Source organism: Chelonia mydas, chromosome 6 (genome assembly GCF_015237465.2).
Source record: "Chelonia mydas isolate rCheMyd1 chromosome 6, rCheMyd1.pri.v2, whole genome shotgun sequence".
In the NCBI taxonomy this organism is placed as follows: domain Eukaryota; kingdom Metazoa; phylum Chordata; order Testudines; family Cheloniidae; genus Chelonia; species Chelonia mydas.
The window spans coordinates 22,600,795-23,058,145 of NC_051246.2; the positions used below are offsets into that span (position 1 = coordinate 22,600,795).

Consider the following 457,351-nt stretch of genomic DNA (forward strand, 5'->3'; position numbering starts at 1 on the left):
ATAGACTATCCCTATTAACTAGTGTATAGCACAAGTCTAAAATAAAAAAAATCCCTGTTCATTCTTGGCAGGAAAACCATGGTAATGTGTATATATCTCTCAGCACAATTATAGCTATATCACAGTTTTAATTCAGGTGTGGACAGGGCTGTGCTTTTCATGGGTATCCCCTACCCTAGCTTAATATGTTATTGTGAATCCTGAATTTCATACAACATAAAATGAATACCCTTTACTCAACTGCTGGGTCATCCAAAGCTGTAAAAATCCAATCAGTTGTCCCATTGGGATTCACTGTTGTCAGCAGATCATGGAGCTGCCAAACAAATCCTTTTAAAAAATATTTTATTACAAAACAAAATCCACAAAATCTATCATACAAATGCAGAGTTTGTTAACTTTACAGTTATTTATACACAAAACTTCAAACAAAGGTATTGGTATCCTGAAGAAACATCACAACTTGCAATGTCACGAACTGAAAATGATTAATATTTAAATGGATTTGTTTATTGGCTTTGAAAGCCTTCCACATAAAGTAGTTTTTTGAAAGGCTAATTTGAGCTCTTTTTCATTATGTTAATGCTAGAAAACCATACTCTGCAGAATAATTTTTAATAATTAATTGGTTTCTGATTCAAGGACTTAATTTGTATGGTATTAATGACAAAAAACATTTTAGTGACAACTTGAAAATGTTAATTTAATCAAAAATACCTAAAACAAACTATTGGGGTTTGTTTAAATTAACATCATGTATTTTGATAGCATAACTCCATATTTATATAAAATTATGGAAATCTGACCTTACAAAAGGGGCAGATAAGTAGCCGAAACTCACTTTAAAAAATGCAACTGAAAAAAAATCACAGAATATTACAGATTAATTACATTGATATTTTTGGAGCAAATATTTCTTATCAGAGTCCACATTACAAAATACAAAATAAATTTAATTTTATTCCATAATATGGGCATGTCTGGAATGAATGGGGCACAAAAGTACACTGTTACTCTATTTTGTAAAAACTAGCCTCTGGGGCACAATCAAGAAATGATACTGGGGCACTTAATTTAAGGCGTCGTTTTCTCCCCGTCAATATGCTGAGCTGTTTAAAATACCCAAGGCACTAAAATGTTGGTTTGGTTTTCTTTTGTGACGATGAATTCTACAAAATGATACAAATATAAAGCTACACTATGTAGATTGTTTGCAGAATACATATTTTAATATAAATATAAAAGGTTGACGTGTGAGGGATTCTTTTTATCGTAACAATTCTTGGTAATCTTTGTATATTCAGGTACATTTACATTAGCAGCAATTGCGGTATATTTAGATAAGATAAAAAAGAGCTGTCTGGGTTACATTTCTCTTTACAATGCCCTCCAAATTTCACGTACAACAGCAAAGCGCTGCTCCTGCTTTAAGCAATTTTACTTTATCTGCATGAGACTGATATATTTCATTTGATATCACAAGTATTTTGTTTCTAATTGCAACCAAGTACTTCAGTACATATTTACAGTGTTCTTCTGCAAATACATTTTACAAATTAAGTTGGAGTACCTCTCCCTCTGACACCCACACCCCCACACACTGAAGAAGTATGGATGATCACTGCACTAGGAGAACATAGTATGTTTCTGATCTAGAGACAGGTGCTTCAGTTTGAGTATTTGATTTTCAGAAACATACGGTGCTGGTGAATTAGTCAGTCACCTACCCTAAATTTCAGATTTGCTTTCTGTCTCTGAAAACACAATTCAGACATGTCTCCATACCTGATGGTCAATCGAAAAGTTCTGCTTGGGATTGATCAGTGAGGCCTTCAGTGCATTAGCAGTCTGTTTCTTTGCCCACTGAAGTCAATGGTGCAGAATCAGGGCCTTAACTCCCCACTGAAATCAGTCAGGATCAGGTCCTCGGTCATTATAGCTCAGTAATATCCACGGACCACCTAAGAGTTGGCAGGGTATTGCTGTGGGAGCTTGGAAGTAAATCTGGGATCTTTGGACCTGGGACTGCTGGATTTTAATTTGGGGGGCAGAGGACTATTGTATCAGACTCATTTCCACCAGCCCTACCCTTAGGTCCAACACAGACAAGGGGCGATGGGCTATTTCAGAACCTTCTCAAGTGGGGTCATAATGCCACAGAGCTGTTGGCCAGTCCCAAAAAAGAAAAGAATACCAGTTACAAGGTATTTACAGAAAGCAGAGCAAGGAAACAAATTACAGGAGCTACAAAATGTTTATGTATATTAGTATTCATTTCAGATACCTCTTACATTTTAAAATATAAAACTGATACCTTATTGTTAAGTAAAATCAGAATAATGGCCCAAGGGTTTTTAATGTAACAACATAACAAAAAGAAACCAAAATGCAGTATTTGCTACGTCTAAGAGACGAGCTGCATTAGAATTCTTGGACATTTCACAGTGAGTTTTCTGTAGCCAGGATTATTGGTTATTCGGTGGCCAGTTAAACTTGCCTTCTCTGTAGACAAATTTTCTTTCAATCTTTTGTGTTCGAGACAAATTTTTACTGAGGAACATATTCAAAATTATTTAAACCTATAAACTGTTGAATAATTGACCCTGTAAACCACCGTCCCCCTTTGGCTGTGGCTTGCATACAATGCTCTGTCCAAATAAGGATATTATTTATACTATGTCCCTCAGTCCTGCCTAACATCAAAAATGATATTTCAAATTCAGGGCTCCATGCCAAGCACTTGTGTGTGTTTTTAATTATTGGGAACATGCCTGCCTTCTGTTTTCATTTCCTGACGTTAATGGAGATCAGTTGTAGCTCAATTACAAGCACAGCTACTCACTTGGATTGGCTCAGTGTAATGCCCATCAGAGTAACTGGGATCAGAGGAGACTTTTCAAAATGCTCAGGGTAAACAAGAAGGGCAAATTATATCAGTGGTAATTGGTAAGTGCACTGGGACTCATACAACAGACTCTGTCGACTAAAGGCCTTATCTTTACTGGGAATTTCAACCATGGGTGGTTGGCCACCCATCTAGCTCAACCAATGTAAGCCACAATTTGCCCTGATGCACCATAGTCTTGCTTGAAACGGGAGTAACTTCACTCGTGTAAGCTATGATTTATAGCAGCTTTGCCTGTCTACACTATGGCATTACCCTGCTTCATCTATATCAACAGTTGTAACCAGGGCAAATCTCAGTGTAGCAACCACATCAGATAGTTCCTTTTACAAGTGTAAATAGAGTCTCTCTCTCTTTCATTCTCTCTCCACTTTCCTAGTACACCTGTCTGTTAAATATGGCACAGGATTAACTACATCCTTTGCCCATTATTAGTTACACACCAGACACAGGGGTCTGTCTTAACTTAAACTGGCTGAAGTGCTAACATACTGCAACACTGAATAATAATGATCACAAGGAAAATGAAAAACACCAGGCTAAATTGATTTAAGACCACAACTGCTCAAACTAAGGCAATCCAAACACATGCATCTTCCTGCAGATTTTAAGAGTTCTTTCTCTGCAAACACTGTCATCTTTCCCAAGGCACACTTGGTTAATAAAACTGGACATACAAATGACGAAAAAACACTCCGCACATTTTATTTTCTCCTTGGTCAATATCCAATGGCCATAACCGATTATTTACATTCAACAGTTTCTCTCTAGTTCTCTGTCAGTCTGATCCAGAGGAAAATAGCACCTGTTTTGCTCAGTTGAGGTGCCTGAAATTCAAAAGGCTGGAAGTACATTCACAGGAACAAGCTGCATCGTATTTCCAGGAAGCAGGGGCCCCTCTTACTGAAATATGACATCTTTTCTAGGGTACTGGCAGTGTGGGAACCCTGTGTAAGATGTACACAGTCTCCAGCACTTAGAAGTAATACTTTACATTCCATTTAAACAAAATGTTTAATTCTTAAACAAGTTCTTTTTAGGATCGATAACTAAGCCCATAATAATAATAAAGCAGGGCAGGACTTCCAAAAACTCAGTCTCAGATATTGACCATCATCCAGTGTCTCAAATAAGATCATTCCTCAGTAAACTGGTCATCACAGCAAAAGGCTCTGCTCTTCCAACTGAAATTTGAAAGCTGTTTTCAAGCATTGTATATGCTTTGTTTATTCATACATACCCAGAAGTGTTTCCCAGAGTCAGTTCTGAATTTGACCGTCAAGATAACTCAAAGTCTGAGCAAAATTCCTACAGTTTCCCTAAACTCAACCCCAAACCTTATGATCTGAAAACTTATTTCCTATTAAGTGGGGTTAAGATTAAAAAAAAATGTGGTTCTTTTTTAAAGGAACAGTGGTTTATCAAAAAAATAATCCATGTAATCTCACATCCAGCATCATCGCAAGGATACAGGAAATGTAACATTGCATATTTCTAAGCAAGAGCTATAAAGTGTCATTACTAAAATTATGAATTCATTAACAAATGAGGAACAATGAGCACACACACAAATACAGTGATGTGAGAAAAATACATAACTGGACTGTAGTCTCCAACTGGTGTAAGCTCTTCTTTAGATGAGGGATATTATATGTAAAATATCCCATGGATTTCTATTTACAATTTAGTTGATTTAAACATGGTGACATGAAATTTGATCCTCATTCAGCCAAACAGCGCACACCATTTTCCAGAGATCTGCCAAGAGTCACTCTAGGTTAACAGACACCATGACCTCCTCTCTCCTGACATACTGCAGAACAGCTAACGTTCATGGAAAAATCCATTTTGCAGTGTTTTTAGTATAGGGTTGATCTGCAAAATTAAACTCTTAATACTTTGCTCTGTTTTTCTCCATGCAAACAAAGGGCCTCTTCTCTGAGCTGAATCCAAATCAGAGAGGCTAGGGATTTTACAAAGCTAACAAACCCAAGCTCCTTCTCAGACTTTTAATAAAATGACAATCACAGTGAGCAAAATTCTGTTCTCGGATCCATGTGGATAGGAAGAGCAGACAGTGAGATCTGAGAATGTAGCAGGATCAGAATGTTTGGAGTTTAAATCCACACTGAGGATGCAAGTGAAGAATTTTGGCCCTTAGCTGGAGGATTCCCCTCCCTCTTGCTCACTCGATCTCTCTATTGCTCTCGGGTTGGGGGGTGGAGGGGAAGCTTGCTAAAATAAAAATCCAACTTGAGAGTTCAAAAACGAAAAGGTTTCATTTCTGTCAATGCTGTTAAGTCTGTCAGAGGCTGACTGCACCTGTTCTTCAGCAGCTGTAAAAAACAGGTGCAGATCTGTATTATCCAGTTTTTTTCTCAAGTGTCTTGACTACATGTCCACATTATGGCTGCTGTCGTAAGGACAGTTTCTAAAAGCACTGTGCAACAGTAGAGCCCTTGGATTATAGCAAGGAGAAATATAGTTCATGTCTGTAAATTTGGTAAAAGGAACTGATAGCCGCCCAGCTAGCAGCTTGTTAAGTCAGTGGTTCTCAAACTTTTGTACTGGTGCCCCCTTTCACATAGCAAGCCTCTGAGTATGACCCCCCCTTATAAATTAAAAACACTTTTTTATATTTAAACACAATTATAAATGCTGGAGGTGAAGCGGGGTTTAGGGTGGAGGCTGACAGCTCACGACCCACCACGTAATAACCTTGTGACCCCCTGAGGGGTCCCGACCCCCAGTCTGAGAACCCCTGTGATAAGTGCTACATGTTAAATGCCTGAAACAGGTCTCTTTTGTGGTGTTGTCTTGGCATTACAGCAGTTTCTACAATGTGAAGAGTTAATTTTAAAAAAGAAAAAAAAAATTAAAAAGTCCTTATTTTTGCTGCCTTTTGGTAAAATTAAACTCATTTTCTAGCAAATTTTCATAGGACCGTAACTAAATCACATGCATTTTAATGTGTGTGGGTTGTTTGCTTGAGTTTGTTTGTGGGTTTTTTTGTTCTACCTCTATACATATTTAGTTTCCCACATATTTAATCTTAAAACTTTCCTATTGAAGTAAATATGAGCTGGCATGTTACTGGAACACCACACTCTGGGATCCGGACATCTGGAACTAGAGCAATTTGCTGAGCTAAATACAGGGGCAGGAGCTATATATACAGAACTGACTATAAATTCCAGACTTCAGAGACAGGTGATGGAACTGCTACCATTTTTCAGGAAAGAGGAGACTAACTTAGCTATAACAGACCTTTCCTGGCTGACCCCCACAATCTCTCTAGGAATGGCTCTGTGGTCCCATGCCCACCTAGAGTGAAGTGGCTGCTAGGGAATGATGGAGGAGCTTGTTTCATCACGTCGAACTGGAAAGAGTGACTAGTGCTGAGTGAATAGAGTGCACGGTTCAAAATCTTGGCCTCTTTTAGTGCCTGGGTTCCTCTGGGAAGCAACTGGCTTGTTTGCAAACTGGAACATTCAGGAGGGAGGTTTTTGTTTGTTTTCATTCAACTTTCTAAACAAAAATATATAATTTGGTTATTAATTTTTTGGCAGTGAACAAATTATTTTTTGAAACAAAATAGTTTGTTTTCTTTTTTTTCGAATAACCGTAAGACAAGTTTTGTCATTCAGCCTCTCAGCTTCTTTTTAGCATGCCCCTCCCAGGAGCCTCTTTTTTTTTTGTTTTTGTTTTCCCTTTGGTGTCACATTGACATACATTTTACAGCATTAAAAAGGGGACTTTAAAAAACCCACAAAGGCTCAACATCCTCATCCTTTCCTCCCCCCTCCCCCAGTCCCTTGGAGGTCAAATCAGTTTCCTGACTTCAATTTAAAAAAGGCAATTATGGCACAAAAGAATGGAAATTAAATTAAAAAAAAATCAAATTTATAAATATTCTTCCACTGTACACATTTTCACAGCCCCACCCCATTCATTTTTATTCACATTTTCTTTTTTTAAATTCCCACCCCTATTTATTTTTAAAATCATAAAATATATTTTAATCTTTGTTCATATTTAAAAATATTTACAGTAAAAGACAAGTTCCTTCTATTAAGGTCATGAGGAGTCTGTACAAGGAGACGGCGGAGGGGGGTAGAGGTGAAAGTAGCTTCGCTCTGTGGCGGGAGATGGAGGGCAGCTTTCTTCTGCCGACATGTACTGGCTGCGAGGCGTGGGGGGAGGGGGATAAGGGTCTGAGTCTGAATTTAGATCTATGTAGTATTTGTTGGCCTTCCACCGGCTTGTGGTGTAGTCGCTGTCGCACACATCTGTGCTGCATGGTGTCGTGGGCGGAGCTATCCCTCGTATAAGGTAGGGTCTGAAAAGTTAACAGCTCAGTGTTAGTAGTGTTCAAATGTCTTAAAAAAAATACTTTGCATGAATTTTAAATGCAGGTGAAAGGTGCTGGAGTGAAGACCTCCAAAGCACAGATGTTACAGATGGGATTTTCAAAGGAGCATCAGGGAATTAGGTGCCACAGACTAGAACCACTTCTCTTGTTTTACACAGGGTGCTGAACTGTCGTCAGGTGATACAGTCTATTTCGGCTGCATTATAACCAGCAACCTGGCAGTGAAAAGCTCTAGACCCCATTTCTACTGCCTCAACTAATCACTCACAGAATGTTTTCATTTTTCAGAAATGAACAAATAAAGTGGGTGTTTGATATAGTAACAAGAGTAACCACGGTCTGACATGCCATTTGATCAAAGAGGGAAAAAACAACCCCTTTTTCTCCTTTAAAAGATAAAGCTTTGAACAAGATTGGTTTTTTTCCTAGGCACAAAACCAAAGAGACCTCAACCTAAGAAAATGCCAAACTTTCCATTTGATCAGTACCTGTAAGATCTTGTTGTTGAAGGAATGTTTGAGGAATAGAACATCTCTGTGTTATATAAAGAGCGATCAGTGGCTGGGGAAGGAGGTGGGTTCAAAATCTGTGGATGTTAAGAACAAATAAGGCAGAGGTTCAGTTTAACTCATTATGGAACAATACTTAGAAAGACAGTGAAAAACAGTATAAAAATATCTCCCATAGGTTGCTATTATCTCACCCATAGTCTAGCCTTCTCTCCTTGTTTTTACATGTACCTTCATAAGGATTCATAGATTTTTTTTTTTTTAAGGCCAGATGGGTTCACTGTGATCTTCTAGCCTAGACATAGCACAGACCACAGAATTTCAGCCACTGATTCCTGCAGCGGAGGGAGTTACAGTTCCCTACTAGGTAAATGAGAGGTTAAGTGCCTTGTCCAGTGTTACACAGGAAAGCTATGATGGAGCCGGGAACTGAATCCAGTTTTCCAGAGTCTCCACCTAGTGCCTTCAAGAGCTTCCTTTATTTATGAACATAAAGACAGATCTCTTCCTTGTCAGACTTGGAGCCTCCTCCACCCCAACTCTTACTCTGTCCCAATCAATGCCACATCCAGAAGCTTGAGTTCCTTTACTACGACTAGTTCTCTCCATGTTTTCCCGGTAACTTTTTTTACTACTATTTTTAAATCACATCAGTTTGACAAGGTCAGCAATGCAAAGAAGCTATTAGCCATGAATGCTTAAAATCTCCCCCATCCTGCACCCAAAAAAATGACTAATTAATTGTTGGCAGCCCTTAAGAAAATAGCATTGATTATGCTTCAAGTTTAAGTGGAAACATGCAGTGGAAATCCCCACCCCACCCTCCCTCCCCGTTTTTGTTTTTTAAATATTCCAGTCTTTTCATTTTTAGAGGGGAACAAAGTGAGCAGTAACACTTCATGTATTTCATGTTCTTTCTAGCACAGTTCATTTGAACAACAATAGTAATGGGTACATCCTTGCCTCCCAGTGGAGTGACATGCATAAATCACTGATCAGCAAGATGGGAATGTGCCGCTAGGTATTCATTACCATCTTCGATATACACCCAATACCTCCTCCCCCGCTGTCAGGGGAAAGAGAAATATGATCTTCAGCACTAATAAAACACAGATAAAACGATAACGCTTTGTGCCTTTCATCCAAGGATCTGAAGAGGATTTATAAATACAGTGTTAAGCCTCCACACCCTTATAAAGTCACCACTAAAATACAGCTACTTCTGGGGTAAAAGGAAGCAGTTCTTTAGCACTGCACCACAGGGAGATGAGAAATGATGTATCCACTGAAACGGCACGTTTTATTCGAGCAGGAGTTTGATTAACATCTGTATTCTTATTAAAAATGCCAAAGGAACTTTAATTATCACAAGTGACCAGGACCTCAGTTTTATGCTGCATCTGAAAAACTGCACTTCCACCAGCACAGTGGTCTCAACATTGAGCTGGGGTATTTCATCAGTATTAACTCAGGGGGAAAGCACCACCACAACACTTCCACACTAACCCTACCAACAGCCTTGGTAGCAGGAAGGGAGAAAAGACACAGCCCTATGGAGCTCCACACAGTTACATCTTAAGGCATGATGAACGATTGCCCAAGAGTACCCTCTGGGAATGCTTAGCAAGAAAGGAACAGACACATCCAAGAGCAGCTCCATCTACTCCTACTAGAGTTATCAGCTGAGTCAACAACACTTCACAATTCATATTAAAGACAGCCGATCTCACTGATGTTAGCTTTGATGCCTGTGGTCAGATCCTCAACTGCTGTAAATTGGCCTCGCCCCATTGACTTCAATGGAACTATGCTGATTTGCACCAGATGAAGATCTGGCCCCGATCTTTATCGATTGCCAGGAGACCATCCATCAACACCTCTCATGTGTCTGTGCCGTAGCCAGAATAACTAGGAAGACGACCAGAGACAGCTAGAAGCTCAGAGTTGTCGTGCCACAGCCTCTCTCTATAATTTTGAACTAAAACTGGGGGATTAGCTACCAGATCATAACCGGCCAGAGAGTCAGGGTCAAGTGATGGTTTACTGAGTAAAGGCTTCACAACAGCTTCCTTAAGAGAATCTGGCATGCCGCCTTCCCCAAGGGAGACACTCAGTCTCCCCCAGCCATGAACCCTGTTGTTCCCCACAGGCCTTCACAGACATGGGTCTGAAGGAGGTGGTGTGTAACAAAGGACCCCCACCACCTCAATACTTCAGTGAGGAGCACTGGCCTAACTCAACCAGATATTACCTTACATTTATCCCCTCTGTGCTCATAAAACCAGGCATCCTGGCCCAAATCCACTTGATTTTTTCCTCCCTGCAACTGGAAATTTCTTTGTGTCTGGAGGTACTTGAATCAGGTACCAAGTGAAGGCAGCTTGGATTGACTAAAATGGCCACAGCTCAAAACAAATCCGGACAATATGGTGGAGGCAAAGTACCTCTTGCTGGCCTCTCTTTGTGCTGCAGCATAATGGGTTTTTGGAGCAGTTAATCTGTCTGTGACTTCAGTGAACAGGCTCACTAGCTATCTTCCTGCTTCATAGAATTAATGAAACCCAAACTAACACAGTGCGACTCTTTGGTCCCATTTAGTGGCTAGGCTGAACATAGAAGTTTATGAGTCTGCCACAGCCTCCAAGCTAATGTAGCTGGTCCATTAGCTCAAGCAGTAAAGGTTCAGATTTTATATCCCGAGAACCTGTGTTCTATCCCTGCAGATGACTCAAGCGAGGACTATGTTACAAGTGGTGGCTTGCATGGGGAGCTCAGTTGTTGTGGACCTCTGTGTTAGCGGGAGGTACACAAAGAGCTGCACGATCTGCTCTGATTGATGTCTTGTTTAGGCAGCGCTTGCATTGTGACTGGAGCAGAGCGCAGTAGTGTAGGAGAATACAACCACTTATTTTTTTGTCCAGTCTGCCCCTGCTAGCTAATGGCAATTTAAATGTTAGCACTGTTCAGTATATCGCTGCTGATCATTTTAGCAGAAGTGCCCACCAACTCTGAAATGACATGGAGAGACTGGGATCAGCAGCAAAGCTTAAAGGACACCACACTTCTTCCCCTCTCCACTCATCAGATCTCTGGCCATAACTCTTCGTCCCCAGTGCTTCAAATATCAGACCTGTGTTTGCAGATTATCTGTTTAGTGCTTTTTAAGTGGCCTCAATTAACTCAGCGAAGGATAACAACAAAGTAGGAACAATTAAAGCCTGACTACACACAGGTTTTGTATTGCTCTAACTATATCTGTTTTGAAACAAATATATTTAAAGTGGTACAATCCCTGAAGTTAGAAGAATGAGCTATGCCAATTTAAGCACCTTTATGCCTATATAACTTTATCCACACTAGAGGCCTGTACCACTTCAACTGTATCAATTTCTAAACTGGTTTCAGAGTAGCAATGATGTTAGTCTGTATCCGTAAAAAGAAAAGGAGGACTTGTGGCACCTTAGAGACTAACAAATTTATTAGAGCATAAGCTTTCGTGAGCTACAGCTCACTTCATCAGATGCATACCATATAGTTACAGCAATATAAAACCTGTTCACAGACCAGTTCTTAGGCTTCCTTGCTCATTTAGATTTACATATGTAAACGATTTACATTTTTAATCAGTAGGTGACACCCATGTGTGCACCATTTATCTACCATAAAGTTGACCAGCAAATCCTGCTGGTTTTCCTTCCTCCACTAATATTGAATTAAAAGGGCTGCTATGTTGGAGTTCCAAATATCTTTACAGACTCTTGACTCACTCCTTTGTTGGCCTAGTGAGTGACGAATGAGGAAAAGAAATCAAACCAAGGTTTTCTGTATTGCAGGAACCAATAGACAGTTCAGTTGTATTCACAATTTTCCCTCACCCACCTACCCCCTTAAAAATTAAGAAATAAGATTATAGTTACTGCTAGACACAAGAACAATATATATCGGCTTCCAAATTCTTTTTGATTTATTATAATGTATTACCTGTTTATATGTAAACATGTGTACACCCCCCTCCCTTTACATACTAATTTGGCTCTCGACTGCAGTATTGGACCATCTTAATCATATTTGTCAAAGTCCTTCTAATGCTTATAGAGGCTGGCTCTGAAAGCTCATGTAAACAGAAGAGTAAATGTATATATTGCTTGCTCAGTGATGCTGAGAAGCAGCAAAACAACTGTACAACAAGATGTTGGTGCAAATAACCTCCTCTGCATCCCTCTCCCATAAGTCACCAATGCCCCTTCCTCATTGGGTTTTATCATGCATCTCTCCCTTTTCATTTCCTAACCTCTACAGGCTTATTTCCTCACTTATGGAAATTTGGTTTAGGGACTAAGAATCTCATTTTCCAGCAGGGAAATCATGTAAAATCCAGAACCAGACACCTGAAAAACCACAAAACATTTTAAGCTTCAGCGACATACAGTGGTGCCACTTTGTTTTTCTGGTGCTTGCATTTGGTTTTCTGAATTGAAGTTGAACACTTTGGATAAATAGTGAGCCAAGCTTAGTTTTTGAGTGTTTTCTTCCACCCGGCTGTGTTTTGTTTGTTTTCTCACTCCTGTGCATGCTTGTGGGATTATGCAGTGCCAAACATCATCAAGTCAGTGACAGAGTTCACCAGAGACAGAGGACCAGATATTTACAAGTACTCGGGTGGTAAGAACACCCATACAAAAAAAAAAAAATGCAAGGAATGTCCTGGAAGCGCATCTTTTTAATAATAAAGATAAAGGTAAAGCCCACGAGCACGATGCAATGCTCACTGGAATAAATGGAAGCCATTCTATTGAATTCAGTGAGTACTGGATTTCCCCACTGCTCAATGACATGATCCAAGACAGTCTTTATTAGCATTTCTCTAATAGCACGTTTAATCTGTCCATTTTTTGGACAGAAATGGGAGGCCCTTTATCTCCTATTGGACACATTTTCAAGACTTACCTGTGGGTAGAAAGTGGCTTTAGTGCTGGACGAACTACTAGAAGAGGCTCCAGTAACATGGTTTCTGTCATACAGAGGGGCACCACTACTTCCTCCCATGAGGCTCATGGAGCTAATCATAGACTTTCCACAAGAGATGCCTGCATGGAACCAGAACAAGACAGGGATACATGATTAGGTAACTACAATCTTATCTGCCATTGTATTGGAGCCAGATCCTCAGCTCATGTGAATCAATGTAGCTCCATTAGCCCTCATTGTCTGAGAAAGTAGTCTTGTTAATTTAAAGCTCATTTACTTTCCTTATTAAGAACAAAATCTTTCTTCTGCTACCAGCCGAGAATACAACTCCATTTTACAGCTTCCTCCTCAAGTCTTCTTGCCAATGCATGGATTATTTGGTTCATGATCCTCTACTTTGAAAGTTACAATGTCACAATCCAAAGTCACAACTTTAAAATAAATTAATTTAATGTATCTCTCACTGTTGCATTGAGCTAGTGACTGACAGCAGCTGGACAATAAAGGAGTCTTCCCATGAGGGCTGGTCAAAAGTTTTCTGTTTAAATTGTTTTTTGACCAAAAATTGGGTTTTTGAAGACTTTTTTTTTGCAAGAAGCATCTGCTTTCTACAGAAGATTTCAGTATTTCATAGAGAAAATAAAAGCTTGACAACCAAAAGATTTCCATTTTGGATATTTTGCCCCCAAAGCCACATTTTCCATGAAAAATATTTACAAAAGCAATTCCCCCCTGCCCCCCCCCAGTTTTGTCAACATTTTCCATGGGGGAAAAAAAAATTCTGATCAGGTTTTGTCTCCATAAAAACTCAGAGGACAGTTTTCATAATGGGTATATGGTACAACGATGATCAGGGAATCATAATGGGTATATGGTACAACCTCTTCGATGATCAGGGAATCATTTGGTTAGAAGTTATTTGGGAAGGTTTTGCCATCCATGAAGTATCCATGGAAAACATGGTGTTTCATTCATAGAGATGCAGCCCACACAACTTACATTATTTTTACAATCAATCATATCTGGTGGCATGTATCCCTTTTGGAGCTGTCGTGCTCTCACAGCCCATGCTTCCTTCTTCCTGCATAGTTCCAACATCTAGGGGCAGATTCTCCATTGGTATAAATGGTCATAGCACCACTGGCTTCAATGGAGCCAGCAATTAAACCTAGGGGTATGTCTTCACTAAAGAGTTAGCCCAGGTGATTAGCACCTGGGTCTGAACATTGGGTTTGCCTATTCCAGGTATAAGCAGTCACACTGCAAAGCCATATCTAATTTACTGTGTCCTCATTGGGGCAGCATTCGCCTGTCTCTCTAGAGGCCTTCTGGGGGCATATCCTGCAGTTCTACGTGCTGTTGTGAGCTCAGCAGCTCTGCTATTCTTTCACAGTGAATTGTGGAAAAACTTGTCTGTCCTTCTGGGGACGCAGGGCAATCGTGGGAAGGCATTAGAGGGTTATCAGCACTCAAGTGATTTAGGCTGAGTCCTCACTGCAAAGCGGGTGTGTTACCAGTCTGAGTGGCAGCGGCACCTGGGCTCTAACCTACACCCCCAGCTGGTCCAGCTAGTCCTCGTTTAAATACCATCAAACTTGGGTAAGAGCGTTGTAGAGGCAACACCCAAGAACATACCCATGACATCCATAGTAACTATTAAGGGGAAGATTTAAAAAAATAAAAAATTAGGCACCTCATGGAATTTTCAAAAGCACCAAAGTGTCTAACTTCCACTGAAAGAAACCTATCTGCATCTTTTGGCACCTGAAAACATTTGCAAATGTGGCCCAATGGGCAGATAAGCACCCAAGTCCCACTGAAAGTCAATGGACGTTCAACATCTAACTTGCTTTGGTGCCTACAAAAAACAGCCCCATAGTTAGTATCCTGTGAAAATAAAATCCAGGTAACATAATAGTGCTGATGAAATGCAGGGTCCTTACCGTCCTTACCAGTAAAAGTGCCATGCTGAGAACTCCCTGGAGCTATAAAATTAAGAGGGACATGAGGGGTTCCGCTGACATATTCATGCGGAAAAGGTCCATTGGGTCCAGCATAGCGCTGACATACCACTCGCTGGCAAACAAAATACATTCCTCCCATGACCAAAAGGGACAGTATGATACCAATGACAGGTCCAATAGCACTAACGTGGGGTTGAGGTTCATCTGAGGATGTGTTTTTTTCTGAAAAAAAGAAAAAAAACTCATTACATTGATGTATATGATGCTCCTCCGGAAAAACCTCCATACTTGCTCCTAAAACCCCGGGCCAGGGGGAACAAGATAGATTGATCATAGAATCATTCACACAATGCACTATGCAAATATTTACATTACACTCTCTCACACGGAGTCCCTCAGGCCTTCTACATTCTGAATTATCGAGCAAGATTTTACGTCTCCTCTCCTCCACATATAGTGATTAGGGACCTTCTGACCTCACCTACACTCTGCCCTCTAAAAATGTACCAGAAACCACTTCTAACTAATTTTTAAAACGGACTAAATTTCAAGCTGAACGAGTTCCTTTAAAACATGAGACTTTTTCGATGCTGGAACAGCTTTGCCCACCATCCCAAAATATGTGACTTTCTGACTGAAATAGCCAACACACTAAAATGTATTAATTGGTATCATTAACTTTCAGAGTTAACAATGTGTTCTCGAGGCAATGGTGGGGCACTTCACATCTCTCCTTAAATGAATCCTGCACTGGGTCACATCATTTAGTCAAAGACCTATGGCCAGATCTGCAGCGGTGATGTAATCAGGAGTTGAATCTGCTCAGAAAACTCTGAAGTCTTTTTTAATTAAATGAAATCTTAAATTCTGCAGAATCTCTTTATGTGGCCACAAGGCAAATGCTAGCATGGCGTGCCAACAAGTACAGGCTGAATCAAACCCATTCAGCAATCTGATAAAAATTCTTGCGCTGCTTTATCATTTGTCCTATTCCATTTGGCAAATCAATTTTTTTAAAATCCTTCCTGCATTTTGAATGCAGCGGAGCGTAACACAGCTATTCTGATTTCACAACTACTTCAGATTATATTATCATCTCATCATGTCATGATAAGAGGATTTTCACGCTCCACCGTCAATGACTGATGTCAGCACAGCTCAGGGAATAGCATGTTAGCGTAACCATTGCTGCAGAGGCGGTAGGTGAGGGAAGTGTACTCTCCCCGCCCCCTCCACCCATGGTGTTTGGCTGCATCAAAGAAATTAAAAATACACAAAGTTAGGGTCAGACCCTAAGCTTGTGCAAATCAAGGTAGTACCACTGAAGACATTGGCGTTATGCCCAATGTGCACCAGCAGAGGATCGATCCAGCCTTCAGTATTAGAGTTTGAACCATTCTACCTATCCGATGATCATTTTAAAGGGGCACTCAACTGGATTTGTTTTAAAATGGCCAATTAAAAAAAAATCCAGTTTCGATAAAAGCATCCTTTGAACACTAAGTCCTGAATTTTTTAGAAGATTTTTTTTTTTTGGTTCCCCCGATGGACATTTTTCATCAAGCAAGAAACTAACTGAGGATCTGATTGCAGGATCAGGGCCTTGTGTATGCATCCTTGCACTTGCATGGAGACCAACTGTGGCTGTGCAGATTTAATTGCTGGACCAGGGCCTGAGTGCAGAAAAAAAAGAAAACTGGCTATACATAAGATGCTGTCAAATGCACAAAAAATCTTTTTACTATTATTAAGAAGGAGGAATTGGGTGAGGGCTGCAAGAGGGTTAAGTAGGCTAGAGAAGACGGGACAATTGGGGAACAGGAGAATATTCATCCTGAAGTTTCCAGGGTATGAGTTTGCAAATGAATTTATCTTCTATTGCTCTTCTCCTCTCCTATGCCAACCACCTTTCCTGCTCCCACTTTCTTTTCTCCGCTAATGAGGCTTCTCCTACATTCCCAACCTTCGCTTGCCCCATCCTCTATTGTGCTTTTGAAGAGCACCCTCCCATATGGGTCGAAAGCCTCATAAGCCCAGCTTATGCTGCCCCCTACTCTCACCTGTTCAACATGCTACTAGCCCTCACCTCTTAGTCCTGGTTGCTAATGAAACATGCCTCCCACTGCTCGTTCCCAGCATGAGGAAGGGTGGGTCAGGAACCAACCAGAAAGGGATGGGATGTGTAGGATAATGCAGGCTAGGGGAGGAAGGAGTGAGGTACCCCTACCTGGCTCCTTCTCCCAATCACTCCTCCCCCACCCACCACAACACCCCTTATCAGCTCCCTCTCACACTTGAGAAACTTGCCGATCCCCAACATATTAAATACCTGGCAATTAGCCAGCCCCGTAAGATTGACATTCTTAGATGCTCTGTAGCATTCTCTATATAAACTCGGTGACTGATTTTGTTCGTTCATATGAGATTCCCAGAAGAGCGGCGTTCCTGCTTCTATCCCACAGCAGCACTTCAGAACGAGAGGCTGCAACCGTTCAATTAAAACAGCCCCCTTTGTAGCTGAAAGTCGCTGTCCTTACTCCTCCCGGCTATTCAAAAGCTTCATGAGCTGTATGCCCAGGCATGGAAGGTGAGGGTGGGATGGGAAAGGGGGGGGCAGTTTTGGGCAGAACAGAATGGAATTGGCATTATGCCTTCCATGCTCCTCAAAGCATTTGACAAAATAATGGGCCAACTACAACTAAGGGCAAAATGGAGTAGTCATCATAGGCTCAGCCATAACTCACAAACAGCTCTGGTCATAAGGACTTCCGATTACATTTCAGCCAGGAAATCAAGGTCTCTCCTATGCTCTCTTGTCCTATCTTCACTGTACCTTGCTGGGTCACAACATAGTCATCTCTTGAGATAATTAAAGCTTGGATCTTGTAATGTAGATGGGGCGAAGCCTTGTTTTAACAGTGTTCCTGAACTATGCAGCAGCCCTATGAATTCCAAGGCTACCAGTGAGTTGTAATCAGGCCACCAACAGGGCTGTTGTTACAGTGTAGACAGGAACTGAGAAAGAGGAGGACTGAGTTTAGCAGCAAGCTAGAGCTGGGTCTATCCCCCTAGACTCAGGGCCAGCCATAGAAGTAACAGTCAATATACACACACTTCAGTGTAATGCCTGCATGCATGCAGACAGCTTTAATCTCAAAGAGACGTCTCACCACACATGAGTTCATCGGAACCATCGATGCAATCTGGAAAGGAGTCACACTGCTGTTTTATGAGGATGCACTGGCCACTGGCACATCGAAACTGATTTGGGAGACAGATTGCTGAATGGGGAAAAAATAACCGTTTAGATAGCACACAAAATCTTAATTTAAATCAAATTATAACCTGCTCTGTGAAGTAACTGAACATTTTACGAAACCCAGACGTAACACATACAGCACTTGCTGTGTACACTACACTTTATCCACCTGGAAACTGAATCTCTGCATCACTGTCTAGTACTCAGGAGAAAAATGGTCAGCAAGACACACACAGTTTAGACAGTGTGTAATTCTGGCACATACGAGCGATTACACAGTTGAAGTACACAAGTGTTGATTAACTTGAAAAAAATTCCCCCCACAAAACAGAATATGCCATTAAGGCAACAGAATGGAGAGGAAATCTATTTCAGCTCCTGACAATCCAAGGTCTTTAGTCAAATTAGCCCTGTGCATTTGTTTCCTATGTTTGCTTTGGATTTTAAACATAGACTGTATTTATTTTCCCTAAGGCTTACAAGTATCTGATCAGGTAACTATGCAGTTATGGAAATGTATACGTTGAGGCATAGAAGAGGGGGTGGGGAGAGATGAAGAGGGAGAGAAGGGCAGAATCAACGTATTTTTGTGTTTTTTGTTTCAGAGTAAAAAGGAAGGTCTTTAAATCATGGTCTTTAAAGCCAGGCACTCAGGACATTAATCTTACTATTGCAGTCTGCTTCGTCGGATTTATCTTGGCAGTCAATTTCTCCATTACAGCGCAAGCGGGCATCAATACATTGTCCTTTCTCACACTGAAACTGGGCTGCTGAGCATATAGGACAGCTATCTTCATCACTCTGATCATCACATTCTGGAAATCCATCACATCGCCATGCCATTGGGATACAGTCTATCTCCCCAGTCGCACAGGTAAACTGGTCTGGGGAACAAGTTGGAGGTTCTGGAGACAAGAAAAACCACGCATACTCACTCATTTAGTCCTGATAAAAAGATTATATATAAAAAAGTGAAAGAGACTTTTCACAGATGGAAAACTTGTTATGTCCATGCTGAAATTCCTCTGTGAAAATGGCAAGTTTTCATCAAGAGATAATTTACAGTTTTGCCCAGGGAATAAATGTTTCCCAATTTGTGACAAAAAACTGTGTATGCTGCCAGAAGAGGCATGGTCTAGTTGTCTGAGAACTGGACTGGTGGCAGGGAACTCTGAATAAGTAACTTCGTGTTAGCAACTTCTTTTTCAAAGAGATTTTCACATGGATTTCATATAAACGAATACTCACAAAATATCAGTTTCCACTTGCAAAGCACAAACTGCTAGTTCACTCACCTCTAATCCCTAAATTACATTATCCTAGGGTATTTCTGATCATGGTTTAGTATAATCTTTATAACAAAACTGGCATTCTGGATGAACCAGTCACTAGTTTACCTAAACCAAATGTAACCCATGCTTACTCAATATGTCTCTCTGTCCTTGTCTAGTGGTTAGTCCACGTATAGATGTTTGAGTCTGCTACAACGGTTTAAGCTGTGGAATCTGGTGTTTCTTTGGCTTGGGCACTAGAGGCTCATGCTCTCTCATCCAGAGGACCTGGGAGCAATCTCCACCACTGCTGCCCCATCCAGCAGCATTGCATTAATCATCAGTGACTGGGTTAAGAAACAGCTGCCAAAGGCACTTAAACATATATTACAACAGAACAGCAAAGCCACTCCCTTTTGAATAATAATAATTAGCTCTCATAGAGTACTTTTCAACTTTAGATCTCAAATGCTTTACAAAGGAGGCCAATATCATTATCCCCATTTTACAGAAGGGGAAACTGAGGAACAGAGAGATGGCATGACTTGCTCAAGGTCACCCAGCAGGTCAGTGGCAGAGCTGGAGATTGAAAAGACAGTTACCTTTCGTAACTGTTATTCTTCGAGATGTGTTGCTCATCTCCATTCCACTGTAGGTGTGTGTGCTCGCCACATGCACCGGTGCCGAAAGCTTTTCCTTCAGTGGTATCCATTTAGGACCAGCTCTGGCGCACTCTGGAGTGACGCACGTATGCCGCGGAATAAGGGGTGCCGTCGGCTCCCCCTTCCCTCAGTTCCTTCTTGCTAGAACTCAGACAGAGGGGAAGGAGGGTGGATCATGGGATGGACATGAGCAACACATCTCGAAAAACAACAGTTACAAAAGGTAACTGTATTTTCTTCTTTTAGTGCTTGCTCACGTCCATTCCATGGTAGAGGACTCCCAAGCAGTACCACCAGAGGAGGGTAAGGAGTTCATGGATGTGTCGATTTCAGCACAGCTCTGCTAAAGCCACGGTCATCTCTGGCCTGCTGAGTGATGGCCTAGTGCGTTGTGAACGTGTGTACTGAAGACCACGTCGCGGCCCTGCAGATGTCCTGGATAGGGACATGCACCAGGAAGGCAGCTGAAGACACCTGTGCCCTTGTCAAATGAGCCTTCACTACTGATGGAGGCAAAGCCTGCGCCAACTCATAACAAGTACAGATGCAGGTGGTGATCCAATTCGAAATCCTTTGAGAGGACACCAGAAGGCCCTTCATCCTGTCAGCGATCGCGATAAAGAGCTGGGTGGCTCTGCAGAAGGGCTTGGTGCACTCCAGGTAGAAAGCCAGGGCATGCCTGACAGAGTGTGCACGCCTCTTCTCATTGGTCACGGGAAGTTTGGACAGAACACCAGGAGGAAGATATCCTGGTTGACATGGAAGTGTGACACCACCTTTGGCAGGAAGAATGGATGGGGCTGCAGCTGGACCTTGTCCTTGTAGAATACCATGTATGGGAGCTCCAAAGTGAGGGCTTTAATCCTGGAGACCCGTCTCGCTGAGGTAATAGCTACAAGGAATGCAACCTTCCACGACTAGTGGGAAAGGGAACAAGAAGCCGTAGGCTCAAAGGGTGGACCCATGAGCCTGGGGAGGACCAGGTTGAGGTCCTGTTGGGGAACTGGGTCCTGGATTGGCAGAAAGAGTCTTTCAACATCTTTCAGGAACCTGATCGACATCTCATGCGAGAATACCAATCTACCCTGGATGAGATGATGGAAGGCCAATATGGCTGCCAGGTGCACCTTAATCTAAGAGAGGGTGAGGCCCTGGTGCTTTAAGTGAAGCAGGTAATCCAGGCTGGACTGCAGAGATGACTGGGTCAGGGAGCTATTCTGCTCTGATGCCCAGCAGGAGAAACACTTCCACTTTGCCAAGTAAGTTGCGGTGGTTGGGGCTTTCTGCTCTCCAAGAGAACCTGCTGTACCTGACTAGAGCAAGCTTGTTCCTCTGGATTCAGTGACGCAGCATCCAAGCTGTGAGGTGGAGAGAGGTGAGTTTCGGGTGCAGGAACCAACAGTGCTCCTGAGAGAGAAGGTCCGGGCGGCTGGGAAGTCGCCACAGGGCTGCTGTGGCCAGGTCCATGCGCATGCCAAACCAATGCTGGTGAGGCCATGCTGGGGCAATCATAATGACTCATGCCTTGTCCCCCTTGATTTCTGAGAGGACTTTGCTGATGAGAGGAATTGGCGGGAAGGCATACATCAGGTCTCCTGACCACGACAGGAGAAAGGCATCGGAAAGTGAGCCTCTGCCGAGGCTCTGGAGAGAGCAGAACTGATGACACTTTCTGTCCTCTCTGGTGGCGAACAGGTCCACTCGGGGAGTTCTCCACTTCTGGAATAGCATTCTGACGACCTCCAAGTAAAGGGACCACTCATGGTGAGAGACAAAGGACCTGCTGAGGCAATTCGCCAGCATGTTCTGGATGCCGGGGAGGTGCGAGGCTTCCAGGTGGATCACATGCTGAATGCAGAAGTCCCACAGAAAGAGGGCCTCCTGGCACAGAGCCAGTGAATGAGCTGCCCCAGGCCTGTTGACATAGAACATGGAGGCTGTACTATCCATCAACATCTGCACCACCTGACCAGACAGTTGGGGAAGGAAGCCAGAAGGATGGCTCTGAGCTCCCTGATGTTTATATGTAATGCGAGCTCCTCCCATGACCATAACCCGAATCCGCAGTGTACTGAGATGCACTCCGCAGCCAAGGTCGTATGCATCTGAAATCAGGGAGACCATGGGTCACAGGCTCGCGAACAGCACACCTTCCAACACCAGAATCGGGTTGGACCACCACTGCAGGGAGGTAAGTACCTGCGGGGGGATCATGATGACCATGTCTAGGTGATGTCTGGCTGGGGAGTAGACCGATGCCAGCCACATCTGAAGGGGACGCCCAAGGCAAGGAGACATTGCAGCACCATCACTGGCGGGAAGAAGGAACTGAGGGAGGCGGGAACCAGCGGCGCCCCTTACACTGGTGCATACACGCGCCGCACTAGAGGCGGTCCCCTACGGATACCACTGTGGGAAAAACTTCCAGCACTGGTGCATGTCGTGAGCACACGCCTCTACAATGGAATGGACATGACCAAGCACTCAAAGAACTACCTAGATTTCCTGAGTCCCAGTCCAGGGCCTACCCACTAGGTACCACTACCTCCCTAGAACATGTAAATCAGCTGTATTAAAGAACTACAACAGATTACTACATTACACATTTGTTATAGTAAATATATAAGGCACAGTCTTATGTTAAGTGGTAGTGTCTGAAAATCAATGAAATGTTGTTAGAACTCTCATACTGATCTTCCAGGAGGAAGATGTAGTCAACAGCAACAATGTATTCATACAATGGCTCCGTGGTGACAATGTTACTGAACTTATTGTGTTCACATAATACAGAAGGGCCCAGCATGGCCACCTTGCAATACAGAATTCTCTTTCAACAGCCAGCATAAGCAAAATCTCCCTCTTGGTGACAATGGGAGAAATCATCATCAATAGGTGCTTTTGCATTTTTCTTAAAGCCCCATCTCCCAGAGTTATGCGACTACATGAGAAATCTGATCTTCCACTGAAAATAAAGTTTCTAGCCCTCTTGGCTGTGGAGAAAAGCTTGAAAAAGTGACCCAAGTGTATTTCAGCAGTTAAAAACCCAAAAGGCAAACAACAAGAACCCAATGTTTATTATTTTTAATCTCATGATTTTTAAGCCAGTTGTGATTTTTGAGGTCTGAGTCACGATTTTTGATTGATTGGAGTTGGCAATACTGAGTAACTCAACAGTAACCAATCAATTAACAGCTCTGAATAAACTAATATGTCACCTACACAAATAACTGGGAAAACTCAGGAATGAAAACTAATCTGGATTTCCTATTCAGACACAACATTTCCAGGCAATGCAGAAAATGAGAATGACCGGCTCTTCCCTGGAAGATGAATTCAGCCACTGAGCTGCATTTAATATCGCACCCTGTTGCATCGAGCAAATACAAATTTGGGCCTAAAACTGGTCAAAGCATCTGGGGGCAGACACTCTGCAACACATTTTCAGGCTACTGAAAGACACTGGCTCAGGGCTGCTAATGCTGCAGACAGGATGCGTCAGAAAGTCTTAGCAGGCTCTGGATAAGCTTAGGATAAAAATGAACGAAGACCAAAAGGGAGGCCCTAAATTTGTTAGATTTATAGCAGAAGATAATGAAACAGTGGGAGGTAAGAAATCTCTCACTGGCAATGTCTTGCAGGAGCAGCAGATTGAGAAATACGAGTAGACTGATTTATTTATTTTTTGGCCTCCAGAAGTAACCACTACGACTCTGAAACCACATAGTGTGTTGTGGTCATGGGAAAGAAAACAGTTTACAATGGAAATGACTTCCCCTGGGGAGGTGAGAGTTCAGCCAGCACATGAAATCTAGAGAGAAATGAATATATTTTTTCAAAAAGCTTGAGTGCAGCGATAAAGCTAAAATATTGAAGATATGAGACCTCCCAGAAGAAATGAGTTTGTTTGTTTTTTTAATTCCCCCAGCAAGTGCAGTGCTACAAATAGTGAAAACTCCTGGGATTGCGAAAGAAGCAGGAAAGCATAAAGTGGGGGATTAAGAGAGCGACTATAATGAACAGGGCCACTACCCATCTTGGGATCGCCAGAATTGTCTTGATTTTATTAGCAACAGAGTACATCAAAGTCATGCTCTGACACTAATTTCCGGGTTTGCGAAATGTCGCATATGGCCTTATGACGTGTCAGCACTGTCCTGTGCCACATTATGTTATAACAGCCTAATGCAACATGGTCACACTCTACCAAGCACGTTTACAGCACAACAATCAAATCAGTCACATCAGACAAACTTCAGTAAGTATCAATACATGTGCTAAATCTTCCGAGGCCCAGAGGGGCATTTTGCGGGCAATGAAGACAGAGACATAGATTCAAAGATCTAAACACCAAACCTTATGGAGTAAGGGCCAAGTTTTGACCATGGATGCACCAGTTACTTCCAGGGGAACTGTGTGTTTGCATCCCAGCACTGTATCTGGGCTCATGTTTCCTACAGAAACATGTAGATATCTTTAGTCAGACCCTACATACATTAAAGAAAATGCAGGTGACATGACTGGGTTAAAGTTTATCACAGTGGAATTTGTGACCACACATTGGGAGGAGAGGGGGCAAACATGCATGTGAGTGGAGGGGATGAAAGGAAGCACCAGTAATGTAAATTAGCAGGAAGGCGAGTAAGTGAGCCTTTGTGTTCTCCGTTTCCCCATTTTCCCCCTCTCTTCTATTGGCTCTCAATATTAGGAAAATAAAGCAAAGCAGATCTGAGTTCTCATACTCTGCTCTTCCTTATGAGTGCACTTCCTGTTGACACAGATGGAAGTTCTGGACATGGATGGAGACTGAAACATGGAAGAAGAGATCCACCATGCAGAGCTAAGACCGGTTTTAACAGAATACCTGTGTAAAAGTTACAAATACATACAGTTTGAGTGGGAGTTTCAGAAGCACTCAGCATTGGCCAAACTGCTCCTCCATTGAAGTCAATGGGAGTTTTACCATTCACTTTAATGAGAGCAGAGTTGACTTTTGAAAATCCCATCCTTTAAAAACAAAGACAGTTGAAAATAAATTCTCATTTGACTATTTGTCAACACGTAATAGCATCTTAAACATATGATGCCAACAAGCCCAAATCTGACTATGCAGCTTCTTGACCCCAGAAGCTCTGAGAGTCTTTATGGATACGTGTGCCCTATATAAAAAGCCCTGTGAAATTAATTCACTTACCTCCACATGTTAAGAGGTTCTGTAAAAGTACAAGGTGATCTGGGCATGAGCATCTTGGGGTTCCATCTCCTTTAGCAATGCAGATGTGTGAACAGCCACCATTGTCACGGGAACATGGATGTGCAGCTGTATAAACAACACATGGAATGGAATACTGTACACTGTCAATAAATCAGGATGTTCAGCTAGTGCAAAGCTGGTTTCTGTAAGAACTACCAACTTTCACTAGACATGAACACACGAAATGCATGGACTTCCCAGGTCACGACTCAAAACCTGATTTATAGTCTCTCTAGGGATATTGCTCCTGAACACCAAGATATATGGACTTCTCAGAAATCCTTTAAATATTTAGAAACTCAGATGCAAAGAAACTAGTAGAAGCTTCTTGTAAAGACTACACTTAAAGAACGAGTATACTTCATCTGCATTTCATCTGCGAACTGACAAAGGGTGGGAGGAGAAAGAGAGGTAAAGTTACTTGTCCAAGGTCCCACAGCAGACAGATGGCAGAGCTGGGAATAGAATGCAGGTCTCTTGAGTCCTAGTCTAACGCCCAATCCACTGGATTACATCACTTCCTGTATGTGCCTACATTTAAGCACATGCTGAGATGTCTTGTTGGAGTGGAGCCCATATTTGTTGTCACAGAATGATGCATTCTTGGATACAGTACTAGTAAGTTCTAAGATTTTTACGGGGGGGGGGGGGGAATCCATATAAAAATAGCTAATTATTTCTGTGCCAAATGTGCTCTCCATCTGCTCAGACTCATTAATCAGGCATTTAGCACAGAAATCTGCCTTCACTTTTAACAAACATATTATTTTTATATATAGTCTTAAGATGCCACTGCACGCAGCGTGGACTGTTGGAAGAGCAAAAGAAAAACATTTTTTTTAAAATTGTTCTGTTGCAACAGAGATTTACCTTTAAAGGACAAGTTTCAGATTTCAGCCCTGAAGGACGATTCTTTTCAAGTGTGACTCAAAGTAGAAAGCAGGATCCTTGCCATAAAGAAAATAAAGCACTTTGCCCACCCCCCCCTTTTTTTTTTTTACCATTCATGATTTAGCATGTAAAAATCATTTCCCAATTCTCTGAATTGTGCTTAAATTAAAAAATAAAATCCCTTTGCAGCAGTAAAGTAATGGTACCTTTGAGAGACACTGGGAGTGGAGCAAGGAGATGCTAGAGAAAAGGCTAAGAATGGTGAATATTACATATTGTGAAAGAAAAGGGTTAATCTTTTGCAAAATTCTAGAAAAAATGCACTATAATGGCTTCAATCCCCCCCCCCTTTTTTTTTTTTTTTTTTTTTTTTGCTGTGAATGATTCCTACACTCTTATTTTCGAAATTTGAGAGTTTCAGTGCTTATAAATCAAAGATTAACAAGAGTGCAAGCAAACATCACACAGGTTTCCCCCTACCAATGGAAATTGGTCTGCCAATGCAGCTGCCTCCTGCTATTCTAATTAATGGCTTTTTCAAACAGTAGGGGTAATGGGTGGATGGAAAGAGAGATTTGAAAATATCAGGACATTTTCTTTCCATGTGTCTTTCAACCTCCAGAGAAGTTATCAATCACAGTTTATTAGATGAGTAGATAAAAGAAACAGACATGATATCCTAAAATTAAACACACACACACACAAAATCACCCTCTACCTTCAGGTCTCCTTCCCTAGCCCCTTTTGTATTGGGCATATTTTTCCTTTCCCCACCACTCCTTTACACTTCCTTATTCTGCCGTTCTGTCTCTTTCATTCTCTGCATCTTTCCACAATCTTTTCTCTCTCTCTCTCTTTTTTAATTCTCTTCCTCTTTGTGGGAGGTTTTCTCGGATCCTTCCCCTCCTCGATCCCCCAGTTAACATCTTCCTCTCTCCTCAAAGGCCCTGCACCATCCTTCTTCCAGATGTGGAGAGTTTGACAGAAGGCCTCCTGTATCTCATCAGCACTTCTCTGTCAGTCAGCCAGAAGGGACCCATTATCACCATCCCCAGGGGCTCAGTGTCTCTACAGTTCTAACATCTGCTGGTTCCCAGAGAAAGAAACCAAATGTGGAACCAGATTATGGTATGTTTCCACTAACCCACTGGTGCAGCTCCTTGCTCTGCTTGGTCAAGTCTTGGCTTCATTACTATTACTTACATAATAACCTCAACATGCACAGTGCGTTACAATAACAAAGACAGAATCCCTGCGCTGAAGATCTTGCAATCTACATGAAGACAACAAAAAACAAACAGGCACAGAAACCAACACCCCCCCACCCCCCGAGGGAGATGAAAAGGGAAGGACAAGCCTACGATTAGGTGATCACTTGGAAGGCTAATGCGCACATCCTAAAATTAACGAAGGGTGCGTCTCCCCCATATTTTTTCTCTTTCCTCTTCTTTCTGGATCTCTCCCTTCTCCCAGATTATGTCTGACCTCTAGCACGGCTCTCTAGGAGAAGCAAAGTGAAACAGACAGTCCTAGCCAGTTTTCACTGTTCCTTTTGTTGCAACAGTGTTTCAAACTGGCATGCCTGCTACTTCACTATGTTTGTCCACTGTTGTTTCTAAGGTAGGGGAGGCAGGGCAAGCAATACATAGCTTCTCCTCCCTTACTTCTCCCCCCCAGGATCAGTGGAGATGTATTTCAGCAAACTATTTTAAAAGGAGCCCCCTTCCACGCTTTGCAGTTCAACAAAAGCCCCCCTCGCTCCTTGATGCCTCACTGGTTTAGAAACACAGACGTCAGGCACAACTCTTTTTCTTATAGCCGATTCCCCTAATACTATGTGGAATAACTCCCTTATGGCACACAGTAAACCACGTTTGATCACAGGTTTGCAGTGGTGAAAGGCTAGTGTAATTAACAGCTCTGCATCAAACAGCTGACATCTAGTTTTTCTTTGTTTTTATTTTCTAAGCCGCTTCGGGAGCAAATTTTGTATTATGCATGTACATGCTGAATAGATTGCTAACTACTACGACATCAAATAGCCATCTTTCTGTGCAGAGATTATTCAGGACAGGAATGGGAAAAGAGGTTTGCATTACCTTCTCTTCTGGGAGGTCCATCCTGCAAGGTGCTGAGCACACTGGACTGGCTGCAATCCAGCTAAGAACTTGGGGCTGGTCACATGCTTAAGTGCTTAGCTGGGTTGAGGCGAGAGTGTTCAGCACCCCTCACAATCAAGCCCTATGCCTGTATTTTGTGTACAAATTGTCATTTCTTTAGAGCAGGATTCTGTCTTATAAGTCTGTAGGACGCCTGGTGTATTTTTGGGTGTTACATAAATACCCAAAATTATATGTACCATTTTTCATTGGCAAAAAAAACCTCCCTGGTTTCAAACAGTGCTTACTAAAAAACCCTGCTACATTCTGTTTAAAATGAACACAAAAACTCACAACAAGTCAGAAACTGAGGAATCAGAAATTCACATGCTAGGATACACACTGGGTGTCTGATTCAGAAGCTTAAGAGAAACCAGCACCAGAGCAATCAAGAATACATGGCACTGAAATAAACTTACAAAATTCATCCATATCAACTTCTTCCACTGCATGAATGCCTGTCAAGTGAGCAATTCGGCCTTGGATTCTAGTCCTCTTGTATCCACTGGTTTTCTCAACTCTCTCAATCATCTGCTGCTGACGGTCAATCCAGTACAAGTGATTCCCCAACACAGTCAGTCCCATTGGCTGCAGGATATTGGAGTCCTCCAGTGTCACACGGTTAGCTCCTGTAACAATCAAAGCTAAAGCAAATATAGGTTTTGCAAAGAGAAACTTTTGTCTCACCTTTTCTTTTCTCTTTTATAATAAAGTGTACTTGTTTCCAAAACACGCTTTATCCTTCAAACAATCTTATTATCATGAATGAATTTTGAACAAATTTTTTTTATCCAGTGCAATGGGAAATGTTTCCATGGGCTCAATTTAAAATTTTTTTTTCACTTTCAAGCATTGACAGGCAAGCTCTACTCTCAGACATGCATATACTGAGCTACCAATGGGAACCATCTCTGGGCAGTAGAGGTTAGAATTTTTCCCTACAAGCGAAGGTCTCATGGAAGATATTTCTTGAAAGAGGCATTCAAATTTTTTAAAATAGTACTTATTGAGTTTTCCAATAAAAATCTGCATAGAACATTACGTGCTGATGCTATTCTTTAAAAACAGAAAGTCTGATAATTCATTGGTGTCACAGTGACTGGTGCTATATAAAAATCCTAGATACATTTAATGTTATGTACATACATAAACATGCATACATAACACACATAGGTACATACATGCACACAACATTAAAACAACTCTGTTAAGCACATTAAGGTTGCAAAATTAAGCATTCAGAAGTTAGAAAATGCCAAATTTTAGCATTTGCACAAAATGCCCGTGTAATCTTTATTCACCCTCCTGGTGCATATACACTATGATACAGTCTTTAATTACATAATCACGCTCTTTTTTTTCTACAGGATCCCTGCCTTATTCTGGGCACAGAGAATGAATCAGGGCTGTAGAGAGAATGAAGCTATTTGTAAGATCCCTGCTTCATTTACTCTAGAAGCTGGAAGCTCTGTAGGGCACAGCATAGGGGCCTGCAGATGGAGAAAGGTGGGTTTGTTGTTTTTTTCCCCAGTAGTGATTTCCCACAACATTCAGCAGCTCTTCCTATTTCCTGCTTTCTGCCCTGCACTCCAGTTTTCAGCAGCAGATCCCCCACTCCACCCATCAACTGCCCAACAGCAAAGGGCAAAAGCCAGCTCAGTTGCTGAGATGCAGGGCATCAAAGCTCCTGCTGCAGAGGGCAGGCTCAGCAGCAGAGGGAGGGAGGTACTGAGGGGGAAATGAGGCAGATGGTTTATTCAGGCTGCAGTCAGACCCTTGAAAATGGAGATGAAGTGAAAGTGCTTTGGGAGGAAGGCGGCAAAGCGACAGGCAGCGATGAGATAGTCTGATCAATGATGGGGCATGATAGTATAGATGAGCTTGGAAGTGGGGAGAGGCTGAATGGAGAGAGTAGCAGGCTCTAAGACAGGAAGGAGAAAGAGGAGGGGACAGTGTGGAAAGAATGGACGAGACAAAGATGGTGAGGGGGAACACACTCATAATACAAAACCAGTGTCGATATTTCAACAACGATCTCAGACATCTTATTTCCACAGGACAGAGATTCTAGGCTCACTTTCCAAGTGCCTGACCCTTATAAAGTAGCATCTAAGGCAGAGCTGTTGTCACCTCTAGAGCATTTTACGGTGTTTGAAAATGGTTACTAAGAAGAACTGAGTTAACTGATGGAACAGACCAGGCCATACCACGATAAGCATCACGTCAGCTCACCGTGACTGACCCTCAACCCAGCAGGATTTAATAGTGGTTCATCATGACTCGTGCTGGTCTGCACTGACTAGTCTGCTGTGGTCAGTGTCATGTCAGCTAAATCAATCATTTACAATTGCGTGTGAACGCTGTGGCAATTTGTATTGTAGCCCAGTCTACATTTAGACTGTATGCTCCATGGGGCAGGGAGAGTCTCTCCCTCTACATTTGCAGGAAACTGTCCCAGGCTTGGTTTGGGCCTCTACCTACTGCTAGAATACCAGTTATTATTACTACCAGTACTCCTTCTACTAAATGAATGCAGTACACACCGGCAAAGGGAGAGGTAAGGGCACAAATCCTGTAGTATGCTAAACAATGTCCATGCGGGTGCATCTGAAAACTGACCACATTCTACTTCCTACCTCCACATATCATTTCCTTCATACTTCCTTTCACGTGCCCAATCATTCAGTAAGGCTAACTTTAGGGTTTGGAAGAAATGGGATAAAAATCAAAGTGGTGTTTCACCTCTAAACAATAACAACAAAATCAAATCATCAGTCCTATTATTCAAAACACTCTCAGCTAACATTTTAAAAAAGTTAAAATTTGTGGCTGCTTTTAACCTTTACTGTTGGCAGTCTGATAGTGTTTGTTGTACCATTTTTGTGAAAGGTGCTTAAAAAGTTGTAACTTTTTTTTGTAGTTCTTTTCCATAATGACAGCCCTTGAATCATTCTCTTACATCAGAGAAACCACTTGATTTAATTGGGGATTGGTCCTGCTTTGAGCAGGGGGTTGGACTAGATGACCTCCTGAGGTCCCTTCCAACCCTGATATTCTATGATTCTATGCAGGCAGTTTCTGCCTATGTGTACCAGATGTATTCCAAAAGAAATGAAAAATGTACCGGACGATGTGAGTTAGTGGTATCTCTGCTCTAAGATTTAATTATGGAATAATGATAATAGTGACTAACTCTCTCTTTTCCTCTCTGGCATTTAAACTTTTTTTTTTTTAATGCCCATAAAATAAGATTTCAGAATTTGGATATACAGTAAAAACATTAATCAGCACTAGAGTCAACTAATTTGCTGAAAAATTACTTAAGAGCTCAGCCATGCATGCAAATAAAACATTTCTTTCAATTACAGCTGCTATTAAATTTGTTCAAAAGATCACAGCGTACAAAGACTCTTACTATACTGCTAAAAGGAGCACTGCCAGTACACGCAGATTATTTTAAATTAAAGGAAAAAATATATGGAGGCCGAGAATTTCCTGATTAATTCTAAAATTAATTCTCTCACACATTTAGGCAATACTAGCCCTCTCCAGTGGGAAATAACTAGTGCTAGTAAGGTTTATGGAAGAAATGCATTCAAGTCCTTGTCTGATGTTGACTGCTTCCCTTCGTCCTGGACCACTGAAAATGGGGTGTGGGGGAAGGGGACCTCCTGTAATGCTGTAGTACCAGGAGTACAGATCACAGTGGTGAGCAGAGAATTGAGAGCATACAGTAAAACAGGTTCCGAAACCATGGTGCATGGACCAACAGCTGGTGGTCCACAGAGAGCTGCGGGCCTCAATGCATACAGTAGCCTCTCCATTGATTACACTGGGGATTGGCTCAGGCTCCGAAGGCTGATCATTACTTCTGAGGCTTCCACCCCCCCATAAACCATGCAGATTTGAGTGATTTAGAAATGCAAAAGAATAAAATAAAAAAAAAAACTGATGGGAAGAAGGTGCTGGACCTGCAGCCTGGGGGACTAAGTGCTGGGACTCTGATCCTGCAAGATGTGGAACACCCTTAACTCATATTGGAGTCAGTGGGACTGGAGTTCTCAGTGCCTCTTGGCACCTTGCAGAACTGGGCCCTGGGTGCTGAGCCAGCAGACTGAGGTTCAATTGTGCTGAGACACCATGCTATTGGGCTACATTATAAAAACCCAGATGGATCCATTTCTTAACAGAAGCAGGAATAAATTGAAGGAGCCTTTTTATTCCATCAACAATTTTATATTTAAAAACATTAAAAACTGGCCAAATTCATTTAAAATTAAAAATAAAGTTGATGCTTCCTGTCCTGAAATGGTGCAGGTTTCACATAATCAACTGCGTTTCCCCCTTTCACAAACCAGTAAGAGGCTGCCTCTCTCCCAGCGACTTACTGCAGAGGCACCTGAGCAGAAGTCCCAGTGAGGCTGCTGGCAGGGTGTTCTCAGCTAGGGGCTGCGTAGCCTTTTAAAATGGTTTCCTGGACCCAGGTCTGAGACAGCCTGAGTTTGGTAGCTTGCAGGAGCACTGGAAGACCAATGTTTTCACTTCCTTGGTGGGACAGAACTGTGTTGGGGATTGTGTGTGGAAGATGACTAATGAGTCTATATATGGTACTCCTTTGACCCTCCCATCCTTGTGGTATCTGAGGACCTCACAGTCTTAACGTGTTGATTCTCACAAATACGTCTGTGAGATAGGGAAGTACTATTGTCCTCATTTTATAGATGGAGAACTGAGGCATAGAGAGAATAAGGGGCATGCCCAAGGTTACACAGGAAGTCCATGGCCAAGCAGGGAACTGACTCTGGGTCTCCCAAGTCCCAGGCTACTGCCCTCACCATGGGACAATTCTTACTCCATGTGTGTTACAGTTATATTGTCACTGGGTTATTTGATCATGGTTATTTGATTACAGCTCCAGAGAGTCATCAGTGATTTTTTAAAAGAGCGCCTAAGGGTGCTGAGAGCACTGGATCGTGGGCACCTCTGTATTGTAGTTGAGGAAAAAAAATAATGAATAAACAAAGAATAGTTTCTCAGTAGCGTTCTCCTTCTGGTTAAGTAATAAAAATGATAATGAAAAACATGTTACAAGTAAAAGTAGTATCTAATTTCCTTCGTGATTAAACACTTTGATTTCCAGCATGAAATAAATGTGTAATCTTTTGAAGGTGGAAATTAGAATTCAAATGAAAAAAACAACATTATGAAAAGCTTGAAGGACAAATAATTCCCCTATTTACAGTTCCATCAAACACAAAGTATTTGTTCTGACCTCAAATAAAAATTTTCAAACTCTTTCAGCTATTTAAAAATAAAATAAACAAGTTATATTACTCAACTGGTGGCAAACTGAAGTTGTTTGCAAAGCCTTATGGGATTCCAAAAAGCAGCAATAACTCAAAGTTGGTGGTGGTGGTGGGGGGGGTGGTCGGAGGCAGAGCACAGGGCTAAACCCTTGGTTATGAAAATGAAAGTCCTACAGAAAAGACCATGTAACACCTTCCCTGAAAGTTAAACATTGGACAGCTTAGTTGCTGTTCTGCCACTTTCAACATGGTGCTGTAAAATATCTGGATTTGGTGCAAGTTTCAAAAAAAATGTGTCATCTCCCTAATTCTGCAAGAGGGAAAGGATGCCTAGCACTGCCTAATCAGAATAAAAATATACAACACAACCTTTTGATCTGATTTTTCATGACCACCTCAGTTTACATTAAAATCCTTCTGTGTATGTGTTCTTGTTTTAATGTGTTCTGCCCAATGCACAATTTATTTCTTATGGTCTCATTCAAGCCAAGGTCCTTTTGGCTGTCTATTCTTTTCAAGGCTTGCAATATGAAAATACAAAGCATTTTTAAACGCAAAGATGTGCCGTTAACTTTTCAAAAATCAACAGCTCAATGGATCAAATTACAGTGAGCTCAGCTGGATCAAACATACCCATATCTCTCTGGCTATGAGAGGCATACCCTCTGATTAATCAACATTACAGATTTTCTTTTATCCCTACAGTTTTCCCCTTTCATCTTCTCTATAGCATCTTATTTTCTAGCTACTTCCCCTTTATGTTCATCAAATAAATATATATGTTATAAGCACCGATTCAAGACTAAGCAGAGGAAGTTTAGTTTTTCTTGTAACATGATCCACCTAATTTAAGGTGCTACATCTGTAGTGTTCGGATGAAGTCCTTTAGGGGAACACAGACCAGCTACAATGGAAGCCACAATGTGCTATCCCCTGCCAAAACTATGACTATTGCATACTGGTCATCATTCACATAGTACTACCTGAGTCCTAAGTCACTTCTTATATACATATCACTTAGCAAACAAAAAAAGAAAAGAAAAAAAAATTAACAGATTGCTTCCCTGAGAAACTGACAGTGCATTATAATTAGGGCTTCTGTTTTTCAGGGTTTATTAATTTCATTTTTCAGGTTTTATTTGTTTAGCAATTTTTGAGTTCCATGTAGATGTCAAAAAAATGGGGGCTTTGAGGGCTCTCTCTTTGCATATGCACCTAGTACTGGTTCAAACAGCATTACATTAAAGCACACAAGGGATACTTGTGTGCGCACCAGCTGGGTTTATATGGACCAATTAATTCTCAACACATTGGTGCACTTTTGAAACCTCCTTCCCATAATCTAGATGGAGCGATAATGCACACAAGCCCGTAGATACAAGCCAGGGAGGAGAGACATCACTTACATAAACAAACTGCACTGGGAAAGAGGGGAAGTCAACACAAACCGATTAACCATTTACAAAGTTTTTCCAGTGTTTATTGGATAAACACTTTTTTAAAAAAAATTGGGAGTGTTTTATTGGTGTTTACCAGTTAAAACCTGAAATCGGAAGCCCAAATTATAATTTATGATTTGTATTACAGTAGCACCTCCCAGCCCCAATGTGCTAGGTGCTGAATGTACACAGTCCCTACCTTAAAGAGCTTACAAGCCAAAAAGACAACCCATCTGTCAACTAGCTTCAACTCAACACTGCAAACATTCTAAGTCTGGGTATTTTCGTGAATATTTTACATATATAAAAACAACAAGGCCCAATTCTTTTGCACAGAGAGGATTTTACGGGTGTTAGCCTTGAAGTAGAAACCGAAGTCATGGCTAGGTTTCTTGAACGCTACAAATATAAGCAAGTGCTAATTGACTGGGTCTCCTTTCCCTCTTTATTGGGTGTAGCTGGCATTGCTTTTTAGCTTTCTCAATACCAACACAGATTTGTTCACTGCCCTCCTCCCAGGTGCATTCCCCTACAGCTCTATCTTCAACTGATTTTTCTCATGCTTCTTTGGTGCATCTCTGACACTCCCTCTCTCTCTTCCCCGCCCCACTTTATTAAGGTAGGGCCAAAGACCAGCCAAGAGTGGGACCCAATTGTGCTACGCCCTGTACAAACAAGAGTAACAGTCAGTCCCTACTTTGATCCCTATGCTTGTGTGTTCTGCTACACGACCCTCTCTCCTTTCACTACTGGCGTACCCCACCCTCTCTATGCATTCTCATCCCCGAGCAGCACTACTCTTTCCACAGGTTAACTAAATGCTCTCCTGACTTTTGGTTTCTCTTCCAGTTCTGAAGTGTCCTACTTTCTGTGTCTCACCTTCCCAACCCTTCTCTTCCAATCCTGGTGTGTTCTATTGCCCAACCATTCCCACATTTTATTACTGTCCTCCTGCTGTGCCCGGTGCACTCTACTCTCTGAACCTTGACTTGGATCCTGCCTCCTATTGGTGACTTTGCCTCTAGCTCCTTAGTCTCAAACTCGTTGCTCTCCTGACTCCTCCATATGCTGCTTCCTCTAATCCACAGAGGATCAGAAGTGACTGACACTGAACTGGAAAGTAATAAACATGAATACTAGTACTGGTTCTGCTACTGACCCGCCGAGTGACGTTGGCCAAGTAGCCTAACTTCTCTATTCCTCAATGTCCTCAGCTGTACAATGGGGGCCCATAACGCTTATACACCTTTGTAAAGCACTGAGCTCTACAGATAAAGCCACGTATAAAAGCCAAGTAGTAGCATTATAATGACAGATGTGAAGTAGCATTGCTATAGTGGGAAATGTGATGACTTCACATGATGCTACGCTAAATCAGTATTCCAGACACGCTAAATTGTCACTCGCTTCAGAAGGATTACAGTTTTTGGTGTGTGGAAAGGGTGCACGTGTGCATGGATTAAATGACTCTTTCGGTCTTGGCAATGCCCTTTTAAGTTACTCCTACTACAGTTTCCTGCCATTGTCTGCACTGCCATTGACCAGCCTTTGGCATTTAAAAGCCAGGTGTAACCACAGTGATTGAAAAAACCAGAACACTGAGGTATAGTGCTATTGTCCTTTAAGAGGTTTACAAGCTCTGTCCATGTATGTGCTGCAAAGGAGAGAGCCCGTGATTAATCATTTCTGCACTGCCTGCACAAAATAGGCATTGTTAAGGGTTAGAAGAAGCCCTTGGGGTCTGTGTCAGAGAAGGACTATACACACTATAAATGCCCAATGTTCAGCGTGCTTAGCTACCGCGTACCTGACAAATCACAGCTTTCAATGCGTTTGAGATCTGCGTCCACCCAGAAGAGTTTCCCAAGCTTGTTGTCAATTACCAGCGCAACAGGCCGGATCAGACCGGTACTAAAGAGCACTTCTCGCTCCGTGCCGTCCAGGGCTGCGCGCTCTATCTTCGGGGCTCGCTCTTGCATGTTGGTGAAGTACATGTACCTGATAACAAATATAGATACCAGCCTCTTAAACCAAGACTTTTGGGGGTAGGGGTTTAATTATAGTTGTATCATAGTTTCTTTTAAACCTAACGAGTGCTATCGAGCACCTCCTCCCCAGGCTTAGTTCTTAGCAATGCTCACGAAAAATCCTGTCTTCTCTACAAGGCTCCTCCCCTTTCACTGCGTGAAAAAAATCCCAATAAGATTAACAAGATTGATGCTCCCAGAGGAAGAGAAACACTGCTAAGAATGGCACTATTCTAAGCAGTTCAGTGCACAGGTCAGGAGTCACTACTCAGTTCAGGTCTCCTGGTGGCCGCCATATTCACTGTTCCTTAATCCTTAAGACTTTTTTAAAAATTCAAATTTGGATTTTTTTTTTAAAATGGTTTGAAAGCATAGCTGGAAAGGTGGAGGCTAGCGAGTCAGCGTGTTTCAGGAATCATCCTGGAAAAGCAAATTCCCATTTTAATTCCAAAAGCACAGACTAAAGATTTCCTTTTCTAACTATGAAATATGTCCTTGTGAATTGGTTCCAATAAAACTGAAGCCTTCCCTATCTCTCATCCCCTCCCCCACACTAACCTCTAAAATGGTTTATAGATTTTAGGGACTGTATATAATCATACCCTAGCTGAACAGTAAGTTAACAACCCTGAAAATGTTCCACAGATTTTCTCAGAACCACTGTACCTACATGGATATGGAATATTGTCACTCAACATCTGTCAGACATATGATTCTTAAGCACTTTTAATAGTAGTCAGGAAGTTGGGTATTTAACTTATTAAAGAGAATGGTAAAAGGGCTCATTCTTCACCGATGTCAAGCCCAAAGTGAATGATACCCTGAATATAACCAAAACTGCTATGCAACAAAACAATTCCTTTTATTTCAGATGCTTGTGGAAAATCTATCCAACACATCCTCCTGTTTTAAATTTATATCGAGAATTTTAAAAATATAATTGTAAAACATTCTTCAGGCAGAACTGGCCTTAAAATATACAGATTCAAAATGTAAAGGAATACATCTGCTTTGATCTCATTGCACAAGTTGTTATTGTGATGTTTTCACATGACAGAGGACTGAATTATTTCTCAAAAAGAACAGGAGGACTTGTGGCACCTTAGAGACTAACAAATTTATTTGAGCATAAGCTTTCATGAGCTACGTCAGATGAAGTAAGCTGTAGCTCAGGAAAGCTTATGCTCAAATAAATTGGTTAGTCTCTAAGGTGCCACAAGTACTCCTTTTCTTCTTGCGAATACAGACTAACACGGCTGCTACTCTGAAACCTGAATTATTTCTGAACACACTATTTCCTGAAAACCTAAACATTATAGTCCAGATGTTCAGCTGGTGTAAAATCAACAGGGCTCTGCTGATTCAAAGCAACTGAGGATCTGGCCTTAAATGAATACACACACTATATGTGTGCATACACACACACACACACACACACACAATATTATGGATACACATATGCACTATTCACTCAATCTCAAAGCATGGAAAAAGACTCACCCTCGCTCTGCATTGACTGCTATGGCTCTTGGCTTGTCATGATCTCCTTTTAACACCGTTCCAATTGGTTCTCCATTAAGTCTGTGAACACTGATTGAATTTGTGGCCTCGCAGGTCCAGTACAAGGTATGGCTGTAAGTATCAATACTCAAGTCATGCGGCTGCTTCTCTGGATTTTGGTTTGGAGTGCTCATTACAGTGAAAGGCTACGGGACAACAACAAAAAAAGAAGACCCTTTAAGACAAGAACTGTGAAAACATATCATTTTTGTTACGGGGTGATTTGATCATCTACAAATATCTTAAACAATCAGGAAGGAAATTATTTAAGGAGGAAAAACTAGAAGAAATAGCATGAAACGGAGTGAAAAAAAAAAGTGCTCTGGATTAGGGACAATATCTGGACAAAAACTCATTAAGATTATGTAAAGTCACCAAAAAGAAATCATGGAGCCCCCATCACTGGAATTAATCAAAATTAGCCTGAATAGAACAATGGTGAATGTTGCATAGGGAACAATCTTGTATTAGCAGGGGATGGACTAGATGACTTAAAGACAAGATGATCCAGATCCAAAGACTGTTATATATTTAAACAGGCAGAGCTTTATTCACAGCCCAAACTGAGTTAATAGAAAAAAGAAACAGCAGGATTTGCAAAAAAAATACACTGCATTTTTACAATTTGGTTTTAATAATCTGAGATGTGTTTAAAGAGAAGCTAACGAATTATTTTTATGTATATACATTTTCATCTTGACAGCATGTAATGAAATATAAATTTTTTTAAAAATCAAAGCTATTCTTTTCCTTAGCCAAGAAAAGTGTTACCCAGAAATGGAAAAATAATATCCAATATCTGTACAAAATACTAATTAGCAAAATTCATGGAACATGAAATAGCAAAATTCAGCAAAACAAAATTAAAGAAAGTTGTAAACTAGGAAGCCAAATTTCCAGAGGAGCTGCTGCTGCTTCAAAGACCTTAACACCCTTTAATCAGTGCAATACAAGAGAAAAAACACAACAAATTAATCTCCAATGCAATTTGCACCTGGCAAGTCCCACCAAAGGGAAGCTACACTCCAACAATTAACACCAAGTATCACCCAAAGAGCGTGTTCAGCACTTCCTCAAAACTCCTCCGCCCCCAGCTAGTAATTCAGTTTGACACACACCCACGCCCAAATCAAGGGCATCAATCAGAATAGCTTAGAACGTAAATTTTCTTTCTTGTTTGGAGGACATGAGTAATTTACAATGGGTTCTCTGAAAGCAAGAGAGATATAAGAATATAAGAATGGCCATACTTGGTCACACCACAGGTCCATCTAGCACAGTATCCTGTCTTCTGACAGTGGCCAATGCCAGGTGCCCCAGAGGGAATGAACAGAACAAGTAATCATCAAGTGATGCATCCCCTGTCGCCAATTCCCAGGTTCTGGCAAACAGAGGCTAGGGACACCATCCCTGCCCATGCTGGCTAGTAGCTATTGATGGACCTATCCTCCATGAGTTTATCTAGTTCTTTTTTGAACCCTCTTATAGTCTTGGCCTTCACAACATCCTCTGGCAAGGAGTTCCACAGGTTGACAGTGCGTTGTTTGTTTTTAAACCTGCTGCCTATTAATTTCATTTGGTGGCCTGTAGTTCTTGTGTTATGAGAAGGAGTAAATAACACTTCCTTATTTACTTTCTCCACGCCAGTCATGATTTTATAGACCTCTATCATATCCCCCATTAGTAGTCTCTTTTCCAAGCTGAAAAGTCCCCGTCTTATTAATCTCTCCTCATACGGCAGCCGTTCCATACCCCTAATCATTTTTGTTGCCTTTTTCTGAACCTTTTCCAAGTCCAGTATATCTTTTTTGAGATGGGGTGACCACATCTGCATGCAGTATTCAAGATGTGGGCGTACCATGGATTTATATAGAGGCAATATGATATTTTCTGTTTTATTATCTATCCCTTTCTTAAGGATTCCCAACATTCTGTTTGCTTTTTTGACTGCCGCTGCACATTGAGTGGATATTTTCAGAGAACTATCCACAATGACTCCAAGATCTCTTTCTTGAGTGGTAATTGCTAGTTTAGACACCATCATTTTATATGTATAGTTGGGATTATGTTTTCCAATGTGCATTACTTTGCATTTATCAACACTGAATTTCATCTGCCATTTTGTTGCCCAGTCACTCAGTTCTGAGAGATCCTTCTGTAGCTCTTCGCAGTCTGCCTGGGACTTAACTATCTTGAGTAGTTTTGTATCTGCAAATTTTGCCACCTCACTGTTTATCCCCTTTTCCAGATCATTTATGAACATGTTACACTGGACTGGTCCCAGTACAGACCCCTGGGGCACACCACTATTACCTCTCTCCATTCCAAAAACTGACCATTTATTCCTACCCTTTGTTTCCTATCTTTTAACCAGTTACCAATCTATGAGAGAACCTTCCCTCTTATCCCATGACTGTTTACTTTGCTTAAGAGCCTTTGGTGAGGGACCTCGTCAAAGGCTTTCTGAAAATCTAAATACACTATATCCATTGGATCTCCTTTGTCCACATGCTTATTGACCCCCTCAAAGAATTCTAGTATATTGGTGAGGCATGATTTCCCTTTACTAAAACCATGTTGACTCTTCCTCAAAAATTATGTTCATCTATATATCTGACATATTGTTCTGTAGTATAGTTTCAACCAGTTTGCCCAGGACTGAAGTCAGGCTTACAGGCCTATAATTGCCGGGATCACCTCTGGAGCCCTTTTAAAAAACTGGAGTCACATTAGCTATCCTCCAGTCATTTGGTGCAGAAGCTGATTTAAATGATAGGTTACAGACTACAGTTAGTAGTCCTGCTATTTCACATTTAAGTGCCTTCAGAACTCTTGGGTGAATACCATCTGGTCCTGGTGGCTTATTACTGTTTAGTTTATCAATTTGCTCCCAAACCTCCTCTAATGACACCTCAATCTGGGACAGTTCCTGAGATCTGTAACCTAAAAAGAATGGCTCAAGTTTGGGAATCTCCCTCACATCCTCAACCGCGAAGACTGATGCAAAAGATTCATTTAGTTTCTCTGCAATGGCCTTATCGTCCTTGAGTGCTCCTTTAGCATCTCGATTGTCCAGTGGCCCCTCTGGTTATTTAGCAGGCTTCCTGCTTCTGATGTACTTAACAATTTTTTTTTTGCTATTACTTTTTGAGTCTTTGGCTAGCTGTATTTCAAATTCTTCTTTTTTGGCCTTCCTAATTATATTTTTACACTTCATTTGCCAGAGTTTATGCTGGAGTTCAGTTTTCCTCGCTATGATTTAACTTCTACTTTTTAAAGGATGCCTTTTTGCCTCTCACTGCTTCTTTTACTTTGTTGTTTAGCCACGGTAGCTCTTTTTTGGTTCTCTTGCTATGCTTTGTAATTTGGGGTATACATTTAAGCTGAACCTCTATTATGGTGTCTTTAAAAAGTTTCCATGGAGTTTGTAGGGGTTTTACTTTTGGTGCTGTACCTTTTAATTTCTGTTTAACTAACCTCCTCATTTTTGTGTTGTTCCCCTTTCTGAAATTAAATGCTACAGTGTTGGGCCGCTGTGGTGTTTTCCCCGCCACAGGGTTGTTAAATTTAATAATACTATGGTCACTATTACCAAGCAGTCCAGCTATATTCACCTCTTGGACCTGATTCTGTGCTCCACTTAGGACTAAATCAAGAATTGCCTCTCCTCTTGTAGGTTCCTGGACTAGCTGCTCCAAGAAGCAGTCATTTAAGGTATCAAAACTTCCTCTCTGCATCCCGTCCTGAGGTGATATGTATCCAGTCAATATGGGGATAGTTGAAATCCCGCATATAGACAGGCAGTGTCAGCTCCATTTTAAATCATGCCGTGGAGGTTACAGGAGGCAAAGAGCAATGGAAGCTATAACTAGTCTACCTCAAAATTAATTTCATTGTGAATTATTTTAATTATATGTTTTAGGAATCTGTTAAATACTCAAAACTTGACAGCTGTGTAACTGCTGACATTGTCTCTGAGTAGCAACACTTTATCCTCATTATGCAAGCAACTGGAGTAAGAATTAAAGCCCTGAATGAGCAAAGCACTTAAGCATGTGCTCAAGCCCATCCTTATTCAGCAAAGCACTTGAGTATTTGGTGGGTTGCTCAGTGGTTTGAGCACTGGCCTGCTAAACCCAGGGTTGTGAGTTCAATCCTTGAGGGGGCCATTTCGGGATCTGGGGCAAAAATTGGGGATTGGTCCTGCTTTGAGCAGGGGGTTGGACTAGATGACTTCCTGAGGTCCCTTCCAACCCTGATATTCTATGATTCTATTTTTCCAATTTGACTGTTGTATATAAAAAGGGAAATAAAGATGTAGCAGGGTGCTGCAGGGCCCTTTTTGCTCCTGCCCCTGCTGTGCTGACAAAGTCACTCGGAGACCCTGGGGTTCAGTAACCACTGGTGCCATTTATTTACACCTTTTTACCTTTTATCTTTTTATCCCACCACCTTTTTACCATCTACAGCTTGAGTTCTAGTGTCTGCACCCAGCACGGAAGAGCCATCTTTCTGCTTTCACTGCCTTCCCCAGCTTCCATTCTCCCAGCCTTTTATACAGCACCAGGCTAATTGGGCAGGCAGCTGTCTCCCTTTCACCAATTAGGTGCAGGTTTTCTCTAGCCAGCTCCAATTTACTTCCTTTAATGGGAGCTGGCATGACAGAGGGCTGAGTCAGCAGTTCTCACCCAGCACCCTGTCACAAAAGACAATCTGGGGAATTACAGACCAGTGAGCTTAACTTTGAGCAAATAATTAAGCAATCAATTTGCAAACACCTAGAGGATAATAAGGTGATAAGTAACAGTCACCATGGATTTGTCAAGAACAAATCATGTCAAACCAACCTAATGGCTTTCTTTGACAGCGTACCAAGCCTTGTGGATAGAGGAGAAGCAATAGACGTGGTATATCTTGACTTTAGTAAGGCTTCTGATCGTGTCTCGCATGACCTTCTCATAAACAAACTAGGGAAATACAATCTAGATGGAGCTACTATAAGGTGGGTCCATAACTGGTTGGGTAATCATTTTCAGAGAGTAATAATTAGTGGTTTACAGTCAAGCTGGAAGGGCATAATGAGTGGGAACCCACAGGGATCAGTTCTGGGTCCAATTCTGTTCAGTATCTTCATCAATGATTTAGATAATGGCATAGAGAGTACACTTATACCATTTGTGGACAATACTAAGCTGGGAGGGGTTGCATGTGCTTTGGAGGATGGGATTAAAATTCAAAATGATCCGGACAAACTGGAGAAACGTTCTGAAGTAAACAGGATGAAATTCAATGAGGACAAATACAAAGTACTCCATTTAGGAAGGAACAATCAGTTGTACACAAACAAAATGCGAAATGACTGCCTAGGAAAGAGTACTGCGGAAAGGGATCTGGGGGTCAGAGTGGATCACAAGCTAAATATGAATCAATAGTGTAACGCTGTTGCAAAATATATATCAATCGTCATTCTGGGATGTATTAGCAGGAGTATTGAAAGCAAGACACGAGAAGTAATTCTTCTACTCTACTCCGTGCTGATTAGGCCTCAACTGGAGTATTGTGTCTAGTTCAGGGTGCCACATTTCAGGAAAGATGTGGACAAATTGGAGGAGGTCCACAGAAGAGCAACAAAAATGATTAAAGGGCTAGAAAACATGACCTATAAGGGAAAATTGAAAAAACTGAGTTTGTTTAGTCTGGAGAAGAGAAGACTGAGAGGGGACTTGATAACAGTTTTCAAGTACATAAAAGGTTGTTACAAGGAGGAGGGAGAAAAAATGTTCTTCTTAACCTATGAGGATTGGACAAGAAGCAAAGGGCTTAAATTGCAGCAAGGGAGGATTAGGTTGGACATTAGGAAAATCTTCCTGTCAGGGTAGTTAAGCACTGGAATAAATTGCTCAGGGAAGTTGTGGAATCTCCACCACTGGAGATCTTTAAGAGCAGGTTAAACACACACCTGTCAAGGATGGTCTAGAGATAATACTTAGTCCTGCCGTGAGTGCAGGGAACTGTAGTAGATGACCTCTTGAGGTCCCTTCCAGTCCTCTACTTCTATGATTGTATGTGATGAACTTTAAGCTTAATTAGGGCCCAAATGTGGTTTTTATGGCTGAGACTGAGTTTTTAATCCCAGGGACTTTTATAACGATATTATGTTCACCAAAATGTCATGTACAACATTGATTTTAAAAAGTGTAATTACTGTGAAATAAATAGAGTAAACTAGCGGTAGCAGGCTTAAGAGTTTCTCTGACTGTCTTTGTACAACTATCACAGTTTTGTGGTTTGTAGTTTGTAATATATAAGCCAAATGGTGACATGCCAAATTTGACAGTATAATCTTATTGTTCTTTGTATACAAATTAAGATCCTGATTCTGCAAATCCATAAGTACTACTCCCAGTGAGTAAATTTAAACAAGCACATGCGTTTTTGTAGGATCAGGACTTACGGTGATGGCTGCCTGGAAAACCTCTAGTATAAAATACATACTAAAAAAGATAATACACTAAATACACACACACACTATATATATATATATACACACACATAAACTTGCCTGGGAACCATCATCTTTGGCTCTTTTAATAACGTTCTGACGTCCATCCACCCAATAAATCAGTTTATCTAAGGGATCATAATCAATGGCCTTGACATTTCTTAGACCATGCACAGGAAGGATGATATCTGGACTTTGCTGGTCATCTGGTATCATCCGACTGATTGCAGACTTCTGGCTAAACAGCAAGAAGCTGGTGGGTGCTGAAACAAGTCCAACAAAATGCATAAGAAAAGAAAATGCAACATAACCCCCAAGTACACTGGTCGCAATCATTAGCCATATAAAAAAATATTTAAAGGAAAAATTCTACAGGACTGAAGAGAAAAATCTAGAAGTGTGAAAAACAATTACAAAGAAAGGAAAACTACTCACAAGTTGAAAAGGAGGACTTGTGGCACCTTAGAGGTTAACAAATTTATTTAAGCATAAGCTTTCATGAGCTACAGCTCACTTCATCGGATGAATATCACAAGTTGATATTCTTGCTATTAAATCTTAAGTCCCATTTTTGCTCAAAATTTCATCATTTTGGAGGATAAGCCCAACACTATCTTATTGAGATATTATTTCCCTTCACTATCATGGAATACTCAAAATTACACAGCAGGCAACATGTGAATGGCATGATAATGCAGTCAGGCTAATAACAGTGAAGTTAGGAATCACACTAGAGCAGGGGTCTCCAAACTTTATGAGACGAGGGCCATATTAGATTTTTGAAGGGGCTTCACGGGCTGAAGCGACTGTGAAAGAAATTAAATATATACAAACAAACGCAAAATATATGCAAAATCGTTAAAAAAACAACACTACTCTACCGTGTCAGCGTTGCATTAAATTCTAAATCAGGTATAAAAGTTAATCGATGCAGGTACTGTAAGTTGGCTCCCCTTTTTGGGTCTGCTCTGCCCCGTGCCTGCTCCCTTCTTCCTGTGCCTGCTAGGCGTGCCTGCTCCGCTGAAGAAAATGACAAAGGATTGAAAGTTTGGCTGTACTTTGGTAAGAGAAGCTCCAGGTTCCCATTGTTGGTTGGGACTGTTTGGTTCTATTAGGGCTGTAGTTAAAATTTAACCATTATGAAATTGTTAATTTCCATCTTCTTTACTCCATTTATTGGAGATGTAATGAAGCATCTGGCTTGTATTTTTACTCTAAGGCAGGGGTCTGTGCCTGCTTGGCTGCAGCAATGACTCTCCCCTCAATTGGCTCCCCTTTTGGGGGGACACTGGCTCCCAGAGGCACTCACCCCTCCCCACAGCTCAGCTGTGCCGCGGCCCGTGTGAGCTGCTGCCGGCTGCCCCTCCCCCTGCCTGCTTGGCATGCCTACTCAGCTGTTCGCTTCTCCCCTGTTGGAGGGCTGGACAAATGGAAGCCCTGGGCCGGATCCCGCTCACAGGCCCTAGTTTGGAGACCCCTGCCCTAGACTCTTAAATGCAGGTACTTCACCACATCATCCCTGGCTTGTTAAAGGTGACAAGACACTCCCTTATTGCTTCTTTATGATTCTGTACTTTTGGTGGGGCGGGGGGAGTTGACAGCTCATTTGTTTTTTACCCAAGCATATTTTCTTTTCCTGCTTGGTTTTTCATTAGAAACCTCGGACTTGGCTGAAAGAGCTACATGGACCACTGGATACCTAGCAGGGTCATGACATCACACACACAGAGGAAGTGAAACCTGATTAATTGGGACGGGATGGGATTATTACCCAGAGGATTTAAAACCCTAATGTTTTTGCTAACACTTGTTTAACTAAAACACTTGGGAGAAAAGATGCGTTTATTTAGACTGTCACTCACACCCACCCGTCCATTCCATTAAAGGCTGGGAAAGCTTCTAGTACACATCAGAGTCACGCCAGAAACACATCCAGCAAAACAAGAAAGACTTGACAGTGCTGCTATTTCTAAGGCTTTAAAAAACCAATCAACCTTTCAGCTCTTCATTATGCACCATAGAAAGGGCACAGACCGTTTTTTCCCTGTTTGCAGGTCATCTTTAAAATCAATACCCTTGATATGTATGTATATGAATCCTTCCCTTTCTATAGTAAAAGGCACCACAAGCAGCAATGAGCTGTAAATGCTTAAGAATATCGTAAGAAATAAAAGGACATACAGCTGCAGTTCCTGCTGTTGGGATCCAAGGTATAGTGAGAGGCACAGCCACATCTATACCCATTTGGTATGGCAAGGCACAATTGTCCACACTGCCCATTGTTTTGCATGCAGTCATTCAAGCCATCCTGGCGCGAAGAGTGAAAGACCAGTATGTCCATCACAAAATCCAGATGTCCTTGAATTAGTGTCCGGTTCTTCCCATTGGTCTTGTCTGCTCTTTCTATACTGTGTAGGTTCCAGTCTGTCCAGTAGATGTAATCACTGTATTGTGTTAGTCCAAATGGATGAGGCAGATCATCTGCTATTATTTCCCTTTCTTGACCTGAAAAAGTAACTTCATTCTGTTAGCACTAATCATAAGCAGTAACCGAAACTCAGTTGCAAAAAATGTGACAAAAGTGTTATTTAATTCTGTGTGAATAAAATGTAATTTTTTAACTCCTTTTATTTTTAAAATTTGCTAAGGGTCAGTATCATGGAACTTGGGGTTCATAATTGCACAATATCTTCCTCTGAAAAGGTAGCCACTAAGATCCAAATTCTGATACCCTTACTCCTATTAAGTAATATTTTACTTCAGAGGTAGTACCATTGGAACTATTGTCATTTTAAGAAATATTACTTCGTGTCGGAGGTTTAACACCCCAAACTGGATCCTGAGAATGGGCTTTTAGAACACCCTAATCCCAGATAAATACTTGATCTGGATAAAAAATAAACTTAAAACACATATGAAACAAGTACCGTGAGCAACGTGCTCCAAAGTGCCGTACAAATAATCTGTGGGATTCAGGGATAAAGCTGATCCAGAGGAATTCTGAAGTTGGATTTAAATTGTAAAAAACCCACAATTGCGATTTAAGAAGATGCAGATATTCAAAATGATTTCCTGCATTAATCTGGAAGGAATCCTAACACTCCCACAAATGACACTGCTTAATTACTAAAGTTCATAATCTAAGGTTTTATCACTTTCTGGAGCGCCAGGTACTGGCCAAGGTAGACTAGATTAACCATTATGGAAAACCCCATAGTACTGTAGTCAATGAAGCGAAGACAGTTTACACCAGCTGAGGATGTACTACTAAATGTCTTCATGGTTTAAAATCATCTTTTTGATTAGTGTGTGGGGAGTTTAAACCACCTCACCCACACATACACTCCTAAGATCTTTTGAATGCCCTGCTTTTTTTCATGAGTTGGCCTAGGCTCGCGGAGGAAAGAAAAGCTTAAAAATGGGAGTAAAAAGCCATCTTACTATAAAAAAAAAAGTTTTTTAAAATTTATTTCCCCATGGCAGAGAGTTACTGATGAACAAACTTCATTTGATCGAGTTGAGTTGAAATTTATGTTGTTTTTCACTAGTTCCAGGTTAAGTAAACAAAAGCCCAAGAAGGGGGTGTTTTTACATGCTGTGTAGTGTCTGAGAGCAGGCTGAGGACACCCCCTGCTCACAAATTTAAGACTGCTTTAGCCACTGCTGCTGTGCACTGGGGAGACATACTTCATCCCACACTGTCCACCCAGATTCTTTTCTGGAATCCTCAGTGTGCATCACTGGATACTGCACGCAATGTTTTATCACTTTATTTTCATCCAGTTACACTTCCCCTACCCAATGAGTTTGCTAAAATTCCACCTAGAGTTCTTGCTAACCTCCTTACATGTCATTAACTATGTGTCATTGTCAGCTTCAGCAGTTCACTCTCTACTTCCTCCTCCAAAGTGATCAATGTATTAACTGGCCCTAGTCCCAGTGTTAGCACCAGTTTAATTTACTAGAGCTGATTTAATCTCATTCCAGTGTGAGAAGCAGCCATTGAGTATTGAATTTCCCCTCAGTACCACAAAAAGTTTTTAATCCATTCCAGAAATCTGCCTCTTGCCCTCTGGCAATTTAGTTTCCTTATCAATCTGATGAGGGATCCTATCGAAAGCTTTTGATAAAAAAATTTACTTTGGCTGAAGAAATAACCCTAATAAAAATTTCAAGTAGTGACATACATTTAGTAAGGCATTTCTCATATACTTTTCACAGTGATGAACGTAAGACTTGCAATCACTGAAAGCCAGTGAAAAATATGTGGATTCTGAAAGCCTTTCAGAATCATACAGCTATTTTATGATGCTCCAGAGGTTTTCTTCTCTCCCTCCTTCTCCCCGAGCCCCCAGTAGCTCATTTACTTACATCCTCTATAACAGCAGCTCAAGCACTCACTGCCAGCTGACAATGACAATGCTATATCACGGCCAGGGTACAGCTCATCATGTACGTAAACCAGGGTTGATACTGATCCTAATGATCTAGAAGTGGTTTCTAGTTTTTCTTTTCCATGTGTTTTCACCTGTGTCCATACAGGATTATTGAAGTAAATGCAGCTATGTTAAATTCAACATGTTTAGCTCAAGCAGGGGTGCTGGAACAATTTTTATAGTGGGGGTGCTGTGAGCCATTGAACCACACTGTAAGCCTTGTACATGACGGAAACCCCTTCAAGTCAGGGGGTGTTGCAGCATTCCCCACAGCTCTATCTTCAGCACCCATGAGCTCAGGAGTGGATATTTGGGGTTCTGCAGCTCAGTACATTGTGAAAAAAAAGAGGCAGTAGAAAGTCACAAAGTACTGCTGCTAGTTACATGGTTTCCTAAAACACATTTCTTCAAGATGTGCCAGGCGCTCTTGTGTCCTTGTTGTCCAAGCCCATGACATGTCTTACAACTTTTATTACTTAAATAAGCAGCGGCTTGAGCGAGATCTAAGCACAGAAAAAGCATCTAAAACTTTCTTGAAGAAAAATAGATTTCTCATGTCCCCAAAACGCCAAACTACCAAAATAAAGCTTTACAAGTTTCATTCCAAAGTGTAGCTTTTCATGGAAAATTAAACAAGACCTGAAAATAAGAGCTTAATATGGAATTTCCTGGTTCATCAACAATAATGTCACAGCAGTGACTCTAAAGTCGTTAACATAAATGCCGTGATAGATTTACCTTTTGCCACATACTTTTAATACAGAAATTCTAGAGGTATTAATTTATATTTAACCAAGACAGCATGGTCTATGTAAACGAACATGGGACAGGGAACTCAGAAACTCCTGGATTTTAATTCGAACTGCCGTCAAAGTGTTGTGTAGCATTGGGCAGTTCATTTAACCTCTCCAGGTCTCAGTCTCCTTATCTAAAACATGGAGATAATTCTGTCTACCTCATCTGGCTTTCTGAGTAATTGTTAACCTTTATAAGGCACTTTAGATGTAAAGATCTATACAAAGTGCTAAATACAGTATTAGCAGTTCCCTCCTTTTGTCAGTTAGCCAGCTTGTCAATGTTAATGTAAAGATTTAATAAGCCTTAACTGCAGAAAAGCTTTTGAAGTTCTAATAAATTCTCATAGGAAAATACATGTAAATGTTGGGAGGTTAATTCTATAGAATGTTTAGCTAACTGTACAGCATCATTACAACAACCAAGAATGCAGGTCGTAAAGGTGTATTTTAGTTTGAATTCTGAACTAGCAGTGCCAGTCTGTGGCTGGAATCTGCCTTGGATGGGGACAAGGTTGTGGAATTATGCAACAGAATTAGGTGTGCAGACTCTCAGATTAGGGGCCAATTAAACTGGACCAAAGGCAAAAAGATTCAGTTGCCCTAATCTGGAGAAATAAAGAGATTGAGACTCTGTCTCTTTGCTCTGGTAGAAGACATGGGTAATTTAATACCCGCAACAGAAGAAAGAGATTAAAATCATCTCTCTGGTATAGGATTTTAGTCAGAAAAATAGAAAGTTTGTTGTTTTACTTTCCCTGCATTTATAATTTTTAAAGTGCAGTTTCTTTGTTACCCTATGGGAAATGTTTTAGAAAGACTGGTTCATTTTTTATCAATTTATTATTACTTTAAAGGTTTACCTCACAATTTTGTTAATCTTGCAAATAAAGTGTATGCATGTTTAATTTCATCATCATGTGTATTTTACTTTACTACTCTCCAAAATATTAATTAGCACACGCTAGAATGGTGGTAAGAAATTTAAGTCTAATTCAACCACTTCTAAAATGCATTAAATAGCTTGGAGAAAAAAAATCCATGCGTTAACCCTTAGCTGTAAGCCTGTCATGCAAGAAGAATAAAGGTTAGTTTGGAGGCAACAAACTCCAGTTTTTAATTAAACCTTCTAAAAGAACAAACTACCAAACTCCCTTACAGGGTGCTCACAGTTCTGTACAAAACACCATGATGTGTGTTTCTTTGAATAGAACAGCAGATTACCTAGCATGTTTGATGACTCAATCATACTTGTGTCTAGGTCAGTCCAATATAATCTTTGGTCTGCATAGTCAATAGTTAAATCATTGGCACGTCCCACTTTATCAACCAAAGTGATGCTGTTTGTCCCATCCATATATGCCCGAACGATCCTTGGTTTACCTCCCCACTCTGTCCAGTACATATACCTGCAATCAAAAACAGAAGAAAAATAGGCACCAGTTTATGATATGGATTCAAATCCAGCTTTGGTACCAAGGGCCCTGAGACTTTAGCTGCTATGCTAACTGGTATGCTATCAATCAATAAAATTAAATACATAAATATTTATTTTATTGAGTTCAAGTTAAGCATGTGTGCTTTGATGGATAGGGCCACAGTGCTTAGCACAGGACTGTGCAAGATCAAGCCCAGTACTTCTTAAGTCTGCTACTATCCCTACCATTGCATGCCTCCTTATGACTAATTGCTTAATTCTTTCAGGTGAGAGAGAAAATGAGGGCCCTGACCACCTGTGGTGCTGAAAGGCACTGTGGAATTTTCAGATCAGTAAGGGTATTAAGCTTGGTGTCCTAATCAGATTCAGGTGTTGCAACCTAACTAGATTCCTCAGCAGTTACAACTGAATAGAAGTAAATGCCACTTTACTTCTGGCCTTTGGTATGAATGTCTTTGACATTTGAATTCCACCCCATAAGTACTCAGATTTCAGTGGTCGATGAAGTGAACTCAACATGTTTTAAAACAGGGATGTGTCACACAATACATCCCCTGATTTTTCTAATTTACAGTTGACTCACACTTATTGCAAATTAGAATATCCCATGTAACTGTATGCAGCCAATTAGTTAAATTTTGCTTTTTGAAACAATAAAGACAGAAAAAGTTAATTGACAGGGATTTTAAATTTTGCTTTATAGCCCCTATCCATTTCCCAGAGGTACTATGGTGATTATAGCCATTAATGGCTATAAAGTTCTTTGAGATTCCCTGATGAAATGGTGCTAGAGAAATACAAAGTATGCTGTAAAAGTATGTGTTATTAATTATTGTTACGCTCAAACAATAAATAATGCTCCTTACCCTTTAGTAGGATCAAGGGCCAAAGACCTGGGGTTATCCAAATCCTTCCACACAAGAACCTGTCTGTACTGTCCATCCAGGCGCGCTACTTCAATTCGATTGGTTCCAGTATCTGCCCAGTAAAGGTTCTTTCCCATCCAGTCTACTGCCATTCCCTCAGGATAGTCTAACCCAAACTCAATGACATGCTCAACAGAGCTCCCATTCATGAATGCCCGGCTTATGGTCTGGAAAACAATCGTGTGAAAAATATTACTGTACCTTATGGACACACATCAAATTAGGGAATCAAAATTCTCTGAGGGTTACTGTTCAACAAAAATTCAAATGTAAATCCCCAAGCATTAAATGTTGAAAGTATTTGCAATTCATATTTATATAATCTATACTGATAATGGAAACATATTAATTCACAAGATAAAGAAGGCCTGAATTTTCAGAAATGATGAGTGATTTTGGGTGCCCCCTTTGAGATGCATAAAGGGAGGTGATTTTCAGAAAGTGCTGAGCATGCACCCTCTCTGTATCAGGTCCCTTCAAAAGGTCTCAAGGTAAGCACCTGGATATTGATCCTCCCACCACGCATACCTGTTCACTTTTAAAATTTTGGCCCTAATTTTTTTCTCTGTTTATTCTTTGCAATGTTTTCAACCTATATAGGAAAGTATCTTCATTTGGAGAAAGGGGAATTAGCTGATTGGTTTTCTTGTATTAGTCAAAGCTTGTCTCAGCATTAATGAGGAGTGTGAGTTTGCTGGTTCTACCTAAATTTCAGTTACATACACTTAACAGAGCTGGCCATGCAGCAAGGAATATGTACATAGCACACAAGAAACCAGTGAGAACAATGTGCATGTAAAACAGCCACCACACAGTATCTAGTGATATCGTCTGGAGCCAGAATACAATTTTTGCTCTCCATCTTGGGACTAAATCCATTCTGAGTAGCCACTTTACACAGCTGACATCTACTTCACTATCCAATTTCATGACAACTTGAAAAAACTAATGAATTAACAAACTGGGAGATAGGAGAACTCAAGGGAATGATTTTCATTTCAAGGTGAGAGAGTAGGTGCACACGCTAGTGAGAGGATGAAGGAAAGATGTTGCCTTCTAGTGGTTGACCTACAAATAGGATAGCAGTAGAATGTTCTACTAACAGCTAAGGGAGCTCAAGTTCCATTTCCCAAGGTTCATTGTGATTTATTTAGTAATTGTGTGTGTGGTCTGGAGCACATGAATTTATTACACTGGCACAGTTCCTCGTGGAAAGGTGTCCACATCACAAAACCCACTAGCATTGAACAGACACCTGAGTTAGTCTCAATAGGGAGGCTGTGGAAACTGAACTAGCCCCACGATCCCTGCCCTGTTACGGCTGAAGCACTCTGGCAGAAGAGCTTCCATAGTTTGTGGTGTACCTGTTAAGAAGCTAAACAGAGGAGTTCATTTTCCAGTGATATCAATCTGACATTTTCCACCACTGCTAAATTCATGTAAAAGAAAATTAAACAACAGTGATGGATGATACAACACTTTCCTTTGCCTACACCGGGATATAAATGAGAAATGTCACATATCAAATTTCAAACTGCTGCCAAAACACACTGATGATATATATTTTAGAATGAAAACTTTGCAAGCTCCCTCACTGAAACGCAGCAAGTGGGAGCCACAGCTAAGGATAAGAGACCCAAGGTTTACTTGCCAAATTTTAATACTTTTACTAGATTGGATTCCAAATCAAAATGGGAGGGGGGGGAAGGGGGAATAGGAGGTTAGCAAGTTTAGTAGCGTGCCAACCTAGGCATTCAAATTACCATGATATGTGGCGTGCAGAAAGCATGTCTGAAACAGATTAATTTATGGATTCAATGCATGTGGCACCCAAGATTTAGACATCCAATATAATATGTGCTATATTATATAACAAACAGATCTTTGTTAGATTAAAGGCACTATACTGTGGCTTCATATTCAGGGAATTCAAATGTTAATAATACCTTTAAGCTAATATCAGTCCAATAGATTCTATTATCAGACACATCAAAATCCAGAGCAGATGCCTCTTTGACACCAGTAAGAGGAATAGCTACATCATTATTGTTGGTTTCAAGGGAAATCCTATGAATTGCTGCTCTGCTGGTGAAAACAAGGAAGGCTTCAGGAATGATGCAGGTCTTCATGTCGCTCAGCAACTCCAGTCCTATGGGACAAGCACATCTGGTCTCCAGAGGTGTGAAGAAACACAGATGGCTGCAGCCTCCATTATTCTCAGCACAAGGATTGGTTCCTGAAAAGGAGAGATTGGTCCATTAAAGATAAAACTGTCTGGGATGGAATGACAGGCAATGCATTTACAGACTTATGAGATAACGTATTGCTGTGAATGTCAACAGGGGGTCCAAAAATCAACTCAAATCTTTTCCTCTCAACCCAAGGATTTAAAGGCTAGTATTAGTCTTCTTATAATACTGATAACTTCTCCAAATATTTTCTTCTGTTTTTCTCCACAGATTTCATTCCTGTACTAAAAAACAGACAGTTGTGTTTGTTTTATCTGTTTATTTTTGGCCAGGCAACGGATCTTCATCTCAGTTGAATTTTTAAATGTGCTTGAGTTCAATGACATGCACTGGTGAGAACAGAGCTCAGTTAACTGCAGCTCCTTTTCTCAGCTGTTAAATCCAATCAACTGCTGAGATTCATCATTAAGCATAATTCCAATAAGATCATGAAGTAAGTGATGGTCAAGGTCAGGTAAGTTGGTCAAGTAAACCAGAGTGCCTAGGAACAAATGCTGAGGGGTCGGCAGGAGGTGGGGTGGGGATGGAGATGGGAGTGGAGAACAAAATGAATGCCACTCTTCACCAGTTGCAAACAGAGATATAGCCATTTTAAAAACGTTGCTACTATGGTTAAGTCTCAAAAGTCAGTCCAGTCCAAGTTTAGTTTTCTTTTATAGGAGACAAAGATTCCAGACCTGACCCTCAGCTGGTGTACGTCAGCCTAGCTCCACGGAATTCAGTGAAGCTATGTTGATTCACACCAGCAGATGATCTGGCTCTCCATCATGTATAAATATTTTCTGTTACGGTTACTTGGTGTGGCTTCATTGCAGAACTTTGCACCCTTCCAGGTGCAATTTAAAAGTGAGTGACCTTGATAAATAAGCTAGTACGATGATTTTTTTTTAAAGATGTATGTAACCAAAGTAAATATTCAGGGGCAAACTAGAGTGATACTGTAAAATGACCACAAAAATATTTCTATAAATCTATTATCTTTATGCATACACTCATGGGCTTGGGTAGTTTAGCATGAAATTTAATTTGCAGTATCTGTCTGATACTGCAGCGTTATGGTATTTGCTGCATTAGGGAATTACCCATTTCACAGCATATCATGTTACAAAATGAGAGCGACATTATGGTACCCACCTGATTCACAGAAAGTCTGGAGATCCGTACACGAGAAGGCATGATACTGCTATATGCTGAGCATCCCCTGAAAGGTGCTCAGTACCCTTGACCACTACAGTAGTATCTGAAGGCCTCCTCACTCAGGTTAGAGCTCCACTGTGCCAGACAGCGTATACACGTGTGGAGTGAATGAGTTGCTGCCACTAAGAGCTAATGAAGTCAGTAAGAGTTCAGGCTGCTTGGCAACTCACAGGACATGCTCAGCACCTTGCAGGTTTCAAAGCCACCGCTCTAGGGCCTGAAACCAGTTCCAGTGCTCCTATTCCTACACGGAAGCTCTTCTAAGATGAACTGAGAGTGGGATCAGGGTAGAGATCCCAGCTGCTGTTAAATGTGGCATTGTTCCATTTCTTTTTTAGTGCCATGCCTGGGTCTAGATTTAAGTGCCTCTCTGACTTCAGGTGGCCTTGTTCTGACTGCAAGCCACAGAACAAGTTCCTTAGTTATTCTCCAGCTGAACCCAGTACAGAATATTGTCCTACCTTGGGGGACTCAGTCCGAAATTCATCAGATGTTTGTGCTGGAAAAACAGGGTGACATTGGGAAAAAAAGTATGTCCCCCAAAGGAAACAGGGTTTTAAATTCAGTGTGCTCCCAAAAGATCTCACAGTGAGCTTCAGCCCACAACTTTTTCTCTGCCTCCCTAAGCAAGAGAATCCCACAGGACCACTGGAGTCCTGGCTGGGCCTTTCCTCTGCCCTTTCTCAGCAATTGGCAGGTGGCTCACCCTCTCTTCTGGGGCTCAGAGGTCACAAGGACTAGTGTGTACATCCTGCTTTCCCAGTTCTCAGGGCGTATGAGATAAACTGCCTACTTGCAAGATTCCCACCTCTTGTTCTGCCTCACAGGTCTGCTGCACAGAGCAGCTTTGTGCCTTTCTAGTAGTATGTACAGATTACAGTGGATAAAGGCAGTTAACAGTGTGACAGACACTTGTACACAGTCTGTCACAGCCACGGATGGGAAGCAAGAGGGGACCCAGTGAAGAGATCCTACTGTGACCAGAGGGGACAGTAAGGGACATGTACAGGGGATGCCAAGCTGTATAGGGGTGCAGGTGTAAGAATTGGGGAAGACAGGAGCTTAGTGAGGGAAAACTGGTAGGGGCTTAGTGGTAGTACTTGATTTGGCTCTCCTCACCAGCTCTCCGCCCCCACCAGCAAGAGTATATGAGCGAGCAGACAATTCCTCCTCCGACAGGTATGGAAATTAAATCCCTGCTACAGATCACAACACGCGACAGAAGCTCTGCAAAGGATTTATGTTTACTGTCACTACGAGGTTAGGAAGACACAGCAGCAGGAACTACAGCATTTTGTGGAATTCTGCATACAAGCCACGGAAATCACGCACATCTTGTCATGTCACTCCTAGCTTCTGGCAGGATATGCCCTAGGTTGACCATTACAGAGAAAAAAGCATGGAAAAGATGTTTAACAGATGTCCGTCACTTCACTGAACTGCTGTAATAGGCTACAAAACTTTGCCTCCTCACTGACACAGGGGATTAATAGTTGCCTATTGTTTAAGAATAGTAGAGCAAGAAAACTGCTTCCATTTTGCTTATTGCATTAATCTGCAATTTCAGAAGGAATTACTGGGTGTATTTTCATACATGGTAGTTTTTTGATGGCAATCGTCACGAAAGCAGACTGTTCTCGTGATACTTTCACTGCGCTAGCTTAGCAAAAAAAGGTAGTTTCCCTTTAAACAGCATTAGAACATGATTATTCCTGTCAAAAGGGGTGAAGGTTATTGTTTAACAAAAGCAAAACCCTCTGGAAAGAATCTCAATTCCATTTCACGTTGCTCATACTTACCAAACACTTTGGTCACACTTGCTGCTTTGAGGCCCATTAGGTCTGGCAACTGATCTATGATGATATCCCTGCTTGCTCTTATTTTGTGAACTCTTTCAATGCTTCGTCTCTGCCAGTCTGTCCAGTAGATGTAGTCCCCCAGCAAAGTAAACCCAAATATATGAGGAAGTTTATCTTCTAGTAGAGTTTTTCTCATTGTTCCATCAACATTTATTACCTGTGGGGCAGATAAGAGGAGAGGAAAAACCACTACTTCTAATACAGCAGTTGTAGTTGAAACAAATCTGATCATACTTTGACTTGAAGTTGTTTTTGCCACTCCAGCAAGCCTGTCTAGAGACCACCTCCCTCTGGAAACAAAAAACTCATGCTCTGTATGAATGTATTTAGGAAATGGTGTAACACAAATGAAGTGCTAGCATCTCTAGACAAAGAAGGAACAACTCTTCTACCGCATAACATTTAAGGTGAGGAGGCAGCCATGCAGTCTACGTCTGCTATGTTACCTATACACAGAGCTTGTCAGAAAATGGATTTCCATTTTGCAAACACTTTTGTGATTTCAAAAAAATGAACAAAAATTCATCCCAAATTGGGAAGAAAAGCCAAAATTCCATTATTTTTCTTAACTCAAATTCTGAAAAAAATTCATTTTGGGTCAATTGGAACATTTTATTTAGATAAATTTGAACTGTTTCATTTTTATATATATATAAAGTTATATATATGTTATATAAAGTAAATTTAAAAAACAAAAGTAATTTCAAACTGAAAATTGAAACTTTCCATTCTGAAAGTATCCAAATGGGATGTTTCAACATTTTTGAATTTTTCCCCCATTTTTTTCTAAACAAAATCTCACAGAAATGTAAACAACTTGGTGAAAAATTCCAGTCTCACTGAAACGGCATTATTGGTCAGAAAATCATTGTGACAAATATTTTTTTGACAAATCCCAATTTAAAAATAAAAAGTAAATGGATTTAGTTCAAAGAGCAAATTTCAGATTGACAAGCCTGGAAGTAGTCATTTTCCATTTACCCTCCGAACTGACACAGTATAAGCAATGTAAATCCCATGAATGTCACTCCTGGTCTTAAGTAGCCACCCCCAGTGTAATTCATTCTTTATATCCATTCAGTGTGTATTCCATTATTTCATAGCTATGGAATCTTGCTTCAAAATGTAAGCTTTCACCGTGAAAATAATTGTTTCTAGCTCTTATGGCTGTGAAGATAATCTTTGAGATGTGAAATGAGTGTGAACCGATGAAGAACTGTCTTCCTAAAATGAGAGGTTGAAATCACAGAGGTGTGAGATGCCCCAGGCATCCAACAATGAACATTTAAGTGTCAACACTTAACTATTTCACTGCTGAGTGTTTTAGCGCAAACCTCCAGTTATGATTAACGTGTTTGTCCATATTTGCCAGATGCAATGGAAGACACTGGAGCCAGATGGGTGTTGTAAAGGGTTGTTGGGGAAATCAGGAGTTCTTGCGCGCACACACATACACACACACTCCCCACAGCCCAAACCTAAAGCCACATCCACCTGCTCCACAAAATGGAAAAACAGAGGAAAATTTCAACCATCTCCTGTGTGATCAAACTGCCTCCTATACCTTCCCAGGAATCAAAAGCGCTAGCTATCCCTTTGTATGCAGTTGTCAAAGCCTCCAGTTTCCACCTCCTCCCCAATGATTATTATAATGTAGCTATACATTTTGTAAAATAATTCTGTCTTACCTTGAAAATTTAGTGTGTGGGTGGCATAAAATAAGCTTGGTGGTTGTAATATGAAACTAACACAGAGAACACTGTCCTGGCTTCTATATATTTTCCAGTATCATTCAATAAAAAGCCTTCATCATTAAATTTAAGTTGTTGCAAAATATCTAGTCTGCCAGAGAAACCACAGAAAACCTTTCCACAGAACTTAGGCCCAGCTTGCTGCAGAGTACAGAAGACCCTATATATGTGGCCATTCTACTGCCAATAGATGGTGGTAATGAGTACCTGTGAAACTGTGATCAAGAAGGGACAGACTCATTATCCATACCCTGGGCCATTCAGTTTCTTTTATTTTCAGTATTTCTGAGCTCTATCTATGTAACTACATGGTCCGTATCACGGTAGCATTTGAACACCACACAATCATTAGATTTTATCCTCAAGAACTCCCCTGTGTGGGAGGAAACTATCCCCATTTTACAGGTGGGGACGTGAGACATGGCACAGATTAAGTGATTTGCCCTAGGTTACACAGGAAGGCTGTGGTTGAGCTAGAAGTTTAACTCAGGTCTGCTGAGTCCCAGTCCGGTGCCTTATCCACTTGACTATCCTTTCTATACCAGATGGTCCTTTATCTTCTTAAAGTTATTCTATACAGAAGCTCCTTTTTACTATTATTTGGAGATTCTTTCAGCACTAGGATATTAAAATTGTAAAGCATGTGGAGGTAACCATTCTTTGTTTAATGATGCTTCGATTTTCTTATGACTCAAAGAAAGATTGCTAAGGTAGATTCAAAACGATTCACTATAATCATTTGGCATCCATAACATGCTAACACCCATTGTTGTTCCATTAAATGCCTGATTATATATTGGAGAGCCACAAGGCACCCATAAATTCTATAAGAAGTTTCAATGTAGACAGCCTGAAAACAATTAGATGACTAGCTTGAATGCTGTGTGCACACAGTGTAGACACACGCAGACAAGCTTGTGACAGGTTGACTCACAACTGTCAGGCTCCCATTAAGTTAGAACCTTGAAATTTAGTGTACTCATTCTTGATGGGATTCTGAATATAGGGGGGAAAACTCTCAGATTTAAAACTTGACATTTCTGTCACAGTTCTGCAAAAGACATCCACAAATTTACAAATGTTATATGCATTTCTTTCATGGCGAAGATATGTTGGACATGAGGCTTCCAGTTTGGAGATATGAAGGTGTCCTCTGGTCATCAGTTCCAGTTAATGGATTGTAACCAAGAAAATTCTTAAAGGCTAGGAAATGCATGGTCTCATCCAGCCAAAGGGTAGAGAGCTGACAACTACTGTCCATATATCTGTACCATATATAGAAATCCTGCTATAATGCATTGACTCCACCTTGCAGATTATGGTAGGATTTAAGCATTTTTTAAGACTGTATGTGAATTTTAAGGCTACCTAGCAGCTAACATTAACTTAAATATAGTGCAGTGTGTATTTACTGCTTACTGTATTAAATAGTAAGGCAAAGCAATAGACTCCTAAAATCTGTCACACAACCCTAAATGTGTAGCACCAACAGGAAATCACAGTGTTCTGCTGAAGAATTAATAGCATAAGCTCTACATAAGGGACCCAATTATTGCCCATCTTGTCTTTCTGTTTTCTTGAAACAGGTAAGAATTTAAACACTTTTTGAAATTACATTTTTAAAAGCAGAAAGGGAAAAGTGTAGAAAAAACAGGAAGCGCAGACAAGTGGTGCACAGGTATCGTTTTGAAGCATGGAGCTAATCCACTTGTGAGACACCCTGGAGCTATGCAAGAGAGGTAAATCAATGGACTCCTTTCAGATGAAAGTCTCCTGCTTGAGACAGCTAAAAATAACTACAATTTCTTAAACCGGGAAGTTTTGTATTAACCATAACTTCCAAGCTACATGAGGTAGCAGAGATTTAAGATTAACGTCTTTATTTAGTTAAGCTAAATACTGAACATTTCTTTAAAAAAAAACAAAAAAACCAAACAACACACACCAACGTTGATGTCTGCAGTTAAAAGCCAAATGGTTCTGCAATTATCTCCATTACATCATGTTCAGGCAAACCTCAAATACTCATTTATTTAAATGAGCATCCATCCCACAGGCAATACTCTGGGCCAAATGCCTTGGGTTCAAAAGTTCACTGTGCATAGTCAGGTGCTGAAGCCAAGCTGGATGCCATATTAAGTAAACGAGATACAAATTCTCTTTACAAACAGGACAGTACAGTAGAAGGACTTTCAAACTAGCATATCTCAAAACACTTTACAAAGATGAATGGCAAAATATCATTTAAGTACTGAAGTCGGCTAGAACGCACTAGGTTAGGACTGGACACAGCAGGGAGGGAAAATATATGTATTTTTATATTCACATACACGTCTACATAGTCGTAACTTACAAAGCCACCACTAAAATTAGAGAAAGAAAACCTGGTAGGCAATCAAGTTCCTTCCTGCTACAATATGCAATACATGACACATAATGGAGTGGAGGTTAGAATTGTGATGTTGGTCGGACTGCAACAAGTCTTATACCAGGGCTAGAATGGAAATGGAGAAAGTTCTTTCTTCTCTGCATCATAACTTCTGCAAAATCATCAACAGAAGAAACAATCCAGGCAGACTGCCAAGTGAATCCAAGCAGCCTTCATTTGGAAGCAGGAGATTATTTTGGCTTTGAGGTGTTGTCTACTTGGTGGGCAATATGACTGGTTTCAAACCTGTACAGCCCTAATGGTGACAGCTGATCTATGTCAATAGGGGGGGATGAACAAGCAGTTTGGCCTCCTCTGCTTGATTTTTGAGCCAGTTGTACTCACTGAGGTTCTAAATTTATTTGGCAGAACTTACTGGTAGTTGGATTCTAGCCCTTCATAGCTGGTAAAGTCCAGCATGGAGATATCAGGTCCTTTGCCTATTAGACCCACGCTCAAGAAATCACATCTCGATCCTGACAGTCTCACCAACTATTTCCCAGTCTCCAATCTTTTTTTCTTGCATGGGATTATTGAGAAGATTGTGAACAGGGCTGAACTGCTGGGGCTAGCTGGCTGAGGCTAAACCCAGGGAAGACTAAGGTTTGCAATGTAGGGGTTTTTCTGGGGCTGCTTCCAGATGCTCAGGTAGTAGCTGTGGTAAATTCCATCCGCTCCTGACAATGAGTGTACAGACTTCTATCTTGATGTATTTCTTGCTACAGTGACCCAGGCCTTTATCACATCAAGAACAGACTACTGCAATGTGCTCTATATGGGGTTACATCCTAAATCTATGTGGAATACGAGGCGCTGATTTCAAGTGCATCAGGATGACATGGGAAGGGAGGTCATCTCAGGAAACCAGCTCCCAAATTATTTCAGCTCTTTATAAGATAAAATCAACACCCTAACTTCCCCCAAAATTTATCTATAATACTCATACGGCCCCCATTCCTTTTATATCTGAGCATCTTACAATCTTTGATGTGGTTATCCTCACAATACCCCACCAAGGGAGAGCTGTACTATCACCTCTGAGGCATAGAAAGACTAAGTGACACAAGAAGATTTTGGTGCAGCAGAGAATTGAACCCAGGTCTCTTATATGCCAGAGTAGTGCCCTAACCACTAGACCATTCTTCCGTTATTGGTAGCTAGTGCAGATCTCAGATTATTGATGGTGTCATGTTCTCTGTGTGTATTCCTCTGTTTCATATAGCTACATACATAGTATTTGTGCTGAGGAAGGCCACAGAAACAAGACTAATTAAATGTTGCAGCTAGTCTCCTAAAATAGGGTTACCATATTTGAACATTCAAAAAAGAGGACACTCCACTGGTGAGGGTGAGGGTGGGGATTTGGTTGTGCCCCCCTGCCCCTGGCCCCGCCCCAACTCCACCCCTTCCCCAAAGTCCCTGCCCCAACTCCGCCCCTCCCTGCCCCATTGGACCCCTTCCCAAATCCCCGCCCTGGCCCCGCCTCCTCCCGAGTGCGCCGCGTTCCCCCTCCTCCTCCCTCCCGAAACAGTTGTTTCGCGGCGCAAGCGCTGGGAGCTAGGGGGGAAAAGCAGGCACTCTCTTTCTTGAATGATCAACATTCACTCTCTTTCTTGAATGATCAACTCTTCTTTGGGGAAAAATAACAATGGCAAAATCCCAGACATTTTTAGATATTTAAAAATTCCTCCTGGATGGCGATTTAAGAACCAAAAAGCCGGACATGTCCGGGAAAATATGGACATATGGTAACCCTACCTAAAATAATATGACTCCCCCTTTGAGTATGTTGATGCCATGTATTATCTCATGAAATCTGCCATCCTCCACCTCTACTAGCCTCTTCTCAGACATACCATCTCCTCTGTGGCAGCTAACTGAAACAGTGGGGATGTCAAATTAGTTAATCCACAGAGAGGCCAGATGTCAAGTGGCCAGGAATACATTCATACTAACAGTTGCATAGCTTGTAAAAGCACTCCATAAAAGGTTTAGAATTACACACTAGTTCGCAGATTGTGAGTGAAGGGGAACTCCTGAGATTTATTCATATTTTAATGGGAAAATCTCCTTAGCCACAAGAAGGTAATAGTTCAGTAACCAGTTCTCTGACAGGTTTAAGTATCTATCACTGATCAAAGAGATATTCACCACTACGGAAGCATAATCTTAGTCTAGTCCAGATGGTGCAGGAAGACTGCTTGTAACAGCACTTTCCCATCTTCGTATTACCAAAAACCTCTCAACTGAAATATTCCAAGATGAGAGAGGTGAGCACTGTACATGGTCAGCAGGGGACAGGGGGAGAATTAAGATCATCCCAGTGACCATGACAACATTTCTGTGCTTTTGATATTCGTCTGAAACTTTGACCCTGAATCTTCAACCTAGTATTTGTGTCCTTTGAGAACGTTACCATGTTCTATTAAGGATTTCCCCTTTTAAGTAAGTCGTAGATATTTATGGCCATAATTCCAGTGTAATTTTTGTGCATGCATGGGCTTGGAATCAAGATTACTGATAGGGCAAATTCACAAAAGGCTGACCATTGACTTGCTAATGAAAAAGGAAAATGTGGTATGAATAAACTAAATCCAAATCAGTCTATGGACAGTAACGATCTCTGAACTGTCAGTTCATTTTGTAGAGTTAATCTGCCATTTCACCAGAAAGCAGAACAAACCGTTCCTCATGAAATGGGACGATGGCTGCTGGACAGATCTCATGACAGTCATATAATGACCACGTAATTGGGAGAGTTGAATACAAGTAGTACCCAAAAAGATCACTTGGGAATTAAAAGGAATCTGAGATCACAAAGGTTCCCCCTCCTCCCCCGCCACAAAATGCTCTGATGTTGGTTAGATTGTTAGCAACTTTCAGTCCTTACAAACCTGAGCCAAATTCAACCAGTGGTCAATAAAAAGTTCTAGGATTCCTACAGCATATATTTTACCATGAAAATTCAAAGATCTAGTCTCTTCCTGCTAAATGTGCACAGAAGTGACATATTGTCATTAGGAAAAGAACTGCAGGAGCACTGTGCAAAACGTGTAGGAAAATGGTACAGAAAGTTATTTATGCACTGGCAACTTTACAGTGGGTTGTCGCTGTAACTGCTTCCTGTTTTGGCTCTCCTGGTAGCAAAGCTAATAATCAGATATAAGAAACAAGCATCAAATCACAGGTCTGTATCAGCAAGTGCATAAGTTCAGATCTAGCATTTCTATTTCCCAATGAGTTTTTGCTCTGCACCAACTGCATGGCAAGACTGGGTGTGGCCCAAAAAAGTCAAAGAAATTTGGCCACAGTCAAAGAATAAACCCATGATCCCAAGATCCTGCTGTACTTTTTGTTGCCATGTCAGGCCACATGACCACCTCCACCATACATACATATTAAAAGCCTGATTATTTTGGAGACTTGAATGGCAAAGCTTTTAATAATGAAGGGTCATCAAGCACAGATAAAATCCATCCTGGGTGGCATAAAACTATCAGACATCAAAACGTTTTAATAAACCAAGTTATACAGAAAGCACAATAAGCTGTGATTTTGTTTAGATGCTGCTGTTTCAATGTATGCTAAACGATTAAACAAATATTCCCAAATATAACATTCAAAAGCTCTAGGCTCTTTGAACAAGATTAAAGTAAAACAATACAATTAAATTCTATGTATCAGTGTGATTCATGCAGTCCGATTACATTTCAGGTGCATCTGTGAAGAACCAAATATTCTGCATATAACGTGTCTTTTGACATAACAACAAAGAAAAAGACAGAGCACTTGCCCCTATATTTAATTCATTAAGCTGAAACCAATTCATTGATTTGCCACAGACAAAGCTTAGACAACTAGAAACAAATACTTCGCAAGGCAAAATCACTAGCATTACAAAAAGGGCAATGGGCTGGCCTAGGTAGCCTAAAGGCCTGGCACGCAGGGGATCCTAGTTCAGGCTCTGAGTTCTCTGAGGTTAGGACTGGCTCCTGGAGGGTAAGAGCTCAGCCCTTTGTAGGAGACAGTAATCTGGATCACTCTGAGAAATTCTCTACAGCGGCCCTGGGGAGACATTCTAATGGAACTGTGCCCAGACAAAACATGGGGAGGAGAGGCAAATTCCAGAGGGTCAACACCCTGCCCCCAAAAGAGAAGAGAGGCAGCTGCGAGCAGGCTGTCCTACATTCTATATTCAGCCCAGTTCAGGCCTTTCCAGCAGCTGAAATAGGGCCACCTTTCATCAGTGCTTCAGGATAAAAGCAGATTCCTTTTTTCTTTCTGGAAGGGCTTACTGCCAGGTATGTATTGACAGAAGCTGTTATGGAGAAAACAGAATAAATTAAAACAAAACAAAAACAGTACCAGAACCATCTACCAACACTGAAAAAATACATCTCTGACCACTACGCACCTAAACAGTCTACTTGAGTCTCTTTGGCAGTCGGTATCAAGTGGAGTACCCCAGGGGTCAGTCCGGTTTTGTTCAATATCTTCATTAATGATCTGGAGGATGGCGTGGATTGCACCCTCAGCAAGTTTGCAGATGACACTAAACCGGGAGGAGAGGTAGATGCACTGGAGGGTAGGGACAGGATACAGAAGGACCTAGACAAGTTAGAGGATTGGGCCAAAAGAAATCTGATGAGCTTCAACAAAGACAAGTGCAGAATCCTGCACTCAGGAAGGAAGAATCCCATGCACCGCTACAGACTAGGGACCGAATGGCTAGGCAGCAGTTCTGCAGAAAAGGACCTAGGGGTTACAGTGGACGAGAAGCTGGATATAAGTCAACAGTGTGCCCTTGTTCCCAAGAAGGCTAAAGACATTTTGGGTGTATAAGTAGGGGCATTGCCAGCAGATCGAGGGATGTGATAGTTCCCCTCTATTCGACACTGATGAGGCCTCATCTGGAGTACTGTGTCCAGTTTTGGGCCCCACACTACAAGAAGGATGTGGAAAAATTGGAAAACGTCCAGCCAAGGGCAACAAAAATGATTAGGGGACTGGAACACATGACTTATGAGGAGAGGCTGAGGGAACTGGGGATGTTTAGTCTACGGAAGAGAAGAATAAGGGGGGATTTGATAGCTGTTTTCAACTACCTGAAAGGGGGTTCCAAAGAGGATGAATCTAGACTGTTCTCAGTGATAGCAGATGACAGAACAAGGAGTAATTGTCTCAAGTTGCAGTGGGGGAGGTTTAGGCTGGATATTAGGAAAAACTTTTTCACTAGGAGGGTGGTGAAGCACTGGAATGGGTTACCTAGGGAGGTGATGGAATCTCCTTCCTTTGAGGTTTTTAAGGTCAGGCTTGACAAAGCCCTGGCTGGGATGATTTAGTTGGGGATAGGTCCTGCTTTGAGCAGGGGGTTGGACTGGATGACCTCCTGAGGTCCCTTCCAACCCTGATATTCTATGATTCTTAGCAATCTGCTGGCTCAAATGGTTGGAGAGAATTGGGAATTTAGAGAGCAGCTCTTCATTGTTGAGTTAACTTCTTGAGCATACAAATGCTTGTAAAAAAGGCCATCTTGTGACGATTTCAGTGCACCTTGACAACAGCCAGTCCATCTGGTAAAAATAAACTAACTTTTTTCTTTCTTTCACATAACTTATGCATTAGCGCTGTCTGCAAGCCAGCATACACAACTGTGATCATTCATATTTATTATTCTAACTTTCACAGATGATTCTAATTCTCCAAACTTTTATTAACAAACAAACCTAGCCATCAGCACCTATTTTATTTGAGAAAGATCTGCAAAGAAAAGCACACACAGAACACTTAGGATTAATCTATGAAACACAACTGGAGTGAAAGTCTCTTGTACAGGAGGTAACACATCTGCAGAACACAGTGTTGATTGATAGTCCCTCAGTACTGGAAATAAGTTGAGAATGTTTAGTGATGCACCAGATTCTCTTCTGTAGAAGGCCTTCCCCACTTCTAACTTCACAACAGATCATCCTATCATGCTGATTCACTCCAACAAGACAACATACTCGTCTACAGCTGCATATCTGACCTGTCTAAGCTGTCATCCTGTGCAAAAAGCTACTTCTTGTGGCGGTGCTGGACACAAAAATTCTGAAACAGAGAGGATTCTTGGTATGTTTACCTGCATGTCATCACCCAATTTTCGCTTCTGAATTGAGAGCTGTTTCATGGCAGGACTCCGGGAATACACTGTAATGGGTTGGATCACAGAAACCCCCTAGGGGCTGCCACCTGATGTGCCAAGTCTACTTCTGCCCCTGCTTTCCCTGCCAGCTTGGGACTCCAGCACCCTGTCTTGCTGAGCCAGACACGCCAGTCTGCTCCAACACAGACCCAGGGTCTGAACCATGTGCCCCAAAGCTGCAGACCTAACTGAAAGCAGCTTAAGAAATGTTCCTGTCTTTAACACTAAGATACCCAACTCCCAATGTGGTCCAAACCCCAAATAAATCTGTTTTTACCCTGTATAAGCTCTGTACAGGGTAAACTCAAATTGTTCGTACTCTATAACACTGATAGAGAAGTATGCACAGCTGTTTGTTCCCCCCCCCCCCCCGGTATTAATGCATACTCTGGGTTAATTAATAAGTAAAAAGTGATTTTATTAAATACAGAAAGTAGGATTTAAGTGGTTCCGAGTAGTAACAGACAGAACAAAGTGAATTACCAAGTGAAATAAAAGAAAACAAGCAATCTATGCCTAATACGGTAAGAAAGTGATTACAGATGAAATTCACCCTCATAGATGTTCCAGTAAGCTTCTTTTACAGACTAGTCTCCTTCTAGTCTGGGTCCAGCAATCACTCACACCCCCTGTAGTTACTGTCCTTTGTCCCAGTTTCTTTCAGGTAACCTTTGGGGTGGAGAGGCTTTCTCTTGAGCCAGCTGAAGATAAAATGGAGGGGTCTCCCTGGGGTTTAAATAGACTTTTTCTTGCGGGTGGACACCTCTCCCTCCCCCTGTGTAGAATGCTAGCTACAAGATGGAGTTCTGGAGACACATGGGCAAGTCACATGTCCAAGCATGACTCAGGTAGCAGCCATGGTTCACGTGCTACCTTGAACATCCTCAAGTAGACTTATGTGGATTGGAGCCTTCCAAGATCCATTGTTCATTACGTGTTTCTTGATTGGGCACTTAACTTGCACATTCCTTTCTCAAGAAGCTGATCAAATGCTTTACTAAGGCTACTTAGAAATCAAGCAAGTACACAGCTGATATTCATAACTTCGAACCCAGAAATGATACATGCATACAAATAGGAGGAATAGATTCAGTAGATCATAACCTTTACAGAGATATGTTACAAGTGCTCAGCACTTTCTGAAAACTAGGCCACATCAAAGGGGTCACAAGCTGGGCACCTGAAAATTAAGATAACAAAAGCTACATTCTTTGCTATAAAAATCTGTTTGTTTGCAATCCCACAAAAGTTAGTTTAAGTTCTAAGATTTGTTCAAATTAACTCAGCCACCACTATCTGATAAATATACAATCTAACTTTAATATCAAGCAAAATACCATAGGATCTTTCTGATGATTAACTCTCAGTACAGCATCAGCTGCTGGGAGAGGCTCACAACATGCACCTGTGAGATTCACGGGGAAAACCGCATATTAAATCAACAGCGAAGACAGAGGGGAGCACAGTGGAGCTTCCAACAAGGAAAATATGTGGGACTCCCTATTGACACTTTTAAAACGTGCTAAAGCAGCAATGTGCCAAAATAGTTTGGATGATCAGTTTTCCTTGAATTTCAGTATCAGATTCCACTATTAAAGAAAGGGACCAAAATGATGCAGCTTGAAAAAAAACATATCACTGCAACCCTCTGAGTGTAATGTAAAAGCTCTGCATTAAAGCAAGGATAACCTGAACTGCACAGATTAAATGCTGTCATTTAAATACAAGAACTATCCCTCTCTGGGACACTGCTCTATTGGCATAGATAAACCAACAGATTAGCAAGATTACAAAACATGCTTTTTTTTTTTTTTTTTAAATTAAAGTAGTACTGTATCATTTAATGGGACAAGATGGTCATGGGAAAGTGAGGGAAGAAAGAATGTGATGGAGAGAATTTTCTTAACAGCATTTTTTTCAAATATAAGGATAAGTTTAAAAGAACTGAACAAACATAAGCTCCAGCTGACTTTGGAATCTACCACCACTGGAGTCCTAGTCAATTAAACATAATTACAAACTGGACACTTCAAAGCCGTGTGTTCAGAACTCACTGACTCCAAAACAATTTATTCCTCAATCTGCTTCTTTTCATATTATTTAAAATCTTAAATTATAAACGGAAACAGGCCATTTTGCTAGTTTATAGCACTGGGTTTTTTTGTTTTTTTTTTTGTTTTTTTTTAAAAGAATTCCAAATGTACTCGGACTGCATATTACATTTTGAAAAATCTAGTCATATGAAGTATAAAGTGATTTCCTGTTTTTCTGGTTGCTTTTGCAATTGAAATAACATTACGTAGAATGTATTTTGATCAGTCGTTATTTTCCCTCAGAATATAAATTACATTAAGATACATACCTAAATATCTTTTGTACACATTTTAGCACCATCTGAAATAGATGCTTGTATACAATGTAACTCCTTATCCAGAATTTTCATAACATCATGTCATCAAAATGATCACACCTGACTTTTTCCTTGGACCTTACAAACTCTTGGTAGTCCTAGAGAGAATACCGGGTTTCCAAATTAGCTTTTAAAAACAAAACCAACCACAAAACAAACAACAAGCACTAACAAAGGCGGAACAATGGGTAATTTCTCTTTTGTTGGAAAGGCTGCACTGACATGATTGAACCTATCTTACGTTCTATAAATCTAACCTAGGAATAGCTAATGTTCTCCATATGAAGCACTGTTACATCAGCCTGACATTTCCAGAACTTTGTTCTGCTTACAGGATATCGAAGTATTAAGGGTGCAACCGGTCAATTCTGAAACTTCTTTCCTGTCTAGTATAACCGCAACAGGACTGAATGCTTCATTCTTTAAAGGGAAAAGAAGTTCTACACAAACTGATTTAAAAACAAAACAAAACATATTGCAACTCATCTCTGGACAATATAAGCCATATATGGAGGATGAACTCAATCCTCCCTTTTGTTTTGTTTTAAATTAAATGTTGTATAAATAAGTAGTAAGTGGAAAATGTGCTGCTATTTAAATATAATTTATTCTTAATTTCAATTATTCCCAAGCCACCAATGGAACATGTAAGGATATACAACCAAATAACTTAGTTTCCATTCTTTACAAAAACAATAATGCATGAAAGGCTGCCAATGCTCTTCCCGTATATATATTTCCAACTTTCTGAAGCTCTTAAAACTTAACTAACACCTTGGTAAAGAGGTAGAATTTCAATTTGTTACAACAATGTTAAAAAAACTGAAACACAAAGTCCCTACATTTCTTCACTCTCCTCTTCCTCGCCTCCTAAAAACTGTTTCAAAGTATTAGGGGAAAAATATTGTCCTTACTTTTTTTGAACTTTAAAAGCATCTGCCAGTCCCATGGAAATACCATATCCTTTAAACATTCATAGAATCATAGAATCATAGAATATCAGGGTTGGAAGGGACCTCAGGAGGTCATCTAGTCCAACCCCCTGCTCAAAGCAGGGCCAATCCCCAATCAAATCATCCCAGCCAGGGCTTTGTCAAGCCTGACCTTAAAAACTTCCAAGGAAGGAGATTCTACCACCTTCCTAGGTAACGCATTCCAGTGTTTCACCACCCTTCATATATGTAATCCAAATGTTACCAGCAGGAGTAGCAAATTTATAAAAATATATCAATAATATTTTTTAAAGGTTGAAAACAACAAAATAAAATAAAATGATCAGAATTACAAAAAAGGTTTTTAAGTCCAAGGATAAAACCAGAGATAGAAAGAACCCATTAAGTCTCATCTACTCTATCTTCCTGCCCATATTGGATTACTCTCTATAGTACCTTCTTAAGTGCTTTGTCCAATCCGGTTTGAAATCTCTTCCAGGATGGGGTTCCCACTGCCTCCCCGGGGGTTTGGGAATTTCATAGGAAAATGTATCATTCATTTTCATTTTTGTAATCTCATCCTGGTACATCTAGCTGTAGCCCCTTAAGTTGCTATGTTCTATTTATACAGCAAGAATTATGACACACACACAAAGTCATGAATCCCTGCCTCGAGACCTTATACTTCAAGGACCTGATTTTATAAATGTATGGGATTCCCACTGGAAGTCAAAAGGAGTTAGGAGCACAGAATATTTATAGGGACAGGCCCAACCCTAAATTAGCTTAGTCTAAGTACCACTCTAAATAAATTGTCTCCATTCTTGGTGTTTACACCTCTAAATTTTGCAGATGCTTTTATGTCCTCAGTTAGTAATTGCTTAGACAAGCTATATTTACCTTCCTCATAAGTGAATCCAAACAGCCCTCCTTAAGCAAATAAATATCCATATTAGAAGGGGAGAGGAAATATCTTACAGGCAGATTTGTTTCTGAGAAGTTAGAACCATGTGTCTTCCCTCTTTCACTAAAATTTGCTTTTCCCCCTCCTCAATTTCTAAGCAGGGAAGATGAGTAAGTAACTTTCCCTGGAAAAGCCAAAATTACTGGGTGCAGAGAGATCATTGCAGTAACAGACACGAAAGATTAAATGTGCATGTGTGCTCAAAAAAGAAAAGCCTCAAACATCCATGCACCTCTGTGCTCTCTGGCCCCAATTTAGTATATTGCCCAGTTCAGAAAAGCACTTAAGCTTAACTTTTCATGTGCTTAAGCACTGTGCTGAATTGAGGCCACGTAAGGGCAGCACAAATTACACCACACATTGCTTTGGCAGATCCACTGTGACAGGCATTTCCACATCATCATCTCCACCACATATGGTCAGTGTTGAACCTAAAACTTTGACCATACAAGTTTTTGACACTTTATGCTCTGATTTACAAGGTACCTTACTCTGGATGATCAGTAAAAGGGGGCTTCCTAGCCGCTTCTGTACCAGACATAACATGTACTATCACAGTAAAAGTGAGATTCATCATCAAGTGATACTGCAATATACAAATAGCTTCTCTAAGACATAATATATTCTCTTTTAAAACATAGTATTTATTTTAACACCCTGGGCCACATTCCCTGCTGTGCCCAGTCTCTGTTGGATGCTTTGGGGGCGGTATGTGCACGGTTGTGCGTATGTGCATGCACACACCATCAAGCAGGATGGATAAAAAAAATCAATGATTTTTAAAAATAAAACTAAAAAAAATCCAATTTTTTAAAATTTAAATAGGATTTTTTTGATAAAATGATTTTTGAGGAAAACACATCTCTAAAGATAGTTTTAATTAAGACACATTATATCTCATCATGGAACAGGGATTATAAATTCTAATTCTATAGTATGAGCCAATATATTCATGTAATCTTTAAGAAAAGTTTTGTAAATGAGTTCCAATAGTTCATGGATTAGGGACCCAATCTTATGGGGTTCCAGGGACTTCTGTATAGATTATTTAGGTTACTCTTTATATCTACCCAGTGGGACTCAGGAAGCAGGAAAGCTTGTTTTTCTTTTCCAGATTATGAACAAACAGGAAAATGAAGGTGAAGAAGCCAATATTTTAAGTTTCTCATGTTGACCTGGATGACACAGTAGATTTAATTTTTGTTTTTTAAATATTTCATTTAACTATTTCACTTAAAAACAATTTTAACAGAAAAAAACTTTAAAAACTTGAATGTTTAACTAAATTCAAAATTCATATGCTTGTTTTCTTAAAATATTATATGTTTGCTGTTGAAGAAAAATATCCAGAATACATAATGTTGTTGTTTTAGTTAAATAAAATAATTTAAAATGTCTGTCTAGTGATATTCTCCTCCTACTACAGCACGGCAAGAAAATCTTCCAAATATTAATGATTAACCTGTTGAACTGGAGATAGTTCACCTCCCAATGACTTAATAAATATATGCTTCAATTACCTTTGTTAAATGAAATAACCAAACAATCATTCATTTTCTGATATAGCTGTAAAACTAATCAGAAAAGTTTTCAAACTAAATCACTGTTTAAAACTGTATACTGTGTACCTTCTAAAAATGAAACCTACATCTATCTCAGAGTTGTAAAGAATATGTATTAAGGTTATAACAACCAACAAGAATGCACGTTTATGTAGAAATCCATGATTAAATTGAGTCTTCCTGACTAGTGATTTAAATCATGATTTAAACCAAATCTACCCTGCCATCAAGGAACTAATTGTGACCCCTTGAGCCCCAAGCTGGCTCTGTGCTGGCCCTCATAGTTTAGAGCAGCTTTGGGGCTCCCCTAAGACTTCAGCAGCTGGGAACAGCCATCAAGGGCCTACCCTCCAGCTGAGAAAAGCTGGAGACAGCACTCTGGCCACACAATCCCAGTCAGGTCCCTGTGTCAGGCAGATAATGTAGGAGTGGCTATGCCAGCTCAGGACTCCCTCACACTGGTGGTGGTTTCAACTAGGGAGATCTGGCCAGTTTCTGGCCCCTTTGCATGCTCAGAACAGTGAAAAAGGTCAGGGTCACTAGAACATTCTGACTCTATATTTTCCCCAGAAGCCATGTATCTAACTAATATTTATAGCAAATCTGAGGTTAATTAAGCTACCCCCTCAATGCAAGACAAGGCATAAGTCCCTTTGTTTACGTGCAACATGCCACAACGTAAGTGAAATGTACCAGGCTTTTTTTTTTTTTAAGTGTGAAATGTGTCTCATTGCAGTGAGAAGGATGCCAGATGTTGTAAAATAGTATCCACCCCATGTCGTTTTGGACGACTAATCCCATCAATTGCGTTTGCTCACTCCTCACACTCTGAAACAGTCACGGTACAGAACATTCAAGACGTTTTAAAACTTACATTAGTAACTTGCACTGAATTATGTTTGGATAGTGTGACCGACATGGCTACCTCCTGCAATATCCTGGACAAACCTTAGTCAATTAAGTTAAACCTTACTGAATTAAATTTAAGTATCTCAGGAGCTCACTGTAATTAAAAATGCAAATGTTACATGTTGTTGTGGGACTGTATGTAACTTCTTGAGGAGACATGACCAATGTAAACCTTCGGAAGGGTAATGAGCTTCAAATGACTCTTTGAAACAATGAGTTAGACAAAGGTTAAGTGGTGTTCCTAGGAAATACTTGGGAGGATGGAAAGTCAACTTCTCACCCACTGGAACCATCCTTTTGAAGCTGCACCCTGAGGAGAATCCCACTGTCTGCTGATCAACGGTTACAGGAAGATCAGACCAGAGGCCCATACTGGATTAAGGAGTGATTTACAGATTCCTGAGTGTACTTGTTCTGAGGCAAGGCCATTATGAACTTGTAACCCCACGAAAACCCCTTTAGACTGTTTACCAACCGAGCCCTCACAGTTGGGGAGTGATCTCTCATTAGCTTTGAACATGCATGTAGATTCTTTTATTGTTAATATGTTTTCTCTGTAATGCTTTTACCCTAAGCATAAATGTGCTTGCTTAGAAAGAGCTGTGTGCTAATTTAACTGTGGGTAATTATTCTGTTTGTTGCCTCTGAGGAGAAGGCAAAGCAGACCTACTGAGGCAGTCCATATTGCTGGGGGATTCACAGTGCAGTCAGGGAGCTGTGGAGCCTAGAAATACCCTGGTCAGGAAAGAGAGAGATACATGTCTTCGCCCAAGAGAGGTGATAGCTGCGGAACCAGAAGCCTAAGAGTGGGTACCTTTCCTGTACTCTAGAGGGAAAACACAGGTGCAGTTGCCCTGAACTGTGACACAGTTTATATTTAATTTACTATTAATCGCTGTTGCCCATATGTACTTAACAAGCTATGGTTCTATGATGCTCTGAAATATACTTACACTATTAAAAGCCAATACACAATTTTCTGACCAATGCAACCCACAGACTCCTTTTATCTCCAAATAAAGCTAACATCTATGCCCATCCACGTGCAGCAGAAAAAAGTTTGATAAAACAGATGAGCCTTTCAGGATTCTCTGAAAGGCAACTGACTAGGTTCTCTTTGGACCCACTTCTGTTGGTGAGAGAGAAAAGCTTTCAAGCTTATAATGTGTGGTGTACCTCATCCAGTGCACTAAATGCCCCACTAACAACTAAGTCGGTGAAACCAATCACTACACTCTTGAATGAACTCACAATGAAAAACGATAAACCACACTTTTCACAAAACAATCACTCTGTATCTGAGGTCTCCATCCTCATCCAAAACCTGCACAACACCTTCAGAAGATGAGCCTGGGAGCTTCATTTCATAACTTTACTAGACACAAAAAATCCTGGACTGAATAGACACACTGGATTTATGTCTTATTACAACAATCTATAATCCATTAACAAGCCCCCCACCCAGTCCCTCCCCGCCATGACAGAAGACGTGCTAAAGGGTCACTTCACCATGAATGGTCCGTTGAAATGTGTGTTAACTACTTATGCTAAACAATCTGTTATGACTTGTATTTAGCTGTGGCATTCTCAATACATTTCTCAGACCTGAAGAAGGGCTCTGTGTAAGGTCAAAAGCTTGTCTCTCTCACCAACAGAAGTTGGTCCAATAAAAGATATTGCCTCGTCCACCTAGTCTCTCTGGGGCTACATCTACACTACAACCTGGATTGATGCTCTGAGATCGATCCACCGGTGGTCAATTTAGCAGGTCTTGTGAAGAGCCCACCAAATCGACAGCAGATCACTCTCCAGTCAATCCCTGTACTCTACCCCAACGAGAAGAGTAAGGTAAGTCAACGGGAGTTTCTCCTGTTGACCCCTTGCAGTGTAGACCCCCGTGGTAACTCAACCGACGGTATGTCGACTCTGGCTACCTTATTCAAATAGCTGGAGTTGCGTAGCGTAAGTCGACTTACCGTGGTAGTGGAGACATAGCTAATACCTTGGGACCAACACTGAAACAACAATACTGCATAAGTTCTCTTTTGGAAACAAATTCCTGAGCCAAAGGTTCTCCACTGAGAACCTGTATTTCCATACATTTAAAACTAGGGACTTTGCGAGGTACACAGGGAGAAGGGCAGTTTCTCAGGTGGGCAGAATTCAAACCATATCTGTCACAGTTAAAAGTAACAATGAACGGTATATGCAAGCATATCCAACCCATAAACCAATGATTAGAGGAGTTCACATCTATTTGATGGACATCCCTGAATACTGCATTCTCCATCTGGATCTCAGAATTAGCTGGACCATGTAAAATTCAATAAGTAGCAAGCATCCTACTTTGGAATGACCATGTATTGACCATGGAATGACAGACTAATATGGCTACCACTCTGAAACATGTATTTGATGAAGTTTATGTGTAATATTTGGCCGAGCATTATATGGAAAATATTTGCATACGGCCCACAAACAGGGGAGTTGTTGTCAGAAGCACGTAATTGCTAGAACCTCACACTTTTAATCAAAACATGCACCTTTTGGGTGACTTTTCCTCTCAGCACACGTAAGATTAACAAGCATATCCAGCATCCAAATTCCATAGCGATGAGCACAATACAGATAGATGAGACCTTCAGCAAATTAGCCATAGTTCAGTTCAGCCACAGTTTTGAGGCAAGGCTGCTATTAGCCTCTCAACTACATTGTGCCACACATCTGCTGATCTGAGATCATAATGGAGGCCTCGGACCTTCAGAGAGCAATCAAGTATCCATCCGCTGGAAACTTAAATTAACTCTTAAATACTTTGAGCAAGGTTGGTCTTGTGGTTAAAACATTAGACCAGGACTCAGGCAATCGTTCTGCCATACACTCCCTGTGGGACCTTTGGCAAGTCATGAATTTCTTCAAGCCTCAGTTCCCCATCTGCAAAATAAGGATAGTAAGTCCTTTCTCCCACCCTTTATTGGTCTTGTCTATTCAGATTGCAAGCTTCATATCACAGGAAGCGGGTGGGTAATGAGCCAGGACTCTCCTAGAAACAGTGGAGGACATAAGGGAAGGAGTCTGTCCACAGCATGTAACGCTGGATGTCACAGAGGCTCTTTCCTTCGGGGACAGTAGGAGTGATTTTAAACTAAAAAAACCAAACAAACCAACCAACTATTAAGGGTATATTTTTAATAATAAAATACATTAAATAATTTAATAACTCTAGGCAATAGTTGACGGCTGCCCCTGAGGGTCAATAGTTAATTAGAAATAAAAAATTATGAAGCTTATGCTTTCTTAGTCCTGTGTAAGAGCCCAGAGTTGTTCCATATTTACATGAAATCCAGAAGAGCTTAAAAAGAGGAAAATGCTGACTAGAAACAGACATAAAGGAGATAAAATACAATAAAGTGAATCTGCCTTAGTGACAGAAGTTAGCCACATGGGGTAACTGCAAAGCTATGCAATAAATAAGTATGAGGTGCATGGTCAAAGTATCTCACCTGCACTCTGCCCACTAATCTCTCACGCCTGAGATTACTGACACACCAACACTCCAGAAGTAGCTTCAAACCACTATACAAAAAATCTGCCAGAGTGACTTTTCCCTCTTTCACCCATAAAGGTGGAAGTCTCTCTTCCTGCAAAAGCTCCCCTGGCCTGGGACCCAGAATAGGTAATACTGAGGCCTGCCCCATTGACAAGTTTAAGATCTGATCTCTTGTGACACAGTAGGAGCAGAAATCGGGGTTTTATACACTGAAGAAGGTGAGAATCACATCTTTTCAAATGGATATACAGCACTTACTTCTAGCCCTGGAAGGTCCAGCCTAAAACTGGGACATGACTTTATTTGAACTATTTCATTTCATTTATAAAATGCTCTTTGTGAGTTACCCTCTGTCAGAACAGCCACCCAGCCCTTCTAGTGGAGTGCAACACCACTCTTCCCAGCAGCAACTCCCACAGCGTCTCTGCTGGGAGACCATCCTCACCAGGGGAGCATCCCTCACTCCTCCCAGCCCCTCTCACTAGTCCTCTGAATCCAGCTCTCCTGTTTGGAGACATCCTGGAGTAAGCCCCTTCACTGCTCCTCTGCCTCCGACTCTTGGTGATGGCTCTCCAGCTTAGAGCCAAGCAGGCACCCCCTCCTGCTGCTGCTCTCCTGCTTTCAGCCCTCCGGTCCTGGATCTCTAGCTTAGGGAGGTCACCCAGCAAACTCCTTTTGCTGCTCCCCTGCCTTCAGCCTTCCCCCAGGAAACACCTTCTGGCTCTGGAAGCTCTCTTCTGCCAATCTCCGCTTCCAGAGTCTCTCTTCCCTCTAGGACCCAAGTGCCCTCTTTTAAGCCTAACGGGAGTGAGCCGACAGGTCACTGGCCCTGCCTCTTAAAAGGCCAGTATCACCCTGCAAAAATGTCACACCCACACCCACCCATACCCAGACTTTATTGGCACTTATTTGGGGTAACTGGCACAACTCACACCAACACTCAAAAGTAACTCTGGCCATCCCAAACTCATGCCCATAGAGCCCATACCACATCATGTGTATTTTTTCTACAGATAAAAAAATGGAGTACTCAATATTGGCAAGAAGTTTTTTACGACTTCCTTGAATAATGCAGATTAACATAGATACGAAGTTAACCTTTTCCAGAAAAAAATGGAGATGAAGGAGCTGTTTGCTAATCAGTGGTGACACCACATCACAGAATCATAGAAATGTAGGACTGGAAGAGACCTTGAGAGGTCATCTAGTCCAGTCCCCTGCACTCATGGAAGGACTAAGTATTATCTAGACCATCCCTGACAGGTGTTTGTCTAACCTGCTCTTAAAAACCTCCAGTGATGGAGATTCCACAACCTCCCTAGACAATTTATTCCAGTGCTTAACTACCCTGACAGGAAGATTTTCCTAATGTCCAATCTAAACTGCCTTTGCTGCAATTTAAGCCCAATGCTTCTTGTCCTTTGCTCTTAGGTTAACAAGAACAATTTTTTCCCCTCCTTCTTGTAACAACCTTTTGTGTATTTGAAAACTGTTATCATGTTCCCCCCATTCCTGTCTTCTCTTCTCTAGACTAAACAAACCCAGTTTTTTTTCAATCTTCCCTCATAGTTCACATTTTCTACCCCTTTAATCATTTTTGTTGATCTTCTCTGGACTTTCTCCAATTTGTCCACATCTTTCCTGAAATGTGGCACCCAGAACTGGACACTCCGATTGAAGCCTAATCAGCATGGAGTAGAGTGGAAGAATTACTTCTCATGTCTTGGTTACAAACACTCCTGCTAATACATCCCAGAAAGATGTTTGCCCTTTTTTGTTTTGGCGCAACAGTATTACACTGTTGACTCATATTTAGCTTGTGATCCCCTATGACCCCCAGATCCCTTTCCACAGTACTCCTTCCTAGACAGTCATTTCCCATTTTGTATGTGTGCAACTGATTGATCCTTCCTTCCTTATTCTATTTATTTGTATCAGCTGAAACTACACCTGTATAATGTAATAGGAAGCATTAGTGAGAATGGAAACTTAAGCAGAAATAAAGGTTTTAAAGTTACAAACAGCACTGGAAATGATCATGCTTGCAATGTGCCTTCCATCTCGTGACCTACCCTATTTCAGGAGAGGGATAATCTCCATATTAGATTCTTCTCTGCCTTTGGCTTGAACTCAAGTATGGTGTCAGCTTAGCATCAGCTGCACCCACTTTCAAAAGACTGTTTTCTATCTTGGCAAAAGGTCAGATCTAGTGATTTAGTAGGTCTTTCCCATTTCTCTTTACTGTGATCCTATTAATACCCCCATCAGAGAATTTACATTCTTATGAACATGGCTCTCACTGAAAAATGGAGAATTCTAATAATCAACTAAAACTAAAACAGGATTGAATATCACATTTCTAGTTCATAAGACATATTAAAAAGGTGCCTAATGAAGAGTGTTGAGGATGAGGAGTGGGAGAACTAGAAGACGGCACTAATATTGCAGCATGTTTAAGACTGTAGGGTTACTGTGTTCAAGAAACATATTTTTAGAGTGTAAGCTCTTTGCTGGCAGGGACAGCTCTTCATAATATGTTTGTACAACACTGAGCATGACATAACTAGGTTGTGACTTTTAGGCATTCCTGCAATACAAATGTTTAAGATCAACAACAGCAGTATTGTCATCTAACTTTGTGTGAAACAAGCCATCTGCTTAACTTTTCTAGAGGATGCATAAAAGTATGCACCCTTAATGCAACAAAATAATTAATAAATAACAACAACAACAACAACAACTCCTCACATTACAAGCCCACCACTCCATGTCCTGACAGAAAATTTACAAATTAAACAGAAACACATGTTTAAGTTTTATTTAAATCGGCTACATTTTAGGACTACAGAGAAAACACATGCACGCACACACCCCAATAAGTTTTCTTTGTAATTTTGTAAAACACTATAGGAAATACCTGGACTAAGCATTTTTTTTTTTTTTAAAAAGTATAGGATCATTGAAGAGGTGGGTTACTTTTGAACAAAGATATGCAACTCTGAGTAGGCATCTATAGTTCAAACAAAATGTGCTCTGCAAAATGTATTCTAAAAAAAGACAAATTTGTCCAGTATATATTACAGATGTTTTAACCTTGTGAAAATAGTCAAATTTCACACTTTCAAATTTATAGGCTATAACAAGGAAATAAATCATAAGGCCATTTTTAACTCATACTCTTTCACTGGCCTAATGCATTATATTAGGCATTTACATTTAATTAAAAATGACAGCTTTTAGCAACATTTCATAAAAATCCCTAGTGATTTTTAATGGCAAGTCTATTTTGTAAAGTTATTAAACTCTTCCATCTTTTCCTGTAAGATGGACATTATAATTTAAGGTTTCAGAGTAACAGCCGTGTTAGTCTGTATTCGCAAAAAGAAAAGGAGTACTTGTGGCACCTTAGAGACTAACCAATTTATTTGAGCATGAGCTTTCGTGAGCATCCAATGAAGTGAGCTGTAGCTCACGAAAGCTCATGCTCAAATAAATTGGTTAGTCTCTAACGTGCCACAAGTACTCCTTTTCTTTTTATTATAATTTAAGTCATTTATACTATATTAAAAACTATTAAAAAAAACATGCAGGAGAGCTAGATGGCTCAGGGGATTGGTTGTGGGATATTAGGTGTTTCACCTATACCTTATTTTGTTCAGATCCAGCCAAGGGCGGGGCAGGTGCCCATGTTAAGGCATGTCCTGTGAGAAATGAGTTGATGGTCTCAGTACAATAAATGGAACACTTGATTTAGAAGGGAGTGAGCAGCTGATAGGCTGCTCTCAGAGAATGATCCTCTACATTGGAATTTGTCCCCATCTTGGTCCAAAAGATTTAACAGTCTTCTGGTACACTGAAGTGCTCACCTACGCATTTCGGAAGGCTCTGGGATAATGAATGGGTTTTATTTTGGGATTACTTTTATTTGTCTCATTGCAGTTTATGTACATGGCCAGTTCTGTAATATCTGAAAGATTTTAAATTTGGCCTGAAAATCAAGCAAATGCTGTTTCTGTAAAGCACCTAAGTATTAAAATAAATAACTGAAGAGAATTATAGAAAAAATACTTTTATTCCAGTATCCCCTCCAACCAAGACAACAAAAGGAATGGGAATACAATGGTGCTAATTCTTATTTTTGTTGCTTCCTCTAGATATTAAAAATATTAGAATTCAGATGTAGTTTTGGTACAATCTATGACTTTTCTATTGAGGGGACAGAAGCCACACACTGCAACATTCAGCTATTAACATGTTTCCTGGTATATATTAAGGGCAACACCACTGAAGCCAGTGGAGATAGACAAGTGTCAGGGAGAGGAACACCAAGCCCATTTTCGAGTGAACTTGTAGAATTTGGCCTCCACATATTTTAAGAAATCTAAACCAGAGGTAATTGTTTAGGCTGATAAGTTACCTGCGATAACTGGAGCGGTTGGATGCGTGGCTAATGGTGCAACTATATTAACAGTTTGGTAGCACTTTCAGTTATTTTATAGATATGGAAAGCAAGGAAATGAGAGATACGAAGTGATTTGCCATTATCGTATAGTGAGTCAATATGAAAGTCCATATCTCCTGGATCCCAGGCCCCTTAGCTCTAACAACTGGACAATGCTGCCCACTTTACCATTCACATAAAAAATGGTAAAATACTACTTCGGTAGAATGATATTTAAGCACAGTATACAATAACAATAGTAGTTTGATTATTTTTGTGAACATGTATATTACCGTCTGAATACAATCCTGTACTGTTGGATAGTGCAATCACATAGAATCTGAGGCTGATGTTACACTTCTGTTTTGTTTTTTTTCCTTGATAATGAAAGTGGTGTTCTCATTTCTACATTGTATCACATACACTTCTATAAAATCTGATAAATGCCAACAGTTCAGTCAACCTCTCCTGTCAATACTGTGATCCTTCAGCCAAAATTAAATTGTATTTGAATGTTCATTTAATATTCACACACAAAATACATCCCCCTGCTGTTCTATCAAGTCTTTTATAAATGGATTTCAGGAGGAGGGGAATAAAAAAAAAGCAGAGTAGTGTTTCAACCCCCATTATTTACACTCCATCTTGTGCCCTGTAAATTCCTACACAATGTGGTCTCCAGCACATATGGAATGCATTGTGAACAGACAATTTACCAGCTGTGGTGGCCACTGTGAACCGCAACATAGTTATAAAACAAGAAACTTCAATCCTAGTTTCAGTGCAATTATGTTAATAAACCGCAAACATAACCATAACAAAAAATCTACTGTGCATTTGCGTTCTCTTTAACTTGATATAATTAGTTGAAGGAAAACCCAAACATAGGGGGGAGCTTTCCTAGAATTTGAACAACAAAGCACACTGAACTCTGGAGCAATTTTACTTTAACTGCACTTTGCCAAATCAAGTTACAGCATTTTAAATTTAATTTCCTCGTAGAGATTCCAATGAATCTCTCAATGAATTCCAATTCAACACCAATTTTATTTATAATATAAAAAACAATCATCATTTAAATTTCTAAAACACAGCTTTATTATTAGGACTACTTTAAAATATTAGGTTTCAGAGTAGCAGCCGTGTTAGTCTGTTTTCGCAAATAATTTTCCACTGAATGCATCCGATGAAGTGAGCTGTAGCTCACGAAAGCTTATGCTCAAATAAATTTGTTAGTCTCTAAGGTGCCACAAGTCCTCCTTTTCTTTTTTAAAATATAAACAACTGTAATGTGTTAACAAAATGTGGTTTTTGGCTTTTCTTAGCACTACCCAAAGATCATGCTCAGACTGTTCTGTAGTTAAAGATTCTCCTACAGGCCACCCATAAAGATGCACTGTTTTTATCCGGACAGAAAAAGTTTTCATATTTAAGAACATGCTCAGCAATAGCTCATAACAGATCACAGACTGTGGAAATCTATTGCCTCTTAGTGTTCAGTGGCTATTACTAAATGATGCATCATTCAGATACCAAATGAGAGGTACTGTATGGTATAATCACAAACTTTGTCATGTTTTCCTTGTTTAGTCAGATGTATAGAATTAATTCACCTTTTTGTTTACCTGCAAATATCACATTACTTAGTGTTCACATGTAATCATGGGGCCAACCTGCATTCTGAAAGCCAAGACTTTAGGATACTTAAAAATCCCAGAATTTCTCTTGCATGACGATGACTTATGTCAGCGTCATCATGCCAAACTGTCATCTCCTGATGGTGTCTTGTTGTGAAGAATTTTGTCTGGTGATGCCAAGGAAGAAAGGTGAAGGTGACAAACCCTTAAACCCCTTATATGGAGGAAAGCAGGGAGGAAAGGTAGTTTCGTGGTCATCGTTCAGGACTGACAGCAATGAGACCTGGCTTCTGAAGAATTTCAGTTTTAAGACAGGTGTCTATGTAACAAACACACTTTGGGGCTCTCTCTTAGCCTTTTTAAAATATTTTCAAGCTGTAAAGATGTCCATTCCAATACTAGTGGTTAGAGAATTTCACTAAAGGTTACTGTCACTGACTTGGTGGAACACTTTGGACAAGACAACATCCACGTGTCTCAGTTTACTCATTGATAAAGTACATCCTTAAAAGACTGCTGCAAGTCTTAATCTCTGCAAAGCATTCTAAGATACTTGCATGGAAAGCTTTCTATAATTGTCAAATATCGACCTCTTTTAGGAGAGGTACAAGACCACAGAAAGCAAGGGAAACAAAAGCAACAGACTTCTGTCTTGCTAGTAACATTTCACATATGGACTCAGCTACACAGACTCATTTCTGAGACAATCAATATATGCCCCTCTTTTTGCAGAGTCACAAGTAAAAATGACTGAGAAAGACAAGCTGAACAGGGTACTCTGGCTGCAACTTAAACTAAAACTCAGTTCTCTCTTTTCCTTGCTCCTCAATGTCAATCCTTTGGGATATTTTCCTTATGCCCTCTTTTTGAAAGACCTTATATAAAGAGGATGCTTGACTAGTTATTTTTCATATTTTAGATTAAAAATACTGCAACAAACAGAGGCTGAATGCCTAGACCTTCTGTGTTCTATTCCCAGCTTTGCCACTGACCCACTGTGTGACCTTAAGGCTTATCCTCTCTGGGCATCAGTTTAACCCATTTTACAGGTGGGTAAATACTTACCTACTTTACAATGGTGTTGTAAGACTTAATGAATATTTTAAAGGGCTCTGAGTTCCTTAAATAAAAGGTGGTATGCAGTATAACTATTAAGGCACAGTTTGGGAAAACCCTGACAAAAGTAATATACTTTGTTCTTATATAGTGCCTTTCATTAATAGACCTGAGAGGGGAATATATAGCAGCAGCAGCCCCATTTTACAGATGGAGAAAGTGAGGCATAGAGCTTTTGTGTCTTGCACAAGGCCTCAGAGTCAGTGGCAGAGCTGGAATAGAACCTAGGTTGTCTGCCCCCTTCCCCTGCACCCCAATTTGATGTACTAGTCCAGGGGTAGGCAACCTATGGCACACGTGCCAAAGGCAGCACACGAGCTGATTTTCAGTGGTACTCACACTGCCCAGGTCCTGGCCACTGGTCCGGGGGGCTCTGCATTTTAATTTTAAATGAAGCTTCTTAAAAATTTTAAAAACCTTATTTACTTTACATACAACAATAGTTTAATTAGATATTATAGACTTATAGAAAGAGACTTTCTAAAAACGTTAAAATGTATTACTGGCACATGAAACCTTAAATTAGAGTGAATAAATGAAGACTTGGCACACTACTTCTGAAAGGATGCTGACCCCTGTCCTAGTCACTGGACCCTTCAGCATATATCACACAGACACACCCTTCCATATCCATCCATTTACAGACAATGTTATATTCATATTCACCCCACCCTACAGAAAGTTTAAGAGGGGAAGAAAAGGGAAGGAGGTACAGTTTTAGAGGGAACCAAAAAAACATGCATTAATTGTAACCAGCTGTTTTTTTGGGGTCAGGCTTGCCATGTGCTTTGTGAAGTTTGCCATGTTAGTGTCAAATTCCATTTTTCAATATTTAGTCAAAGCCGAATGCAGTCTACCTTGACATACCACTGCTAATATTTCACTCTCTTGCTTCTATTGCCAGCTTTAAAACACTAAAACAAAGCAGCTCATAAAAAAGGCTAGACAGTCTATTTTAGCGACCTTCCGACTGTTCATTTAAGACGACTCTGCTTTAAAATACCGTGCCAGCTGCTCAGAATGAAACATGGTGCTGTATTCAGACGTCACACGTACAAATCATTCCCTCCCACATTCCTACTTCACTGAAGGGTAAAGTGCAACCCAAGAGAAAGTTGGCAAGGCTTCCTTCCCTCTTGGTATAGGGCTACCAATGCCAGCTGAAAATACATTCATAGGTCTTAGAGCCCAATCTTTGCTGAAGAATCTTGCCAGAAACACATGGTAGTAATCACACAATTACCGTACTCTGTAATCAACCATATCTTTCATTACAATGTCCACCAACTTCACAGACTTGCAAAAAAGACCTGGTTTCAGTTTTCACAACCACAAACATTCAGCCTTTTTTCTACAGTTAGACTTAAATTTTGGCTAAAAGTGCTGGGTCTCGACACTTGTGAAGTATTCTATTCTTGTTCCAAGAAGGGCTTCAATATTTCTTTATGAGCTATAGCCATTCTCTAGAGCTAGTGTCCCACATGGCACTTTTAGCTTCCAAACTGCTCCACTGTTCTAACAGAACGCATGGACTGAAAAAGGATAAAAGCTCTTTCACCAGTCTGATCACTTCATCAAAAGGCAAGGTGCTTGGATCTTTCCCTGCACACAATCGATCAGCTTCCTTTTAATTTACAATTGCCCTACAGGGATTAATTTCAGAGACTACTCTGACAGCCCAACTCTATTAAAAGGTATTTTCAAACAGCTATTGTAACGTATGACCAAGTATTACTGTAAGACCTTTCAACATACAATAAAGGAAATGTCCTCAAGGCAATTTTCTCCCATGCAAGCCATTCAAAGGGCTTTTTAGCGCCCAGAAAGATGAATTACTTTTGTACGCAATCAATGTAATGCAAGCCTATTAAACAAAACATCATGCCCACCATCACTGTGAAAAGCTCCCTTGTAAATGAAAGAGAGAAGATAAAGCAAATACTAAAGAATATATTTTTATAGCACTAATTTTTCTGTGGGAGTCAATACAACACACAAAGCCAGTTAGATCTTGTTGCAATGCAACCTAATCTTATTGACACTAGGAAAATTAGGACCTGTAATTCACTAGTAGTGCAACCCCAATGGTGAAGTAAGTTTAGCTGACACAGTGGTGAACACACCTGAGCCCTCACTGAACTATGGCCTCTACTGCTAACACTATTGGTGAAGCTTCATAAGTGGAGAATTACAGTCACAGTTGTCCTACGACAAACATATACTCTGAGATGAGCTTCATTGTCAGAATAGCTGTTATGGACAATTCCATTGTGATTTGATTCTATGTGCCAAGATTCTGAAAGGTAGGCTCCCACAGGCATGCACAAAGAATATGCAGTAATTATGCAGCCAAATTTGTGTTTTCAAGTGAACATATATAGTGACATGTTATAAGCATGTGCAATTGCAGTAACTACACAAACAAATACAGATCCCTCCCCCCACTCCTTTCCCCATTTCACATGTAGACTTTTGACTTCATTTTATTAAAATATGGTCCATAAATACATTGAGGCATTGGACAGGGGAAGAGAGAAGTGGACCTATGCTGAAGTAAGCCGATGGATGCCCTGTAACACGGGTTACTCATTTTCTGGTGTGCCTTTCTTCACAGTGTACATGGAGTCCTGCATTTCTTTCTAACTAGCTGTGAATCATAATTCCTACCGGGGTGGTTTGGTGCCACAGTGAGTTAGTGGCTTTCACTTTCACTTCTGGAGACATGGGCTCAAATCCTAGTGTCAGTGATGGCCAGTTTTGTTGCTTTCATGATCCTCACTCTATCAACATGACAAACTGTGGTCTCTGCTCAAGAGAGGCTGGGACAGGAACTGATTAGCTTCCAGGATTTTCTAGGGATAAATGAGTATGAGTATGCGGTTCCAAGGATGAATGGAAGCTTTCTGCCAGCTGGGAGACAGGGCCTGGTCGCACCTCTTACATCTGAGCAGCTCCCAAAACAGCCAGAAATGCGTTTTCCTCTCCATCAAGCCACACCCCCAAATGACCAACTCCAATCCCTGCACCAGGAGCTAGGACCTAACCACATCAGCCACACCATCAGGGCTCGTTCACCTGCACATCTACCAATGTGATATATACCATCATGTGCCAGCAATGCCCCTCTGCCATGTACATTGGCCAAACCGGACAGTCTCTATGCAAAAGAATAAATGGACACAAATCAGACATCAAGAATTGTAACATTAAAAAACCAGTAGGAGAGCACTTCAATCTCCCTGGACACTCAACAACAGACCTAAAAGTGGCAACTTTTCAACAAAAAAACTTCAAAAACAGACTTCAAAGAGAAACGGCAGAACTGGAATTAATTTGCAAACTGGACACCATCAAATTAGGCCTGAATAAAGACTGGGAGTGGATGGGTCACTACAAAAAGTAATTTTCCCTCTCCTGATACTCACACCTTCTTGTCAACTGTTGGAAATGGGCGACGTCCACTTTGATTGCATTGGCCTCGTTAGCACTACAAAAGTAATCAACTGTTGAGAATAGGCCACTTCCACCTTAATTGAATTGGCCTCGTTAGCACTGACCCCCCATTTGGTAAGACAACTCCTATCTTTTAATGTGCTGTGTTATATATACCGCTTACTGTATTTTTCACTCCATGCATCCGATGAAGTGGGTTTTAGCCCACGAAAACTTATGCCCAAATAAATTTGTTAGTCTCTAATGTGCCACAAGGACTCCTCGTTGTTTTTGCTGATATAGATTAACATGGCTACCACTCTGGAAAATACCATCCTCAGTTCAGGAACCAGCAAGGAGGAAGGTAGGGGCCTAGAAGAACCACGTCAGAGCCAACAACATGGAGCAGCAGTGGATTGGCGCTCACAGTGCTAAGATGGACAGGAAGAATAAGCACTCTGGTGGAAGCAAGACGGGGGACTACAACGTGCAGTGGTGGAGCTGACAAGTTGAGAGCAGGGCTGCATTAACCAACAGGGCCATGAGGTCTGGACCAGGGGCATAACAATTTGGAGTGCGCCACTTTGGAAAGGTTAACAAGGCATGGAGGAGCAGGAAGGAGAGATGGGCAAGTCGAGGCGGGTGGCTGCCATACATTCAACACCTGCAGCTCTACTGGCCAGTTTAGGGGAGAAGCTTCATGTTAGCCATGCACATCAGAGCTCCTACATTCTAGTGAGCAGGGCTGCACAACTAGACAGGGAGAGCTGCCTCTGTGAAAAGGGCTGCAGCACAGTGGGAGTACTGCAACCTTTGACCACTGAGCTGACGTGATGCATGGAAACAGTGACACTCATGAACATGGGGTGAGAAACAAAACGTTAGCGCGCCTATCCTCACTCACTGGGTTAACAGAGGCCTGTATGGGAGAAGTCTTGTTCACTCTGGAGAAAGATGGGGCACCAGGAGCAGCTAGCAAAACAGCTCTCATGGTGCAATGGAAGGGAGGCGAATACTGAGAATATTTGTTCTCAGTTCGTTTTTCCATGAGCACACAAAAACTCGTTCTAAAAAGTTGCAGCTCCCTCATGTGCTTCCCAGAATGTCAACACACACAGCTGCTAAAGCCATTCATAACCCTTGAGACCTTTCTAAAAGTTACACTAATAATTATATTTGTATCTAATAGTAGGTAACTAGATAGAGTTTCTGGCCTTGTTGTTTACTTACCAAAGAAAAAAATTCTGATTAATTTTCCAGTACTACCATACCTAAGTTGTTCCTACTTAGGAAAACAGAAAGGAGCATAAACTCTGGCAAACCAAGTGTAATAGTATAAATTAGGCAAGCCAAAAAAGAACTGGAAGAGCAACTAGCAAAGGACATAAAAACTAAAAGCAAATTTTTTTTCTTTTGAAGTACTTCAGAAGCAGGAAGCCTACCAAACAATCAGCAGGGCCACTGGACAATCGAGGTGCTAAAAGAGCACTCAAAGAAGACAAGGCCGTCGCAGAGAAGCTAAATAAATTTGTTGCATTGGTCGTCACTGCAGAGGATGTGGTGGACATCCCCACAACTCAGCCATTGTTTTTAGGTGACATCTCAGGAACTGTCCCAGACTGAGGTGTCAACAGAGGTAGTTTTGGAACAAACTGATAAAATAAACAGTAACAAGTCACAAGGTCCAGATGGCATTCACACAAGAGTTCTGAAGGAATGCAACTATGAAATTGCAGAATTAACAACTGTGGTATGTAACCTCTGGCTTAAATCAGTCTCTGCACCAGATGACTCGAGGGGAGCTAATATAAAGCTGATTTTTTTAAAAAGGCTCCAGAGGTGATCCCTGCAATTAGAGGCTGGTAAGCCTGACTTCTGTACCAGGCAAATTGACTGAAACTATAGTAAAGAACAGAATCATCAGACACACAGATGAACACGATAAAGTGGGGAAGAGTAAACACACGTCTTGTAATGATGATTCTTCACCAATCTAGTAGAATTCTTTGAGGGGTTCAGCAAACATGTGGACAAGAGTGATCCAGTGGATATAGTGTATTTAGACTTTTGGAAAGCCTTTGACAAGGTTCCGCACCAAAGGCTCTTAAGCAAAGTAAGCAATCATGGGATAAGAGGGAAGGTCCTCTTATGGATCAATAACTGGTTAAAAGATAGGAAACAAAAGGTAGGAAAAAATGGTCAGTTTTCACCGTGGAGAGAGGTAAATAACAGGATGTGTACTGGGACCAGTGCTGTTCAACATATTCATAAATGTTGAGGCGTGAACAGTGAGGTGGCAAAATTTGCAGATGATACAAAATCACTCAAGATAATTTAGTCCAAAGACGACTGTGGAAAACAGAGTCCCAACATACAAAATGATGGGGTCTAAATGATGTGTTACCACTCAAGAAAGATCTTGAAGTCACTGTGGGTGGGTCTCCGAAAACATCTGATCAATGTGCAGTAGCAGTCGAAAAACTAACAGAATGTTTGGAACCATTACGAAAGGGATAGATAGAAAATATCATAATGTCTCTGTACAAATCCCTGGTACTCGCACACCTTAAACATTGCATGTAGTTCTGGTCACCCCATCTCAAAGACGATATATTGGAATTGGAAAAAAAGTACAGAGAAGGGCATAGAGAAGCATAGGGGCATGGAACAGGTTCCACGAGGAGAGATTTAAAAAAGTTTATTCCCTGTTTATTCCCGCCCCCTCATACGTTCTTGCCAACTGCTGGAAATGGCCCACCTTGATTATCACTACAAAAGGGTTTTTCTCTCTCCTGCTGGTAATAGCTCACCTTACCTGATCACACTTGTTACTGTGTGTATGGTAACACCCATTGTTTCATGTTCTCTATGTATATAAATCTCCCCACTGTATTTTCCACTGAATGCATCCGATGAAGTGAGCTGTAGCTCACGAAAGCTTATGCTCACATAAATGTGTGAGTCTCTAAGGTGGCACAAGTCCTCCTTTTCTTTTTGCGGATACAGACTAACACGGCTGCTACTCCGAGACCTAAGAAAAGACTGGGGGGGGTGGGGGGTGGGGGGTGAGAGATGTCCATAAAATTGTGACTGGTGGGGAGAAAGCAAATAAGGAAGTGTTATTTACCCCTTCATGTAACACAAGAACCAGGGGTCACCCAATGAAATTAACAGGAAGCAGCTTTAAAATAAACAAAAGGAAGTATTTCTTCACACAATGCACAATCAACCTGTGGAACTCGTTGCCAGGGGATGTTGTGAAGGCCAAAAGTATAAAGGGGTTCAAAAAAAGAACTAAATCAGTTCCTGGAGGATAGGTCCATCGATGGCTATTAGCCATCTGTTTAAAAGAAATACAGTGTGAAATTTAACAAACAAACATGAGAGGAAAGTGATACCTGTCTGGTTTTGATCAGGCAGAACAGCGCCAGAGCAGCTGTTATTTGAGCATTTGAATTAAAGATCAGGAATAATTGTTTCATAAACAACCCCCCCCCCCCCCAAGATTAAAAAAATCTTGCTGTCAGAGTGGTTGTTTTATCACATCAATTTTTGTTCTTTGGTGGGGTGTTTTTTTTTTTTTGGGGGGGGGGGGGAGAATTAATGGCTGATCCACAGCAAATATTTGGTACCTATCCTACAAACAACAACTAATCACCAATTTCATCTACATTAGTGACATTTTTTCTGGGTTCCCCCTTTCGTCCTCCCCAGCAACCTTAGTCTTCCTCCCCTCCAATTCTTGACAATGCTTCTGGAATGGGGAACAAGGTGTATAAACTTTCCAGCAGACTCACCGACACTTATTTCTTTGTGGGGTTCTGCAGGTAGAAAACACATCAGCAGCAGAATCAGATGGTCTGTTAAACCTATGACTTCTGATTTTAAAAGCCTCTGAATCACAGCTATGCCAAAACTATAACCCTCTTCACTGAGAGGTAAGGTCTAGCAAATAGAGTGCTGGACTGAGACTGGGGAGACATGGATTCTGTTCCCATCTCTACCACTGACCTGCTGTGTGACCTTGGGTGAGTCACTTCACTTCTCTCCCACCCTTTGTCTTGGCTATTTAGATTGTAAGATCTCAGAGGTAGAAACCACACTGCTGCCAACTCTCATAATATCTGGTGTTTTACTTAAATCTCCCACCCAATCTAATGCCCGGAGGAGCTGGAATCTCTGTATCCATTTTAAAAATACAGTAAGTTTCTAGCCCTCTTGATCTTGGAGAAAAGTTTGAAAATGCATCCTGAGTCTACTGTAAAGGCTCAAAAATCAGGAAGCCAATGAGCAGAACCCAATTTTCTTGTTAAATATCAGTTTTTAAGCAAATATCATGACTTTGGGGGGGCCTGTCTCATTTCTGAGTGCTTGGGTTTGGCAAGACTTCAACTGCCTCACTGCGTTTTCATACAGTGCCTGGCACAATAGCCACCCCCCCGCATCGCAGTTGCAGCTACTAGATGCTACTGAAATACAAAATTAGCAGTACTAGTAGTAGGCTGAATCCAGAAGGTCTCACTCAGTCTTTATTTGGGCACATTCCCAGGGGAGTTTCCTTGGAGTAAGGACCTCAGGATTTGGCCCTGTATTTATAGATAATTTTTTTCAGAAATGAGATTTCCTGACGGAAGATTCAGTGACATGATTGGCTGATCCATGGAATCAGCCACATCTGCATTACCTCTCAGGCCAAACCCAATTTTCCCCTTGATCGCTAATAAGATTTACATACTGTGTGTCTTACTGGCTAATTAGATCAATGAAGGCTACTCCCCCTTCACTGCTTGTAGTAGGGACTTTCATTGCCTATAGCTATCCAAGTGGAGTTGCCTTTGCCAAATATTTGGAGATATTGCTAATGGCTTCATTTGAATTTAACACCGCAGCTCATACATGTTTCAGAGTAACAGCCGTGTTAGTCTGTATTCGCAAAAAGAAAAGGAGGACTTGTGGCACCTTAGAGACTAACCAATTTATCTGAGCATAAGCTTTCGTGAGCTACAGCTCACTTCATCGGATGCATACTGTGGAAAATACAGAAGATGTTTTTATACACACAGACCATGAAAAAATGGGTGTTTTATCACTACAAAAGGTTTTCTCTCCTCCCACCCCACTAAAACATCTTCTGTATTTTTGTGTGAATTGGCTGCAGATTGTTTTGAAACACTGAATGAAAAATATTCCAAACATGGCAAAATTCAGCCCTCAGATCTGCAGGGCAGAGACAGACTGATTATCAGCTTTCTCTACATGCATCTCATTTAGGCAAGGAGAACAGAATACTAGAGCCCAGATCTGTCCTGCTAGACAAAGGTCATAATTTTACCTTCAAATTCTCATTTTGAAGGTGCTGCTCTAGATGCAGTAACTCTCCCAATCTCAACACACCTCTCTATAACCCACCAACTCAGGGTCCCCAACACTGGAATAGCATAGCTGAACAAGTCAGATTTCTAAGTGGCTAACCTGGCACTCAAACCACCAGGATTCTGCTTCCTAGAAAAATGAAGGAAAATTTTGGGGGTGAGCACAAAGAGTGGGTTTTAGCTGTGATCCAATCAGGGGCAAATATTCAACACACTAGTTAGCCACTGAGAAAATTGCATCAATTACTTATTTATCTGAGGTACCTAATTCTGGCTCATCCCAAACAACACCTGATTTTAAACCTCTCCTTATGATCCTGCTGGCCAGGAATAAGTTGTATATTATCTGTAGTACAGTACTGCCTAGAGGGTCTACCCAAGATTGAGGCCCCACTGGGCCAAGTGCTCTACATACACAGTCCTTGCCCCCAAGAGCTTACAACTTACACAACGCAGACAAAAGCTGGATGGGAAACAGACGCAGAGAAGAGAAGTAAAGCGATTTGTCCAAAGTCAGACTGCAGGATTATGGGAGAGTCAGGCACAGAACCCAGGACTCCTGAGTCCCAGTCCAGTCTCTTATTCACCGGAGCACAGCCTCTCATTGCTTTAGTAAGGATGGGTGAACGTGGGCTGTGCTTGCATGATGTATGTCTGGATCATGCCTGGCTCTTACTCGTGCTAGGATGCACTCGCAGATTAAACAAACCCTGAAAAACAAAAAATCCCATCATTCTGTATTTTCAATTCTTCTTAGTATCTCCCACAGCTTTTGCTGAACAGATATGGTGACAACTACAGAGTATCTGTAAACAGAACAAAATACAATTATTGCTACTTTGAAGCTTATAGAGCTGGTATGAAAACAACTGCACAATTGAAAACAACTGCACAATCTTTCTCTTGGAGCTAGATTTTTTAAATTGGTGTTTCATCTCATTTGAGCCCGGGGTCACGGCAGCTATGCAGAGAAATTAAGGAGAAGAGACAGCTACAATGACCAGGGAAATGTCAGTTTCCTGTTTAAATTCGGGGAGGGTATTTAGACTTCACAGTTTGATAGATTTTTTTTTTCAAAGATAGGCAGCTTCCTGCTTTGGATCAAACTGTTTATATTTTAGTCTGTTTCGTGTTGATTGTGAATGAAATAGAATAATTTTAAACAAACCCTGCCCCTAATGCATTGTTCAAGTCCAATTCCTTTAAAAAACAACAACAACATTACTTTCATGTAGAATGTCTGATATTTCTTAGGTGGAAGATACAGATTATTATGCTGAAAAATTATTATTAGATGTTGGAAAGGGATTATGTTTAAAAGGTGAAACAGATACATTGACCAGAATTAGGAACCTTTCCTTGACCTTCCAGCGGAGTGGCCCTAATAATGCTATGTGCTCAGCTACATATCCCCTGGACTCCAAATGGACACATTCCCTTATCTGATCCTTTGGTGAACTTCCACGAGCTGCTATGGGCAACTGTAAGGAAAAAATATTGGAAAAAATTCATGTGCAAATTTTCACCAGTTTGGTAGGATTTAACACCTTCTGAAAATCCCCCCTCCACCCACACCCCTACCCCTTCTCTCACAATTGGTTTTCACAGCAAAAAATGAGAATATATGACAAGCTTTCTTTGTGAAGGTTTGCAGAGGAAGAGGAAAATGGGAGGTGGGGTAGAGGGGTGCATCTCTTTAAAGTCCATATGATCTACAGGAATGTGCTGAATTCTACCTAGATAATTCATTCTACTGTCCATATCATTGTCGTATCAGAGCACCTAACACTAATTCTCATGATACCTCTGTGAGGTGGAAGATGGTAGTATATCCATTTTACAGGGGGTGAGACTGAGGGATAGTGAGAGACACCAAGCATTTTGCTCAAGGTCACAAAGATAGTTTGTGGAAGAGCTAAGAAATCAACTCAAAACTCCTGAGTCCTAGTCCAATGCCTTAACCACAAGACCATCCAGGATTACTTCTGAGGGAGCTTGTAGGAGCATATTAGGTGCTTTTTCTAGTTATATTTCCACATTGGTGATGATGATGGCTGGCAATGAAACAGTTATAGTGACCTGCAGGTGAGATGCTATGTTTGGAGTCCTCCCTGAAGACAGAAGAGATTTCTTGTGCGTTAACTGCAAGTTAATGGCTCTACTGGAAGATTAGATTCGCAGCTTTAAAGAACAGCTATTAGCCTGGCACAGTGTCACAGAAGATCAGATTTGGGCAGAATCACTGCAAACTCAACAAGAGAAGGAACGGGCAACAAAACAACAGAGTAGAAATCAGAGAAAAGTATTGACAGTTCATGCCCAACAAAAGGGTAAAAAAACCCAACAAGACGCATTCAACATGGTTAGAAGCAGAAGAAAATGAACTATTTGTGATCAGAGGGAAAACAACCAGGAGGAACTCAACAGGCCTGGAAGCATCAAATTTCTATCAGATATCCTGTAGGGCAGCTGCAGAGAATGTCTCTGAAGATTCAGTTGGAGGAAAGAAATGGAACTGCAGGGGACTTATCTGAAGAAAGCTGTCTAACACAATCTACATCAAGCATGCCGAAGGGAGGAAGATTAGGTTCCCAGTGCAGGCGATGTTAAGAAGAGTGGACAGAACATTCTACAAGGGATGAAAGTACAGCAGGATGGTGTGCTGCTTTCCTGGAGCTAAAATAAGAGGTGTGGCCGCAAGGTTAGATGGGATTCTGAAGGCTGTAGGCAAGACTGTACTGGTGATGATACATATTAGCACAAATGACATCTTCAGGTGACGGATTATTGAAGATTTCAGGGAGCCGAAGGACAGGACAGTCCAGATGATTTTTGCAGAGAGGCTTCCAATCCCACAAGCACGAGAAGACATGTGGCAGAAGATATGGGAGGTGAACCACTGGCTAGTGGTGTAAAGTAGAGGGTTTGGTTCTGTGGGACAAATGGGCCACCCCTTCCCTGGAGAGAGGGCACTGTACTACTTTCATCTCAACAATAGCGGAACCAATCTTCCGGGTGACAGACTAACCAGATTTGTCATAAGGGTATTAAATTATACTAAAAGGGGAGGGTGTTAATGGTAAATATTGTACAAATGCTCAAACATACAACTCAAACTCAAGGGTGTCAAACACAAGGTGTCAAGAGCCACAAAGAGAAGAATTATTTTATTTACCGTTTGCCACAGCTAGAAGCCTAGTGATGAATTAGAAATGCTCATACATGAGAAAAAAATGTTGACACAATAGGTACATTACTGAAACTCAGGCTATGTCTACACTTAAAATGCTATAGTGGTGTAGCTGCAGTGCCGCAACTATGCCACTATAGCGTGTAGACACTGAAGCACAAGGGTTTCTCCTGTCACTGCAGTTAACTCACCTCCCCGAGAGGTGGTAGCTAGGTCAGTGGGAGAATCCCCAACGCTGCCTACACTGGGCTTAGGTCGGTTTAACTACATCACTCAGAGGTGTGGATTTTTTCACAGCTGGATCAATCTTATTTTCTAGTGCAGACCACGCCCTAGTTGAAGGATTCACGTGAATGGAATGTTAAAGCCCCACAATACACTGTATCCAGGAAAGAGAGTGTGCAAAAGGAGAGCGGGGTGGTGCTTCTATATCAAAGATGTTGTGACACTCATCTCTTGCACCCATCTCTCCAATTAACTGGCTTTAATAATACTGTGCACTTACATAGTACTTTACAAGCGTTAGTTAGTGAGGCCTCACAATACCTCTTTCATGCTGGCAAATGCCACCACCACTTTCCAGATTTGGAAACACAGGCATAGAAAGGTTATGTGACATGCCCAAGGTCTCACAGTGAGTCAGCATAAGAATCTAGCTCTCCGGACATTTAGTCCCAGAGCACAAAGGGCAAATCACTTAATTGTTCTGTGTCTCAGTTTAATGATCCATAAAGTGAGTGGGAATGACACTCACCTGTGTACAAAGGCCTGTGGCGTTCTTACATCCTGTATATTTTTGGATTCAGCTATAGTTAACATTGTTTCCTATCTCTAAAAAAAGGTTAATGATCTCTACCTTCCTCACAGTGGTATGAGCCATAACTGAATAGTGACTATAAAATGCTGTATGTGACCAGTTGTATTTAGTTCTCAGAACGTGGGCAGGTGTGGGAACAGAAGTCAGGACTAGGGATGTAAAAGGTTAACCGTTAACCCCAGTGGCCCCGCGTCAGGCTGGCAGGAGTGACCCCAGCTGAGACTGCAGAACCCCAGTCCCGGAAGGAGTGGGCCCCCAACCCTGGCTGCAACAAGCCAGACCCCAGCCCTGGCCATGCCAGCCCCCGCCCTCCCCAGGTACCTTGGTTAATGGTTAACCGATTAAACGAAATAATTTTAATCATTTAACCGGTTAACTTTTTTAACTGATATTTACATCCCTAGTCAGGACACATGCTTCCTCATCTGAGCTATTCCTGTAGACCAGCAGTTCTCAGTCAGGGGTCTGGGGCCCCCTAGGATCCGTGAGCAGGTTCAGGGGGTTTGCCAAGCAGGGCTGGTGTTAGACTTTATGGGGCCCAGAGCAGAAAACCCAAGCCTGAGCTGGAGCCCTGCCATACAGGGATGAAGCCAAAGCCTGAGCAACTTAGCTTTAAAGGGCCCCCTGTGGCATGGGGCTTTGGACAACTGCCCCGCTTGATACCTGCTAATGCTAGCCCAAACTTTTATATGCCGAAAAACAGGTGTTGTGGCACAGGCAGGCCATGGAGTTTTTTATAGCATGGGGGGGGGGAGGTCACAGAAAGAAAAATGTCGAGAACCTCTGCGGTCGATCACCACCACCTTTTAGGAAAAAGGATGGTTTTGTGATCATAGCACTAGACTGGGCCTAGGAAGACCAGGGTTCAGTTCCCACCTCTGTCTCAGACTCCCTGTGTAACCCTGGGTAAATCACTTAATATCTGTGCCTCTGTTCTCCGTCTGAAAAATGAGGGTAATACTTCCTTTCTCCCCTCCTGTGTCTTTCCTTTTCAGAATGGAAGGCAGGGCCCATCACTTGTGTACATGCAACACCTAGCACAGTGGGGCCATGATCCTGGTTGGCGCCTCTAAGTGCCACTATTATATAAATATTATACCCTTACAGCTATGAATTTCCCAGTGAACATGGTTTTTATGAGTTTTCACAGATGGTGAAAAACATTTTTGCATTAAATTTGGTAAACTATTATTTTTGTGGAAATTGTACAAACTCAAAAACCAGACACATATAAAACTCACCTCACAAATATTTCACTCAGGCATAGCACTGAGGCACGCTCTTCTATGCCAGATCCTAGCCCAGCGCCTGTTCCATGTTGGTTTATATACTTACTCTTGCATTTATGTTGAAGCTAATTGTAGCTTTTCTTTTAAGTCTGAATCTTTGACTAGTTTCATTTAATCTCATACCAGCCTATAACAACCATACTCATCTGGAAGGGGAAGGAGTTCATTCTGCATTAAACAAAATTAAACATCTGACAACAGACCCTGATGTTTGCTCTGTATTCAGTTAATGTCTTCAATATGGCCACGATCCAATCAGGTGATCTGTGTTAGAAGACCCTGGATCTGTTAAGATCCCCACTAAAGTCAAAGGAGCTTCACACAGCTTCTGAATGGAGGAACATCTTGCAGGACTTATGACATCACTCGTAATTGCAGGAGAGTCTAGCATTCTCCTTATATAAAGGGGACAAAACTGTCCTCTATTGGTAGGCTTGGAAGGATTAGATTTTTAACAGTGAAGGTTGGTAAACATAGATTTCACTGTACACACACAAATCGATGGAAAAATATGTCCATCAATAACAGAAATTTACAGATAGGCCAAAAAAGAAAAATGCCACTGGAGAACTTACTAGAGTTTGATTTAAGAATATTTACTTTGTATATTCTGATACATGATGTCTGACCATTTATGTTTTAACGGTTATAAAAGCTTTAAACTTTTTGAATCTCTACCTCTACTGGCATTAAAAAATTACTGTCTGACACATCCCCTAAATTCCTGCAACCATGAAATGTAAATAGACAAAAAAATAAGAAAAAATGTTTAAACCCCATAATTTTGTGCAATTGTGCAAATTTAAATCAATAAAAATAAAAAATGCATAAAAATAAACATAAATATTATCTGTTGAAATGATAAAAAAACACCAAACATTTAATTCTGCCAAGGTTATTTTCCAATGAAATAAAACTGGATTTAAAAAAAAAAACCAACAACCCCAAACCAAAACCCCACTTTAGCATCAGAATTCAGCTTGTACAGTTAGATTGGAGACAACGAAAACAAAGGAAAACTATATAACGCGTATAAAGTAGTTACTAAAGACACTGGATGACTGTAAACTAACCCAACTACTATTGTTTAGAACACAGCGTTGTTTTCTTAACCACTCCATTATACTGCAATTCCATTGTCACCCAACAGTGTTAGCTATAGGTTCTATTTAGGAAAAAAATATCCATAGCCTTCGAGACTAGGAACATCTGGGCTTTAGAGCTAGATAGGGATTAAGCAGAACATGGGGTAAATTACTTTGGCCATCTCTGTTTCCTACACATTGTCTGTAAATATCACCACTGCCATGAGAGTCCGTTTTTTTTTTTCCTGTTAGCTTTTTGTTTTCTCTTTCTTCAACAAAAACAGCTCTTTTCACTGTGGGGGAGGGGGGACAGCAGGGGAGGGGCCGGGGGCTAGCCTCCCCGGCTGGGAGCTCAAGGCCTGGGCAGGGCGGTCCTGCGGGCCGGATGTGGCCTGCGGGCTGTAGTTTGCCCACCTCTGCTCTAGTGCAATCCTGGGGCAGTAGTTTGGGGTTTCAGAGTAACAGCCGTGTTAGTCTGTATTCGCAAAAAGAAAAGGAGTACTTGTGGCACCTTAGAGACTAACCAATTTATTTGAGCATAAGCTTTCGTGAGCTACAGCTCACTTCATCGGATGGTTTGGGGTTGACTCAGAGGAAAGTTTACCAACTAATGAAGTCACCAACACCACTTCTTATTCCTTGGAAGTCTATGTAAGTACCACCTATCTTAAATTTTCATATAGTGCCAATCAGTGTAGTAGCTACATGTGTCAACAATACTGCTACAGTCAAGTTTAATCTTTTCAGGAGTTCAAAGGTTCACCAGAACTTTCAATATAATCTTAATAAAAGATAGGAAAACGCTATGACTGGAGAGAGGGTGCAGAAGCGTTACCATTTTAATCCCAAATTCTGTCTTGCAGCCATCTTAAAATTGTATCCATTAATTTACAGATTTTCCACCTTTTTTTTTTAAATGAAAATACTTCCATCAAAACTGAGAATATAGTATTCTGTAAGCAGCAGCATTATTAAAAATAATTTAAGAGACATTCAATCAGGCATTTTATTTATTTTTTTAAATTACAAAGAATGTTATAAGTAACATCAACTCAAGTAAAGAAAGCAAAGGAAATTCAGACAAACAATTGGCAAAACATGAGGGATTTTTTAAATTATTTTTTAAACCATCCAGAAGAGGTTCAGAAAGGTAAAATATCCTATGAAAGAAGGTCAGCTTGGATCAAGAGGCAAAAAAATCAGAGTTTTAAAAAAACGTAATAGACGGAGTGGAGATGTGAATAATCACAGGCAAATTTTACAACTATGAATGGATGGGGGGTGACATTTACAAAATGAGCCTAAATAATGGACAAAGTCACCAGAGACAAGGCAATGGAAATGACAGAAAAGAATCCAATGTCTTCATACAATGGTTCACAACAGGCTCCCAAGGGAAAATCAGAAAGGGAAAAGGCAGCAAAAATACATACAGTAGCTGCCAATGCAAATGGACAGCAGGGGGCCGCCTTACATGAAGGAAGTCACGCAATAAAAGGTGACAAGCAAAACATATGGAGCATCACACTGAAATCAGCATGCATACAAAATGTAAAAGATTTTCATCATCAAAATATCCAACAGGCTAGGATCAAGTGAGGGAAACTATCAATTTAAATGCAACTTCCTAGAAAGCATGCGCCAGAGAGAGAGCGAGAAACCGACCAGAAAATGAAAAATCCAATTAGTGAAATGGTGATCATGATTACTGGCCTAATGAAAAATTAAAAATTACAGCCGCCTCTCTCCTTAGCTTACTTGGAAATCCTTTAGTCTGCTTTTCTTGGGCTGATGGAGAGAGCATTTCTCAAAAGTACAGGGTCTTTCGAACTTTGATATTTTTGCTCTTCAGTTAAAAGGATAACCAACAAATTCATATTATTTTCATGTTTTAATTCCTGTCTGATAGACCACTCCTCTCTCACTTTTATGTTAGCCCTAATTAAAAGACAAAAATATATTTCCAACAGGGACTGTAAAGTTTTTGACCAGACAATGTTGAATTGTAAACTTTCATAATCACAAAAAAAATTAAGGGTAGAAGAACTCAGAAATAATGAACATGCACGAGGGGAATATATAGAACTTTTCTGTCAATATGCTGACTACAGAGAAAGAAGATACACAGAAAAGCTCTCCCTGGAACTCAGTGGAGGGCACACAAACTGGGAAACAAATGGTCTGAGCATAAAATAAAAAGGCAACTTTCAAAATAATATTTCACAAAACACCAGTGTTAGATACCAAAAACAGAGTAACTTTGGAACAAGGGTCTTGAACATTGCCAGCTCTCAAACCAATCAGTTAGTTCCCCTCCCCCGCTCTATACTTGGTGTCAAGACTAACAGCACTTCCAAAAGGAGAGAGAGAGAGAGAAAAAAAATCTATGACATTGAATCTGCATAACTACACAACACAGGGGATTTCTGAGCATTTATAACAGCCAAATCAGCCAAACAATCGTCTGAAGAACTGCAACAGTAAGCTATTGGGGTTCTTATGTCGGCAACATCAGAAGTCTGTTGGGAGAACCAAATCCTTTATAATAAAAATCAATCACAATTCCCATTCTGTTTCACAAACCTTAAAAACCTGAATGCCACTAATTTAGCCTTCTTATTGAAGAATGAATACAAGATAAAAAGGAGCCGACAGCTGGAATAGAGCCAAAAGAAAGCTTTCAGGAACAAAATGCAGGGAACAATGTTTGTTCTGCATTCAGAATTTTACATGAAACTCTGCAGACGAGACAGGCATATCTGGCTACATGGCCAAGAATATACATTTATTATGGAGAATACTGCCTTTAAAAGGAGAAATAAATTAGAGATTAACGCCTTTTATTCAAGCTGCAAGGAGAAGAATTCCTGAAGCAATTCAATTCACCACAAGGAACAAGGTTTCTTTCAAAAGTCACCCTTAACTGGGAAGGGCCCTTCTTTACAGGGAGCCTGAGCGGAGAAATACACAGCTCATAGCTTTCTATTTATAGTCATTCAGGCAGTGAATAGTCTCATTCCAAATGCCACAAGGCATACTCACAACCTTTTATCCTGGGGACCTGATTTGTGTTTCATTTCAAAAAGTCCAGGACCATGGGAGGGGTGGGGAGCCGGGGAGGGAGGCAGCAATGCAACAGGCAACAGAAACATTCCCCCCAAAAAACTTTTTCTGTTTATTTATTAAGCTAGAGGGCTTTACAAACTTTCGTATGGGAAAAAAAAAAAGGTACAGCTTTACAACGGTGTGCATTTTTGCACAGTAACTCTGAATACCAGTGCCCTACAATTTAAGCGAATCCGTGAGAAGGAGGGAGGGGTGTGTGAGCATTTCAATTAGTTGGCTTTGAAGGACCCTTCTGAAAGCGAAAGAAAGACAGAAAACACTTGTCAAATGCAAGTTCAAGTGAAAGCCACTTCTGCCAATAAAGTGTGCAGATGGCCATGGGGGTTCCACTAAACCCTAACTAGGCCCCTATTATGTCTTTACTGCTAGCAAAAAAAGGCAAGGGTCACCTTCAGTTTAGAATAAGTTAGCTTCCTTTCCCACAGGATGACTCTGGTCAATCAAACCAGTAAAGGAAGTCCTCCCTTTGAGTGACAGCTATTCCATCAGTGCACTGAAGAACCTTCAGAAGGGCTAGAGACACACAAAAAACTTTAAAAAGAAAAGGAGCACTTGTGGCACCTTAGAGACTAACAAATTTATTTGAGCATAAGCTTTCATGAGCTACAGCGCTGTAGCTCATGAAAGCTTATACTCAAATAAATTGGTTAGTCTCTAAGGTGCCACAAGTACTCCTTTTCTTTTTCAGGGTAGCAGCTGTGTTAGTCTGTATTCACAAAAAGAAAAGGAGTACTAGTGGCACCTTAGAGACTAACCAATTTATCTGAGCATAAGCTTTCGTGAGCTACAGCTCACTTCATCGGATGCATTCAGTGAAAAATACAAAATACAAAAATACTGCTGGAAATGGCCCACCTTGATTATCACTACAAAAGGTTTTCTCCCCCCCCGCGCTCTCCTGCTGGTAATAGCTCATCTTACATGATCACTCTCCTTACAGTGTGTATGATAACACCCATTTTTTCATCTTCTGTGTGTATATAAATCTCCTCACTGTATTTTCCACTGAATGCATCCGATGAAGTGAGCTATAGCTCACGAAAGCTTATGCTCAAATAAATTGGTTAGTCTCTAAGGTGCCACTAGTACTCCTTTCCTTTTCTTTTTGCGGATAAAGACTAACCACGGCTGCTACTCTGAAACAAAAAACTTTGGCTTCGTCTAGACTAGAGAATTTTTTTTAAAAAATTTCCCACTGTTGCTAACACTGGTTCTGCCACACTGGTGTGAGTAATCTTAGGAGCCCTAATATAGGCAGACACTGGCTCCCAGCAGTATTTTTAGCACTGTGTTGATTAGATTTGCTCCCAATGGGGTCAGAGGACATGACACTGAAAGCTGCGTTGACCTGCTTCAGCTTCAAGGATTTCCTGAATGTCGACAAGGCTTTTGGCAGTAAGGTTCTTAAGTAACTCTGAACTAAAATGCATATTACAGGACACCTCAGTCCACTTATAATGTGCGTTGTACAGGAACATAGGAATTGCCACACTTGATCAGACCAGTGCCTCTAACAATCAGCCTCTCCCATGGGAAGTTGCAAGAAACCCCAAAGCAGGCATATGTGGGATAATCTGCCCCTAAAAAATTGTCTTATCCTACACCCTAATCATTACAGATTGGCTTAAACCCTGATGCATGAAGTTCTCTCCCCTCCACAGATTTTGTAAGTATTTTCTGTAACTCTGAATGTCCTTATCCATATAAATCTCTAATCCCTCTTGGACTCTTGCTATGGGTTACATATATACTATCTATATTGTGCATCTCTCTATTCCCAATAAAAAAGCCCTTCAGTAGCATTAAAGCTAACTTCAGTAACTTGAAGGTAAAATTTGGCCCCTGTAGTTATGCCTTGGGGGGGAGAGAGGGGCATCCTGTGACAATCTGTAACAAAGTGTCAGCTCTGTGATCACAAACACTAGAATGCCTTACACTTATAAAAACAATGGTTTTGTTATTGTTACAAAAACAATGGCCTTTGTTCAGGAGCACGCTGTAAGATTTTTTAAAATCCTGATTAAACAGCATACTTAGGGCCCTACCAAATTCACGGTCCATTTTGGTCAATTCCATGGTCATAGGATTTTAAAAATCATAAATTTCATGATTTCAGCTATTTAAATCTGAAATGTCATGGTGTTGCAATTGTAGGGGTCCTGACCCAAACAGGAGTTGTGGGGGGGTCACAAGGTTATTATAGGAGGGCTTGCGATACTAGTACCCTTACTTCTGCGCTGCTGCTGGTGGCAGTGCTGTCTTCAGAGCTGGGCAGTTGTAGAGCGGCAGCTGCTGGCCAGGGGTGGGGAAGTGGAAGACAGCAGATTTCACTCTTCATGATGCATTTTTCATGGCTGTGAATTTGGTAGGGCCCTAAACATACTGAAAGTCATCATACCACATTCTCCATTGAACCTATGTGCCACTTGCTACCGAGCTAGGGTATCTACATACACAAACCTCCTACATCTTCTAGATCATGAAATTACTGCACTTGTATGACAAATGCAAAGTAAGAGTGGTGAAAAAGCCTCACACTTACAATGTCATACATACAAGTACAGCGTCTGCTCCTTATTTAAGAAATCTGCTTCCTAGCTTCTTAAATCCCTTATGAAAAAAATGCAAATCAAATGGTGGGAGGATGTCAGTGATATATATGGCCAGTGAACCAGTACAATAGCTTTTTCAAACTTAGGATACCCACAGCCAGTCTATGTATTACATAAAGCCGCTAGAATACAGTCCCTGATCCAAAAACTTCTTTCAATGTAGTGGCCTAACCCTGCAAACTCTTAAATATACTTCCAAGTATCAGGGCTTCTTTTAAAGTTCAGTCCTAAAACTGAATTTCCCGGGTTTCTATTATTTGTGAAATTGTGTTGTGTTGCTCTTTTCAGTAAGTACTACGTTATTGTATTTGGGTTTTGTTTTGTTTTTTACACACTCAAATTACTGACAGCTACACTTACCTTAACCAAAGTTACTGTGATGGGATTTTTCCTACTGCTGGTACAGGAATGCCAGAAGTTTGCATTTGCTATTAACTAAATCCTACATTTGTGTAATATCTACACTTTTCACCCCAAACTATCCCAAGCACTACACAAACAGAAATTGTTTTATACTGCCCTGAACGCGGTTGGGTGGGAAACTGTTTTCTTGGGCCACAAACATTTTTTGAGATTTCATGTTCTTCCTGTTGCCCACTGTGACAAAACTGTGACTTTTTAAAAATTTTCACAAAAAACAAAGAGAAAGAGACACTCCCCTCAAAACAGCAATTCAGAGCAGGGCCTTGAACCTGGGTTGTCGTCCTCCCATGTGAGTGCCCTAACCACTGGGTTTTCTGGGGCGAGTCTGTCTGTCTGTCTCTCTATTCTAGGCTGGGAAACCTTGCTAACAAAGTTTAATACAAAATTATATGTTTCTGCGAGTTTCAGTTCTGACGAAAAACTGCGTGGTGTATTGTTTTGGTGCAAGCGTGGGAGAGGGGATTAGCAACAAATAATGGGAAAAGATTAAGGAAAAGAAAATTTAGGAAAATATCTAATTGCGAGGCCTCTACAAAAATGTGGAGTAATGTCCCAAGGGAAATGGCTGAAGCCCCATCTCTTGAGTCATTAAAAATGGAGACTGGACACAGCATTCATGCATACAATTCAGTCCTACTCGGGCAAACCAGTGGGTAGAGACAACCCAAGTGGCCTTTTCTAGCTTTTATTTCTACCATGCTGCAGAATGCCAGTGTGAAATCCCATTTCTGCAAAGATACAGCTGAAACTGCACAAACTCCAAAATCTCTGCTCTGAGCCAACATGTGAAGCTCATGGCACTGGGTTCTGTATAGCAGTGATTCTCAGCCAGGGGTACGCAGAGGTCTTCCAGGAGGTATATCAACTCATCTGGATAGTTGCCTAATTTTACAAGAAGTTACATAAAAAGCACTAGTCAAATCAGAACAAACTAAAATGTAATACGACTTGTTTATACATCTCTATATACACTATACACTGAAATGCAATATTCCAATCAAAAATATTCCAATCATTTTATTTTATAATTATATAGTAAAAATGAGAAAGTAAACATTTTTTCAGTAATAGTGTGTTGTGACACTTTTGTATTTTTATGTCTTATTTTGTAAGCAAGTAGTTTTTAAGTGAAGTGAATCTTGGGGTATGCCAGACAAATCAAATTCCTGGAAGGGGCACAGTAGTCTGAAAAGACTGAGAGCCACTGATGTATAATTCTCTCTCTTAGGTATAATGCTAATGTAGCATTTTCCAAAGTGTGGGACTAGCCAGGAAGGGTGCAGAACAATGGCAGAGCAAGTTTCCTGCATCCTGCCCTACTAAAATGGTGGGAATTAAAGGAGTAACATGGGGATGGGTTTTTGTTTTACTGCAGGGAGGTTCAGCTTCAAAAAATGTGGGACACACTACAGATGGAAGGTACGTGCACATAGAAAGAACTTGCCCCAACCTCTTATAAGAGAAATAAATTCCTTGCAGCTCCCTTCCCTCCTGTTGTAAACGTGATTCATGGAGCAACACTAGCAGCAACTCCTTATCTTTCCTGTGGGTCAGAAGTTAACCGTATGGCAGCATTCTGTATTATTCTTGGAAGGGAGAGGGGAAGGTAAGGAAAGAGAAGCCAAAAGGGCAAGAGACTTAAAAAAACAAATTAAAAAAGTCCTGACAGCTACTTTGCAAACGATATGGTAAAGAAACACATTAATTAGATTAAGATATTATGAAGTTTAAGCACTAGAAAGTTATTAAATTCAAGTTAAGTTAACTATATTATCTTCTAATCTCATGCAAACCTAAAAAGCTCAAGATTACAAGTCATCTAGAGAATGCTTTTTCCTAACCACTGCAAATACTACAAACCCATACCCGACATTCTTGTCAGGTAAGAATATACACGGGCTTCCCATATACGGCAAGGAAATGGGGAACACACACTGAAGATGAAGGAATTCCAACATAATTTCTACACTTAGCAGGCAAAGAAGTGTGTGTATAACCAAAGTAAATATAAAATTACACTTTTTTAATACAAAAAGCAGCTCTCAATAAGGTAGCAAAGTAGAAGTCTCCCTAAAGGAGTGGAAAAAGGTGACCTGATGTCAGATGAAAACTGGGGGGGAAATGATTATAAAAACTGATTTTTTATTTTATATTGGATTTCTTTTTTAGAAAATGTAAATTAAATATAAGCTATTTTTTAAAATAAACCTATTTAAAATTAAATTTGAAATTGATAACACATGTTAAGGCCTAAATTAATTATAATCTATTAAAATAATTTAAATTAAATATAAAAATTATATTAAGCAGTAAATGTTAGCTGCTGAAGTTTTGAAGAAAGTTAAATCACTGAACCGGTGGAAGTCACTGACTAAGAAGCTGGAACCAGAGTTTGTTGAAGTACTATATCAGTTTTTGACAGTGGTAGCCTCTTTTGCAGGTCCACAAAATATTTTCTTCATTGCAATTAATTCAACTAGTTCAGTTCAATTACTAGATCATTCAAAGGTAAGAAATTCATGGGGCGTTGAAAAAGCAGAAAAGCTTGCTTTCCTCTTTCAGTCTATGAATAAAAACTTGGTGTGAGGATGAGATCTACTAGTTCTAAAATCTTGAATGACAGGGTGACCAGAAATAATCACTTCAATTCACTTATTACAGATAATACACAAGTAAAATCTTTATCTAGTAAATACAAAATGCATCATTAACTGACTTTTAACGCCATAAAAATGTAAAAATTCAGAATCTGAATAAATATGAATTAAGCTATATAATTGCTTTAATAAATGTGTATAGATATAGTGTAGCTTCTTGGTTAGTCTAAAGAAGCATCAAGTTTAGTGTAAAGGCTATTTTTAGTTGCAAATCAACATATTTTAATGGTTACCAACCATTGAGAACCAACCTTTCTGGAGGAAAATAATTAAAAAGTACAAATGCCAAACAAGGTTAAAATAATTTATTTAAATCCAAGTTTCCTGCTTGCTGATTTAAACCATTATTAAAATCAGTTATTTAAACCACTCATTTAAGTCAAGCTACCCTGTGACAGAAAGCCTAAAATAAATTCTTGATTAAGGAGGGAGAGGCTCAAGAGTGCAACACACATAATTCAACTTTGAAGTTTAATACATCCTCAGGATTTCCTCCTGATAAATATAGTAAAGCTACATATGCAGGAATAATTCCAGAGGATTCCACAAAGGTCAAATTTAGAAGCCGTCAGTGTCAGATGCTCAGGTTTTTATTCAGATTTTTTTTATTAAAAAAATCCCACTAAATATTACAGATCATGGGAAACTGACAAGAGTTAAAGGTTTTTATGATTTAGACTGTAACACTAACAAAGTGTAGGTTGTCTTACAGGAAGACAACAACAGACTAGTGTAGATTCTATCGTAGTAAAGTCCAAATATATAGACCTGCAGTTCCCGAACTTTATTGGTTAACGTACCACCTTCTTAAAAAATTGTTGTAGAGTGAATGGATGGAATATCAAGCTCACATACTATCAGTGGTACACTTATTACAGTTAAAAGAAAAGGAGTACTTGTGGCACCTTAGAGACTAACCAATTTATTTGAGCATAAGCTTTCGTGAGCTACAGCTCACTTCATCGGATGCATACTGTGGAAAGTGTAGAAGATCTTTTTATACACACAAAGCATGAAAAAATGGGTGTTTATCACTACAAAAGGTTTTCTCTCCCCCTACCCCACTCTCCTGCTGGTAATAGCTTATGTAAAGTGATCACTCTCCTTACAATGTGTATGATAATCAAGGTGGGCCATTTCCAGCACAAATCCAGGGTTTAACAAGAACGTCTGAGGAATTGCAACCCCTGTATCTTTGGACCAGATGAAGCCCATTATCTCACCTCTCACTGAGCCTCCTGCGAGGTCAGAATTCATGTTCTTTCTATTTAAGGCATGGTTCCCCAACAGCCTCCACATCCAGTTACAGTTTTCTTAAAATGGAATAAAGTTAATTTGGCACAGGGTTAAAATAAATAAATCAATAAATCTCTCTCTCTCTATATATATATACATATAAATAAAAAGAGTGGAAATCCCCAATTAAGAGAAAATAGAATATAAACATAGCTAATCAAATAATTAGAAAAAGCAGAGCTAGGCTCTATGCTCGATTACTTAATGCTCTAAAACAAGATGAAAACCTTAGGTATTAAAATGTTTTGTCTCTGTAAGTTGCAGCAACAGCCTATCCATCTTTCAGCGTTCCAGAAATGTGCTAGTCTCTCTCAAACAAGGAGGTCCCTGTTACCAGGTTTGGTCTTTTTGTTTTACAAGAAAACCAGATTTTTTCATATACCCAAACATGCCCTCCCTATTCCCTTTGCATCAAAGATATCCCAAGTTACCCCTATGTCATTTTTCAAAACTAGCAAGGGTCTGATTTATCCATCCTAACCTTCAACAGGTATTATTCATTATTTAAGTCCCCAAGGCCAAGATGTAGCTCCTCCCTACCCAAAAACACTTACATTCCAGCAATTTACACTTTGACTGACCCTTCCAGTCCTAATTTGTCATTAATCTTAATGAAGCCAAGAATAGTTCTAATGATCCTCCAATAACATTTTAAGATAGTGATTTGTTTCCTCCAAATGACTCCTAATATTCCTTCTGCAATGCACATCTGGGCATGTTCACTAAGCAAACCTTTGGCAGCATGGCCCCAAAACCATCAGTACAGATTACTCCTACGTATGTTTAACACAGAGCTCCTTGAACATAGCTGACTGTCATGGTAATATCTTGCATGGCCTTATTTCAAATAAAAAAAAAATCTCACTTCTACAAGTAGTTCAACAGTGTGTGGATTCTTTAAGCAAATTATCAAAAGGAACAGCAATAACTGACACAGAAACAAACTAAATCCAAATATTAACCTAGTACACCGTACTACTCCCAACCACATAGGCAAATTCCAGTGACAGCAATGAGAGGTGTGTGCATGGACTGAGGACAGTACAGATACATGTACCCACAAACTATATATCCTATCCCAGACAACGGTGTCAGAAAACACCAACCAGCACGAGAGCTGTAACTGCACACATTGTGCACCATTAAAAATATCATCCCAGTTCGTAATACCACATATCCAAAAAGCCTAATATGGGGGCAGGAGGGAAGGAAAAACAACTACTAGAATAAAATACACAGTCCTAATTTTTGTTCAGTAGCCAATTCTGGAATATACTATACAAGATTAATCAGTTGTATGTTTTAAACATTAAGCATCTACATTTAAAAAATAAAATTTCAAAACCTCTTAACACAGTACTTGGAAATTGTGTTTCATTTTAGGAGAGGTAGTATTAAAACATTGTTCTTCAGTTTATTTATAATTTTAATAATTAGCTGTTATTTTCACAGAACTGATCATTTTTTTCCCTAGGGCTAATTTACTTAAAGGTGCACTGGCAAGTTAAAAGTCATTTTAAAAAAACCTTATACAATTCCCTCTACATTACTAACCTCTCCTTAAATTAATAAAAGTAAATAATTTACTTATCACCATTTATGCTGTTTGCTTTTTACTTAGCATGGGCAATGAAAATAGACCAGTAGGTTTCACATTTCATCATCAGTTTCTAGTCAATTTAACTTTCATGTTCTCTTGCACATGTATGAAATTGCAGAGTTTGGAGTATAAAGACCAGTGGAAATCTTTAATCCCATAACACCACTTCTGTCTTAGGTTTTGTAAAAAATTAGTTTTACATGACAAATATTTTGGCCTGAGTTTTCTCTCTCGTTTTAATTAGTATGTTGTTTTAACTGTTTTCAATAGATTTGCCCTCTTTAACATTAAGAGATCCTTGTCATTCAACATTTTATTTTTATAAATGCATACAGAATAATTCCAATGCCATTTGGACTACCTTACATATTCTTAGTGATCCATTGTTTAAAAAAAACAAAACCAAACAAAACCCTGAAAACTTGATATAAGAAACAATTTCATGTATAAATTAAATAAATGTTAATTTTTTCAGCCCATCATCATGTAAATAGAAAAATAAGTTCCAATTAGGGATATCTAAAGAATGGTCAGGTTTTTGGTTTGGTTTTTTTTTTTTTGGTTGTTTTTTTTAAAACAGCTTTAAAACACATTAGCAATTAAAATGTTTGCAGATGCTGCCCTCATTTGTAAGCCCATTTCCCATATTCCACAGAATTTACATAAATATTTTAAATGTCATACAAAGTAATTCACTAGTTTGAATATAAACTGGAAAAAAAAAATCAAATTCTAGTTCTACTTTCCGCTGTTAACAAGTATATCTTGGAAAGTTTTCAGGTGGAGGGCAGGATTGTCGCCTGACTGTAGTAACTTAGCGTCATGCTTCACAGACTTTTTCATCATCATACAAAAGCACAGAAAATTCCTACATATGAAGTGTGATTCTTCCGTGAAGATAAATGCAGGACATTTGTCAATAAAAAAAGCCAAACAAATATAAAAGCAGAGGGGGTGGGGGGGTGGGGGGCGGAGAAAAGCATAGGATTTCATCTAAAAATATGGCCTCACTAGAAACTTTAATTAGATGCATACATAACAACAGGCACCTGAGAGTTCAGTAACTGTTAATTATACAGTTATACCTTAGGCACTTTAAGTGAATGCTGAAGAAATAGTACACAGGAATCCTGGCTAACCACAAAATTGATTTTAAGGAGAACTAGGAAACTCTACACGTGGATGCCACTGGCTCTTTGCTTCTCTCTCGGCTGGAACCCTGTAATCCTTATTAATCTACCATTTGTTCCTGGAAAGTACGTTTTTCTCTGTAAATAAAATCCAAAGTTTTCTTTGGATTCATTTACACCCTTTACTTGTGGGAGCTGAATCTGTAGGAATGATTTCAATAGACAGGATTCACAATTTACTATCTAGCTGCCCGTTGTTGTTGTTTTCTTTTTGCTTGAGACGCTGCCAAACTAACTAAGCAAAAAATTTTAAAAGCTGGAAACAATGTTACCACAGGGTGCCAAATTTGCAGTGAAAGCCCCATAGGCTGCTGTCACGCAAAGTTTGACAAGTCTTGCCAAATGGTTTATTCAGGATATAAACTGCTTGTGAAGTGACTGGGCCCTTTGTATTACAGCTGAATACTGCAGATGGGAAGATTTCTGCCAGGAAAGAGTAACTGCTGTTTTCACCACATGGAGTTTTATACACACAAATAAGAACATATTCTTTTGGTTTACAACACTGTTTGGTATCCTCTGTATAGCTTGGCTTTTTTCTTTTTTTCTTTTTTTTTTTTAAGTTGTTTTGTTAACCACAACACCCAAAAGCACTAAGCAAACCTGTTGGTAAAATTTTTAAAAAGGAAAAAAAAAACCCCAGTACATTACAAATCTAAAGCCTAACAAAACAGGACAGATGTTTCTACTTGTCAAATTTCCAAGCTGCACGAAGATTAGTCACTGTTTAAGAACTTTGTGTATCATAAGGCCTTCCTAGGGAGTATACGATAAGCCCTTGCAAAACTGAGATACTGTACATCAGCAAAGTATACTGAAGACAGAAATACTCATGTTCACTTTTCTTCTTAAAACTAAAAAGTATCTGAATATGTAACAATTTAAAGCTGTACTCATCTCTTATCTATGGTAGTTTTATAAATGACTATAGACAGAGCTGTGCATGTTTTCAACACAGGACATGATACTGCAAACAACTCTTACTCCCTGGCATAGTACTTACAACTGAGCTCTTCTATGAACTTCAACAGGTTTATTCTCAGTAGTGATCACTACACTGCATAATAAGTGTTTGCAGGATCATGCCCACAGTTGGAACAGCTGATAGTTTAATTTTAGTCAGGTTTTGTTTCTACACAGCAAGACTAGTGTATCTTGGTGCATGTGCATGTGGATGTATGGAAGAAGAGAAATATTTGAGACATTCACTGTTCCTCAAGCTTAAAAAAGCAGCTGAAAAGAGGAAAGGTATTCTGAAAAATACACCACTGCTTTAGATGTCTGCGACACTGGTGTCCAAATAGGTGACTACTGGGTGATGGACTGCAAACATCTAACAAAATCAAATTAGCCTCAAAGGAGGAGTTGCAAAGGGAAGTCATGGCTCAGCAGCCTACTACTCAGATTTAAAGTACCAAGTGTGACGTTCTTTACCTCGGGGGAACACCCAGCACCCCCATGTTCATCCTTATAATATGATTGTGTGGTATCCAATGCAAAGTTTGTCATGTCGGGTGTCTTCGGAAGGCTCATGATGCACTGAGCATTGTTGTTATGGTAATGTTATAGTAATTGTTGTTATAGTAATGTTATAGGTTGTAATTTCATGTATATAGTTATGAGGCTGAAAATGTGTCCTCATGGCTTAAAGCAAGCCCAAGCAAAAACTAAGAGCAGAGGGGCAGTTCACACATCATCAGGGCATGTATGGGACAAACCTAGCCCAGCCTCACAGGAACAAAGGATACTGGCCTAGGCAACAACAAAAGATTTGCTGGACTCTCCAGTGAGTCACCCACCCTTCCTTTGGTCAGTTTGGGACTGAGGATGAGGTAATGCTCACCTGACTCTGGAAGGGGCGCGGGGAGGGCAAAGCCAAGAGAGAAGAAAGGACATGATAAAAGGAAGAGACGTTTGCCATGCTCTTCCTCTCTCTTCCACCTCCATCTACAGACATCACCACCAAGCGACTGAAGTGCTGATCAAAGGGGAGAGCCTGCCTGAAGGGCAACCAGACAGCCTGCGGTGAGACGCATCTAAGTTTGTAAGGGCACTGAAAGTATTAAGATCAGCTTAAAATGCGTTTTGCTTTTATTTCATTTGACCAAATCAGACTTGTTATGCTTTGACTTATAATCGCTTAAAATCTATCTTTGTAATTAATAAATCTCTTTGTTTATTCTATCTGAAGCAGTGCGTTTGTTCTGAAGCATGTCAGAGACTCCCCTTGGGATAACAAGCCTGGTACATATCAGTTTGTTTATTAAATTGACGAACTCATGTAAGCTTGCAGTGTCCAGTGGCCATAAGTGGACACAGCAAGACAGAGGTTCCTGGGATTGTGTCTGGGACCGGAGATATTGGCTAGTGTCATTCGGCTGCGCAATCCAAGGAGCAGCTTACGTGCCAGAGGCTGTGCATGAACAGCCCAGGAGTGAAAACAACGAGGAGTCCTTGTGGCACCTTAGAGACTAACAAATTTATCTGGGCATAAGCTTTCGTGGGTTAAAACCCACTTCATCAGATGCATGGAGTGGAAAATACAGTAGCAGGTACATATACACAGTACGTGAAAAGATGGGAGTTGCCTTACCAAGTAGGGGGTCAGTGTTAATGAGACAATTCAATTAACAGTAGAATACCAAGGAAGGAAAAATCACTTTTGTAGTGGTAATGTGGGTGGCCTATTTCAAACAGTTGACAAGAAGGTATGAACAACAGTAGGGGAAAATTAGTTTTTGTAATGATCCATCCACTCCCAGTCTTTATTCAGGACTAATTTCATGGTGTCCAGTTTGCAAATTAATTTCAGTTCTGAAGTTTCTCGTTGGAGTCTGTTTTTTTGTTGAAGAATTGCCACTTTTAAGTCTGTTATTGAGTGACCAGAGAGATTGAAGTGTTCTCCTACTGGTTTTTGAATGTTATAATTCTTGAAATCAGATATGTGTCCATTAATTCTTTGTGTCCATCTATTCGCTACGCAAAAGTCACCTGAAAGTGAGAACAGGCATTCACATGGAACTTTTGCAGCCGGCATTGCAAGGTATCTACGTGCCAGATATGCTAAACATTCGTATACCCCTTCACACTTCGGCCACCATTCTAGAGGACATGCTTCCATGCTGATGACGCTCTTTAAAAGAATGTTAATTAAATTTGTGACTGAACTTCTTGAGGCAGAACTGTATGTCTCCTGCTCTGTGTTTTACCCACATTCTGCCATATATTTCATGTTATAGCAGTCTGGGATGATGACCAAGCATGCTGTTCATTTTAAGAACACTTTCAATGGAGATTTCACAAAATGCAAAGAAGGTACTGTGACAAAGTTCCTGCTCTACCTTGGTGGGTCTTGTGCTTATTGCCTGATTTGCTCATCTTGGAGCTTCACAGCAGCCCTCAGCTTGGCCGTTTTTCTGAATTCATAGTCCAGGTCAACTCCTCCTGTGTCTGACCAGGAGTTGGGAGGATTTGGGGGGAACCCGGTCCCGCCCTCTACTCCGGGGTTCCAGCCCAGGGCCCTGTGGAATGCAGCTGTCTAGAGTGCCTCCTGGAACAGCTGTGCGACAGCTACAACTCCCGAGGCTACTTCCCCATGGCCTCCTCCCAACACCTTCTTTATCCTCACTATAGGACCTTCCTATGCTTGTACACCTCAGTCCTCCAACAGTCCGCGTTCTCACTCTCAGCTCCTAGTGCCTCTTGCTCCCAACTCCTCACACGCACACCACAAACTGAAGTGAGCTCCTTTTTAAAACCCTGGTGCCCTGATTAGCCTGCCTTAATTGATTCTAGCAGCTTCTTGATTGGCTGCAGGTGTTCTAATCAGCCTGTCTTAATTGTCTCCAGAAGGTTCCTGATTGTTCTGTCACCTTCCCAGTTACCTTACCCAGGGAAAAGGGACTTACTTAGCCTGGGGCTAATATATCTGCCTTCTATTACTCTCCTATAGCCATCTGGCCTGACCCTGTCACAGTACCAATGTGAGATTTCTAAAGATAGCTACAGCACTCAACCCAAGATTTAAGAATCTGAAGTGCCTTCCAAAATCTGAAATGGATGCGGAGTGGAACATGCTTTCAGAAGTCTTAAAAAAGCAACACTCCAATGTGGAAACTACAAAACCCAAACCACCAAAAAAGAAAATCAACCTTCTGCTGGTGATATCCGACTCAGATGATGAAAATGAACATGCATTGGTCCGCACTGCTTTGAATCATTATCAAGCAGAACCCATCATCAGCATGTATGCACGTCCTCTGGAATGGTGGTTGAAGCATGAAGGAACATATGAATCTTTACTGCATCTGGCACACAAATATCTTGCAACACCGGCTACAGTGGTGCCATGAGAACACCTGTTCTCACTTTCTTGTGACATTGTGAACAAGAAGCGGGCAGCATTATCTCCTGCAAATGTAAACAAACTTGTTTGACTGAGCAATTGTCTGAACAAGATGTAGGACTGAGTGGACTTGTAGGCTCTTGTAGGACTGAGTGGACAATGTAGGTTTTACATTGTTTTATTTTTGAATGCAGTTTCTTTTTGTACATAACACTACATGTAAGTTCAACTTTCACGATAAAGAGATTGCACTACAGTACTTGCATTAAGTGAATTGAAAAATATGATTTCTTTTATTTTACAGTGCAAATATTTATAATAGAAATAAATATAAAGTGAGCACTGTACACTTTGTATTCTGTGTTGTAACTGAAATCAATATATTTGAAAATGTGGAAAACACCCAAAAATATTTACATAAATGGTGTTCTATTATTGTTTAACAGCACGATTAATTGCACAATTAATTACTTTAATCGCTTGACAGCCCTCGTAATTATGGATTGAATAGGCTTTCCGTGACAGGTTGATATCTGAGCTGTTTGGTTAAATGTGATGGCTTAACAAGTCACATTGCATTGTTTCTGTTCCACGCGGATTTGAAGCAGCAAGCATTTCTGGTGCAAATGTTCCAAAATGCAAATTTTAAATTAGTTTCCTGCCAGCACTCATGGCCATGACTTTGAAAGTCACCTTCCACAAATATGCATGCACACCACTCTTTATGTCACATGTTCATAGAACGTAGAATGCCAAATGAGAAAGGGCTGTGAGCGTGGCCAGTACAAAAATAATTTTAAAATCTGAGTGAACATTCATGGAACTTTTTCTCTCCCAGCTGTACAGTCACTTGAGCTAGTTCCATAAAGACCTGGGGAGGAATCTGTTCATGGTATGTACTAAAGGTGAACTCTAGGTGCAAAGACAGAGAATGGAGGAAGAGGAGTTTAAATTAGAGATCAGAAAGGGTGCTTCCCCCCACCCATGCAGAGCTGTCATTAACATGTGGAATATGATACACAGCAACGCTGAGATGGAGTGCACTCTGTTCACACATTTAACTCTGGGTTGGATAGAGATCTAATTATACATATATCTGCATATATCATTGCCTTGCTAAAAGCAGCTATCCTTGCATAGGATGGATTAGGTGAACCATGTGCGCCCTACATTCAAATTTTACTTTGTTTCCTTCTATAATATTAGTAGAAAGAAAAACCAAGGGAAAAAACCCTTATATTTTATACTGGCTTCTCTGTTTTTCTAAAGTATTAACAGCGGGCCAACCAATACATCCAATGCACTGCAAGAGTTGATTTAAAATCCAGCATTTTCATTTTAAGTAGGTTCCACAACTATGTTCCATCCATAAAGGTGGAAACTGGAATGTTAATTGCTTCAGGAGCTGAAAGTTAAGGAGGGGAAAGGATTGTTCCACTATAAGAATCTCATTATTTAGCCACTGCTGAGTATTAAAATTGAATTTTTGGAGCTAGGGGACAACTTTGGTTCCAATTTTTCTGAGCACAATAACCTTAGACATTACACCTACCACAGAGTGCCTCAGACTGTGTACATCCAAGAATGCTGCAGGTATTACTTCATTGCATGACCTGAAGGCCTAACGGACATCACAGACCCTGGCAACGATCCAGTTTTTATATTGCTTTTCCTGGGCTTCTGTACAGAAATTTGAGACTGCTACAACAAGCACCCAGTCAATGACTTCTTTCAGAGAGAACTAAACCAAATTTTAAGAAAGAAAACATTTAAACTGATTTTTGGAAAATGTAGACAATTTTCTCTTCAACCGTGTGGGCTGAGTTCTGACCGACTTTCTGTTTTGTAATTCTGTTTATCAGTTAATTAAAATTCATTAAGTTTTTCCTCTCCCCCACCTAAAGATCTTACTTTGAAACCATTTTGAATCCCCTGGAGAATTCCTGTTTGAGTCAAAGATAATATTAATTAATAATAATTATTTAATGCCTTTAATTTTCAAACTATTTTCCTAACATTCTTTTGGAAGTAGGCAAGTACTTTGTACTGAAGACCCCGAATGATTAGCTGGTGGAACTCATTGGCACAAGATGCCACTGAGGCCAAGAGCATAGCAAGACTCAAAAAGAATATTGATATGGCTAACAAGAATAGCCAGACTTATAAGGATTTTTTAAAACAAGAATTTTGGAAGGAATATAAAATTATTTCAGAGCAGAAGCCAATCTTTAATTATTGGGGGATTTAGAAGAAATTTTTCCTGAGGCAAGTTATTCCATAGTCGTTACTATAGGGTTTCTTGTATTTTCTTCTAAAGCAGCTGGCACCGGTCACTGTTGGAGTCAGCATACTGGAAAAGATGGATCATGGGAAGCTGGGAATGGGCAACAGGGGATGGGTCACTTGATGATTACCTGTTCTGTTCATTCCCTATGGGGCATCTGGCATTGGCCACTGTCGGAAGACAGGATACTGGGCTAGATGGACCTTTGGTCTGACCCAGTGTGGCCATTCTTATGGGTCTGACCCAGTCTGGAAATGGCTATATTGCTAAATATTACTTTAGCCAGTTCAGGCAGGAACACATACACAACAAGATTATCAACAAGTGACTTGCTTTAGACCACACAAGTCATATCAGAGCCAGGATTGGAATTCCTGCATTCTAAACTCTGTATACTATGTGTCAGTTACCAAGGTAACTGCTTCTGACCTCACTCAGTCTCTCTGACTGCACCCCCCTCTTTGGTCTCAGGCATCTAGCCATCACCTCTGTCAGGGTGGAATCACACTATTCTCCCACTCTCGGACTGGGCCTCGGGTTGCAGTCTCAGACTCAAACTCATAGACATTAAGGCCAGAAGAGACCATCATGATCATCTAGTTTGACTTCCTGCATATCACAGGCCACAGGACCTCACCCACCCACTCCTGTAATAGGCCCATAACCTCTGCCTGAGTTAAAGACTTCAAGTTACAGAGAATCCACCATTTATTCTAGTTCAAACCAGCAAGTGACTCATGCCCCATGCTGCAGAGAAAGATGAAAAACCCAGAGGGTCTCTACCAATCTGATCTGAGGAAAATTTCCTTCCCTACCCCAAATAAGGTGATCAGTTAGACCTTGAGCACGTGGGCAAGACCCACCAGCCGGACCCTTGGGAAAGAATTCCCTGTAGTAACCCGCCTCATCTAGTGTCCCATCTCCAACCACTGTAGATATTTGCTAATAGCAGTCATGGATGGGCCACGTGCCATTTTAGGTAATTTCATACCATCCTCTCTGTGCACTTATCAAGCTCATTCTTGAAGCCAGTTAGGTATTTTGCCCCCATTGCTCCCCTTGGAAGGCTGTTCCAGAACATCACTCCTCTAATAGTTAGAAACCATCTAATTCTAATTTCAAGCTTAAACGTATTGATGGCCAGTTTATATCCATGTGTTCTTGTGCCAACTTTGGCCCCTAGCATAAATAACTCCTCTCCCTCCCTGGTGTTTATCCTTCTGATGTATTTATAGAGAGCAATCATATCTCCCCTCAGCCTTAATTTGTTAGGCTAAACAAGTCAAGCTCCTTAAGTATCCTCTCATAAGGCAGGTTTTCCATTTCTCTAATCATTCTAGTAGCCCTTCTCTGCACCTGTTCCATGTTTAATAAAGATGAATTCAGAGTGGGAGACCAGAACTGTACACAGTATTCCAGATGAGGTCTCATCAGTGTAATGTATAATGATAATACCACTTTTTTATCTCTACTGGAAATACTTGGCCTGATGCATCCTAGAATTACATTAGCCTTTTTCACGGCCACATCACATTGGTGGCTCATAGTTATGTTGTGATCAACCTGTACACACAGGTCTTTCTCCTCCGTCACTTCCAATTGACACATCCCCATCTTATAGCAAAAACTGTCATTGTTAGTCCCTAAGAGCATGACCCTGCACTTAGCACTATTAAATTTCATCCCATTTCTATTACTCCAGTTTTCAAGGTTGCCCAAATTTTCTTGTAGGATATTCCAGTCCTCTTCTGTACCTCCCAACTTTGTGACATCCACAGATTTTATTTGCACACTTCCACTTTTTGTACCAAGGTCATTAATGAAAATGTTAAATAAGATCGGTCCCAAAACTGATCCTTGAGGAACTCCACTAATAACCTCCCTCCAGCTTCACAGTTCATCTTTCAGCATGATCTGTTGTAGGCTCCCTTTTAACCAGTTCCTTACTCACCTTTCAATTCTCATATTAATCCCCATCTTCTCCAATTTAACTAATAATTTCCCAAATGCCTTACTGAAATCTAGGTAAATTAAATCTACTGTATTTCCTTTGTCTAGAAAATCGATTATTTTCTCAAAGAGATCAGGATGGTCTGGCACGATCTACCTTTGGTAAATCTATGTTGTATTTTATCCCAATTACACTTTACCAATATGTCCTTAACTACACACACACACACACACAAAATTTGTTCTAAAACCTTGCATACACTTGTGGTCAAACTAATGGGCCTGTAGTTTTCAGGATCACTTCCCTCCCCCCTTTCTTAAATAGAAGTAATATATTTGTAGTTTTTCAGTCATAGGGTACAATTCCCAAGTTTACAGATTCATTAACAATCCTTGCTACTGGGCTTTCAATTTCATGTGCCAGTTCTTTTAACATTCTTGGATGCAGATTATCTGGGACCCCAATTTGGTCCCATTAAACTGTTTTGAGTTTTACTTCCACCTTAGATGTGATAATTTCTACTTCTATATTCTGATTCCCATCAGCCACTCTGCCACTACCTCCAAGCTCCTCATTACCCTCATGAAAAACTGAGGCAAAGTATATGTTCAGGTGTTAGGCCAGACCTCGATTATCTTTAATCTCCACCCCCATTGTCAGTTCTTAGCAGTCCCACTTCTTTCCTTGTTTTCTTTTTATTTATATGACTAAGGAACCTTTTACTATTGGTTTTAATTTCCTTTGCAAGGTCCAGCTTTGCTTGACTTTTGGCAGTTTTCTCTTGTTCCCTACATTTTCTGACTTCCAAGAGGTAGCTTTCCCTGCTGCTTCATTCCTTGTAAGCTTTCTGCTTTTTCTTAATACCCGTTTGACATGCTTGTTCATCCAGTTTGATCTGCAACCCTTCCCTACAAATTTTTTCCCCTTGCTTGGGATGCTGGCTTCAGGCAATTTTTGCAACTTTGACAAAGTAATTCCAGGTCTCCTCCACATTGAGATCCTTGAGTTTTTCAACTGCAGAAAATGTGTCTTGCTAGTTAAAACTCAATCCTGTCAATCTGCAAGCCAAAGCCCATCAACCATGCCTCCTTAGAATCCTGCTTTTACCAATTCTCAAATGTTAAGCAATGATTCTCTGTCTGAAAGGATCACTTGTATAAGTGCTCAGCGGCCTCCTTCCTGGGTGCTTTTCCTTACAACTGGATATATACATTACTACACTTTGTACAGAGGTCTCCATGCTGTCCAAACATAAGCCTTTTCCACTGTATGTAACAGACTGGGTTGAATGTATTGCATTAGTTTTTAATAATGTTGCTTCTTGGAAAAATAATCACAGAATAGTCTATCAGTTTCACATGTTTTCACCTATTAAGGAGTCTGTCAAAAATAAACTGCATAATTATTTATATTTCAACATGGAAGATTTTCCCTCCCCACTTGCTGAACTGCTATGCTCTCTGCATGCACTTCTATGTAGCCAGTCAGAAGAATGGATTTTCAAACATCATGGTACATTAGAAACAATCCCTTTTCTGTCTAACACTTTCAGGTTGGATCAAAAAAATACACCTGGATACTACCGTCATAGATGCTGTGAAATATAGCCCTTCAAGGCCTTCCATCCACCTTGCGCCACACAAGTGTTCAATTAGGCACTCTGCATCTAGCACTTCAAACACAACTATTCCAACAACCAAGGCCAACTCAAAAATGGTTTTCATACTCAAGCATACTTCTCTGTTTGCAAGACTCTCAGGCACACCCTCTGACATTAAAAGCAATGAATTACGCTTGTTAACTGTGCACTAGTGGTAAATTCCAGTTTCTTTTCCCTTGCTTGCATGATGACACAGCACTGTGATGGTGTTTGGTACCAGAGTACTTTGCCAGTTCAGAACACAGTTCTCAAAAACAAATATGCAATTCCTTTTTTAAGGAAAAAATAAAGTGTCAAGCTCTGTCACAGATATGTTTTTATATCAATGGGACAGTGGACCCCTCCGAAGTCCAAGTCTTAAACTTGCACAGAAAAGATAGTTCTTACCTTAGTTGTCTGGAAATACACAATTTATGTTTATTACTTACTTCAATTTTGTCTGTCTTTGCATCTCCCCAGTAGAGTTTGTCTTCTTCGAGATCCAGTGCCAAGCCATTAGGCCAACCTAGAGAACTGTTCACAAGGACCCTCCTCTCAGAGCCATCCAGATAAGCACACTCGATCTTTGGATTTTCACCCCAGTCTGTCCAATACATGTAGCTGTAGGAAAAAAGCTTTAAATGCATATTGCATATGATTACAGTATGCCTCTGCTATTAAGACTAGGGATTTGTTCCAGCTGGTGAGAAAACTCTTTCCTATTAGTCTCAGGAGTAGTAATCAGACTAATTAACTCCCCTGGAAGTCAGGTAGTGATATTGACCTAAGGTCTGAGCATTAAAAAACCAGGTTCCTCACAATGGGCAGTGGTGCCCTTCTTTAGTACCGTCTATAAAACAAGGAGATAAAGGAAAGACTGACACAGTTCAACCAAACAGGCTATGCAAAGTTCTGTGATACAGAAGCTTGTGATGTCTGGTGGTTACGTAAGTGCACATCAATGGTGCTGGAGAGGGTGGGACAGGGAGAAAAGCAATGATTTTGACAGGAGACAAGGAGCACTAGCACATATGTTCTCTGGCTAATATGTCCAACATCTGATAATCTGCTATTTCTTACAGTCTCAGAGAACTGAAGATGGGGTTACAAGCTCTTAGAAAAATCCACCACAGGAGGGGAGGGACAAAAAACAAAAAACTCACCCCATCACAGGATTTAGCACTATCGCTCTGGGTTCATCTAGATTTTCCGATATAAGGATCTTTCTGGATGTCCCATTCAATCGGGTTACTTCAATGCGATCTGTTCCTGTGTCAGTCCAGTACAGGTTCCTTGCCACCCAGTCCACTGCTATGCCATCAGGATGATTAATTTCTGTGGTCACTAGGGTCTGTGCTCCAGAACCATCAAGGTAAGCCCGACGAATAGCCCGGACATCATCGTCAGTCCAGTATATGTAGCCCTCAACAGGATCATAGTCTATTGCAATCGCATGCCTGATATTGTCTATCTGCAGAATAATATCAGTGAAGTCTGGCATGTCCAAAGAGATTCTTCGCAAATCTGTCCTTCTAGCGAGCAGCAAGACTTCCTCAGCACCTGCAAAAGAGCATTAACACTGTAATTTTGCAACTACAGAGTTCTCCTTCACCTGTCACAAACATATTTAAACCATAATGTCGCAGCTTGATGACAGAGAAGAATTGCCACACAGAAAACAAAGGAGTACTGGCATCAAAACGCTGAGAGGTGTACCTCACATTAGGGGTGCCCAAATATTGCCCAGGTAACGGGACACACATTAGTAACTTGCCAATACCCCTTAGAACCACACCTAATTTGCCTCAGGCTTAAGGCAGAGATACAACCCCACGTGCCACAGGCTAGAGTTCCACACCTGACACCTGCCAAATGGGAACTTGCTGCACTGGAGAATTCGGTGGGCCATGGTGTAGGGACCCATGCTGCATGGGTGCAACAGAGCTGGGAGTCGTGTTGCATTGAGGCTGCTACTACCATCCCCTCCAAACCAAGCTGCGCTTCTGAACGGATGCTCCATGGAGCCAGCCTTGGAAGTCTGCCTCTTACATCAACTCCTATTTTCCTAAGTGTGACAGACTAACAATTTCCTGAATTAACTTTATTGAATTAGGTTAATATCTTTGGGGTCCATTGTATTAAAAATACAATTGTGTATGTGGAATATGTGAAACTGTTTGTATTTCCATAGGAAGGATAAATAGGAGATGAGCAGGGGGTGATTAGACCAATTCACACAGGTTGTAACATCTTCAGAGAAGCCACCCCCTTGGAAAGGTATGCATGTACTAGTTTTTGGATAAATAAAGGGTTTTTGGATAAATAGTCTGGTTTTAAACTGGTTCAGGGCCTTCTTCCTGGTCCAGCAAACGGACAGGACCCTGGTTCACAGAGGGTGTTAATCCTTAGGGTAGGGTTGAAAGAACTGGGCCTGCCAGAATCCATTTTAGGGTCCAAGCCTAAGTCAAGGTGGGTACGCAGGGTTTGTGCCCTATTTTTTTTGCAGCGTAGACCCAGCTCCACTGGAATCATACTCTGGGAGTCTGCCAAAAGTATCCCACAGTTCCACAGGCCAACTTTCTTTATCCTCTGGACGGTCAAGTTTTCCCACACTGCATCATGAACAAAGGGCTAGAACAGTCACATTTTGGGAAAACGCTAGGAAGTCTGGGATATGCGTGGTTGGACTCAGGCCCGCATAATGGAGTGTAGACACTGGAGCCCCAGGGTTCAACAATTCCTAATGGGATTCCAAAGGAATGTAGACGCTCAAGCCCCAGGTTAACAAACCCGGGATGTGTTACTAACCCTGGGCTTACATTGCAGTGTAGACATACCGTAAGGGGAAACATAGGTGCATTTGCCCTGAACTGTGAGACTAAGTACCAAAATAAATATGAATTTGAGTTTTTCAGACCAGCAAAATGAAATGGGTTTCATCTGGAAATCACTTTATTCCTTGTCAGGAAAGGAAAAAGCACAAGGGGTGGAAATTTTATATTAAACCAGGTTAATAATGAAAGAGTATTATTTCCTTTGCTAAAACACAAAGAAAAAAATCAGGAATATGTCTAGACATTTTATCATATTCCACAAAACTCTCAACTGACCCAGCCTTGTCCTATAGCTGAATGAGTGCATTACACACAGTTTTCACACACCACTACGTACTACACAGGAAATGAATGATAGAAGGAACATAAGTCTTGGGATTTCCTAATAAAAGTACAGTACATTAATGCTTTTCTTTGCTTCAGACAGCCAAATGGGAGAGCAAGTCACAACTACTGCAAGTACATCCGACTTGCCTGAAGATGATCTGAATCTGACTTTTTAGGCAGCAGGACTGTGTGCATGCAGGGGCATGCACAAAGCTTTATTGCTGGTGAAGAAGGTGCCAAAACAGCCATCCTGGAGACTGAACTTCTCCATTTGTCCACAGACCAGGTCGGGCATGTATAGGAGCAGGGCAAACCTCCCCATGTGGCCCCAACAATTCATCTTGATCCACAGGGACAACTTTGAGGTGAGAGAATGTCTAGTTCCTTCTAAATAACCAGTTCACTGCTTAGTTTTCTGCTGCAGTTGCCAATTGTTGAGATGGTTTTCATGTCTTGACACCTGCCAAATGGGAACTGGCCTGCAACTATCAATTCCATTTCATACAGGCCACTGAAAGACCAACAGATAGTAACCTTCAATCCCTACCAGCCAGGGCTGTACTTAAAGTGGCAATCCTCGAAGCCAAATGCATCCGATGAAGTGAGCTATAGCTCACGAAAGCTTATGCTCAAATAAATTTGTTAGTCTCTAAGGTGCCACAAGTCCTCCTTTTCTTTTTGCAAATCCAGATTAACACAGCTGCTACTCTGAATCCTAGAAGTGAATCCCCTGAGCCATCCCAGTCCCTCTTGGAAAACGGTACTTCAAATACTATTTTATACAGGTTCTTATAACATGCTCATCACCATGGTACCTGAGTGCTAATCCTCACAGCTATTCTCTAAGACACAGTTTTACCCTGACATGTGAGGCCAACACATAAGAAACATGCAGTCATTCAAAGGGTATCTGTCACACGTCAAACCAAATTCACAGGCAACTCAGAGGTCTAGCTGCACTGTCACTTGCTTTTGAGTTTGGTAATCACAATTTGGTACCTGAATGCCCTAGCGAGGAAGGTATAAAAGCACTGAGGAGAAAATGCACTCAAGGCTGGGGGTGGAGAAAGTGATTTTGGGGGCAGGAGAAGGAAGGAGATAGGGAATATCTCCTGTGACCTCTAAACAACCCTCAGAGTTCTGCTGAGGCTCTGAAGGAAGGCCTGGGTTGAAGGAAGGCTTTAATGATTGCGAGCACAATGAAGTGGGGGGAAATCGTAAGCTCAGTTGTGGAGAGCCTCTCCTTCCCACCTCAAGACAGACATTTGCCATCAGATTTCCTGAAGACTGATTTTGTTGGCTCCAAAGGCTACCAAAGCAGAATACAAATATTTCATTGTAACACATGGTAGAATTCTAGCTTCTCAAGTTTTAAGCTTGTGGTAGCTTATTAGGATACATTAAAAGGGGATCACTTTTTGGCCAGACCAGGGGAACAGCAGTTCTAGGTGATGTGTCACCTTAAGAAGCTACTTTTTTTCCCCTGAACCTAGCAAGGAGAAACAGGGTATTTAAGCTTTCCTTCTTGAAAGAAACAACACGTTCTTGTGATGATTAAAAGGGACTGCTGGCGCTGGACACAGTATTCGTTCTTAAATATTTTACCAGTCTCCTGGAAAGAGAGACCCTTTGCTAAAATAAACACTGAAATATCCTAAAGGTTATTTGATATTCTAAATCATGCTTAAAATGGTGGACCACTTGAAACATCAGCAGAGAAAATAAATCAGCAAACTTGTACAAATACAGACCAGCAGCAGATGGAAGTTAAATTAATTGTCTATACATCCTGTACAACTGTTCCTCTTAGCCAGCGCTTATATATAAATATTAACCCCGTATGAGGGCAATGAACATTCATAAAAGGTGCAGTTGTCAAGTATTTCTTGGCAATCTTTATATTCAGATATGCAAAGGCATCCAGATTTTAAGTGTCGTTTTAAAAATAAAATCTTCTATTTTGATAATGGCACCACAAAAAAGTCCAAAGTTTGTGATTTTGTTCCCCAGTGTCTCAAGGATTACCCAATAAACACCAGTCTCGGAGCTATGCTGACATCTCTGATGTTGGATTAGAAAATAGATCAATAAACAGTCATGTTAATTTTAGAAATATGAAAGACTGCAATGTTGAACAGAAATGGATAAACATCAAAATTGTAAATGAGCCTTATTTACAACTGCAATGGAGAGTAATACCCAAGTACTTCATGGTTTCTTTTCAAGCCTATATTTTTACATTTCCTGTAATATTTTTGGTTTTATTTTTGTTTATTATTTGTATGTATTACAATAGCCCCTACAGGTCCCAACTGGGATCAGGCCCCCACTGTGCTAGGTTCTGTACAAACACATGATAAAAGACAGTCCTCGGCCTCAAAGAGCTTACAATCTAAATGGACGAGACAAAGGTGGGAGGGGAAAGAGAAACACACAAAGATTCAACAATTTGCCAAAGATGTCTCAGTCTGACAATGGCAGAGTAGGCTACAGAACCCAGGTCTCCCAAGTCCCATACAATAATTAAAAAAAAAATTCCCTCTCCTGTTTCCCTTACTATCCATATTCCCCACAGGTGCTATTTTTGAAATGGAGCCCCCAATCTGTGAGAAATTAAAAACAAGACAGAGAACGGCCCTAAGGCCCACTATAAAGAAAGTCTGCACCCTGATAGCCAACAAATTAAAAGGTATTAGCACAAAAGACAACACCCTGTGACACAGGGCAGCAAGCTGTAATAGTGGAGAGCAGAGTGCATGCTTCAATAGCAGAGGCATATAGCTTTGTTTATGTCAGGGTCTAAATCAAGGCCCATTTAATTACTTGCTACAAAGTACTGATTTGAAATTTTAACTTGTGGGGAATCAAAGTTGAATAGTACATTAAATGTAAATTAAGTAAAAATCCTGTTTAAAAACTCAACAGTTAGCCTTACAAAATACTAAAATAAATCTGTTTGATTATAATACTGAAATATTACATTTTTATTAAAGAAATTCTCAACTCCACTGCTTCAAAAACCACTAGAGGTTTTTGCGGCAAACATCAGCTGCTCTGTCACACAAAGCCCTTACAAATTCACATCAGAGTCACTCCATTCCACTTTTAATTACATTAATGTGTCCATAATCACCCTGATCTGCTTAAATAATATTTGCAAAAAGAAAAGGAGGACTTGTGGCACCTTAGAGACTAACCAATTTATTTGAGCACAAGCTTTCGTGAGCTACAGCTCGCTTCATCGGATCCGATGAAACGAGCTGTAGCTCACGAAAGCTTATGCTCAAATAAATTGGTTAGTCTCTAAGGTGCCACAAGAACTCCTTTTCTTTTTGCGAATACAGACTAACACGGCTGCTACTCTGAAACCTTAAATAATATTGAAGCACATTTAATGGAAAGCAGAAGGGCACTGAATATGCATTTGATAACTGATCATGTAGTAGAGAGGGATATTATATGCATTTCTAAGAGACTGCAATATTGGACATCATTGTACACAGATATAAACAGACTAATCTAATCTGGCAGTGTAGCCTCATCACATAATTGATTGCATTTTCACCTTAGTTCTCTTCTGTTTTTCTCTCTCCACAGTGAACTGGATCAAGGTTGAATGGCCTTGATTCAGGAATTTCTGGGAGAAGTTCTCTGGCCAGCATTATGCAGGAGGTCAGGCTAGGTCCAGGTCTACCCAACAGACCTAAAATCCACCCCCTGGAGTGACACAGTTACACCGACCTAAACCCCCAAGTAGACAGCATTATGTTGAAGGGAGAGTTTCTCTTGTAGACATAGCTACTGCCTCTTGGGGAGGTGCATTAACTATGCTAATAGGAGAAACTCTCCTGTCAGCGTAGTAGAATCTTCACTAAAGGGCTACTGGTGCAGCTGTGTCACTGTAGAGCTGTACATGAAAACAAACACTAGGTGAGCACAATGGTCTCCTTCTGGCCTTAAAATCTATAAACACCACCAAAGCGGTCTTCAGCTCCCCAAGGCAGTGAGGACTGTCATCCTCCCAGTCCCACTTACAGGTTCTTGCCCAATCTATCCTCTCTCTTTCACACACAGATAGATGCAGTAATGGCTGCATTAACTCTGATTGGATGGGACAGTATTCGGACAGCCACTGCACCTTCGTCCCCACCAGCTGCATGGCAACTCCAAGATGATCCCATGCTTCTGAGAAGGAATAGGGTCCCTTTCACACTCAACTGCCTGGGCTGTACTATTTATTAAACTCTCAACATGCTCCACACCGGTTCTGCCACAGGTGGTATTCAGAGAAGGCACATGAGAAAATAAAAAATTTGGACATTAGAACTGTACAGTCATGAACATAAGAATGGCCATACTGGGTCAGACCAAAGGTCCATCTAGCCCAGTATCCTGTCTTCCGACAGTGGCCAATGCCAGGTGCCCCAGAGGGAATGAACAAAACAGGTAATCATCAAGTGATCCATCCCCTGTCACTCATTCCCAGCTTCTGGCGAACAGACGCTAGGGACACCATTCTTGTCCATCCTCGCTAACACCCATTGATGGACCTATCCTCCATGAATTTATCTAGTTCTTTTTTGAACCCTGTTATGGTCTTGGCCTTCACAACATCCTCTGGCAAGGAGTTCCACAGGTTCTCTGTACGTTGTGTGAAGAAATACTTCCTTTTATTTCTTTTAAACCTGCTGCCTATTAATTTCATTTCGTGACCCCTAGTTCTTGTGTTATGAGAAGTAGTAAACAACATTTCCTTATCTACTTTCTCTATGCCAGCCATGATTTTATAGACCTCAATCATATCTCCCCTTAGCAGTCTCTTTTCTAAGCTGAAAAGTCCCAGTCTTATTAATCTCTCCTCATACGGAAGCCGTTCCATACCCCTAATCATTTTTGTTGCCCTTTTCTCAACCTTTTCCAATTCCAATATATCTTTTTTGAGATTGGGCGACCACATCTGCACACAGTATTCAAGATGTGTGTGTCCATGGATTTATAGAGAGGCAACATGATATTTTCTGTCCTATTATCTATCCCTTTCTTAATGATTCCCAGCATTCTGTTCACTTTTTTGATTGCTGCTGCACACTGAGTGGATATTTTCAGAGAACTATCCACAATGACTCCAAGATATCTTTCTTGAGTGGTAACAGCTAATTTAGACCCCATCAGTTTATATGTATAGTTGGGATTATGCTTTCCAATGTGCATTACTTTGCATTTATCGACATTAAATTTCATCTGCAATTTTTTTGCCCAGTCACCCAGTTTTGAGATCCTTTTGTAGCCCTTCGCACTCTGCCTGGGTCTTAACTATCTTTAGTAATTTTGCATCATCTGCAAATTTTGCACCTCACTGTTTACTCCTTTTTCCAGATCATTTATGAATATGTTGAATAGGACTGGTCCCAGTACAGACCCCTGGGAGACACCACTTTTTACCTCTCTCCATTCTGAAAACTGGACCATTTATAGCGACCCTTTGTTTCCTATCTTTTAACCAGTTACAAATCCCTCTTATCCCGTGGCAGCTTACTTTGCGTAAGAGCCTTTGGTGAGGGACCTTGTCGAAGGCTTTCTGAAAATCTAAGTACACTGTACCCACTGGATCCCCCTTGTCCACATGCTTGTTGACCCCCTCAAAGAATTCTAGTCGATTGGTGAGGCATGATTTCCCTTTACTAAAACCATGTTGACTCTTCCTCAACAAATTATGTTCCTCTATATGTCTGACAATATTGTTCTTTATTATAGTTTCAACCAGTTTGCCCAGTACTGAAGTCAGCCTTACAGGCCTGTAATTGCCGGGATCACCTCTGGAGCCCTTTTAAAAAACTGGTGTCACATTAGCTATCCTCCAGTCATTTGGTACAGAAGCTGATTTAAACTACAGTTAGTAGTTCTACAATTTCACGTTTGAGTTCCTTCAGAGCTCTTGGATGAATACCATCTTGTCCTGGTGACTTACTGCTGTTTAATTTATCAAGTTGTTCCCAACCCACCTCTAATGACACCTCAATCGGGGACAGTTCCTCAGATCTGTCACCTAAAAAGAATGGCTCAGGTTTGGGAATCTCCCTCTCATCCTCAGCCGTGAAGACTGATGCAAATAATTCATTTAGTTTCTCTGCAATGGTCTTATCGTCCTTGAGTGCTCCTTTAGCATCTCGATCAGCCAGTGGCTGTTTAGCAGGCTTTTTGCTATTACTGTTTGAGTCTTTGGCTAGCTGTTCTTCAAATTCTTTTTTGGCCTTCGTAATTATATTTTTACACTTCATTTGCCAGAGTTTATGCTCCTTTCTATTTTTCTCATTAGGATTTAATTTCCCCTTTTTAAAGGATGCCTTTTGGCCTCTCACTGCTTCTTTTACTTTGTTGTTTAGCCACGGTGGCTCTTTTTTGGTTCTCTTATTATGTTTTTTAATTTGGGGTATACATTTAAGTTGAGCCTCTATTATGGTGTCTTTAAAAAGTTTCCACACAACTTGCAGAGATTTCACTTTTGGCACTGCACCCTTTAATTTGTGTAGTTCCTCTTTTTGTGTAGTTTCCCTTTAATTTCTGTTTAACTAACCTCCTCATTTTTGTGTAATTCCCATTTCCTTTAGCACTGGACTGTTTTCTCTGTTGACCTGGCAGACCACAAAGAAACCTCCATTATCTGATGCAGTACAGTCAAAGCACAACAGTGGCTGATGCTAATACATGCTAGAATTCTGATGCACTTTAATTTTCTCTGCCTTAGGGTAATGAGAACTAGGTGGCATTATTGAAGTGAACTGCTAGGCCCGTATATGTTGGCTGTTTGACAATCCATGCTGCTGTGCTACATCTGCTCTTAATGAAGACACATTGCTCTGTCACCATCCTCCTGACAGCCATGTATCTAGGTCCTTAGACAACAGAGACATGTAGATGAAGGCAGTGCAGCATGTGCCACTAAAGTTTCTCAACAAGTTATCTACACCTACTGAAAGCTGGTAAAGAATAATCGTTCTTGGCCAGGCATTCAGTACTAAGATAGTTACAAAATCTGTGCATACACTGAACATCCTCTGTGAAAAGCTTAGTAATTGCTATTATGCATATATTTTCTTTTAATAATAATTTCTGCTAGCAAAAACAGGCGGGAGAGAGGCGTAGCCTATGGCTTGAAACACAGGATTAGGAGTAGCAGACTAATTTTACCTCTGTGACCTGGGGCAAATTACACCACCTCTTTTCCCTCAGTAATCTTATTTGTAAAATGGGTGCCTATCCCTTTTACAGAGGCACTTTCAGCATTAACGTCTGAAGAGTGCTTTGAAAATACAAACCACTACATACATTTTATAGTCTAACATCTCTACTGCAGAATGTGTATTACTAGACATTCTAGAATCTGTCTACACTATTAGAAACAGTCTAAATACTTTCAAATGTTACAGCATTTAATCAAATGAATCTTTAAAACAACCATCAAATTAATCACTTTCATAACCATACAACTAAGAAACCCTTAACAGGATTACCAGCCACTGTAACATGAACGTGTTCAGCATCACACAAACAAAAGCTTTCACATACAAAATGCAAACTACTCAAACATAAGGCTGCAATACAGGCTTAAAGTCAAACACAGCAAGTGAAACCATGGTGTAATGCTAAATAAAAAGATCTCCATCAACCAGAGACCACAGGGAAAAAAGGAAGGAATGTATGCATACCTCCACACACATTTGGTATAAACATTTTACAATGCAAAATCATGTAGGATAACTTTTTTACATTAGAAAAACTGGGATCCCTTTGAAATTTCTACCTTGAAGGAATTTGTAATGCCCTAAGTTCAAATTTCTGTTTTATTTTTCCAACTGGTATAACTTTAAGCTGTTTATTATTCTTGAGTCTTTCTTTTGCTTCCTGCTCCCTGAAGCTTTCTGCAGAAACTTCTGTGCAACTTTTGAGTAAATCTAACATCCATACAAGCCCATGAATTTTAATGGTTTGCATATAGAAACAAATGCTAACTATACTGGAATTAAAAAAATCAACACACAGCTCTGGTCATTTATTCTCGTTCCCCAAACACTATATTCTCTCTTTGTAGTTAACAAGAAGCCATGTAGAAACAGACCAGAGGGATCTTTTTTGTTCTGGGGATGGAGTTCCACTTCCCCCACTCCTTTAATCCATTAATTTTAAAATTTAACACCCATGCTAGGTAGAGTGTTTGTTCGGATTTTTTTTGTTTTGTGCTTCTGTTGTTATTAAAAATTCATGCTTCAATGCTGAAAATGGCAGCTGCATTCTATCTACAAAATTAATTCCAATCAGAGCCGACAGCAGCGAAGCAGCCCATCTCACCAGCTCGACAAGAGCCTTTTTTATTCTTCCCTTGGCCCACTTCACATTTGACAAGTGACAAGACATCTATAATACAGTAACAAATGCTCCAATTTATTCACCCAACCTAAACAAATGTAGACTGCAGTGGTTGCCTTTGCTAATCCATGCTAGAAAACACCATGCTATTCCTTTCCCATTTGTCTGTCTGCTAATCAGGATAGAACAATGCTCCATTGTGGGTCTCTTTTCCCCTAAAATTTTCTTCTCCCCCCTCTAATCTAGTTACTAGGAACTTCTTTCACAATCACTCCTTTGCTAGGCAAAACAGAGAACCGGTAAACAGGAAAAAGCTTAGTTCTACACTGACACACAAGAAAGTGACATTTTTAAAATATTTCATTACAAATACTTAGGTTGTCAGCAAATCTTTTACTAGCCATCCAAGTACAGACACCCCGTCACCCCAGATAAACGAACCAGACTTCAAGAAACCACACGCAGATGAGCAAAGGATCTTGTTAGTTCCAGTAACACAATGAATTACCTGGCAAAGTTTCAAAGCATGATGCAGGAGAGAACAAACTTTGTTATTCTATGTAGATCAGGTGAAATGTAAAAAAAAAATAATAATAAAAAAAAAAAGCCATGCTATTTAATAATCTTGCTGATATTCAAAACAAAGACAACATTCAGCACAGTGAAGTTCATCGTTAGCTGCTCTTAACAGTCCAGCTGCAGGAAGAGAGAAGTAAAACAGAGATTATGATAGGAGGTTTTACTTTGGTGTTGAGATCTATGTGTAGGGCCCCAGTATTATTGTTCTTAGACTTTTCCACCTAATTGAAAAATGTTTGAGAAACTGAAACAAGCTGTGCTAATAGCTGGGGTCCACATAAAAGAAAGTCTGCCATGGTGTTTATTAGCAGCTCTACATATCCCTGTACAGAAGATTTGATTTATCCTCAATCTCTGGGTGAATGGAACACTGATTCACTACATGAAGGTGGCTGATTTGGGTTGAGGACACTCACTGCAGGAGAACTTCCTGTTAGCCAACTGGTGGAGCAATAAGAGTACAGAAGACAGGAGATACACTTGCCTGGTTTATCTGACTGAGGATGAGAGCTTCAGGGGGAAAGTAGTGCATAAAAATTAACAAAAAGTGAGTCCTAAGTACCCTCATTTGGACTAGACGTGGCTAAATCACATGTAGATAGGCACAGGGAAAATTAACACTTATGACAAGGGAAGGCCATACAGAGCACGAACATGGCTCATTAACTACTCCGTTTGCATGTTATACATGAATAACCTTGTCCACTGTTACTTTTACTACTTCATTAACACATATCTAGGGTAGCTGTTTTCCTTGAACCTGCAAATTCCGTTTCAGAAACAGTTATGCCACATACTCATTAGAAAAACAAACAAGGTATCAAACAAATATTACATCTGATGAAGTCACCAACATGGAATGATTTACTCAGATGACAGATAGCTGCTTCACTCATAGCAAGGGAAAGCTATTACAATCCAGGAGGCTGGATTACCCTGTCACTATGATCTTTAAATCATTTAATAAGAGGTATCCCATTTATTTTGTCTTCTTCCATTTTTAGTGATAGACAGAGGCAAAAACCAGAAGACTGCCCCATCATTAATTGGAGGTCTAGAGAATACATGCATTAAAACTCATTCAAAACTAGCATTGATGTACCAATGAATGTAGTGTCATTGGTAGAAACCAGACATAGTGCTTAGCACAATTTTCATGGCCACAACCATTAACACATAATTAATCATAACCAAGGGTAATAATACTTTGCACTTCTACAGCACCTTTTATCCAAAGATCTCAGGGCACTTAACAAGTACATTTCAACTCCCTCTGAGTTTGGCTGGTCAATATTACCTCTGCTTTAAAGATGGGGAAACTGACTCCGAGAGATTAAGCGATATACTTGAGGCGACACATCTGGGTATATAATTCAAGAGTCCCATCTACAACTAACATTTGTTACATTTCACTAACCAGGAAATAACATCCCTTCTTAAAGAATTTTAATGCCAGTCCTGAACAAATCACAGCAAGAAATCTCCAAAGAAACTTGGGCATCAGAAATGGTGTATGCTCCTTGTCAAGGATACAGCAAAATCTAAAGATCACCTTCAAGTTCTGCACAGACATGAAAATTCCCCATCCTTTCCATGTTGGAATATAGGGCCCTACTGACTCAGAATAAGTAAGCACTGTATTAAAATTGGCCCGACCATCCCCCATCACTAACCAACTCATGATCAACAGAAGTTCGGTAGTCAAACCAATTAGCATGTAAATCAATAAAAGTACTCTATTAAAGGAAAAAGTCTTTGGGGGAAAGGACAAAATTAGCCACAGAGAAGATATGTAGATATATTGTTGATTCCCTCAGAACACCCAGCCACCAGGGGCAGATTTACTGTCTTACTGGAATGGATTTACTGGAACCAAGTACTCCTGAGTGCTAATCCCAGCTGTCACTGACTCACTGTGTGGCCTTGGACAAGTCACAATTTCTCTGCACCTTAGTTTCCTTCTCTATAAAATGGGAAGAATACTTCCGTATCTCATACGAGCCCTTTGAGGTTAATGTTTATACAATCCTTTGAAGATAACTTTTAAATTGTTATCATTATTACATTCCAAGTATTACGCGTCCACAGAAAATTCACTTTGGAGCAAACACCAACCATTAAAAATGTCAATCCAAGAGGGAAACATTATAGAGAAAGTTATAAACAATTTTAAATTGGGGTTAAAAATAAAAGCAGTGTCTCAACCATTCTGTAGCTACTTTGACACGGTTAAATAAATTTGCCACAAAGAAAAAAAACAGGCTTAGGTCTTGTACACAAAGGCCATACTGGAAAACTACAGGATCATTTCATATACTACTTCCATAAAGTCATCAAAACTGGAGGAAAAAAAGACCTGTTAGGTCATCTAGATCATCCCTCTGTGGGTGTGTTCCCTACAGTACATTTTCTACTGACTTTGTTCTCTCAAATTTTAAATTTACTTTTAAAAGCGGCTGTTTCTGAAAGTGACTTTTTCAATGTAGTACACGCTCCAGCTCTGAAGATTAGGTCTGATAAGACTAAAAATTCTCTGCGGTTTGCAGTCCTTTAAGTACTTATTAACACAAAGTAGACTTTAAAAAACAAAAACACCATTTCCTAATCTGCAAAAAAAAGGGGTGGTATGATAAATGGGGGGGGGGGGGGGAGCTCCCTTTTATGGACACCCAGCCAGCCAGTTAGCTGTAAAATCCCTCTTGGTGTCTGTTCTCTGCTTGCTTTACCTGTAAATGGTTAACAAGCCCACAGGTAAAAGAAAAGGGGTGGGCATCTGACCGAAAGAGCCAATGGGAAGGCTAGAACTTTTTAAAATTGGGGAAAAAGCTTTCCCTTTGTGTCTGTTGTGTCTCTCCGGAAAAGAGGGAAACAGAGGGCAGCAGGAAAGCTGTGTAAAGCTTTAAGTCAGGTATGAGAAATCATTGGAACATACCTAGAATTACTTATTTGAAACCCCCCCAGATATGTAAGTAAATAAGGAATATTTAGACAGATGCGATCAGGTTTATTTCTTTATTTTAGCTTGTGGATCTTCTCTGTGCTAACCTTAGATGCTTTGGTTTTCTTGTAACCTTAGATGCTTTTGTTTACTTGTAACCTTTAAGCTGAACCCCCAAGAAAGCTATTTTGGGTGCTTAATTTTTGGAATTGCTCCTTTAAAATCTAGCAAAAGCCTAAGTTCCAGATGTATTTTCTTCCTTTTTGTTTTTAATAAAATTTACCTTTTTTAAGAACAGAATTGGATTTTTGGTGTCCTAAGAGGTTTGTGCATATGTTGTTTAATTAGCTGGTGGCAACAGGTAATCTCCTTTGTTTTCTTTCTCAGCTCTTCCCCAGAGGGGGGTGAAAGGGCCTGAGGGTACCCAACAGGGAGGAATTCCCAAGTGCTCCTTCCTAGGTTCAAGGGGTTTTTTTGCATTTGGGTGATAGCAGCATTTACCAAGCCAAGGTCAGAGAAAAGCTGTAACCTTGGGAGTGTAATACAAGCCTAGAGTGGCAAGTATTAATTTTCAAAATCCTTGTGGGCCCCCTCCTTCTGCACTCGAAGTGCCAGAGTCAGGATTCAGCCTTGACAGGTGGCAAGACTAAACATGAAAGGCAATTTACAAGTGAATGAAGAGAAAAAAGAAAAACCTCATTCATTAAATGCTGATGAAACGAGGTAAAGACAGAAGAGAATCAAACATATATTACATTACACCACTCTCAGAATGCCTCAAGATGGAGGATCTATGATGTTCCCATTGTTCTGACCTTAATACATACACTGAAGTGTTAGCATCATAAAATTAAAGAGAACATTCTCATTCCTGGTATAAGTAAGAGACAATGTCAAGGTGCTATGGGACATGTGATTTATCATGTTTCATGAAAGGCTGGTTATTCTACAGGTCTCTAGAAATAAGATTAGCATGCAGTTTTCCTTGGGCAAGCTCCTATCATTTGCTCCATTGGGTTTTATCTTTAAAATTGCTTCTGCCTGGTCAGAAAAGCAATTCTATTGACTACATTACAGCAGTTTGGGCTGCATTAACTAGTTCTGAACATGCAAGTAGCGTTCTGAACATGCAAGTAGCATTCTAAACCCACAGATATCATACTAAACTGTTAACAATCAGAAGATAATGGAGTTAAACCCTGGTAGGAACATCTCCCCATCAGCAAGGTGCCCCAGAATACCCAGATGAGAGGGTAAACCTCAGTCTCAGTCCCAGGCTGATGAAAATCACGCATGTCAGATTATGAGAATAGTATGTGAGAATTGTGAGAGTGGGCATAAACAGGCACTCACTACACAAATTCCTCCTTTGGAGAGTATATGAAACTGCATCATCACTCTTGGAAGAAGTCCCCTGCTCAGAATAACTAAGGAATTGAATGTCAGCAATTCATTGGGTAAGCAAAGGATGGATCTTGCAACAGAGGGAGGGAAGAGGTCCCTAGAGGAAGTGAGAGTCCTTCTGTTCTCATCAAGAGAAGGCATAGGAAAGGAAAAAACTATGACCAGTTACCCAAAGGGCTAATAGAAATAAACACAGATTGCTGTTTCCCAAATCAGATTTTATTTTAACTTGAACCCAGATAGTTTTATTCAAGTTAATTATAGCTATGAAGAGTATTTTGAAATCACAGAATACACAAAAGGGAGTGCACAAATAATGCTGCTTCACAAACACAGCGGGGTAGATTCCATCTTCATTCTATGGGCGTAATCCCCATTCATTAATGAGCCATACGTGCAGATCCAGGGAAAAGTACAGCCCTTAAAATGAATGGAACTTCCTGTGCTACACCTGATCAGTAGGGAGAGGCAGGTGTCTGGGCATGGGTGTAGTGGTCAGGAAAAGAGTGGGTATCTGGGAAGGGTATGGGGAGGGAGGGTTCAGTCTGGGTAACAGGGGAATTACTACTATATCAGCATTACTAGCACCTTCAAGAAAATACACAAATAGCTACAAGCAAATACAGGCCAAAACCAACTACGGAATAAAATTACAGCTTGTACAGGACTTTCTCCCAGCATGTAAAGATGCTGCTGGAAGGCTCCCGGCAGTTGTTTATGGTCCATAAATACCAGAAACAATGCCAGCACTGGACTGTCGGATACTTAAGAGCTGATTTACAGCCATTATCCCAAATTACCCCCAAAATCCTTCCCTTTCACAAAGGGTACTTACTGTTCATTTGTAAATTAGCAGCCCACGTACTTAAAAGCTGTTGACTGGTCCATACGTGGAATTAAGCTTTATGCACTTCTGCTTACTATTCAGAGGGAGATATGTATTAGCAAGCTGTAGTTTTTCAATAATGGTGACAGAAGTTTAATTGTATGGGGAAATGTCTTTAAAAGGGTTTTGTTTGTTTGTTTGTCTTCCAAGGAATATTCCAGGTTAGTTGTCCCGTTATTTAACTACATGGCTTACTAATGCTAAGCCCCAAAAGCCTGTGTGCACATATTATATAAAATATACATGGACATACATACAAGGGAGACAGGGAGACACTTTGAGATTTTAAATAACAAAACTACACTAACTTCCCAAGTAAAAAGATTTAAGTGAAGAGGCATGAGCCACCAGGCTCAGCAGAGATATTTGTAGGGGACGACTGAGTAATGGTGACCAGCCCTCCCCAGCTGCTCATATGGCAGGGTCAGGATAGGAAAAAGGGAAGCAAACTCATTTACCCAAAAAGCAGCTGTCCTTCTCCCTAATCTGACAGATACCTGCTACAAAGAGCAATTCTCTTAATTTGAGACGCCATGGCCCTCCCCATCCATCCCTGCAAAGAAACTCGTATCTCATTTGTGACTCCCTCTCAAAGACCAACTCCCTCCAACCCCACACTAATAAAGCTGCCCTTGATTTGAGAAAATGAGGACCCCTTCCCACACTCAGACACAAAGAGCTGCTCCTTGCATCAGCACAAGACTGCATGCCCCTGGCAACTCAAAGGAAGACTGCCTTCAATTTGAGACACGGGGCGTGTGTGTGCGCGTGTGTATTCTCTAATGTGATTAGTGATTTTGGGCGTCCAGTTTGAAACACCTTATAGGAACTTCATTATCAGAAAGTGCTGAGCACCCAACTCTGAAAATTGGACAAATTTAAGGTGCCTCAGGTTGGGCACCCAAAATCTCTACTCACGTTTGAAAATCTTGACCAAAGATTATAATGTGCAATAATGCCAACCTCTCTCTCTACGGTACTTAAATGACCCCTATACTTGAGCATCTCCTGACTTTTAAAATATTAATCCTCACAACACCCCTGTGAGGTAGGAAATTATCCCCATTTCACAGATGGGGAACTGAAGTACAGAGAGAGAGAAAATGTGTCTACCTCACAAAAAAACCCAACCAACCCTGGGGCACTGAATCTCAGAGCTCGAGTCAGTTGACTTGAGCTCAGGGGTCCTGTTTGCAGGGCTAAAAATAGCAGTGTAGACATTCTCACTTGGGCTCAGAGACCCTTCCCCTTCATCAAGTTTCAGTGCCTGGGCTCTAGCCCAAGCAGGAGCATCTACACTGCTTTTTTTAGCCCTCCAGCCTGAGCCCCACCAGCTCTATTGACCCAGGCTCTGAGAGTCAGAGCCAGAGGTTTTTTCTTTGCAGTGTAGACATACCCTCAGTGACTTGCCCACGGTCACACAGGCAGTTTGTGGTGGAGCAGGGAATTGAACCCAGTTTCCCCAACTCCCAGACTAGCCCCCTAACCACTGAACCATCTTATCAAAACCATAAATACACTCAGACAAGCATGAATTAACATAAAGCTGGATACGGGCAGTGCAGGATACAGCAAGCTAGCTGCATTAGTAAACATCCAATGAAAGTTTATCCTTATTTTTAAATAATGTATTCCAGTATCATCTACACAAAAATACATTTGGGAGATCTACACTCAATAGCAGGACATTCATCCACTGCATTACTGGGGAACCAGCTCTCTTGTCAGCAGTACGTAAAACTCTACTTTGGTTCATAAAAGACACTCCTACAGCACATACTCCACTTTTCATTGAGGCTGATAGGAGAAACAGCAGCTCCCATCTATGCATTGAACAGGCTACCTCCTACTTAATTCACAAACCTAAATCAGATTAGGGTATATTCAAACCAGATGTGTATAGGATTCCTTTATCAAGGAGCTAGGCACTGACCCTCAAGTTACAACCTCCATAATGTATAAGCATCTTGGTATATTTTACACCTTCTTTATCATCGGAGTTTATTATGTCATCAGCTTAGTCTTATAGACTGATGTGCATGGGATGGATTGGACAAGACCAGCAGTTGTTGCAGGGAAAACATTCTGAACAACGCTCACCTCCTTGATTATACAGGTTCACTTCAGAGATGGTATGAAAAAGGTCTCAAAAATTCTCATTTATACTGGTCTAGACCTAAAACTTAGGTTAGCCAAGCTAAATCACTCAGGGCTGTGAAATAGTCATGCCCTGAGCACCATAGTTTGGTTGACCTAACCCCTAGTGTAGACATGGCTAGGTCAACAAAAGGATTCTTCAGTCAACCTAACCACCATCTCTCAGAAAGGTGAATTACCTACATTGACAGAAAAACCCCTTCCACTGTAGCTGTGCCACTGTAGTGCAGACACACCCTTAAGCATTTTTACACTCTTCTGGCAGTGTAAAATGTCCGTAAAGTGGGTGTACATTAAAGTGAGTGTAAACATAGTTTGCACCCACTTTACAATGCAAAGGCGGTCTTAGGCTTGTTGACATGGCATATTTTTCCAGTTATACTAGCATAATTTTATTAGGATAGTTAAACCACTTTAGTTATAACAATGTAACGACCTGCATGGACACTCACTGTGGAATAAGTGTGCCTTTTTTCAGCCTAGCTTAAACCACTTCAAAAGAATAAACTAAACTGGAAAAAAGGCCCTCTCATTCCGGAATAAGAGTGTCCACATCAGGGAGTTATACAAGTATAATAATAATGCTTAAATTCATGCCTACCTTATACTGGTACAACTTCCTCATGTTGACAGAGCTCAGTGTAACTGAGAATTCAAGCCTCAGTCTCTCACCTCAGCCTTATTCTTGATTGTGAAGTTAGCTAGAATGACTGGCAGCCATGAGGCCTTCACACAAATATCTGCACTATACAAACATTCATAACACTACTCTTAAGCACTTACTGTGCTCTCAGCACATGATTTTCAAACATTCATAACTAATTTATAAACCATTTATTTTTCCCAAGCACAGTAAAGCAGCCTCTCCCTCATTCGAGGTTACATACAGGGCCAAGCAAGGAATTTTACACACAAGCCACCGGTGAATAATCCAAGGGCAATGGAAAGTATCCAAAAAGCTCCTGGGCAAAAATCCTGGCTTCTCTGGCCCTGAGAGTCTTGCCATTGACTTCAATGGGGTTAGGACATCACCCTCAAGTTAAAAGTGATCATCTTCATGTGCAGGTAGACTCCCACCCCCCCAAAAAAGTTGGAAATATTTTATTCAAATTTACCCAGAAAAACTAACCTCTAAGCTAAGACTAAATATGAAAAGTTTCAACTTGAAAGGGTTTTTTGGTTGTTTGTTTTTTAGGTTATAAGCTCCCAAAATTAGAGACTCTCTCAACAATAACCATAGCTTCATTATTTATCTATCTTTGGGTTTATACCGCTATAGCCAAGTCCCTGGGGGACTACATGGAGCCTCTGGCACTTCCCCCATACATGAGCGAAGATTCACATAGACTCTTTTGGCGCACAAACTCTGAACCAGGAAGAGTCTTTATTCCTGTCGAGCACATTGTCTGTGTTCAATTATAAAGTAAAGCTGTCCATAGTAGGCTTTTGCTGTTCACCTTTCTCAGTTCAGTAGCTCTTCCTTACTGTTATTTCAAGGGGCACTTATTTTCTTCTTGTTTGTGCTGTTGTAATTCCTTGTCTTTGGTTACTACAGAAGAGCTTTTGCAGCCTTACTGCCATCTCTGAAGATAGTCTGGCTCAGTCTTATTTAAATTTATATTGTAGCAGCGGCCAGAGACTTCAACCATGTTGGACCCCAATGTGCTAGGCACCGTACACAGTCATATGACAGGTTTCAGAGCAGCAGCCATGTTACTCTGTATTCACAAAAAGAAAAGGAGGACTTGTGGCACCTTAGAGACTAACCAATTTATTTGAGCATAAGCTTTTGTGAGCTACAGCTCACTGAATGCATCCGATGAAGTGAGCTGTAGCTCACGAAAACTTATGCTCAAATAAATTGGTTAGTCTCTAAGGTGCCACAAGTCCTCCTCTTTTTTTTTTTTAGTCAAATGACAGACTCTACAGCCCAAAGAGCTTATGAAATAAAAGGCAGAACAAAGAAGTGGGTGCGTAGTGGAAGATAAAAGGGTGTTTTAGTACACATGAGATGTGTGAATGATTTTTAGCCAATCAGTCGCAGTAACCAAATGTATCTCCTCTGGGAGATCATTATGTAATGAAGCCCCCTTCTCCCTGGGCAATGTCAGGCATGTTGTCCCAAAGAAGCACAGCTGTCTTGGAAAGTCATGAATGAAGACATAGTTTCTGATTAAATCGGGTCCCAAGCTGCTGAGGGCCTTAAAGATAAAGATCAGGGCCTGGAAGTAGCACTAAAAGCCAGTGGCTGGTGAAGTGTGCTGATGTGATGTGTTAGCTTTTCCTCCCACCAAAGACTCGCTTTAGTTCTGTTTTATATAACACACTGCTACATTTGCTAAGGCTCTGCTTGAGAGAACAGGCATGTGGGCTATTTTAAATTAGACCTAATATAACACGGTAGAAAATAGTTACAAAGTTGAAGCTGCCTACAGCTAGGACAAAACCAAACCTATAGGGTCTTCAGCAATATGGCCACTCTCACCTGCCTTGAGCAACAGATCTGCTTCTGCCTTCAGTCACTATAAACAGGGTAAGAATTCTGAAGGCTTTCCATGCAAAGAAGGAGAATAAATAGTACAGACTGGACATCCTAGAGTTTGTTTAGGTCAGATCTTAGAATGCCCAGATAAATACACAGAATTCTTCCTTTGGGGAAAGTTTGCACAATACTAAATGAAATACTATATGATCCCACATTTAACTGAGTACTGATGTTTACCAGGCAATGAGACTGGATTAGTTGGTGTAACAAAAACTCAGAAAGAGCTCATTATAAAACAGTATTCATGACAAAACAGGCTCTAGAAATGTAAAAAAATCTCCTTGTCATAGATGGATAGATAAAAAGGAGTAGCAACAAAGTTGCCTTATATGAGAGAGCCAAATATATACATCTTGTAGGATAACAAAACAAAACAAAAAAATCTTTGAAGAAACCTGAAACTCCCCCTCCTGAAATATCTAGACACAAGAAGAAAGGATTGAATCTTATGTTTACATTAATTTAATAAAACAGATCAAAAACTAATTATATATGTTACAGTTAAGCTGAGCAACGATTGTAATAAAGTTATATGGTTAATACAAATTGTGACAGAAATACTTTAACAAAATAATTTGTTACATTGTATTTTGTTTAACAATACTGTATCAACTTACTGAAAGTGAAAATAATATTTTAAACTTGTGTTGTAACGTCAAGAAGCTATTTTGACTCTGAGCTAGTTGCTCCACTGAAGTCAACACCGCCATGTTAAGTTACGCCAGCTGAGGATCTGGGCTCTTTTCTAGTTACTACACCTTTAATTTACAAGTTAGTTACAGCCAGAGTACAGACTGAGCCAAACAAGCAAACTGGATAGCCTTTCATTAAAAGGCTGTTCACACTGTGCTTAATCTATTTTGTTGTTATAGCCCCTGGATTTTTTATTCAATAAAAGTAATTTTAGTTAACTGAAGCTACAAGATTGGCTTATATGGTATCAAAAGATATTAGAAATTATCTTGCAATGAGAATGGGGCCCTTTGAAATAGTCAAGCAAGCTTGTGAAAGAAGAGGGCCACTTTGGGGAAGAACAGAGACGAAGACGTTAAAAAGACCATTTATGGGAAAATAGGGCTATTCCCACTTTTATGGAAAAGATGGAAAATTCTAAAGTTTACGTAAAAAGCCAGCAGCAATATTTTTATGCCAACAACACTGAAAACTGCAAAAAGAAAAGATGCATTTTCCAGAACTGAGAGAGATATAGGCAGCTGAACATTGTTGATAAAAAGGAACCCAATCTTGGGAGGAGATGGGGAGACAGCTGTGGCGTTTGAGTGTGGGACCCTACCGGGACCAGGGTTTAATCACAATTAGCCGACAATGCCGAACACGCTATGCCACGATCTACTCTCTTCACAATCACATTTGAATGTCATTGAACTGAGTCATGTGGACAAGCCACAAAAGAAACGTTCAACATTCTGAGAGTGCAGCTCTGCCTACGTCACACGGAGGAAGGAAGGGCCACACTACAAGGAAGGATGGCAACAGGAGTCATTATGATAAGACAACAGCAAACCGGAGTGCCAGAGTGGTAGTAAAAGCGGACATGCAACTCTGGCTTGTCATGCACCACAGCAGGGGAAGCCATTCAGGAGAAGGAAGCCTGAAAGGATGAGGAGAAAGAACCAATTCTAAAAAATGCCTCACTGAATTGAGACGCCTTGTGATTTATACCACTTCTCGGAACTGTTTGCAATACAGAGGAAGAGGGACAAATGGCTCCCCCTATCGGAGACGCAACATAAGCCATGAACGTATCAGCTTGGCTTTCTCCTGACATTTTAAACTACTTTTAAGTCAACAAAACAACCCAGTAAGAGTTTCACCCAGGGACCCTCCGAGGAGGGAGAAGAGAGGAGAGCTTCTTGAAAGGAACCCTCAGTGATGAGTTCGTGACTTGGAGATTAGAACACTTTTGTTTCCAAAGGGGGAGATCATAAGTTTGACGTTTTAAATACAAGCATTAAATTCAGCACTGTTGTGATTCAGCATAGCAATGAAAGGGTCAGGCTGCAAACAGAAAATTACCCAACATTCCTAACTTCAAAACTGAGACAACTCTGGTCATGTTTGCTGCCTTTCCAACAGCCTGTTTGCCACTCTTGGATTGTAGTGGTAACTGATCCAAACTATGCTTTGCTCTGAAGAGAGGTGTAGAATATGTATGTTTATAAAATGTCTCTTAAGAAAAGAGAAAGGAGAATTTGCTTTTCAGGACTTTAATCATTCATGTCAGAAAGTAACTTAAATAAGGACTTGAAGACTTAACAAGGTAGACCTAAGATAGGCATGCAGTTTGGGTAACTGCATGAGTGAAAGGCTAATTAGATGCAATTACACATGCATTTTAAATCTTTACATCAAGACTGGAATTTTTTCTAAAAGGTACGGTATAGCTCAAGCAGACATTATAGGCTTGATGCAGAAATTACTGGGCGTAATTCTATGGCCTGTGTTATGCAGAAGGTCAGCTTAGATGACAATCATGGCCCCCTCTGTTCAGAAAAGTCATATATCTTTAAGGTGAGAATTCCATATATAACTTGTCTGAAAATTTAACCCAATTGTTCAGTCTTGTGATGTAAAGATATTTACCAAAAAAACCTACCCTACCCATCCCCCACCAAATCTAAAAAAGCTGATTTTAATACAATAAAAGCATTGTGTTGGCTACCGAGGATAAAATATTACTCTATAATAAGTTACTGTGCTTAAATAATTAGTACATCTTTTTAGTCAAGTCAGCCTCTTTGAACTTTTTTTATTACAGCATTTGCTTCTAATAGAATCCACATTCCATAAACTGTTCAAATCCCAGATATAGTTACGGGTGGCATTCCACTCCAAATCCTTTTTTCAGTTGTTCATAACTTTGCTAAAATCGTTCCTTTTGGGCATCAAACTTATCATACCTGGAAACCAGATTTCAAATACTTTTCAAGCATTGCACATTGTGCTTTTACAATTCCGTTTTGGTGGCTTGGTGTGATGCGGAGGGGGGAGAAAGGAGGGGAGGGGGGCTAGGGGGAAATCATACCCTCGCAAAAGTTTCAGGTGACTGGGGCTTTGTTTTAGCTTTTAAACGTGGTTTTTCCTTTTAAAAACATAAAAAGAAAACGCGTTCTTGTATTGGTTTCAGAGTAGCAGCCGTGTTAGTCTGTATTCAGAAAAAGAAAGGAGTACTTGTGGCACCTTAGAGACTAACCAATTTATTTCAGCATAAGCTGTCGTGAGCTACAGCTCACTTCATCGGATGCATTCAGTGGAAAATACAGTGAGGAGATTTATATACATAGAGAACATGAAAAAATGGGTGTTTATCATGCACACTGTAAGGAGAGTGATCACTTAAGATGAGCTATTACCAGCAGGAAAGTGTGGGGGGGAAAAAACAAAACCTTTTGTAGTGATAATCAAGGTGGGCCATTTCCAGCAGTTAACAAGAACGTCTGAGGAACAGTTCGGGGGGGGGGGGGGGGATAAACAAGGCTGAACTTTGTGACTTTGTCCTCACCCATAACTATTTCACATTTGGGGACAATGTATACCTTCAAATCAGCAGCACTGCTATGGGTACCCGCATGGCCCCACAGTATGCCAACATTTTTATGGCTGACTTAGAACAACGCCTCCTCAGCTCTCGTCCCCTAATGACACTACTCTACTTGCGCTATATTGATGACATCTTCATCATTTGGACCCATGGAAAAGAAGCCCTTGAGGAATTCCACCATGATTTCAACAATTTCCATCCCACCAACCACCTCAGCCTGGACCAGTCCACACAAGAGATCCACTTCCTGGACACTACGGTGCTAATAAGCGATGGTCACATAAACACCACCCTATACCGGAAACCTACTGATGTCTATTCCTACCTACATGCCTCCAGCTTTCACCCAGACCACACCACACGATCCACTGTCTACAGCCAAGCTCTACGATACAACCGCATTTGCTCCAACCCCTCAGACAGAGACAAACACCTACAAAGTAAAAACTATTTCCCCTTGTTTACTCCCCTCCCCCCCCCCCTCCTCAGACGTTCTTGTTAACTGCTGGAAATGGCCCACTTGATTATCACGACAGAAGGTTTTCTTTCCCCCTCTCCCCACTCTCCTGCTGGTAATAGCTCATCTTAAGTGATCACTCTCCTTACAGTGTGCATGATAAACACCCATTTTTTCATGTTCTGTGTGTATATAAATCTCCTCACTGTATTTTCCACTGAATGCATCCGATGAAGTGAGCTGTAGCTCACGACAGCTTATGCTGAAATAAATTGGTTAGTCTCTAATGTGCCACAAGTACTCCTTTTCTTTTTGTTCTTGTATTGCAGACTCTTCTACACTGCGGTTCTCTGGCGCTATGAAGCACTTGTCATGCTGTCAATGAATAAACAGAACACCATACACAAACAAAGAAAAACAGGCTTTCATTCTTTTATGCCTGGAGTGAGGCAACACCAGAGCAGCAAACACCACTTTAAGCAGCTATACTTTCCTGGAGAGCTTCTTATGCTCAGTGTCAGAGTTCCAAACTCTCCCCACACTTTATATTTATTATGATTAATAAAAGGCATCCACCACAGAGTTGGAATCTTTTTATGATTTTTTGATTTACCAAATAATGTAACCGTATAGACCTGGAAGGATAAGAGAACAACCAGGCTACAAGTACAACACAATACTGAAAGGAAAAACAAGAGAATAATAAACATTTCACCTCCTGACTCAGCAGAATAGCAACAGTTATCGATGCACCACAGTATTAATCCAAAAGTTATCAGAGTCTCACTGCATATATGCCATATCTTGTGGTTCTCTATTTTACTCCCATTTCTGTAACATCCATTATTGTCTTGTACTTTACCCCACTGGCTTTGACTGTGATATTTGGGACAGGGGCATCCACATTTTTTTAATCTGTTTAGTAACATCAGCATGAGCAGCATACACAGCATTTTCTCAATAGAAAGTAGTGACAAAGAACCTAACATAAGTTAATCACAACTTATCCTACCCTTTTGTTGTGACATTACAACCTCACCCACAATTCCAGAATGGCAACGTAAGAAAATGGACATTCTAAAGCCAAAAATTGCAAGCACTCATATAGCACTTTACATGGACAAAGTATTGAACAGCCATTAACTAGTTAATCCTCATTGGACCTCTGTAAGGTAGGTAGGTAAAGCTGCATTATCCCCATTTTACAGAAAGGTAAAAACAAATTTGAAGTAGTTTGCTCAGGCAATTCAGTGGCAGAGCTCCCACTTGAACTCAGGATCTACCAATTCCCAACCCTGGGCTCATTCGTCCCAGACAATACTGTCTCAGCAAAGAACTGCAGAACCCATAGTTCTCACATATATGTATATTCTCCTAATCCCAAAGGGTAAAATCTTTAAGGGTGCTTAAGTGACTTAGGAGCCTGTGGGTTTGTCTACATGGGAAAACTTACCAGCGTAGCTATAGAGTACAACTACATGTCCATAGCTATGTCATATATCTCCCCATGCAAACACGGTCTTTCAGGATTTAGAGTACCCTTTTTATCCAAAAAGTACCATTTAAAGTGATTGGGACTTCCAGTCTTAAGTGACTTTGGCACTTCTGAAATTTTTACCAAAACTAACAAGGGACAAAACGGAGACATGGGTAATTCTTTCACATCCGCTGTTCCTGGTACTACCCTTATCTACTCCAAGAATCCATGCAAGGAACAAAAAGTCAGCTTCTTGCCACCAACGAGTTAATTAGTAAGAGTGGAAAGAGTAGCACGTGGATGTTGGCATATAGCAGACAGGATCACAAAAGATGCAGAGTTTGGAAAAGAAATAATCCATAAAACTGAACCAAAAGGCCACATTCTTATGCAAAATCAAATTTCCTGTTCCCATCCAAATTTTTTGCCCCCTTTTGAGAGAAAATCCTTGACAGAGTGTCTGGCCCAACAATGGAAAGGTACAAGCATAGTCTAAAAAGTCAGTTATATTTTGCCATTAGCCAAAGTGCCAAACGCACACGGGCTTGGTTTACCGCTGCCAAAAACAAATCTATAGGAGTGTTTAAAAAAAAAAAATCTGTCCTGAACATTCAAAGCAATGGTTTTAAATCTTTCTGACACTGCAAGGGGAAAAATAAAAAGTCTTTCAGCAGCTCCAAGAATTACCTTGGAAGCATTTCAAATACAGCAGGAAGAGTTAATGAAAATGGCCTTTCAACCCTTGACACTTGGGTTCAAATCCTGCCTTACTTCACAAGCAAAAGGAGTTTGTTGAGCTTACCGTAATGCCAGTGGATAGTAGTAACCAGCATCAGAAAATGATTGCACTACCGCGCACAGTTCTATGATAGAAGCGAGTCTTTCAGTCCAGGACTGAGGTTCATTGGCTGAACTGTGCATGCAAGAAGCTAGCACTAAGCGCTATTTCTTGGCTCTAGCTAGTAATGTTAATCTCTCATTTTTATAAATATCAAATTCACTTTTTATCAGTCAAACTTCCTGAATAATACAATCAAGATTTTCCAACAAACTGTGTGACTTACAGTTTACTGAAACACAGCTACCGTTGTACTATTAGTCCCCACCTATTGCCTCTGAAGTAAACCTCATGTGTGGCCTCTCACAGCTAACTTTGGAATTTCACCCTGCGATCTCTCTCTAGTTTCTTACTTAGATAATTTTCTCTAGTCCACATTGTCTAAGAGAGCAAATTTCACAAGACTTCTGGCACAAAGCCTTGCCTTACTTTTTTAAATTAAACATAATGCATGAAAACACGAATGAGGCAGAGTGATGAAAATTTCCTAGCATAATTACCTCATACATCTCGCCACAAAGAGCTGTCCCAGAGGGAAGAAAGGAACTATTCATCTTCAGCAGTAGAGAAATGGCATTACTGGTTTAAATCTTAATTTGGCATTTTTCTGTATGGATCATTCCATTATAACTAATTAAATCTGAGGTTGGCACAGTGGCTTAACTGCAGAGTAACACAAAGACCTAGATTCAAGCAACTATCCTGCCACATGAGATCCCAAAACATGTCAAAAGCATTGTTCTTTAGGATATAGCCAAAAGGTAACAGCTGAGTTGCCCCTCCATCACAGCAGCAACTACTGGCCAATGAATACAAGGGAACAAACCTCCACCTTTAAGTCCATTGCCCAGCTGAGAAAAACTTGGTCCTGCAATGGCTTCCCTCTAACGGGCCTCAGTTCAGAAAAGCACACATAAGCACTCTGCAGTGCCACTGAAGATGGAATACTGACACAAAGTGTGATAGAAGCCTCTGCATAGACCACGCAGAAGGGTTCTGTGAATCGTTAGTAGTCAGCGGGCCACAAATTGAGAACCACAGCCTAAACCGCTCCTCAGAATTACGCAGATATTTCTACACCTCCCACACTGGCAATAAACTAAAGGGAATCATTGGCCTCTACTTCTGCTATGGCAGAAGCATGCCATTTTTTTATTTTTTTTTTTTTTGGCAAAGATAGATGCAACACAGCCTAACTGTGTGGGTACTTATATGTGTAGCATCCCATAGTACCTGGTGGCGCAATTTATTCCCAGCGCCCCTGCGAATCATTACCATTCCCATTTTACAAGAGGAAAGCTTTGGTCCAAACGGGTGACTCTGAGAGGTGCTGAGCATTTGCAGCTCTCATGAACATTGGTTAGAGACACAGGTGCTCAGGGCTTCTGAAAATCAGGCACAAACATGGTCTTCTAAATTTGTGAACACTGAGCCCCTTCACTCCCCAGTTCCAGAAAATTACACCAATCAAGCCCCTCTTCAACCCTGGTGTGTTATTAAGGGCCCTACTCAAACTAGTTATTTAGCATGATTTCAAACAGTAAGGCCCTCAGTCAGAGTCCATATGTAGACTTTCCACATATGATCCTTCCTCTCCTCCTGTTCATGTTTTCAAGAGCAACAAACTAGTTATCAGTGGCATCTGAATTAGCACCCATTGACTTGAATAGGGTCATTCACACTTCAGCACTTACATGTCAGACTCTCTGCAAACTCAGGCAGATATTACTGCATGTGTTATACTTTCAAGCGTTTCAGTGCAACCATAATAGCTAGAGACTTTTGTTTTTAACAAAAACTGAGACTTCCGGAGAACATTTGGAAGGTCCGTCTGTGCCCTGTTGACTAAGCCTTTACATACTCTGTTCCTATGCTGGGAAGCATGCCCCACATTTTAGGAAACCCTAGATCAAGGCCCTGTCTACACATTAAACTTAACTTGGAATAAGGTAGGGTGTGAATTTAAAGAGGATTAACTATTCCTGATTAATTTGGAAGGAGAACATCCACACATGGAGTTAATCAGGAATAGTTATTTCAGAATAACTTTCTGTGTAGACAAACTGTAAGTGATATGACCAAGATTACACAGGAAATATGTAGCAGAGGCAGGAACTGAATCCAGATCTCTTAAATCCCAGTCCAATGCCTTACCTACAAGATACCTAGTTTCCCTTCATACATACTAGACAGAAGGCCCTGCACTTGAAATGCAGACTTGTGTTTTATAAGTGAACAAACAGAATGGTATGGGAGTTATTTCCAAGAATTGGTGCAGCTGTTTTCCAACTATATATATTACTCCATCCATACCCAAAGAGCTGAGCATGTTGTTTATGGACTCATAGCATCCTTATCTTAAGCATTTTTACCTAGATCTGAGCACCCCAAACAGACCCTCTTTATTCAACGCTTAATACTGAACTATTAAACAGCCAACGCTGCTACTGTAGAAAGAGACAAGACGAGCCTTACCTGCTTTACAGGTCTTGCCATCATCTTCCAGCTGCACTCCAGTAGGACAGGCACAGCTGTAGAAGGGGTCTCTGGGAGACAGCAGGCAGAGGTGAGAACAGCCACCATTGTTTTCTTCGCAGGGAGTATGAACTTCAAGAAATCACAAGAACTGGGATTTATTTTACTTCTCTATAGAGTGACAAAGTCCAACTAGACCACTATGTACTGCAATCCATACCTGCCATACAGACATCACCACTCCCATCCAGTTGTGCCCAGCCTTAGCACTAAGGGACAAATGAGCTATAAAGCTACAGTTTTTCAAAAGAGACTGGCGATTGTGGGTGCCTCTATTCCTAGGTGCCCAACTTGAGATAATTAAAGGGGCCTGATTTTCAAAGGGCAGGTGCTCAGCATTTTCTGAATACCAGGTTCCTTAAATGTGTTTTCCATTGGGCACAAAATAATCAAGGCACCTAGCAAAGCCATTTTGGCAAATTAAAAGAAAGTTTTTCTATAACCAAACAGCATTATATGGGGAGAAGGACTCTTGAGGGGGGAATGGAGGTTGCTACATTGTGGTAGTAGTGAAAAATCTTTTCAGACCCAAAATCTTTCACAAAGGTGTAGCATTCTAGCATCTCCAAACTTCTGACGCAGTGGGGGAAAACAGAGCAATGTCTTGCATTTTCATTCATTTTAGGAAAAGAGGCTACAAATGTCTGAACCTTTCCCTCTCCCTCTCTTGCCCTGCCACCACTTTTTAAAACAGTTTTGAAAATGCAAATGCAATAAATTGAAAAAAATCTCTGAATTTTAACTGGAATACGTAAGACCATAAGAGATACAAACCCTCTATTTAAATAATTCCAGAGAACGTTGCCATGTTTGAATGATTGCAAGCTGCCCATGACTGCCCAGGAATCACCCACATCACACACAAAATAGTGTATGTGCGTGTGCGCGCATGCGAGCACAGATATATAATTTGCAGCTATGCACAGCTCAATCCATCAAGTTCTCTGAGGTTTTTTTAAGCTGTTAATAAAAGAGCTGGGGTGATTTGGTTTGTTTCTTGCTTCCACTGAGAGCCATGCAAAAGAAGAGGGGGAGGAATCTGAACCTGATCCCAGTGAAGTCAATGGCATCTGAGCTATTTACAGCAGATGCTATTTCCCTATGCACCACGTTTTCCTTGCTACTGATCCAGAAATACTGTGACCCAAGGGTGGGACATTCCCTCAGTTCAGAGAAATGACAAGAATTCAGCACACACACACACTCCCATCTGGAGCTCTGGGATTTGCGATGGTACTACACATACCTCACAACCTCCACTGAAATCTTACACCTGTTTCTCAACTAAGCAGATCCCAAATTCCTTTTATTTACTTCAAGCCTGTTTACAGCCTTCCTAAAACTACCTTAAAAAACACAGCATTACATTCAGGGAACAAACCTTTCAGTTTGGTTAAATTTAAGAGTAAACCCAGAAGGCAGAGCTTCTGGTGAAGATACATAATACTTATCCCCAGGGCTAAATTACACACATATTTCCCTTCTGGTCCGATTCAATCTGTGCCCTATGTACTTTGCTCCACCTCCCGCAACTGGCTCCCGGAACTACCATTCCCAGGACAACACTGGAAGAACATAGGCTAACAGCTCTGCGAAACACAACACATACAGTGGGGCATATTCTCCTCTCCATCCTTTGCACAGAACTCCCAGTGATGATATTGATGGGAATTCCATGCATACAGTATAAAGGTAAGAATATGAGCCCCAATGTTTGTTTCATACAGCAGCCCAGATCTTTCCCTTATGCCCATTCTAGAGCCCTAAAGTGGTGATGTTAACTCATGAAATTGTGGTCACAAATTGGCAATAACCTAGAATCAAATCCGCCCTGTAAAAAAAACCAACAACCACCCTCTAATTCCTTATACCATAAGGAATACAATGTGTTACATTCCTTCTATTGTTTTTTGTTTGTTTTTTTAAATTAAATGACTTTTTAAAATAAGATGGACGGAGCTAACATTTCCTGCCATTAATCTCCAGATACCAGACCTTAAAATCCTAACAAAGGGCACAGGATAAAATGAGCTTACTGGTCTTACCCCAGGGCCTTACCTTTGTTTGGATAAAAGTTTCTAACAAGCCTCATCTACACTAGAGATTTTTCCAGTGTAACATTTAAGCAATGTGTCATATAGACTTGCTACAGGCAGGATGAGTGGACATGGTGTTTAAATATATTGTTGGTTGCCTGGAGCCTTGTCTACACTAGCATTCAGCAGTGACTGTGGGAAATGTTGGGCAAAAAACCTGAGTATAGACATACAGTACTCTTTGGTGAACCAGTGTGAATGAAGGAAAAAAATGTTTTAAGAACACATTCTGTCCAGATTAAATCCTGCTTTGGCCCTACTCTCACTTGCCAGCCAAATTCTCTTTGAAACCACTGCAGCAGGCATCACATTTGAAGGAAATTTAAAGCAAGCAAATAAGCTTATGAGGCTGAATTTAAACATCATGAAGGAGCAAAGTGCAAAAACAAAAAGGTTTTGCTTTGCAGCTCCTATTTAATCAAGTTATCCTCCCAACACCCCTCTATGGTAGGTTAAAATAAGTTTCACCTTCATTTTCTAGATGGGGATAAGAGGGAAATGTTTATCCAGAGCCACCTAGCAAGACAGTGGCAGAGGATTAGAACTCAGTGAGCGCCTAGCCTCCAATCCCACATTCAGTCCACAAGTTACACGTGACTTCCAAATAGTGAAGTTGGTCCACCATGGCTACTCTTAGGCATCAGAAACTGGTGTGGCCTCACACAAAGGGATTCTCCTCAGATTTTTAATTTATACCAAGAATGATGAACCTGATGGTGCACACAGCCAACTGACCTGAAGTCAATGGGATTTTTACCTACATAGCACTGAAGGACTGGCTCCAGAATGTTTACGAGCTGCTTTGCTGCCAGTCTGACACCCACACTACATATTCCCACAGGTGAGATGCCTGTGAAGTCCTTAAATTTATATGACTAGGTCTATATGTCCCAGATCTAGAAGAGCAACTAACATATGTAACTAAGCTCATGAGTATCCCCCACTGACCTGAATGGGGCAACTCACATATTTAAAATTACGCCATTGCTTAATTGTTCTGCTGGACCTTGGTCTATGTTACCAAAATGTAACATAATTCAACCTGGGATTTTTGAAGAAGGCTAAAGGAACAAAGTACCCAATCCCTATTAAATTTCCAGAAAAGTTTAGCGTCTAATTTATTTATGACCCTTTGAAGCTATCAGGATCTAATTCACACAACATTTTTATTAGTATCATTTTTCTCCACCAAATAATAATAATATTTATACAGTGTGTTAGAGAGATTACAGAAAAACCTGAAACATACAGTATGGCTGCCGCTCCGGGCTCAAGACCTGGATATCCATTGGTGAGTAAAGTGCATTCAGTATTTCTCTCTTTTTCTCTCCGGTCCTTTTGTCACAGGCATGAATGGAGCGAGTCTGCCAATCTGTCCAATACAACGTCTCTCCAGACAACGTCAGCGCAAATGGGTGAGTGAGACTCCCTTCCACAACCTTTTGCCTAAGGTGTGAAATAGGAGAGAGAACACGAAACATTAATAACATTGATTCTGTAAATCACCAGACAGACAGGTATCTGGGCTTTTTAAAAGTCACATTTTTATTTTTTATATATAGCGGGAATTTTTAAAAGTCACACTTTTTATATATAAACCCTTATGTTTTACAATAGCCTCTGCTGTTAATCTGCCTTCCGTTCATTGCTTCCAACTCAAATCCAAAAAACGTTATCCACCTCATTTTAAACATGGTCATTATGGTAGACTCCAGAAAAATGTTTCCAAAGTTTTCCAAAACTGTGATACCAGAATGTAAATTAAGCAGATATTTGACAGAATACCAGCTTGACTCTCTTTAAGCATACATATTTAATGACCCCAGTTTATGCCATGTAAAATATTCCAGGACATCATAACGGAGGGCACCTTACAAATGTATGCAATAAAAATTTATGCCAGATTTGTAAATGGAAAGTTAGACTATGACTGCTTCATAGCAGTCAAGCTGGGAATATGCTAGGAAATCAAGAAACAAAAATATATTGTGTTTCATAGCAACAAGAGCTCTGATTCAGTAACAAACTGACCCCTGCAAGGCAACGTCAAGGTTCTCTAACGTAGCTGAACAAATGTCCGAAAGTTGAATCCTAGAAGAAATGGAGACTGCAGAACACTCCTTGTTATTAAAATGCTAATTATTATTTTTGTCCTCATGCCACATCTGGCATCACTGCCCAGGTCTATGCCATCAACTTCCAGTTCTTCTTTTGTCTCTTTATCAAGGCCCCACTCTCTTCATTACATCAAAGAAATAACTGAGGCAAGTGCCGAGACGTTCTCTTTTTAAATTATCCCACACCATCACTTCCCATCAAGAACAGTTTCTTCAGATCATCAACAGATTACACTCCTCAGAGAAATTTTTGGATATCAGAGCAAGAACATCTGTGCTGAATCTCACAAAATCATGGGTCATCATTGATGGCATCTGGTATGACATTTTCGGGTGCTAATAAGAGCAAGTGTCTTCACAATGTGAAGACCCACCTCATCTCAGGATTAGGAGAAAGAATCATTACTACTATTTCTCAAAACCTCTTACCCACTGGAGCTTCACTAATTTCCTAATCTCCTCTCAAACTGAATTATATCCTTGGGAACGAATCTTTTAATGCTGGAAGTGCTGGTTACTATTGAGAATGGCTTTCTAAGAGTTCTGTACACTTTTTTTCCTCTATTAACTGTGGTTTAAACGGAAATAAGAGTGATTTATTCCTTGAGGATTTTTCTTGATCAATAGCTTTGTGGATTTTTCTTATATTTCTAAGTAAATATTTTACACACACACACGCACGCACACACTAGTGAGAGGCCTCCTTTATACTGGACTTTTGATATTCGCCATTTACTTTGCATTAAAGTTCTTAGGCCTACAATAAGAAGAGGTTATTCACCTGGTGTAGTAACTGTGGTTCTTCGAGATGTGTCCTTCTGTGGGTGCTCCATTTCAGGTGCACATGTGCCTCTTGAGCCCTTGATCAGAGATTTTCTGTTAGCAGTGTCCATTTGGCCTGTACATGCACTCTATATAACTTTGTGCCATATACCCAGGGTATATAGAGCTGCATGGGTGAACTGTCCTCAGCTCCTTCTCTACCTGAACATCCAACAAAGAACCGTCCAAAGCAGAGAGAGGGTAGTGGATCACCCACAGCAACACACATCTAAAAGAACCAGAGTTACTGCACAACAGGGGTAACCTTCCTCTTCTAGTAGCATCCCTATGGGTGCTCCACTTCAAGAGACTCCCGAGCAGCATCCTCACAGGGAGGAGAGAGCTTTGGAAGCAAGTCCAAGACTGAAGACAATACAGCAGAACCAAGCACCACATCAGATCTGATGGCGTGGACCAAGGCACACTGTTTAGAAAAAGCATGCACTGAGACCCATGTAACAGCTCTGCATACCTCAGACTCAGGAATGTTTTTGAGTAAAGCTCTGGAAGTTGCCTGTGATCTGGTAGAGTGTGCTACTATCCTTTGGGGGAGGTAGAACACTGACTGCATCATAACAAGGAATGATCTACCCAGAGATCCACCTCCAAAGTCTCTGTGTAGAGATTGCAGACTCATTGGATCTTTCTGAGATCGAGACAAGCAGCCTAGGTGATTTCCGAAATTGCTTGGTCCTATCTACATAAAAGGCCAATGCCCATCTCACATAAGTATGAAAAGAGGTCTCCCATTGCGACTAATGTGGTTTAAGGAAAAAATCTGGTACAAGAATGGCCTAGTTAAGATGAAAATCCAACAGCCCTTTGGGTAAGAATTTAGGGTGTGGCCATAAAGAGCACCTTGTCCTTGAAAATACCATAAATGAGGGGGGGTTCCCATCTAGGCCCCCGTCTCCCCCAACCCTGGTGGCCGATGTGGTAGCTACTAGAAAGGCCGGCTTCATAGATAAGTGAAGCAAGAAGCAAATTGACATAGATACCTCAAGAGACCTCCATTTGAACCTAAGTATCAGGTTGAGATCCCAAGAAGGAGTAGGACCCTTAACCTGCGGGTAAAGGGTCCCTAAACCCTTAATAAGTCTTGAGGACTTGAGGAGCAAATATGGAAAACCTTTCTAGTGGGGGCTGAAATGCTGATATTACAGCCAGATGAACCTTAATAGAGCTAATTTTTTCACGTCCAGTAGGTAATACAAGATGGTTGCGAGTGAAGAGGATACAGGCACAGGACAGTGACACCAGTAGTTGAACCTTTTCCATTTCTGAAGGTAAGTAATTCGAGTTGATTCCCTCCTACTATTTAGTAATACCTGTTGTACTCCTGTGGACCAGGTGGATTCTAATCCTGTGAACCATCTAGGAGCCATGCTTGGAGGTGGGGGACCCCTAAGGATGAGGTGAGCCAAGAACTTGAGACTTTATGAATTTGTTCAGTCTTCTCAGATCTAAGATCGGTCTCCATTCTCCATCCCTCTTTAGCATGAGAAAATACTTTGAGTAAAACCCTTTCCCCCTGTGACGAGAGAGAGTACACTTTTTAACTCAGTATAGCCTCATGAGAGGGGGCCCCTGAAATAAAGTGGGTGGTACAGCCCAATGTTACAAGCTCCAGGACCCAATTGTCCATTGTAATATGCCACCAAGACTGTTTGAAATGGGAAAGGTGGTCTCCAAAAGACAGAATATGGGTGGGTGAATGGTTGCAGCTTGCAAATTAGAGGTGAGGGAAGAACTGAACCTTTGACAAACCCGCCAAAATTATTGTTTCAATTATGACTGGGTACTCACAGAAGGAGGGTGAGGAGCTCTCCTCCTCTGGAACCTGTCTCTCTTTCTAGTGGGTTCGGTGGTTTCGTGAAATCCAGAGAACTGGGCAGGGTGCAATCTATGGGCAGTATGAGATCTGCTAAATCTCCTCTTGTTCATAGAGGTGTATATAGTGTGACAGGGTCGGGCCGGATGGCTACAGGAGAGTAATAGAAGGCAGATATATTAGCCCCAGGTTACGTAGGTCCCTTTTCCTGAGTAAGGTAACTGGGAAGGTGACAGAACAATCAGGAACCTTCTGGAGACAATTAATACAGGCAGGCTGATTAGAACACCTGCAGCCAATCAAGAAGCTGCTAGAATCAATTAAGGCAGGCTAATCAGGGCACCTGGGTTTAAAAAGGAGCTCACTTCAGTTTGTGGTGTGCGTGTAAGGAACTGAGAGCAAGAGGCAATAGGAGCTGAGAGTGAGAACGCATACTGTTGGAGGACTGAGGAGTACAAGCATTATCAGACAGCAGGAGGAAGGTCCTATGGTGAGGATAAAGAAGGTGTTGGGAGGAGGCCATGGGGAAGTAGCCTCGGGAGTTGTAGCTGTCGCACAGCTGTTCCAGGAGGCACTCTAGACAGCTGCATTCCACAGGGCCCTGGGCTGGAACCCGGGGTAGAGGTGGGCCCGGGTTCCCCCCAAACCTTCCAACTCCTGGTCAGACACAGGAGGAGTTGACCTGGACTGTGGGTTCAGGAAAATGGCCAAACTGAGGGCTTCTGTGAAGCTCCAAGGTGAGCAAATCCGCCAATAAGCGCAAGACCCACCAAGGTAGATGAGGAACTTTGTCACAATAGCCAGAGATCTCCGGATGGCCTGGAACTCCTTCAGTATTGGAAAAACTCATCTGCAGTCCCAGAGAAGAGCTTCCAACCACCACATAACAGAAGGTCCTCAACAATATTCTGAACCTCTCTTGGGAACCATGACACCCTGCACATAACAACGGCACTGGAGATAAGTCTCGTGGTGGTGTCCACAGCATTCTGGCTAATAACTGACCCTCCACGATGATGGCCTGAAAGTGTTTTCTATGCTCCTGTGGAAGGGCTGCAAACTTACTGTAATTCGTGAAGTCACACTTGGCCATGATCACCTGATGGTTTGAGATCTGAAACTGGAGAGTTATCGATGAGTAAGCTTTTTGTCCAAAAAGATATAGCCTCTTCTGATCCTTATCATAAGGGGAAGACCTAGAGTAATGCTGTTGACCCCTCTCATTTACAGCATCACTACCAGGGTATGAGATTGGTTGGGGGGGACAAAAATCCTGAGTCCCTGAGAGAAACATAATATTTTTTATCTGCCTGCTTGCAAGTTGGCAGGACAGTGACAGGAGTTTGCCGCATAGTCTTTGCAGCATCTAGGAGAGCTTCATTAATGGGTAGCTCAAGCCAGGTGGGTAGTGCCGACTGCAGAATGTCTAGAAGCTTGTGTTGTGAGTCTTTAGCCTCCCCAAGGGGTATCCAAGAGTGTCAGCCATGCTCTTCACAAGGTCCTGGAATTGGCGAAAATCATCGGCCATTGATGGTGGTGGAGGCATGACTGCCTCATCCAGAGACAAGGATGAAATAGAAGTTTTGAGGGGTGGCTTCCTTATCTGCCTTCAGCCCCAGCTATACAAAGGTCTTCTCATGTTGGGGGTTTGGTAGAAGAGACGGTGTAACTATAGCCCCTTGGCGCAATGGAGCTGCAGGTTTGGCAAATGGCTGCCAATACGCTGCCCAAGGATCCCAGTATGGCCACTGGGGGGGCCATATGGGATAGGGAGTGGCAGCCAGGATCCCACCACTCCTCTCACAGACAAGGATCCTTGTCAAAATATGGGTTCTTATGCTAATGCGTAGGGTAACCCAATACTTATAAAGAGGAGACTGACTGAATGTCTCCTTCATCCTCCTCAATGTCCTCCAAAGGGGAGGCCCCAGGAGGAAAAGGTGGAGAATCTTGCGGTACCAGGGAGCAATGGCAATCCAGCGGCTGGATCTTGGCACCAAGAGTCATTCAGTACCCAGAAGCAGTGGGGACTCCAATTCGTCCAAAACTGACTGGTCCCTGGAATAGCAAAATTCCTGTGGTACCAGGTGGGTCAGTACTGATGCAACAATTGAGGTGGACAGTACCATGGATCTGGAGCGCGTAGGCACCGGGGCCAAAGGTGTCTTGGTGCTTCGATTGTGCCTGTACCGACAATGCTGAGTGAGAAGGCACCGATGGAAAGTCTAATGTAGATGATGCCAATCTAGAGGATATCTGGGCCTCCCTATCTTTCATAGGTGGTAGCAGGGGCCTGCTGGAGGCTTGCTTTCCCAAAGCGCTCCGGGATCTCCCAGCCCTGCCACTACTGGAAGAAGGGTCCTTTGCCTTCATGGTACTGAACTGAGAGATGCCTCTGGCACCAGAGATGTGGCAGGAGATAGGGACCTTTTGGGAGCTAGCTCCTTGTGGTGGGAGACCGAGCTCCTCCTCTTTGGAGCTTTCCCTGAGTCCTCCGAAGTCTTCTCCCTCTTAGGGGAGACCAAGCCAAAGGGGCACTGGATCTGTCTGGAGGCTGATGTACACTAGGGAGATCTCCTGACCTGACTCGGACATAGGTTGAAGAGAGCACTCCCTCAACAGAAGACTCAAATTTAGTTTCCCAATTCTTCCATGCTCCAGATTTGAGAGCTACACAAAAGTTACCCTTTTGGGCAATATGGGACTCTCCCAAGCAATGGATATACCCTTAAAGAGTGGCTGTTGCTGACTGGGATAGCCTCCCAACAGCATTTGAAATCTGGTGAGCCCAGCCTGCCCAGACAAATTCCCGTGAAAAAAAGGAGAGGGGAAAAAAACCAAACCTCTCACTATTATCTAACTAATTCTGCACTAACAAAAACTAACGCTAACTAGAAACACCAAACTAACTAAAAACAACTGTAGAACATGCCATGACATGCACTACAGCTCCTTCTCAGGCCAAGGCGGTAGAGAAGGGACGGAGGGTGATTTGTCCGAGTAGCTCTGTATACTCTTGGTGTTCGGCACAAGGTTTTATAGAGCAGGCTGAACAGAGGCTGCTAATGGAAAATCTCCAATCAGGAGCTTGAGAGGCGCATGGGTACCTGATGTGGAGAAGGATGGACTGGAACCCACACAACTGAGAAGTTTGGAGCTGCTTCCAAACTTGGTGTTTCCGGCCAGTTCTAACTCAGAAACTTAAGTTCTGATCCTGTAACACACACTCTTCAGGGAAACCCCCTGCTCATGTGTGGAGCCCCATTCACTTTCATAGGGCTATTGCTCTGAATCAAGCAATCAACTGCATATAGTTCATTGCAGGATCTGAGCCCTATTCATCATTCTGCAGTGCTTTCCCTCATTTTACATGTCTCTCGTTGAATTGATCTCACATTGCTTCCAGTTTTCCTTAACCTCTAGATAAATATTATAGCCCCAATCATGGCGACAGATGAATCCTATTTTAATTAAACATTTTTTTTTTTGGAGGTATGCCACTGATTTGGAATGAGCAGAACTGCAAACCACAAAATGTAATTTTACAACACATCTTTTGTAATCAAGAGATCCCAAAAGTTTATGCACACAGTAACAACTTGGTGAATTTCAAAGCTCAGCAGTTTTTGGTGCAGGGACATTTTCTTAGTAAGTGGAAAGCAAGTATGACAAATTTCCAGCTTGTTAAAAAAAACCCAAGTCTTAATTGCTTACTTCTTGTGTTGTGAAAAAATGACTCTCTTCAAACTACAAAAACAATCCAGATCAAAGTAACATTGGTTAATATATACATTCAGAATCTTCCAGATAGAACTTTGAAAGTTCACAGAAGTGAGACGTTCCCCAAGGAAGGGAAAAACAGAAGAAAATATTTCTTGTAATGAAAGGCTTGTCTTCACTTAAAGCGCTGCAGCTGCTCTGCTGTAGTGTTTAGTGAAGACGCTACCTACGCCAATAGGAGAGCTTCTCCCATGGCTGTAGGCACTCCACCCCGCTGAGCAGTGGTAGCTATGTCGATGGGAGAAGCCCTCCCATTGACCTAGCACTGTCTACACCTGGAGTTAGGTCAGTATAACTACATCGCTCAGGGGTGTGGATTTTCCATACCCCTGAACGACATAGTTATACCAATGTAAGTTTGTGATGTAGACGACCGCTAAGAGTCAGACCTTCATTTGTACCATTTGTGTGCAGGAAGTAGGGGAGAGAAGAGAGGTTAACACTGATGGAAGACCATCCTGTTTTAGTGTCATAAACATAAGCTAAATTTTCATAACTGTTTTGAAAAATCACATACAAATTTTTACATACACCTATTTGTATATGCAAAGCTCATTTTATGCACTTACATTAGGTAAGTATTTGCACATGCATATGCAATGGTCACTGTATGCAAAACTTTTATGTGCAGTTTTGGAGGTAGAGTTAAGGCTGCTTTGAAAATCTGACTCTGTAAACAATCAGCAAGTGATTTCTCATAGTAATAAATCACTAAAGGAATAAAGAAAAACCTAACCTTTGGTATTCTTACCTTCACTTTCCACCCTTTGCTGTAATGCCTTTCCTAGTAAGGATGATGTCTGAACTTGTGTAACTTTCTAGTTCTGGAGCATTTGTATTGAACTATGCACTGTCCGTAGTTTTTATTATTTCCATCCCTTATACAACAGGTCCCCCCCCCGGATTATGTGCCTCGAACAACTGAGTTCTGTATGACTTACTTTCAAACTGAAGCCTGCTAACACACAGACAGATCACTCCAGTAATTTTAAATCCACTACACAGAATGCAAATGACTGGTTTATTTGAATTGTGAAGTGATAGGGCCTTGGGGGGAGGGAAGGGATTTGTAGTACTGAAGGATTTATTTCTTGACAAATTTCAGGTGAAATTTATTTTGTTTTGTTAAAAATAAACAATATTCAGGAATAAACCAGACCAATGCTATTTCAATGTCTCTTCTACAATTATGTTCAATTTTGAACTGCAGTATAAATCTAACTGGTCACCAGATGCCAAAGAGTTTACTTCATCAGTTTTTGATTTTCTAAATAAATTTATCAGTGGGGAAAAATTAAACAAAAATCCCATAAATATGCACTATAAAGATCAAGATCAACACTCATGGAATTTGATAAAAAATAATATACCACAGGCCTAACATTCTAGGAAGGAGAATTTATCATACAAATGGCAGTAATATAAATTATTTATAGCAGACTGAAATTCTGACACTAACTTTACTATACAGTGGACTAGTGCCTTTATTCAGCTGCATGGACTCAAGGATTTTCCAGAAATGTGCATTACATTGGGCTACCCTGACACCTGGTGCATATTCATGCTCTCCAAGACCAGCTACTAAAGTGTGCAATGCAGGCGTATTGTTGAGCTAAACGGATTTCACATCCAGAGCGGGGCACAAATTAATTCAATATCTGTATTAAAATGCCATTTCATTTATGGTACAATATAACTGGAAAAAGAAACCATGTGCTAAGCTGTCACAAGACAATTTGGACAGAGTTCCTTTGAAATGGAAGGCCCTATTTGGATATGAGCATTCAGGATACTCGCTGCCTTTCTCCTCCATAATATAAGCGAATTAAACACTACTTACTAATTATTGTCTGAACATCCTTACACATGAATAATTTGGAGTGAAGTCAATGGGAGTTGTGTGCACAAGGGAACCACAGGATCATATTTAAAATTGAGAAATAACCAAAATAACCTCTTTTAAAAAACAAACCATTTCAGATACATTAAATTGTGCAGAATGTCAGTTCATAGTGAGATAGCACATGCCCTAAAAACTCTGAATCAGCTACAAGTCTTTGAAATATTATCCCATATCTGAAAAGTTTCCCTCCCTCATCACTACCTCTGCAGCTCCCTCTGTGTTACTAACTTTGTGATTATTATTACTATTAATAGCAGCACACAGCTCTTTTAAAGCCTTTTGCATCAGTAAATCTCAAAGCGTTTTAACAAAGATGGTCAGTATCACTGCCCCTATTTCACAGATGGGAAACCTGAGATGCGGTATACCTTTCTCTAAAGCACTCTGGAATACAGTTCACATGAAAGATGTACTACATTTTATTTTATATTATAGTGGTATAAAAAGAGGTGCATAATACAAAATCTATCTGTATTTTTAACAGGTTGGATAACTGGCTTCATAAGAGGGAATTTTTGGTTATCTGAAATACACGAATCATGTATATTATACAGATGTACCTATAATTTCTATTTTGCCCTCGCGTTTTTTCTCCCATTGGGATAGCAGTTGTTACCAACTTGAGCCTCCGTTCTGCTATGTTTTAACATTAGACCCGTGGCCCAATCAACACACAGCCGCAGCCCAAGTGACATCCTCAGGGTCATACAGGGGGTGTGTGGGTGTGTGGAACCACTGCATTAGACAGTTTACATCTCCAGGATGCTTTCCTTTAGAGCAGGGGTCTCAAACACGCAGCGGGCGTGGGGCTGTTTTCTGCAGCCCACCAGCTCCCTGCGGCCCCCCCGGTCCCCCAGCACTTACCTAGAGCGGCTCTGGCCCGGTGAGCACCGGGGGCAGAGCCCCGCTCTGAGAAGCGGCCAGGACCTGGTGGAGGAGGGGCACAGGGGTCTGTGTGTTGCCCTGGCTGCACCTCCAGGTACCTCCCCCGGAGCTCCCGTTGGCCGCGGTTCCCCATTCCTGGCCAATGGGAGCTTCTAGGGAGGTACGTGGAGGAGCAGCCAGGGCAACACACAGACCCCTGTGGGCCCCCCCCCAGGTCCCGGCCGCTTCCCAGAGCGGCGTGGGGGCAGGGTAGGCAGGCAGGGAGCCTGCTTGGTGCACGCCGGGCCAGACCTGCCCCCTGAACCCCTCCTGCGGCCGAACCCCCTGCTACACCCCACACCCCTCCTGCACGCCCTGGGAGCAGGGAAGGGGCAGAGTTGGGGTGGGGATTTCAGGAAAGGGGTTCGAATGGGGCCAGGGGCGGGGCCTCACGGAAGGGGTGGAGTGGGGGCAGGGCCAGAGCAGCGGGGGGAGGTGTGGTCAGTGGTGCGGCCCTCGGGCCAATGTACTTGCCCTCATGTAGCCCTCGTGGTCATTTGAGTTTGAGCCCCCTGCTTTAGAGCAATGGCCACAATGTCAACATCGCAAGTGGGGTTTCAGGACAGAGAGAAGATTCAAGCCGGACGATGGAATTCTGAATGCTTATGGTCCCTTCATTTTGAACAAACGCTGTGCATGTGTTTAACATTCAGTATGAGGAGCACACACACAGCTTCCCATACATGCAGACAGTGCATTAGGTGGTGTTGGCATTTAGGATCTGTGGGAAAGATTTTCAAAGGTACAAAGGGGAGTCGGGTGCCCTATTGCCCCTTTTGCCTTTAAAAATAATTCTCCCTTTATTGTAGTAATATTAAATAATTTAAAAATTAAAAAGGCCAAACAAATTAAGTTCACAGGAAGATTTACTTCTGTCATGCTCTCCTCACCAGAAGGATATCTGACTGTTTAATAAAGCACTTCTTGGATACCAAAGTTTGAGGTCTAAATAACAGGATAAGGTCCTTTTAAATTAATTCGGATTATTTCAATCACACCAGATGGCGTTTTGTTAATCTGGCAGATGTACATGTGGCTACATCTTAAAGCCACTGGGAGACTGAAACTGGTGCAGAATGCAGTGGGTTGCTTATTGAGTGGGGCATCTTGCTGGAAGCCTATGACACCAGTGGACCAGGATCTGCATTTGGTCTCTGGGTGGATTTTAAAGTGTTGGTTACAATCTATAAAGCCCTAACAAGCCCGGGACCAGCCTCCCTGAGGGATTACCTCACTCCCCATGGCAGACAACCACAGTTGTGGTCAGCAGGGAAGCTCTAGTAGGATCCCCTTTGTAATACAACAGATGGGGTGACTGGCAGGGCATTCTTTATGATGGCTCAGAGCTTCTGGAACCTGCTCCCAACACTTAGTCCAAAACAGCACAAACTTGATTACTGGGCATGCTGCAGAAGACACTTGTTCAACAGAGTGTTTGGAGAAGGCTGAGGGATGTTCCCAATAATGCTGAAGGGGTGGAATGGATTTCTGTAGGTGGCTAGCTGGCTGAGTTCCTGTTAAAATAATTATTTTAACACTGCTGGAACTTTACTATATCTTTAATGATGTGGTAAGGCACCTGGAGCCTTGGATAGGCATCTGTAATCATTTTAAAATATATAGATGTGCCTAGAGCAGAAAAATTATACTGTGGGGGAAGGCTGTAACTGGCCTACAGTAGAATGCTGATGCAAATATTCTAATTATTCTTTAACAAAAATAGAACCAGTCATATGAATGCCAGGAATTAATACATATTCACATGCAGGCTAATGATAAAGGTTAGCAAGATTAATAAGGTAGATATACACAGTTATAAATGACTAGTGAAAAAAGCACTAGCATAAATGCTAGTTATGAAAATGCAAACATGCACGCATACACGCAAGTGCACACACCCTTCTCACAAACTGATACAGACCAACAGGAAACGTACCTAAAGGAACCATCCAGATTCGCTCTATGAATGAAACTCAGCTTTGCATCAGCCCAGTACAGCTTCTGCTCATCAAGATCTATTGTGAGTCCATTAGGCCAATAAATGTCTGAATCAACAATTATTTTTCGAGTGCTGCTATCCATTCCTGCCCGTTCTATTCTGGGTGTTTCTCCCCAGTCCGTCCAATACATGTACCTAAAAAAAAAAAAAAAAAGAGAGTGTGTTAAGAAGTTAAAATGCTCACTCATTGAAAGTAGCAATCACGTCTGAAGTTTAAAGTGTTATTTTTAATATTACTGTACAGTGGCATAATTACACAAATACCCCAAAGCTTTTACTAAACAAACACACACACAAACTTAAACCGAAATTCCAGTGGTTCCAACAAGTTCCTGCAATAGGACAATGTATTTCATAAACTTTCCACATTGTATGAGAGATTACCATTCATCTCTCAATCTTAGAGTAGAGTCGGAACGTCAAAAGCATGTACAACTGTGTGCCTCATTCGCAGGCTCAACTACTGCAACTGCATGTACTAATCACATTTACACATGCAAGCGACCAACTGTGCATCCGGCTGGCCAATTAGCTCATATAATTATAGTAACTGCGCTCAAATTTTTGCAAGTCTGTGGACCACAAGGAAAGAATGAAGGTAAATGGTGGTGTTCTTTTAAATAAATAAACTGAATGTTTCTGTATACTAGCTACATCTCATTTTAAAATTTTGGTTTATAACAGTCAGTTCTTTCTTTCTTTCTTTTTTTTTTTTTTCATACCCAGGCTTGAGTTCAGGATTCTGGTTTTCCTCAGTTAGCAGCTTATGATTTTGCTATCACCTAAAGCACTATGAAGCAAAGAAAGCAAACCCTTGCTCTGTGTTATCAGCATCAGCCAGGTCACCCCAACAGCACAGAATCTGGAATACAGACATCACCAGGTGAAAGCTCTCTTAGTTCACCTCATATTTATATTTAACTTTTAATTCTATGTGCATAAATCTGAAAGAATATACAAGAAGCAAGAAACATTTCCCTTCCCTCACAGCTAAGATGGGACCTTAAATCATCAGAGTTATACTCAAAACAATGAGGAGTCTGGTGGCACCTTAAAGACTAACAGATTTATTTGGGCATAAGCTTTTGTGGGTAAAAAACCCCCACTTTTTCAGATGCCTGGAGAAGTGGGTTTTTTACCCACGAAAGCTTATGCCCAAATAAATCTGTTAGTTTTTAAGGTGCCATCAGACTCCTTGTTGTTTTTATGGATACAGACTGACTAACAAGGCTACCCCTTTGATACAAAGTTATATTGATAGTACCAGCCGTGCCTTCCCTCACCCACAAGTGTGGCCACATTCATTCTGGTGTAAGAGTGCTTTTTAAAAAAAACCCAAACAACAACAACAAAAAAAACCAATCTTATATCACTTTAGTAAGGGATTCAAGCTAACCCAAAAATGCCATTCTATATACTGGAATAAAGGTGTCCACAATGGGGAAGAGAGGGTTATACCAACATAACTGGTAAAACTCTCAGGTAGACAGGGCCTTCGTCTGAGTTCACCATCTGCAAAACGGGACTAATCATACTCCCTTCTCTCCTACCCCTTGTCTTTCTTGTTTATTCAGTCTGCAAGCTCCTCAGGGGAAGGATTGTCTCACAGTAGGTGTATTTAAAACACCTAGCATAATTGGCCCCTATATTTTGGGAAGGGCCTCTAAATACCGAACAGCAGCAAATGTTTCAGTTTACAACTAGTTAAATAAACATCTAATCTAGTGTAGTATCCAGGGAGTTGAACCGTTTTCCAACTATAGGTATAGAAAATTATAACAATGTTTGATTCAACGTAATAAATTCAATGTAATAAAACAAAAACAAAAAACCATTGAAGCTAGCTGCTGTATCACAGGGGACACAACAAACCACTGGAGAAAGAAACATGGGGTATAAATTTGATTTATAAGGCACCTTTGGTGAAGTGTGCCCAAGGCATTTAAATAGCAATCATAAAGTGTGCCAAATTAGAAATAAATTCAAGCATGAATTTAATATGCTGGGTATAATCTGAAGTTGCAACAGGATAGATACACTTTGAAACACAATGCTGGTTTCAAAAGCAGCACAGTCATTGGAGCAACCATCCATTTATGATTTGTAGCAAATGCCATTTGTTCAAATAAGTAATAAAAAATTGCCTATTAAATGTCACATTTTCAAAGATTCAAGATAATAAAGTGAAGTCTTAGAAACCTAAGTCTTAGGAGGCAACACAGAAAACCACGTTTTCAAGCAGGTGCCATTTTCTTACCATTTCATTGACATTTAAACAAGTTTTCTATTCACAATCCTGTCTAGAGGACTTAAAAGTAATTCAGTAACTGTTGAGCAGCATTTATCTTAGAACAAAGAGAAAAGAGATCACGGGAGGGTAAGTGGGGGAGGCAGACTGGCCTTCCCTTGGTTTTGTTTTCCCAAGTGCATACATTCAGACAACTCATGTCTTTCTGTGTTAGTCTCCCGGTCAGAAATAATCAATTATATTTGCAGCTGAAACATGTCACGAAGAAAGGCTTGAATGCAGGGGGGAAATAGGAAGTTTCAAAATTCCCAAAAGTTAAAGAGTAAAAATTAGGGCTGTCAATTAATCTCAGTTAACTCAGGCAATTAACTCAAAAAAATTAAATCATTAATCGCAGTTTTAATTGCGCTGTTAAACAACAGAATACCAATTGAAATGTATCAAATATTTTTGGATGTTTTTCTACATTTTCAAATGTATTGATTTCAATTACGACACAAAATACAAAGTGTACAGTGCTCACTTTAGATTATTTTTATTACAAATATTTGCACTGTAAAAATGAAACAAAAGAAACAGTATTTTTCAGTTCACCTCATACAAGTACTGTAGTGCAATCTCTTTTATCATGAAAATGCAACTTACAAATGTAGATTATTTTGTCACATAACTGCACTCAAAAACAAAATAATGTAAAATTTTAGATCCTACAAGTCCACTCAGTCCTACTTCTTGTTCAGCCAATCACAAAGACAAACAAGTTTGTTTACATTTATGGGAGACAGCACTGCCCACTTCTTATTTACAATGTCACTTGAAAGTGAGAACAGGTGTTCACATGGCACTTTTGTAGCCAGCACTGCAAGGTATTTACATGCTAGATATGCTAAACATTTGTAGGCCCCTTCATGCTTCAGCCGCCATTCCAGAGGACATGCTTCCATACTGATGACACTCGTTGAAAAAATAATGCGTTAGTTAAATTTCTGACTGAACGCCTTGGGGCAGAAATGTATGTCTCCTGCTTGGTTTTACCCACATTCTGCCATATATTTCATGTTATAGCAGTCTCGGATGATGACTCAGCACACGTTCATTTTAACAACACTTTCACTGCAGATTTGACAAAATGCAAAGAAGGTACCAATGTGAGATTTATAAAGACAGCTACAGCACTCGACCCAAGCTGTAAGAATCTGAAGTGTCTTCCAAAATCTGAGAGGGATGAGGTGTGGAGCATGCTTTCAGAAGTCTTAAAAAAGCAACATTCCTATGCAGAAACTACAGAACCCGAACCACTAAAAAAGAAAATCAACCTTCTGCTGGTGATATCTGACTCAGATGATGAAAACGAACATGCATCGGTTCGCACTGGTTTGGACCGTTATCAAGCGGAACCTGTCATCAGCCTGGACGCATGTCCTCTGGAAGGGTGGATGAAGCATGAAGAGACATATGAATCTGCAGACCATCTGGCATGTAAATATCTTGCGATGCTGGCTGCAACAGTGCCATGTGAACGCCCGATCTCACTTACAGGTGACATTCTGAACAAGAAGCAGCATTATCTCCTTCATTATCTCCTTCAAACGTAAACAAACTTGTTTGTCTGAGTGATTGCATGAACAAGAAATAGGACTGAGTGGACTTGTAGGCTCTAAAGTTTTACATTGTTTTGTTTTTGAATGCAGTTTTTTTTGTACATAATTCTACCTTTGTAAGTTCAACTTTCATGATAAAGAGATTGGACTACGGTACTTGTATTAGGTGAATTGAAAAATACTATTTCTTTTGTTTTTTACAGCGCAAATATTTGTAATAAAAAGTAATTATAAAGTGAGCACTGTACACTGTTTTCTGTGTTGTAGTTAAAATCAATACATTTCAAAATGTAGTAAACATCCAAAAATATTTAAATAAATGGTATTCTATTATTGTTTAACAGTGCGATTAATCGCGATTAATTTTTTTGATAATTTGCTAGCCCTAATAAAAATTATTTCTTCTACAGCATGCCACACCAGATTGGATCAATCATCCATCTAGTCTAGTATCTTGTCACCAGCACTGGTCCTTAACAGATGCTTCAGAAGAAGGTGCAAGCAATCCCACGCTGGCAATCATGGAACAACATGGCTGTGTAGGGACATTTTCTTTCTAACAAGGGTCAGTTCGTGGTTGGCTTATGCCATAAAACATGCACGTTTATATCCCTGACATTTTTACCTAATGTGACCTGTGGAAACTATTATTCCCTTGTCCAAAAAAGATCCACTTGTTTCCTTTGGCCTTGAAGAGAGATACTGGAACTGAGGCAGAAGCCAATGTATTGGAATGTTCGTATTTGATTACATTGCTTGACAGAAGAAGTGAACAGACTGCATTCCACCGTTGTACGTGTCAGTTTAAACAATTCTAGGTTCTGGTGCTGTAGCTTTATTAGTCCCAGGATATTAGAGAGACCAAGGGGGTGAGATAATATCTTTCATTGGACCAACTTCTGTTGGTGAGAGAGAAAATCTCAAATTCTGTGTAAGCTGAAGAGCTTGTCTCTCTCACCAATAGAAGTTGGTCCCATAAAAGGATATTACCCTCACCCACCTCATTTTAAACAATTTGCACAGTGGTGAGATCCCATAAATGGATACTTTTATTTATTCTAACGAAACAAAAATGAACTATCAATATCAAATCCTTTTCTGAATCCCACTAGGCCACTGGCATCAAAAACTTTTGACAGTGAGTTCCACAAGTTAATTATGGAGTGGGGGAGAGAGAGAAAGTTTTTCCTTGGATTGGTTTTCATTTGGTTCCTTTTAATTTCATTGGATGCTTCTGCAATCCAGAATTTTGAGAAAGAATAAACTCTGATGTTCCATAAATTACTTCCCAAATACATCTCCTATTTTGTCCCTTATTATGTGTTATCTCTGAATTACATAGTCTTAATCTTTCCCTCTCTCCTCATTTGGAATTTTTTCTCTTGCTTGTAATTCAAGTTCATATAAAATATGTAAACAGAAAGAATATGTCTGAAGCTTAGAAAATGCTTTTGGATCTTCAGAAGAAGACATTGAAGTGCAAAGTATTCTTTATACGGCCTGATTCAAACTCCCCTGAAAACAATGGTAAACTTTACATGAAATTTTTTTTTACACCCCTGAGCAAGACTGCTAGGTCAACCTAAGATTTAGGTGTAGATCAGGCCTACATTAGACTTAACATGTATCAGCTGACATCTTCCAAATCCTAGCCTAGATCAGGATACTGTGACTAGGCACTGCTGCTCTGAACTCAGATATTTTGGGCGAGGCAATAGCCTTGATGCCAAAATGTCCTGGCTTCTGTGGATTTATACTAGTTTAATTGTATGGTAATTTTTTTTTTTTTAAAGGAACCACCAATCCAGTGAAAACTGTTACAGAAGAGTCAAGAATCTCTTACCATGTCCAGTTGGAAACCTGCAAATTAAAAATGACTATGCACTATATTAAATAGTTATAGTAACCCCTCACTCATCATGAATATATTTAGATTTATAAACACAAACCAAAAAGGAGCTCTAAGTGTCCATGACAATTATTTAAAAGTAAACTCAAAAATAAAACCAGCAGCAACCTCCTGCATGCACAGCAGGAACTAATTAAACCTTACAGAAGAAGGAAACAAAGAAGGAAAAATATGCCATCTTCCCTAAAAATACCCCTTCAGCAGCATCTTCCGATGAAGCTGGGAAGCAAGTTCCAAAGCCCAGGGAGCCCTGAAGAAGCACATCCTGCCAGCAGCTGCCTTTTTCTTTTATATCAAAAGGGTTCCAGCTTGGGAGATGCTGATGACCCCAGCTGTGGCCATATAGCATGAGCTGATGCACGGTTCCACAAGAGGACAAGTCTCAGGCCATGCAGAGCTTTACAGGACTAAACCAATAAGTTACACAATACAACTGGAAACCCACACACTGCATGAAGTTTGCTTGATTTGCCTGCACACTAACTATACTCCCAATATTTAGCAGATTACCAGGGACCTTATTCATCCTCAGCCATGTGCACATGACTCCTGTAGAATTCAAGAGGAGTTGCACAAACGCAGACTTCAATGGGAGCTACACGCAGACATACCCAACAATATAATATGGTCCAAGGGTAACAGAAACCTGCAAGGAATGTCTAGCAATTTTCCCAGGGGCATTTGCCAAAAGAAATATCACTAGATCAACAGGCAGTGAAATGGTAACGTTATCAACATTTCTGCAATCGGTCATTTTTCTCTTATACTTGATCCCTTGTGTTTTTTAACCTGTAGTACAAAAGGTGCCATGTAATACCAACTTCTATTTTACAATCCAGTCACTATTATTCTGCATATCTGCATTAGGCATGAGTACTATCATTTTAATGAGTATTTCGACTGGAAAGACACAGTAGTTTTTAAAAATGTTTCCTATTTTATATAGAATTATACAGCCCCATTACCACAGTATCTGTGACCACCTGAGCATTTGATGCATTTATTCTCATCACCCCGTTAGGTAGAGAAGGGCCATTATTCCTACTATACAGATGAGGAACTAAGGCACAGTCATGCTAAGTAACTGCCCAAGATCACATATGAAGTCTGTGTGGAGCTGGGAATTGAACCTATGTCTCCTTAGTCCCTGTTACTAATCATTGGCTCATCTTTCCTCCCAGTGTAACATCTTGGCTGTTCTGATTTTGTACTGGTCAAATAATCAGAAGTACTACACAGAGATCTATATCATGCACTAACTAATAAAAGGTCACATTTAAAGTCTTTGTCTACGTGAGAATACTAAGATCACAAAGTACGGACTTTTTTTACCCTCCTTCTGTCTTACAGAAAGTCGTAAAATCAGTTCAAATCAAATTAAGTACAAATCTGATCCTGGCTGAGATATTGTATGCCAAGGTGCAACCCAAAACAGAAATTATCTGGGAGAGTTATAAACCCCAGGAAAAAAACAAGTTTATTATGGAAACACTGACATAAGCTTAGCTAAAGCAGCCCTAGCAAACTCTGCTGGAACAATACCATTAGAACAAGAGTTTACCAGAAGAGTCTGGACATTAAAATAGGTCAGTGTAGGTCTGTGAAACAAGCTCAGAAATCCTCAGGCATTCTAGCAGACTGACATGCTCACAAATCTAGTTAAGCGGTGTGGAAAAGAAGCCAGCTGAGAGGGTCTTTTACTGCTTTTACCGTAACTAACCAAAGAACTGTGCCAAGGGAAGGGAGAGGGGGAAAGGCAAGGAGTTGGAAGTTCATCTAGAAGCCTGAAATTCACAAGCAGGAGAATGGAAGAAAAAACGTTAAGCAGCAGGACTGCTTAGCATGAACGCCTGGTAATTAACAAATCAGCATAGTCATAAAGCATGCCTTTGTAGCGTGAGGGGCCATGAATGTGTTACTGGAACATGAACCTGTTGCATGTAATGAAAATATTAAAAAAAAAACTTTTCCCGATGTGATCACAGTTGGCAAGACTGAGGCTTCAGGCCCACCCTCAAACTAACCCATGGACCTGCTAAATAAAAGAACATCGGAGGCTTCTATTGAACCTGTTTGCGCCAGGGAAACAGCTGGGGCATGGTACCTGAGAAATCTCAAGAGCAGAATTCAGTGAAGAAAAATCCACATTGATACAGCGATACTAAATTTTCCTAATTCATGCAATGTTCAAATACAGCTTTTACATTAAGCACTTTGCTTTTTCAAAGCACTGTTTGCAACATTTATCAATCCTTATAGGAACATAAGTAAACAATACCTTCATTTTTAGGGACGGGTAAACTGTGGCAGAAAGCAGCAGTGAGGTGCCTCATATGACAGCAGCGTTGCCTAGTGGATCAGGCACTGAATGGGACACAGGAGACCTCGGTCCTATCCATAGCTTTGCCACTGGTCTGCAGGGTGAACTTGGCCAAGTCACTTCTACCCTATATGCCTCAGTTTCCCCATCTGTTAAATGGGGATAATACCACCTCTGAAAAGCACTTTGAAAGTCTACTGATGAAGAGAGGCAGGTATTATCATCATCAAAAACTGGAAGAGCTAGGATTAGAACTCAGCTGTTTGAATCTCATTCTCTACCATAGGTATAAATCTTATAAGTGACTGGCCAACATCCTTCCTGACTATGAGCCATTAAAACAATTAATCACAACAGGATGTGCCACTGCCCAGTAAGTAATGGACTTAAACTCGCCTGATAACAGATATTTAAACCAATTTAAGAACATCCACTTACGAAGGCTGCAATGATTATTGGTGCAACATGTGCGTACACAAGACCTAAGGCACCTAAATGAAGTAGCCAGATTTTGTCAACTGCTCAGCACCCAGCATCTCCCACTACTCACAATGGAAGCTTACCACATGACAAAATCTGGCCATTTTATTTAGGTGCTTATATGGAAGCTGTGTTCTTTTGAAAATGTGGCCCTACTTCTGGGTGCTAAGCACTTAAAGATCTGAACCAAGGTGTCATTTACGATTTTTTACAAAAAATTCACGGGATATAATAGGCTTCCAGGAACATTATTCGCTAGAACATCTTATGGGTGTTAATTTTACAGAGTATCCAACCCTGAAGGATAAACACAACCTGCGTGACTTTATTTAAACAAACAAAGCACCAGAGTGCTTCCATAAAAGTTACAAGTTACAGCCATGGGTAAAGATGCTTCAGACAATCATCCAAAGCTGACAATGTTTTAAAACAAACAGTCCCATAATTGTGCCTTAACAAATCACAGTGACACATTTGATTTTATGCACCCAGCTCTGCTTCCATGTGGATAGCAGCTGGAAGATAAGAACATGGTAACATTTGCCAGGCTCTGCAGAAATGATTAACATTCAGGTTACAAATAACTTTTATTTCTTTATGAACCATTCAGACAGTTGCAGAGGTAATAAAAATGAGGCACTTTTAGGCAGGAGCACACATTGATCCACAGCCAGCACAGCGATCCTCCAGCGATCAATACTCACCATAAATGTTTCACCAAATGAGCAGGGAATAAACAAGCTAAGGTGACTGATCCTAAACTTATTTTACTTCTCCTTTAAGGATACAAGTGCTTCTCATCACCTCCTCCTCTTTGGGTTTAGCCCTCCCTAGTTCGAGGTGTTTCTTCATTAAGCTTTTCAAATTACATTAAAACAAAAATAGAACACAGACAGCACTGACTAATGCTGGCCCTAAATTGAATCATATTTTGTTAGACTAAACATATGCTAGGGAACAAACAAATTAAACCCCACAGGAGCTGTATCAGTGAGAAAAGGTAGGTCTCTTTCTGAGCGCAAAAACACTTCTGAACTATCCAGTCAAACTTTTGTAACCAAAAGCTTACTAGACTCAACGGAGCTAATAAAACCTACCCTTAACTGGCTGGTCCAGCAGTCAAATAAGCACAGTAGCTCAAAATTTTATTACCAAAGCCCCTATTCAGGAGGAAAATTAATCATATGTGTAGTCCCGTTGAAGACAATGAGTAATTAGGCTGTGGGACATGCTGAAGTATCATGCTGAATCTGGGCCTCAATGGAGTTTAATGTGTCTGAAGAACATGATTGATAGATGCCTGGAAAAATGGCCAAATTGCACTCCCAGGGCCTCTATTTTGCCTGCTTAGCTCATTTAAAAATTCCAGGTGCAGGAGCAAAACAGGATGGAAACCATACTTCCTTTAGCATAAACCTGCAGGTCAATTCTTATTTCCTGATAATTCATCCCTCCTGTCATCAGGAAGCTGGAAGAGTTGTGCCATCTCCCCATATGAAGCACTGTGTCACTAATCTTAGAGTCCTGTCCTGTCCCATCCATCCGTCCCACTCCCCCCCAACACACACACGGGGCCAGACTCTCAGCTGTTGTAAATCAGCATATCTCCATTGACTTCAATGAAGCAATTCTGATTTACACAAGCTGAGGATCTGTCCTGGGATCTGTCAGTTACGTTCCAGGGATGCTGAGTTTAATACATATTTAAAACTTCTGTTTTTTGCCCACTACCAGTCCATGTGAGTAAAAAAAAAACCCTCAAAAAATAAACAAACAATCATCACCACAATAAGAAGAAATCTTAACATCTTGAGCACTGAAAGATCCAGGGTCCTGCATAAAAAGTAGGATATGATCATCTAGTACACTGGTTTTAAAACTTTTTTTTCTGGGGACCCAGTTGAAGAAAATTCTTGATGCCCATGACACAATGGAGCTGGGGATGAGGGGTCTGGGGTGTGCAAGGGGCTCAGGGCTGGGGCTGCAGGGGGTTGGGGTGCGGGAGGGGGGCAAGGCTCTGGGCTGGGGTTGCAGGCTCTGGGGTGGGGCCAGGGATGAGGGGTTTGGGGGGCTCAGGGCTGGGGCAGGGGATTGGGGCACGGGGTTGGGGAGCGGACTTACCTCCGGTGGCTCCCAGTCAGAGGTGCAGTGACAGGCTTCCCGCCTGTCCTGGAACCACGGACCACGCTGCGCCCCAGAAGCAGCCAGCCGCAGATCTGGCTCCTAGGCAGAGGCTCGCAAGCAGCTCTGTGCAGCTCTCGCCCGCAGGCCCAGTTTCCCCCCACACCCAGCTCCCATTGGCCGGTTCCTGGCCAGTGGAAGTGTGGAGCTGGTGCTCGGGGTGGGGGCAGCATGCAGAGGCCTATGGCCTCCCTGCCTAGAAGACGGACCCGTTGCTGGCTGCTTCCGGGGTGCAATGTGGTGTCGGAACAGGTTGGCACTAGCCTGCCTTAGCTGGGCAGCACCGCTGACAGGACTTTTAATGTGCTGACCAGAGCCGCCAGGGTCCCTGGGTGCTAAGCAAGGCAACCCGGTGCCTTACATGCTGCTCTGAACTCTGAAAAACACTGCTCTAGTAGAATAGCGTGTACGTACCCCCAGGAAGGTGGAAACAATGTTGCTCAGGCTACCTCATTTTTACCATTTCCTCACTTTCAAGCACTTCACTTTGCAACCTTGATGTTCACTGAACGTAGTCCTTTTTGTATGGAATTTCCTGTTCTAGACCGAGAACATGGAGCTCTCCGTCAGAAGAAATAAGAGCCACCATTAATCTTGCCACATTCAATGCCAATCGTAAAACGGACCTCTCTGTGCTCAGAATAGTACCTTCATTCTCAGGTTCATTCCTTTAAAACACACACAAACACAAGCAGCCTAAGCCTGCTTGTTAGTGACTGAGATGGAAGAGAATACACTCATTTATTAAATAATGGGAGGCGCACAAACACTACAGTGACAGGGATCATTATAAGTAGGGCCCTACCAAATTCACAGCTGGGAAAAACTTGTCACGGACCGTGAAATCTGCTCTTGACCATGAAGTCTGCTTTCGACAGCGAAATCTGGCTATTGCAGGGGGGATCGCAGTATTGTCACCTTCACTTCTGCACTGTCTTCAGAGCTGGGCGGCTGAAGAGTGTAGAGTGGCAGCTGCTGGCCGGGTGCCCAGCTCTGAAGGCAGCACCACCACCACCAGCAGCATAGAAGTGAAGATGGCATGGTAAGAGGGGGTCATCACTTTTTGCAGGGGGAAGGGCCGGCCTTGCGGGTGCGTAACGTGGACAACTGACCAGGGTGCTGTGATCGGGGGGGGGCGGGGTGGGGAGTGGGTGTAGGCACAGCCAGCCCAAAGTCCCTTTAGCCCCCAAATTCTGGGCCCAAAGTAGGGAGGGGCAGGGCTGGGAGTGCCTCAGGCAGGTGCTCCTACCTTGCACTGGGCTCCAGCTGCTAGTCCAGGATGGACTGGGGAAGGATTGGACTTCCTCTTCCCCTGCGTGGGCAGCTCCCAGGGCCAGGTCAGACCCTCTTCCAGAAACCTCCCCTGGTGGAAGGAAGCACCATGGCTGCTATCTGGGAGTCCAGCTCTGAAGGCGGTGCTGCTGCCAGCAAAGGTGCAGAAGTAAGGGTGGCCATACCTCATCCCCCTACCATGCCCCCTACCTCATTCAATACAATACCTCATTCCCCCCTTGCGACCACCCCCCACAACCCCCTGTTGGGCTAGGACCCCCATGGTTACACCACCGTGAAATGTCAGATTTAAATATCTGAAACCATGAAATTTAAGATTTTTTAAATCCTATGATTGTGAAATTTACCAAAATGGACCGTGAATTTGGTAGTGCCCTAATTATAAGTACCTGGATAGACGGGTCACATCCTTGCATATGCACTTTAATCTATTGCATGGACAAGGGCAGGACTCCCTATGAATTTTCCGAAGACTGCACAGGAATGCACACAATCAATACACTTGGACAGCCTCTTACCAAAGCTCACGGTGTGAATGCAAAACTTAAAAAAAAACCTTTATGAAACTTTCAAAAAATCAGTCTTTTTTAGCCAGATCACAAAAAAGTCACAGATGTGGCCTCTTTCTGCCAAGTTCTAAGTGTCTGCTTCAAGCCTTTATGGCACTGGGAGAAATTTTCAAAGTCACCTTAAGGGTTTAGGCACACAACTCCCAGTGACTTTAGCTTTTAAATCCTTTTGGTTTGTTAGAAAATCCAACCCTTACAACTGTTAATATTTCAAACGAAAAAAGATTGTCCACGCTGTTTATTATGGTTAAGGCAAAGATTATGTCATGGATGTCGCGGAAGACATGGAATCTGTGACTTCCAACGACCTCCATGACATTGGGGGTCCCCGCAGCTAATCAACTGCTGCCGGCAGCGGGGGAGCCAGCAGCAGCCAAGCCTCCGCGGGTGGTGGGGGACCCTATCGCAGCTGCCCTGCAGCTGTGGGTGGCAGGACCCCCACAACTGACCTGCCACCGCCACTAGCAGTGACCCCTGAGCTGCGCCCCCCGAACCCTCCCGCAGCTCCCAGCCAGCAGCCGCAGAGGCACCCCGGAACTCCTCAGCGGCCGCGGGTACCTCCCCACAGTTCCCCACCCCCAGCTGCCAGTGGCAGAGGGAGCCCAAAGCTGCTAGGCAGCAGGGCCCCCACCCCCCCCACAGCTCCTCAGCCTCCGCCGGCAGGGCCCCACACACAGTTCCCCTGCCGTTGCAAGGGGGGGGAGGGGGCGGCACAGTTTCCAGCTCCACAGGGCATCAGGGGGACCCTTCCCAGCCACTGGGCAATGGGGTCCCTGCAGCTCCCAGCCACTGCTGCGGGGAGTGGGGGGGCAGGGTGCTGAACCCTCCTCCCTTCCCATTTTATCAGGGATGTTTTTAGTAGAAGTCAGGGACAGGTCACTGCTTCCGTGATTTTTTGTTTGTTGCCTGTGACCTGTTCATGACTTTTACTAAAATATCCATGACAAAATCGTAGCCTTAATTATAGTAAAGTGTGACACCCACCACAAAACACACACCCCCCCTTTCTCAAAAATGGCTGACCTGTTTCTCCTCAAACTTTAACGGAAAACCAAAACAATCACTCCTGGGCTAAGAAGAAATCCGCCAAAAAAGTTATAAAAACAGGAAAGTTATAAATAGTTGACAAGACCACTGAGAATGGGCTTCATAGTTTGAGTGATCCTGTAAAATGAGCTTCACGGTCAATGCTCAGCAGAGAAGATACCATGAACGACGTGCTACTGAGTATTTTCCCTTGAGATTTCTGAGATGTGATAAAGAATAATTATATTTAGAGAGCGTTGTTTCCCCCCCCCCCAATTTGCAGACATTAACCAAGTCTCTCAACAACCTTGTGAGGTACAGAAATATCACTCCCATTTCATACATGTGAAAATTGGGGAAGAAAAGACTGGAAATTTATCTAAGGCCACCCAGTGAGTCAGTGTTAGAAATGGAATCATAATTCAGGAGGCTCCTAGCTCCCAGTCCAGCACCCAAACCACTAGACCACACCCTTTTTATTTATAAAGGACAACAAAAGAGAATAAAGATTTAGGGGAAAAAGACACAGCTCTTGGCTGAGCAAATCACTCTGGGCAGTAGGCCTTGGATTCAGCATCTACCATGAATACCATATGTGCATATGACTGTGAGAAAGAACTGAACAGAACTGTTGCTATGAAATAAAATCTGATCTATTTTTGATTTATTTTCCATCCACACATGGTATTCTTATTAAACTACTGTCAGCACTTTCCCCCCTTGTGTACAATCTGATTTTTATTTTTTTTAAATTCTTTCTGAGAAGCCTTTTGCAGAAAGCAGGTATCTTGTCAGTCACTAAACAAACCAATTCTAAAACTCGCAGGTTGGAGCAGGGCTTTGGAGATGTGCTCCGGCTCCGCTCCAGCTCCAGGCAAAAACCTGCAGCTCCACTGCCCCAGAGCTGCTCTGCGCTCCAGCTCCGGGCTCTGCTCCAAAGCCCTGGATTGGAGACAAGTCATCTTGTGCAGAAGGAATTCATGTATTACCTTTAGAGATGAAGCACCAAAGTCCCCATACCTTCAACATGAACCCTACTGCACAGCTTTACTCATCTTTATATTGTAGACAATTTGTACTATTGAGAAGGTATGTGGGTGAGATATGTCTGCAATTTGTGGGATTCTTCCACTTCCCTCCCATGCAATATACACACACAGGGCACAATAATTACCAGGGCCCTGATCCTGCAAATACTTATGCACACAATAGTGAGTGCAAAAACATTTGGCCTATAGACTAGGTCACTAGGAAGTAATGGAATCATAAGGAAGAAAGTGTCTCAGCAATGAGCAGAAGATCATACATTGCCTGGGAACCAGTGACAAATCCGATAACTGCACAACACCTTTATTATTGTTTATAGTATATTAGCACCACAAGGCCCCATCACGATTGGGACCCCCATTGTGCTAGAGGTTGTATATACACACATAAAAAGAGTCACTGTTCCAAAGAGTTTACAATCTGAATAGATAAGAAAGGACAGGAAAGAGTATCATCATCCGCTTCCTATAGATCATTATCTGAGGCCAGAGACATTAATTGACTTGCCCAAGGTCACACACAAAAGTTTGTGAGAGCTGGAAACTGGACCCAGATCTCCTGAGTTCCAGTCCAGTATCAAAACTGTAAGTCCACCTTTCTACTCAGTCAAATATTGCATCCATCCTAAAGTCTTTTCCCTTAAGCAGGAGTGTGACGGGGTGTACCCGGCCCTCCATGGCCTCCGCTGGAGGGCCTGCAGTCCTACTACACCCTGCCCCAGAAAGGAGCAGCTAAGGTGGGTCTTCCACGCCTGCCTAGAGAGAGGCTGCATAGAAGAAGCGAACCAGAGCCCAGCAGGCTCAGATAAAAAGGAGCTGCAGGGCCTGAGCAGGTCAGTTCTTGTCTGGGACCAGAGCAGCAAGGAGAGGGTACTGCTTGCTGCTCACAGGAGATTGAGGGAGACTCAGAAGACAGGTTCGGGTGGCATTTGGCATTCAGCGAGGATGAAGAGGATCTGAGAACTTCAGCCCTGAAATAAGGGGTGAAGAGAAAGGGGATACATGGGAAAAGGCCCAGGGAATAGCAGCAGTGAACTGCAGGAAGCGGTACACATGGCTGCTGTTTATAGTGTCCCTGGGTTGTGACCCCGGGTTGTGACCCCAAGTAGTGGGAAAGTGACCTATGCCCCGAGAAGGGGTCAAGGATCCTTTAGAAGCCCAAGTGAAGAAAAAAGGATTTACAGGACCCAGAGATGGGGCTGAAGACCCTGGTGAGGGAAGGTAGCTTGCTGGACTTTTGCTACCCCTGAAAGGGGCTCACTTTTGACTATGTGACATGGCTAGAGGGCTGAGCCACTGAAGACCTGCCTAGTTAGGCTGGCAACCTCCACAGGGTGCCAGGAGCAGGAGGGAAAAAGGATTGCAGCACCACACCCAGCCAACAGGAGGCACTCATGAGGGGAGTATCATCTGTCCCAAAAGAACTAATCTGCAATTCAAAATAGAATTCATTTTTTGCATCATATTCCTGTAAGAGAGACCCTGCTACCATCCTTAATTTATTTCTGCTTCAGTGTTTCCTAAAACAAAAGCTTTACGGGAAGTAGTCACAAACCACCGTTAGGCACTACTCTGCGTTTTTCTAGAGGTAACAGTTCTCTTTAGCTCAAACTGATCATTAATGGAACTTAAAATCAAATCCGTATGAGGTGGCAGCACATCAAAAGACATTAATCTATTAAGATATGCCTTAGAGGAGTGAAATGAGGCACTAAAGTAAAGAACATTAGATTAATGTATTGTAGGAGGTGCTGAGTGGCTCAGGGCTTCTCTACAGACAGAGCAGCACCAGTTTAACTTGCAGTGCAATTTTATACTGAATTAGCTACATTAGTTCAAAAGGCTGTGTGGAGACTCATTTCAGGATAAATCAGTTTTATTTCACTTTAGCTAAACCAAAATACAGTAATTCCTCACTTAAAGTCGTCCTGGTTAACGTTCTGTTACGTTGCTGATCAATTAGAGAACATGCTCATTTAAAGTTCCGCAATGCTCCCTTATAACGTTGTTTGGCAGCCGTCTGCTTTGTCCACTGCTGGCAGGAAGAGCAGCCTGTTGGAGCTAGCCGGTGGGGGCTTGGAAGCAGGGTGGACCAGCAGCCCCCCTGTCAGCTCCCCGCTCCCCTAAATTCCCTGTGTGGCAGCCGCCCAGCAGGCTACCAATTGCCGGCAGTTCAGCTGTCCCTCCCCCCACTGCCATGTGCTGCTCCTGCCCTCTGCCTTGGAGCTGCTCCCGGGAGCCTCCTGCTTGCTGTGCAAAGTTGAGGGGGGAAAAACGAGGGGTGCTAATGTCAGGGTATCCCCCTCTCCCCCGCTCCTTTACCCCATTTCCACAGAGCGGGGGAGAGGGGAGACACAGACATGACAAGGGTCAGGACTGAGGGAGCTTGCTGGCAGCAGCGGTTGTCTCAACTTGCTGATCTACTTAAAAAGGCAGTTGTACTTAGAGTGGGGTCAGCCTACTTAAAGGGGCAATGCTCGTCTCTCTCTCTCACACACACACACACACACAGTGTGTGTCTCTGTTTCTCTCTGCCATGCTGGCTCCCCTCCCTCCATTCCTGCTGCCTCCTAAAGTGTGAGGCCACATTAACGTTAACCCTTGAGAGCTCAAGGGAGTGCTAGTTCATCATTTAGCAGTAAGGCATTCCCTGGGAAATATCCCACCCTCTTCCACACTCTGATTTCACCACCTCAACCAAGCTTCACAATCATCATTGCTGTGTACAGTATTAAATTGTTTGTTTAAAACTTATACTGTGTATAGATAGATAAAATATAGTCATTTGTCTGGCGAAAAAAATTTCCCTGAAACCTAACCCCCCTATTTACACTACTTCTTATGGGGAAACTGGATTCGCTTAACATCGTTTCGCTTCAAGTAGCAATTTTCAGGAACATAACTACAATGATAAGCGAGGAGTTACTGTAAGTCACTCAAACTGAACTAAGTGTTCACACAGGAATTTGCACGTTTAACTAAATCAATATAAGTTTGTGGCCAGTCAACCCCTCCCTATTCTAATTGTTCCAGTTATGCACAATACGTAATGGGAACTCAGAACTGCGTCTTTAAGAATATTGGCTTCTACTGCTTCTGTCTCTTTGGCATCTTCTGCAGCAGGAGCTGATGGCAGAACCCAGTGCAGGACCCCAGCTACCTCCTTACCATTGTATCATAAGCAGAGAATGGGCAGCAGGTACCCAAAGCCACTTTTCATGCATCAGAACAACCTCTTTGCCACTCCTATTTAAAAAAGGATGCAGTGCAGAGTCAAAACAAATAGTGGTGTATGTTGCGGTTTAAAAACCATGAGAGGTTTAATTTTTAAAGGCAACTAAAGCTCTCAATAATTAGGACAGTGTCCAGTTATTAGGGTAATGAACCAGTGACAGCTTGTAACATTGGTATCCCCTAGCAGAGCATTGGGGAGGATAGCGTTTCTATGGGGAGGAGACTACTATCCTGCATTTTCTCCCCTCTCCATGCAATTTCCATTCAACCTCGCTGTAATGCAATTTTTTTATCCTGCGTCTGAACCATGAGTTATGCTTAGTGGTGGCTGTTTTTGAAATTGTCACCTGTTCACACCTGGGAAAAGAGAGTGGGGAAAAGAAATTAAAGAGAAAAACGAAATTGATATTTACAGAGATTGACTGTCACCATATCAAGGGCATCTAACTGAAGTCAAGAGTGAATAAGTACCTTCCCCACCAAAACAAATGAAAAACCGCAAGTTCTTCAAGTATACTGCTGTCTGCAGCTATACGGCCATACTTTATATCAAAAGCTTTTTAGCATCAAGAGATTACAGCCGTATCAGAAGGCTGGATATAGGACTTGTAACCAATGTTATGGCTGACTACTTTTCTTACATTATTCACAAACAACTCTGCTTTTCATACTTTCATCCCAATTACCCTGTATCAATCAATTAGCCAACAGTTTCAAAACAGTTTTATACTCAAAGTTTATTAATGACATCTATTTACTGAATAAGCTAATCTTTGCCTTTCCAGGAAGCACTGTAATCAAAATAGTTTCATTCAAAAGGCACATCTCCTTCATTTTAACTATAATTTAAACTTGCCATCAGTAATGGCACACATTGCTTAAAGGAACCCTTTTCTGCTACAGTTTTTAAATGTTTTTTTCTATCCCGCATTTGTAATATTTACAGGTCTGGAATTTCTACTGATTTTCTTTTTTTGCTACTCCTGTTCCCCCAGTGGTTTGAATGGAACTAAAGTTAGCTTTACAGTAGGTTGTCAAAACATTGTCTGTAGCTACACTGTCTGTAGTTTGCTACATTGTTTGTAGCACTTTACTTTGATTATTGGTGGGGTGAGGATCCTGTCACAGACCAGGACCCTACTGCGCTAGTTGCCATACAAACACAGAACAAAAAGAAAAAGGAGGACTTGTGGCACCTTAGAGACTAAAATTTATTTGAGCATAAGCTTTCGTGAGCTACAGCTCACTTCACTGGATGCATTCGATAAAGTGAGCTGTAGCTCACGAAAGCTTATGCTCAAATAAATTTGTTAGTCTCTAAGGTGCCACAAGTACTCCTTTTCTTTTTGCGAATACAGACTAACATGGCTGCTACTCTGAAACAGAACAGAAAGACATTCCCTGCCCCAAGCAGCTCACTATCTAAAGAGAAGAGATGGATACAGACACATAGGGGAGTACAAGGAAACAATATTGGTCAGCCTGATAAGCAGTGGTTTTAATGCACCAGCAGCCTAACTATTGTCAAGTCTTTTTGTAGGCTTTGCAGCAAAGGAGAGTTTTAAGGAGCGTTTTGAGGAAGATGAGTTAGTTTACCTTACCATGCTGATATATGTTAGGCCTCAACCTGTCACAGCATCTCAACATGTGCTTAACTTTAAATATGTGAGTAGTACCACTGACTTCTACCCAAATGCTTAAAGTTAAGCACATACATAAATTCTTTGCTGGATTAGGACCTTAGTATATCAGCATCAATCACCAATACAGCTCTAGACAATGTGTTTAAATGCTGTGGCAAATGCAGTGGTGAGCCACACCAAAACAGCTACAGGCTGGGTTTGTTGGCTTTTAGCTGCACTACACTAGAGAGATGGGGTAAGTTTGTGTTTTAAAATGAGATATACTTGGTCCTTTCCATTTAGATTACAAGCATTTTTGCAGGTCAAGCTCAGATCCTATGAACCTTTCCCTTTGAGAAGGAAATACCTTGGTCAGCCCACACTAACACAAGTGGAACTTTGTCCTCCTCCAATGGCCATTCCACATATCAAGATTTATGAGTCTACTACAGCCTTCAAACTGGTGGATTAGTGCAGGTAGCAAAGGTTCATGTTTTAGATCCAGAGGTCATAGGTTCAGTCCCCCTTGCCAACAACCCACTCCATCCAGGGTCATCGCATTACTTTAGGATGTGAATGTGCATTTTTTTTTTAAAAAACATGTTTTGATCTGAGAGCTTCCTTTTGTTACAATAGAGGGAAAACTTTAAATCCTCGCCCATTAATTTGAAGTCATATTATTACATTGTAATTCTACAGAAATAAAAATATATGAAAACCAGGAAATCAGAGTTAGAGTCCTTTGTGAAGCTTCTGATCCTGAATCCCCACCCGCTGTACACCTAATAAGAATATAACTGCATATGATGGTTGAGATTTTTTTCAAAGCAGTGCAGAAAATTTAGCCATACATCTTCCATTGAAGACAACTCAGCTTCACTTATAGCCTAAATTGGGATTTGAATTTGGATGTTCAGAAACAAAATACCAGTGCACTCACTAATCCATTGCACTCCACCTGCCCTTTTACAACTCGTGCCCAATTTTAAAGTAAATAAAACAATCTGTTTACCACCTCGTCATTCTCCTTAGATACCATGTATGCACAAACGGGATCCAACGAGCAGGCTTTGAAGTGCATGGGAAAGAATGCTATATTACGTATTAAACAGCTGTATATTATTAATATACTGTCTCAGTGCATCAGAAAATCCTGTACTGATTACAAGAGTTTAATGACTTTCACCAGTTCTTTGAAGGATTTATTTTAATCTTTACATGCAGGCACACATATGGTCCGACACAGTCTCTAGGTGTTGGCCTTAAAACACAATTTCCAGAGAGAAAGGAATTTGGAAACACTCCCTGATCATCACTTCCAGAATTAGGGAAAAGGTAGAAGGATCAAGAGAATAAGACACATCTAGGTTATCTCACAGGCTAGAATTCAAATTGATGTTCGTATCTCTCACTATTTTTTTTGTCAGCTTCAGCCCAACATTCTCTGTGTTTCTTGCTTAAAGCAGTGACCATTTTTTGGAGAATTACTCCCTGTTTACAACAGCATGGGGGTATAGCCCAGGGGTTCTCAACCTTTTCCCTTCTGAGAGCCCCAACATGCTATAAAAACTCCACGGCCCACCTGTGCCACAATAGCTGGTTTTCTGCATATAAGATCCAGGGCTGGTGTTAGGGGGTAGCAAGCAGGGCAATTGCCTGGGGCCCCATGCCACAGGGGCCCCTGCAAAGCTACATTGCTCAGACTCCAGCATCAGCCCCAGGTGGTGGGGCTCAGGGCCCTGGACTTCAGCCTCATGCGGTGGGGCTTCAGCTTTCTGCCCTGGGCCCCAGTGACTGTAATGCTGGCCCTGCTTAGAGGCCCCCCTGAAACCTGTTCGCAGCCCCCAGACCCCTAGTTGAGAACCACTGGTATAGTCTATGAACAACAGGCAATCAGGGAACATGAGAACAACATTGGCTGCCCAAGAGAAATATGTTTTCTAGCACCTGGGAGGCTAGGTTGCCAGACCTTTGGTAAACTTTATTTATGGACGTGCTAGAACCTTCCAGAGCATTCAGTTATTCAAAATTCCATACCATGGTGCTGAGCCTGCAAGCACATATGCTCCTGTGTAACTAGCACAGACTAGTTACGTATGTTAGATCTCATCCAGGGCTCTTTAATATACCCAGAATGATGGTACTCCCACGTTTACTGAAAATAGACCAATGAACATTGTTAAATAGCAACTTGCACACTTATCACCAAGCTACTTGGTTTCCCTTCAGTCATTTGCCACACCAGGTCCCGCTTCCCATTTGGAAACACAGAAGGAACATAGTGGCTGTGACACCAACGTCTGTTAGGAGGTCACAATGCCCCAAGTTTGAATCCACCTTAGCAGCACTATTCCAGGCTGTCTGCAGATTTGGGCCCCATTGCACTGCTTTACTCTCAAAGTTCTCTTCACGTTCAGATGATCTAGAAGCTATTTTTTTAAATGAAAGAGTAAGAAAGGAAGGATGGTCACACCTCCCCTGAAACCTGTTTGCATCCCAAGGCTGAGAGAACTCCTGCTTTAAAAACTGTTTACGGCCCTTTCCACCTCCATTTAAGATATTTGCACCTCTGCTAACTGCATCTTCCTACTGAAATTGAAGTTTTACTTTTTAAAAAAAATACAGCTCCAACGGGTTCTGTAGGATCTGCATATTGCGATATGTACTGAGGCAGATTTAATAGATCCAGGATTTCTTATCGTATCCTTTCCAGTTTTTGACAATTTGTTTTCTTATCAGCTCTGATAGTAAATCCACATTGGTGGGCCCTTTAAATGAAAGGCTCTTTAAGCTAATTTTGTCACACTGCCTTTTCAAAGGATAGCACATCTGAGTTCTCCTCTTACATTTTGAAGTGGTCTGTACTGCTTCTAATTTCCTGTACTCTGATGATCTCCCAATCTTTGCATGTGCACGCATGCACACACACGCAACACTTTCTACACTTTCTATCTATTTTTTTTTTCTTTACGTTACTAGGCATACCAAGCAACCTCCCTAAAATTAGTTTGGGCAGTTTTCCAGAGCAGTAGTTCTCAACCAGGAGTACATGTACCCCTGCGGGTACGCAGAGGTTTTCCCAGAGGTACATTAACTCATCTACATATTTGCCTAGTTTTACAACAGGCTACATAAAAAGCACTAGTGAAGTCAGTACAAAACTAAAATTTCATACAATGACTTGTTTATACTCCTCTATATACTATACACTGAATAAGTACAATAATTATATTCCAATTTATTTTAGAATTATATGGTAAAAAGGAGAGCGTCAGCAACTTTTCAGTGATAGTGTGCTGTGACACTTTTGTATTTTTATGTCTGATTTTGTAAGCAAGTAGTTTTTAAGTGAAACAAAACATGGGGGTGACAAATCAGACTCCCGAAAGGGGTACAGTAGTCTGGAAAGATTGGGAACCACTGTTCCAGAGTATAGCATCACTAGTATCCCCCGTTTTATATACATTTTTGTTTCTATCTTTAGGTCCTGTAACATAGTATCATTTAAGATTCATTGCTCCTCTGCTTTGGTACAACCCACACAGGGGCATGATCTAACACTGTCCATACCAACTTTGTATACTTAAGATAGGAGTTAATGGTAGAAAAGCTAAGATCTAGGCTTGAATATAAGCACTGACTATATGAATAAAATGTAGTCTCTCTCCAGGATGCTGTCTCTCTTTCGACATTAAATGCATTTCAACGATACCTAAAAGCTCTGTCATGTTTTTTTTCCCCTCCCGTACACACACATGCAGGGTTTCTGACTATCTTTAAGTCTGGGATCCCTTTTCTAAGTAGGTTTGGGAAACATGAAACTACAAGGGAGCACTAGGCAGAATGCAGGCACCCCTACAACCTCAGTCCTGACCTGCCATACTCCTGAGAGTCATTCTAGGCCTCTTCTGAGCAGAGTGAAGCGGTGACATGCCTGTGAGGGATCACTACAGACAGCCAAACTCATTTGCACCTATAATCTTTATTTAGGATTTGAATCCCAGTCTCCAGAGGAAAACAGCTATAGCCACTAGCTTACAGCTGCACCTAGCCCCACCCAAGGCCAGTTTAAGCTGCATTTCATCTTGTCTAGCTTTCCCCCCTCCAATGTTTGCCAAGCAAAGGTTGCAAAGGGGACCGCCTACCCAGCAAACTGCGCTCTCTGGCAGACAGCCATTTCCTGGGGGAGCTGAGCATCACCTGAACAGCGTGCAGTGAGTTTAGCATGCCTACACCTCCAAGCTTGGGTTTTGTAACCCAGTACAGAATGGCCACCACGCACAGCACTCATTTCAGCTGTGGCTTTACCAGACTGCTGATGCACATACCACCAGCTCGGGGGCAGGAGGGCAGGGAGAAGGAATGGTTTCCCCCCATGAAAAGCGCTTTCTGAAAATGGCAAGATTTTGCAGGATTCCACAAGCATTTTTGCAAAACGTACATTCCATTCAGGCTCTACTGAAACTCTTTCCCCCTGGTGTCTCTGTCCTTTTTAAGGATCTGTGCATATGTGCCGATGGCCTCAAACTGCTGCAGGAACATGGCAAGAGGAAGCAACAGGGGGCACACTCCTGCACCATCTAAGAGCCTGAAGCACACACCCTTACAGCAGCGAGCACCAGCACACCTCAGTGGTGGTGTCAAATGAGGTGCATCGCTGCTTTATTTTGCAGTTTCCAAGTTCATGACTGTTTTAAAAGAACTTCCATTAGACTGGTGCACTTGTGTGTCACTGCTGACTTCTCGTTTCCTCCTTGCACCAAGGGCCAGAGGAACAGGTCCCTTTGGGAGAAGCCATCCAAGCCCAGCAAGTTCACTCCTTTCTCCCCACCACACAGGGCTGTGGTTGCCTGCCTGGCATCCACCAGTCATCTGGAGAATAGCAGTTGCTCAGTGGTGGCTGGAGCATCACTTGGTATGATTGCGGTTTAGGATTTCTTTTGGGGGTGTGAGCAACCGCGCTTAGGAAGAGTGTAATTTGCATGTTAATTATAAATGTTCCTCCTTCCTGTTTTGGTCTCAAAAGAGTCTGGCACGTGGGACTGCTACTGAGGGGGCACTGCAACTCCAGCTTGTATTATGGTAAGTGGCCACAGCACAATACCAAGCTCTCTTTGCTCCTGTCTTTCTTTTGCTTGTGTTTTGGAGATTATATATTTTACTCCAGACACTCAATTCAAAAGACAGGCTCTGCAGAGACTGATTCTCTCCCAGCTCACTGCCAGTCACTTCTGCGTTACTGAAAAGCAGTGAAATTCCATTACTTTTATATTGAATTCTACTCACCTATCTATTTTTTCCCCTCAACAACTTTCACAAAGAGCCCAAATCTATTGTGTGCTTTGGTTCGTGCTGGACTTTCTTAAAGAGGGGAAGGATTTAGGAGCTGCTTAATTTAGAAGAGAAGGATAAAGTGACCCCTCACAAAGAACTGTGTGTGGAAAGAGCTGACAGGACGAGCTGCAACCATGCAGCTTCAACATTTCTTTCTGTCCACACTGGCAATGCACCAGGATGCAAGGAATGGTTGCAGGTGGAAGCACCATCAAGGCAATTTGATCCAATGAATAGGACACTGGACTGGGATTCTGGAGACCTGAACACTTTCCTGGCTCTGCTACTGACTTGCTGCGTAACCTTGGGCAAGTCATTTCAGCTCACTTGTGCTTGTTTCCCCCCCCCTCTCTCTCTCTCTCACACACACACACCCACGCACCCCCCTCCTTTGCCTATTTTGTATATTTTTAGATTGTATATATTTAGATTGTAAGCTCTTTGGGGCAGAGACACCTCCCCATACTATATGTCCATACAGTGCTAGCATGATGGGATCCTGATCTAGATGTTGGGGTCTCTACCAGGTTCATTCACCTGCCAGCACTTATATAATTAGATGACAATCACGACTTCAACACACTGCTTTTGTTTACCAAAGAAAAGCATGTGAGAATTCCTGTTTTGACTAAAGGAGATTTACATACATTGCTGTCTACATGCATTAAAAAAAGAAAACCACACACATCACAACCCAAACAAGAGTTCTATTAACTTACCAGACAGGTTAACTGCAGGAATAGAAATTTACAACATTAAGGCAAAGTGGAAAAGTAAGACTCTTACTGATTGAGTATTTTCATTGGCACCTAAGCTTGGCTATTATATGTGCGTATATATATATATATATATATACACACACACACACACACATTTTAATTTTGGCTCTGTATCGGTGTTGTCATTCCTTGCCACATTGTATTTAAGTCTAAACATATGTTCAGCAATAAAATACCTTGAGAAAGTAGCATCTGAAACAAGAGCTTATTTGAAACAAGGGATAATATTTCTTTTTACAGAGCCAAAAATCCCTCACAAAACAACTGTGACACTGCAGCCATGCAGAGTCAGGTTAATATTTACCCATGGGCTGGATCCAAGGCAATTGCCCTTGGCTGGTCAAGGTCTTGCCAGAAGAGGACATTTCTAGACGTTCCATTGAGATTAGCAACTTCTATCCTATTGGTTTCCGAGTCCGTCCAGTACAGCTTTTTCCCAATCCAGTCACATGCCAGGCCATCCGGAGAAACCAGACCAGAAATAATGACATTCTGCACTACATTCCCAGTTTGGTTCAAGTACGTTTGCTTGATGGCTTCTTCGCTCACATCTGTCCAGTAAATGACGCCTTGTGAGTACTGAAAGTCAACCGCAGCAGCATCTTCTAAGCCACTGACCACTACAGTGGACTCCGGCTTCACTCCTCCAGCATCCACCAGTCTGACATCCCGACGATTGGCGAAAAGCAGAAGAGGAGAAGCTATGGAAGGGAAAGGAAATCATCTTAATGTTACCAAATGCATGCAATTTTAAAGCTGCAAGTATAAAGCAGAGTGTGTGCATCTCCTCCTTGGATGGTGGGAAGCTGAGAGAAGAAAGGCTGAAGTTTCATACCAGGACTAAACATACACTACCCACAATGCCTGCGACCTATTTCAATATACCAGAGTGAAAAAGCACAAGATTGGTCAATTAAGGAAAAGCAAAGGGGTCCGACTCCATCTATCATGAGGCCTCCCAAATAACTGTAGTCTAGATTATGTCTATGCCTTTCTGCTCCTCACATAATATACATCATGGGCTGAGCCAGGTCCAAACATGGCCTGGTTCAGAGGATTTAAAGAGAGACTTTAATATGGACAAAATTAGCATTTCCTAAAGTAGTCAGGCAACATGACTACTTTAAACACCCTTTGGCTGTGCGCTCACAGCCTCCAACTCAACTGAATATGTTCCAAACCACATCACGGATTACTTTGGATGCTCTAAACCTCTGTCAGTCATGAGGCCGGGGTTTGGAATATACCAAGGTCCATGGGGGTTTAGAAGGCACACAACTGAATTGCATGGAAGCAGCAGTGCCACACTAAGGCCTAGCACAAGGCTCATCACTAAAACACAGAGCTTAAGGTACCCGTCACAAAACCTTGAATCTCTGCTACATGTCCAGGGCTGGAAACTACTGTACTCAGGGGTCTACCAAATGCACACCCATGAAAATCAAGTCATGGACTGTGAAATCAGGTCTCCCCTGTGAAATCTGGTCTCCAGCTGCCCAACTCTGAAGGCAGCACCGCGCGCAGAGAAGGAAGGGTGGCATGGTATTGTCACCCTGACTTCAGTGTTGCTGCTGGCGGTGGCACTGCCTTCAGAGATGGGTCCTAGGGCTGTAGCCGCCTCTTTCCCACCACCCAGCTTCAGGCAGTACTCTCGCCAGCAGCAATGCAGAAGTAAGGGTGACAATACCATGACCCCCTAACACGCATGCAACCCCCTTTTGGGTCCAGGCCCCTAGTTTGAGAAACTCTGCGGAGAAATCACACATTTTTCATGAGTGGGTCATAGAATAAGTAGCAAATTTAGCGGATGTGTAACACATCCATGAAATTTGCTTTTTATGCCGTGACCAACTCGTGAAAATTATATGATTTCTCCACAATTTACGTATACCCCTAACTATACTAGATGACGTGAGAAATCTCTTCAGTGGATCCCTCCAACTTTCACTAAAGAAGCACGGTCTTATATTCTAAGCCATGGGAACGGACAGTCAGGAGATCTGGGTTTTGCTGCTGGCTGTACCAGATTGCATGTGACCTTCAGCAAGTCCCTTTGCAATACCTACCTCCTTAGGGATGTTGCAAGATTCAATTTGCTAATTCTCGTGGAAGCCCATAGAGACACAGAAACTATTATTAAGTATCGGGGGTAGCCGTGTTAGTCTGTATCCACAAAAACAACAAATCTTAGGGCTTGGCTGTAGACAATGGATCGTGTGATGTGTTCTGGATGGAAGCTGGAGGCATGTAGGTAAGTATAGCCGTCAGTAGGTTTCCGGTATAGGGTGCTGTTTATGTGACCATCACTTATTTACACTGTTGTTTTTGTAGAAACTAGTATTACTGATTCACCTCTTTCAAATTTGCTCACGTAAACTCCATCCCCCCTCTTTAACCTCAAGACTCTGAGGTCCTGTATACCCTCTTCAATCCCCTTCCCAGGATCACGCTTGTTTGCTAGACCACAATAACTGTTCTCCAGCAAGAGTACATTTCCTGATCATTGCATTAAGCCTAACACCTTCTTCCAGAAGAGGACCAAGTCCCAGGGCTCCTACAGGACACTGTCTTTCCCAGTCACACCAGCCAGTTCATGTTAACAGCATGATTCTCTTCCCTCTGTATACCCCAGGGAGTTACGGGTATCATCTTCCCTTCTGGGGGAAATAAAAAGCAGAAGCTTGTCATCAGACTGGCTCCATAAGTGTGGCAGTCCACTGCAGTAAAGCGAGCACACAGGGCTGGCCCAATAACACCATCACCAGCTGACAGGAATGCTAATATTTCAGAAGTGGGCACCAGTTGCTGAGAGTAGCAGAATTCTGCTTCTACTTAGCTTGCCAATGGTACAGTAGATCTTTACTGTAATCTAATGCAGAACTGTTTTCATTTACCAAACTATTTGTCACCTTGAGTCCTCCATAGTAATTCCACAAGCTCAAGCAACAGCTGCCAGACGTCTATGATAATCAATCGCTGGCTCCCCGACAAGATGTTCATCATTCCAGCTGATGTTTCTGCCTCCTAAATGCACTCACATTTGAGATCCAAAAACTTGACACTCAATTCAAGAAACAACACTCAAAACAGACCAGCAAGGACAGATGTGTTATCTCATCTTCTATGGCTTCAAGCCTGTCCTATAAATATCTTCAGTTTCCAATTCTTGTTACAGTATATAATGTATGATAAAGTTAGCTCTCGATATTGCCTTTCAGATTCAATTCCTTCTGTACTTTAAAAAGAAATCAGATTATACTCTATTTTACCAGTTCATTAGACTGGCAGCTTTATGACATACTAATGCCTTTCTTGTGAACCCTGGCCTCCAGTTACACTCAATCCTCTAATAGCTACATTGATGGCATGGTGCATGCCATTGAAAAGGGCAGATCATAAAGCACATGTGACAGCAGCATATGTATGTGTGTGCAAGCAATGGAGCTCAGTTGATAGGTTTTACAACTAAACTTCAGCTGAACTCAAATCATGCCTAAGGATTCAGGCTATTTTTCTTTTTATTCTGCATAGCCTATTTGAATTTTTTTTCCAAGTCAGGAAAAAGGCTGTTTTATTTTTCTTTTTGGAGGAAGTATATACTTCTGAAAGTAATAAGGAAAATTTAAATCAGCTGGTTGCTTGGTGAGGCTGGGTAGCAAGGAACAGGCAATTGTTACTATGCTCGTTTCACTAAAAATTTAATATCGGTCGTCTAAAGTATTTAACTCAAGAAAGTTTATACAGCTTGAGGAGACTTATTTGTTAGGAAATGAAATCCCAGTAGTGCTTCCATCTCATTTCTAAACTTGCCAAATTCCACCTTACCCTCGCCTTTAGAAAACTAGTAATAAATACCCATTAAAGCCCAACAAGTTGGTCACCGAAACCAAAAGAAAAAAAAAGGTCTAAAATATAAAAAATTTTATTCCCGGAAACTCACTGGGTCCTCAAAACATGTCTATTTTAAATGGCACAGCATCAAGCCTTCTGAACAACGCTCCCACAGGTTGATGGTACAGGAGTCTATTCCGACTAAGCTCCTGAGGGCAGAGAACTTTCCAGTTATGCGTGTCACTTTACATAAGCAGTGGCTATATGCAGCCTGCCTAACACTGAGGCCATGAAAAAAGCACATGCACTAATAAAAAAAAAAAAAAAAGTATGCACCCTCTACCAAAAAGTGAGTTTTGGGTGGAAGTAGAGGAGAATTAGGACATTCATTTGGACTTTTTCCCCACACTGAAGATGACAGAGTGACTGTTACAAATACAATGAAGTCACCCAGGCCCAATCACCAGCAGAAGAATTCAACATCATTTTAACTAAAGATCAGATCTGAACAATGTCTAATCCAATCAGTATTGCTATTAACCCAGCTTCCCTTCTCTTTCAACAGACTCCAGCCTACAGCGAGCATCAGTGGGCAAACCGTGTATAGATACACATTAAATCACTGGACTCTAGCATGTGTCACTTCTCTGCTCCCAACTCCTCCTGATTGAAGTGCAGCCACATTGTGTTGGCTATAAACACCCAGCAAGGAAAAAACACTGAACAACTTGCAATTGTGTTAATAATTATGTAAGTTGATTGGCGAGAAATTATTTTTTTCAAGACAATAAAGATGGATTTTTAATTCAGTTTCCATTTGCAGAAAGAAAAATCACAGGTTAGTAGAACAGGGACAACAGGAAAAAAAAATCACACCCCCAAAATGGTCTGTTTTGTTCAGTTTAGATTTTGATTAAGGAAGTGCAGAAATCCATTTAGGAACAACAACTCCTGAGGTGAAGATAGTAAATAAATCACTTATTTTAACCAAGATCCATTTTTTGTTTGAAATCCTGCCAGGATGGGGAAAGTTGAGACTCTTCTGACTTTATAAATAAAATCAAAGACAGAAGAAGAGCAATGAGTTGCTCCAAATTCCAAGGCCCTGAGGTGATTAAATCAGGCTATATATCACAACTAAAGATGGTGGCAGTGCTCTGATGTAGTAGGAGGTGAGGATAGTACTGAATTTGTGAGACTAAGTGACCTGAAAGCAGCACATGGAGGATGTTAATCAGATCATCTTAGACAGCAAAACCCCCAAATGGACAATACCAACCTTACTGAAAATCCAGTTAAGGGATTAATGTGGTTCTATGAGCCAACAAAAGCAGGCTTGAAGAAAAATATAACTACTCATCATCTTACTACCTTAACTGAAGTCCCTAAGATGCCGTTCACTGTTTGGTAGCATTTACTGCCACAACAATCTTGACATTGAACTATTTCATAGCAGTTCAAAACATAAATGGTGAGAAGCAAAGAGAGACTTTTCAGGCACTGGAAAGTCAAAGTCCTACTCTGAGGAACCAGTAGCAGCAGCAGAGATAAGGTAGACTGGAAACCTGATTTACTGCTTCATGAACAGTAAAAACAAGCTATTTTCCAGGAGATCCAAGATATTTTAACTGATCTTTTGTCACTGTAGTTAGGGCGATGTAGTGTCTGTGTACATACTGCATTCCTTACAACGGCTGTTGGCCGTCTTGTCAATTTCATGCCCAGAGCCCAGCTTCCGCACCGCTTCTCTGGAGAGCTGGGCGGCTGGACCCCACTCCTGGTGCCAAATGGGGAGGCGAGAAGCCCCACACAGGGAACGGGGGAGGAGGAGAAAGTAGTAGTTTTTGTTCACTACAGTCCTGGGCTGGATTTAAAATCTACAAGTCAAGGGCTCTGTACCCATTTCCAATTCTTTTCAATCATTCTGTCCTCTGCCTCACCTTTGGGCCATAAAAAAAACCCCTCCATTACTTCTAACATTCAAGTGAACTGGACATAACAGGATACAATATTCCTTCATGGGGATGTTATTGCAAGATTAACAAGTCCCACGTTCTCAACAGAGGAACATAGTCTGTGTAACATTTGGCTTGTAAACAAAACTATTGTGATCAATGATGCTCCTGACCTCTGTAAATTGCTTATTACGGAAAAATGATTTATACTCTGAAAAGGGAAAAAGCATAAACATTAACAGGATAAGTGTAGAGCACAAACTGTTTGTTTATACGTTGTGTGTATTACCACCCAACTGGCGTGACAACATTTTAGTCTAGCTACAAAAAAAAAAAAAAAAAAAAAAAAAAGTATTCTTTTTAGTAAAGTTTGAACAGTTCATATTTTTCCTTAATAGGCAATATTTAAAACATCTGTACGTAGCTTGAGCTCTCATGATCCTTTTTCAAATAGGAAAATCTGAAATACCACAAACACTGTATCAAATAAATTCTGAACAGAAAGCAACCTAACACTGCAGAAAATTACAGAAGTCCTATTCCAGTTCTGAAATAAATGTAATCATAAAGCTACCTCTCAACGATACTTTCTTGTACAAGGAGGTATTATACTTAAAAAAAACAAAACAAAACAGATTTTCCACTAATAAGAAAAGAATGTGCTTGGCTTCATGTAACTATCTACCCACGTGTGGCTATACCATGAAATAGACAGAAAATACAGATCTGTACTGTTACCTGTCAGCAATGTGTTCTTGGGGAACCAGGGCGCAGTACCCAGCCTGTCTGACTCACAAAAGACCCCACACACACACACACCCCACCCAGCCTCTGCTTGAACCAAAACAGATCAGAAGAAAGGCTTACAAAAAGCAATGAAAAGGCAGTGGAAGACACACCTAAACCCCTCCGGACAAGGGTGATAGGATTAAGGAAATTCCCCGAGCCTCATTTGCATTGGAGATGGGACAGGGAGGCATCTCTATTAGCATACAGAATGGAGTACAGAGATTCCAAGGCAAGAACAGCATTGAACTCTGGGACCAGCAAAGCACTGCATGATGGGGGATCTCTGCTCCAGATGTTAATGAATCCACGCCTGCACACACCCAGCTCCGTAGTTATCAGACCAATTCTAGTAATAAATCCTTTATTGATACCCAAAATACTGAAGCCCCCTAATTGCATTGTGAGCTCCCTCAAAGGAACACAGCCCATAGCCAGGAATGATCAATTCCTATTGTCTAACCTGAACAAAACACCTTTGGTATATTCCCTTGAGCCATCAGTTTACCCATAAATGAATCTAGTGTTCTCCCTTGAACCATTGTTCTTTCCCTACAAAAACCCCATACCCATGCTCAAGTAAGTGTTCTGATGCCTGGATCCAAAATCTGTATCAGTTCCATTGGGACTTCATCTTCTCCTGACTGATCGTGCTGGGGGCTCTGCCTGCCTCCAGCACTCCGGACCCTCAGCTACCACCACCACCTGGGACCCCTGATCGAGTCAAGCTTCACGGAGTGGTGAGAACCCAGCTCTTTCTCTCTAGCCTTCTGACCCTAACTTGTGCGATCAGTTAGTTTTCTAAACCTGACTTTTATAATGAAATGTAAGTTAGATTTAATATTATAACTGCTTTATTTGTTTGGCTTCCCTATGGTTATTACCTGGCAATAAATAACTTTCATGGTTAAGCTGGTTGCTTCCCTCTCTCTCTCCCCTCCCCCCATGTCATGTGTCTAGCAGAATGAACCCTATATGTGCTACTAAATATGATTGTTAATAATGTGATTTTGAAGTTATGTAGAGAATTAATTCCTATACTTAAAATTAGATAGAGTCCTAAGAGGAGGCTGGCGTAGTTCATGGAGTTCCCCCATGGTTAATTTCTCTATGCTGTCAGGCAAAGCGATTTGGGTACAATTCTTGTGATAACCCAAACTTTCATTTATTACCACGCAGAAACTGTAAGCTGCTCAACACAGAAATGTGGCTGAAAGGGAAATGCACCTACAGGTCCTTTATTCCCCCACAATGCAGTTAATTGGATCCTAACACCACTAAATCAACTGTAGAGGTCAGTTATATCTCAGCACAAGGCATTCCTCCCTCTTCTCCAAACCAATGCATATCTTAAACCTGCAGCCAGGGTGAATAAAAATCAATGATTTAATTTAAAAAAAAAATGGATTTTTTTTTTAATAAAATGCTTTTTGAGGAAAAAACCCAATCTAAAGATAGTTTTAATTAAGATTAATTATAGCTCAAAGATATCTCATCATGGAGTAGGGATTATAAATTCTAATTCTATAATATGAGAATATATTCATGTAATGTTTAAGAAAAGTTTTGTAAATGAGTTCCAATAGTTCGTGGATCAGGGAAACAATCTTATGGGTGGGCCAAGGGCTTCTGTACAGATTATTTAGGTTAATCTTTCTATCTACCCAATGGGACTCAGTGCTCAGTCTAGGAGATACCAACAGAGATGCTTAGTTTTGCAGTTCTCAAACTGTAGATTTGTGTCTCCAGAGGTAACATGCTTGTTAACAGCAAAAATGTTTTTAAATAAATAAATAATTAAGATATAGAGGTGAGAAATAACTGACCTCAACTCTATTGTCCCTCTGAAAATTTGTGCACACAGAGTCAATCCTTTACTTCTCTCTAAAAGTGCAAAGTTTCAAAAAGTTCAATGAATAGAAGATTGTTGGGGGGGGGGAGGGGGAAATAGATCTGGACAAGGAGAAGAAGTCTGGAGATAAATGTGAGAAGCGCGGGACATATGCTTGTTTTGTTAAAATAATGTATTATATGTTTGCTGTTGAAGAAAAAAATCCAGAATACTTAACGTTGTTGTTTTAGTTAAATAAAACAATTTAATTGTCTGTCTGGTGACGTTCTCCTCCTCATACAGCATGGCAAGAATATCCTCCAAATATTAATGATTCACATGTGGAATTGGAGATAGTTCACCTCCCAATGACTTCATAAATATCTGTTTCAATTACCCTTGGTAAATGAAATAACCAACCAATCATTCATTTTCTCATATAGCTGTAAAACTAATCCGAAAATTTTTCAAAATAAATCACTGTTTAAAAATGTATAGTATGTATCCTCTAAAAATGAAACCTACATCTATCTCGGAGTTGTGAAGAATACGTATTAAGGTTGTAACAACCAACAAGAATGCACTTTTATGTAGAAAACCATGATTAAATAGCATCTTCCTGACTAGTAATTTAAATCATGATTTAAATCAATTAATTTGATTTAAATCAAATCCACCCTGCCTGCAGCCCTTTCCCCACACAGCCCTTGAAAAGATTTCAGACAAGGCCTACATGAAGGACTTTACATTCCCACATGCCTGGTGTTTATTTTGTCCTTTTTCTGTGTAGTGCCACTTTTTTTTTTAGCAGCCTGGGTGGCTCAGCTCATGGGGCCCAGCAGCAGTCAGCCATCAGAAAGGCACATTACCAAGTAGACAACATATCCTCAAGAATGAAGGGGTTGGGGTAAGAGAGAAAAGAATCCTCAAGAGCTTAGCTGAACCAGCCTGCACAGTCAAGAAGAACCCATGATCACGTACTGAGGCAGACAAGAGGGGAGCACGGCACATACACACAAAAGTTTCCTTTTGCATTTTGAATGTGCCTGCTGTATATTCAGTTTCCTTCCTTAAAACCCAAGGCTCTGCCTTCTCCATCCCAGCACTGTTTACTGGCAGTTACTACTGTAGAGAGCCATAAATCCACTGATCAACTTCAAAAGATTAAATGCTGATCTTCCTCTAACAAACATACACAATAAACTTGTCAAGTATGGTCCTCTAAAGAATGGGAGGTTATCACTTTCACCCTGAAAAAAACAAAATCATTTTCAAAAGGTGAATTCCCATTACAGTTCCAAAGTTATACAATTTCATTGCTGCAACAGGGAGGCAGTGGGTACTCGTGCGTAGAAGAAAAGTTGGGGAATCTGGAGTCCTGGCTCTGCCACTTGTGTAAATTTGGGCAAATCACTCTAGCAGTCTGTCCCCACACGCCAATACACATTGGTAAAAATCAATCCATGGTTGCAAATGCACCCTTCCCTGTGCTACTAATTACCTCAGAGGGGTACTGTGAGGCTTAATTAATGCATGTTCACAAAGCACTTCACGATCTTCCAGGGAAAAAGTGCCTTGTAGAGCACAGTGTTCTACTACTGATTTTAATAGTAGTGCCATATATGACTAAAGGGGTGGGGTCTGGTGGACAATAGGCCATTAAAAATAGTGCTCCAATGGGTGTTTTAAATGCATGTTTAAAAAGAATATATTTTCTCCTCCTCCTCTAGCAGCATTTGTTACTAATTTCCCTCTCCAAACTGTGAAAGGAAATGTCTGGGCTGCCAACCAAGAAGGATTCATTTACACATTCACTAGATTTTAGATGGAATCAATGTTGGAAATTCAGAGGGAGAAAACGACGGTATTTTAAACCTTGTAAGAATACCCAGTATTTATATATAGAATTTGTAACAGATGTCAGGGGAATTGTTCTTTAAATTTCACTTTTTTTTTTTTTTTTTACAACCTATATTTTAAACTGTTTACATGGTTACACAAAGCACAAACCAGTGCAAAGTAATCCAATCCACGCTAGTAGCCCAAAATATGAAATATTTTTAGCGGCAGCTTTATTTATACACACTAAGTATTTCAGTGAGGATCATATTGCTGAATACTAGAGACAGCTTGAAAATTAGTGATACATTTGCCAACAGGATAGAATAAAAAGGAGCCTGTTTGCGTGCAGGCAGGCACCTACCACCTCTACCAAAGAATGCAAAGGCAGCTTTAATTATAAATATGAGTAATTGACTTTTTTTTTTTTTTTTTTTTTTTTTTTAACATTAACTTAAAAGGACACCTGGCTTGGCTTGTAATGTAAGAGGAGCAATTCACTGCAGGGCCTTTAAGGTTGGAATTTCCAAGGAGCCTAAGGGATTTGGGTACCTAACTCCCCTTAACACGCTTGTGAAAATTCCAACCTGTATTCCTAGATTAACTTTCCCACGTCCAAATACCAGAGGTCAAAATCTAGTTTAGTTGCCAAAGGCGAGGTTGGTTGTGTTAGTTCTTCACGAGCATTTCTGTTGCAGAAAACTTTGCACAGTCAGGCATTATTATAAAGGGACTGTTCAAAAGATGCCAAGGACCACAAGAAGGGCTGTGGATGTGGTGCTCTACCAGAGGCATACTGAGGGGGACGAGGGGAAAATATATATCACACCAGTACCTAACTGCACTACGCTTAGGCTGTAGTCACCAGGACAAAACTTACTAAAAATTCAAGACGCGTTTCTATTTTATTATGAGCTAGCCCTAAACTTTACTAAAGCAAACCCCAGTAATATAGAGAGCAAGACTGTGACTTGGCCTCACAAAAGAGTAAGATGACCACATTATAATCCTGCAGAGGTTATCGGAGGTGTCTTGTTCTGCAGGATAATCAGGTACAGCATGCCATTTACTCAAGTATACCCAGAAGGTTCAAAACCCAGAAGACAGATAAAGAATCCCAAACATATTTTCAATCTCATGATTTTGGGGGCCTGACTCATGATTTCTGAATGCGTGGGGTTGGCATTACTGAAAGCCTTATAAAAGTTATCAGGTTCAGGTAAGGTTGTCATTCCCCCAGCCCAGACACACAAAAGCTCCTTCTTCATACCACTGTATGAAGGGAATTTAATTAAAACCACTCAATAAAAACAATCCAGTTGCTAGCATTACAGCAGCGCCTAGAGGCCCAACCAAGATCAGAGCACCACTGTGCTGGGCACCCTATGGGGAGAGACAGAGAGAACAGTCCATGCCCAAAGGAACCTACAGTCTAAACAGACAAGACTAAGGATGTGAGGGGAAACAGAGGCAGAGATATGAAGGGACAGCAGGTCGGTGGCATAACTGGGAATAGAACTCAGGGCTCCCAGTCCAATCCACTAAACCAGTGGTTTTCAATCTGCGGTCCGCAGACCCCTGAGAGGTCACAGACATGTCCAAGATTTCCAAAGGGATCCACACCTCCATTCGAAATATTTTAGGGGTCCACAAATGAAAAAAGGTTGAAAACCACTGACCTAGACCACACTGCCACCCCAGAATAATTTCAATTTATCTTTCCAATTTTAACCAACATTTACAGTGGCATTTTTTTTTTAGTAAGTTTAAAAAGTGGGTCCTAAGAATGTAATGTGGGTAATGGTTTTGGACTGTGTGTCTAGCATTCTCGTCTTCTTTCCCCGCTTCCCCAGGACTATGGAAATCTAGTATCTTTATCAATAGTAATCCTAAACATCATATGTCTTACTTATAGGGACAAGCACATATTAGTAAAACCGGTAGCTAAGCTTACATATTGCTTTTTAATAAATGGACAATATGTTTTTAAAAGTCCATGTTACATTTTCTGAGTTGTGTGGGGTTTTTGAGTAGTTTTGTTTTTGTTTTGTTTTTTGGGGGGCGTTTTGTGCGTTAATTATAAGGTTTTAAGAAGCAGAGATTTATTTCAGAGTCCTGGTTTTCCTTGGCAGTCTACAGTTTGTCACTGCTAACGTTATTATTTACAACAAAATATAGCACTCTGATTATATACAATTTCATTTCAATTGGACTGAATTAGTTTATTTCCCTGCAACAACCAATTATCTGAAGAGAATGTTCCAAAAGGGGCCATCAAAGGTGCTTTATAAAAAAAATATGCAATTTGGGGGTTTGTTTAGCTTCTTCAAGCCTGACAGGAACTACCAGAGTTCTCTGTGAATTTACCTATTGTCTCATCCAGCTCCTATTATGTTCGCTACTTTAAGTAAAGGCCATTCGGTATCAAAAGAGGATGGGCAGCTGACTTGATTTAGCACAGACAAGGTGGCTGAGGTAATCTCTTTTATTGGACCAACTTCTGTTCGTGAAAGAGACACGCTTTCGATTCAGCGCATACCACCTTCTGTATCAATGGTGTGCTTCCAGGAAGCAGAAAAGGGCAGCGCCCCCCATAGCATTCTGATGGAGCAGAGATAACTTATTTGTGGAGCACTGCTTTAAAACAAGACTCCTCCAACTTGATCACTGGTGGACGACATATTAATATAGAGCATCTAAGAGACAGCATCTTATGAACAGTCCCCACGACCCCACCAAGTTCACAACTGCATGGATCACCTTCCTTCTCCTTTGTGATCTCATTAATATCCGTGTCGCTAAAACAAACTGCTTACATTAGGAAAGTATAATATGTATAGTTATCATTTAATACAATTTAACAGCTGGAAAAAAAGGAGAGCCAATACCATGTGACCAGCCAACTCTCCACAGACCACCAAGCAAGCAACCACGGATCACATTTTGAGAACTGCTGCTTTATGACATTACAAAAACAGCATTTCAGCAGAGAATTCAGAGGCACTTACGTGGCACTACAGTGAGACTAGACAACCCTTCCCGTCCATTTTCAGTTTCATTTCAAGGAAAGAAAGTCCTTGGGGAATAAAGCCATCCACGTCTGGTACATTTTAATAAATAGAGAAAACTTCTAAAAGTTATTGCAAAACCATTGGCTCTTGGCAATTCTTGCTTTCTGCATTGTGCAACCTGTGTACCTCATCAGTTGTGAGAACTGCAACATGATGCCAATCTAGCCCAGCTCATACTAGACATACAACGGGACCTATCCAGTCTCAACTCACTGCTCCTTTCATTTTTTTCTCCCCAGTTCAAAAACGTGTGCCTTTCACATGAGCATTTTATGGAGAGTTAAAGTTATGCTCTGGGGTACCCCTAACTGATTCATGTTATTGACAGGGCAATATATAAAAGTCGCCACCAGCCTCCTTCTCCAAGAGCCCAGCTGTTTGTGCTAGGATCCATGGATAATTGCCAATTTCAAAGAAAATTTCCTGCAAGGGACAATTGTTGTATAAATAAATTTGAGACCTGCAGGGGGATTGGAAGGGACAGTAGGACTTATTTACCCAAGAACTGTGTGCACACTGTGGTGAATGTTAGCACTTAAGCTACCTATTGCCCAGTAAAGCTTATTACCCCCACCTGAGAGATGAAACAACAACAAAGGTGTAGACCAACATCTCCAAAACTGGTTACCAATTTTGGGTCTCCGATTTGAGACCCACTGTTGTCCGACGTTCAGAAGTGCTGAGCACACTCAGAGCAGGGCTACACAACGGGGTTAAGTCAACCTAAGTTATACAACCCCAGCTACATGAATAACGTAGCTGGAGTCGATGTAGCTTAGGTCGACTTATTGCATGTCTACAATGTGCTGGGTCAACGGAAGAAACTCTCCCATTGACTTGCCTTATGATTCTCGTTCCGGTGGAGTACCAGAGCCAAAGGGAGAGCGACGTGGTTGATTTACCGGGTCTTTACTAGACCCACTAAATCAACCTCTGGTGGATTGATTGCCGCAGTGTCGATCCATGGTAAGTGTAGACATGCCCTCAGATTCTGAAAATCAGGTTCAAGAAATCTCAAGCTGAACACCAAGAAATGAGCAACCTCACAAATCAGCAGCCACTTTTGGAAATCTGAGCGTTAAGTGCTGAGTTAGCTATGGCTAGGATCTTCAAAGGAGTCAAAGGGAGTTTTTAGGCATCCAACTTCCATTGAATGACAATGGTATTTGGGCACCCAACCGCTTAGGCTCCTCTTAAAAGGTGTAAATGTTTAACAGTGAGAGTATTTAACCACTGGAACAAATTACCAAGGGTCATGATGGATTCTTCATCACTGACCCATTTTTAAATCAAGATTGGACTTTTTCTAAAAAAGATGCTCTAGGAATTATTCTGAGGAAGATTTATGGCCTGTGTTATACAGGAAGTCAAACTAGATGATCACAATGGTTCCTTATGGCCTTGGAATCTACGAAAACCCCAGCTTAAATCATGAGGGAGACCTCCAGTCCTGGCACTAAAAAGCAGAAGTCCTTTACATGCACTGCATTGCTGTGTGTAGTCCACTAAGCCACACTGCCTCCTAGTAGTGAGTTGCCAGTTCATATGCAGACAGCTGTCTAGGAGGGAGCTTGGCACTGTTACCAATAATGACAGAAAGAAAAAGTACCTTGAACACTGGTAAAACACCAATTTTGATCTCAAGTCCCCATCAAAAAATTATTCCTATTCAACACTGATTTGTCCACCACAGAGCGCGGTTTGATCTTTAATTTGCTCTCAGCAGCCAGCTGGCAAATTTCCAGTTCCATGCTGAAGCTTTTAAAATCCTGATGGGATCATCATTCGGATCCCAAGAGTCTGTTTCTGTCCTCCAATGTACATGCATGTATTATGCAAAGTATTTGTGCATCTAAGGAGCCAGCAGCAGCCTGAAGTGCTACTGGAGCTCCACACTTTCCTGGTATAAAGACATGGTTTATTTGGGTCAGTGCAGGGACCAAACCCAGGATCTCTCGATATAAAGGTATGAGCCTCCACTGCTTGAGATAAATGACAAGGTACAATTAGCTTGGAGGCAACCACAGAAACAAACATCCATGTCTGGTCTAGCTAGCCCCCAAGGAGGACAGAGCCACACTGCTGAAGTATGGGTTACGACAATATTCATCACTAGCTGCCAAATCCCCCCTCCCATAAATTAAGACTGGCTCATTCCAATGTGGGAGGTCACTGCCCTATACAGATAACCATAGTCTCAAAAGAGATATATCTGGACTATAGACTATTCCACATACAGTTATGACCACCATATAGGAGCCTCCCTCCAGTATACAGTCATTAGGTAGCCACCTGGCTACCTGTGACTGTATCATTCTTGCAGCTAATTTAGAGGGTCCACTTGAAGTGGCATCAGGTGGATGGACATACTGGGTATGTCTACACTGCAATTAGACATTCGTGGCTGGCCCATGTCAGCTGACTCAGGGCTCGTGGAGCTCAGGCTAAGGGGCTGTTTAACTGCAGTGTAAACATTCAGGATCAGGCTGGAGTCCAGGCTCTAGGACACTGCGTGGCAGGAGGGTCCCCAGAGCTCAGGCTACAGACCAAGGATGAACATCTACACCACAGTTAAACATCCCCTTAACCCGAGCCTCGCAAGCTTGAGTCAGCTGGCACTGGCCAGCCTGGGTTTTTAACTGTAGTATAGTCATACCCATCATATGTAATTTTAACTGCTTCTTGGAAGCCATTGGTCCAGAACGCGTGACACAGTTAAACTTATCCATACAGTCAAGTTAATGTCAAGTTGCACTCACTGAAGGAGGCAGTCTGTTTCTTTAAATTCCCCTTTGTTTGAATGGGACTCCACCATGCCACCACGTTGCTATGGAACCAGCTCATACGTTTCCAGGGGCTATGTTTTGGTTCCACACTTTTCAGTACATCTCAGAGAAGACCACATCATCTGGGCAATTACAGATGGCAAAGGCATTTAGCTACAAGGACTAGATGGAGACCATTTAAGGGTAGGGCTTCGGAAGGGCCAGGGTTGCTCACTAACATGTCTTAAAAGAAGATTTAAATGAAAGACAGGTTTGAACAACAGGAGCACCTCTGCATTTCCTGTGGCGTATCAAGCACTATAGTGTAATGCACAACAATACATTTGAGACATTACCTCACTCACCATTTGAGACAAAGACATCCTTGACGTTCCTGCTACAGCACTCTGCCCTCAACAGCCTGGCCCTGAAAAGCTGCAGTACTCTGTGTCTTTCATGAGAGATACTATATCAAGACAGTGCTGTGTAACACAAGGAAAATATATTTCCTAACAAGGTGGCTAGAACGCAACAATTTGCACAGTCTGTTCTGGGCACTGGAATACTGTTTGTAAGAGGACCACATAAAGCAGTGCCTCGGCGGCTATGGCATCCCTCAAACTTCTCTCCTTTTGCAGTTTTAAATCGTCACGGAGGACAGCAGATCATCTCTTTTTCCATAGCTTGTTTTATACTGGTTTTATTCCCCTTTGTGGCAACATGTCCTTAGAAAAAACATTCAGACAACTTTATTCTTCATTACAATAGCACCTAGAGGCCCCAACAAGATCAGAGCCCTGTTGCACGATGCACTGTATATGCATATATGAGAGAATCCCTGCCCTGAAGAGCTTACTATCTAAAAAGACAAGACAAAGGGTGAGAGGAGAAAGAGAGGCATACAGAGGTGAGGTGACATGCCCAAGGTAACATAGCAGGTCCGTGGCAGAATCAAGAAATGAACTCAAGTCTCCCAAGTCCCAGTCCAGTGTGCTGTCCACTGGATCACACTGCCTCAGGTTACCTTTCCTGCCAGTTGTATCTCTCTATCTCTACCAAAAAGTGATAACCAAGTCCAACCACCTCCCTTTGCATTTTTAGCAGCACTCAAAATTCTCATGCTGTGTGTACATCTGGGTTTCTTCCTTGTTTATACACTATACTCTGGGCCTGATTCTGCAATGTGCAGAGAACCCTCAATTTGCACTGAATTTATTGAGATGAGGCTGCTTAATACCTTGTGGGATTGGGTCCAGTGATGTAGCAACAAAGCTGTGGGAGTAGATTTGCTAGTTAACAATCACCTGTGGAAGCAGCTACAAGTGCATCTGGGCACATTTTTATTTTATTTTATTTTTTTTACTATCTCCCTATGTAACTTTACCGATTGATTTCTGGCTAAGCTATTCATCGTGTGTTTCAAATGATGCAGGACAGACAAGTTCCCCCACAATTCTCCCAAAGTTCTTTCTTCTTCCTCTCCCTCCCCCCACCCTCACCGCCAACACTGATGATTACTGAATTTGGTTTTGTTTTAACTAGGCATTTGGAGCCAAATTCCCTTCAAAGAAAGTAAAGGAGACATTTCAGGATTGGATCCCAACTATTTTTTTTCCCCCATAAGCTCCAACTTTTAGTTCAAGGTAATACATAGACAGTACATACAATCTGCATTCTACTCATTACCTACACGGATTGCAATTAGGAGAGCCTTTCCTTATGCTGGAGTCTTAGAGGAGACAAAGAATTTTCTGGAATTGTCTCTGTATTCAATATTCTGTAAGAGCACAGACAATATTCATTAAGAGCACAAACAACTCTTTGAACGTTTCTTCTGCTCACACAGTATTCATACTTTATACAGCCTTCTCTTCTGGTACCTGGCATGGCCGGTTTGCAACGAGCAGAGCCGTTTTCAAGCTGGAAGAGCAGATCCAAGCCCATTTTCAGGCCAGAGAGTTTGGTATAAGCCTTAATAGTTTTGGGGAAAGAAGAAGTGGCAGTAGGCCATGCACACCTCGGTCCCCTAAAACACTAAGGGCTTGCCTACACTATCCCACAGTTTGCACTATGGTGGTGTGGACAGCAGCACACATCGAAGTGCTTCACCGTAACTCCTGTGTGGATGCTGTGGGCTTGAAAAGGTTCCTAGTTCGTATTAACACAGTCTCACGAGACAGTACTAATGCAAACTACAAACCTCTTAGTTTGCACCCACAGACAGCATCTACGCAGGGGAGTTACAGCTCAGTGCTTTGGTGTGCACTGCTATTCAAAATGAGGGCAGTGTAGACATAGCCTAAGACTATGTCTTCACCGCAGGGTTATCTACACTTGAGTTAGCCTAGCTCAAGAGGGAGCAGCCACACTGAAACAACACTTGTGTTGCTGTGTCTACACTGGGGTACACTCTCTCTGTGTGGCTCTAAGACTTCTTGGGGGCACATCCCACGGTTCTTGCCATGCCTATGAACTCTTCCCCAGTGAACTGTGGAGAACTTGTCTGTCCTACGCAATTTGAAACACACTATGACCAGCTTAACCGGAAATCAACTGATATTGTTATTTTTTATTCAGATTACAAACAGCCCTCTGATTAACAAATCAGCGATGCAAAGAAAAAATGCTGGAATCATGAACATGCCTCTAACATCTGTTCAAAACAAGTGTGGATTCACCAGCACAGAGTGAGAAGAACTATCACAGAAGCCTCAGGTCTCTTTGCCTCTAAAATGTGTAAAGAAACGTTTGGATTTATGGAACAATAACAATAAAAAGAGTGGAGAATCTCCCTTCATGTAGTTCCAGCAGGACAAACACTGCTGACCTCAGAGAGAAAAAAGAACCATAAGGAATTAATTTAGTTTAATCAATGTTCTTGGCTAAAGCAGAAGTATCTCCAACAAGGAGGCAAAGTTCACAAAGCTGGGAATAGATTATTGCATTAATTTGCTATGTTAGAGGGGAGAAATTAAATAATATCATGCTTTTATCTATACTACTGGTGTTATAGACCAGCTTAAATTGAATTCTCTGCTCCAATTCCCCCCAAAAACCAAACTATCAACGAAATGAAGACTTGAAAAGGGACACTATTAGTCAGTGTTGCCAGATTTATCTATTGTTTATATTTGAATCCTGTAACAGAAACAGTTTTAAGAAGTTATAGCTGACAAAAATTAAAACTGATTGAAATGGAGTCACAAGCCTTGTGTAAAACCACAAGTTGTAACTCTGATTTTGTACCACAGGACTCCTTTGGCCCCCTTTTTGCGAAAGTACTTGTGCACGGCATACAAGTTGTGCAGGTAACAGACCTCTCTGGACAGTTTGACGTGGGGGGTTCTTTTCTAATAAGACAGCGCTATCTCGGAAAACACATCATTATAATAAAACATGAAACGAAAAGATGCAGAACTGTGTCCCAATGGATAACGTTTGCCGTCAGATAAGAGAATTCTGGCCTAACCAATTCTCTTTCTGAGCAGCTCTCTCTGCATTTCACAGAGGCATTTGATTTTCAGGACCAGACTTCATACATTTAATACAGATGTAAGGAGAAAGCATCTTCCCAGCTTTTCTAAAATTCAGTCTCCTCCTTTGGAGTCAGCAGAACAGAACAGAACATCTGGAACTGGAAACAATGCAGATCAGAAACAAGCATACCATTTTCAAGCTTCTATTTGCTAAAGTCCTAAAGAAATTTTGTAAGCCAAATGTACCTATAGTTGTAGAATAACTGTTCTACTCATTAAAAGTCAGGAACCTTTATCACTGAGGAGCAATCTGCCGAACCAAAAAGAATAAATAAGTTTTAAAAAATGGAATAGAGGAATAGAAAATTATTTTGCTTCCTTCACATACAGTTGGTATCTGAAACCCATACAAAAGAACGCTGCACAGTTTAGTCTAGATTCATATATTCCAAGGCCAAAAGGGATCATTGTGATCATGTAAGTCTGTATAACACAGGCCACAGAACTTCCCCCCAAATAATACCTAGAGCATATTTTTTAGAACAATATTCAGTCTTGATTTAAAAACTGATACTGATAGACAATTCACCATGACCCTTGGCAAACTGATCCAATGTTTAATTATCCTTACTGTTAAAAATTTAGTCTAGTCATGTATTAAATAAGAAATTACCTGAATCTTGGCCCAAAACACTATACAAATCTTTGGGTGTTCAAGAAGTTTGATTAACTCCTTCACCTGCAGTTTTCTACTGCAGCCTTTGTGTAGAAGGATAAGCCATCAGCATTCTCTGCAGTGTTGACATTCTAATGGGCATGAAGGGGAGGGAGAAATAATACACCAAAGTACATTCTACCAGCGCTCTTGTGTACCAATATCTGAGGGCTTGTCTACACTTGAAATGCTACAGTGGCAAAGCTGTAGTGCTTCAATGTAGACACTACCTACACCAATAGGAGGGAGTCTCCCATCAGTTTAGGTAATCTACCTCCCCGAGAGACTGTCTACACCCGGGGGTTGGGTCAGCATAACTATGTCTGTCAAGGGTGAGGACTGTTCACACCACGATCGATGTAGCTGGGTCGACCTAGCTTTTTAACAGAGACCAGGCCTGAGACAATTTCCAAGCATTTCTTTACATTATTTTTTTAATTTGCCTTTCACTGTTTTGGCTGGGCCCAACTGCAATATCATCCAAAGGCTACTTCAATAGTATTTCTGGTTATTTTGAAATCAGGGAATACCAGACATCTCACGGAAAATACAGTTCTCGTGAGATTTCCATCTCAGTCGTCTAGGCCAAAAAGTTTTGGATAAGCACCTGAATGTCTGGGGGTTCTTATCAAACCCAATCCATGAAGTAGCTTGGAAAAAATCCATTCACTAGCAGCAACCAGGAAGCTTTCCTGGAATACCTGGGGAAACGCTCACAAGCCCAAGATCTCAACACTTGCAAAAATAAAGCCTTTCACTTTAAAAAATTAAGTCTCTAGCCTTTCTGCTTGCAAAGGCAATCTTCCTAATATGAATTAATACAGCACTGTCCTCTGGAGTCTGCATATATATATATATTTTCCAGACTAGAGATCTACAGCATAGTAATCACAGTTATCTCAAGCATGGTCAGAAAATGGTAAATATTTTCTCACAAAGTTGTTGTTTTTTTTTTTTTTTTTTTGGGCGGGGGGGGGGGGGGAAGGGAGACAACTAAATTTTGTCATGGAAACTCTTTGGTTTCAAAAAAAAAAAAAGAAAAAAACCCAGGAAATTTTGAATAAAACATTTCCCTGAAAATTTTTGTTATACAAATGCAATTTTTAATTTGGAAAAAAGTTTTCCAACAAAACATTTCAACCAGCTCTACACCACTGCCTGCCTCTGCTGCAGTTCATAGCTCTCACAAGCAGAAACCACATGAAAGTGACAAAAGTCCAGTTTCATTGCTGCTACTCAGACACTATGCTGCAACATGGGTTTATTTTATATGGATGCTGGGCAAAACGGTAAACTCCAGCAGGGGCAAACACAGGAACCCAAAACAACAGAGACTGGGGGAGGGACAGGGTATCAGAGAATACCCATTTGCAGCAGCCAAGAGGATATGAAGCTTGGTTTGGAGAAAAGGAAGAGAAACACCTCCCAGCAGCCAACAGGTACAAACAACGGGAGGAGAATCAGCAGATTTATTGGACACCCAATTATGAATCCTGGAGCCTGTTAGCATCATCCTGTGTTACATTAATGCCTAGAGGCCCAAACTGAGATCACAGCCTCATTGTGCTAGACACTGTACACATACATCGTAAGAGACAGTCCCTACCCGAAAGAGTGTACAATTTAAAGACAAGACAAAGGAAGTATCTCTATTTTGCAGATGGAGAACTGGGGCACCAAGGTTAAATTATTTGTCCAAGGTCACACAGGGAGGTTGTAGCAGAGTTGTGAATTGATCCCTCCTCTTCTGGGTCTCAGCCTAGTATCTTAACTATAAGAAAAGGAGTACAAATTTGTTAGTCTCTAAGGTGCCACAAGTACTCCTTTTCTTTTTGCGAATACAGACTAACACGGCTGCTACTCTGTTAACTATAAGACTATCCTTCCTCCCCTTGGGAAACTGTATGAACATCACCCTTCAATTCCCTAATAGCTGGGGTTGGGTGGACTTGGCTTCTCACAAGGGTGACCCTGCTGGTACCTCTAGCCTTGTCTACATGCTAAAAAAGGTGTGTTCTCTACCTTGTGATAACTAACACATGTGAGCTGTCACCAGATAAAAACAGAGTGAAGACAAGACACTTTAGTTTCACCATGGTGTAAATTCTCTGGGGTCAACCCCAGGCTAAGGTATAGGGCTGACCTTGGAGAGTTTACCTCATGGTACAACTAAAGGTTTCAGAGTAGCAGCCGTGTTAGTCTGTATTCACAAAAAGAAAAGGAGTACTTGTGGCACCTTAGACACTAACAAATTTATTTGATTTGTTAGTCTCTAAGGTGCCACAAGTACTCCTTTTCTTTTTTGTACAACTAAAGTGCCCTGTCTTCGCTCTGTTTTTACTGGGAGTCTTAGTCTACATTCGTCACTGCAGTGCCTCCTTGTGGCTGCATCTGGGAAATCTCTCTGCCTGGTCACGCTCCCTTCCACCTCTCATTCACACTGTCTGTCTGTGGTTCCCCCCCCCACACACACACACACTCCAGGAGTTGCAGTTCTTCCTCTTCATGGGTTGAGCCTCCAGCTGGATCATTATAGTTTTCCCGTTCCAGGGTATCAAAGTCTCACTGGACTGGCTGACCAGGTATAGTTCCCAGCATTCCTCTAACTCACAGCTATGCCACTTCCCCCAGTGGCTGGTAGGGGATCCCGGGCCAACCCTTTAGTCTGGGTTCCAGCTCAGGGACCCTCAAATCAGCAGCCAAGGTCTATGTCCTCCGAAACCTGGCTGCTGTTTCCCTGAGTCTTTTCCTACGCCACCACTAACAGGCTTCTGCTTCACCATCCTTCTGGGTAAATCCTTCCCATAGGGTGAGGATCCTAGGGTACTCCTCTCCCCTGTGTTTCCTCCTTTCCCACTCTAAACCCAGAGTGACTGCAAACTGCCACACTGCAGCCTCCTTTTGCCCTCACTGCTTGGTCTTATACCAGTCCCACTTGCTCGTGCTCAGCTAGGATCATCTTCAATCAGGAATCACTTATCAAGCCTAAACCTCCCTCAGTGGGGGTCTATCAGGTTACTTGGTCCCTTCTGAGTCTCATTAACCCTTTCCGAGCTAGTGTGGGATGAACACCCCATCACACCTGATTACAGCTCACACACATTAGTTATCACCTGGTAAAGAACACCTTTCCCCCCACCCCCCTTTTCTTTTTTTTCTTTTGGCAGTAAAGACAAGGCCAGTCTCTATCTCACACATCCCATTTGTATCTAGCATGACCCAAGCCATTCACACATCCCATGTCAGAGCATGGCAAGTAAGCATACTACACCAGCAGACAGCACAGTACTCGAGCTGTGTGTGCACTGTTTAAGTTAGGAGCTAAGCCAAGTTGTCTGTTGTGTTCTGGAAGGAAACATGGTGTTGGTCTAATTAATTGCCACAGAGGAATAACGTGAAGAATTTTGTGGTAAACCTAAGCCTTGAGCTTTAAGTATGAAAGTAGCCATCAAAATCCTCTAAAATAAGTTATTTTAAGAGTTTATAGCTTTAAAAGGACAATTTCTAACCAATTTTGTTTTTATATTTTAATTTACCTCTTGATCCTTTTAGATGACTCGTTTACAAATTATTTGCCTAATTTGACTGTTTTTCCTTATTTCATAAACAAGAGAAATAATCACACTGCTGTCAAATCCTCTTATGTAGAGGAAACACAGAAGTAGCAGGAGACAAATGGAAGAGCTTAGAAAGGGTGCCTTCTCAACTTCAGATGTTGCAGTTTCCTCCAGACACAAAGAGGAGAGAGAAACAGTCTATTATTCTCTTTCAGGTTTGCTATGAGACACACAAGGTTTTTTTTCTGTCCACAGCCTCGCCACCTGTACAAACAGCCAGGCCTACCATTGTTATCTCTCAACACACCCATCCGGCTTAGTCACGTGAAAGGAAAGTGAAATTTAACACAAAGCTTCCATACATCCTGGAAGATGTGTGTCTGAAATCACACATACAAAGGTCAAGATATTCCATGGGAAGGAACCTTCGGCCTGGCCTACACTAAAAAGGTAGGTCGACCCAGCAACATTGCTCAGGGGTGTGAAAAATCTACAGCAGTTAAGCTGACCTAAGTCTGTGTGTAGACAGTGCTAGGCCGATAGAAGAATTCTTCCATCAACCTAGGGCTTGTCTTCACTAACAGGGAGATCAACTGAAGAGCATCTCCCGTCAACGCAGTGCAGTGAAGACACTGCGGTAAGTCGACCTAAGCTACGTCGACCCCAGCTACGTTATTCACCGAGCTGGAGTCGCATAACTTGGGTCGACTTACCCCGGTCGTGTAGACAAGGCCCTAGCTGCCACTTCTCAAGGAGGGGATTACCTATGCCTATGAGACAACCCCTCCTGTCAGCATAGACGGTGTCTACAGTGAAGCGCTACAGCTGTGCAAATGCAACTGTGCCGCTGTAGCATTTCAAGTGTAGACAAGCCCTTACAGAGAGGGGAGCAAGATACCTACATAGGAGTTGACAATGACCATTTATATTATAGTAACACCTAGAGATCAAAACCAAGATGCCCAGTGTGATACACACTGGATAGACACAGAGCAAGGGACTGTCACCACCCTGAAGGACTTATGATCAAATAGACCAGAGAGACAAAGTGTAAGAGAAACCAAATATCATTACCCCATTTTACATCTAGGGAAGTGAGGCACAGAGATTAAGCAACTTGCAGTCACATGCAGTCTATGGCTCAGCCAAGAATTGAACCCAGATCTTCTAAATTCTACGTCAAGCGTCAGCCATCCTCTCTTTCTTTTTGGGTTGAATGAGATTAGACTGTTTTGCTGCTGAATTGTCTTCCAAACGAACATCACATGGTACTATGAGGCATATGTTCTTTATTGTGGCAAATGGAAGAAGAAATATTTTAGTCACTCTAACTTCCTGGCCCCTTGACAACCTCTTCAGGGACACTAAAAAATTAGAAGGACTCAAGGATGTATAGCTAAAATAATCCAGAACTGAGGTTCACTGAAGATATAAACAGCAGGGCACAGAATGGGTTAAAACCTACCCATCACCAAAAACAATTCCTCACAACTACACTATTTCTGCAATGCCTACAAGAACTAGCTTACTAAACTGCCTAGTTATCTATGGGTTTGTCTACATGGTGCATTAGTCCACACTAGAGGGATGTAAATTCTAGTGCGCACTAGTGTGTTGCACATGAGCACGAGTTCCCTAGTGTGCTTTAATATAGTCCCGTTTCAAACCATACTACATTAACGCGCACTAAGGAACTGTCAGTGAATGTCAGCAGGATCCACACAGGCCCATTAACGAACAGCACACTGGTGCATACTAGAATTTACACCCCTCTAGCACAGATTAATGCATAGTGTACACAAGCCCTATTTTATTTCGCTCATGAGTCAATTGCTCATCTTTATGGAGGGAATCAGCCAAATTTTGGAAGGGAGTGGTACAAGGATGTGAAAATAATGCTGGGAAACGGTATCAGAGAAAAGAAAAGGCTGAATTGGAGATAGGTGCATCTGTATTTTTACATTAAAAAAGCGCAAACGAAGAAGATGCATGACAGTCACCATCCTGATCATTCTGGTTTGTATGCATCCTTTTCCTTTTAGGCCAGGGGTGGGCAAACTTTTTGGCCCAAGGGCCACATCGGGGTTGCGAAACTGTATGGAGGGCCACGTAAGGAAGGCTGTGCCTCCCCAAACAGCCCGCCCCCTATCCTTCCCCTCCCACTTCCCACCCCCTGACTGCCCCCCTCAGAACCACCGACCCATCCAACCCCCTTGCTCCTTGTCCCCTGACCGCCCCCTTCTGGGACCCCCCCGCCCCTAACACCCCCCGGGACCCCACCCCCTATCCAACCCCCCCCCGCTCCCTGTCCCCTGAGTGCCCCGACCCCTATCCACACCCCCGCCCCCTGACAGGCCCCCCCGGGACTCCCACACCTATCCAACCCCCCCTGCTCCCCATCCCCTGACTGCCCCCCCCCGAACCTCCACCCCCCAACCACCCCCTGCTCCCTGACTGCCCCCCTGGACCCCCAGCCCCTTATCCAACCCCCCGGCTCCCCACCCCCTTACTATACTGCTCAGAGCAGCAGGAGCTTGCAGCCCCACCGGAGCCAGCCACGCCACCCACACTGCCCAGCAAGAGCGGTGGGCCAGAGCGCTGGAGGCGTGGCGGTCGCACTGCGGGGTAGGGGCCGGGGGCTAGCCTCCCCGGCCGGGAGTTCAGAGGCCGGGCAGGACGATCCCACGGGCCACATAGTTTGCCCACCTCTTTTTTAGGCTGTCTTCACTGCTAAAGGACAGATCACTAGTAAGATAACATCATGTTTTACCTCAATGTAGCTAGGTCAGGTGGGGGGGGTAAGGGGGTATGGTAATGACTGATCAGCTATACTAAGATAAAACTTGCTTTGTCTTCACTAAGATTTTACTTCAAGATAGATAATGATGTGAAAAATCACACCTCTTTCACCACTGAAGACAGAGCGTTGGTTTACACTTAAAATTTAGATCTATCTACTTCACTCACGGGTGTGAAAAATTCACACCCCTGAGCACCATATTTAAACTGAACTAATCCCTGATGTAGATATGGGTATGTCAAAAGAAGAATTCAAATAACAACTAAGCTTAATTTGGCAAACTGCAACTCTACCAGTAGCCTGGGAAAGGAAGTGTGTCATAGGGCTCCCCACCTTGAATGCCCTCCAGTGGCAGGCTGCAGTAGTCAAACAGCCCTGCCTCAATTTCCCCTCCTTCAGAGTCCTCAGTAACTCCAGGTCAGGCTCTTTTGCTTCAATCATACCCCTTCTTGGGGCCAATTTATTACAAAAACAGTGTCAATAGTCCAAAAGAAAAATTCCCCCAATAAGTCCATTTATCACTTTCTGTGCATGTAGTCACTAAAATCACATGACACCTAGTCCCACAACTCCACACATACGACGCTCTGGCATCTTCTGCCGAACTTGAGCTCTTCAGTCCTCTCCTGTTTTTACCGTAACAGTCACCCCAATGTCTTTAGCTATAGTACAACTCTGCTCTTCCCAGCAAAAACCACCCCCCACAGCCTCTCTGCTGGCAGTTCATCCTCACCAGGGGAGCATCTCTCACTCCTTCCAGCCCTCTCACCATTCTCTTAGCTCCAGCTCTCCAGCGTGGAGACGTCAGCTAATATGTATGCTCCTCTGCTGCTCTCCTGCCTTCCCCAGGAACCTCCCAGAGCTTCCTTCAGGGACTTCCTGGTCTTTGGCTGCTCTCGCCTACCAATCTCTCCTGAGTCTCTCACGCGGTTGTCAAGCAGCTCTCACAAGCCTCTTTTCTTAACTGAACCAGGCAGCTCTGATTCACTGGGTCTCTCTTCCCTCCAGGGCTCAGGAACCCTCTCTCTTTTAAGCCTAACAGGAATCAGCTGACAAGTCACAGATGCACCGGCCTCTTCCCACAGGGACAAAGTGAACAGTGTACCAACTGATGAAACAAGGGAAAATTAAATAGGCAAGAAGCCATTAATACAAATTAAACAAACATCAAAAGTTGGAGATGGTAAAGACCCAACAGTTCACCCATTCCTTGCATTTTCCTCTGCAACGTACTAGTTGATGTGTTATGTACCACTGCACTCTGATGGACAGAATCAGACTTGGCCAAGTGTTTGCGTGATATGTCTCCCTCTAGTGGCTGCCCTATAAAAATAACCTCTAAGCTATTTACATACAGTTAGAGATTTCAGTTAACTTTGTTCAAGTTGCAGAGCCTTGTCTTTGGATTAGGCGTTCCTGAATTCTCATTTCCATAGTACACATGCCTTAATTATTACTTATTATTTATATTAGTTGGCAAATAGTGGTTTATGTTTGAGGCTAAAGATTCATAACTTATGTTTTTAACCTGTCAATGTGCCAGTTATTTTTAAACCTTGCCCAATTAAATTGCATCAATATATTTTTAAAAAAACAACAAAGCCCTGAAGCAGATTATAAAAGAAAATGAAAGCTACTCAGGGACTGACTTTGTCCCGTTCAAAGATCTTTTTCCCCCTAGGTACAAACAATAATAGCAAAACACAGAAGCAGACATCTACCTTCTTGGATTACAACAAGGGTTTATGAAAGCTATTTAACCCACACATTTACATGCAAGAGGGGACCAGCTATTCTTTCTACATGTTTAAGATGAAAGACTTCTTTAAACAAAAATATTATGACACACATTTAGGTCTTATGCAATTAATCCCCAAAACAAAAGATATCTTAAATCCCATTAGTAAACTGCAGAAAAAGTGAACATGGGTGTCTGCACACAGATCTTACACAATCCCTCTCCAAGCCTACTTCACTGTGTCTTTTTCAGACTGCTTCCAATGAGAAGTGCCAACATATTGTCAGACTGCAGCAAAAAGCAGATACCTACGTTCCTTCCCACTCCCCTCACCCACCTTCACTATAGTTTTTAAAACTGGATCATGAAGACATTTTTATTCATTTTTGGTTTTGTAAGACCCATTTTCTCCCCTTTAACAAAAAATCAAAATTTGGAGCATAAAGTACTCAACAGTAGCCCTTTAAAAATAATCACTTTGAAATAGATAGATATTTTGACTAAATGGTTTTTGTTTGGATTTTAAACACCCCAGGATTGTTTGCAACCTCAATATTGCAACTTTCTGCTAGTGCAGAACTGCAAGGTGAAACTGACCAACTTATTTAATTGTCCAAGAGAAGTAAGATGCAAAAGTAAACAGCATCAGGAGTAAAAGGGTATTTAGACATTTGTTTTAGATTTAATAATCTTGTTGCTCCCATCCCCTTCACCTCTGCCCCCAAAATCTACTCATCTCCATCTAGGGTTACCAACTTTCTAATTTCACAAAACCGAACACCCATGCCCCACCCACTGCCCTGCCCCTTCCCTGAGGCCCCTCCCCTGTCCTGCTCCTTCTCTGAGGCTCCCCCCATTCCCTCCAAGCCCCTCCCTCCGTCGCTCGCTCTCACCCACCATCACTCACTTTCACTGGACTGAGGAAGGGGGTCCGGGTGTGGAAGGGGGGAGTGCTCTATCTGGGTTGTGGGCTCTAGGGTGGGGCTGAGGGGTTTGGGGTGCAGGAGCAGGCTCAGGGCTGGGGCAGGAGGTTGAGGTGCAGGAGGGAGTGCAGGCTCTGGTGGGGGGTGTGGGCTTTGGGGTGCAAGATAGGGCTCCAGGCTGGGGCCAAGGGGTTTGGAGTGCAAGGGGGGGCTCAGGGCTGGGGGGGGGGGTTCCGGGATTGGGATCTGGGCTGGGGTAGGGTGTTGGGGTGCAAGGTCTGGGAGGGAATTAGGGTGCAGGAAGGGGTTTCCAACCTGGGGCAGGGGGTTCTGGTAGGCGTGTGGGGTCTGGGAGAGAGTTTGGGTGCGGGAGGGAGTTCTGACCTGAGGTAGGGGTTGGGGTGGTGGTAGGAGTGGGGGATCTGGGGGGGGGGGGGCGCGTTAGGGTGTGGGAGGGAGTTATGACCTGGGGCAGTGGGTTCGGGGTGCGGGCTCCGGCCAGGCAGTGCTTACCTCAGGCGGCTCCCAGTGGGCAGCACAGTGAGGCTAAGGCAGACTCCATGCCTGCCCTGGCTCCATGCTGCTCCCAGAAGCAGCCAGCATGTCCAGCCCCTAGGTGGACTCGCAGCCAGGCAGCTCTGCGCGGTCCACGTTGCCCACACCCTCAGGCAGCACCCCCACATCTCCCATTGGCCACGGTTACCAGCCAATGGGAGCTGCAGAGCCAGCGTTGGGGGTGGGGACAGCACTTGAAGCTTCCCTGATCCCCGTTGCATCTAGAGGCCGGACATGCTGGCCTCTTCCGGGGAGCTGTGCAGAGCCAGGGCAAGCAGGGAGCCTGCCTTAGCCCTGCTGCGCTGCCAACCGGACTTTCAACAGCATGCTCAGTGGTGCTGACCGGAGCCACCAGAGTCCCTTTTTGACCAGGCGTTCTGATCGAAAACTGGACACCTGGCAACTCTATATCCATCCTCACTGCCTGCTGCCATCTGCAACATGGCTCAGCCTTGCCCTGGACAGACCACCTGGGAGTGAGAAGGTCATTCATTTTGCAGACCCACTCAATTTTCTTGTCTTTTCTGCTGTGACTGCTAATTGTGACTGGGAAAGACGGGTGAGGGGAGAATAGTTGTGTGACCTGGACACTTGCCCACTAGGAACTGGACTCAAATCACCACCTCATTTCACTGAGCAGCCATTTTCCAGAAGTCATTACCTTCTATCACCTTCCTCTTGCTCACCTTACAAATGGAACGTGAAGCATTAAAGCAACTGCACATATTTTATTTAATCAATATTCTCATCATGTGAAAACAACCAGCTTCCTTCATGTTCTACTTGGAGGCAGTGAAGGAGTCTAAATCCTCTCAAGAATGTGTTGCACTGATTGCAACATGATATTGTTTCCCTTTATAAGGCTTCAGTATGTTATATTTACACACTTAACATGGTAATGATGAGCAAACACTTGACATCTTAATTACTAGCTATTCCTTTGAGGTCCCTTAAATCGAAGCTTTCAAGGAGTAAAAATCTTGACTCATACAGTAATTATCCAAAAACACCACAAAAAAGCATAACATGAAAGGGAAAACATCCATGAATGGCAGTATACTAGTTAATCCATATATTTCACCCTCTAGGAGCACTACACTATAAATACAAACACATGATCCATTTTTGGGCTGCTTAGAAGCCTCTCTAAGATGTTATTCTTGTCACTGATGAGGTGCAGAACGGACTATTAAAGACTTTTTAAAAAATAACACTCTGTTCTTAAATCATCTAAACTCATCCTAAGCAGGGTAATGTCTAAATTGTATGGAGATACATGAAGCTATCCTCTCTCCAGAATTAAATGAGTTACAAGCATCCATGAAAAGAAAAGGAATACTTGTGGCACCTTAGAGACTAACAAATTTATTTGAGCATAAGCTTTCGTGAGCTACAGCTCACTTCATCAGATGCATTCAGTGGAAAATACAGTGGGGAGATTTATTTACATAGAGAACATGAAACAATGGGTGTTACCATACACACTGTAACCAGAGTGATCACTTAAGGTGAGCTATTACCAGCGGGGGGAGGGGGGGAACATGGGGAAATAGTTTTACTTTGTGTAATGACCCATCCACTCCCAGTCTCTATTCAAGCCTAAATTAATTGTATCCAGTTTGCAAATTAATTCCAATTCAGCAGTTTCTCGTTGGAGTCTGTTTTTGAAGTTTTTTTGTTGAAGAATTGCCACTTTTAGGTCTGTAATCGAGTGACCAAAGAGATCGAAGAGTTCTCCGACTGGTTTTTGAATGTTATAATTCTTGACGTCTGATTTGTGTCCATTTATTCTTTTACGTAGAGACTGTCCAGTCTGACCAATGTACATGGCAGAGGGGCATTGCTGGCACATGATGGCATATATCACATTGGTAGATATGCAGGTGAACGAGCCTCTGATAGTGTGGCTGATGTGATTAGGCCCTATGATGGTGTCCCCTGAATAGATATGTGGACACAGTTGGCAACGGGCTTTGTTGCAAGGATAGGTTCCTGGATTAGTGGTTCTGTTGTGTTGTGTGTGGTTGCTGGTGAGTATTTCTTCAGGTTGGGGGGCTGCCTGTAAGCATCCATGAAGTGCAGACTCAACCCTACAGTGTAAGTTTTATTAGAAAAAGAGAAGTTGGGTTTAAATTAAACTTTACCCCATATCATAAAGCTACTTCTCTCCTTACTGATGCAAGTTGTTCCCAACACGTGTGAGCAAAATCTGACCAAGCAGCGTGGAAAAAAATCAATGATTTTTTTTTAAAAAAATCAAAAAAGCATAAACTCTGGCAAATGAAGTGTAAAAATATAATTAGGAAGGCCAAAAAAGAATTTGAAGAACAGCTAGCCAAAGACTCAGAGTAATAGCACAAAATTTTTTTACATACATCAGAAGTAGGAAGCCTGATAAACAACCAGTGGGGCCACTAGATGATCGAGATGCTAAGGGACCACTCAAGGATGATAAGACCATTGAGGAGGAACTAAATGAATTTTTTGCATCAGTCTTCACAGTTGAGGATGTGAGGGAGATTCCCAGACCTGAGCCATTCTTTTTAGGTGACAAATCTGAGGAACTGTCCCCGATTGAGGTGTCATTAGAGGAGGTTTGGGAACAGATTGATAAACTAAACAGTAACAAGTGACCAGGACCAGATGGTATTCACCCAAGAGTTCTAAAGGAATTCAAATGTGAAACTGCAGGACTACTAACTGTCATCTGTAACCTATCATTTAAACCAGCTTCTGTACCAAATTTTTTCCTGTACCAAATTTCTTCACACAACACACAGTCAACCTATGGAACTCCTTGACAGAGGATATTGTGAAGGCCAAGACTATAACAGGGTTCAAAAAAGAACTAGATAAGTTTATGGAGAATAAGTCCATCGATGGCTATTAGCTAGGATGGGCAGGGATGGTGTCCCTAGCCTCTGTTTGCCATAAGCAGGGAATGGGCGACAGGGGATGAATCACTTGATGATGACCTGTTCTGTTCATTCCCTCTGGGGCACCTGGCACTGGCCACCGTCAGAAGACAGGACACTAGGCTAGATGGACCTTTGGTCTGACCCAGTATAGCTGTTCTTATGTTCAGCAGTGGTTCCAATGGCAACAGTCCCATAGTTACTACCCCAGAATATTTCAGTACAATACAGACAGCACAATGCAGGATACAGTCTGAAATCCCAACACCACAATTTGAATTCTCTTTACACTAACGCAGTTTACAAGGATTTAAGCATTTAAAATTAAACAAAATGGATATGGACTAGACACTACGTTATAATAACTGTGTGTGATTGGGACCCATGCAACCTGCTTCCCTTGTTGGTGTTTGTAAGTTCTAGGGCATATTTGTTGCCTGCTTTGGAGGAAAGTGCATATAAATATGGACATATTTATACTATGTGGCAAACCAACATTTCTGTCGGTTCAGAGAGGGTTGGGCAATTAAGTCTATTATTGTTAAACCCACAGCGGTGGCCTGGAGTTCACAAGAACATCAGAACTTGCGGAGTTTGGAAGTATTTTATTTAACAACCTCTATATTTAAATATCTCCACAAGTTGAAATAGATAATACGTACTGCTAAGCAACTTTCTTTCTTAGAAACTCATTCACATTCTTCCTTCTTCAGAGGGTGTTCCAATCCTCAGGCCCACCTCAGAGGGAATATAATTAGAGCTGGAAGAATAATTGATATTACGGGTCACTGACAGTTCTGAAAAAAAAAAAAAACTGGTCCTTATCAAATTGAAACCGAATTTTTTCAGAGTTTTCAGCAAATTGAAAAACTTGACAAAAAATTCATTTCAAGTAAAACAAAATGTTTAATTTCTGGACATCAAGCTCTGCTTAATAAAAGCAAAGAAAATGAAGAGCTAAATTCCACAAAATCAGAGGAGATCGCAGTGATCCCTTTATATCAGGGGGGTCAATAGGCAGACCACGGGCCAAATTCGGACCACCAGAAGCTTTCAAATGGACCTCAAAATCTTTTTATTTACTTATTATCATTATCAGGTTTTCTTTTATTATTTTCTCTGGGGTCTGGACCTTGACTATACCTTGACAAAAAAAAATAATTGATTCCCCCTGCTTTATATCTTATAGCCCAGTGGCTAAGACTCATCTAGAATGCGGGCATCCCAGGTCTGAATCTTCATTCTGGATCAATGACTTGAACGCAGGCTTTTCCTCTCCCAAGTGAGCGCCCTAACCATCAGGCGACTGAGTATTCTGAGTGCGTCTCTCGCAGTCTCTCTTGTGAAGCTCTTCCACTCTGTATAAAATACTTGAAAAGTCATCAGGCATGAGACAGTGTGAGAATTAGACTGTGGCTTGGTGGTTAGGGAGCTTAGCTGGGATGTGGAAAACCCAAGTTCAGTCCTTGCTCCAATGATTATTTATTTATTTATATAGCACGGAACATCCTCACCAAGAGAGATTCATCCCCAAATACCCAATAGCTTAGTGGTCAGGGCACTCACCTGGGAAGGGGGGAGACCCTGCTCCAGAGTGAGGATTTGAACCTGGCACTTGAACCTAGATCTCCCCCTTCCCAGGTGAGTGAGCAATTGGGTTTAAGGATGTTACTGCCACCAGCTGTTTTGTGAATGACACCTATAATTCCTTGTCCATCTAGCCCAACTTTTTTGGGGGAGTGGGGGAAGAGGAGGAAGTAGTCAGAAACTATTTGGCAAATGTGTGTCGAATTTACTAATAGTTTTGGTCCACTGAAACAGCATTTATTGGTAAATAATATGTTAGCCCCAAAAAATTGCCCAGCAGATTTCAAGACTCTTAGGGTATGTCTACACTGCAACAAAACACCCATGGCAGGCCCGTGTCAGCTCACTCCCGCTTGCGGGGCTCAGGCTGCGCCACTATAAAATTACTGTGTAGACGTTCACACTCGGAATCCAGCCCCAGCCCATGAGAGGGGAGGGTCTCAGAGGTTGAACTCCAGCCTGAGCCATAACTAATACTCTGCAATTTTTAGCTCTGCAGCCTGAGTCAGCTGACACAGGCCAGCTACACGTGTTTTACTGGGGCACAGGCATACCCTTGCACTTGTGAACCTGCTGAACAACACTGCTATAAGTGTAACAATAATCTAATTGCCTAAAATGATCAGCTGCCGGTTTAATCATTAATGAGAGTGTCTATAACTGGCTGATGAACCAAAATCCATTGTTTGGTTTTAATTTAAACAACAACAATAATAAAGTCAGCCTTTGGAGAAGAAAATCAATTCTAATTTATTAAAATCCAACTGTAAACTACTGATAATCTGGAGTTACAGCTGTTTTGTTTTGTTTTTTAATTTTGTTTGCAGTTCAAATGCTTTCTCTTTGCTAGAGTGAGCTGTAGCTCACCAAAGCTTATGCTCAAATAAATGTGTTGGTCTTTAAGGTGCCACAAGTCTTCCTTTTCTTCTTTCAGTAAAGAGATGTGTTCTGTTTTAGTAACAGAAAAATTTCATAGTCTTCTCATTTTGAGACCAAGAAACTCATTCTTTTCATAAGAATTTTCAAAATTTCTCTGGAGAACTGTTTCTATAGTTTCAGATACTGGGAATAACACTTTAAAAGCATCACTAATGGTAAAGGTACTTCACAGAACTCAGTGTAACTTCACTCCAAAAGGCAGAAAGGAGGTTACAGGTCAAAAAAATAATAATTTCTGAATGTATTTCCATCACAATATTCAAAGTAACTGAACCTAGGAGGGAAGGAAAAGGTAACAGATTTCTATTTACAACAGTCTACACTGTATCTTTAAATGTTTCGGGGCTCTCCAGCTAAAAGAACCCCACTAGCAACTGGTACTATTTCTGAGGGAGCTTTGAATAAGCCTATACTCTCTGCTTTAAACGTGCTTTCCAAATAAGGTAAGGAAAAAGCACCTGGGTTTGGCCACTTACATAAGACACCGTTGAGAACAAATATGGTAAAGAACTAGCAGATTTTTCAATCTCACCTCCCTCTGATTACTCAGAGAAAAAGGGAAAAGGTGCACTAAACAAAGCTAACCACTTTTGCCACCCATTTTGACCCTCTAAAAGAGCCACAGTGATTGAGACTAAACCCAGAGTCCTCAAAAATTAAACCCTGTATTGAAAGAGACATTGTCAAATGTGGTAAGAAAATGTGACCTATCTGAACACTCACAGGGACCTGTTCCCAGTGTCCTGCTGATCAGAGGTTTTAAAAAAATGTGATCATTTCTTAGGATAAACAACAATGGGTTCAGCCCTTACAAGAACAACTAGTGCTAAGTTCCATTCTGCAATCATAGCTGTGTGCACATGCTTCCCTCCACCCACCTGTGACTGCTATATTCTTGCGTGCAAGCTGTGCATTTAAAATTACAAAATTCTGCTTCCTACACCACGTGGGAGGATTCTTGTAAAATTCAGCATTCTACTCGTACCTCTCAATAAAGGAGCAACCCTACAAAGTGGAGACAATGCTTTGGGTATATGCAGTTGTAATCCAGAACACAGCAGCTGGCAGATCATAGTTTTAGCCTGTCAGCCTCCACATGTGCCCTTTGCTGCCTAAGACTCAAGTAAACACGCACAGGCTTTTCATTAGTAGTAGTTCATGGTCTCCCAATTGTTATAAGGCTTTACTGAATCAATGAGGTTCTGCAGATATGATGGCTTACCCAAGGAGCAATAATCTCACAGTCAGCAGAAGTGACCCAAAATCAAATACCATGCTGGTATTCATTGGAGGGCAAGATGCTATTTCAACCCCTCTCTCAATTTGTCACATACATAAACAAATAGCTGGAGTACGGTTGTACAAGCAGATTGCCTACAATGTAAACAGTGGTTAAACCATCATTTAAACTCACACATGTTAGTTCATTGCTTTTAATGCACCTATCTCTGCAGCATCTGGTCTCCAATTCAAAACCAAGCAAAATTATTTAAACTAACCACGACAGGCAGCATAGAACATCCCCTTCATCTACTTAAGGTAATAACTACTGACTCAACGACCATAGTATTTATGTGCTAAAGGCAAGCAATGGCCCATAGTCAAACAGCCGCTTGGCCTAAGAGATACATCTTGTCACGTACTCTGAAGGTCAGTTACTTTGGGCATCTGCGGATTGTCAAAGGTCAAAAGCAGGCACATTTCACCAAAAACATCTGATCCTCAGCTTCAAGAGCGCGCAGGTAGGTGTTTGCACCAAGAACTCCTTCGCTGATCTCAGCAGATGCACTGGTCTGAATAACTAGCAATAGTGAACCAATTTAGAACCCACCATGAACAGCAGAATAGACCAAACTCTTCAAAATAAATCTATTATACAGTGCACAAACGCCTACAGTATGCTTGTTAGCTTTAGAGATGGTTTACATGGGAAATGACGAGAATAAACTATAGTTTCCCATATGGTAATTTATTCCAGAAGAAGAGTGCTTTTTTCTGATTTAACTTAATCCGCTACCAAAGTTGACTTCTAAACCACAAGGTGTTACTAAATAGATGACAAAAGAACCTGTTAAAAAAAAGTCAAGATACCCTCTAGCTACTTGCTTTAGAAAGAAACAAATTCCTTTATGTACCCAGATGACATTGATCCTACCTGGTTTGCGTATTCAGGCAAGTGCAAAGGAATGGCACAATCCTTACCTAAATCTATCAAATACATTCTGGATTAGCCCTGCAGCATTTACACACATGCACCTGCTATTGAAACTAATGAAAAATTGCTGTACGTAGGGACTGCATGATCAGGAACCGGAATAACTTGGGGGACTAAATAGGTTGTGTTATTCCTGGGGTCACACACAGTGTTACTCCTGCTCCACAGTTCTTAAAATAGGAAACAATCCTCCACATCCTCACTCATCACCCACTGAAACTTCCTCAAAAAAATCAGCCTCAAGTAATAACCAGGTGAGAGACCAACGGTTACAGAGATTCCAACATTCATTGCTAGGAGAAAACAAGGAGTGGCTTGCATCATTCCCTAGGAATGGCAAGACTCTGGCTGAGTGAACTCTCCCACCGAGGACCCCAGCACCAGAAGTGCTCTACCCCCAGATGCTATGAGTTCCACCCTGGGGACCAATGACCAAAGTATTCCCATCAACACCAATTGCCACAGCAGGATGTAGTGGGGGTAGAATGTAGAAATCCCCAAAGTAATTGAAATATACACCATTTAAAGCTTTATGGATAATGACCAAGACCTTCAGCTGCACCAAAAAGTGAAGTGAGAGCTAATTCAGAGCACAGATCAAGGGTGTAACATGCTCTTATCTGCCCACATTGAATAAAAAGCAGGTCCCACTATATTGCTCATTAGCTGGAGCTCCAGAATGGTCTTCATGCATAGTCCAAGTAGAGCTCATTACCCATAATCTGAACTAGAGGCGAAAAGGTGTGAATGTCATTATTAGGTCTGCACACAAGAGGGAAGGACACCAGCTACAGATGGGAAGGTGGCTTTTCTGGCCAATATTCCTCCCTTCAAAATAAGGAGCAGAAGTTACCCAACAAGTTCCCAAGACTGATCACCTTGACCATTCTGTCTGAATGTGCACATACATAATTGTGCCATTGGCATGGTTAGCTCTTCAGATACGCAACGTGTCAAGTTCCCTGCCCTGAATTGCTTACAAACTAACAAAAATACTGACAAGTTAAGAGGAAGATGTAGCGTAACGAGTGGATCTGGAAAAAAAGGACCAGGTTCCAGGAGGGACCTAGTGTGGTGTAAAACCAGAAGCTCAAGCATGGAAACTGGGACAGGCTGCTACCAGAAAAGCACAGGCCTCTCTGCAGTCTCAAACCTTTCTTACAACTCTTTGCCTGCAACTTCACTTATTTCTAACAAAACAGAAGGGCTGCAACATGAAAGCAAAGCAATGCACAGTCATGATACGCACGTCTTGTCAGAAGACTTCCCAATTTTGTGTGTATTTTGTAATGAGAGATTAATAATATTTAGTTCCTATATAGTGCTTTTCATTAGCAGATCTCAAAGTACTTTTCAGGAGTATCATTTAAATATCATCCCATTTTACAGATGGAGAAACCACCTGCCCAACATCATCCAGTAGACCAGTGGCAGAGCTAGAAACAGAACTAATATCTCCCAAGCTCCAGTCCAGCACTCTATACAGTAGGCAATACTGCCTTTCTTAAGGATTATGAGTTGAGGACTAAGGGCAGGGTTGGAATGCTGGCCAAAAATTGTGCTTTGAACAACCTCCTCTCCTCCCAAGTCAGACACCACACAACAGAACAAAACCTTGAAGTGGGAGAAACTAGTTGACAAAAGGCCTCAAGTTGAGGGTACACAGGTACTAGCAGTCCCCTTCCAAAAAGCATCTCCTCCCCCTATTTTATCCAACTGAGTCTAATCCAGCCAGTTTAAGATCAAGTCCAACACATTAAGGAAATTTTGTTCCTGCCTATGTCAGCTCATTTACAGCACTGCTAGGCACAAATGTATCTACCATAGGGAATAAAGTGGTCTGGTAGAACATTTTAGCTCTGAGTAATGATCAGTCTTTTTAAGTAAAAGCCAGGCATTTCCCATTCCGCTGGCTTATATAGAACCCCTCCAGTTTGCACAAAATGACTGCAAAACTTATCAAAACACTGAAATTTGCAAACACCAGAATGATGCAAGTATTAGCCGGCAGCTGCCACATCAGTTTCGCAATCACCATTCTGGATTTGTTTCACTGCAAGAGGGAAAAGGTCACCCCAAAGCAGCTATTTTTTCTAAAACAGCATGTTGGGAGGAGGAGGAGGAAGAAAGGCACAAATTGCAGTTAGGTGCCCAACTCTCTGCCCTTTGAAAAATTTCCCACTTGCGTGTTTCATTTTTTAGTTGCAAAGGTTGATTTGGTAATAATGATCAATGGAAATTATTAGAGCTAGAAAAATATTTCAGAATGAAAACATTCGACATATTTAGTCTTTTGGGCCACAAGTTGCCCATGAACGAACAGCAATTTTCCTGAATGTATTAATTGTTCATAGAAATTGTCAAATAATTTCTACAAACAAGTCAGGGGTTACAGATTGTTCATGAGCTTACCAGCAGCAAGAATTCTGTATATACAATTCAAGTGGTATGGGTTAGTTTTGCATGAAACATATAGCATATTTCTGTTCCCTGACCGGAAGAGGATAATACTTACAAATCACAAATTCAAAAATTTGCCTGCTGCAAGTATTCTCCTGTGTTTACTTAAATCTTGCTGTTATTTGCACATTTCTGCCAGTAATACCATTTGCTAGAATGTTCATAGAAACCAAAACACAGGAAGGCAATACAGTCAAATGAAATCAATTTAAAAACCCACACCTGCTGGGGGGAATAGGGGTTTTCATTCTTCACACCCAGCTAAAACAATGGCCAGATCTACTACATTTTCCAGTTGGAAATACAGCTTTCAAAAAGTCACACAGAGAAGGCTCTCCTGTTAGCAGATTCCAAAGCAGGAGCTGCCACCTAGTGTAGTGGGGTTTTCTGACTCCCAGAGGGAGCAACAGACCTAAAATTTTTAGACTGGATGAAATGAAAATCCAGGCTCAGTGAATTTTGGAAGGGGGAAAGGAGGGAGACTTGCAAATGATTAAAGTACAATGTATTAAGGTTTCACTAGTTTTTCTTTTATTTTCCCAACCCTACCTAAAACTCCCTATGTGTAGCTCAGCTAAGTATGTCCAGCTGTTGATTTAACTATTTCTGAAAGTACACATTCTGTCACTTGAACACCTGCAAGTTAAGTTTTGGACCTGGGGAAGCAATATTCTTAACTATATCCAGACTGTAAAAAGTAGCTGTTAAAACCCAGACACCCAAAACTTCACCATGGCTAGAGAGGTCTTTTACCCAACTAGTCATCTGCATACAATGTACAAGGCTTTATATCATCTACAGCTATACAGACCTCAGAAATGAAAATTCTACTCAGGGGCATTTTTAGCATCTTCACTCTCATTTGGGAACAAGAATGCCAAAATTGCAGTTTAATCGGCCATCCCTGCACATTCACACCAGATGTTCAGATAAGTTATCAATACAGATTTCCAAAACTAATCCATTTCCCACTCTGTTTAATACATTATGCCTCAGGCAGCCAATGCCCAAATGCGGGATGCAATGTGTGACAAAACCCCAAAACGAGGAACAATAATTATTCCTGCTGGAATGTTAAAATGCTGGGGCATTAATTCCTGTAGTGCAGATTTCTGTCTAACCTCAGTTTCATGATTATTTCTGAGTAGATCATTTTCAACAATTAAAATGAAGGGACATCAATTTTGTGTAGAACATAGCTAACTTTGGGCCTAAAATTAGTGACATGCCTTGAAATGAGGTGCAGTTGAGAGGTATATTACACCTAAAAATATTCCTTAAATTGACGCTTCAGAAGCTACTTTAAATATCCATTTTACAAATATTATTGTGACTGAATATACATATGATACTGAATGGTTTATAATACAATGGACAAAAATTTTACCTTCTAGCAAATAAAAGATCAGCGTTTTCCAATTCAGCAGCTACAAAAGTTAGGCAAAACAACATTCTGATTTTGTATTAACCTACAGCAGCTAAGAAAAATATTAAGTATGCAATGCATGCAGTCCCCTGTGTCAGAATTACAGGTCAGCTGTATTCGGGTTATAACCTTCCACTCTTATCATGAGTTAACAACTCTGTCAAAAAGTACAAGGCTGAAGTTGGTTCCATATTCTCAGTTTCCTACTCAAAGGCCAAATTAATTTTCTTTTTTAATTTCACCCAAATAAGTTGAGATAGAATTTTATAAAAATATATATTCATGGTTTTAAGAATATGCTTTTCTGAGATGCAAACAAGCCTCCAATCCCATATGTTGCAGCTGCCTCTTCTCTTAATTTGAATTAAGAGCTGAGATGTGTGGATACATAAGAGATAAAATGCCTGAGGTAACCCCAAATGACACATCCCTATGATCATCAGACTGCTTCGCAGCTGGCACACGTCATTCCCTGACCCAAAGCTTTATACCTGCACAAAATGCCACCACATATCACACCACCAGCACTTTCCACAATGGACATACTCCTTGAATAAGGAAATGACTGACTATAAATGGCAAACTACTTTTCCTCAAATGACATCTGCACAACCACTGGATCAGCCGGAAGACCCCAAAACAAGCCTCTCCCTGAACTGAGGATTCACTCTGGCCAGCGCCATGCAACATTTGCAGAGTTTGAAGCTCTGAACAGTTTAATGGTCCCACAGACGTTTCAGGTGAAGTAACCAGAGACATCATTTACACATCAGGTTAAATGACGTTGCTTATTCAAGCATCATTTTCAAAATGGAAAGGGGAGTGGAATGACGCAGTCCAGGCACAGAAACAAAGATTTGGGTCAGAAGTGTTATGTCCAAGTCTCTTTGGAACAGTCCAACTTCTGTGTGGACAGGCCAGGAGGGGTGACCCAAAGGACACCTTTTCACTTATGTCGATTGAAACTCTAGCTCCTTATTGAAAAAAAGGAGGTGATGGAGAGGCACTGCATGACAGGCCAGTGCTGTGCATAGAAATGAAGCTCTGGATCAAGGAGTGGCATACACAGGAATTTTCAGAATGGTCAAATGATTGTGTAGATGTATCATTTGAAAAGACCCAGAAAGTATTTTGTCATTGACAGTCGATTGCTTACTGGAGGGTCTGCAAAATGGAAAGTGTGAGTGTGCATACTGCAAAGAAACAAAACTTAGAGCCAGGGAGCAATGCATGTCAGCTACTTCAGAGAGGGCTAACATTTGCAGGGGCACGTCACGTGGGGTGACCTCAGAAGTATTTTGTCATTTACACCACATGAAACCCAGTTCTTTATTCCAGGAGCATTTGCAAAATGGAAGTGGGGCAAGGGTGGCAGCATTTTGTGCAGATATAAAGCTTTAGGTTAGAAAGTGGCATGTATCAGCTACTTCAGAACACTATCGCTCACAGGGTTGGGTTAACCCAAGATGTATTTTATGACTCACAGTCAGACAAAGCCTAGATCTTTATTCAAGAATAATCAGCAAAATGGAAGGTGGGGAGTGTAACACGTGGCAGCTAATTCAGAACAGCCTAATTCTCACTAGGATGTGTTACTTGAGGTGACCAAACATGTCTTTTTAAGAGAAAAAGAGTATGTTTTCAGATAGATTTGGTCACTTTTAATTTAGAGAAGTGCCAGTGTGTTCATATAAAACTCCAATATCTTTTATTTAAAAAAAAATTTGCAGGTAAATACATTTCTGTATTTTAAAACCAAACAAAATACTGAGTTTTCGAAAGCATACAGAATTATTGCTAGATGTAATTAGCACACAAAACAGATTCTAGATAGTACTGTTTAACGTACAAGAACATTTGTTGACATGATATTCCATAAAAGCTCGGAAACCAGGTCAATAATCCACTGATTATAGATTATAATCCACTGTACATTTCCATGGAGATTTGTCTTCCCACCCCACCCCTGTTTCTTTTGCTTCGGTTTAAACTAGTATTGACACAGAAGACAAGGAAATAAATGGATATGTAAAAAATTGTGTTATACTAATGTTAACTGCCTGACCAACCCACAAAAGCCAGGAAGTGCAGTTAGTGCTTCCATTCTGTCCTCAGCATTTCCCCACTGTCCATAGGTTTGTAAATGTGTATTGGACACAACATTACACTGCCTCAGACTTTTTCAAATCCTAAGTGTAACAAGTTACAACCAGGAGAAAAGGAAACCATGGGCCAAAGTTCTGTCTTCAATTACACCCATCCTTTAACTCCAAATCTCTCTCTGCTTTCGTAGGCTCAGATTCAAAAATCCCCTTAGCATTACTGTAACACCATTACTATCATGTCAATCAAGTACTTTCAAAAGTGCAGGTAAGTGATGTATTCAAGTTAATATCCACTTATTTTAACTGCAGTAATATTGTGTAATTTAAATCAGTTTATATCTATGAATAACTTTATAGGAGGAAAAAAAAGAAAAACATGGAATCATCAGCATGAAATGCTGTGAAACTCTAAAACACCACCAAACAGCCCAATTCTAAACGCCTTACCAAGGCAAAACTTTCACTGAAATGGAGCCCCAAAATTAGTAGCAAAATACTTTTTGTATGACAGTGCCTACGGTATTTCCCTCTGGGTAGATCTGAAAGTTACTCCCATTTTATCAGAATACTTTCCCTACTTTCTGTTATTGCATAAAGTAAAATGTTATTTTAATCTTCAGGTTTTCGCAACAGATATGCAACTTAGAATTTAAAATACTAGCCACGCCCACCCCAAAATAAATACTATTTTGAGTTTTCAAGATAGGCTTGCAACAATATTCTTTTCACACAGTATTTTCATATAGCAGCTGACTAATCTAGCAAAGCTGCATGGGCTAGTAGCCGGAGCAGGAGAGAAGGCACTCCCAAATTCTAACTCTGGCTCTTAACACAGGGTATGTCTACACAGGAGCTGGAAGTGTAAATTCCAGCTTGATGAGACATTCCTGGTTCCCGCACAAGCACTCAAAAACCTAGCACAATAAAGCAGAAGTATAGCTGCCACAACAGCGCAAGCTGTGGGAAAGACTAGCTGCCCCAAGGACAATCCTGTCCAAGACCCTGGGTACTTACTTGGGGCAGGTAGGCCTTCCCACCACTGCAGCTACACTTCTATTTTTAGTGAGCTATCCAAAAGGTCAGAGCTAGTGCAATTATGACTCCTCAAGTCGGAATTTACACCTTTCCAGCTCCCATGTAGACATACCGACAGACAGCCTCTATAGCTTTAGGTGAGTCACTTAAGCTGTCCTCCTGAGTTGCCCTACCTGTAAGAGGAAGATAATAACCTTATCTCACAAGGGTACTTAGGATTAGTTAATATTTATACAGCACTTCGGAAATTTTAAGTGTCAAGTATTATTCAGTAACAGTATTATTCAGTAACTGCTGTTATAACATTAAGCCACAGCAGTGTGTACATTAGTAGTTATAGGTGCACGCTTCTGGGGCATTCAACCATCTGACAAATACACCGCTAACTCTACTACAGTACAACCCTGATTTTATGAACACCAATATTACAATCAGTTATTCAACCAAACGGGGGGGGGAAATCACATAACAAAAGGATGCCGATGAAGAAAAAAAAGTCACATCCTTTCACTTTCTGAAGCCTTCATTGCATTGGAAAACCTTTTGCAGAGGTTTCAGAGTAACAGCCGTGTTAGTCTGTATTCGCAAAAAGAAAAGGAGTACTTGTGGCACCTTAGAGACTAAGCAATTTATTTGAGCATAAGCTTTCGTGAGCTACAGCATCCGATGAAGTGAGCTGTAGCTCATGAAAGCTTATGCCCAAATAAATTGGTTAGTCTCTAAGGTGCCACAAGTACTCCTTTCCTTCTGCAGAGGTTTGACGGACAAGAAATAAGCAATGCAGTGCACCACACTGCAACTTATGCACCGTACCCACAGTTATTTTGTGAAGTCATAATTTTATCAACTTTTTGACGTGGTGAACACCTTCATCCCCAGTTAGTTGATAAAACAGTGGTTCTTCCACACTGCAACCGCTGTTGGGGCTAATTGTTGGTGTAATCTGCCCTCTTACTATTTCATTTTAATTAAACGCAATTTTGTAGATGCTTATACAATGTGTTCTTCCACAACGAGCCTGTGTGGACAGGTATATATTGGTTTAAAACTAGTTATAACAGTTTCACCACATTTAGAGGGGGAAAGCTAAACTGCTATCAATCAAGTTTAAAACTGATTTAAGAAAACCCACAAAAGGCACACTGGGGTTTAACTAAATCAATTTAAAATCACATCTTTAGTTAAACTGGTGTGACTGTGCACACTGGCCACGTCTATGCAACGTAGCAGCTAGCAAAGGGAGAACACACAAACAGAAAAATAGTAGCAAGAAGTTAGAACCCTTAACAACTTTTTCCCCGACCCCACCCGCAAGCACCCCATCTTTAAAGTTCCCTTTTTCCCTGACCTCACCCCCAAGCACCCCATCTTTAAAGTTCCCTTTTTCCCTGACCTCACCCCCAAGCACCCCATCTTTAAAGTTCCCTTTTTCCCTGACCTCACCCCCAAGCACCCCATCTTTAAAGTTCCTGAAACAACTTTTTGTGGCCCAACAGCAGGAGCTAGAGGGCAATTTGCAACTGTTCTTTTTTCTACTCCCCCTTACCCCAGCTGTCTCTCGCCATCCCTGCACCCCAAAAGCTACTTTTATTATCCTTTGCCTTGACCCCTAGCTTTCCCCAGTCTTACAAAACAGATGTAGGGATGTCCAGAAGTGTTTTTCCAGTTATGAAGTCCCAGCTGTGGAATCTGTCAGGAAAGTGTACATATCTGTCACATCCAAAAGGACCAATTACCTTGTGGCTCTGGCCATTCAACATCCCCAGCCAATATATAAAGTGAACAAATAATTAGTGTGTTTCTGGACACATTTTGCTTGAAAGTAATACAGCACTTCCAAGTCAGAAAGGAAAATCAACTATGCACCTTGACTCTCTAAGCACAATAGTACCCCCATTTTCTGTTGAATGCAACTGCATTTCTGATGGCCTCTGGTACAAATGAGGAGTTGTACTCTACCTGCATTCTTTAGGTGAAACTCCCAGTGAAATCACACACAGATCTACAGTGCACAATAACAACTGTGTTTCTTTGAACTGTTTTTAGCTTTATGTTTTCTCAGCCTTAACACCTTCCATGAGAAATTCTGCACCTGCAGAAGTAAAAGATTTTGCATGTTTAATAGCTCTAAGGCCAAAGACACAAGGAGAAATTGTGAGAGGTAATTTTCTTGCTCTGTATTATGAGAAGTGCTATTCAATGAGTAGACTTCTCAAAATAAATTAAGAATTAATTCAACATTCTCTCCTGTGTAGTTGCAGGTCATTTTCAAGTGATGCTGTGTAATAAGACATGAATCTAACATGAAGCTTTAAAAATAAAATATTGTTCTCATTAGAACTATTTCTACACACTACAAATTCTGGACCTTCTTTCATTTCATTTCTGCTTTGAGAGAGAGTGGACAGCTTACCCTACTCTCAGTCTACACTGTTGACTACATTTTAATGAGAAGCAAAACTAAAAAATGATGCATACCTAATTTATAAGCCAAATACACACAGATGGGTATTTTTCACTTTAGCATTGTAAAACATTAATATACGTTTACAACAAGTGCTAATAACCAGGAGCACAGAGTTTTTAAAAAACACCCAATTTGCTGCATTTGTCACAAAATTGCTTTGAACTTTATGATAAGAAGATATAAGGCATTCATATTCTACAGTTAATACAAATCTACAGTTTGTTTAAAATTAAAACCTTGATTTATTAACTAATATGGTCTGAATGTGCATCAACTGTCTACGCAGATAAGAGCTAAAGCAGCTGAGAAAGTGGTTCAATACAGCAAGCTGCAGTGGTGAAATTCATGCTAGGACATTGACCTAATACATTCCCACTGTTCTGAAGTACTGGCGTAATGTGTCTCATAGATTTATGCACTATGTACAGATTCATGTTGAGTAATTTTAAAGCATCCAGAACTAACAGATGAAGTCATTCTTCAAACCGATGCCTAAATTAAACTTTTTAAAGGATGGACAATTAAAGTCGTTATCCTTTGTCTGCAGAAAAACGTTAGAGTGCTCTTAAAATATCAGAATGACAAACTTTATAGTTAAGTCTAAATATTTTCTTCCTTATGCATTTAGCAACAGCCCTTTTATATCACATGTACGGTACTGAAGCATCTACGAAGGCAGACTGGTAGAACAGATATACACTTAAACTGCACTGAAACTCAGATGAAGATTCCCACATAACCTGCCTCTCCCCAAATTTTCCTTTACCAACTCAACTTCTGTCACAATCTGGCTGGAATATCTGTGCTTAATTAGTTTTATGCTGTAACTGGCAATACACATACTATCTAATGACCATGTTAAGTATACTTCCAAATGTATCTTTTTGTTTCCCATAACATATCAGTTAAGTATGCTCTCAGATGTATGTAATCTCTTCTTTGGTAACAAGAACCTCTCCTCCTCTTTCTCTCTCTCTCTCTCTATAAAAACTCATCTCTCTTAGTAACAAGGAACTGTTCATAGCCCTAAAAAGAAAAAAAAGCTTTAAAACTAATATGTATTCATAACTTTGGGAAAATATGCTAGAATGTTGCATACAATTGTTACCCACAGACTTTTGTGAACTCATGGTTTTTACTTCTTTGCTACTGGAGTTTAAGCAAATAATCACAACTAAGCACGATTCCAACTACTTTCTGATTTTAAAAAAATAATTAAAAAATCAAATGACACATACAAATTCCACAGGGCAACACAAAGTACAAGAGTAAGACATCTTTAAAGGTCTTCGCCATCAAATATTTACAGACAAGAAGAATACAAGACAGGTTAATATCTCCTCACCTGAAAATTCCTGTTGCTAAACATGCAAGAAAAATGTCTCCTTTCAAGGAAGTGTCCAACTGCAACATTTCATTATTATTTGTTTTGTCTACCTCATTCACAGTCTATATAACAACCATCAATTCATGCCTCATGCAGCTTTATCCTTATATTTAAACTTTAAAATAACAAACCTTGACTTTTTCATGTTCGGAGCAAGAACTTTACTTAGTAGCAAAACTATTTTGTCTTTGTAGATTGAAATCATAATACTTTAAACTTTTGCTAAAACTTTATAGGAAAAAATAAAATTAAGTCCCCAATCCTGGAAACAGTTATGCATCTGCTTAACTTTAAGCAAATGAGTATTTCCATTTAAGTGATTTAAGCAGGTAGTTCTACTGAAGTCAATTGGATTACTCACCCGCTTAAAGTTACACGTGTTGTTTACAGAATCAGGGATCTCAAGGAATGGAAGCTTAAAACATAAGCTTCTTTATAAAAGTGTTTATGACCAGTTTATCTCAAACTTTGAAAAATATCCTTTGATCTTGGGAACTGAAATATAATTCGGACAATATGAATAGTGTTTGGCGGTAGTAATATGGAGTATGTTACATGTTTCAGACATTTCTAGTATGTTTACATAGTGTATACCAGCCATAAAACAGAAGATAACATATAGTTGAGGAAGCTTGCTCATACTTTTATAAAAAGAAAAAAGTGACAGGTGAGCTGTCTTCAGAAGTCCCATTCAATTCAATCTACAGTAACACCAAATGTTAGTCAGAAAATAGAAGTAGTGTAATTAGGATTCAGAACTAAGCCCCATTAGCTAATTTAAAAAAAAAAAAACCAACCACAAGTGCATTTGGACAAAAGGCTTTTGCATGTCCCATAGTCTCTATAGAAACATCTTGATATATACAATCATTTCTAGTCTCAAAACTGAAAGAAGAGGTGATTAGTTTTGATTCAGGAACGTCTTATAAATGCTCTTTTCAGAAAACTTCACAAGTGAACGCTACATTTTCTTTACTCTTTGAAATATGTTATTTAAAAGATGAACTGTCAACAAGTTAATCTGAGGAGGTAACCCCAGACTTGTTTATAGCCTCATCTTTCCCCATTCAAGACTACTGAAGATTGGACTCGATTTTCTAAAGTTCTGCATTTAAATTCAGAGTCAACTGGGAACCTGAATATCATTAAATACAGAGAAATGTCCAAAAGTGAACAATCCACAGTAAGTTCTCTCTTTACATTTTGTGCAGCATTTTAAAAATTAATTCTGAGTGATTCAACTCTAGACATCACTGACTTTCTGGACTTACTAGTTTATGAAGAGATTCAATGTTTTGGGAGGAAAGGGACATCTCTTGTTTACAAGGGCACAAATAGTTTTTAATGTACAGCAATAGATAGCCCTGACTAAAATTAGAAAATGATGGCTCTGGAGAAAATTGGTCAGACCTCTTGTATTAAATGACAGTTCTGATCACTTCAGATGGCTTGAAAAAGTGGGTGGCCTAATAAAAAAGACCCTGAGGTGATGTTCTGTTAATCTTGGCCACTGCTACATTTTCTAAACTACCTAGGAAATTGCAACTATTAAACCTCAGTTTGCTAAGTGCTGAGGTGAAGTATCCAAGTAGATAAGAAGCAGCAGTGGCTGTGTCTTATGTCTCTTGTATGCAATTGGGAGTCCCTGTCTGCAATGGTACAAAGGCAGAACTAAAGCAGCATGCACTAAGAAAGCAGATGAGCAAATCCCAGACCCTTTTTCATGGCTGTTGGGAGGAGGGGATTTTTTATATTATTATACTGTTACTTCAAAGTACTGCTTAGAGTACTGCAAAGAGAGAAAACAACTGTCTTCATGCAGGGTTGTAAGAACACAAAGCCAAGCATTTGTTTAGTGCACTGAATGGAGTGAAGATTATAAAATGTAATTGGGAAAGCCCCCTGCAAGTCCTAATGCTGAAATGGGAAAGCAAAGATTGGGAGGGAAAATAAGGACAGTCAAAACAAAAGTGGATCAATGCAAAGTGAGAACTGAGATTTTAAAAACACACCCAGTGGGGGAATGGGGAGATTCTGAGTGAAAGCACCCAATGATTGGAGATGGAATTGTGCCTGATGGACTGACTTCATGCTCAGGGACAGGAACAAACGCTGGCTGCAGTTAAGGCTGGATGTTTCTTCAGGGTTTACTCTCCTTAGATCTGCTCAGAACAGGCTGTTTTCTTAAGTGTTACATTTCACAAGTCAAGCAAGTTTTTCCTTTTCAACTTTAAAATGGGGGGGGGGGGGCGGGAGAAAGCTTCTCTCCTTTCCCCCCACCCCCACTCCAACGCTGCCAAAAGTTTGATTCCGCCTGTGATTGACACCCGACACCAGCTCCTCCAAACCCCAGAGAAATCACTGGCTGAGGCCGCAAAGCATTGGGGAAAAGAACAAACTTTTGTCTTGCTACTTAAAATACACATGCTTACTGAAGCCACCTCTTAGCTGATCCTTGGGGAGGGGGGAACAACTTTTCAGAGGGAGCTACGGCCAGGTTACTCACTAGCCAGCAAGGAAAGGAGACCCCCACAGGGTCCACCTAATACCTATCCCCCCAAAAGGGGACACACAATCCTCGTGCCCCGCTCCAAAGCAAGGATCGCCCTCCACATGCGCCTCGCCTCTCCTCCCCCCTGCGTGCGTGGGACCCTCGGATTCCCTCCCCGTCCCTATCTCCTTTTGGGAAGGGAAACAAACTCTTCACAAAACACAGCAACTTGCCACACACCCTCCCCGCCCCCCCCCCAGGACCCACCCCCCCAAGATCCCCGTTCCCACACCCCTTCCTCCCCTTGTCCCAGGCGCCCTGCGCCTCCAGCCTGAGGCAGGCTGCCCCCCTTCCCAGCCCCCTCCGTGCCGGATCCCCAGCCCCGAGCGCCCCGGTCCCAGGCGCTCCGCAGCTCCCACCTCTCCAGCCCCCCGGCCCCGTGCCCCCAGCGGCAGCAGCCCCGGGGAGCTGGGAAGTTTCTCAGTCAACAACAAAAGGCAGCGGCTCCCCGCGGGGCCCGGCGCCGGGCGCGCCCCCCACTCACCCCGCAGCGAGCCCAAGTGGCACTGAAGCACGGCGGCGGCCAGCAGGAGCAGCCGCAGCGGCGGCGGGGCAGCCGCCGCCGCCGTCTCCATGTTGTGCGCCGCAGCAGCAGCCGCCGGAGCCCGCGGAGCGTCTCAGGCAGGCTCCATGCTCCGGGCGCTGCGCTCGGCTGGGAGCGGGAGGGAGGCGCTCGCCAGAGCCAGGATCCTCCTCCTCCTCCTCCGTGCGCTCGCTCGCTCGCTGCTCTCTGCCCGGCCGCCGCCGAGGGAGGGGGCTGGGATCCTCCCTCCGCCGAGCCCGAGGAGGAGCCGGGCGCCAGCTCAGGGACCGCCCCGCCCGGTGCGGGGCAGCAGCCCGCGCCCCTTCCAGCCCGCCTGCTGCCGTGTGCCCCCGCCCCCGCCGGGAGGGGGCCAGCACCATTGTATCCCCTAGGCCCCACTGCTGAGGCACCCCGCGTGGGGGGTCACGGGGCCCCACTGCGTGAGCAGCCCATGCACAACGGTGCACCCCACGTGGCCATCAGATGGGCACGGGCAGCCATGCACCCCACCTGGGCCTCCTGTGACCATCGGTGCATGGGTACCCCATGTGCAACAGTGCCCCCCTCACGGATATCCCACAGGCATCCGCGCACATCGCACAGGAACCGGTGTCCACGGAGTCAGGGATCACTGTCTCTTACCAGCACCGAGGCACTCCTGCAGGTGGTTACAGCAATTGGTCCTGACTTTTTGCCTGGAGCCTTCCCTGGAGGCCTTTTATGCCTGCATTGATTTTTCTTTCTGACATTTTCTTCTTCCTTTTCCTTGCTCCTTATTTTTCTTTAAAAGCCAACAACTTCTTTAAAAGTGCTGCTCTAGTAAAACTTTTTGCGAATACAGACTGACACCGCTGCTACTCTGAAACCTCTAGTAAAACTGATGTTTCTCCAGTCCTATTGGCTCATTCCTTCCTACCGCTGCAAGGGGTCCTCTGCATGGTTCAGTGCTACACATACAATGTAATAACAGGTCACTTCCATAACACTGTTAACATTAAACAACTCTAATAAAACTCTTCTGCATCCAAGTTTGTGGTTTATTTAAAAAAAAATCATATACCAGCAGCTGCTCAGTTTTGTCAGCCCATTTACACAGCAGAGTTTCCTCAGAACTGTATAACACAGTAGTTAGCATTACCCTGACAATGTTAGAGCACCGTTTAACTTTACCAGTAGAAGAGGGACTGTTGGGATGGTGCCAGATTGGTGCGGCCATACTGAATGAATGGTGAGAACATGGCTTGACATGACTGAACTGCAAAAGAGGATTCTGGGAGCAAAATCCTTCTCTTAGCATCAGGCAGATGGCAGAGGTGAAACTAACTGGCTCCAGGCTGTGTGTACAATCAATACTGATCTTTGAGTCAGCAAATATGTCCACTTGAAAGCAAACATGTGCAGAACATCCTGAGTGGAGCATGGGCTGATGGGGGCATCTCAACCCTGTTGAAGGACATCAGGCAAGGGGCTGAAGTGAATGATTGATAAGGGAGTGAGTGTGGAGTAATGTTCAGTTGGCACCACTCTGCTGTCTCCTCCTAAAGTATTAATTAGGTAAAAATTAGTAGCCACTCACCCACTGGGCACACTTTTAAGACATGTGACTCCTTTGAGGAAAAAAAGAGTATAAAAATCAAGCAAATCAAATTGCTGTTGGGGGAATTCTTTAATTGATGCTTGAAGATGCTGCTAGACAGAGTAGCCAAAACTCTGCTCCGTGGGTTCAAGTAGGACTGTGAGCCAGAGGGGTTTCCAGGCAGCCAAGGCCTTGCCTTGAGGGAATCCGAGACAGACCAGAGGGCTAAGGAAACCAGACCTGGAGAGAAGAAGTCATCCACAGGATTTGGTAACCACCTTCCCTGTTTGCCAAGCAGAAACCGTGTAAAGCTAGCACAGGGCCGGTTTGTGTATGTTTGTGAAAGAGAGGCTCGCTAAGAGGAATGTATAGCTCTTACTGTATAGTTCTTTAATGTCTAACATAGGAGTTATGTGCTTAATGTAACCCTTTACCGGTCATGTAATTCCTTCTCAAATTAACTGCAGAGTATGCAAGTTAATTACTGTGGACCTTTTTCACTGGTATGACAGTAATCTGCTCCGCTGGAAGCCATTAAAGATCCATTCAGGGGTAGTAGCTCCCTGGTGCCAACAGGGCCCAACCTGCATTATAATTAGAGCTGTTTGATAATGGTAGAGGGTTGTTTTTTTGGGGGGGGGGCGGAGAAAGCAGAATAAGTTTCATGCTGCAGATTTCAAAAAGGAACAAATTTTTATTTTACAAGGAAAATGCATTCAAACTTTTCAAAAAAATTTTTTTTTAAGTTTGCAGATTTCCCCACCCCACACACTTTCCCCTCCATGGCTTATTTTTTCCATTCTGTTTTGCCACTGTAAAAGGAAGAGGAATGGAAGACAAAGATAAGGGTATTCATTTATTTATTTTTCATTTTGGGGTTTCAAGAACATTTTCTTTAAACGAAACGTTTTTAATAAAAATTCAGATTTTTAACAAAAAATTGTTTAAATCATTTCTACCAACTCTAGTTATAACCTTATTACGGAATGAAGCTTTAAGACTTAAAAACTGTTGTGTAGATGGGCACTGTATAGTGTGCACTCCACTGAATTGTGGTAGCATAACTTTTTGCAACTTCTGTCCCGTTGTAACCCTCAAACACCATGTGCATCTCTTCCGGCTGTCCCCATGAGAAAAACTGTACAGCACTGGTTGTCAATCCTTTCCAAACTGTGACCCTGTGTTAGAACGGAAACAGATTTCTGGACTTTCCTACCATCTAGATGAAAAGAAACGGAAGATGACTGCAATCGCTTGAAACCTGTTTGTGACCTCCAGGTTGTGAACCTATGCTATAAATAAGCAAATCAACACGTAAAAAGTGTTTATTTCAATGGCTGCTTTTCATTTTAGATACAAGCAATTTCACTTTCCTAGTCTTTGGAAACATACTAATGAATCTATGTTGCAGTTTTCTACAGGTGGTATAACAGTGGGTATGAAGGCTTCTCTCCTGCAACTTCAGCGGGTCTTGCCACACACCCAGGGATCCAGACATAGAAATCCAGTTGCAGGATCAAGGCTCCAGTAATTCTGTTACCTCCTGCCATTGCTCCACATGTGGCACATGCACTGACTCCTGGGAGAAATTTTGTCTAAAAAATATGGTATTAAGTTATTCTGAGAAAGACACCCATACATTTTCAAGGATTTACAAAGAACTTATTGAATCGACTTTAAAGATGACCTGCAAAGGCAAATAAGGTGTTTGTGCCCCATAGTAGTACTTATTTCTTTTAAATCAATATTTGTTTAATTTGGTTCTTAACCATCGAAAAATCTTGACGACCCTGTTTTTACTAGAGGAGCACTTGGGGGACTGGCAAACACGTGTCTCTATATGTACAGAGCTTAAAGTACCCTGGGCCCCACTCTGAACTAATCTATCTGGGTACTCCTGTCTCATAAATCATTAGCTAATAGGCAAGACTGCCTAAGAGGGCAACTGAGAGGAAGAGTCAGACTATTTAAGGCTGTTTCATATATAATGAATATATCATTCAAACTCCAGGCAAGCAATTGGGAGAAAAGATTTTTTTCTTTTTGTTAAAGATGATTCATAGGTGTGTTTAAGACCAAAAGGACCATTTTTATCAGCGAATCTGCCCTCCTTCAAAAACACAGGCCAGATAGAGTTTTATCCACTAATTCTTGCATTAATCCCAACAATTTGGGGTTGAACTAGAACATCTCTTTTAGAAAGACATCCAGTCTTGATTTAAACATTTCAAAGGATGGAAAATTCACCACATCCCTTGTTAAGATTAAAACACCCTACCCCTTTAACTAAGACCTTATCCAGATTCAAAGTAGCACCAGCTTAACTAAAGGTGTTATTTTAAACCGTTAAACCTGTACAAAACTTTGTGTTGACACTCAAACTGATTTTAAGTTAAAGTGGTGCAACTCTGAAAAGAGACAAGGCCTAAGAAGTCAGAAAATTCCCATTCCAGTTCTCTAGCCCTGCAAGAAGTCCTTCAGCAAAAAACAGACAAGACTTTGACATTCCTAAAATTTCTGAGGTAAAACAATAAGAAAAAAAAAAACTATTATGAAAAAAAAGTCACAGGTTTTAGGCACTAGTCCAACTTTTCTTTGGAAGTCATCTTTAATGCAAGAAGGAAGGATTCCCAAGGAGAAAGTGGCCTTGTGGTCGTAGCATTGAGTTAGGACTCAGGGACCTGCATTCAATTCCCTTCTCTGTCCTTTCTCGGTAACCTTGGACAAGTCACTTAATCTCTGTGCCTCAGTTCCCCATATAAAAGAGAGGGATAACAATACTCCTTCCCACCCATTGTATCTCTAGGCAATATGGTGTGGAGGAAGCTGCAGCAAGATTTGGGCATGATCAGGGGAAAAGGAGAGGGAGTCATCAAGAAAGACCCCCAGGCTGGCAACCAGCCAATCTGCCCTTTCTGTCAGTATTGTCATTAGGAATGGGGGAAGCATAGCTTTAGCCATATTAGGCTTGAGTTCCCAGAGATCCATCCAGGATAACGGGTCCGTCCAGCCACAGCCAGAAAGTTAGCACAAGTGAAATATACTAGATGGTTTTTGCATATTAACTCCCCACAGATTTCTCTCTCTCCACCTCATTCATTTTATAGGATCCTTCTGTCCCAACTTCCACAGTTGTCTGAGCACCTGTAGCTCTAACCCTTATTGACAAGTGCAGAAGCCCTTGAAGTGAATTTACTGCCTTATAAATGACACTCTGCCTTATTTTATGTTTTATTAAAAATCAGCACCAGGAAATTATCTTTTTTTCCTCTGAGGCTCCTCTGCTTAGCGTAGAGTTAAAACACTAGATCTGCACATGCTGAAGATGAACTGAAAATTTGCCTTGCTGTTTTGCCAAGAGGATGGTGAAATGAATATAAGGAAATGAAGAAACAATGTGAAGTGTCTTCGCGCTGCATTTTTAAGGCACATGATTGCATCATTTTTCTAATATAGTATTTTACACTTGTGCATTTATGGCTGGTCCCCTAGAAACTAGATAGCAATTACAAATCAAGCAAATTTAGAAAGTTATCTATCTGACCCTGTTTCAGAAGAAAACAAGTTTAAAAATAATCTGTAACATGTTTGAGATGACACAAGGAAGTGCTGGTTCCTCTGAACATGGGGCTCCTGCTTCTCTTCCAACACACAGGTAGGCCAGCTGTAATGCACACACAAGCTACATACTGCCAAGACTAGCCAGGCCTTTGAGATGCTCTGAGAGGAACAGCTGGATTTAGAATACATTATAGTCATGATAGGAAGAAAAGGATGGATTTGTGATTAGGGCACCCGGCCTAGGGCTCATATGATATTGGTTCAGTTCACCGTTCTGCTACAGTCTTAATCTGTGATGACCTTGGGCAAATCACTTAATCTATCACTCCCCAATCTTTTGTTTGCATGTTATATCCTTCTCTCTCTTCCTTTGTCTGATGGGTCTATTTAGAATGTGAACACTGTCTCTAGGTGTCTGTACAGTGTCTAACACAATGGGGTCCTGATGTTTGGTTGGTACTTCTAGCCTCTACAGGAATTAAAAAAATATACTAATACTTAATGCTTAACACTGCAAATTGCAGCACAAACATTAATTAAGCCACATGACACTTGTGAAATAGGTACCATTATCCTCACTTTAGACATGGGAAAACAGAGAGTGAGCCAAATTCTTCTTTTGTTTACATCCCTACAGGCTTGCGGGGAGTAACAGCAGCATTTGTCCCAGAGGGATTCATTCACTTACCCAAAGCCTCTCAGGAAGTCAAGCTGTGTCTACATGGGAAAGTTTTTTCGGTACAAGCAAAGGTGTGAATTTAAACAGATATAGTTCCTCTTCATTGCATTCATCCCATCACATGGGGTCTCCTCTGTGAGTCCTCTCCCACCAAAGTGCTCTGTTTAATGCCATATCGCACCACATGCTCACACATCTTTTTTTTTAAATGGCATTCCACCACTTCTTCTTAGCTTAGCACCTCTGTCTTTGTCCTTCAGTTTGGATCGGCTGGATTGTCTTATTCATGTAGCCGACAGGATTGCGCTTTACATGCCCAAGCCATCTGAGCCCCTACTTCCTCTTCTTTTTGTTTATGGGAGTTCCTTTAAGCATGTCTCTAACATTCATATTCCTCAGATCATCTTGCTTGATCACATCACTCACCCAACTCAACATTCGTATTTGTGTGGGACAGACCGTTTGCTCATGTTTCTTCTTTGTTGCTCAGCACTCAACACCATATAATAAAATTGGACGGACCACCATTTTAGAGAGCAAGATCATCCTTTTTAAACTTTCTGGTGCCTTCCTCTCACATACGACACCACTTATCTCTCTCCATTGAGCCAGGCATTTATTATCCTCGCTCTAATTTTGTACTCCATTTCCCCAGATTCTAGCCCCCAGATATTTGAAATGTTGTATTTTTGGTAGCGTCTGCCCATCTAGCCCAACACTCGGGCAGGGACACTGTGTGTCATTTCTAGAATACTCCCTCATTTGCTTGATTCCGATATAGTTATACTGGTATACTCTGCCACGTGGACGCTCATTCTGGTCTGAGCAGCTTTTTTTGGTTTATGTTGCTTGGGAAGAGGTTGAAGCTAAATCAACCAACCAAAAACAACCCCCCTTTATACCATAATAAGTGTGTGCAGGTCTGTGTGTTATACCTGTATAACTACATCCGTATGACGGATAAAACATTCCAGTGTAGACCAGGTCTAAGTGTCAAACCAAGGATTAGAACTCGAGAGTTCCTGGAGCCTGCTCCAGTGCTCAGGGTTTCACAAAACAGTACAATCCCTTCTGCAAAGAGCTTCTAGTCTAACACAGACAAACAGGAGCCACAGGAAGGAAGGAGACATTGTGAATGAATGGTTTCAGAGTGATAGCCATGTTAGTCTGTATCAGCAAAAAGAACGAGGAGTACTTGTGGCACCTTAGAGACTAACCAATTTATTTGGGCATAAGCTTTTGTGGGCTAAAACCCACTTCGTCAGATGAAGCCCACGAAAGCTTATGCCCAAATAAATTGGTTAGTCTCTAAGGTGCCACAAGTACTCCTCGTTCTTATTGTGAATGAAGAGATTCAAGTACTGTGGGACCTAGACTTCCTGAAAGAAGTTAGTTAAGGAGAAGAAAGCAGGTAACTGACACATAGGGCTGGGAAAGGAAAATTGATATAAAAGAATGATGAAGAATGCCCTGTTAGTCTCCTTATGACGTATACTTAAGCGTTTTATGGATTAAGTGAGGTCATGAGAGTAAAGTGCTCTCGTCTCTTTCCCAGATGCTCCTGCTGGAATAGAGGAGCAGACACTGACTGAACAAGGGAAATGTGTCACACACACAAAGTTCTAACAACCCATAATAATAGTTCAATGGGGTTTTTTGGTGGAGATTCTTGGACTCCTCACTCCTTTTGGGTTGCCTCTAAATTGCCGGCTATTGCAAACAAAGAAGCAGTGAGGGCAGCTTTGTGCATAGCATGTTCAGGGAGCTTTACTTTCATACATCAGTCATGGTGGTCTATGCATAGTTGTCTATATAATGAGCATTCTTGGCTCTTGCATAGCACTTTTCCATCATAGTCCTCACAGTGCCATACAAAAGAGGGCCGTATTATTCCCTTTTTACAGATGGGGAAACCAAGCAAGAAAGGTTATGTGATTTGCTGGAGGTTACACAATAAAGTCAGTGGCAGAAGTGGGAACTGAACGCTGCTCTCTTGACTTCCAGTCCAGGGCTCTACATGTTGGACCATACCGTCTTCTGTTTTGTGTGAAAGTCAGTGTTGCTGGGCATGATAAACAGGCAGATAGCAGGGATTCATTGCACTTCATCACTACAAGCAATACTGACTGCAAAACAAGTCACTCTTTTGGTATAAGTATGAAAAATATTCAAAAATTCAACTAGAAAAATGTCAAACAGAAAGGCAAAGACAAAATCATAAGCAAGTGGAGTAAAACTCCAGTCCCCCCCCTGCTCACGCACTATCACTTCCTTACATGGATTTTGCATAGTTCTAAAGGCCTGAGGGTGTGTGAAAGAAACACATCAGTGCTGCTTGCAGAACTCTAAAGCACTTTGACTCAGATCCTCAAAGGTATTTAGGCTCCTAACTTCCATTGAAATCAATGGGAGTTATGTGCTTAAATACTTTTCAGAATCTGGGCCTTTGTGAAGTATGCATCCATTCCTGAAAAGCAGCCATCTCAGGGGTGGCTCACAGCTGCTGGTTAACAATGCACTGCCACTATACACTATAGGCAGCCCTGAATGCTGTCCATCAAAGAGGAATCCCTTGAAGAAGGGCCTAGCCTCAGTGATGAAACCTAGGGGGAAAGGCAGGCTTAGATCCTACTCCTCTAACTCTGAATGAATTATTAAACAGCCAAGAGCTGTTGTTGAGATATCAAGTATCTGAGAACTGACAGCAGTGCCATGATTTATGGTACTGGCTTTACCTCTGAGTATAAGAATGGCCACACTGGGTCAGACCAATGGTCCATCTAGCGCAGTATCCTGTCTCTGACGCTGGCCAGTACCAGATGCTTCAGAGGGAATGAACAGAACGGGGCAACTTCTAGTAAGCCATCCTCAGTCATGCAGTCCCAGCTTTTGATATTGGAGGTTTAGGGACACCTGGAGTATGAGGCTGTGTCCCTTCCTATGTTGTTTACTAGCCACTGATGGCCCTATCTCCCATGAACTTATCTAGTTCTTTTTTGAACCTAGTTATACTTTTGGTCTTCACAAAATACCCTGGCAATGAGTTCCACAGATTGACTGTGCATTGTGTGAAAAAGTAGCTCCTTTAGTTTTATTTTAAATCTGTTGCCTGTGAATTTCATCAGGTGACTGCTAGTTCTTGTATTACATGAAGGATACATAACATTTCCCTGTTCACTGTCTCTACACAATTCATGATTTTTCTAGACCTCTCTCATATCCCCTCCTCGGTTGTCTCTTTTCAAAGCTGAACAGTCCCAGTCTTTTTAATCTCTTCTCACAGGAAAGCTGTTCCTTACCCCATATCATTTGTGTTGCCCTTCTCTACATCTTTTCCAGTTCTAATGAATCTGTTTTGAGATGTGGCGAACAGAACTGCATGCAGTATTCAAGGTATGGGTATACAATGGATTTATATAGTGGCACTATTATATTGTCTAATTATCTTTCCCTTTCCTAATGGTTCCTAACATGCTGTTAGCTCTGTTGACTGCCGCTGCACATTGAGCAGATGTTTTCAGAGAACTAACCACTGATGTCTCCCAGATCTCTTTCTTGAATAGTAACAGCTATTTTAGATCCTTTCATTTTCTATGGCTATTTTTTCCAATGTGTATTACTTTGCATTAATCAACATCGAATTGCATCTGCCATTTTCTCACCCACTCTAGGGAGGTCCCTTTGAAACTCTTCACAGTCAGCTTTGGCCTTAATTATCTTGAATAATTTTGTGTTGTCAAACTTTTGCCACCTCCCTGTTCACCCCTTTTTCTAAATAATTTATGGAGATGTTGAACAGCACTGGTCCCAGTACTGATCCTTGGAGGAGCCCCTTATTTACCTCTCTCCACTGTGGAAACTGACCATTTATTCCTACCCCTTGTTTCCTATTTTCTAACCAGTTGCTGTTTCATGAGAGGACCTTTCTTCTTATCCCGACTGCTTAATTTGCTTAAGAGCCTTTGGTGAGGGACCTCTGAGTAGATATCAAAAACTGTAATGCTACAGATCCAGTTTCATTCCACACCATTAGTTCGTTGACACCATGTATGATAGGAGGAGGAGAAGGATTCTTTTGAGAAGTCAACAACACAGGTAACCCTGTCTCCTCCTTTAGAGTAGTTTGATGCTTGTGAAAAGCACTATATAAATCACTACATAATAATAAATAATAATAATAATTTAGCACTTACCCTTCCCCCTCAGACCATTGTTGGAAATGGATTTTGCACCAGGACATTCAGTTCACCACATGAAAGAATTAAGAAACTGTATGTCTCTTTCCACTGTTCCCTGTAAGTTTCCTATGGGTGGTGGATTCATTTGTCTTTTGTGCAGTTGTGGCAGACACGCTAGACACAGAGACAAACTCCAGGCAGCCGTTTCTCAGTAACAAAACAACCCACGCTCATTGCTAGAGTATGAGGTGAACCTGGATTCACACTGACCGAGAGGGAAGCAGTGTGGTGGTACATGTGGGCAAGTTCAACCTAGGTAAGCCAGGGACCACAAAGCCTTCCTAGCACCAGAATTCACTTTTAGTGCTTGTTCAGCTTTATGAAGCAAACATTTCAAAAAGCAATTGCCTCTTAGTGGTGCTGTGGTGGCCACACACATTGAAATATGCCACATTAAGACTCCAGCCTCATTACAACCATCACTGGGTCAGGGGACCCACTTACCCCAGGAGTAAGAAGTTGTAGTACAAAGTGGCAGGGACAACTGAGCTGTAACCTGTTCCTGTGATTGGATTACAGACAAGGCCCCTGACTAAAGACATTTCTTTGACATTTCCAGCAGTTGGAAAGTACCTCTCACTTCTGAGTGCGAGTCAAGATAAAAAATGTTGTAATTTGAGGTAGTGTCATGTAGAGCCAATTATTAATATGGCTCTTGTGAGCATTAAGATGCCTGGCAAATCTTGCTCTGTTCTGGAAAAATGGAACTCTTTCTTGTATACAGTGAGAAATTCACTGTTCTGTTCCTCTGAATGCCATGCCTGTTTGAATATCAAAATGATGCTTGGCCAAACTGATCCTTTTAATATAAACACTATCCCTGCTATCTGCCTGTTTAGTGTTTTGAGGGTTCTTACAGAGTTTACACTATGTGTTCATGGTGGATGCAGCTAGGGTTGCCAGTTTTGGTTGTATGTATTCCTGGAGGTTTTATCACATGACATAATCTTTGATTAAAAGATTAATTTTTAATTCCTGGAGACTCCAGGACAATTCTGGAGGGTTGGCAACCTTAGATGCAGAAGGGAGTGTGTGGTTGAAGAGGAAGTATGTAGAGTGGCAGAGATGAAAATTTAAAAATTGAAGACTATATATAGAAGTTGAACACACAGTATTTTATCTATAATTACACACAGAATTCATGGTCTCAGGGCATGTCCTGTGTTTACAGCGTTGTATTGTATAACCACAAACACAGGGCCAGCACGTTAGATATTTATAATATGCCCTTCACTGTGTTATCTTCGCTATATATCAGATGGAAAAGTGAATTTTTGTTAATTTATATAGGAAATGAAATTAATTTTATGATGATGCAACAGCATGAAACATCTAGTCTTACACAGTAGAAAGTAATGTCCTGTAGATGGCAGCATTGGTGAGCTTCACTTGTTACTTGTTTAACTTGAATTAATGGTGTAATAGTCAACATATAGCTCCTATAAATTAAGTTCTTAGTGGGCACTTTTAGTTATAGAAACCAATTTTTAAAAGTAATTTACTTTTCACCATTTATACTTTTTTTTCCGGAAAAAACATCTTATTCACTTCACTCATCTTAGACAATGGACACAGACAAGTTAGTTTCACTTTTGTTTATATTATTCCTATGGCAGTAGCACCTAAGAGCCCACTCAAAGATCAGGGCCCCATTGCATTGGACATTGTACAGATATGATAATAAAAAAAAGACAGCTCTTTCCAACACAGCTTCATGATTCACCAAGAGTTAAATTTCTAGTGAAGGCAAAGCCTAGGACCCAGTCTATGTTAGAGACTTTGGCCAGTATAGTAATGTCAGCTAGGGGGTACAGATTCCTCCCCCATATTTCTCTATCAGCAGAAGCTCTAGTGTAGACACAGCTATATTAGAAAAAAAAGCTCTTTTGCTGGTACAATTTATTTCACTCGTATAAACGACAACAGCAAAAGCATGTTTTAACTGTATAAGTTACGTCTACATTAGGCAGGTTTGCTGGTAGAGCTAGACTGGCAAAACTTTTCTAGTGTAGACCTGGCTGAGGTGTCAGACAAGATACAACAAGTGGATGAAACAGACAAGTCAGGGGGTGGGTGGATGTGTGGGGGTGCGTGTGTGTGTGTGGAGGGGAGATGAGGAGGATGAAGTAACAATAAAACAGTTTAGCAGGAAAAGGGAAGTCTCAGCTCACTACTTCCTTTATACTTAGTTTCTGTTCAATTTCATTTTTAGGTTCGCATGCACTAGAACAATTCTGTTGTATTTAGATTGCTAACAAAGTAGGGAAATGTTCAGTTGTAGGGTTTGTTTTGTTTCTTTTAAAAAAAGACCGTTTCCTCTGAACTCTAAAAAATAAATTAATAAATAACCACAGCATCATTTCTATTGGGCTTGGGTTCCATAACCCAGTTTCTTTTTATAAAATTAAAGTTTGGACCAGATTTGCCCTGATCGTGCACCTTTAACTATGTATATCTTAGAGCATACTGCACCACATCCTTCACAGCGACTTCTACATCGGGATGCTAGCATGTCTCGACTTTACTGGTCTCTATTGTCACCTATCTGTACCTAAAAATAAAGAATATACACTATGTTCCCATATGTGTTTACTGACTGTGTGAAGTTATCACGTACAAACAGATTTGGGGATGTGATGTTAAGAGCGTGTTGTGAGTTCCACTCTGATTTTCAGGACGTGACAGCTTATTTTTAAGAATTTACTTCAGTCTAACATTTGGTAGATATAATCTCAGCCTGGGGACAATCTGACTTTATCAAAACTGGTCAGAAATGTAAGCTTTTAAGTTCAGGAGAGAAGAGACAAGGTAGGCTTTCAGATTTTAAATGCTTTTTACAGCTGCTCTAGAGGTCACAAGGATTGTTATAAGCCATTATTCTAGAATGTTCAAGTGAGTGAAGGAAAGGAATATAGGTATTAACTGAAATGCTCTTCCTCTGATTGCATCACTACAGTAGCAATACAATGGAATCTAGAATGGATTGCGGTCAGCAACAGTATATTGGCATTGTATGCAAAGAGATGGTATGACCCCCTAATAGAGTAAAGGGAGATGTGTTTGGGGCACTTTGAATGAGAGTCCTGCACAGTTAAGTTATATAGAGGACAGAGAAGGCAACCACTGTAAACAAAACAACAAACAAAACACTATTCAGAAAATACTTCAAAAGTTTATAACTACAAACTTGATCAGCAATGATAAATCCCTTCCCCTGCAACACAAATACAAGAGTTCAGTGGCAGATACTATAGTACTTTGGCTCCACCCACTCTTTTCCACTCAGCCAATGGATGACATTTATCACTCTAGTAGCCACATGATTAAATCATCACCTTCTCCACCATCTTGCATTTTGTAAGAGAATTTATTCCTGTGCATGCTGAATGTAAAACACTGTTAACCTCAGAATTCTCCACTTACACCAGTAGTCTCCTTTTATCTTACTTTTCACAGGCCTAAAATATTGCACAAGGTGCAAGGTTTTAGAGAATCCTGTTCCTTATTCCACTGGCTAGTAAGATAGGGTGACTCTCTGTAACTGATCCCATTCTCTGCTTCATACAAATCTGAAGGGAAGAAAAATGTAGAGCTACTTAAGAGATAAAGGACCTGTAGCAAAAGATTTCCATTTAAATCAACAGGAACCAATAGCGGCAGTCACAATATGGAGCTGCGAACCTGGGCAGCTTGAAAAACTTGCCCTTGGCTTGTAAACTGATGATCAGATCTGACATGAAGAGCAATTATGGCTGTTCTAAAACAAAAATAAATTTAGGTTTTGTAAAAACAACAAAGCATTTACAACACTTCGACCACCTGAAGTATCCAGGATTATTTTTAAATACCAGTGGAAAGAATTTTGTTGTTAACACAAATTAACATTCCCCTGCAGCATTTGCAACCCAAATGTTGCATCATTGCACTAGTCAGTAGTTGGCAAGAAATTAAACCATCTTTAATAAACAGAAGTGAAACAGATTATCTCTATTGCCCAAGATGAAGAAAGAGCAAACAATAACCAAGCAGCGTAAACAGAGAATGAATCATTAATAGAATGTTAAACTTCTTCACTTTAGTAATTTAAGGAATTATAATATATTTTTAAAAGGGGACATTATCAACTTTAAATGTAATCCATTAAAATGTAGGTTTACAGTCATGTTCTCTTATTTCTTTCAATAGTTTTCCCCTGTTGCAATGTGAAAGGCCCACATAATCAACAGAATTTCATCAAAATTCAAAACAATTGCTGGGGTGTCAGTTCCAGTAGAGGCTATAGCATAGACATGTCTCTACATCTTCAGCATTTTTACCACATCAGTCCTGAGCTCCACGTGGGGCTGGGAAGCCAGTGGGTCAAGAAAGGTTCTCCCTCATTCTCTTCTTCTGTCCACTGGGATGGGGTGGGTCCTTGTACCTGCAATACAAAAAGGAGTCCAATTAGCTATGACATTCTAATGTCCCAGTGATCTGAAGCTCCAATGGGGTCTCCAGAGCCTATCCTTTACCTAAACCCATAACTTAAATACCCCTCCCCCAACCTTAAAAAACAACACAGAATCCAGAACTACTGGCCTCATCAGGGTTGTAAAGGCATCATCCCTTCGTGCCGCTGGGTCTTCTCAGAAGAGAGCTGCTGGGAAAGTTATGGCTCAGCAGGGGACTCAACTAGCCCCCTCTCACCTGTTGCTATTGGCCCCCACCACTTCTACTCAGTCTCTTCTTCATAGGGGACACTGAGACGTTCTTAAAGGGCCACTCCTAAGAAATTCCAAGGAAGGTTCTAACCCACAGGATGTTCTTGCAGAGGGAAGTCATTGCGACTACACATGCCTAGAATCCTGATACCATTGTGGGATAAGGAGAGAGGTGGGGCAAAGCTAGTTCTTCCCTCAACCGTTTGGTGCTGCAGGCAGTGTCAGCCTCAAATTTAGATTGGATACAGTGTTTTTCCTCACTCTCTCTCCTGAATGATAAGGGACTTTTTCCATGAGCTGTCCAATAGCTGCCAGCTCACCCCAGCAATGACTGCATTTCAATGCTAGGCAATATTATTTTGTTGTCCATCGTTTATAAAGCACTTTAGGATGAAAGTGGCTCTATAAAATGTAAACTCGTATTATGAGAAGGTCCCCTGAACCCAAGAATTAAAAAGGAAAAACATAACGGGAGTTAAAAATTCTTAGCAGCTGGGAGAGAAGGAGATACAGCAGGCAGTAGCTAGATTCAAAAGAGTTACTGGAAGCCTATAGCTGTGCACCTTAGCCAAATATAAAGGGTCAACTCCAGAAAGGCATGCTAGGGAAAAAGTTCTTTTCAGAGGGTGGCTGTTCAGTGGGGAGGGTTATTAAGGACTAGGAAATTACAGATTATTAAATACACTGCCTTTAGAAAGGCCAAAACTTTGTGGCTTACCATCCTGAACCTACAGAGACACAGACACGTGTTCGTTTAGTCTGCAGCACTGGAGCTCATTCTTCCTGAACTAAACCATGGGGTCAGTAGTCTTTGTTTAATGTGCCATTGGTAGAAGGTGAGTAATACCTAAATCCCAGAGCTCTGACCTTTAACTCTGGCAAAGAGCTGTGGAGTCTAGTCTACCAAGTACTTCTGCTTGGTCAAAGGCATCTGTGTCACTTAAAACTAAGAGGACAGAACCAGAGGGCTGCAGTCCTGATTTTTCAAGTGCAAGTACTCTGCCCCTACTGGTGTGAGCCACGGACACGTTTCTGTGTAAAATGGTGTCCTCCATGCTGTGTGACCTCACACGTACAGTGTGTGTATATGAGGTCAAAACAGCGGGAACACTCTTCCCATACATTCCCCACTCCACTACAGCCCTCTGGCTCTCCTTCCATCTTTCTCTTGGCTGTGAAGTGGGTGTTGTCATTGGAATATGGAATTCCCCCCTGGGGGAGCTATAGAAAGAAAGCAGCGTAGCCACATTGCATGAAATTCAAGCCCACTAGCGAGCCGGAGGCCAGACCTACTACAGTTCTTAAACATTAAAAGATGCTACTGTGGGCAACAAGGGGTGGTGGGAGAGAGAGGCGCTATGGCCAGGAAGGCCAACAGAGAAGCACTCAGAACAGGAGCAGCGATGCTTGCAAGCCACCTTCTTGGAGTCCAGAAGCGTCCCCAGCACCACCCTTCCCTTCACAATGCACAGGCGCCAATTCCGTGGGTGCTCCAGGTCTGGAGCACCCATGGGGAAAAAACAGTGGGTGCTGAGGACCCACCGGCAGCCCCCCTACCAGAACTTTCCCCTTCCCCCAGTACCTCCTGCCTGCTGGCGGGCCCCACTAATCAGCGCCTCCCCCTCCCTCCCAGCACCTACCGCCTGCCGTGGATCAGCTGTTTCGCGGCATCTGGAGGTGCTAGGGGGAGGGGTAGAGCGAGGGCTCAGTGTGTTATGGGGAGGGGGGTGGAACTGGACGGGGAAGAGGTGAAGCAGGGGCGGGACGAGGCAGGGAATGAGGGGGGGCAGGGGAGGGAAGAAGCAGGGTGGGGGTGGGGCCTTGGAGGAAGGGGTGGAGTGGGGGTAGAGCTGGGGAGGAGCACCCCCGGGCAGATTAGAAACTCAGCGCCTATGTCACCATGCACACGGTAAGGAAGCCATCCGTCTGCCTCTACTCCTGATCAGCATAAGGTACACTGAGTGATACAGAATCTAACCTGCACTGTAGCCATCCGGATACAGGCTCCACATCTGAAATCCTCATTTCTAAGGAAGCCATCTCTTTCGGTTTACTCTTAGATCTTATCTATAGGATTGATACTAGTGCTCTGAGACCCCAGAAAAAGAGTGGTGGTGGTGAGGCCAGGGGGAAATCCTGAACAGCTGACTTGGTTGTTATTACACAAATAAAAAAGCCAAAGTTCCTAATACTCAGCTTTCCCAGAAACTCATGAAGCTACAGCAGCAGTTGTGCCATTAACCATTGGTTAAACGTTTACCCTGGCTCCACAACAGCCCTGGCTGGCAGAGTCTATTGGAGTCAAAATATCACCTTAGGACCCCAGTGCCAGACCCATTGCAAGAGTGGTTGCTGCTTGGCTGGCTTTCTTTGGAGCCCTGGCACCACACTCAATTAGTCATCCCTTTGCTTGCTCCCCATTACCACACCGTGGTCCTCGTATGGAAACATTCTAGTCCTGGCTCTAATGCCATCTGCACTGAGATTTCTTATTCATTCATTACACAATCATCATAACACATGCAGTGTTTCATCCTGTGGCATCCCAATGCACCTTAGAGACTGTGGGACAAATTCAGTCCTGGCATAAGTGAATAGCATAACAGCCTTGACTTCAGTGAGAGTTGCCCCACCGCTTACTTGGTTACCTCTGGGGTCGGGCATGGCAGCCAAAAAGCTTCTCCTCTAAGCAAGATTTCTTGTTTAGCTAACTGATTGTGTGCCTGCTTGTCTCTTTAGATCCAGACTAGAACCTAAATTCTTTTAGTTCTAGCTCCCCCCTAATGGTAGTACATTCCACTGCAATGGAGGGGTAGTTGAGGTGGTTTTCACCAGTCTCCTGGTGGAAAGAGGAACCAGGTGCATTATCTGATGCACTGCTGACCATAATTATCTGCTAAATGTGGATGAATACCACCCTCCCCCGCCCCGGAACTCAGTATAAGAGCATGGGGCTCTGAGGTTGCTCTCCCATGGTAAAAGCACGAGCCAGTCTGGAGCAGAGACTAATATTTTTTAAATGAGCAACATATTCTTAAACATCAGAAAACCACCAGACAGTGAAGAAAAAGGAGCCCAGCATCTGGCACAGCTGGAAAGTGCATTAGAGTCATTACATGAAGAAGTCAGCCGTTCGTTGTTTCACTGGGAAAGAGCAGGGATAATAGGACCCTGCCTGCATCAAACTCATTTACCCATCACCTGTACCATTTAAATGCTTGTTGATGTTCTCCAGCCCATTCCCCCCCCCCCCCCCCCCCCGACTGCCTTCCTGTGGGCTCTGGCCTCTTTTACATTGGCTCTACTGTACTACACAAAGATTCCTTGTCACCAAGTCTCTCTCTCTCGCTCTTTTATAATGGAAAACAGCTGTGGCAGGCATGCCCCAAACAAAGTCTTGTACATTCCTGGCGGAATGGCCACCTCACCGCCAAAACCCCTGGACTTTATATTTACTACAGCAAATTCAAAACACATCCACTTTTCCTCCCTCAAGCTGTAATTTCCACCCTGACAGGCCTGTCAAATTTAAGATTTCACGTACTATTCTTATCTAAAGTCCCAGCTTCCCCCTTGCCCCATGGTGCTGGAGGCTGACAGGCCCCTCCAGCACCATGAATGCTGCTATCAGTAGCTTCTGGGGAGCAGCGGCAGCCCATTTTCCCCGAAGCAGAACACCACGTATGACCGATTGAAGTATGGATGCGAAAATCAGACTGGTGAAATGAGAACCACAACTTCTGGCCAGGTAGAACCCGTTTTGAAAGCTCACAGATGTGCTGACAACTAACCTAGTTGCATTTTCATTAAAGTGCCACACTCCCTGGTGGTTCTGTGCAGAAGCCAATGTGCCAAAAGACTGCGTGAAAGCTTGTTCTCTTGGTATTTCAGGCCCTGTTCTTTAGGCTCATGTGGTTTGGACAGTACAGATAAAGTTTCAATAATAAGCACATGCATTTTGGGTGCATGTCTGAACCAAAACCCTGTGAACCTTTTGCTCCTCCATTCCTCTTCTGTGGTCAAACCTTGAGCTGTCCTACAGAGCCACCAAAGCAATATAACAACTTCTTGTCGGCTGTACAAAGGCAAAACCAGAAGAGAACTTATGCAGGTCTACACCTGCTGTGAGCCGCAGAGGAGCTCTTAAGTGGGTCTCTCAAGCTTATTGCAAGGGAGAAATGAATGTAGACTAAAGACATAGGAAGGATATGTAGTTAGTGTGTCCACACCAACACGAGGATTCTAGAGAGGATTGAAAAAGCGGGTTTTTCTCCTCCTCGAAAAAAGTTTTCTTCTATACTTTCCACAGAAAATTTTGATTTTTTTCAGTGAAAATTCAAATAGAAAAATATTTCTGCCAAAAAGACTCAGATGTTTCTGTTTGGTTATGCTGCTACGTTGCTTCATGGGAGCTGCAGTTCAGTTGCTTCATGATCTCATTCTCCCTCTCTAGATCGGGCCCTCAGGTTGGCATACCTATCCCATGATGCATCCCACTCTCTCTTGGCTGGTTCTCGTGGGACATGTAATCTGGCTGGGGAGCTTGGCCGAGAGAGGAGAATGGAGACCGGGAGTAACCAAACTACAGCTCCCATGAGACACCACAGCAGCATTTCCCAATCAAAATATTTCGGTTTTCAGGCATTCTGGCTTTTTATGACAAAAATTGCAGTTTTTCTTGGAAAGCAGACACTTTTTGTAAAATAAATTCATTTGTTTGAAAACCAATTTTGTGTCAAAAACAGTTTCAATGGAAAATTTGCCACCAACTTCAGTCAGGAGACTAGTACTCTATCCCTAGATCTGCCACTGCCTTGCTGTGTGGCTTCGGTGAGTCATTTCAGCTCTCTGGACATCAGTTTCCCCAGCAGTGAAGTGGAGCTAACATTACCTACCCTCCTTTCTGAAGCACTTTTGAGATTTAACAAGGAAAGGAGCACTCTATGAATGCCAAGCATTATTCTTACAAGGCGTGAAGGTAGAGGGAAAAAAGTAGTCCATAGTCTAGGAGTACTCTTGGATTCCTCGCTGATGTCGAGCTCTCACTTCGCAGCCTCAGCCAATAACTTTCTACCACCTACACTTGGCTAGGAAACTTCATCCCACCCAGATGGACAAAGATTTGGCCTCAATTATTCACATCTTCATCACCGCTTGGGTGAATTACAGCAGAGCAACATACCTGGGCACGAAGGCTTCAGCACTTAGGAAACTTCAACTAATACAGGATGCCACAGTGTGTCTCCTCAGCAACACAGGCTGTTGGGAATATATCTCACTTGTCTTCTGCTCTCTACGCTGGCTTCCCATATAATATCAAATCAAGTTCAAGGTCTCAGTCCTTATCTCCAAAGTGCTCCATGGCCTGGACCCAGGATATCTGAAAGATTGGTTAAAGCTCTGGGACAAAGACTGTGTTAGACAACTACGCTACTCTGGCACAATGGAAGTCTGCACAATGAGCATAAAACTCATCTATGCGGGAGACAGAATTTTCACTGGGGGCGGTCAGAGATTGTGGAATGAACTCCACTAAGAACGAAGGACCATCACAAACCTCCCCACCTTCAGCTCCAATGCAAGGCATCTTTTGTTAATCTTGCCTTCTCAAATATAAACACACGGCAATTGGTATATATATTTTAAAAAAGGCACACTCTACCAAAACAAGACACCAGGCACACGCTTCTCCCTCTGGAGAGATGATGAGAGAACAAAAAAAACACGACAGGTCACACAGCTTAATGCACTACTAGAAGGCACTCAGATCATATGGTGGTGAGCATGGCATAAAAACCTAGATAGAAAAGAATAGACAGGAGGCTGCCTCTGTTACTCCCTACCCTGTATCTGGCCTGACTACCAGACTGGCTGGGCTTAAAGATTCTGCCTTTCAGCTCTCCTTGAGGTTTTCCCAAAGAGCAAAGCCTTTTTTACTCAGGGCTCCATTTCCCAGAATCAGGGCTTTTGTGTTTTCTCACTGTCAAATTATTAATTGGTTACTTAGATTTTGTTCAAGGCCAAAGAGTCTTCCAGAGCCTTTTGCCTCTCCTGCTCCCCAATGCTTTTTATTTTTCTAACTGTGGTGTGTGTGGGAGGATGGGGGCGGGGGAGTGGTATTTCTTTCATCTGGTTGTTTTGTCAGATTTGCTTGGGTCTTTAACTGCTCATGAACTATCAGCCTTTGTGGGCCCTCGCACCCAGGAGGTCACCACTAGGCTGGAGGTTTCAGAATGTAGCAAATTAATTATAGAAGCAAACACACATTGTTTAGATCCAGGATCTAAAAAGGATAGCCCCCCCCCCCCCCCCCCATGGTGAGGTGCAGGGTACAGCGTGTAACTAGGGAAATGTACACAGTAATGCTAGTGAATAAGATAGTGTTTGGTGGCCGCAGGATACCCAGTGGTATAAGCTCACACATCCACGTCACCCGATAGGGAGTGAGTTCTAGAAGACATAGGTTTAGTACCACCGATTGTCTTCTGGACAGATGATTTTATTAGAGGGTCCCTGTGGCTTGAAGGGAAGCAGGATTAATTGCAGCTGTTCCTCCTCTAGTGGGAATGGTCTGTAACCTCACTCTGCATAGCACCCAGCTGCGGAGACCCTTGGAGAGTGCCACGTGTGTCCAATAAGGAGCTCCCAGGTACCTCCCCTTCTCTAACCCTGACTCCTTTGCAATTCTTGAACCTTAGCTGAGATGAAGTTTTTGCTCCATCATAATTCCCACCCCCTCTCCCCAGAGTCTGCTCTATCCTGCTCTCTCAGGCCCAAGCCTGTTCCCACTGAAGTCAATGGGAAGTTTGCCAACAGATTTCTGTGTAAGCAGGATGAAGCGACATTCGCCGCTGCACCTTCTGAGCCACACAGGAGGATAGGAAGGGGGCAAAGATGGCTTTGGGCTTCTAATTTCCAGCAGCCTCTCTGCAGGCTGTGCCACAGCCTAGAATCTCCACTGCGCTCAGTGCGACCAACACACCAACCCCAAACCCTTTCTGCCCCAGCATGCTCCCTACCCCACGGGCTGCAAGTGGGGTGGGGGTGGAGCACAGAGCTATGTACATCAGCCCTGCATAGAATCTGTAGGAGGGGAATCCTCCTGCACGCTATAGTGGTCCCTATACAACCTCTATACCCTGCCAAAGCAGTGTATAGGGGCAGAGTCCAGAATCTGACCCTTAGTCTCTACTCCTACAAAGCAGAAGTCATTTTACAGCAGGTCGTCGTCTTTTCTTCCTATCCGGTGACGCCTAGGTATAAAAACATCAGCAGCCCTGCTTAGTTGCCAGAAACCTGGAAGTTGGAAGCAGCAGAAACCTGCATCCATGAGGCTGACTAAGCTTTGCATCAGTATCCATATTTTGGGTGCTTAATAACCTGACCTGAACCCACACTCCAAACATCTTGAAAGTCACCTTTTGCCTGGTTGTCTGCCAGTTTCTTGCAGAGTTCAATGGTTCTGTGACCAGAAGCTCCTGGTTTGGATTCTCAAACATGCTCAGCATTGGGCTAGCCCTGATCCCACGGGAGTCAATAGCTTTTGAAAATCCCTGACACCTTTGGGAGTTTTTTTTTTGGCAAGCTAATCCCATGCGGGTGTTGCCACCTTCACCCCACCAATAAATGGAAGATTATTGTTATTTTTGTTACCGTAGTGCCAGTTTATTCTTTAGGCCATAACCCCTCCAGACGGCGAGCCAACAGGCCAGGTCAGCTCAGCAGAGCTCCGTCTATCTCACAGGAAAAGCTGTTGCCCACAGCTCCCAAGAGACCTGGCTAGAAGATTTACTGTTACTTGCAGGCTCCATACTCAGTGAATCTAACCACCAGGTGGGTGGGCCCACTAAATGGTTGAGTCAGAGATAGGATCTGGCCACCGGTCAGCAATTACAACAGAAAGCCCAGTAAAAGCCACAAAGGAGCCAGTGGTAATTCTTGACCTATTTCCTGTATTCTGCCCTCCGATGTCTTTTCCATTACCCTTTAATATGTGGGCAGGGCCACCATGCGTGTTCCAAGCCTCCCATTACCCACATCCCCTTCAGTACTCAGCTGTGCCTCTCTGGCAGATTCTTGTTAGCCTTTGCAGAGTCAGACATCCAGAACGAGGAGGAGGAACAAAACCTGTCTCCCCATGACCCCTATGCACAGGTACTTCACTTTGGCAACACTTTAGCTGTGCCTATAAAGTTACCAAAATTAAACGATCGGGGCTTAGAAACAGTTTGGTATGAAGGACCTGTATGGCAGCGGCCTCAAGTAACATGATCGGAGGTGAAAGAAATGAACAGTGAGTCATCCTGGGAAGGGACAATACGAACACTCGGCTGAGGAGTCCAGGTGCAGCTGCTTTCTCCCAGCCCCTTTGTCAAGCAGACAATAGTATTGCCCTGTGCTGCTGGGGCCAAGGTGCCCAGGCCAAAAAGGTTTCCACTACACATGCCAGAGAGGGCTAATCCTCTCTCAAATTATCTGCTGTCCCTTACCAGGGGCAATCACCTTGGCAGCTGAAATGTCTGTGGTAGGCTTTGCAGGAAGCTGCTGCATCTCACCTCCTATTTCAAAAGATTTATGGAGCTGCAGCGCACAGGGGCAGCTGGTGCCGTGTTCTGGAGAAAAGGAGTGTAGGACAGCTCTCGGCAAGAAAAGGTTTTAGAACGGAGATGGGAGCAGCCACGATCTCCATAAAGGGCAAGGATTTCAGGGCTCCAAGACACAATCACAGCGGATTTCTTGATCTTTGACTGCCCTCATAAATTACATATTGGGTGTCCTCTTTCCTAAATCCCCGCAGGATCCCATGGAACGTATCGATTGTGTCCTCCCAATACAAACAAGACCTGACGCTGCCGTGTTATTCATGCTCTGCTGCACTGGAGCAGCTCTCAACTGGTTAATGATTTCAGGCCCCATTCAGTCCTGCTGTGAACAGAGGCAACTCCATGGAGGCCAGTAGAGTTGCACCTGCCCTACACCAGGGCTGGATCTGATGATCTAACACTGGCTATTGTTTATGAAATGTACCTGAACATGGTGACTGAGATGAAAGCCCTGCTCAGGAATTGGGATGCATGGCAAATCCCTATGTGAAAATGAATAAGGAAGAGCAGTTAGCACTGGGAGGCAAAAAACCCCTCGTTTTCCCTGAATGACGTGCATGTCGTGCTGTGTCCAATGGCAGGAACTGCCTTCCAGGAGGGAGGATGGCTGGTCGAGGCAGCTCCGTCACAAGCAATGACACCAGGCCACGGCCCAGTAAGTACAGCTGTTTTCTATTGGGACCCACATTAGCCAGCTTGAGGCCCCTTATATGATAACTATAACACCATCTCACATTTTTGTAGTACCTTTACTCCAGAAGTATTCAAAAGCACTACACACACACACACACACACAGATCACTGAAATGCAGCCACCTCTGGGGTGGAATTCAACTGTTCAACTGTGCACAGCCGCATTATCTAACAATTTAAAAAGAGAAGCTGTGAATACCCAAGACAGGGTCCTCCCAAATACAGCAAGTATGAAATGTTATTTGAGGTTAAAAGGAGAGGGAGAGAGAGAGATTGAGATTTATTCCAAATGGAGGCACCCACAGAGAAAGTCCCAGCACTGAGATCTTCTAGGGACTGTATGGAATGTACAACTTTGCTGGGCATCCGACCCCCAGATACCTCTCCTTAGTGAAGTATGCAGCCTGACTATCTGACACTCCACCTGGCAACGAGTTACCCTCTGGCTCCCCTCCCTGGATCAATACAAAGTGATGATAAAGACTCTGCAGTTGAGATAAGAGTGGAGTCTTCAAAGCCATCTGAAAGATTAAGATGCCAAAATTCCATTAGAAATGATTGGCAACTGGGTATCCAGATCCGTTAGGTGGCTTTGCATGCATGCGTGTGCACACCAGAGAGAGAGAGAAAGAGAGATTTGCAGTGTTGTTGTAACCAAGTTGGTCCCAGGATATGAGATAGACAAGGTAGGTGAGATCATATCTTTTATTAGACCAACTTCTGTTGGTGGAAGGGACAAGCTTTTGAGCTTCACAAAGCTCTTTTTCAGGTGTGGGGAAGGAAACCAGAGTGTTTGAGCTAAATACCAGTTGGGACAGATTGTTAAGCATAAGGGTTTAACATGTTGTGGGAGAGGGAGACCACATAAAATGAAGTGGGCAATTGAGGGGGAGGAGACAGTGGGGTGCGTTACAAATTGTTGTCATGAGACATAAAATCAGTGTCTCTGCTAAGTCCCTGTTTTTAGTATCTAGCAGAGTTATGAATTAAGTTCCCTTTTGAATGTTTTGTGCAGGTTTTCTTTGAGGACGAGTACTGAGCACTCAGGTATGGCATGGTTGTTTCGTGAAAAGTGTTCACCCATAGGCCTGTGATGGGATGTTAGATGGGGTGGGATCTGAGTTACTACAGAGAAGTCTTTCCTGGGTATCTGGCTGGTGAATCTTGCCCATATGCTCAGGGTTCAGCTGATCGCCATATTTGGGGTCGGGAAGGAATTTTCCTCCAGGGCAGATTGGAAGAGGCCCTGGGGTTTTTTCACCTTCCTCTGTAGCATGAGGCACGGGTCACTTGCTGGAGGATTCTCTGCTCCTTGAAGTCTTTAAACCATGATTTGAGGACTTCAATAGCTCAGACATAGGTGAGAGGTTTATCACAAGAGTGGGTGGGTGAGATTCTGTGGCCTGCGTTGTGCAGGAGGTCGGACTGGATGATCATAATGGTCCCTTCTGACCTTGATATCTATGCATCTATAGGTGATATGGCGGTTTTGTGTTTTATCTTTGTTCTGAGAGAGTTTGTTCACGAGTGTAGTGATTGTCTGGTTTCACCCACACTTGTTGTTCGAGTTTTTGATGCACTGGATGAGGTATACCACAATTGTAATACGCATTTGCAGGACCCATGGATTTTGAAAGGTGTACTGTGCGGGGTATTGATCATCATAGCCGTGGAGATATGGCTACAGGTTTTGCATCTGTTCTGGCAGAATCTGTGGACAGCTTTGAGTTGGCCTGTGGGGAGCTTGTTTCTCTGATGATGAGAGAGACAGACGGATGGAAGTTAATGGGTAGAACATAATTTACCCAAGAGATCAAAAATCATGAGAATGGCTAACATCATGAGATCTTTAAAAATAAATAAATTTGGGGTTGGCTCTACTTGCCTTTTGGGTTTTGAGCCTTTAAAAACCACATTTTCAAGCTTTTCTCCTCATCCTTTTCAAGGTGAAAGCAGATGGGTGATTACTTGAGACTAATTCCTAGAGATGGGGCTTAAACACCACTCCCCCATGTGGCTCATGATAAAACTGCAAAAATTGGCAACATTGGAATTTGGAAGTGACACAGTGGTTAACACCATTTCGCTTGTGGAAAGAGCAGTGACAACAACCAAGAGATGTTTTCAATGCCTAGTCTGGTAGGATTGATGACACTGAATTCTGATAGGGTTGATGACATGTACAAAAGTCAATGGGTCCAGATCTAATGCATCCAAGGGTGCTGAGGGAGTTGGCTAATGTGATTGCAGAGCCACTGGCCATTATCTTTGAAAATTCGTGGTGATCAGGGGGAGGTCCCAGATGATTGGAAAAAGGCATATATGCCCATATTTTAAAAAGGGTAGAAAGAGAACCCAGGGAACAACGCACACGTCAGCCTCACTTCAGTCCCTGGCAAAATCATGGTGCAGGTCCTCAAGGAATCCATTTTGAAGCACCTGAAGGAGAGGAAGGTGATCAGGAACAGTCAACATGGATTCACCAAGGGCAAGTCATGCCTGACCAACCTGATTGCCTTCTATGATGAGATAACTGGCTCTGTGGATATGGGGAAAGTGGTGGATGTGATATATCTTGACTTTAGCTAAGCTTTTGATACGGTCTCCCACAGTATTCTTGCCAGCAAGTCAAAAAAGTATGGATTGGATTAATGGACTATAAGGTGGATAGAAAGCTGGCTGGATTGTTGGGCTGAACAGGTAGTGATCAACAGCCTGATGTCTAGTTGGCAGCAGGAATCAAGCGGAGTGCCCCAGGAGTCGGTCCTGGGGCCGGTTTTGTTCAACATCTTTATCAATGATCCGGATGATGGGATTAATTGCACCCTCAGCAAGTTCACAGATGACACTAAAATGTGGGGAGAGGTAGATACACTGGAGGGTAGGGGCTGGGTCCAGAGTGACCTAGACAAATTGGAGGATTGTGCCAAAAGAAATCCGATGGGGTTCAACAAGGACAAGTGCAGAGTCCTGCACTTAGGAAGGAAGAATCCCATGCACCGCTACAGGCTGGGGACCAGCTGGCTAGGCAGCAGTTCTGCAGAAAAGGACTTGGGGATTACAGTGGACAAGAAGCTGGATATGAGTCAGCAGTGTGCCCTCATTGCCAAGAAGGCCAAAGGCATATTGGGCTGTATTAGCAGAAGCATTGCCAGCAGATTGAGGGAAGTGATTATTCCCCTCTATTCAGCACTGGTGGGGCCACACCTGGAGTATTTTGTCCAGTTTTGGTCCCCCCACTACAGAAGGGATATGCACAAATTGGAGAGAGTCCAGCAGAGGGCAACAAAAATTATTAGGGGGCTGGGGCACATGACTTAGGAGGAGAAGCTGAGGGAACTGGGGTTATTTAGTCTGCAGAAGAAAAGAGTGAGGGGGGGATTTGATAGCAGCCTTCAACTACCTGAAGGGGGGTTCCAAAGAGGATGGAGTGAGGCTGTTCTCAGTGGTTGAAGATGACAGAACAAGAAGCAATGGTCTCAAGTTGCAGTGTGGGAGGTCTAGGTTGGATATTAGGAAACACTATTTCGGTAGGAGGGTGGTGAAGAACTGGAATGGGTTACCTAGGGAGGTGGTAGAATCTCTATCCTTAGAGGTTTTTAAGGCCCAGCTTGACAAAGCCTTGGCTGGGATGATTTAGCTGGTGTTGGTCCTGCTTTGAGCAGGGGATTGGACTAGATGACCTCCCGAGGTCTCTTCCAATCCTAATATTCTATGATTCTCAGTCTCTTTTGCAGAGGACAGAATAGGTTCTTTAACATTTCATTAAGCGGTGATTAACCAAACTCCTAGGATCTGGAAGTAGTAGGGAGAGAACCCATCTTTGTTCAAGGGGCCTGTACATTTCCATTCTACCTATCAAGGGATGTTACAAGAGGATGGCAGTGGAGTGAGGATGCTATGCCTGGAACAACCACTGTCCCTGAGTGTGCACGCAATCACAGAGCCTCATCTTCCCTTTCCATCCCTTCCTCATATCCCACATTTTAGCCTAAAAACTTTCCACTACTCTGGACACAGTTCCCAAAGTTTAATATATGAAAACAAAAAATATAAAGGAACTGATGAAATGGGTCTATATGAAACAACAAGCTTCTCATTGTTCACTATTGCAGTTCTCATCCTCCCCTACTTTCTCCTTTGCTCATTCTCCTCCCTGGTGTGTTCAAGTCTCATTTAAAGAGTAAGTGCCTTGGACCAGGGACTCCCTTTAGTTGCTTGTCCATCACCATGCATACTCCTGGCACTACATGCATGCACTGGATGCTTGCAGAAGCAGCAGTCTGGAGGCTGCCACATTTTGGTAAATGTCAAGTTATTTCTCCCCCCTGCACCGCTTTTATCCTCAGCTCTTCTAAGACAATAGTCAAACTCACCAGCTCATGCACACACTCCTCAAGAGCCCCCAGTTCACACCAGCTTAATGGATGGCTTGTTCCTGGTAGCCTTTTTCAACATATTGGCAAATATGGCCCCCCTCTATGTAAAAATCTATTAATTACAATTAAACAGCAGCAGCTGCTTTGGGATCCCAGTTGCTTTAATATTTCTACTACGGTAAAATAAGGAAAACACCACATTCTTAGAAGCCTTATTGGAGACAGATGCACAGAGTTAATGGGTTGCAGGACGACAGGTGGATCTGTAACGACTGCTTTAGCAGACTCAGTAATACATCTGTGTTTTAGGGCCTGATCTAAAGACCACTAAAGTCAACTAGCGTTTCCCCATTGGCTTCATCAGGCTTTAGATCAGGCTACTAGTCCCCTATTACTAGTAGCTCAATTACAATAGTGCGCAGAAGCCCCAGTGAAGATCAGGGCCTCGCTGTGTCAGGTGCTGGAGCACACACACAGCAGGAGGTCGTACATAGACAACAAACAGGACAGACAAAGGACAGGAGGAGAAAGATGCAGAAAACTGAATTGCCCACGGTCACAGAGTACAGTGGCAGATCCAGGAGCAGAACCCAGGGCTTCAGAGCCCCAATTACATGCCCTATGTGCTGTGTCTCCAAGGTTTGATTCTGTATTTCAGCCCCAAGCTCAACGTTAATTGTTTGGAGAGGAAAGGTATTATCGAAAGCTCTCGGAAGTCAATGACAAATTCTGCAGGCAACGATATTCTGGCCCCTGGCTGGGGAGAAGCTTCCTTTTGCCTCTTGCAAGAAACAGAGGAAGAAGAGAGGCCCTCAGCCACCAGCGGCTGCACATCCAGCACCGTTCATCAGCGCTGCATTCACTTAAAAATAATACCGTCCTGCCCCTTCCTAGCTCACATACTCTGCCTGCTCGCAGCGAGTTCGGGAAGGATGTGGTTCACCAAGCGTCATTTTGTGAATTCGCCCCAATTGCTCAATTAATTATGCTTTAGCTTCAACATGAGGAACCAGTTTCCACCTTCTGCGGAGCATCTATTTTTAGTAAAGCATCAATTTTCTCTCTGCTTCATTCTCCTCACTCACTGCTAGTACTGCCCACGCAACAAATCTGGGATTGATCTCTGTGCGCAGACAAATATTCTGGCTTAATCTAAGAACGAGGCGGGAGGGGGAAGGGAAAGGAGATCTGAATAGCTAGACTGAGCACCCGTGTAAATCCAAGACAGTCACAGGCAGCAAAACAAACAAAAAGGGGGGTGGGAAATCTATGTGAATAAAACCACGTCTATTCTCCCCTCTTCCCAATCACTCTGGCAGCACAAATTCAGAGGGTTAAATTCATGCCTGTATTGTAAGAACAGAATTCCACACAATCAGGGATCCCCCCTAGGGATTTTGGCTAAAGTTTATGCCGTGGCAAAAGACTTTCTGGCTGCTACCAAAGGTCCCTTCTAGATGCCCAGAGATGGAAGGCAGCCCAATGTGGGAGGTAAGAGTTAGAATTTATTTTAGGGGGTCTTTCAGGTAGGTTTGGCAATTTCTGGTTTTGAAGGATATGGGACAAGAGATCAATCCCATCCAGCATTGCAGCTCCATGTGACTGGGCAGTCTCCTACTCAGCCAACCGGACACCCATTTGGAAATAGACACCAGCAGTGCTGTGACCCAGATACCTTAAAGATCCTGCTGTGAGCCCATCCCTCACCCCGGGAGAAGAGGAAGGTCATAAGCAGCCAGGCATAAGTCACAGTCATTGCACCTGGAGGAACATGGGCATGGTTCCCTTTTGGTGATGCACAGTCGTAGAGTTTAAGGCCAAAAGGGACTGTGACAGATATGGCAATCTCCTGCAGATCCTTGGGAAGCCTTATTGAATTAAGTTTAAGTGTCTCTGGGGTCCATTGTTTTAAGTGAATGGTTTATGCATGATTCTGTTCTATTGCAGGGGTAGGGCTACCACAGCTCCTCCAAGAACTAAAAACTCTGGGTGGTGATTAGGGCAACTGAATTCAGCCAGATTGTAACCCCTACCCACCCACCCCAGAGAGCTACCATCACCTGGGGAGGCTCGCATATATTGGTTCAAACTGTATTCTTCAGAGGCCAACAGACAAAGAAAGGACTTTTGGATAAATAGCCTGAGTTTAAACTGACTTGGGGTCTTCTTTCTGATCCAGCAAACGGACAGACCCTTGTGTCCAAGGGGTGGGAGACAATCCTCACAGAATGGTTGGAAGGACTGATGCAGACAAGAACCCTTGTTGGAGTTGGGGGGAGGGTGTGATCTCTAGTAAGATGTTTAGCATAAGTCTGGGGTCTTTTGGGGGTTTTATTTATTTTCTCTGTAATGCTTTCACACCTTAAGAATAAATGTGCTTGCTTAGAAAGATCTGTGCGGTAACTTATAACTACTGGCAGTTACGTTGTTCAAAACCTTCGAAGAGAAAGTAAAGTGCAAACGCTGGCCTGCTTAGGCAGCCTGGCTTGCTGGGAATGTCAGTGTAGGCAGGGAACTCTGCAGCCTGGAAAACCCCTGGTTGGGAGGGAGAGAGATGCAGGTCTCCACCCAAGAGAGGTATGTGCCCTTGAGGGACCATGGAGGTGGAATACAGATGCAGTTACTCTGAGCTGGGACAGGGATGACCAGATCATCTAGTCTGACCTCATATGTATCTCAGGCCCAATGTTCCCTCTAATTTTTGACAGGCTGTGTGTGCAAAAAATTTCTTCTGTGCAAATTTTTGAAGCAGAGTTCAAATTTGTGCGCCATGAGGCAAATGCACCCAAGCGAGTAAAATGCTTATACATTTAAAAAGTTTTAATTTGCAATTTGTGATAATAGTTTTACACCATGTTATTTTATAAATGTCATTTTTAAATACTTAGAAAAAGGAAATTTAACCATTCTTCGTGAAGCAGAAGTTAATTTTAAGCATTACGCTTTATGATCTTTTTTATAGACAATCACGAGCATATATCAAGCACATATTAATCATGATAATTATCAGTCCATAGGGTTCTGCCCATTGGCGTCCACTTTCACCTTTCATTCTATACACGTCTGAAAAGATTTTGATAAACATATAATAAAGACAATTTAATAAGTATGCCATTATATCAATTTATATGGGTTTTCAGATAGAGACATCATAAGTAAAAAAAGAAAAACAAGAGTTTGTATTTTAAATTTAAAATTTTCCTAAAAAATATCAATACATGATTATCAGCCAAGAATAAGGTATGTAATTACAAATGCATTTTAATTTCCTTATTGGTCAAAATGTCAAAGACTGATAAACTAACCTTACTGTTTTTCCCTGAGATCTTTTTCATTTGCTCATTCAATATAAACTCTGTCCAGATCTATCAGTGTCCATCCAGCTGGTAACTCTTAATACACATCAGCATGTCCAAACGATCTACTTGTAAACGAATCCATAGTTTGTTTTTTAGAGTGTTTATTAAGCTAAAGCCATGCTCACAGTCTGCACTTGATGCTAAGAATGTTCCTCCAATATCCATCAACTTTGCAAGATCCTGAAACTGTTTGTTCTGGTGAGCAAATGTCACCATATCTGGGAAACTTAAAACCAATTGGCTTTTGATTCTTTCAGCTACTGCAAACTTGAAGTCATTGTACTGACTGACTAGAACAATCTCTTCAGCAAGAAAGTCTTTGTATTTTGAACACAGGGATTTGACAGATGAAGCTTTAAGAAATCCAACTTCCATACATTGTTCCACATTCTTCCTGTTGAAAATTCTCCCGAAGCTCTGGCATCTCGACAATATACACAAACCACTCTGTTGTCCTCATCATACGTGAATATTTCACAAAGTTTAACAAGCATTATACTATGTGACTTCGGTGTAACTGTCTCTATAGTCTTATCCAGCCATCCAGATTTAAATGAAGTTGCTGTTCTTTTATGCTTTAGACCTCTAGACAGTGACATTTTGGGACTGATTTTTTACCAGATTGGTTTATTTAAAATTAATACTTTTATTATATGGCTACTATTTCAATGCGCTTAACAGCGTGACTCAACAAAAGGGCAAATGGGAGATCATTCAGATCAGGATACCGGAAGTTTGTGCATAGCTCCGATCACGTCCATGCATCTGCGGCAAAAAAATGCGGGAAAATGGAGATGTGTGGGTCCCAACCGTCCCGACGTGATCAACGTTCCAACTTCGAAATGCTGGCGGGGAGGGGTACGATTCATTGCCCTCCTTTCCCTTTCCCCCACTTGCCAGCTAGTAGAATCTGGCTCTGTTGATAGATGGTGAGCAAACAATGTCAAAAGTCGCCCGTAAATGATATTTCGGCCTGGCTCCGATGTAGTATTTCTTTTTTTGTGCACACGGTGTTTTGCCATGTGCGCGGGGTTTAGGATCTGTGTGCGCACGCACATGCGCACAGCTTAGAGGGAACAGTGCTCAGGTCATCAGCTCGAGCACCCGCACACTAAACCCAGAGACTGAAATTTAGATCAGAGCATTATAGCCCACAGGGGACAAGACTATTATGTGCCGCAGGCAGGCAGAGAATGGAAGGACCAAGGTGCACCAGTGCCTGAGGCCCCTGCAATGGCAGGGAATTGATTAAGTCATGGGGTGCAGAAGCTCGATGTGAATAAGGAGTGAAGGGATGTGGGTAGGGGGAGAGAAGGGAGCTACTGAGAATCCACTGCAGGGTGGGGTCACGGGGAGCAGCTGACTTCAGGCTGGGAAGGGGCATCTTGGCAGTCCCTTGGTGGCTAGTGCCCTGTGCATCAATGCCCCCCTCCCTCTGGCCAGGTGCCAATGCCCTGTCCTCCGCCTCGTCCCAGTGCTGGCACGTGTGCTCCTGCCCCTCCACAAACTGGTTATCTCCACTGGGACCCACTGTGCCTGGAAGGCAGGGAGAGGAGAGGTGTTCCTACCTTCTCCCCGGCGGCCAGCATGTTCTCGTGTGCCGTGGTGCCTCCAGCCTCTTCTCTGGTGCTGCGCTTCCCTCCACTCCCTGCACACGTGCCAAGGGTTGGAAGCATAGCTGGGCCCCCTCTCGCCTCTGCAAGAAATTGCGCGGGTGGAAAACACTGGGGGAGTTGGAAACATAGATCAGTCCCTCCCCCACCATATTTCCATTGCAAGGACACTAGCTCCATTCCAACCCCCCCGCCCTCCATCCCCAGCTCTGCCACCTTTGGAAATATACCATGGGTGTAAGACACACCAAAGTTAAGGTGGGTCAGGGAGGGAGCAGAGCCATGGTCCCAACCTGAATTGTGCACCAGCTAGTGCAACAAGCTGAGCACGCAGGGAGGAGCGGGCTGTACCATCGTGGTGATAAGCACGCAGCAGGGGACTGAGACCGAGAGAGAGCTCCTCAAAATGATCAGGAACCATTAAAGAGGTGTCCTTAAAAAGCAGTGAAGAAAAACTGGGGCCTGGCCCTGGGGAGAAAGGAGAGAGACACCAGAGATGCCATCACGCTATGTAGCGATCAGACACAGGCGATGCAGAATGGCCAGCTGGCACAAGGAATCAATCCCCAGGTGCAGCGTGCAGCCCTCTCCTGCGTGGCTCTTACCCACTCCCTGCCTGATACCCAAGGAGCATCTCTACTTTACACTGTGTCAACATTTGCCTAGCTTGCCATGCCAATAAAATCTCCTTGATTTGAACTGAATTGCTTTCAAGGCTCAACCTAGCCTGGTTGACTGCAGGCAGACTCTGTCAATGGACAGAAGGGAATGGTGGGATTCTGATCAGCCCCATCTGCAGCCACCCCGCATGTGATGCTTTTTTAACAATGGGGTTCGTTACATGTTTAGTCCCCGCCTCTCCTCCCAGGCATATCTTCCCTCATCCCCACACGGCTCACCCATCACAGCGTCTTTCCTTTTTAAATGGGATTTTACAGTGAGTTTAGTGCTGAATTGACACCCCCTAGGAATTATGTCCTTCGGCCACAGAAGAGGTGAAACATGGGCAGCAGCAGAGCAAAATGCCTCACAAATATGCGTCAACTCTGTTCAGGAGGGACCACCTCCAGCTGTAAAAGGGAGTTTGTGGATTTGGGCCATAGCAACCAAAGGTATTTAGGCTCCTAACTCTCACTGAAATCAATGGACCTTAGGTACCTAAATACCTTTCAGGATTTGGGCCCAAGCCCATTCAGTCATCAGGCTCTGTGTTGAGACTGCCAACGCATTGGCCAGTTAGATCCAAGCAGCATGGCAAAAATCCTTTGAATAGTGTGTTTTACAAATAAGAACGGGCAGCACATACTGGAAACTATAAGACCCATAGGGAACCTTGGGCCCAAGGCCCTTTGTTTCTAGGATATCATATGTAAGAGCTAAGGAAGGGCTGAAGTGCATGAGATTTGAAGAAAGCAGCTGAATGAGTTCAGTCGAGCAAGGACCATATTAGAGGCCCCTGATGAAAAATCTTCCAACTCAAGGGGCCTGTTAAGGGCCGAGGAACTGGAGTTGAGGTGCTGGTGGACAAAAAGAAGGGATTAAGTTGAGAGGGAAGGAGACCTGAAAAATTTCATGGAAGAATCTGAATTGTCTGAGATTTGCTCATCGCTATTTATATTCCTGTCCCTTGTGTCCTTGAGCCTGGGTGCAAGTGCCAGCCAGGAAAAAAAGTCACCTTCAAAGGATATAAAGTCTCCCATCTTCATAATTCCACAAACCTATCCACAGCCGCTGAAAGAAAACACTCCTCCCAGTTGTGCCAGGTATCTGCATATGCCTGGACCGGATTCTACGGTACTGATCCAGCAGCAGGTAAATCTGGACATCAGCCAGTGGCCCCCAAATTACTATCCCCACCGATAACCTGATCAGCTCTCGGTCATTGCAAATGAGATGCTTTTATGATGAACGCTTCAGTGTGCCCTTGGCTTGTTGGGACCTGCTGGCTGGCTGTAATGAAAGGCTGCAGATAAGGAGAGAGACTCACTCAGCACTTAGCTCTTTCCACAGTTCACTGGCAAATCTCCATTTACTGCCTGATATTTCAGCAGAGTAGCATGTGAGAAGCCAGACCAACGATGGGTCTGCTCGTGGGAAACATGGGACATTGCCCTACACAGAAAGAAATGGGAAAATAAAGATAAAAGACAAAACATACAATCAGCCAAACTCTGTGGGCCGTTCACAGCTGTTCACTTGCCACAGTCCCTCTTCCAGACGATGGAAGGGAAGAAGCTATTTCAGAGCCCTGGGCTGAGGCAGGTGTGTTTCATTGGTGGACTCCAAAGCCACCTTCAGGGTGGGAAGAGCCTGCTCTTGACTCTACAATTCGGCAATCACAGGCACTTCTAGAAGGTGCCATTAACGACAGAGTACTGCAGCAATGGGCCAGTGAAGAAGGGTTACCGCACCCCACCTAAAAGTCTGACCTAGAGCTGCGAGCCGAATGCTGTGGACCTTCCACTACTTTAGGTGTGGTGACACCAACTGGTATCACCCCACCCACTCCTGCTTTATTAAGTGTTCTAACTCACTTTGGTGATCCCTCTCCCTCCGTTGCACTGTAGATGAGAAAAACAAACCTAAAACACTTTCTTCTGGATTTCAAATTCCCAAGCCAGGAAACACTGATCCCTGGGCAATTTTTCAGCCAAGAATGTGATGTGCTATGCACTCTGGGAAAGAGAATGAGTGGAAGAGTGTGTTCATTTGGATTGGTGGGCACTGGGTGGTAAGCAACAGATGTAAATGTCTAGGCTCTCTGAAGAGCATGAAATACCCTATGCTATGTGCATTCTCCTGTCAGCAAATTTTTGGGTGACAGAAGCATATCGTGAGAGGAAGGCTGGATGTGCGGTCCAAGCATGCAGCTGTGTACTCAGAAGATCAGACTTCAATTCCCAGCCTCTGCTGCAGCTTTCTTGTGGGACCTTGAGCAAATCACTTAAGCTCAGAGTTTCAAAAGGTATTTAGACTCCTAGCTTCTATTGGCCCTGGGTCTTAATCTCTTTTGATCTCAATTCCTTATCTGTGAATGGGGTATAGTAATAGACTCATAGACTCATAGAATATCAGGGTTGGAAGGGACCTCATGAGGTCATCTAGTCCAATCCCCTGCTCAAAGCAGGACCAATCCCCAATTTTCAGCCCAGATCCCTAAATGGCCCCCTCAGGGATTGAACTTACAACCCTGGGTTTAATACATCCTTTCGTCCATCCTTTGGCTTGTCCATTCAGATTGTAAGCTCTTCAGAACCATCTCTTACTTGTACAGCCTGCAGCTCACAGCAGGCCCTTCTCTTCGTTGCAGCTTGTATATCTACTGTAAAACCAATAAATAATGTTATAGGGCTGAACTTGACCCAAACTGTCTAAGAAGTCTAGCAATGCAAGCACTGAGTGTAAACATTCCCTTTCTTTTTCTATTTCAGATTTGAATTTCTCTCATTGCCAGAGAGCAGCTCCTTGGCAGAGACATTCCAGTGGCCCTCAGAGAGAGGGGATTTAATGCTCCCATCACGCAATCAGCTCTCAGGAGAGAAAAGGCGACTTTGCTGGAAGTACTCCCCCTATTCTAAACAAGCACCCTCTGACCTCTCTGAGCCTCCTGCAGGCCCCATTCATTGCTGAGAACCATGAGCATTTCATCTGAAGTACACATTAAAATTATTTCACAGGTGGCTTCCCCCCCGCTTTTCAACATTTTAGCCCGTTGCCAGGGGGTGAAAAAAAGTAAGGTTAGGAATGTTCTGTTGGGCTAACAACATTACTGTTGGCTTTTTAATTAGAAAAATAATTAATGTGACTTAATTACTGTGTAATGAGCTTTCTTTATTAACACCTGTGGCCATACCACCTCAGGGTGTGACCTTGTCAGATCTTCAAAGCTAAGCTGAGTTGGACTGAGTCAATACTGGAGTAGAAGGCATCCAAAATATTTTATATATAATATCCCTGGTGCTGCCAGAGGTGGCACCTGCACCTTGGTAGGTGGTGCTCTTCCCTAGCCGAAGTCTAGTACTAGGATAAGCTCTGTTGTAGGAGGTGCCATTTTTAGATGAGACGTAAAGCAGAGATCTTGACCTCTCTTAGCACTTTCACAGGAGTCAGGGTGTTAAAAGTCTATTGTCTGGGCCACATTCCAGTTGGAGAAATTACCATTCCTTTTGCCTACTTAAAATTTTGATTGGATCCAGTTTTCTCCACTCCTCCTTCAGAACTATTGTGCAATGATGCTGTGTAGTGTTAAGATCAGACTATGCTAGAAAACTTTAGCATCCCCATAAGTACCTAGACTGTTTGTTTGTTTGGTGAGGACATGGAATGTTTTACATTCTCACTCCTGTTATTTATTAGAGGAGAAGTGCATAAGAACAACTGCAGTTAAAGCTACCTTACAGTTCCCATTCTTAAATGGCCTTTTCAGTTGCTTACAACTTTGACCTTTGGAGCTGGAATTTTACCAGCCTGGTCTCCGCCTACTCTTTTTGAAAGGTTTGGTTCAGTTGTTTTTCAGTTGAAGACGGATAGTGGGAGGGAAAAATATGCTTTTGCATGTCCTCTTTCCTTAAGCAGAGACAGGAACAGAAAGCAGGTCTCCAGACCTGTTCCCTAGCCCCAGAGCACACTAACACTGCAGAACTGAAAGACACCAACTTAGTGTAGAAAACAGTGCTGGGTGCATGTAAAACTCTGCAACTCAAAGACTGATTTCAGCTGTGCATGGCTGCGCTGCCATATGTTAAACCTGCTGGCACCCAGGTCTCAGGAGAGGATATCAGAGTAAATGAAAGCACCCCCAGCCCAATTGAATTCCAGTACAGGATGAAAGTGGCTTGTGATTATAACCTGCCTCGAGTGCTCCTTTAGCAACACAACTCCATTTGCTTTATGGCACTGCCCTGGTGTCTCTTTAAGGCCTGCTGAGCCTCGCTGCCATGCTCCCTGCCGTGCGGTTCGTCAAATGCCCAGTACTTCCTGCCTGCAAAACAGCTACAGTCCTGTGCACATTTTCTCCTGGCCAGCCACAGAATGAAGGCGTGTTTCCTGGCAGCCAGTCTGTTGCTCTTCCAAACCATTCCAAGAGGTCGGTCCAGTGTTACAGCCAACACAGACTGCGGCTGAGCAGTACACTGAGGAAATGTCCTGGAACAATTTCATTTGGAGCTGACATCTTTGGAGGGGGCTGACGCCTTGTGGAAAACTTAGAAACAAACCAGTTTGCTTCTATATCACGTTAGCTTCTGGTTTTTCCTCTTCATCCTTTCTCCTTGCTTGAAAACATGGTCCAGTTGGTTAGAGCACTAGCCTTCGACTCTGGAGACCCAGCTCTCCCACTGCCCTGCACCCTCTGATCCCCTCTCTTTCCCCTTACACCCTGTATCTGTCTTGTTTGTAAGACCAAGTGCTTCAGAGCAGGGCCTGTTGCTTAACTGTGCATACATACAGCACCTAGGACAATGGAGATCACAGTTGGGGCCTCTAGGAACCTTCATAACATAAAAACAAAAGCCTTACTACATATGAGCAGCCTCGCTACGGCCCCTGCTCCTTTGCTACTGAGAGTCAAAACCCTCTGTCATAAAATCATTAACTGTCTTTGCATCAATCAAACTGGCTCCCACTTGAGGCTGGAGACTCCTGCATTAAGGAGACACACACTGCTCTTCTGCCCACTGTGTCTAACTTTCTCCTGGACTTCAGGCAACTGCAGCAGATGGATGGGTAGCCATGAAGCATGGACACCACAAATAAGTCTGACACTTTAGGTCCATCTGAAAGAAAGACATGTGGCATTGCCACCAGCAGTTCAGAAGGCTGCAGTGCTTCTGGAAACACTTTGCCCCTAGCTCAACACTCATCGAAGTTGAGAGGATGCTTTAATTGGAATTGGATTGGGCCCTCTGTGTCCACATACAGAAGTGCTCTTAACCTGGCACAAGGTGTTGCTCATAATCACTCGAGTGACTTGAGAACCTAAGTCCCACTGACTTTTGAAAACATTAACCAGTATATCCTTGCAAGTGCACCTCCCAGGGGCAAGTCTCACCAATGCGTTTGCTTGCTCTGGTTCACGGCTGCTTGGTGCAGTCCTCGCATGGCTGGGAACAATAGGGTGCAGCTGGTTTTCCCATAATGCCCACCCTTCAGCAACAGTTTTGGCAAACGTCTGCTCCCATCAGTTCCAGACCGTCTGAAAAGCAGAAAAAAAATAGTCTTAGCTCTGCTCATGACCCTGTCCATGCACTGTACCCTGTGTGTCTCAGGCCAGAAATACTAAACGGGACACAAGGAACGCTCTCTTTAGAGCAGAAAATTAGACAGATTCTCTCCCCCTCTAGAAACTATGATAGTGTCTCTTCCCACTGCTGTGAATGGACATGTCTCCTTCTCACATCTGCGTTCTGCCAGTCAATGGGCCTCTCCTCACTTCTGCTGTTTCAAACCAGGATGTCAATCACCAGATAAACAAAAGCCTTCTTGTTTAGTAAGTCTAGCTATCCCCCAGCCATCAGAACACCTAGCAAGCAACCCAAAGGAGAAATCTCCTCTTCCCTCATTCTTACTATTGCTATTGGACACACTGTAGCCTCCTGCTTTGTACCACAGAATCATAGAGATGTAGGGCTGGAAGGAACCTTGAGAGGTCATCTCGGCCAGCTGTGTGTGCTTAGGCAGGACCAAGTAAACCTAGACCATCCCAGACAAGTGTTTGTCCAACCTCCTTCTTAAAAACCTCCAGTGATGGGGATTCCACAACCTCCCTTGGAAGCCTATTCCAGAGTTTAACTACCCTGATAGTTAGAAAGTTTTTCCCAATATCTAACCTAAATTACCCTTGCTGCAGATTAAACCAGTTACCTCTTGTCCTACCTTCATGTACCTGGAAAACAATTGATCATCCTCCTCTTCATAACAGCATTTAACGTATTTGAAGACTTATCAGCTCACCCCTCCTTAGTCTTCTTTTCTGAAGACTAAACATGCCAATTTTTTTAACCTTTTCTCAGACGTCAGGTTTTTCTAAACCTTTTATTTTTGTTGCTCTCTTCTGGATGCTCTCCAATTTGTCCCCATGTTTCCTAAAGTGTGGCACCCAGAACTGGACGCAGTACTCCAGCTGAGACCTCATCAGTAAAGTCAATTCCCTCCTATGTTTGACTTTCAACACTCCTGTTACCTGATATTAGCCTTTTTTGCAACTGCATCATATCGTGGACTCCTATTCCAATTTGTGATCCACTAGAACCTCTAGATCCTTTTCAGCAGTACTGCCAACTAGCCAGTTATTCCCCATTTTATAGTTGTTCATTTGATTTTTCCCTCCTAGAAATAGCACTTCGCACTTGCCTTTATTGGCTTTCATTTTGTTGATTCTCTAATCTGTCAAGGTTCTTTTCAATCCTAATCCTGTCCTCTAAAGTGCTTGCAATCCCTGCCGGCTTGGTGTCATCCACAAATTTTATAAAAGTGTGTTTTCCACTCCATTCTCCCACGTCATTCATGAAAATATCGACTAGTACCAGACCCAGAACAGACCCCTGTGGGACCTTCTAGATACACCCTCCCAGTCTGACAGAGAACCATAACTACTCTGAATATGATCTTTCAACCAGTTGTGCACCCACCTTCCTGTAATTTCATCTAGATCACGTTTTCCTAGCTTTGAGTCAGCTACGGATGAGGCTGGGGAAGCCACCAGCGAGGAATGTGACACTCTGTAGCCTGCTTCTGATTGATCCTGGGATGCAACTGGGAGAGCCACCAGAAGGGAACGTGACTTCCTCGGTTTGCACAGCTGCCGTCAGGCCCAATGTTTCACAGATGACAACAGCTTCCTCTCCTCCCACCCCCAACTCCTCCCTGCCCATTCTGCTCTCACTGGGCCAACAGAAGAGACCATGATGTTGCACTGAAGCTTAGAAACCAGCCTCCAGCCCCTCCTGAAACTCATTTGTGCAATGCAAAGCAGGGTGTGGAGGTGGCAGAGGCTAAGATCCTCAACTTGCTGAGCCGCTAGTTGGGTGGATGGGGAGAAAGAAAGTAAACCCCAGTGGTGGATAACAAGAAACAGTTGCTGATGAAGTTCGAGTAGCAGCTGCTGCTCATCCCTTCTCAAGGTGGCTGAATGGCAACAGGGAGTTTCCCTAGATCGTACTGGGAGACAACACCCTAAGTTTAGCTTATTTTTCAGGAATACAAACCAACAATGAGAAACCTCAGCAGGTTTGGAGGCTCCAGTGGAATATGCATCTGAATTCTCTGGGGTTTGCCCAGACGACTTTTGTTGGGAAGTCAGTCTGGATATCTTGCCAGATCTGAATTTCTCACAAGATTCCAAATTCTTTCTAGGCTTCTGCTGGCTCAGGAATTGGTTATTCTCACAGAACTTCAGCACTTCCCCAAAGGCACAGACAACAGTCACAACTAACAAAAATGTTTGCCAAATTCTTTAGAACCTGAGGAGGAAAAAATTAGATTTAGATCAGTTTTCATTTTAGGGAAAGGCTCAGAAGGGGCCCCACCTACAGCTCTGCCAATGCACCTCAGTCCTGACCTGCTGCAGCACCCTCTGCTATACAGTACTGGGCCCCAGACAGCTCTGCCAATACAGCTCATACATGACTGTTAACTGTGTTACCGTATGGTAGGGGGTGGCTGCATGGTATCCACAAATCGGGGAAAGAATGATTTGCACTTGAAGAAAACACACACTGTTGCAGGAACATTGTGTATGGGGAAATGAATGGCTAAGTGAAATATACTTAAATATTCCTCTCCCGATGGTATTTCATTCCCCGACACAGTGAACATTTTACCTACCAGGAAGGTTAGGACCAGAGGGAAGGAATGACGCAGACTAGAACAGGCAGAAGTTAAGGAGCCCTCTTCTATCCCAAAGCATATGGGTGGCCAAAGCAAAGGTTGCATGGAAACAATTTTACTTTATCAGAGACTAAAAATGTCTGTGTAAATACCATACAGCTGGCTAACAAGGCAGATTTAATCTCAGCCTACCCCATACAAGATCATAGAGCAAGCAGGTCAATTGCAGCCCAGGTTACACTTAAAGAACACTTTGTGGTTAAAGCCATCCCTCCCGTCCTTCTTTTATTGGGCTGAATATTTTCACTGTGCAGTGCTTTTAGTATTTTTATTATTAGTTTAAATTACAGCAGGACCTCCCTAATTCACCCGAACGACTGGGAGAGCTGCTGAGAATGACTCACCACCTGGGAGAACTGGGGTTGGGGAGGAAGCAAACAAACTATATAGCACTGTTGGTCAGTTGAGGAGTGGAATTTAATTTTAAATCTCTGTAGCACATGTTCTGTGGTATAATGAAATCTCCCTACAGTGCATTGCTATCCAATTTTTGCTAGAAGTGGGACAAGAAGAATGCTAACAAAAGTTTTTGGAAGGATATAAAACCTCATGTTACAGGACTTAAGCAAACCTCTACCTATTAGAGATCAGGGTGAGAACTAATGTAATGGTTCCACATCTGCCTGCTGTGTGGGGTTCTTGCACTTCCCACTGAAGTAGTTGGTACTAGCCATGCTGGTGGCAAGATATCTGACAATTCCTAGACCACTGTACGGGTAAGCATGTGTAGTAAGCATGTGTATATGCACATTCTGGCATGGGCCGATTATTGAGCTTCTACTAGGGTGCAAAGTTCAAAACTTAACCCCCAACTAGGAGTCTGATGCAACATGCCACATGTATACAGGCTCTGAGATTCCTATTCATCAGAGCGCTTAAGGATATGCTCAAGTTTAAGCATGTGTTTTAGCCTAATTAAAGTCAATAAAACAATTACAGTTTAAGCACATAGGGAGGTGCTTTGCCAAGTTGGAGCACCCAAAGCAGTGCTCTTGTAGTAGGCTCGCACTCCAAGCCCCTGTTAAAGTGGAGTTAAGGTTGCATGTTCATAGCAGTAACGTATGGGAGGAAAACCCTTCTTAAAACTTTATAAAACCAGCTGGTAGAATACCAGCAAATTCCAAATTAAGAATGCATTTAAAAACACCGAAAAAGTAAGTAAATGCACAGCAAAGAGGTTTGATTTGCCTCTCATTATGATAGTTTTGCATCAGAATATCTAAATAAGAGGAGAACCAGGCCACATGACTCTCAGACAACCTTCAGTCCACCCCTACGTGCCTGCTTGACCTTCACTCAGATTCGCAGGCACTTGAGTTTTGTCTACTCGGGGGAAGCCTCAATAGTCAAACTGATTCTAACATCAGGTCCTTTGAACCTGGTGGGAATCATTTAGTGTAGCAACCTAGCACTCTGGCAGCTCCAGCTGTTTTTATGACTGTTTCAGTTAGACTTGATTTTCAGAAGGTTGAACTAAAATGGTTATGGGAGGAGGGGGAGACTCAGCTCTGGCTGGAGGGCCTTGTCCATACAACAATTCACAGTGGTTTTAACTCTGGTGCTAGAACCACTCTAAATTTTCTGATAGCTTTCCCCCAATCTAGCCACAGCCTCAGGGCCTTCAGTCCAGTTATGGAGCTTAAGATCCTGTTTACACTGCAAATCAGATCTATCAGCTGTAAGAGGGTCTCCTGAGCTGACTGTAATTGTAACACCACCACCAAGTTGGGTCATCTGTAGAGTTGAATCTGGCACCACTGCATCTAAAAGCATGAACTTCTAGTGGTTGAACTAAAAGGACGAGGTATGTCATCTCAGAGATAGTAGCAGACTTCAACCTCTATACTTGGTCTAGCTACTAGAAGATAAAGAACTACACTGTGTCAGTTAGTACAAGTTACACCGTTATGGCCTTTAGAAGAGGAAGGATACTCACTACGGCCTTATCTACACTAGGAAATTTAGGGCTCCTAAGTTACTGCTGGTGTGTCTCTTTGTGGTAGTAACAGTGGAAAGTGGAATGTAAATGGGGCTGTAGTGTTCTTACCACTGTAGTCAACCAGCCCTGCAGAGTAAGGAAACGCGAGAAAGAAGAGGACAACAGGCAACACAAGCATATGTTAGCACAGCAGAGTACTAGTGCTACTGGGATGGCTGCCATCTTGGTCATGACCAAGGAGTGACCCCAGGACTTCTGGACTTAGGAGCATGAACCCCATAACATGAGTCAAAGGATATATGTTTTGGATCCAGAAGCTGTAACAGGCTCATAACCTCTTCAGGTAAGGTCCAAACGGGACACTAAACACTGGGTTATGCTATCTTCACCACCTCCACAGTACAGGACCAAGTCTCTTGCTACTGTGTTTATCAGCAATCTGAATGAATGCCAGAAGGACAAGTTAAGAGTCACATCAGGAGTTGTATTTAGGTCAAGTGGTTTCCTGTATGTAAGAACATGGGACCTACCATATCAGAGTAGACCAGTGGTCTCTTGAGCTTAACAACATCTCTTCAACAGTGACTAATATCCAGTACTTCAGAGAAAGTTATTCTTAAAAAAAATCCCTTGCCCTTAGTTGTGCAACACTGTACCATCTCTTCCACCACGGCTAGCAATCACCTTATACCCTAAGGCATGGGTACGAAGACTAATAAACCAGCCAGAATAAGAGTTATTCTTCTTCATGGGAAGATCTAGTCTTTTTTTTAAAAAACAACCTTACATACAGCTCTTTCCTGTTCATTTTGTCACAGTTTCCTTTCATAGAAGTTTAAAGGTCCTCAGGTCATTCCAATCCATCCTCCTGCAAGGCAGTACAGTCCCTATAATGTGTTTTATCTAGCTTTCAAAGACCCATGAGGTTTCCACCACTTCCCTCAGGACACTATTGCATAATCTAACAGAGCTTTCTGTAGCAGCCTGACATTTCACAGAAGCCCCTCAGTCCAAACATACAGCCACTGCGAATATCTGAAGAGAACTTCTCGCTCTTCGGTCCCACACACATTGATGGAAGCATTGTGGTTTCCATCTCACGAACTGCATGGAATGTCCCACTGGATACTGCTTCTGGGTGATCCCCAAGCGGAAAACCGCCTACCACAGCTCCAGTTCCCACTCTGGTTCAAATACATGTGGTTTTAACAAATGTTATCAGATCAACTTAACAGTTCTATGTTATGCTATAAATAGAAACCAGGGCTGCATGTGATTCAGGAGAAATATGAAGATCATGTTAATGAGGCTTATAATAGTCAAGCCATTTCCTTAAACATTGGATTCCCAGGGCTGCTGGCATAGCCATAACGAGGGCATTTTAGCATCCCAGGGAAGCAGCCATATTTGTGCCCCCTACCATTTTCGCCCTTCATTTCTCCACTCCCTTTTTCCGCCCTCACGGCTTTGCATCCTGGGGGGCTGTCCTGCTCACACCGGTTATGGCTGTGGCTGCTAGGGAGGTGGGCGGCTGGAGAGTTCTCCCAGTGGGCAGGGAACCACACCGGCCAGTTGGCCAACCTGCCTGCTTTCCATCAAAACTTACAACAGAATTCAGTAAAACTTTCAGCTTTCACCAAGTGCCCGCAGAACATTTTGATCCTGATGAATCAACATGTCCTGTTGGAAAATTTTTCACTAGCTCTAGTCATCACCTGAAACCCCAGTGAAACACAGGTAGGAATATATTTATTTTAATATAAATATTTTATAAAAAGTGTCTTCAGCCAAGCTTCTTCCAAGCAGTTTCCATGTTCTTTGTGAAGGCATCACCATTTAGATGCTATATGGTCCAACAGGCAGGGCACTGCCCTGGGGGTTGAGACATCTGGATTCTATTCCTAGCTGCCAATTACTGGCTGTGCGATCTTGGGTAAGCCACTTTGTCTCAATTTCCCCTCCCATCTTTGGCTGGGAGCTCCAGGTAAAACTGTAATAAAGAACATTATAGCTGATCTCTGGCTCATGGCAATATCCATCAGACCACACACACTATAAATCAGTGTACAGGAGTATCTTCCACATCCCGTCTGCTCATGGGTACCCTAAACTGGGCTAGTTAGATGTATACGTCACAGTTTCATTGGCCCATGTCCATCCCTGCATGGGTATAATCACCTTCCATTTACCCACACACACTCTGAAGCTCCGTTTGTGGATGCACGCTGCATAGTGGGTTGGTTCTGCCTCAGCAGGTCAATGATTTCTGTTTGCATATTCAGTAGTGTTAGGTTTAACTGGCGTAAAGCAGCTGGAGTGCTCTGCAGGTGCTATATAGTGGATTAAGTAACAATTTTAAGAACTGCTCTAGACCTATGAACACTGTGGCGTAGCCTTCATATCCCTCTCGGATAACTTGAACCTTGGTGTCTGTGCATAAGCAAGCCACTGCAGATGGTAACCTCCACATATCCATCTGCCTACATGCAACACTAACTCGTAAGCAGTATGTGGTGGCTCCCATGTACCAGTCTGCCCATGAACACAGAGAAGCACCACGGGGATGGATATCTGCCATGTATCCACTGGCACTCAGAACCAGTCGACAGCCACTGTGCTTTCAAACCTCTCTCTCACTGAAAGACGTGCTTATTGAAATTACAACAGCATTAGCCAAGGGGCATTATCTGAAGCTGTGTTTTCATCCCTGGCAGCTCTGCCCCGAACATAGTGCCCAGCCCCGATCATGTAGAGGATGCTGCTACTCACCGGCCAGAGAGATGAAGGAGCAGCACATAACTTCCTTTACTCAAACATCTCCCAGGAGCTCCGTTGTTCATTGACATCTATGGACCTGCTCCAGCCTTCCCCCTCAACCTCATCTCTCTCTGCTCTGGATTTCAGAGAGATTTGATGCTGGATTCACCAATAAATAGCTGTTTCACACTGCTTCCAATTATGACAAGCAGCCATTAAATGCAGCTTGCAGGAAGACCGGTCTGCTCTCTAAGATGGTCCCTGTTGCCATAGTATCTGAGCTCCTCACAAATGTTTAATTTCCCCTCACAACCATCCCCTGAGGCAGGGCAGTGCTATTATGCCCTTATTAGAGGGGGAGGCCCGGAGAGAGACAACAGGGCACATCTGCACAGCAAAAAACCAAAAGCCCTGCAGCAGCGAGCCTCAGAGCCCGGGTCCACTGATTCAGGCTCATGCTACCGAGCTAAAAATAGTAGTGTGTATGTGCCCACTTGGGCACGAAACCAGACCCACCCTGGGTTTCAGAGCCCGGGCTCCAGCCTGAGCAGTAACGTCTACACTGCTATTTTTAGTCCCATATCGTGAGTTTGAGTCAATTGACCTGGGCTCTGAGACTCTGCCATGGTTTGGTGGTGGGGTGTTTGGTTTCTTTCTGTGTAGACATACCTTAAGTGACTTGGCACGATCACACAAAGTCCACTCTGGAACAGGGAATTGAGCCCAGGGCCAAGCTAGCATGCTGCTTCCTGGACCCTCCTTCCTTGTGCTTAAGGCACTACACTGGGACTCAGGAAAACTGGGTTCAATCCCAAACTCTATTTAGTGTCTTTGCCTCAGTTCCCTATTAATAAAATGGGAACAATGCTCCATTTCTGCTTCGCTGGCCTGTTCTGTTTAGATTGAAAGCTCCTCAGGACAAGGACTGCCTCTTACTCAGGGCCCTGATCTTGGGTGATGCTCTGAGGTGTTACCATAAGACAGACAATAAATTAAGCTGTGTTGGCTGCTGCTTTGTCTCTCTGTAGCAACAAAAGCAGCGAGAGTGTACTGGTGAAAAGGGCCCTGTGTTTTTTGGTCTAATTCTTAGACAAAGGCCAGAAGGGACCATTGTAATCCTCTAGTCTGATTTCTTGTTTAACACAAGCCAGCACACAGGACTTCCCTGAATTAATTCCTGCTCGAAGTACAGCACCTCTTAGAAAAACATTTAACCTCAAGCGAGCAGGTTTTGGTGATGGAAAATCCACCACAACCCTTCGTAAATTATTCTGGTGGTTTTAATTAACCTGTTACAAATGTTCACCTTAATTCTAGTCTAAATTTGGTTAGCTTCCATTACAAGCCATTGAACCTTGTTATAACTTCTTCATCTTCTTCATTGATAGAGGGGTCTTCAAATTTCTGGTCCCCATGTAGGTACATTTAAGTGGATCAAATCACCGCGTAATAATCTTTTTGATAAACTAGATGAAAGTGATCTGAATCCCATTTGAACTCTGAGCGGATTTCTTTGTCAGAATCACATCCTTTATAACCTCTTGCAAACATGCTTGAGACTACACCTAAGATTTTTCTGTACCATCTCTCCCTGCAGCACTCAAAGGCCAGATCCTGCAACTGGATCTGCAAGGGTCATCCCCCAGCTGCATGGCCAAGCCCCGCCCCCCACCATAATGGGGCTCTGTGGGGGTGTAGCAATCTGCCCTTTTGCAACTGCTCCACAACGGCCAGAACAGTGCAGACAGATCCTTAATGAACAAACATGGCTCAGTTGTTGTACTACAAGGTGGCTAAGAAGCTAGAGAGGAAACACCAGCAGCACAAATATCCTCTCCTCCTCTTTGTTTTGGGCCTGGAGGCTCAGCGATTGAGTTCATTTTCCAGAAGGGACAAAGCTAGGGTGACCAGATAGCAACTGGGAAAAAACGGGACAGAGGGTGGGGGGTAATAGGCGCCTATATAAGAAAAAGTCCCAAAAAATGGGACAGTCCCTTTAAAAATGGATCATCTGGTCACCCTGGACCAGGGGTGGACAAACTTTTTGGCCACATCAGGGTGAGAAACTGTAGGGAAGGCTGTGCCCCCCAAACAGCCTGGCCCCTGCCCACTATTCGCCCCCTCCCACTTCCAGCCCCCTGACTGCTCATCTTAATGCCCCCCATCCAACCCCCCCCACTCCTTGTCTCCTGACTGCCCCCTCCTGGGACCCCCTGCCCCACCCCCTATCCAACCCCCCCTGCTCCCTGTCCCCTGACCTATCCACACCCCTGCCCGGCCCCCTGGGACTCCCACACCCTATCCAACCCCCCCGTTCTCCGACCCCTGACTGCCCCAGAACCTCCACCCCATCCAACCGCCCTCTGCTCCCTGTCCCCTGACTGCCCCCTGTCCCCTCACTGCCTCCTGGGACCCCCTACCCAACCCCTGGACCGCCGCACGCACACATACTCGCGCCGCCGCCCCTTTACCATGCCGCTCAGAGCGGCAGGAGCTCGCAGCCCCGCTGCCCACGCGGTGGCATAACTCCAGAGGAGGGGGAACAGCAGGGGAGGGGTGAGCCTCCTGGGCCAGGAGCTCATGGGCCAGGCAGGATGGTCCCGCAAGCCGGATGTGGCCTGTAGTTTGCCCACCTCTGCCCTAGATAAAGCACCTAGTTTTGATGGGCAGGGCCAGGAGGTATCTCCTCCTGGGGAACATTTTTTAAACTCCCTGCCACACGGTTAACTCCATAGGAAAAAGAATGCTCTCTAGCAAAACCTTTTATGAGCCCGGGACAAAAGCCACCTCTGGAAGGGAGGTGTGAGCACTATCTTGGGAAGATGAACATCCGAAGTTGGGAAGTCTTCCCCTTTCTCCCCCACTCCTTCCATCAAAACACAGTGTAGGCTAAGATGAAAGGGACCCTTGTCCATGAGCTACATTGCACAAAGATTCCAAACTCCAGACCCAGACAGTTATAAAGCTGCTGCCCATTACACAATGGAGTCACCCAGTCAAAATGCTAATGTGACTGCATCACAGATCATAACTGCCCTCGGATCATCTCATTCATTATACTTGTGTAATGGGCAGCAAACTCTTGAAAAGACAGAGTCAGTATTTACCCAGAACCATAGGAAATAAGACCAGTTCCTGCAGCTCTGATTGTCACTAAAATTGAACCCCTGTTAGCTTTCAGGATCCACCTTTCCACATCTCTTTCTGATTTATTCCCTGCCATTCTCTGGGCGACACGTTGTGACACCTGTCGTACCAGCTGAAGAGGCTGGGGGAAATCTTACCCTGGAGACTGTTAAGCCTCTTCCACATCAAGCACAGGGGTGACTGAAGAGACCTGAGCAGCAGAGGACTATGCTGGTGGTAACTGCGTTCCAAACCTAGGATGCCCAATACAGGAGCACTGTCACCTGGCCAGACCACTTTCTTCACCTATATGTTCTCACAGCTTTATCACCCGGGGCATCCTGTTTGCCTATTTGCACCACTGGTTGCTGTGAGCCCTCTGATATTTCTAAGATATCTGTCATCATGGTATCAAGGCCACTGGTACAAACCAGCACACTAAGACTTGCCTAGACTAATTGCTGGACTTTCAGTGTCAATGTTTAACTTCTACATTTCATAGAGATAGAAGAACCTGGGATGGTCTCTCAGGCCACCGTCCAACCTACACCCCTCTGCAAACAGAAGAAATTCTGCTACTGTAATGCTGTAGAGATTTTACATGCAGATGGGTCCATTTCCTGAACAGAACTTCCGGAAAGCAGAAGCTCCGGGGCAGAGTTCTGGTTTGTCCCACTAAAAAGATAGGGGCCAAGACACTAAGTTTGGATCCAGATCTAAACTTCCCGAAGTTACAGGGTGTTTGCAGAGCAGGGTGGTTAACTCGGGCATCTCTCTAATTGCCTCTATCCTATTCCAGACCATGCTTCTACTGAAGACTATTACATTATGCAGTTTACTCTGTTGCCTTCAATTTCCTGGACAGGTACAAAGCATTTTCTTAGGTCTAGCTCAACTTTTCTCAATGTTTAGCTTGAAGTCATTGCCTTTGGCTTCACCCACTTCAGCTACAGATTTTGACTAGAGTGCTTCCATTCATATCATGGGACTAACCTGTGTGATGGGCTGAGGAGACAGTGATCTTCCCTCATCTGTTAGCAACAGCCATCCTCACCAGGTCTCATCCTCCACCCTCTTCTCCCGAGCCAGTATAAGCCTTGTTAAGGGTTCCAGGTACAGCCAGTTAAAGGTGGCACATTCAGTTACAATAAGGTATGGAGATTCCTGAGTCTTTTCCAACCTTAGCTGCCAGGCTTTCAAGTCAACAAGCCCACTGCTACTTTGCTTCCAGCTAAACACAGTTGTTGGAGCACTGGAACCCCAAGTGCTGTAGGACCTAATGTTTGTCCTGGCAACATACTAATTCTTCTGCGTAAGTCTGTTGTTTCTCGTGCTGAAAAATACAAATGGAAAGGAATGGAAATGGCAACCAAGCAGTGGAAAAAAACCCCAAATTAGTTAGAGAGCATATTTCCCTTCCAGTCTGTCTTGTAGGTACTTTAGGAGACAGGATTTACTACATGGTGGAAACTGTTCAAGGTCCAGATCTCACAAACATTTTTGTGCATGTGAATTCCATTGAACTTAGCAAGATTGTTGGGATGAATGAAATTACTCACATGCATACCTGCAGGATCGGGGCTTAAAGATGAGACATTTCCCACAGGTGCTTAAGTGATTTAGGAGGACAAGACACCTTAGCATGACCAGACAGCAAGTGTGAAATCTCAGGACAAGGGGTGGGGGGCAATAGAAGCCTATATAATAAAACCCCCAAAATCAGGACTGTCCCTATAAAATCGGGACATCTGGTCACCCTAAGAGCCCTTATGCATTTTGGAAAACCCCACCCCAAATCAGCAACATGGTAGAGCACCAAGGTTTATGGCGTGAGTGAAAAAGAATTCACTGATAACAAACCCTCTAACTTGGTTACCAAGCGTGGGCCATTTTGTTAAATAGGGTTTGACAATTACTCGGCAGCTTAAATGTGAACTTTGCCACATTAGTTTGAACAAGTTTCCCTTCCCCTACTCCTACTTCAGCGATCTGTACTCCTAACCTTATACACTTTTCCTGGGCTCCTGCCATCACTAGCATATCAGGATATTTACTTGCACAGGACCCGATCCTGCAATCTCATCCACTCAACTCAGATCTCATTGGGACTCCATGTGGGAGGAAAGGGTCCCCCTGCATGGATGAGGGTGCAGGATCAGAGCCCTTAATTTGTTACTGTTTCATCATTCCTTTCTCCCAGCATGCTGGAGTTAAAACATTTAGACACTGTGCATGAAGCACAAAGACAAGCGAATTGTTTGTTTGTTTTTTAAAAGAAATTGTACATTCCTGGCCAAGTGGTTTTCTTTTTTTAATTGGGGTCAGCAGGATGTTGGATGAACTCCAGACACCAGCAAAAGATCCTTCATTTAAACATACTTCATAACAAATATAATTCCAGCCAAGGGCCGAGAGGAGAGTCACACTGGGCCAAATGGGAAACCCAAGGTCAGGAACAGACTCCTGCCCCCCCAGAATCTCTGGGGCTACTTGTTGCTGGATGGAGTCTGAACAGCATGTGTAGGTTTAGCTGCGCCCCAGCACACCCTGCTGGCTCATCTTGGCAGAAGCAGCAAAACTGCTAAAACTATCGTCTCAGCCACAGCAACAGCTCTGTCGACTAAAAAAACCCCATGATTTAAAAAAAAAAATCTAACATTTATCTGTTTACTATTTTTTCCAGCGTCAAGGAGAATTTGCTATAGCGTGTTTAAACCAGAGTGAATGTATGACATGGCAGAGAGAGGACAGTCAGTTGGACTGCATAGGCGCATAGGAATGGCAATATCTGATCAGAGAGACAAGGTGGGTGAGGTAATGTCTTTTAGTGGATCAGCTTCTGCTGGTGCGAGAGACAAGCTTAAGATATTACCTCACCCACCTTCTCTCTATAATATCCTGGGACTGACAAAAAGGGGTAAACAGTGAGGGCAAAATTTGCAGATGATGCAAAACTACTCAAAATAGTGAAGGCCCAAGCAGACTGCGAAGAGCAACAAAAGGATCTCTCAAAACTGGGTGACTGGGCAACAAAACGGCAGATGAAATTCAATGTTGATAAATGCAAAAGTAATTCACATTGGCAAACATAATCCCAACTATTCATATGAAACGATGGGGTCTAAATTAGCTGTTACCACTCAAGAATGAGATCTTGGAGTCACTGTGGATAGTTCTCTGAAAAAACATCCAATGTGCAGCGGCAGTCAAAAAAGCGAACAGAATGTTGGGCATCATTAAGAAAGGGATTGATAATAAGACAGAAAATATCATATTGCCTCTATATAAATCCATGGAAAGCCCACATCTTAAATAGGACGTGCAGATGTGGTCGTTCCATCTCAAAAAAGATACAGCGGAATTGGAAAAGGTTCAGAAAAGGGCAACAAAATGATTAGGGGTATGGAACAGCATCTGTATTAAGACAGATTAATAATACTGGGACTTTTCAGCTTGGAAAAGAGACAACTAAGGGGGGGATACAATTGAGGTCTATAAAATCATGACTGGTGTGGAGAAAGTAAATAAGGAAGTGTTATTTACTATTTCTCACAACACAAGAACTAGGGGTCACCAAATGAAATGAATAGGCAGCAGGTTTAAAACAAACAAAAGGTTTAAAACTTCACATAATGCACAGTCTACCTGTGGAACTCTCTGCCAGAGGATGTTGTGAAGGCCAAGACTATAACAGGGTTCAAAAAATAACTAGATAAATTCATGGAGGATAGCTCCATCAATGGCTATTAGCTAGGATGGGCAGGAATGGTGTACCTAGCCTCTGTTTGCCAGAGGCTGGGAATGAGCAACAGGGAATGGATCACTTGATGATTACCGGTTATGTTCATTCCGTCAGGGGTACCTGACATTGGCCACTGTCGGAAGACAGGATACTGGGCTAGATGGACCTTTGGTCTGACCCAGTATGGCCGTTTTTATGTTCTTATGACACGGCTACACCACCACTGCATTACAACATCTGATCAGGTCAGTGGTCCAAATAGTAAGTATCCTGTTACCATCAGTGGCCTACACTTGATACTCCAGAGGAAAGCGTGGGGCACTTTGCAGTAGACAGTTATTAGACTACTAGACTAAATTGTCAAAGAGGAGCCCAAGCTAATCTTGAATTTGATAAGCTGATCAGCTCTTTAAAAAAAGAGATTTCTAAGTCTAGGTTTTGCTTCTCTTTTCTCCTTTCTCCCCGCCTGCCCACTTAAAGGGAGGAATGCTCTTCATTCTACATCCTGCTGCTTTGTAAGGGCTCACGTCGGAGGTTCTACATATGCTTCCTGCATCCTAGGGCAGCACATAGCAAACTTATTTTTCATTCTAAGAGCTCTCTCTTCCCCTCCCCCCGACTTTCCCATGATTTTCTTTTCATGTCTTCATTCATTGTCTTTTTATTTGCTTTCCCTGCTCCTGTCTGCCATCTGGAATAGGGGGATTTCTAATTTAGAGAGTAGGGGTGTGTATCAGTCTGCTTTCAATGTAACTCAACGGGCAGTAACCACCATTGCAGGCAATTCAGAAGACTGTGGAGGTGCAATCTAGGACTCATCGCTGCCAAATTAAATTCCAGGATGTTACTATTTTTCCATTTAGAAAGATGTTTGGAGACTGGCTGAAGTCAGATGTGCTTCAGATGTTCTCTGCTTCCCAGCAGTGATGTTTCTGGCACTCGTTAGCAGTTCATTTCTCCCAGACAACTTGATAGGAGCCGGTCACATTGTTCTATTGTGCAATTACTAGAAGTGAGCTTGCAAACAAAATTGTTCAATTTCCCCTTAATGTCCTTAGCTCGCCACCGGAACAACTTACCTAAGAGGTGTAATCAATTTGCCATTGCTTTAAATCAAGACGGGATGTCCAAGAGATATTCTATAGCTGAAACAGAAGTTATGGGCTCCATGCAGAAATTACCAAATGTTTTGGGCTTTGTGTGCGTGCTTGTGTTACACAGTAGATAAGACTAGATCATCATAATGATCCCTTCTAGCCTTAAACAAACAAACAAACAAAAAAATATTAAAACTTTTTGATGGAGACAAGAAGAATAGAAAGCAGCAGCATAGGAGTCAGTCACTTGGGAAGTGACTAGTCTCTGCTTCCTGGAGGAAAAATTCCAGTGAACCCAGCATCATGGCTAATGGCAAACATATGGTATATAGTCAGAGGTGAGCAAGAGGAAAGTTTAGCAATGACTTACATATTAGGATTTTCCATATTGAGATTGAGAAATGGAGCATTTTAAGTACTATTGTAGTACCAAGTGGTATTAGGAATTTGTATTTCAGAAGCACAAATCAAGATCAGGGCCCCATTGTGTTAGGTGCTGCGCATACACACAGTAAGAGTCCCTGTCCTTAGAGCTTACAGTCTAAACAGACAAGGAAGGACTACCCTCTCCAGATTTCAGATGGGGAACGGAGACAGAGATTAAGTAACTTGTCCAGGGTCACCCGGCCCATGCAACAGTCCAATGCCTTTACAACAAGGCGGCCACCCTTCCTCCTCAAGCCACAAATAGATGAGATATCAAATTCAGCCTTCTAGAAGCCAAATAGCAAGCACACACCCTCTTCAGAGATTCTGACCCAATTAGAAACAGACAAGTCCAGGAGCATGGGAGGCCTGATTTATTTGGGCTTTTGATAGTTGTAGTTCAGGAAGGACCTTAAGAAAAACGATCCTTCCTATGGGTGAAAAAACTAGCTGAAGAAGAGGGCTCATAAAGAGCCCTAGTGAAAGGCAGCTCTGCAGGGTGGACGGCAGTTAATACCGGGGTGTACCCCCTGGGGTGCGGAAGGCGTGTGTGTTAAGTGTATTGAGAGTCATGATTCAAAAGGAGAAGCGGGCAGTGAGTTGTGGAAGTTCAGTGATGACAGATATTAAGGCTTGTTAAAAAGAGCACGTTATGAAGATGGTAAGACAATCCAGGCAGATTTAAGCACACCGGTAGGTGAAGTTCACTTTGGATCACAATATAAAACATTACCGTCTTGGCAAAAAATAGCTCACCTGATTGTATGTGCTGATGTGTTTTGAACCTGAAGGATCTGCTGAGGAAAAAAGACAAGAGGCTCACATCCCTGGTCCTGCGATATCCCCTTTACACTGCCACAAAGGGACTTGGACTTGCCTTCAGCAGACAGCCAAGGACTCACCCAGCATGGAGAATCCGTTTTCTATGCTGGCTCCATGACACCCAGTGCGTCCGAGCAGCCCGGGGTACTTTTAAGTTGTGCCAGGGCCAACATGACCCAGTTACCCGCAGAATCAGCCTGCAGCTCTTGCAAAAAGTCAGTTTCTCTCCCTGTGCCCCCAAGGTGTGCGGAGTGCTACTGTGGCCTCAGAGGTTTGTGGAGGTTTCCTTTGACAGATAACTCAGAAGAGCAGACACTCATACAGTAGAGCTCCTTCGCAGGCATATAGTCAGAACCGAATACTTTAGATCAGTGCTACTCAAAGTGGTGGTCAGCGGACCGGTGCCGGTCCGCGAGCCATTGGCTGCCGGTCTGCGCGCACATTGGAAAAAAAAATCGACGGTCCCCCACATCAGATAGCTTGAGAAGCATTGCTTTAGACGACAGAAGCGAGGGGACGCTACTAGCAGCTCTATAGCACCAAGATGGCTGTAGGAGAGTGAGACGGATTCTTTTCTGGCTGGTGCAGCAACACCTCAATTGTTCATGTAGGTCCCTTTGCAGGATCACGGGTCTGTGACGTTGCCCTCCATATGGTTTTATGAAAATATGCTAATGAGTGTGACTATAATGTAACTGGAATATGCTTCATGCAGAAGCTCTCTTGTAAGGTATCATTACAAAGCTTATAATCTACTGAGTGTGGTCATCCTATTTGTATGAATGTATCATTCTTGTATCTGAAACTAGAAATATGAAATATAATTCTGAGGTCCTATTGTAATTATGCAAAGTGTGGGCCATTAATGGTGGTTTGGAATCCTGATGGCTCCCATTAACCAGGGCAATTGACTGTAGATGGCTCTATTTAATTGCAAGCCTTCCTGTGAGTCAGGCTGGGAAGAATAAAGGCTTGGGGTCTCACAGGACATGTGACCACATCACCTGGTACTGGAATCCATCTTAAACCTGGTGCTTTTCCATTTAGAAGGAGGGGTGGGGACCCAGAGAGACAAAAGATTCCTGCCTTGTGCCAAAGCTATAAAAGGGGGTGGAACAGAACAAAATAGGCAGCAGTCATGAGAAATCCCTTAGCTACCACCTGAGCTGGAACAAGGACTATACCAGGGGAAAGGGTTGGGCCCAGACTAGGAAGGAGTCCAGTCTGTGAAAGAAGCTTATTGGAACATCTCCAAGGGTGAGATTTTATCTGTATTCAGTTTCCTACTGTATTAGGCTTAGACTTGCATGTTTTATTTTATTTTGCTTGGTAACTTACTTTGTTCTGTCTGTTATTACTTGGAACCACTTAAATCCTACTTTTTGTATTTAATAAAAATCACTTTTTGCTTATAAATTAACCCAGAGTAAGTAAGTAATTCCTGGGAGAGCAAACAGCTGTGCATATCTCCCTATCAGTGTTATAGAGGACGAACAATTTATGAGTTTACCCTGTAAAAGCTATATACAGAGTAAAGCGGATTTATTTGGAGTTTGGATCCCATTGGGAATTGGGTATCTAAGTGCTAGAGACAGAAGCACTTCTTAGGCTGTTTTCAGTTAAGTCTGCAGCTTTTGGGGGACGTGGTTCAGACCCTAGGTCTGTGTTGGAGCAGACTGGTGTGTCTGGCTCAACAAGACAAGGTTCTGAAGGCCCAGGCTGCCAGGGAAAACAGGCTCAAAGATAGTCTCAGCCCATCAGGTGGCAGTCCCAAGGGGGTTTCTGTGACCCAACCAGTCACAGGGTCAACCTTTGGTCGGTCGTCAAATTACTCCCTGGGGTCCTCCTGTACAACCCCCATGAAGGCAAGAGAGAGACATGCAGGAGTGTAACGGAGATAAAATGTTATCTTCACTGTAGTTGTCAGTGATTCAGTAAGTTTGGTAAAAAAAATTAGCTGGTGCCCTAGGAGGCAAGTTATTCTGTCTGGCTAATTTGTGTATGTTCAAATTACTTCTACAGTTCCCAAAAGTAAGCTAAGTGCTTTACAGATTTTATATATTAATATTAAAAAAAAAGACAAAGCTGTACCCTGGACAGTTCTCTGGGATTGACATAACACAGAACCTTTATTATTGGTGATAACAGATGATTCAGAAAGAACACAGCTCGACTTTCAGAGGGCTAGGCTGAGATTTTTGTATCTTGTTATTTGTAAACTGAGCTAACCTGATATGGAACCACACAATCAACATAGAACTGCCCACTGCCACTTGGCTAAGTAGAACCACTCTTTGTTAAATTATCCATAATAATGATTCACAAAGATCTCTGGCTTGTGTGCAGCAACACATACAAAAGCAAAACATGCTGGGGGTGCATTGCAATATAGTGAAAAAAATTCAGGACAGTAATGCCAGTTCCAACTCTGGTTTCCTCAACTCTAAATAAACTAAACAAGGTCAGACCAAGGCAATAGTTGGGTGGATGGGAGACCTATGTGGAAAACACAGGGCTGCCGAAACTGTGGAGTGCCCGTGATTAGCACACACTTCACTCTGAGTCAGTACCAAGTCTTATGGTGGTGGTTTCTTTCAGCTGTGACGCAAAAGCAGCGTTCTGGACTGTGTCCATTAGAAATCCCATCAGACTGTTGAAACAACAGGGTCCTGCCCTTCCTCCCTAAAATACACCATTTAAAAATGTTTCTTATGGCTCATTCCATCCAAAAAATCAGTACAGCCCTGGTGTGTGTTCACACAAAAGGGCACTAAATCAATGCAACCTCACATCATAAGGTGGTGTAGTGCCCCAGACAGGGTTGTGTGTCCAGTGTTAGTCTTCTACTGTCAAAATCGTCCACAGAAGACCAAGAGATACAGTGAGATGCAAGGTAGGATTCGTTGCAGAAATAAAAGTTTTGCAAACATTTTCATGATAAACAGAATTAGAGGAGTTTGGACAGTCATATTTGAATGTATGGAGAACACAGTGAAAATGGATCAGCTCTTACTTTTAAAATTGTTGCCCACTACCAGAAACAAGTGTCATTTGAGGGCATTAAAGGGCAGCACTGATGTTACTTCAAAGAAACAAGTAGATGTACATCCTGCAGCAAAGACTTTGCTGCCACAGGCAGGGCTGGACTGAGGCAGATGCACTATAGGCCTATGCAGAGGGCCCCACCTCCAGGAGTCACATGATTACATCAGAATCTCGGGTTTTATTTTCAAAATAAATTTCTAGACCTCATGGTTGGAGATTGAAATGTGACAAGCGTAACCAATGCTGTGATATCTGCAGGCAGCTTGAAACAATAGCTTAGAGAGGGATGAATTGCCCAATACATTTCAGTGGGATGTTAACAGCAGAACAGCTCCGTGGGGGGCGGGGGTGGGGGGGGGGTGGGAAGAGAGAGACACCTTGCCAATACCATTCCAGCAACAGACTGTATGTGGTGGGAGGAGAAAAGTTCTGGGTCAGTGCCTGGAGATGGGAGGAAAGGGGAGGGTGGGTTACAGTTCCCGCCCACCATGAGGAACGGCCATCCAAAGTTAAATGATCTCAAAATCCCACACTGAAGAATTACAGGTGTTTGAGGAAATGACGTGTATCCATCTACAAGGAAATCCTGATCTGCCTAGGGATTGCACTCATACAAGTGGAGATCATGTTGAGTTTTGTGCCCTACATTGACCTTAAGTGAGCTGCAGGAAAAAACACCCAAATAACCTGAAATGTGCTCTATTCACTTGGCATGCAGCACATCCAATGCATGTGTGTTTTAATTTCAAACTTATCAGGAGACAGGCAAACCAGTTCAGTTTGAAAAAGTTTAGTTAACTTCACCACCCACCCAATTTGCTCTCATTAATAGCACACCTCTGCACTTTGATTCTGGCCACAAAGCAGCAAAATAGCATAAGAAAGGCTGGAAATGCCACAAGAAAAACCTGACAGGAAGCACCCTATACTGGAAACCTACTGACCGCTATTCCTACCTACATGCCTCCAGCTTTCACCCTGACCACACCACACGATCCATCGTCTACAGCCAAGCTCTGCGATACAACCGCATTTGCTCCAACCCCTCAGACAGAGACAAACACCTACAAGATCTCTATCAAGCATTCTTACAACTACAATACCCACCTGCGGAAGTGAAGAAACAGATTGATAGAGCCAGAAGAGTTCCCAGAAGTCACCTACTACAGGACAGGCCTAACAAAGAAAATAACAGAACGCCACTAGCCGTCACCTTCAGCCCCCAACTAAAACCCCCCCAACGCATTATTAAGGATCTACAACCTATCCTGAAGGATGACCCAACACTCTCACAAATCTTGGGAGACAGGCCAGTCCTTGTCTACAGACAGCCCCTCAACCTGAAGCAAATACTCACCTGCAACCACATACCACACAACAGAACCAATAACCCAGGAACCTATCCTTGCAACAAAGCCCGTTGCCAACTGTGCCCACATATCTATTCAGGGGACACCATCACAGGGCCTAATCACATCAGCCACACTATCAGAGGCTCGTTCACCTGCACATCTACCAATGTGATATATGCCATCATGTGCCAGCAATGCCCCTCTGCCATGTACATTGGTCAAACTGGACAGTCTCTACGTAAAAGAATAAATGGACACAAATCAGATGTCAAGAATTATAACATTCATAAACCAGTCGGAGAACACTTCAATCTCTCTGGTCACGCAATCACAGACATGAAGGTCGCTATCTTAAAGCAAAAAAACTTCAAAACCAGACTCCAGCGAGAAACTGTTGAATTGGAATTCATTTGCAAATTGGATACAATTAACTTAGGCTTGAATAGAGACTGGGAGTGGCTAAGTCATTATGCAAGGTAACCTATTTCCCCTTGTTTTTTCCTACCCCCCCCCCGACGTTCTTGTTAAACCCTGGATTTGTGCTGGAAATGGCCCAACTTGATTATCATACACATTGTAAGGAGAGTGATCACTTTAGATAAGCTATTACCAGCAGGAGAGTGGGGTGGGGGGAGGTATTTTTTCATGCTTTGTGTGTATATAAAAAGATCTTCTACACTTTCCACAGTATGCATCCGATGAAGTGAGCTGTAGCTCACAAAAGCTTATGCTCAAATAATTTGGTTAGTCTCTAAGGTGCCACAAGTACTCCTTTTCTTTCTGACAGGAAGCAGGAAATACAGGAAATCTTGCAAGAAAAAGCGTGCTCTTGTGGGAAAGTTTCCTCCAAATTTTGCGGAGTCAAGAAGTTTGGATGAACAACTACACCAAGCCCAGGACCTCTGAGGTTCGCCCGTCACTAGACCCTAGAGCATGTGGGAAAGAAACTGATTCTAGTCAAAGGTGGGCTGCCAAAGCTAGTAAAAATGGCAAGCATATTTTGGTGCAGTTTTCTATTAATGTTTAAAATATCTCCTCTGGCTGAAATGTTGTCAGCCCAGAACATTTGTGGAGGATCATTAAATGTATTTCCGGCACACCTTTGACTATGGTCCTGATGTAGGGCACCTCAGGAAGAGGCCAACTGCTTTTGAGATAGCAGTGAAAAGCAAGCCTTCATGCTTGCCAACATCCCAATCTTGCACTGGTTTTGTGGCTAGGACAATGTGGCGAGTGCATGTTTTCCTTGGCTAGCGGACAGGAGGCCAAATTCCCATGGGCTGGTTGCAGGATGAGGTACTCAGTTGGAAAAGACAGCAAGGATCAGATCCATGCAAGCCTTCCCCCCAAATATGAACTGAATGCAAATGTAGACTCCGATCCTGCATTGAAGTCAACGTGCTCTGTGCACCTACAGCTCATTTGCAGGATCAGGGCCTCAGAGAACGAAGGCTTTATCCTGAAAGATTAGCATTTCTGGTGAGCTGCTCTGTGCTACCAGTGGGCTTGAGGGCATTCAACTCTATGCAGGGGATTGGGCCCTAAGCTTGGAATTGTCCTGCTGAGCTAGTTCTATAAGCTGCGAAGAAATACCAGCTCACTTGCAAGATGTGTTTTGGGGGCGGGATGGGGAGGGGGAATATAGACAAATACAACATTGCATGCCCTCCAGGTCCCCTTTTATTGAGTGACTGAATACAAAAATAAGATCATATAGGTGCACAAATGCAATGATCTGCACCTTGGGAAGAACCATCTTAAATCAGCGGTAAGCAGTGTGTTAATAGCATCTTGTAAACAGTTCTCTTCATAAGCAGGAAGCTTCTTGAAACACGATGCTCACAATTAAAAACTCCCCAACACAGTCAGAGTAATATTTAGCACTTCTCATCCTGTGAGCCCAAAGTGCTTCGTTGAAGGTGGGTGAGCATCATCATCCCCGTTTTACAAATGGGAATATGCGTGAAATTAACAAAACCCAAGAAACTGAAATCAAATGTAAACACAGAGCTTAGGAAGCACATACCATTCTCAGAGGGTGATGGCTCACCCCAGTAGCTTCATTTTACAATGCAAAAATCATTGGCAGAAGCACAGTTGGAAGAGTTCTAGAAATCACTACCGCTCTTATGGCAACCTGTTACAGTTGATAAAAAAATTTATAGAATACATGGCATTTCTCCTAAATTGCACCAGAAGTAATTTGGAAGCACTTTCAGTTTGTCTTATAAGCAAACAGGGGAAAGAACAAGTCACAGGCTTTCCATCTCCTTGATACGTATTTAAGCCTCTCTCAGCATCCCTGCCTCTCACATTTCTGAGTCCGCATACATTCCATTGATTAAGTAGTCCACTTGCGTATAGTCCTTTTTCTTATAGCTTTCATAGGCCTGCATGGCAAATAGAACTAAGACTGTTATGAAAAAAATGATACCAAATAGAAGTACTGCCAGGAGTGAACTGGTGTCCACCAAGTACTGAGTCAGAGGCCCAGTGGCAATCAGCAGATTGTCATAATCTGTGTTTTGCTGACCTCTGCCAATGCCCAAGGCTGTTGTTTTGGGTGCATTTGTTGGACCCATGGTGGTAAGCTTAGTCAAGGAAGTACTATATGTTGTTGTTATCACCCCAGGCCCAGTGGTGGCCTTTGTCATTGGCTGATTAGTTGCTGAAGTCTTTGTTCGGACTGGGATAGTAGGAGATGGCTTACCCGTGATATTCTGGGGCCTGTCCACTGTAGTTGTCAGGGGCTCAAGAGTTGATGAAGTAGCTTTGATTGTTGGCATTATGGAACTGGCACTCTCTGAAGATGGATTGGTGACTGCAGAATCTGGGGAATGCGTTTTCAAGTCCTGTAGGCTGTCGGTGGTTGTCGCTATAGATAAGCTTGTTGTCAATGGGCCAACCCCCGCATTATTAACTATGCTAGGGGTGGGAGTGCTGCGCGTGGCATCCCAAGGCAACCGGGAGGCAACGGTTACACTGGAATGCTCTGTCTGGGACACTACAGTCCTCGCTTTCGATTCAGAAGTAGCAATAGTAGTTTGAGACAAGGGTGCTGGTGCCTTTGTAGTTCCTGAAGTGAACACCTTATTACTTGTCTTTTCAAAGGTGGCTGTGGGCGCGGAGCTAGAAGTATCATTATTTGAAACGAGAGACGAGGCAGCTGGAGACGTGGTGCTGGTAAGGATAGCAGAATTACCTGTCAGAACCCCAAGGATCTCTGCAGTTTCATTACCTGTGGCTGATGGAGTAGTTGTACTTATCTCACCTGGGGTTCCCTTGGTGGATTGGGTGGTTGTGGCAGTGGTGGTGGCAACAGTTGTAATTACTGCTGGTGGGGTCGTTCTGGGACCTGTCATTACAGTCCTTACTTGAGCTGATGGTGAAGGTGGCACCGTTGCTCGACTCTCTGTCTGGTTTTCTTGGCTTGTGTCAGAGTCCACTTGCCTGCCGGTTCGGCCAGGTGGCTGTGCTTCTCTTTTCTTAAGGACAAGTTCTTTGAAAACAAAACACAAGGAAGTCCATAAGTTCAAAAACCAGTGGGCCTAATTCTGATCTCATTCACACAGAGGTAAGTCAGGAGTACCTCCTGAAGCAGATGGCATGCAGCTTACTTCAATGGAGTTATGCCCTATTTACTCCAATGTAAATAAGATCACAATCAAACCTAGCATATCCTCTGTTATTTGCGTAAAGCCCTCTAATAAGCTGAACCCTTTTCTGGGTTACCCTCTATGCCAGGCACCTCTGTCATTTGTCTCTCCAGGACTGGAACCCTCTGACTTGCTCAAAGGAAGAGGAACACTTCACCTCTCAAACTGGTTCTCAGAAGCAGAGCAGCAGTACCCCTCACTCTGACCTGACCAGTGAGGGTCAGAAGCCAAAGGCCTGTGCTCTTATATGTTAAAAGGCACCATTCAAGGCCTTTATTTAGGTCCATAATTTTACCCCTCTTAAAACTTTTTGAAAGATTTCCCTTAAATACGTAAGGCACCTCAGCTGATGATCAGGCTTTTAGCAGCATGTATCCTATAAGCATTAAAAGAGGTAAGCCGTTAAATCCTCAAGCAACCTTTGACAATGCAAAATGAACCACGGACGAGCTCGAGGGAGGTTGTTTTTTTTTTTAAATTTGCGTACAGAGGAATTTTTAAACACATTTCAAGATTGGTTCCCCAATTGCCAACAAGCTCCATTTCATTGTGGTGTCACTTTTAATTAAAATTTAAACCCCTGCTGTTGTAAAACCATGGCTAGCAATTGCTGCTAATGCCTTTCTGATTACCCATGCAGCATGCCACTTCTGGCATGACATCCTGGCAGTCAAAGGAAATCCAGTCCCAAGGTGTCCTCCTTTCAGGGTACCTCCACCCTGTTTTTTGTTTTTGTTTTTTTAAAGTCCTTCTGGTTGTGTCTTCCAAAAGGACAGAGTATAGGGTGCAATAGGTGAGCCCTTTCACAGGGACAGGCTAAAAATCATGTTTCTTTAAAAACCACACCATGTTCTTTCAATATTACAACTACCAGAAGAGACAATGGGACAAAATCTTCCAATGGACAGATTCTAAAGTTTAAACATATCTTGTGCTCCCCCTTTTCAGCCAGAGGTGCAGCAAAGCGCTGAGTGTATAGTATTTAGTATGATGCAATCTTATTATCTTAAAGGTGACTGCGCCATCTCGTTTTACAAGGAGCCCGACAGTGTAAAATTACCTCCAAGTAGATCTGTAATGTCCTGAGTGCTGGCATTCTGACACACATACAGATGGCGACAGTGTAAAAGGACACAGCGATTCTGATAGAACACTGACCAGTTGCAGTAACGATTACCTAAAACACAAGACAAGAGGCCACATAAATGGAAGGAAGTCCTGATTTTAAAAAACACATCAGACCCAGTGTGGTCCTGGGATTTTACCCTTAGCAAAGCGATTTAAAAAAATAAAATCTCTCTGTGCCATGAATTTTCCTTTACACACAATAGAAAAATGGACCAAAATGTGCTATATGCAAAGCTCTCTACTTTGTAGTTTCAATTCCAAGTTAACTTGAATGTCCTACAAACTTCATAACAGGAAGCTCTGTTATGAAATCCATAACAATCAGCGTTCCAGCAGGATCACATTCAGACTTGGCCCAAGTGGCTGGAATTCCAGTGAAACCAATGGAGCTGCACCAGGTTCGAATTTGGCCCAGGTAGGTCAGTTCACAGAGCTCCCCACCTGAGTCCACTGTAACCAAATATATCACCTTGAGTAGCCCAACAGCCCTGCTACTGGCCAATTAAAAAAAAGCATTAGAGGAGTCCTACCTGACCTCATCCGCTGGAAAGGTCACATCATGACTAAAATTTGTACCCCTTTTAAGACAGTGCTGAGGGAGAGCTCTCTTTACTGGTGTCTTCCCCCACTCCAAAAACTAATGCACTCCGCGGTGTGAAGTCCCAAAGTATGTGAAATGATCGTGACTGTGACCCTAGGACAGGGGAGGGCAAACTATGGCCCGTGAGCCAGATCCAGCCTGTCAGGGCTTTCAATCCGGCCCGTGGGATTGCCAGCCCCGTGGCACAGCGGGGCTAAGGCAGGCTCCCTGCCTGCCCTGGCCCCTCACTGCTCTCGGAAGCAGCTGGCACCACATTCCTGCGGCCCTGGGGGCGGAGAGGGCTCCATGCACTGCCCTCGCTTGTAAGCACCGCCCCCCCCCCCACAGCTCCCATTGGCCGGGAACGGGGAACCACAGCCAATGGGAGCCTTGGGGGGTGGAACCTGCTGCAGGAGAGGGCAGCGCAGTACAGCTGCCTGCCCCACTCCACCCTTAGGAGCCACTGCCGGACATGCTGGCCCCCTGCCCTGAGCCCCCTGCTGCACTCAGCACCCCAATCCCCTGACCTGAGCCCTCTCCTGCACCCCAGTCCCCTGCCATGAGCCCCCTAACCCCCTGCCTTGAGCTCCCTGCACTGAGCCCCCTCCCGCAGCCCAACCGCCTGCCCTGAGCCCTCTCCTGTAACCTGCACCCCTTGCCCTGAGCCCCTTCCTGCACACTGCACCTCCTCCCACACCCCACACATGCTCCCTCATCCCAACCCCCTGCCCCAGCCCTACATTCATGGCCCTGCATGCAATTTCCCCACCCAGCTGCGGCCTCGGGCCAAAAAGTTTACCCACCCCTGCCCTAAGAGTATGTCTACGCTGCGGTAAAAGACCCACAGCATAGTTGTGGCTGGCCAGGCCTGGGCTGGAGACCAGACTCAGACTCCCTGAGGGGAGAGGACCTCAAAGCACAGGCTCCAGCCTGTGCCCAAATATCTACATTGCATTTTTTAGCCCCACAGCCCAACCCCAGATCAACTGACCCAGGCTCTGAGACTCGGTGCCATGGGTTTTTTAATTGAAGTGTAGAATGTACCTTAAGATCTGTCCAATGCCCACTGGCAAAGGGTTCACTGCCATGTAAGAGGAATGCCTATCAGGCCTGAAACTCTCTAAACCTAACACATGGCCATCATATTTACCTATAAAAAATGTGTAAGATATCAAAGGAAAACTGGTGACATACTGGTCATTAATATCACTGTGAAATGTATGTATCAAGAAAGAATTATGGACACTTACTGATATTATACTTTAAAATCTGTAACCAAACAAAGAGAGAAACGGATTTCCTTTCAGAAAGAGAGAGGAATAATTATCTTCTGTCTCTAATGCAAACTGAGTGTGGTGATGCCAGAGGCATTGGAGAGAAAGAGGAGAACAAATTAATATGAAGATATGGAATCAGCATAGGAAGACACAGGTTCATCCTGACTCTAGTGACAAAGACAAACTTCGGAGAAAATAGGGAGAAGCAAGAAAACATTTTGTTATTCTAATGAGGAAAAAGAGTTCAGCACTATTAGCATTCCATGAATGGGGTGGGTGATGCTGAAAGGTTGCATTTGGTAAAAAGCTTCTCTTAGACAAGGACTGTAATCTGTTAAGTTTTAGTCTCCAAAAAGTGTGATTCTACTTTTATTTGTAACCATTTTCCTGTTTCTATTATCTCTGCTTAGTATCACTTAAATCTCTGTTCTTTATTAATAAACATTCTTATTTTATCATAAACTCATATTAGATGGAGGTGTGCTCCCTCAGCTGAGCCAAGTGTGTATTCTGTCTTTTCTGAGACAGCGGTCTTGGTATTTCTGTTGGCATCCAGTGACAGGGGCTGGATGCTGCATGGAGATGCTTCTGAAGGGTCCAGGAACTGAAATACACCAAGCGTTAACCTGTAAGGCAAAGTGAGGACTGGCAGGGTCCTAAGGAGTTTGTTTGGCTGGCTAACAGCCTAAGGTGGCAGGGAGCTGTAACACAGTATAGCAAAAGAAGAATTTGTTGGTGCTAAGGCAGAAGGGTAAGAGTGATTTACAGTTTTGGACCCCCAAGAGAGTGTGTCAGTGACCTAATGAAAATATAGTCAAGTGAACGTGGGAGGAGACTGTACAGGATGGCTAGCCAGAAAATGGGGAGTGCTTGGAACAGAGTCACAAGGGACTAGTCAGGCAGCGTCCAATTGGTCAGTCAGAAGCCAATTACACTATACTCATTACTCCTGACAGAATTCTGCACCCCTGGTGGTGGGGTGGGCCTACATGCCAACAAGCGAGAGAGAGCGTGAGCGCCTCTGTCCCTCTTGCATGCTACTACAGCTCGCTGGTGTGGAAGGGTAGAGCTTTTTATTATGCACGAGGCAAGCAAGAGTCAGAAATGTAGCAGCCTGCCTGAGTTAACTGACCTCATTCTCTGAGGCAGATATGTAGCAGCCTGCCTACGTAGTAACACTGTTAACGTTCCTATTGTTAGTTAATGGTTTCCATTCTCAGTCAATTGCCCCAGGAGCATAAAACCTGTTAAAGGTTTAAGGCCCTTACATTGCCAGAGTGATGTAAAGGAGCCTTATTATAAATGACAGTGAGGGAATCCTCAGCTAGGAAGGTCTATGTGCTTTCTCGCTTTTTTCCTATGCCAAAGTAGCACAATGGGGTTAGATTACAGAGCAGGATTTATTTTACTTATCCATAAAAAAAAAAAAAAAAAAAGACTTTGAGGGCAAATAAAACATTTACCAAGCAGTCAATAAAGCGTCAGGACAATCAGAACCAAGCACTTCCCAAAGTGCCCAGCCAGGTCCAGGACAATGATTAGCAAAACTGTATGACTTTCATGTGTGAAAGTCTGAGCAATTTAAAATGACATTTTTAATCTTTTTTTATTTGTGGTTTGGTGTTCTGTAATGTAATTTAAATGAAAATCCAGAATTACAACGGGAATGCAGGGTATTAGTTACCAAGTGTTTGTAACTTAACTCTCATGTGTTTAGGAAATGCTGAATATTTGTGATTTTTTCTGTATTGTAGTTTAAATAAATTACCAAAACAATTGAAACTGGTGTGATTATATTGCATTATTTTGACAAATAAAATAAGCAGATTTTTGAATTTTTTTGGCATAGAATCCAGCCAGGAGTAACTCATACATAGTGGTATACGGAGTGATTCACCTTCATATACCTCTTAAAAACATTAAGTGTGAACAGGGGGAAGAGCAATCATATGCTGCATGTAGTGTGTTTTTTGTTTAAAGTTATCCCCAAAGCCACTGGTCCTCACCAAGGATTAAGACTATGGCAATCCTAAAATTATAAAAATAAGCCATTTACATTACCTGAGAATAAAAAAAGCATCTAGAAAATTTCTTAACTTGTGGGGAGGGGGGAAAAAAGCCTTTACATTCTTCGGCAGCTCAGAAAACAGCCCAGTGGAATTTCCCTGAGTTGCCTGGTGATTGGGGCATTCAGCGCTTCTCAGGGTCAGGCCCTTAAGATTCTAAGCCACTTGGGCCAGAAATGACATCTTCAGTTCAGCTGTATAGGACTGAACACACCCGCAGTGCATGGCAAATTATAATCAAATCGCATGCATCAGGGCAGAAGCTGATCATGGCAGGGGTTAGGAAGGAATTTTTCACCCCATACATTACGTGCACAATTGATCAGGTGTGTAAGTTTCCCAGTCCTACCCTATCACCTGCCTTTGAAGCACCACAGAATACCAGGCTAACTGGACTGAACTGGTACCACAAATCCTGTAATACCTGTGTTTGGAGGAGGAAAAAGCCCCTAATACCCAACAACATATTTTCTACCGTGTCTGTATACTCAATTAGTAAGTTACTGGAGGTTAAAAAAAAAAATGGGACGAAGGAAAACCACTCAAAGATACTTTAAAGGGAATCGTGCAGGGCGCAGGACTCAAGATTTGGCCCTCCACAGGATGGACTTTTTAAACACTATATATATTTATTTATTTATTTATTTATTTTAAAAAAAAATCTCAGCCTCTGAGACAAGGAACAGAACTGTGAAGATCTCTGCAGACAAGCAGGAACAAAGCCTGCAGGTGTGCGGAGAGCAAGGATGCTGGCTTGCGTGGACATGCTAATGCTGTCCCTCCATTCTCCTGTACTGGGTAGAATGTCCAATAATTATGACACTTTAGCTCTGCTCTTCTCAGCGAGCTGGGGATTGAAATTCCCTGAAATCCTATGCTCTAACACACATAAGTATTCCCTGATTCTAGCTAAATAAAAAAAACTTCCAGAACTGTGCAACATACACAAGCCAATCCCCTCCCAATACCAATCCCTCCCACTAGAGTCATTGGTTTTGCTTGTCCAGTACCTGGGAATTCCAGGCCTCAGTATCCTTGCCAAAAGATGAGAGATTTCTCCATCATTATTTCCATCATGGTAGCATCAGGAGGCACTAGCCTAAACCCCTTGTGCTAGGCAGTGTACAAGCATATAACAAAGAGACAGTCCCTGCCCCAAAGAGTTTACAGTCCAGTAGCAACTCTTCCCCAGTGAAGATGCAGTTGTATTGGTTTAAAGTGCTTGATCAGTATAGTTTATTCCCATATGAGAAGGGGAATAAGCTATACTAGTGTAAATCACCTTCATACCAGTCTAACTGCTTCCACACTAGGGCTTATAACAATAGAACTATATAGGTAAAAGAAAATCACCCCTGAACTAGCATAGTTATAGCAGTATAACTTTTCTAGTTTAGACCAGGCCTAACAATACAGACGGATACCTTCATGTTGTCAAATCTCATGCTTCAGGGCTTAAGTAGCGGTCAGGAAAGGAATCCACACCTTTCTCCAATGTATTTTGGATTTGGGTTTTTTGGTCTTCCTCTGAAGCATCAGAGATGGCCACAGCTGGAGATGAGAGAGACTAGGCGGAGTGGGACAGTGCTTTAAGACGGTACTGAGGATCTAATTGATCGCTATTTTCGGAGTCAGAAGGGAATTTCCCCCATCAGATTACTGGTGATCGCAGTTTTTTCCCCTGCCTTCCTCTGCAGCATGTGAGTGAGGGTGACTTACCAGAAGTATCTAGGTCTCTCTCACTAACTCAATTCTCTGCCATTACAAAGGCTTCAGGCAGCGGTGCGCCTTGACCCCTCCTATTCTCTGCCTGTGGCACCCAATAGTTTAGTCTTTGGAAGGCTGTAACACTTTGGCCTAATTTTAGTTGTTGGGGTTGGTGGGGAGGAGGGTTGCTGGGTGGGGTTGGTGGCCTGTGATATACAGGAGATCAGACTAGATGATCGGGTAGTCCCTTCTGGTCTTAAACTCTATGACCTTGTGCTCCCCTCATCCATTTGTAACAAAAGGGGGTTTTTTTGGGGGGGAGGGGGGGGACGGGACGCGGAGAGAGTAAAAAAATAAAAATAAAATTTAATTGGGGAGGGTAGAAGCATAGAACAAGAGATGTATTTTGGATATGTAGCTCTAGTAATATCCTTAAAAATAACCAATGAAAAGGAAGGTGGATTCATTCCTTTCTTTCCCGATAATCTTTCAACACATAGTACATTCTTGCAGGAGCAGAGGTGACTGAGAAATTTGGAGACATACACCATCCATCCTGCATCTACCATGACCAGGGTCAAACTGTGCCAGTCTCGTGTGAGATACCAAACCAGCTCATCTCTGATGGCACCAATAGTTTTTACAAAATTGGATGGATTAACCCTTCCCCAAAGCTCTGATTCAGAAAAGCACTTAAGCACATGAAAGTACTGCAAACTCCAAGCATTCAAAAATCAGAAAGGCCCCCAAAAATCAGGAGACTGGCTTAAAAAAACAACAAAAAAAAACCGTTTTAAAAAATAAAGAGATTCAGAATTTAGTATTTTCCTTACGATTCACATTTGCCAGCTTTTCTCTGCAGCCATGAGGGAGAATTTTTTTTTTCCCGTGAAACTGGGATTCTCATATAATAACATGACTCCAGGAGCAACAGGTGCTCCGTAAATCAATAAAATCAGCATATAGGTGCAGTATCCCCCCAGGCTGACAGCTGGAAGGGCAGAGGCCAAATTTTTCCAACTTTCGGGCTTAAGATCAGAACCTTGTAAGTGGTTGCTCTTAGTGCCACAGTGCCTCCTGGTGTTAGGGTGTTGCAGGAACTTTGCCTTTAGAACCTCCCATCCAGTGGCCACTTCCTGGGCCCTGCGATGATCTGTCTCTGTCCAAATCTTCCATGGCCTGGCCTGGCCTCTAGCCAAGTCAATTAGAAGTTCAATCTTCCTGCAGCTGGACATTTGGTTACCCTGAAAGTTCAAATTAATATCCAAACTAACAGCTCCTCTGCCCCTCTTTGGCTACACTGAAGTTCTCTACTCCTGAGCCCTGCAGAGCTTCTCCTATGTGGCTTCTTCCCAGCAGGTTTCCCCACACTCTCCAGGAACTCCAACAGCTTCCATCAGGGATTTCCTTGCAGGCCCTATCTCAGTTCTTTTCTCCTCACCGCCCCCAACACATTAGCCTGACCTGCTCCCTGTGGGTCTCCTCCAGCTTGACTTGCCCAAACCCTTCCCAGAGAGGGAAATCTGTTGGCTCCCCTCTAGACTGAGTTCACAGTAGTCGGCCTCTCTCCAATATCCTGCCATTGGGGTCACGCATCAGGTCTCCATCATTCTGGGGGATATGCTGGCTATCACAGACAAGGCTGAGCCCAGCTTGCTAGAAAGGGCCAGCCAGCCTGTGACACGCCTAAATAAATGGCCTGATTTTCCTGACACCTTTGAGGGAGAGGAGGGGGGAAAACCCCCAAAAAACAAACACACACCACATCAAGCCACATATTCGCAAAATTCTGGGCATAAAATGCATTTTCATATTCCCCAAGGGCCTGACATGCCAGGGAATCCATGTGTTATGGAAGCTGAACTAAACCCTCTCAGGAACACGCGAGGGTCTCACACACTGCAGCACTGCTCTGACTTTACAAAGATCAAAATTTTCAAAAAAGTGATTTTTTGGGCCCAAATGGAGACACCTCAAAAGGGACCGATCAGAAAATGCTGAGCACCCACCCTCTGAAAACCTACGGCATCTCAAGTTATGCACCCAAAATATCACTAGTCAGTCACTTTAAATTATCAAGTCTCAGCCAAGCTAGTGAAGGGTTAAGCAACTAGCTTCTTTCAAGACAGAAAACACTCAAGTGCGAAGATCAGTGAACAAAGATTGCTCAACCAGCACAGCTGTCTGCTGTAGCAACGTTCGCTTACAAACATCTGGCTGCATGGTACGTTGATAGAGTAAAGTGACCTCACACCATTCACACGCACACTATCAGCACTCACGCACGCTGCTTCTTATGGAAGCTAGAAAGGCCCTGGGAAATGGCTGCTCTGTTTTCAATTTAAACCAAAGCTGTCAGAAATTATTGAGCCACCACAGAACTGCACACAGAAGCCATAGCTATAAATGCTTGTAAACAAATGGAGTAAAAAGGAGAAATGTGGGGGGTGGGGAAGAGCCCTTTAAGAACATGGAAACCAGACAGATTTTATGCTAAAGGAAGACCAGCTCACCTGAAAGCGATAGGCCTCTACAAGCGCGTCTGCAATGCTTTTCACTGCTCAGCCGGTTTATTCGTATCACCCGAGTGCCTCTCTCCTTTAAGGTGGAAATTCTGTTTTCAGATATGCACAGGGAAATCAACAGGAAAAAAACAACAGCAGTCCACATCTTGAAGGCTGGCCTTGGAATCCCACTATTCTTCCCTAGAGCCGGTTGTGCAGGAGAAGCATTTGCCAATTACCTTCGGGTCCTAAGCGACATATCTGTCAAATGGAAATATTAAAAAAAAAAAAATAGATAGGATAGATCAAGAGGATGCATTAAAAGATTTAAATAGTTCTTAACTCTTTTTCATCTATAGATCTCACAGCACTTTATAAAGGAAGGTAAGCATCATTATCTCCATTATACAAATAAAAAAAACAGGTAGACAGAGGGTGTAAGAAGTGACTTGCCCAAGGTCACAGGTCAGTGGCAGAGCAAGGATTACAATTCTGATCTCCTTAGTCCAGCACTTTACACACTGGATCATGCTGAAAACCACACGAGACAGAAGCTGCAGCTCCTAGCTCATAGTTTAGGAACTAAGTTTCCAAAGGTCCCAAGTCAAGACGTTTTAAGGCCCACACATGCACAACGTATACTCCACACGGACATGAAAGAGCTATTGAAAATGTAACGAATTCCTCCCTATGTCATTCTGATCATGTCTGGGGGAGCTTGTCCAACCACTGTTGACGCAGATCATGCAGAGGCTGGAATAGCACAGCGGGAGTCAACCACAAACCATATGAAAAAAGTGATGAGATGAAAACGTGTGAACTAATTCCAGCAGATGTATCAAGATGTTAACTGATACCCCAAACCAACATCAAACCCATGGAAGTAGGCTAATCCAGGTACAAAGCTGCACATTGCTAAATTGGGGCTTTAGAGTCAGACAGGCTGGCAGGCAGTGTTCAAAACAGTGAAATTAAAAGAAAAACCATGTTATACGCATAGCAAAGAGACTAAGCTGAGCGCCACAGTTCAGGTCAGGTGTCAGAACCCACCCAAAGTTTAAACCCATGGTTTTCATCACTCCTTACAGACACAGCACAGCTTATGTGGGAGGATGACTGCACATAGCCTCAAGTTTCTATCAGTTTGCAGCCTTTGTGATGGGGGGACGACATTTATGCATTACAGGCCCACGTCAAGCAAGACGTGCGGGTGTCTCAGGCTGACGTACGAGCCCCACAGGAAACATGGGAGAGTGGACATGGCCATTGTGGTTGGATATAGGGGTACCTAGTCCTGCTAACGTTCTGTCAACTTGGTAGGACAGGAGAAGAGTACAGGGATCTGTACACTTGACACATGCCTAAAACTGGCCCTGCTTTTATGTCAGGAAATGCCCAAGAACAGTGGTCACCAACCGGTCGACCGCGATAGACCCTACAGGATCTCCCCGTCAATCGCGATCTCTGGCAGCACAGCGGGGCTCCTGCTAAGATGGGCTCCCTGCCTGCTCTGGCCCCATGCAGCTCTCGGACGCGGCCAGCGCAGCTGGGGTCTCCCTCCACATGCTGCTCCTGCCCGCAAGCACCGGCCCCGCAGCTCCCATTGGCCAGGAATGGGAGCTGTGGCCAATGGGAGCTGCAGGGGCGGTGCTTGCAGAAAGGGACAGCGTGTGGAGCCATGCGCCATGCCCCCTCCAGGGGCTGCAGAGGCATGTTGGCCCCTTCCACGAGTGGCATGGGGCCGCGGTAGGCAGGGAGCCTGCCTTAGCAATAAGTGCTACCCAGCAGAAGGCTGCACCCCAAGCCCCAGAACTGAGCCCCCTCACGAAGCCAGCACCCTGTACCCCCTCCTGCACCCCAACCCCCTTCCCCAGCCTAGAGCCCCCTCCCAGAGCCCCACCCTGAAACCCCTCCTGCACCCCAACCCTCTGCCCCAAGCTCAGCCCAGAGCCCCCTCCCACACTACGAACCCCTCAGTTCCAGTCCAGACCCCGCACCCCCTCCTGAACCCCAACCCCTACCCCAGTGAAAGCGAGTGAGGGTGGGGGAGAACGAGTGATGCGGAGGGAGAAAGAGATGGAGTGTGTGGGGCAGGGCTTTGGGGAAGGAGCAGGGCAGATCCTGGGTTGCCCTTAAATTCAAAAAGCGATCTTGGGTGTAAAAAGGTTGGAGACCGCTGCCCAAGAACATTCAGATAACAACTGGCTCAGTGCAGCTTTCAGTTTCCTGCCAATTCCAAAGGTTAATTTAAAAATTCCTTTTAATTCCAAATCGAGCTGTGAGTCCAGGTAACCCAGGAAACTCCAAGAGATCACACACTGCCCCAGTGGTTAGTGGACCAAATTCACACTCTCGTAGTCTAGCAGACTTTGTTCCTCTATATGCAATTAAGTGGGCAATGTCCCTTCCCACATTCCTAGCAAGAACAATAGGTCCTTGTCCAATACCTGTTCCCACTGAAGTCAGTGGAAAAGTTATCATGGACTTCAGTAGACTTTGGATGAATCATGCCCTTACCTTGTAATTGGAGTGATTCTGCTGCCTCAGAACTTGAAGTCTCGGAGGTAAGCCTGTACTTACAAAGAGTTCAGCATGGACTAGATTGGATGCTTCCAGGGCTTTTCCCTACAGGACTTTCAGAGCCACCCTCCTCCTTCCTCATTTAAGCAAGTCACAAACATCTCACAGGCAGGTATGACTCCTCAGCTGGACTTATGTGTAAAAATGCAAGCTTGTTCCACAACAAGGTGTGTGTGGAGAGTGGGCATACCATAGAGGAGGATTATCTAACCATCTTCCTGTCCAGTCAGAAAGGAGGTTTCCTCGGTGTCCTGTTATAGCCATCGACACGATGAGTCTCTCCAATCAGTGCCATGCTTACAGTTTGAGAATCTCTGAAGTTGAGGATTCTGGGAAAGCACTGACCAATGCTTACCAGCTCATTGTACCTATCCATATATTGCTACAGTGCACCTGGGGCTGTGGAATCTGGGTGCTAATTTTTCTTGGTCATTTACATTTTCAGAACCTTGCACAAGGGATTAGATTCAACAAAATGCAGGACTGGAAGGGACCTCAATAAGTCACCTAGTCCAGTCCCCTGCACTGGGTCAGGACTAACTATTATCTAGACCATCTCTGACAGGTGTTTGTCTAACCGATTCTTAAAAACCTTCAGTGATGGAGATTCTAAAACATCCGTAGGTGATTTGTTTCAATACTCAACAACCCCTACAGTTAGGAAAAACTTCCAAACGTCTAATCTAAATCTCCCTTGTGAAAATTTAAGCCCATTACTTCTTCTCCTGTCCTCAGTGGATGAGGAGAACAATTTATCACCCTCCTCTTTAAAACCACCTTTTATGTATATGCATATATATATATATATATAATATGCATTGTGAAGACAGTGGTCACTTTGGATGGGCTATTACCAGCAAGAGAGTGAGTTTGTTTGTGGGAGGGCGGAGGGTGAGAAAACCTGGATTTGTGCTGGAAATGGCCCAACTTGATGATCACTTTAGATAAGCTATTACCAGCAGGAGAGTGGGGTGGGAGGAGGCATTGTTTCATGGTGTCTGTGTATAAAATGTCTTGTGAGATTTCCACAGCATGCATCCGATGAAGTGAGCTGTAGCTCACGAAAGCTCATGCTCAAATAAATTGGTTAGTCTCTAAGGTGCCACAAGTCCTCCTTTTCTTTTTCCCTAGTATGTTTATGAGAAGAAGGTCATGTGAGAGAGTATCAAAAGCCTTATTAAAGTCGATAGCTAAACAAATCCCCACAACAGCCTATGAGGACGTAGGTCAGTAAGTCTGATTATCCCCATTTTACAGTGGAAGAAGCTGAGGCACAGACGTGATGCCAATTGCTCAAGCCAATAGAGCAGTAGTCCAGTGAAACAGTAAGTGACTGAAGCAGGAACAGAACTTGGGAGCCCTATTTGCAGGGCACACAGGTCTGGTCTATTCCTAAAACCAAGCTATGTCTCTGAACGTAGCTAAACCAACCTAAGCCCAGTGTAGACACCGGTAGGTTGATGGGAGAATTCTTCTTTTGACCTAGCTATTGCCTCTTGAGTGGATGGATTTACTACAGTGACAGAAAAACCCCTTTCGTTGCTGCAGCAACTGTCTACACTACAGTGGCGCAGCACTTGCAGTGTAGACGTATCCAAAGTCACAATGCCTTAAAATTCTGCACATAACAATCTATCCCAGTTATACTGCGAGCCTGCTCAAGAGATGCAAAAGCTTTGCTCTGGTGAAAGGTGCTATTTTGTGCTCACTGCAAACACGCTTAAATTGTCTGAAGTTACAAGGGAAAGGGGAAACTGCACCTCTGATTTTAGCTGCATGCTCTTCTTGAGCTGCAGCCTGTAGCAGACAATGCAGCACCACATTCTCTATGTGCAAGCAGGTTTTACGCCTCAGCCAAGAATTCACACTCTGGCCAGCCCTCCTGCTGGTTAGAAATATTTCTGGGACTGACTTGGCAAGAGTAGACTTGTTAGAGAAATGCAGCTCGTGAGCCCCATCTAGTCTTGTTCCAAGAGAACTGCTCCTGCTTTCCTTTTAGGATTTACTAAGGCCCTGTTTACATTACGCACTGGTTAGACGACATTGATGTTGCTGCTCATACAGACCCATAACGTAGATGTGCTGCACAGGTAAGCAGCTGGAGTAAGCCCTGCTTTTTTTGCCCTCTTATTACATTTTTTAAAACAGGAAATAAAAAAAACCAAAAAACTTTCCATAATATATTAGCCATTTGCTATCAAATCTTAGCTATAACTTTAAACATGAAGTGAGCTGCAGCTCACGAAAGCTTATGCTCAAATAAATTTGTTAGTCTCTAAGGTGCCACAAGTCCTCCTTTTCTTTTAAACATTGAATTATATAGAAAATGGTTAATATATAAATCAATTCGAACTATACAATTTACACACAAATTTGCTTATAACATCCAACTCATTAAAGAAAATTATTAAAATAAGGAAGAATAGAAGCATAATTCAGGGGAGGGGAATAGAGACAGAAAGGGAAGGAAGTGGGTAGAGAAGAAGTGGGGCCAGGCCCATGCACTTAATAGGATCATTCAGATACTTTCAGGAGAGCACCCCATCTCTCTGAAAATTCTTCTTGGGTATTTCTATTATGGTATACAATTCTTTCCCTGGTGGACAAGCCACTTAAAGGCTAGAAACGGTTACATTAGCTTAATGTAAGTATTGGCCCCATAAGCGCAGAGACACTTAGTTTTCCCGACTCTGCTAAGCTACCTGAAGTCCCTCTTGTCACACATGACTTCTGATCCATGTCACTGCATCAGCCCCAGGAACCACTTCACTGCAAGTGAAGAAAATTAAGTGGAGAACGGGAAAGGGATGTGCTGAGGTGACCATGGGTGTAAGCTGAACCTCATTGGAACCTGGCGGAGAACTCAATCCTGCTATACAAGTGCTCCTCTGCCAGGGTATTTTAAGGCCTTTACTGGTTAGCCCACTATTAGCCAGCAGGGGAAGACCAGCTCTAGAAGTCGACTAAAACCAATCACCCTGGTACTTTCCCTTTCTTTAAGCAACAGGCTTTTAAGGGATCAGCTAACACTAAAGGAACGGTATAGCAAAGACCTCGCTCTGCCCTGCCCTACAGGACCCACAGTTAACAAAGACAGCTACTGACACAAAGCAAGATTTTTTAAAAAGTGACTTATTATTCTGAGTGCCTATTTTTGGTGCCCAGCTTGTCACATCTCTAAGGAACGGATTTTGAGAGGGAGGGTAGGTATTCAGCGATTTCTGAGCATCAGACCCCTTTAAGAGGTCTCAAATTGGACTCCTAGACACAGAGCAAACCAACATCACGAATCCCTCTTGAAAAAACTCTTGGCTTAGACCTATCGTGTGCATCCACTCCAACAGTACACGATTGTTCCCTAAGGCACATTATCCAGCGTTTACTCCCCATCCCCACAAAAACAAGAACAGGAGAGACTTGGAGGAAGATCCTCTGCTGATGTAAATGGGTGTGGTTTCACTAAAGTCAATGGAGCTATACAGATTTACATCAGCTAAGGATGTGGCCTGTACCACCCACACAACTCATTCCCATAGATTTCCCCTGTCTGTATATCTTTCCTCACTTTCTTTGGGTATGTCTACACTACGGAATAAGGTCGAATTTATAGAAGTCGTTTTTTTAGAAATCGGTTTTATATATTCGAGTGTGTGTGCCCACACAGAAAATGCTCTAAGTGCATTAACTCGGAGTGCTTCCACAGTACCGAGGCTAGAGTCCACTTCCGGAGCATTGCACTGTGGATAGCTATCCCACAGTTCCTGCAGTCTCCGCTGCCCATTGGAATTCTGGGTTGAGATCCCAATGCCTGATGGGGCTAAAACATTGTCGCGGGTGATTCTGGGTACATATCGTCAGTCCCCCCTTCCCTCCCTCCCTCCGTGAAAGCAAGGGCAGACAATCGTTTCGCGCCTTTTTTCCTGAGTTACCTGTGCAGATGCCATACCACGGCAAGCATGGAGCCCGCTCAGGTAACCGTCACCATATGTCTCCTGGGTGCTGGCAGACGCAGTACGGCATTGCTACACAGTAGCAGCAACCCATTGCCTTCTGGCAGCAGACGGTGCAATATGACTGGTAGCCGTCATCGTCACGTCCGAGGTGCTCCTGGCCACGTCGGCTGGGAGCGCCTGGGCAGACATGGGCGCAGGGACTAAATTTGGAGTGACTTGACCAGGTCATTCTCTTTAGTCCTGCAGTCAGTCCTATTGAACCGTCTTATGGTGAGCAGGCAGGCAATACGGATTGCTAGCAGTCGTACTGTACCATCTTCTGCCGGGCAGGCAAGAGATGACGATGGCTAGCAGTCATATTGTACCATCTTCTGCCGAGCAGCCATGAGATGTGGATGGCATGCAGTCCTTCTGCATCATCTGCTGCCATTTAAAGATGTAAAAGATAGATGGAGTGGATCAAAACAAGAAATAGACCAGATTTGTTTTGTACTCATTTGCTTCCCCCCCGCTCCCCCCGTCTAGGGGACTCATTCCTCTAGGTCACACTGCAGTCACTCACAGAGAAGGTGCAGCGAGGTAAATCTAGCCATGTATCAGAGGCCAGGCTAACCTCCTTGTTTCAGTAAGAATAACAACTTAGGTGCACCATTTCTTATTGGAACCCTCCGTGAAGTCCTGCCTGAAATACTCTTTGATGTAAAGCCACCCCCTTTGTTGATTTTAGCTCCCTGAAGCCAACCCTGTAAGCCGTGTCCTCAGTCGCCCCTCCCTGCGTCAGAGCAACAGCAAACAATCGTGCATCTGAGTTTAGAGTGCTGTCCAGAGCGGTCAAAATGGAGCACTCTGGGATAGCTCCCGGAGGCCAATACCGTCGAACTGTGTCCACAGTACCCCAAATTCGAGCCGGCAAGGCCGATTTAAGCGCTAATCCACTTGTCAGGGGTGGAGTAAGGAAATCGATTTTAAGAGCCCTTTAAGCCGAAATAAAGGGCTTCATCGTGTGGACGGGTGCAGGTTTACATCGATTTAATGCTGCTAAATTCGACCTAAAGTCCTAGTGTAGACCAGGGCTTTGTTAAACAGACTTACTAAGACCACTATTGCCATGATTCAAGCTCAATTTTATTTATCACCTTAAAGCTCTCGAATGATCAGAGAAACCATCCCAAATCACCATCCCTTCCCTTCCAAAATAAGGATTCACAGCAGTTATTGCAAATTAGCCTTATGTGAGCGGGAAGACTGTTGAAATGGATACCACTAAGGGTATGTCTGCACTTCGAGTTAGAAGTGTAATTTTCAGCTTGAGGAGACGTACACCATGTTAAGCTCTGCTTGAGCTAGCCTGCTAAACAGAGAACTGGCTGGAAAATGCGTTTTCAGGGCACAGAAGCTATTTGGCAAATAGTTTCAGCTAAAACAATTGAAAACAAAACTTCCAAAAATGTCACCTCACCATTCTATTTTGAAAATGTCATTTTGATCAGACATTTGAAATATTGTTCGACTCAATTAAGATTTTTTTCCATCTCATTTGGTCGAGAAAAACCTGAGAAAATTCAGTTTTAGTTAGAAATTAAGATTTTTCAGGTTGGTCATCAAACAAAAAAAATTTAAAAAAATCAATGATTCTCTCAGCTCTTCTCTGTTTCTTTTATTTTCTTGTAAGTGATGGCTTAACTTCAACTCTAAAACAAGGAGAGCTTTTTCCTCAAGTTATTGCTATGTATTTACAATCTTAACGCCATTTTAAAGTTTCTTTGCTTAGGAAGTTACAATTCTCCTTTTAGATTTTATAGCTGGTGTGCATGTGCGGATGTGTGATGATATGGCCCAGGGAATACAGCTCATTTCCCAATCCAGAGAGCGGATAACCAGATGCAGATGCACGTTAATACAATCCAGAAGACATTTTTGTAATTCCATATCAAATATCAGAACCACCACCTAGTTTTTGCCTCATCTTCTCCAGCACAGGCCCACAAGGCCAGAAAGTGATTCACTGTTACTTACAGCTCACTTTTGAATTAGTGGCTACCAGTTTCCAATTATAATCAATGTCCCCTTCCCCTCCACTCCCACCCTGTGGCATATCTTTAGAGCCCAGAGTCCACACAGCTCCCTCGCATATTCAAAGATTCCTCAACCATTTACCCCACAGGGTGACAGTCAGGAAAAGCACCAGCTTTGTCACCAGAGCTGCCCTAGAAAAAACCCTCTCCCTGCACAGCCGTAACTGCAATTTGAGAGTGCGAACACTAGTGCTCCTGTCAGAAAACAAGCTTCCAAAAATCAGGACAAAACACTCTTTGGGTATTAACACTCTATCCCATCAGCCTCCCCAAAGACATTAAATGAACTGGGCTAGGAGTAGAATATGAAAATGCAGAGATTACATTTACAATCTACAACAGCTACAACTCATCAGGGAACAAGCAAACTGAAAAACCAGAAAAACTTGGAATGAACAATTGGATGACTTATGACTGTGCAGTGCAAACACATCCAGACAGCCCAGAAGCACTGCTTGCAGGGTTTAAGAAATGCTCCTCCCTTGCTGCTCACTTTCTTGCATTGAACCAAGGATTCTGTGCAAAAAAAAAAAAGTGAAAGGAAGGCAGATACTGATAAAAACTGGCCTGAAATAATAGTTATAATTAGGGCAGTGGTGGAAGAGGGAATCTTTGAAACAAAGCAAATCTTCCTTTCTATCACACAGGCACCAAAACCCTATTAACCAAACAGCTACCAGTTAAGCAGGTGAAAAGCATTGGTCTACTCTATCTGAGGATTGGGAGAGGTGGGCGGAGCCCACAAGAATTAAAGGCCTGCCCCTTCAGGTGAAGGAAAGGCCACAGAACCCAGATAAAGTACAGGGGTAAAAAAAACCAAGTATAGTGATTCAGGTGATAGGTACAAAATGAGAGTAGGAGACACGAAGCAGAGACCTTCAGAAAATGCCCACTGCTCTGAGATCCGGATCAAGGAGTCAGTGGATGCCACCTAGAGAAACTCTGCCCAGAGGCATGTATGGACTAGAGAATGGAAAAAGGCCCCACAATCAGAGAACCTCCCTGTTGAGCTTATCCCTCTGGGACTGAGAGCTGGCCATCTTAGCCAGTGCCAGGAGGCGGCTGATGAGGTATACTAGTGATTTGGCAAGGCTATGGCCAGGGTTTCCACAGAGGAACAGGTGTGGGGAAACAGTGCAGCCATAACCTCAATAAGAGATTCTGGAGATGATGGAAGAGGGACTACAGCCTGGCACACTGCAGGTAGGTGCGCACCTGGGTTTCCTTCTTGCCACAAAAGGGGCAGGCATCAGGTGTGTTGGTGAACCATGCCAGCAACACATCTGTGGTCCCAAGCAGTCCAAGGAACCAGGCTAAAGTAGAGACTAGCTCACCAAGGACTGCCATCTTCACAGGGCAGCAGCATATCATATCACCTGGAGCCAGGATGACATCTCTGGACACTATAGGCCTCTGTTTATCTACAGAACAGGTACAGCAGAGACAGGGGTAGTACAAGCTTCCCTCCACAGTAACAAGCCTACTCTTCAGGCTATAGGATCAAGCCCACACAATGTAATCTCAGCATTCAGAAATGTGCTGTCTTGGGTTTATTCCAGGGTCTTTTCTGGAAACTCCAGAGAATACTTTGCAAGTTGTCACCTCAAAACAAATGTCTGAACATGCTTCCATTCTTTAGAAAGAAAAATCTGAACTAAAGTTTGGTAAGGAAAAGCCATTTGTTTCATGGTTTGATTTCAAATGTGAGTAAAGGGACTATTTTTAAATGGAAGGGGAAAAAGCACTTGGGTGGGGCCTTTTTTACAATCTTGAAAAATATTACTACAAATCAACTCGAAGGATGATGTTTTGGAAAGCTGTAGGGGTGTGCGCATGTACACACTTTATTTTGGAAGAAGAATGACCAGAGCAGAGGTAAATCAGATCGACCTCTGAGTCCATAGGACTCTGAATCAGATGCATGGAGGAGGAGGAGTGATGCGAGAAGATGGCTAGGATTTATATCAGTGAGAAAACATTATTCTGGCCATGATTTATATCCACACTGGTACGAGTTATAAGTATGAGTTATAACACCCGAAATGGAGCAATAGCATTAAGACAATGGGGTTGGGAGCCAAAAAGAGTGCTGTTTTAAGTTCTAGCCAACCCTTACAATCTTTTTCAAATTATTTCACTGTATTATATGAAGGACTCTGCCCCACAGCAAGTAAACAAATATAGTTTGAATTGTGAATTCACCACCTCAGTTAAAAGGCTCCAGAGTGGCTGGAAAAGCAAAAAAGTCTGCTTTGGCTCACAGAGTATATTTACTGCACACCACCAGACTAAGTTACATCATGGTATGAAAGGCAGCTTTATAGCTATTGCAGGCTTCCTTAGTTTCTGAAGTAAGTTAATAGCAAACAAAGAGGCTGTTCCTATTAAGTTTCACTAATTAGACTTGCAAATAAACAGTGTTTCAACCTAAAGGAAGGACATGGCATTGCACAAGGCTGAGATGCTACCTTACATTACAGGGTAGAGAAATAATTACTGGTGACCATGCATGCAGAAGTTGATCTACAGCTGTCCCTGGTCTGGAAATTGTTCCTTTAACCAAACTTCCTGCACTGATCCAGCATTCTGGGTTTAGCAATGTCTCCTATTAGCTTGTACCAAGAGCAAGTATTAACCCTAGGAAAACCAAAGCTACAGATACACAACTTCCCCTAGTTACCTACAGCTAATCAAAGTCAGGATGCACTAGGAGTTTGATGCCACCAGTACTATCGGTCACCCTTTTAAGTGAGAGATTGTCATCTTGTGGGGAGTGGTTCAGGATCCTTGGAATTCAAATATGTTCAAGGTCCAGAAAGCTTTCTGGACCTTACCAGTTGTTCCTGATTATATAAAGCTATTATTACACCAAGATACAAAGTCTGCAGAAGGAAACTGCAAACCTCAGATAGTTACAGGCAACAACATGCCAGGGTGCAATGACAATGTTAGCGCAGCAGTGCTCACTGTCTGAAGACTGCAAATCGTTTAGAAAAAAAAAAGGGGGAGACTCTGAAAACTTGTTCCCACCCTGTGTTTAACTGCAGGCCACCTTCCCACGGTAGTACTATGGAGAGTCTGGAAAGACTTGTGGTGAAGGCAGCACACTGGCATTCAGGAGACCGGAGCTGACTTCCCGGCTCTGCCACAGACTTCCTGTGTAACCTTGGGCAGGTCGCTTAATCTCTGTGGGTCAATTCCCATGTTATGGATTAGGAATTAAGAATACTCCCTTCCTCCTACCCCTTGTCTGTTTAGATAATAAACTCTGAGACAAGAAATGTCTCTCCCTGGGAGTTTGTACAGCAGCGGAGGCACCTGTATTACTGCTGAAGAATTTTAACTGGAAGCACAGCCATGAACAAGAAGTGTTCGGCACTATTGCAGAAGCCATGGATAAAAACTTTATTAACCGTGGTTAAAAAAAACAAAAACAAACAAAAAAAAAACCCACAATGCGAGCAGCAGGGCAGCAAAATCACTGGTAGCAATTTTTGCTAAAACTCCTTAATGGCTTTAATCCACTTCAGGCCATTACCAATATCAGATCGGGGGAAAGGTTATGGAGAGAAGGGACCTTTTCAGCAACAGTTCAATTTCCCAGCACAGACAAGGCGAGCTCCTTACAGCAGCCTTTGTATCATGTTAACTCACAGCTGGCTATAAATTGTAAGTATCAAGCACTTCTCTGTCATTTCAAACTCCCTTTACTCCTCCACTTCAGTAAGGAACAGTTAAGATGCAGATGTCCATCTGCAGTAACCGTGCATCTGTTGACACTCCGCACCCAGCACAGAATGACACTGTTTAGATGTCTTGTGCTATAAAGTGCATGCTACAAGGATCCCAGTGATCAGGGAGATGCTAAGCTCACAAAAGGAAGCCTGTCTCAATTTTCCCAGTGGAAGCACATGCCAGGGCTTCTCTCTCCATTCATGCCTTTAAACCGGTAGATGTCTTTCACAAGGACACTTACTCTGAGCAGGCAGAGATTAACAAAGACGTTGTCATCTCTGCCACATAACAGAGGCAGCTAAAGGAACTACAGGAGTAAAAAGGAGGTCAATAGTCAAAGGGCAATATGCGGCCTCTGATATGAGCTTCTCTTCCCCATCACTTCAAGTTATCAGTGAAATTCTTCATATTAGAGGAGAGGGGAACAAAGGCTTTCAAGCAGAGAGTTGAGAAATGGTGCTGATGGATCTTTCACTCCTAAGTCACTGATACATCAGCCAGCTCACGTTGCTGATGACGGATAGTCATCGCCATCCAATGAATGTCCCGGGATGTTGCACGGCAAATAAAAGACTGGTAACACACAAGAGTCAACTCCACAATCAGTACCAATGGGCAAACTTTTGGTTGTTTGCCTCGGCAGAGAGAGCAAAGATGGAATGGCCAATGGAGAACTAACTCCTCCATTGTCTCCATTAGGAAATTTAACAGCATTTAAACACAATGTTTAGCAACTGAATTAGCTAACAGGATGCTGACTGGTCAGCGCAGACAAGGGAAAGTTGTGGTCAGCATTATGTCAGCTGGCCAATGGCTAAACTTTTCAGGACCAGGCACTCAGATATTATGCTGATATAAAGACCTTGAATAAAATCTTACTCTTCCCTACATCAATCATACAGTCATGGTCAGCTTGGTATCAGCTAGTCATATGTATTAAGAGCAAGGTGACTAATTGAAATCAACCTGACCACAAAAATGTGAATACTTCCCTGACATTCCCTTAACCAACCTATGGAACTCACTGCTGCAAAATATTATTGAAGCAAACAGCTTAGCAAGACTCAAGAGGATTTAGACCCATACATGTAGTAAAATACCTTGTGTACTTATTCTAGCTAGGAAAGAATTACAAGAGCTACAAACCATGTATTGGGGCACAAACTGACCACAAGCTGGGTTCAGGAAGAAAATCAGTCTCTACTCCCACACATTCCTTTGAAGAACAACAACATTACACAGCTGGCTGAGTTCATGATGTCGGGGTTTTTGCATTCCTCCAAACCAATGGGCCTGGCCAATTGTAGCAGGGAGAAGATCAGATAAGACCAGACACTGGTCTGTCCTGATACTACATTTGTGATGTTTCTCTTGTATAATCTGTCTCCTCCGAAACATGCCCAGAAAAGATAGGCACATAATAGATATGATTATTATGAAGACTAACAGTCTTTCCAAAGCGATTATCCCACCAAGAGAAAACATTTTAATCAAGTTGCTGTAAATAAATTATTTTCCCCATTGTGTGAAGCAGCTGCTCTAGCTTGCCATGAGGTCTCTGCCTGTGGCAGAGCATCTGAATCTCCAACAGTCTGCATATGACAGACTTGCCACTTTAAAGCCCACTAATGTTTATAGCAATATTATGTGTCTGTTAGGCGGAGCCAGCTGGACAAACAGGATTTTGAAAGTCTTCCTTAATGGAAGAACACTCAACACATGCCAAGAGTTACAAAGAAAGGTTAGCTCAAAGAGGCACTTGTTCCCAGAGTATCATCAGAATTCACATCTGGCCCTCACAGAGGAGAATCACTGTCCTAGAAAGCAAGGGACAAATCACTGTGTCCACAAGCAGATAGACCACAATACAAATAATAATACAATAAATCAAGGTGGCTACTCCTGTACTACCTGAAGATTTAGTGTCAGGCTGATGCTATTCAAAGCCAGAAGTTTCCAGCTGCTGAAGTCAAGCCTTCCTCAAGCGCCATATACTTCCCATTGCAAGAGTCCTTCTCTCCCACTTGTGAACAGCTAAAGAAAATAAACAGGTCTCTAAATAACAAGCAGAATAAAAAGCAGCATCAGGAGGCTCCTGTGAAACTCCAAGGAGTTGGCAAGCTCTGCTGAGAAACTGTGCTTATACTGGAATTTGCTTGAATATGAAGAAACTCATGAGTATAGGGTATTTTGGAACCCTGTGCTGCTGACAATGGCACATTACACCAAGCAGAACCCCGCTATGCTGTACAGAGCTCTCTGTAGCCAAAAATCTTTTGGTCACTGGAAGGGAATTCTTTGCAGGAACAATCCTTCCACACTACAGGAGGTGGCATTGAAAGCCTTTCCCTACACAACAGGTATACTTTGAATTAATTTCTGGCTTTCAAACAGAGGGCTCAATTCTGAAGACATAACAGAGCACCTGCAATTTCTCGTGCTGGGTTTTAAAACACATCGGTTGACTGATCTTTCCCTCTTCCACTGAGAAATCAGATGTTGGATCCAGTGGTTGGGGGCTAGTCTCAAACTTGGAGATCAGGGTTCAACTCCCTGCTCCATCCCAGACTTCCTGTATGACCTTGGGCAAGTCATTTAACCCCTCTGTGTTTCAGTTCCCCATTTGCACAACAACGTTACTTCCCCACTTCATGGAGCTGAAATACATTAACAGGTTGTGAGGCACCAGATGCTACAGCAATGGGGGGCATACAGGTACCATAGATGGTAACAATTCACCTGTTCACCCAGGAGAAAGTGCTTTGATAGGTAGATGAAGGCAAGAAAATAGGTTCTGAACCCATGGCCGTTGGAATTCATATGTAATGAATAACTGAGTGGCGCACCAGATACTCAGAGCAATCCATATATTCAGCCCATATTGATGGCAATGCTACAAATAATCTCCCAGAGTCAGGAAACACAAACAAGGTATCATTGTCTAGCTCCTCCCACTCCCAAATTCCCAACTGGAGGCTTGCTTCATCTGCAGAGGGAGGCAATGGAGGAGGGAGAATAGTGCAAGTTAACTTAGATTCTATGGAGAATATGGCATCTTTAGTGTTATGGGTGAGTGTATTAGTTACCCTGGCTAATGTAGAGGCACACATTTGTATTTTGTAAAAGGCCCTGCGCATGTCAAACTTCTGCTTTCAATAAAACAAGTAAAAATCAAATCATTCCTCTGCTTTGCTCGGCTCCCTCTTTTGGAAGTATACCTGGTAGAAAGTGCTGCTCGATTTTCCCAGGAAAAATCACCAGGCAGCCATTTCATTTATGAAAACGTGGCTTGTTTTGGAATATTTGCACCAATCCAGTTTAGTATAAAGAAAAATGAACTGCCAAAGGCTAACTGCATAAAGCCGGGATTTAAAAATAAATGTGTCAACACGAATACCTCCAAGGAATGAAAATGTGCATTCAAGCTGCACTGTTGCCTTCCCCAGCCTAATCGTGACTGAAAGGTGCTAGTGAATTTACAAGCGTGCTGTCATCATGTGTAAATGGGAGACCTTATGTGGGGCTTTTCACACGGTATGTTTCAACTTAAAACACAATGTTAACTACTGCCACTCAGGGCATGGCAGCCCAGTGGCACCTGTATAAACTTAGCACACACAAGCTGGTATGGCAGCGGGCGTAGGAGAGATGCTGCGGGAGCTCAAGTTTTGGCTTCTCTGCAGGTCCCACAAAACTAGGCACATCGTAATACAGGTGCTTTTTGCTTGCCAAGAGACGGTGGCACCCTAAGCTATGGTCAACAAGTCTCCAGTGAAAATACATACAGCGTACACATACATAGCAACAACTTGTGCCCAAACAGCCACTCAGTACGACAGTTATTTCTACAAGAACGCTTTCAGCCAGAAGGTGTGGTTAGCCAAGTGTTACTTTGGAGCAAATAAAACTTAAATGGCCACAATTCAGTCTCACCCTCCCTTAGGTATTTTAGCACTACACACCTCTATCAATCAGCCATTCCCTAGCATGCAAGAAAGGTCACTTGAGGTAAGGCAAAAAAGACACTCAAACCTTGGCAGTTTGAGGAAATATTAATAGCATCTTTCAGCATAAATATAGGAACAAAACAAAACAAAAACATCCCCTCCCCAAACTCGGAAATCATATTTATAGCAACAGCAAGTAAAAGCTGCTGGCTCCCAGCTATTTGATTTTGAAGAGCGTGTGAGATGTAGAAATCAGAAGTAGCAAATCTGTTTTTCTCAACAGAAATCTCAGCAGAGGGAAAAATCTTATGTGATAGCTACCATATAACTAGGGTCCTACAAAATTCAGAGTCAATTTTGACCAGTTTCATGGTCATAGGATTTTTTTTTAAAAAATCGTAAATTTCATGGTTTCAGCTATTTAAATCTGAAATTTCACAGTGTTGTAATTGTAGGGGTCCTGACACAAAAAGAAGTTGGGGGGGGGGCCACAAGGTTATTGTACGGGGCTGGCAGTACTGTTACCCTTACTTCTGCGTGGCTGCTGGCAGGGTGCTGCCTTCAAAGCTGGGCGCCCTACCAACAGCCGCTGTTCTCTGGCCGCCAGCAGAAGAAGTGTGGCAATACCACGACCCCCCTGCGACTCCCTTTTGGGTCAGGACCCCCAATTTGAGAAATGCTGGTCTCCCCCATGAAATTTGTACAGTATAGGGTAAAAGCACACAAAAGACCAGATTTCATGGTCTGTGATGTGTTTTTCATGGCTGTGAATTTGGTAGGGCCCTACCTATAAATCCTTGTTGACATCTAGATACTTTTCATCCAGCTATAGATTCTTTGTAGCAAAGAAAAGTTCTCCAACCCCTGCATAGTCTGTTAATTGTATCAGCCTACATGGGCTAGCCAAACTAGTTTAAAGATTGGGTGTGTATTATCAATTCTTACCTGCCCCTTGTCTTCCACAATCTTTCCCTCCCCCCATTTCTAAAGTGAATTTAATTCTCATTATAGATGCAAATTGGTAAACCTGGAAATTAAACTATTTGGGTCTAATTCACTACCACTTTGTGCCTTACAGAGATGCTTACAGCAGCACGGAGTGCCTGTAGACTGCTACCTTCTGATTTAGTGGTGTTTCATAGTCCCTTTGCACCAGGGTAAGTGAATGCACGAACAGGAAGGGAACAGAAAATTAGGCCCGTTTTTGGCGTGGTCTATACACAAATCTGCAACAGTTCAATGCAAACCCCTGTGTGGATCCTCTAGTTAAAGAGTGGCTTATTTCAGGTTAGCTTAACCCTAAATAGCTAAACCAACATAAGCCTGGGTCAGACCAACATAAGAGACTTCACACAGCCCTCTGCACCTCTTGAAATTGCACTGTTAGTTAAACCAGTATCACTCTGTACATAGACAAGCCCTTTATCCTCACTAGAGGAACTACACAGGCAGAAGCAGCTGCAAATGCTTCCTTCATCCTGCTCAGAACCTGACCTCAAAAGACCAGCTCAAGAAGCAAGGCACAAGTCCAGCCTCTGCACCCATTCATTCATTGGGCTCTGCTAAAGAGGACAACAAGGGTGTCACAATCAGTACCAGGGAAGGCTTATGAGACTGGGACAGGGAAGGCTTAAGCAAACAGACCAGCTGACTGGAGGAAACAACCATGGTCCTTATACACTTTGGCTGTACTCAGACCAGTGAGCTGGAGGTAAAAGGCTGCATATCTCAATCTCTCCCCACACAACATTCCAGTTATCCCTCTATGAGCAATCCTGAGCAGTGGAGGAGGGCAGAGTAGTCTACAAGAGAGACATCCCAGGAACAGGGATCTTTCTAGCGCCCCTTGCTGAAACTATGCCTCCCCCTCTCTCTCTCCTATTTTTACCCAGCAGCAAAGCTGACAGAATGGAATTCACAGTTTCACAATCTTTGAATGTTTTACCCTCCTTAATGGGACTGGACTGCATTTTATATGCTGCATTCTATTCAGATCAGGGAGTGGGGGGAGAAGAGAAATCTACCACAGTGAATTGCTGTATGGATTCCACCACCATACGGAAAGAGCAGGGATAGTGCAAGAGGACTGTGGCTGCGCCATGCATTTGGAAGGGAAATAGGTCTACTAGTTGCTGGGATACATGTCGGGACGGCCCATGTACTGTGATCCACCATCACTTACAAGACTGCCCCAGGCCATCTGGGGAGGATTAACGAAAGGATTCTGTAGGGCACTCCCCAAATTCACATATAAACAGTTTATATAATCAATACACACACAATAGATATAGGTATATCTAAATAACACACTTCCTCCTGCTACAGGTGGAGGGGATGGCAGATACTTGTGCTGAGGTCTGTACATATAAGCTTTATTTGGACAATCACCCAAGTAATTTGGGGTCTGAAGATGGGTAGTAATATGGTGGAATGCCATTTCCAGCTGTCACAGCTTTGAGCCCGCCCAAGAATTAGAGATCTCCAGGCATGAGCTACATAGACCCAAAGGCAAGATCTGGGGCGGAAGGGAAGGTAAGTGCAAGGAAGTGACCTTAAATAACCTGTGATCTTTATGAAAAGATTAGGGACTAGCTTTCAACCCTAGCAAGTCTGTTTACATTTTCACACCTGTCTTTGCACCAACAAGGGCTGAAAAAAAGATGGAAAATGGAAATTCACCCTGATTTGTCAAGATTTTAGCATTCTCTGCTGCTCTCCCCCCCAAAACCTTCTCCCCCTCACTGTGGGTATTTTCTTTTCAGTCATACTGAAAGATTTTGCCTTAAGAACACTGACACACACTCCCTACAATCCTTCCCCCCGCCCCCAAAAAAAATTGAAACCAAAATTCCTACCCCCAGTAGAGGTTTGACCCCAAAAGTGTCAGAAACTCAATGAAGTCTACCAAGGAGTTGGCCCTTGCTAATGATTTTATGCCGAAGGTGCTCAGATACTATAGTGATGTGCACAGTATAAAGCCCCCTTTTATGGAATATTTCAGATAGTCAGACTTTCTTTCCCACTTTCACCATACCAAACCAACGTGTATTTTGCAAAATAATCTGGAACCCTTCCTCTGCTCCAGCCCCACAGTCTCACTTTAGGTTGCAGTACATGCAGTAGATGAAGCAAGGCTATTTGCCTTCTGCAGGGAGCTGCTTGAGGGCAAAGTGTCAAGAGGAAAATCGCCAAACATCAGATTCGTGATGATGTTGGTAAGACACACATACACACACACACACACAAGACCAATGAGGTAGGTCCAACCTCAGTTCTGAGCTTGGAGTAGAGATGAGCAACAGCACAGATTCACTCTCTCGGACGACGACAGTCCTTTGGGATTTCATTTAGGCATGGTCTACACAGTTAACGTTTATACAGACGTAGCTATATCAACCAGACATGCAAAAAAGCCACCCCCCACCCCCCAGCAACATAGCCATGCCAACAAAAACCCCTGCGTAGACACAGCTCTCCTAAGAGAATAGCACTTAATGTCGTTTGGGGAGGTAGCAGAAAAACGCCTGATGGTGTACACTACATCTACACTAGAGAGCTATGCCAGCCTAGCTACGCTGACAGAGTCTACACAAGGATAACAACAAAAACTCCCCAGGAACAACAATTACAAGAACAAACCAACAGAAAACCTTACTGCAAGTAGTACCCATTATAAAGAAATGTCTGTCTTAAACCAGAGAATGGTGCGTTAATTTCTTCAGCTATGCCTACTCAGATATGTCACGCTGTTTTGAAAAGTTCACTGTACGTTTTGCCCTTCAGGGCCATAACAGCATGTTGCAGAGAAGCAGGAACACAACAGCTGGAATGGGTATAGCTGAAGTTAAAGTAGAGATCATTAGAAAAGGAGGCATAGTTTACATTAATGCACCCTGTTTGACATGCTGGAAGCGCACATCACCTACTGCCCAGCCTGGATGCTGTCTGCACACATGGAATTAGAAAAGGGCTCAGAAGGGTAAACGCAGCCAGGCAGTGATGAAATCCCACATATTTGGTAGCAACATTTCTACACCTGCTTTATGGGAAAAAGCCTAAAGTGCAGCTTGGAGAATCATAAACAGAGTCCCACACGCTGCAACACTCATTTGCTATCAGAACAAACACATTGCGAGGTCTCTTCCCACCCCGTAGTTGAATACTGAAAAAAGGAGCATGGTGGTGGCTCTTGGTTAGGATAGCATCATGTGAGGAAGACATTTAGCAGCTATGAAACCTCTCTGCCTCACAAAAATCTTCTTCAAGAAAATAATTAAAAATCCCCAAGCAAGTTTGTCAAAGGAAACTCCAGAGATATTTTAGGAGACTGTATATGTCTTAGGGGATTGGTAACCTTCTCTCCCATTCGAGGTCACCCGCTCAAGCCTGGCCCAGCTTGAGAGAGACCAAAGGTCCTTGTCCAATGGCTGTTGGTGGCCTACATGAAATACTCTAGTGTTTCCAGTCCAGATGCCAGTAGACCACTTCACAATTTGTACTGTGCAAGATCTGTACCATCAGTCATAGCCAAAGGCCAAGAACTGAATGGGGACAGAAAGATAGCTCTCTGAGCCTTAAAGAGAGGTGGAAAGCAAGGCACACTGGCAGGACAGCAATGCAGGAATCTTGCACTGCTGATACCAAATTTTGTACCTGCTCTTTAATAACTAAGCAGTGGTTTTCAACCTGTGGTCGGCAAAGCATGTCTAAGATTTCCAGTGGGGTCCGCACCTCCATTTGAAATTTTTTTTAGGGGCCCGCAAATGGAAAAAGGTTGAAAACCACTGAACTAGAGGACTTCAGTCTTCAGGGCTGTCAACTGAGCAGTATTAAATTCATTTAAACAAAACCAGAGACCTATTGTACCCTTTTAAAAGCTCATCTCCCCTGGTTCCTGGGTAATAAGTTTCAGCCTTTCCAGCTCTCTCTCATCCAGAGTACAAATGGTTTCTGATTGTTATCTGGGGTTTAGACTTGTATCCCAAGGTCAACACTATGCCCAACACTGGCAAGTGGTCAAAGTCTGTGCTGGGAGCATAGTAGTTACATTTGAAAGAGATGCTTTGTCCAGGAGTTGGCAAATCATGCAAAAATTGTTTTTCGACCTATGTATGACGAGATCTGGCCATCTTTCCAGCTCAGGATTGCCAATCCCGAATGTTCAAAAGATCATGAGTCAGCCTCATCAAAATCATGAGATTATGTAAAAAATAATGGATTTCGTGTTTTTTAATTTGCCTTCTGCTTTTTGAGGCTGTAGGGTGCACTGAGGTTACAATTTGAAGTTCTCCACACCCAGGAGGACTAGAAACTAGGGCTTGTCGATTAATTGCAGTTAACTCATGCGATTAACTCAAAAAAATTAATCCCAATTTAAAACATTCATCACGATTAATCGTGCTGTTAAACAATAGAATACCAATTGAAATGTATTAAATATTTTTGGATGTTTTCCTACATTTTCAAATATACTGATTTCTATTACCACACAGAATACAAAGTGTACAGTGCTCACTTTATATTTTTTTATTACAAGTATTTGCACTGTAAAAAACAAAAGAAACAGTATTTTTCAGTTCACCTCATACAAGTACTGTAGTGTAATCTCTTTATTGTGAGAGTAACTTACAAATGTAGATTTTTTTTTGTTACATAACTGCACTCAAAAACAAAACAATGTAAAACTTTGGAGCATACAAGTCCACTCAGTCCTACTTCTTGTTCAGCCAATCACTAAGACAAAAGTCCGTTTATATTTAAGGGGGATACTGCTCCCTGCTTCTTATTTACAATGTCACCTGAAAGTGAGAACAGGCTTTCACATGGCACTTTTGTAGCCAGTGTTGCAAGATATTTACGTGCCAGATATGCTAAACACTTGTGTGCCCCTTCACGCTTTGGCCACCATTCCAGAGGACATGCTTCCATGCTGGGGATGCTCATTAAAAAAATAATGTGTTAATTAAATTTGTGACTGAATTCCGTGGGAGAGAATTGTATGTCTCCTGTTCTGTTTTACCAGCATTCTGCCATATATTTCATGTTCTAGCAGTCTTGGATGATGACTCAGCACATGTTCGTTTTAAGAACACTTTCACTACAGATTGGACAAAACGCAAAGAAGGTACCAATGTGAGATTTCTAAAAATAGCTACAGCACTTGACCCAATGTTTAAGAATCTGAAGTGTCTTCCAAAATCTGAGAAGGACGAGGTGTGGCGCATGCTTTCAGAGGTCTTAAAAGAGCAACGCTTTGATGCGGAAACTACAGAGCCCAAACCACCAAAAAAGAAAATCAACCATCGGCTGACTCAGATGATGAAAATGAACATGCGTCCATCTGCTCTGCTTTGGATCGTTATCGAGCAGAACCCGTCATCAGCATGGACGCATATCCTATGGGATGGTGGCTGAAGCATGAAGGAACATATGAATCTTTAGTGCATCTGGCATGTAAATATCCTGTGACGCTGGCTACAATAATGCCATGCGAGTGCCTGTTCTCACTTTCAGGTGATGTTGTAAACAAGAAGCAGGCAGCATTATCTCCTGCACATTGTAACCAAACTAGTTTGTCTGAGTGAGTGGCTGAACAGGAAGTAGGACAGAGTGGACTTGTAGGGACTACAACTTTACATTGTTTTGTGTTGGAGTGCAGTTATGTAACAAAAAAATAAATCTACATTTGTAAGTAACACTTTCACAATAGAGATTGCACTACAGTATGAGTACAGTACTACTTGTATCAGTTGAATTGAAAAATTTTGTTTTTTACAGTGCAAATATTTGTAATCAAAAATATAAAGTGAGCACTGTACACTTTGCATTCTGTGTTGTAACTGAAATCAATATATTTGAAAATGTAGAAAACATCCAAAAATATTAAATAAATGGTATTCTATTAATCTTTTTAATCGTGTGATTGAGATTAATTTTTTTAATTGCTTGACAGCCCTACTAGACACTTTTTTCTTTAAGAATGGAGGCTGATATCATTACATATCCACTTTACTCCACATTTGGGGACAACGTATACCTTCAAATCAGCGGCACTGCTATGGGTACCCACATGGCCCCACAGTATGCCAACATTTTTATGGCTGACTTAGAACAACGCTTCCTCAGCTCTCGTCCCCTAATGCCCCTACTCTACTTGCGCTACATTGATGACATCTTCATCACCTGGACCCATGGAAAAGAAGCCCTTGAGGAATTCCACCATGATTCCAACAATTTCCATCCCACCATCAACCTCAGCCTGGAACAGTCCACACAAGAGATCCACTTCCTGGACACTACGGTGCTAATAAGCGATGGTCACATAAACACCACCCTATACCGGAAACCTACTGAGCGCATGCCTACCTACATGCCTCCAACTTTCAACCAGACCACCCCACACGATCCATTGTCTACAGGCAAGCTCTACGATACAACTGCATTTGCTCCAACCCCTCAGACAGAGACAAACACCTATAAGATCTCTATCAAGCATTCTTACAAATATAATACCCACCTGCGGAAGTGAAGAAACAGACTGACGGAGCCAGAAGAGTACCCAGAAGTCACCTACTACAGGACAGGCCCAACAAAGTAAATAAAACGCCACTAGCCATCACCTTCAGCCCCCAACTAAAACCTCTCCAACGCATCATCAAGGATCTACAACCTATCCTGAAGGACGACCCATCACTCTCACAGATCTTGGGAGACAGGCCAGTCCTTGCTTACAGACAGCCCCCCAACCTGAAGCAAATACTCACCAGCAACCACACAAAAGAACCACTAACCCAGGAACCTATCCTTGCAACAAAGCGCGTTGCCAACTGTGTCCACATATCTATTCAGGGGACACCATCATAGCGCCTAATCACATCAGCCACACTATCAGAGGCTCGTTCACCTGCACATCTACAGATATGATATATGCCATCAAGTGCCAGCAATGCCCCTCTGCCATGTACATTGGTCAAACTGGACAGTCTCTACGTAAAAGAATAAATGGACACAAATCAGAAGTCAAGAATTATAACATTCAAAAACCAGCTGGAGAACACTTCAATTTCTTTGGTCACTCGATTACAGACCTAAAAGTTGCAATTCTTCAACAAAAAAAACTTCAAAAACAGACTCCAATGAGAGACTGCTGAATTGGAATTAATTTGCAAACTGGATACAATTAACTCAGGCTTGAATAAAGACTGGGAGTGGATGGGTCATTACACAAAGTAAAACTATTTCCCCATGTTTATTTCTTTCCCCCCCCTTGCTGGAAATGGCCCACCTTGATTATCACTACAAAAGGTCGTCCCCCCCGGCCCCCCACCTGCTCTCCTGCTGGTAATAGCTCACCTTACCTGATCACTCTCGTTGCAGTGTGTATGGTAACACCCATTGTTTCATGTTCTCTGTGTATATAAATCTCCCCACTGTATTTCCACTGAATGCATCCGATGAAGTGAACTGTAGCTCACGAAAGCTTATGCTCAAATAAATTGGTTAGTCTCTAAGGTGCCACAAGTACTCCTTTTCTTTTTGCGGATACAGACTAACACGGCTGCTACTCTGAAACCAATAATCATCATGAGACTCATGAGAAAATCATGAGAGTTGGCAATACTGCCAGCTCTATAGAGTAGATCCTGGGAGATTATGACTCCAAGTCCTACAAAATCTGACCTCTGATCATTACTGTTCAAACTGATTACATTTCTTACACAGGGGAAGACTGAATGTTGGTCAGCAGGCCTTTTAGAGAAGTATTCCTTTGCAGTACATTGCAGTTTCACATAAATTCCAACAGTACGTTTATCAATCGTCATTTTACCCTGCTGTTTTTATACATATGGTCAATTACTGAAAACATATTAACTGTTAAAGACACGTGGGTCTTGCAACAGGATTGTATTTTTCATGCATTTAAAATCTAATGCAAAATTGAAGCTGTGACAAATTAGGGGTTCTGTCTGTGCCACTTCTGAATTGTGGATGATTTTATGAAATTTTATCATGACATTGTGTCACAGAAAGCATATATGTGCAGGGATCCACCCTGAGGTAGCCAGATCATGTCAAGTCTCTTCCAGACCAGAGACAATGATGTGTGATCAGCTTGCAATGATCATCTATTGAAAGGAAAATACCCTGGGACAGTGGGTTTGCTTTAGCTGGGAGAAGATCCAAACCTCCCTCCCTTCAGGCAAGAGGAGGAAGTAAGTAATGGGACTACCAGGGCTTGGTCTACAGCAGTACATACTTACTTCAGTAGAATTACATCGCACAGGGATGCAAAAAATCCACATCCCTGATCGACGTTGTTATACTGACCGTAATCCCCTGTGTAGACAGTGCTACGTTAGCGGGAGAGCTTTTCCTGCCAATATAGCTACCGCTGCTCGTAGAAATGGAGTTATTAAGCCGATGGGAGAGCTCTCTCCGGTTGGCTCAGAGCGTCTTAACCAGACGTGCTACAGTGGCGTAGCTGCGCAGATGTAAATTTGTAGTGTAGACCTGGCTTAGGAGGAGGAGAAAAACAAACAAATCTAGTGACCCCAGCAGGAGTCTATGAAAAACTGAGATGTGGGGGAGAGACTGGGACTGAGAGCCTTCTTGCACCAGCGGAAGATGAGAGTAGGCAATGGGGTGAAAGACCCTGCCTGCCTAAACACAGATGATCTCCCAAGGGAAGGGTACGCTAATGAGGGACATTACATTTAGGGACATTTATTGTTTTGTGTGTGTAGCCCATAGAGCTAGTTAGTATGTTCAAATCTAACTTCCTCACCCTCAAAATACTGGGGTGCATTTATCCTATGGGTTAACAGTATTATTTGCACTCTTGTGCTTCATGTGATTAAATATAAAGAACACAACATTAGACTGTACAAAGTGTGTGTGGGATTGCTTCACAACTGCCACGTGCCCCCAAGGGAATTAAACTGTAAACCAGAGGCTTCACACCTTTTCTGGGAGAAGGGTGGATTCAAGTACTGGGGAGTCTGAAGGGTCAGTGCTGCGCCCAGTGGAGCTAGAAGGTTGGACAGTGAATTCCAACACTCATTATGTTGGATCATATTAAAGAAGTTCTGTATTAAAATCACAAATGAATTTGATTCGCCATAGTTTAAATTCCAGGGTATTACTAATTAAGAGGTCTCTTGGTTTTTGGTACTGTTTCTCTCCCTCTATGTGTGAAACTTGCAAGCTGCTAATTGCATTAGTACATTCTAAGACAGAGTCTGTTCTCAAAGCAATTCACACAGAGAGAGACCCAAAGCAATACTCTGTAACAACAGAAACAGCACCCAGAGACTCCCCGCCCTTTTGTTGTATTAACAATTGTGATTAAAATAGAGATAGAGGATGTATGTGGATGGATGCTTGGTGTGAATAATAACTGAATGATCAGGGAGGTGCCAGCCTAAGAATCCAGTGTCCATCGGCTGAAGAAGGTATCAAGTGGAAATAACCAGAGGACCACCGGAGGGCAGACTGGAATCCACCCAACAGCCTCAAGAATGGGAGAACCAAAGAACAAGATAACATCTAGCAGCACGGAGCCATCAGGAATGTGACTGATTGATTCAGCAACAGCATGATGAAGCAATTCCCATAGACTGGAATAGGAAGAAATTCCTATAAAAATGGACTGTAGAAAGTGAGAACTTTGGGGTCTGATTCTGCAAACCAACTTCCAGGAGCATCAGATGAGCATCTGCCAAGGCCCTGCTCCCTCCTCATGTCCAGGCCACTGGCCAGTGGCTTGGCATGAGCAACTCTAAGGCTGGTAACCATGATAACAACCTTGCAGAATGTGTGTGTGTGTAAATAAATATGAGACGGAATGGAATGTTATAACTATAACTAACTGCTTACTATGATTCTTTCTGTATTCACAATAAATGTGGTATTTTGCCTTTTTCCCTTTAATAAGATCCTGCTGGTTTTTATTTTATTGGTATAACAGTAAGGGGATGCCAGATAAAAGATCTGAACTCTGAGTGTGCACCGAGGGACCCCAAGAATGACTGGACTCCATTCAGGCTCCAGAAGCTTAACCCACTCTGGAGATCTAGAGCACAGGGCAGTCCTAGTGGATGGCCAGGAACTGGTGTTTGCTAGGATCTGAGACAGAAGCTTCTAACAAAAATGCCAATGCAGTTCTGCACTTTATGACACCTTTAGACACCCTCTGGCTCCTGGGCTGTTCCAGGGGCCCAAATGGCCCTTCTCATAAATTACAGTACTCTTGGAGCTGCTATAATTTGCACCAGTCTCAGTGGGCTGCTCTAGAGCAGTCCAGTATCTCCTCAGCAGTGTGCTACGGGTAAGGCCCTACCAAATTCACAGCCATCAAATCAGGTCTCCCCCCGTGAAATCTGGTCATTTTTGCGCTTTTACATTGTACTATAGAGATTTCACAGGGGGAGACCAGTATTTCTCAGATTGGGCTTCCTGACCCAAAAGGGAATTGCAGGGGGATCGCAAGGTTATTTTCGGGGGGTTGCAGTATTGTCACCCTTACCTCTGAAGGCAGTGCAAAGCTGGGCGGCCAGAGCGTGGCGGCTGCTGACTGAGGGCCCAGCCCTGCAGGGAGCAGCGCAGAAGTCAGGGCGGCAGTACCATACCAGGCCGTCCTTACTTCTACGCTGCTGCTGGCGGCGACTCTGCCTTCAGAGCTGGGCTCCCAGCCAGCAGCCACCATGCTCCAGCTGCCCAGCTCTGAAGGCAGGGCCGCCACCAGCAGTGCAGAAGCAAGGGTAGCAGTACCGCAACACCCCCCTACAATAACCTTGCAACCCCCCCCACAACTCCTCTTTGGGTCAGGATCCCGACAATAACACCACCATGAAATTTCAGACTTAAATAGCTGAAATTTACTATTTTTAAAATCCTGTGACTGTGAAATTGACCAAAGTGGACCGTGAATTTGGTAGGGCCATAAAGTGCTCCTCCAGCTCCAGCAGCAGCTGCTCTTCCCGCCCTCCCAGCAGCTAAGTTCCCTCTAAGCTGCATGACCTGTTAAGCCCCATGCAGAGGCTCAGGGCCGCGGCAGGGAGGGGAGGGAACGGGTGCCTCTCCCCGCTGGCCCCAGCACAGACCTGCCATGGCCAGGGGGAGGTGTCTCTCCCTCCCCCCCAGCCCAGGAACTACTGCAGGGGGAGAGAGCTGGGGGGGGGAAGAAGAGGAGTCCTCTCTCCCTACTGTAGCCCCCAGGCAGCCTGCACCCCAAACCCCTCATGCCCAACCCCCCCCAGAACCTGCACCCCAAGCCTCTGCCCCAGCCCTGAGCTCCTCATCCCCCCACCCCAATCCTCGGCCCCACCACATGAATTTTGTTATGTGCACCAATATGGAGGTGATGTGTCACACATCACCTCTATATTGGTGCGCATAAAATTAATTCCGCACATGCACGGAAAACTGTCCGGCGGTGGAACAGACTGTGGACAGTTACTCAGGTGACCGGACGCTGTCAGGTCTCCTTTTCTACCAGACTTTCTGGTCGAAAACCAGACACCTGGCAACTTCTAGGAAGGTCCTGTATGCCCTTGAAATGGCAGATGGATTCTGTGTCCTTGCCTCTGGTCCATGGGCTCAGCTCCACAGGGCTGCAGTACGGGGGCAGACATGAAATGGTACATTGTATTTAGAGGGAAGATCTCACTAATAGCAAACAAAAAGATCTTCACTGAAAAAATTACGTTCTATATGAACTGGGGAGGAACTAACTGCAGCATATATCAGACGGCAGCACTTCTAGCTCTCAGTCAGTTTATACTCAGCCACCTATAACAGCCTCCTCCTCAGTGCTAGGTATTCCTTGTAGGCTTCAGACAATTTACAGGAGCTCTGCACTTCAACTGTCTGCATTGCGTTATTAGGTAACTCTGCTGGGGCAGAGCACAGAACAGAATAAGTACCCTGCAGCGAGGATTAGATGTTCACACCATGTTATTTATTATGACAACCGACTGAAAGGGAATTAAACCTGGAATACTGCTCACCAATCCTTTGGCTCAGATAGGTTTAAACAGAAAGCTGTTCCACATCTTAAACTGCAACAGACAATTTGTCACCACTAAAACTGTTTGTAGCCCATTTGTCCAAGTCTTGGCTTTTTGTACATGCTGTATATTTATATTCTCTTGTTTCCCTCTTCTATTCACCTTTCCAGAGCCAAAAAAAAGTTGAGCTACTCAACAGCTAAGGTGAGCCCCCTTCCCTTTCCCATGCCCCAACCAGGCCCCGTGCATCACCTTCCTTCTCCCCTCCCCTCATTCCTGGGGCACAACTCCCCAAGGAAGGGATCTGAAGCACCAGATTGGCTGTATCTGGATCTCTGTATTCACTCTCTTGAATATCGCCTCCCACAGAACGACTGTGCAAGCTCCAAGCAATACCGCTTCCAGCCTGCATCTATCAAGCAACCAGCAGCTTCGGACACCATATGGTACTAGAGAGCACAGATTTCACCATCCTGATACTGCATGGACATCCTCTTGCAACGCCAGATTATGCCCACTGAAATCTTAAAGGGGTAGCACCTTTCCTGCCAATTTCAATAACAGAATATCAGGGTTGGAAGGGTCCTCAAGAGGTCATCTAGTCCAACCCCCTGCTCAAAGCAGGACCAATCCCCAACTAAATCATCCCAGCCAGGGCTTTGTCAAGCCTGACCTTAAAAACTTCAAAGGAAAGAGATTCCACTACCTCCCTAGGTAACAAATTCCAGTGCTTCACCACCCTCCTAATGAAAAAGTTTTTCCTAATATCCAACCTAAACCTCCCCCACTGCAACCTGAGGCCATTACTCCTCGTTCTGTCACCTGCTACCACTGGGAACAGTCTAGATCCATCCTCTTTGGAACCGCCTTTCAGGTAGTTGAAAGCAGCTATCAAATCCCGCCTCATTCTTCTCTTCCGCAGACTAAACAATCCCAGTTCCCTCAGCCTCTCCTCAAAAGTCATGTGTTCCAGTCCCCTAATAATTTTTGTTGCCCTGCGCTGGACACTTTCCAATTTTTTCACATCCTTCTTGTACCGTGGGGCCCAAAACTGGTCACAGTACTCCAGAAGAGGCCTCACCAATGTCGTATAGAGGGGAACGATCACGTCCCTCGATCTGCTGGCAATGCCCCTATGTATACATCCCAAAATGCCATTGGCCTTCTTGGCAACAAGGGCACACCATTGACTCATATCCAGCTTCTTGGCCACTGTAACCCCTAGGTTCTTTTCTGCAGAACTGCTGCCTAGCCATTCGGTCCCTAGTCTGTAGCTGTGCATGGGATTCTTCCTTCCTAAGTGCAGGACTCTGCACTTGTCCTTGTTGAACCTCATCAGATTTCTTTTGGCCCAATCCTCCAATTTGTCTAGGTCCCTCTGTATCCTATCCCTATCCTCCAGTGTATCTACCTCTCCTCCCAGTTTAGTGTCATCTGCAAACTTGCTGAGGGTGCAATCCACGCCATCCTCCAGATCATTAATGAAGATATTGAACAAAACCGACCCCAGGACCGACCCTTGGGGCACTCCACTTGATACCGGCTGCCAACTAGACATGGAGCCATTGATCACTACCCGCAGAGCCCGACAATCTAGCCAGCTTTCTATCCACCTTATAGTCCATCCAGCCCATACTTCTTTAACTTGCTGGCAAGAATACTGTGGGAGACAGTGTCAAAAGCTTTTCTAAAGTCAAGGAATAACATGTCCACTGCTTTCCCGTCATCCACAGAGCCAGTTATGTCATCATAGAAGACAATTAGATTAGTCAGGCATGACTTGCCCTTGGTGAATCCATGCTGACTGTTCCTGATCACTTTCCTCTCCTCTAAGTGCTTCAGAATGGATTCCTTGAGGACCTGCTCCATGATTTTTCCAGGGACTGAGGTGAGGCTGACTGGCCTGTAGTTCCCCGGATCCTCCTCCTTCCCTTTTTTAAAGATGGGCACTACATTAGCCTTTTTCCAGTTATCCAGGACCTCCCCCGATGGTCATGAGTTTTCAAAGATAATGGCCAAAGGCTCTGAATCACAGCCGCCAACTCCTTTAGCACTCTCAGATGCAGTGCATCCGGCCCCATTGACTTGTGCTCGTCCAGCTTTTCTAAATAGTCCCGAACCACTTCTTTCTCCACAGAGGGCTGGTCACCTCCTCCCCATGCTGGGCTGCCCAGTGCAGTAGTCTGGGAGCTGACCTTGTTCGTGAAGACACAGGCAAAAAAAGCCTTGAGTACATTAGCTTTTTCCACATCCTCTGTCACTAGGTTGCCTCCCTCATTCAGTAAGGGGCCCACGCTTTCCTTGACTTTCTTCTTGTTGCTAACATACCTGAAGAAACCCTTGAAGCCTGACCTCAAACTCATCTGAGCTCATTAAGAGCCTAATTTGAGACTAGCTACAACGAATTCCCTTTATGTACCATCCAAACAGTGAAAGATGTGAAGCAGCCAAGTGTACCAGATACAAGCAGCAGGTGGTACTTTACAAAACCAATACATGAAAAAATCCAGCTGTTTGCTTTAAGTTGAAGATCCAGAGTTAATCCCCACATAGAAACACTGCTGTAATGAACATCAGCTACAGAGTTTAAAATGTAAAAGTCTAGAAATTCTGGAGTTGACTGAATATTTCTCATTTAAAAACTTCACTAATGAGAGATCTATACTTTAACTCTTAAAAATTAAATCAAGCTAAACACACTTAGCTCTTTTAAATCTTTGCTCAGTTAGTCTTTCTAATTCAGCCTTGCACGGGCAAAGGCTTTCATGCAGATCGCTGACATTGCCTTAGTTTCAAGGCTTATGCCTACCATGCAATCTTAATTAAATTTAACAATGCTCAGTCAGAGCTGCTGCTGGCCAGCCAATACAGAGGCTGCTCATACGGTTTTAAACAGAAAATAGGGCAAAAGGTGCAAATGAATGTAGCTCCCTCCATATCTGCATAGTGAGGGTAATGGTGTGTATATTTACATAAGTTTCAAGAGTGTCACATGCATCTATTTCTGTGCCCAGTTGCTTGCGCAGTACATGTGTGTTCATCTGCCAGGCTTCCACAAGCACACACAGACAGCGAAGTGTTGAAAACACTGCCCTAAATAACTCTCTAGTGCTACCTACATAGATGCACACGTGGAACTGCTTTTCTGGGAGCTGTGCTCAGAGACTTCACAGTGGGATGTTTATCACATGCTAAACCAGGACTCAGCACCTAAGGGACTTTTGGATGCAGCATATTATGTTGGTTTCCTGCACAGATCTGCCCTGTGAAAATGCTGCTTGCCTCTCCCCTTTTGCTGTAAAAGTATGAGGAGACACATGGTCTGTTGCCAGTCGTCCTCAGCCAGAGGTACTTGTACCCCTGGGGTTACACAGGAGTCTTTCAGGGGGTACATCAACTCATCTAGATATTTGCTTAGTTTTACAACAGGCTATGTAAAAACACACTAGCGAAGTCAGTACAAACTGAAATTTCACACAGACAATGACTTGTTTATAGTGCTCTCTATACTATACACTGAAATGTAAGTATAATATTTATATTCCAAATGATTTATTTTATACATCTGGTAAAAATAAGCAAGCAATCTTTCAGTAATAGTGTACTGTGACATTTTTGTCTTATGTCTGATTTTGTAAACAAGTAGTTTTTAAGTGAGGTGAAACTTGGGGGTAAGCAAGACAAATCAGACTCCTGAAAGGGGTACGTACAGTAGTCTGGAAAGGTTGAGAACCAAGGGATAAGGCACTGACCAGGGCTCAATTCACAGCTCCACCACAGACTTCCTAGGTGACCGGGGACAAGTCACTTTGTTTCTCTGTGGCTCAGGTCCCCATCTGTAAGAAAGGGATAGTAGCACTCACAGGGGTGTTGTGTGGACAAATACATTGAAGATCATGAGGTGCTCAGATACTACAGTGGTGGGAACTATGCAATTAAGACAAAGGCACAGAGGGTACAGCCATGACAATGAACCTACCCATTTGAAACACATATCATTGTGTATAATAAAATAAAATACATCAGTTCCTGGTATGTTTGTTTGGGTAAACATGCAAAGTGCGGTTCTAGTTTGCATAAATATTGATCATCAACTTGCATCCATTTCAAACATGGTATCCGAGTGCAAGACTCTTTCAGATTCTACTCTTTCTGCCCCCAGTCCTCCTGTCAGATTTGTATATCAGCTCTTCCTGGGATCAGTGGTTTGGTTTTTTTGTTAAGCGACTACCCTATGCCTGGATGGCCATTGTCAGAGTTTTTAAGAGGAACTAAAAAGCAAAAACAACATTTGTTTTACCCTTTTCAATGTACAAAGATGATCTCAAACATAATTAACAAGGGGGTGAAAGAGGTTCTTATTTGAAAAAAATCAAGACTATTAGATCCACACTTTGTTGGAAGTCCCAGGCAAGATACTTGAAGCACTTTATTAGTGATGTCACATGAGGCTATGACCCAACGTATCCACAAGCCTCAAAGAATCTTTTTGAGAGTCCCAGGACAGGTAGGAAAGTTAACTAACAGAGAGCGGAATTAACACCTTTAGTGAACACCTAGTAGGTTTCAGATTACAGGGACCAGCTGTTCTCCAAACATCTCCCAAAGTTAAGCAATATACAAAATTATATCTTGTAACCAAGTAGCTACCAGATTAAATAAAACAATAATTTAATCAAAAAAGAAATGTTTTATCAACTAATTACATCTCACAGGAGAGAAAATTTACAGAGAAAAACTCAATTTCCAAAATACAGTCTTCATTAGGAACGGGCCCATCTAGCCCTCACTGATGCACAGCATTAATGGCAGAAGCAATTCATTTCCTCTCCCAGTAATTGAAATTTCCTTAAGCAAAGGCTTTTGATGTAAAATTTTCTACCAAAAACCAAACAAATGAACCAGTATTACAAGCATGCTGCAAAAGGTATGAAATTTAAAAGAGAGTTACATCCACATTTTCACATTTGTTTCCTTTCTAAAGTCCTTCCGTAACTATTGCTTCCCCATGGCCACAGAATTCAAAAATTGCATCAATCCCTATGAATCCCAATGACAGCAAAGGTCCGAATACAGAACCTCATACACCAGTTGACTAAACACCACCCACTGCAAATAAAAAAAAATAAATCTAAAATTTATTTCAAGGCCTTACCTCTTTCCATCCCAGACCACTAAGCACTACACATAGCAAATATCTGAAGCAGACTGACCTTCATTGTGACAGCATTATGCATATGTTCAGATGCTGTCCTGACTCAGAACCTCTACAAATAAAGATGGTACTGGGTTACAGTAGTTATTTGGATTTCTTGTCCCAAAAAATGGTATGATGTTGCTGTAGATAGCTAAATATCTGTTTGTGATACATCACTGAAGTGGCTGCTTGTAAGTTGAAAGTGAAGCCATTTCCATGTGTGAAAAGTACTTGGGGATCCTTCATGATGAAAGGTACTATATAATCCTAAAAGGACATTATAACCCAGTTGCATCACATCCATCACTGAAATGGAGCAATATACTGAGAGACAGACCATCAAAGCCTCAATATCAACAGACTGAGAAGATGAAACAGGTTTTGCACACTTCATGCAGGCAATAATCAGGATTAATTTACAAGAAGAACTAAAGGGGACAAAAAAAAAAACAATCAAGGATGGAGGGAGTCTGCTCCTTTAAAAGATGATCCCAGATTTTCACAGATTCAGCATGTTACCTAGATGGATGAGCGAGAAGTTGTTTTTTCAAGTTAATGATACTCCTGAATTCTGAAACTAAGCCCTGCTGGAGAGAGAGAATGAATGATTTTCCAGGTAATAGTCACAGATCCACGTACTAATACACTTTTTTTTTTAAGCCCTGTTCAGAACAGAATGTGAATGGAAAACATTCACACACCTGACACTCTTATGAGCCTTAGTGAATACGATTTTTACCAAACAAATACAAAAGTGGAACCTGCATGTAATCGCTCAGAACAAGTCGTTCTGAGAAACATCCACTAGCAATGCCCAACTAATTATACTAACAAAGTGGTACAGAAAGGTTCATAGATTTAAGGCCAGAAGGGACCATTTGATCACCTAGGGATAAGGTTTCCACAGATATCTCAAATGGAAACAACAACTGATTGAATCCCCCCAGCCCCCGATTTTCACTTGTGTAACTTTAGGGGAAATGGAAATATCTTCGCTGATTACTTATAAGATTTGGTTTCTTATTATGTATAAGTATAACATGTACTCACACTCCCATAGTCATGAACGTAGCACAACTGTCATTTCTGCTTCTTGTGAATTTTAATTGTCTGTCTCCTTTTCTCAGACAGAGTCAGATAATAAAGTATACCAAATAAGCGCTCAGTCCTGCAAAGGGATTTGTCACATGGAAACATGCGCGCACACAGAATCCAAAGACTACTTTTTAATTATTAGTAACTAGGACGTCAAGCTTTTCAATCTAAAGCATATATGAAGGTCAGGCTTTCTAAGAAACTACAGAGAAATACATGGCTTTTCTGTTAAGCCAGGGTGCTAGACCCATACATAAAGATGCAGAGAAGTTACTGCTAACCCATGCTGAGAGATGCACCTTGTTAGAGTCAACCACGATTTACTAGAATCTAGAGCATTTCTTAGAGGTAAAAGGACACTAGGAACTACAATAGAGGGCTGCTGCAGGGAAAACCCTTGGAGAGCCACATTTCAAAGAAAACTTTAGACTGATGTTTATATTCTATTATTTAAGCTACTAATAAAGCCTCAGCTCAGGAAGGGTTACAGGAAGTGTGAGAGTGAGAGACAGAGAGAGAGAGCACGAGCGCGCATATACTCTCTTCAGAGCAGTTCTTACACCTTCCCACAAGGTGTTTCTAGCCCACTCCAGTTTGCATCCTCACACTGTCAAGACAGCAGCTTCCCGTTGGTGTTAAGGTAAATATAAGAACGAAAATTTAATGAGAAAAAAATTCAGCTAATTTTCCTTTGCTATTAGATGTGATTATATCACCCAACTGCAGATCACATTCACAAAATTAGAGCAAAATATTATTTGTATTACAGTTGCACTTAAAGGCCCCCCAAAGATTGGGAAGGACCCCATTGCACTAGGCGCTGCACATACCCATAAGACACAGTCTCTGCCACAAAGAGCTTATGGTCTAAATAGACAAGGTAGGATACCCATTTTACAGATGGGGAACTGAGGCACAGGAAGTCAGAGTGACTTGTCCAAAGTCATACAGGTGTGTGTGTGGCAGAGGTGGTCATCGAAGCCAGGTCTCTCTCAAAATCCAGTTCAGTGCCTACCTTCGATATGAAAGCACAGATCTAGCCAAAGGATCATTAAAGCAGTTTTAGAAACTTCTAGGAAAGATTGTTCTACTTCCCTTATGTTTTTAATATCTAAAAAAACACCCACTATGTTTAAATAGCATTCTGGGTTTGAGGCAAACTGAAAAGCCAGGATATAGTGCAAGCAGCTCAGATGAATGTCACAGGAGTCATTCTGATGGCTTACTGGACTTGATGCACAGGCCCCAATTACTTCTCTTCTACCAGTTTGCCTTTACGAACACTCATACAAACTATTAATCCCCTCTTCTCCATGAGGGATGAATTCCAACCCCAACACCCATTCATGTGTGTGTACCCAGTTCTTGTTGGACTTCCCTCTCCCCTTGGACTCGTTCCACAGCAGTTCTGAGTGGGTCCAGATGGACTCAAAAATCCTTTTGATGGTGGAAACTCACAATGCATGCACTCTTAACTACATTCTTGCTGACAGGAGGAATTTATTGGGCCTGCAGCGGAAAACAGAGCAAACATAAGCCAGGATTCAGAAGAGCTACAGCAGAAAGCTTTCAACACCTGCAAACTCAGAATAAATGTAGAAAATAACACTTTGTACTTCTGTGGTGCTTGCACTCAGACTATGAAAGCATTTTATAAAAAGAGGGGGTGGGGGAAAGTTTATCCTGTTTTTCAACAGAAAGGGATGAAGGCCAGGATTCAGCAAAGCACATGCTTAAATCCTACTGAATTAATGAGATGTCTTGGTCTACACACAGAAGTTGCATTAGTTTAACTTAGAATCAATTTAAAACCAGATTTAGCTAGACCGGTACAACCTCTGTTTGGACACTGTGTAAGCTAAACTGAGGTAAGCATCCACACAAGGATTTGCATCAGTCTAATAGAGCCATTTTTTATACCAATTTAAGTTAAACCAGTATAACTTTTGCATATAGGCAAGCCCTAAAGCACATGCTCAAGTGTTCTGCTAAATGAAAGCAGGTGTGATGCTCAAGGTCTGGCAGCAAGCCAGTGCCAAAAGGGGAATAGAATCCTATAGAGTCCAGGTTTCAGAGTAGCAGCCTTGTTAGTCCAGATTCTCAAGTTCTGTTCTATTCCCCTGTGCGCTAACAGACTCTGGGAATTTTCATGATTACTTTTCATGTTACAGAAGCCCTGAGAGGCCCAAGTCAGAGATTGTGGCCCCTTTGTGCTATGCACTATACAAACTATAAAAAGATGGCCCCTGTCCCAAAAGCTTACCATCTAAGTGTAACACAACAGACAGGTAGGGCAGACGGGAACAGTGGGACAATTATGATTAGTTTAAGCGGTAGAGGTCACTAAGGAAGTTCGATGAACCTCTCTCTTTAGGAGGCAAACAAGGAGTCTATGAGCATATGAACAAACAGACCACCCTCTTTCCTCCACATATGTCAGGACAGAAAAGAGCTGGGATGGATTTTAGTTTTATGGATGAACGGTGCTTGCAAAAAAAAAAAACATCAAAGGAAATTAAATGCAAAAGATAGATAAAATAAAGGTCTAGGCTGATTTAATACTTCAAAAACTAGTACAGTAACTCCTTACTTAAAGTCATCCCGGTTAACATTGTTAAGTTGCTGATCAGTTAAAGAACATGCTCATTTCAAGTTGCGCAATGCTGCCTAATAACGTTATTTGGCAGCCGCCTGTTTTGTCCACTGCTTGCAGGAAGAGCAGCCCATTGGAGCTAGCTGCTGGGGGCTTGGAATCAGGGTGGGCCGGCAGCCTCCCTAACAGCTCCCTGCTCCCCTAAGTTCCCTGTGAGGCAGCCGCCCAGCAGGCTATCAAATGCCAAGCAGTTCAGCTGTCCCTCCCCCGACTGCCATGTGCTGCTCCTTTCCTCTGCCTTGGAGCTGCTCCTGGGAGCCTCCTGCTTGCTGAGCGGGGGAAGGGTGAAGAGAAGAAGAGGGGTGCTAATGTCAGATCCCCCTCCCACCCAATACTTTACCCAATTTCCGGGGGGGGGGGGGGAGAGAACCATGACAGGGCTCAGGATGGAGGGAGCTTGGTGGCAGCAGCCGCCATCTCAACTTGCTGATCTACTTAAAAAGGCAATGTACTTAGAGTGAGGTTAGCATACTTAAAGGGGCAATGCCCGTCTCTCTCTCTCACACACACACACACGGTGTGCGTCTCTGTCTCTCTCTGTCATACTATCTCCCTTCCCTCCATTACTGCTGCCTTGTAGAGCATGAGGCTACATTAACAATGTGTTAACCCTTGAGGGCTCAGCTGAGTGCTAGTTCATCATTTAGCAGTAAGGCATTCCCTGGGAAACATCCCACCCTCTGACTCCACCACTTCAACCAAGCTTCACAATCCTTGCTGTGTACAGTATTAAACTGTTTGTTTAAAACATATAGTGTGTGTGTGTTTTTTATATATATATATATATATAAAATATACTCTTTGGTCAGGAGAAAAAAATTCCCCTGGGGAAATTGGATTCGCTTAACATCGTTTCGCTTAAAGTCGCATTTTTCAGGTACGTAACGACAATGTTAAGCGAGCAATTACTGTCGTACCAAGGCTAAGGCTACCCAATACAGCCTTACTTAGCTGTTCCTGCACACTGTGCCTGAGCTGCTCCAGAGAAGATACAGTAATCTGAGGCTCCTCAAATTAAGGCTACAAGATATGTAGGCACAAGGGGACAAACAACACACAGAGCTACAACCTTGATTTCTGAAGATTAACTTGCTTTTCAGACAGGTAATCAGATCCAACCGATAACTAACTCCTCAGCAAAATTCACAACATTGTGAACAGATGCAACCTGAAGATACACAGATGCACTGTGTGTCACACTGCACATATGACCGAGACCATCTAGGAAGGTGCAACTTTGCTGCCCCCGCAGCAGAGATGAGGCTTTTTGTCTCCTTTGTGACAGTGGTACACACTTGTAGAGATTTTTTTTTTATTTTTTTATGTAGAGTCAGATTGCATCAGACATTTTCTGCCACTGACCCTCAAAATTCATTTCTTCCCATTTTTTTCTCTGCTGCCGAAGAACCCTGGCAAACTGTCTGGGCCACGCAGGAATGGATACTTTGGTGTTGTTCTCTATTGCAATAGTCAGGAGCGATTGCAGTGCCTCCCTAATGCTTCTGCTCCTTGACTTCTTGGCTATGTAGGTGGTAGTACAGGTAGGATATTTGAGAAAAATCTAGTCCGGACACGTTCGAAGAGGTGAAATGACTTGTCCTAGCTTATTCAGCAAATGAATGGCAAACCTGTGATTAGAACTCTGGAGTTCCTGACCCTCAGTCCTCTGTTCATTCCTTCACACCATGTTGCCTTTCATGAACTATGCACAAGAGCATACTAGGGACCCTCACCTTTAAGTGTTTTAAAAAAAATTTTAGGGTTTCTAAAGAAGTCTAACATTCCAACACACTTAAACAGATTTCAACTGCCCTGAGAGACCACAGAATACCAGAGTTGGAAGGGACCTCAGGAGGTCATCTAGTCCAACCCCCTGCTCAAAGCAGGACCAATCCCCAATTTTTGACCCAGATCCCAAATGGCCCCCTCAAGGATTGAACTCACAACCCTGGGTTTAGCAGGCCAATGCTCAAACCACTGAGCTATCCCTCCCCCCACCATCTCACCCAGGACTGAAATGCAGCCACTGCTGAAGTGGAAAGCAGCCATTGCTTAACAGCACACATCAACAGACCAAAAAGAAATAAAGAATACAGTGCCCAGCTGAACTTGCAGGAAGAATATTAATGTGGCAATGACACTGCCACAAATCAGTCTAGTATCAGCAACATGTCAGACCCATCTTCTGTAGCAAAGATGATCTGATCTTAGATGCACTGCCAGTGATGTTTCCAGTGGAGGCAGCAAAGTTTCTCTGCTCATTTGGATTATGGTTTATAGCCAAGAATGACTAGAGGAAAGCAAATTTCCTAGGGCTAAATACACAGTAATGGATGACAACATCATAAAGGTCAATAGCTGAGTGCAACATTTCCATGAATGGAGGCTATGACACATTGCATGAATGAACAAGGAAGCCAGGCAACAAAGGAATTAGCAGAAACATAACACTTGAGTAAGAAGAGAAGAGTAAGGGAAAGCTTAGGAAGCCAAAATATTGACACTTGATAAGGCTGAGATCTATTTCTCCTGATTGTGACCACTGTTCCCCCTAAGCTGTGCGCGCTGTGCACACAGATCCTAAACCCCACGCATATGGCGAAACACGGCGTGCACAAAAATTTGCACAAAAGAAATTTTTTGTGCACACAGCCTGTCAAAAATTAGAGGGAACACTGATTGTGACTCCTACCCCCATTAAGTTTTCAAGAAAAGTGTCTTTCTACCTAAAATGTATTAGGTTTATTCTTAGACCAGGGAGAATTTGAAGGGAAATCCAAAATGATTTGGACAGGTCCTCTCGATTTATGTGAGCTGGGGAGAGGACAGGGGGGTAACTCTCTCTTATTTCAAGATTTTCCGAAGACATAATTAAGGTTTACAATACATATCCATTAATTCAGACTGACATAATCAGGTATGCTGTAGGTATAAGAAAACTAACATTTGAAAGTGAAGAAAAAACAAAGAAGGCTCCACAAAAAACTCTAACCCATAATGCTGCTTAGCCTCAGCTTGTCCAATCAAGGTACGCTCCTGGCATGCCCTGCAATAGTATCTGAGTACAACTAAATAGTTAGTGCTCACATAGTGCTTTACAAACCTTAACAAATCTTCATTACACTCCCAAGAAACAGCTAAATATTAGCCCCAGAATGTCCAAGGGCCCGCAACAGGTCACTGAGAGAACCATCATTAGAACGCAGAACTTCATGCAAGTTAAAATAGGCATGGGAAACAGGATGTACTTAGCAAATGCTGTCTTCTACAGGCACCTACCAAAGGTTAGAGTCTACAGTAGATTTCACACAAGAAGCAGTCTCTAAACTAGTCTCTGTTGTGTGCTTGGAGACATAATCATGCAAGATATTCCCTAGCACAGTGGTTTTCAAACTTTTTTTTCTGGGGACCCAGTTGAAGAAAATCATCATAGAATATCAGGGTTGGAAGGGACTTCAGGAGGTCATCTAGCCCAACCCCCTGCTCAAAGCAGGACCAACCCCCAATTTTTGACCCAGATCCCTAAATGGCCCCCTCAAGGATCGAACTCACGACCCTGGGTTTAGCAGGCCAATGCTCAAACCACTGAGCTATCCCTCCCCCCAGGGATCAAATTGTTGATGCCCGCGACCCAACAGAGCTGGGGATGAGAGGTTTGGAGTGTGGGGGGGCTCTGGGCTGGGGCAGAGGGTTGGGGATGCAAGCTCTGGGGTAGGGCCAGGATTGAGGGGTAGCCAGCCAGGTACACAGACATGTGCCCCCCCCCCTTTAAATACCCAGGAATTGCTGGATCTGTGGGGAGAGGAGGCTGTGCAGTCACAGCTCCGATCCAGCAGTAGGAACTTTGGATGAGAAGGGGCCCGCCAGTCCAGCTCTGGAGTGCCTGAAGCAGGAGAGGGGAGCTCCGTAAGTACTCATTTTTCTTTGATAGTGCACAGATACATGAGGTAGAGGTGTCCTTTATTTTGTTACATGGTGCACATGGGAGAAGGGAACAAAATTAACAACAATGGGTACTGTTTGCATCCCCCTGTGCAGCTATGCAATAGGGACCCTGCGGAAAAGTTTGTTAATGCACACAGATCTCCCGGAAATCCTTCATAGAGATCTCTAGGAAACTTTCCTGCAGATACTCTGCAATCCTCTGCCGAAGGTTCCTCAGCAAAGCTGCTTTTTTCCCCCCACTGTAGAAAACTTTGCCATGAAAATCAGCAATTACTTCTTGAGGAACCAAAGCAGCACACAGGTGAACAGCATAGGGACTCAGTCTGAAGCTGTACACGATTTCAGCTTCGATCACCCTCGCCTGCGGAAAATGGGGACACCATTCTGAATATTGGCACCAGGTGCTAGTACAGATCCTTTGTCCCTTTGAAGCCACACAGACCGTTTGTCCCATCTTGCACTCTCACCGCCAGGCTGGATTCACCATGTTTAGTACTCTGGCCGTACTGTGTGCTTGCCAAGGGAAAGTGAGAAAGATGTGTATGTAACTTTTATGATTCAGAACTATGAATGCACACACAATATTGACTCTATTGTGTCTTTTGCTTCTGCAGATGTACCTTTGAGGGCCAGGTCCTACATACCAGCAGAGAACCTCTCTCAGATAAGGAGGTGAACAAGGAGTATGGAGGACATGATTGTGGCAATTTCTGAAACATCAGATCAGGCCAATAGCAAGGACAGAGCATGACAACAAACAAGAAACTACAAATGGATAGCCAAGAGAGGAGTCAGGGTCAATAGAAAATGATAAAGCTCCTGGAGAACCAAACAGAGATACTGATGTCCCTGATTGCGCTACAGGTAGAATACGTGTGCTCGAATCTCCTTACAGAACTGCCTTCCTTGCTGTCTCCAAACTCCCCACACACATTCCTCTCATGTTAACAGCACTTTGCAGTACTCCTTGCTCTCCCCCCTCCAGGGATATTTCCCAGAATGACAGCTGGACTTACATGCAGCTGTGAGATCCTCACTTCAGAGAGTGCTGCTCACTGTCATGTCCCTTGTAAGAAACGTTAATCTGTGTATTGCCGGTTTAATAAAAAGTGAATCTTATAAAGACAGTGATTCTTGATTTGTGACTGACAAAGGGTGGTTTCAACAGAAATTCATACAAAGTATCAATTGGCACATTTGCAGACTACAATTAACGCTCAGACAGGAATCATTACGGGGTCATTCAAGGTGGTGAGTAAACAATACCTCAATTCATTACAGAAAGAGACGTTACTGGGGCTCTGTCAAAATGCTGCTTCAAAGCATCCCTGATTCAAATAGCCCCCCCACTGATCCACTCTAATAGCCCTAGAGTCTGGCTGCTCAAAATCAGACACCCAGCAATCCACCTCAACACTCCGTCCCAGGGAAACGTTTCTCCCTTGGCTTCACAAATGTTAGGCAGAGCACAGCAGACTGCTATGCCCATGGGAATATTTTCCTCACTGAGGTCTAACCTGCCAAAAAGGCACCGCCAGCAACCCTTTAATCTGCCAAATGCACATTCTACCGTCATTCTGCACCTGCTGAGCCTGTTGTTGAAGCACTCCTTTCTGCTACTAAGGTTTCTGGTGTAGGGCTTTGTGAGCCATGGGAGTAAAGGGTAGGCTGGGTCTCCCAGGATCACTACAGGCATTTCAACATCCCCATTGGAATCTTCTGGTCTGGGAAGAAAGTTCCTGCATGCAGCTTTCTATACAAGCCAGTGTTCCTGAAGATGCGTGTGCCATGCACCTTCCCTGACCACCCTGCGTTAATGTCAGTGAAACGATCTCGGTGATCCACCAGTGCCTGCAATACCACAGAAAGTAGCCCTTTCGGTTGATGTACTCCATCACGAGATGGTCTGGGGCTAAAATTGGGATAGGTGCCCCATCTACTCCCCGCCACAGTTAGGGAATCCAATTGCCACAAAGCCACCCACTATTTCCTACACATTACCCAGACTTGCAGTCCTTCATCGCAGGAAGCGATTAATGGCCCTCCACACTTGCATCACCGCAACCCCCACAGTGGACTTTACAACTCCAAACTGATTCGCAACTGAACAGTAGTGGTCTGGAGTTGCCACCTTCCACACAGTGATGGCAACTCGCTTTTCCATCATTAGGGGAGTTCTCGTTTTGGTGTCCTTGCACCACAGGGTGGGGACAAGCTCCACACGGTTCAAAGAAGGTGGCCTCATGCATCCAAAAGTTCTGTGGTCACTGCTCGTCATCCCATACCTGCATCACAATCTTATCCCACCACTCGGTGCTTGTTTCCTGGGCCCAAAAGCGACAGTCCACCGTGTGCAGCTGCTCCATGAATACTGTGACGGGGCAAGGCCAGATGGCTATAGAAAAGTGGTGGGAGATAGATATATTAGCTCCAGGCTAAACAAATCCCTGGTACCAGGTTAAGTGAAATGGAAGCTGCTCCAGGTCAATTAAGACACCTGGGGCCAATTAAGAACTTTCCAGAAGGCAGGGAGAACGCTAGGTTGATTGGGACACCTGAAGCCAGTCAGGGGCTGGCTGAAACTAGTTAAAAGTCTCCCAGCCAGTCAGGTGGGTGTGCATGTCAGGAGCTGTGGAAGGAAGTTGTGCTGTTGGAGAGGCTGAGTAGTACACACCATATCAGGCACAAGGAAGGAAGCCCTGAGGTAAGGGTGAAGTGGAGCTTGAGGAAGTGAGGGCTGCTGTGGGGGAAGTAGCCCAGGGAATTGCACATGTCATGTTTCTAAAAGGTCAGCTACCATAGCTGATACTATTAGGGTCCCTGGGCTGGAGCCTGGAGTAGAGCGTGGGCCTGGGCTCCCCCCACCACCTTTGCCCCCTGATTAATCACTGAGACTGGGAGACAACAGAGACTGTGCAAGGAAGAATAACTTCTCCTCACCTCCCTTGCTGGCTTATGATGAAAACGGCTCAGTAGCCTGTGACCCTTGTCCCTAGAGAAAGAAGGGTTACGTGGAGGGTCACAGTGAGCCTCTGAGGCTAGCGAAATCCGCCAGGAAACGCAGGACCCACCGAGGCAAGGACAGAGCTTTGTCACATACCAACATCAATCTTGAATTGTTCCTTTCCATGGCACCCAGCAGGGCAGGCAGCATGGATTCCAGTTCAGATTTGCAGTTCATGAAATACTGCAGGATCAGGCAGGTTGTGTTCATAACGCTTCTCACAAGACTGGCAAGCAGTGCAAGATTCATGCTTTCAGGCAGAAATGGCAGGCACGAAGTTTACAAGGGCAGTTGAAAAATGGTGCAAAAGTGCAGTTTTCTCCATCCCATAATTCCAAAGGCTTTCAACTGCATCATGGGGGCAGTGATCCCACCTCCATTATGCACTGTGATCCATTCCCAGAATTCTTAGCAGGAGAAGGTGGCAATTTACAGTGGTATAGCTACTCATGATGCACTGCTCCCTCTGTTGATGCTAGAGCACCAACTATGGATGCGCTCTGCCAACACATGGAGCATTGTGTGAACATGCCCAAGTGATGTAATTAAAGCGGTTTATGATCGGTGGCCTTAATGAACTTGATATTAAGCTCTTCGCACCATTTTTGTCTGAATGCAAGGGAGTCTTACATAAAAGTTTGTTAAGCCATTGGTAGAAGTGATCTGCTAAAGGCACTTGCTGGCTATATTTTTCAGGTACTCTTCTAGTGGGAAGGTAGTCAGGTGTCGTGTGTATTACAGGTGACAGGCACATTTATCTGGGAGGACAGGACTTGGGAGCCCAGTAAGCTGGATTTGGCTTACAAGATATCCATTACTGATCTGGTGGTCCTTATTAAGGACTAGCTTTGCATGAATTTTAAAGACCCAAATCAACAAGGATTTGGGGCTTTAAACATTGCTTAACTTTATGCTTGTGTGTAGTCCCACTGGTTTCAACATGAAAACCCACTCAGAAAATTAAGCACATGCTCAAGTCTGCAGAAATAGGGCCTAAAATTTTAGAGTTCAGACACTTAGAGGAAATACAAAAATTAAAACACTGTCTACAAGCCATTCAAAATGGAACTAAAAAAAAGGAATTTTCCTTAGATCTTCTCCCTCCCTCTGTCCCCCCCCCCCCGAAAAGGAAAATTCCATTCTAAAAAGAAAGCTTCTGTGAATCTTTTAACAGTCTGATTTCACTTGAATTATCTTCTATGTAAGTTCCAGTCTTAACTATAGAGTTCACAATCCAAAAGAGCTGGTAGGAGGAAACATTTACATTGTTCTGAGACCCTTACACGTTGTGGTTTAATTGCCTAGACACTGGAGTTGGTTAATGGACCTCTGACCACACCACCTTCCAAATAATCAATCAGTTTAAAATTTTTTGTTTTAAAAATCAGCTGAATAAAATCACCCCATCCTCAAAGGATACAGGCCAGAATCCTACTGTCAGACCTGGGCAATACATGCCGCTTGGATAGTAAGCAAAGCCCCAATCAAAAACTGAAGGGCAAACCATTTTCACAGAAGTCACATGCTGACAAAAGACAAGCTTAACAGAATTTGCAAGCTATACTGACTATCCATTTCACACACATTTACTCTTAGGCAGAGACAGTGCTAGCTCACTGGGGGTCTTAAGCATGAATATTTTACCCCCCCCCCCCCCACACACACACCACATACTAAAAAGCAAATAGTGGGCCCCAAGCAATCGCTCAGTCTGATTATACTTAGCGCTGGCACTGCTCTTGGGCCTGGTCTTTGCCCATTTTCTAGTTGTCAAGTGTCCAGAGTCACTAAGGCTACAGCAGCACAGCTGCACTAATGCAGCTGTGGCATTTTTGGTGAAAGTGCTCTAAGCCAGGGGTTGGCAACCTTTGGCACACAGCCCATCAGGGTAATCCACAGGCAGGCCGAGTCACATTTTGTTTACGTTGACTGTCCGCAGGCATGGCCCGCCACAGCTCCCAGTGGCCGCAGTTCGCTGTTCCTGGCCAATGGGAGCTGTGGGGGGGCTGTGCCTGTGGACAGTCAATGTAAACAAAATGTCTCGTGGCCCGCCAGCAGATTACCCTGATGGGCTGCATGCCGAAGGTTGCCAACCCCTGTTCTAAACCAACTGGAGAGAGCTCTCCCCTTGGCTTAATCATTCCATCAGCTCTCCTGCCCACATAGGCGCTTAGCTCAATATAACTTCAGGTGTGAATAATCTACACTGCTGAGCGACATAACTTATACTGATGCAAGGTCTAGTGTAGACAAGGTGTAAGCCACCATACTGGGTGACAATCTTCAGTCTCAAGGCCGAGGGCCCAGGAATCAATGAGCTTGGACCCTGAACTGCTCACCTACTCCTAGACGTGGCACTTCCAGTTCAGTGCCCAGGCACACTCCGAATGGGACCCGGTCCCCGTGGCGGCACGGGGGCAGCTGCTCAGACGCCACCGCTGCAGGCCCTGTGCGTGTGGGAGAGAGCGCGTGGCTCTCCAGAGCACCTTTGCCCAGCCCTCGGTCCTGTCTCCACCCCCGGCCAGGCAGGTGGCCCCTGGCGTCGCTTGGCCAGGACACGCACCTGGAGCAATGCGCCGAGCGGGGAGAAGACGCAGCCGCCGGCGACAGGTGGCCACACACGCAGCGCGAACTCCGCCCCGTGCCAAGGCCGGGAGCAGCGGTGCAAATCCCGGGCACACCCTGGCCGAGCACGGGGCAGGCGGTTCCCAGGGGCAGCGGGCTAAGCCTGGGGGGGGGGGGGGTGGACACACGAAATGCCTCGCCCCACCCCCCCAACCCCGCCACCCAGCGCCCGCCCTGGCTCCGGCCCCCCTGGGGCAGGGGGCACCCAGCGCGGAGACACGGAGCGGCCCCCACCGCACCTGGCCCGGGGGTAGGGGGCGCCCCGCCGCATGGGGCTCCCCGCCTGACGCGCTTACCCGGCCAGCGGCAGCCACGCCGCGCGCCCGGCCCCGGCCCCGGCTCCGGCTCCGACTCCGGCGCAGCTGCCTGGGGAAGCGGAGCTAGGGCTGCAGAACCCTGCGCGGCGGCGCCGGCCCCGCCACATGCCTCTGCCAGGCCCCGCCCCCCTGCCGGTGCCGAGCCGGCCCCGCCACCGCCTCCAGCCCGTAGCCACGCCCCTATTCCAGCCCCGCCCCCCACGGCCCACCCCGCACCGCCCGCCAGCTCAGCTTCCCTCTCAGAGGTTGCGTTCCTGAGAAGGCGGGGCTACGCGCGCGCGCGGCTCCCTCCAGCCTGCGGAAGTGAGGGAAAGGGGCGGGGCTAATCTGGAGGGCCGCGCATCGACGTGGAAGGGATTTTCCCGCTACGCGGAAGCGGATGCGTGTTGCGGCGCAGACGGCAGTGATGGGGGGGGCTGGGGGAAGAGAAAGGGGATGTGGTAGGGCGATTACTCCTGCGGTGTGAGCAGCCTCCCCCCCTCCCCTGGTGTCCCAGTGGTTCCCCCCGGCCCCCTGGCATCGCCCACGGGGCTCGCTCTCGCGGCGGGGGCGGCACTGGGTGAACCCTCCAGGGGGCTGTCGGGGGGCGGGCTGGGCCTCGCCCCGCCCTGCCCTGCCTGGGGGTGGGGGGTGCCCAGGGACCTCCGGCTCTGCCCTGCTGGCCGCTCCAGCCCTGAGCCACTGCGGCCCCGGGATGCCGAGGCTGGGCGCTGGCACCTCCCTGCCTGAGCCCACAGGAGCCTCGCAGCCCCAACGCTGCTTTCTCGGGTCTGGACCAGCTGCCAGGGCGAAGGACTGAGTGGACCGTGATGGCCTTTGAACCCAGGCTTGGAGGAGGTTGGGTACAGCGCAGCTCCTGCTTCTCCTGTTACACCCTTAGGTCTCGGCGAGGGATTTGTGGCGGACTGGGCAAAACACTGTACTGTTAAAGATATACACAGGTACCTTCCTGACCAATTATCTGAGGGCATGTGAGGTCTAATTCAGCCCTGGCATAGGTACCCACCATTCCCATTGGTTTCGGTGAGAGCTTAACCTGCCTCGTCTCTGGCTCCCAACTGTTTGGGATTGTTAATGTTGGTTTAATTATTTTTATAGCAAAATATCACCATCTCTCAGATTCCACTGCAAGAACTTTCACCTTAGGCACAGGTGACCTGTACTCCAGTATTGGCAGAGCAACTCTCAGGTTATTCCCCTCCAGCAGCAAGACCAGAGAGAAAACTCACTATCTGTCCAGGTCACCCCTCCACTGGCAGCAGGACTGGAGGCGGTGGAAACTGAAGGTTAAGGAGCTACAGCCCATAAGGCCAGCCCTGTTCCTTTGTTGTCATATAGAATCGCGCTCTCCTTCATACTTATAATTCTTTAGGAAAAACCTTCGATCTCTCTGTTGATGAATTATCTGTGTATTCTACTGCTTATAAAGCTATTTCCCCACAATTTCTCGAAGGAATGAGAATATACAGAAGTAACTGATGTTTTCTGCAAAATCAAAACAATTAAAAACTAAATCACACTTTTCATCTTTTGAGCTACTACTTAGATTCTCTGTGTTCACAAAAGGCAGTCACTAGTGATGTTTTTATTATGTATAAGGCACCCAAAGTGTGCATTGCATACTACACAATATATAGCTCTTAGAGTCCAGTTTAGGATACACTTTGGAGACAAGTAGATGTAGTCATACGAATGTATTTCATTTCTTCTTGTGTTTTTGAATTTCTCTGAACAGTAAGACCTATTAAAGCTTATTCACTCCAATGGCCACCATCTCCTCAAGGTACTGCTTCCTGAGATCCCAGTCTAATACTAATATAAAATGCAAGAACAATTTTAAGTGAATGTCACAGGAGATTAGGAAATATTGAGAAAGGGGGCAATAGGTCGGGTAGTGTGTGTACAAATTGCTAGGTAAACCACTAGGAATATACACAGTGCAACAGGTTCTCATTCCATCAATCTTGTAGGTGGTGGTGAAGCTGAAGAACTGTGTACTCTGCAGCAATTTGGGCCTACATTTTGTACCAGGGTCCCTGGAATCTGCAGCAGGAATGTCTGTGGCACCACCTTCATTTAAAATTTTAAAAGGAAACTGTTACTGAATTAAAAATTAATAATACAATTGGTACAGTAGACCCTGTGTTATGTTGATCTCCATATTTTCCATTTTTGACATACCAAAGATTTATATAACCATGTATAACTGCATCTGATGGCTGGTTATTAGGGACATTTGAAGCGTTCATGCCCTGAAGTGGCATGGAAGGCATTTTGGCTTTGTGCAGTAAGCACATTAGCTGGTGTTTCTGCTAAAAGATCAGCAGTGACACAGTTAAATGCTGACATTTAAATTATCTTTGGCTTTCAGAATTTAACTCATTGCGATAAAGGGAGCTTTTCAGGATATCTGCAGACTCAGGAAGATAACACTGCATTGGGTTACACTCTGGTCATGGTTTCCTTTACAACCATAAAGTCTAGGAGCATAATTTTTTACTTAATGAAAACTTATGTTCTGATCAAACCTCTGCAGCAAGAGGCAGATTCCATGGACTAGCAGAATACACAAGGCTTCAGTTAAGCCACATATGCCCATTTTAGGTCAAACACATTTTCTATAAGTTCCATTCCCTTCAGGCATTTCCAGATGGCCCAGAGAAGAATTTTGTGAATTCAGCAGACCGCTTCAAGTGCTTCGTACAGTCCACATTATGATATGCTATGTACAGCCATGATGACATTAAACATGTCAAGAAGGAGAATGCAATTAGCTCTAGCTATCTCAAATCATACATTGATTGGTGTTTCCATTAATCTTGCCAGTGGTAGCACTGAATCTGAGATCATTCACACACTCCGCCTAGAATTTTATAACAGGCAATTTTTTTTTTTTTTTTTTAAGCAGGAGAAAATGCTAGCCTGGTCAATGTTATACATATTTTAAATCATGACTAAATGTATTACCTAAGTGTATCGTTACATGCACTAGTGACAACTACAAAGATCTCCCTACCATTTCGGGAGGTCAGGGTTCAAGAAAAGTAGGAGAGACAGCTGAAAGATAAATGAACCCAGCAACCTGTGTGGAGCAGTGAGATAGATGATCTGGCAGCACCATGCAGAGTAGTAGGGTAAATAATCCAGAGCTGCTGAGCAGAGCCGTAGAGGTTGGGGGAAGGCAATTCTCTGGAAGAGGAAAGCAGCAGGGGGAAAAGGTTTGACACAGCACAAGCACAGAAATTAAGTCTGGGGAGAATCCATATAGTGACAAACATACTGAAAAAAGTACCAATGATCATGCAAATAAAGGCATTGTAAGGTTACCAAAGTCCCTCAGCTCATCTTGTAATTCACATTCCTTATCTGTCATTTATGCTGATATATTACACTCTGAGCATCCTGAAGGACATTATTTTGAAAGGTGTTCAAAGGTCTTTACAACATTCTGTGCAGGTCCACATGCCTTGTGTGAAAAGTTAGGGTGCTAAGTCCTGCTGGCAATAACAGGTTCTCTCTTAGAATATAAATCAGGGATAAACTGGTGGCACCCTTCTATTTGTTTTGCATTTATTCCAAATTGTCAGGAGAGCAGAGATTACAGGATGTAAAGACATGCAATCACGGGAATTGGTCTGAAAAAAAGATAAAAAAGAGATTATTTTAGGATGCTGCTTTAAACAAAAATTGCTCTAATATAAATCTGAGCCTATAACTTATCTGGGGATTTGGCAGTGACCAAAGACAAGAGTTTTGAGTTAAGGAAACAGTGTGCTTTTGTTTCAAGAAAGGATGGTGACCTGGTCAGGGAAGATTTGATCTTCTTTGCTTTCAAAATAAAGTTATTTTCAAAGCAGTGCAGAGAACTCAGTCACACATCTTCCATTAAGTTTAACGGAAATTGTGGTGAAATCCTATGTGCCGCTTTGAAAAAAAATCTAAATCAGTGTTCTTGTTTCCTGACAAAAAGAGGCCTCTGAAAATGGAATGGTTACACATGGAGGATCCAAAAGCCTCTTGGGACTGAGTGGTTCCTTTCCCCCTGTAGTGTACTGGACTAGATAGACGACTGGTTTGATCTGAGGTAGCTGTTCCTATCTTCCCTCTCCATAACCATGAAAATAATCCATCAAATGTCCAGATTATATGGGGTGAGTACAGCCCATTACAAAATAAGAATTAAAAGTTTAACTGGGCCAGAATCACTTCTAGTGTAACTCCACTGAAGCCCATTGAAACCAAAGATGAGTTTAGCCCACTGTCTTTCTGTAATCTTCCTTTCACATAGGACATGCCTCTGCCAACTCTTAGGCTGCAACTAGGGAAGAGTCTGGATAAAGCTGTTGACAATATGTTTGCAGAATACTAAATACCACTGAATATTTTCTGTAAATATTTACATTTAGAGGAAAAGATTTGCTCTTTGCATAGTTTGCATGTTAGCATCTGCTCTGCTGCACAACTTACTAATAAATACCACATTGTAAAAGAAAAAAAATCCGTGCTGGTTCTTCAGGGCCATTTAATTAAGGAAGAAGACCTGACAAGAAAGCAAATTGCTGGGGAATTACACTATCTTGAAAGCACCAGCAGTGGAGCATTGTATTTATCCACAGAACAGGGCCAGCACAAGCATAGTATTGCAGGTTTCCCATGTGCTGCCCTAACCAGGGGTGGCACATTTGTATAATTTTTGGTGGTGCCCAGGATAGATCTAAGTACCCCCCCACACACACACACACACCTGCCTTGTAAGCCTATATAGATATATTTTTTAATAATGTAAAAATGAGAGGGCTCTGGGGTGGGGCTGGTGATGAGGGATGTGGGAGGTGCTCAGGCAGAGGGTTGGGGTGCAGCTTGCAGGGTGAAGGCTCTGGCTGGGCCTGGGGATGAGGGGGTTGGGGTGTGGGAGGGACTCAGGGCTGGAGCAGAGGGTTAGGGTTTGGGGGGGTGAGGGCTCTGGCTGGGGGTGCTGGCTCTGGGGTGGGGCAGGGCAGGGGAAAAGGAGTTTGGGGTGCAGGCAGGCTGCCCCAGGGCTGGGACCAGAGAGGAGGACTCCCTGCCAGCAGCAGCTAGCTCCAGGGGAAGGGCCCCCCGGCAGCACACTCACCTCTCACCACTGTCACTGCACGTGCTCCTAGGGCCCCTCTCAGGTCCAGAAAGCCCCCTTGCCTCCCCTGTGGTAGGTGCCGGGTGTGGGGGCTGTCATCACATGTGTGCCTCCCCCCCTGCTGCTGCCCCTCACTGTAGCCTCACTGGGGGGGGAGGGGCTGCCCCTTGCCCAGCGTGGGGCAGGAGCGGTGACTGCAGGCGCGTAGGGAGGAACCCTGTGCTGGTGGAGGGTCCCAACGGAAAAGGGAAGGGTCCGAGGTGGAAGGGCAGGGTCAGGGTCAGCCTGCCCTGGGACTAGGGATGGGGGGCACTAGGACCCTGCAGCAGCAGTTGATGCCAGGAGCCAGCAGAGTAGAGTGCAGTGTGGAGCTGCATGGGGCAAACACCAGCTTGAGACAGGGATGCTCTGTGGCCCAGGGGAGGCGCCCGGGGCAGCAAGTGGGTTCCAGGAGACACTTGGGGGAGATGCGTGGGGGGCAGCAGGTGGGGCTGGGGGAGAGACCTGGCCCCAAACATTGGTGGAGCTGGGCCCATGGGCCCTGAATATTGCTGGAGCCCAGGCACCATGGGCCGATATAACCCGTCACTCCCGGCCCTAACAATCTGTCCTAACCCTGACATGGAGGGGCCATCTTTAGGGGTCAGAGGGTGAGTCAGTCCCCAAGCACTTACACAGTAACTCACCTTGGCACGATGCTCTTGACATGCATTGGGTATGAGGTTTTTACCTTGCATCTCATACAGTCATTCTCACAGCATTGCCAAATGTTCAAAAATCACGAGTCTGTTCCCCCCAAAATCATGAGATTGTGAGAGTTGCCAAGACTGAGTCAATTTTTAGTATTTTTCTCAGGACCTCAGATGCTGGAACCAATGCACATAAGAATCTCAATTTTTATTTTTTTAAAAAGTAAGTTTTGAGCCCTCATCATTGCTGAGAAAAGCTCATAAATGTGAAGCAAATGCACCCTGACAGCTGAAAAACCAGAAGGGAAATAGAAAGAAAACAACATTTGTGGTGTTTTTTTTTTAAATCATGATTTTAAGCCACTCATTGTTGCGGGGGGAGGGGCTGGACTCAGCTTGGGGTTGGCAATACTGTCGGCTTAAAATCATGAGATCTTTTTTTAAAATGAAAGCTGAGATTCTTATGCAATATCATGCTTCCAGCAGCTGTACTTTAAGAAAAAAGTGTAAAAAAAATGCAAGACTCTCAATTAAAATGCAGGAGTTGTCAACTCTGTTAACATCAGTGCAAAATTATACTAGATCACGTTACCTCCCCTTCGCAATAGCATAAGCAACTGCAGCAGGGTGCAAAGCAACAGGGAATCGGGCCCATTATGTTGTCTTTTATTTCAGTGCTGACAAGAAATTGATATAAACAGGGAAAAAAGTCTTAGGAGCTATATTCACGAGGCATTATTGACATGGATATGACATCCCTGACAGCTGATCAGAATGCTCCATTTATGTCCAGCCTTACAAAATCATGTCTCATTGGCATTATGCTCCTTTGGCACCACCATGAAAAACAGCATATTCTGGCTAAAGTTCTGCCTGTCCAAACCCACTGGAATCACTCAAAGGTAAGTCAGAACAGAGTTTGGACCCCCATGACTACACTGTAATGCAAAGATATTTAAAATGGTGCATTATCTGAGATATGTTAGCCTGATGGCATGACACAGTCCAGTATAAGTTTAGCATGTTGTAATCAGCTTGCTAGCTCTTTATTGTGGTAACCACCAGTGCATCATCCAGCCAGCAGAGGGCTCTGTAATCTTCAAAGGGCAGGAAGGGGCAGTAGTAACAGATGTCAGAGGAAGCTGGTGCAGGCGGGAGCTAGTGGCTGTGTGTGAGCAGGAGCTGCAGACTGGAGATTGTAGCTTGGGAGCTGGCTAGGGTTGCCAACTGTCTAATCACACAAATTCAAACATCCTTGCCCCGCTCCTGCCCTGCCCCTTCCCTGACACTCTGCCCCTTCTCTGAGGCCCCACCCTGCTCACTCCATCCCTCCTCCCACCCTCACTCACTCTCACTGGGTAGGGCAGGGGGTTGGGGTTCAGGAGTGGATGCTAGCTCTGTGCTGGAGCCAAGGGGTTCACAGTGTGGGAGCGGGCTCTGGGCTGAGCCTCGGGTAGGGTGTTGGGCTGCAGGGTGCAGGCTCTGGGAGGGAGTTTGGGTGTGGGATGGGGGCTCAGGGCTGGCGCAGGGGGTTGGAGTGTGGGAGGGGGCTTGGGGTGCTGGATCCAGGATGAGGCTCAGGGCTGGGGCAGGGTGTGGGGGCTCTGAGGGGGAGATTGGGTGCAGGAGGATGCTCTGGGCTGGGGTTGGGGTTCGGGGGGGGTGAGGGCTCTGGCCAGGCGGTGCTTAGCTCAGGTGGCTCCCGGTCGGCTGTGCAGCGGGGCTAAGGCAGGCCCCCTGCCTGCCCTGGCCCCGTGCCGCTGGAAGCAGCCAGTATGTCCCTGCGAGAGGGGGCGGGGGCAGGGGGCTCCATGCACTGCTCCTGCCTGAAAGCACCGCCCCTGCAGCTCCCATTGGCCGAGTTCCTGGCCAATGGGAACTGCGGGGGCAGTGCTCGCAGGCAAGGGCAGCACACAGAGACTCCCTATCCTTCCTTCCCCTGCAGGGACGTGCTGGCTACTTCCTGAAGTAGCGGGGTCCAAGGCAGGCAGGGAGCCTCCCTTAGCCCCTCTGCACCACTGGACTTTAAGTGGGCTAAAATCTCCCAGATTGGCATCAGCAGCCTCCGGGAGATAGAGCCCGATTCCAGGAGACTCCCAGCAAAACCAGAAGGGTTGGCAACCCTAGAGCTGGCGCAGCAGGGAAAGACAGGCAGTAAACAGTCTATGATCTGGGTCTGGAGGGCCTGAAAGTTGGACTCTGTTGCTGGCAGGGGGCCAGCAGAAGGACACAATCTGCAGCCTGTAGGCAGGAGCTGTTAGGTGTCTTGGTGTGGAGGGGTCACATCTCATTACCCAACCATTAAAGCCATTGTGCTAAGGGTAATTCCACTGTTTGCTTCTGGCAGCACTAGTGAAGCAGGCCTTTGTTGTCCATCAGCCTCATGAGTGTGTTTATGGAAACCCACTGAGGGCTAGAGCCTGGAGAGCCTCGTGCTTGGAGATCTGTGCCGGGATGTGCCAGGCATTTGCTGCCCCTTGCCAAAGAACCCTCAACGCACCCTGCTCTAGGAAGAGGTCCTTTAAGAAGAGAAGGACAGCTAGTTTGGTCCTCCAGGTCCTCCTAGAGAGGCCTCCCAGCCAAGTCAGCTGCTAGTGGGATCAGTGAGACTTGATCCTCCAGCAGCTAAATGGGCTAGGAGCAGGCAAAGGCCAATCAGGGATCAGCAGGCCAGATACAAAGGGCTGGCTGCTTCTATCAAATGGCAGTTCTGGGTGAAGCCAGGAGAGGGGAGCACATGGATTCTCCCTCTGCCTTAGCCCAAGAAGCCAGGCCAGGTCAAAGTCTTAGCTCTGACTGCACTCTCTGCTTTGGGCAATCAGGGACTTGATTTATTTTGTGCAGAGTACAGCCCAGGTGAACCACCTTGCATTATATATTATTTGACCTACTGTACATTAGCTGAGCTCACTTTGCCAGGTGCCCGCTGGCTCAGGCGAGCTTGGGACAAGACCCTACAGCACTTGTCTCCAAGTTTGTAGCACACCCGTTCTGCTACTCAACACTGATGGACTGGTGTAGCATAGTGCTCACAGCAACATCCTGCAGTGGGGTCAGTTACAGTATTTACGAGGTACTAGTGCCTGGTGACACAAATAGGCTTATGTTGTCGTTATTGCATATCATCTATGGACTGCAACCACTAGAGAGCAACACAATCATGCTTCCTTGACCAGCTGTGATGTGCATGCAGGGATGGCTTAGCTCTGGCACACTTCATAACAAAGAACAGAGGGAAGGGGCTTGAATTAGAATCTCTGGATCTGAACTAGTCCCTGAGGTTTTCATTCGATGTTCGCGCCAAATCTGGAACAGGCCTATTTTCCAGTTCTGGTTTGGATTATTGTTCTTCATTACTTATATCATGGTAGTACATATAGACCCCAACCAGGATTAGGGTCCCATTGTGGTAGATGCTCTGTGTGCACACTGCAAGAGACAATGCTTGCCCCAATGAGCTACAATCTAAGACCAGAGAGACATAGACTTCACTAATAAAAAAGGTGTTTAACACTTGTTAGCTAGTCAGAGTCAACTCTATGAGGAAAGCCACTTAATGTGTTAAAACTGCAGCTTGTCTTGTCTACTCTGGGATTTTAAACATGCCTTTTTTCCTAGTGTAGATATGGCCACAGACAAAAAGTGGGAGTGTAAACAGAGGGACAGAGAAGTGAAGTTACTTGCCTGGGATGTGGCCAAAATTTAATGACAGCTGTTGGTGGCCCTTTCTGCTTTGCGGCATTTGGTGGACTCTTGTACGTCTCAGATGCATTCCAGACTCCTTTGTGTTGGCTGACACAACCCCTGCTACTTTCCCTGAAGTACTCCCCCTGAGTTGATGCAAAGGATTCTGGGGTGTATTTGGGAACTGGAGGCACCCACCATACAGGACAGAGCTGAAAGAGGGACATAGGGAAGGATACAGATTGGAGAATGGGTGGGTTGCTGAGTTAGGTGGATTAGTGGGAGGAGATCACGGAACAAGCAACCAGAGACAGGGAAAATTGCCAAACCACATCTTTGCCTAGGGCTGGCCCTGTATATCCTGAAGCAGTTTTGGCCTAAAGGGATTAAAATCTGCTTAAAATAATAATACTTTAACTTGAACCTGCATCCTTTGTACTGGGAGCAGGTTTTGTGCAGCTGTGACGAGAGGGAATCCAGCTCACGTACTGCCTTCCAAATCACCAGGCAAGTCTTTCCACAGCACCTGACTGCTATAACATGCATTAGTTTCATATATGATCTTTCCTGCCTCCACCCTCCTACAAAGAGGACCTTGATCCCATGCCAACAACACCTGGAGTTTATGGGAGGCCAATGCTGGAGGTGACTGAATACTATGTAAATAGTGCTATAGACTTCTGATTGTGTCATTTCTCTGCTTTTTTTATGTGTAGGCATTTGCCTCATTGGATGTGCAAATAAAATTTGCATTGTTTGCCTGTTGCACACTAGCTCCATTGAACCACTTCCCCGCCCCCCACAATCCACCCGGCCCAGCCCCTTGCCCCTTAGAGAGGCTGCAGAATGAAAGGACCTTTGCTGGTTAGAAAAGAATCTTAATACATGGGGTTTATTACAGTCATGCCTTGCAGTGCTGCTGCCACTATAAACACATGTCTACTGGCATTTGTGTTAGAAACTCCATTCCTCTCCCCTGCCACACCCCAAGGGCTTATAACTTGGATATTAAAATCTGATGTGAGCAAAAACTTGGCACACATGAACTCAGCCTGGGGCAAATTTTTTAAAAATGTTAAAGAGGGTTTTATTTATTTATAAAGCATTTTGGCTGAATTCAGTTATGTTTTAAAGCTACTCTAGTTAACTAAGATGCCATATTTCCAAGTGAGGACTGTCCACACTTGCAGATTTAAAAACACAAACAGTAGAAGTATTGAAGGGGGAAAGGCAGCTGCTCTAATGTTTACAGCATGAACAGAAAGACCTGCTGCCTTTTAAATGATGAAATTAATGTCAGTGAAAGGTGAGTAACAGCTCTGCAGAGTGACGTTGTCTGTTTTTCCACAGAGCAGATACAGTCAGGGAGAGGAACCCTTACTTATTTTGGTTGGATTCAGATGCAGCTGCATTCAGTGTGTTCCGGTTCAGTTCCAGCTCGTCACCAAAAAAATAAAATAATAAAAATAATAAAAATAGTTTGGTTACTGGTTCAAATCAAACTTCAAGCTCAGGGGAAGTAAATGAAAAAGACAGTTAAAATTTAAAATGTAAATTATTTTGATTTGACCACTTTTTTTAAACTTGACGTGAGTTTTCCCTATTGTGTTCTGTTGTCAAAAAAAACACGATTTTTTTATGATCTAGGCAAACAAAAACAACACCTTTAATCTTTGTTCTGTCATATTGGACCTCTGCAGTGAAAGGATAAATTTGAATTTGGGTCATGGGCCCTGCCTCATGTGGTGCAATGAGAGGGAGAAGCTGCCCCAGGAGTGGGGGATGGATGGGAGGAGGCCTGTCTAAAAGGCAGAAGGATGGGGGAGCCATTACCTTTTCCTTTGGGCTTGAAGAGTTATTGCTCACTTCTGGGACCAGGGAGCATTCCACCTCCTCTCTCCAAGGATGAGTCTCAGAGATGGTTCAGCGATCTCTGGGTTCCCCGGCTGCCTCGCAAGGCGTGCAGGCAAGCTCCCAAGTGTCCCCTCTCCCTCACTCTTGTGGGTGGCCTCCTAATCTCATTCTCATCTCATTATACTGGGGCAGGCCTTTCTGGTAGCAATCACATGTTATTTTGTTGTCTTGTTTTATAACTGAAAATAAGATCACGGTAGTTTTTTGAATATTGAACTTAAAAAATGCTGAACCTTTATTTTAACCAGTAACCCATTTTTTTTTTCAGTTCAGTTCTGGTTCAATAGGTAAGACAAAATTATGGTTCTCTGGTTTGACTCCCTGGGTGCAGTTAGTACAAGCTTCCCCCTCCCATAGCCCTGAGAGTAAGCTTCACTCTGACGTGGAGAGAACACCTGCAGTGGTCAGAAGAAAGTTCAATCTCCACAGCCCATTCAGTTTTCGGCCTTCTGACAGGAGTGCTAGAGTTAGTTCACAAAGACTTATTCTCCTTTTCTACCATCTCTCTCTGGCTTTCTCTTCCCATCCCAGACAGTGGGGTGACGCAAAGCTATGCAAGTTGTATCTGGAAACTGAAATGAAGGGCTTGTCCCACACTAATCCACAGTTCCAGTCTCATGACTGTATTCTGTAAAAATTCCTGTTGAGCTCACGCAGACAGCCCCATAGGCCGTTGAACAGCTGTCACTTTTGACAGGGGCTGGGTTTGATCAGGTGGCTTAGAAGTAAAAACAGCTACATTACCCATTATAATTTCCTTCTTCATCATCCAGTCCACCACCAAAGCTTATTTTTTGTTTGTATAGCCACCCACTCACTGTGGCACTCTGTCACCCTCTAGTGATAGCTAGACCACAGATAGACATTGATGAGCCTCAGCTAATGAGTCTTTTAGCTCTGGCAATAGAGTCTCATGCTTTAAGATCCCAGAGGTCCCAGGTGTACAGTTTTTACAACCATTTTTATCCCACCACATCTCAACTAATCTCACCACTCCGTGGCAATAAAGCAGCACACATACCTTCCCTTCTCATTTACAGTAACAATGGTCCTTGAGATTTGGCTGCATGTAGATAGTTGCCACTACTTTTCCAGAGTTTTCTATTTCATATTATTGTAGCCATGTGGCAAGGTAGAGCTTTTTACCCACGTTGCTTTAAGCCTACACAGGCCAATATAACAATTCCCTTTTTCCTCCAGTGTATTCTGGGAGGGTTTTTTTAAAATTTTTTTTCTCCTTCCTCTGAAGCATTAGGGATAGCTATAGCTGGGGGTAGGACGTTGGCCAGGAAGGGCCAGGGCTCTAAGGTGGCACCAAGCATTTTCTCTCTCAGATGCTTGGCTGGCTGCTTCTTGCTCAGAGTTTAACTAATTACAATATATGGCATCAGGAAGTAATTTTCCCTCAGGTCAGATTGGCAGTGACCTTGGGTGTTGTGTTGTTGTTGGTTTTTTTACTTCCTTCCATTTGCAGTGTGTGGGGGCAGGAATGGTCTCAGTTTTTTGTTCTGTTCCTAACAAATGTGATAAACCAAACATTCAAAAACTAAAACAAATTTGGGAAATGCTGTGGTGCCTCATGGGAGTTGTAGGTGAGGGGGCCTCATGCCCCCCATTTTCCCTTATGGAAATCCCAGCTGGACTACATCTGGCATGATGCACTGCAATCAGGGACTCCCATAATGCAGACCCATCGCAGCATAACATGGAAGATGTAGTCTGCCTCAGAGCAGAACAAGGGTATATGAAGCAGTTGAACTACAAGTCACATGAGGCACCACAGTGACATTTCTGAACTCAAAATTTTGATTTTCAGCCAAAAATCTTTGGGTTTTGATTTTTTTTGTCCGAGAGTTGAAATTGTCTGTGGACTCCCCTGCCCCTCCTTATGGCCAGCTCTACACCTAAGGTTAGTCCTAGTGTGCCAGGCTACTCATGTCCTGCAAAAATTCTTCCAAGATAGGCAGAGTGATAAATAATGAGGAGAACAAAGTAGTTCTCCAGAGTGATCTGGATCATTTGGTAAGCTGGGCCCATTCAAACAAAATGCGTTTTTTTAAACTCAGCCAAATACAAGGTCACACATCTGGGAACAAGGAGTACAGGTCATGTCTACAGAATGGAAGACTGGATCCTGGAAAGCAGCGACTCTGAAAAGGATTTGGGAGTCCTAGTAGACAAACATCCAATGAGATATTGTGGCAAAAAGAACTAATGCGATGCTTGGCTGTCTAAACAGGGGAGTATTGTGCAGAGAAGCAGTTTTACTTCTGTATACAGCATTGGTGAGACCAATAGTATAATACTGTATGCACTTCTGGCATCCACATTTTATAAAGAGCATTGAAGAACCAGAAAGGGTTCAGTCTCCAGTGGCAATGGGTTACCTGGAATAGCCCTGTTGCACATTTTACGTGAGCAGTTAGAAGCCTTTGTTATAGCAGAAAGAGAATTGCCTCCTATTACTGTTCTGAGGGCTGTTAAGGGATACAAAGCAAGCAGTGCGAACAGGGCTCCCTTTCTTTCCTTTTACTCCCATGACTTTTCCCACATGTTTTCTTCAGCTCCTTTTTTTTTAGGACACTCCCGAACGCATTTCAGCTGCTGTCTGGACACAAGAAGGCCAACTTTTGTCACTCAAACTAGTGACCTTAGCTAGTCACATTTCAATGCCAACAGAGTCCATCTGTGATACTATTTCAGTGAAAGATATGTCTCACAAAATTGCATTTGATGGGAGCACAGGTTCAAGGACAGCAACTCAGATGGCTCAGGTGTCTGCTAATGCGGTATTACACTCTTTTATCTTCACCCAAGTCAAGTTTAATACAAAGTTTTTTGTTTCTTTTGTCCTCCAACAATTAAAAGAGAAGAATGAGAACAGAGATATTCTAAAAGGGCAGAAATAAACTTAACAAGCAAGCAAATTGCTCCAGGCCTTCTTTATCCATCCATAAGGTGCAAAAATGGGTACACACCACATCTCCCCATCCCCTTTGTTGATGACTTTTATAGGCCAAATAAAAGTCTTGCCTCCAATTTTGGCCAGACATAATTGCCTCCATCACTGATAAAGTACTCAAGTGTGACATCTGCAGTGAATATAGGAAACAATGCATGTGAACTACTAATACCATATGTGATTCTGGATTCCAGAGTTCGTCTAAAACCTGAGCTGTTGCACAACGTATTACGTGACCGTGTCATAATACACTGTAAATACAGATTGTTCTCTATCGGATTTCAGATGAGCAGAAAACAGACAATGGCCCATGTAATGGCGCAGGCCTCACCTCAAGTCGTGCCCACTTGTGCCAGGGTACAATGTTGTCAGAGATTCTCATCTCTGTGCCCCCCTGGTGATCACTTCTTCAGTCAGGCAATGGCTTGTCTTTTTCGGGGGCCTGGCCCTCTGGACAAGTTACCTAAAAGTTCACTTCCCTTGTGGGGTAATAAAAGGATCCAACTGAAAGTCCAAAACAAGTGCCCAGACTTATAGTTCTTCTACTCCCTTTGGCCTCCACTGAAGTCCTCTGCTTCCTGGCTGATGCAGAGGTTCTCTTTTGTCTTACCTCCTCCCCAGCAGGATTCCCCCACTACCTCCCTTCCACAGGACTCTGGCAACCTCATTTAGGGACTATGAAGAGCATGGAGACCTACCTCAGGGCTCCTCCACAGGAGCTACTCTGCTCCCTGGGAGTCTCGTCTAGTCCTCATTCCCCTTCCAGAACACTAGCACCAGGACTGTCTCCCTGGACACCTAGCCCCTTATTCCGGGAGCTCACCATAGGAGTTAGTGGTATTGCTGTGGCTCAGCTCTGCAGCCACAGCCACCCCCAAACTGTTGGGTAACACCTGCAGTATGCTCCCGCCACCTCTACTGGCTCTCTCTCTCACTCCCCAGGCTGACTTCCCAGCTCTGTTTTAGGTACTGTAGTCCTTCTTTATTCCCTGCAGCTGGAGTCATTAATTGTCACTGAGTTGCCAATGGGGGCTAGCTGGTAGGTCATAGGCACGGCTGAGCCCTGCTTGCCTCAAAGGGCCAGCCAGCCTGTGACAGCCCATAATTCATGAGTGGCTCATTTTGGGAATTATTTTTGATATATCAGTTCAAGCATACCACACCAAGCCCCTGGCAAAAAAAAAAAAAAAGTGCAAATAGCAAAGAACTAGCTAAAATGTCCTGGCATAGTCACAGGTCCATAGCTGGCATCTGTAGTATTTCACCATGTACCACAAAATACTTTATGAGGATCAGCAGTTCAGAGACTCAATGGTGCAGAAGGATAAAAACTTTAGTGCCAATATCTAACAAGCTTCATGAGCTACAAACATTACCCTTGAAGTAGTTACAAGAGAGCTATATGCCAGGAAAGTGGAACAAAAGAATTAATAGGACAAGAATTCCTGACAATCACCCACACTGTACATGGGAAAGAATGCGAGGGTCAAAACAAGAAATGGCTGGCAGTCTGCCAAAGTAATGACTGTACTATGCACTCCAAGTTCATAGGTCACAGCTAACTATTGTAGGCTTTTATTATTTATTGATAAGCTGTCAAATAACCAGGCTCAATCAGTTTATTAATCAAAGATAAATCCACATGGTACAGAAAGGTTAATACATTAGCAAGCTGGAGAACAGTCTTGCAGCGTTACTTCTTCAGTGTGTTCCAAAATAGGACGTCAATTCTGATCATATTCCCCTTGTTTACAACCAGTAGAAGATTCCACAAACTCCATAGACCTTACACCCTCTTTTTTCTTATTTGGTTTGTGATCGATCCAGGCCAGTTGGGTACAGCAGAGTAGCCCTACTGGGATCCGGGAAGTGGGAGGGTGAAGCCCGCCCACTGCTAAAGGATCTCCCCCTCCCCCCCCCCAGCCCCCAGCCTAAGAGGGGGATCCACAGGACCTGGACACCAAATGATTACGGGGGACAACTAATGAAATAACAGGGACAGGAGTGTGGTCAAAGGGTCAAACGAAGGGAACTGGACGGGGACACTGAGCAGAGAATCCCGGATGGCATCCACTGCTCCTCAAAGGCGTCAAGGGAGTCAGTGGATGCCGCCCAGAGGAACTCTGCCCGGATATGTGAACGGACAGAGGATCGGAAATAGGCCTGACAGTCACAGGAGACTCCATTGGCCAACCTCCTCATCCTGCTTTTATAGATGGCCATTTCAGCTAGGGCCAGGAGGAGGTTGACCAGGAGGACCTGCGACATTGTGGGGCCACGGATAGGGAGTGAATAAATAAGAAGGTGAGGGGAAAAGTGCAACCAAAAACGTAATAAAATATTCGTGAAGAGCCGGAATAGGGGCTGCAGCCTGGCACGCTCCAAATATACGTGTGCCAGGGTTTCCTTCACACCGCAAAAGGGGCAGTTGTCTGGGATAGGGGTGAACCGCACCAAGTACACGCCCATGCTCATAGCTCCGTGAAGGAGCCGCCAACTGACATCCCCAGCGGGCCTCGGGACCAAGGTGGAATATAGGCTGGCACATCGGGGCTCCTCACCCTCCAAAGGTGACAGGAGGTCCCACCATTTTGTATCGGGGCGGGACACGAGGGTGAGGGCGTGAAGGGTATGGAGCACGAGCGTGTATAGATGTTTCCTTGGCGCAGTCTGGAAGCAGACCGGCTGCAGCTCATGCAGCCGCCTCACGGTGAAGGGGTGGGTGGGTCGGTTGGGTCCACGGGGCAGGGGCCCAATGAAAAGGTCCGGCGGGCCTGGGGTGGAGGTTGGGCGGGGCGCACCCTCGTGCAGGACCCGGTCAAGGTAAACCCGAGCAGCGGGCGGCAAAGTGGGCCTCAGCTCCTGAAGTATGCGCCGGGGAGTACGAGGTCTGGAGACTCCCATACGCTGAGCGAGCATCAGGGGATCCAGCCAGTCTCCCCGGTCGTAGTCCAGGAGGTCTCCGACTCTTGTGATTTCTGCCGGGACCAACCTCTGGTGCACCCAGGGGGACTCCGCCACCTGCACGCGAAGCTGTGGGTCGTGTAGCAGGGGCTCCGCGAGGAGATCTGCCCCCTCGGTGGCCGCCACGGACCTGGTTGTTGAAAGCAGTTTCCAGGTCCAGAGGAGGTCCTGGTAGAAGACTGGCAGCCCAGAGAGGCCTTGCGGAAGACCTCTCGGATGGAGATAAAGGAGCTGCCGGTCGTATCGGAGCCCTTGGAAGCGGCGCAGGAAGGCGTGCGCCAGTATGCTCCACACTGGACTACCTGCACCATAAAGGAGCCTCTGCAGGGCCTGGAGGCGGAAGACATGGACCTGAGTGTGCAGACACTTCAGGCCCTGCCCTCCCTCCTCCAGGGGTAGATGGAGAACCCCTGCAGGGACCCAGTGCAGTCCTGACCAAAAGAACTCCAGAATCGATGTCAGGAGGTTGGCCAGGAAACCCGGGGCCGGGACCAGGGTGTTGAGCCGTACCAGAGCATGGACAGGACTAGTTGATTAAGCACCAGTGCTCTCCCTCGAAGGAAGAGGCACCAGAGCATTTCCGGAGCCGCTCTATCACCCTGCCCTCTAAACTGTGCCAGTTCTCCGGCGGAGAGGGATGCGTGGCAGAAAGGTAAATGCCAAGATAGAGCAGCGGACCCGCGCTCCACCGGATGGCCTGAAGCGCGGGTGGGAGGGAGCTCGCCTGCCAGCCGTCCCTGACCACCAAGCCAGAGCTCTTGACCCAGTTGACCCGAGCGGAGGAGGCTGCCGAATAGATGGCCTGGCAAGCCTCCACCCGTGCCAAGTCGCCCAGGTCCTGGACCACGAGGAGCACGTCGTCGGCGTACCCGACTCCAACTAACCTGCAAAGAATCAGGTGAGGCCATTAAGCTAATGTGACCACCTGACCCTAATTAAGGCCCCTCTGATAATATAAAAGGGCTCACTCCAGTCAGGCAGAGAGGAGCCAGAGGAGAGGAAGTGTGGCTGAAGGTCCCTGGGCTGGAACCCGGAGTAGAGGGTGAGCCTGGGTTCCCCCCAACTCACCACTACAAAAACACCTCCTGGGAGGGGAAAACAGGCCCTGTCAGGACAGGAGGCTAAACTGTTTTGGCATGAGGCCGTAGGAGCAGCAGAGACTCTGGGAATTCTCTCACCAACCTCCATTGCTGGCTTATGATGAAAAGGGCTCAGTAGACTGTATCCCTGGCCCTAGAGAGAGAGAGAACGGCTACGTGGAGGGTTGCAGTGAGCCTCTGAAGCTAGCATAAACCACCTGGAAGCACGGGACCCATGGGGACAAGGTCGGAGCTCTGCCACAGGTTTCATACATATTTTGCAGGGCACAAAGACACCTGTACTAACGATCCCTAACACGCTGCATCTATCCATACCTAGTTCATAGTTGGCAAGCCTCAGCAGAACATACGTCTTGTTGCTGACAGATTCTACACATACAAAGAACAAGATTATGCAAGTTTCACTTCTAGTAAATTTCCACAATAAAGCTTAGCATAATACAAAGCATTGTGGAAAGTATATAATATTGGCTACCATACCTCTGTGCCCCAAGTTCAAAAGACACAAGCCACTCCCGAGGAGGATGAGAAGGCATCTAAACAAACAAAGCAGGACACTGGCTCTCTGCAGCTGTAGAGCCTCCAGCATGGTATTGAGCATCTTCCTGTGCTGACTAAAGTAATACATGCCCACCAAGCCACTGTGAAAAAACCAGAAGCAGCAAAGACAGGCTCCAGGAGCAAATCGAGGCTAAAGAGGCCTGTGCAGAAGGAACTCCTAGAGCAGAAAGGTTGAGAGTGTGTAGCTATTGAGAGATGTCCAGTAAGAGACAGAATACTCTCATCCGTCAGGGGGTTTCAATCATCTTCATCTACCGCAGTGGTTCTTCACCTCATCCCTATTGTGGATCCCTGTTTCCTGTCAGGATCCCTAGTGCCTCCCTCCGATCTACCCGGGTCCTTCTCCCACTTAGAAGTATAGGGAGGCAGAGTAGTTGTGACCCCCAAGCTGAGATCCCATGGTCTACCATGACCTCTAGCATTCCCCAGGTTTCATTAATTGGCTGGGTAGTTTGCGATTGTATTGTTTAGCAGGTATTGTTTCCTTTGCATTTGATTTTCAAAAACAAAGACAAAAACAGTGGATAATGCGACCTGTTATGTGGCATTCTTGTTAATCCTGCCCCCAGCTATGTGACTGGGTCAGGAACCTGTCATGGAATATTAATCTGCATTGTGCTGTTCAGCCACTAGATGATGCTGTGTGTAACATACTTTATTTAGGCTAACCTCAGGCATGCCTGTCAGAGCATTAAAGAATCTTATAGTGAGCATATCTGGTGTATCTCTTGGAGGAGGAAACTTTGTAGTCAGTCCATATCTGATACAGAAACCTGACCCTCTTGTAGTAGCCTTGCAATCTACCATGTACAAGGTGTACATGGCAGAAATAAATCCTGGTCTCTTAGCAGCCCTCCCGTGTCACACCTGTGTTACTGTACTTGCTAGGGACGCAGTTACACAGATGTGGAGGCTTCTTTGGAGGCTGCATGGCCCAGAGGAATGCAATTATAAGGAAATAAATTAGTCCCCTGTGACTCAGGGGCTTACAACGTGACATTCTGGAAGAGAAGGTGCATTTCAGGGCACAGGTTCCAGGCATATTTCATTGGCAGAAATGTTTTATGGATTTGGCTCCAAATCCTCAGATGGAAAACTATATTTTTCAGGGACAGCTGCCTCTGGAGCTATTGTTAATACGATTCAGTCACATACAGGAACCAAAGAAAAAGGGAGCGGCTCAAATGGGCATCTAGCAACATGATTTTCCACTAACCCTTTCAGGTCCTTGGCTAGGAGATAATATACATCTGCCAAGTAATTTATTGCCATGTCAGGCAGCCCTGAACAGGTGACATAATTACAGCATTCCCAGGAGTTGGAGAGAAAGGATGGTCATCACACTGGTTTGGGGCTCAGCAGATCTGAATTCAACTCCTGGCTCTGCCACAGCCGCCCCCCTTCCCCCCATGTGACCCTGGGCAAGTCACTGAGAGTGTGTCTGTACTGCAATAAAACACCCATGGCTAGCCAGAGTCAGCTGACTCAGGCTTGCGGGGCTCAGGCTGCAGGGCTATAAAACTGCAATGCAGATGTTCGGGCTCAGGCTGGAGCCCGGGATCTGGGACCCCTAGGGCATTGGCTCTCAATTTTTCTAGACTACTGTACCCCTTTCAGGAGTCTGATTTGTCTTGCGTACCCCCAAGTGTCACCTCACTTAAAAACTACTTGCGTTCAAAATCAGACATAAAAATACAAAAGTGTCACAGCACGCTATTACTGAAAAATTGCTGACTTTCTCATTTTTACCATAGAATTATAAAATAAAATGATTGGAATATAAATATTGAACTTAAGTTTCAGTCTATAGTCTAGAGCAGCATAACCAAGTCATTGTATGAAATTTTAGTTTGTACTGACTTCGCTAGTGCTTTTTAGTAGCCTGTTGTAAAACTAGGCAAATATCTAAATGAGCTGGAAGACCTCTGCGTAACCCCAGCGGTAAGCAAACCCCTAGTTGAGAACCACTGCCTTAGGGTATGTCTACACTATAGTGTAAGCCCAAGGTTCAAACTTAGGCTTAAACCTAACCCCCCTTCTGTCTACACACAAATTGTGCTAATCTGAGTCAAACCAGGACCCAGTGTTCAAGCCATATTGCTTTGCAGTGGTGGCCCAGCCCCACTAGACTCATGCTCTGGGAGTCCTCCACAAGTATACCACAATCCCACAGGCCGACTTTCTTTGTCCTCTGGACGGTCAAGTTTGCTCACACTGCATCATGGACAAAGAACTACAGTAGCCACATTTTGGGAGGGCGCTAGGAAATCTGGTTGGTTGGACTCAGGCCCACATAATGCAGTGTAGATACTGAAGCCCCAGATTGGGATGCAGGGTTCAACAATTCCTAAACTGATGTTACAAATGAGTGTAGGGGCTCAAACTCAGGTTAACAAACCCAAGGTCTGCTAAGTGGAGTTCTACTAACCCTGAGTTTATATTGCACTATAGACATACTCCTGAGGATATGGGTCAAAGGGTATTTAGTGCTCCTCACTTCTACAGCAATCAATAAAAGTGAGGAGTCTAAATACCTTTGAGGATTTGGGCCTTAGTTTCTCTGTGCCTCGGTTCTTCTATCCATACAAGAGGAATAATAATACTCCTTTTCTTCCACCCTGTGTCTTTTTCTATTTAGTCTTACTAGTTGTTTACACAGCACCTTGTATAGTAGGACTCTGATTTTGGTTGGAGCCTCTAGCTGTAGCTGTAATTCAAATAATAAATAAGTTTCTGTTATGAGATTAGATGTTTTTAAAGAGATGGATAGCTTAATGACAAGCAATACCACATAGCTATGAAGGGGAAGTAGCAATGTAGGTCACTACATATGTGAGAAAAGAATTCCCCACTTATCACATTGCGCAGTTCTTGTTCGCCTTGGTCTAATTATGTCACACAGTTAGACTCTGTTTCCTATGGCCAAGGCCACCTGTACATGTGCCCATCCACGTTGTATAGGAGAGAGTTGATTACTATCTTTAATCTCCTTGGGAAGCTGCTGCCTGCTTCTTAACCCAGGATTATCACCTGCTGCCATAACCAATGAAAGGCAGGATTATTTAGCCAAGATTCCACTCTGACTTCTGCTAGCTGGACTTCAGCTGTTGTGCTAAATATCAGGGGACATCACCCAAGACATGACATATCAAATGTTTACTGGCTGTAGTTTGCCTGTTAGGCTTTCAAGTTAATTTCAATTTGCTAACAGTCTCTTAGTGCTGTGAAATGCATCTCACTTTTACTTGTTTAAGTTTCAGTCAAATTGTGACTTCCCAGCTATTTCAAGAAACACTGTCAGGTAATTTAGGCTCAGAACTCCACCATGTAAATTAATAGAGGGAACGCAGTGAGTCAGCAGCAACGTAATAAAATTATGTTCCAGCTCAGTTAGAAAGGCCTCTTCCTTAGGGCTTTATTCTTGAGGGCTAGGCTGGTGTTTTCCAAAAGCAAACAGAAGTGATTTAATAGTAATGGGCAATGAAGAAAAACACTTCCCAGCTAGGGTACAACCCAGTCCCGTAGCTGGCGGAAGTCCTGCCTTCACCCGCTGAAATTACTAAGTAGGTGTCTGCGGGACATTCCTATATTTCCTCTGTGCCTGACCCTGTAAAGTTCCCTCAACCCTCATCAATTGCTCAGCCCCTAGCAGGATCATGCCCACTTACTGTTATGTGATATGTAAACACAGTTCATTTTAAACAGGAGACATTTATTAAAGAAGACAGCTACAGATACAAACAAAACATGTGTAACCCTTCTGCCCGTCAGAGTTGGCAGCAACAAGGGCCGGGTTCAATATCTAGGGGATCCATTCCAATAACACAATGCAAACCGGCTCGAGCCCCCACCCAGTGACCTGGGACAAATATATATACCACCCCCGCTGGGCACCTCCCAGAGGCAATACTTCCCCTCTCGCAAGCACCTAATCTGAGTGTAGCAAAAAGCCTTTTAATAACAGAGAGAAACAATGTGGCATTATGTTGGGGAAACACCACCAACAGGATTCATAACACAACCCATGAGCAAAAAAACCCACCCCAAGCAAATTGGGGCGTGTCCTTTCCCTTTGGTTCTTGAGTCCAGCAACCCCAAATCACCCAAAGTCCCAAAAGTCCAATGACCCAAAAGTCTCTGTCCCTGGTCAGGGCAGCCCCAGAGTTCAAAAGTTTATCTGCAGAGCTTTACCTCCCAACCTGGGTGGAGATGGGGGCGGGGGTAAAAGGCACCTTACATGATCTGAAGCTGACCGCCCCACAGCTCCATAGGCCTTCGCTCCGCTCCGCTCCACCAGCCGCCCCACGAACTGCTTCGCTCAGCTCCCCTCCACTCCGCGGCCCACAAGCAGCTCCCGCTGTCCCACGAACTGCTCCGCGTCCCACCAGCAGCTCCCGCCGTCCCATGAACTGCTCTACCAGCCTGTCCACGAGGCACTCCAGCCATCCCGCAAACTTCTGCGCAATAGATCTTCAGGCTCCCCCACTACTTAACACAACGCTCAGTGATTTCAGCTCTTAGTCAGTTCAACTCTTTAGTGAATTCAGCTTGTAGTAGAGGAGCCTCAGTGCTGGTGCGCCATTCACCCAAAGTGAGCTCAGCAGCGTGTAACTAGATTCCTAATGAAATCAAAATTAGCTCTGATATTCTACAGTGAAGAGAGGAGACAGTGCAATTAGCATGTAAGGCCCTCACCAAGGGGCCCATGCCACTAAGTATTAATACTTGTCCCCAACCTCTCTCAATTCACAGAGAATTGGAACCCATGACCCTTGCCTAGCGAGTGCTACTTAGTTGATGGTGAGTCCCTCCATCATAACAAAAGGCCAAGTACAGTTCCAAGCACAGTTCCCATAATCAGGGTAATAACAATTTATTCTTCCTGCCCCAATAACAGAGACACTGGGGATCCCGCAGCAGCCAAAGTGACCATTTGGGCAGCTATGGCCTCATTCTAGGCGGGGTGGGTGTGCCTATGCAAATGAGATTGGCCCCTGAAGTTCTTTTCCACAACTTGCCACACCTCACCACCAGATGTCAGGGTGGAGCTCACCCTGACACTGCTTACACATGGTTCCACATAGCCTGAGTCCCAGCTTTGTCTCCCTTGTTTGCCAGTGACTACATCCTGTTTGGAACTCTGTACAGCACACAATTACTGAAGGAACATTTCATTATACTGACAGACTAATTGAGCCTTCACTCTCCAGCCCATGCTCTACATCTTTGTGAGACCAAGTAGAGAGTTAGCTCTCTGCTTTCCAGAAAACAAATAAGACCTCTGCACCCTATAATATTCCCATTTTAAAGTTGCTACACTAATGGCCACTGGCCTCTAAATGTACACACTCTGTCATGAGGAAACAATTTAAAAATATTACCCAGTGTTATGTAGGGCCTACTGCAAACAACCATATTTTAAAAGACGACCTGAACTTGTGCATGCAAATTTTTAAAAGCCCACAACACCTGTTTGCAAACCCCACATTTGGATTTGCAGATCAGACCACCAGCTGGGCAGGTATGGGACTGAGTCACCACTGCATTACTCCCCTGGCTAGGTTACATCACCATGGAGCTGGTATAACACAGTGATGAATCAGGGCCATATCTTTTGCATTGCACTCATGTGGGTGCAGCTCAGCCCTATGGGAACACATGCAAAATACTCAAGTTCAGAGGCTGTTCTGAAAGTGACCCAGAGTGTTTGGAGAGCAGAAAGAACCCAGCAGCCTTCTGGGTGCATATTGAGGAAAGCTGTTTATTTCAAGTTCCATTACGTTAGGAATTCAGGGGTGAGGAGAAGGGGGGTGCTGTAAAATGTTTCTAAGGACACACAGCTGGCAGGGGAAGAAATGCTATTTAAGTGTTACAGTATTATAAATAAATGGGAAGTGAAAATAAGTGCAATCCCGACTTTATCACTGGGGTGCACGGCCTGGTTGGAGCAGCAGACAGCCTTTGTTCTGGGCTCCAGAAGGCTGCTCTCAGCCATTCTCCTTTTATAGCCGTTTCTGGAAAAAAATGAAAAGGCAGCTATGACCTGGCTGGGCTCTCATTGGAAATATGGAGGCTGGGAGCTGAGACGGAGAGGTGCCCTATCCTGTGCTGGTTTGCTGGCATCTCTCTCTTGATATTTCAGGCTTTGATCTCCGCTGACATAGCGTCTGAGCCAAAGCTCATTGAAGGATGCCATCAATCTCAGTGGCCTTTGGACCAGGCTCACAGTACGGAGATCTGGGTGAGCAGTTATGAAACTAGCACCACTGTGCAGTTACCCCAAGGGTGAATTTGGCCCCACGTACCTAACTTTCATTCTTTTCCACAAACACACCAACACTTGTAGTGAATCCAGACATTACAGCTGTCAGCTAAAGCAGTGGCTCTACTTTTCCAGCCTACCGTACCCCTTTCAGCAGGCTGATTTGTCTTGCGTCCCCCCAAGTTTTACCCCACTTAAAAACTACCTGCTTACAAAATCAGACATAAAAAACAAAAGTGTCACAATGCACTAGTACTGAGAAATTGCTGACTTTCTCATTTTTACCATATAATTATAAAAAAAATCAACTGGAATATAAATATTGTACTTACATTTCAGTGTATAGTGCATAGAGCAGTATAAACAAGTCATTGTATGAAATTTTAGTTCATGCTGACTTCGCTAGTGCGTTTTATGTAGCCTGTTATAAAACTAGGTAAATATCTAGATGAGTTGATGTACTCCCCTGGAAGACCCCTGTGTACCCCCAGGGGTAAGCGTACACACATACACACATGGCATAAGGTATAGATCATAGGATCTTCTGCTCAGTTAGCTGTCAAAAGCATTAGGACGTACATAGCACATCTTCTTTATAGGTTACTTCCTAGAAGGCAAGATGCACAAACCCATCTCTCTCCCCCCTCCCTCCACCATTGACTTTAGTGGAATCACTGCAGCAAATCCAAAACGGTGAATGAAATGAATAATCCCTGGCAGTGAGTGCAGGTGGGCAGACACGTGGGCTGCCATCCCCTTTGTGCCACCACTCTCTGTCCCTGCTCCTGTTGGGACAGCTTAGCTGAAGTGCCCAGTCATGCAGAGACTATTCAGCAGCATTGCATGCAGGGAAGGAGGGTGCTTCCGGCTGAATTATCTGCAATGCTCTCTTCTTCCCTGTAGATGGTGCTGTGTCCAGCAGAAAGGCATTGCCAGTGTGTCTGTCAGGGCACATCCGAAGGGAGGGGGAGAAATGGCCTGGATTGAAGGAAGCACACAAAGAGAGGAGACACCTGCCTTGCAAACCTGGGGCGGGTTACCCTTCCAATTATTGGTCCTGTAGTAGCATTCGAGGGCCCCAGGCAGGATCAGAGCCCCACTGCATCGGGCACTATGCATAGCGCAGATGGGGTTCCTGGCCCCAAGACCTTGTAGGCTAAACAGACAAGTAAATAGACACAGGGAGAGGGGAGTGAGAGACAGCACAGAAGCAGAGGGGGACACAGTGAGCCCGTTCTGAGTCTTCTTGGAACGTATATAATTGTTGGTGTATTTGTTTATATTACTGCAAGAGCCCAGCTGGGGCAGAGGTGCTTAGGGTTGGAGTGGGAAGAGGAAGGGATTGTTGGAGCAGGGGCAGGGCAATTGGTGGGGTGAGAGGGAGCAGAAAGGAAAGCAAAGAAAGGAAGATGAGAAGCACAGTGAGAAGAAGAAGACAGGAAGGGACAAAGCAGGGGGAACAACCATAGGCAAGAAAGCAAATTATGCTTTGAGGGGGAGAGACATATCTAGAGGCCAAAGTTCAGAATTCAATGAACATCTAGAGCCTGAAGGTTTCTCCCTGCTGCTGCTCTCTGTAGGAGATGCTGGGTCTGATTGGGACTCAGTGGGGCTGATAAGGGAGTGGCGAGGGCTGAGAGGCTCTGTCTTGCTCCCTCCACCTTTTAGCGGGTGCAGGCTGTTTTGGGAACAGAGCCCTGTAGTTTGCCCCCTGTCGGCTCCTCCTGGGGGCTGCTGTTCTGCCAGCAACCTATAACCCACGTCCTCCCCCTCCTCCTAGGCCCGGGGGACATCACCTCAGACCATCCACAATACCCCGAAGCCATGCAATAAGAGGGGCCATTTCCAGATTGTGGGGAGGATTTGTTGAATCCCCATTCAACATCCAGAAGATCCCTGCAGTACAGGTAACTTTCCCAGAAGGGCTGCCTGCTGTGTGGCCTATTGCAGCTTCTCCCCATGCCCCCATTTATTACCTTTGATGCTGCATGTTGATTGCCCTTTGAACAAGGGTACCCCAGCCCCTGAGACCAAAGGGCAAACTCTGGAGGAGAACACACCACGACTGCAACGTGGCTTTGCCTTCTAATGCAAACAAAATACCCAGCCCAGGTGTTAACAGTGATTTCACTTACTGCCTCCCTGCTGACTAATGCACTGGCTACCCCCAGCAGCCAGGTGTCTCCCCAACCTCACTGGGAACTTCTGACCGCTCCCATGCTGCTAGCCCTCTCTGGGTCCCTGCAGCAGCTGGATGCGTCCCCCGCTGCAGTGTTTCCCTTACAGCTAGGCACCTACTTCCCTGCTGATACCTGCAACAAGCTGGCCATCCCCACATGCTGCCAGGCCTCACTGGGTAGTGGCAGCAGTTTGGCATTTTCCAGACCTCACCCATTGGGCATTCAGTGGACCATCAGCATGGGAGATCCAGCAGAGAGGGGATCAAATGAGTCTTAAATCCAAGTTTGGAACATGACAGCGGTTTTGTCCCTCCCACTGACTTTCAGTTTTGCTCATTATCAGCCCTTCTAGCCTTCCAGGAATGCAGAGGATACATCGAGGCGGCAGCAACACCTTCCTAAGCTGCTGGGGACCAGCTGTCTCAAGGATTTATTTCCAGGGCCAGCTTCAAAGTTCAAGGGTAACATTAAAAGAACAAACAGAGAGAGGCGTAGTCCCTGCCAGTGACCTTTAGAAGGGAGGCTGCCGTTTTGTGGTTTGCAGTTTCTGTACTCAGGCAGCTTTCAGGGGATCATTTTATTCAGTTTAGATTTAAAAACCATTTCAACAGCGATTAGCCTCCAAGCTGAATTTTTCACAGGCTGGCTGAGTAGATGGGGCCTGGGGTAGGAGTAGGGAGAGACATTGAAATCAGCACTCTGTCCAGGGCTGTCTTTCAGCCTCAGGTCATGCAGTGACACGTCAGGATATGGTGACGTGATGGGACATGGCCTGGCTAGACCAGCCCATAGCTGGCCCACCCAAGATAATGAGAGAGGCTCAGGATTATGTCTACATGGCAACTAGACACCCACGGCTGACTCATGCCCGCCAACTCAGGTTCACAGGGCTCAGGCTGTGGGTCTGTTTCATTGCTGTATGGATGCTCAGGCTGGAGCCTGGGCTCTAGGACCCTGTGAGGTGGGAGGGTCCCAAAGTTCAGGCTCCAGCCCAAGCCCGGAAGTCTACACAGCAATGAAGCAATGCTTCAAGCCCGAGTCTGCTGGCACAGACTAACCAGGGGTTTTTCTTTGCTGTGTAGACGTACCCTCAGAGGTCTCACACTGCCTGCTGCTTCCCTTTGCATGAAAGACTATAACAGGTTAGGTGCCCACTGTCTCCTCCTGCAATCATATTTGTTTGTGAAGCAGGTCCAGCCTACCACAAAATCCTGCCCAGCCTCTAGAGCGGGGCTCCCCACAATCAGAACCTCTGGCTAGTTATAGAGGGCGTATTGTCAACAGACCATGGACGACTTGTTCCTCCATCCCCTCTTTGTGATGCTAGAGTGGGAGCTGGAAGCTACTGGCAGAAAGCAAGGCTGGATTATTATTTCTTGGATTGCACTCAGGGCTGTAAGGGAACCAGAGGATTGTTCCACCTATGCTGTAAAGCACAACAGACAAGAGCAAAGCTGGAGCCGTGTACAAAGGCAGCATATCTCCCGGGTAGGAGAGCCCTGTGGTTTCATCCAGGGTGACACTTTGTTTAGTGATCAGAAATGATGAGGCTTTCAGCATCTATTGTCTGGAGAAGGGGTGGGTGTTGCTAGGCATGCATGGCTGTAGTTTGCCGATATCCTACAGAATCCTACAAGGCTTTCTGGGGAGCAATTCCTTGAGTATCTTCTGCTTTGTCACTCCAGCCATCAGGCCCGTGCCATTCCCTAAATCGTCTGGTCCATGTCACTCACCCATTCCATGCTAGTCCCTGGGTTTCCCAGGCCGTCCAGCCTGTGTCACACCCCCTTTCCCACTACTCTCCATGGGGGACCTTTGGAAAGTCACATCCCAAATACCTCAGTGTCCCTCATCTGTAAAGCAGGGTGGTTGAGCATGCGTTTGTTTTAAACCACACTGTCACTGAAGCTTGGAGAATGGTGGGTGAAATCTCCCACATCCCAGTCAGCGCCTTAACCCCAAGACTACCCTCCCTCCCTGCCTGAGATGGCATAGGGTACATCTACTCTGCAATACAAGCCCAAGCTCAGCTTATGGCTTGAGCCCAAACCTTTTTAATTGCATGCAATTCTGTCTCACTTGGGCCTGGGGTCCATGACACTGCAGGGTAGGTGGGTTTGAGCCTGGGTCCCACTGGGACTCGAGCCAAAACTCCATAGTTTTGCAGTACAGGGTCTGCTCTCTCTGGGCTGCTTTTCTGGTCCCTCTGGATCTGGCACAGCTCTGCACCCCAGCTTAGCTTGGGCCCCTGCTTTCTCCTTAGCTCAGCCCCACTCTGTCTGACCCAGGCAAATCCAGCTCACATGGAGGACAGGACGTCCCTGGCCTCCTGACTCCCTGATTAGCCTGCCCGCCATGTCATTCAGGCTGACTAGAGCATTGGCCTCTCCCCATTGTTCCTGGGGGCTGTCAGTCTCAGGGTCCTGATTCCCCATCGACCCTTCCCCTTTTAGTACTGGGAGCTAGCAACTAAAACACCCCCACTGAATGTTAGTAAGGGGGCAACAATCCCTTTACACTAAGATGTGCCAGGGAGTTAAAAATAAGAACTTTATATTTCCTTCCCTGTTAGTATGCCACTCCATGCTAACACAATGGTGTAACAAGACGCCTGTAAACGGTGAACTGTCCTGAGGGTGAGGGAGGAGGTTGAAATGTAGTCCATCTATGCGAAATGTAGTCCATCTGTGACTACTGGACTATTCTCTGTGTACTCTTTTCACTGCTATTAACCCCGTTGTGTGTACAAAGCTTCTAGGATCCAAGCGTTCCTCTCCCGCCCACCACAGTTCAGTTTTTACAAAGTATCATTTTTTGTCCTTGAGATTCCATAAGGATTTTTTTGTGCATGTGCTCATGCGCTGGACCATTTGTGAACCGCTGAGACAATAACTTTCTGTTTTATGCCTGTTTGCAGGCACTTCAACCTCTGCTGGCTGGTGTACCTCGGCAGCTTGCACCGACTCCAGCAGAAGCCTGGATCTCTCTCCCACCTTGGCCCGGTCCACGAGGAAGCATGTCCATGACGAACTTATGGTTGACATTCGGGACAGAGCCAACATGCAGGTGCAATACAACAGAGAGAAGGATTCCCATGTGGCAAGTGGAATGGTACTGTCAGGCTGCAGAAGAGCTTGAGGACAGAATTGCAGTGTGGGAGCAAATACTTGCACTGCAGTTCCTGGGAAAACAATGTCAGCTGAGGGAGAAGACAGCACAACAGAAAGACGTGTTTGAGCGGCTGATTCGCTAATGGCCGGAGGAGTGTAGGCTCCAGCTGCTCCTGTACCATGGCGTGCATACCAGGAACACTCTGAACAATTCCCTGGTTTGGTGGCCCGCGCATCCAGGCCTTAACATCAGCGGGACAGGACAAATCTGCCCCCAGTGTATTTCCATCCCCACCCCCTTGCAGTCCACCCGCCCTCCGCAGGCCTCCATATTTGCACAGTAGCAGCAAGTGCCTGCTACATGCATGAGAAAGGAAAAGGAGAACATGCCAGAGGACATGCAAAATTAGGGTTTGAGGGGTTTGTTGATGGCACTATTTAATGTTTGGTTGATGCACTTTGTTGCATTACTGGTTGTGGCATTGGTTAACTACTGTTGTTTTGGTGTTCTAACAGCAGCTGGCCTGACTGGCAATGCTTTAATATTGTTTTTGTAATACAAATAAAGACTTTATTTTATTAGGAGAGTTTATTGCCATCACTACATCATGTCTTATTGTGTGTATTTTGAATAATAAAGATAAACACAGGGCAAGGCACAATGGGCAAGTTGTATCCAAACACAAATTTCTCAGTATGTCTGTGTATGCCAATCAGTAATGTAAACACGGTTTCCCCCCATTACATTAACAGTCACGTCATCCAAAATACAAATTCATGGCAGTCCATACATTCCTCCATTCACTGTGTACAGTGACAATACCTTCCCCGCACCCCCATTTCATTGTGTGATGTGATAGTACCTCACTCACTGGTTTCAGAGTAACAGCCGTGTTAGTCTGTATTCGTAAAAAGAAAAGGAGTACTTGTGGCACCTTAGAGACTAACCAGTTTATTTGAGCATGAGCTTTCGTGAGCTACAGCTATGCATCCGATGAAGTGAGCTGTAGCTCACGAAAGCTCATGCTCAAATAAACTGGTTAGTCTCTAAGGTGCCACAAGTACTCCTTTTCTTTTTACCTCACTCACTGTAAACACTGCTGCACAAAAACATTACTAAATGTACTGTTCTCCATTGGCCCAGGCAAGTCCATAATATGGAAGCATAAAGCATCCCTGATTACTGTTGCCTGGGTGCATCTTGCTCCCGCTGTGCTTGGTGCCCTTTCTGGCTGAGTGTACCTGTTCAGCAATCCATTACTGTCAGAGTTCCCTTCCAGGGGCAATGGCTCACCTTTGGCTTCACAAAGATTGTGCAGAGTACAGCAAGCCACAATAATGCGCACAGCATTGTGGAATCCAAATGGGGCTGTAGACAGCACCAGCAGGATTTCAATCTGCCAAATGCACATTCAACCACCATTCTGCAACTGCGAAGTGTAATTAAACCTTCTTTTGTCAGGCCCTCTGATATCGGGTTATAGTTTCATAAGCCAAGGCAAGAGGGGGAACACAGGGTCCCCCAGAATAATGGTGGGGACAGTAACTCCACTTATGACAATGTCATTTGGTGAAAATAGTGTCCCAGCTGCCCATGAATGTAGATTCCTGACTGGCAGAAAACCCTGGCACCATGAACTTTTCCAATGCAGCCCATGTTGGCGTCCATAAATTGGCCCCTGTGGTCCACAACAACCTGCATAACAGTGGAGCAGTACCCTTTGTAGTTTATATACTCATGTACTCCGGGAGGGGGGCAAACTGTGGGCATGAGTCCCATGAATAGCCCTGGTGCAGTCTGGAAAGCCCATTCTCTCAAAGCCAGATATTACTTCAGGGATATTGTCTATGCCCATCACCGGCGTTGGGGAACTCAGATGCCTGATTGCCTCAGAACCTGCTGCCACCACTCTACTCTCAGTTGATTTTACCAGACTGGTTAGCAACAGACCTGTAGTAGTCTGGGGTAGCCAGCTTCGAGATGGTTATAGCAATTTGATTCTGAGCCCCTATGGCCACTCTAATGCATGTGTCATGATGCTGGAGGGTCAGGGCCAGCTGCTTATAAAGCTCTAGAAATGTAGCTTTTTTCATGCAAAAGTTCTGGACCCACTGCTGGTCATCCCAGGTCTGCCTGATAATGTGATCCCACTAGTCTGCACTTGTGGCCCTGCTCCAGAAGCGCCGATCTATGTAGGGGGTATCAGTTGCTATACCAACAGTCATGAGCAGCATCAGCCAGTTCCAGGCTTCCAAGTTTGCAGCGTCCTCCTCCTCCTCCTGCTCCATCAGGTACCTTCGGTGAGTTAAAAAAAAGAATCACCAAAATGGTCACCAGCATCTCATGGAAGCGCAGCCTGTTTCCTGAAACAGGAGCGAAAGCCCAAGCAAGAGAAGTTCTTCCAATGGCAACTCCTCCATATTGCTAGTTCCGGTTGCTGGGAGCAAGCAAACTAAAATGTCAGCTTGGCAGGATGTGTAGGAGACTGTGACAATTTCCTGTGACATGTGAGTTGGACAGTCAAGTTTTCTCACGCTACACCACGAACAAAGGGTGAGAGCAGCTGTGTTGTGGAAGGGTGCTAGGTAGTCTGGGATACGGTAGGTTGGACGTGGGTCCGTGTACCGCAGTGCGGACGCTGGCACCTCGGTGTGGGATCCAGGCTCAAAAATTCTTCAGTTGGACCACCAATGAGTGTGGACACTCAAGCCCTGGTGTTTCAAACCCAAGGTCCACAAACTCAAGTCCCACTCACACTGAGCTGACGTTGCAGTGTAGACATAGCCACCGTTGCTACTGCTGTGTCAAAGTAAAGCTCCCTTTCAGATACAGCTGCTGCCTGTGGACATGCTAGTCCCAGCTTGAGTGCCAGCTCCCTTAAAGCACAGAACATTGAAAGGCCGGCAAAGGAGAGACTCTGCTGCCTCCACTTAAATCTGCTGCTCCCCAGGCTGTCTGCCCTGTGAGTTTCAGTCACTCTGGATGGCTGCCCACCCCTTCAACAATGACAATATAGCAGAGGGCTAAAATGCTTCCATAGTCTGACCAAGGGGAAATCCAGTCTCCCAGCCCCCCATAGCTCCAGCCTCAGTTATACTTACTGGAGCACTCTAATTTGATCAGAGGCCCAGGGCAGTGTACAGAAAAAATGCTCCAGTAAGACATAACTGAACACCTCTATGCAGCTTGATTCCTGTGCAGGCCTCCATAGTCTCCCCACCTGCTCTTTAGTTCGTTTGCTTCAGCATAATAAAGCATTCTCCCCCAACTCCATCTCACTTACACTGGACATGGGGTGGTTCTGCTTGGCTGTATATGGCACAGTAACTTTGTCAGAAAGTCAGGAATAAATTAGCGGGTGGTGCCACTGGATTTAACTCATGTCAGTCATTTATTCTGGCATACAGGCTTTTCCAGATTGATACAGGAAAAGATCGACTCAGCTGCCTGTGTTGTTAAATCCATCACAGATTTCACGTGACACTGACTTATCCAGTGCTTTAGTGACACTGTATTAAAGCAATGCTAGCTCTGGATCGGAAACAGCCCAAACGCCAATATGATTAATACAGCACCATAAATATACATCGTACTGAGCACACACAGAGACAGGGTCCCTGCATTACCCAGGACTTAAGGCCTGATTTTCAAATGGGCTCTTCTCCCATTCAGGAACCACAGTGGAGCACTTCTGACAATCTGGCCCCTCAATTTAGGTGCCTGGATGGGAGAAGAGCTCTTTTGAAAGTCTGGCCCTTGCAATCTAACTCAAACCAACAAAATACACAGGACAGCCATTCAGATCCAAGAGCATTCATTTCAAATGCAAAGGCAGCACTGGGCTGCTCAGCACAGAAAGGGCTTTGCAAACAAAGTGGGTTTAAGAAGGGATTTGAATAGGGGTGGAGAGAGTTTCAGCTGGAGCGTGGGGAGGGGAAGGCTGTTCCAGACATAAGGTAAGGAATGGCAGGAATGAAACTCAGGGAGCCCCTACGCTAGGGCATTTTTGCTAAAATTCCTTTTCATCATCAGAGTAGAGTCTGAGGGCTGATAACCTCCTTGTGCTTTCCTAGCCGGGGGTTTGTACCTCTTTGGCCTCTGTAGGGACTATGGGCCCAACTCTCCCTGGCCTTGCACCATGTGTGGGCATTTATATCTTCGCAGGGTAGGTTTAAGCCATTGCCTAATCAGCAGGGTACGATTTCACACTCACTTTGCACCAGGGTAAAGGACTCTGTCCAAGGCATTGGAGAATCAGGCCCTTACTTGTCTCCATTTACTTTAAAAGACTGGGGGGGGGGGGGGGGGGAGTCCAGACAGTGCTGCATTCATTCTTCAATGGTGGTTGCACAGTGATAATACAGCAGCTAAATCTGAATACGGATGCTGCAGAACTGCAGGGGGCTTGCCTTACACTCCCAGTCCTCTGACACGCTATTTACCTTGGGAAAAATTATTGCCTGGGGGCCAACTCCATTCACTTCTTCTCGTGATCTGCTGTTAGCAAAGGAGAAAGGGGTGTGTACATGTGTGTACGGGAGCTGGGCGTACAGAAAGGTGATCAGACCAGAACTGCTTAGAATCCCTCGCTGCTCTTTACACTGACAAATGGCTAAAGACAGACATCGCTGGTAGTGTGCTACACAGGAAAAGGATTAACCCCGTAACAGGCCAGTGTCAATGTGGTGTCATTTGCAGTGCAATGTGTACACAGATGCTGCGCTGTGGAACCTTTTGGAGCCTGGGACTCAGCTTTGCGGCTCTGCCTCTGATTTTCCCCTGCTTTAAATAAAATAAAGAAAGAAAAAGAAAACAGAACTGCCACCTCATTGTGTTTTCTAGTGATTAGAACAGCAAACACAGAGTCAGGACTCCTGGGATAGTGTACACAGCAACTAGACACCTGCAGCTGGCCAACTCAGGCTTGCGGGACTTGGGCTGCGAGGCTGCTTCATTGATAGGGCCCTACCAAATTCCTGTTCCATTTTGGTCAATTTCACAGTGATAGGATTTTTAAAATAGTACATTTCATGATTTCAGCTATTTAAATCTGAAATTTCACAGTGTTGTAACTGCGGGTCCTGACCCAAAAGGGGGCTATAGCCAGCTGTGGTGCAGAAGTATGGATGGCATGGTATGGTACGGCCGCTATGGTACGCCTTTAGAGCTGGGACCTCAGCCAGCAGCCACCACTCTCCAGCCGCCCAGCTCTGAAGGCAGCAGCGCAGAAGTATGGGTGGTGTAGCAGATTGCAGCCTCACTGCCACAGCGCCTCCTGCTGGTCATCCTGGGAATTAGCTCTTTCCAGCCTTGAAGTGTCTCCTTCTGGCCAGTATCTCACCTGCCTCAGGCCAGGGCCGGTGCAAGGATATTTTGCACCCTAAGCGAAACTTCCATCTTGCGCCCCCTCACCCCCCTGCCCGACAACCTCCGAAAACTAGTAAACTTAGCATTATAAACAGCCTGTCAGAATGGGTAACGGCTGTTGTAATGTTTCTTTTTTACCTTTAAGGCGTTTCAGTTGTTTGCCATTGCTCTGATGGTGTCCCATTCAAAGTCTTACTACTGTGCAAAGCTAAACAATTGAGCCTGGCATTGCATCACCAGCCAGGTTAGGCAGGGTCACAAATCCCCCTTGCCCCAAAGGGCCATTATCCCCTGGTGACTCATTTCTACTCCAAGTCTCTAAAGCAGACTTTTAAGGTAACTACATTATTCCTTCAATATTACCCATGCACACATCTCACAAAGATTCTCACTCTTGACAAGTTACCAGCCTTGTGTAGATCCCTTCCATGTTCCTCTTTGTGGGTAAGTGCCCTGTGAGACACGTGTGGGGTGCAGTGAGTTTGTCAGGCCTGCAGTGAGTTTGTCAGGCCTGCAGTGACAGCTGTTTTTGAAGATCAGGGGCCCTTTGCCAAGGGGTGCTGGTGTCACTGTGAGCTTGGGGTGGCTGACAGTATGGGGCAGGGCACTGAGGCTGGTGGGGAAGGTAACACTCACTGGGCTGGGGGGGCAGGTGATGCCGGGATGGGGCAGGTATCTGTCAGTCTCCAGTGCCAGAGCCAGCAGCCTCTTCACCTCGGAGTCTCCCCCACTTGCCCGGGGCCACTCCTCCTCTCAGGCTCCCCGGCCGCTGCTGCTGCGGCCTCCCCAGGAGGAAGCGGGCTGGGGGTGCTGCCGCGGAGGAGACGCAAGGGGCCGGGCTCGGCGGGGGCCCCGCACCTACTGGCCGAGAGCAGCAGGAACCGGGTGCCACTCGGGGGGAGCTGGCGGCCCGAGCCCAGGGCGCCTACGCTCCCCGCTTGCCCCTGCTGCTGCGGAGGCTGCCGCTGCCCTGGGCTCGGGCCGCCCAGCTCCCCCCCAGTGGCGCCCGGTTCCTGCTGCTCTCGGCCAGCAGGTGCGGGGCCTCAGCCAAACCCGGCCCCTTGTGTCTCCTCCGCAGCGGCCCCCCCTGCCCGCGTCCTCCCAGCTCCCGGGTGGTCACGGCGGCAGCAGCCGGGGAGTCTGAGAGGAGGAGTGGCCCCCGGGCAAGCAGGGAAGACTCTGAGGTGAAAAGGCTGCTGGCCCTGGCATGGCCCAAGTGCTGGAGACTGACAGGTACCTGCCCCTAAGCAATAGTGTAAAAAAAATTGGGGGCACCACTTTTTGGCGCCTCCAAATCTGGGCGCCTTAGGTGGCCGTCTAGTTCACCTAGTGGTTACACCGGCCCTGCCTCAGGCCCCATGTCCCTCCCGGACCCCGGTGCCCTTTCCTCAGGGTTCTGCCCCCAGCAGTACCCCCACACTTTGGGGCACTCCCAGGGGAACCCCCAATCCTCTAATCCCACCTTGCCTCAGTGACTACTGCCAGTCGTCATCTAGCCCCCGCTCACTGGGGCAGACTGCAATCTGTAATGGCCCCTCATCATTAGCAAGGGGGTAGGATCTGCTGCCTTTGCCTATCCCTGGGCTACACCTCTGTAGCCCAAGCACCTTCTTAGGCCTTCACCAAAGCCTGCAGCCTGGGGGGTTGCCAGGCTGGAGCTCCCCAGCTCCCTTTGCCCTTCTCCAGCTCTGCTCTGCTCTGCTCTGCTACCGGTACCGGTACCGGTACCTTACTCCCAGGCAGCTAGCCCTTCCCACTCCAGGGCTAGAGTGAGACTCCTCTGTCTCCCAGCACTTTTATCCAGGCCAGCTGTGGCCTGATTAAGCCAGCCACACCTGGAGACAACTTCCTCACCAGCTTCCCTCTTAATCCCTTTTACCTTTGAGTGGGGCAGCTGCCCCACGACAGGTGGCATGGTATGATATTGCCACCCTTACTTCTGCACTGGCCCAGGCAAGTCCAGCTTCAGAACTGAGCACCTGGCCAGCAGCCACCGCTCTCTGGCCACCCAGCTCTGAAGGTAGCAGTGCAGAAATAAGGGTGGCAATACCACAACCCCCCCCCTTACAATAACCGACACCCCCCCCCACCGCGACCCTCTTTTGGGTCGGAACCCCCAGTTTGAGAAATGCTGGTCTCCCCCATGAAATCTGTATAGTAAGGAAAAAGTAGACAAAAGACCAAATTTCAAGGGAGAGAGCAAATTTCATGGTCCGTGATGCATTTTTCACAGCCGTGAATTTGGTAGGGTCCTATTCTTTGCTGTGTAGACTTCCGAGCTTGGGGTGGAGCCTGGGCTCTAGGAGCCTGCGGGGTGGGGGGCAGATCTTGGGCTCTAGCCTGAGCTCAGATGGCTACACAGCAATAAAACAGCCCCGCAGCGCGAGCCCCGTGAGCCTGAGTCGGCTGACACGGGCCAGCCCTGGGTTTTTCATTGCTGTGTAGACACACTTCTGGGTTCCAGGCCTGACTCCACTACTGATTCACTGTGCGACCTTGGGCAAGTTGTTACAAGCAAAATTGCTCAGTGAGCACTGATTTGGGGGCACCCAGAAAACGGCAAACCATTTTTCTTTCCTACTCTGCAGACGTAGCTTGGTCCTAGGAGGTTCTGAGCAATTGCAACCCTCCTGTCAGCTTCAGTAGGAGTTACAGGGGCTCCACACAGCCCTGGCTGGCAAGTGAGCTGCTGATACAGGCCATGGCAGTTTTGGCCAGAGAAGAGCATGAGCTCTGGTGTCATGCACAAATTCCAGTGTCTGTAGTTTAATTTTGCTACCCTGACTTCCCCAGGCCATTTCAATTATGTACAGTGTTGTTCTTCACTTCTCCTAAGCCTTTGGATAGCGCTGCTGGGGGCTGTTGGATCAATGGGAGTTAGGTGCCTACATACCTTTGAGGATCTGGGCCACACCGCCTTCCACCTCAGAGGTGGGTGCATATCTTCCACAGGTGAAGCATTGCATATTTGGTTGGATTTTCAGTGCTGCTGAGCCAGAGCTTCATTGGAGAATTCAGCACCTCTGCAAAAAGGTAGGCACATAATCTGTTCTTGGAAAGGTGCAGTAGACAGGAATTATTATTCTGCTTTGAGACAATTAGCCCAGCTATTGAAGAACAGGAAGTGGCCACTAGAAGATCACTCTGCTAGTCAGGAGGGTAGACGGGAACATTCTTTGCACAGTCCAGTTTGGCATCTTAGAAAGTTTTGCGTGCTCATGTGGCTAAAAGGAGGGAAAGTTCCTGCCCTCAGCACATGGTGCTAGGGAGCCAGCATCTAAAATAGTTCAGGACGGTGAAAGATCACTGAGGCCTTGGGAAGAACAAGCTGCTGTCTCAAGAGCTGAGCTGGATGGAAACTGTGGCAAATTATGGAAAGCAGGGAACCAGGAAGTGCAAGAAACAAACCTGCCTGTAGAAAGGCACCGGGAGAAAAGGTAACAGGGGGATCCAGAGAGAGAAAAGCCAGAGCACTCAGTCAATGCAAACAGTCACACTGCTTAATAAAGGTGCCGTTTCCTACAGGAGACCAATGCCATCTCATCCATCTGGAGCTCCCGTTACAAAGCTGCCAGCTAATTCAGTGGCTGCAGAGGTGACATCCAAAGAGCAGCAGGGGTGAAGAAAAGACAGCTCTGGAGACTGGAGGAAAACAAGAGGCCCCAAAGCAAAGAGGATTTGAAGAGTGTCAGAATCACCCTGACAAGCCCCAATTGGGAACAAAACTCCGCGCTGGTCCCATTGTGTCTTCAATTCTAGGCAAAGATGGGGCCTGACGCATCAGACTGAAGTGTGACTTCCCAGGGAAGGAGATACCTGACAAAGTGCGGCCATGAGAATGTTCAGATGTTGCCCCCTTCCCCTCCATGTCTTGGCCACTCTATTTCCTTCCACCTTTCCCATAGAACTGACCTGGGCTGGATTTGAACAGGAACCTACAAGGAGAAGGGCTCCATTGCCCTCAACCCTAAACATTCAGAATTACTAAACTGGAGAGCCTGCTGTCCATCCCTGCCGAGGTGACTTCCGTGGTAATTAGCATTAGTACCAACAGGAGTTCATGCCTTGCCCTTCTGCACATAGTGGACTGGATGGAGAATCCAAGCCCTGAGAGCTCCCATAAGGATCCATACAAAGAACTGAATGCATCCGATGAAGTGAGCTGTAGCGCACGAAAGCTTATGCTCAAATAAATTTGTTAGTCTCTAAGGTGCCACAAGTCCTCCTTTTCTTTTTAATTAGATTAAGGCAGGCTGAACTGTTTAAAGGTCATCAGCAATGAGAAAACAAAACGGTAAAGAGAAAGCCTGAACGGTCTGATTAGTTGGATTGGTTTTCAAAGAGCACTTTTCTTAGTTTTTAAAATTACTGGAAGCAATTCCTAAATTCTGCTTGGAGAGCCCCTACAGGACCAGAGAATTGAAACAAGAGCTTTCTTAGCAACAGAGGTGTTAAAACTTTCAAAGAGATCTTTTTTTCCCAACTGTTTGTCAGGCATCTGAGTTAAATAAGTCTTGGCGAAAGCAAACACTATTTTAAACAGCTCTCTTCCCCATTCAGTTGCTCAGGTTTCGTTTTCTTCGCAGCTGCAGTATCATAATCTTATTAACAGCTGATCAGTTGGTTACAGAGTTTCCAAGAAAAAGAAAAGAAAACATGATTTAATTCCTAATGTAAAACACAAGCAGAAAAAAACCCTATTTTACTTTTTACAAACAAAAACAATTTTCAGGCCTCCTTTAATCATAATATAAAAGCGAAAAGGGACATAGTCCCTTCTCATAAGGAGGAAAGGAAGGATTCTCCAGCGATTAGGTTTCTAACCTGGCATTCTGGAAATGCCGGTTCATTTCCCTGCTTTGCTATAAGCTTACTGCACGACCTATGGCAAGTCACAGTCTCTCAATTCCCCCTCTGTAACACGAGGTTAATAGCACTTCTCTACCTCACAGGGGTGTTGTGAGTAAGGGTAAATACATTAAAGGCTGTGAGGTGCTAAAATAGTACAGGAAGAGGGGCCATGTAGATACGCAAGGTAGGTGACCTGAGGGAGGGGGCCATGACTGTCTGCTTGGCAATCTGTCTGCACATAGCCACACCTTTGAAGGGAGAGTCACCTGCAAGACTAGTGGGTTTAGCCAGATTGCGCCTTTGTTTAATTTCTGCTAGATCCACCCCACTTTAAGCTCTCTATTACTAAAGGCAGCATACAGCTCAAGTCACCCTGCAAGCTTCAGTTACTGAACTGCTGTTGGAGACTCTTCCAGTCTTGTATTTCCACCTGTGGCATGAACATCTTACCTCGTTGTAACAGCAGCCACTGGCGTCAGTGGCAACAGCCTGTTGCCCTTGTTATAAGTTGTCTTTTGTAGTCCTTTCCCCACTTTATGTAACTGGCATCCGGAAGCCTAGATCTGTGCCTTACCAGCACACCTGTCCATCCCCCGTTTATTGCACCAGCTGTCATTTTAAGTCCTATTATGAGTTTTAACCCCGCACAGGGACATTTAGGTGCTGCCCATCCATCAGGGAAGTCATATTGAAAGCCATAGGACTGGCAGATTAGATGTTCATCTGTAAAGAGATGTGTTACTTTGTGAGGCCAAAGGCTGTGTGACCCAAGCTGAAACATCTTGCTGCCAGTGCAGTTCTCAACAGGGGCAGCACCAGGAAGCTTCCCTGGCACTTCTTTCTCCATTAGCATGGAAAGACAGAGGTCAGGTAATTCACCAGCTGGCAAGGAGGGGGCCATTGTGTTGCCTCTCCTTTGGCACTTTGGCCTGTGTGCTGAAACTGCTACCAGTAGTGACTGGATTGCCCGCTGGGCATTTTCTTGTAAGTGCTGACAACCCATAATGGTTAGAGTGAAGAAGTGCCAATGTTAAGAGGAGGAGGAAGTAGCGTGGGGATGGTATGGGAGACCAAGGAAAGAGGAATCTGAGGGCAGCAAAGTAGGAAATTGGTGATTGTAATGGAGAACAGACTGCCATGGAGCTGAAAGGGTCATTTCATTTTGAAGGAAGTCTTGCATGTTTCTTGCAGGTCCTGTGTTGTTCTAAGACCACAGCGCTTTTATTTAAACCTTAGTTCATGTTTAAATAAAAAGTGAACGCAACAGCAACCAGACCCTGGTGTTAACTGCAGCGTGCAGCTCCCTGCACTCCAGAACCCTGCCTTCCAACATGGAGGATGGACATGGTCACGCGCCAGTTTGTGGGGTGGCAAATTGTGCTTGTGTGGGCCTTCAGCCTGACCCACCCAAACTGCAGGCTGGTGGGCCTTCAGCCTGACCCACTCAAACTGCAGTCTACCCCTCTGATCCGTCTACTGGGTGCTGCTGTGTTCACCTCTCACAGTCACATTAGGGGAGAAAGAAAGAAGTGCTTTGAGACATTGTTTCTTTCATCATTATGAGGATGATCATCATCCCCTCCTCTCTCCTTTCTGTGAAAAATTATGGAGTCTGGAAGGAAGCAACCTATCACTAATCAGCCTTTGCCCGACCCCTGTGGGGCAGGGATGTGTCATCCCCATTTACAGGGGGAGCAACTGAAGCAGGGGCAAAGTGACCTAGATCACACATGAAATCTATATCAGAGCTGCATTTTCAGTGCAGCAGTTCCTAGCACAGCCCTTTACTGCACCAACCATTAGCTTGAGCGAAGTTATTGATGACTCAGCACATCCAGCTTTTAGCCATATGATTGGTTTTCTGATAGATTCAGATACTGACTTGTGAACTAACATGCTATCATAGGGACGGCCTTTGATCTAGCTAAGAAAGAGTGAAAGAAAGAGGAGCGATCACTTCATGCCTTAACTACTGAAGTTAGATCAATCCCATATGCTCACTTCCCTTTATATATAACCTCTACAACACGATTCCATGCTCCGTTTATACTGGTATGCACATGGACAGCAGCTTCCACACTCCTGACTTCTAAGGCCTGGTCTGTCTGGTATTTACGTATTCTGCTACATTGTGTAGCCCTTTCTTAGCTATTTAAATGGAAACACCTAATGTATTTTAGAAACTCTTCTGTGTTAGATGAGTTAGCAAGGAGAGTTCTTCTGCACCAGATACTTTGGATTGCATTGCCCGAGACGTTTCAGGAGTCTGTAGCAGGAGCCAGTGATTTTGGGGAAGAGTAGGGCTGTCCCAGCCCTGCTGCTATACAGATTTCAGCTAAGGCAGGTGGTCCGGAAAAGGATGCATTGCTGAGGGTTCTGCAGAGTTACACCTCTGCAGAAGAATTGAGTTGGAAGTTCAAGCTATTTTTTTTTCCAAACCCAGTTTTCCTTACACCTCTGCACACACATCGAAGCTCTCTCCAGAAACCCGAGCCACCTGCTCCAGCCTGACTCATTTGCTGAGACCACGTTCTCACCTTTCTAGCCAATCTAGCATAATTCATTGCTACAGCAGCCATACTGAAGTCAGACCCTGGATTGCTCCTAAAACCTGGATTTTTTCAGGGAAGGTGAAAAAACCCATGCCCAATAAAACCTGGTGCAGAAGCAAAGGGTATATCGTTACTACAAAATTAGCCTGGGTGACTGGCCCCCAGGCGTGAGTAGCCACACAGTAAAGCCCTATCCAAGTTACTATGCTCCCCTGTGTCTGTCACCAGGACTTAACAGAAGTCTAAATATATTACATCAGCACTATTACCATTATCAACCAAACTTGAAATCTCTTCCAAATAAATTAGTTGAACAATCTATTTTCCATAAACCCATGTTGATTGGCATTAATTATATTACCTTCTTTTAAGTTTTTATTAAAGAAGTCCCACGTCATTATTTTACCTGAGGTCAATGTCAGGCAGACAGGCCAATAATTACCTGAGTTGTCCTGTTTGCCCTTTTTAACTGTTGAGATAGATTGTCCACGTCAGTTGTTTTTAGCTACTGTCAGGATGCTTAGATGCCACATCAGTGGGCTCAGTATAAAACTGACTAAAAGTGACCAAGAGATTTTTAAGTGTCAATAAGTGTCTCTCAAAGCACGTCCTCCTATCCGTCCAGATCCTGCTATCGGCTCTGATCCAGGAATGAATCCTATGTCATTCCACCTGCATGGAGCTTGCTCCAGGATCAGGGCTTTACTCAGGTCAGCTGCAATTAGCACAATGACAGACTTCTCAGGCTCCATCAAGTTAGCTCTGAATCAGGAGGCAGAGTCCTCAGAGGTACACAACATCTGCCACTCCTGTCAGTTTTGAACAGGGGCTGCAGACACTTTGCATCTGTCAGAGTTTTTTCCAGCATGGGAGTCCTGTGTAGTCTTATTTTAGATTTGATCTCACCAAGACCATGTTTCCAGTCATGGTGTGTGGCATTTTTTTAAACAGGGAACGTGGAACATTTTTTCTGGAAAATTCTGCACAGTAGTAATTTGTGGCCAAAAGCTAGGGAAAGTTTCAACCATCTGTGGAAGACACACTTGTGATCATTGCAATAGTGAGTCTGTCCCTGTAAGGTCCGTGCACAAAGGCTATTGTTTTCATTTTCCTCTTGCAAAAGCAGTTTTGTACTAATGATTCTAGTAAATATACTGGGATAAACACTTCTTAATAGGAATCAGGAGAAAAATGGGGAAGGGTAGGGGTGTGGCAATGTAATATCACTTTGATACCCTTGCATGGAAGGTGCTAGAGAAGAACAAAGCACTTCACAAACATTAGTTTAGCCTCAACACCAAAATGAGGCAGGGAAGTATTATCACCCCCATTTTTAGGTGGGGAAGACAGGCCCAGGGAGTTTCGGGTGACTTGGGTCTGATCTCACAACAAGTCAGTGTCTGAACTGGGAACAGAATCAGAGTTCTGAGTCCCCATCCCCCGTGCTAACCACTAGGACAGCTTTGATTTTCTGTAAGACTGGTTTGGACAGATTTTGGAATCAGATGCTGCCGTTTCAGCAACATATTATTAGCTCCCACTGTTCTCTGGGGGGAGTGTCAATATTAGCCAAAACCCAACTGTACATAGTCTTTATTGGTTTCTCTTTTCTGCTATCCACTAACCCCTTTATACAATATACCAGGGGTGGCCAAACCGTGGCTCGCGAGCCAGATGCATCTCTTTTACCATTACAGTGCAGCTCACAAGCCCCCTCTGCCCCACCCTTCTCTGCCTACCAGACTCGGGTGGGGGGGGAGCTTGGGACCTCTGCCTTGCAGTGGGGAGGGGGGAGAAGCTTCTGTCCAGCAGGGAGGAGGGTCTCAGGGCTTCACCCCTGCTGGGTGCAGCTGCTAGGGCTTGGGGCTTCAGCAGGAGTGGGGCTGAAGCCCGGAGCCCTGGCTCCTGGCAGGTGTGCTCCAGCTCTCGAACTTCTGAAGGTTGTCATATGTGGCTCGGAGGGCCAGTAAATTTGGCCACCCCTGCAGTATACCCTCCTCTCACCTTGTGATGGCACAAGTGAGCCATATTTATGCACACTTGCCTGCAGCATCATGGGTCACTGTTTCAGTATGTTGACAAGACATCTGTATGGACACGTCATGCTGTTTTTGGACCGGCCATGGAATCTCTGGAGGGGCTCCCCCGGTGGCAATATAACTTTTTGGGGCTGTGTTTCCTGTGGCCAGTTCACACCATCACGACTACCCGTCCTATGCTTAATTAAAAGGCACAAAGCAGGGAGAGGACAGGGGAGGTCTGGCCACAGAATGTACACAGACAGCTTGCACCGAGGCCAAGAACAGTTTCTGAAAGTTATAAACCCTGACAATTGGAAGAGTGCGCCTCAGCAACCTCCGTAAACATGACCCTCCCCCATCACTGTAGTACTGGAAGTGCCTTTTCCCTGGAACGTTTGGACATCAGGAAGCCAGTCTCGGTGAAAGACAAGCTGTGCTTTTCTGCTTGTCTCTTAAGGGGGAGGGGGAGGGGAGGGGAGTTGACTAGGAAAACAGATACAGGAAGCCAATTCCAAACACGGTTAAACTTTGCCTCATTCCTATTTACAATAAATAAGCAATCCAAGAAACCCAGCTGAGTCTCCTTGCCCCTTTAGACCAGGGCATCAAGCACTCCCCCCACACCCACCCACACCTCTTTAGGTCGTCTCCTCACATAAACCCAGAAACACTTCCCAGGGACAGCTTACAAAAGTCCCAACTTCTCTCCTCCCTAGAAGAAAGACTGAGCAGCCGGAAGAGCAAGCAAGGGTTAGGAGCAAGAGACATGGCACTGCATCCTCAAACCCCACCCTATACACTTGTAAGCATAGTCAGGATGAGCTCTACCCTGACATCTGGTGGCGAGTCATGGTGGGTTGTGGAAAAGAACTTCAGGGGCTGATCTCATTTGCACAGGCACACCCACCCTGCCTAGATGGTCACTTTGGCTGCTGTAGGAGCCCCAGTTTCTCTGTTATTGGGGCAGGAATGAACTGTTATTATCCAGATTATGTGAATCAAGGACAGTGGAACTGTACTCGGCCTTTTGTTATGATGGAGGGACTCGTCATCAACTAAGCAGCACTCGCTATGCAAGGGTCATGGGTTCCAAACCCAGTGAATGAAGAAAGGTTGGAGACAGGTATTAATACTTGGTGGTATGGGCCCCCTTGGTGAGGGTCTTACATGCTAATTGTGCTTCCTCCTCTGTGGAATATCAGAGCTAATTTTGATTCCATTAGGAGTCTAGTTACAGGCTACTGAGCTGAATTCACTTTGGGCTAATGGTGCACCAGCACTGAGGCTCCCCTACTACAATTTGAAATCACAAAAGAGCTAAACTTACTAGAGCTGAAATCACTGAGTGTTGTGTTAAGTAGTGGGGGAGCCTGAAGATATATGGCAAAGTAGTTTGCGGGATGGTGAGCAGAGCAGCTGGTGGAACAGAGCAGTTTGCGGGACGGAGAGCAGAGCAGAGCGGTTGGTGGAGCAGAGCAGTTTGTCGGATGCCTGGAGCAGCTCATGGGGGCGGCTGGCAGAGCGGAGCCCCATGGAGAGGTGGGGCCATCAGCTTTGGACCACGTAATGTGCCCCTTAAACCCCCCCCCCCATCTCCACCCAGGTTGGGAGGTAAAACTCTGCAGATAAACTTTCGAACTCTGGGGCTGCCCTGACCAGGGACAGAGACTTTTGGGTCATTGGACTTTTGGGAGTTTGGGTGATTCTGGGTTGCTGGACTCAAGAACCAAAGGGAAAGGACAAGCCCCACTTTGCTTGGGTTGGGTTTTTTGCTCATGGGTTGTGTTATGAATCCTGTTGGTGGTGGTTCCCCAACATAATGCCACATTGTTTCTCTCTGTTATTAAAAGGCTTTTTGCTACACTCAGACTATGTGCTTGCGAGAGGGGAAGTATTGCCTCTTGGAGGCGCCCAGAGGGTGGTATATATTTGTCCCAGGTCACTGGGTGGGGGCTTGAGCCGGTTTTTCATTGTGTTATTGGAATGGAACCCCTAGATACTGAACCCGGCCCTTGTTGCTGCCAACTCTGACGGGCAGAAGGGTTACACACTGAAGCCACCTTATCCCTCACTCAGCAACACCTCCTGGGATAGCTTCAGAAGGCCCCAGTGGCCCTCAGCAGGAACAGACTGAGCAGTAGGTAGAATACCAAGGACTCATTCAGCCCCAAGAGCCTGCTCGTGCCCTCTAACACCAGGAAGTCTTTCCGCACTGGAGCATCAGTTTGTTGGAGAAGGTGGGTTTGTAGAGGGGGAGGAGCATAAAGGGCCAATAAGAAAGAGCTACAGAAATCAGATTTTGCAAGGGAAGAATTTTAAAAGAGCAGATAGTTGCATTTCCCCCCACTTTTGCCTCCATGGAATTATGGCTGTTTAGCAAGCCTTTAGTTCTTCGGGGCAGAGACCTCTCTTACTTTGAATGCCAAACTCCTAGATTGCTTAATGCCTCCAAATGAGCTACTGTTTAATACCATAGGATTCCTTCAGAGGTTTCACACAAATTGCCTTCAGGATAGTTTGACAATCTAGAACTACACCCAGGAGAGCCCCATCATGCAGGACACAGCCACACTCCAGAGAGCTCTGTCAGCCTTTCCAAAGCACGTTGAGATCCTTAAATTAAAGAGTACAAGATATTAGGGCTATTATAAGACCAAGAGCCAGGTACAGGAGAGCCTTTTGCTATGGTCTAGAGCAGTGTTTCTCAACCGGGGTATCTGTAACCCTAGGAGTATGCAGAGGTCTTCCAGGAGGTACATCAACTCATCTAGATATTTGCCTCGTTTTACAACAGTTTTACTACATAAAAACCACAAGCAAAGTCAGTACAAACTAAAATTTCATACAGACTTGTATATACTGCTCTATATATTATACACAGGAATGTAAGTACAGTATTTATATTCCAATTGATTTATTTTATAACTATATGGTAAAAATGAGAACGTCATCAATTTTTCAGTAATAGTGTGCTGGGACACTTTTGGTTTTTATATCTGATTTTGTAAGCAGGTAGTTTTTAAGTGGGCTGAAACTTGGGGCTACACAAGACAAATCAGGCTCCTGAAAGGCGTACAGTAGTCTGCAAAGGTTGAGAGCCACTGGTCTAGAGCAGTGAATAGACCCTTACTCACACACCTATTCCAGCCACAGGATGTCTCCAGGTATCATATATAATGTTGGCTGTGTATACGTTAGAGAATTTTAAGCATTCCCTCCAGTAGTAACACTCGTTCAGTTGAGCTGATATTACCATTGGGATGAGCAGTGGTCTAGAAAAGATCCAGTCAGTAGGTTTTGGTATTTTTACCACTGTGTCAAAGTGCCCCCTTTTGGCCACTCATACAGCTGTGAGAGGACCCAACAGCTGGATCCCCTGTGCTTTAAACCTCCAGAATCTGAACTAAGTCCAGGCACTTCCCCTGTGTTGGAGAGTCTAGACACACTCTCGGGATGAAGACTTCTATCAAGCACCCACCTCCTGAGAGCTGATGCCTCATTGTCCAACTATCTATACCCTGTTACCAGCGCTGACCCCACAGGCATCCCTTTAGCTTAAACACAGCCACTCCCAGAACTCAGGCCAGGTGGTATGTGGGGCACATGGTAGATATAACACAAAACACATGCAGATAGATTTTGTACAGGATTCTAAAACACAACTGCTTGCCCTTTAATAGTCTGAGAAATGCACAGATCTGTACAGAAACAATAAACCTTACAGAGGTTTCTACAGAGAAGAAGTGTCACATAATCTTTAAAAGATATGCCTAATGCCAGGTTCCAGAACAGGTTTTGCCATCATTAGTAATTTCTTTTGGTTTCTCTACCCACAGAGCAACACAAATATGCAAATGCCTTTGTCAAATTGCTTATAAGGAATTATTAAAGGCCAAGACTTGGGTGTGTTTTAGGGATAGATCAGAGAAATAACGCCTGGATTCCATACTAGGTTACATAAAGATTTAGAGACCAACTTAGAAAAGGGTCTGATAGCACTAAAATCAGACCACATATTCTTGAAAAATTTCTACCATGTTGAACTACATCTGAAATAGATATAAAAACTAGGTTCCATCTAGCTTTAGATCTGAAACTAAAAAGACAGTATACTATCACAAGCACAACATCAAAGCAGCTCTTTCCTGATAGTTTTCTGACTGTTATCAGCTCTGTCCTTTTATAGATTTTTTTCCCCCCCGTATGCTTTTCTGGCACCAGCCCTTTAAATCTGGCACAGCTAAATTCTTGCAGCCCTCAGATAGTTCTTTTGTAGCTGCATCTTTCTTTTCCACCTGATAAGTTCCTGTTTTCTTTCCTTTATTTTTTTATTTTATTTTATTTTATTTTATTTTATTTTATTTTTTGTCTTGCTAAGGGGCATGGTATGTTCTCACAGATGAGCTAAATTCTTCAGATTGAGTTCCTTTGTTCTCTTCTCCAAAATTCAGAGAAAGGGTAGAATCAGGTTTGAGAATTTGTTTTGAGCCCTTATCTAATACATATTTGGTGCGAATAAGTTATATGTAAAATTAATGAGTTTTGTTAATTTGTAAATGAATAAAATTCTAGTTTCTCTACAAATATGTGGGGAAGGAGCAATTTCCTCTTTCCCTGTAGGGTAATCAGTGATGCTTGAATCAGTCTCTTAGGACCTGGAGAGGGACTCTTTAATTCAGAAAGCCTGTGTAGCCAAGCAGGCCAAGAGCTTCTTTCAGTGGTGTTTACTTGGTTTTATGCCTAGACAGAGGTTGTTCAGGCCCATTATCCAGAAGGGTGTTTGTTACATCCCAGCCTCTGCAGCTCTAAAAAGCTTTGTACATCTCTACTGTCTTCCAAAGCAATTTCATAACCTTGAGATTCACAACACCCTTGTGAGTCAGGTAAATATTATCCCCATTTTACAAAGAGGGAAATTGAGGCAGAGACTGGTTAAGGCAAAAATTTTCAAAAGTGACAGATCATTTTTGGGTGCCTGATTTTAGACACGATGGGCCTGGTTTCCATAGGTGTAGGCCACCTACCACTTCCGTTGACTTCAGTTGGAGATTTTCAGGTCAATGGGAGCTGTGCAAATCAGCCCCAAGGTGTGTAAGGTTTGCCATTCAAAAATTTTAAACGGAGCCAGGAATTAGAACATGATGTTGGCTCCAGGTTCTGTGCTATTGTTTTAGGCCACACAGCATCTCTTACAATGGATGCCCATAAGGCTCAGAAACCTAGCTGGCCTACTGGATTTTTGTTAATCTTATTTTAAGTAAATTTAGTGCTGGTGTTAGCTGAAAGTCCTGGAGACTGACATCTTCTGGGATCAACAGACCAGATACATCATAGGCTGCATGCTGTCCTGCTAATGTGCCTCACCCCCTAACTTGAAGCATAATTAAAACATTAGGGATGGGTGAGGGTGGTAGTTTTAAAGAGAGATTTTGCACATCCATGTTTTTCTGTACTGCTGCTGCCCCCTCAGCACAGATACAAGATTCATGCTTTTTACTTTTGATTCTTTCTTCCACAGGTGCTTCTTGTGTGGTTGCACCACGCCTTGGAGTTTCTAGACTCCAAGTTTTTCAGTTTCTAGACCCATTAGGTTCCTGTTCTCCCTTCTGGGACTTTCAGTTGTGATGGTGATTTTCATTAGGACTGGAGTGAGACAACTAACTTGTTTTATATAAATGATGCCAGTCAGGTTCTTTGTTTTTTTTATTTCAAGTCTCTTTATAAATGTCTGTAGCTACAGAGCAGAGAGTGTGAAACAGTTTGCTCTAGCTTGGATTGATAGATAGGGTAGATATTTTCAGACAGATTGGGGTAGTGTCTCAGGTTACCAGAAGCCTTAATTAGTTCATTAAGACTTTGTATTAAGGTATTCAATGATACCTACTAATTCTTTACATCCAGCAGTGTGTCTGGTCCCATCCTGCTATTATATATTAATTCTGTGATGGACTCCTTAGGGCTTGTCTATGATTCAGGTGTTTGAAATGCTGGTTGGGGGTCTGGAAGGGATGTCAAAGATCGAGTGTTTGTGAGCTCTCTCCAACTATAAAATTGTATATCTTATCTGTAAATAAAAACATGCTGTGTAGGTAAAAAATTAGCATATGTTGTTGTATAGCTAGGAAGTGGAGCACTTACAACGTTTCTTGGGCTAAAAATCAATCTACCATACAGTTTTAAAACCTATTTCCAAGGTCCATGTTATTCTTTAATCTTTGTACTTTGTATATTGTGTGTTACTGATATTTCTCTTCCTTTCCTATTACTACCCTTGTGTTACAGTAGCACCAGAAGGCCACAGTCAGGGGCCCCGTTGTGCTAGGCACTGCATGCAGATATATCAAAAAGAGAGTCCCTTCTCTAAAGTGCATAGAGTCACAGATGGGGGACAGCAAGTTGGATATAACGGATGAGTGAGAGAAGGTAACAATGAGATGGCTCTGATCGCAGTAATAAACAGCAGTTGCGGCAGACACCATGAGAGACATTTGCGTGAAAAATGGACCTTTGTTTCTGAAGAGTTCATTGGTTCCTGCTGTTCTCATCGAAAACACACAATCCTTTGTTTGACATCACAGTTGGTTGCTATGGAAATGCTGATGTTACCAAGGATAGGACTGAGCTGGAGGGCTTTAGAAAGTCCTTGAGACCCAGGAAAGGTCAATGCCTGGTTTATTTTAGGCAGTGACACTGGGACCATCAGAGTAACAGAGAATGCAGTGCCCGCTCTGGGTAATGGCACCTGGAACTTCACAGTATAACAGAAGGAAGTGCTGTTTCTGCTTGGGAACTAGTATCACCCGGGCAACGAAGGACCGAGCTAGAGGAAGAGGAAATAAGCATACAAAGAGAACTGGTTTTATTAGGAATAGTGTTTGTCAGTTTTCGAAGAGAGATCATGTAATCTTTAACAGCCATGTAAAAATAGGGATCTGTTAACTGACTACTAAATCTTACTAAATATGGTCTTGATAACCTATTATAACTCTGCCCTCATTTAGAGCTAACCTTTCACCAGGTCTCCATTATCATCAATAATATTTTTAGACCTGGTTGAAGGGGGTGGGAGGGGGAATGTTGTAGATATGTTTTTTTAATTTTTTTCCTTTAAAAAAAAAACAAAACTAAAATTCAACCAGTTCCACAGTTGGTGGGAAACTGGGGGAATATTTGGAGTAAACATCATCAAAACATTTCTGATTTTTGATAAAGGATTGACACTTAAACTATATCTACATTAGTTTTTTACCTCAAGTAAACTGATTGCCAAGTAACTACAATGTAGCGGATGATACTAAGGTGAGGTGGATACTCAATAAACATTTGTTCCAGGACACATGTTTGGAGATCAGACTAGAGGATATAATGGTCCTTTCTGGCCTTAAAATCTAAGACACAAACATCTGTGGTTTACAGAGTGAAAATAAACCCCTCTGGTGTAGGCATAGCACAACAGGTGTGCATATATCAAACCCTATGGTTGTATTTGTGTGACCAGTTTGTTTCTATTCCAAAAATGGGATTTATTGAAGTGTTATCTTCACACTCTTTTGTTATCAGTAGATTTTCTTTCAGCATTATTATTTATTTGAATTACTGTAGCATTTAGGAGCCCTAGTCATAGACCAGGTCCCCATTGTGCTGGGGCTGTACAAACACAGGACAAAAGATGTAAGTGCTTTGCGGCCGAGATCAATCTAAGTAATTAAAGTAATCCATACCCTTTGCCATCAGCATATTGCCTCTGGTGACTCTTCTCCTTCTACAGTATGACCTACATTCTATATCTCCAGCAGCACAGTGCCTTTCCCCAAACACTAGGCTGTGGTATTGGCTCAGTACTGAATCAAAAGGAAAAGTGCTTCTTGGACGGCTCTCTTCTAGATCAAAATTGCTTAGTTTGGGAGGTTCAGTGGGATCTTATCTGTGATGGTCTGACTCCTACCCCACTGACAGTGTGTGCACATGTCTATTTGTGTGCACACTACATTGCATTTGCACACAGCAGAACATGTCAAGGTATGTATAAATGGATTGATAGGAGCACAATTATCCAGTTCACATGTGCAGATTGATGCTTCTGCAAGACTTGCAGGAAAAACTAAGAAGGCACTTCAGAAGAGCAAGGATGAGGGATGGATACTGTAGATTACACAAATGCGGAGAGAGTGATGCAGTAGATTATTTTATATATTTATCCAGGAATTATATTTCGGAGACCTCATTCCCAGTGTTACCAAAATTGCCTGAGAGCCGTTACACCCTCTTCTCACCTTCTCTCAGGGGCTTAGATGTGGCCATCTAAAATGAAAATGAGTCACAGCACTTCCTACAGATACAGTTTCTTCAGCATCTCTTAGCCCCCCAGATGAACTGTCACAAATCATTTGGGTGCTAGAGAATGGAGGGATGTAGGAGAATCTTTCTGGCTGTTAAGTGGCACAGATGGTTCCTTGATTATTCCTGTCTCAGTTTAGTAAAATGATTCATTCATAATGAAAAATCGAGTTGCCTGATTTAAGACTGAGCCTGTCTGGCTGCAGCGGGGGTTGAAATGGAGCTTTGGGGTTTTTTCTCCCTCGCCCTCCTCACTGTTGACCTATGAAGTCACACAGTGAGAGTTTGTTTATTGTCTGGGATCATTTGCTGCCAAGCCCTGCCTGGCTTTAGGTGATGCATTGAATAGATAATGATGCTGTGGCTTCTGTGGTGTGTGTATGTACGGACCACTGGCCCACCAAGGCCATTATGCTGTCTCTTACAGTGGTCAGAACAAACTGCTTCAGACTATTGGCAAGAAACCCTGCAGTAGGTAGTTATGGAATAATCTGCCTGCAGGAAAGTTTCCTTTGCCCCCCAGTAGATGGAGGCCAGCTTATGCCCTGAAGCAAGAGGGCTATATTCTTGGGTTTGCTAAGGCCATTTTGTATCCTCTGACTGGCACACAGTGGCTTAAAACATTCAGAAATAACAAGTGAAGAATTACCCCTTTGCTGGGGAACTCTGTGCTGGTAGACAGAGCATTTCCTCCTCCTTACCAGAGCGCCACGGCACTACTGGTGTAAGGGGAAGGAAGGTATGTTGGGGGTATTCAGGGAGGGGTGAGTGTGTGGGCAGGACACAGAGGGGAACAGAGATATGACAGATCCTTTACTGCATAGATCCCTAACTTGTGTCAGGACTGGATGGCTCTGAATCAGTGAGATGCAACTGATTCCATGCAGCACCCTATTTCCAAAGAAAATGGAAGTCCTTGCATTACATCCCTTCCCAAACTCTTTATTTTTATATTTTATTATTAAACAGTTGAGAACAGCTTCTTTTAATAGAGCAACCCAGTGTGGTTTTGCAGTATTCTAAGATTTTTTTTTATTCTTCCCTGACGGAATTATGGCAACTACAATAATCTACACTAATGAGACTTCAGGGATGCTCAGTTACTTAAGGATATACAAAAGTTAATGCTATATCTGCTGCCTTAATTCTGTGCCCCCTTGCATATTTGTATTGCTATATATCTGTAATACGATCGCATACATTTTTGAACCATCTTAAACATAGGTGCTGACTCTGTGGGTGCTCCAGGGCTGGAGCACCCATGGGAAAAAATTAGTGGGTGCTTAGCACCCACTGGCAGCCAGCTCCTCCCCCTCCCCCCCGCCAGTGCCTCCCACCCACCGCGATCAGCTATTCTGCAGCGTGCAGGAGGCGGAACTGGGTGGGAAAAGGCAGGGTGGGGCAGAAAGAGGCGGGGTAGGGATGGGGCCTTGGGGGAAGGGATGGAGTGGGGGCGGGGCCTGGGGCTGAGCATGGGTTGAGCACCCCTGGGGAAAGGAGGAAGCTGGTACCTGTGATCTTACCTACCTCTAAATCATAAGCTAATATGAACACAGCAAAGAAAACTGTTTCTTAGTATTGAATTGATTCTTGTTCTCCATCTGGATGAAATCTGAGCCTTCCTCTGCAACACAGACCACACTGTCGTTGACCAGCTTGTCTCATTCCAACAAATCTGAATTTGGTCAGCAAAGCTTGCACCATTTAGGAACACTCTGGGGGAAGGGAGTGAGTCATATCAGTGGGCATCTGTCGGCACTGAAACTGGACCGTCTCTCTGCCTATTTTGTATAGGTGAATACAGTAGCTGAGAGAGAGGGTCTTATGAATAAACTCTTCTTCCACTCAGACAAGATCAAGCATTTGTGGAATGATTGTTGCCATCCTGGGCTGAGTTTCCCCTACAAAAAGACGTTCTCCACATGGATGAACACTTTCACAGCTCCAGGCATTTCATCGTCACACAAGCACAGATCTGTCAAGCCAACTCTGCCTCCTCTTCCTCGCATCCAGACACCAGTCACAGAAACACAAACCAGTGTCAACAAGACTCAAACCTGAAAAACTAGCCTTCTCTCATTCATTCCTGGCTTGCAGCCATACCACTGCTGACTGTGATCTTGTCAGACAGTATCTCAGAAGCCCTGGTACTAGTCATATGAAAATTAGCAGTTCAGGCCATAGGGGTTTGGTGGCAGCTTGTTTTTTGGTTTCAATTTGTTGAGTTTCTATTCCCATGTAATTCACCTTCAATTGTAGATTTGAACCCCTAAATCTCCAAATGAAGTTCAGCAAAAATCAGTTTCTACCTGTAACCCAGCTTGGATTCTGTCTGACTTCAGATTTTGTTATGAAAAAATTGGATAAACCAGTTGGATAATACTCGAAGAGGAGACTCCCAACCAAAACTTAGATGCTGCAAGAAGTTGAGATGGTGATTCAGTAGGTGTGTTCTTCCTCCTGAGTTCTTGATACTGGGCCCAGCGTAAAGGGTGGTGCTAGATTTTTAGGATTCAGCTCCCTATATGTTGGCCTCTTTTGAAAAAAGGCACTGATGGGGGAGGTGCAGGCTTTTGGCTGAGTTTTCGTGACCATCAGTGGTAAGGATCTCTTTTTTTTTTTTTTTACAACAGAAAAAGAGTGAGACTTGGTGCCTTGGCCAACCATTTCAGACAACGACTTGTTCTTTCTGCTACCTTGCCCCTGACTGTTTTGGATTTAGAAGTTCTCTTCTCCATCTACAAATCATCGTGCAGTGTTAAGAGTTTAGCGGTGACTGTTGTTGCTGGGGGAAATGGGGTTTGGAGGCATGGAGTGAGTACCGCCTGTGATGTGCTTCAAGATTAAACTGTGGCAAATGCTACCTAAATGTAATGTGTCTGAATGCAGCTACCAATGTGATAATTGTAAACCCCACCTAGGACTTAGATAGTAAGGCTTTGTCTACACGAGCAGTTTTGTAAGCAAAACTTTTATCGGACGGGGTGTAAAAAAAAAAATCCATACCCCTGACCGACATAAGTTTCACTGACAAAGCACCATTGTGGACAGCACTATGTTGGTGGAAGAGAGTCCCCCGCTGACATAGCTATGGCCGCTCGTTGGGGGTGGTTTAATTATGCTAGTGAGAGAGCTCTCTCCCACCAGCATAGAGCAGCTATACAGGATACCTTACAGCAGTGCAGCTGCATTGGTACAGCTGTGCCACTGTAAGGTCCGCAGAAAAGACATAGCCTAACTTTCATCTTTGGATTGTTTTACAATAATACAATCAGAAGACCTCCTGAGGTAGGTAAAGTATTATTATCCCCTTTTTACAGATTGGGAAACTGAGTCAAAGAGATTTAGGGTTTGTCTAGATGAGAAAATTTAACTTTATATATTTAAACCAATTTAAACTGGTACCATGTTCTTGTCTAGACAAGACCTATGTGTGACTGCATCAGACCCAGGATTAAAGTTTGGAATTCCTTACTTCCAGCCATGTGTCCAGGCCACTAGATCTTTTTATATACCATTGTTATTCCTAAACCTGGAAACCTTAAGAACTTTAAAAAGCACAGGACCCAGGGTCCTCCACTTTCTTGTCAGCATTACTAACGGCTTTAATGTGGACAGGACCCCATACTGAGAACTGGAAGATCTGGGTTCTGTTCCCTGCGCTACCACAAACTTATGGTCTGACTTTGCCTCTCTGCCTCAGTTTCCCCATCCAAAAAATGGGGATAATGACACATTGCATTGTAAAGTGCTTTGAGGTCTATGGATGAAAAGTGCCACATGCTTAGTCATACACCAAGGATTAGTAATCAACCTGCGTTGATCAGTGATGAGCTGCCAAAAGCTGAAGAATCGAGTCCTTCACTCGCTCCGGGTCTTTGGCGGCACTTCGGTGGCAGGTCCTTCAGTCGCTCTAGGTCTTCGCAGCGGGTCCTTCACTCGCTCTGGGTCTTTGGCGGCATTTCGATGGCGGATCCTTCAGTGCCACCGAAGACCCAGAGCGAGTGAAGGACCCGCCGCTGAAGTGCCGCCGAAGACCGGGAGCGCCACCGGGTGAGTAAAAATTAAAAAGGAATTCTCAGGGGAGCATCCCCAGCCAAGAGCTCAGGCGGGCTGGATAGGACAGAGTTTGTCCACCCCTTTAACAACCAGTTCTAAAATGGCTTCAAAATTTAACAACTGGTTCGCACGAACCGGCTCCAGCTCACCACTGGTGTTGACTGTATCAGCGAAGACACCAACACAGTGATTACTTTGTTTTTCTCAAGCTACCCTCCATAGTGCAAGTGGTTAAAATTTACAGATTTAATATTTGGATCTGACCCAATGCCTTTGCCTTAGGTACTTTATGTGAACTGAATTAGGACTTAATTTTACAATGTTGTTTAGAAATGTAACATCTGAGGCTAGCCATGCAAATCACAGTCCTCCACTTTCTCTCCCCATCCAGCCAGACCATCATAAAAGTGTGATTAGGTTGTTATGGAATTAATGTGCTGTTATCTCTCTAGAAGGAAATTAATTTTGCAGACAAACTTTCTAAACACTTCAGTAACTAAGGAATGTTTAACCAAACACAGTCCCACCACCAACCCCTTCCCAAAATAGAGGGGGGTTCATTTTGAGATTTTCATTATGGTTTGAGCCTATGAATGTAAATAAAGGATTCCATAGCACATTCTACTCTCTCCTTGCGAATCCCAGTGTCAGCACTGGAGAGAAACACACCATCCAACCACCTCAACCTGCCTTCCTCCCTACTTGGGTCTGCTTTCTGCTTGCTTCATGGATGTTAAACTGTGTGTTCAGCTAATGTTCTGCCTTGAATTGGCTCCCAAGGGCCTGTCAGTTGGCTGCCTTCTGGGTTACAGACTGAGCATAGGCTTGAGTTCATTTCCCTAAATGGTCAGGGTCACAGTCACTTGCCTTATGTGCAAGATTTGGATGATTATGTTTGCTTGGGCTGGGTGAAGGGTTTAGGTGGGAATCAGAGCCCGTCTGAGCCTGCCAGACAAACCCAAATATTTGCAATAGGAGTGGTTGTGTGGATTAGTTGTTAGGACAGGCAACTTGTGCGTGTTTTCTCTGACTGGCTCAGCTGCGGACCCTGCTGTGTGACTTTAGGCAAGTCACTTTACTACTCTGGGCCAAATTCAGCCATGCAAAGGCAGGCAAAATTTCCACTACTCCAACTGGAATGGCACCTGCTGACACGAGGACTGAGCTTGGTCTTATGTGCCTCTCTTCACCTGTAAAATCGAACATTGTAAGCAATGTATGTTCCAGTGCCCGCACATTAAAAAAGCCCAGACCGTTGTTAGACTTCGTTAAAGTTTGTAATGTGCCTTGGGATCCTTGAATTAAGGGTGCTCCATCAGTGGAGTGTATTTTCAGAATAACTCCTAGCACTCATTAGGGAAACAGTTTTAGCAGCATCTGACGGAGGTTATTAACAGCATGTGGCCAGACATGGAGAGGATATCTTGGTTATGTTAAACTCTCTCACTCGCTTCCCTGGGCTTGCTTGGTTGTATGGAGAATCCTTTGGAATATGAAAATGGACAGAGAGGTCCAAGTTCCTCTAGAGGGACATGCTCCAGCCTGTGACGAGTCATCAGTTCCTCCAAACCCAAAGGAGAATGAAGGATCAGCAGCAAGGCCAGATGTTACAGATGGGCTAAAGTGAACTGAAGATAAGTGTTCTGTACTCCGTGATAAACACATACTTGCTCTACTAGAGGAAAAATAAGGGGGAAAATAAGCATGAATACTTGTAAAGTGAGAGTTTCCATCCAGACAAGATATTTCATACCATACAGCTCATGTTTCAGGGCATAAAATAACTGACTTTAGAGTCCACGGTCCCACTCCACTTGCAACTGTGCATGCTAGGCATTGTACTTAGGGCTTTTTTTTTTGTCTTCCTTTCAAGCAGAGGTCATTTTTTTTTTGTCAAGGTCCAACTTTCTTGGTCAAGGTATAGTCAAGGTCCAGACTCCAGAGAAACATTTTACACACCACAATAATGATAGTAAGTAAATAAAAAGATTTTGCAGTCTGTTCCAAAGCATCCAGTGGTCTGGAATTGCCCGCAGTCTGCCTATTGACTACCCCTGCTTTAAAGCATCAGCTACCTAGGCACTTTAAGAAGTAGGATTCCAGAATAGATGGTATGCCGATCTGATCCAGGATTTGCTTTACGGTGTTCCTGTGAAAATTGGAAATGGACATCCAGTCTTGATTGGTACTTTTCTAAAAGATGCTCTAGATCAGCCACAGATTATTAGACTCGACACAGGACTTAACGGGTGAGATTCTGTGGCCTATGTTATGCCGGATAATCATATGGTCCCTGCCAGCCTTGAAGTCTATGAATCTGTCTTCATGCACTGTCACCCCCATCTCACTTGAGAGGAGTACAATTTAGAAGGGAAGAGGAGATAGTAAACTAGGATAATGTTGATGATGGTGATAGTGGTAGATGCTGCTGGAATAAGATGAAGGGAGAATAAGGAAGAGACAGAGAATCCAAGTAGTGATGAGGAATCGATTGAATAGGGAAATGTCTGTAGATTTTACCAGAGGGATTTACAACACATACCCCAAAGAAAAAACAAATCAAGTGCGGGGAAGATGGAAAACGAAGCCAAGAGAACTCAAGGACTCTGAAAATAAACATGGTTACAGGATGGACAGGGGATTCATTGTGAGTAATGTAGTCAAAGAAGAAGTTGTCTTCTTGGCAACCTGATAATTAACAAGCAAGTCAGGTACTGCTCCCTCAAATGCTGAAGGAGTTCAGAACATGCAGCAATCCGAACAATGGTTAAGAAGGAAAACAGGAAGGCACACAAAAGAAGGAAAAGAGGAAGTTTTAGCAAAGAAAAGAAAAACCTAAACAATCTCAATGTCCATTTCTGTTTTGCACACAGACACTTCCATCTACAAATGCTTCACACTTTTCCCTGGCACTCCCCCTCCTCAGTACAGATACTATCTGTCATTACTACTCAAGGACAGACCCACAGACACACACCCCTCTAAAAATAAAAGCCTTACAAATCGTGGTGGTTTGACGCTATATCCTAGGGTCTCTCATTCTGGCCCATCAATAAAATTCTAGCAAATGTGTTTGTTTCTCTGTCTGGAGATCATTAGGGGGACCCAGTCAACTTGGAAAATGCCCTTTCTTCTGTAAATGTCTGTCTTTTAACAGTAAACACTGAAGGTTACAGCAATGGTAAGAACTTACAGAAAATATTTGTCGGTTCACTTAAAACATTGTGTATAGTCAGCTTCATTTTACGGTGTTCTTAGGCTATTTCCCCGCTGTGTGCGGGAGAGGAGGTGGGGGAAGGGTTCCCTTCCACACAACAGGTGAGGGGAAAAACATTATAAGATGTATATACGTGATAGTAAAGTAACAAAAAGTTAGCTGGAGAGGGGACCCCTCCCTGGGCAGGTGTGGTACCTAAAATTGATTTTCCCTTTTTTTTTTTTAAATTGCCTATATTTCATGTTGATTGTGTCCCTTTAACAGTGTCCAACAACAGGGTCATATGGCAAATGTAAGACCTTGCTGAAAGGTACAGTAAGATTGTCTAGGGAGAGATGCCACAACTGTCAGCACCCAATCCTCTAGACAGAGGTACTCACCAAGTGCCAAATATGGTATAGTATGTTTTAAATATTTCATATAATACAAATACAGTGTGTGGCTTTCAAGCCCTCAGTTACCTTAAAACACACTTGCACACAGGTGCTGATGACCTTGTAGTAGTAACCATCTCATAAAACATCCTCTCAAGGGGAAAAATCCACAGTAGACGACCAGGGAGGAAATCTCCCCTAGCATCCCTTCCGCCTCACCATATCCGAAATGAATATTGCATATGCCCATCCTGAACAGCCAAAGCAGATAAATAAGGATCCGGTCTTCACAGCTTTTGGTCCAGAATCTGTCATGCCAGGAAGTTCTCTGCGGCTGTGGGGCCATATTACTTGCCCTAATTCATGCACACATCCAAGTGGGTGATGTGCTTGGACTCCCTTAGTTGTGCTCAGAGCAGTGAGCATGTTCTGGGGTTTTCTACTTGGTACCCACCTTCCCCCACTGGTACTCCTTTATTATAGCTTTGTCCTTTTTAGTTGACTTTGTAGCATCTTCTCTCTCTTGAGGGAGGGTGAACAAATGATGTTCCCATGAGTGGGCCCTCTTGGAGGCTCCTCCTTCTCCTAGTGAGGTTAAACAGATAGAATCTTTGACCACTAAATTAAATATGAACACAAATTAAATAAGCTCTCTTTAAAAACAGAAATCAGACACGCTTTGGAAGAAGTTAGTATTTGTGGTTGAGCACTGTGCAATGAGGAAGTTTCTCTGTACTTGGTGGCTAGGACTCTGAACACAAATGTAAACTAACAACATGAGAGGCAGAGAGAAGAACCAAGTCAGCAGGAGGGAGGATTTAATTTTAGAGATTAACTCCTTCCATCTTTATTTCAAAGCTTCCTACCAAACTGTATCTTGTGGCCAAACAACTTTGCAACCAGCAAAAAACCCAAGGCCCATAAATATTGTTGCCCCTCCCATGGGAGGAAAGCTGGCTGGGACTGTACAGAAATGCTTGCGCGTTGTGACAGAGATGGACTCCACTTAATCTGCCTTCACCTCATCCCTTGTAGAGCCAGGCCCGTCACAGGCAGCACTAGACAGCCCTCTGCACTGAAACACTAGCTCTGGCTTCCTTTTCAACTCTTACTTAGTGCTCCTTGGTTCCTTTTTAAATCTTCGGATTTTTTTCCCATTTGCATTTGTGCAGTCTTCCTCTTGCTGGTCCTCGCCACCTTTCATGCTGCTGTTTGATTTTGCTGAATGCGAGTTGCCCTGATCACTATGCTGTGTATTTACTAATAAAACAGTGATAGTTGAGGAGAAGTATTCCCTTTAGGGACAGGAAATCCTTTCTTATTGTAGGACATCAGCCTGCGATATGAACAAAAGATGGCAAAATGTCAGTGTTTAACTCTTTCTTAATCTCGTTTAACTCACTGCCATCAACAGAGTGGTCAAATGGTGAAAAGAAAAAAAAAAAAAAAAAAAAGTGTCTGTGAATGTGCATACAAATTCCCAATGGCTGTTTGGCTGAACCATGTCTGTATCTCTTATTTGCTATTCACAAACACTCGGGCTAAAGGTTGTTGTTTGTCCAGGATGTTTGGAGAATGGCTGCTTTTCATATTAATAGCCATACTCTCATTCACACAGGAATGTGAACAAAAGTATTGGCTCTTTGTCATTTACAACTACCCTTCTGTTTAAAAAAAGGGACCAATCAGGGAGCAGGAATAATAGGATGTGGCAGGTGACCGCTCCCAAACCACGAATAGCGCATCTCCAAAGTGAACAATTCATGAACAACCCACAGACTGAAAATTGCTCAGCCCCCTCCCAGCTTTTGTCTTTGTTTTGATGCAAGACATGGCTGGGGTCTCACTTGGCTGCTGAGTTATGTCACTGCTACGAGGTGTTATCATTCTGCCCCTCCTGTCAGACAACTGGCTGCAACTTCAGGTCTACAAACCCAGACTCTTGCTATCCTAGCACAGGATGACTGTGCTCAATTCCCTGTAACTGAGAGGCAGCATGGTCCAATGGGTAGGACCCCAGCCTAGGACTCAGGAGAGCTGGGTTCTAATCCTGGTTCTGTTAGTAGCTTGCTATGTGATCTTGGGCAAGTCATTCTTCTCTGCCTCTGTTTCTCCTTGCCCAGTTAGGCTGCTTTTCTTGTCTTTAATGTGCATACAGCGCCTACCACAAGGGGGATGCAAACTTGGTTGACCTCTAGGCACTACCATAACCCTATTAAGAATATAGAGCTCAAAGGTATGATAATGCATCCATCAAGGGCATATTAAAGTGCAGTTTCCATGTAACTGACGTGAAGGGAGGGTATAAGTAATGAAAGCCCTACCAACCTCATCAGAATGCAAGTTAGAGATTTATAACCCAGATATTCACAGGTACTCACTGCTCCTATGTTCAGTAAGCAATGCCTCAGTGGGAGCTGTGAGGTCTCAAACACTGCAGGCTCAGCCCTCCTCCTATTTAAGTCACTCTGTAGCAGCACTTGAGATTTTGCCAGTCAAATTGCTTTTATTTAAAGGACCAATTCCTATTCTCCGCAGGACCGAGATCACTTCCAGCTGAGCTAATAGTTTGTGTTAGGCCCCCGTCTCTTTTCTGATATGATTGTTACGACTATTTCACTCTCTCCCATGAATATTCTTGTCTCCTCTATTTCAGAGACCACATCATGTGTGTCTGAGCAGGTTACACAAAGTGCAGCTAGAACAGGGTATTAACCATGAATCCCGTGAACTCTGTGCTTGGGTTTCAGCCTTTTTGCTGACTCCCTTAAATAACTTAAAACAAATGGAAATAAGAAAAACAAAGAGTCTAAGCCTTTTTAAAAAAAAACCTTTCCTCCTCCTCAGTTTGTTCACTTTATGCATTTGACATCACTTGATGTAGAGTTACTTTCACTGCTTGCCTTGTCTTGTTTTCTTCTGCTGACATGAAAAGTTATGCAGAACCAAAGCGTGCACAGCTTCACTTTTTTTAGATGTGGAAATTGTCATACTGACGCCCCCCACCACCACAAAAAAGGGGGGAAGGCTGAAAAAATTAGCGAGCAGGTATCCTGAGAAAGCAGGCCACTTTTTCTAACCAGCCCCTGTAACTCTAGCTGGAGCATTCACCACCCAGGCTGGTCTGAAGGAAGTGCGTTGTGGTCCTTACAGCTTCTGATGCGTTACACCAAATGCCATCAGTTTGAATTATGCAATGCTGTTTTTATACTGCAGTCAGCCTGCTAACTGACTTACTGCATTTCAGTGAGCATAATATCTCTGTGCATGCTGATACCAGCCAGCTCTCAGGATAAGACAGCAGGACCTGATGGATCGAGCACTCAACTGGGAGTCAAACTTTCCTAACTCTGCCACTCATCAGCTCTGTGACCTTGCACAAATCATCTCCCCCTTTTTTCCCCTTCCCCCTATTTGTTTGGAATGCAAGCTCTCCAGGGCAGGGACTGTCTTCTACTCTGTGTTTGGACAGCACCCAGCGGAATGGGTCCCCAAATTCAGGTGGTGCTAGTGTACTACAAATAAATAATGCTAGGACTGAAAGAAGGTAGAGAAGCCCCTATGCTCAGTTTGTTTACTCCGCATTTGACAGCGCTATATGTACAGTTAGTTTAACTGCTTCCCTGGTCTCATCTGTCTGTTTCCCCTGTGGCTTGTGCACCTCCCTCATGTCGCACCAGGAAAGACAAACATTTAAAAAAATAGGAAGATGCATTGTCAAACTGCAACAGTTGCCTGGGGACACCAAGGTGGGGCTAGTACTTGAAGCTACTGTGGACTCATTTTGAGTTGAGTTGACAAGACTTCATATTGATGATGCCCCTTTAAAAAAAACCAAACCACAACACAACACTACTCATGGCCCCTCTCTCTCTGTACCCTCGGTCTGCCCTCATAAGCCTGTTGGTCAACATCACCTTGATTCCAAGTATTAAATGCTCCTCATTTTCTTCTGACGGTTAAAAGAAGTCTCTTGGCCACTGAGCTCAAGAGATTAGATCACAGCAAATAAAAGTTTTCTTTCAGAACATGTTTATCAGGCTCATCATTTGCAATATGACAGTCACTTAAAAGGAACCAAACTATTTATACATTCTCCATCACCCCGAAGCATCTGGTACTGCTGGCCTCCAAACCAGCACTGGATTCTCTATGTATGAGGACAAGGGTTATTTACCTTAGAAAGGTGACAAATAAGAGGGGATGTGATAAAAATATATGAAATGGTGAAGTGTCTAGAGAAGGTAGACATAGTGTCTTCCCTGCCTTAGTACAAGAATAAGGGGACATACAATGATGATGAAAGATGGCAAATTTAAAACCAATAAAGGAAATAGCCTTTTCACACAATGCATAAGTGGACTATCGAACTCATTGCCACAAGATGTCATTGAGGCCAAGAATTTATCAAGATACAAATTGGGGCTGGGAATTTAAATCAGGGGTCTCAAAGTCCCAGCCCGTGGGCCATCTGCGGACCGAGAACCTCCACGCTGTGGCCCGTGGAAGAGACACACAGGCAGACACGCTGTTGGCAATGTTTGTTGCAGGCGCCGCCCCCGCAGCGCCCATTGGCTGGGGGAGAGGGACAGAGATATCATCATTAGTTGCCAGCCAGTCAGCCATGGAGGCAGCATCATTAGTTGCCAGGCAGAGTCAGCCATGGAGGCAGCATCACTTTTTTCCACAATGAATATAAACAAGTCAAAATACCGAACACAACTATCCAACGCCCACCTTGCTGCAATCCTGAAGGTTTCAACTGCTGAGTCACTGAGGCCAAACATCAACAAACTGACAGAACTGAAGCGTTGCCAGGTGTCTGGCAAACACTAAAGACTCTCTGGCAGGTGAAGTATTGTATAAAGTTGTATGACAGCTTTATTATTTCTAAGAAATTTGAAATAAAATACAATATAAACGTTTTCTGAACACCATCTTCAGTGACATTATTGGCCCACTGGGAGGATTTGAGGACTGGCACTGGCTCTAAGGTAAATTGAGTTTGAGACTCCTGATTTAAATGAATAACTCCAGATATTCTTGTTAATGATTATTTAGAAAATTATAAAGCCTGATGCTTGAGGGTTTAAGCCAATCCCTGAGTAGTAGGGTTTAAGAGGAGACTTTCATGAGCAGGAGATGGACAGGTTATCCCACAGCTGCCTGCCACAGGGTTTCTTGCATCTTTCTCTGAAGCATCTGGTGCTGGTCACTGTTGGAGATGGGATTAGATGGACCAACAGTCATGTATTTGTCCTCTGCTTCCCAAATCAGTGCCAGGAGACCAGAGAAATGTTCATCAAGAGACTTGCTCTCTTCAGGTCTTTCAACCCCATCTCACTGTACTCCCTTTCTTCAGTTGTTCTGACTGAATGTGAATAGAGTTTAAGGGCACATGGGATGGGGGTGGAAGAAATCTGGCCTTAGCTTAAATTGAGTAAAGTTTCTTGATTTTATCTAAAATTTGTTTGGTGGAAGAGGTTTGTGAAGATCTGGAGAGCTAGTACCTGGGTCTGGTGGTCCTGGAGTGACTGCCACATCCACGCCACCACCTCTGGCAGAGCGGTGATCAACAGGCTGTGGGCCTTGTGGGGCTAAGTGCCACAGGATATGCCACCTCAGGTGGCCTGATTGGTCCAGGTACACTACTTAAGCCTGGAGGGGATACTAGGAAGTTGTCTGTGCAACTAGGTGGATCTCCAGTTAGCTGCTCCTTCACCTGGCTTTGGTTCCTGGCTTCTGACTGTTAGTTCTGACCCTACCTGCTAGGCCCAACAGCCCATATCTTGGCCACAACAATGTTGCTCATGCAGACCTCCTACACACTGTGGGCATTTGATCCAGCTGTGACTGTGGGTCCTGGTCAATAGGTAAATCTGCTTCTAGCTCATGTATTCCTTGTGTCCTACTGCTGGTTACACCTGTCTTATAGGGGAGACTGTTTACCAGTCTATATTTTAATTTATTCTTTTAAGAAAGACCACAAATCAGTGCTCTCCTGCAGAGCACTCTATTGGGAGATCATGGAGCCCACCACCTTCTCAAGCAAGAAAAATAGCTTTTCACCAAGAGAATTGTCTTCTTGTGATTATGTTCCTGGGGGTTAGGGTGCATTGATCTTTTAGAGTTTTTTTTAAAGGTGGTGCATCACTCACCACCAGGCTGGTGCCTCCTCTGAGTTGTTCTGGGGATTAGCTCTAGGCTAAAGCCCCCATCCATGGTCTGCACACCATCACCCTGTCTCTGTTGTCAGTCTGTAGCCCCTCTCATAGCCTCAGGAACTACAGCCTCCTCTTCCTGGCCATGCCACTATCTGTGTTTTCTCCCTTTTGGGAAGTGGGGGCAGGGGTCATATCACAGTACAATAGTCCAGCCACTTCCCGTGTGCGTGGGGGGGGGAGAAGAGAAGAGACGAGACCCAGGCCCACCCACTATTCTAGGTCCCAACCCAAGGACCCTTTAAATAGCAGCCTCCTGTGGTGCCTCTTTAACCTCTCTTAATACTGCTATATTTCCCTGGGCCACTTCCCCACAGCCCCAGCACATCCTTTGCCCTCACCTCAGGACCCTCAGCAACTCAGTCCCAACAGCCAGCTAGGAGCTCCCTGCTGCTCCCCCAGTCCTTGCCAGCAGCTATGCTGTCTAAGGTGCTTACAGTTCTCTCAGCCCTCCAGGGACACAGTCCTCACTCCCTAATCTCCCAGCAGCAACTGACCCAGTCTGGCCCTGCAGCTTCCTTTTATCTGAGCCTGCTGGGCCCGGATTGGTTGCTCTCTACAACTCCTCCCTGATTGGCTGTGCTTCACACAGCCTCTCTGGGTCAGTCAGAGGATTCACATCCCTTGCTCCTTCCAGGGCAGGGCATGGTTAACCCCTTATATGCCTGTCTGAGGTAGGCATCCCATCACAAGGAGTTTACTTAAACAAGTAAGGCCCATGCCTCTAAAAACTAGGGCCCAGATCCTCAAAGATATCGAGGCTCCTTCCATTGATTTCAGTGGAGCCTTACATGGGAAGCTTCTTAAAAGTGGGTGGGCCACTGGCACCCAAACCGTGCCCTTACCCCCCATGCCACCCCTTTCCCCTGAGGCACTCCCCACACACACACTCGCTCCTCTCTGCTCCCGGCTGCCCCATCGCTTGTCCTTACGGCCAGTAAAATGCATAGCCCTCCCACTTTTAAAAGTGATGGGGCCAGTGATCCTCCCTGTTCCAGCACCCCTGGTACTGCTATGAGATCAGTATGACCAAATTCGTGTGCCCACCTGGGGCTCTGCTGTAGTCAATGAGGATTTGCCCATGCAGACCTCATTGCAGGATCAGTGCCTGAATGTGGAGCTCATGCATGCCTCCTCACAATCTCCTCTGAATCCCAATGGGCTGATTTTAGGGTTGCCAGCCCTCCAGGATTGTCCTGGAGTCTCTAGGAATTAAAGATGAATCTAATTAAAGATTAATGAAACCTCCAGGAATACATCCAACCAAAATTGGCAACCCTAGCTGCTTTTGATGGTTCTCTGCCTTTTTCCTGAGTTCCTGGTTGGACCTTCACTCCCCAGCTCTGTTGCAATACTCCATCTATACACCTTAGCACTCTAAGCAGGAAGTGAATCCTCTACTGCAATCCAGGTTGGACCTTTGCACTGCATCACACCCAATTAAGACTTTTGACTGGCATTTGTACAGGCCGAAAGGAAAAAAACTGCACCTAAAGATCATAGGGATTTCTTCTCTCACACACACACTTTACGAAACCATTGAGAAAGATCCCCAAGCAAGTCTTCCTCACTGTTGATATTAACATGACAAAATGGCCTTCCATCTGTCCAGCTTTTACCTGTCCTAAAATTAAACAAAAGAAACTGTATCTTATTACTCTTAGTAATTCTCCCCTATACCAACCTGAACAATTCTACACCCTTCATGTTTTACATTCTCCAACTACTTTTAGATAGTTATCATACCTCATCCCATTAGCTGTAGTATTGCCAAGCTTTCCTCAAATAACAGTATCTGTCTGGTTCACCGTTCCCCCCCGCCCCTTCTTCTCTCTGCCTTCTTGTTTTGGAGGGAGTGTGCCTAGTGGCTTGAAGCAGGGCCTGAGAGTTAGGATAAACTAGGTTCTTTTCACAGTTCTTTCACTAATTCGTTATGGGCCTGGTCCCATGCCCACTGCAGTGAATTGGTTTTCCCTTCACTTTTAATGGGTTGTGAGTTCTTTGGATGAAGATTATCCTGTGCAAATTTTTAGTCAGAGTCTTATTTTTCTCTGAATCACTGCCACCCCTCCTCCCTGTTCTCCCCCTTTGTTACTTAACCTAGGTCCCAGTCTTTCTATTGTTTGAATGCAGGAAGCCCCTCCTCTGGATACGTGGAGTTTGCAAACTAGCTGATCCAGCATTTTCGGAGACAGGATGACTGGGCACTCACCCATATTAAATTATGCCTCTGCCAGAGCCATATAACTGCACGACTTTACATTTTATAGTAACTAATCTTGCTTCCATGCATGAGATCTGCCAAACTTAAATATGGAAACTTGGTGTAAAAAATATTTTGTTACATTTGTATAGTGCTTCATCCTAAATGACACATGCCATGATGCATAGAATCATGTCCTAAAGAGGAGTCATATATTAAACAAATACAGACTATAGCAGGCGTGGCCAAACGGTGACTTGTGAGCCACATGAAGCTCTTTTACAGTTAAAGTGCGGCTCCTGGAGCCCCCCACATGCAGACACCCCGATTCTCCACCTACAATATTGGGCAGGGGGGATCTTGGGGCTCCAACCCTAGTTGGGAGGGGGTGGGACTAGGGGCTTCTGCCTTGCAGGGAGGGGGGAATAAGGGCTTTAGCCCAGGGGGGGTCATCAGGGAAGAAGCCCCGCAACCTGGCATTTGCCACCTCATGGGGCAGGTTGTGTGTGTCTTGCAGCTCTTGAACTTCTGAAGATTATTGTATGCGGCTCGGAGGGTCAGTAAATTTGACCGGTGCTGGACTATAGGCTCAAATGCTTCCGCACAGCTTAAATTCTAGTTTTAGCTCTTGTTTACCAGGGACTACACCATCTCTGGAACTCTATGTAGAACACAGACACCTTGTGACTAAGTAATATACGGAAACTGAGCAATACAATATGCGTTCAGCATCACTGAAATGCAGCTGTACCATGAGAGGACATCAGGGCAACATCTCTTTTATGGAAAATGCCTTGCAGAGCAAGGAAGAACTCTAATGTATCTTTCTTCGAAGGCTGAAAAGTCATCCCTGTCAGGACCTGTGATTCTAAGTATTTCATACCTGGGGCTTAGACAACTGAGACATCCTGTCTGTCACTAAAGCCCTGATATCAGAATATTTAAACACATTTAGAAGACATGCACAATAAGTTGCGATTGTTTTTATTGGCACCTTTACTATGGAGATTATGGTCTTTAACCATGAGGGGGCTCCACTGATCAACTGTAATACAAACATTGCAGCAACTCAGACCAGTGCAGAATTTTGACACGGAAGAGTATCACTTTCATATTTTATTAATTACTAGAAAAAAATTTATCCAAACCAGGAAGTTCAAATCCAGCCTTGGGTCACTCTCAAAGTCATGGGGAGTTTAGATCCAGAGCCCTGGTGTGGACTCCTTTATAAAATTTAGTACGGCTCTTAAGGCTTTTATAGGTAAAATACATTCAACCTCCTCAATAAGACTATTTCACAGATTTGATGTCTACCTGACATATTTTCCCCACTTACATTTTACATCATGTATTTTATCTTTCCTCTCTCTCATTCCTTGCAATCTTTCAGAGTAGCAGCCGTGTTAGTCTGTATCTGCAGAAAGAAAAGGAGGACTTGTGGCACCTTAGAGACTAACAAATTTATTTGAGCATGAGCTGTAGCTCATGAAAGCTTATGCTCAAATAAATTTGCTAGTCTCTAAGTTGCCACAAGTCCTCCTTTTCTTTTTTCCATTCCTTGCAATGTTTCTCCTCTCTGTTTAAAAAGGTGATCCCTTGGGTTTAACACAGGTACTGAAGGAGAACACTGGGTGATGCCATTATGCTTTGAGAGGGGCTGCATGCTTTCTATTAAGCAGGAAAATGCATAACCAAATTCTTTCTGAATCTCTCCTTTTGGATCCAGATCTCTAGGATTTTGCTTGGTTTATTCATCAGAGAATCAAGAATTAATACATCTACCATATGGAGGGAAAATGCTGCAGGTTAAGCAAAAAAGGGTTTTGATATGAAACATAATATGCCCCAGGCTATTTTGTTACCCAATTGTGTCTTCATTAACATTCAAATATTTCTTAACTGTTCAGTTCTGCCTTTAACTTGGAACTTGTATGCCTTGTATTATAAAAACATCAAATTACACTGCCATGTTGAGGATTATTTAAACAATCCCAGAAAGTAGGTCAGTCCATAATTTACCCTTGGTTTATTAGGGGCTGTTAAAGGAAAAGAGCAATATTTGTTAAATGGACAGCTGGACCCAAACTGTTTGGGGAGAGGCCTTTGGCTGAGAAAACAGTTGCTAAAACATATATCTTGAAGGAAAGTATGGCAAAATCTTGCTTTCGTCACAAATTTCCTAGCTAACAAATAGTATTAGAACTGTGTCTGTTCCAAGAGCAGGTTAGATAAGGCATCAGTAGGAACAATGCAGTGAGCAGTCCTGTAAAACCTGGGGAACTGGCAGAGAGGAGCCATTTGGTCTTATCTGGCCTTTCTAGTCTGATTTTTTTGTTTTTACAAGAACAGACCTGAAGATGCCACTAATGAGGGGAGGAGGGGAAAGAGACAATTCAGATTTCTTCTTCTTGAATCATAAGGACAATTGCCTTCATTAAGTTGTGATTTTAATATACATAAAAGCAGAATGATTGAGTTGTCCTTATTAAAGCAAAATGTCCTTCTGGGGCCAGACCTCAGATGTTTGTTTATGAACTAATCTCCAATTTCCCAGTGTTCCCACTGGAAATTCTCTCTGGTATGCTGATATACTGTAAGAATTTTAAAGAGAAGGATATTGATCTGGGAATACAACTTTATATAGGAGGGGCACTGCCAGGATAAAAAATCCTGAGACAAAACAGCTCCTTACTGTGTGGCATGGAGGGTGTGAAAAGGGCAAAGATCCTGTCCCTAATGTTTTTCCCCTTCGTCTGACAGTAACATAATTGCCAAGCAACATCACTGCCTCCTCCCTCTGAACCACAGACGCTCCTTCATATGAATGTTCTGTGGCCAGGGCTTCTTGGGACAAGGGGGTGTGCAGTTGGGAAGAGGTGGCCTAAAATTGGGAGGGGGACAACCTACCTGTGCAGCATTATCCCCAGAAAACCCAGAAGAAAATTCCCATAGCGATCCAGACCTAGATACAAAAATAAAAAGAAGGGTAAAATAGAGATTTTCATCATTTTCTCAGACAAAGCTAAAACTGGCTAGATATGGGAAATCAGTAGCAAAGTGAAACACTTGGTGTGCTTATTTCCCATAATGTTCTTCTGTCTCATAATTATTTTATAAGCGGTACCGATTCGTGACTGAGCTGTTGGAAAAAACGGAAAGCTTTGCTGGTGTCCGCACAGAGATCTTTCTTTCTGTTACTGTATCTGTTGGTCACGATTTACCTTCATTTTACTTATGAGCCAACTGTCATTATCTTGCAAACACAAAACAAATTGTATTCAAGACAATAATTCTCATGAGCCTTCCTCAACACAGGAGTAGGCTTTTAAATGTTTGATGGCTGTTTCATATCCACTCTAAATTGTTTTTCCCTCTCATTGTCCTTGATAGGCAGTGCAGCTTATGGCTTAGCCCTTATTTTACAATTTTAGTTCTCTCGCTTGTCTTCACTGAATATATTTGGACCTCTTAATATTCAGGACATCACAATGTATTTTGTAAAATAAGCTGCTGAACACTTGCATGGTATTCAATTTTATAAAATATCTGGCAAAGGCTCAGTATATCAAAGGACAAGAACTGAGTGAGACCTAGATCCTTAAAGGTATTTAGGCTCCTAACTTCCGGAGCCTAAATACCTTTGAGGATCTGGGCCTGAGACCCTTGGATAAAAGATTGTGGTGGTGTTACGCAGGAGAAGAAGGCTCAACCCTGAGGCCCCCACAGCAGCATCTTGTTTAAAGTAAAATCTCTTGATTACCTGAGAAGGCTACATGGCCTCCCATTTTCAGTGCTTCTGACAGGAATGAAAAGACATTGAGTAAGAGTAGTGATCTGGGAAACTGAGGAGAGCAAGTTCTTTAACATTCAGAAGCCAGATGACTAGAGTCATTTCCTGTCTGTTTCTATGTAACCTCTGAAGTAAAACTTCAGCAAGCACCCTTCCAACTCACTGTGAAAAGGCTCCATGGCAAGCTGAACTTCCAAGAGAGGCCCCAAAAGCCCAAATATTGCTGTGTTATAGCAATACTTATTTATCACAGCTCATTAAAATCCTCCTGAGTGCAGGCTCAAGCTTTATAAAAATGCAGTAAACAAACAGAGCGGTCATGTCCCTCACAATAGAAAACAGATGGGACGCGGGGGGACAGTGTACAGAGAAAGGGTTCTTTATTTGGAATGTTAAACAAATAGATTCTGTGGTGCCCTAGCTCAGTATCTTGTCGACTGAACCACAGAGCTTGGACGTCAGTGTTACAATGCATGGTCCCGATCCAGATTAAGCAATTATGGAACAGATTACTGTCTATGATACGAGGAACAGCATCCCCAAAACACAACTCATCCCAGATCCCCACAGCTCAAAACATTACGCATCTTCATCCCCTCTGCTCCATGTCCTAAAAGACCTGGAAAAAACACATGAGCCTTGCAACATGATCTGAAGGTCAATAAATCTGGGCTCTGTCCAGCCAATGCAAAGAGCAAATTTAAAGTGAAATCGAAGACCCCTCACTGAACCCCATACTTCTAGCCTTCTTGTGATTAAGTAAGGAGGTCATTAGTCTGGACATCTCTGGTTGTAGATGCAGTGGTATGAGTCTGAGGAGAAAGATTCTCTCTTAAGTAGCCAGGATTCAACCCATTTAAGATTTCATACATTAAAACCAGATACCATCTGGAAATCAGTTGGAAGCCAGGGTAAATCTCTGAGTACACACCTAATGAGCTCCCTGGGAGAAATACCCTGCAACAGATTGGCCACCATTGTATTGAGCTGCAGCTACCTTCCCTGCAGCCAAGCCCTGACCCAAGAACGCACTGGATAAGCTGATCAATCATACCATCCCAGTCTGATGAAATAGAGTGGAGCTGGGTGTCATCCACATGTTGGAGACATCTTAACCTGTGCCACCTCACCATCTCCCTGACTGGCCTCAAACACTGAACAGAAGGGGGTGACAGAATAGAAAACCCTAGTGTATCCCCATCCCTGGTGGAAAATGAACAGGTACTCAAAACTCCGCTCCGGGTACTCTCAGAAAGGAAAGAATAGAGCCACTCAAGGTCTGTCTGTCCCCTGCCAGCATGAGCAGCCATGTCAACAATGCTTCATGGTCAAGGGCATCAAAGGGACCTGTTAGGGCTTAAAGGAGCAGTATGGATAACAGTGAGCCACAAAACCAGTGCAATCCTCACACCCGCACCATGTGAAACAGCAGACTGATCAGGCCCAAGGAAATCTGAAGGCGCTACATATTGTCAGACTTGCTCTGACTTCACTTTCTCTGTAATCTTAAAAAAGGAAGATTGGAGACTGATAATCTTGTTGACTATCATTCAACGTCAAGAGTTTAAGCAAGGGTCTAGTAACCCTTGTTTAAAGGCAAGATTGCTTGCTGACAATTGCCTCTATCTCACCATAAGATTTCATTAACAAGGAGATACATGGGTCTCATTAGCACGTACTAGCCCCAAATTCCCTCCGCACCACCAGAATGTCCGTGAGCGGAATTGACTGGAACTCAAGTAGAGAAGACCATGCATTAGAGAAAATTACGTAGAATAGGGTGGTACTTGGATCCTTGTTGTTGACCAGCATACTACAAATAGGATCACCGCTTCTAGCCCCCTCTAGTGTTACTTATACTTCATCCAGATCAGTGATATTCAACCTGTGGTCTGCGGACCCCCTATGTCTAAGATTTCCAAAAGGATCCACACTTCCACTGAAAATTTGTAGGGATCCGCAAATGAAAAAAGGTTGAAAACCACCGATCCAGATGAATACTTCTGCCAGCAAGAAACAATCTTATGGGGGAATAATGCAACAAAGTGACACTTCCTTGTTTGTTTTGTCTAGTTTAGGCAATAAATGGAGTGTCTCTTAGTCAGTCATAGCCCAATCAAGAAAGCCCATTTGGGTTGTAAGAGCTGATCTGGTTTATGCAGAGATTTCCTTTAGACCTTGGGTGATAAAAATGTGCCTGACAAGCTGTCAGCTAAAATTTCGTCCCCAGAAGGAAGGAGTGGGGGAGTAAATGCTTCAGTGAAAGGCATTCCATGTTTCTGTGGAAATGTAGAAGGTACTGTCTGAAATGCACATAACAGGTTTTGGTTCAAAAGCAGGGAGTTCAGGAATTATCAACCAAATGAAGTAAAGGTAGCAAGAGACCCTCTGACAACAAGGTGACTGGAATGAGAGTAAATAACCAGCTAAACGCTCCATGTCTGATGTCTCGTTCTTTAACAGGAAGATTTTGTTTAGTGATCCTGCTATTGAGGACCTGTGGTTTAGAAAATTCTTCTCCCCATTCTCTAAACTTTCCTACAGTAAAACTTGGCACTTAATGTTAAGCTGTGTCTGCAACTCAAAAGTTCTACTTAATTTGTTTGTAGTGAAGCCATCTATTTGTTATGTTTATTTGCAAAGTTTCTTAACAGGCAGACTGGCTACACTGTGAAGAGGAGTTTCATGTGACAATATAGCAATATTTGCTTCTCTGAAATAAGGGAAGGCAGGGAGGAAGAGTATATCTGTATTAGAAGCTTAAATGAAGCAGCTGTTGTTCAAAGATGTGGACTGAATTTTCAGAGCTCAAGAGGTTTACCTTCCATACTGGAAGGTGGGGTCAGAGCCTGCAGGGACAGACAGGAAGCTGCAGGCTGCTATGGAGAACAAATTCTGGTTTCTATTGTTTTAGAGTTATATAATCTTAATAGTAGTGGTTAAATACAATCTCACTTTCCTTTAACCCAAAAAATAATACTTGGTACCAGGACAGGGATAGAACTGGAAGGAGAGGATGACTTTTCCTCCATTTTTGCCAGGTTAGGCACAGATGTTTTGTTGCTTTAATGTGAAGCACACCACAAAGTTCCTGATAATTCTGGAGGTAGTTGGGGGAAATCCATCACTAATGGCAAAGAAGTGTGCTTAGATAGGGGAAGCTGTGACTCTCATAACCTGTCAGGATGAGCTTACATTGTTTGTATCAGACAATCCCCCAACAGGAAGGTGCAATGGACCTGCCACAAGTAGAATGAATTCCCATTTGTCTTCCTTTGTGTATCCTCACATATAAGGGATCTGCCATGAAGAACCAAAGTACTCTTAATGGAAAATGATGCTTCTCATCAATGACCAAAAATTGCAATGCAAGTTTCCCCTGCTGCCAAGTATTTTATGGCCTTTCTATGTGTGGGAGGAGGGAGAGAGGAGGCAAGTGAGCACTGTCTCTTTCTTCAAGAGATACCTACCACTCCAGCTGCTGAAGCCAACTGGCTTCTGCCCTGAGGGTGAAAAGTATGTTTAGTGACATACTTTATCCACCCCATTGGATCTGCTTATATGATGGCTATCCTTGTTACCCCATTCTTGTCTACAGTGGCACTGAATATGAAAGTAGGCAGTCATGCCAAACATTCCTTGCCTATCACAATTCATCACCAGAGCAGTCCTTTTAAATCTCCTACACATCCCACACATCTGTCTTGGAGAGCATGACTCTTAGTTCAGAAGAATGTCTGGGGCAGTGGGCTACTAATATTGCCGGTGAGTACTTGGTATTTATGGGGATAATCTTCAACTGCCCATTAAAGACCCTGCATCATGTGAGTCAGACTTTCTCTCAGTGACCCTTTGAGAGAGCTCACAATAACTTTCTCCCTCAGTATTTGGTGGAAGCAACACCTGTACATCAGGTACTCCTTCCTGCACAGACAGATCAGTCACACTCGAAAAAAATCCTAATCCAGGACCTCTAAAATTGCATGTCCTGTTTTCAACCGTGAGGATATTCACAGATCACTCTTATCTGTGACGGTGGTTTTTCCACTGTGATGAAATGGGGATTTTCCCTTGTTATGTTGTATGCGAGTCTTACTGTTGAGCCTATGTGAGTTTTACTGTTTTGCCTGAATAATGTGTGTGCCTCAGTTTCCCTGTGTGTTGCACCAATACCTTAGTGGCGGGAATAGGGGTGTGTGACTTTGGCTGAGACCTCTGGGGCAGGTGAAGTTGCTCCAGCTGTCTGCACATATGCAGTGACCGGTGCCTTTCGTAATCTGAGACCCAGGAGGGGGATGCAACCAGGTAACGACCAAGTGATCCTTTGTCCGGAAAGCGAGACAAAGTGAAGGAGGAGGAGCAACGGGGGTGTCTGAGGTTGGGTCGCTGGAAGCTGGCAGTCTGCTTGGGGGGACTTGAAGAGGGGGAGTCAGTCTGCTGGAGGCGTTGCTCTGTGATTTTAGGAACAATTGCTAGGAGCCCGGGCCTTTTCAAAGCTCTGCAAACGAGAACGTCTATTTGTCATTGTTTTCTAATGATATCAAAAATAGTTACTTAACTCATTTGAGAATGGATGGCAGCTCCTGCTTGTTTTCTGTATCGGAAGACAATAATTATTTAAATGCTGCATTTCTATACCACTTTTTACCTGATTCCAGTGCACTTTCCAAACACTACTGAATTAGTTTCACAGCACTCCCATAGGATATGGGGTTTTTTTTAATTTCCATTTTACAGCTATAACAACTGAGGGTGAGAAAGAGAAAGAAAGAGATTCAACCAACACAGCAGGTCAGTGGAATGAGTCAGTTGCAGAACCCAAAAGATAATCCAGGAATCTTGGTTTTCAGTCCCTTGCTCTAATCTCTAGAAACACTGCCTCTCAGAGGATGGCCTTGTCATTCTCAGAATGCCTCCTCGGTACAGCTGTTACCAAGCTGTTAAACCAATTGGTAGAGAACACAGGCATCATCCCCTCTTGTTTTCAAAGGAAATATACCTCCTGTCTGTCAAACCCAGGGAAACAGGTAGACTACAGCAATGAGTTATTTCCCAGCCCTCAGAAAGTCCATTTAGTCTCATTCTCTGTCACCACCAACATCAAATATGCACATGAAGAACCCAGTACCGACTGTGCAGTCACTTCTTACACCTGCCATTTTGTAGTATTGCACAAAGGACACAGTCAGAAGTATGGAGCCCATAAAGACAGCAAAAGCGAACTCCGCAGCAGAAGCCAAAGAAAACTTGTTGCAAGGCCAAAGCCTATCCAGATCCACTGGCAATTTCTCATTCACAGGTAGGAAAAAATATATATGGCCAAAACACAGTGAAACAGATGCAAGATGTTAAATTCCATCCAGCCTAGATGGATAATGCAAAGTTAGTTCAAAAGTCAGGACAGAGAAAAACCAAGTATCTCCAGATGCATTATTGACAGCACACAGACAAACATTTTCCAAATTCAAGTTCTGAACAAACATAAATGAAAGAAAGGAAATGGCATTTCTAGTGGCCTGCTTCTGTTGCACTCCCTAAGCAGACCTAATCTCATGTTACACTGGACCTGCAAAAAAAACCCCCTCAGATTGCAAGAAGCAAGACAGAATGTATTTCAATGGAATTTATGGTTATGAAGAAGCAGGTTAATTACTGCAACTCCTGAAGTAATAACAACTGCAGCAGATTTATTATGTGACTTTCTGGAGTCCAATGAGACTTTCTACTATATTTATTCACAGAATGCTATCAAAGCTACACTTCCATACCAATGGGACATGGGAGATGTAAGCTTATGTAAAGCTTAAGAGCAAATGTTCACAGATGATCTGTTTCTTTCTGCTGAGAGAGTAAATGACATCTGGAACTCTCTGCCCCAGATATGCTGGCCGAACCCCACTATACTGGGATAAAAGACTAATAAATGAACATTTAGTTGGACACTAATAGGGTGACCAGATGTCCCAATATTATTGGGACTATCCTGATATTAGGGGCTTTGTCTTATACCACATGACTATAAACCATCACCATCCCTGCTCCTCGTCCCACCCCCACCCTGCGCCAAAAAAAAAGTGTCCCAATTTTTCATACATGCTGTCTGGTCATCCTAGATACTAAGGTCAAAATTTTCCAAAGTGACTAGTTACTTTCTGTGATGTTGCACCCCATAAGACTGGATGGAAATATGCTTATGAATGTGTATATGACATAACTGGAATATGTTTTATGCTACATATGCCATGTAACATATCTATGTAAAGGTTATAATCTACTGAATATATTCATCCTATTTGTATGCATGTGTCATTGTTGAATTTGAAGTTATGAATATTGGCTATATACTTGTTTGATTTTAAATAGCCTTAGGAAGGCATTTGGTCAGCGTCTTTAGAAAGGAATTTTCAAGTTAAGTGCCCAGTCAAGAGGCACTTAACAGACAATAGATCTTGGAAGGCTCCAATCCACATAAGAAGTCTACATGAGAACATTCAAGGTAGCATGTGAACCATGGCTGCTTCCTGTAAGTTCTGAGTCCTGCATGGACATGTGACTTGCCCATGTGACTCCAAAACTCCATCTTGTAGCTGGAATTCTACACAGGGGAAGGGAGGGGTATCCACCCACAAGAGAAAGTCTATTTAAACCCCTGGGTGACCCCTCCATTTTGTCTTCAGCTGGCTCAAGAGATAGCCTGTCCACCCCTAAGGATCCCTGAAAGAAACTGGAACAAAGGACAGTAACTATAGGGGGTGTGAGTGATTGCTGGTCCCAGACTAGAAGGATACTAGTCCGTAAAAGGAAGCTTACTGGAACTCCTCTGAGGGTGAGGTTTTATCTTTATTCAGTTTTCTTAGTGTATTAGACATAGACTTTTGTGCTCAATTTTATTTTGCTTGGTAATTCATTTTGTTCTGTCTGTTTCTACTTGGAACCACTTAAATCCTACCTTCTGTATTTAATAAAATAACTTTTTACTTATTAATTAACCCACAGTATGTATTAATACCTGGGACGGCAAACAGCTGTGCATATCTCTCTATCAGTGTTATAGGGTAAACAATTTATGAGTTTACCTTGTATAAAGCTTAAAATGGATTTATTTGGGGTTTGGACCCCATTGGAAGTTGAGCATCTGAGTGTTAAAGACAGGAACACTTCTTAACCTGTTTTCAATTAAGCCTACAGCTGTTAGGGGATGTGGCTCAGACCTGGGTCTGGGTTTGTAGCAGGCTAGCAGATCTGGCTCAAACCAGGCAGGGCACTGAAGTCCCAAGCTGGGAGGGCAGGGAAAGCAGGGGCAGAAGTAATCTTGGCACATCAGTTGGCAGCCCCAAGGGGGTTTCTGTGATCCAACCCATCACACTTTGGTGCCTTCATTTTTGGATGCCCAATTTACCACGACTTAAAGGTGCCTGATGTTTCAGTAAGTGTAGAACAACTACTCTCTGAAAATTAGAGCCCTGTAAGACACCTCAAGTTGGGCACCCAAAACCACTAGTCACTTTGGAGAAGAAAAGGAAAAATGTACAGCAAATCCCACTCCAACACACAATGCAGTTGTCCTCACATTTTATGAACTTCTTCCAAAGCTGGGCAAACGTTCCAAAACAAGAACCATTTCCCCATTAAGATGACCCTCCTATCTGCCGAACTGGAAAGATGAAAACTCAGCGCCTAGCAGCAAAAGGAGATACGTTGCACCAGTAGAGACATAAGATCATTGAAGAAATCGCAGGTTTGGAGTGCTTATTACAATTTCAAATAAAATACAAGTGTTCTGACTACAGAAGCGATAACTGGTATGGTGTCCAAATAGCTAAAAATTGGCTGGGTTTTAAAGAGTACTCTCTTTAATCTGCTGTTAGAACGGCATCCACCAGAGACCAGCCTCTGACCTGATAGCAAGAAAGAAGATCAGTAGCTTAAATGTTGGGTCTGAGCCCTTTCTCCCTCTTTCCAGGTGTCAATATGTTACCTAGCCCAAACTTGTTTCAACCCATGCCTTTTATAATAAAACTTCAGTAGCTCATCTCATCAACCAAGCTGATAGGGGAGAAAAGAGGGAATGAGTTTATTTCCCAGCCCTTTCCCTAAAGCATTTTCCTCTTGCATTCCTCAAAAAGTCACTACCAGCTGGTGACTGACAAACTTCCTCCAGAAACTCACTAAACTCCACTATACCTCATGCTCATACTCCAGGGAAGTACCAGACTTACTTTTTTGGCCAAAACCCCTCCATTACTTTAATAATCTCCCTTTTGTAAAGGAAAATAAAACCTGATATTCCACCCCAACATCATGCATTTAAAATTACACCCACTCTATAATTACAGTCTTCTCGCTGTACCATCCCAGTGTAGAAAAGACTCTGGACACAATGGACCAAAGCTGGGAGCCTGAGGGGTCCAAGAGAAGATGTGTGTGTACAACAAGCTCCCTTAATGCCCTTCTCATGGGATTTACTTTCTCTGAGATGTGCAAGCGTAGTATACGTCAGACAGGATATAGGATTCACAGATGGATGCAACACTGGTTGTTGGCTAACTATAAGTCCTAATATAGAGTAGTGGGAATGAGCATCCCATGAATTAGAAACAGTTCTAACACCTGGAAAAATGACATGCTTCTGAGAAAGGCTGAAGGCACATTTAATACTAGCGGGAGAGAGAGAAGGCTAAATCATTCCATCTCTATCTGATAAAACAGAAGGTGCTAACTGAGAAGAAATCATTGCTGTGATGCTGTAAGCAGGCATTGAAAAGAAAGAAGATTCGTGTAGGAAAGATTACTGATAGGAATATGAAGCAGGCAGCTTAACCCTTGTTTATCAGACAATTTTAGGAAAAAAGGCACTAGTATTCCCACATTTGAAAGGGTTGATATGTGCTCTATATGGACAAATAATACCTTGAGCTATTTGTTACAACTCTACTGGGGGTAAAGCAGAACTTTGAAATCTAACAAAATGCCCCCCCAATAGTTTTCCAGTATTCCGTGTCCCTTATCAGCTTTTCAATAACTTAGCTTGCAGAATTAGAAAGCACGATTTTTTCCTGTTGTGTGAACTTGAGCACTATATTTTCATTCATCTAGTTGGAGAAAACTCGGTGGCACGGCTGAAAGTACTTTCCTTTTAGATATAGAGATCTGCAATAGATTCGTGAAATTCTTCTCCCGGTTACAATGGTGTAAATCTATCAAACGCTAAAGAGGCTGCGCAGCAGAATTTGGCCCAATGTAATTAAGCCAGTAATATAATATGTTGTATTTTTTTTAAAATGAAGTGGATCCATAAACACAAAATGATGTCTTGCTCCTTTTAGTGGCACATTCAGTCTTAAAAGTCTTTGCAGCACAGAATAGAGAAGTTTGGGGTGGGCAGAGTTGCAGTTAGGCTGCTGTGTTGCTTACGGAACAAGGAGAGGAAAAGTCAGCATTAAGCGCGAACAGTGCAAGTACTCATTTCTTGCAACCTCTCATTCCTGCACTGACTTGCCAGTTTGGTGCAGGAGATAAGGCCAGCCTAGAAGAGGGAAACCACAGAAAGATGAGGGAACTCATGCTTAGTACAGATCCTCCAGCTCCCTTCCCTCGGTGGGACAAACAGAACTGGAATTACAATTGGATGCTTCTCTTCATTAACATAGGAGCCCACTCGTGCTTGAAGCCTGGAAGGCCCACCAGGACTAAATTAATATAAAAGAACCCTATCATAATGAAGAAAAATAAACCTCCGTATTTGATAAATAACAATCTGTGGACACTAAGTGAATACAAGGATGTGATTCACTCTAGGATTTCTGCAGCTGTTAATAAATCACTCAGTCTGCACTCTGGCAGTTTGACATCAGCAGAACCCCTCAAGTGAGTTACAGCCATTTATTGACATAGAGGAGGCCACCTATAATCTACTATTGACCATCTGTTACTCAGAATATGTGCATTTTTTGATAAATTAATTACAGTTCAATAACATATGACTTCAATTTTATTCATTTTAACTTTTCCGTATGCAAATATCAGTGAAAAATGACTTATGTGACTTAAGTGGAGCGAGTTATATTGACTTCAGTGGGGCTACTCACACTGTAATTTTAAGCACATTCATAAGTGTTTGCGCGATTGGGGCCCTACTGATGTAAGCGGAAGGGTATTAATACTTTTAAAGACATCAGTGAAAGGGCATTTACTTAGCATACAAAGAAGCAAACCATTAGTAAGTACACATAAGCTTTGAAAGCACTAAGCAATCCTTTGCTATCAAGGCTGCACTTAGTGATCTGAAGCCAGTTACTGTTTTTGATAGTAAAAAGAATATTCTGATTGCTGTAAATAAATAAAGGTAAAGCATTCACCTCATTTAATGATCAAGTATGTTTCACCTCTAAATGTATTTCAATTACTTTGGGTTTTTTGATTTTTTTTTAATTCCCCCTTTGTGAGCTTATAAATTGGTGACATCACCACCTTGTTCAAACTATTTGAACTGAATGTCTGGATTTTGGTTATGATGTGATCCAATATAAAATCCCCAACAAGAGAAACAGTGGCTATAAAGTGGGTGGTTGTTCCTATTACAAGAAATGGTGTAGCCCATGTTGTTGATGCCTTAAAAAACACTGAGACATTGTATGTAATAGATAATGTGCAGATGGTTCAGGGTAGCGGAACTGGGAACTTTAGGGTAATGGGGAACATGGAGGTAGTGCGATGGAGCAGCCTTTGGCACTTCTGGTTAATAGAGAATGCAGTGTTGTTTGGGGTCAGTATCATGGAGAATTATTAATATTTAAGGTGTACCATTCCTAGAAACTTTATATATCATTGCCTTTTTTTAAGACCCACTAAAATATCATAAGGTGTATTAAAAAGCAGGTTTATTACTGGCATAAATGAGGCCTCCATTTCAAAAATGTCTTTGACCAGGACTAAGTTAAAATAATATAAAACAAAGGCAAGCAAGAAAATAAATACCTGCAGTCATGGTTCAGGGCAACTGCATATTCATTCACCCTCTGTGGTGCAGAAAGGGCACCCACTTTAGCCTCCTGACTCCTCAGGCTTCACCTCTCTTGTGTGGAGACCCATGTCCCTATCCTTGTCCCTCCTGCGAGGGGTATTTCCAGACTACACAGCTCCCTGACGATACTGTGAACCCCCCAGCAAAGCTAGGCTCCTTAAGTTACACTAAAAGAAAAGGAGTACTTGTGGCACCTTAGAGACTAACCAATTTATTTGAGCATAAGCTTTCGTGAGCTACAGCTCACTTCATCGGATGCTGTAGCTCACGAAAGCTTATGCTCAAATAAATTGGTTAGTCTCTAAGGTGCCACAAGTACTCCTTTTCTTTTTGCGAATACAGACTAACACGGCTGTTACTCTGAAACCTTAAGTTACACTGTTTACTACCTCTGAGGAGAAAATAAAGCAGGTCAATTTCCACAATTAAGCCACCACACAGCTCTTTCTAAGCAAGCACACCTGTTCTTAAGGTGAAAGCATTACAGAGAAAACCAATTTAAAACAATACAAGAACGTACACTCATGGTAATAAGTAGGGCTGTCAAAAGATTAAAAAAATTAATCGCGATTAATTGCACTGCTAAACAATAATAGAATACCATTTATTTAAATATTTTGGATGTTTTCTACATTTTCAAATATATTGATTTCAGTTACAACACAGAATACAAAGTGTACAGTGCTCACTTTATATTTATTTTTATTACAAATATTTGCACTGGAAAAACAAAGAAATAGTATTTTTCAATTCACCTAATACAAGTACCGTAATGCAATCTCTTTATCATGAAAGTTGAACTTACAAATGTAGAATTATGTACAAAAAATAACTGCATTCAAAAATAAAACAGTGTAAAACTTTACAGCCTACAAGTCCACTCAGTCCTATTTCTCGTTTAGCCAATTGCTCAGACAAACAAATTTGTTTACATTTGAAGCAGATAATACGGCCTGCTTCTTGTTCACAATGTCACCTGAAAGTGAGAACAGGCATTCACATGGCACTGTTGCAGCCGGTGTTGCAAGATATTTGCATGCCAGATGCACTAAAGATTCGTATGTCCCTTCATGCTTCAACCACCATTCCAGAGGACATGCGTCGAGGCTGATGACAGGTTCTGCTTGATAACAATCCAAAGCACTCCGTATATTTTATGGAAATATGCTTATGAGTGTAAATATGATGTAACTGGAATATGCTTTATGCAAAAGGTCTCTTGTAAGGTATCATAACGAAGGTTATAACCTACTGAATATATTCCTCCTATTTGTATGCATGTATAATTCTTCTATCTGAAGCTAGAAATATAAAATATAACTCTGAGGTCCTATTGTAATTATGCAAAGTGTGGGCCATTAATAGTGGTTTAGAATCTTGATAGGTTTCAGAGTAGCGGCCGTGTTAGTCTGTATCTGCAAAAAGAAAAGGAGTACTTGTGGCACCTTAGAGACTAACAAATGTATTTGAGCATAAGCTTTTGTGAGCTACAGCTGTAGTGATGAAGTGAGCTGTAGCTCACGAAAGCTTATGCTCAAATACATTTGTTAGTCTCTAAGGTGCCACAAGTACTCCTTTTCTTTTTGTAGAATCGTGATGGCTCCCATTGACTAGGACAATTAGTTGTAAATGGTTTATTTGCCTGCAAGCCTTCCTGTGTACGTGTGGGCCAACCCAGGAAGAATGGAAACTAGGGGTCTTACAGTGACATGTGACCATGTCACATGATACTGGAATCCATCTTAAATCTGGTACTCTTCCATTTAGAAGGAGGGGTGGGGACCCAGAGAGACAAAAGATTTCCGCCTTGTGCCAAAGCTATAAAAGGGGATGGAGCAGGACAAAGGGTCCCAGGCATGAGAAAACCCCTGCTTGCCACCTAAGATGTCTGCTGGAACTGACAACGACTGTCCCAGGGGAAAGGATTGGGCCCAGACTAGGAAGGAGTCTAGTCTGTGAAAGAAGCTTATTGGAACATATCTGAGGGTGAGATATTACCTGTAATCAGTTTCTTAATGTATTAGGGTTAGACTTGCTTTGTTTTTGCTTGCTCATTGTGCTTGCTCATTTTGCTTTGTTACTTACTTTGTTCTGTCTGTTATTACTTAAAACCACTTAAATCCTACTTTTTATACTTAATAAAATCATTTTTGTCTATTAATAAACCCAGAGTAAGTGATAAATACCTGAGGGAGCAAATAGCTGGCATATCTCTCTGTCAGTGATATACAGGGCGAACAATTTATGAATTTACCCTGTATAAACTTTATATAGAGTAAAATGGATTTATTTGGGGTTTGGATCCCATTGGGAACTGGTTGTCTGGGTGCTGGAGATAAGTAATTTGCTGAGCTGTTTTCAGTTAAATCTGCAGCTTTGGAGGCGTGGACCAGACCCTGCGTCTGGGTTGCAGCAGGCTAGCGTGTCTGGCTCAGCAAGACAGCGTTCTGGAAGTCTTAAGCTGTCAGGGAAAACAGGCTCAGAGGTAATTTCAGCACATCAGGTGAGAGTCCCAAGGGGTCTCTGTGACCGGACCCATCACAGGACCGATGCATGTTCATTTTCACAATCTGAGTTAGATGCCATCAGCAGAAGATTGATTTTCTTTTTTGGTGGTTCAGGTTCTGTAGTTTCTGCATTGGAGTGTTGCTCTTTTAAGACTTCTGAAAGCATTCTCCATACCTCATCCCTCTCAGATTTTGGAAGGCACTTCAGATTCTTAAACCTTGGGTCGAGTGCTGTAGCTATCTTTAGAAATCTCACTTTGGTACCTTCTTTGTGTTTTGTCAAATCTGTAGCAAAAGTGTTCTTAAAATGAACAATATGTGCTGAGTGATCATCTGAGACCGCTATAACATGAAATTAGGGCTGTCAAGTGATTAAAAAAATTAATTGTGTGAATAAAAAAATTAATCGCGATTAATTGCGTGATTAATCGTGCTGGTAAACAACAATAGAATACCATTTATTTTAAATATTTTTGGATGTTTACTACATTTTCAAATATATTAATTTCAATTACAACACAGAATACAAAGTGTACAGGGCTCACTTTATATTTATTTTTTATTACAAATATTTGCACTGTAAAATACAAAAAAAAAAAATTTTCAGTTCACCTCATACAAGTACTGTAGTGCAATCTCTTTATCATGAAAGTTGAACTTACAAATGTAGAATTATGTACAAAAATAACTGCATTCAAAAATAAAACAATGTAAAACTTTAGAGCCTACAAGTCCGTTCAGTCCTACTTCTTGGTCAGCCAATCACTCAGACAAACAAGGTTGGTTACAATTTGCAGAAGATAATGCTGCCTGCTTCTTGTTTACGTCACCTGAAAGTGAGAATAGGCGTTCGCATGGCACTGTTGTAGCTGGCGTTGCAAGATATTTACATGCCAGATGCACTAAAGATTCATGTCCCTTCATGCTTCAGCCACCATTCTAGAGGACATGCTTCCATGCTGATGATGGGTTCTGCTTGACAATGATCCAAAGCAGTGTGGACTGACGCATGTTCATTTTCATCATCTAAATCAGATGCC

The 457,351-nt window shown here is 43.2% G+C and overlaps 3 protein-coding genes and 4 long non-coding RNA genes across 11 annotated transcripts; 2 read left to right on the plus strand and 5 right to left on the minus strand.

The window, feature by feature from the left end:
- Positions 1-328: 328 nt before the first annotated feature.
- LRP5 (LDL receptor related protein 5) lies at positions 329-247,811 on the minus strand. Of its 2 annotated transcripts, none has more exons than XM_037899525.2 (23): positions 247,567-247,811; positions 196,458-196,854; positions 170,449-170,646; positions 158,385-158,581; positions 154,980-155,111; positions 125,300-125,696; positions 124,586-124,757; positions 57,885-58,101; positions 54,586-54,875; positions 52,580-52,806; positions 51,500-51,684; positions 47,227-47,550; positions 45,106-45,308; positions 38,484-38,689; positions 36,764-36,954; positions 28,631-28,840; positions 25,102-25,227; positions 18,646-18,882; positions 17,889-17,999; positions 14,707-14,940; positions 12,734-12,873; positions 7,766-7,863; positions 329-7,244 (listed from the first exon to the last, which is right to left on the minus strand). In XM_037899525.2, the coding sequence occupies exons 1-23, from the start codon at positions 247,655-247,657 to the stop codon at positions 6,983-6,985; spliced, it is 4,845 nt and encodes a 1,614-aa protein (XP_037755453.1). In that variant the 5' UTR covers positions 247,658-247,811; the 3' UTR covers positions 329-6,982. The 2 variants fall into 2 exon arrangements, with proteins under 2 accessions (XP_037755453.1, XP_037755452.1); XM_037899524.2 differs by having other exon boundaries at positions 14,698-14,940.
- Positions 169,444-173,905, plus strand: LOC122466215. Its single transcript, XR_006291568.1, has 3 exons — positions 169,444-169,455; positions 169,537-169,538; positions 173,660-173,905. It is a non-coding gene; the product is annotated as an uncharacterized LOC122466215 (long non-coding RNA).
- Positions 247,812-260,774: 12,963 nt separating the features above from the next.
- On the minus strand, positions 260,775-299,039 carry LOC119566523. Its single transcript, XR_006291569.1, has 7 exons — positions 298,708-299,039; positions 289,211-289,465; positions 287,056-287,199; positions 284,193-284,328; positions 282,994-283,118; positions 280,962-281,089; positions 260,775-262,079 (listed from the first exon to the last, which is right to left on the minus strand). It is a non-coding gene; the product is annotated as an uncharacterized LOC119566523 (long non-coding RNA).
- A 10,821-nt stretch (positions 299,040-309,860) lies between these two features.
- On the minus strand, positions 309,861-369,454 carry C6H11orf24 (chromosome 6 C11orf24 homolog). 4 transcript variants are annotated; one of them, XM_043548759.1, is made up of 5 exons: positions 369,229-369,373; positions 354,166-354,249; positions 321,126-321,377; positions 312,915-313,031; positions 309,861-311,697 (listed from the first exon to the last, which is right to left on the minus strand). In XM_043548759.1, the coding sequence occupies exons 3-5, from the start codon at positions 321,280-321,282 to the stop codon at positions 310,508-310,510; spliced, it is 1,464 nt and encodes a 487-aa protein (XP_043404694.1). In that variant the 5' UTR covers positions 321,283-321,377; positions 354,166-354,249; positions 369,229-369,373; the 3' UTR covers positions 309,861-310,507. The 4 variants fall into 4 exon arrangements, with proteins under 4 accessions (XP_043404694.1, XP_043404692.1, XP_037755454.1 ...); XM_043548757.1 differs by having other exon boundaries at positions 354,124-354,249; XM_037899526.2 differs by lacking the exon at positions 354,166-354,249 and having other exon boundaries at positions 369,229-369,454.
- Positions 369,455-370,818: 1,364 nt separating this feature from the next.
- Positions 370,819-395,366, minus strand: LOC122466374. The gene is made up of 2 exons (XR_006291808.1): positions 394,831-395,366; positions 370,819-372,884 (listed from the first exon to the last, which is right to left on the minus strand). It is a non-coding gene; the product is annotated as an uncharacterized LOC122466374 (long non-coding RNA).
- Positions 395,367-395,611: 245 nt separating this feature from the next.
- On the plus strand, positions 395,612-400,582 carry LOC122466175. The gene is made up of 4 exons (XM_043548489.1): positions 395,612-395,649; positions 397,039-397,139; positions 398,006-398,166; positions 399,596-400,582. The coding sequence occupies exons 1-4, from the start codon at positions 395,612-395,614 to the stop codon at positions 399,929-399,931; spliced, it is 636 nt and encodes a 211-aa protein (XP_043404424.1). The 3' UTR covers positions 399,932-400,582.
- A 30,802-nt stretch (positions 400,583-431,384) lies between these two features.
- On the minus strand, positions 431,385-437,283 carry LOC122466423. The gene is made up of 2 exons (XR_006291883.1): positions 437,226-437,283; positions 431,385-431,903 (listed from the first exon to the last, which is right to left on the minus strand). It is a non-coding gene; the product is annotated as an uncharacterized LOC122466423 (long non-coding RNA).
- Positions 437,284-457,351: the final 20,068 nt, after the last annotated feature.

Bases quoted from the DNA above. Each gene is read 5' to 3' on its own strand.
- LOC122466175 (XM_043548489.1), top strand. From the start codon at position 395,612: ATGCATAGCGCAGATGGGGTTCCTGGCCCCAAGACCTT. The intron at 397,140-398,005 runs GTAACATTAAAA...TTGTGATGCTAG, and splicing joins GCCAGCTTCAAAGTTCAAGG to AGTGGGAGCTGGAAGCTACT. The intron at 398,167-399,595 runs GTAGGAGAGCCC...GCCTGTTTGCAG, and splicing joins AAAGGCAGCATATCTCCCGG to GCACTTCAACCTCTGCTGGC.
- C6H11orf24 (XM_037899526.2), bottom strand. From the start codon at position 321,282: ATGTGGACTGCTGTTGTTTTTTTCCTGTTGATTTCCCTGTGCATATCT. The intron at 313,032-321,125 runs GTGAGCTGGTCT...CTTGTGTTTTAG, and splicing joins TAGAGGCCTATCGCTTTCAG to GTAATCGTTACTGCAACTGG. The intron at 311,698-312,914 runs GTAATTTTACAC...TTGTTTTCAAAG, and splicing joins CATTACAGATCTACTTGGAG to AACTTGTCCTTAAGAAAAGA.
- LRP5 (XM_037899524.2), bottom strand. From the start codon at position 247,657: ATGGAGACGGCGGCGGCGGCTGCCCCGCCGCCGCTGCGGCTGCTCCTG. The intron at 155,112-158,384 runs GTATGTTTCAGG...GATTTCTTGAAG, and splicing joins CCCGGAGCGGCAGCCATACT to TTCATACTCCCTGCGAAGAA. The intron at 58,102-124,585 runs GTAAGTAATAAA...TCTGCCCCACAG, and splicing joins CAAAGACAGACAAAATTGAA to GTAATAAATGTTGATGGAAC.